Source organism: Heterodontus francisci, chromosome 36 (assembly GCF_036365525.1).
Source record: "Heterodontus francisci isolate sHetFra1 chromosome 36, sHetFra1.hap1, whole genome shotgun sequence".
Classification (NCBI taxonomy): Eukaryota; Metazoa; Chordata; class Chondrichthyes; order Heterodontiformes; family Heterodontidae; genus Heterodontus; species Heterodontus francisci.
In genome coordinates, this window is record NC_090406.1 from 24,342,183 (window position 1) to 24,918,898 (window position 576,716).

Below are 576,716 nucleotides of genomic sequence, written 5' to 3' on the forward strand. Positions count from 1 at the left end.
AACGCAATTCGCCCCAGAAGTGTGTGTGTTTGCTTCAGATGCACATTTGGAGCTGTATGGGCACTCAGAGCACCCAAAATATAAATGTAAAAGATCACAATTTCTCACCCACTGAGGATTAGGAATTTCTAAATTACTGAACCAACCTAAACATTGCTTATTTTTGCAGTCTGTGGAGAAAATAATTACCATTAACATCTTAACCATCTTTCATTCAGCTATCATTTTCCTCCCCAAACGTGTAAATACATTTTCTTTTAAACCCCCAAATTTTAAAGCAATTATTTTTCCAAATCTTTTCTTGGGAAAAACGGTCAGAATAATCCAGACACGTGACTCGGCCCTGGGTATTTTTGGTCCTATTCATTATAAAATAATAGTGATTTTTATGGGGTTTCTAGTTACCATGAAATGCATTTTATGGTAATAAGGGAGTTACTTTCCTGAATTGTGATTTCATACAGATTATAGGGGCTGAATTTTAACAGTCCCTCAATGCGTGGGTCATGGCGCGAAGGCCTGTAAAATACTTGTGGGAGAGGCCCGCCATGACCCACGGTGATGAGAAGGCCCTGCTGCATATTACCGGCGGCGGCGAGGCCTTCATTTAAATATTAAAATGCATTAAAATAAATGGTAATGGACTTACCTGGACCAGGCAGCCGTCCCACAGCCTTCGGAACTCTGTATGGAGTTCTGACGTGAGACTCTGGTGGGGAGGGGGTAAGAATAAAATTATCAGGGCGGGGATGGGGGGGGATGCGGGGAAAACTATTCCTATTGGTTGTGGGGATGGTGGTAAGGGGGTTGAGGGTCAAAGATGCTGAAGTCCGGGGGGTGGGATGTTCAAAATTTCAAAAAGTGTTTTTTTGGGGGCAAGGTCAATTTATGTATTGAGTACTAGTGGTGGGGGCGGGGGGGTGGTGTGGGAGAGGGGATTCAAAGTTAACTTAAACTTCTATTGAAATTTTTATCAAAGTGGGTCCTTTAAAGATGTGAATTTAACTGAAGGGCTTGAAGCCCTTTAAAAATGGTGCGGTGCCTGTGTGGTGGTGGCAGACGCTGTTGCCGGGGATGCAGCGGCCACCCCCTCTATGTCATTGAGGGCGGCTTCTCCACCATCTCCATTTAAATGAGCCCCTGTGTGAAATATCGCAGGGGCTCAGCAGCGGCGTTTCCATGTCGGAAGGCCGTCGACTTCAAAGTGGCCGCTGCGAACTGCGGTGCATTTATAAAATTCAGCCCTAGGTTTTGAGAAATGTATCTTCAGAACTCCAGAATACAATTCAAAAACAATAAATTGTGGAATCTTCTCTAGAAAGAGGTAGTAAGAGTATGAAAGTTTAGTAGATAGAGAGGAAAATCAGTTACATGCGATATATATGTGACATGTGTCCTACTCCCAATCTTCTTCAGCTGCTTCATTGATGACCTTCCTTCAATCATAAGGTCAGAAGTGGGAATGTTTGCTGATGATTACACGATGTTCAGCACCATTCACGACTCCTCAGATACTGAAGCAGTCCGTGTAGAAATGCAGCAAGACCTGGACAATATCCAAGCTTGGGCTAATAAGTGGCAAGTAACATTCGCGCCACACAAGTGTCAGGCAATGACCATCTGCAACAAATGGTCATTGAACAAGAATCTAACCATCTCCTCTTAATGTTCAATGGCATTACGATCACTGAATCTCCCACTATCAACATCCTGGGGTTACCATTGACCAGAAACTAAACTGGAGTAGCCATATAAATACTGTGGCTACAAGAGCACGTCAGAGGCTAGGAATCCTGTGGTGAGTAACTCACCTCCTGACTCCCCAAAGTCGGTCCACCATCTACAAGGCACAAGTCAGGAGTGTAATGGAATACTCTCCACTTGCTTGGATGGGTGCAGCTGCAACAACACTCAAGACGCTCGACACCATCCAGGACAAAGCAGCCCGCTTGATTGGCACGCCATCCACAAACATTCACCACTGACACAGAGTGACAGCAGTGTGTACCATCTACAAGATGCACTGCAGCAACGCACCAAGGCTCCTTCGACAGCACCTTCCAAACCCGCGACCTCTTCCACCTAGAAGGACAAGGGCAGCAGATGCATGGGAACATCACCACCTGCAAGTTCCCCTCCAAGCCACACACCATTCTGACTTGGAACTATATCACCGTTCCTTCACTGTCGCACCTAAGAGCACTATGGGTGTGCCTACCCCACATAGACTACAGCGGTTCAAGAAGGCAGCTCACCACCACCTTCTCAAGTGCAATTAGGGATGAGCAATAAATGCTGGCCTAGCCAGCGACACTCACATCCCATGAATTAATAAAAAAAAGTGATGGTGAGGCTGTAATGCATGATTCCATGAGGCGTGCCAGTAATTTAGGCGATTTGGCAGGGAGGGGTTGGGGTGGTGGGGGGGGAGGGGTGGCGCGGTGGTGCACGTCATTTTCTTTACTTCATCTTTTTTTGTCTGGAAAGTTGGAGGCATTACTTTTTTTTAGCCAAATAGTCATTTGGTTGTACAGAACTCGAGTATTGCTGAAAATAGAGACATTTTGTCAAAGCTTTTCGTCTTGCACTCATCAGGACAATTCGCAAGAATAACCAACGTAAGGGAAAGCAACAAATTTATACTGTAAGTGAATAGAGTGCTGACTGGTTGGCAAGGAGACTCTGATTGGTAGAGGCGTTGCCATGGAGAATGCACCAGTTTATGGAGACTGACAGTCGACTGACAAGTTTTGTTTGAAATTTAAACCAGACAGCATGACTCTGATTGGTCAAGGCATTGCCCTAAGGAATGAACCAGCAAATGGCTGTCACTTATTTTATACAGCTGAAACAGAGTCAATCTGCCTGGTTATTTTGCGAATTTTCCTGATGAGTGCAAGATGAAAAGCTTCGACAAAATGTCTCTATTTTCAGCAATTTTCTTAGTCAATTTATATCTCTGTTCTCTGAATATATTTGTAGTGGTGGATGATCTATACATATAGAGAGAATTTCTGTAAGTGCTTTTCTGTTTAAGGTCGGGAACTGTTTTGCTGCTTTCAGCTAGTCAACATATAGAAGAGAAACATGATTTAAAATAAGAGCCATTAAAGCTTGTTCAGTCCACTTCAGCTTACCAGGAGAGGATTTTTTTTTATAATGATTTGTTTATACCTTGATTCTGGATGATTTGATCTCTTCAGGGTCATTACAATGGAACCTTCAACTTTTGAAGTATTTGTCCAGGAACGTAAAACTGACGATTTCTCCAATGTATCTGTGAGCCAAACTGGTTTGTTGCATCTGTAATCTGGTTTAGCAAATATGCTATAGAGACAATCACTAAGAAATATTACTCAAGTACAGACTGAGGTCTTGAGACTGTAATTTAATCTTGGTGTTCTGTGTATTTTTATATCTTTAACATCATTCTTAGCCATTATATGACAGGACCCACAATAATGCAAATAGGAACATGTACTGCTTTATTCACTCTCCCAATTTGAGGGATGCCAAGCATATTCTGTTTGGAACAAGCTATGCCAGACGGGAAAACAATAACATCTTAATTGGTCCCAGGTTCATCTAGTAAAGATTTGTTACTGACCAGAGATATCATAGCAGTGGAAACTTGAAAGCTGTTGGGAGCACAATCTTGGACAACTGTTGGAAGACACACCATGGAGTATCAGTGGAAATAATGTATTAATTCATATTTCAATTATTTTTTTACTGCTGTAATTGTATTTTTAATAAAATTGCTATTCCCTGTTATTGACACACATGCACATATTTTATCATTCAAATGAATGCTTACAGAATCCCTTACTGGCTCTTAGTTGGCATTCCCCTACTGCTTAGCTGCAGGGTACTTACCATTAAATATTCTCTATGAAATGGAAATTTGAAATTCTTCTAGTGTGATATTTTTAGCTTAAAGTAAAATGTAAATAAGCCTATCAGATGAACTTGCATGCACCATAAAGGAAAAATTGGGCCTTTGTCGAAAATTTGATCTCTATTATTAATTTTTCTTCAGGCTGCCAACCTGTTGTTTTTCACACCATTGTTTCAATGATCACTGCTCGACCTTGCTTTCCCACAATATTTACCTTTTCAAAGGATGATTGTAAGAATAAAGATGTGATCTAAATACAATATCACCTCTATTAAACTGCACACAACAGCTTATATGCATGATCCGTTTTATTACAGACCATCAATCTCAGACCAGTACTCATAGTGCCATGAGTGGTACAATACAGAGCAATGAGATCATGCCAGCCTCTGTGATGCTATCATCCAGAAACAAGTGGGTATGTACAGAGGCCAGGTTAGCAGCTTTTGCATTTCAATGTTTGGAGTGATCCTATGAGAATTTCCCTTCTTTGCTGACATCCTAAACCTTGAAAATGAAGCTTGAAACAATCTAATGTAATCTAACGGTGACACAATTTACATTGATACTTCTTCTTCTTCTTAGGCAGTCCCTCAGGAACGAGGATGACTTTCTTCCACTCCAGGGTTGTGGGTCCTTAGGTGACTGAATAGTCCAATTCTGGATCCGCTGTGCCACAGGTGGGGCAGGTGGTATTTGATGAGGCGAGTGGATGGGATGCTCGAATTTCCAAACGCTCGTTTCGCTGTTTGCACTTGGTCGCTGCCTGGCCATGTCGATGTTGTTTGAACTGGCTGTCACCTTCGCAGATGCTTCTTCGTTTTGGGCGGTCTCAGACAAGAGATTCCCACAAATCAATGGAGATGTCACATTTTTTCAGGGAGGCTTTAAAGACATCCTTGTAGCATTTCCTCTGCCCTCCTGGTAGCCTCTTGCCGAGACGGAGCTCGGAGTAGAAAGCTTATTTTGGGAGTCTTGTCTCAGGCATGCGGACGATGTGGCCTGCCCAACGTAACTCACTAGCTATGACCAGTGTCTCGATACTGGGGATGTTGGCCTGAGAGAGGACACTGATATTGGAGAGCCTGTCCTGCCACCGAATTTGCAGGATCTTGCGGAGGCACCGCTGGTGATATCTATCTGGGGCTTTGAGATGTCTGCTGTACAGTGTCCATGTTTCCGACATATACAAGAGGGCAGATAACACGACGGCCCTGTAGACCATGAACTTGGTGCCATGTTTGAGGTCTTTCTCGTTGACATTCATAAGGCTCTCTGTGAGCACCTGTGGACAAGGGTTGCCATTCAAATCCCTGTGAAATTTTAAACAATGTTAAAGAGAAGTTGGAGTGCAAAACACAACCCAACCTTGTTTTTATTCAGGATTTTTTATGATCAATTCATAAAAATAATTTTTTTATTCATTCACAGGATGTGGGCATCACTGTAAGGCCAACATTTATTGCCCTTAGCTAATTACCCTTGGGAAGATGGTGGTGAGCCACCTCCTTGAATACAACTCAATGACTCGCTAGGTCATTTCAGAGGGCAGTTAAGAGTCAACCGCTTTGCTGTCGGTCTAGAGTCACATGTAGGCTAGACCAGGTAAGCACGGCAGATTTCCTTCCTGAAAGGACATTAGTGAAGCAAATGGGTTTTTGCAACAATCTGGTACTTCATGGGCACCATTACTGAAACTAGCTTTTTATTCCAGATTTTTAAAAATTCATTGAATTTAATTTCCCTCGCTGCCCTGGTGGAATTTGAATTCGCATCTCCAGGTCATTCGAGCAGACCTCTACATTGCTCGTCCAATAAACTAATCATTATGCTACTGTACTCATAACAATATCAAAAACAAATTTATAGTAGGCCCTTAAGTGATTGTCCTCAGCCTAAGAAATCATCTTCTTAGAAAGACAGGTATCGTATTAAGAAAACAAATTAAAATTTTAAAATGCCTATACTGTGGTCATAATTAATTAACTGCTCATATTAATATAACATTGAAACAGCACATTCTTTCTACTGATTCTAGAATCAAATGACAACATAAATTTGATTATTAATGTAAAATATTATGCTTCATTTACCCAGTAATATTAATTTTATTTTAATCTATGAAATTGTTAAATCTAATTAGTAAATAAACTTCTCAGGATGTAAATATACAAAATGAAGTTGTGTCAAAACATTTGCCTCAGAATTGTGGTAACCCAGCTGTCCAAGGTTCTTCATGGACATGAATTTTCTTTTTCTTTTTAGCTTATCTGTCTGGTCCAATATCATGAACTTGCCTGTTTGCGGCAAACTTGATTTTCATCAAACAAGTGAATTTTCCTCTCATTGGTTTTAATTATTTAGTTGAAAATGGATATGATGGGAGTAAATGATATCACCGACCTTGAATCTATCTTTTAGTTAAGCCCCAGTTGAGATGTCAACCCACATAAGAGACTGTTAACTGAAATTAAAGCTCATGGAATTGAAGGCAAATTATTGATCTGGTTAGATGCTTGAAGGCAAAGAGTAGGGATAGTGGGTATATACTCGAATTGGAAAGACGAGTGGTGTCCCACAAGAATCTGTGCTGGGGCCTCAACTATTCACTATATTTATTGAAAATACAATAGAGAGCCGTATATCCAAGTTTCCCGCTGGCACAGAGATTGGTGGTACAGTAAATAGTGTCGGTGGGAGCATAAAGTTACGAGGGGACATTGATAGATTAAGTGAGTGGGCGAAACTGTGGCAGATAGATTTCAATGCAGGTATGTGTGAGGTCATCTGTTTTGAACAAAAGAAGGATAGGTCAGAGTATTATTTAAATGGTGAAGAGCTAGGAACATTGGAGGGCCAGTGGACAAATGCAAAAATAATTAAAAAGGCTAATAGGATGTTAGCTTTTATAACTAGAGGACTAGAATATAAAGGGGAGGAAGTTGTGCTACAGTAATACAAACGTGCTGGTTAGAGCAGATCTAAGCACCGCACCTTAGAAAGGATATAAAAGCAAAGTGCAGCAGATGCTGGAAATCTGAAATAAAAACAGAAATTGCTGGAAGTACTCAGCAGGTCAGGCAGCATCAGTGGAAAGAAAAACAGAGTTAACAGGCTGAATTTTTCCACAGAGGTGGTGGTAGGTTCGGAGGCTGGTGGGGGGGAGGGGAAAATTCAGATAGTTGTGTGCTGGAATGGCTCGCAGAGCTACCCCACCTCCGGGCGAGTTTCCCAGGCACAAGCTGCCATGGAATCGGCATTCCGCCTCACAGAGGGGGGCAGACAATTACGTCAATTAAGGCCCCACTTAAGGGCCATTTTCCAAACCTGCTACCATTTTCCCCCCACTGAGTCTGGAGCCCAGCAGCGACTTGGAGGTGACCTCCCGGCAGCAGGATGGAGGGCCAAAGGTGCCTCCTCTCACTGGTCCAAATAATGAGTCACAGGTATGAACAGAAAGAAAATTCCCTAATTTGTAAATAGCAACAATGGATCTTTAACATCCACTTGAACCACTGTAAAACAGACAACTCATCTGAAGAACAGCATCTCTAACTGTGTAACAGTATAAGCCTAGAAGGAATTTGAAGGCGTATTGTTTTCAGGGTCACTTATGTGCATACCATGCAGCTTTAGAGGCCACCTATGCAATTCAAATCCACAGTCCTATTAATTCACATATATATCAGGCTGCTGGTATCATTAGAGCTTGGTGTTCTGATTTAGGATTTATCCACAAAAGAGGCAACAACGCGAAAAACAGCCGAGTCCAAATTTCCTGGACCACAAAACTGACAAAGGACAAACCAGTAAATAAGAAATATTATGGGGAAAAATTGGATATGGTTGCTTGGGTTCTGAGGACTATAAATGGTTGCAATTTGGACATGCCTGGCATAGATTGGCAAAGAATATGATTGCATTACAATGTATATATATGGGGCTGAATTTTATCGATCCCTCAACGCCGCGGTCGTAGTGCAGGGGGGAGAGGCCCACCACGGCCTGTGACGTTGAGAAGGGCCCGCCGCATATTACCAGCGGTGGGCGGACCTCGGTGCGGCCTCCCCGCCACCCGGCGGCGGACCCGTCATCTTAATATTCAAATTGACAATAAAGAGATGTAAATGAACTTATCTGCAGGTGGTGGCCGTCCCATACCGATTTTACGGCCGCCGTTCGTACTCCGCGCGCCCTCGGAACTCCGAGGCAAAAACCTGGTGGGGAGGGGGGGAGGAATAGAATTTTCAGGGCGGGAGGGGTGGAGGAGTGGGGTAAACAATCTTTACTGGCTAATGGGATGGTGGGAAGGAGTTGAGGTCAAAGGGAACAAATTTTGAGGGGAAAGTTCAGAATACTATTAAAGGTTTATTATGGGGGAAGAGTGCGATTAATTTATAATCTACCCACTGGCGGGGGTGGGAGAATTGATTTATGTTTGAAATGACATTTTATTGTTACTTCCCAGAGATCAGGACCTTTAAATTTTAAAATGCTACTGAAGGGCTTAAAGCCCTTTAAAAATGGCGCCGGCACCTGCGCGGTGGTGCCAGATGCTGTTGCCGGGGACGTGGCGGCGGCCGCCTTACGTCACTGGGGGCAGCCACTCCGCCCCCTCTATTTAAATGAGACCCCGCGTGTAATATCCCAGGGGCTCAGGGATGGTGCATCCGCAGAGGATGCTCGCCGCTTTTAGAGTGCACTGCGGTGAACTACGGCACACTCCTAAAATTCAGCTCTTAGTTATCATTGATGTTTGATCATTAATCACTCTCATTATACAGCTTGCAAAGTAAATTATCTATTCAGCATTAGATTTATTTTTTAATGGATTTCCATCTCTAAATGTTAGAATTTGAAAGTATTAATTCTGTACGATTTGAGTGCACCATGTTTCTGTCATCCAGAGCTAAACATATGCAGAAAATGTAATTAATCTTTCTAAAGTTGCTGCTTTATTAAAAAGGAAATTATATTAGTGTTTTTTGCTGAATTGAGTTCAGCTAGCTTAGTACAGACCGGCATTCAGAACTGAAACCATAGTCTGCTACTTAATACCAGATCATGCTGTGCACCTGCCCAATGAGCTCATCGAACCAATGCTGGAGTTGGATTTGTCAGTTAGGTTTTAAGAATTTGACTTCATCTAAGACATCAACATATTCTAAATGTTCATACTGGTAAAATAGAAAGATTAATCATGTACAGTTGCCAATATTAATTAATTAGGACCATAGGAACAGGAGTAGGCCATTCAGCCCCTCAAGACTGTTCCACCATTCAGTGAGATCATGTCTGATCTATATCTTAACTCTATCTTGGTTCCATATTTTTTTATACCCTTGGCTAGCAAAAATCTAGCAATTTCCGATTTAAAATTATTAATTGGTATAGCAGCTGCTGCTTTTTGTGGGAGAGTTCCACGCTTCAACTACCTTTTTGAGTGAAGAAGTGTTTCTCAACTTCTCTGTGGAATGGGTGTTTCTGATTTTAAGGTCTTGTCCCCATGTCCTAGACCTCCCCACCAGCAGAAACAAATTCTCTCTATCTACCCTATCAATTCCTTTCAAAATCCAAAAAGCCTCAATCAAATCAGCCCTTAACCTTCTATAGTCCAGGGAATACAAGCCTAGTCTATGTAATCTCACCTCATAACCTAACCTTGGTGCCCTGGTAACATTCTGGTGAATCTGTGCTGCACTCCTTCCAAGGCCAATATATCCTTTCTAAGATAACATTTCAGGTCGATGACCTTTCTGATAATAGGTCATCAACCTTGAAGCATTGGGCCTAACTTTCACGTGAGTGTTGGGAACCCGATGTCAGGACTGCTTGTTGTCAAGGCCTGCGCAACTATACATGAGGTGGGCTCCTAATTGGCAATCTCCATGCTCTCCGTCCAATTAAGTACAGTGGATAGGTTCCCGAGACAGGAGGCCTAACGAGAGGGCCAGCAGCACTGGCCAGCCAGCAACCCCACCTGGAGAGGTGGGTGCTGCTAAGACAGAAAGCTGAGCGGGAGGGCTCTTGCAAGCCTGCTGAAAATGTGCGACTAAAGAAGGCCCACAGTTGCTAGGGCCATCAGTGTGTAGGGGAAACCCCTGCACAGGAATGTTTTTGGCCACGGTCCTCACTCCTCTCTCAACCACAAACGTGTTAACTCGTCATTCATCTCATTGCTGTTGTATATGATGTTACTGTGTAAAAGGACTGCAATGATAGCATTTATAACAACAGCTACTGTACTTCCCAACAACTCACTGTATGTTAAGTGCTTTGGAATGTTTCTGTGTGATGTGATTAGGTGCTAAATAAATGCAAGTTCTTTTTTCTTTCTTTTGTTTAAAACAAGTTAATGCTCAAATAGGAATGAATTGACAGTTCTATCATGCCTTAAAAAATACCTGAGCAATTCTGTTTATTATTTTCATTTACGGGAACAACATAACATGCATCATTCAGGATGCAAAGTATATTGCTTCTTCTTATTCCATTTGTTTACCTCAGTGCATATTAAGTGGAGTTCACAAAATGTAGAACAAAACAATAGCTGTGGGTGCAAGGTGATGTTGAAAAGGTTGACGCCATTCATTTCTGCATAAACGTTATACCATTTCACTGGGGTTTCCATGGACTAACCGAACAACGACACTAGTACTGTTCATTTTATCGACTGTGGTGAACTGTCCACTTAGCCGCCTGCTTTCTAGACTGCTTTTCTTCTTAGCTTATCCGTTTTAAAATTATATCAGTGTGACAGGTACTCCACGATCTGGAAATTGATGAAACAGAGACCTATTGCCAAAGGTAATGGTAGGACCATAGTAGTGGTGAAAAGTTCTATGGTGGGAGGGGAAGAAGGAACCATACATTCAGGAACACATTTTCCCTATGTTTAAATAAAGACATTCCATAATGATGATCTCCCACAGGAAATGGAACCAGGCAAGGACTCCTTAGCTCTCCATAGGGCAAGATTTTCTGCATGTTGTGTGCAAGAGAATTGAAAATATGTTCTTTATAAACAGGTTTTCAAGTTATAAATGAGTTTATGATATTGCAAGACCTAACACACAGAGGAAATCTCTTCCCCCCCCCCATCTCCACACCACCCCCCCCAGTGAAAGTGAGATATTGAGCTGGATTTTATAAGCTCACCACTTACCTCGGCAACGAGCCTCAAAAATGGGAGCACGCCAGTGTGGGCCGCACGCCATAAAGCCGCCGCGGTCTCAAGCGCAGCAGCTCATTTAACTAGCCGGGGCGGGCCACACCCCCGATCATGTGGAGGGGGTGAGCTGTCTGTCCCCAGCAATGGCGTCAGCTGCTTGTGCGCAGGCACTGACACCAATTTTAAAGGGCTGTCAGCCCTACCGGGACATTCAAATATTTAAAGATCAATTGAATTAAATTAAATATATACATTTCTTTCATCCCTGTCCCATCCACCCCCATAACAATAAAAATAATTATATGCCCTTTCCCCCCACAAAACACTTACCTTTACCATCTGACCTCCCCGCTCCTCCCCACAAACTGCACAAACTTTAAACTACAACTATTCCCACCATCCCCTATGCCCATGATGTTAATTTGACCCCATTCCCCCCCCCCCCCCTCCTCCCCTCTCCCCACCGGTGAGCCTCGTTTCCCCAGACAGGGATCCGAAGGTTCAGGAGTGCCAGCTGCCGGGTCGAAGATGGATTAATTATATTTAAATTAATTAATTTAAATATTCAAATTGTGGTCCCGTCAGCCAGTGGCAGGGAGGCTGGGGCCATCCTCAGGCTTTCCCCACCCCCCACCCCTCCCCTCCCGCCAAGGACCCTGACATCGAGGGCTCCTTAGAGTCCAGCTCATTACTTCAGAGAAGCAAAAGATGTTGGTTTGGATTTTTCAGTGGTAATTACAGCAAAACTGTCACCAGTCAATGGTCTGCACATAACATCCTCAAGGCCCTGGGGAAAAAGATAGTGGATCCTGTTTGATGGTTTCCCCAAGCAGACAGTCAAAGTCATTAAGCAGAGTGCCTCATTGCCAGAACTTGCAAAAAAGCACTAAGACATAGCTTGGCTGGTGGTGAGAAGGGCCCTTCCCATCAGATCCTTCATGCATGCCAGCATTTCAACACCACCACACCCTGTCGGTGAGGCAGCTGCAGTGGGGAAGAGACCATTACCCATCTCCTTCTGGAATGTACATTTGCAAAGAACATCTGGAAAGAGATGCAGTGGTTTATATCGAGGTTAATCCTGAGCAGTTCCACAATACAGAACTCTGTGCTCAGTGGACTGTTCCCAGGGATGCACACCGAGAAAAATATCAACTGCTGTTTGAAGGCCATTAACTTGGTGAAAGAACATTATTTGATCTGCTTGAAACTTGCTGGTCCTCCAGTGCATGGAGCTGCCCACGAGTGTTGCAGACAGGCACATTTTCAAGTTCAACATTGGCACGATAGAAGCCATTCTATTTGGCTCCCACCAATAACTTTCCAGGGTGTGTGCTGATGCTCAACTTGATGGTGAATGACTACGGTGTTCTGTTCAACCTTGAGTTGAACTTCAAAACAGCACTCTAGAACTTCCTTCCTGAACCCATTTGCCTTGCTACTTGTTTACCGAAGTACAAAAGTCTCCTCAAAACCATGACCACATTTTTGGTTGGCTCCTATCTCACTTCCTTCTCAGTATTTTCCAAATTCCTGTAAAGCACCTGGGGATGTTTGTCACAGGACTTGTGCTTCATCAGCACAATCTTTATTTTCTGCTGTATTTTTTTGGTTGCAAGAGAAATCCATTTTGTATTTAAAAAAACAAACACACCAAGATCAATTAAGAACTCTACTCTATAAAGGTCAATTTCACCAGGCAAGACTGTTCAGCTTTTTAATAATGAACATTTTCAAATACAATACAAAAGGTTACCGTTATATTCAAGACGGTTAATTTTCGCAAAATATTTTTGAAAGATTTCCAAAATTTGTGCTGTGAATTGAACTTAAAAATGTTGCTCAGCATTTAATAAACTGGTTTATTTTTAGTGGGTGCGTATGATAGTAAAATGCAGAAAATGAAAATGTATCAAACTGCTTATCTGTTGTGCAAGCAATGTTTTGAATTTCAAATAAGTTTTTTAGGCTTAGTCTTCAAACATCAAATATTTCTCTTATTCTTTGCTGTGTTACTTTTGTAAAGACAAACTACTTTCAGCAAACGTTTTTTCAGCTGTTTCGTGTTTGCTACCAGGAAATCAGCTCTCTTTCACCCTGAGAATAATTTATTTATGATATTGATTTTGCTCAAAGCGTCAGAGATTAATTATATCTACCAGCCAAAGAACCCGTGGAGGATCATTGATTAAATTCTACCTATTCTGCATTTGATTCTCTCTGGATTTCTGGACAGATTTAGAGCAAAATAATTCAAGAAAGCCTTGTACAGAGTTCTTTATATTGGATTTGAATGCATATTATTTTTGCAGCAATGAATGTAACCAAATATCTAATGTACTTGTTATTTATCATGTATTTCACCTTCTCAGTTGGGAATCAAGTATTTCACAAACAAGTCCTGTAAACATGTTAAAAAAGATTGTATGAACTGAATAATATATGAATGATGTAATTTCCAGACTCACTATAATAAATCTCCCTTCTTCATTAACAATGTACAGTTGAATCCTGATAAATGTATTAGTAATTCCCTTTTACATTTTATGTTCAATTTAAAAATCCAGTTGGCTAGAGATAAAACAATAAAATATCAATTTGTGCTTTAACTTATTTGGTTATTCAACTTCAACTAAATTTAAATTAAAAGACTACAAAACACTTAAATGCAACATGGAGTATGCAATTTATCAAGTGCCATCTATCTTGAATTTAGAAGTCAAATATTTTATTCCTGTGAGCAAATCTGGATGAGGAAATAAGCACTCTGCCTCCCCATCCCGGTAAAATGTAGTCTTAGCCCTTGGTAACTTAACCCTTCAACATCTACAAAAGACATTTTGCATCAAAACTTAGGCTTGAAGACCAATGGCTGATATTCTGTTGATTTCTTTTTGAGAAATTAAGTGTATACAACAGTGGAATAGCAAATTTATTCTGCAGATTAGGGCATGCTGTCCTTTATGAATGAGTTATGAAAACCATTTCACTTCTCGTTGTGCATTTAGTTTATAAACAGGTGTGGTGCTAATATAGCTTGAACATAGTAAAACAATATTTTTTACTGGTTTTAACAGTGATCATTACAAGTACGGTGATGGCTTTGATGATTCTTGTTTTATGAGAACTGCATTTTATCCCAATTAGGATGCAATTGTCCTCCACTTGTCCTCAATAAAGGTAGGAATTTTAAATCAACATGGTAATTTAAGTTCTCAATACTAATACTTACATGATGAGTCATTAGCTCCATTATTTCATATGCATTGATGCTGTTATATTCTTGTAAGAGCTCGAAAGCATCCAAATTTGACAGAGTTGTGGCATTAATAGATTTAGTTTTGTCTGTAGTATGATTTCACTGCGTAATAAATTTCTTATTGCACTGGATATGGGATATCATTTGTTAGAACAAATTTTCTAAATCAACAGTAAGCACACAACAAACTATAAAATATATTGCTGGACATAAATAGAGGTTTTGATAGAAAGTGGAACAAAACTCAACTTGGCAGGTCGGGTCTGTGATAGAGTAATTACAAAAACAAAGGTAAGATTGAAGTGACCTTGTGGAGTTGCTGAAGAGGCTCTTCTGAATACAATGCATTTTTATCAACAAAGGTATAAAAATATCTATACTGTGAGCAGAACTGCCCAATGACATTCAAAAAGTTACCTTGTCATCCCTAATAAGCATGCAACATAGAATGAATAGAAAATGGATGCATCAATTTATATCTAACAAATATTCCCTTTAAACATACTCATAATTAATAATGTGTTTATTATGTGGTGTGTACTTACACTGTCTAGCCAGTCTGTATGTTTTTACTTTTGTCACCCTTGTTTGCGACTTTTATGGAATCACAGATATTTCAGTACAAAGGAAGGCCAATTGGCTCATTGTACCTTGTACCCATGGGATTGTACTAACGAAGAGAGCCACATCAAAAGCTCCACCTGCATCTTGTCCTTTATGACTCTCCTTAAAACTTTTGGACCAAGCTTTTTGTCACCACTCCGAAATATCATCTTTTTTGGCAGGCTGTCAATTTATGTCTGATTAATCTTCTGTGCAGTGTCATGGGATGTTTTTCTATGTAAAAGGCACTATATAATTTTGTTTTTGTTAGAGAAGATAAGCTGTTTCTGTGCTGCATCTCCTCCTTCCCTAGCCCAGTCCATCCTGTGGATGCACATACTGGTGAGTCTCCATACGTTAGATGGATTACAATCATTTTTTTATCAAAGACAATTGGGCTGAATTTTACTGGCCTCTTGTGCCATGAGTTGTGGCGCGGGGGCCGGTAAAATTCTGCAGGGAGAGGCCCGCCTCGGCCCCTGTCGTCGAGAAGGGCACACCGCATTTTACTGGTGGTGGGAGAACCTTGGTGCCCACCCCCCCTCACCCCCGCCACTTGGCAGTGGCACACCAATTACCATATTCAAAATGGTACTTACCTCTGCAGATTATGCAGCCTGCCACCTCTCGATGCACACTTCCGTATTTTACGTTGAAAGGGAGGCCATCACGTGCTGTCCCGTTCCTGAACAGAAAAGCTGGTGGGTCATCAGAAGCCTCTACCGAAGGTAAGTTCAGATATTCAGGGGTCTCACTCTACATACTGGAAGGGAGGAGGGAGGGGGGCAGTACAGGGATTACAGGGGTCTCACTCTGCATACTGGAGGGGAGGGGGGCATCACAGGGGTCTCAGCTCTGCATTCTTAAAGGGAGATGGAGGGGGTCTTGGATTACTGGAGGGAAAACTCTGCAGGCATGAAGGGAGGTACTGTGTACCCTCCCTCCATAAACAGTGTACTCTCTGCATTTGTTTGTGTTTGTGAAGGAGCAATGGCACCCTAGTCACCCTGTGTGTGGCGAGGGTGTCAGAAAGGATAGGAGCGTTAAGGTTATATGGATGGTGGGGGCAATCGGTGCAGCTGGTAGGATCTTGATGTGGCCATGCTGTGCCACTCTGAGTGTTAGCCAAGATGGGCAATACCATGTCATGCCACAGAGTTGATCCATGAAAGCACCTGATGTACCCGTCAACACCAATCCCTGCCCAGTTAGGAATCTTTGAATAAATGTTGGATTCAACTTTATTTATCACGTGGAAATGGGTATAGCTTATCATACATTGCGTGATCCTCTGCTCCTGAGGATCCGTATACGCCAGAGCCAAAATCAACAGGCAGGTGCAATCCACGTAGAGGCCCCCGGTCGTGAGCAGCAGCCCCCAAGGGGAGCTCGCCATTACGGTCACCATGCATCTACAGGCCTCATATGACATGCCATCAAAGATGACCTGCAGCCCATGGGCTTCGGTGAACATCCTATGCCAGCTGTCCACATAGTGGCAGCAGCTCTTAAGCTTGATGCCTATGCAGCTTTTCAGGGGCCCACCAGAGACCTTTGTGGGGTCACACAGTCAGCAGTGCACCGCTGCATCAGGGAGGTCACCGATGCCCTGCACCGAAGTGCTAGTGAGTATGTCCGCTTCAGGACAGACTCTCACAGCCAGGTCCAGACAGCCATCGGTTTCAGCACCATTGCCAGAGAACCATAGGTTTTTGGGTTCATAGACTGCACCCATGTGGCCATCAGGCCTCACACCAGGCTGCCACCTGCAGACGTCACCATTAAAGGAATCCTCTCAATCTAGATGTAGCTCGTATGTGATCATCGGAGATGCTTCATGCTAATCTGTGGCTGCTTCACAGGCAGCTGCCATGACACCTGGGCCCTGCGCCAGTCCCAGCTGCCACCGCTGTTCACTGAACTGGCTCAGATGAAGGGGCAGCTTCTTGGAGACAAGGGCTATCCCTTGCAGACATGGCTCCTGACACCAGTGAGAGACCCCACCACTGCTACAGAAGAGAGATACAATGCCAGTCACTGAGCTACAAGAGTCACCATTGAGCAGGGGATCGGCATGCTGAAAGAGCGCTTCCAATGCCTGGATGGATAGGGTGATGCTCTGTACTACGGGCCGAAAAAGACAGCTCTTTTCTAAGTTGCTCACTGTGCTCTGCACAACTACGCACCGGGCCAGGCCTGGCATGATGAGGAGAGACGTCAACAGGATTCCTCCTTGGACTATGAGGAAGCTGAGGACCTACAACAGGAAAGGCGCATGGGAGGGCAGATGGCACCCAGGCTCTGCACGCAGGGCTAACAGTGAGGTAGGGATGTACGGCAGTGGCTTATCAGACAAAAGCTCTCTGCTCCATAGAAACCGACATGAGTTCTGCAAGCCACACATCACACTCGCTCACCTGTTGTGCAACAGCCCACATCTACAGCATCCCTGTGTAAACCACTAGAGGCAGCAGCTGACTGGGCCAATGTCCACGTCACTGCATCCGTGGAGGCGCTCATGAGTAATGGTGGCATGGCAATGATATTGCATACGTTGGCTCTCCTGAAGGGTCAGTGGTGCAAAGGGATGTTACATTGGCACTACATGCTGGCACACATCATTTGCACAGAGAAAAGGACACACATGTTGGTGAGGAACATCCAGCGAAAGACGTATTTACATTGCTGTGACACCCTTGCATTCCCATTTGTGGCAGTGTGTTCTCTGTAAATGCTTGCGGGTGCCCCTTCTTGGTGCAACCTCTGTGTTAGCAGCCTGACTGGAAGAAGGCTGCTGATCTGATTACCCTTTGGCTGTGGATGACTTTGGCACTCGTACCCTGTGCGCACGAGGCGTAGAGGGCCCCGGCTGGCTGGGGGAGTGATTGTTCATCCTCTTCCAGCATTGGACCCTTTGACACTGGATGGCCCCACGACTACTCACCTCCTCTGCCATCTCCAGCCAGACTGCCTTGTTCAGGCGGGAGGGCCTCTTCTTACTGTCTCTGGTGAAAAGGACCTCCCGCCTTGCCCACAGAGCCTGGAGGAGAGTGAGCAGGGAGGCTTCGCTAAACTGTGGGGCCGCCCTAGAGCACCCCTCTGCCATCGTTAGCTTTTGGTGTGGTCCTTTAAATGTAAAGGTGACTCCGTGAAACTGCTGTAACTTCTGGCTGCAAGGTTTGTCTTGCACATGTTTGAAAACCAATGCAGGACTCGTGAGGAAATTTGTGCTGTTGTCATGGTTTTTCAACTATTACACATCGATGCATGTTCACGAACACTTTGCTTCTGCAGCAGCTGATGATAGTTATTGGTGTAATATTTCTAATTGGTAATTGAGCTAGAATATGCACATATTTTCCTGTTTTTAACAAAGATTGTTTAATTGCAGTTATCTGTATTTTCACATAACAGTTAGCAGAGAAATGAATACAGATTCCAAATGCATATTAGTCTGCAGCTTTTCACAGTCATACGATTAGAAGCCCACAGTATGTAAATATTCTTCAATTATGGTTTTATTTCTGTTGTGTATTTGCCTTTTATGGTACATTTAAGTCTTATGTCCTGGAATGTGCAAAATTAAAATTATTCACCCAGGTGTGGCACGCCTACAAGAAGGAATGTTACATTTGAGTGGAAGAAGAGGATTGCAACTTCACAGGACACTGGGACACAGCAGGGTAAGTATGTGGTAGCAAAGCAGAAAGTGCTGGGGAAACTCAGCAGGTCAGGCAGCATCTGTGGAGAGAGAAACGGGATTAACTTTCAGATCTGTGAACTTGGTCACAATCACACTCCAGGACTTAAAAATAAATGGTGAGGTTAACACTCCATGGCAGTACTGAAGGAATGCAGTACTGTTGGAGGTGTAGTCTTTCAGATGAGATGTTAAACTGAGTCCCTATCTGCCCTCTCAGATAGATGTAAAAGATCCTGTGACACTATTTCAATGATGAGCAGGTGAGATATCCCTGGTGTGCTTGCCAATATTTATATCTCACTCAATATCACAAAAAACAGATTATCTGGTCATTATCACATTGCTGTTTGTGGGAGCTTGCTGTGCACAAGTTGGCTGCTGTGTTTCCTACATTACAACAGTGACTACACTTCAAAAGTACTTCATTGGCTGTAAAGTGCTATGAGATATCTGGTAGTCATGAAAGGTGCTAGATAAATGCAAGTCCTTCTTTTTCATATCTTGAACTGGGAGATGTTCCAAGAAAATGCAAGATCCTGCATTCACTCAAAATTCAGAGATTTTGTAGCAATTGCTAACATTTCAACATTAGCAGACGACAGGAAATATATTCAAGGATATAAATCCTGATTTTGTGATCTGGGCAAAATTGGGGCTGTACACACTTCTGGTGTGGCTGTACCTGTGCCGCTTTTCCCTACAACAATGACTGTATTTCAAAACTCATTTATTGGAGTAAAGCACTTTAAGATATCCTTAGGTCATGAAAGGTGCAAGTTCTTACTTTCTTTTACCTGCACCGAGAGCACGGCACACATTTCTTAAAGGTGTAGATGACAGATGAGGAATGGCAAACAAACGCTCAGGTTTCCAGGATGAGATGCCCTTCTGCTGTTCAGGGGTTTCTCGATGGGATCAGCATGCAACATGTCCGTGCCTATCCCTGATCGGCAGTCATGGATGCACAAGATTACCCTGTTCTTAAGAGCCATCCACCCAGTGTTTCTTCTCTTTCAAATAATAGGGGCACCATAGAAATTGCTGCTTGCTGGATAATAGCCTCAGATTATGTAGGATGATGTTTCTATGGTCATTGATTAAATGAAAATGCTTTCTCTTCACTGAAGCCATTGGGTTAATATGAAAAGCTCTGATGCCCAAATGGGTATCATTTACAACATTTGCAACCAAGGGAACCTCTGAAAGTTTTGTCAGCTGTTACATGTTTTTCATTTGATAACTGATGAAGGTGTTGCCCTTTGCAAGCAAAGCAATTGTCACTTCCCTGATATGTATGTGCAGTGCAGACTGTCTGACATAGCAGATACGACAACATCAAAGTTTCATTTGCAGTAACCATCACTTCTCTGGGAAAAGCATCAAGATGTGTGCCGATTATCCAGCAGCAGATTTCACAACTCTATAGCAGACTTGAAAAGTAGAGGAGGTGAAGACAGAATTCCTCTAACATGTTCAAGTGCAAAAGACCTAGGGTGGTTGGATTTAGAAGATACGGGATATAATCCTGCACACCTTAACAGAATCTAGAATATTCTCACTTCTAAAGATTTGAAGGTTTCATCATCATTGAGTCAAAATCTTGGAATTCCCTACCTAAAACCATCATGGGAACACCATCAATGAATGAACTACAGTAGTTCATGGAGAAGGCTTACCACCAATTTCTGAATATCAAACCAAGTTTCTACAAGAGAATAAATGTGAATTTCAATGGTGAGGAGGTTAGAGAGGTTGTGGTCAGTTTGTTGACCCCTCACAAATTCCTCTTCTTCATCTTAACTTTGCAGTGTGTTCAGAATCCCCAGAGGAGCACCCATCAACAACTCTTTGTAAGGTGCAATGTCAAAACCAGCAATATATAAAAATAATAAAGGAAGGTATTGGTGGAGAAAAAAACCCAAAAATTCAAAAACATAAAACACAATAAAATGAGCCAAATTCTATTAGCTCACTTGCATGAGGTATTTTGTTTTGTTGTTCTCAGGACGTAGGATCTTAGCAGGTCCACATATATTGCCCATCCCCAGTTTCCCTGAGAAGTTGGTCATAGACCTTCTCCATGATCTGCTGCAGTGCATTCATTGATGATGTTCCCATGATGGTGTTAGGTACGGAATTAAGAGTTTGACCGAGTGGTCATGATGCAACAGTGGTATTATGTCCGAATCAGGATGATTTGTGACTTGAAGGGAAAATTGGAGATGGTGTTCCTATAATCTTGTTGCTTCTTGGTAGTGGTTGCAGGGTGAATTGCTGTAGACAGTTCATACTGTAACTACAGTGTATTCGTGGTGGAAGGAGTGAGTAGGAAGTTTGTTTTGGGGTGCTGCTCAAATGGATGCTTTGTCCAGGATGATGGGGAGCATTTGAGTGTTGATATATCTGCACCCGTGTAAGTGAGTGGCAAGTATTCCTTCACACACCTGATTTTAGCCTTTTGGATGCTTTGAAGAGTTTGGAGGTGAGCTACTTGTCAGGGAGTACCCAGCTTCTGCCGTTCCCTTGTAGCCACAGAGCTGATATGACTGGTCCAGTAAAACCTCTAATTAAGGTGACCTCCCTCCAGGACATTGGTGAGGGACTCAGTGATGGTTTTGCTGTTGCAGTTCAGGGACTGGTGGTTAGCCCTTTTGTTGGTGATGATTATCGCCTGGCACTTATGTGTCAGAAATGGTATATGCCATTAATCAGCCCAAGCCTGTTACGGTCCTGCAGTAGGCTGGCAGGTGCTGCTTCATTATTGGAGGTGTTGTGAATGCAGCTGCACATTATAGAATCAAAAGCAGAATATCCCACTCTCGACCTTATGGCAGAGGGAAGGCTGACAAAGCAACTAAAGATGATTGAGTGGAGGACCCTATCCTGAGGAACACTGGCTGCCATAACCGACTTCCCACAACCATCTTGTGGATCTTTTGACACCCATTGACCTCAGTTTTCTTAGGGCTCCTTGGTGTCAATACACTCTTCTTGCGTTTAGCTCTGTTGGTGAAAGTAACCTAAATTACTCTGGCTCTTCCTCGACCCCTCCAAAACATTTTTTTTGGTGAAGGCTGTCCTTCTTTAACTTTAATTGTAAGAGCATTTTAAAGGTGTAAAGTCAATGTGTATAAAATTTGTTTATCATCCCTTTTTCCGTTTTATTATTGAACTGATGAGAGTTAAGGTTGTGCTTTATGATTAAATGCATTCTTTATTGAGATGGCTGGAGTGTATGTAATGTAATGCTACTTGCTCTGGCCCTTGTCAACTTATTGTGATCTGATTGAGGTTCCTCCCTGAGACTGAGTTCAGGTGTTTGTGTTGCTTGCGGTCACGTGTAGAGAGTTAGCATTGGCCACGCGAAGGTTAATGTGGACCTGCCTGAGGCAGGCGTGCAAAATTCTTGCACTTTAATAACTAAAAGTTTTTTTTCTAAACCCACCCGTCCTATAAGTGTGCGCATCAGAAGGAACGGATTTTTTCTACAGGAACAAAATGTCTGTGGCTGAGCTTTACACCGAGGTATGTCCAGCCAAGAGGTTTTACTTAACAATTTAAAAGTGATTAATTTAGTTATAATATCAACATAGTTGATGCTTTCTAACTGTGGAACGTTTGAGATTTGTATCCCTGTTTTGGGGGGGAGTTTTTCTTTTTAAAGGAGGAAGAAATGTTTTGTTATTTTAGCTAGAATAATGCTACATTAATCGGTTTTAATTTTTCATAATGTATAATAAGAACTAAGTAGTTTAAAATGTTTGGATTTGCTTATTATCCCAGAAGTCGATTTTTCACGTCACATGTTAAAAACCATTGATTCATGCAATAAATTCAAAATATTGAAGTTTAGGAAAGGGAATGAAAGTTGTATTGAAGTAAAAGCTGAGGGGAGCATCTTCCAAGTTAAATCGTAGGGATGCAATCTTTGGAGTTAATCAGATCCCATCAGTGTCTAATATTTACAACAACTTACATTAAAAGCAGTTTAAATGCAACTTTTGGACTAATCCCATTTTAGACCAATTGATGTGAAATCTAATAGCCATTTAGAGTGTTAATTGGAGAAGAATGAATGGAGGTGATTGTAAGTGCTTTTACTGGAAGAGAAATGAGTTTTGTGTTACTATAGCTTATACACTATGTAGGTGTCAATTAACTAAAATGGTATTTTACTGAAGAAAATGTCTGCCCATCAATAATATCTCCTTTTGTCAGTCATTGGCAGATTCACTGTAGGTTAATTAAGTCAAGGTTTTTAATGTTTTAAAAAAAAAATTGGGTTCTCAAAGTACATTTATTTTATGAGGATTTATGAACACTCAACATAGATATTATGAAGCTATTATGCTTAAAATGTGTGCATTGGAGCATGTAGATACTTTCAGAAGTCATTGTATATTTAAGAGGAATGTATTGGGAATATTGCAGGTCAGTGGTTGAGGCAGTTTGGTTCTGGGCTTTGTAGGGAGGGACCCTACTTGGTGGTCATGTTCGTTAGGTTGATGCTTCTCGTGGCAATGGATGGGTTGCTGTGCTGAGCAGCCAATGAGAATGGGCTCCATCTAGAATATTTTTGAGTTGGCTTTCATGCAGTTTGCAGTAAGTGATGTTCGGGGTCAGACTCCATATAGTTTGCATTCCTCCTTGCTAATGATCAATCTATGTAATGTTCCTAGGCACCCTTCTGGCTGCTTGTACTAGCTTTGGTCATGTACGCAGTGTGGAAATGCATCTGCGACTGCTTGTAGGTGAAAAGTTTCAAGTGGCTTGAAAGCATGTTTGTGGACTTTTTGCCTGCTTAAAGGAACTTGGATATGCAACTATCCAGATCAGAGTAGTCATGCAATTGTGGAACAATACAGCACAGAAGGAGGCCATTCTGCCTGTCATGCCTGTGTTGGGTCTTTGAAAGAGTTGTCCGATTAAGTTCCACTCCCTGTAACCTTGCAAAGATTTCCTTTTTACGTATATATCAAATTTACTATTGAATCTGCTTTCAGACAGTGCATTCAAGATCAGTATTTCTGCATGACATTTATTATGTATTTGGGCAGTTTATTTTTTATTCTGGGTCTGAATAACAACTGTGGATTAGTCAGGTTACATTATTGTGTTTGTGCTGTTAGTTTCAGGCAATATCAAAAATACCAGTTAGAAGTGCTAAAACTTGCTTTTACCAAAAGTGGTGATGGTACCTTGATGGGCAGCATCTGAAGTAGGGTAGAAAATACATGGGAGAATGTACTGTGATGGGAGTCCAGCTATGCAGACTGTTATCTGAACAGTTGACTTACTGAATGTACTATTTGGTGCACTGACACTGGTTTCTAAGCTTTTTTTTTTGAGACAGTCCTTCACTGGAAAATGAAAGTAAAAGCTTCAGAGTTCTGGGAAAATGGAACCGTTTAGGACCAATTAAAAACACAGGGCACAGAGTTGTGTGACCAGAGCTATTCAAGCTCAGTTTACAAGACTGCAGAATTGAAATAGGCTGCAAGCTCTTGGTTTTAAAACCAAGACTGGCTGCAAAGAGAAAAGACTTGATTCTATGAGCTGGCCATTGGCAAATACAACTTGCTGCAGCTGCTTTCAGTAACCTAAAGAGCTACAGGTAAACCTCTCCAAAGCTGTCAGGAGCAGGACTGGGGTTATTTGAGAGGTGACGAGACTGAACCGTTTAAGGGAAGACTGCAATGCTCACAATCGATGAGAAGACTTTACTTCTGCATTGGCATCTTGGAGGATAGGAGTTGGACATCTACCTGAAGAAGTTCATGCATTTGAGGAACTTTGCGACTGTTCTGTGCTATCTTTGCTGAGAGGACTGCCCAGTAATCTGTCTTTATTTTTTTCTAAATTGGGGCTGGTTGGTGGATTTGATTCTTTTGGTTTGTTGATCTCCATGGGGTTCATAGCAGTCCATCTTTATTATTCCTACCCAAGAGTAATGGGCAGGTTATTCCATCTAGTTAGGTCAGCGAAGAAAAAGACTTGCATTTATATAGCACCTTTAATGACCACCAGATGTCTGTGCTTTACAATGAAGTACATTTTGAAGTGTAGTCACTGTTGTAATGCAGGAAACACAGCATCCAGTATACCCACCTCAAACTCTCTCAAACAGCAACATGATAATGACCAGATAATCTGTTTTTCAGCCATGTTGCTTGAGGGATAAATATTGGTCAGGACACAAAGGATAACTCCCTGCTCTTCGAAATAGTGCCACAGGATCTTTTTATATCCACCTATCCACGTGAGCAAGCAGATGGGGCCTTGGTTTAACATCTCAATTAAAAGACAGCATCCCTGACAGTGCAGTGCTCCTTCAGTACTGCACTGGAGTGTTAGCCTTGATATTTGTGCTCAAGCCCTGGAGCGGGACTTGAACCCGGAACCTTGTGACATAGAGGCAAAAGTGCTGCAACTGAGCTACAGCTGACTGTGTTGTGTAAGATGGATGGACATTCACTGTTGCACAGTGGAAACAGTTTGTACCATCTACAAGATGCACTGCAGCAACTTGCCAAGGCTCCTTCCTCTACCACCTAGAAGAACAAGGGCAGCAGATGCATGGGAACATCACCACCTGCAAGTTCCCCTCCAAGTCACTCACCATCCTGACTTGGAACTAATATTGTCATTCTTCACTGTTGCTGAGTCAAAATCCTGGAGCTCCCTCTCTAACAGCACTGTGGGTGTACCTACACAGCATGGACTGCAGCGAATCAAGGTGACTCACCACCACCTGCTCAAGAACAATTGGGGACTGGCAATAAATGCTAGTTTAGCCATCAATGCTCATTTCCCAAGAATGAAAGAATACCCTATTGAAAAACATTTTTTAGACAGTTGATGTGATATAAAGGGATAGAATTCCTGTATGAGTGGAAACGTCCTGAGGGTCATGCCTTCTGTTCTTGTGCAGTTGAGTTTGTAATTGATCCATCCAAATTCTTTGTTTTGGAAATGAGGTGGGTGGGTTGGTTACATAGATCTGTATCTCAAAAGCATAAAGGAATATTTCATGCTCATTACCTCCAGTCTGTACTGTATATGAAAGCTCAGATTCACTGATTTATGTGGCCAAGTTAAATGGGAGAGGATAGGAAAGGAAGCATTCTTGTCAGATCCTGTAATGTAGGAGAGCTGAGGCCATTGGTGTACATTGTGGTGAAAGCATGGGATTGCAATCCACCGCCTGAATGTTTCACCAAAGGTTGTTCTTGAATGTCACCCAGGAATTTTCACTTGACTCAGTTGAATGCATTTCTCGTCTTCATGGGTAGGTGTGTTGGTGCAATTGAAATGATGCACCACATTAGTCACCTGGAGTCCCTCGACAGGTGGCTCTGTATAAAGACTGAACCAGCTCCTACATAGCTAAGATCTTAACCAGTGTTTTATAGTCGGTATTGGATTCCTGGACTAATTTATACACTTAACCAACCCAAACTTTGGTCCTGCTAAAACCATTCTAGCTGGATTTCAGCAGTAGGTTGCCCTTCTGGAGAAAAGGGATAGGTAGACATTGGCCCAAACTTTGCAGTAAGAATAAAGGTTAGGCTATTGGTGCTCAAATGTTATTAAGGAGTGAATCAGACAGCAACTTCTGTCATATGCAATTAAACATGAAAATCAGGAAGGTGCTGTTAGAGTTGAGCTGCTCCTGTAGCAGCTTTGCTGGTATCTTGCCAAGAGACTTGCCCTTCATGTATTTGAAAGCCATGAAGTTGTGGTTCTTATGCATTCCATAAACACTAAACGTTTACTTTTACAAGTATGGAGTCTCACTGCTTCAGATTTTAATTATTAGAGATTTTTTTAAAAACTTCTTTGTCTCTTATCTCAGTCCCATCTTTCACTTTCTGTACCTGACTTGGCATTGAATTAAATATTCTAACTTTGCTATTCCTGGTTTTGGCTGTGTGTCTCAGTAAGGATTCTTCAATCTGTAGTTGAGGTGACACTTTTGCCCTGTTAACACAGGTTCCAGATCCTCTGTAGTGGGCACTGCTCTATTTTGGATTTCGATTTATCACAGGTCCCAGTGCAAAAGCCCATAGAAAGTTTTGGGCAAGTGTAAGGAACGGCAAGCATTTTTCATTTGCTGTGAACTGCAAAATCTGTGCTGATTCTATTTCAAAACGGAAGTCCAGTTCAGATTAAATTTTTAAAGTTGATTTTTAGGTGAAATGTTTTTCTGTTTCCAAATACTTGGATTGTGTCCCAAGTAAATGTCCCATCAGTGTAGAATAGCACAAGATGTTTTAACTGTGGAGTGCCAATGGAAAGATCACAATCTGTGTGTCTTTCTGGCAAATAAAATTGGTCTGCATTATATTAAACATTAATTGAGATTGCAACACCAGATCTAATAGTGCATGCTGTTAGTCTTAATGAGTAATCTCATGTCTTTCCCATGACTCAGTTTGTACCAGAAATAATTATTACAATTTGAATACTCATTTTCTTGGGAGTCAGTTTTGGAGTCAATTAAGTTTATGCAAGATGTCAATAATTATTTTTAAACATAATGAGCAAGTAGCCTAATTGAATAACTTTGGGTGATGCTGTCAGGTTGTGATGGTTGGCAAAATGGCACTTAATATGAGGCAGGCAAAGCAATCATTCCAAGCAGTTAAACCTGGCACCCTTTATTTTCAAATTGCATCAATTAATGTTGGGGAAAACTTGAGTCACTGGTCTATGCTCTTCAAGAAGATAGCAATTGGTTATGTTGGACAGGGTGCTGGCACTGAAGAATGCCATGTCTAAATGGCTGACTGCTTCTATGCTGATTGGGCCAAGTTGCTCAGCCATGAGGAATATTGGTAGCCACAAAGCCCGAGATCTGGTCTGGGTGATTCAAGTAGAGGATATGACCAAATATTTCCCTGTTTTATTCCACACTACAGTGAATGTACTGCTCATGATATTCACATGGTTCAATTAGTATTATTTGAGAGAGAACTTGCATTTGCATAGTGTCTTTCACAATCATAGGGCATCCAAAGTTCTTCACAGCTAACTAATTTAAATTTTGTCAAGGTAGGAAACATTTGTGCACAACTGGGATCTGTAAATAAATGAGAGAAATTGCCAGATAACCTGTTTTGGGAGCTTCTTGAGGGATAAATGTTGCCCAGAACACACGCACCCCTCTTACTCTTCTCTGGTTCCATGGGTCTTTTACAACTACCTGAGAGAGTAGGCTGAGCCTCTGTTTAAAATCTCACATGAAGACAACACCTCTGACAGTGTTGCACTCCTTCAGTACTGCACTATAAAAGCTACAATTACATGCTCAAGGCTCTGGATTGGGGCTTGAACTCAAACCTTTTGATTTGGCCAAGGGTGCCATTCTTGACAAATACTTGAATAGGATGGGAATAGAGGGATATGGACCCCGGAAGTGCAGAGATTTTAGTTTAGGCAGGCATCAACATCGGCGCAGTCTTGGAGGGCTGAATGGCCTGTTCCTGTGCTGTACTGTTCTTTGTTCTTTGTACTGAACCAAGGCTAACGCCTAACTTATTTCTACATCATACAAAATTCTTGTCACTTTGCCCCAGTGAACCCGAAAGCTGTAGATGTACAAGGCCAAACCTTCAACTTTATCTGGGAAATGTGCTTCAATTCTGAAATCCACATTAGATTGGAGACTTTCCTATCTCATTTTAAAATAGTGAGGCAAAGTTGTCCATATTGCCCATTCCTTTCAGTTCCTGATGTAAGACTACTACTGCTAAGTTAAATTGACTCGCAGGCATTCTTGTCTCTCACCGTCTTATCCATTTGTCACCCATGACAATGTAAAAACAAATACAAGGCATTTTCTGGGTGAATACCAAGTGAGTTTAATATGCATGCTGTTATTAGTTTGAGAAAGTGACATTCCACGAGTTGAGAATTACCAGATAATTTTCACCGCTTTATTGTTAGCCTCACAAAAATGGGAGCTTGTTATTGAAACTCACAGGGAGGCAAGAAATTGCTGCATTTGCATAGTAAATACAAATCAAATTTTGCTGCAGTAAGTTGGGGCTGGTATGTAACAGCTTAAGGACCCAATGATATTTATGTTTCTGCAATGACTATCAACATTTCTAGTCTAGAAAGAGAACAGTGGCGTCTCATTCCTACAAGTAGTAAATTGTTTTTGGAAAGATTTTTAAAAAAAAAAAATTAAACGTCTAATTTCTTCCTGTCTCTTCTTATTCTGTCCAATCTTTCTTTCCCTCCCTCCTTTCTCTGTACCTGATGACTTAAATTCGCCCTATTTCATATCTGCCGCTCCTCTATTTCTTTCCCTATTCTTAAATCTTAGTGGTTAAGGAACTAAATTGTTAGGCCCCATCATTCACCAAGGTCGAGATGCCCTGTCGCCTGACCGACATTAACTCATACTTCCAATAGTTTGTGGCGCAAATATCTGAGCTTAAGGGTGAGGAGGAAATGCCTAATGATGTATGCTGCAAGATGCCCCGGTGCAGAAAATTGACCAATGTGTTTGTTTTATATACTTGAGATTTGTTGTAAGAACTCCTCATTCAAAATGGGCAGTAAAGGTAATGATTTGCTACCCTCAACTGCATGTCGAGTTTAATTTTGTATTTGTCTTGCACTATTCTTGGGTGCATTTGTCACCCTAATTGTTTCAATGGTTACTCAGATGCTGGTGGAGATTTGATGTTTATAATATTGCCATGTTTGTTAACTTTTTTTTTATATACTGAGCTTGCAGGAAATGGAAGTTTGACCTCATGGTTCACTAAAATCACATTTTACTGTCCTGATCTTAAGATGTAGAAATATACCTCACTTTTGCTTTTAAGTTCAAGTTTTAAGGTGTAATTTTAATGGACTGTAAACACAATAGCTTGATTTACCTGGTTACTGGTTCCATTGAAGTAGTAATTATGATCATTTGTATAACTGCTGTTCCTGCATCAAATCTAGACAAACTAACATCTGCACTTCCACCCATTTTAGTGCAAAATGACGTAATTTAAAGCAGACTAGTGCTATTGTACAGACAAAGAAAATGACACTAGGGGCTGGATTTTCAGAGCCTGCCGTCGATCTTGGGGGGGAGAAGGCGGCTAGCACGCCAAAGAGCCGCTGCGCTCTCCTGCACAGCAGCTCATTTAAATAGCCAGGCAGCCCACCCTCCTCTCCTGGAGGGGGCGGGCTGCCTGTATGCAGGCACTGGCACCAGTTTAAAGGGCAACCAGCCCTGCGATCAATTTGAATTTTTAAAGCAGTATTCCTCCAAAACTTATACAATAAATTTCTAACTCCCCTTTCCTGCCCCCAATAACAATAACATTAGCTCTTTGCCCTTTCTCCACCCCTCCTCCCAAAACACTTCACTTTTAAATCTGACCTTCCCCACCCACCCCCACCGACTGCACAAAGTTTAAAGTTCACCCCTTTCCACCATCCCCTACATCATTGTTTATTTGACCTTGTTTTGCCACCCCCTCCCTGCCCCCCGGCACTGAAAGCCTAACTCCTCACCCCTCCCCACCAATGTCACAATGGCTTTCCCTGGGCAGGGAACTGAAGGCGCGGGAGTGCTAGACAGGGTGCCGAAGATTGAAGCGGGCCCTGGAAGAGCTGAGGTAATTTGATTTAAATTTATGCATGTCTAAATTTAAATATCTAAATCCATGTCCCATCGCCCAATGGTGGAGGGGTTACTCCATGGAACATGACTGCTGCCAGGAGGATGGGGCCAGGCCTTCCTGGTGTTGGACTGCGTGGCGGGCCTCTCCCAGAACAATGTTCCTTTTTCCGCCCCGCCCACACAATGCTATGAAGCCTGTCCTTGTGAGCTTGGTGAAATCCAGCCCTATCTGTATGTAAATAATCAACTATCACTAACATAAGCAATGAGAATTAACAATAGCCATTCGGTACCCCTCCTGAAATTGTCCATTTAATGTCCTGTCACTTGCAGAATTTTTTTTGTTGCAGTCCACTAATTTACTGCTTTGTGTTGTCGAACCTTTACGCTGTACCAAAATTTCCTCTTTTAAAATGAATTCACAAGCTAAATGACTTTCCTGCAAGAAAGTTTTAAATTTGAGGTTCACATCTAAGAGTAAAGTTTGTACTCGTTTGATTAGTGCCATCCGGGTGCAATGGCTGAACCAGTGCAAAAGATCGGAATTTTAAACGTCAGTTCCATAAAGTGTAAATTGAATTTCCACAGTCTTGGATGCTAGTTTAAAAATAATTTCACCTGAAACTGGTTGCACCTCCAGATCAAACTAATGTGCATGACTAGTTTCTCCTGATGGCAGCTGTTCAGAAAAGGTCTTCAAATTCTGAGCTGCACAGGCGCCTTTCGAAAAGTTTTTACATATTAAATGCTTTTTATTAAATTGACAAATGTACACCAGTGAAACTAGTAAATGGTTCTGTATAGTTTTAAAGTCTTTTCAGGTGGTGGACTAGATACTCTTAATCCAGCTGAAAATGGGTTTATTAATAAAACTGCACTAGGTTACCACTCTTAAATATGTCATTTGGGGGGCGGGGGGGGGGAAACTAGTTTTCTATTACGCTGACCAATTATGCTAATTCACAGAGCATTTTATGTGTGTGCTTACAGGAATGAATTTTAGTAGAAACTTGAACTGTAACATAACCAGTGCAATTTGCCCCTGTTTTTTTTTCCCAATTGGGGCCCAGAGCAGGCACTTACCCCCTGAATCTTTAAACAAAGGGGAGGTCAGTTCCATTTTTCACTGGTTTTCATAACATTGTACATGAGCAACTTTTTAAAAAAAAAAAAATAGTGGTGTGCTATTTCATGCTTTGCTTTATTCAATCAAAAGGATCTGCTGGAAGCTGCACTTGGCTCCGATTTGAGTTTTACAAGCCTCAATCCTGAACAATGCTTTATTTTTCCCCAAAGAAAGTAACCTAGCCCTCCCCTTGGGTATTTTCTTTCTACTCCCTTCTCATCACAGCAGCATCTGAGGACAGTAACTTTAGTGCAGCATAGATCTTGCAGTGATGTACCACCCTTGCCATCCTACTATGTATAAATGTCTGTTGACCTGAAGTTTTTCAGTTGAGTTTGGAAAAAATCTCTAGTAGGAAAGGAGAGCTCACAATACTTGGCATGGTTTATGAAGAAATTGTAAGCAGGTGGTAAAGTTGTTAATCCTAAATAAATCTGATTGGGATTCTGCTGTCATGGTAACAGCTTGGTTTTTTGTGGCAGTTGCCAAAATTGCACTATACTCCCACACACAACTTCAAGGTATTGAATGTTTAAAAATATGATGCTCAGTATTGTGGTCAAGTCTCAAGGTTGTAAAACCAAACTCCATTCCAGGTCTGGAGTACATTGTCTAGACAGACAGACAGGCCAGTGCTACATTGCTGGGAGGTGCCATCATTTAGATGAGACAGGCCTGTCATCTGTTGACCTGGACATTAAAGATCCTGTAGCATTATTCAAAGAACAGGGAGTTCTGATGCATGGACCGATATTCTTAATTAATTAACCAATGCCATAAAAAAAAAATTATTTTATTCTTGTGTGAGCAAATGACTGCTGTAATCATTGCCCCTGAACAAAATTTGTCTGCCTGATAACTTTGAGAGAAGCAGTACATAAATGCAAATATTTTCATTCATGCAGCAGCAGCATCTTTAACTAAATCCAGGCATCAATTTTTTTGCTTTTCACAGAACTCCTGACACGCCCACTTCCTTTTTCAGACTTTTTGCTTTGGGGGCTCCCTGTAGATATTAGCATCCTCTTGGGAACTGCCAAATGTAGCTTTTGAAAGAATGGCATCTGTCCAATGGAAGCAATGCTATGATTTTGGAAAACGTTTATTAGTATTGGGTATAGAAAGCTTAGGCTAGTGTCAGAAAACACACTCAATGTTCAGCTCAATTGGACATAATTCTGATAGCTGTGCAATCCTCTGGGTCAACTTTTGGAGCCTAGTTTGAAAACAGTAGATTTGTGACCAGTAAATGCTGCAAGTGTCTTTCTGTTTACATTACATAAGTAGTTAATGATGATCGTGTCAAACTGAGTCTCTCGTGCCAAGTTGCTGAGTTTTGACTATTCAGATTTATAAAAAAAAAAAAATCTGAATAATTGTGTAAATGTTAACCCTCTAGTATGCAAAAAATGGGTAACTGATTCCATGGAGCAAAATGAAACTAAAGAAACCATTGCTTTTTTTTTAAAAAAAAAGGCGCCTTTGGGAATATTGAAGTATGAGGCATGGTTGGGGGTGGGGGGGAAAGAGAAGAGTTAGAGGGGATAAGTAAAAGTTTAGCTGGAATTTGCAAAGATCTAGAGACTAAAATTGACATGAATGGGAAGGCCAACATGGTTACATAATTACATTCTACTGAGCTCCATTAGGCCAAGTAAGTTTGCTAATTTGTTATACCACTGTGTTAATCAGCTCTTTCCCTTTTTAAAAGAGAATTTGTGAAATTAGTATTGAATGTGTTACAACCAGGTGAGAAAGGTGCCTAGGCGTCCCCCTCAACCTTCACCTGGTCTTACTGTAACTGCGTTCAATTTTAAATGCACCATGTTTTTAGTTCCCCCTTGGTGAACCCTTGTTCACCGCTTTCCAATTATAAGGCAAAGAAACCAGCACAAACGGGTTTTCTTAGGTTTAAAGAAAAGTTGAAATTTATTAAACTTGAACTTAAACTCTAATTCCGTTGACACCTACGGATACACGACACACCCATGTGAGCATGCATACGCAATACACACATGCAAATAGAGACAGAAAAGAGCAGAAGAAAAATAAAGTGGAAAAGTTTGAGGCAATATTTGAAGAGCTTTTGTTACTGTTCTTTGAGCTCACTGTGGAGTCCTTGATTGTAGGCAGATCTTGCTTTTCGTTGGGGCCCGGTATTCTTTTTAAACCTTGTTTGCTGCAGGAGACTTTTCTCTCTTGGGGGTTCATGTCTCTTCAGTGGATTCGGAGGCTTGAGAGAAAAAGATGGGAGCAGACAAGGAGAGATCTTCAGTCCAGGAGCAAACAGTCTTTGTTCAAACTCTTTGGCTAGCTCAAAAGTCCCTGGAACAGCCAGTTAATCATGTGACCAGCTGATCTAACCAGTCCTGGCCCTTTTGGATTGTATCCTCCTTAGGCCCTGGAATGGACGTTGATCACCGGACAGCTTCCCCACCCCCTCACAGTCCGGTGATCAACATCCATTGTGGGTTGAATGTATCAGGGAATAGTCCTTTGTCTACACAAGCACTGTCTGTTAGCATGCAAATATTTTTTTCCAGCCACGGCTGATCTGTTCAAGTCATTTCCTCGCTCCAGCAACAGTTAAGAATCAATGTTCGTATGACAAAACCAATTTGCCGCATTCTTGGCAGGTGGGGGCCTGCATGACAGATGGTATCTTGGGAATAACTTATCCTGGGCATATGTAAATTATGTAATTTCAACTAGGAAAGGCTAGTGTGTATGTTATGTTATGTATGTATATGCAACACTTCTCCATGACTGCACTGATCACCTAGATTGTGTTCCTTTTAATTTTTGGTTCTTAAATCAACAACTTTCTGACTGAGTGGAGTGTGCTACCATTGAGTCAAGATAGCTGATAAGTTCAGCATTTAGGGATGTCAGATTTTTGAGGCAGTTGCTGAGCTTTTACATTTCATGGGTTGGCATCTGTAGCGAAAGTAGTAGTACTGTTTGTGGTGTCAGGTTACGGAGAAAGTGTAATTGAAGTAGTGTTAATCAGGTTGTTCACTGTTAATTTAGCTTCAAAGTAGTATGTATTTAAATTGCATTGATCTTGCTGATCAAACTTTTCTTTTCCAAAAGTGTACTCCTGACATTGTCTACTTTTGTTTTAGTCAACTAAAGTATGGATTCCTGACCCCGAGGAGGTGTGGAAGTCAGCTGAACTAACAAAGGATTGGAAGGAAGAGGACCACGTTCTTTACCTCAAACTGGAAGATGGAACTGTAAGTTTTAATTGGTGCATAATATCCCTAAACTCCTTCAGGTTTTGAGAAAGTTGCTGACATCAGATGTTGCAGATTTGTGTTGAGTTTCTGTATTCTGAATGTCATGTTTTTTATCAATGGTGTTTGTTATATTGAATATGTGGAAAAGAAATTGTGTAGCACAGAATCTCAATTACAGCACAGGAGGCCATTCGGCCCATCGTGTTCACATTGGCTCTCTGAAAGAGCAACTCCCTCAGTACCATTCCCCTACCTTCTCCCCATAACCCTGCACATTCTTCCTTTTCATATAACTCTCTCATTCCTTTTTTGAATGCTTCAATTGAACCTGCCTCCACCACATTCTCAGGCAGCGCATTCCAGACCTTAACCACTCGCTGCATGAAAAGTTTTTCCTCATGTCACTTTTGCTTCTCTTACCAAATACTTTAAATCTGTGCCCTCTTGTTCTCGATCCTTTCAGGAGTAGGAACAGTTTCTCCTTATCTAATCTGTCCAGACCCCTCATGATTTTGAATACCTTGATCAAATCACCGCTCGGCCTTTTCCAAGGAAAACAGTCCTAACTTCACCAATCTATCTTCAGAACTGAAATTTCTCATCCCTGGAACCATTCTCATAAATCTTTTTTGTGTTCCAATGCCCTCACATCTTTCCTCAAGTGCGGCGCCCAGAATTGGACGCAATGCTCCCAGCTGAGGCCAAGCTAGTGACTGTAGCAAAGGATTATTGTCTGATTACTATTTTTGAATGGCTTGCTCAAAAATCTTTTCATGAATTTGTTAAAATCTCGTCCTTTAACACCAAAGCATAACTTCTCAGGTGTGCATTTTTATAATGGAATGTCTTTTAGCTACAATGGTTAAAAGTTGAATAAATAGGTTTACATTTGTACACTGTAAGTCTTTTATAAAAAAAATAAAAATAAATCACTTACAAATCTGGATGAGTGCACTGCGCAGTATGATATTGAAAGGTCTTTCACCAAAAACTATGTTTGGTCATGATCTTATTGCTGTTGCTGTATGACATTGGCTGCGTTTCCCTACATTGCAATAGTGGCAATACTTCAAGTACTTGATTGATTATGGAGGCCTGTGGGTTGTCCTGAGGTTGGGAAAGGTGCTAGAGAAGTGCAAGATTTTTTTAAATTTCTTTGATCCAGTGAAGATTATTTTCATTACAACTTCCTCAGCTGTTTTGCAAAGTCTGTCTTTTAGCCTCCTTGGCATGAAATTCCTTCTGATATTTGATCTTCCTTACTTTTTGCTTAGGGTTGGTCCTTTTATCCTGACTTAGTTGAAAGCCAATTAGTTCCTTCTATACTTTAATTCTCATGGTTTTTTTTCCTCTATCCTATTCCTATCAAGAAATCCAGTTAAAGGCAATGTTAACACACATTATAATACAAGATACTAGCTGTTCTCTAGTGGCATTGCTCATGATGTGTTGGAGGCTTTTGAGGAGAAGGGGAAAGAGCAGGCCCAGCAGCCTTGTGGAGGTGTGGGGAGCAGGAAAATTCTTCTTTACACCTTTTGAACTGTCAGGCTCCAACTCTTACTATGTTATCACTGTTCAATATCCTCCTAACGCAGATCCTGGTTGGGATGGACATGCTATGTACAAGTCAGAAGCACAGGAATGGAATATGCTTCTATTCGAGCACATCATTGTCAAGTTTGACTTATTGAATACTTTGCAGCAATTTGATAATTTTAAAGTTTTATTTTTGATTTAGAACATTTCCATGCTCAATGGTTCAGAAGAGTCGATAGCACTGTTCTCAGCAATAAGAGGCAAGGTCTAAAAGAATCCATTCTTGAAAAACAAAGAACCCACAATCTCAATGCTGCTAATCACAGTTGTTTGAGAGTAGGTAACAACAGAAAATGGCATTTTAAAAAGCCATCATTTGCATGATAGGCTTACAAAATTCAGTTTGTCGAGTTTTTTTTTTTTGCAGGAAAATATTTAATTTTCAATAGGATTGGACCCTTCTACCTTTCAGCACTTGCACTGATTACATACTGGAAAATTCTTTAATCTTCACATGCTTAATGCAAAGATGTGATTATAAGTTGTAAGTTGAGGTTTTAAAAAAAAAAGTCAAAACCTACACTTTTGAGGCAAGCTGAGACTTTGATGGAAAAACATAAGGTATTAAAGTACAAAAGACTGTGTAATTAGTACATCTAATGTCAAATACATTTCATTTTTTAATACCTTATTTTGGAGTTATCCCTCCCTAAACCCCTCTGTCCCTCTTTCCTCCATTTTAAGACACTCCTTTAAAATCTACTTTGCCCAAGCTTTTGGTCATGTGCCCTAATATCGCCTTATGTGGCTGTCAAATTTTTATTTGATAACACTCCCGTAAAGCACCTTGGAATGTTTTACTACATTAAGGGCGCGATATAAATACTTGTTCCGTCTGCACCCACATCTTATTACTAAGGTACTCAAATTTTTTTTTATAGTTTGGTTCGTTCAGCATTGTGTGACAGCCAAATGTTACAACCAAATGTTGGCCTGTTTTAGGGTTGTGCCACTATGTAAACATTGAGTTTCCATTATAACATGAGTTTTGCATTATAAAAGCTTGACAGATGAAGTAAGATTTATTGACAGGAAATGCATCCCATATGCAAAGTTTTTAATATATAGATATTGCTACGATCCGTCTTTTACTGTCTTCACGTGGTCTTATTGTAACAGGGTTTATGTTTTTAAACAGTGTTTTGAGCTCCCCCTTGGTGAATCCTTGTTCACTGCTTTCCAATTATAAGGCAAAAAAATGAGCACAAACAGGTCACCTTAGGTTTAAAGAAGAAAAGTGGAATTTATTTAAACTTAAGCTCTAGGACGCAAATAACATACCAGAAATGTTGGGGAACACAGGGTTTAGTGAGAGGGAGGAACTGAAGGAAATCAGTATTAGTAGAAAAATGGTATTGGGGAAATTGATGGGATTGAAGGCCGATAAATCCCCAGGGCCTGATGGTATGTATCCCAGAGTACTTAAGAAAGTGGCCCTAGAAATAGAGGATGCATTGGTGGTCATCTTCCAAGATTCTGTAGAATCTTGGAAGAGTTCCTAGAGATTGGAGGGTAGCTAATGTAAACCCACTATTTAAAAAGGGAGGTAGAGAGAAAACTGGGAATTATAGACCAGTCAGCCTGATGTCGGTAGTGGGGAAAATTCTAGAGTCCATGATCAAAGATTTTATAGCAGAGCACTTAGAGAACAGTGGTAGAATCGGACAGAGTCAGCATGGATTTATGAAAGGGAAATCATGCTTGACAAATCTACTAGAATTATACGAGGCTGTAACTAGTAGAGTTGATGAGGGGGAGCCAGTGGATGTGGTTTATTTGGACTTTCAGAAGGCTTTTGACAAAGTCCCACATAAGAGATTTAGCGTGTAAAATTAAAGCGCATGGGATTGGGGGTAGTGTATTGCGATGGATAGAAAATTGGTTGGTAGACAGGAAACAGAGTAGGGATAAACGGGTCTTTTTCCGAATGGCAGGCAGTGACTAGTGGGGTACTGCAGGGATTGATGCTAGGACTCCAGCTATTGACCATATATATCAATGATTTAAATGAGGAAACTAAATGTGATATCTCCAAATTTGCAGATGAGACAAAACTGGGTGGGGTGGTTAGTTGTGAGGAGGATGCAGAGAGGCTTCAGGGTGATTTGGACAAGTTGAGTGAGTGGGCTAATGCATGGCAGATGCAGTATAATGTGGGTAAATGTGAGGCTATCCACTTTGGTAGCAAAAACAGGAAGGCAGATTATTATCTGAATGGCTATAAACTGAGAGAGGGGAATATGCAGCGAGACCTGGGTGTTCTTGTACACCAGTCGTTGAAGGTAAGCATGCAGGTGCAACAGGCGGTAAGAAAGGCAAATGGTATGTTGGCCTTCATAGTGAGAGGATTCGAGTACAGGAGCAGAGATGTCTTGCTGCAATTATGCAGGGTCTTGGTGAGGCCACACCTGGAATATTGTGTGCAGCTTTGGTCTCCTTATCTGAGGAAGGATGTTCTTACTATAGAGGGAGTGCAGCGAAGGTTTACCAGACTGATTCCTCGGATGGCGGGACTGACGTATGAGGAGAGGTTAAGTCGGTTAGGATTATATTCGCTGGAGTTCAGAAGAGTGAGGAGGGATCTCATAGAAACCTATAAAATTCTAACAGGACTTGACAGGGTAGATGTCGGAGGGATGTTCCCGATGGTGGGGGAGTCCAGAACCAGGGGTCATAGTCTAAGGATATAGGGTAAACCTTTCAGGAATGCGATAAGGAGAAATTTCTTCACCCAGAGAGTGGTGAGCCTGTGGAATTCGCCACCACAGAAAGCAGTTGAGGCCAAAACATTGTATGTTTTCAAGAGGAGTTCGATATAGCTCTTGGGGCACAAGGGTTCAAAGGATATGGGGAGAAAGCGGGAACAGGTTACTGAGTTGGATGATCAGCCATGATCATAATGAATGGCGGAGCAGGCTCAAAGGGCTGAATGGCCTACTCATGCTCCTATTTTCTGTTTCTATGTAATTTGGTTAATGCCCACGGGTACACACTGTGCCCAACACTAGCATGCATACGTGATACGCACATGCAAATAGAGACCGAAAAGAGCAGAAGAAAAAATGAGCTTGGAAGCTATATCAGGAGAGTTTCTTGTGACTGTGCTTCGAGCTCGCTGTAGTCATTTTGTAAGTAGTCCTGCTTTTCGTTGGGCCCAGTATTCTTTAACCTTGTTCACTGTAGGAGACTTTTCTCTCTTGGAGTTCCTGTGTCTTCAGTGGGTTCTCAGTTCCGTGAGAAAGAGATGAGAGCAGACAGGAGAGGTCTTTTCAGTCCAGGAGCAAACAGCTCACTGAGTTTTAAAACTCTGTGGCAAGTTCAAATTTAAAGAAAACTCCAACCTCCAGTTAGACATCTGACTAAACTGGTCTGACCAGGTCTTCTGTGTATTGGAGAAGCAGGGACTGGGTCCTTTGTTCCAACACTGTCTGCTAGTGTGCAAAAAAGACCTTTCCAGTGAGGGGCCTGGCAGTTCCTTGTGATAGACCCTCTTTTCTTCCCAGCAACAATTTTTTAAGCTTTAATGTTCATGTGGCGAAATAATGTGTGCCTCAGTCTTGGCAGGTGGGAGCCTACATGACAGTATTTACCTGTAGCTATATACTGTAGTGATATATTTTTAGATAAGGGTCGAGAACAAGTTCATGCTCTAACTTTTTTTTTGTATTTCAGCTAAAGTCAATGATTTCTGAATGTTTGATCCATAAATACAAGAACACAAGAAATAGGAGCAGGAGTGGACCATCGAGCCAACCCCACCATTAAAAACGATCATGGCTGACCTTAGGCTTCAACTTCACTTTCTCTCCTGCTCGCCATATCCCTTTATTTCCCCGAGACCAAAAATCTGTCTCTCCCAGCCTTAAATACATTCAACGATGGAGCATCCGCAACCCTCTGGGGTAGAGAATTCCAAAGATTCACAACCCTTTCAGTGAAGTAATTTTTCCTCATCCCAGTCCTAAAAGCCCCTTATCCTGAGACTCTGCTCCCATGTTTTAGATTCCCTGACCAGTGGAAACAATGTGTCTAACCTATCTAGCCCTTCAGAATCTAGTATGTTTCAATGAGATCACCTCTCATTGTTAACTTCAGAGAGAATGGGCCCAATTTACTCAGCGCCTCATTATAGGACAAGCCCCTCATCCCAGGGTCTAATGCCAATTACATCCTTCCTTAAATGTGGAGACCAAAACTGTACACAGTATTCCAGATGTGGTCTCCCCAAAACCCTGTATAATTGTAGCAAAGCTTCTTTATTCCTGTATTCCGATCCTCTTGCAATGAAGGCTAACATGTTATTTGCCTTCCTTATTGCTTGCTGCACCTGCATGCTAATTTTGTGTTCCTTGTACAAGCACACCCAAGTCTCTGAACATCAACACTTACAAGTTTCACATCTTAAAAAAAAAAAAAAATCTGCTTTGCTATTCTTATGACTTATGGAGGTTAGATTGTGACCTTTCTATGCTAAACTTTTAATGTGTGTGGCATTGCTCAAAAGGCAATGGTGACTTTTTAGGTTAAAAGATATATTCTGTGGAATCGTTACCATGCTTTCAATGATGGCATCATTGAAAAATACTTAGCACTAAACACTGCCCTCTAATGGGGAGTTTAGATTTGTTGCTGTGCATGTTCAAGGAACAGTCGAGATGTTCAATGCAAACTTTGTTCCAAAAGTTTGCATATATGGATATTTATATTTCAAGTAACTCCTGGGGAAAATTTTTCATAATTCTAAACAATAAAATCATTTCAACTGGATACTGACTTAATTCATTGGTAAAAGCTAGATTGAGATAAAAATATGTTTGGTGTCTCGTATTTCATTTGCAAGATAATTTCCTTGTTATGATTTGAAAGTTGCCAATCAAATTGCTAGGTAGCATTCAAAACTTTATTTGGCTATCTTGAACAAACTTTTTTCCAATGCGCCCTTTTTATATGAAGGAATTGGTAATTGTTCACGATACAAATGCAAACATTTCTAGAAATGAAATTTGTGGTTTCTGTAGCACTAAAACGCTGTTATAAAGGTACAATAGCCACTACAGTTATAATACAAACTTAACCTTGATGGTCGGGATCAGCTGGGGTATTAACTGTGGAACACTGGCAGTACTGGACTTAGTGGCATGCAGCCATGCAACAGCTGATATATGTTCTACTCTCCTAGTATAAAATTTATCGGGAAACCTAGTTTATGGCAGGAAGATTTTTAATTTAATTTTAAAAATGCAGTCCACTGCTAAAACCTAGACTCTGGGGTAAAAATCCCACTGTTGTAGCACATTGCAACAATCACTAGATTTGTTCTGCTTCTGACAGTTCACTTCCCTTTGTATGACCTCTTTCAGTACTGGCCAGGATGGATCGATCAGAAGTCAACATCCAGTGACGAGAAAATAGATGTTGTATCTCTTTTGTATCACCCAATCTTTAATTGTTTCATATTTGAAGAAATGGATTTTAAAAGAATTATTTAAAGTTGATGACCTGATGGTGCAGTGTGTTTATGTGCATTTGCCACAGGGTGGCAGGATGTGGGCTCATAATTGTGAATAGCCTCCTAGCTAGAAAAGTAATAGTTGACCATTGACCTAAAAAACTAACAACTTGTACCTTAGGGTTAGGCAGGCACATTTTCTTCACCTGTTTCTCCTTCGCCAAACACACAGAAGGCTGGATGGGCATTCCAAATGGTGAAAATTGGTTTATTTCATGAGGGTTGTATATTGCTCCCTGGAAAATTGAGTTTTTGATATTTAAATTCTTTTCCAATTGAGCACTTTCATATTTCACTTTTAAAAAGGGGCATTCAGATTTTCAAAAGTTAATGTAATTACTCCCCTCTCACCTAAATCCCACTGCCCAGTTCTCCAAGGCACTCTAACCCAATTCCTGACCCAGTTCAGATTACCAGCGATCTCCCTATCCTGCTCTGTAAGCACTCCTTCCCTGCTCCCTTCCTCAACTGTTCAGGATGGAATTTATTTTTCCAACTGAGAGTTTGTGCTGACACTACATTTCCACTCCTGGGGTACTCCTTCCTCCTTAGGGTGCTGCTCCCACCTTCTCTTCTCCCTCACCCTCCACCCTCTCCCAACTGCTGCCCCTTTTGGCTATTGCCACAAATTTAACTTCCTTTTGTTATATATCTTCTACCTTTTCTCTATATTGTGATCTATTTATCTTGCCTTGTATTCCTAGCCATTTTCCCTCCCCCTTGCTAGCCATCCTCTTTACTCTTCCTTTTCCTGTCGTCCATTCTGCCCCTCTTTCCAATTAATTTGTTCCCCCATTCCTTTGTATCTAATGACTTGCACAATGGGCAGGTCAGCTTCTCCTATCAACATGTTCCTTGTGTTACTAGCCGAGATTGCTGCCTGTCCATCCTATACTAAGGAATTACTGTTCCAACAAGAATTCCCACATAGCATACGCTGGCTATTGATATTGGAAATGTGCTGACAGAAGCAGAGCTGCCTGGCGCTTAAGACCGCTTGGAAATGAGTGGATTAGAAAGGCACCTGGTTGTGTTGGCTTGGAAAACTCTGTTTTGGTGTGGCTGCTCAAAATGCTGAGAGTTAGTATGTAAGGTATTGTCTGATTTGTTCATTGTTCACCAGCGTCCCTCAAATCACCTCAAATATAGATCAAGTTTTAAAAAAACTTTTTCTGAGATGCAGGTCAGCTTCTTTTATCTCTGTTAGGGAAAGTTTCCTTTATAAATTCATGTTATGTAATTCTTTATTTTGTTGTTGCTATAGAATATCGAGTATCGCATTAGCCAAAAAACTCAGCAATTACCATATCTGCGGAACCCTGACATTTTAATGGGTGAAAATGACTTGACTGCACTGAGTTACCTGCATGAGCCTGCAGTGCTTCACAACTTGAAAGTGAGGTTTTTAGAGTCCAACAGTATCTATACATATTGTGGTAAGTTTAATTTAGCAGCATCTATTATAACTTTTTAAAATTTATACTTATTTGTATAGAAAGCAAATTCTCCATCTATTTCATTGCATTGATATTCAAGACCTGTGCTGTTTGTTACTTTCCGCATTTAGACAGTTTTCTGCCTCCTGTTCAATCTGGAACTTGTCAATTTCTCTTGATGCTTTAGCTGAGTTCATATTTACTGTTGATATTCTACGCCATAAGGTCATTCATAGCACACAATAGTTACTTGTTTTTCCCCGTTTATTTTTGGGTTTCCTTTATGCTTAAACACTTAATCTTAATTGACTTTTTTTTTTTCCTCCCTTCCTAAGGGTGTAGTGACTTAAGTTGGATACTGTTTCATGGCTGTGAAACTTTCCTGTTTTTTAATTTAGGTTTAGTGTACTTCTGTTCTTTTTCATCCTGCTACCTTGGAGACAGCCAGTTAAATTTGATAATTAACAAAAGTCTATAGAAATGGCAGAACTAGCTGAAGGATGTTTGTACGTTTGCTCATTTGTTTTGGGAGTTTTTTTAATGTTGGAAAACTGATCAAACATACTATGTTCTCGAGGCATTTCCATATCAAAAATCGTCTAAACCTTTTATCAAGTTGACTGCTAAACATTACCACTTTGTAGCATTTGTAGGAGCAATTTATATAGAGTTGTAATCAAGTGGATCATTAGAACTATTTGTTTCAGCAGCTTGCATCATGGCTGTACAATGGTTAATTCTCTATATTTCTTGGAAGAGAAACCATATATAAATGCTTGGCCCAATGGTAGCTCCTCCAATTCAAGATATGCAAGTCCCACTCCAAGACCTGGCATGTAAGCTGGGCTGGCACATCAGTTGTATGTCTTATCCAAAATACAGTACCTCCAGAAAGGCTCTGAAGACTGGCCACCCTCTGCGATCGCACACGCCAATCCCTTGGCAGAATTGTTGAACATTGGCCTTAGTTGGCCCTTGTGGTTCGCCAGGTGAATGACTATCATTTCAAAATAAATTATTGACCTTGAAGTGCTTTGGGATGTAAGTCACTATGTAAATAGAATTATGTAATTTCATCTGAGCCATAAAGCCCCACTCTTCCTTGCCCCTCAATAATTTTGGATCCTCAAAAAAAAACTAGGTAATGGAAACAATAACAACTTGCATTTATATAGTGCTTTTTAAGGTAGAAAACCTCAAGGTCCTTTTGTAGAAGGAGGGCAGAAAAATACATGGGAGTAAAGAACATTTGCAAAAGCTTGGCTTTGAGAAGGATTTTAAAAGATGGAACCAAGAGAACATTTGGTCAAAGTAGTTGTAGGTTTTATCACTAATTTCGAAGAGAGGGTGGTGGCACAAAGCCGGTGCAGCACATTACGCCAGAATTCGATGACTGCAGGACTTTGGATGGGATAGAGGTCTTGAGGTGGGCAAAACTGTGGAGGGATTTGAAGGTGGGAATTTTAATGCATTGGGGAACAGGGTGATAGATGAATGGGACTTAATGTGGTACAGAATAGACATGCAGTTAAGTGTTGTGGAATTTATTTGCAAAATGTATTTGGCACAAACCTTTGACTGAAAGTTGCACTCAGAAGTAGAGATTGTTATTTTAAGATCAGATAAGGTTAAGCGGAGAATTATGAGGGGTTTTGTTGGGGTAAACGAGGAGAAACTGCTTCCTCTGGTAGTAGGGCTGAAAGTCAGGAGATGGATTTAAAGTAATTGACAAAAAAAAAAAGGTAGATGAGAATTTTTTACGCAGTGAATTATGACCTGGAATACACTGCCTGAAAGAGTGATGGAAGCTGATTCAGTAGTACTGTTAAAAATTGAATACATATTTGAAAATGAAAAACTTGCAGTGCAATGGGGAAAGAGCAGGGAAGCAGGAGTAATTGGTAAGCTCTTTCAGAAGAGCCGGCAAGGACGTGATGGGCTGAACAGCCTCCTTCTATGCTGTAAAATTCTATGTTAAAACCAGTCAGCCTTTTAGTGTACTGATATGTTCACACCTGGGGCTGTAAGGTCATGTTTGAGATGTATTTTGTTTCCCCTTCTGACAGTGCATTAATATGTCAATGGAAGTTTGATTTTATAAAAAAAATTTGCACGGTAGTGCTGCCTTCTCAGCTGGAGGATCTTTGAGATATGCAAATTAAGCTGCCAATCAGACGTTGACATCTTTGAACTTCAAATTAGGCTGATTTAAATATAAGGGAATGGCTTTTTCTGTAGATAGATCTGTTCTAAACCTTTTGATCCACCTTTTGTGAGACATTATCAGCTCTCAAATTGTTCATGCTGTTGGACAGTGACATTGGCATATCAAACTACTTTGTTCCACAAGGAAGCTATAAATTCATTTTAATGCCATCGACATTAAAAAACCCATAAATCTATAACTTCTGCAGTTTGTAGAAACAATTGGAATAATCAGTACTCTTGCTTTGCCAAGAAAAAATCCTATAAGTACTCATTGAATGCATTTTTTTTTGTATTATGTGTAATATAAACACTTGTTTACAAGTGGAAGGGAAACAGAGACCTGGGCTGAATTTTACCAGCCCCTTGACGCCATGGGTCGCAGCCTGGGGGGGGTGGAATTCATAAAATTCTGCAGGGAAAGGCCTACCTCAACCCCTGAACGTCAAGAAGGGCCTGCCTCTCATTACTAGCTGCCGGGGGACCTCGGTGTGGCCCCCCCCCCCCATGCTGCCAAGAGGTAGGGCCTTCATCTGAATATTTAAATTAACAAAAATTAGATGTAAATGAACTTGCCTGCTGGCTGAGTTCTGAGGAGAGAACCTGGTGGTGGGGGTGGGTGGGGAGGAATATAACTTTCAGGGCAGCAGAGGTGGGGGAGCAGGGTAAGCAATTTTTATTGGCTGTGGGGATGGTGGGAAGGGGTTGAGGGTCAAAGGGAACAAATTTCGGAGGAAAGTTCAGGATATCAATAACAGTTTATTATGGGGGGAGAGGGCAATTTATATATAAACTACCCATTGGGGGGTGGGACACGGGATTTAGAGTTGAGATAAACTTTTTATTTCCTGGACGCCGGGACCTTTTAAATATTAAAATGTAACTGAACGGCTTGAAGCTCTTTAAAAATGGTGCTTCGGCTGTGGCGCCGGTCGCCGTTGTCAGGGATGTGGTGGCTGCCCCTCTACAGCATTGGGGGCGGCCGCTCTGCCCCTCTATTTAAATGAGCCCCCACTTGTAATATCGCGGTGACTCGTCGGTGGCACTTCCGTGTTGGAAGGCTGCTGAGTTCAAAGCGTGCCGCCATGGAGTGCAGCACGCTAATCCAGCCACTGAAATTTGAACGAAAAGCGTTAATTCAGACATGCAGCATCAATATTGTATTCACCAGTAATTTGTAAAACAATAGCGAACAATATGGAGCATTGTCCGACTGTGGGTACATTACATGCACAGATCAAAGCACTTGGGAGAGGATAGCATTAAAGATGTTTCAAAGTTCCAAGCCTTTATTTTCAGTGGAAAAGTTGAGGTTCAGTATGAGTTAAAATTTTAAAAAGAGGTGACTTCAGAAATGCATTTGCAAAATCACTTGAAAATGGAATTTCCATTCGAACCAGAGGACATTAAATTAAATTTTGAGAAACTAATACGTTTAGCCATTGACAAGCAGAATGGGCATTTGCAGAGTTATTGATTTACTTCCAACATACAAAAGAATTGGATCAAGACTCAATTCAATAAAGATAAAAGGATCGAATTGGGTAGTAATGATATTTGTATTACAAATCAAGCTGGCCTTTGGAATGGGGGCAAGAAATTACTCTGCTTTCTAAATAAATTGATTGTCTGAGTTAATGGGGTTATTGTAATGATCGTTTCCTATGTTACAACACTGACTGCATTTTATAAAGTACTTAATTGACTGTAAGGCACTTTGGGATGTCCTGAGGTTGTGAAAGGCGCTATATAACTGCAAGCTCTTTCTACAACTCCAATGCCTCTCCATCAAAATGCATAAAGTGCCGCTGTTTTATTTGCCTGGCAGATAGGAACTAAACTCTGCACAGTCAAGTTGTCATTGTACTCTTAATGATGCGATAAGAGCTAAACTTAATTACTGCTGATAAACTTCTCTGGCATTGAAGTTTTAATTGTTGGAGATTTAAAAATTAACTATTTTGCTCTTCCTTTCTGTTTCTTTCCTCAATCCAATTCTTCTTTCCCTGTCTATCCTTCTCTATCTCATTTGACATTGAATTCACGCACTCTAATTGATACTTTATTTTCAATCCTTGTGCTGTTTATTTTACAATCATTCAATCTGGTTAAGGAGTTACACAACTGTTCCCATTCATTCAGGTCCCAGATGCTCAGTTTCCTTCTCCGCAATGTTATCATCTCAAACTTTCAGCAACTTGCAAAGCATGTAAAAACCTAAATGTGCAAGGGCAAGTTAAACTAATGGCAGACACCATTAGATTGGCAATAATTACTTTGCCATCGGTCTGTTCAAATTTCTGAAACTTCTGGCCAGGTAAAAGAGGAGAATCCTGGTTTGAATTTAGCACTTGTGTATTGGATGTGGGATCTCTCTCAAATAGTTGGTTCAGATTTATGTACTGGTTTTTCCTTCAATTCTGTTGGTTCTTCAGTGAAGTTCTTTGCCTTGCTACAGCAATATGGGATGTATAAAGTCAATCGACTTGGGAATAGGGATTCCTGCTTTGAAATGTTATGCAGGGATATTGAATTCTTCCTTCTTTTTACCCTGGGACAGAAGGAAGGTTATGTTTATGGATTCTAAGCAAGGGGAGGGCTTAAATAGCTTGTAGATATTTAAATGTTTAAGCTGTGACAGCGTGCTTGCTTGGGACACCACATATGCTCCTGTCAATCTTGTAAACTGGTACTAGTGTGGGGATAGACACTACCCTACAATTACTTTTATAATTTTAAATAACCTCTTGAATTTTTAAATTGCTTAACATTCTTTAAATGTTCCTTGTAGGTATTGTTCTAGTAGCCATCAATCCATATGAACAGCTCCCTCTTTATGGAGATGATGTAATTTATGCTTACAGTGGACAGAATATGGGCGACATGGATCCCCATATCTTTGCCGTTGCTGAGGAAGCATACAAGCAGATGGCTAGGTAAGTATATTAGATTCTAATATGCTGACTTGAAAGGTAGCCAAATATAGTTCTCGTATCAAAATGAAGATGTCCAATTAAATAGTGTAAAGCAATAGTTTTAGATGTAGACTTTTCATCTGAACTGGAAGACCAGCAATTTCTAAAGCTGAACAAAACAAAAGGCAGGAAGGGGGAACAAGTAGAAATGAAGAATTAGGTTTGCTGGCTGCTGTAATTAACTGGTTGAATGGCCAACAGCCAGATTACTTGCAAAGATACAAAGAGATGTAAACTTGTATGCAAAGACCATCACTGAAACAATGAACTATCACTCAGACTTGCATTTATGCTGCACCTTTCTAAACATAGAAACGCACCCCAGATGCCTCAGGTGTAAGACTGCTGAGGCTAGCTAGAGGTAACCAAAATCTTGATTTGAGGTTTGTCTTAATGAGAGTCTGAAAGAAACAGAAGTTGAGTTTATGGAGGGAATGCAAGTCAGAGCTAGACAGCTGAAGGTACAGCTACCAAAGGTGGGACGAAGGGGAGAGAGGATGCAGAATAAATCTGATCTAGGGGAATGGAAAATTCTGCGAGGAAGGCTTAGGGTGGGGAGGGGGAAGAATCTCGGTTGGAGGGTTCTGACCAAGCAACTTATTAATTCGTGATTGGAGTTGTTGTCCTAATTTATCCTTTCTCTTCACACCCCTGCCACTTCCCCAGATGCTTGGTTCTGTCCTACATCTGTACTTAACGCTATTAACATAGAAAACATATTGAGGTGTTTGATAGATGGATTTTGTGAATGAACATTGATCCAGAAAGAGAGTATAAATGAGTTGGAAACTTGGAAGATTTTTTTTTTTGAGTGGAGAGTTAGAGGGAGTTCTGGAAAGTAGGATGGTGATTGGAAGGCTTTACTGTCAATAAGGGGAGGTAGCTGGAGTGGGGAAGGCATGAAAAGATGGCCAGAGTTGGAGGAATTGAACTTTTGTGAGTGGTTCAAAGTGATGAGCTTGCAGAAGTCTTGGGTCAGGGAGGGATAAATAGGCAAAGATTAATTTAAAATTAGGAGGGTTTTGTGGGGTGGGTGGTGATGAGCAACTATAATCTGATTTTGTTAACTAGACAGATGGATTCCACTGTATTTGGAATTGGTGACCTTCGACCATGTGTCAATTTGTGTTGCAGTTAATAATCTGCAATCTCCTTCCCTGCAATAAGGACTTTTACAAGAAACATTAGCTGCTTTTCATATTTGGTTTAGTGACAGCTACAGTTGCCAGCTCCTGACATTGATCTTGTACAGCTGGCAGTTACCTCAAAGTTGCTGGATTTGCTGAAGTTATCCACTGGAGTTTTTCTTTTCTTTTTGCATTTTGCTCAAAATGCAGTAAATTGGTTTATAAACAAGAATTCTTTTGCTGCACTTAATGTTATAAGTTCATATCATTTTCTTGCCTTACAAGTAATATTCTTTAAAATTGTTTTACTGTGAATAGTAACATAATTTGTCAACATTCTTGATGGAAGACAAATTTGTTTGAAGACATGTATCCCATATTTTCCTAGTTATCTTCAAGTTTTTAAGTGTTTTGTAATAAATGGACAAGTAACTTTTCCTTAATTGACTGCAGGATAAAAGTTTCATTTTGTTGCATGCTATAGTGCTCAAGATAAAGGCTAATGTTGGACTCCATACAAGCCTAACTCGTGCTTAGCCAAGCTTATACTGCCTTGTTTGATGTCATGAGATGAAAAGAAGTGTTGTGTCCTCTGGCAGCAATATAATTTTCTGGTTATGTTGTTCAATATCACTATGGCACTGAGCATTGGTTTTGGAATTAATGCTATGAAAATGAGTATGGGCATTTTTGTGATATATCATTAGTCTTACTATATGGATGGCATTGGAAAATATAGATTAAAATATGAAGGTTAATTTGTATAATCCTTCAGCTAGCAAAGAAAATTATTCAATTTTATTGTAGTTCTAATGGATTCTTGTTACTTTTAAAATAAATCTTGCAGCTAGAATTCTAGCTGTATGGTACCTTTTTTTTTGTTTTATGGATACAAGATTTCAGGATTCTAGATCACTCACCAGGGCACATCATCTTCCACAGGAGGCCAAGAATATCCAAGTTGTGTATCTTGTACTAATAAACTTGAAAAGCTACTGTCAAGACCACTTTTTCTGTTTTTTGTACTGGATACATGTAAGACCGATGCATACAAGTAATTTGTGTTAAGTATTTCTGCTAATCATGCACAACAAAAAGCTGTACTAATCTAATTGCTGATGAGAAATGTCTGCTTTTAACTTTGCAACTAATTACATTTTTCATCTTGGTGATGAATTACCTTCATTGCCTGTATATAAAGGCCTGCTCAGGTCATGAAAAAAAACCCGACCCAGCCCGAGTCCCTCCATTTTTTCCCGAGCCCGACCCAACCACCGGAATATTCCCTATACCTACCTTACGATTCCCAATCTGCAGGAAGTTGCAGCATGAGCGTGATGTCATAGATGTGCTCACTCATTCACTGTGCAGACTGAGTTTCCTTCTTTGACGTTCTGGACTCCCTGCTCAGGTAGGTTTTTTACTTCATCGCTTCTTGTTGTGTGTGCCCGACCCGAGCCCAAAAGCCGAACCTGGAAGAGTGATCTGACCCGAACCCGGCACATGTGGTCGGGTTCGGGTCAGGTAGCAGGCCTTTACCTGTGCAAATGCTGCTCAACTAAATTTTATTTGCCTGGATGACACCCATCTGATCAGTTTGGTCTAATTTGCTTCATTGTATATTTTTCATGTTCAGTTCAATACTGCTTGATATTGGTCAACTTCAAAAGATTAATTAAGTGCTGTACCTATGGTGTGAGAAGTTGGACTCAAATGTTTTTATTTTTCTACATAAAATGTGCCTTTTTTTATATAACTGTACTGCATAGATCTGAAATAAATGACCTTAAACCAATGTAATGTGTTTGACTTGTATCCATGCTTTTGAATCTGTTATCCCACAGTATCAACAATGTTTGATTCGTGGTGCTTAATTAGCAGCAAAGCAAATGGAAAACTAACCTTTGACCCCATCTGTCTGAATTGAAGTGTTTCTTGTTGCCTCTCCATTGAGAGTTTTGCAAAACTCGCCATCCAGGATTCTTATCGTGAAGTTATCAGATTCATTCTGAAAGTAGTTGGAGTTGGTCATCAAGAAGCCTACAGAGGGTAGGGAGGATATGGAAAAAGGTGTTCAGTCAGTTATAATCTACTAAATGAGATGGGAAGGAGGCTAGCCTCTAAGAAGACAGTCTGTTTAAGTTAGACAGATGGTCTGATTTGAAAGGGGAAAAAAAAGACCGTTCAAGGAAGTGACGTTTTCTTGTCTAAGAGTAAGTGTGGCATAAAACTTTGAGAAGGAATACAAGGTCAAGTTAAATTTTGTGGGAATTGCTTCCTAATTTCTCAATAATGAATTCTTGTTGCACAACTCTTTGTCTCTGCAATCCAATTATCCTCCTGGCTATTAAGTAACTTTTTCCCTTTGCTGGAGAATATCATGCAACATGGTCATATGGAGATTAAATTTTCTCTTCCTAGTTGGACAGTTCTTTGGGGCATACTGTGTTGGCATCTTGATATCAAAGGGACTGTTATTAATTGCAGTGATAATGGGATGATTTCTATTTTAAAAGTATTATGTAAATACAAATCATTGGCAAACCAAGAACTTCTACATTTCATAAGCTGGGCTACCTTGAATGCCTTTTTGTTGCCATGTGGTGGGGTTGCTAACTAGTATGTTGTTCAAATAATATATCTGCACTGCCATCAGACTTATTTGAATGCTTAATCATTGAGGCTAGTGTTTGATCTTCCTGGTCATTCAACTAATGCTATTCACTGTTATGTGGTTTTACCCTGTGTATGTATAGCCCTGTCTGTTGGATTGAGCCAGTGGTCTTAGTTCTAATGTTTAGTTAACAGATTCTAGGGTGGTACTATAAATGAATTATCTCATTTGTTTAACAGGGATGAAAAGAACCAATCCATTATTATAAGTGGAGAATCTGGGGCCGGGAAGACTCTGTCTGCTAAGTACATGATGCGCTATTTTGCAACTGTTGGAGGATCGGCCAGCGAAACCAATGTGGAAGAAAAGGTTCTGGCATCCAACCCTATCATGGAGGTATGTATTGTATATTGCCATATGTGGACCTGATAACGTCTTGTGTTTTTTTAATGCTTCCAATATAAATTGCTTCAAATTTAATTTCAGTATTTTCATAAGCTTTTTGGAGGCGAGGTAAATTGAGTATTTCATTAAAACAATGTTAGGCCAAGATAAGTGCATATGTTTCTTGTAGGGTAAATAAGCCTACATCTGTTTCTCTTTTTTTTGCCCTAGAGATGGGATACTCTATGCTCTACAAGCACATTCTATAATTGAAGAAATTACAGCTTTTTGGTAAAATCTATTTGCTTGTATAATGCTTTAACATGAGGATGGAATAATAGGTTTTGTCACGGCACAGAGTTGTCCAATCGGAGTTAAAATCATTTAATTGCTCCATAGCTAGTGGCCTTCAAGGATTTTGTTGGGTGAAATATTAATTAATTTGAATTCTGGTGCATGATGCACAGTGTCATGTCCTACTTTAGTTTATGAAATTTGTTTTCAATCTTGCTGTGCAACTGCAATAATTGTTTATGTATTAACTTGAGAAAATGAGTTTCTTTGATTAAAAGCTAGCATACCAGCATCTAATTTAGTTCTGATGCAAGGTCGTTGACCTGAAATGTTAACTCTCTCTCTCCACAGAGGCTGTCTGACCTGAGTATATCCAGTATTTTCTGTTTTTATTTCTTTTAATTTTAGTGTTTTAGGTAAAATCTGATAAATTAGGCTGCAGTTGCAATCTCCTTATTGGTGGGAAAGAGAATGAAATTAAATTACAATTATTGAAGACTTCATTCTTTTGCCAGGAAAGTTTTTCAGTGCACTCTTGGATTCCGACTGTTACAGAATTGCTTAATGAGCCTATTGTGTTGACTGATTTAGTTTATGTAGAGAGCAAAGAATATAACTAGTTAGAGTAACATTTTGTTCAATCTAAATCTGATGGCTCCCAACTATAGCATCAACATTGTAATGAATAGTTGGTGAGCCCGAGTCCTCTGGAAGCACCATCAGCAACAAGCACGCACTCTCTGCCAGCAGCAGCACAAGCCATTGTTTTTGTTCATTGACAGGGGAAACCTCCTGAAGAAACCAGCCATTGGGAACGGGCTTCAGCTACAGTTACGGTTTTTGACTCAACTATGCATGCTTAGTTTTTCTTATGCTGTGGAATCTACCCCACAATGTAGGAGTTGCATTTCATATTAACTGGCTAGAACTTCATTAGCAGAAAGGTCTGAAACGTGTGTTCTTGATGGCTATGAAGGACTGAGCAGGATGAAAATATATATATATGAAAGTTTATAGATGCACTTATGAAAGGACTTTGTAGCCTTTCCATATTTTTTGGCAAGGCGCAGGAGTGTTTTGTTCTTGTGTATTTTAAAATCTAAATAAACTTGCATCATCTTGTCATTGACCATGCCATTTTGTACTAGTTTTGACATTTTAATTAACAGTTGTTTAACTTTTTACTACTGCAATGCTAGTGCAGGTGTGGCAGTGTTTTTGAGGCTGAATTAAATTTTTATTCATTCATGGGATTTAGGCATCGCTGGCTAAGCCAGCATTTATTACCCATCCCTAATTGCCCTTGAGAAGGTGGTGGTGAGCTGCCTTCTTGAACCGCTGCAGTCGGCATACATTTTACAAATGTTCCTTGGAACCTTGGATAACGAGAGATATTGTGAGCCTAGTCAAAAAGAAAAAGGAAGCATTCGTAAGGGCCACAAGACTGGGAACAGACAAAGCCCTTGAATATAAAGAAAGTAGGAAGGAACTTAAGCAAGGAGTCAGGAGGGCTAAAAGGAGTCATGAACAGTCATTGGCAAACAGGATTAAGGAGAATCCCAAGGCTTTTTATACGTATATAAAGAGCAAGAGGGTAACCAGGGAAAGGGTCGGCCCACTCAAGGAGGGAATCTGTGTGGAGCCAGAGGAAATGGGCGAGGTACTAAATGAGTACTTTGCATCAGTATTCACCAAAGAGTAGAACTTGGTGGATGATGAGTCTAGGGAAGGGAGTGTAGATAGTCTGGGTGATGTCATTATCAAAAAGGAGAAGGTGTTGGGCCTCTTGCAAAGCATTAAGGTAGATAAGTCCCCAGGGCCTGATGGGATCTACCCCAGAATACTCAGTGAGGCAAGGGAAGAAATTGCTGGAGCCTTGACAGAAATCTTTGTATCCTCATTGGCTACAGGTGCGGTCCCAGAGGACTGGAGAATAGCCAATGTTGTTCCTTTTTGTTTAAGAAGGATAGCAAGGATAATCCAGGAAATTATAGGCCAGTGAGCCTTACGTCAGTGGTAGGGAAATTATTAGAGAGGATTCTTCGGGGCAGGATTTACTCCCATTTGGAAACAAAGGAACTTATTAACGAGAGTCAGCATGGTTTTGTGAAGGGGAGGTCGTGTCTCACTAACTTGATCGAGTTTTTTGAGGAAGTAACGAAGATGTTTAATGAAGGAAGGGCAGTGGATGTTGTCTATATGGGCTTCAGTAAAGGCTTTGACAAGGTCCCTCATGGCAGACTGGTACAAAAGGCAAAGTCACACGGGATCAGAGGTGAGCTGGCAAGATGGATACAGAACTGGCTCCGTCATAGAAGACAGAGGGTATCAGTGGATGGGTGCTTTTCTGAATGGAGGGATGTTACCAGTGGTGTTCCGTAAGGATCAGTGCTGGGACCTTTTGCTGTTTGTAGTATATATAAATGATTTGGAGGAAAATGTAGCTGGTCTGATTAGTAAGTTTGCGGACGACACAAAGGTTGGTGGAGTTGCGGATAGTGATGAGGATTGTCAGGATACAGCAGGATATAGATCGGTTGGAGACTTGGGCAGAGAAATGGCAGATGGAGTTTAATCCGGACAAATGTGAGGTAATGCATTTTGGAAGATCTAATACAGGTGGGAAGTATACAGTAAATGGCAGAACCCTTGGGTGTATTGCCAGGCAGAGAGATCTGGGCGTACAGGTCCACAGGTCACAAAGTGGCAACACGTGGATAATGTAGTCAAAAAGGCATACGGCATGCTTGCCTTCATCGGTCGGGACATAGAGTATAAAAATTGGCAAGTCATGCTGTAGCTGTACAGAACTTTAGTTAGGCCACACTTAGGGTATTGTGTGCAATTCTGGTGGCCACACTACCAGAAGGACATGGAGGCTTTGGAGAGGGTACAGAAGAGGTTTACCAGGATGTTGCCTGGTCTGGAGGGCATTAGCTATGAGGAGAGGTTGGAAAAACTCGGATTGTTTTCAGTGGAACGACGGAGGTGGAGGGGCAACGTGATAGAGGTTTACAAAGTTGAGTGGCATGGACAGAGTGGATAGTCAGAAGCTTGTTCCCAGGGTGGAAGAGTCAGTTACTCGGGGACATAGATTTAAGGTGCAAGGGGCAAAGTTGAGAGGGGATGTGCGAGGCAAGTTCTTTACACACAGTGGTGAGTGCCTGGAACTTGCTGCCGGAGGAGGTGGTGGAAGCAGGTACCATAGCGACGTTTAAGAGGCATCTTGGCAAATACATGAATAGGATGGGAATAGAGGGATACGGTCCCCGGAAGTGCAGAAGGTTTTAGTTTAGACAGGCATCATGATCGGCGCAGGCTTGGAGGGCCGAATGGCCTGTTCCTGTGCTGTACTGTTCTTCTTTAATGGTTTAATTAGTAGATTAGCTAAAATCTAACGTAACCACCTAAACTTTGCTGGTTCTGATGAAAGCTCATCGACCTGAAAAGTTAACTCTGCCTCGCCCTTGCCCTCGCTGCAGTCTGCCTTGCTGAGTATTTTGTTTTTGTAATAGTTTGAGATTCTTTGTACAATGGATGGAAAATGGTTGTGCTTTAGCACCTGTTACTGACAGCAGCATCACTGGCAATGTAAGGAATGTTCTTTTGAGGGTATGAAGAATTCCGAGGGGGTTAAGTATGTGAAGCAATATTAATTGTGCTGCTCTTGTTCTGACTGTCATTAAATGATGCAATGTATTGATTGGTCAATTTTTAATGGTGGCACTACAATGTTTAATTTTCCAAACAGGCAATTGGAAATGCAAAAACTACAAGAAATGACAACAGCAGTCGATTTGGAAAATACATAGAGATTAGTTTCAATCGCGGGTATCACATAATGGGAGCCAATATGAGAACGTACCTTATGGAGAAATCGAGAGTTGTGTTCCAGGCAAGGAATGCTTTCTGCCACCCATCTTGTTTGAGAAGTCTGTAAATTGCCTACTGGCTTTGTCCAGGTTTAAAAAAAAACACTCCATGTACAAACTGTTTTTTGTATAATCCATCAGAATTATGCTTTATTTATACCATTCTGGATAACTGAGCACATTTGATTCTTACAAATGGCAAAATAGAGATTTAGTTCGTGTAACTTTTTAAATGCAGTTGGTAGTATGCTAGTTGCAGTCAATAAATGCATATTTTATAGGGCTTGATTTGATAAAATTATAACATGATGTAGATACTTTCAGTGTATCTTTGACTCTCCTGGACAGCCCTCTGCATAGCCTAAATCATCTTTGTATGCCTCTTGCTGTGAGTCTCCCATTAAATAACTTTATTAATATGGACACCAAGCCTGTTTCATCATAAAACTGTTTACTTTATTGTGATTATGGAATAAAACTTTAGGAAGTGATTCATTTATAATGAGTAATGACAGGGAAAACATTGGTCACAATACCTCCCTTTCCTATTCCTTTTTTCCACTTGGGGTACAGAACACTATTTGTGACTTCTCAGGTACTGAAGCAGTCAGTGTCCACATGCAACAAGACCTGGCCAACATTCAGGCTTGGGCAGAAATGTTACTTGCCATTTAAGTGCCAGGCAATGACCATCTCCAATGAGAGAGAATCTAACCATTTCCCCTTTGACGTTCGATGGCATTACTATTGCTGAATTCCCCCAGCATCAACATCCTGGGGGGCGGGGGTCACCATTGATCGAAAACTGAATTGGATCACCTATATAAATACTGTGGCTACAAAAGCAGGTCAGAGGCTACGAATTCTGTGGCGAGTAGTTCACCTCCTGACTCCTTAAAGTCTTTTAGTTTTTAGTGTTAGAGATACAGCACTGAAACAGGCCCTTCGGCCCACCGAATCTGTGCCGACCATCAACCACCCATTTATACTAATCCTACACTAATTCCATATTCCTACCACATCCCCACCTGTCCCTATATTTACCTACCACCTACCTATACTTAGGGGCAATTTACAATGGCCAATTAACCTATCAACCTGCAAGTCTTTGGCATGTGGGAGGAAACCGGAGCACCCGGAGGAAACCCACACAGACACGGAGAACTTGCAAACTCCACACAGGCAGTACCCAGAATTGAACCCGGGTTGCTGGAGCTGTGAGGCTGCGGTGCTAACCACTGTGCCGCCCCAATGAGGTGGTGTACACCATCTACAAGGCACGAGTCAGCGGTGTGATAGAATACTCTCCAATTGTCTGGATGAGTACAGTTCCAATAGCACTCAAGCTTTACACTATCCAAGATCAAGCAGCCTGCTTTCTTGATACCCCAATCAGCACCTTAAACGTTTGCTCCCCCCACTGCCTGTGCAGAGTGGCAGCAGTGGGTACCATCTGCAAGATGCACTGCAGCTACTTGCCAAGCTTCCTTCGACAGCACCTTCCAAACCCGCAATCTCTACCACCTAGAAGGACAAGGGCAGCAGACTCATGGTAACACCACTTGCATGTTCCCCTCCAAGTCGCACACTTTCCTGACTTGGAACTATAATCACTGTTCCTTCACTGTCGCTGGGTCAAAAACTTGGAACTCCCTCCCTCACAGCACTGTGGATGTACCTACACCAGATGGACTGCAGCGGTTCAAGAAGGCGACTCCCCACCGCCACCTCAAGGGCAATTAGGAATGGGCAATAAATCCCACGTCCTATGAAAGAATTTTTAAAAATATATATTTTTTCTGATAGACATTACCTGGAAACTGCATCCTTCTTTGAAACATCTAACACGTATATTGATCAGTTTATGCCGGAACTTCATGTGTTACCTCCCAATAGCAGCCCAAGCCCCTTATTTTGTTACTCCACATGCTTGCCCCTGCCATGCTGCTCACTGTAGCCTGGGCACTTGTGTCCTTCTGCAAATTTCTGTTGTTGAGTCTAATTGAGTCATTGTTTTCCTGAGTTCCCAATAGTTCAGAACTTCCTCCTTTAGTCCCATATTTTGTCTCCTCATGCCATCCCACATGGCCATGCGGTCTGTTTTGGGCTCACCCTTGCATGCTCTTTTGATCCCATGTGTCACGTCTTTTGAGTGTTTGTTTTGCCGAAGAATTGACTTGCATCTATGATTAAATTGCAATGTTGCTTCATTTCTCAGGCTGATGAGGAGAGGAATTATCATATATTCTATCAACTCTGTGCCTCAGCTAATTTGGCTGAATTTTCTGAATTGGATCTTGGTAAGTTTTGGCAATGAGGCACATGAAACTTTAATGTACCAATTTACATACTAAGTGGTTATAGAGTACGCTGGATTGTAGGCCTGCAGTTTAACTATTCTCCTTTTGAGTTCAATATATGCAATGTCTATATATAACATTACTACAAGAAGTGAGAACTGTTCTGATATTAGATTATTAAGGAATTGCTGTTTTGTCGACTGCTGTTATACAGCTTCACTACAGAGTCAATAGAAGCAGTGTTTCTGTGAGTTGCAGGTAGGTCTGCTCCGCACCAACAGATGAATATTTATTGTTGGCATTTGTCTGGACAGCCCGCTAAAGATTAGCGATTGATATTACCTTGCCACAACTGATTTTCAGTTTTTCCTGAATTATTTCAGACCATTTGCTGTAATTTCTTCCCCCTTTTTCAAGTCCTTTCAACCAATACTTAGACAATTTGTCACTTCTATCCTAATTTCTTCCATACATTTAGTGCTTACGCAATGCAGTTTGGAGCACAGGGTTGTGATTGAAGTGACTTGTTGCTATCAAGTTGTCAGTATTTTCCTCAATGAATTATCAAGTTCAATCTCGTGCTTGATTCCCATACCTTTTGAATACCCTCTTCCAAATTGTCTCATGTACAAGAAGTGCGATGGAAAAAAAAAAAGACTCTACCTGAACAGTTATAAAAACTGATCTTACCATTTTAAGAAAATGGTCAATGTGGCTGCTTGTGTATTCAAATATTGCCGCACTGTTTGCTGGTACGAACAGTGAATACCTTCAAAGCTAAGAAGTGTCAGTTGCACCCATCCTGAAACTTTCCTTAATTGAATGCGGTCTTCTGAAACGAGGTGTGAAGTGAAAACATCATAAGTTATTCCTATCCTGAACCCATCGAGACACTTTTTTGAATTGAATGGGTTCTTCTGAAACAAAGTAGTAGTGTGAAGTAGCCACATCCTGGGCCATTGTTGGTCACTACAGGGAAGTAAATACCTGACTCCCAGCAGAGGTGAGATGTAACAAATTTTTACCTTAAGGCAACCCTAAAGAGAGTGAGACCTCCAGAAAGAAGCAACACCAAACAGCTTTTCCAGCTAAGGGGCTGGGAGAAATCCAGCAAGCAGAAGGGAGGTGCCCTGCTGTAGAATTCTAGATCTATACTTATACAGCAGTGAATTAGAAGTGATCCACTGTCTTCAACTGAACCTTCAACCAAGAGAGCAATCTACAAACACCTCGGGCCTGCAACCAACAAGAACTTGACTTCTGATAGAATTCAACAGGTTTACTGTGACTCCCAAAACCTTACCCCAACCCCCACCCCCACCCGCACAACTTGCAACCATTTACCACTTTGTGCGTGTGCATGCCAAGTTCAGATTAAGGTGTGTTGATCAATAATTGATTTTCTGTTTTAAACCTACGAGAAAATCTGTCACTGTCTATTTGACGCGCACAAACACAAAAAAGCTAAACCCCAAGAACAAAAAAAAAACTTGCGGTCACGTGGGAGTTAACAGTGGGAATTGCCCAAAACCCTCACCACGTGGCCATAACAAAATAGCTAGTATCGACTTCAGAAACCATGGTGTTAGGATGTTCTCCCCTATAGAGCAAGAATAAGAGATGCCCTTTGACATGTAGTTTGTATCCTTAATGCGGTGTCGTTTTATGTAATTGTATTTATGCTTGAGTGCTTCACAAGTAACTGTGACCAATTAAGTTTTGCCACCGCAAAGCCAAAGAGATAATACATGTACAGGATACAGCACAATTGCCACTAGGAGATGACATCTGACCATGAAGGAATTTTTATGCCTGCAGTTGCCCAAATTTCACACCCTGCTATGATTTTTTTTTTTCTGCTTGAACTAAAGGCATTGGTCAGAATTTTACGCCACCCCAGCAGGTTGGATGGTGGCGTGGAGGAGGTGTAAAATTGAGCGGCAGGCTCCGGGAGGCCTAACCGCCCCAATTCCGCCTCCAACCATGTTTACGGAGGTCCGGGGGGGTGGGGGGTTGCGTGGTGGTGAGAAGCGGCCCACCCGAGGCCAATCAAGACCTTTAAGTGGCCACTTAACAGCCACTTAAGGGCCCTCTCCTGCCTCCACGGGTATTTTACCCGTGGCAAGTGGGTGTGCCAGGGACGTGAAAGGCCACCCAGCTATAGCTGTCGGCCTTTCTGCACACCGGGGGGGGGGTGGCCCTGGCAATCGGGCACAGGGTGACCGATTTTGAGGGCCACCCTGCCTCCCAACCCAACTCTGGGATCCAAGACTTCCCCCTCTTTTTTTTTTTTTTTTCCCCCCCCCCACCCCCTGCCAAAACAACCACCCTAACCTCACCAGGGCATGACTGATTTCCCCTGGTGAGGCTGCCCAAACTTACCTTCTGTCCCGGTTCCATTGCTTCCTCCTTGGTCGGCTGGGCTGCCGTCTCAGCAGTGGTCACTGCACCTGGTGGTGCTGCTGAGACTAAGTGGGTGGAAGTCCCGCCTCAGGCCAATTAAAGCCTGGGGATCCGTAAAATACGGGAAGGATCCCCGGGCTGGACGGGAGCGGGATCGGCACCGACATTTACATCTGAGTCTGGCTCCCGTCCGCCCAACGTAAAATTCTGGCCATTGGGTGAGAAAGAGGAAAGGTTACAAGTGGCAATTTGTCTAAAGCACTACTGTTAACATGAGTTATACTGCTGAAATGGGAGAGAAGGTAGTGTTTAATTCTCACAGAATGTAGTCCAGTTACTTTGTCTATAAATTTGAATTATTCATTGTCTTCCAGGTAGTGCCGAGAATTACTTCTATGTTAATCAAGGAGGAGATATTTATATTGATGAAAGAGATGATGTTGCAGATCTTGAAAGAACTCGGAATGCCTTCTCTATGTTGGGTATGTATAGCTTGATATCAAATGCAGCAAAATTGTGCATCCAGATTTCCTATGAGCTAATTTTGAGATTTTTGATTCTCATTTTATTCCTAAGAGCATTGATTTTGATTGCTATTTTATATGGAAGTCTATGTGCATATTCATTGTATATATTCATCTTCGGTTACAAAGTTTCAATAAGATAATTGAAAAACATTTCTGCTTTTGCAATATTTTAAAATACATTGAGTTTCTCCAAGTTTTTTAATTACAATTGGTAATGAAATAATTGCCAGAAGTCAGAGGCTCCTTGTAACAGGGTTGCTGCAGAGAAAAGATGCTGCCCAATAGTAAAGGTATATTTTTCTAATTGTAATGTAACCTTGGGAAGGGAATCTAAGGTGTACGCTTACTTGACCCAGCTTCTCCAGTAACACTCATGATGTGGGACAGAACCACTTCAGAGTTGAGTGAGCTGAACTCAAAATCTTTATTACAAGCATGCCACAGTGTATAAAAAAAATTATCAGTTACAGCAGAGATATTTATACATTTATGCAGCAATAATGCAACTGGTTACTCATGCCCATATCTGGTTATCTTACTATTGCTTATACACTTTAACACCTTACAATACCACTTCTTTGAAATTTCACCCTCCCCAATGCTTCATTGTACAAGCATGTTTTATCTCTTACAACAGATCAGTCGATCAAGGCCACATGATGGAAAGGTTCAGCAAGAGAAAGACAACTTCATCTCTGTGAACCTTTAGTAACTCTATTAACCCTTCATTTTCCACATCAACCAATAAGGAGAGTTCATGCTTTCTCTTTTAAACCTTGTACAAATTCACTGCCAGTATCAGTCTCAAGTTTTACCATTATTGCATAACTATTTACAAATGTGTAATATCTAGTGTATGCACAGGAATCAGTTATATGCACAAGTGAAATAAATGTTGTAGTTGTGGCCTGTAACATGTTTTCCCACTGCCAGTAATTGTGTTCATCTCTGCTCCCTAATTTTCATTTGGGTGTGGGGACCGAGGATGAGAAGAAAATTCATAAGACTTCCTATCTTTTTGTTTTCTGTCATGCTGGGTGATTGGAGTATATCAAGGCTTCTCCAAATGATTATGGGACTTGGAATTAATTAGGGTGAAGAACTTTTTCATAAAGGGAGGGGGAGAAAGAGATCATATGTTTGAGCTCTTCAGCACAAAGAGCTGCAGAACATTAAGGTAAAAGTACAAAAATTTGAAACCCTCATGCAATGGAGTCTTCCTTTTCTTTCTATTTTCTTTGCTCTGATCTTCCCATTCTCCTAACAATGGACCGAGTAATAATGGGAAAGACTTTAATGAAGAGTTGTCAGTGCTATCAACTAGGCATTCGTATGACAGATTATTTAAAGATGCTGATGAGTCATTGAAAAATTGTGGTTTAAAGTTCTGTTGTGACTTGAGCTGTGGAAAGTAACTGGTCTGGGTTGAATAGTGTTAGTTTTTGACTCAAAGGTATCTTGCTTATTTTTGGATGTTTGTTGGTTACACCGTAGATCATGGCTTTTAAGTCAACTGTTGAAGCCTTCAAATATTCCAAAACTGAGGGTTGACTTATACGTTGAGTGTAAAATGTGATCCGCCCATTTTGAAATGTGAAAAGAATGGCAATTCACATTAAATTAATGTGAATTGAATAAATTACTGCGACAAAGATACCTTTAACCCAAATCAAAGCGTTTTCAAACCTATCAAATTCATTGTCTTTGGCATCCGATGCAAGGAGTTAATCAAATTTATTGAGTCATTTTGGCTGTGGCAACATTTTAAGGATACCATTCTGGATCAGATATGGCACTTTTAGGTTCACAACCATCCCTCTGCGACAAATCGTCATCCTGTCCATCCATTGAATTGGATAGTCTGCATTTTTTTGCACAATCTGTTGACAATTTATGCATTAATAGCATCTCTCGATTTTATGACAAAACTACACTATCAAACAGGGCAGCATGTGTATTTCCACTTTCTCTTTGTGAAGATTTTTTCTCTGTCAACCATCCACCTATTCCACTCGTGTGAATATTATCCTTGAATGGTTTGTTAAGGCACACGTTCAAAGGTTGAGCTATGGATGTTAGACCCCCTGGTATAACTGCAATGTGGGTGTTATTTTTTCACAGGCGCCACTTGATCTAATCAGTTATATGGAATCTGAACAGGTCCCATCCTAATGAGCTGCATTCTTTACATGGGCCACTGGGACACCTATTCCACATGTTATCGATCTATAACTTTACTCCGTCCTCAGCCATTCAACAGTTGTCATGGACATGTACAAAACTGCTGCAAGGAACTTGATGTTTGGCATGTTTTTAATGTTTGAAAGTTGCTGTAGGCTTTAATTTCGTTCCATTGGCCATGCAGGCTAGTACCACCGTGAATCTTGTCTTCTCATGTCCTGTAGTTTTCACTAGAATTGTTTGCGAACCTTTCCACTCCACAGTTTGGTTGCTGTGTGTAGTATAAGGGTCTGAAAGGTTAATAGAAACATAGAAAGCAGGAGTAGGCCATTCGGCCCTTCGAGCCTGCTCTGCCATTCATTACGATCATGGCTGATCATCCAACTCTGCCTGTTCCCACCTTCGCCCCACACCCTTTGATCCCTTCATACTCACTCAAGAGCTATATCTAACTCCTTCTTGAAAACATACAATGTTTTGGCCTCAACTGCTTTCTGTGGTAGTGAATTCCACAGGCTCACCACTCTCTGGGTGAAGAAATTTCTCCTCATCACAGTCCTGAAAGGTTTACCCCGTATCCTTAGACTATGACCCCTGGTTCTGGACTCTCCCACCACTGGGAACATCCTTCCTGCATCTACCCTGTCAAGTCCTGTTGGAATTTTATAGGTTTCTGAGATCCCTCCTCACTCTTCTGAACTCCAGCGAATATAATCCTAACCAACTTAATCTCTCCTCATACGTCAGTCCCGCCATCCGAGGAATCAGTCTGGTAAACCTTCGCTGCACTGCCTCTATAGTAAGAACATCCTTCCTCAGATAAGGAGACCAAAACTGCACACAATATTCCAGGTGTGGCCTCACCAAGGCCCTGTATAATTGCAGCAAGACATCCCTGCTCCTGTACTCAAATCCTCTCACTGAGGGCCAACATACCATTTGCCTTTTATACTGCCTGTTGCACCGGCATGCTTACCTTCAGCGACTGGTGTATGAGAACAGCTAGGTCTTGCTGCATATTCCCCTCTCTCTATTCCCCTCTAATATTTGAGACAGATTAACCCCTCGCACTGTAGTGATGGTCACATGGGTGTTAGGCTTGGAAGAAGCAAAGCATCATGAGGTGCTTACTGAACATGCTTAATGAGAGACATCTGTGAACTATGCTAACAATAGGCAATATTGTACAGTAGCACAAAGAAGATGGCAGATCTCTAGGGGAGACTGTGACAAGTTCCAGAGCTGCTCCTTAGCCAAAGGAAAACATGGATAGTCAATGAGTCAGCCGTGTGGGCATTCAGGCTGAACCACCGAAGCGTGGTGGCCTGTGAGCAGAATCCAGGTCCAGTGATTTGGGCTGAGAGTCACAATACCGAGTGACAGTTGGGGATCGGGTGAGAAACCTTTTGGAAAGGGTGCATTTGTTTAATGACCCACTAGGCAGGCAAGATGAAGAAAAGTCGATCCCTTTTGAGGGCGAGACTGGAGTCTGTGGCCATTACTTGAGCAGACTGCAGAGAAAAAGCACAGGAAGCCTCAAAAGTGCGGGATATTTCCATTAAAGCAAAGCAAAATTTCTGAGAAATCCTAAAGATTTAGGGAAAAATGGATTTGAAATGCACTGTCGGAAACCTTCCAGAATACAGAAGGACCCAATCAGATACAGAATTGGTTGATGTGGGGGGAGAAAAGATTTCTAAGATTTTAGAATAGTTTCTCAGCTACACACCAAATCTGAGGCTGAGCAAGTTAATACTCTGTTATACTCCATGGGTGCAATTGCGGATGACATACTCATAAGGCAAGGTTTAAATGAAGCTTTGGATAATGATGTGTTACAAGCCTTCGACAATAGTTTAATTTAACAAGTCATGAGATCCCGGAAAGAGCTAAGTTTGAGAACAGAAGTTGGGCGAATCGGTGGACGCTTTCATTAACTATTTGTACAGATTGGATGAGGCATGTGACTATGGAAAACTGAAGTCTGAGTTGATCAGAGACGAAATAGTAGGAATAGCTGAGGGGTCTTTATCAAATCTCTTAGTCAAAAGATGACCTCTGGAGAAAGTGCTTCAGATGGTGCGATAGGCAGAGATCAGAAAACAAAATAGTCAACCTGTGGTCTGAAGAGAAGCCTCAGATCATAAAGAATCTTAACACTAGAGTTCCTGAAGCCCAGGCTGGAAAAGCACTACAGATAAGGTACACTCGAGAGAAGGTGCAAGACGCTGTGAAACCCTGCCAGTGCTGCGGAGCCAGAAAGACCCACAGCCAGGAACCATATCCTGCTAATAAAGCTGGATGCTTTAACTGCAAGAAGACAGGCCATTTCGGAAAGATGTGCCAGAGTAAGACCTCTTATAAAAACACCAAGCAAAACACCTTCACACATTGAGCTGTGAATGAAGCGGAACAACTTCCATTGGAAGACAAACTAGGAGACTTCCTAGGGGAAATTAATGACCCCAAATTGGTTTTGTGGACGGCAGATATTAGGCTGCATTTTGTACTCCACAGCCTTCGGGGTCTGAAGATGCCGCTAGGCACCCCGACATGGAGGGCCCCGCTGATATTGCTGGCAGTGCCCGAGACCTCATGGCTGCCCACCCACCCCCCCTCAGCGACGGGACCGCCATTTAAATATTTAAAATTAACGAATTAATACTTGCCGCCTAATCTCTGGCTGCAATCTTCAGCCCGATGGCTGGCACTCCCCGTCCAGGGAAACTAAGTGCCACGCTGGTGGGGAGAGAGGAGGGGAAAGGGGTCAAAGTAAACACATGGGCATAGGGAATGGTGGGAAATGTTGGAGGTTAAACTTTGTACAGTTTGGTGGTGGTGGGGGGCGAAGGTCAGATCGACCAGGTAAGTATTTTGAGGGGAGGAAAGGGTAAATACTTAAATTGCTATTGTGGGGGGCGGGGGGGGGGATGGGTGGGAAGAGAAGGGCAGAAGATTTTTTTAATTTACTGTACTTTTTAAATATTCAAACTTCCCAGTAGGGTTGACAGCCCTTTAAAAATGGCATCAGTGCCTGCACACAGGCAGCTGACACCATTGCTGGGGATGGGAAGCCAGCCCTCTGTGATTGGGGAGGGGCGGCCCCCCTGGCTATTTAAATGAGCCACTGCAGGGAAAACTGCAGCGGCTCTGACGTGGGCTGCCGTTTATTTTCGCCCACTGCTGAATTCGGTGGCGAGCACAGAATATTCAGCCCATTATGTCAGTGGACATATTACTAATTTCAAATTGGACAGTGGTGCAAGTGTCATAATTCTCAGACTAAGCCGTGGTTGTTGTCACATTGCTTACAACCCACTGACGCTCCGTTATGCTGTCGGGAGGGATTGAACTGCAAGTCAAGAGAAAGCTGCAAGCTACACTTCAATGTAGGGGAAGAATGATGATGAGAATTCTATATGTTCTTAAAAAAAAAAAAAGGACAAGAATTTTCTCTGTTAAGCAGAAAAGTGAGCTTAGACCTACATTTAATCAAAAGGTGGATGTAATCAAACCGAGGCCAACGGTTGCTTTCAGGCAGACTTTCCAAAGCGCTTTTTGGGTCTAGGAAGACTGAGTATAGTGAAACATTAAGAGAAGATGCCAGACCGGTATGTATCTTTTTAAACCAAGAAAGCAGCCACACCTGTTGATGAACCAAATACAAAATCAGCTGGAAGAGATGACCAAGATGGAAGTGGTGTTCGCCTCTGCTTCCAGTTCTGAAGCCAAATGGTACTTGTATCTGTGCGGCCTTAATGCAGCTTAACAAAGCCATGGCTAGGGAATCCATCCTTCGTCTTCAGTGGACAAAAGCTTGCAAAGCTCTCCAAAAGCATCATGGTCACGAAACTTAACGTGAATAGTGGCTTTTGGCAGGTTCCATTTGACAAAATGTCAAGATTACTCAACATTTATCACCCCATTTGGAAGCTTTTGCTTCAATTGTTTACCATTTGGTATAAAATCTGCACCTGAAATCTTCCAAAGGACTATGTCCAACATTCTGCAAGGCCTCAAAGGGGTGTTAAATTACATGACGACATCCTGGTCCATGGGGAATCCATCAAAGAACATGGCCAGAGAGTAAAAGTGATTTTAAGTCGTCCTCCAGAAGAAGGGCTGACACTTAAGTGTGAATTCTCAAACATCTAGTCATTTCTTGGGACATATTACAGGTAAAAAGGGCAAAAGGCAGACCTGCAAAAATGGGAGTCAGAAGTGAATTCCCAATCCCAACTTCAGTCCAACATCTCCAAAGATTCCTTGGAATTGCTGAATCAGTTGGCAAAATTTTTAACCAATTTGATGCACATAACAGAACCATTAAGACAACTTTTGAAAAAAGATCAAGCAAGGTTTTGGAACACTTCAAGACAAGCATTTTGAAGAATTAGAGATGAGAGTCTCACCAGAGATATTAACACATTACAACCCTTGATAACCAACTATAATTGCAGCAGACATCTCATCTACATCTGCTCTCAGACATCTCTTTCAAGAACAGCCAAATGGATGTTCTTTGTTGAAGACAGCAAGTGGTTTTCACAGTCTACAACTTCGCAATGGCCGGCATGCTCAAAAGTGGAATGAGGAATGCATTCGGATACGCCACTATTGTACACCAGGTTGGCCACAGGGATTTCCTAGTGGGAAGGGTAATGAAAGTTTTCTTCGAATTCAGGAAACACTTCGCAATCGTAGACTATTTTCTGGTGTATAACGACAGACTAGTCATTCAGATTTCTTTTTGATCAGATATCTTGGCAAGAATCCATCAAGGGCATATGGAAATCACAATGCAGAGCAAGAGGTTAATCATCTGTTTGGTGGCCAGAAATATCTAAAGACATAAAACATGATCTGGAATTGTCAGGTATGCACAGTACACTGACCAGAGGAAATTTCTGATAACTACACAATTTCCATCCAGAGCATAGGAATGTCGAGGAATGGATTTATTTATGTACTATGGAAAATCTTGCATCGTCGTGATTGGAAAAATAATCAGTGGGTTTAAGTGAAAAGATAGTACTCCATAACAACCCCATTTGTTACAGCTTCACAGGAGATCTTTGCAATGCATGGTATTCCTGACAAGGTTGTGTCAGACAATGGACCACAGTTTGAAAATGAAAACTTCACACAATTTGCGAGGAAGAGGGGATTTGAACATCTCCAGTTCCCATCATTACCCTCAATCGAATGGTGGAGAGGACTACTAGCTAGTAAATCATTGGTGCAGAACGGAGATCTTCCAAATGCACTATTGAATTATCGATCTAGCCATTGTTATGTGGTCTTTCACCTCCAGAGCTGTGGATAGGAACAAGCTTAAAAACTCAACTTCCTATTCTACCCAGAAAATGACTTCTGGGGCTAGATGTACAAGACTATTTATATAAAAAAAAAAATTCAAGACAAGTCGTCTTGCAACTGCGAGCTTATTGGTTCCTGTAAGAGATTTTGTACCAGAAATCTACCAATTTTAAAGGATGGAGAGAGGGTATGGATGTGAAATCTAGGATGTGAAGGTAGTCATCCAGAGAGATGAAGCTTATTTGAGATCTTATTTAGCGCACACTCCTGAGCATACCATACACAAACAGGAGAAACCTTATCCTTATTCCTGAAATACAAGAACCAGATGATCAAGAAACTCAGACGGCAGGATACTATGAACATTGGTCAAGGCCATCCAAGTCATTGAGCAAGACTTTCAAGAAGGACCACTGATAGAACGTAGAACAGCACAGTACAGGCCCTTCGGCCCACGATGTTGTGCCGAACCTTTAACCTACTCTTAGATCAAACTAACTACCTACCCTTCATTCTACTATCATCCATGTACCGATCCAAGAGACGCTTAAATGTCCCTAATGTATCTGCTTCTACTACTACCACTGGCAGCGCATTCCACGCACCCACCACTCTCTCTGTGTAAAGAACCTACCTCTGACATCTCCCCGAAACCTTCCTCCAATCACCTTTAAAAAAAAAAAATTATGCCCCCTGGTGATAGCCCTTTCCACCCTGGGGAAAAAGTCTCTGGCTATCCACCCTATCTATGCCTCTCATCATCTTGTACCCCTCTATCAAGTCACCTCTCATCCTTCTTCGCTCCAATAAGAAAAGCCCCAGCTCCCTCAATCTATCTTCATAAGACATGCCCTCCAGTCCAGGCAGCATCCTGGTAAATCTCCTCTGCACCCTCTCAAGCTTCCACATCCTTCCTATAATGAGGCGACCAGAACTGAACACAATATTCCAAGTGTGGTCGAACCAGGGCTTTATAGAGCTGCAGCATAACCTCGCGGCTCTTAAACTCAATCCCCCTGTTAATGAAAGCCAACACACCATACGCCTTCTTAACAACCCTATCAACTTGGGTGGCAACTTTGAGCGATCTATGGACATGGACCCCAAGATCCCTCTGTTCCTCCACACGACCAAGAATCCTGTCTTTAAGCCTGTATTCTGCATTTAAATTCGACCTTCCAAAATGAATCACTTCACACTTTTCCAGGTTGAACTCCATCTGCCACTTCTCAGCCCAGCTCTGCATCCTGTCAATGTCCCGTTGCAACCTACAACAGCCTTCCACACTACCCACAACTCCAGCAACCTTCGTGTCATCGGCAAACTTGCTAACCCAGCCTTGCACTTCATCCAAGTCATTTATAAAAATCACAAAGAGCGGAACACCACTGGTCACCGAGCTCCATGCTGAATACTTTCCATCTACTACCACCCTTTGTCTTCTATGGGCTAGCCAATTTTGTATCCAGACAGCCAACTTCCCCTGTATCCCATGCCTCCTCACTTTCTGAATAAGCCTACCAGGGGGAACCTTATCAAACGCCTTGCTAAAATCCATATACACCACATCCATTCCTCTTCCTTCATCAATGTATTTTGTCACATCTTCAAAGAATTCAATAAGGCTTGTGAGGCATGACCTGCCCCCCTCAAAGCCATGCTGACTGTCTCTAATCAAACCATGCTTTTCCAATTAATCATAAATCCTGTCTCTCAGAATCCTCTCCAATAATTTGCCCACTACCGACGTAAGACTGACTGGTCTATGATCTTCTGAGTCCGAAAAGAACGTGATCGGGGAGAGTTGTGAAGCTCCCGACAGACTGAATCTGTGATGTCGGAGACTTAGGGGAGATGGGGTGATATGCAAAATCGAAATGAATGAACGTGTACAAATATATATGGACAAAGACTTAGACGTATAAGGGTTTGAAAGGGTTAACGTTTGAGACAGCGAGTAACTCCTCCCACTGTAGTAGTTATATGATGGTCAAATGAGTGTAAGGATTGGAGGAAACCAGCATCATGAGAGGTGTTTACTGGAAATGCTTAATGAGTGTAAATAGTTATAAATGAGTTACATCTGTAAATGCTCGAACTACACTAACAACAATATACAATACTGGGCATATCGAAATTCATGGGTGTTTTATCCATGTTGCCATTGTGGTATAATGGGCACTTGTCTTCTTACTGTTGTCTGTCTGATGAAGAATTGCTGGGAATTGGTAATTTTGGCATTGAGGTCTTTTGGTATTGTCTGAGCAATCTTGGTGTTCTGCCACAACACTAGACATTTTTGTTCTATAAAGTTCCTACATCTGCTCTGAAATCTTTGGTCTCAGGGTTTGATTTGGCCCACTTAAGTGTGTATATACTCCTTGCATTTCTGGTGATGTAACCATTCTGATGATTTTTGAGTATCTATTCCGATACATGCTTCTCAAGATCAGGCCAGTGACTGGTCCCTGTTCTCATGGCACATTTGGTCTTGGGCATCTTCAGGGAGGATTCTTCATTCTCATAACAGTTTATCACTAAACCAAATTCCCTCGCTGCAGCACAGTTATTTGAGTTGGCAAATGTTACAACTTTTAGCTTGAAACCAGCTTCGTACTGCTTTCCTTTTGCTGGAGGACCCATTTCTCTTCGTTCACCATGCGGGGTCTGCTCTGTCTTAAACTCCTGCACATCTTTGTGACACTGCCTGTATTGCCTGCTTGATCCCTTGCACCCAGTTATAAGGTAATTTAAAATGTGGATTTGTGGGGTGAAAAATTTGAGGTTGACTGCTAATGCAAGTATACTATGAGGCTGAAAAGTGGAGGTTGACTTATACACTGAGTATATGCAAAAACATTATTTTTGGGCCTGGAAAAATTGGGTTGGCTTATATGTCATGATCTATGTTACATTTCCCTTAGCAAATTAAGTTGCGGGGAATCTGAACTCAGTTTATATGTTTGAAGGTAAAGAAAGGCTTTGGGTTGAAAAGCTTAAATTGTTTTCTTTTATATTGCATGGACTAATGTCTTTTGTAAGTAAATAAAAACTACCCTAAAAATGACAGGACCCACATATGCATCTTTTTAAAAGTTTGGGCTTGTTTTGGGTGGGGGGAGAGCGACAGTGAACAGTAAGACTTCCTGTGTGCTATGTGTAATTCTAGATGAATTCTGTAAGCAGGTTTGTAAGCGTTAGGCAGGGTGCACAGTGAATCCTCTCTGTCTCTCCCTTACACCCCACCCGTTAGTCCCCTTTCTCTCTACTAGCACTGATTTTTGGAGAAGAGGGAAAATCTAAAAGTCTGGTGGTAATTGCTCTTGTGCCGTTTCCAGGCCCAAAAATAATGTTTTTCTGTATACTCCGTGTATAAGTCCACCTTTTCAGCCTCAACATAATATACTTTCATGAGTAGTCAACCAGGTTCAAGTTCCTGGTTACGATGGGCTTTTCCTTTTGAGTATGTAAACTGTCATGACTACTGTGGGGATGATTTGTATTTATTGGATGTTTATTAAATAGCTATTTTATGATTGCCATGAGTGAAGTAAAAAAATTAATCTTCCACTTTATCCAAGCTTTTATGGTAGCAGTTTTATTTTGGACTTGGTAATGAATAAATTATTGGTTTGAATGTGGTGTGGTTTGAATTTAAAACATTTTAACCAGTGATTGTAGGTTTTAAGGAGGAATCCAATCCTATTTCAGAATTGCATTTTAATTTTCTTCATTCTTTGATAATTATCTAAACTCTCTTTCACCAGTTTTTGACTAGTGTGAGATATTTTTTCTTGTGTGCTAGTAGTGCATTAACTTAATCGTGGGCTGTTTGCCTGGTTCAAAATACTGCTTCAAATCTAAGAATCCAGTTTGAACTGTTGCTTCTAACTGTTTCCCAGAAGCCAAATATTACAGCATATGTTGCAGTTGATTTTTTTTTTTCTTTTGGCCCACAAGAGCAGTTGCAGAGTGTAGTTGTTTTAAGGAAACAACCTATTGAAATGCATTTTATTAAACAAAGGTTTGATATTCCTTTCAGTAAGTCCAGATGTAACAATATTTGTATTGGACATCCCCTTGGAAAATACAAGACTCGAGATTTATGGAATACAGGAAATAATTTGCGACAAATTTGAAAGATATGTCTAAGATAGTGGGTTCCTTATCTTCTCTTACTGAATCTCTCTCCATTTGGAGGTTTTCATTACTGCTCTATTACCAAATCTGGTAAATTTGATTTATTTAGTTATCAGCAATCTGGAGGCACTCTACTCTCCAATTATCCCTAGTTCATAGAATCTAACCATCTCCCCATGACATTCAATGACATTACAATCGTTGAATCCCCCACTAGCGACATCCTAGGGGCTACCATTGACCAGAAACTGAACTGGAGTAGCCATATAAATATCATGGCTACAAGAGCAGGTCAGAGGCTAGGAATCCTGTGGCGAGTAACTCACCTCCTGACTCCCCAAACCTGTCCATCTACAAAACACAAGTCAGGAGTATGATTGAATACTCTCCACTTGCCTGGATGGGTGCAGCTCCAACAACACTCAAGAAGCTCGACACCATCCAGGACAAAGCAGCCGCTTGATTGGCAAACCATCCACCACCGACGCACAGTGGCAGCAGTGTGTACCATCTACAAGATACACTGCAGCAACACACCAAGGCTCCTTAGACAGCATCTTCCAAACCCGCGACCTCTACCACCTCAGGACGAGCAGCAGATGCATGGGAACATCACCACCTGCAAGTTCCCATCCAAGTCACACACCATCCTGACTTGGAACTATATTGCCGTTCCTTCACTGTTGCTGGGTCAAAATCCTGGAACTTCCTTACTAACAGCACTGTGGGTGTACCTACCACACACGGATTGCAGCGGTTCAAGAAGGCAGCTCACCACCACCTTCTCGAGGGCAATTTGGGATGGGCAATAAATGCTGGTGTAGCCAGTGATGCCCACTTCCCATGAATGAATTAAAAAAAAAAAACACTTTCTTTTCCTCCTCCTTTCTCCTCCCCACCCCAACCCTCCTGGTTTACAGTAACACCTTTCTTGGTTAAAATAAGCATGCAAACTGTACTGAAATACTCAAACACGTTTCTATGTAAAACAGTTCTTTGTCGCAATGCTGAACAGCATATGTTAGAAAAGGGGTTCTTTTCTTTGCCTCTTTGCATACTGAATCTGGCCCCTTCTTCCATGAGATTGTAATTCTAAGCATGAGAGTTCTGCCAAATGCTCACAGCAAGTTGAAGTTGGGAGTGATTTTTTTTTTTGGCCTCAGAGTCCACAATTGTATCTGTACATCCATGCATAGTATAGTCACAGTTTTAGAATTAAACATGCCATTTAATTTGTGCAGCCGTAGGCTTTCTTATCTCATTTCCAGGAAATTGAAAGTTCAGCTACCAAAAATGTTTGCACTTATTTCATTGGATGTTTATTAAATGGCTAAATTAGGATTGCATAATAATATCTAACTCAAAACTTAGGAATTTGAATTCTTAATTTCATGCTCGGTAATTTAACAGGAATCTTGCCCATGTGTTTCAAAATGTAATTAAATTTTGAATTTGAATATTGATAATTCATGACTGAGGCAATATGCTTTTTGAAAATGACTGGCTATCCCAGATAAGCTAGCTAACTTTGCAGCTGCTGTATCTGTTTTTCTATTGTACATTGCAGGTGTATTAAAACTGTGTGGGGGAAGCTACTTGAGTGACTTTTTATCCATCTTTTCCAGGTATTTATGAATCATATCAAATGGAAATTTTTCAAATTCTAGCTTCTGTTCTTCACCTGGGAAATATAACCTTTCCATCAAATGACCGTGATGGTGAAAATAGTTTTGTTAATGTGAGTTCAATTTGCAATCTGTTTCCTGAACGGCAAATGATTTAACATTCATCTTTAAACTTATTTTTTGCAAAATGTTTGAACACACTTGGCCTTTGTAAAAGGCTTTATCTTGATATTGTCAATGAACATCAAAAGCAGATTAACTGGTCATTTGTGAGGCTTTGCTCTATGCGCATTGCCTACTGTATTTGCCGACATGCCAAAGAAGTATATTTCAAAAGGTAATTGGATATGGTGATTTGGAATGACATGAAATATGCTAAGGCACCTTTACAAATGCAGATTATTTTATTTGAAACTCTGTGTAACAACTGCATTCCAAAAATAGAATGAATCTGAGCAACAGCTTATAAATTTTAATTATTTGAAATGGGTGGGGTGGGGAGGAGAGCAAGTGAAACTTCTGTGTCCTGTATTTAATGTGTACAGTGCTCACTTTTCAAACAGAAATCTAAGGAAGTCTTAATTTTTATTCTGGTGAGAAACACTTCTGCTTTCTGAGTCTAACCAAACTTTTCAAGTCAATTTGTGGCTGGGGTACTCAGCAGTTTTCTATTGCTGTACTGACTACTGGATACTTTGTACCATTGCCAAATATGAAGAGCTGTAGCTAGCATTGGATAATGGAGTCTTCAACATGTTGCACTGACATCTGAAGTTTTGTTATATGTGGAATAAATTATATTATTGAGCAGCACCTCTGGTACAAGTTAGGAACATACAAACAGGAGTAAACCCTAGAGCCTGTTCTGCCATTCAATGAGATCACTCCTGAATGGCCTAGCTCTAATTTTGAGGTTATGCCCCTTTGTTCTGGACTCTCCCACTAGAGGAAATAGTTTTTCTCTATCTACCCTGCCAAATTCTTTAATCACTTTCGACACCTCAGTTCGATCACCCCTTAATCTTCCATATTTAAGGGAGTCAATGCAACCTATCCTCATCATTTAACCCTTTTAGACTCTATCATTCTGGTGAACCTCCACTGTATCCATTCCAAGGCCAATATATCTGTCCTGAAGTGCGGTGCCTAGAACAACAGAATGTAGTACTCCTGATGGAGTCTAACAAGAACACTTTCTATAGCTGTAACATAACTTCCATCCCTTTTGTGTTCTAGCCTTTTTGTGGTAAAGGCAAACATTCCATTAGCCTTTAAAATTTTTTTTTTGTACCTGTCCACTAAATTTTAGTGATTTTCTGTAGTTGGAACGCTAAATCTCTCTGTTCCTAGCTTGCCATTTAGAAATCTCTTCCTTTTGGTCCAAAGTGGATGACCTCAATTTGCCCCACATTGAACTCTATCAATGACCCTTTGCAACCTTCTGCTCCCATCTACACTGTTTACTGTGCCACCTAGCCCGCAATTTTGAATATACGGTGCTCTTTCTTTATCCAAGCCCTTTCTAAATACAGTGAAAAGCAGAGGTCCCAGCACAGATTCTGGGGAGGCGACACAAGTCCTATCTTGCCAATTTGTGTGCATATCCATTTTCCCTACTTACTATTTTCTACCTGCTAACCTGTTGACTTGGATAGGGAATTGGTTACCTTCAAAGCCATTTGTTCCCATTTTTGTTAACTGTCTCTCATGTGGAACCTTGTCAAATGCTTTCTGGAAGTCCATATAAATAACGTCCATAGACATACCCTTATCTACCATGTTAGTTACTATCTCTGCAAAATTCTAGGCTTGTTAGTCATGACTGGCTGTCGCATCGGCTCATATTTGTCCACCTGCTCAGTCACTCTCTCTCATACCAGATTCTAGTAACTTCCGCACAACTGATATTCGACTGATTGGAGAGAAATTAGGAAATGTATAAACCTATGCTTAAATAATGGCGTGACATTGGCAGTTGCCCAATCCAAGGAAATAATTCTGGAATCGAGGAATGTTGGAGGATCATGCCAAACACATCAACATTTCCTCACCTACGTTTAATTTCCAGGGGTGTAAACCATCAGGTTCTAGAGATAAAAACAAGAAATGCTGGAATCACTCAGCAGGTCTGGCAGCATCTGTGGAAAGAGAAGCAGAGTTAACGTTTCGGGTCAGTGGACTGGAGTTCCGAAGAAGGGTCACTGACCCGAAACGTTAACTCTGCTTCTCTTTCCACAGATGCTGCCAGACCTGCTGAGTGATTCCAGCATTTCTTGTTTTTGTTTCAGATTTCCAGCATCCGCAGTATTTTGCTTTTATTTTAGGTTCTAGAGATGTCTGTCTTTAATCTAATTAGTTTCTCCATTTTTTTAAAACTATAACTCTAGTTAGTTCCTTCCTTTTGATTTTAATTTTAGGTTTCCTTGTATCTAATTGTCTCTGGAGTATAATGTGAGAAAATGTGAAGTTCTTCACTTTGACAGGAAGAATGAAAAAGAGTATTACTTAAACTGAGAACAACTGCAGAATTCCGAGGTGCAGAGGGATCTAGGTGTTCTAGTGCGTGAATCACAAAGTTAGTATGCAGGTACAGCAAGTCAAAAAAGGCTAATGGAATGCTATCCTTTATTACAAGAGGAATTGAAAATAAAAGTAAGAATCTTGTGCTTCAGTTATACAGGGTGAGACCACATCTCAAATACTGTGTGCAGTTTTGGTCTCATTTTAAGGAAGGATGCAAATGTGTTGGAGGCGATTCAGAGGAGGTTTACTAAATTGATACCTGGAATGATCGGGTTGTGTTATGAGGCAGGGTTGGATAGACTGGGCTTATTTTCACTGGAGTTTAGAAGAGTGAGGGGAGACTTGATTGAATTATGTAAGGTCCTGAATGGCCTTAAGGTGGATGTGGAAAGGATGTTTCCTCTTGTGGGCACGTCTAGAACTAGGGGGCACTGTTTTAAAATTAGGGGTTGCTCTAATGAGATGAGGAGAAATGTTTTGAGTGTTGAGACTTTGGAGCACTCTGCCTCAGAAGGTGGTGGAGGTGGGGTCACTGAATATTTTTAAGGCAGAGATAGATTCTTGTTGGGCAAGGGAATCGAAGGTTATTGGGGCAAATGCAAGTGTGGAATTCGAGAGAAACAGATCAGCCATGATCTTATTGAATGGTGGAGCAGGCTCAAGGGGCTGAATGGCCTACTTCTGCTCCTAATTCGTATGTTCGTACGTTGGTATAAGTTCTTTAGTAAGTCTGCCATTTCCTGATTTCCAAGTTGGAACATGAGCAGCGACTCTTTCAAAGAAAAGGAACAACTCCATCTTCTAGCTTAGGCCTAAGGGCCATTACGTATATATGCTACGTTGAGAAGTTTTCCCATTTATAAAAATATAATAACCATTATCCTAGATTACACAGTATCTGGCCTTAAGTACTCATATATCACGGAGGCCTGACAGGAATTGTTGGAAATATGATTTTAATAGTTCATGCCTTAGATTTCAAAATGAATGTTGCAGCTAAACTTGATTTTAGTGATTACTCAATCTAGCTGTATTGAAACCAGACGACAAAGAAACATTGGACCATTAATCCTATTTTGCTGCTATAACTTTTTTTTAAAATTTGGTCGCATATGGAATAAACCTAAAACCCACAGGATATGCAAAGTTATCCAATATTTGCAATCTACTGTTTGCTTTAAAAGCTGACCAGAATTAGGCCATTGGGCAGGCAAAATAGTCTGAGTTGCAAAAAGGCAATGTTATGCACTGTTCGGAGCAGTGAAGAGATTCTGTTTTATCAAACTTTGCATTTTTAAATGTTTTGACAGCAGACCTTAAGGGATTGAGGGCTTCTTTATCCAAGTCTTTAATGGAATGCGTGGAAATTACAAAGTTAGAAAAAGGAAAACCAAATTGGGTTCGGAGTATGTTCCAACTATGGGATTTCTCACACTTGACTAACTGAAATGAATTTAGACTTGCTAATATTTTTGTTGCTTACAAAAGAACTGTGACCTGAAATTTGTTTTTTTGTTTTGGAATGGTCTTCAGACAAATGATAAACATCTTGATCTATTCTGCAAGTTACTGGGACTGGAGAAAAAGCAGTTGGCGCATTGGCTTTGTCACCGCAAGCTTGTTACATTGAATGAAACCTACATCAAAACAATGACAATAAAGGAGGCTATCCGTTCCAGGGATGCTCTTGCAAAATATATTTATGGACAGCTGTTCAACTGGATTGTGAATCAAATCAATAAAGCCCTAAGATCCTCTTCAAAGCAGCATGCCTTCATTGGTGTGTTGGATATTTATGGGTAAGAATAACTAGCTTTATACTTATCAAGTATTTTCTAAAAGTGGATCATAGTTGTAACTTAAACTTTTTAAATTATCTTTAGGTTTGAAACTTTTGAAAATAACAGTTTTGAACAGTTTTGCATTAATTATGCAAATGAAAAGCTGCAGCAACAATTTAACTTGGTAAGATTTCTACAAGAAGAGCATTTTAAAATGCTTTGCTGACATCCTCGTAACATTACCTGAATAAAAAACAAACACTTTTTTAAAAAAAAAAAATGTGCACTTAACTACCAGAGGAAAAGATGATCTTTGATCACAGGTGCTGCTTTGATATTTCTGGCATCCAAGGTTATTCCTGAGATGAAGTGGAGTTTTGCTTAAATAAGTTTGCATTTAGAGCTGATGGATTTGAGTAAGTGTTTATCATTGGTGCTTAATGAGGGCATTGGAGTATAATGGGTGAGTTGTGATGCATGGTGTTCCTTACCACTTAACTAAATTAGTTCTGTAAGATTATTAAACATTTAGTCCCTACATAAAAGCCTTTTGGTAGTGTAGTATAGTAGAAGTACAAGGAAGAATATAAAAGATAACCAGGTAGTATGATTGTGGGAAATAGTGTCAAGCTGCAACAAGCTCACTGCAACTGAAGCTAAAGGTCCTTGAAAAGTGTCTGAAACTGTGTACTGCCTAGCAGGAATGCAACGGTGCCTCTCGAGTAAATAAGAAACCACAGGATGTAGAACCTTGAGATAAAGAAAAAATAAGACAGTGGTGCATATGAAGGGCATTAGGTAATTATGTAAGGTTGGTAGCAGCCGCATGAACAAATGCCTGATAGCTATGAGGATGGACATGATTGGGAATGAGGATGGGTTAATTGGGTACAATCCAGGATAAAAGAGACCCTCCCGGTTGGGTCTGTATAGTGGGGAGCACCAGAAACAAGAAAACAAAGTGAAAAGAGAAGTTCGAAGAACAAAAGCTGCAAGAGAAGATGTGCATGCCCTGTCCAGGACTAATCCGGGAAGGATATAGCCCACATTAAACTGTAAATCACTACCTGAGTTTATTGTTGTAGTTTGTATGAAACTTAATAAATTTGTTCTGACTTCCTTAAGTGGCTTCACAACTGAACTGTTGTCACTTCTGATCCCATTGTGAGTAAGGGGTTAAATCCTCACAGATTGAGTCCTGACTACAGTTGAAATTGTTGGAATCAAAGGTCTCTTTATGCTTTTAAGGTTTTATGTAAAATAAGTTTGAACTATTTCAAGGAAGCAACCAGAGTTTGTGGGAACCCTGCACAAAGTTGGCAGTGTCCTTTTTGAAGGCCACAAGGTCGCGATCATGAAATGTATAAAGAAGCTCTTGCAGTATAAAAACCTAAAAATTTCAACACAGGAGGGACCTTTAGCCCACCGTACATGCACCACTAGATCTATTTACTATCTAAACTAATTTTCCTGCTTTTTAAAAAGTTCTTTTCAAATGATTATATACCTTTTTTTAAATGTGATGGTCATTACCTCATTAACCACTTCACAGTTCTAATCATCCTGAGTCTATACCTCCTTGTTACCTATTCACCGACCAGTGGAGCACAATTTGGGTTGCACACTATTTGAACCTTTCTTGGATTTCCTTACCATCCTCTCTTGTGAAGAGACTAAGTTTTTAAACTTTTTTCCATAATTATAACATCTCATTCCTGCTGGTGGTTTAGGGTATTTTTACTGTACCTCTTCTATGGATATGATAGCTTTACAACATAGGGGCCCAGAGCTGCATCCAATACTCCAACTGTGGTCTGATTAATTACATAGAATAAAAATATATAGCACAGAAACAGGCCATTTGGTCCAACTAGTATAAACTCCATGTGAGTCAATCTCATACATATTTAACCTTCCTTCACAGCTTTTCTTTTAGAGATCTATGTCTCTGAAACTGGATCATTGCCCTTTTCTGGTTTCTTTTTCTTGTCCTTGTGCTCTCCATCTATGGAGCGAGATGTAACAGTTCCCTTCACTTATCTGCATCTACTTGCCTTTCTGTCCTGATACACTCTTCCTCTGTCTGCCATGCCCCCAGTCTTGTCATTAACAAACTTTATTTTTCATGCTTGTGCCCACATTTTTTTTTATGTAAGAGAGTACGTGGTATTTTGGAAACTGGGATTAAATTAGACTGGATTAGAAGGAGCTGCTTGAACACCTCTGCTTTCCAACTCCCTCCCCTCAAAACACACCTCATTGACCAAGCTGCTGATTAGCTCTCCTCTTAGCCCCCATTGCACATCAGAAGGAATGGTTTTCCCATGTTAAAGATATTATTACCATCCTGTTAGAGACCAGTAACTTTTTAAGAAGGAATTTGAACTCCCAGTTATTCTGGCAAATACGCTGCAAGATTTCCTGTTTTAAACAAAACTTTACTGTACAAGAGTTAAACGAAGTAAACACTACTAACTTAACACTACAATTTGAAATCACTTCTTAAAATCTTAACAGACATCTGCTTTAAATTCTGAATTTTAATAGAACACTCCCATTTGACTTTTACTTCCACTTCGAGTTCCCCTATACTTTACGGGATCTTGGATTTATTTCTCCTGGGCCCAATACAAAGTGTACCACCGCTCTTAGGAATTCAGTTCTTCAATTTTCCTTCGTTTCCCATCTATCTCCCGAAGTATGAGATTTCCTGGAGATTCTCCCACCAGCTTTCAGCTAGGCAACGCTCCAGCTCTCCAACACCTCTCATCTGGATTTCCCCAGCCTGTGCATGGGCCCCACTCAAATCAGAATCACCCCTAGTTCCTGGTGGCTTCCCTGCTCCTGAATGTAAGAGAGTTCAAAGCCAACTGACTTTTTTTTTTGTCAGCAAAACAGAGATAAAATACGTGACCAACAAGCATCTCCCTGCATCATCTATTTTCAAAACAAATGCAGTATATCTGGGATGGCTCAGATAGCAATTTAAGCTCATCTCCAACTCCAAAACATCTCTGATTTCGGATACCCACATGAATAACTCATACTGCGATAAATGACTGGGCAATCCTCTCCAGATGTACTGGCTTCAGTTCCTCAACTAAAGGAGTCAACCTACTGTTTTACGGCTCATGTGGATCATCCTGAGAGGACCACCTTGGGTTGTAAGTGAAGGTCATTAGAGGAAGGGATGTCACATCACATGACCAGGGAGTTGTAGGTCTAGCCCGACAATATGATTTGTGTTGTACTTGTGCAGTAGCTGTGTGTGAGATAGAGTCAGAGTTATACAGCACAGAAACTGGGTGCCGGCCATCAAGCACCTATCTGTTCTAATCCCATTTTCCAGCTCTTGGCCCATAGCTTTGTATGCTATGGCGTTTCAAGTGCTCATCTAAATACTACTAAAATGTTGAGGGTTCCCGCCTCTACCGCCCCATTAGGTAGGTGTTCCAGATTCCAACCACCCTCTGGGTGAAAACGTTTTCCTCAAATGCCCTCTAAACATCCTGCCCTTACCTTAAATCTATGCCCCCTGGTTATTGACACCAGAGGATAAAGTTTCTTCCTATCTATCCTACCAATGCCCCTCATAATTTTGTATACCTCAATCAGGTCCCCTCAGCCTTCTCTGCGCTAAGGAAAACAACCCTAGCCCATCCAGTCTCTTTTCATAGCTGAAATGATCCAGCCCAGGCAACATATATCCTTTTATATAACATATATTTTACATATTCCAGTTAAGTTATAATAACCCACATTTTCTTTGGATATTACTTGTAGTCCTGTAAATTTTACAGTAGGCCACATACCAAAGGAACAAGTAATATTACATGGCAACATTTGATTTTTCTTTCTGAAGGACACCAAGAGCAAACAAAGAACCGACAATTGCTTATCTAGAGTGGCTGAAGATTCATGTGGAGAGCATTGACAGGAGCAGTGCAGGCAGGATCCCAGGAGATGGTGAAACTGAGTAAAGCAGGCAATTTGCTAGGAAATCAGATCTTTCAACTAATCTGGCAGTGGGTTGAAAAAATTGAAAAATAATAGTACAGCCATAACTGCTTTAGTTTTCCCAGTTTTCTCGGTGGGACCTAAGCCGAAAAGTGGGAAGAGCTCAACAGCACCACTGAAGGTCCAGCACAAAGTAAAAGGCTGGTTGTGGTAGCTGCTGGTACTGCAAGTGCTGCACTCTGCAGAAAAAATCTTCCCTCAGTTTACAAAAACATGAACAAGCTGTTTAAACAAAGAAAACAGTTGCTGTCCTCTCACACTCCAGAGGCAAGCCTGCAAAAATGAACCTGTCTTAAAAAAGAAAACAGCTGTACCTGTAAAACAGAAAACCTATAAAGCAGAGAGCCAGTAAGAGAGACATAACCTGTGAAAAAGAAAGCCTGTTTGTTTTTTTTAAACCCTACATTTAAAGAAAAAAAGCAGGATAATCCAAAAATGGCTATCGGTATCCGATTGGAAGGTGTCAGCCATAGCTTCTGAATTTAAACAGTTTGGACAGTTGTATGGAACTGGATCAAGAGTGAACTGTAAAAATTGTTTGTACTGGGCAATGAGGGCCTGCAATGGAGCAACACATCAGGATTGTAAGCTGAGGATCAGAAGGACCTAAGCAAGCTATGGAAAATCAACTCATGGTAAAGGTCAATTTTCAAGTACATAGGCTTGAAATGGCCTACCGGCAAAGGCAAGCCGAGTCCATTGACTTGACTAGTTTGCTGCAAGCTGCCGAGACAAAGCTCAAGAATGTGACTTCACAGGTATTGAATTGTCAGAATGGGTTGTAGAGCTAATAATCACGTTGACCCCACTAGAGGCCTTTCAAAAAAAACCTTTACAGAAAAGAGAGGGCACACCGTAAATACACTACATCAATGATGGAAGGAAAGTTAAAGCCATCATAGCTGGGCACCAACAGTTACAAGCATTGGGGGCAGCTGCAGCAATTGGTATGATAACCAAGGCTTAGAATTCTGCCACGCCTTGTGGTAAATGTGGCCTTACTCACTCTCCCAATTTGCAGTTGTCTGGCGTACCAGGACCAGTGCAAAGCTTGTGGCATAGAGGGCATTGGGCAATGCAGTGCAGAAGGCTGAGCTCAGATACTGCACATAGGAATGGTGGCAGATCACATGTAGAGAGAACGTCTGCAAGAAAGGATGGCAAATGCAGCAAAAGGTATGCCTGCACACAACAAAAGCCCAAACAGGCACATTAGGTCAGCAGAGAGAAAGATTGTCAGGAGGGCATGGGTGAAGAATGCACTCATGCGAACAGCGAGCAAGCATTTCACATAGTTAATTTCGATTAACATGTCAATGCTAGCCCACAATCTGAGGCACTTGCCATGATCGGAATTATATGTACGCAGAAGAGTGGCAAGAATAAGTGCAAATATTCTTCCCATCTGTATACCGAAGGACATCTACTTAAAGAAATAGGAATCTAGGACGACCCATCATGGCTGACTACATACAATTGGCTTTCCAATCAAGCGCATTGGAACGATAATCTTGTGGTGTAGCTTCAGTCTGCTGAGGTTTACAAATTGTCAGTACATGAAGTCAGTAATGCACTGAAGATGGTAGAAAATATCCAGGTCAAGTATATTGGGTTGGTCCTTGTAAAGGGGAACACAAAGACTGGGAATCTTGACACAGAGGCGATATGACCGGGAGTTTCTTCTCTGGCTTCAGTCCATTTCAGCAAGTACCCGGAGGCCAGAGGGATTGTCGGTGATTGGTGTTACCAGTCGTCATTTTTCTAAGCTTTCCAAACCAGGGAAGATGAAGGCATCACATGACCGGCAAGCAGGACCAGAATTGGCTCGATTTGCAAGTAGAACAGAAGGTCAGCATCCCCAGTTGCGTCAGGTACTTGGTATCCTGCAGAGGTTGCTAGGAAATGTGACAAGCCCCGATTGTACGAGGTCCAGATAACCAATGGTGCGATTCTCGCAGAATTGAAGTCAACTCTGAGCTGTATGACACCACTAGGTCTGACAACCCTGTGACAATGCAGACCCGTTCAAAGGCAAAGTCTGAAGATAAGTGAACAGAGGCTATGAGCACAGAGGAAGAACATGCTAACCAGAGTTCTGAGTCACCAGAGTCTGAGCAGTCAAGATGAGCTCAGCTCTGGGAAGAGGTTTACAATAAGATTGGGATGAAAAAGCAAACCACCTCAATGTTTTCAGTGCGTTAAACTTGCTTACTTGTAAATGTTTTTGTTTTAATCATGCATAGTTAGTCTGAACCACGACATCATTGTACATGTTTTTATCTTTGGGGTGAAAAAGGGGAATGTTGTGGGATGTGGGACCACTTTAAGAGGCTGTAAGTGAAGGTCACCAGAGGAAGTGGTCATGTCACATGACCAGGGAGTTGTGGGTGTAGCCCAACAGTGAGTTGGTGTTGGTGTACTCGTGCAGTAGCTATGTGTATATATATATATATATATATATATATATATATATATATATATATATATATATATATATATATATATATATATATATATATATATATATATATATATATATATATATATATATATATATATATATATATATAAATAAAAAAAGTGTTCTGGCTAAGTTATAATTAAAAACCCATGTTTTCTTTGGATATTACTTAGTCCTGTGAATCTTACAATAGTTCACATACCAAAGGAACAAGTAATATTACAGCTCTCACCTCGAACTCTGTCTTTAAGTACGCATGGAAAGATCTTTGAAATAATATCTCTTGGGAGGCCCTGCAACCTTTTGAAATCAAAATTTCAATTATCTTACACATTTAATTTCTTCAAAATTAAAAGTGACCTCTTAAAATATTGATACAAACCATGAGCTAGATGATTGTGACTATATTGTATAATGTTTTTAATATATGCTACACTTCCAAAAGTACTCTATATATTTAAAAAAAAAATGATTAAGGCCACTGAACATTATTTTTTCAACCAGGTACCGTAGATCTTATTTAGCTGCAGATATGCCCACAATAATTTTTCCAAGTGTCAATCCATATTTAGTCAACTGGATCTTTCTGCTTGAGTTGATGAAACTGCAGTGCTATTGATGCATTATCTTGCAACATGATGAAAACTGACAGCTTGCATGTTGCCAATAGAAAAAGTGCCAGTAATCTTACATTATACAGGAAGAACCTCAATACACTAGGGGCAATTTATAATGGCCAATTTACCTATCAACCTGCAAGTCTTTGGCATGTGGGAGGAAACCAGAGCACCCGGCGAAACCCCACGCGGTCACGGAGAACTTGCTAACTCCACACAGGCAGTATCCAGAACTGAACCCGGGTCTCTGGAGCTGTGAGGCTGCAGTGCTAACCACTGCGCCACTGTACCGCCCTTTCTGAAGACAGTTGAAGATTAACCTGCCAAGGACTAAACCCCCAGCTCATCTTCCTTGTACCTCTGAGACCCTGAGAAGTCCAGTATGTCAGCTCCTCTTTCCTCCTGTCTTTGGAAAAACCCTGCGATTCAAGTGTGTGCTGGCTAAAACCCCGGATGCTACATTTCTCCTGGAAAACCTACCAGATGATTTCTCGACATCCGGCACAAACTACTTCTGAAAAGATCCCAGTGACCCATCTTCGAATACCCGGATGCCAGACCAAAAGGGACAACTGACTTCCTTCCATAACTTTTCTTCAAGAATTAGAAAGTATTTGGCCAAAGTGTTTATTTGTCTTGTAACAGACCTCTACAGAGAGGATGTTTGTTTTTTTTCAGTGTGTTAGAGTTTGTGTGTGTGTGGGGGGTTTTAAAAGGGAACTTTCATATTTCAATCTGTGTTAATGCTTAGCTTCATTACTGGGTAAGTTTTGTCTTATAATCTGATAATTTTGTTTAAGAAACCTGGTTGGCTAGTTTATTCTGGCATAAAGAGAAGAGCATATGATTGATCACATCAGTAGCTGGGAAAACATTTTGAATATCTGTTGTGACCTGTGGAGAAGTGGAGCTAGAAAAGACAGTGCATTCCTCCTGCCTCAGTCCTAACAATCCGTATAGCTTTTTGAGGTTCTTCCTGTATAATGTAAGGTTTTGTTTTCCTTCAATAGCTTGTATTGAAGGGTTGTTGTGGAGCATTACTGTGAAAGGTCTTTGATAAATGGCTCTGGTATTTCTTTACAGATTTTGTTGGGGGGTGCCAAATAGCTTTTCTCATCAATGTCTGTTAAATTGTATGGTCTAATCTTTGTGCTTGTTTGTGGAAACTTGTGTGCATATTTTCTTTCTAGCATGTGTTCAAGCTAGAGCAGGAAGAGTACTTGATTGAAGGGTTGCCATGGACACTTATTGATTACTATGACAATCAACCTTGTATTGATGTAATTGAAGCAAAGCTTGGAATTTTGGATCTTCTGGATGAAGAATGTAGGGTAAGAATTAATCTACATCTGTTCAATAGATGAAGAATGTACAATTTAGTGTTGATTGAACATAACCATATGAGCAAATATACTTGACTAATTGTTTCAACTTATCCTGGAGTGGGGGTAGTGGGTAGGGGTGGGGGGGGGGGGGGGTGGGAAGAGAGCAATACTACAGATGCAAAACAGTAACAAATAAGGGCAATCAGAAGACGTGAGGGCCATAAAAGATGAACGGGAGTTTGAAACAATAAGCACCAAATACTGAAAATGAATGGAAGAAATAAATCTGGTATTCAGAAAGAGGAATGTGCCCTCCCTCTGCAAGCAGCATTCTGGTCTTGGTGACCTTCAAGTCTGATCTCCTTCCCTGCTGGTGATATTGACCACAAGACACATCTCTGGGCAACTCCATTGCAACCGAGGGTGAATTGCCATGTGGGAAATTGGGGGATGAAACAATTGTCCCAGTTTCATTAGTATTTTTGGAATTCCTTCACTTTTTGTGAAGATTCCCCAAAAACTTTAGGCTAACCAGACTGTCCTCACTTGTAAATTGATTGAGAGTTATGCTGGAAGTGTTTGATCCCAGGAAACTGCACTACCTAAAGGGTTAAATGTATTTATAATATTGCCAACCTGAACCTATGACTCAACTGATTACATGGATGGTGCAAAAAAAAATCTGCGACTGATGAAAGCTATTTATGGTTTACTTTTGAAGAATCTCATTTTTTTTAAAGCGTTTTGAATCAGGTTGAAGAAGATGATGAAAATGGTAATTGTGCATGCTGCTACACTATGAGCATGGTCCAGGAATCTGAAATAAAACTGCTTTATTTAAACAGAAAATGTTGGAAATGCTCAGTGGGTCTGGCAGTGTCTGTGGATACTGCCAGACTAGCTGAGTATTTCCAGCATTTTCTGTTTGTATTTCAGATTTCCAGCATCCACAGTATTTTGCTTTTGCATTACTGCTTTATTTAAAGGAATGATTTCAAGGTAGAGGAAACTAGTTCATTATTTAGTATTGATTATGAACATGATATAGATGTTAGGATCTAATATCAAAACTGCATGGAAAACCTCCCCAATAATACTGCTGAAGTTATGACCCTGGTTGTCCCACTCAACGAGCAAACCAATATGATGCAAAATTATAATCCTTTTATGTATTGCCGTCTTAGTAACACATTTTGATCCCTCTAGTTGCCGATACTTGTCCAGTATATATTAATTGTATTGGTCTAAATAGGCCTAAATTTTTGCATTTTTAGATACTCAATGGAACCGATGAGAAATGGGCTCAAAAGCTGTATGACCGACACCAGCATACAAGTCACCACTTTCGGAAACCCAGGATGTCAAATTCTGCTTTCATTATTCTTCATTTTTCAGCTGATGTAGGTGGTGCTCTTAGTTTTAGCTTCTATACCAAGCATAATTATTGCATGCTATTAGTTTCTTGTTGCAATCAATTGTATTAAAAACACAGAAAATTATGTTTTTGAAGGATTAGGGGATGAAAGAGACTGAAATAGTAAATTCTGTGAAGTTCCAGAGACTGAACTAAAGGAGAAAACATTTCAAATTTAGTCTGTGGCTATTTAACACTTACATTTTAGATGGTGCCAAGTTTCTTTTTGTTGAATGAGAGTTTACATAAAACTGATCTTTTTGACATGAAATTCCATTTTGAGAGAGTTAACACCCTTTCAGTAGGAGTGCCGTGCTGATGTTTCCTGCATCTAGTGTTTTTATCTTGTTTTAGGAATGCTCAAGTTGACACTAGATTTTGAAGGTCGAAAACTCTTCCATTTGCTTGGTTTGACATCCTTCACCTTGATTTGTTTCTTGGTATCTAGGAGCAAAATAAGTTCCCCAGACTTAATTTTTCATCAGTGAAAATGTGATGTAGGTTATAAATCAAGAACCATAAAATTCAGAAAGTGACTGGCTCAGAAGATTTATTCAATGCCATATCTATAAAGGAGTTTATGTATTGCTTCAGGTGCTGTATCAGTGTGAAGGATTTTTAGAGAAAAATAGAGACACAGTTTATGAAGAACCAATTAACATTCTGAAGGCAAGCAAGGTAAGTTCTCTTAACCTGGTTTAGTGAAGCATGCATTGTCTTGTACCAGTTCTACTGGGTCTATAAGGCAGAATTCATCAATGGGATAGGGTGGGATAAATATGTAATTATACTAACTTTTGAAAATTTCAAGGATTGTCTATCATTTGAAGCTTTAAAATTCTTACAATTACAAAAAACAAAAGTAGTTGCTGCTTACCATTTTGGATGCTATCAAATATGTTCTAGAATATTTAACAGCTTATGTAGTTTTTTTTAATATAGTTTAGTGTCTGACTTTCTCTACTAGCTTCCACAATGTAAAGTAAATCTTTTATAATTCACGTTGGAAACCCTTAGCAATTTGAGCATTTTCATACTACTAAATTGCGGTTCCCTGATGAACTTCACTCTTCCATTTGACTAACCTTATGTGAACACGTGATGTGTTTGTAATGAAGTTACATTTGAAATGCTTTTCCTGAGATTTTTGTTTCTAATTGACTTGATGAAATATAGCAAGTGGATTAAGTGGTGAGTCTCTGCTTTCTGTTTAAGAAGCATAAAATCATACAAGTTACACCCCAAAGGATGTCAATTGGTCCATCATACATGTGCTATCCCTTCAACTAAGGATATTTAATTTAATCCTATTTCTTGGCCCTTTTCTCATCCTTTTCTCCACCCTTTCAAATGCTTACCCAACTTTTCACTTCAAATGTTAACGTTCCTCAATAGTCACTTGTGGTAAAGAAATCCAGGGATGCATTGCTACTCATATCCTGCCAATCTGAACAAGGTTCAGTTCAATTAATGAAATATGACCTGTTCTTTCCAAATCCATGTTGACTGTTCCTATCATCATGTGCTTAGAGTTGTACACAATACCATAAAGTATTGTACAAATTCCACATTGCTTCCTTGTATTTAATCAGTTGTAAAAACCCATAATCCCGTTCATAGTTAGCCCAGTTCCATGGATTCCATATGCTGCTCTATAATGTACTCCCCTATTTCTTACCCTGACCCAGACAGAGTACGTCTGTGCTCTGTAGTGTTTTTAATAATGCTGCTACTCCTCTGCCCACCTCTTCCACCGGGGTAACATATTTTCCTTCCTTATCCACACTTTTCCTTTGCTCTCCTATGGGGGTAACCACCTCCTTGCATTCCAGAAATCCTTCCTTTTTATGGTGTGAATGTCTCCAATTCTTAAGCTTGGGTAAGTCTATTTGTAGACGCTTCCTGCAGCTGTGGTTTTACTGGGCACTCTCTCAGCTTCCAGAAACTCCCATATAATGCAAATTTAGGTTACTGTTGGCTTTGCCTCTGCCTTATGTACTGGCTTGCTCCTAATCTTGACCTTTTGAGTGAGAGATCAACTGATCCATCAAACTCTAGTACAAAACCCAACTCTGGCTTAAGCTCTGTTCCCAAGGCTTGTACAATACTTACAGCAATTGTTACCTTGGTTGCTATGTATGTTAAATGGGACTGAATTCTACATCCCAGAGTGTTGAAAGAGGTAGCTATGGAGATAGTGGATGGATTGGTGATTATCTTCCAAAATTCTGTAGATTCTGGAATGGTTCCTGCAGATTGGAAGGTAGCAAATGTCACACCACTATTTAAGAAGGGAGGGAGAGAGAAAACCGGGAACTACAAACCTGTTAGCTTTGTATCAGTAGTAGGGAAAATGCTAGAATCTATTCTGAAGGATGTGATAAATGGACATAGTCTGATTGGTCATAGTCAACATGGATTTATGAATGGAAGATCATGCTTGACGAACCTGTTAGTTTTCTTGGTATCAACAGAATTGATAAAGGGGAGTGGGTGGACATAGTATACTTGGATTTACTGAAGTTTTTTTGATTAAAATCTCCCACAGGAAGTTGGTTAGCAAAATTAAAGCACATGGGGTAGGGGGTAATATTCTGGCATGGATTAAGGATTGGTTAACGGGCAGAAAACAGAGTAGGAATAAACAGGTCATTCTTGCGTTGGCAGGCTGTGACTAGTGGGGTACTGCAAGGATCAGTGCTTGGACCCCAGCTGTTTGCAACATATATCAATGATTTGGATGTGGGGACCAAATGTAATATTTCCAAGTTCGCAGATGACGCAAAGCTAGATGGGAATGTGTGTTGTGAGGAAGATGCAAAACAGCTTCAAGGGGATTTGGACAGATTTGGTGAGTGGGAAAGAACATGGCAGATGGAATATCATGTGGAAAAATGTGAGGTTATCCATTTTGGTAGGAATAGAAGTGCAGAGTATTTCATAAATGGTAAGAGATTAGTAAGTGTAGATATACAAAGGGACCTGGGTGTCCTTGTCAATAAGTCACTGAAAGCTAGCATGCTGGTGCAGCAAGCAATTAGGAAGGCTAATGATATGTTGGCCTTTATCACAAGAGGATTTGAGTACAGGAGTAGTGAAGTCTTGCTTCAATTGGATAGAACCTTGGTTAGACTGCATGTGGAGTACTGTGCAGTTTTGGTCCCCTTACCTTAGGAAGGATATTATGATAGAGGGAGTGCAATGAAGATTCATCAGACTTGTTCCCAAGATGGTGAGACTATCTTATGAAGAGAGATTGGGGAAACTGGGCCTGTATTCTCTAGAGTCTCAAAGAATGAGAGATGATCTAATTGAAACTTGCTAAATATTTGAAGGGGTAGACAAGGTAGATGCAGGTAAGATAATTCCCCTGGTTGGGGGAGTCTAGAACCAGGGGACACGATTTTCAAGATATGAGGGAAAGCCACTTAGGACCTAGATGAGGAGAAATTTCTTCACTCACAGGGTAGTGAATCTTTGGAATTCTCTACCCCAGAGGGCTGTGGAAGCTCAGTCGTTGAGTATGTTTAAAGCAGAGATTGATGGATTTCTAAATACCAATGAGACAAAGGGATATGGGGATTGTGTGGGGGAAAAGGTATTGAAGTGGATGATCAGCCATGATTGAATTAAATGGTGGAGCAGGCTCGAAGGGCTGAATGGCCTACTCTAATCCTATGTTCCTAAATATGTATATATGTGTTTAAGACTTTAAATGCACATTTGATAACTGGCTACATCCATTAATCTAGACACAAATGATTTAAAGACTTTGTTCTCTTGCAAATCCTGATAAAATTACTGTATGAATAATTTAAACATTTTTGCTTGCTCTTTGCATGAACACTGTTTTTTATTTAACTTTTTTTCCCTTGCTAACTGGATATATTTAGATAGTTGAGTTTAAGATCAGACCAATTCACTTGCTCTTTTGTTTCCAGGCCATTTAAACTAAACTAGATGTGGTTCATTCCTAATTTAATGAAGCCCTTCCCAATTACAAGACTCTACAGATTGTGAAAGCTAACCAATTTATTTTACCATCTGCAGATTGGATTTCTCTCATCCTTTCAACTTTCATTACTAAAGGAGTTTAAATTCAAACTGATGTGACCGTAGACCTGCTTATCATAACATGGAAAACCTAGTCCAATTCTGTGTCTCCACAGCTCTAAGATGTGATGTGGAGAACATTCTATGTTGCAATCACTCTCACATGGCTCAGCAGTAGTGCTGCTCAGTCCAGTGGGAACTTAGCCATTTATGAATGGCAACATAAAATTTTGGATTGCTTTATTCCTAATTAGCACTGAGATCCAGGCAAGTTTCAACTTTTGACTTGATAACCATACAGTAACACAAGGTGTTAAATTATGTAATTGGAGTCTTGAGTTGACTTGGACTTGCTTTTAACTGCATGTTTTGGGATTTTGTTCTTTCACAACAAGTAACCTGTTTCATGATCATGATTTTCAGTATAGATAGATTTTAATTAAGGAATTAATTCTATTAGATATAGTTATTGTAAAGGAACCTGCCACCTCGAAATGAACTCCAGTCCTACCATGTGGTTGACTGTTGATGCCTTTGAGGTGTAAATGGGATAAGAAATAAATACCGGTTTGCCAACATCTCTCATCCTAAAAACAGCTCTTCAAAAGATGACCGCGTTACAAAAATATGACCATTCATTAGAGCTATCTTCTCATCAAGTACCTCATTAGGTTTTTTGCTTTTTTTATACTCATTTTTTTGTTTTGCTATGCTTTGTGCCTCTTGGTTGTGAGTCAACTTGGCTCAGACTGTGCGGCTGCAAGCCAACTACAAGGATGTAAAACAGCAACAATAGATTACTTAATGCAGTAGACATTCCCTTGGTTTACAAGGTGGGGGCTGGGGGTGTACTGGTTGTTGTGGATGTGGGACATAGAGTGGTGACCAAAATTCCAGTGCAAGGTTTTTAGACTTTTGAGAATGGTGGTAAAGCAGAGGGTTGAAAGAGAATTTGAGCACAAGGGCATAGTGGCTGAAATTTATGTTAATACTGGAAGATGGGAGGATGTAGGCTGGGACATGGGGCTTGGAGAGGTTTGCAGAAATGATGTGGAGCAAAGCCATTGCATTTGTGGATGAGATTTTTAAAAAAAAATTCATGCCTCAGCATGGGAAGATGTGGAGCTTATCCAGGTAATGGGCAACGGGTAAGCTGGGATTCATATGGATAGGATGGTTTTAGGAAGTTTTGGATGAGGTGGAGCATGTGAGACTGGCAAGGAAAATGTTGGAGAAATCTGAAGATGATTTAAAGCAGCTGAGAGTTTGCACAGGTGGAGTCTGACAATATTATGGAGGTAGATAAAGGCAGTCTTGCTGATCAGGTTTGAAGCTTGACCTTAGGACAGATAGGACAAAGTTTTTTTGCATCATTCAGTTCTGCTTGAACCATCACCTGTGAAGGGAAATGGAATCCAACTGAGGTGAAAATTAATGGGAGCTGAATGCTATGATATTGCCAATGTAGAGCTCAAGAATGTTCCAGCTTATCCATAATTTGGAGCTGCAGAAAAGGTAAAGACAAATGGCTAATGGGTAGCAATTTCTTTGCTGGACTGATTTAGCATAATGTTGCAGAATGTAAATGTTTAGGAGAAAGCCTAGGAAAAGTCACTGAAGAAAATAGGTTTGGGATATTGAAATGACCCTTGATAGTGTGCTGATATGAAGAGGTGAAGAATGGGTGTTGTTGACGATACTGAAGTTTGAGGAGGAACACCGTTGCAGGAACATTGGATGCCATTGGTAATTTCACCAGAATGACCTGATTACTGAAAGTGAGCAGGAAATAAGAGATTGAGTGGCTGTTGGGTTTCTCACTCCACAGCTGTGCGGTTAAGATTTGAGAATTCAGTGTGGGGATCAAACTAACTGCTTTAATGCTGGTGTACAAATGGGGTTGGCTATAGTTATCCAAGATGTAGTCTGTGTTGCCATGAAATAATTAGAAATCAGCCCAAAAAGTCTGAGTTGGGGTCTCTTCATCTTGTTACTTGTGTTTTTAAAGTCTGAGTTGATTACTGAGCTTTTCCGCGATGAGGAAGCTGTTTCTGCAGGAAGAGGTCAGATCGCCAATGTAATGTTAAAATCTTTAAGAAGACCTTTACCGGCGACAAGTGAGCACAAGAAAACTGTGGGATATCAGGTAACTTCAAGCATTATTTTCCAAACCACTATATGCTTGGATTTAAAAAGTTGTCTCTACAACTGAATAGTTATGAAGTATAGTTTAATAAACATTTGCATTTTTCAAGAGCATAAGAGATGACCCTAAAATTTCTCCTTTCAATGGGGATTGTTTGACCTTATTTGCTTTTCAAATAGGATAAATTTAAACACCGTTAATGGTGCCTTCTGCCAGTGGGATAAACTCAAAACTATGCAAAGTATTACTTTGCCAATCTGGCTACATAAGATCTAACGTTTTAAAATTGAGCATCACGCAGTATAACGATAGATGTGGACCTAAAAATTGTAATGCCCTGGTAATGAAGTTCTTATTGCTGAAATCTTTCTCCAAACCTTATTGCAAAAAAATGAAAACATTGGGCACTGCAGGCTGTGTAGAATTGGTGGCGTAGAAAGTACATCAAAGGGGCTAATGCAGCCAAAGTGAGCAGCACAGAGCTGATCTTGCAAGGAAATCTAATTTATGGCATTGACTGGCACTCTAAGATTGTGTGTCTCATGACCTGTCTGCAACGACAGAGTTGGATTTTTGGGTGCCAGTAGCCAGTGAAGAGATGCTGGCTGCCCATTGTGTGCATGATCGTTTCCTGGCATGGAGTAGGGAGGTGAGGGTGGGTTGGTGGAGCAGCCCATTGGGGTCACTGTCCAATTTAAAAAAAAAAATCTACACCAACATAGCAATGCTTTCTATCTTCCGTGCTCCAGCAGAACAGAAGAGGCCAAAAGGAGATTTGAATTTTTAAAAAAAATATGTAGGGCTTTGCTGTGGTGAATAGAGAAATATTATTTCCAAAGTAGAGGGGCAAAAATTCACCTCGGGTGGTGTCGCAATTGACTGCAATGGAACTGAATATCTAAACGTGTGGCCGATCCTATACTGCCAGTTTTGTGTCACCGTCGGGAGACTAATTTCTATCCCTTGCTCTTTTGCCACAGGGATTACTTAACAGAGAAACCATACCTGTTTTAAGGGAAAAGCGGATAACTATTTGTAGATGTAGGACTGTGGGTGTTTAGTTTTGGATTCCTCTAGCAAAGTGCTGATAGGCTGAATGGTCCCTTTCTATGCTGGAAACATCTGTGGTCATTTGGATCTCTTGCTTCCCCCACCCCACACGCCTCTCCAGCTCTCCTCTTGGAGAGCTGTCACACTGGTGCTTGATGTTGCAAAGCTGAAATTGGAACTTCTGGGGTGGGGTAGTTGAACAATAGTGCTTGTGCACACTGTTGCATGTTGATCTAGCACACAGCATCACTCTTATCTATTGAATACTGATCAATTTAAAAATGTATATTTTAAGAACCCGCTGTTTGTATTTAGGTTTGTAGTCGACTACGTCAGTGTAATCTCTAACATTTCAATGTTTTTCAAGTTACTAATATACAAATGATAACATTGTTTTCTGTAGTTTAGAGCTTCACTTCATCTATTAATGGAGGCTTTGAATTCAACAACCCCTCACTATGTCCGCTGCCTAAAGCCAAATGATACGAAGCAACCGTTCTCGTGAGTGAATCTGGTCCTGTTGCTCTTAGTTGTGCATCAGTGTAGATGCATTTTTGTGTCTCCTAAAGTAGTGGTATGTAAAAGTAACCATTGCAGATGGATAAAGTGGGAAAAATATGCAATAACATTTAATTTTGCCTTTAGAAAAATTGGAAAATAGCAAATTAATACTATCTAAAATGCTTGCCACTGCACAAAGATGTTCAAGGGAAAATATGTAGAAATCCATTTTAGTCCCAATCTCCTGTCCTTTCCTCAGAGTATCTCAAATGTTCCCCTTTCAGTTATTTATCCACTTTATTTTAAAAGAAAGTACATTGGATTCTGCTTGTGTCGCAATTTCTGGTAGAACATTCCATAGCCTGACAATCTCTGCATTTTAAACACAACTTTTTTTCCTGACCCTTTTGTTGTTTTAATCATAAAGTTATGGGGCCTAAATTTAACTCTGTGCAAGTGGATAGGTTTGAGTGTGTTAAAATCTCACCTATGCTCTTTTGATCAGTGGAAATACTTTACCTCTATTTACTAAAACTTCTCAACATCGAACGCTTCCATCAGATCTCATTCATAAATCCTTTCACCTCTCGACTTCACTCCATTTAACTCTTCCTCAACACCCATCTGTTTTCATCCAGTCTTTTGTTCATTATTAATCTCTGCCTTTATGGCTTGGCAAACATTTCCTTGTCTCTTTCCATTTGAAATGCCTTGAGGTGGTATTGAAATGTAAAATGGTGTTGATTGAAGCAATATTGGGAAACTGTTTCACTGTTGCTCATATTTTGTACTCTTTAGGGGACCTTTTGATAAAGGGGAGGTTACTACATCTACGTTGTAGTCTCGTCATTATTGTACATGTACCTAATAATCCTTTTTTGAAGGGAAGAAGTCCCTTTTGAAGTGTGAACATTTCAGTTTAAGGGCAACAATGATGCTGTGATTAGTATATATTTACAATTATAATTGAGCATTGACTTTACAAATTGCAATTATTCAGTTTAGTGGGGTGGGATTGGTGATCATGTGAAGATATATGGGAATTAGAGATCAATTTTATTAGCGGGAAAGCATTTATAATCTGTTGAGGAAGGTAACTGTAAGGCTGCACGTCTGTCCCACTTTCCAGCTATACCCTCATTGATTTTAGCTTCCTGTGTTTTTTTTTAACCCTAATCCTGAAGAGAAACTGTTTCCAGTGACAAAAGGGTTGGTGACCAGAGGACACAGTTTTAAGGTGATTGGCAAAGGAACCAGGGGTGACATGAGGGAACAACTTTTTACAGAGTTGTGGTCTGGAATACACTGCCTGAAAGGGTGATGGAAATATTCAGTCGTAACGTTCAGAAGTGAATTGGATAAATACTTGAAGGAAGAAACTTTACAGGGCTATGGGGAAAGAGCAGGGGAGTGGGAATAATTTGATGGCTCTACCAAAGAGCTGGCACAGACATGATGAGCTGAAGGGCCTCCTTCTGTCCTGTAGGTTTCAATGATTCTAATGTGATTGGGCAATTGACTGTGCTACTCAGCTGCAATGTTGAATAGTGGAAGACAAATCCGCAGGCAATGTTCTAAGCTGACGGATGAGAAGCTCTAAAATGCTGGAAATGGAAAAGCAGTGCAGTCGACGTCATCAAGTTTAGTTGTTGAATTCTTCTCTCGTCCATTTGTAACTAATGGCTACTGACTCGAGGCTTTGAAATTTCTGCTACAGGTTTAATCCAAACAGAATGGTACAACAATTAAGAGCCTGCGGTATTATTGAAACAATTCGTCTCAGTGCTGCTGGATATCCATCTAGGTCTGTATGCATTGAAAGTAGTCCAAAAGTAGGAGAAATCAGTATTGGGTTTCTTTATTTTTGCACGTGAGGCCGAGCTCTTTGTGCCCCCGACAGTGCTTCCACTTGCCTAGATATCTGGCCAAATTCATAGTGTGCCGAAGGATTGAGCCCTCTTCAGTGTTTCAGCTTCTGCTTTTATCATGTACCATAAGTGTTCATTCTCATTTTTGGAGATCACTACTACACGTGCATGAACTTTGTTTAATAATTGTGTTTGACAGTTAAAACCAAACGCATAGTAGCAGTAACACTACATGCGTTTTATAGTGGTTAAGCCTGGTTGTTGCTCATCTAGAGGGCCATAATTTGCAGTCAAAATAATAGCGGCTAATGGCACCTGCTGTTAATTATGCACAAATGTTAAGGCAACTTCAGGTGAGGGCAGGTGTGTGGTTAAACATGGAAATCTAAAAGTTAACGTCTGAAATGTGCTGCTCTACCATTATAGAAACAACATTGTGCTGTCTGGCTCACCATTGAAGTATATTCAATGCTGTGAAGTTGCTGTATTTGTGCAGTGGATATGAACTAAACTTGACACAGGTTAAGTCTTGACAATTTTAGTCTAAGTACACTTTTCAGGAAGTGATTAGTATTAACAGTGATTCATGACAACGCAGCTGGCTGGTAACGTCATCAGACTGTCAAGTTGCGTACATGCACAAACGGGCTCCTGCTCTCTGCGTGTGCGTTGCATTCCGCATTGCCAGGACTGGTTGGCGCATGCGCAGATGACATCATCGCATAACGTGGAAAAGCAGGGAAGAGAGTGGCCCAAGACTTTTGGCGGCAGGTGTGCTCTCCTCCTGCCTGGTGTCTCCGGCTGCTCGCTCCCTCCCTCCCGCCCGCTCTTTTTTTTTCCCCCCCCCGGCCCATGCTTTCCAGCCATTGTGTGCTGCCATGGGCTTAAGTTGCCTTTGTGTGATTATTTGAGCAGTGCCATCTTTAGTCCTGGCAGCTGCCTGAACGTCGCAGACTGACATTTTAGTGGAACAGGCTGCATTTGCTTATGTGCCGGCGCAGCGCCACCTAGTGGTTGCATTGTCAGCAAACGCAGCCTAGCATTAATTACTACCAGTAAACTCCTCTAGCACTGAATTATAACAAGTGTGGACTCTCATTCCTTCAGGATTTAATTGTTTTAAAAATCCTTTTTCTTCCTCCTTCCAACCTCTATTTTACATCTCTACCTGATTTGGGACAGGGACACATCAAAGCTGCAGTACTGGATACTTCCAATGAGGTCAGTGGACCCACTAACAAGAAAAATAAGGACTGGTTTGATGACAAGGAAATTAAAGATCTGCTAAAAAATAAAGTGGTCGGCTCATCAGACTCACCTGGCTCAGCCAGCCAAGAGAAAAAGGCAGCCTACAGTCAAGCATGCAGCACCTTTTCAATGTAAACTGAGGAACATCCAAAATGACTGGTGGATTGCACTTGCAGGAAAAACTCAACTATATGCTGATACTGGCGACATAAGTTTCTATGAAGCACTAAAATCTGTCAATGGACCAGCACATCAAACCCAGAATTCCTTGAGAAGAACCGATGGCTAGACCGCGCACACTGACCAGGAATCCGTCCTGGATTGCTGCTCAGAGCACTTTGAAACTCTCTTCAGTGCCAAGTACACCGTGCATGATACTGCCTTCAATTGCATCAAACAGCCTGTCAAAGAACTGGATGAGAGCCCAACTCTGGAGGAAACTGTGAGCACCATCAACCAGATGAAGAACAACAAAGCCCCCGGAGCCAATGGAATTCTACCCAAAGCCTTGAAGCATGGTGGCCCTGCCCTATACACCAAGCTCCGAGTTTTTCACGTCCTGCTGGGAACAGGGCAGGATTCCATGGGATCTTTGTGATGCTGTTATGATCACCTTGTACAAAAACAAAGGAGAAAAATCAGACTGCTCCAACTAGCTTGGGATCACCCTCCTTTCTATAGCTGGGAAAATCCTGGCTAGAATACTTCTAAACAGGCTTGTGCCTACCATTGCAGACGAAAACCTCCCAGAGAGACAGTGTGGTTTCGGAGCAAACAGGCACCACAGACATGGTATTTGCACTCAGACAGTTACAAGACAAGGATTGTGAGCAATACAAAGGCCTATACGTCACTTTCGGAGACCTCACCAAGGCATTTGACACTGTGAGCAGAGATGGACTTTGGCAAATCCGTGAAAAACTTGGATGCCCACCCAGGTTCCTGACCATGGTGAAGCAGTTTCATGAAAATCCATATGGACAAGTCAATCAAAACAGCGACCTCTCGAGTCACTTCCGAATCTTCAATGGCATGAAGCAGGGATGTGTGCTGGCCCCAACCCTATTCACCATCTTTCTCAGCATGATGCTGCAGCAAGCAACAGAAGACCTCGAGGGAGTTTATGTACGCTTCCGGACTGAGGGAGGCATCTTTAGGCTCACACAAAGACACAAGAAAAATTCATCTGTGAACTTCTTTCCACCGATGCCTGTGCTCTCCTGGCCCACAGACAGTCAGACCTGCAACGTATAACACATTTTTCCGAGGCACCACAACTCTTCAGACTGAATATCAGTTTAAAGAAAACTGAAGTCCTGCATCAGCCTGCAGTCCAAGAAGGATATAGACCACCAAGCATTGTCATCGAGGGAACGGAGCTGAATGCCGTCAAGCAATTTACTTATTTGGGGAGTGTATCTCGTTTTGATGCCACCACAGATAAGGACGTGGACAATAGGCTCTCAAAAGCAAACCGTACATTCAGCAGACTCTACAAGTAAGTGTAGAGCAACCACAGCCTCAGAGCACAGACCAAGCTAAAAGTGTGCAAAGCCATAGTCTTCACCACCCTTCTGTTTGGTGCCAAGTCATGGGTCCTATACTGCCATCATGTACGCCTTCTAGAGCATTTCCATCAGCGCTGTCTCCGCAGCATCAAGATCTGCTGGCAGGACTGCATCACAAACATTGAAGTCCTGGAAACAGCCAACATCGCCAGCATCAAGGCCATCCTCCTGCAAAGCCAACTGCGTTGGGCGGATCATGTTGCCCAGGTTGACGATAGCCGCCTGCCCAAGATCGTGTTGTATGGAGAGCTGACCCCTAATAAAAGGGAATAGAGGGGCTCCATGCAAACATTTTAAGGACTCCCTGAAGTTCCTCTGTGTGCTACATCGACCATAGCCAGTGGGAACCGTAGGCCATAGATCGTGATGCCTGGAGATGCTACAGACACCTTTGAGACTAAACAAAGAAAAAAGGATAGATCCATTTTCCCCCAGCAGTGACCACACCTTCATTTGCACCCACTGAGAATCTGCCAGTCACTGATGGACCTGACTAGCCACCAGCAGGCCTCCAACCGATGTGTAAAGCCTTCCCAAAATCTTTGTACGTGAAGAAATGCCAAGAGGTCTGATTTGACGTTGAATTCACCCACACTAATCTACACTTCAGTCCTTGTGCTGTTAACTTCATAATACTTCAGTCCGTTGGTTAAGGATATGCACAGTTGCTTGCCTTGTTTATTCCGATCCCAGATTCCCTGTTTCCCTCACTCTCTGAAATTAACAGCTTGCACTTTCAGCAGCTTGTCTTGCAAAAAAAAAATTTTAAATCCTAAATGTGCAAGTCTAATTAATGGCAGATGCTGTTAGATTTGCTCCTACAGTAAATTATGGCCCAATAATCAGATGCTGTGCTAAATTATGTAAGTAATATCCTTAGTTTCTTTTCTTCAGTGGTTTACACATGCTAATTGGTATGATCATTCTGAAGGTTCCAAACAAACTGACTTGATAACGTCAAAAACATGAGTGAAACGGAGAGCTGAGTTCAAAAACAGAACTTCATTCAAACATGCATTTGAGCAAACCCCATAAGAGATTTGTATATGAATGGCTTGGCCCCTTTTATCAAAATCTGTAACAAATATGTAAATTAAAGTGGGATATAATTTGAGTGCAGTTGGATTTTAATCCCATATGTACAGTGACAGAAGCTAGTACAAGTTAAACTAAAATACTTCACTTTTGATGACCTGAGCCCTGGCATTGTTGGTGGACGTTAATTTTAAAGTCAGCAAAAATCCCTTTATACTTTGCAAATTATCACAGTTGAAACCCAACAAGTCACTGTCTTTTTATAGCAATTTTGGGAGAATAGATCCTTCAGTGCAGATTTGCTACCACTTTCCCTAAAGTTTAACTTTTTAAAAGTTAATTTTTTCATAACTTTCCGTGTTTAAAGTTTGGAGTGATTTGCCTGATTTTCATTTGTCATTTTGCAAGTAACTGGCAGCAGTCATTTTTGACCATTTTATAAGTTTTATGAAACTTTCTTGTAGCTATGTTACAAATGCTAGTATGGGTAGTGCTGAGAGCTATTTGAGTTTGACAGGTGTTTCCTTTTATTAAGTAACATACATGGATATTGATAGGGTAAGCCCAAGTGTCTTGATTTTTCTTTGACCAGAGGAAATGCACAATTGCAAATATATTTAAACTAGCTATAGTGCTTGAGATGGAGGGAAAATTGGCAATGTTCCTAAACTATCACTTCCACAGAACAAGGTGGGCAGGTAGCCTCCCACTAGTAACTGGTGTATGATATAGAGGATGCAAAAGGTAATTGGATTAGTTTCTTAAAAATGTTGAAATGCTCACATCAAAGCCAAACCCCCTGTGATCGGAAGAATCCACATTTTTAATTCTATCTGCAACACTGACCAATGTTTAGTTACAGTGCATCTTTTTGGAAGTGCACACGGATTTTTATTGGACTAGAGGAAAGAGATGTCAATATAACCATGGATCTAGCAAAAGGCTGAACAGAATATAATTACTATATAATGAAGTGGATTGTACCTATTTCCTTCTAACATTAGGAAGCCTGTGCACAATCACCAAGGAGTTCCAGCAGACATTTTAGTTACTGAAGAAAGGTTCTGATCGCAGTGGCAACATCAAGTAGTGTGATTATGTTCGGATGTAAGAACACCATTCTATAAAATTCATTTGATGGGCTGAATGAGCTGTTTCTGTTATGACCGACCGCTCAAATCAAAGCCCTGATCAAAATATGATTCTGATTGTGGTGGGAGGATTGTACTGTTGATTCAGTCCCATCCCTCCACAGGTTGACTAGCATATCATTTTAAACTGTCCAAATTAATTAAAGACCCAGCCAAATTGTACCATCTATCAATCACCTCCCAAATGAGGCTAACCAAACCAGGTGGCTTTAGATCAATAAATTAACTGTTTAATTAGAAAAACAAAATTCTTAAACAGTAAGATATAAACAACATTTAAAACAGCAAAAATAGAGTCCTTGCATATTTGCGCTCCAGCTGAAGTGAAATCTTCCAATGTGGAACAGTCCAAGGTGGCTTGAAGTTCTCACAACTATCCATTGTGAGGGGGGAAGGTTCAACTGTAGAACAGTCTGTAGTCTAATTCAGCAGTTAAGTTGTTGCTCTTTTCCAGCGATGAATTTCAGCAATTATAGTTCAGTAGTTAAAGGAATTTGGTTATTTTCCGTTAAGAAATTGATCTGGCTTGACATCAGAATTCTGAGAGTATAATAAATAGGGTTTCAATAAACTGAGAGCTCTCTTTTTCTTCAGTATATGCTGGCAGACAGTATGTCTGTCAAAAGCCAGTTTTTCAGCTAGTTTCAAATGTCTGTCAGCAACAATGTATCTTGTGTCCTTGGTCCTGAGTGGCTGTATCCTACAGCAACGCGATTGCATATTTGAACCTGGCTGTATCCTATGGCAATGAGAATGCATCCTTTGACTCAGTCTCTGGAGCTTGTTGCCTTAAAGCAGTACTGATCCCGTTACTGCCTTAAAGGCACACTGCATACTTCCTGGAAAAAAACTACACTGTGCTATAACATTCTATAATTCTATAATTGACTTTTGTGTTGAAGTTTACTCATGGTTAATTTTTTTTTGTATTTTAGGTGGACCTATGTAGATTTTTTTAACCGCTACAGAGTTTTGATGAGAAAAAATGATGTTCATGCAAACAAGAAACAGACATGTAAAAACGTGTTGGAAAATCTAATCAAGGTTTAAAAAATTATACAATACTGTGGCATATTTTTGACGTGCTTGAAAGAGCAGAGGGGAGAGTGCCCTTTATATTGAAAAAACTCTTCTGGGTCTTGATCAGAACATTTATTTGAAAATGTTTTTTGTTTTTTTTTGAAACCAAAGAATTAAGATAGATTTCTCTGGCAAATGAGCAAAACTCATATCTAACTTTACTATTTACATTATCCAGCTTTTGTTAGTTGCTTTTCTTGATACCCCTTAGCATAGGAACAATTATACTTGGAGAATTCAATCTGTTTATCATTGTATGTATCATTTGATCCATCGATTTAACCAAATGTTATGACCAAGGTGGGAGGAGTGCACTGTCCATTCAGTCCCACCTCTCCACGGGTCACGACATCAATAAATTTTTCTGCTTACTGAAACAGCCAATTAGATACTCTAATATAAAAGCAAAATACTGCAGATGCTGGAAATACTCAGCAGGTTTGACAGCATCTGTGGAGAGAGAAGCAGAGTTAACATTTCAGGTCAGCGATCCTTCATCAGAACTCTGAAGGGCCACTGACCTGAGACGTTAACTCTGCTTCTCTCTCCACAGATGCTGTCAAACCTGCTGAGTATTTCCAGCATTTCTTGTTTTTAAATTAGATGCTCTATTTGTCCCCAGAATAAAGTGCACCAACCAGGTTTCTTTAATCAACAAAATTATCAGTTTATTATAAATCCAAGTCTTGACCAATAAAGCAGTAATTATATTCATGAATTGAAATATTAAAGCCCTGTATTACTTCTATCCTAACCCCCTCACACACATTTGTGCATCCAAAAACTGGTTAACTGGGGAAAAAAAGGGATTTTTGTTTATAGCTGTTTGAAAGGAATAAAAAGAATAATAAAAAGCCTACTGAAGCGAAGAGATGGAAGTCCTTTGGTTTGGCGAGGTGTCCCAAAGTCAAATAGTTGGATGCCACTCAATCTTTCCAGGCGAGGTTGATGAACAATCTGTTTTGGATAGGCGTTCAAAAAAGTTCAACTGCAGAAGTTTCACATAGGTCTTCCAACAAGTATCAGCAACAAGGATCTTGGGTCTTGCAGCAGCAGTATAGCAGTAAAAGGTTTCTTCAAATACAGGAGGAAATGGGAACCCACTTGACACAGGATTTGCTTTTCAAGAGAAAGACGGGCTGGCTGAATCTCCTGAAACCTGGCAGATCAATAAGCAAACTTCTGTCTTTAGCCAAAACAACTGGCCTTTTTTAACAGTCCAAAATGAAACTATCCTGTGACTGTCATAAATTCTCTCGTCACAACAAAGAACAGCTCTCAAGTTTCCCCCTATGGTGTTTGTTTGAAATCACCTGGTTTCCAGTACTTGTTTACTGGTCAAAACCAGGAATCTCTTGACTTTTTAAAAAAAAAAAGCATTCATAAAGTTTGGTTATGTCCAGATGTTTCAACGTCCATGAAATCCTTTTTTAGTTTTTAAGAATATAGATGCTCAAGTTTTAACAAAAAAAATGGAACTCTCGTAACAATGTAAAGAAATATTCAGGAAGGCAACATAATCTCAAAGACCACTTACAGGTAGGAGTGAATTCTAAAAGGTTTTTTTTTAAATGCCAGAAACCCCAAGGATGAGTTTTGATCGCTTACTTGTCAGAGAAATCATTCCTAGGTTTCCACATCAGTAGCAGAATAGTTAATATGAATTAAAGCTGAAGACTCTCAAAAAAATACTACACACCCACAAGTGCAATGTACATTTCATGTCAGCTGTGGCTACGTGATCTTCAGGCACAGATGCGAGAGTGTTGTGGGTTCAAGTCCCACTCCAGGATTTGAGCACGGAAATTAAGGCCAACACTCTAGTGCAGTACTGAGGGAGTGCTGCACTGTCTGAGGTGCCATCTTTTGGATGAGACGTTAAACCCAGGCCCCATCTGCTTCCCATGGCAGTATTTTGAAACGGTCAGGGGAGCTGTCCGTAGTGTCCTGGGCAATATTTATCCCTCAATAACATCCCAAAAACAGGTTATCTGGACATTGCTGATTGTGAGAGCTTGCTGTGTGCAAATTGGCTGCTGTTTCCTTCATTACAACAGTAACTACATTTCCAAAGATACTTCATTGGCTATAAAGTGCTTTGGGATGTCCTGTGGTTGTGAAAGGTGTGATAGAAATGCAAGCTGAAAAGGCATGCAGTCCATTCCAAAAGTGGACAATTGCCATCTATGACATTTATTCTAAGTTTGCATGTTGTGGTATTGATTTCATTTGAATCTGTTCAGCTTGTGCTGGTGTTTAAAGCTGACCTAATGTGCTTAAAGATCCCCTGACCAAACTTACATAAAAGCAAAATATTGCAGATGCTGGAAATCTGAATTAGAAATGGAAAATGCTGGAAATACTCAGCAGGTCAGGCAGCATCTGTGAAGAAAGAAAAAGTTAACAATTCAGAAAAGTAATTGAGCTGAATTGTTAACTCTGTTTCTCTCTTCACAGATGCTGCCAGACCAGCTGAGCATTTCCAGCATTTTCTGTTTTTATTTACCCCAAACAAACTTGCCCGTTTTCCTTGGGCTGAGGTTCCTGATCATATTATATTCATAGCACCTGTGAAATTGCAAGAGGGAAATCTTACACTGTACTGACCCTATTAATGTAAGGATCTACATGTAAGGTTTAGATTTCAGTTACTGATACTGGCATCTGGATTTATGATGGTTCTTGATTTTGGAATTTTTTTGTAGCAGTAACAGCTTTTTACTTAATTCTTTGTTATCCACAGGATGAAAGCAAATATCAATTTGGAAGGACCAAGATCTTCTTTTGTGCCGGGCAAGTAGCCTATCTGGAAAAGCTCCGTGCCAACCAACTCCGAACTGCCTGCATAATGGTACAGAAGGTGATGAGAGGTTGGCTTCAAAGAAAAAAATATCGGCAGATATGCAAAGCTGTTGTTGTCATCCAGAAATATACACGAAGATTTCTAGCAAAACAGTAAGTATGATCATATGTCAGAACACCATGAGCTCAGATTAATCGTATTGTGCAGTCAGGGATCTTATATTTGCTGTTGCTGACTCAAAATTAACCAGCTTTACAGGAAAGATGTGACTCAAATGTTTGTGCCAATAACCTATCCTGCAAGGAGCCCTCATTTGTGCACTTTATCTTCAAAGTTATACTAAGTGCATATATATAACTCAGTAATGCAAGATTTAGAAATAATTCTCTACTTGTGTCACTTGAATGCCATACATCCTCCTTCAACTGACAGAATGAGCTGGGTTGTGCCAGGTATTTATTTTACAGATTGAAAGTTTCATTATTGTGGCATTTTAAAAATAAACACTATTACAATTTGAGCCACTCCTCTTGTGAATATATCAAGTTGCTATAAGTCATTCACGTTGCTACGCTGTGTATGTCGACTTGGAGCTTGCATGTGAAGAACACACCAATATACATTTATTTCTGTTTTAGACTAATGGAGCATTTAAGACTGAAGAAGGCTGCCATAATTATGCAGAAACAATACAGAATGTTGGTTGTGAGGAGGCTGTATGTACTCATCCGTAAAGCAGCAATTACTATTCAAGCTTGTGCAAAAGGCATGATTACACGACGAATGTATCATAAGGCAAGTCTTGATGGAATTTTTTTTATTGTCTGAACAATATTAGCAATGGTTTAAATGGTTTTCAAAATTAAAGAATCTATTCTGATAGGTTCTGAACAAATTATACTGATGTAGAGCAGTTGATCAATTCTTATCTGGGTCAGAAGATTGAGTCAAGTCCCAGTCTATAACCTTGAGCACAAAATCCAGACTGATGCTGTCTTTCAGATGAGCTGTTAAACTGAGGCCCTGGCTGGCCCACATCTGGATGTAAAAGGTTTCATGCCACTACTTTTAACAGTAGCAGGAGAGCTCTCCCTAGTGACCTGGCCAATATTTATCCTTCAATCAACATCAGTAAAATACGGTTATCTGGTCATTATTGCATTTGCTGTGAGCAGATTGACTGCTCAGTTTCCTACATTACTGCAGTGACTACACTTGCAAAGTACCTCATTGGCTGTAAAGCACTTTTGGACACCCTGAGATGAAAGGTGCTATATAAATGCAAATCTTTATTTGTCTTTCAATATCCTCAGACTCCTGTTTTGAGGCACAAAAAGACTTTCAACAGTATTGTCTAACTTTTTTTTAAAAAAGTCCTTATTTTCAAAGTTGTATGTTTGAGGAATATTATACCAAATGTAGGCTTTCTGTGGATGAGGGGTGGAAAAGTTGGGGCATTTGAAAGGGAGTTTAGATCGGACTACTGAAGTAGATAATTTAATAACAAAGTGCTGGAAATACTCAACACATCTGGCAGCATTTGTGGAGAGGAAAGCAGAGATAGTGGCCAGGATTTAACAGAGTTCCCGATGGTGGGGAGGGACAGAAGATTGTTCTGGCAGTGGCATGCCGCTGAGCCCGATGACTGGCCCAATCTTCCTGGCAGCAGCGAGGCTCTGTGGCAGCCCCTCAGCCCCCCTCCCCACCCTCTCACCTCTGCTGGGTGACGGGACTGGGATTAATTTATTTAAATTAAAATGAATATATTTAAATAAATCAACAGTGATCATACATTCAGGCCACGAAAGCAGACGCTACCGTGGTGGGGAAGGGGGGATCTTATGGTTTTTAGTGCAGTTAGTTGGGGGTGGGGGAGGAAGTGGGCTCTAATACAAATTAATAATGTAGGGGAGGGTGGGACGGGGTGACCTGTGCACTTTGATCGGTTTGGTTGGGGGAGGGCCAAGTGTTAAAGGGAAGTGTTTTGTGGGGGAGGGAGGGAAGAAGGCAAATGTTGAATTTAATTGTTGTGGGGGGGTGGAAGGGGCGATAGATTTATCGGTGGTACATTGAGGTGGGGGGGCGGTAGCCCTTTTAAAAAGTTAAATGACCCGGCAGGGCTGGCTGCCCTTTAACAAGGGCGCCAGCGCCTGTGCTTCGATAGCTGACACCATTGCTGGTGTCGGAGAGCCCACCCCCTCCACGTGAGTTTTGGGGGTGGGGTGGCCCGACCAGCTCCTGGACTGCTGCGAGGAAGATCATGGCAGCATGGTCTTGCAGGCCGCCATTTTCTTCGCCCGTTGCCGCTTCCGGCGGCAGAAGAAAATCCAGGCGGCACAATGGCGCAGTAGTTAGCACTGCAGCCTTTCAGCTCCAGCGACCCGGGTTCGATTCTGGGTACTGCCTGTTCGGAGTTTGCAAGTTCTCCCTGTGACCACATGGGTTTTCGCCGGGTGCTCCGGTTTCCTCCCACCGCCAAAGACTTGCAGGTTGATGGGTAAATTGGCCATTATAAATTGCCCCTAGTGTAGGTAGGTGGTAGGAGAATTGAGGGAAAGTGGGGATATGGTAGGAATATGGGATTAGTATAAATTGGTGGTTGATGGTCGGCACAGACTCGGTGGGCCGAAGGGCCTGTTTCAGTGCTGTATCTCTAAATAAATAAAATAAATGTTTTAGAACTGGCAAAGGTTAGAAATGTAATCGGCTTTGAGCAGGAGAAGAGGGGAAGGGGAGAAGAACTAAAAGGAAGGTGTGATAGGGCAGAGGATAGAGATTAAATGTCAAAGATGTCATGGAACAAAGGCAAAGGGAGTGCTGATAGTTGTAGTAAAAGGCAACGCATCAGTCCAGAGAGTGTTAATGGCAGAATAATGAACATCGCTGTTTAAAAGCACAAACATGAAAAACCAGTTTAAGACGGGCACATGGTTTAAAAAAGAAGACAGTCATGCTCTGAAATTGTTGAACTCAATGTTGAGTCCAGAAGGCTGTAGAGTGCCTAATCGGAAGATGAGGTGCTATTCTTCAAGCTTGTGTTGAGCTTCACTGGAATACTGCAGCAGACTAAGGACAGAAATGTGGACATGAGAGCACAGTGATGAATTAAAATAGCAAGGAACCAGAAGCTCGGGGTCATGCTTGTGTTTGGTCTCCCCAGTATAGAGGTGACTGCATTGAGCCGTGAATACTGTATACTAAATTGAAAGAAGTACATGTAAATCGCTGCTTTACCTGGAAGTGTTTGGGGCCTTGGATGGTGAGGAGAGAGGAGGTAAAAGGGCAGGTATTACGCCACCTGCAATTGCATGGGAAGGGGACGAGGTGATGGAGTGGACCAGGGTGTCGTGGAGGGAACAATCCCTTCGGGAAGCTGACAGGAGAGGGGAGGATGTATTTGGTGGTGGCATCATGTTGGAGATGGTGGAGGATGATCCTTTGGTTGTGGAGGCTGGTGGGTTGGAAATTGAGGACAAGGGGAACCCTGCCGCTGTTGTGGGAGGGAGGGGAAGGGTTGAGAGCAGGAAATAGGTTGGACATGGTCGAGAGCCCTATCAACCACTGGGTGAAATCCTGGGTTGAGGCAAAAGACATATCAGAAGCACTTTTGTAGAAGGTTGCATCATTGGAACAGATGTGCAGAGAAGGAGAAACTGGGAGAATGGAATGGAGTCCTTCCAGGAGGCAGGGTGTGTGGAAGTGTAGTTGAGGTTTTTTGAAATGGATAATTGTTTAGCATTACTAAAGATGCATACTTATTTTTAATTAGATGATTCAGGAGCAAAAGGCTACTGTCCTACAGAAATACGTACGAGGATGGCTGACCTTTTTGAGATATCAAAGAATTCGGCATGCAGTTATCCACTTGCAGTGTTGTTACCGGAGAATGATGGCGTATCGCCAACTTAAGCGGCTGAAGGTTGAAGCTCGTTCGGTTGAGCACTACAAAAAACTGAACAAGGGAATGGAAAACAAGATCTTGCAGCTGCAGTGCAAAGTGAATGATCAGGTAAAATGAAAAACTTTAAAGTTGGGTTATCCACGTGTACGAGTCAATCCAATCTCAGTGCTTTACTGCTGCATATCTACGCAGCTGAGGACACAAGTGATAGTCAGATGCAAGATAGGATATGCACAACTGCATTTTGAGACAGTCGGATAATGAAACATGGTCAAACTCCAACAAATGGAGCATTGCAGTAATCAAGTTCATCGATGACAAAAGCATGGATAAGATTTTGTTAGGGTGAATGCCAGAGACTGGCGATGTTCAGATGGAAGTCAGTAGTCTTGCTGATGGGAGAGGATGTGATGTTGGCAACTCGTCTCAGAATTAAAGAGAATGCCAAGCTTTTCCATGCTCTTGTTCAGCTGAGATGAAAGCTAGGAGGGTGATTGAGTTACTCTAAGAGACATTGGTGGACACCAAGAATAATAGTTTCTGTCTTCCAGATGTTCCATTGAAAAGTTGTGACTCATGTAATTTGAATCCAGACAGGAAAGGTAGAGTTGCTTCGCAGAAGAGCCAATAGAGGAGGATAGCGTAAACAACTCTCTCAAATGTTACAGATAGATTAGGGTTGCTCACCACAGTCCAATGTAATATCACACTTTGACCAAGCGAGTCTGGCGCTGTGACACAGGTAGAAACCAAGTAGAAAGATGTGAATTGAGAATTTCAAAGAGTTGGGCATAGAACTGAGAGGTCGTGACATGTGTGAACCTTGGCAAGGAGGAGGTCTAGCACAGATGGGGTGATGCTTTATAAAGGGAGTGGGCTAATGCAGTGTGTTGGCTAGCATGGGTAGGGAAGGGGATAGTGAGTTGGCAATAGATCTCCTGAAAGATGAATTTGGAGAAGGGGTATGGGAAGGTGAGATGAAGAAACTAAAATTGTGTGGAATTGGTGCTGGAGTGGTTGGGAGACCAGCAAAAGGTCTGGATCAGAGGAAGCAGTTGTGATTGCTGCATGGATATTATAGTCTAAGAAATCCATATCTCTGATTTAATATTAGAAAGGAAGGTAGTTAAGTACATTGGGTATCCAAAAAGACTTGGGAGTTCAGGTGCATAGATCTTTAAAATGCCATAAGCAAGTGCAGGAAATAATCAAAAAGGCTAATAGTATGCTAGCCTTTCAATCTAGAGGATTGGAGTATAAAATCACCTGGGGTTATTCTTCAGCTGTACAAAACCCTGGTTAGACCCCGCTTGGAGTACTGTGGGCAGTTCTGGGCACCACACCTTAGGAAAGATATATTGACCTTGGAGGGAGTGCAACATAGGTTTACAAGAATGATACCTGGATTACAGGGGTTAAGTTACGAGGAGAGATTACACAATTAGGCCTGTTTTCGCTAGAATTTAGAAGGTTAAGGGGTGATCTGATCGAAGTCTTCAAGATATTAGCAGGAAAAGGCAGGCTATATAAAGATAAACTATTTCCACTGGTTGGAGATTCTAAAACTAGGGGGCATAGTCTAAAAAAAATTAGGGCCAGACCGTTCAGGAGAGATGTTAGGAAGCACTTCACGCAAAGGGTGGTAGAGGTTTGGAATTCTCTCCCACAAACTGCTGTTGAAGCTAGAATAGTTGTTAATTTTAAATCTGAGAGAGAGAAATTTTTATTAAGCAAAGATATTAACGGATATGGGCCAAAGGCAGGTATATGGAGTTAGGCCGTGGATCAGCCGTGATCTCATTGAATGGCGGGACAGGCTCGAGGGGCTGAATGGCCTACTCCTGTTCCTATGTAAGTGGAGGAGGTAGCTGGTTGTAAATCGAGGGGTTCGAATTGATCTAGCCCACCAGGATGGTTTTGAATAATTGACTTTTGTTGAATATATTGAAGCATGTAGCAGGTTGATAGGCTAGTTATGTGCCAGATCGGTTCAGGTTTGTGCACCTCTGAAGGGGGAGTAATGAGTCGAAGACTGATTTGTTGGGAATAGTGTGGAAATGATTTTAGCAACCCAAGGCTGCTGCAGTCAGTTGGAAGCCTAATTTTAAATCCCAAATTCCTGGCCAGATGACTTCAGCACCACATTGGTATTTAACTTTGGCATTCGGGAAGCCTGCACGGGGCAAACTTTGACAGCTGAACTGTGGGAGGAATTGCAGAGTGGCCAGAAGAGACCATGTTAAGTCGAATTTTTTTTTTTTTTAAATTAAATTTTTTTCTCTTGCTTTTTGTGGAATCCTTGTGGGCCATGAGGAGCGAGTGTACTTCCCCAGGCCCCATAGGGAATCCTTCGGCCTCTCTAGCTCTGGCCTTGTCTAGCCAGCTTGCATCAGCTTGGCAACAAACCCCAAGCACTGACCTCTTGTCAGGGACTGTTCCCTTTGTCCTTAGTGGAGACCAGCTCCTGGCCCAATTCCCACTCTTTGGGGATTTATCCACTGTACACTTTTAAATATTTCTATATAATCGGATTCTAAAATGTTTGGTGTTTTAAAAAAAAAAATTTCAAATTTCTCCTTCCAAAAAATGATTTAATCCTGAGTCCATGTCCCTTTTTTATTATTGAGTTGTCAGTAATACACTAGAAGCATTCTTTCACTGCTTACATTCTCTAAGCAATGCATAATTCTGGCTACCACCTGACTTCACGCCCCCGCCCGCCCAATTCCATCCTGTGCTTCTCTACATACTTTTTTTCTGCTTCGCTGGAAAGAAATGTAAATTTTACCAGACTCCCTTGATTACCTGCTTCTCATTTCTTGTTTCATGACAGTGAACATAAAATTATTCATTGTTGTAAAGGGAATAAGAGCAAATAAATTACTCAAACTGAGCTAAAATTTATATTGAGTGCAAAAATCTGCTATATTTTGGATTACAAATATTTTGTTGCTGATCTCTAGAAAGGGCTGCAGAAGAAGATCTTCTGATCAAAGTTGGTTCATATGAAGCAGACAGAAGGTGCAAAAATTCCTTAATATAAGGGTCCTAATCAGGTTTGATACCCAGTCAGTTCTTTATTTTAACCAGCTCAGCCTGGTTATGAAGGTTATGGCTAATTGATGCTCTTGACCTGCTCAAAATGTTAAAAACTGTTACTGTTAGTCAGTTAAAACTCTTAATGGTGACCATTTTAAACAAGGCTTTGGAATCTAATTTAAAGTGCCACTTGTTGGGCATTTCCAAATTCCAGCTAAAATAATGAATAAACAGATTTCTGGCAATCATAGCTGTAACTGAAATTTGTCTGGGCTGTCTTGATTCAGTTTCTAGTGGCTGAGTCCAGAACACATACAAATTGCTCTAAATTGCTCTTGTAAGGTAAGGAAGCCAAAGATTGTTGATTGGGGCAAGTTTAAAATAATTGAGACAAAGGGACCACTTTATCCCTCTTTATTGTACTGTACTCAACATGAATGTTTAGCAAAAAATTTTATTTATTCTGAAGCACTGAAGTTCTTGACCTTGAACATGAGATTTATCAAAAATTGCCTGTAGTCCTTGGATTTTAGTGACTACTAGATGGTCTCGACGTTAATTCTCATTCTGTGTTGAGTTAGCTGATCTTTGCTAAAGTTGGGATTAGATTTCTACAATTGGCCTTGGCATAGCTGGGTTATGCAGGGGTGGGGTGGAAATTGTTCCGGTTTCCCACGATTGATGTTACCTGTTGGATGTGTGGGGAATTTGGGTGAGAAGAGTATGATGTGATGCCCTTAACATTTGAATAGGCTGATGCTTGATGTTGAGACTGGATCATGAATAATAGCCATTTTGATGAGCAACTGGAACTATGTACACAAGGTGCTAAAAAGCCTTTGAGGGAAGAGAAAATTGGCCAAGGATGGTTGAAGGAAGGGGAAAGGGAGAAATAGTGCTCAAAGCAACAAACTCAATCTAAACTCTTGCTGTAAACTAGCAGGTTATTTATTGTTATATATAGAGTTCCGAAGAAGGGTCACTGACCCGAAACGTTAACTCTGCTTCTCTTTCCACAGATGCTGCCAGACCTGCTGAGTATTTCCAGCATTTCTTGTTTTTAATTTCAGATTTCCAGCATCCGCAGTATTTTGCTTTTATATTAGGTTATTTATTGAAATCTATTGGATAGACAAGGTATTAATTGAATTGCACTTAATGCAGGCAATGGAATGAGTATGTATATAATGGAACTTGATACTGAATTCAGTCAATTCGAATTTGTTAGTCATGTGTTGATGGACATTTCCTCAATGTGTAGTCGAAGTTTTTTATTCTGGTTGGTGACCAGTGTTACGACCAGGTGAGAAAGGTGTCTAGGGATCTTTTGCTGTCTTCACTTGGTCTTATTGTAACAGGGTTTAATTTTAAACACACTGTTTTGAGCTCTCCCTTTGTGAATCCTTTTCTCAGCTTTCCAATTATAAGGTGAAGAAATGAGCATAAACAGGCTTTCTTCAGTTTAAAGAAGGAAAGTGAAATTTATTAACCGTATTGGAGTTTGTTTAAGGTTTAACGCCTGCGGATATACGACGCACCACGCTAGCGTGCATATGCGATACACATGCAAGTAGGGACAGAAAAGAGCAGAAGAAAAAACTGGAGAGGTTTGAGGCAGTCTCTAAAGGGGCTTTCTTGCTGTTAGTGTTTCCAGCTCACCGTAGAGTCCTTTATAGTAGACAGCTCTTACTTTTCGTTGGGGTGCAGTATTATTCTTAAACCTTGTTCACTGTAGGAGACTTTTCTCTCTTGGGGTTCATATGTTTTCAATGGTTTCTGAAGCTGTTGAGAGTGAGATGAGAGCTGGCAGAGAGGTCTTCAGTCCAGGAGACAAATACTTTTTGATTTCTTTCCCTGTTGGAGTTTTTTGAATTTGAACTTCTAAAAGTCAGTCAGTCATGTCTGACCACTTCTTCTGTGTGTTGGGGAAGCAACGACTGGGTCGCCTTATTCCAACACTGTCTGTTACTATGCAAATATCTTTCCAGTCAGCGGCTTGCAATTTTAAGTTTTTATCTTCATGTGGCGAAATAATGTGTGCCTCAGTCTTGGCAGGTGGGGGGTTTGCCTGACACCAGTTTGTATTGAACATCTGTGTTGTATAGAGCAGAACTAGTTTGTTAAAAGCAGACAATGATGCAGTTTCCTTCCTGTCTGAAGTAAAACTAATTCAGATAACTGAACTAGAAACATGTTCAAAAGATTTCTGTATGCTGACTAAAAATCTAATGTGAGAGAGAATTTATCATTGCGGTGAATGAGGGAAGCTGGGTCTAAAATGTATACCAAGGACCCAGATTTTTGTTTCAGAGACTATTCATTAACAAAATTGCAAATTGCAACAATTTGACTGCTTGAAGTTCACAAATTGATGACCTTTTGAGTTGAGCTTTTAAAATTTGAATAGAAAATTTAAACGAGTAGTATATGAATAACTTTTACATTCGAATTGTGTTCAAGGGGTAAATTTTTTAAATTCATCACCGATTCGAAATGTCCATTAATGTAGGGCCCTCTTGATCAAAGGGGAAATGGCAGACTGAGTTGATGAAAATATAAGAACATAACATAAGGAATAGGAGCTGGAGTAGGCCATTTGGCCCCCTTGAGCCTGCTCCACCATTCAACAAGATCATAGCTGATCTACCTTAACTCCCCCTTCCTGCTCTATCCTCATATCCCTTAATTCCTTAGTACCCAAAAATCTATTGACTTCTGTTTTGAATCTACTCAACTTCTGAGCATCCACAGCTCACTGGGGTAGAGAATTCCAAAGATTCTCAGCCCTTGAGTGGAGAAATCTCTCCTCATCTCAGTCCTAAGTGGCCTACCCCATAATTCTGAGACTGTGACCCTGTATTCTAGATTCCCACTGGGGCAACATTTTCTCAGCATCTACCCTGCCAATCCCCTTTAAGAATGTTATATGTTTTAATTAGATTAACTCTAATTTTTCTAAACTGCAGGGAATATAGGCCTAGTCTACTCCATCTTTCCTCATAGAACAATCGCCTCATTCCAGGAGCCAGTTGCACACTCTAGGGAAAGTATGTTCTTCCTTGGGTAAGGAGACCAAAATTGCGCACAACACTCCAGGTGTGGTCTCACCAATGCCTTTTATAATTGCAGTAAGGCTTCTTTACTCTTTTTTTTTTATACTGCAATCTCTATGTAACAAAAGTTAATGTACAGTTGCCTTCCTAACTGCTTTGTGTATCTGCATGTTAACTGTGATTCATGTACAAGGATGCCCAGGTCCCTCTGCAAACATTTCCCAGTCTCCCCATTCAAAAAATATTCTGTTTTTATTTTTCCAAACAAGTGGATAACTTCACACTTTGCCATATTGAATTCCGTCTGCCATGTTTTTACCCACTCACCCAACCTGTCTAAATTCCTCTGCAGCCTCATTGCATCCTTCTCGCTGCTTACTTTCCCCCTAACTTAGTATTGCCAGCAAACTTGGATGCGTTACACTCTGTCCCCTCATCAAAGTCATTAATATAAATTGTAAATAGCTGAGGCCCAAGTACTGATCCTTGCACCACCCTGCTAGTTACAGCCTGCCAACCCAAAAATCTCATTTATTTCTTTGAGGATTGGGTAATGGACCAAAAAGACTCCATGCTAATATATTACCTGTAATTCCATGAGTCCTAATTTTGTGTAATAAGCTACCGCACGAGATTATTGAATGTTTTTTGAAAATCCAAATACACTATATCCACTGGTTTTCCCCCTTATAGAATCACAAAGTTTAAGGCACAGAAAGAGGCCACTTGGCCCATTGTGACTCTGCCGGCCAAAAAACGATCCACCTTTCTAATCCCACCTTCCAGCATTTGGTCTGTAGCCCTGTGGATTATTGCTCTTGAGGTGCATATCCAGACTCCGTTTGAATGAGTTGAGGGTTTCTGCCTCAACCACCCTTTCAGGCAGTGAGTTCCAGACCCCCACCACCCTCTGGGTGAAAAAACATTTCCTCAACTCCTTTCTCATTTTTCTACCAATCAGTTTAAATGTATGTCCTCTCATCACTGACCTCTCTGCTAAGGTAAATAGACCCCTCACCTCCATTCTATCCAGTCCCCTCAAAATTCTGTACATTTCACTCAGATCTCCCCTCAGCCTTCTCTGTTCCAAGGAGAACAACCCCAGCCCATCCAATCTTCCCTCTTAGCTGCATGTTTCCAATCTTGGCAATATCTTCATAAATCTCCTCTGTACCTTCCCTAGTGCAATTACACCCTTTCTGTAATGGGGTGACCAGAACTGCACACAGTACTCAAGTTGTGGCCTAACCAATGAGTTATACAGTTCCAGCCTAACCTCCCTGCTCTTATATTCTATACCTTGGCTAATAAAGGAAAGGATTCCATATGCCTTCTTAACCACCCTATCGACCTGTCCTGCTACCTTCAGGGATCTGTGGACATTCACTCCAAGGTCCCTCACTTCCTCCACAGTTCTCAGTATTTTCACATTAATCGTGTATTCCTTTCCCTTGTTTAAACTCCCCAAATGCATCACCTCAAACTTCTCCGGGTTGAATTCCATTTGCCACTTTCCTGTCCATCTGACCAGACCAGCTGTTGAACGAATTTTTTGACCTCGCTCCGGACTCTGGTAGCATCGAGATTGAGCCACATGGGGTGTTGAGGGATGGAGTTGAGGACATTCAGTTGAAGACAGGGTTTTGCTTGAGTTATTCAAAATGTTCTCTCCAGTGAGCACTGACCACCTCCATGTCCTTGATGAGTTCTCCTCCATACTTGGCTGTCAGCAGGGTGGGCCCTTGTGTGCTTGGCCTATAGATCACCTTGGTCATGTTGGTGTCCCTAAGTTGCTGGATCTCTTTGGATCTTTCTACCCACCGTTTACTTTGTATGTACCAAGTTTTATGCTGCACTGCTACCTTCGGGAGCCTGTAGGATTGCTGCTCTACCTTGGATGTGTGGTGACATTTTCAGTCTGAAGGTTTTGCGCTCCAGTTCGGTTAGGTCCTGTATTTATTGGACGTTCTTGTCAAACCAGTCAGTGTTTTCTTCTGCTGCTTGGGGGCGAGGCTGATGGAGATGGTGGATCAGATGAGGCGTTGGTCGGTCCAGCAGTGGTCGCTACCTGTCACAGCGCAGGTGATGCGGACATCTCTGCGGTCCCTCACTTGAATGATGACGCAGTCAAGTAGATGCCAGTGTTTGGACCACCAGTGTTGACATCAGGTCTTGTGTTCATCTCGCTGGTGGAACAGGGTGTTAGTTATGACTAGGTCATGCTCAAGACATTTCTTCTGGAGGAGGACTCCATTGGAGTTTGCTTTCCTTACTCCTTCCTTGGCAATCACCCCCTTCCAGAGATTCGCATCCTTCCTGGCTCTGGCATTGAAGCCTCCGAGGAGGATCAGTCCATTGTCTGTTGGGACTCGGGCTAGTGATTGCTCAAGGTCTGTGTAGAATCCCTCCTTGACCTTGTCTGTTGCCTCGAGTAAGAGCGTATGCACTGATGACAGTGACATGCTGGTTTCTTGTTGGGGTGAACTGGGCAGTCATGAGGCACTCGCTTATCCCACGGGGAGTCACTGAGGCACCAGACAAGCTGATTTTTGATGGTGAAGCCCACCCCATGGAGGTGACATTCCTCTTCTGGGCGACCCTTCCAGAAAAAGGTGAATCCTCTACCTTGCTCCTTCAGTTGACCCTCTCCTGCACGTCATGTCTCACTAAGAACGGCAATGTCGATGTTGAGGTGCCCGAGTTCCCAAGCTTTAATGGCAGTGCGGCGATCAGACCTGTCACTGCTGGGATTGTCTGAGTCCTGTCGCACCAGGTCGCAAACTTGATTTTGGAGAGTGGCAGGTGTCTGTGTGGATTTATTTAACGTGGGATGGTCGTTGCATGCTGGCCACCACATGGTCTTAGCAGAGTGGGACCTTGGTCCAATGGCAAGGGGATTCCATGGTGATTTGGAGGCCAGGCTCTGCTGTGAGACATTAGCACAGTCTGTGTATGGTCATCGTAGGCACGTATGCAGTTGTGGTGATGGAGGTTATTTTTGCCCCCCGCTCTGCGTTTCCCTCCCCCATGCAGTAACCTCCCTTCGCACACCCAGCTGAACCCTTCCCGTGACAGCCTTCACTCCTTTCTCCTGTCACCCCACCCTAGGCCAGGCATTAAGGTTTTGAACAGAGGTTTAATGGAGACTTGATGTTGCTTCAGTTTACACGTGCTAACTGTGCAAGAGAACTGAATCGTGATATTGCATCACTTCCTGTGATGACATAGATATCATAAACCTATAGTTAAATGATTGTATTTAACATGCTAACAAACTAAATTTACCACAACACCCCCTTCCCTAAATGACAACCCCATATAGTATGAGATTAATATGTATATGAACAAACAATCCTTATGAGATGAGAAATTTGACAATGCTATCACTAGTTACATTGTTACGAACAGGTAATTAATCTTTTCCGACCACCTGTCCATAAATAGATTAATGAATTGAATTTCTTTCCCTCCCTTAAACCCTAATAAATGACCATATCAACAACATGGTTTTTAAAGTTAAAACAGAGGTCGGGTTTATTAACATGCTCTTAAACTCCAGAAAGGGTTTAACTTTGCAACACACGTTTGCAAACATTCAGGGAAAGGTTAAAGGCAGAAAAAGACAAGGATATTTACTAAATAGAAAGTTATCGTAAGTAGTAGTTAACATGGATTTCAGTTTTTTTTTAAAAAGCCCTTTTTAAAGTAACAAAAAAAAAAGTCCAAAATGGAGATCACCGACTGGAAATACTAAGTAGGGGAAGTAGTTGCTGAGAAAACTCTTCTGACATTTTTTTTTTTTTCTGTGTCTGGCACTGTCTAATATAAAAGGAGGCAGCTAAATTGCTGAAGTCACCTTTTGGATGGAGAGGAAACTGGTAGAAATCAGACTTTATTGCTATTTTTGCAGCTTGTCTTGTTGCTGATTTTGCTTGCTGGAGTTTTCAAAGTGTGGCTGCTTTGTAACTTGTTAAAAAGGCCTTGGAGAGAGAGCTGTGCATTGTCAGGAAGGCTGTGGCTTCTGCAAGGCAGGTGTGTCTTCCAAACTCTGTTCCCTCAACTGCTACAGTTTCAAATTCAGGCTGAGAAAGGTGGTCTCCTGGACAAGCTGTACCACATGATCTTCCCTCCTCCATTTTAACAAGTGGAATGTTAAAGTAAGACAAAAAACATGCTGTATAAAATGCCAGTTGACATTCCTCCTCAAATGCACAAAACACAATTTACAGGGGGTTCGCATCAATTCATGACATCTTTACCCCTTTGGGGGGGGGGGGGGGGGAAGGGAAATTAATTACTTCCTCAAAAAAACTCCAAATTAGTTAAACATGATTTTCCCATAAGAAATCCATGCTGGCGTTCCTTAATTAACTCTCATTTGTCTATCCATTCTACTAGTTACATCTGCAAACTCAACAGGTTTTTCAAACATCTGCCCTTTTATAAATCTGTGTTGGACTCTATTTAATAATTTTTTTTTTTATTCGTTCAGGGGATGTGGGCATCGCTGGCTAGGCCAGCATTTATTGCCCATCCCTAATTGCCCTTGGTGAGCTGCCTTCTTGAACTGCTGCAGTCCTTGGGGGTGTAGGTACACCCACAGTACTGTTAGGGAGGGAGGTCCAGGATTTTGACCCAAAATTGATCAAACAAAGTGCCCTGTTAGTATGTTCCTAATAATAGATTCTAGCATTTTGCCAACTACTGATAAGCTAACTGGCCTATAGTTCCTTGTTTTCTCATTTCTTCCTTCCTTAAATAGCGGGGTTATGTTTGCTACCTTCCAATCCTTGGGGTCTGTTTTAGAATTTTTGGAATTCTGGAAGATCAAAACCAATGTATCCACTATCTGCTTAGCTACCTCTTTTAAAGTCCTGGGAAGCAGGTTGTCCGGTCCAAGGGACTTGTCTCCACTTAATCCCATTAGTTTCTCCAGTACTATTTCTTTAAGTTCCTCATTCTTTCTAGACCCTTAGCTCCCCATTATTTCCAGAATGTTTTTGTGTTTTCTACTGTGAAGACAGATACAAAGTATTTCTTTAATGTCTGTCATATCTTTATTCCCCGTTATAATTTCACCTGCCTTATCTTCAATGGGCCCATCTTTATTTTCACTAGTCTGTCCCTATTTACAGACCTGTAGAAACACAATCTGTTTTTTTATGTCTCTTGCTAGTCTATTTTTGTATTTTTTTTTTTTCTCTCCCTATCAATTTCCTAGTCCACCTTTTGCTGAATTCTAAAATCCTCCCAATTCTCAGGCTTTCTACTCTTTTTGGGAACATTGTACATCTTTTCCTTTCATCTAATATTATCTTTAACTCCTCTTGTTAGCCATGGTTAGACCATTTATTCTGTGGGCTTTTTGTGCCTTAAAGGAATGTATATTTGTCACAAAGTATGAATGTTAAATGCTATCCATTGCTCGTCTACCATCATATTTTTTAATGTAGCTTCCCAGTTTACTTTAGCCAACCCTCCCTCATACCTACATAGTTTGCTTTTAGATTAAAGGCCCTAGTATTGGACTTAACTACAGCACTTTCAAACTCAATATAAAATTCAATCATGCTATGGTCACAATTCCCTAGTGGCCTATTTACTGCAAGGTTATTAGTTAAGGCTAGGTGGTGCAGTACTGGCCCCTGCACAAATGCAGCCTCGTCCACTGAAACATTACTGCAACGTCTCGGGCAGCAGCCTGTAATAAAGGTGGCACCGCTCAATTTGTCGCAAAAAAGCAAATTAAACGTAAACCCCCTCAATGGCTGCAATCAGTGCTTCCAACCCACCCCCAACAGTACCCTGCTCCCTCCTGCCAACATGCTTCTCTTTGGCACTCCCTCCCATGCCCGTCTGCTCGCCACTTGCTCCCCACCTCACTGCCTACCCCTTGGCCACTTGCTCTTGACCTCACTTCTTTTCCCCCCCCCCCCCCCCCCCCACCCTTAGCTGATCGCTCCCTGCCTTGCCGCTGCCTTTCCTCAGCCACTCGCTCCTGCCCTCGCCTTCTCTTTTCCCCTCCCACCACCCCCCCCTCCCCCTCAGCTGCTCACTCCCCGCCTTATTGCTTTGGCCGCTTGCTCCGCGCTTTTGCACCCCCTCCTCCAACCCGCTCCCCGGCTGCGCTCTCCCATGTTACCCCATTGCTGCTCGGCCGCTCGCTCCCCGCCTTGCTGCTTTGGAGGCTTGTTCCCCACCAACCCCCACTCCCCTCCCCTCGTCACCCGCAGAAACTGGGTGAAGTGGCAAGTAGTTGGGAGTGGGAATTTGAAAGCAGCGGAGGGAGCAGAGTACTGTTAGGGGGAACGGAGGTGGTGATCGCGGCTGTTGAAGGCTGAGGACATCATTGTCTGGTGGTCAGTGCGTGCATGTGTGCATTCATACTGGCAAGCTGACAAATGCTCGCATGCACTGATAATGTCTACGATCACTCTGTGCATGTTCTACGTTGTTAGGAGTCTCTCCGATTAGTTAATCTTTACTCATTGTACAATACTAGATGTAAAATAGCCTGTTCCCTTGTTTCCTCTACCTATTGATCAAGAAAACTATCTTGTATACATCCCATGGACTTGTCCTCGCACTATTACTGCAAATTTGGTTTGCTCAGTCTATATAAAGATTCAAGTCCCCCATGATTACTGTATTATCCTTCTTGCATGTGCCTCTAATTTCCTGATTTATACTCTCCCCAATACTACAACTACTGTTAAGGGATCTATAAAGAACTCCCAGCAATGTTTTCTGCCCCTGTGTATGTAGTGTGTCTCTACTCGCTAATCCACTTCTTTTACTCTAGTAATCCGCTGTTGTGACACTGACCGCTGGTGATCAATGTTATACCAGTTAGTATTTGTGGTTCACCAAACTGCTGAATTAGTCTTGTTTCTCTCTGTACATGATCACTATTTAAAAGTTTACTGATTGAGCTCATTCTACTTCTAGTTCATAATCCAGTTATGTTTAATTGAAGTTCCACCTATGTCTTAATTGTCTGAAATTAACAAGTGTGACTATATTTGTGCCCTTGATGTCCATTGTCAAACCAGAGCTTAAATACAAACACAAAATCCATTGCATAAATTGGTGGTGGTCTATGTGTACAGTGTATATAACAATCCTGATGTCAAGGATAGATGTCATCCTAGCGTAGAAAATCTACAGGACATCAATCTCAAACAAGTGACTCTATAATTCCATAGCTAGTCCCAGCCTTGTTGTGTTTGGGCTCAGGAGGCTTCAATCACTAATTAACAAATACAAACTAGAAATGCGCAACAGGTCAGTCAATATCAGTGAAGAGCAGGTAGCTTATGATATTTTGGTATGTACCCTTGATCAGACTTAGATGTTGACTGGCCTGTGTATTTCAGATTTGTAGTTATTCCTTTTTATTGTAATTCAATCTCCATGGTGGAATCAAGTGATAAATTGATCTTTTGATTTAAAGACCACAAATAACTGATCAGTGTTTCAAATCTGTATATTAATCTTTCCCTCCATTACAACTTGGCATCTTATCCTAACTTCCTTTATCCAACAAGGAACAGTTAATGTTCCCAGATATGAAGTCATCAGACAACTGATGTGAGCTGGCAAGCTAACGTCATTTTGTTGGTAAATTTATTTTCAGAGTAGGAACAAGAAGATGCTGGTCGAGCAAGTGACAGCACTTACCACTTCTCACAGGAATGAGGTGGAGAAACTTAAGACTGAAATAAAGCATCTCCGATGTAGAGCGGAAGAAACTAAAACCTTGAGTCTGCAGCAGCAAATAGCAAAACTCAAAGAGGAACTGGAGAGAGCACGCAAAGACAGAAGCGATGCAGAACTTCGAGCTTCTCGAGAGTTAACTCAATTGAAACAAGTAGGCTTCTATATAGTTTTTTTTTCTCTACAATTTTTCCCTATGGTAATTCTTGTACATCCCAGAAAATCAACAGATAACGATGTGCACTTAGTTTAGCCCGTGTTTTGGTTTTGGTAAGTTGATTGATAAAGGCAATTTGATTTCTGTTCTGGTATCCAAGAACTCTGAAAAGCACTTTTTTTTAAATACTGGTCTGTTTAAGAGATTAGTATCAATTGGAACAAGATGCAATCAGTCTTTCTGTCTATCATTCTTTCCTATCCCTGACTTTTCCTAGTGGATTGTGGTGAAGGAAATATTGATCAGAAATGGTTCATCTAATCAAAAGCCAATGGTGCTTATGTATGCACACTCAGGTGGAAGCAAGATGGGCTAAAATTAATAGTTGTTTAATCAAAAACAGCTTATTTCATTTATTCATGACTTGCAAGATAAAATTTATTGCCCAGCCCTAGTTGCCCCAGTTGGTGATGGGCCTTTTATATGCCTGATAAAAATTGTTTGACAACTGAGTTTCTAGACTACTTCAAAGGTTAACCACATAGTGTGAGACCGTAGTCATGAGTAGGACAGATTAGGTAAGACATTAATGATCCATTTGGTATTTTGCAAGAATTTGAGAGCTTTTATGCATTTTCCTGATGTCGGCCCACAAACTCTGGTTTGTTGAATTTAGATTCACAGCTTTCCATTGACTTCAGGACCTCCCTGGGTTTCTAGTCCAGCACCACAGCTACAATGCTATTGTGACCCACTCTAGTGCATCAAATTTTTTTTTTTTAAACCCCGTGTTGCCATTTTAAGATTTTGATAATTGATCCTTATTCTCAAAAATAATTGTAGTTGGTGTGACGATGTGACAATTGTTATTGAAATATTGAAAACTACTATTCAAAACCTTGAAGCTGACAGGTGATTTAATGTTGGCTATATAAAATCAATGTTTTCTTTTCAGCTTTCCAGTCATGTTTTGCAGTAAGATAATTTTTGTATCAAGTGATGGCGTCTGTCTGCAACAGCAGATTGGTCTCCAAACTTGTTGACCAAATTGCATATTCTAGCCTATTCAGTCTATAGAAGAAACTTTCAAAGTCTAAAGGTAAATGGCCCAAGTAGCTAAGTAAAACTATTAAATGTAATGCTTTCAGGTGAGCTGTCATTTTGCTGCAGCTTTATTTTAAATATTAGAATCTTTAAAATTTTATGCATTTTTGTACTGTACAATGTTAGTATGGTTGTGCAAAGCTTTGACAAAATTGCCACTTGATCAATATTAGAAATAATGCAATGTAAATTCTGATCAAAAACTCCAGCCTAAAGAGGAACGATAACTTGTTTGTTTCTCGGGCAGCTTTGGGTACAGTAGTTTATTAGTTATGTTACTGGACTCATCCAGAGAGTGAGTCTCCAAATGCCACCATGACAGTTTACGAACTTCAATTCAGCTTTTTCAATAACAACTGGCGTCTGTAGTAATTTTAATCTTTCCAGTTATTTTGATCAGCATCAACTGTAACTAATGTTGAGTTTAATCCGTCTAAGATGGGATATAACATGTTGGTTCTACAGCAAAAGCATACGACTGTGACAAGTAGCGAGTACGGATCCAGGTTGGGCAGGACAGCTGGCATGCACGAACAGTGCTCTCGCTCCCCTGCCCCTGAATTATTTCAAAATACCCAGTAAAATGTAGAGTCCTTTGGTCTAAATTATGGGGTGAAAACCCACCTTTAATGTTGTCCACCTGCCATTAACTTGAGCCTTCATATGTATTTTGTCCTGGATTAATCAGGCCTTACGTCTTCCGTTCCTTATCTCATCTTATGAGATTCCCATTACTTGGTTTTGCAACTCTCTTCCATCTCATCCTTGGATTAACTTCAGGGCCTCCACTCTTTGTGTTGGCCTATTGATGAGCTGTTGATAATGGCTATCCAGTCAAAGTGTCTAATTCCTTATCAGACTATTAAACCATAACGTTGTTCACCGAAAGTAACTTCTATTCTACTTCCACGCACTAACTTGCATATTTCAGCAAATCCAACACAGTTTTCAGTTCAGTTCAGAGATACAGCACTGAAACAGGCCCTTCGGCCCACCGAGCCTGTGTCGACCATCAACCACCCATTTATACTAATCCTACACTAATCCCATATTCCTACCACATCCCCATCTGTCCCTATATTTCCCTACCACCTACCTATACTAGGGGCAATTTATAATGGCCAATTTACCTACCAACCTGCAAGCCTTTTGGCTGTGGGAGGAAACCGGAGCACCCGGAGGAAACCCATGCAGACACAGGGTGAACTTGCAAACTCCACACAGGCAGTACCCAGAATTGAACCCGGGTCACTGGAGCTGTGAGGCTGCAGTGCTAACCACTGCACCACTGTGCTTAGTTATTTGTTTTAAGTATCTATCTGGTTTCTCGCCTCATCTGACCATGGGCCTCTTTTGGGGCTCGCTACAGCTGTCACCCACTTAAGAATCATTCCACTAACTTTGTTTCTAGAGAAATGAAACCTTAAGCGGTTTCTAGTAAAATACACTTGTAGCACTAACCTATTCCTTTACCTATTTCAGGCTGAATACTAAATATATATTCATAACATATTTCTAACATATCTGTGAACATAATATTAAAGTGCCATTGTCATAAAAACCTAACTGGTTCACTAATGTCCTTTTAGAGAAGGAAACCTGCTGTCCTTGCCTGGTGTGGCCTATATATTACTCCAATCACACACCAACACTTTTCTCTTCACTCTGGAGTGGCCTAAAACAAGCCATTCAGTATCAAACCCTAGGACAAGCAGGAATGGGCAATAAGTGCAGGTCTTGCCAGGGGTGCCCACAATCCCAAGGATAAATATTCTTCTTTAAAAGGCAAGGCCAAATTCATTGAAAACAAAGTAATCCTCAAAGGAGGATGAACCAGCCTCATTTCAAATTGAGCAATTGTTAAGAGCAGTAGTTTGGTTGTTGCAGTGCTCCACACTTGTAGCAATTACTTTGTTTCCCTTATGTTATTGGAAATGAGGAAGATAGTCTTTCTTTTGTTAGTTCCATCAGCAATGGATGTAATTTCCAATGATGAGATGTAGTTGTGCAATTGAAATCTACTTTTTGCCCAGGGTCTGAATAATCACTTTCAGAAACACCTTGGTTGCTGTTGGCCTTTCTGCTCCTTGGTTGATTCTTGCTGGTTCAAGCTGCTTCCAAACACCAACTGAACTCTCTGAGCAATCAGAGATTTAAAAAACCAAGACCAAAAGGCATCTCCCAGCATAATCTCCATAGCAATGTGGTATATCTGGGATGTTCCAGATAAAATTTTAAACCAATTTAAATTCTAGCAAAGCCTTTGGTCCTGAACCTACATGAACAATTCACACTGCTAACAAAGACAGGGCAATTCTCCTCAGACTTGCTGTCCTCAGTTCCCCAAGTAAACTGGTCCACCTGCTGGTTTATGGCTCTCACCCCTCTGAACATTGACCTTGTATGTACACATTTGGAAAGAGCTTTGAAGTGGGTGGTCTAGCAATCTCTAAATTTCAGTTTCAATTACCTTGCATCTACAAACTTAATTCCCCAAAACTAAAAGTGACCTTTAAAAATATTAATATAAACCATGAATGAGATGAAAGTAACACTGCCAAAATCAGAATCCCTTCATAAGGATGGAGAAGGTTTATTGATCCTGGCCTCAAACTTGTTGCTGCAGTGCAAATGTGCCCTAAAGTGTGTTCCTGTACCTTGGCAACTCTACAGTGAAATGCATGCTTTGTGCTGCTCAAACTCAAGATTGACCTATTTTTATCAAATTCCTGGGTGACCATACATTTTCAATTGTGCATGTATAGTCCATAGATTTGAGCAAGCATAATGCTTAAATTATTTTGGGGTTTTTTCACTTGCAAGTGTGCATTCATACTGAGATGTATGTAACTCTAATTTGTTCTTATGAAATTATCATTCCTGTATCAAATTTAGAAATTGCTGCCATTATTTTGCGTTGCAGTGTTTCAATGTTTCAGATGGTATAAAAGCTTTTAATTCTTTTTTCAGTGTCTTGCTGTTCTTGAAAAGGAGAAAATTGAGTTAAGTGATGAAAAAGAAGCTTTTGACAAATATGTTGAGGAGCAACCAAAGATTATTGAAGGTTTTTTCAAGTTCTTTTAAGAAAGTTATTGATATTCCTTTTTGATGTCACAGAGCTGAAACGTTAACTCTGCTTCTCTCTCCACAGATGCTGCCAGACCTGCTGAGTATTTCCAGCACTTGGTTTTATTTCAGATTTCCAGCATCTGCAATACTTTGCTTTTATTTAAGTATCAGAGCTATTGGCCCCCATAAAGCAATATCTCAGTATTAGTTAACTTTGAAGGGAAGGTTAATAAAAGGAATTTAACTTTTCTTTGATTTCTTTTATAAAAAAAAAACAACAATATTCAACACGACGAGTATGCAAACTTTTGTTTAAAGATGCATCATCAAACAACTTACTTTAATAGTGATACAAAATTGAAGGGTTGTATTTTATCTTAATATTTTATAGAAGTTTTGAACATTGCTATTTTAAGACCTTCCCTTCTCCTGCACCTTCTCTCCACCCCCACCCATACTTATAATGGAGTGAGCATGTAAGCAAAATAAGGTTTTATCTGATTTTTATTTTTGTGTTTTTAAGATCAAATTGCCCTGAAGGTGGCATTAAAGAGTCATCAGTTACAGGCTGAATTTGAGGAAGAGCGATTCCATTACCAGAACCTTGTGAAAGAATTCTCCTGCTTAGAACACAGATATGAAAATCTGAAAGATGAAATGACCTTCATTAAGGTAAATGTAGCTTCATTTTGTCAATATTGTAAATATTTGGAGCAAATTCATGTGCCGTAACATTTTTTTAACTAAACACACCAAACACTTTAGATATCTAGACAGATGTACTCCAAGTCTATTTAAGAATGAGATTTTCTATAATCTGGTAAATGGGAATGTTAATTTAACTTGATCCATAAAATTCAAATTCTATGTTGTGTGAATGATTTTATATACCCCACAGGGCTGTTAGGAGTTGGAGGCTGGAGTTAAGGAAACTCATTCCAAAGCAATTTTGCCTGTGTATATGTTAATATATCCAATATCAACTCAAACATTTGGCACTCATCAGTAATGGGCAAAAAAAGAGCAGATTCTATAATGGGGCACCGCCATACACTAATGCTACAGTTCTTACTTTGCTGAAATTAGTTTTTCACCCTGAAACAATGAAAAATAAGCAGCATAACTCTTTTTTTTTGTTGGGTGTGAGTCCACCAGGAGGCAGTAGTTTGCCCTCCTTTGGCTTTACACTGGTAGAAAATCAACCCTAAACTTACAGGCTTGAAAGAGTCTGTTGGACTGTCTATGCTTCTAGAATAGATAATCTCATCTTTTCTCCTACCCACAAACATAGTGGTTGATATTTTCTTCCTTTATTCCTTACTTTCTGAAACAATGACTTGTAATGGAGTTTGTGTCTTAGCATTTTGTTACCTGAGGACAGAGTTTTAACAGGCTAATTGAGGAGCATTCAGCACAGCCTCCTCATGTTCCTTAACATTTACCTTCTGTTTGGCAGAGTCACTTGGAGACCAAGAACAGAAATTTAGGCCAACTTTTCAGGCTCTCCCAGCTTGGGACTAGGTTTCTCTCTCGTTCGCTATGTGATATGAATAAACCAATTCAAAGAAAAAAAAAGTTTATATCCTGCATTCTCAAAATATATTTAATCCTTGAATTTGACAAGAACGAATTATTTTAATGAAAGGGTTTAATTATTACAAAGCACTTACTATGTATTTGCTATCTGTTTTACAATGCATTTCCTACAACAGGTGACTATACTTCAAAAGTGCTACATAGGCTGTAAAGTGCTTTGAGTGCATTCGGTGGTCATGAAAAGTGCTATATAAATGCAAGCCTTTCTGTATGTTGAAAATGACCTTTTTAAGAAAACTTGTTTCAGAATTTAATGCAATCAACTTTTTTAATGTTGGCCAACTCCTAGGTCATACAAGAAATCTGTTCAGTTGGAGCAACCCCATCTGAGATCAGTTGCAGTTTCTTTGCAAGGTGCAGAAGATATTGTGTAGGAACTGGACATAAGAAAATGCCCCTTTCTTTTGTAGTCTCTGCTAATTTCCCCTCTGGAAATGTAACTGTTACTATATGTGAGGTCGCATTGACCTAACCCGCCAGGTAGGATCAGATTGGCCACCCATTTTTCTACTCCGCCCAATTTCAAATTAAGATAAGAACTTCTTTCAACTCAACATCAAGACCAAGGCCGTTGTATTTGGCTGCCACCAAAAATACTACTATCTGCCTTCCTAGGTGACCACTTGGGTTGGACATGACGATGCACAACTTCAGTGATCTGTTTAAACTGAACCTGAGACTCAAACCCCATATTTAACTATTTCCACTTCTGCGTTGTTACCTACCTTACCGCATTTCACTCTTGCTTGAAACCCTTTCCCACATCTTTTTCAACAGTTCTTATCATTTGTATACAGAAAGCAGTACATTTTGTTTTCTTTTTTCCAAATTTTCCTTTTACATCAAATTTCAGCAACTGTATTTACTACCTGCTTCAATATCCATCATTCCTCCATTGCATTGCTATTTCATTGTTTGCTGTCAATATATTGTTTTCAGAAAACTAGTTGACATTTTGCTACCAAATTTTTGAAGCATCTTTGCGTATAATTTAAAATGTGAATATTCTTGGTTTGACTCCTCAATATATTGTCATCCTGCTGTCTTCTCTGGGTGTACGTGTCTGTCTTCATACAACGTCCTACATAACTGTAAAATAGATAAACTACCTCCCTCCTCGACTTTCTTGACCTGTCTTCAGCCTTTGACATGGTTGACGGCACCATCCACCTCCAACGCCTCGCCACTGTCATCCAGCTGGGTGGGCCTGCACACTCTTAACTATCTAATCATAGATAGGGAATCACCTTCAATTTCATCCCGCTCCTCTACTTTTATCCTCGGTGTCACCCAAAGATCTATCCTTGGCCCCCTCCTATTTCTCATCTGCATTTTGCCCCTCGGTGATGTCATCCAAAAACAAAGCATCAACTTCCACATGTACACTGACACCAGCTCGACCTGACACTACTTGTCTGAACCCCACTAAATAGCCATCCAATGCTGGATGAACTGAAATTTCCTCCAATTTAAATATTGGGATGACCAAAGCCACTGTCTTTGGTCCCCAACCATGACTCCATCCTTGTCAACTGTCTGAGGTTGAACCAAACTGTTGAAATATGGCACCAATGTTGTGATGGTGAGATGAGCTTCTGACCATCACTAAGACGACTTATCACCTCTGTGACATTGTCTGATTCTGCCCTTGCCTCAGCTCATCTGCTGCAACTAATATCTGTGCCTTTGTTACCTCCTAGACTTGACTATTCCAGTGCACTGCTGGCCAGCCTCCCACATTCTGCTCTCTGTAAACTTGGTCATACAAAACTCTGCTGTCTGTATCTTCGTTCACGCCACGTCCCATTTATCCATCACCCCTGTGCTTACTGGCCTACGTTGGCTCCTGATTGAACAATGCCTTGCTTTTTAAAAAAAATTCTCATCCTTGTTTTCAAATCCCTTCAAGGCTTGCTTCTCCCTATCTCTGTAATCTCCTCCAGCCCCACAATCCTTCGATATTTGTGCTCTTCTAATTCTGACCTCTTGAGCATCCCTTTTTTTAGTTAATTACTTTCCCCTGTTAGCCAAACCTTCAGCTGCCTGCTCTGGAATTCTCTCCCTAAATCTTTCTGCCCCTCTACCTTGCTCTCCTTTTAAGATGCTATGTTAAACCTACCTCTTTGACTAAGAGTTTGGTCATCTGTCCCAACATCTCTGCGGTTGTTTCAAAATTTGTTTTATAACGCTACTGTGAAGTGTTTTGGGACATTTTCAGGGGGGTTTAAACTAATTCAGCAGGGGAATGGGAACCTAAATTGTAGTTCCAGTGTACAGGATGTTGAGAGTAGTGAAGTCAGGGATAAGGTTACAAGGACGCAAGAGGGCACTGGCAAGCAAGAACCTGGTTTAAAGTGTGTCTACTTCAACGCCAGGAGCATCCGGAATAAAGTGGGTGAGCTTGCAGCATAGGTTAGTACCTGGGATATCGATGTGGTGGCCATTTCGGAGACATGGGTAGAGCAGGGGCAGGAATGGATGTTGCAGGTTCTGGGATTTAGCTGTTTCAGTAAGAACAGAGAAAATGGTAAAAGAGGAGGGGGTGTGGCATTGTTAATCAAGGAGAGTATTACAGCGGCAGAAAGGACGTTTGAGGACTCATCTACTGAGGTAGTATGGGCCGAGGTTAGAAACAGGAGAGGAGAGGTCACCCTGTTGGGAGTCTTCTATAGACCTCCGAATAGTTCCAGAGATGTAGAGGAAAGGATAGCGAAGATGATTCTCGACAGGGGCGAGAGTAACGGGGTAGTTGTTCTGGGGGACTTTAACTTTCCAAATATTGACTGGAAATACTATAGTTCGAGTACTTTAGATGGGTCAGTTTTTGTCCAGTGTGTGCAGGAGGGTTTTCTGACACAGTATGTAGACAGGCCAACCAGGGGCGATGCCACATTGGATTTGGTACTGGGTAATGAACCCGGCCAGGTGTAAGATTTAGATGTAGGTGAGCACTTTGGTGATAGTGATCACAATTCGGTTAGGTTTACCTTAGCGATGGGCAGGGACAGGTATATACCGCAGGGCAAGAATTATAGCTGGGGCAAAGGAAATTATGATGCGATTAGGCAAGATTTAGGATGCGTAGGATGAGGAAGGAAACTGCAGAGGATGGGCACAATCGAAATGTGGAGCTTGTTCAAGGAGCAGCTACTGCGTGTCCTTGATAAGTATGTACCTGTCAGGCAGGGAGGAAGTTGTTGAGCGAGGGAGCCGTGGTTTACTAAAGAAGTTGAAGCGCTTGTCAAAAGGAAGAAGAAGGCTTATGTTAGGATGAGACGTGAAGGCTCAGTTAGGGCGCTTGAGAGTTACAAGCTAGCCAGGAAGGATCTAAAGGGAGAGCTAAGAAGAGCGAGGAGAGGACACGAGAAGTCATTGGCGGATAGGATCAAGGAAAACCCTAAGGCTTTCTATAGGTATATCAGGAATAAAAGAATGACTAGAGTTAGATTAGGGCCAATCAAGGATAGTAGTGGGAAGTTGTGTGTGGAATCAGAGGAGATAGGGGAAGTGTTAAATGAATATTTTGCGTCAGTATTTACAGTAGAGAAAGAAAATGTTGTCGAGGAGAATACTGAGATTCAGACTACTCGGCTAGATGGGATTGAGGTTCACAAGGAGGAGGTGTTAGCAATTTTGGAAAGTGTGAAAATAGATAAGTCCCCTGGGCCAGATGGGATTTATCCTAGGATTCTCTGGGAAGCCAGGGAGGAGATTGCAGAGCCTTTGTCCTTGATCTTTATGTCGTCATTGTCGACAGGAATAGTGCCGGAAGACTGGAGGATAGCAAATGTTGTCCCCTTGTTCAAGAAGGGGAGTAGAGACAGCCCTGGTAATTATAGACCTGTGAGCCTTACTTCGGTTGTGGGTAAAATGTTGGAAAAGGTTATAAGAGACAGGATTTATAATCATCTTGAAAAGAATAAGTTCATTAGCGATAGTCAGCACGGTTTTGTGAAGGGTAGGTCGTGCCTCACAAACCTTATTGAGTTTTTCGAGAAGGTGACCAAACAGGTGGATGAGGGTAAAGCAGTGGATGGTGGTGTATATGGATTTCAGTAAGGCGTTTGATAAGGTTCCCCACGGCAGGCTATTGCAGAAAATACGGAAGTATGGGGTTGAAGGTGATTTAGAGCTTTGGATCAGAAATTGGCTAGCTGAAAGAAGACAGAGGGTGGTGGTTGATGGCAAATGTTCATCCTGGAGTTTAGTTACTAGTGGTGTACCGCAAGGATCTGTTTTGGGGCCACTGCTGTTTGTCATTTTTATAAATGACCTGGAAGAGGGTGTAGAAGGGTGGGTTAGTAAATTTGCGGATGACACTAAGGTCGGTGGAGTTGTGGATAGTGCCGAAGGATGTTGTAGGGTACAGAGGGACATAGATGGGCTGCAGAGCTGGGCTGAGAGATGGCAAATGGAGTTTAATGCGGAAAAGTGTGAGGTGATTCACTTTGGAAGGAGTAACAGGAATGCAGAGTACTGGGCTAATGGGAAGATTCTTGGTAGTGTAGATGAACAGAGAGATCTTGGTGTCCAGGTACATAAATCCCTGAAAGTTGCCACCCAGGTTAATAGAGCTGTTAAGAAGGCATATGGTGTGTTAGCTTTTATTAGTAGGGGGATCGAGTTTAGGAGCCACGAGGTCATGCTGCAGCTGTACAAAACTCTGGTGAGACCGCACCTGGAGTATTGCGTGCAGTTCTGGTCACCACATTATAGGAAGGATGTGGAAGTTTTGGAAAGGGTGCAGAGGAGATTTACTAGGATGTTGCCTGGTATGGAGGGAAGGTCTTGCGAGGAAAGGCTGAGGGATTTGAGGTTGTTTTCGTTGGAGAGAAGGAGGAGGAGAGGTGACTTAATAGAGACATATAAGATAATCAGAGGGTTAGATAGGGTGGATAGTGAGAGTCTTTTTCCTCCGGATGGTGATGGCAAACACGAGGGGACATAGCTTTAAGCTGAGGGGTGATAGATATAGGACAGATGTTAGAGGTAGTTTCTTTACTCAGAGTAGTAGGGGCGTGGAACGCCCTACCTGCAACAGTAGTAGACTCGCCAACTTTAAGGGCATTTAAATGGTCATTGGATAGACATATGGGTGAAAATGGAATAGTGTCGGTCAGATGGTTTCACAGGTCGGCGCAACATCGAGGGCCGAAGGGCCTGCGCTGCGCTGTAATGTTCTAATTCTAATTCTTATTTTATTACATTAAAGGTGCTATGTAGCTACAAGTTATTGGTTTAACTATGCCTTTCTTTTTAGTTCATTTTTGATTTTTAACTCTTCCAAATAAATTACTTTTTATTAAATTGATTTTTTCCCCCCCTCGATTCACTGTTTTCTTTGGAGTTCAGTCTTTCTCTCTTGGGTTTTTAAGTTAACAAATGCTGCCTTTAACCTTTGCAGATAAATTTAACAAGCTATTTTCATGTACCTGATTGCTTATCTCTGGCCTGAATCAAATTGATTCACTATGTTAAACTATTATGTTGTCATGTGCTGTCATCATTTGTCGCTTAGCGTGCTTAATTTATTTTAATAGGAAAATGAAATGAGAGGTGCAGAGACATGTAGCATTATTAAGGTATTGTACAAATTTTTACAGTTTTTCTGTAATGTCCAGATGTAAAAGTGACTAGACTTGAATTCTAAATAAGCTGTTTGATATAAGAGTTGAGCTGTCGCCATAATTTCATCCACTACTTAGAAGTGATTCGCTATGGGTTTGTCAAGATTTGCACAGTAACTTGAGTTTGATTATGGCACTTTATTGCTACCCTTCACTGTATTAGATGAGGATAAGTGGTGGTAATGAACCACTAAATCTATTATGTATTTTAAGTCACTGATTTCTTTCTAGCTTGTTTTTTGCTTGTGAACAATGGAAACCTATGTAAAGAACATCCTTGAGATACTTGGCATTTTGTTACATTAAAATTTATTAATAAATTGTGAATTTTTTTTAAATGTTTGCTGTGGTGCAGAGTACAAACTAAATAAATGAGCCAACAATAATATTTCAATATGTTTGCTAGCATCAAGAGCTTGAACGTGAGAACCAGAAACTAAAGAATGAGTTTGATCAGCTAAGGACAGAAGTTGCTGGTCATGCTGCTGCAAATGATACCAGAGAACAAAAAGATGTTGGTTACAATCTGCTGAATCAGCTCAAAGCAGCCACTGAAGAGATTGAAATATTTCAAGAACAACAGATTTGGCTAAAATCTCAGCTCCTTATGGCAGAAAAGGAGATTGATGCTATGAAAGACAAGGTACGTGGTGTATAAAAGAAATACTATTACGAGGCTCCAAATCAAATGCTTTTAGGGGTCTTTTGGGCTCCTTCAGCTCTGCCCCAAAATAATTCTCTGAATATTCAGGGATTCCTATTGGTTTGCTTTTGACTTATCCACAATTGCTTTTACATATTATAGAAAAAGTTGCTGGTGTCAAGCACATCATTCACTTCCTTCCTCTTGTGAGCAAACATTTCATGCGTTTGGCTATTTCTTCTGAAATTATTCCATATTTCTATTCAGAAAGCCTAGTTTCATCAGTTCCTTTTGGGCATTGCTCCCTTGTATCCACTTTCAGATATTTAATCTGAACTTTGAGAGAGGAAAATGTATATGACTCAGATTTAAATTGAGTGCTCCAACTCCGTGCATGCATAAGTTATCCATTAAACTATTGCATTTCGCTCATACTGTGTAGGTCTCCCATACTGTGACACATTAACAATTTTCAAACACTGAATCCGTGTCATTTTGCAGCATATAAATGCCATTGAGGAACAAGGCAAAATGTTGTACCAACATGTCGTAGTTGCAGTATGTAGATTTGCATCTCTAACTATCCACATAGTTCCAAATTGAACTTGTGCTATTTGGTAGAAATGATTTTATTCCCCTATTTTTAGAGAGAATTTGAGAGTTCAACTTCCTTTTGTTTTTATTTCTCTGAGGATGTGGCTTTTGTTTGGCAGCTACGCGGCATGCAAAGATGTACAACTTTTGGAATTGGGCTTTGAAGCTGATGTGTTTTCATGCTACCTTGGGCATAACTTTGATTATCAATGCATTTATTTTGTGATATTAAATCTTGCAAAGACTTTTGTTGGAGTCTTAATATTGATGGTTGTGTTTGGGTCTTGGGTCTTCACTTGTGGTATGGACTGGTTAGCAACAGTTGTAGTCTGAAAATATTTATAGGAACATAGAATTGATATTATAGATGAATAAACCTTGACATATTTGGCATGCAGTTAAGTTTATCTTTGAAATCAAACTGTTCAACCATCCTTTAGATAACTCAAGCATTTATGCAAATTTTTAATTTATTGTCCTAAAGTAAGATTGCAGTATACAGAAGCATGGAATAATATCTATTCTATTATAATTATATCAATTTTTCACTGAGGGCAAAAACTTTTAAATACACTGGAGACTTCTGGATTTTAATTAACTTTACAGCATCTCACAAAGGATGAACTCCAATTTTCAGACTGCTATTTTCATTGGAATTTTTAAATTTTAATTGGTCAACCTCAAACACCCACAAAAAAATTCAGGACTTGAGTATTTACAATCTTTTTGTTAATTAAGGTATTATGGATTTAGGATTGTTGTGTTTTGCAAATGGCAAATTCATAAATTAAAACAAAAAATAAAGTCTTAATATTTGTCAGTTTAAAAACCAGTTTTTTTTGCATGATCCTATGTAAACTATGGAATTGGTCTAATGGAAAGATCTGACTTCCCAGTTTGCTTGGAGTTGCTTTTTTAAAAAAAAAATTCTTTTTGCATTTCTACATTGTCGTATACTACTATCACTCATTTTATATAATCTAATGAACAAGAAACTCTATGTAAAAAGGTAACTGACAGTGTAACCACTTTTTTTGGGAATTATTTATTTTTTGATTGAGATACAGCACTGAAACAGGCCCTTCGGCCCACCGAGTCTGTGCCGACCATTAACCACCCATTTATACTAATCCTACACTAATCCCATATTCCTACCACATCCTCACCTGTTCCTATATTCCCCTACCGCCTACCTATACTAGGGGCAATTTATAATGGCCAATTTACCTATCAACCTGCAAGTCTTTTGGCTGTGGGAGGAAACCAGAGCACCCAGAGGAAACCCACACAGACACAGGGAGAACTTGCAAACTCCACACAGGCAGTACCCAGAATTGAACTCTGGTCGCTGGAGCTGTGAGGCTGCGGTGCTAACCACTGTGCCGCCTGTCAATTTATTTCAGAAAATAATTTTATTTTTTCATCAGTGTTAGGACTTCCACAGTATTTTGCTATATGTTGTCAGTTGTTATGACTCAATTGGGTGTGAATTTTTATATTCAAAATGAAAGATGTCTATTCTCGAAATTTAGGGCACCCATTGTTGACATGGAGCAAATCCAGGTTAGGTATAGCAAATTATAAACAGAAAATGCTGAAAACCCTCCACGTTGGGCAGCATCTGTGGAGAGAGAATGAGTTAATGTTTTAGGTTGATGACCTTTTGTCAGACCTGGAAGATGAACAGTGTTGAAATGCAAAAGTGGAGGTGTGGGGTATGAACAGAGAAAGGACAAAAGGGAGAGATTCATGCTCGGGTGAAGGGCAGGAATGCCAAAAGTGATGTTGGAAGAGAAAATGAGGTGACCATGAGACGAGGCTAGGAACAAACAGTGGATCCAGACAGGTGAAATAGTCGCTGCAAGGAAGCTGCCACTTGATGGTGGAAGGAGTGAATGTTCAAGATGGTGTATGGGGTGCCGATCAGGCGGGCTGCTTTGTTCTGGATGATGTCGAGCTTCCTGAGGGTTGTTGGAGCCGCACTTGTTCAGGTATTCCCTCCCACCCCCAACTTGTGCCATGTAGACGGTGGACAAGGTTTGGGGAGTCAGGAGGTGAGTTACTCACCACAGAATTCCCAGCCTCTGACCTGTGCTTGTAGCCACAGTATTTATATGGCTGCGGCAGTTCAGTTTCTGGTCAATGGTAACCCCAGGATGTTGGTGGGGGAATTTAGCGATGGTAATGCCATTGAACGTCAAGCGGAGATGGTCATTGCCTGTCACTTGTGTGGCGTGAATGTTAGTTACCTATCAGCCCAAGCCTGAATGTTGTCCAGGTCTTGCTGCATATGGACATGGAATGCTTCAGTATCTGAGGAATTGTGAATGGTACTGAACATCATACAATAATCTACAAGCATCCCCATTTTTGACCTTTTATGGTATAGGGAAGGTCATTGATGAAACAACTGAAGATGGTTCGACCTAGGACAGTACTCTATACATCCCACAAAAAAAAAACAAATACAAAAATGTTCTGGGGCTGAGATGATTGGCTTCCAACAACCAGAACCATTTTCCTTTTGTGCTATGTTCCAACCAGTGAAAAGTTTCCGCCCCCCCCGATTCCCATTGACTTCAGTATACCATTGTAGTTTAAAAAAAAAATGCTGCCTTTTTTGCAGTCCTTTTTCTATTGCCTATATCGCTTGTATGTTCTGTGGTTAATTGAGTATTCTCTGTTTATAGGCTACTATGGCAGACCTATTTGGATTACCTAAAGATGGAAATAAAATGTCTGAGGAGGATCTCCGATGTGCTTATGATGCAGTTCGTGTGGCCAACAAGTAAGTGAATGGAAACTTGCTTGGAACAGAAGCCGATTCATAATTGTAATGGAGGCCAACAGTTTCATATGCATCAGACTTTTTTTTTTCCTACCAATTTCTGTACTTTCAGGTAGGAACAGCCAAACTGACCCATTGGGCATGTATGAAATCGGCCATTTGAAACCCAGGCAACTCAACTTATTTGTATTTATTAATTACTTGATGGCTTGTTCTAGAACCATGCAGCACAGGATGCCATTAAATCCAATTAATCCCATTCTGTGCCCTTTCTCCCCCTGCAGACTTTTCCTTTTTAATATATAAAAATTCCCTTTTGAAAGTTTGCTATTGAATCTGCTTCCATTACCCTTTACAAACAAGCTGAAACTATGGGAAAGTTGAAAGGCTGGGAAAGGAGCAGCTAGAGAGGAGGTCAGGTTGAGCAGTCAGGTGAAATTGGTGGAGCAATTGGAAGGAAGACTGGGCATGTGGTAAAGAGAAGGCAGTGGAGGGAGGGAAAGGAAACAAACTGGAAAAAACCAGCAAGGTGTCAATATTGATGGAAAGAACTTTTTGTTAAAGGAGGTCTTGCATTGATTTGAATTCACCCAGACCTGTAAAGACAGTATTAGAACCAAGGGAAAACATTTACTAGCCACAGGTATGGCTACAGTGACACAATTTTAGACACATACACTAATTTTAATAGGACACACCTTGCATGCGTGTACACAACACAATGAAATATACTTCGTATATATATTTACCTAACAAACATCTACCTCTGTTCAGTAATCCAGGAAGTAAAGCACTCATGATCGAAAAACAGTTAGACAGTCTACTTTTTAGTCTTACCATTCACCAACAAATGCACAAAAAGACTAAAGTACGCATGCATTTGCTATGTGAATAAATATCGAGATCACATACCTAATGACTGTCTTACACTTGTATTTACTAAATAAAACATTTTATTGTATCTGAATTCCCAATTAACCATATGTGGCTAGTGGCTACTGTATTGTTGGCAACTAACTTGAGCAGATTCCAAGAATGGCCTGTGAAAATTAAACCGAAAGAGGTCAACATTTAATGGAAGGGAAAATAGTTTTTCATTTGGCCCTGGGTTAGAGCTCACTGCAGTCCCCACTCCTGCAAAAGGGGTTTGCAGCACTTGTTGACTTAGTGAGATGGTCCAAAAGGACCAATCTTGGCCGGAGGGAGAAAGTTGAGAAGTCCTGGAGTTGGTCTTGGAAGAAGCATGTCTGTGAAGTTGGGCTGGGTGAGGCACAGAAACTCCATTCATGGTGGGGCCTGAAGGGCTGAGAGGCATGAGATGAGAAATGCTGAGCAGCGGACTTGTGAATGCATCATAGCACCAGTGGTGGGAGGCCTACAGCTACTTTGAATGACTTGTCCGCTGTGTAAGATAAAAATTACAAAACGGGAGGGGTGAGGCAGTGGTCGCACTTGGAGCCCTGAAAAATACAAACACAAAATAGAGGGGAGATGGTCAGCAAAATAAAATTGGGCCATAATTGGTGGGACTAATGCCACCCGCTGTAATTTATGTACAACTTCAGGCTAGGGGTAAATGTGAGGTTAAACTCCAATATCTGAAAGGTTGAATGGCATGAAGTTGCTGTATTTGCATGGTAGATTGAAACTAAATGTGCCACAAAGTTAAGTCTTGTCCATTTCAGTAAGTACCTGTTTGGCAGTAATAAAAACTTATTACACTGTTAATCAACCTCTCTGACACTAAAAACTATTACAGGTGTGGAGTCTCATATCTTCAGGTTTTAATTGTTGGAGATTTTTAAAAATGTAAAGTTTTTAAATTATTTTCTCCGATCCTTATTTTAATTTCTAATCATTTTCTCCCTCCCTTTCTGTACTTGATTTGACTAGTTACACCCACTCTAATTTAGACTTCCTTCTCTATCCTTGTGTTGCTTATTTCTCAATCCTTGAATCTGATTGGTTAAGGAGATATCCAATTGCTTATCCTGTTTTCCTCATTGCGACATCAACTCCCACATTGAGCAATGTGCCACACGCAATTTTAAAAACTTGCTCTTCTACCTTTAACGGCAGATGCCATTGGATGTTTTACTATTGCAAGCTATGTCCCATTATTTCTGAATAAATTTCCTTGAATGGACTATTCACACAGGAAGACTAAGGCAGTGTGCCTTCTGACTTTTAAGACTCTGAATCTGTTTGATAAATGGTATATTAGGTAGGTAACTGGATCTTTTGAAGCTGTTGTATTCCAATAAGGCATCTGAAATGCATCCATAAAAATCAGCTGGATGTGGTATCTGGGAGTAATCTTTTGGACCTGGGTGCCTTGGCTATATCTTCTATTGAGTTAGCGATTTAAATATACATTATGTGCACTGTGTGGATTAAGTCTGTTTATGGGTCACCCAGGAAACTGTATACTGTAGGCTGTTTTCTTTATTCCCTGTTAATTTGCAATTGTAGGAGGTGGGTGTGAATATGTTGCCTCATCACACTCTGGTTTCCAGGGAGTCAAATAGTCAAACTGAGAAATGAAGTACCAAGAAATCAGTAATTGAAAAATAAGACTTTGGGCAATTGCAATTGTTATATTTGGATTCATTTGAAAGCACATTTACATGATGCAAGATTTTGAGGGTGTGTGACAAAAATGGCTGTCAGAGAATGACCTGAAGGAATGAATACAGGGAGTGATTTTGTAAAAAGAAAAAACATAATAGTGGAAATATACAACTAGTCCATCAGCATTTTTGAGTAAGCACAGGTTAACACTTTAGGCGAAGACCCTTAAAATTGGATGATGAGGATGCACCTTAGTAGGAGGAAAGAGCAAAATCTGGAGAAGGAATAAAAGAACAGCTAGAAGTCAAGGATCAGAAATATAGACTTGCCAGAAAATATGCTCCTATATCTTGCTGGTAGGCAGGGCCTGAGCTGCATCAACTGCTAAACCAAGATCTTCCCTCAATTAAAGGAAAATAAACTATGCTCATCATATTAAGTGGTGGAAATATGCAAACTGTTGGTTAGCTTGGATGCTTCGCCCTGTCACTTGCAGGATGCATTTATATACTGGAATGCAGCGTTCAATCTGAGTATTAATGCTTATGTTACTGCTGTCTCATTCTTTTCATGAGCCATTAGTTTTGGGGTCGATTTGTTCTCCTTTATTTGTATTATGTGAGCTAAATGGAAGTTGTGCCCTTTCTAGTTACTAACTTAATGTAATCCTACATTTTGAGATGCGTCAGCTATCAGCTGTGGCTCAGTTGTAGTCCTCTTGTCTCAGAATCAGAAGGCTGAGTGTTCAAATTCCACTTCAGGGATGTGAGTATAAAATCCAGGCTGATAACGCAGTGCAGTACTGAAGGGGTGTTGTGTTAATTGGGTGACTAGTTGTATTCAGGTGGTGAGCATTAACTGAGGATTCACTTGTGCTCCTCTATCAGTGCAGACTGAAACTGTTTGGGTTTCTGGAGGTGAATGTTTGTAATGTGTCTCTATAAATAAAAAGTTTATAAGTGTATAAAGACTAGGCTCCAGTTTTATCCTTCACTGCCTGTCTGTCTAGAGTGTGCATGCTGCACTGTTGCACATGCTTGCTTTTGGATGAGATATTTAAACTAAGTCACCCCCTGCCCCCTCGGTTTTTAAAAAAAACAAGAAAAGACTTGTGTTTTTATGGCACTTTTCGGGACCACAGGATGTCTGAAAGCACTTTTACAGCCAATGAAGTATTTTTGAAGTGTAGTCACTGTTGTAATTTAGGAAACGGGGCAGCCAATTTGCACACAGCAAGTTCCCACGAACAGCAATGTGTTTGTGATGGAGGGATAAATATTGGCCAGGACACTGGATAACTCCCCTGCTCTTCTACGAAATAGTGCCATGGGATTTTTTTGGGTTGACAGTAAAAAAAATCTCCATGACACTCTTTGAAGAAGGGCAGGGATGCTCTTGTGTTCTGGCCAATATCTATCCCTCAACCAACACCTAAAAACACATGACCTGGTCATTTTCTCAATGTTTGTGGCAGCTTACTGAGTGCAAATTGTCTGCTGTATTTCCTATATTACAATAATGACTGCACTTCAAAAGTGCTTCATTGGCTATAGAGCACCAAGGGATGTTCTGAGATCATGAAGGGTACTATATAAATGCAAGTTGTTTTTTTTTTTAAATTTGAGTTGCTTTGAAGGTGAGATTCCAAGTTTGTTACTTGGAAGACAGGATTATAAGTAAGGTTAGTGAGCTTCAGCTTTTCGTTTGTCTTATTGGATTTCAATCTTCTATACTTGAGGGAATGCAAGTCTAGTCTACGAAACCTGTCATAATTCAATCCTTTTGGCCCTGGTATCATTTCTGGTGCATCTATGACGCATCCCCCTCCAAGGCAAAGATATCCTTCCTGAGGTCTGGTGCCCAGAATGGAACACGGTCTTCAAGATATATTTCCTTTTATCTTGGCGATCCAATGGTGACCTTCAATATCCTTGTGTAGATGCTTGGGGCAGATATTTTTATATTCTCTCCTTAGGCCATAGTATATTGTTTGATTCTTTTCAACAAAGTTATCTTCCGCAATCATCCTGTTCTTCCATCTTCTTAATCCTTTGGTTTGGACATTTATAGGCACGTAGATTTGCTAGGCATGTGGATCCTAACTATTGCGAGAGCAGGAGGTAGTATGGGTATGGTTCTAATGGCATGGCTTCAGCAAGTGACTGATTTCAGGGAACTCAATATGGGTAAGGCTTTTACAGTGTGTGAAGGACCAAAGCTTTACTAGATGGGTAATCTTCCTGTGAGCCGTTATGGAATTTCATGAGGAACGTCACAGCTAGATCTGATCGTGATTTGATTTAATATCTGCACTCGCTCCTAGCAGAGACCACTGGTTAATAATTGGATGTGGGATTGTTTTTTCCTCCTCCACTCCCTAATTGGGCACCATGTCTAACTGGGGAGCACCCCTTATAATTTCTGGAGCCCAGACTGGGGATTGTGTTAAGGATCATCCTGATCTATGTGATCAGCGGCAAACTGCCAGAACAAAAGCTACTGAGAAACCTTGACGTATGACAGTTTTACTAGTTCGACATACAGTACTTCAATATTACAGAAGTACAATTAGTTTAGAAATGTAAATTAATTTTCTAGTTGAGGATGACATTCCTTAAAATGTGCAGCTCCCAAGCTGCTCTTGTACTTTTAAGCAGTGCCTTTGTTTCTGTGGTGCCATGAATGTAATTCTAGGAACAATCCCAGAAACTTCAAGAATATCTTGTTTGATTTTTCAGGCTACTATGTGCCAGTCAGCAGGATAGTTGTCCCTTGCTATCACTGTTACAGCTTAATTTCTAAAATCAGCCACATGATTAGAAATGCTGAGTATAAAAAGTTATATAATCATTGAATTCAGAAAATATTCCAGTGATGGACAGCAGTGTATGTCCTATGCAATACTTGCATGCGATTTATAAAGTTGACCGATCTTAAGTACATTTGATTTATTTCAAATGTAAGTTGCTTTGAATTACTTTGGCATTTGAATGCAGTATATGACGAGAGCAGTTTAATTAAACTTGCAAATATGCAGTAACATAACAGCAATCACTATGTTGCAAGTAATTTTTGCATTTTTGGTGTGGCTTGTACATCAAATTTCCATATTTTAACTGCTGCCTCTGCAGTTTGGTAATCGGCAGTGCTATTTTCATTACCAGGTGTCTCGTAGATGTTTTGTGGTGTAAGATCCACTACTGCTAACACCATCTGTTCCTCATAGCACAGTTCTTGTCCCCATTGTGATTTAACAATTCTATTTGTTACTCGACATTTTATTTTAAGAGCTCAGCAGTTTTTTTTTCAGGAATTTTATTTCCTCATTTTAGCATTTTTAAAAAAAAACCCTGCTGTTGCCAATGACTTTCTCCATCTGTCATTGTGCTACTTAGTGTGGCTCCTACTTTTCACCCATTCCATTTCAGTTGGAACACAATGTGCTAGGCATGTCAGGCAGGACTGGAGATGCATTCAAGTCACATCTTTACACCAGACCAGGTCGAGGCCCTTCTAACTGTCCTTTTACTTTTTTTGGAACCTGGGTTTCAATTTAGCCCAGATTGAAGAAATGGAAGTTTCCTTTCTCTTCACTGCAAACATTTCAAGTGTAAAAATATAGCCTCAACCAATTTCTGTCATTGTCAATTCAATGCTTTTGGACTTGGAAATCATTCCACACTGTTTGCCATGGAATTAGCAGTCCTGCTTAAGTCAAAGATGTCTAAATAGCTTAAGAAAAAGTCAGACTTGTATTTTGGATGATCGTTTTAAGGTTGCGCTCAGAACATCTAATTGGTGGAAATCCGGTTTTCACATGTATCCAAGGCTTCTGCTAAAGTTAATCTGCTAATCTGAGGAGCTCCCATACAAATTTCCAGTGTGATGTGTTTAAAAAGTTAGAATGATCAATTCCTCACGTGGTGCTGGTCTAACTTTTATCTTCTACCTTCTCCCCAAAAAAAACTAATTCAAAGCCGGTATGATATCCAAGTGGTTAACATGTCAGCACATCTGATTCGGGGGTAGGTGGAAATGTGGAGTAATCAGTTCAGCCATGAACTTATTGAATAGCAGAGCAGGCTCGAAGGGCGGAGTGGCCTACTCCTGTTAATTCGATTTTGTACCTGTACTGTTCAATAAAAGTGGGCAAGTACTGCCTATAAATTAAAGTTTTCTAATTTCAAAGATTGATAACTTGCTAATGTCGGAGTGGGAAAAATGAGTGAATGTCTAAAAGGAGCTGATCACTTATCAACACAGTAAGTATATAAATATGTTAAGTGAATTGTATTAAATGCCACAGGTATTTGCAGGTTATAAGTAAAATTTAAGGTTGTGATACTCTATTGAAGAGCTGCATGAGAGGTTGGTATTGCATAAGTGGCTTTCAAATTGTATAGTTTTTTTTGCATTCATAATTTGGCATTGGCCTCGTGATGATTTGTGACTGAATACAACCAATAATCTCCGCTTTTGAAGGTGCATGGAGTCTTTTAACAATACAAGTAAATGCTGTTCTCTTTTTAGTTGAACTGTCGTGGACACTAGCTTTTCATCTTTCCGGAGCACCAGGTTGAATAACAATTCTAAGATCGCTTTTTCTTTTGAAGATGACCAAATATCCAGCATCTAGATCCTGACCTCATGTTATTGGGTCCATTTTTATTCACAGCCTAAATAAATCCATCCAATAACTGATGTTGGCCAGGCACAGGTGCTCATGAAGGTAGAGAATTGAGGATCGAGTGATTACCAAGTGTTCGATGTCAGGAGTGTGGACCTAAAGCTTGTCTGTTCCAAGGATCTGTATTCGAACCTCTGGCATTCTCTTTAGACATGAATGATTTGGACATGTTTGTAGAAAGACAAATCAAATTTATTGGTAACCTCAAATTATAAGATGTTGCACATTTAAGGAACAGAGTTTTAAAAATTGACCTGAATTATTACTTCAAATTGAACTGCAGAAGTACAATTAGGGACAGCTTCAAACAAGTAAAAGGTAACTTTAGTACTGATAAAGAGATTCTTGATGTAGTGTGATCAAGCTATTGAGTAAACTGCTAGATCGGGTGGAGGCAAAAACCTTGGAATGAATAAATTCTTTTCACTACAATAGTCGTGGGGCAGGGGGATGCAGGGAAAAGCCATTAAGATCTTTCTGGATGAGTGAACTTAAGTGTGTCAAAGCCTTCCTCGTCCATACCTACTGGGAAATAAGTAGGTTATGGAACAGGGTAGATGTGTGGAAAATGCAGTTCGATATGAGTTGGTTGGTTTTAGAGGTAAATGACTAATAGAAGTTTACACTAACAGTAAAATTCTTAACGAAGTGAAGGAACGGAGATCTATGGCTTCAGATATACAGATCTTTTTAAAAGCAGGATGCAGGTGGAACAAAGCATAGAACCAGAAAATACAATTCTGGGATCCTGATCAATCATAGTGTGAATAGTGTTTTGAAGCTTTTGCCACCTTGTTATAGAAAGGATATTGAAACCAATAAAATGGCATTTTTATTTATACTGTTATCACTAGTTAAAGTAATTGAGTAATCTCATTTTATGAATTTGTAGTGGTTTAAAGGATGGTTTGTGTCAGGTACACCAGTATCCCTGTGCTGTAGTAAATTTTGAGGAAGTGTCAAACACTTGAACTGGAAAGTATTCAAGCTGAACTCTCATTTGAGATTTGAATTTTTGCCTGGATTTGGGAGTCATTTTTATTCTGCTTGCTGTGCTCTGGTATTTTCGTCAAACATTTACCTTTACCTGGTTCTTCAGCAACTCTTGGTTCTTGGACTACTGCATTGCGTTTTTTTCTTGTTATGCCTGTCACCACCTTTCCTTTTCCTTCCCCCACCCTGAGAATTAAGGTTGAATTGATCAATTGGTTACTTTTTTACCATCTTAGATACTTTTTTTCTCTCTCTGTACAGACTTCTCATGGACCAGTTGCATGAACAGAAGGCGCGGCATGTGAAAGAAATAGAAACTTTTCAAATTGAAGCCCAAGACTTTAAAGATAAATTGAATAAACAGCAGCAATACTTTGCTCAGGCACTACAGCTGCCATCAGAGAGGCAAATGGAAGTTGGTTTACAGCAGGAAATGGAACGACTTATCAATGAAAACCTGGTAATACCATTGCAGAGGCATTTTGATCGAGCTATTTCTGGATGTCTATTTACAGTTAGCCAATATCAAAGCTTAGAGTCTATGGATTTTCTCCCCTTTATGTACTTTATGAAATGAATGTGAAATTGAAGGATGTTACCAGGGATGAGTTATGACGAAAGACTTGGGAATTCCGACTTTTTCTGAAGTTAAGCAGTGAACCTGAAGAGGTATTCAAGATTATCATTTTTTAAAAATTCATTCATGGGATGTGGGCATCACTGGTAAGGCCAGCATTTATTGCCCATCCCTAATTACCCTTGAAAAGGTGGTATTGAGCCACCTTCTTGAACCACTGCAGTCTATGTGGTGCAGGTACACCCGCAGTGCTGTTCGGGAGGGAGTTCCAGGATTTTGATCCAACTGCAGTGAAGAAATGGTGATATTGTTTTAAGTCAGGATGGTGTGAGACTTGGAGGGGAACTTGAAGGTGGTGGTGTCCAATGTGCCTGCTGTCCTTGTGCTTGGTCGAGGTCATACGTTTAGAAGGTGCTGTCGAAGGAGGCTTGGCAAGTTGCTACAGTTCATCTTGTAGATAGGACACACTACTGTCACTGTGTGCTGGTGGTGGTGGAGGTGAATGTTTAAGGTGGTGGATGGCGTGTCAATCAGGTGGGTTGCTTTGCCCTGGATTGTGTCAAGCTTCTTGTGTGTTGGAGCTATGCTTACCCAGGAAAGTGGAACATATTCCATCACACTCTTGTACCTTGTAGATGGTGGATAGGTTTTAGGAAGTCAAGAGGCAAGTTACTTGTTGCAAAATACCGAGCCTCTGACCTGCTCTTGTAGCCACAGTATTTGTGCTTGATCCAGTTAAGTTTCTGGTCAATAGTAACACCCCCCAGGATTTTGATGGTTGGGGATTCAGCCATATAAATGGCATTGAATGCCAAGAGGAGATGGTTAGATTCTCCCTTGTTGAATTTGGTCATTGCCTGGCACTTGGGTAGTGCGAATGTTACTTGCCCCTTATCAACATAAGCCTGAATGTTGGTCCAGGTTTTGCTACCTGTGGGCACAAACCGCTTAATTATTTGAGTTACGAAATGGACTGAACGTTGTGCAATCATTAGTGAACATCCCCACTTTTGAGCTTCTGAAGCAGCTGAAGATGGTTGGGCCGAGGGCACTGCCTTGACAAACTCTTGCAGTAATGTCCTGGGGCTGAGATGATTGGCCTCCAACAACCACAACCATCTTCCTTTGTGCTAGGTATGTTCTAGCTAATGTGAGGTAAATGGTGATATTGTTTGAACAAAGGGCACAAATGTAAGAGAATTAATTAAAGTGGAATTCAGGATTTTTTTTAAACATCTGTTTTAAAATGTGCAATTCAACACTTACAAGTTATTGTCACAAAGTCCATAAATACTTCTGGAAAAACAGGAAGATTAAAGGGAGTGAATAGGAGTGATGTTCTAAACACACAGGCACAAACTTATTGGGCCAAATGGCGTGTTTTTGCACTGTGCATAATTTCATAAAATTAGAGTGCTAATGAAAATAAAGCTTAGAATGTGCATTATGCTGTCAATGTTCTGTATTTAAAATTGTATTTATTTTCTGCCAAATTTCCCCTCTTATCTTCGAAAGTTTTTTTTTCCAGGATTTTGAAAGGTGTCTCCTGGTAGCTCATCCTAATAGATATTCTTTGTGAGCTTAGGCTAAATGGCCTTGATATTAAGCCCACAATGAGTGGAAGGAGAGGAGTGCAAGTGTCTATTTGCCTAAAAATGTTAAAATGGGGAACGCCTCCCCAAGCCACTGCTGCTTTGATGGTGGTGGATAGTATGCCATGCAAGTGCCCTGCCCACGAGTGGTGACACATCATTTAATATCTTTAAGTCAGGCTCACTATGGGGAAATTTTGGAACCTGATTTTTAAATGTAAAAGTGTTTCGCCAGGTTTCTTGGAGCTTGGAAAGCTGCAGTGAAATGCAGGCTGGAGCGCTCAGCTCTCGAAAGTAACTCATCGTGCGCCAGACGGAGCAGGAATGAGGAATGTTCCCTTTGCTTCCTCACCACCCTCCCCCCCCCCCCCCCCCCACCCACCCACGCACAAGATTTCTTTCTGCATCTCCTTCGTGCATCCCTCCCACACTCCCCACCTCCAGCAACCTCCCTCCTCTTTCCCCACTCTCCCACAAGCCCCATTTGATCTCTTCCCTCCTCCCTCTCTGTTTGTTGTTCTCTTCCTTGCAGTATAGATGGTACCTGGACTCCAAAGGTGAAATTACAAGGAGACATTACACAAGCTAGGGTTGTATTCCCTGGAATTTAGAAGGTTAATGGGTGATTGGATCAAAGTTTTCAAGATATTAAGGGGGACTGATTAGTTTCTCTCTATCCAGATTATCCCTGCTGGTTGGGAGTCGACAACTAGGGGGCATAGTCTAAATATTAGAGCCAGACCTTTTTAGGAGTGAAATTAGGAAGCACTTCTACAAACAGGGTGGTAAAAGTTTGGTACTCTTTTGCAAATGGTAATTGATACTAGATCAAATTGTTAATTTTAGAATTGGAGATTGATGGGCTTTAGTTTAAGCAAAGGTATTCAGGGATATGGGGCAAAGGTGGGTATGTGGAGTTAGCTCATAGATCAGCCATGATCTCATTGACTAGCAGAACAGATTCTGAGCTAAATGGCCTCCCTTCCTCCCTGTTAGGGACCATCCCCTAGGGATCTTGGCTGCAGCTTACCGCCACTGGTTTTCCCCCATGGCAGTCAGCAGATCTGGTAAATTGGCTTGTGCATTAATACTACCACACGCCCCCACGCTATCCCTGCCTTCCTTTAAATATTGAGTCCAATGTTATTCATCTATTCTAGACAGGAAGGAGGCTGCAGTCCTGTCCTTACCTGACATCTACAAATATGCACTTCCAGCAAGGGTAACTCGATCATTTTTCCCCTCCATAACCTAAGGGTAATTATTCTACTCTTGCTGCTTTCTTGGCGCAGTGCACAACTGGAATTGAACCTGCAATCTACATGCTATGCAGAAGCTTAGCTCCTTTATCCAGTGTATGTCATGGGGAGTTGTATTAACTTTAAATACAGAAATTAATATGTAATGCCAAAATGTTGCATGTGATGTTGGAGGCTGGATTAATTTAAATTTGCCATTTTAATTTATGTGGGCTTTTTTTCTAGAAACCTAACAAGATGTATTGTCAAAGTTTGATTATAGTGGAGGTATTTTAGTGCATCTTCAACACTTTGAACAGAAATATTGCCATTCAGATAAAACTAATACAAAGATTAGTTACCAGGGGAGAACTTGTGCATTTTTATATTAACCTGGACAGTAATATGTAGCTATTGACATTCTCTGAAATTTTAATGCTCCCTTGATGTCTCACTTCAAGGAAGCCATAGTTTGAACGCAATTCTGACGATGCTGCAAAAATCCAACATACCATTTCTGCTTAAGTGCATTAAATAGAAGCTCTGATGCAGGCATAAAATGGGTTGACAAGTTTGCTTTTCACAGGATTTAGCTCCGCCAGTGACGCACTCAGTGACTCATGCAATTAGGACAATGCATTCATTTTGGATGTTATTAACTGTCAGCATGTGGTTTAGCCTTGGTTTCTTAGTTACCATAGTCCATCTTCCGTTGAACCTAAATTACCTTTAGCAGGAATTGTAAAGCTCAACTAATATCTGCACTGGAGTGCTGACTTGGGTTGCATTCGAGTGTTAAAGTGGAAGTTTGGTGACTGAGGAAATTCAGTGAGGAGGGAGTGAGGAGCTCCTTTCATTTCCTACCTGTCCTCCGAGTGAGGGGAGCCGAGAGTTTCCAAAGAGCACAGCTGCATGGTGAGTAGGTCCTGGTGGGTATTTTTCAAAGTGGATTGAATTTAGTCATTGTTTTAGCAAGACTTAGTTGTTTTTTTTTAAAATTATAATCTTCTAAAGTTTTAAGTTTAAAGGGTTTAGTCATGGCAGGAGAGCTTGAAGCCATGGTTTGCTCCTCTTGCTGCATGTGGGAATCCGGGAACATTTCCAGTCCCCGGGACCAGCATGTGTACAGGAAGTGTGTCCAGCTGCAGCTCCTGGAAGCTTGGGTTTCAGAGCTGAAATGACGGCTGGAAACACTGTGGAGCATCCGCGAGTCTGAGAGCATTGTGGATAGCATGTATAGAGAGGTGGTCACACCGTAGCTGAAGGGACTTGAAGGAAGGGAATGGGTGACCGCCAGGCAGTCCAAGAGAATCAGGCAGATAGTTCAGGAGTCCCCTGGGGTCCCATTTGCAAATCGGTATTCCATTTTGGAGGCTGATGAGGCTGGTTCCTCCAGGGAGTGTGGACAGAGCTAAGCCTCTGGCACCGCAAGCAGTCTGTCTGCACAGGTAGGGGGAAAAATGGGAAGAGTAATAGGGGATTCTATAGTCTGGAACAGATAGGCGCTACTGTGGCCGTCAGCGTGACTCCAGGATGGTGTGTTGCCTCCCTGGTGCTAGGGTCCGGGATGTCACTGAACGGCTGCAAGGCATCCTGAAGGGGAAGGGTCATAAGGCAGAGGTCATGGTACATGTTGGTATCAATGACATAGGTAGAAAGAGGGATAAGGTCTTGCATCAAGAATTCGGGGTGTTAGGCAGTAGACTAAAAAGCAGGACCTCTCTGGTTGTAATCTCTGGATTACTCCCAGTGCCACGTGCTAGCAAGTATAGAAATAGGAGAATAGCACAGATGAATGCGTGGCTTAAGAGTTGGTGCAGGAGGGAGGGTTTTAGATTCCTGGACCACTGGGACCATCTCTGGGGAAGTTGGGACCTGTACAAGCGGGACGGTCTACATCTGAACCAGAGAGGGACTAACATCCTTGCTGGCAGGTTTGCTAGTGCTGTTCAGAGGAGTTTAAACTAATTTGGCAGGGGGAGGGGATGCAGACTCCTAGCAAAATAGGGACACAGCTAAACACAGGAAAGTGAACAAGTAAGAGGGAATACAGTAAGTTTCAAGGGAGTAAGACCAGGATGGAAGGCCTCTACTTTAATGCCAGGAGTATTGCAGGTAAAACGGATGAGTTAAGGGCAATGATTGACACATTGGATTTTTGCAGTATGGTCAGAATTATGTTCAAACTATGGTTTCCTTGAATGAGACGTCAAGGGGGCATAATCACTTGTGATGTGTTCCTTTACATCGTAGTGAGCTTCCATTGGTAGCTTAAGTCCTGTTGTCCTGCAGTAATGTTATAACTTGGAACTCATGCTCAAGAATACACTTTTTTAATCTACTGAGTATTGTTATGGATGCTTGCATTTTTTTGTTAAATTTTTTTGCGGGACTTGGGTTTTAAAACTGAAAAGGATTCCATAGATGCTGAAACTTGTTTTTTTTAGATCATCAGAAGGCTTTTTAGAATGAGCTTGGTTTGAAAACAAGTAATTACTGGAAGAATCTAGGAGTGCTAAAAACAGCCCTTACTGGAAGGCAACCATCTTCAGATAATTATCCAGCAGGGGTTTTTGGACTTGTGGAAAGATGTTTACGAAGAAGTGAAAGGTCACGATTTATAGGGATCAGGAGGCTTGACTGTGGTGACATTTTTTTTGGTATTGCTTTGGACAGTGAGTTGGGATGACAGTGTTTATCAAAAAAAAAAAACAGTTGGAGAAAATTTGCCAAGGGAGAAAACCCCAACTCGGCTTGTTCCATCTTTTTTTAAAAAGCCTGCCAACATTTCCATCTCAAGCGAGCGCTGAGAAGCGAGCGCTACATTTTTCCTGGAAAGCCTGCCCAAACTAATCAATGTTCCTTGACTAGAACTGTTCTAGGAAGATCCCAGTGACAGCCATCTTCATGTATTTGGGACGCCAAGCCAAACGACATCTGACATCTTTCCATATTTTTTTTTCTTCAAGAATTAGCAAGTATTTGGCCAAAGTATTCTTTTCTGTTTTTTTTTACAATAGAGCTCTAAAGAGTAATTTTTTTTTTTTGGTTAATCTGTGTGTGTCTAAGGTTAAAAGGGAACTTTTATAATTTCAGTCTGTGTGTTAATGCTTTGCATCGTTACTGGTTAAGACTTATTTTATAATCTGATAATTTTGGTGTTAGTCATTGAGTGATACAGCACCAAAACAGGACCTTCAGCCCAACGAGTCCACACTGACCATCAACCACCCATTTATACTAATCCTACATTAATCCCTTTTACCTCACATCCCCACCTTCACTCCATTCTCCTACCACCTACCTACACTAGTGTCAATTTACAATGGCCAATTTACCTATCAATCCGCAAATCTCTGGCATGTGGGAGGAAACCGGAGCACCCAGAGGAAACCCACGCGGTCACAGGGAGAACTTGCAAACTCCGCACAGGCAGTACCCGGAACCGAACTCCGGTCACTGGAGATGTGAGTCTGCGGTACTAACCACTGCGCCACTGTGCTGCCCTTGCTAAAGAAACCTGGTTGGTGTATTTTATTCTGGGATAAAAATAGCATCTAGGAATGACTGTATGGGTAACTGGTAAAAAGTTTAAATGTATGTTGTGACTGGAGAAGTGGAACTAGAAAAACAGTGCACTGCTCCCACCTCGGTTGTAACAATATGTAGCTTTTATCTATAAAGGCCCCGTCTGCCTCTTTTGAAAGCTGGCGAACTTTTCCAACCCTTTTTTGTTTTATTGAATCCAGTTCACTTGTGTAGATCAGAAACAATTTCAGCCACAGTACAGATTCCTGAGACACTCCACTACATATGTGTCCTCAGTCTGACATTAATCAACTATCTAATTCCAACTAATTTTAGCCAATATCTTGTCCACCTCCCAATCACCCAGAGGAAATCCTTCACATGTGATTTTCATATGGTTACTCATTTTGTCCCTACTCCATTCCACTGTTTGGCATTTGCTCATGTTAGACAAACTGGGCTGTTACATGGATTTCACCTTGCTGAAAGTATGCTATTGATTTTCTTTCAGTCAGATGAGACCTCTACTTATTGCCCTCTTGTCAGAATATAATTTTCTGTAATATGCTACCCTTCTTTGAATACTTAATTTAGTGTGTATGTTAATTACCTTTAGTTCATAAGTATTTAACATTTTAAAGGGATCTTAATTTTTCTTTCCCACATTGCAGTTAGTTAGAATTGCTTGATCAGTTAATGCAACAAATAATTTGTGGGCGAACATTTTCCTATATACAGTTGTTTCCACCTCACTAATTTAAACAATTTTGTTCCCTAGGATCTCATGGAGCAGATTGAGAAGCAGGATAAGACTATAAACAAACTGGAAAGACAGTTAAAATCCATGAAGGAATCAAGTAAGTTTCACTGTGGTTCAAAATTTTGAATGAAGATGTACTTCTTGGGTAGTTTTTGTCCTTATCTTAGATACTTTTGGCTTCTGTATTTTAGATTATTCTACTTTGAGCTGTATTTTACCAAGCCCATGACATTGGGCTCTGTGGTGGTGGCAGAAGAATGTTCTGGCAGAGGCCTGCCATGGAGGCGGACGCCAAGAGAGCTCAGCCTGCTCTTCCAGGTGGTGGCAGCGAGGCTGCATGCCCGCTCCCCCGCCACTGAGTGACGGGGACTGAATTACAATATTTAAATGATCGGGATGAATATATTTAAATAAACTTACTTACTTAATCTTTTGGGCCCACCACATTCCTCAGTGTGGCGGCCGGCACTTTCAATTCCCCGTCTGGGGAAAGTGGGCATGACACCTGGCGGGGTTGGGGGAGGAGTTAAGATTTTCAGTGTGGGGGTGGGGGGGGGGGGGGTGGTGGAACATGGGGTCAAATAATTGTAATGAGTGTAGGGCTTGGTGGGAAGGGCTGAACTTTAAGCTTTGTGCAGTCTGGGGTGTGGGGGTGGTTGTGGAGAAGGTAGTGTTTAAAACGCAAGTGTTTTGGGGGGGGGTGTATGCAAATTATTAAATTTTGGGGGTGGGGGGGTGTATCTTTGTAAACATGCTGGCAGAGCTGGCTGCCCTTTAAAAATGGCGCCACGCCTGCGAACAGGCAGCTGGCGACGAACAGCCCGCCTCCTCCGCGTGTTTGGGGACGCGGGCCATCCTGGCTATTTAAATGAGCCGCCGTGAGGGAGATTGCAGTGACTGTTCGGCGACATGCGGCCTGCCATTTTTTGAGCTCCTCTTAAAATGCAGCCCGATAAGTGAGTTTATTTACTCCAGCTAAGTATCTTCACTCACCCTGGTTTATAGGTAATTTCTGATGTTAAGCCCACAATAATGAACAGAACGCTTTTCTCTAAATTGCTTTAGCTACTGAATTTATTCTTTCTAAAAAGTGTGAGCTTTATCGCAGCAGAATAAGTTTACTATTCAAGTTTTTGAATGAGAAATCAGTAAATATATAATGTACTTATAGTGGATATATTAACCTGCACCCCAGCTGAAAAATAAATGGTTGCCATCTATATGCTAAGCTGCTATTTTGTCATTGACTTTTATAAACTGTATTCTTGTAGCCTTCCTAATTGCAGGAGCTAAATCAGTTAATTTGAAATCTGAAGTTTCCAACCAACTTGACTCCGCTTGCCGAACAGCATCCATTTAATACCCCTCCCCCGTCGCTCAAAGTAGTTGCCAGGGTTTGTTGGATTTAAATAACATTTATCAGCCAGATTCAAAAGTAAAGCTACAGATGCTGCCTGACCTGTTGTGTGTTTCCAGTATTTTCTGCTTTTCTTTCAAAGTAACTGCCAGTTTTGCACATAATTGAGAAAACATACACATTATATACAAAATTTAGCACTAAAGTGCAATTAAATGTGCTCAGGAAACCATTTGCCATGGTTCTATCAAAACCCTTCATTGTTTAGTTGCAGTACTTGAACTCAGGATATAATATCTAAAATGTTTTAAAACTAGAAGATTATAATTGACCAGAACAAGTATTGGCGTTTGTCCTAAATGTCTCTGTTCACTGCAGGTAGCGTTAGAATTGTCGTCCGAGATTTGTTTTGTTATCTTTTTTGCTCACCAGGAATACTGAAGTACGTAGCTGAGTCCAAGGTATGTGAACTACCTAATATACCAGCAATCCCATGGAAACCTAAGGATTTCCAAGGAATGTTGGAATGCAGAAAAGAAGATGAAGCGCACTTAATTAGGAACCTTATTACTGGTAAGAGTGCATGTAATAGCTGACTGGATTGCAATTTTAGCCTTAAGGAATGCTGATGAGTTTTCTATATTTGCAGATCTTTCTAACTAGATGTAGTTGCCTTTTTAACCATTAAGAGGTTGTCATTTTTCAGAATTATTTTTAAAATCTTGGGGCTCGATTTATTACTTCTGAGCAGGGATGGCCTAATGAGTATTTGGCCTATTTGCGACCAGCACAAAAGATTTTAAGGGTTGGGCCTCATTAGCATGCCGCTTTCTGACTTACTATTTAAAACAATTGATAAGTGCGTGGGAAGCTGCTGTCTGGCTGTTGAAATCAGGCAGCAGGAAGACCCAGAGAAATGGCCCACGGAACAAGCTAAGTGCTTTGGGAAGGGAATCCTGGTGCAGGAAAGGGGTGGAGAAGGGTAGCCAAGGTTCCTTGTGGGACCCAGAGGAGTAGTCCCCTCCTGCCCATGAGGAAACTGGGATTGTAGAGTGAAATGCTGTTTTGGAGTTCCCCCCCCCCCCCCCCCCCCCCACCTTTTGGGGATTTGGAGAGTTTTAATGCAGAACCTTATCCCATCATGAATTCTAGGCTTGCATTCATTTGGTGAACATAAATCTGATGGATTAAGGTGGCCATTCGTCCCGTGCTATTTTTGTGTGTCTTGTATTTGGGTTTATCTTGTCATCCTTTTTGATCCTTGATATTTTTCAACAGCCTGAAACAAGTAGTTTCAACCTTTTATTAGAAAATGTTGGTTGATCTTTCATTCAGCTTAACTGTCTGGTGTAGGACTCTGGTGATCTGTCACCTGTTTATCTGTAGGTGGCTCATAGTATCTGGTGTGCATGATTGTCTTTTTATTTAAAAAATGGACATTTCCTATGTTAAATTACTGTGACAAGCAATTAGTGCCAATAAATGGTTACATTTCTGCTTGAATAACATCCCTGGGAGATTCAATTCCTGGTAGCAAGGCAGGGTGGGGAATTCTGTCAGTCAATTATTTGGGGCTATATCAAATGACATGGAGGGGTATGTTTACAAAGCTGATACACTGTCCTTTCAGCTCCCCAGACTGGGTGTAAAGAGAGCCCAGAAGAATTTTCTCTGTGGGATTTTCTATGCAATGTGTGGAAATTGCTGAGTTTCAACATTAAGCTAAATCTGTTATACCTGTTCAAGGAATGAAAATTGTTCATGATGGGGATTGTTACCTGGACATGAAAGGGCCTGTGTGGTTAGAGGAGTGTGATCTTGATTGTGGGGGCTTCGTGTTCTGTTATTCGAGACTGCAGAACTGAACTTTCCCTCATTTTCCTGCCATACTGTCAACCTGGCCTCACATGAAAATTTATAGGACATGATCTAGATCTTTAAAAAAAAAACTGAAGAGAAAGGAAAAAGGAAGTGTATTTTAACCGCATCTGAGACAAGTTTCAAGTAATGTCTAAGTGCAGAAGAAATTCCTGTCCTTTAGCAATGGGGCATTGATCCACCTGGATTGAGGGCAGTCACTGTAGCACCACGTATGCTAAATGAAATGCATGATAAAGGAAATAAGTATCTGAACTGCTAACTATTGAGCAGATATGTAATTTAATATTTTTAATCTTGCGTGTACATTTTTCTATTCCTAAAGTATGGTTTTCCAATACTGAGAAATGGTGAGAGATCTCCAGTGTTTGGTGTATCAAGTGGATTTGTTTCAAACATGAGCATCTATACCATACCTGATAATTACGAAATAGTAATCGGGAGCCAGGGCCGGTTCATTTTTCCCCCTCCCTATTTAAGGGTGCTGAAGACCATTTCCATGCTCTTACTACTGTCCACATCAATTCAGCACAGACCAGGTGGCAAGTCTGGAATCTGGATATATATCTTTGAGTATCATAGTCTTTTTTTTTCAATGAAACAATCTTCATTTAACTTGACTGGGCCAAGTTTTAGCCACTTGCTCTTTACAAGTTCATGTTAATTGAGATTGAGTGTGTGTGTCTGGACTTTTTGTATTTTTTTTAGTTTTGTGATTTTTATTCATTATTTTAAAATTGGAATGTGCAATGATTTTGGATCATTGGTCTGATGCTGCAAATGTCCTATCATTCATGAAAGGGCCTTAAATGTTTTCTGAAGGAACTTTACTCAACGCATTGGGTCTGGCCCTAGCTGGACTCAATAAAAGTCATTTACCAAGGCTTTAGATGCAGCCATATGAATCAGACTTCATTTTCTTCCTTGGATATATATGTATGTTAGTATTGATTAGTACAGATATTGAAATACAATTAGATATGGAAACAAGACTTGAATGTGCATTTGCCTCATATCAGCAGATCTGTTACCTCCACCAAAAACGCTAAGACAAGGTCATGTATGTACACCTGCTGAGGGATATTGCATTGCCAGGATGTAATATTCTGATTCTTTTATTTAGGTGTTGGCATTTATGTTTGTGAAAGAATTGTATTTGAAGAATGAGCAAGCATTAAAACAATTGTCATGCAGGCCCCCACCTGCCAAGCATGAGGCATATTAATTTTGCCACATGGACATTAAATTTCAAACTGTTCTTGAAGTGAGGAAAGGACTTGCTTTAAAAAAAAAAATTGCGAGATCTTGGCTGGAAAGACATTTGCATATAAACAGTGTTTGGAAAGGACAAAGGACCATTCCTGAAGCATTCAACCCACGATGGACTTTTGATCACCAGACATTGAAGGTGGGGGAGCTCACCTTCCAGATTGACTGCTAAGATTACCGAATACACAAATGGACATGGTAAAACCAGCTAGTCACATGACAAACCTGCTGGGCAACTTGAGTTTTTTGAATTTGTACAAACAGTTTGGGCAGAAAGCAGAATGTTCCTGGACTGAGAAGATCTCTCCTGGCTGGCTCACCACAGCCTCTCCTGTTTGCCTGCTCCCATCTCTTTCTCACAAGCCTCTGAATCCACTGAAGACACATGAATCCCAAGAGAAAAGTTTGCTACAGCAAATAAGGTTTAAGAGGAATACTGGGCCCCAATGAAAAGCAAGATCTACCTACAATCAAAAACTCTACAGTGAGCTCGAAGACCCATAACAAAAACTCTTCAGATATTGCCTCAAACATTTCCACTTTATTTCTTCTCTTTTCTGCCTCTATTGTGTGTGTGTGTGTATCACCATGCGCATGTTAGCGTGGGCGCATCGTGTATCTGTAGGCGGCAACCGAACTAGAGTTTTAAGTTTTAATAAATTTCAACTTTTCTTTAAACCTAAGAGCCTGTTTGTGCTGGCTTCTTTGCCTTATAATTAGAAAGCGGTGAACAAGGATTCATCAACGGGGAAGCTAAAAACAGTGTTTAAAATTTAAAATTACGGTAAGACCAGGTGAAGGCTCAGAGGGACCCCTAGACACCTTTCTCACCTGGTCGTAACATTGTTACTTATGTAAAAGCTGTGTTTATGAACTGGTTCAAAGACTCTGAGATAAATTATAAAAAGCCCAGAATTGGTTACAACTGGACAATGAGCCATGTCTGCAGTTTAATTGCCATGGCATTTTGTGCTGGAAGTGAGATGGAAATGGCATGGTACCCGCTACAGGGCATTTGGAAAATGAATGAATATGGCAAGCAACTGTATCTTCTTAACCAATCAGTTTGAAGGATTGTGAAATTAACAGTGCCAGGACTGCGAAGGATGTATGAGTTAGACTTGGTGAATTCAATGGCAGATCAGATACAGAAGGAGAGAGCGGGGAAAGGAGAGATTTTACTGAACGAGAAAAAGACACCGCTTAAAAACAATTTGATTTTAAATTTTTTTTAAAACTCCAACAAAACCTGAAGGAATGAGACTCCACACTTCCAATAGTTAATTTTCAGTGTCGGAGAGGTTTCGTGGCTGTAATTAACACTCATCGCAATAAGAGTACTTAGACTTGAAATGATTTGACTTAACTTTCTGTGGCAAGTTTAGTTCATGTCTACTGCACAAATTAAACACATTCAAGCTGTTCGATGCATTTCAATGGCGAGGCAAACTGTGAAATGTTGTTTTCATGAATCTAATAGTGGCGTGACTGTGCACCTTTTGATTTCTGCATCTTAAACATACACCTGCCCATGCCTGAAGTTGCTGTGACATTTATGTATAAATAACGATGAGTACTGTTGGCTTTGCCATTACTTTGACAGCAAATTTTTGACCAATATTTGTTTAATTATGATTCCATAGGAAATTATGCAGTGACCAATATAATTTTTTTTTTTTTTTGTTTTTAGATCTCAAACCACAATCTGATGCATTAAGTGCATTACCAACACTTCCAGCTTTCATTTTTTTCATGTGTATCAGACATGCAGATTACATAAATGATGAACAGAGAGCCCACTCCCTATTTACAGCTGTGCTTAATGGTATCAAGAAAGTCCTAAAGGTAGGAATAGGAGTTGAACTATTCCAGATTTAAAACGTGATTTTAAGTTTACAAACTTCACTTTCTTAATATGGATATTTAATGTGGGCTTAAGATGTCTCTCCCGTGTCTGGGAACAGCTAAATGTTTTTTCCTTTCTTCTCTCTTCCTCCACTATTCCATGACTGGTAGTTCACCAAGCCTCAAGAGAAGGTTAATGGCTACTTGATCTGTCTTTGTATTGGTGATGGTTGAGGGCAGAATGTTAGCCATGAATCTGGGAGAACTTCTGCCTTTCCAAAGAGATGTTAAACTGAGGCTTCGTCTGCTCTTCGGGCGGATGTAAAGGATATGACAGCACAATTCAAAGAGTTGGGGGAGGGGTTCTCCTGATGTCCTAGCCAACATTAATCCCTCGTACAATGCCTGAAACAGATTATCTGGTATCTGGTCATTTATTTCATTGCTGTTTTTGGGAGCTTGCATGCAAATTGACTGCTGTATATCCTACATAACTAACTACACTTAAGGTGCTTAATTGGCTGTAAAAAGCTATGAAATATCGAGATTCTGAAAGGTGCTAGACAAAGTTTGGTACAACGGAGCCACTGCTGACAATTTGGCAACATTTTCACCAAACCCTCGTGGCTAGCTTTCTGCACCTCTTGTGTATTATATGTAGCATTGACAAAGCAGGAAATTGAGTGAATTTAACTTGTTATGGAACATACACTCTAATGGTGATTTTGTTGCTTTAACACTGGCCTAAAAGATCCTAACTGAATGTTCCCAATTAGTTATTGGCATCCCACATTAGAGAAGCTTCAATAAATGCCAAAGACTAAAGGTTTATCCATTTTAATAGGGAGAAAATATGACCCAGGGTTGCAGTATATGTAGTTCAGTTTTTGTAAGATATCACTTAACTGATGCAACACTATATGGGCCTGCGTTTGAAATTTAAAGGATACTTGGGTTTACAAAAAAAAATCAGTGTTTTATACTTCTGTTTCGCCATCTATTTCTTGATTTATATTTTCTCATTGCGTACCATTCCCCCAAATAGTGACGCATCCCAGACTCCTGCGAATGCCAGCTGGTGCTTTTATAATATCTACCAACTTTGCCATTTTCACAGTCCTCCTTTTCTGTAGCTGAGGTCTGATCTGTAATATGGCAAATTGCAAATGACTCTATTCTGAAAACGTGTAATTATCACAAAATAATCTTCGTCTGCACTGAGTGTGAATAAGGGAGTTTGGTAAGTGAGTGAATTTTAAGGGTTAATCTCTCTAGACTAGTTTTTGTTTTGCTCACATCTAGCAATTAATTGAAATTCTTATTTCAGATAAGAGGTAAGTTGGGTTTCTTGTTTTAAACCGTATACTAACACAGTAGCTGAAGCTGGTTAATTAGTTAGCTAGCTTAAACTGGTTTCTGAGCTTTAGCAGAGCTGACACAGCATTGTTTTCAGAGTATAAATTGAAAGGACTCCGTGCTCCTTGTCTGCATTGAGTGCTGCTGGAGGGCACAGAGTGCAAAGTGGGAGTTTGGTGCGTGAGGGGCTCATTTCTTCCTCTCCACCCTCCCTCCGTGCCTCAGCCTCCAGTAGCTGCCTACCTTTTCCACCCACCCCCCGCCCTCAGTACAGGGTAACAAGTTAATTGGTTGGTAATTGGTAAGTTATTTTACTTCTCATTGTAGTAAGTTTTTAAAGTAACTTTATGGCAGGTCAGCTCGGTCAAGTGGAATGTACATCCTGCGGTATGTGGGAAGTCATGGACGCACCATGTGTCCTAGACAAACACATCTGCAGGAAGTGTAACCAGCTGCAGAAGCTTGAGCTCCGGGTTTTGGAACTTGAGCGGCGGCTGGAGTCACTGTTATGAATCCATGAGGCAGAGGACTACGTGGGTAGGATGTTTAGGGAGGTGGTCACACCGCAGGTTAGGAGCATGCAGACAGAGGGAATGGGTGACCGCCAGGTAGTCTGAGAACCAAGCAGGCAGTGCAGGAATCCCCTAAGTCTATCTTGCTTGCTAATCCATTTTCCATTTTGGATACTGGTGAGGGTGATGGTTCCTCGGGGGAGTGCAGCCATAGCAAAGTCTGTGGCACCATGAGTGGCTCAGCTGCACAGGAGAGGAGGAAGAGGAGTGGAAAAGCAATAGTGATGGGGGATTTGATAGGAGATCAGATGGGCATTTCTGTAGCATTAAATGTGACTCCAGGATGGGCTTCCCTGATGCCAGGGTCAAGAACGTCACGGAGCGGCTGCAGGACATCCTTCTGGGGAGGATGAACAGCCAGAGTTCGTGGTCCACATCAGTACCAATGACTTGGGTAGGAAGAGGAATGAAGTCCTGAAAGCAGATTTTGGGGAGTTAGGATGGAAATTAAAGAGCAGGATCTCCAAAGCAATAATCTCAGGATTACTCCCAGTGCCATGTGCTAGTGAGCATAGGAATAGGAGGATTGATCGATTGAACACACGACTGGAGAACTGGTATAGGAGGGAGGGCATCAGATTTCTGAGGCATTGGGAACATTTCTGGGGCAGGACTGGAACTAACATCCTCGCAGGGAGGTTTGCTAGTGCTGTTGGGGAGGGTTTAAACTAGCTTGTCAGGGGGATGGGAACCTGAGGGATAGCTCAAATTGGAAGTAAGTAAAGCTGGTAACAGGAGGTAGAAAAGTCGCAAGTGACATTAGAAGGCAGGCGAACCTAAGGCAAGCATCAACTTGGCTCAGAATGCCAAGAAGGCAAGATTAAGGGCACTCTACCTGAATGTATGCAGCATTCGCAACAAGGTAGATGACGTTATGGCCCAAATAGAGGTAAATGGGTATGATCAGATTGCCATAACGGAAACGTGGCTACAGGGTGACCAAGACTGGGAACTGAATGTTCAAGAATATTTGACAGGAAGGACAGGCAAAAAGGAAAAGGAGGTGGTGGTGCACTGATGAGGGATGGGATCAATACATTAGTAAGGGAGGATCTCCGATTGGAAGAACAAAATGTGGAATCTGTTTGGGTGGAGCTAAGAAACAGCAAGGGGAAGCAAACATTGGTTAAAGTTGTTTATAGGCCAACAAACAGTTAGTGGTAGTGTGGGGCATGGCATTAATCAGGAGATTCGAGAAGCATGTAGAATGGGTAATACAGTAATCATGGGTGACTTCAGTCTGCATATAGACTGGGTAAACCTAACAAGTTTGAGGAACCGACTAGAGAACAGGCTATTTTAGATCTAGTATTATGTAATGAGAAGGTGCTAATTAATAACATTGTTGTAAAAGAATCTTTAGGGGATGAGTGACTATAATATGATGGAATGTTACATTGTGTTTAAAAGTGAGGTAGTTCAATCTGAAGCCAGGGTGTTAAATTTGAGCAAAGGAGATTAGAAGGTATGAGGGGCAAATTGGCTGAGGTGGATTGGAAAATATATTAAAAGGTATGACAGTACATAGGTAATGGATAGTCTTTAAAGAAGTGTTACATAGTTTACAGTAACTATACATTCCTTCAAGGCACAAAAAACCCAAAAGTAAAGGCCGCCAACTGTGGGTAACAAAGGAAATAGTAGTAAGCCTGAGGATTGGGAGGATTTTAGAATGCAGCAAAGGAGGATGAAGAAACTGATAAAGGGAGAATAGAAAATGAATGTAAGCTAGCCAAAATTATAAAAACGGACTAACAGCTTCAGGTACGGAAAAAGGAAATGTTTGGCTAAGACAAATTTGGGTCCATTACAGGCAGATTCAGGAGAATTTATAATGGGGAATAGAGAAATGGCAGAGAAGCTAAATGATTACTTTGTGTCTGTCTTCACTGAGGAAGATGCAACAAATCTCTCAGAATTAGAGATCCAAGGGATTAGGGAGACTGAGGAATTGAAGGAAATTAATATTTAGTAAGAGGTTGTATTGGAGAAATTAACGGTGCTGAAGGTTGATAAGTCTCCAGGAACTGATATTCTACATCCCTGAGTGTTGAAAGAGGTAACTATGGAGATAGTTGGATGCATTGGTGATTATCTTCCAAAATTCTTTAGATTCTGGAGTGGTTCCTGCAGATTGGAAGGTCGCAAATGTCACCCCACTATTTAAGAAGGGAGGTAGAGAGAAAACAGGGAATTACAGATCTGTTAGCCTTCCATCAGTTGTTGGGAAAATGCTAGAATCTATTCTAAAGGATGTGATAAATGGATACGTGGATAATCTGGGCGTAATCAACATGGATTTATGAATGGAAAATCATGTTTGACGAACCTGTTGGTGTTTTTTGAGAATGTTATGAACAGAATTGATAATGGGGAATCGGTGGGCGTGGTATACTTGGATTTTCAAAAGGCGTTTGATTAAAGCCCCCCCACAGGAGGTTGGATAACAAAATTAAAGCACATGGGATAGGAGGTAATATACTGGCATGGATTAAGGATTGGTTAATAGGCAGAAAAGAGAGTAGGAATAAACAGGTCATTCTCACGTTGGCAGGCTATGATTAGAGGGGTACCGCAGGGATCAGTGCTTGGGCCCCAGCTATTCACAATATACATCAATGTTTTGGATGTGGGGACCAAATGTAGTATTTCCAAGTTCACGGATGACACAAAACTAGGTGGGAATGTGCGTTGTGAAGAAGATGCAAAGCAGCCTCAAGGGCCTTTGAACAGACTTAGTGAGTGGGCAAGAATGTGGCAGATGGAATATAATGTGGAAAAATGTGAGGTTATCCACTTTGGTAACAGGAATAGATGTGCAGTGTATTTCTTAAATGGTAAGAGATTAGAAAGTGTAGATGTACGAAGGCACCTGGGTGTCCTTGTTAAGAAGTCACTGAAAGCTAACATGTAGGTGCAGCAAGCAATTAGGAAGGCTAATGGTACATTAGCCTTTATTGCAAGAAGATTTGAGTACAGGAGTAGTGAAGTCTTGCTTTAATTGTATAGAACCTTGGTTAGACGCCACCTGGAGTACTGTGTGCAGTTTTGGTCCCCTTGCCTTAGGAAGGATATTATTGCCATAAGTGGAGTGCAACAAATGTTCACCAGGCTTGTTCCCGGGATGGCGGAACTGTCCTATGAAGAGAGATTGGGAAACTGGGTCTGTGTTCTCTAGAGTTTCAAAGAATGAGATGTGATTTTGTTGAAACCTACAAAATGCTTAAAGGGGTACTGGGTAGATGCAACTAAGATGCTCCCCTGGATGGGGAGTCTCGAACCAGGAGAGACAATTTCAAAATAAGGGGTGGGAGAAGCCACTTGGGACAGATATGAGGAGAAATTTCTTTACTCGGAGGGTTGTGAATCTTTGGAATTCTCTGTCCCAGAGGGCTTTGGAAGCTGTCATTGAGTATGTTTAAAGCAGAGATTAACAGATTTCTAAATACAAATGACATAAGGGGATATGAGGATAGTGTGGGGAAAAGGCATTGAAGTGGATGATCAGCTGTGATCGTACTGAATTTAGGAGCAGGCTCGATGGGCTGAATGGCCTACACCTGCTCCTGTGTCCCTATGAATAAAATGGCCATGTTGAATTTCTTTGCTCACCTGTAGAAAATATTTTAATTGTTAAGCTGAGGCAGGCAAAAATTATTAAAATTATTGATTAAGTCTCAACTTATGCATCATTTGTATGTCTAGGAGTACTGTTAATGGTGCATTTTCTGTAGTTGTCGGCCATGTTTCTAAATTTATTTATGAAGCAAAGTTTATAATTCACAAAGTAAAACAGTAGCAAGAAGTTATGTTAATCTAGTTGAAGATGTCACAAATTGAGGAACAGTTGGAAAACTGAACACGTGCCATATCAGTGACCTATCTGTCTTAGTTTTATTTAACTCTTTTTCAGAGAAACTCTGATTTTGAGATGGTGGCATTCTGGTTATCCAACACTTATCGTCTGCTGGTCTGCTTAAGGCAGTATAGTGGAGATGAGGTGAGTATTTTAATTTTATATTGAGAAGCCAATATGAAGGTCATAGTGCAGGATGCCACCAAGGTTCAACAAAGGATGAATTAAATTGGGAAATGGTTAAATATCAATCATAGGCTTTGAGAGGCTGCTAATCACATCTTTCTAATGAACACCGATGTCACTTTAAATTAGGTTTATCACCAATTTGCATTCTCTGTATCTCTGAACATAAATGTGTGCACTTCTTAAATTCGAGTACATGTAGAAATTTTCAGTGCCACTGTGCATGGTGACATGATCAGTCTTCACTGGTTTGATCTCATCAGTGGGTGGATTACTGTACAAGACACTTTGCTGAGTGAACCTTCAAGAATTAACCCCTCATCCTTAAATATCCTGTATACTATATACACATGCACATCTGCCTCACCCACCCATCTCAGCTGAAGACTTCAGATTTTAGCAGAATGCACGCTTTGGGCTGAATTTTATAAGCTCGCTGTTGAGAACAGGCGCTCATTTACATGTCCGGGCAGAACAGCCGACCCTGATGAGGTAGAGGGGGCGGCCCCTCCATCCCCAGCAACAGCGTCTGGCGCTACCATGCAGGGGTTATCATCGTTTTTAAAGGGTTTCTAGCCCTAAAAAATAAAAAAAAAAATTGCATTTTTAAAGTTATAATGTGCATTTTCTTTTTTAAAAAAAAAATTAAAAGCTCGCAAAATTAACTTTATTCCCAACCCGAACTTCTCTGCCCCTGGCCCAACCTAGTCACATTTGCCCTCAATCCCTTCTCGCCATCCCCACAGCCAATACAACGTGTTTTTCCACACTTTCACCCACCCACCCACCAGTTTCTCGCCTCAGCACTTTGAACGGAGTTCCAAGTTCCAGCTGGTAGCTTGGGGTGGCCGCTAGGCCAAGGCTAGTTCATTTGCGTTCATTAATCCTAACTGACATATTGAAATGAAGGCTCCACTGCTGGGGAGGGCCATGCTGAGGCCTCACCGCCGCCAATAAAATATAAAATGCAGCCGGGCCTTCTCTGCATTGGGGTGCCTCTCCTGGAAGAAATTTCCGCCTCCCCACCTCTCCGATGCTGGACGGCTAGTAAAATTCAGCCCTTTGACTCAGTAGTAATAACACACGTATGTGAAGATGTTGAACCCGACCATAACCTCCAGTAGTAAGTATGAAGTCCAATAACTTTTTTTTCTACTTAACAGAACTCTGTAGAAATGAACACACCTGAACAAAGAAAACATGCCTTGAGGAATTTTGATCTTTCTCAACATTGTTTGATTTTGTCTGACCTTGCCATTCAACTTTATCACCAATTAATCAAAGTTGCAGAAGGAAAACTTCAGGAAATGATTGGCAAGTGATTTAGTGCTACGTGCAGTACACTCTGGGTATCGCCAGTTAGAGAAAAACTTTTCAGAAAAAAAAATCTGCAGAACTTGACATTTCTTTATTTAAAATTATTATTAATCAGTGTATGTAAGCACTGTTGGATGTGGGATTAAAAGATTTTTCAAAAATTCAATCACTTGCTTTTTTTTAACACTAAAATGTCACTAAATGTTAAGGAGAGGATGACAGTGGAAATAGACTTTCTGTCTTGAACAAATCAGAAGTCCTGGCTTGTCCTGAAGACCTATGAAGCATTAAAAGAGCTCATCTCCCATTTGGGGGGAAATAATGAAATTTAATTTCTTCACATGCACTTAGAAATATAAAAGATCCATGGAAATAATTTTTATTGCACTGGGTGGTGAGTAACTTTTCCTCTGTCACTGACTTGTAAATTTGGATATTATTTCAAAATTAAAATAATATTCTTGGACTTGGATTACATTATCAGGTGTGAACTGAGGAAAGAGGCATTTAACATTTGGAAGTTTAAAATTTGATTTTAAAAACTCAATGTTCATTGTCAACCATCAATAAAGTTCTGTAGAGTGACTTTTCTATAATACACTGTGCCCCTAAAATGGTTAAGTAGTGCACAGTGATTTTAAACGTCAAGATAATTGTTGCACTAAAGTCTGTTTTTTAATCTCTGCTTGCAGTGTCTGGAGTGCTGGAAAATGATACCATTCAGACTATTTCAAGTATGACTGCAAGACCAGCAGGTTATAGAAAGAAATCAGGAAATCTTCCTGGAGATGGCACTGCATACACAATGAATTCCATCCTTCACCAATTAAACTTGTTCCACAACATCGTCTCCAAACATGGTTTGCATCCCGAAATTATTAAACAAGCTTACCGGCAGATTTACTACATAATTGCAGCAGTCACACTGAACAACTTGCTTCTAAGGAGGGACGTGTGCTCTTTTACTAATGGAGTCCAAATCAGGTAAAAGCCTCTCTGCTGTTGGAATTTTGTAAAATCTTTTATTGGCAGCAAATAGAAAAATAAATATTGAACTTTGCAGAAGAACAGTGATGGCTCAGTTAAAGTGCTGTTTGTGTTGCAAGCCACAAATGGTTGATGTCTGAGAGGCAATTGACTTAATTTGGCATAGAGGAGGAGTTCAATTCAGATCGTTTCTTTTACCTAAAATTGCATCTGATATTACTACTTTTTGCCCATGTAATAGCATAATTGGCAGTAGTATACCATGAGGTTGATGTGCAACTAGAGCTGCATTTCTTCAATGTTCCAAGCCTTCAGAGAGTGAGTCAGCTATGCTACTTTCCTGTGTTTCCGTTTGTAGTGTAAATCAGCTGTACGGCACATGTATAGACTTGATATTTTGTCCAATGTGTGGAATAGTGCAATCCTGATGCTGCCTCACAAGATCGAGAGAGGGAAAATAGTGGTGTGGATGTGTGATGTCATGACATCACCACCAAAGTGCAGGCTGCCAGCAGAGAAATGTGTTTATTGGTCCCTGGGAAAAGCAGTTGGGGAAAATGGTTATTTCTGGCTGGTCTTAAAACAAGCAAACTCTTTAAATATAATTATCTACAGCAAGTTTATTTGGATGTGCCTGCAAGCTGCACAGAACCCATTCTGCAGGTGGCAGTAGCCGGAGACCAATATAAAAGCAGTAATGGGTTGCTTGAACTGTGTGCTAAAATAATGAAAGGTGGACCTTTATCTAAAAAAAAAATCCAGTCATTTCCCCATGCTTTTGAACTAAGCATGAGCTTGGTTGAAACAGTTTGTGTTGAACTGCTCTACTTGAATTATAAAGACTTGCTATTAATGTGAATAACTTAAATTGCATACTTTTAAATCAGAAGCCTGGGCATCTTGATTCCTTTTCTGAGAAAAAATTAGTTGCTTAACAATAATGCAACCTTTCATTTTAACTAAATGTGTAAGTAATTTGATCTCTTTCACTAGAGTTAACTCCTCATCAATGCGGAGAAAATAAACTGCATTTAACTTGCCAAAATTGGAACTACTTTTTGGAGGTCTCCTCATTTGGTGCTGTTGTGCAGTCAGTCTTAAAATGGCAATCTAGCAATTATTTCTGGCCCTTTCTGTTGGTTACTGACACCACGATTCAATAGCCAGTCTTGTGGTCATCCTGTTGTATTTGGTGGCAAATTACACACAATACCCACTACAGTTCGCAAAATGGTGCAGATTAGCCCCTCAGAGCCTTGCCAGGAGTTGTTTCGAAGGTGAATAAAAAGACTTTTTTGGAACACTTGCTAGTGCGTTATGGATTTTTGTTCTGATAGTTTGGGTTTTGTTGTTGAGCAAACTCGTTTAGTTGTGGAAAAGGTGGTTAAATGAAATCTTTGCAGGATTGAACAATTTCAGCTGAAAATTGAATTTAATATTTGAACTAAAGATGGATATTAAGACTTAAGTTCAGTGCAATCTCCAGAAAAGTAATTTCTAGAAATTGTAGCTATCAAATGTTAAAAGCTATTAACTTTTAGCCACGTGCTGGCCGGCAATTAGTGTACTAATTGACTAAGATTGACTATGAAATGTAAGAGTACTATAGATTCCTGCCAAAGGCTGACCTCGGATGTTTGAATCAACCTTGTATTTATATATGCTCATTCTTTATAACTGTGCTATCCAAGTTAAAGGTGTGTAAATGAAACCTGACCCCAGTCCGAATGCCGGACCCGGAAGTCCGACATGACCCAGCCCGAACCCGACACATGTTGTCGGATCCCTTTGGGGTCGGGTCGGGTAGCAGGTCTTTACATCAGTACGTGGGTAAAGGCCTGCTATCTGATCCGACGGGTCCTGACGACATGTGTCGGGTTCGGGCCGGGTCATGTCGGGCTTCTGGGTCCGGTATTCGGACTGGGGTCGGGTTTCCTCTGCACACCTTTTAATCCAAGTTTTAAACTTGAAACTGGAGCCTTGGTGTTGGTTTGTTTTATAAATAGCTATTTGGCATGTTAAATATTCCTGGGAAACTGAATCTGTAGAGCTGTATAATTCTGAAGCCATATTTATGATTGTGACAATGTGTTGACTATTACGTACATAGAATAGTACATTTAAACTGTGTTGATTCCTTTATCTGAATTGAGTGGAAAATTAAATATTATCAGTTCTGCATTCTAGTTTGTGATCGAGTCTTTACTAAGTTAAGCAAGGATGCAACTAGGGCCTCTTCAGATATCACAATACACCCATAGGCATAAATCTAAATGCTGAGCATTGCTCTTAAATGGGGTTTGTGAAATTAAAACCAAGTTATTTAAAATAAACGTAATACATGATTTCACAGGACTGCCAATTTTGCCATTGCACTGTAGACTAAGACGAGCAGGTCTGGCTTCAGTGGAATACCATATGTGCAATATTTCCAGCATTTCACATTTGACTTATATGCCTGTCTTGTCTTAAAATTTGTCTGACTGTTGAGAAGTTCTTAGTCTTTGCCATGTGAGTCTCATTGTTCAGATTGCTGAAATCTTTGTTGTTGTTTCACCCTCCTTCTCTTGCAGAAACAATGTCAGCCAGCTAAGTGAATGGCTAAGAGGCAAAAACCTGCACCAGAGTGGTGCACTTGAGACATTGGAGCCACTGATACAAGCTACACAGCTCTTGCAATTGAATAAGACGACTGATACAGATGCTGAGGCAATCTGCTCGATGTGCACAGCACTCTCAAAGACACAGGTACGTTTCAATTTACCACCATATTTTGAGGGTACAAAATCACAGCTGTCTAAAATGTTGCTTGTTATATTGTTTTTAAAACACTAGCATGATGGAAGAAAAGGTTTAACAGTAATGTCTTTAAAGTGAGAGACAATATGTTGCTGGAATGATGGGTACTGAGCGCGTACAGTTAGGAAACATGAACATGTTCACAGCCCTGGTCTCAAGTACAAAAAGGATACTGCAGCAATTGAAATGATACAGAAGAGGGCAACCAGAATGGTTGAGGGAATGAGCGGGTTGGATTATGAGGAGCAATTGCGTAAATGAGCAGGTTCTCACTGGAATAAGAGAATGTTAGGATTCTGAAGGGGCTAGATAATCTAGATCTTGAAGAGCTGTTACCTTGTCCAGAACAGTAGAATCAGAGGGGACAACCTGCACCTGAAGAGGTGTAATATTCAAAGTAATCTGCACAAACATTTGTGAATGAGTAGTAAAACTGTAAAACAGCCTCCCTAGAGACTATGGAAGCAGATAATCTTTCAAATGCAAATTAGATTTCTTTCGGAAATGTTTTTGGGATACAATAATTTGAAACATGACCTGTACCTGTAATGTGGGGAACAGATGACTTTGGACCTATGGTTCCAAAGCTTTCCACTATGGGTTTTCCTGACCTCATGTCTGGGTCTGTTGTCGACAAATTGATAATTGCCATGATTAATGGGCAACTCCATTATTGTGCATCATGAGACTGTGACTACAAGGATAGTAGGTGAACTAGATGGTCTGTTTTATTATCTTTTTATTCATTCATAGGATGTGGGCGTCGCTGGCCAGGCCAGCATTTATTGCCCATCCCTAATTGCCTTTGAGAAGGTGGTGGTGAGCTGCCTTCTTGAACTGCTGCAGTTCATGTGGGGTAGGTACACCCACAGTGCTGTTGGGAAAGGAGCTCCAGGATTTTGACCCAGCAACAGTGAAGGAACGACTATATAGTTCCAAGTCAGGATGGTGTGTGACTTGGAGGGGAACTTGCAGGTGGTGGTGTTCCCATGCATTTGCTGCCCTTGTCCTTATAGTTGGTAGAGGTCGCGGGTTTGGAAGGTGCTGTCTAAGGAGCTTTGGTGCATTGCTGCGGTGCATCTTGTAGATGGTACACACTGCTGCCACTGTGCGTCGCTGGTGGAGGGAGTGAATGTTTGTGGATGAGGTGCCAATCAAGTGGGCTGCTTTGTCCTGGATGGTGTCTAGCTTCTTGAGTGTTGGAGCTGCACCCATCCAGGCAAGTGGAGAGTATTCCATCACACTGCTGACTTGTGTCTTGTAGATGGTGGACAGGCTTTGGGGAGTCAGGAGGTGAGTTACTCGCCACAGGATTCCTAGCCTCTGACCTGCTCTTGTAGCCACGGTATTTATATGGCTACTCCAGTTCAGTTTCTGGTCAATGGTAGCCCCTAGGATGTTGATAGTGGGGGATTCAGTGATGGTAATTCCGTTGAATGTCAAGGGGAGATGGTTAGATTCTCTCTTGTTGGAGGTGGTCATTGCCTGGCACTTTTGTGGGACGAATGTTACTTGCCACTTATCAGCCCAAGCCTGGATATTGTCCAGGTCTTGCTGCATTTCTACATGGACTGCTTCAGTATCTGAGGAGTCACGAAGGGTGCTGAACATTGTGCAATCATCAGCGAACATCCCCACTTCTGACCTTATGATTGAAAGAAGGTCATTGATGAAGCAGCTGAAGATGGTTGGGCCCAGGATACTACCCTGAAGAACTCCTGCAGTGATGTTCTGGAGCTCAGATGATTGACCTCCAACAACCACAGCCATCTTCCTTTGCGCTTAGGTATGACTCCAGCCAGGGGAGGGGTTTTCCCCTTGGTTCCCATTGACCTTAGTTTTGCTAGGGCTCCTTGATGCCATACTCGGTCAAATGCTGCCTTGATGTCAAGGGCAGTCATTCTCACCTCACCTCTGGAGTTCAGCTCTTTTGTCCATGTTTGAACCAAGGCTGTAATGAGGTCAGGAGCTGAGTGGCCCTGGCAGAACCCAAACTGAGCGTCACTGAGCAGGTTATTGCTAAGCAAGTGCTGCTCGACAGCACTGTTGATGACACCTTCCATCACTTTACTGATTGAGAGTAGGCTGATGGGGTGGTAATTGGCTGGGTTGGACTTGTCCTGCTTTTTGTGTACAGGACATACCTGGGCAATTTTCCACATCGATGGGTAGATGCCAGTGTTGTAGCTGTACTGGAACAGCTTGGCTAGGTGTGCAGCAGGTTCTGGAGCACAGGTCTTTCAGTACTATTGTCGGAATATTGTCAGGGCCCATAGCCTTTGCAGTATCCAGTGCCTTCAGTCGTTTCTTGATATCACCCGGAGTGAATCGCATTGGCTGAAGTCTGGCATCTGTGATGCTGCTGATTCAAGAGGAGGCCGAGATGGATCATCAACTCGACACTTCTGGCTGAAGATTGTTGCAAATGCTTCAGCCATATCTTTCGCACTGATGTGCTGGGCTCCCCCATCATTTTATCTAGCGATTTCTATGTTCTGCATGAGAATCTATCAATTGCTTATGGTTAGAAGGAGGACAATTGCATGTTTGAGGGACAAAAGAAAAAGTTGGAGTGATCCATGCCCAGGAGGGATATGAGTAGAAGAGTTCTATCCCTTTGCCTGAATTAAATAGGCTTTCAATTTTATGGTGTAAGTGACTTCCAAAATTTCAGCACTTTGCAGAAAATAACTTTTTGTCCCCTTCTCTCCTGCATATATGCTGACTTGAACAGGTGGAATAGTCTGTACAAATGAGGCCATATGGGTAGAACTTAAAAACAAAAAGGGAGCAATCACTTGGCTGGGAGTGTACTACAGGCCTCCAAACAGTCAGGGAGAGATACAGGAGCTGATATGTAGGCAAATCTGAGGTGTAAAAATAATTGGGTAATAGGGGATTTCAACTTCCCTAATATCAACTGGGATAGTCTTCGGCTTAAAGGGGGCAGAATTCTTAAAATGCATACAGGAGAGCTTTTTGAGCCAGTACGTAGAAAGTCCTACAAGAGAAGGGGCAGTACTGGACCTAATCAGAGGAAATGAAGATGGACAGAGTGGATAGTCAGAAGCTTTTTCCCAGGGTGGAAGAGTCAGTTACTAGGTGACATAGGTTTAAGGTGAGAGGGGCAAAGTTTAGAGGGGATGTGCGAGGCAAGTTCTTCACACAGAAGGTGGTGAGTGCCTGGAACTTGCTGCCGGGGGAGGTGGTAGAAGCAGGTACGATAGCGACGTTTAAGAGGCATCTTGACAAATACATGAATAGGATGGGAATAGAGGGATACGGTCCCCGGAAGTGCAGAAGGTTTTAGTTCAGGCAGGCATCATGATCGGCGCAGGCTTGGAGGGCCGAATGGCCTGTTCCTGTGCTGTACTGTTCTTTGTTCTTTGACAAGTCATAGAAGTGTCAGTGGGGGAGCATTTTGGGTATAGTGACCATAACTCTAAGATATAAGGTAGTTGTGGAAAAGGACAAAGATGGATCAGAAATAAAGATACTGAACTGGGGGAAGGCTGATTTCAGTTTGATGAAACAGGATCTGGCCAAAGTGGACTGGGAGCAGCTAATTGTAGGAAAGTCTAATCAGGCCAGTGGGAGTCATTCAAAGAGGAAATAGTCAGAATTCAGAGCCAACATGTATCCGTTAAGGTGAAGGGTAGGACCAACAAGTCCAGGGAACCTTGGATGTCAAGGGTTATAGAGAATTGGATCAGGGAAAAAAAGGAGGCTTATGGCAGATTTAGAGCACTGAAAACAGTGGCGGCCCGAGAGGAGTATAGAAAGTGTAGGGCGGTACTTAAAGTAATTAGGAGAGCGAAGAGGGGACATGAAAAAATACTGGTGGCAAGATAAAGGAAAATCCTAAGGCATTTTATAAGTATATTAAGGGAAAGAGTAGGACCCATTAAGGACCAAAGTGGCAATCTGTGTGGAGCCGGAGGATATAGGCGAGGTTTTAAATGATTACTTTTCATCTGTGTTCATTATGGAGAAGGACAATGTAGGTGTAAAGATTAGGGAGGGGGATTGTGATATACTTGAACATATTAGTATTGAAAGGGTGGCAATATCAGCTGTTTTAGCGGGCTTAAAGGTGGATAAATCCCCAGGCCCCAGATGAGATGTATCCCAGGCTGTTATGTGAGGCAAGGGAGGAGATAGCAGGGGCTCTGACACAAATTTTCAACTCCTCTTTGGCCACAGGTGAGGTACCAGAGGATTGGAGAACAGAGAATGTGGTACCATTATTCAAGAAGGATAGCAAGGATAAACCAGATAATTACAGGCTGGTAAGTCTAACGTCAGTAGTTGGGAAACTATTGGAAAAAATTGAGGGACAGGATTAATCTCCACTTGGAGAGGCAGAGATTAATCGGGGATAGTCAGCATGGCTTTGTCAGGGGCATCTTGACAAATACATGAATAGGATGGGAATAGAGGGATACGGTCCCCGGAAGTGCAGAAGGTTTTAGTTTAGGCAGGCATCAAGATCGGCGCAGGCTTGGAGGGCCGAATGGCGTGTTCCTGTGCTGTACTGTTCTTTGTTCTTTGACAAGTCATAGAAGTGTCAATGGGGGTGCATTTTGATTGAATTTTTCGAGGCGGTGACTAGATGTGTGGATGAGGGTAAAGCAGTTGATGCAGTATACATGGACCTCAGTAAGACTGTTGATAAGTCCCGCATGGGAGATTGGTTAAGAAGGTAAGAGCCCATGGGATCCAGGGCAATTTGGCAAATTGGATCCAAAATTGGCTTAGTGGCAGGAGGCAGAGGGTGATGGTCAAGGGTTGTTTCTTTGAGTGGAAGCCTGTGACCAGTGGTGTTCCGCAGGGATCAGTGCTGGACCCTTGCTGTTTGTAGTGTACATTAATGATTTAGACATGAATATAGGAGGTAGAATCAGTAAATTCGCAGATGACATGAAAATTGGTGTCGTAAATAATGGGGAGGAAAGCGTTGGATTACAGGACCATATAGATGGGTGGAGCTGTGGCAAATGGAATTTAATCCTGAAGTGAGGTGATGCATTTTGGGAGGACTAACATGGCAAAAGAATATACAATGGATGGTAGGACCCTAGGAAGTACAGAAGGTCAGAGGGACCTAGATGTACTAGTCAATAGATCACTGAAGGCAGCAGCACAGGTAGATAAGATGGTTAAGAAGGTATATGGGATACCTGCCTTTATTAGCTGAGGCATAGAATATAAGAGCAGGGAGGTTATAATGGAGCTGTATAAAATGCTAGTTAGGCCACAGCTGGAGTACTGTGTACAGTTCTGGGCACCACACTATAGGAAGGATGTGATTGCACTGGAGAGGGTGCAGAGGAGATTGACCAGGATGTTGCCTGGGCTGGAGCTTTTTAGCTCTGAAGAGAGACTGAAAAGGCTAGTGTTGTTTTCCTTAGAGCAGAGAAGGCTGAGGGGGGACGTGATTGAGGTATACAAAATTATGACTGGCATTAATAGATTAGATAGGAAGAAACCTTTTCCCTTAGGGGAGGTGTCAATAACCAGGGGGCATAGATTTAAGTTAAGGGGCAGGAGGTTTAGAGGGGATTTGAGGAAAAACTTTTTCACCCAGAGGGTGGTTGGAATCTGGAAAACATTATCTGAAGAGGTAGTAGAGGCAGGAACCGTCACAACATTTAAGAAGTATTTAGATGAGCACTTGAAATGCCATTGCATACAAGGCTACGGGCCAAGTGCTGGAAATGGGATTAGAATAGTTAGGTGCTTGATGGCTGGCACAGACATGATGGGCTGAAGGGCCTGTTTCTGTGCTGTATGACTCTCTCTTGGTGCTGGGAAGAATGAGCACCACCGTTTTCACATTCCAAATATTGCGCATTGCTATCTAGGTTCAGTTCTGGAACCTCAACAAGTACATTTCCAGGTTCTGTTGGCCATGACGATGGTTAAGAATATTCCTGACGTGGCAGACTGAATCTATTAAATTTCAAGCACTAGCATTACTATTTTGGTAGTCCGCTGAAAGCAGTGCCTGTCCTCCACATGCTTCCAGAAAAGCTCAGCAGGAACATGAGAACCCAACTGTATACCTATAATCCTGGAAAGCTTGTGAGAAACTTGCATTTCATGGTGGTTGGCAGTCATCCTGTTTACCTACCCATTGGAAGGCTGCCACTACCCCATAGTGGGATCCCTGTTGATGGTGAGGTACAGTTTTAATATCTAAAAAGCTGGATAGACGTCTGACCATGCACTTTGTCATGCAGGCCCCCACCTGCCAAGAATGAGGCACATTAATTTCACCATATGGACATTAAATTTCAAATTGTTGCTGGGAAGAGAAGGCCTGTGACAAGGGGTTGCCAGGCTCCTGGCTAGAAAGACATTTTTGCATATTAACAGACCAGTGCTTGTAGACAAAGGAGCTATTCCCTGCTCCAATTCAATCCACAAACAGATGTGGTCAGACCATTTAGTCAGATGACTAACTGGCTGATATAGAGTTTTGAACTGAGTGCCTGGAGAAAGCTGTTTGCTCCTGGATTGAAAAGACCTCTCGCTGGCTCGCCACAGCCTCTCCTGTCTGCTTCCATCTCTCTTTCTCATGGAACTCCAAAACCCACTGAAGACACATGAATCCCAAGAGAAAAGTCTCCTACAGTGAACCAGGTTTAAGAACGCTGGGCCCCAACGGAAAGCAAGATCTACCTACAATCAAGGACTCTACAGTGAGCTTGAAGACCCGTAACAACAACTCTTCAGATATTGCCTCAGACCTTTCCACTTTATTTCTTTTCTTTTCTGTCTCTATTTGCATGTGTGTATCATGTATGCATGCTAGCGTGGGCACGTTATGTATATGTAGGCATCAACCGAATTAGTTTAATAAATTTCACTTTTTTCTTTAAACCTTAAAAAACCTGTTGTGTTGGTTTCTTTGCCCTATAATTGGAAAGTGGTGAACAAAGATTCCACAAGGGGGAGCTAAAAACAGTGTATTTAAAAATAAAACCCTGTTACTGTAAGACCAGGTGAAGGCTGAAAGGGACCCCTCGACCTCTTTCTCACCTGGTCATAACTCCAAAAAAAAACTTCTCGAGGTATGCTGTTTAATGGAATTCAGACCATTGGCTTTTAGCTTACAGTATCTATTCATTCTCTAATTGTTACTTGGAAATTAGAATTTCATCCTGATTTTTTTTTTCACGTGTGCTTTTTATCCTTTGCTTTGTAACAGATAGTGAAAATACTGACCCTGTATACTCCTATTAATGAATTTGAAGAACGTGTGACTGTAGCTTTTATAAAGAATATTCAGGTAGGTATATATTTTTAATAAACTCTAATCTCTCATAGCTGAAACCAGGTATGTTCAGTAATTATGCCTAATTTTAGATTAGTCATGTGGTTAGACATCTAAACATTTCAGTCAGTGCATGGTCCAATTCACTTAATCATCACATTCTTTTTGAACAAAGTAGTCAAATACTGGTGTCGGGATGCAAGAAAGAAGTTTTTGGGGTAAAGCTTTGCAAACTTTCTAGTGCGTGATTGTTTTCCTCTTCGCTGTTCTATAAAGCAAGGACATGTACTACAAACTGGGAAGAGAATCTAACCTTTTGTAGTTTAACAATTACCAACCTACCTATTCCCTTGGGCTTCTGCACATCCAAATGACAAATGCTTTTTGATTTTTCTACTTGGAACCATTTTAAGCAAATATTTTATGGAGCAATAATACTGTAATCTGCATACTTTTATCTGTTGTGAATATCATCTTTAAAACATAGGAGCAGGCCATTCAGCCTATCGAGCTTGCTCCGCTATTCAAGATGATCAGCCATGATCATACACTTCAATGCTTTTTTCCCACGCTATTCCTCATTATTCCCTTATGTCAATTTGTATTTCGAAATCTGTCAATCTCTGCTTTAAACATACTCAATGACTGAGCTTCCACAGCCCTCTGGGGCAGAGAATTCTAAAGATTCACAACCCTGAGTAAAGAAATTTCTCACCTCTGTCCTAAGTGGCTTCCCCCTTATTTTGAAATCTTAGCTGCATCTACCCTGTCTATCCCTTTAAGTATTTTGTAGCTTTCAGTGAGATCACCTCTCATTATTCACAACTCTAGAGAATACAGACCCAATTTCCCAATCTCTTCGTAGTACAGTTCCGCCATCCCGGGAACACGTCCGGTGAACCTTTGTTGCATTATATGGCAATAATATCCTCCCTAAAGGGGACCAAAACTGCACACGTAGCAGTACCTAACTCTTCTGTGGGAAAGGGTAGATTTACCCTTTTATCATACCGTGAGAGTTTATGAATAATGGGGTTATGTCCATGATGTGTGAGATTTAGTGAATGGAAAAGAACTGTGATTACTCACCCTTGACTGTAGTGGCCTTTTAAGTGAAGGCACACTTCATATCACATTTTAAATCTTACCATGGCAGTACTGTATGTAAATTTATTTTTCTTTTGTTAACTTGACGACCAAGTCCTCTTCTGTTCCCTCAAAAAAAAAAATCCAGTCAGTTGGAGACCTTTTTTTCTCCAACAGAACATAATGTTTCTCAGCACTGAATGTTGTGCTGAGCTGACTCCCAGATTGAAATACTGAAGACGGCTGATATTAACTTGCTGTTATTGAACAAATGTTTGGTCTTCTGAACAATTTGATAGTGTATTCCCATGATTTCTCCAGTTGGAATACCTTACCCATGGAATGCAGTTTAGATCTGAACCTCATTACATTTAAGAGTAATTTAATATTTTAAAATATTAAATAATCCTTCACTGTAACTAATCTATTATTACAGCTAAGGACATAAATAGTTTTACTGAATGAATGTTTTGTCTTCTACAGAATCGATTGGCAGATAGGAGTCCAAGTCGTCAACTGCTAATGGAGTTAAAGCATGTGTTTGCTGTAAACTTTCCCATCATTCCTTCTCCAGTGAACCTGGACAAGATTAAAATCCCTGAAATCTTGGAGCTGGACTTTCTAAATAGATTCTGAATATGTATTTAGATCATGGTTTGAGTCAAATGGAGTGGATTTACAACTTGCAAGGTTTTGATGAATAACTGATCAGTTTTGCAGAAGTAGTACCTTGTTGCAAATCACTATATATAACACTTATACAATTCAACGTAGAGCGTAGCTCTTATTGCTAAACATATTAAGTAAATTTGATTGAAAAGACCATTTTTATTGCAAGTACTTTATTACGGTTCCTTTTGAAGTTTGCCGTGTAAGTCTGAAATGGTGACATTTTTGAGAAATGTAAAATATAAATACAGCCATAGTGGATTCCAAGCTCAAAATCCAGGGGGGAGAAGTTAATTTGTGAAGGTGCAAAGACATAAATGGGAATTTAGCTTAGGGTTATTGATTCAGCCTCGCTGAAATTGTTTGAAACATAGATTCAGCACTTTGATTAGTACACTTGCACTAAATTAACCTTTGCTCAGATGTTCAGTTTAGTTGCAATTCAAAACTAGTTATTGGATGATTAACTTAATCACAACGTAATTTATATTTATATACTTTTTCATTACTGCACATTCTTTATCCATCTGAGGGGTTGGGTATTCTATACTTAGTCATGGTGTTTGTCACTGATTAATGAGAAAATTTGAAACGTCTGAATCATTTAACTGATTTTAATGCACCCCCTGCCCCACCACCGATGCTCGACATCTTGCTGCTTCCATTCAGTGGTCTATCTTCTGAGAGAAACCACAACTAAATAAAGCAATCGTGAGATTGACATGTTTGTACTTAAAATATTTGTTTTTGCATTATCCATTACAATTTTTAAATTGGTAAGAGGACATATTTTGTTTGAAATGTTGACTAGCAGGTTATTGCAGAGGAACATCAAATGTGAAATGTGTATTTACCGTGTAAATAGACTAATGCACACATTCAAGATGAGAAAGTGACAATGTCACATCTCTGTATTAGGCTCCAATGCAACATTACAGTTTTTCATAACCAATGCAGAAAAATGTCATTCAAGAATTCAAACTGAGGAAGAAATTATTTCTTTGATTTTTAGAGAAGATAGAATTATTTCTAAATATACTACCTGTACCTATGCTGTAATATATTCATGTGCATTATTATATTTGATTTGTCAGATTGGATGTTGGTCTCCTTTTGTGGATGCTCTTTATTGTCAGTAGCAGATTATTCTTCCACAAAATATTAGTAAATAATGAGCAGGGGAGAAAATTGCAGATGCGCCCTTGCTCTGGCACAGGAAGGCCACTTTGTTATTGATTTTTAAGACCTAATGTGAACAATATTTCTCATAACATTGAACTGTGTGCACTGTTCATGTTCAAACACTAATTTTCCTTTGTAACCTGATAGATATATGATGTGTAATCTGCTATATAATCTTTTTGAATGTATATTGAGGAAGTTGAGTAATTCAGCACAAAGTTATTGGTTGGGTTATTTTGGACTTTTGATTATTTGATGCAGCTACCATAAGTTTTACCATCACAATGTTGCAGTATTTGGTCCTGTAGTCTTCTGGTATTGACCTGGAGTGATAGGTTTGCATTTTTGACATCAGGAGAAGTTGCATGTGGGTGCTAATGTCACTCTGTTAGGAAATGTAATTTTAAATGCCATTGAGTCATGTAGGTCTAAATTAATGTTTTCTAGAGACGATTGCTCTAATCTGGATTTAGTATTTTGTACTTGAACAGGTGGGTTGAGTATGTTCTATATTGCTACCTCTTGAGAGTTCCACACAAGTTATTTTTTGCATTTGCAAGTGTTTTTCTTGTCAGCAGAACAGACAACTATAAATCTTTCATGATACGTTATAGCTAAATAAGTGTGTTTGAAGATGGAACTGTTGAGATTGGAGGTCAAACTAGTCATTTGGCGGTCAGATTTTGCACTAATACATTCTCCAATTGTTATAAATGAAAATAACTTTGTAATTGGTTCTAATCCAGACTATAGGATAATGAAAAGGATTTGGAGAAACTCTTCATATTGGGTGAAGAGGGAAAGTAACCATCTCTAGCACTTTTGTTTCTACCTTTCAAAAGTGAGAGAACTGAGCCATAAAGGAAGTATTTTGGCTCCTCTACCTTGCACTCAGGTCATCTATGTGGAATATAATACTTGGACACAAACTTTTTCCCCTGATTGGAAACCAAGGCTTTAAAGTTGTAATTCATTGGATCACTTGGGCCTATTTGTGAAAAAAAAAGGTGGTTCAATAATGGTATGAACAAGGATCTCTGCCTACAATTGGATTTTTTTGTGCTGTTATTCATTCTAGAAATTGGTTTAAATCTGTGTTTTATAGTAAATATTTAAAGTTTCTTTTAGTTAAAAAAAATTGAAGCTTCCATTAACTCCTTTTCATACTGATTTGATGACTGATGTAAGAAAATTTGCCAGCAGTTTGCCGAAAGCACCAAAGTAGATGTTTGTAAATTTAGTTTAGCATTAGCATTAACGGACATCAAACAATACACTGTATGGTGTTTCTATAAACACATGACCTTCAGTAAACCTGACTGCTTATCTGCTATTCATGAATAAGTTATCTTGTCTGTTGTCAAGTATTCTGTTTTTAAAAAAATATGTCTACTGGTATATTCAGTCTTTTAAATGTGATCTTTTATATTTAGTGTTTCATGCTAATCATTTGCTCAAGAAACATGTTTGCAATAGTACAAGAGATACCTAGGTCACATTGTTTAATACTCTGGTCTTGCTTGCATTGCTATTATGTGCATACTTTGAACTTTGACCCCCCCCCCCCAATTAACTTTTAGTTCACTATTACCAGTTACATTTTTTTCCCCTACAGCTTTAACTTCTGAGCAGCTAAGCAAAATACAGACCTTGTGCTGCTTCCCATTTCTAGTGACTTTTAATAAGCATACTAAGAAAGTATATTTCTTCAGTGTCACATGACTCGGAGTAATTGTTACTAATTTTAATAGCAATACTTAATAGTTTGCACTTATACTGTGCTTTTAACTTGGTAAAACAACCTTGGGTGCTCAGTCATGCTTTGTCTAAGTATCAATGAACTGTCATACATGCCCCCACCTGCCAAGAATGAGGCACATTTTCACCACATGGACATTAAATTTCAAATTGTTGCTGGGAAGAAGAGAAGGCCTGTGACGAGGGTTTGCCAGGTCCCTGCCTGTAAAGACATTTTTGCTTATTAACAGACAGTGGTCGGAACAAAGAATACAATTCACAAACAGACTTGGTCAAACCAGTTAGTCACATGACTAACCTGCTTGGCAGTTTTTTTTTTTCTGAATTGTACAGTTTGATCTGAGAGCCTGGAGAAAGCAGAATTCCCCTGGATTGAAAAGACCTCTCCAGGCTGGCTTGTCACAGCCTCTGCTGTCTGCTCTCGTCTCTTTCTCATAGAAATCCAAAACCCACATGAACCTGAAGAGAGGTCTCCTACAGCGAACAAGGTTTAAGAGGAGTACTGGGCTCCAACGAAAAGCAAGCTCTATCTACAATCAAGGACTCTACAGTGAGCTTGAAGAACCATAACAAAAAATCTTCGGATATTGCCTCAAAACTTTCCACTTTTTTTCTTCTCTTTTGCTGTCTCTATTTGCATGTATGTATCACGTTTACATGGGCGCGTCGTGTATCCGTGGGCGTCAACCGAATTGGAGTTTAATAACATTTCACTTTTCTTTAAACCTGAGAAAATGTGCTGATTTAATTGCCTTCTAATTGGAAAGCAGTGAACAAGGATTCACCAAGACGGAGCTAAAAACACGGGGTTTAAAATTAAACCCTGTTATGGCAAGACCAGGTGAAGGCTGAAAGGGAATACTAGACCCCTTTCTCACCTGGTCGTAACAGAGCAAATTGATTTTTCATTGCCATTGACTAAACGATCCTAATTTTGTGAATCATGCATCATAACCTGAAATTTGGAAGGCTTCTGCATGATATTTTCATATTTGTAAATCTTAATATGCAGCAGAATTAAAGTTCAGGTTTCCATTTAACTTGGAATCTCTGCTCTTTAAATTTTATTTACGATATAATGAATACAGTAAATTGCTGTAGAGCTACCCTTCTCATCTCCAAGTGTACCATGTATGAAGTTTGTTACTCGCAGCCTAAATAAAGTTTTTGCTAGGTTACACTAGTTAAAGCACTCCATTCACAGTAAGTAGTTAAAAATGATAAAATGGCACTGTTAGAGGTGGAAGACCAGTTCATTAGTCTTTCATTTTAGTCCTCCAGCTAACTGGCTGCCAACAATTTAACTTGGAGCTGTAACCTTTCTTGGTTTCAACCCTGGTGCTTCATTTATGACCTTTGGTGCTTTTTCCTCCCAGATCACCCTGAAGTATAGACCTACATCCCTCCTTTCTTGTCTCGTCCTGAACACTATCTCCTTCATGCTATGTGCATTACCCAACTGAGGTAAGCTATGCTTCAGCTATTTTTGCAATGTGTGCCTTACTGCTTTCTAGACTATAGTTCAGGCATTTTACATATAGTTTAATAAAGATTTACCTCCCTTTTGCTTTTGTCAAAATCCAATCCAATCCCAAAATGTGTTTGTATACATTTGTTATCTTAATATTCATGCTTTTAACTTGTTCCCCTTCACCCATTTAGTTTAAATTTTCAATAGTTGCTTCAATGATTGCTAATTTTGTAGATCCTACATCTTTTCTAAACAAATTGCCAATTACTGGGGTTGCCAGCCATTTGTTGAACAATTTTCTTGGTAAAGTCATCCCTTTTACCAAATAATGCTGACCTTTAACATGGGCAATATTCTGGAAAACATTTTGTCCCTACTAAGCTAGAGATAATCATCATTTGTGTCTGATTTGGCCATGGAGATTAACATAACCATTTCGGTATATTAGTAATCCTAACTTTTTTCCTCAATGTTAAATTCCATCTTAGAGAGATGGTTATCCACTTAGCAATGAATCTCCTAGACCTGAAACGTCAACACTTTCGCCCCAGATGCTGCCAGAACTACTGAGTATTTTCAGCATTTTGTTTTACAATTATATGGTGCTTTTCATGACTTAAAGATGTTTCAAACAGCTTCACGGCCAACAAGGTAGTAAGTTTAAAAAAAAAAAGAACTAGGCCATTCAGCCTCATGAGCCTGTTCCACTATTCGATTACAGCATAGCTAATCTATACCTCAATTCCACTAAACCATCTTTGCTCCATACCCCTTGAAACCTTTATCCATCTGTTGATCCTGAGTAGGAGGCCCCTTTAACTGAGTGGGCTGATTTTTGCACCTCTCTTTTTCACCCCCACCCCAAAAAGATACTGAACAAAATTGTATGATCTCATTTCTACTCTAGTGAGAAGTCTAAGCTGGGATCAAACTTCATCCCTTCCACATTGATTATGGTGCAGTTGGCTATTGCTGTTGAGGAAGCTCAGCTGTTACATTTCTAATACTGAGTGTTAAATATTAAGAATCTCGCCAATTTTAGCAATTCTGCTGTAACATTGTTGGAAATCGAAACCAATCAAATTATTAAAAAATAAAGTTGCGTTAAGTTTATTCTAGAAGGGAATCTCAACTTTCCTTGGGTATGTGCTAACCAAGAAACAAGTTTTGTAAAGTATATTCGAAATAAAAATATATAAAACAAAACAGAAACCCCCAGCAACGTACCATAAATGAGCAACAGCAAAAGGTTTCCTTTCAAGAGCTGTATGGAAGCAGATTCTAAAGGTGAAGGCAATAATAGTGCAAATTATTTCACACCATTCATGCCTGATGAACATTTTGCATTTAGAATTAGAATTAGAACATTACAGCGCAGTACAGGCCCTTCGGCCCTCAATGTTGCGCCGACCTGTGAAACCATCTGACCTACACTCTTCCATTTTCATCCATATGTCTATCCAATGACCACTTAAATGCCCTTAAAGTTGGCGAGTCTACTACTGCTGCAGGCAGGGCGTTCCACGCCCCTACTACTCTCTGAGTAAAGAAACTACCTCTGACATCTGTCCTATATCCATCACCCCTCAACTTAAAGCTATGTCCCCTCGTGTTTGCCATCACCATCCGAGGAAAAAGACTCTCACTATCCACCCTATCTAACCCTCTGATTATCTTATATGTCTCTATTAAGTCATTGTTGTAATGAAATGTGCTGCTTTGTACAAGATGTACTATAGTATTCTGAAATTTTGTTTTCAGCATGCTGGCTGCTGAAAACCTAAAACAAACAAAGCTCATTTTAAATTACGTTTAAAAATTGAGCTTTATGCTATTTTTCCAACCAGTCTTCAAACAAAATGAATATTCAGCCATATAAAGTGCCACACCCTTCATTTGGAACTATTTTACTGTCATGCATTCCCTCACTTACAAAAAAAAAAATCAGTTCTTACATTAAACTTAACATGTAAGGCAGCAAAACAAGTGTCACCCACAGTGAACATGAAAGAATACCACTGTTGGTACAGCAATGTGATTTCCAAACCAAAAGCAAAGGTTACCTTAAGGTCGTCATCTAGGATTAGACAGAAGTTTTTTTTGGTTTGTAAAATATGTAATGAACTGGGAAAATAGTGATGAATGCTGTTCTTTTCCTTCCCCCACCCAGATATATATATTGAATTAATTTCTTTAAAGGGTCAGTTATGTAGCTGTAAAATGGTAATTTTACATATGTTTGGACTGTTCCAACTTTTAACCCTAGTCCATTCTTAGTCAGGCAAAAGATTTTTTTTTTGTCTTGACGCTAATTGGGGTCCATCCAGTCATCCTGAGTATGCCACTGCGATGCTAAGGGTAGCAAGACATCTAATATAACTGAAAGTCATTGTTCCTAATTTAATAGAAAGCTAAGAATGAATATTTAGTCATGTGAAAAGGTTGTGTTTTTGAAATTAGTTGTAGCATGGTCATATACTGCCAGGTGAGTTTTTTTAAAAGTTAGAATTATTTTCTGTATAGAGAGCAATCTTTCACAACACTCAAATTGGGTAATTGTGGAGCTTTATTCTGGAGGATGCATGTAAGTAATCACATTGTCTTGTCCCATTTACATTGCTTAAAACTAATACTTTATGCTAACCAGGTTTAGTACTTGCAACCAATTATTGGCTGAAAAATTTATATTTTTTACTCCTAAAATTTAATGGCTATATAAATAAGCAAATAAGAATGATTAAAATTACAGATATTTAATATGTTCTGACTTGTCTGATAGTTTACTGCTGACAGGCTTTCAATGTTGACTGACCATTTGATACCTCAAGATATTTTTTTTAAAAACCCATTTTATTAGAATCCACTAAGACAAAATGGTAAGTTATTTTCATGTCAGGTGAGATCATATTGTGAGCTTTGTTGAAGCTTGTTTGAATCTCTATTTTGTCATCAGGAAAAATATTAAACTATTGAAGAATGAAAGCTTAAAATTTCAAAAACAAATATAGAAAGATCCCTAGGTGTTGCAAGGATGTAAGACCCATTTGGGCTTTGGCTAATGCTGGCAGTCTCCTAAGGTACAATCCATCACTGGAAAAACAAATCATAAACTATGAACTGTTTGAGCACCAAGCTTTGCTTGATATTGGAGGGAATCAGAGTATATATGTTTGTTTTGTTTTCATACTGAACTGTGGCGAGTGTAAATGGAGTTCTTGCAATACTAGGATCACTATATTTAATAACCTGTAAAGACATGGAGGACTTTGCTTTTATGGGTTATGAGCCTTACAAATTTGCTGATGATCCTTTATCAGTATTTAGGTTCTTGATTTAAAAAACACAATTTTTGTAAAATTGTCTCCAAATTATCAAAAGGGACAGTGGGAAAAGAAAAATTGGTTCTTCAAAAATGATTAGAATAGTTGGATGGTAGTGGGAATAGTAGCATAGTTATGTTACTGGACTAACCATCCAGAAGCCTGCACCATTGGTTCAAATCCTGCAGTTGCTGGGGAATTTAAATTCAGTCAATTAAATAAATCTAGACTCAATAATGGTGAACATGTAACTACTGGATTGTCATTTAAAAACCCACCTGGTTCACCAACTTCCTTTAGTGCAGGAACTATGCTGTTCTTACCTGGTCTGGCCTATATGTGACTCCAAACCCACAATGTTTTTTTTTTAAGCTGTCCTCTGACATGACCTAACAAGCCAGTCAGTTGTCAAAGGGGCAATTGGGGATAGGTAATAATTGCAGGCCTTGCCAGTGATGCCCACATCCTGTGAATGAATAAAAAAGTTGGAGTAAAATTAAATCCGAGGTAGAATGCAGAGAAAAAATGGTGAAAAGGAAAAATTAGGTACAGGGGTTCACATTATTATGTAAAAGTTTCTTTCAGTTGTGGCTAATACTACAATAATAAGGCTACTCATGCTTAATACTGTAATATTTTTTCAATCACAGCACATAAGCTGAAACAAAATTGATTAGTGGATGGAAGTTCTCTGGACTGACCTAAGGGTCCTTTTGAACAGCTATTGGATATTCTTTCCCATTCTCCTATTACACCAGAATTTTAAATGCCTATGAAGTAATTAACCCATTATTTTATGGCAGTCACTTTTTGTAATGCAATAAATTAAATACAAAAACTTGGGTCTAATCCTATCGTTTGTAAAATACCAAGCCTATTTCTAAATACAGCTCAGTAACAATCAGTTCCGGAAATACTGTGGAATGTGTAAGAAAATTGGCTACACCAGTGAGTATAAAGACACTTTGGCAGTTTGGTGTTGAAGAGGAAGGTTAACTGAGACTTTTCACAAGAGGTATATAAGTTCTCTCAGCTGTAGGTCTCTCCGCCAGGACCGGATCACAGTGCTCATTGTACACCGGCTCAGTAGAGTCATGCGGGATTTATTTACACAAGTGACATTAGCCTTAAGGTAAAACTCAATCCAATTGTTACTTCATGTGCATATTCAGATTTCTAAGGGGCTGGGTGCTGCCTCTCGAACAAAAAATAAAATTAATTGTCCACGCTGGCAAAAAAGAACTACAGAGACATGCATTTACCAAAAATTGAATCAGGCCTCTGGCTGAATTTTTTTTGCTTATTTCATAAGTGGCTTCATCAGATGAGAAAACTGAAGCTCCAAAGAACTAAAGAAATTAGTTTTAAACTCCAATCTACTTTGATTTTGGCCACCTTTTTCAACTGCCCTCTTCAGCAGAACGGATGTCGGACTTCAATTTTACAAATTCCTTTGCCACCTCATCATTGTTTCTTTGTGAAAGTATCCTGAGGACAGTTAGTCCTGTCTCATCCATGTGAATTCTGCGGCCAAGCGGTAACCAGCAGGCACAACTTCCCTTCTGAATGATATCACGCAGCTGCATCAGAGCAATACCAACACTTCGATCTTCTCGGGCAAAGCAGTAATCCTTCACGCAGATCTGGAGTTCATAACATTCTGGGCCATCCTCAGCGCTCAAGGTGCTGCAGCAAATTAATTGGATAAATGATTCGTTATAGGCATGCTTTACTCCTAATCTAACCCCAGCTCTTATGTAGTATCAAAAAAAATCACTATTTGCCCTAATAATGTTAGTTGCAATAACTCACTAGTAAGGAAGAAATTAGTTGACAAGTTGAAATAAATTAAATTGAGGCTAAGGCTACATTTTGGAGAACATACAAGTTAAAACAGCTGAAGTATACATGCCTGCTGAGGGTAATGTAGTTAAGCTGATGGACTTCCAAAAGGCATTTGATAAACTCATATGCTTTGTCAGGAAAGTTGAAGCCCATGGAATGAAAGGGACAGTGGCAGCATGGATATGAATTTGCCTGAGTGACAGGAATCAGGAGTAGTGGCGAATGGTTGTTTTTTGGACTGGAGGAATATATAACAGTGGAGTTTCCCCATGGCCTGATACTGCTTTTCTTGATCTGTATTAATGACCTAGACTTGGGTGTGTAAGGCACAGTTTCAACATTTGCAGATGACACAGAACTTGGAAATTCTGTGAAGTGAAAAGTGATATATTTTGTTCAGAAGAACACAAAGACAGGGTGCAGGAACAGAGACAGCTGTGGATATTTGTGCACAAATCTAAGGTGGCACGGCAAGTTGAGAAAGGCATATGGGATCCTAGGCTTTATAAACAGAATACAAAAGTGAGAAAGTTATAATGAACCTTTATAAAACACTCCTTCGGCTGCAATTGGAGTATTGTGTCCAATTCTGGGCACCAACACTTTAGGCAGATTATGAAGGCATTAGAGAGGATGCAGAAAAGCTTTACTAGATTGGTTCCAGGGATGAGAGACTTCAGTTATATGGATAAATTGGAGACACTGGGGTTGTTCTGTTTCGAGAAGAGAAATTTGATAGGTGTTCAAACTCATGAGGGGTCTAGACAGAGAAGATGGGGAGAAACTGTTCCTGGTGGGGGAAGGGTCAAGATCCAGAGAACGTGGACTTAAGGTGATTGGCAAAAGAAGCAACGGCAACATGAATGGTTTTTTTTACGCAGGCAGTGGTTAGGATCTGGAATGCACTGCCTGAGTGTGGTGGAGGCAGATTAAATTGTAGCGTTCAAAAGGCAATTGGATAAGCACTTGGAGAGATAAAATTGCTGGGGCTACGGGGGAAGGGCAGGGGAGTGGGTCTAACAGAATTGCTCGTGCAGAAAGCTGGCATAGCCACAATGGGCTGAATGACCTTTTTCTGTGCTGAAACCATTCTGATTCTATGCCCTAGATCAGCAGCTGTAATAAATTTTGAGAGCTAAAGGTGATTCCTATTAATTAGCAGCTCTGCAGTCTCCCATGTTGGAAAGGTGCAGGAGGTTGCAGCATTCAACTACACTGCTGTTAATTCTTTAATATGCACACAATTTGATAAAATATTTACTCTAACTAAAATATTGATGTAGAGATATAACAATTATTAAATGTTTAGTTCATAAACTAAAAAAGATCAGGAGACCTATTCTTTGCACCATTACAAGCATAATTTTCCCATATTTATAATCACAATCATAACGCATTTATATACAATTACAATGCTTGAATAATTAAAGATAAATGTGTCAGTTTGTGGAATATTTAGCTCACGTTCTACTTCAAACTGAAACAGAGGTTCACTTGTCTAGTTTCCAAGCCTAATAAACTAGGATGGTTTCTGTCGAACACAAAATTAGAGCTCATGGAATTGGGGGTAATATATTAGCATGGGTTGAGGATTTCAGGTTAGCAGGCTGTCACTAGTGGGGATTGCAATGATCAGTGCTTGGGACGCAGCTATTTAAATCTATGTCAATGATTTAGAGGAGGGAACCAAGTGTGATGTATCTAAATTTGCAGATGATACAAAGTTAGGTGGGAAAGTAAGCTGTGAAGAGAATGCAGAGAGACTGCAAAAGGATTTAGACAGGTTAAGTGAGTGGGCAAGAACATGACTGATGAAATATGGTGTGGAGAAATGTGAAGTCATCCACTTCGGTAGGAAAATGTCTTTTTTTTTTTTTAATTCTGCTTTTCTATTGTGATACTATTGGTTTTTAGAAGGATCTGGGTGTCTTGGAAATGAATCACAAAGTTTACATGCTGATACAGCAAAAAAAAAAGGGAAGTAAATGGTATTTTAGCCATAAGTATTGCTGCAATTTAATAGGGCCTTGGTGAGAGCACATCTGGGAGTACAGAATACAGTTTTCTTCTCCTTACCTAAGGAAGGATCTACTTGCCTTTGGAGGGAGTGCAACAAAGGTTCACCAGATTGATTCCTGGGATGAAGAGATTGCTCTATGAGGAGAGATTGAGTTGACTTGGCCTATATTCCTTAGAATTTAGTAGAGTGAGAAGTGATGTAACTGAAACATACAAAATTCTTAATAGGTCTGGCAGAGTAAATGCTGGGAGGATGTTTCCCCTGATTGGGAAGTCCAGAACTAGGGGTCACAGTCTTAGAATGAGTTGCTCATTTAGGACAGAGATGCCTTCACTGAAAGTGTTGTGAATCTTTGGGATTTTATACCCCCAAAGAGCTATGGTTGCTCATTGAGTATATTCAAGTTAGAGATAGATAGACAGTTTCTTGGATACTAAGGGGACACTGGAGATAGTGAGAGAAAGCGTAGCTGAGGTAGATTATGAGCCATGATCTTACTGAATGGCACAGCAGGCTCAAGGAGCCAAAAGGCCTATTCCTGCTCCTATTGCTTATGTAAGTTGAATCAAAATGAGATTTGCTTTCATTTGTTGCTCAGCAATGCAAAATCATAACTTGCACTAAAGTGTTTAAGTCCACTCTCTCAGAAAATTGGAGAAATGTACATAAAGGGCACATGTGAAAGAAACAATATTCAGTTCAGATCACAAGATGGTACTATGGTAACATCTCTTGCTTACACTATTGTACAATTTGTTATTAGTTGGTAGAATTCTGAACTCTAGGCACTTGGACCACTTTATAGAAGTGACTATCCAGTAACCAAGAGAATACCTAAAATACCAAAACTTGTAACAGGAGCTGTTTGAGAAGGAAGTTCTAGAAACCATGCTGTAGGCGACAGAAATAGACAATGATTCCGTGAGAGTGGAAGCCAGTGCGGCTGTTGGCCTTGCACTCTAAGAGGGATCCTATTATCGACAGGAAGTAGAGGGGAGTGAAAGTAGAAGTGCAGACATTTCAAGGGTTTTGTTGATGGTGGAAGAGAAATGGTAGCTAAGTAAAAATGAAGACATTTCAGAAGCTCTGGTGTGCAAAATTGAGACACTGAATGTGAGAGACGGGTACCTGGGAAAATAGGGATGGAGTCTTTACAGAAAGCAAAATGGGAAAACCACAATCCCAGTTAGTTGCAAGAAGCAGTGGGCTTGTATTTGATCTGTGAAGTTCAGGATGGAGAGAGAGTTAGAGAGATGGGTAACATAAAGGAGGGTGATGAGTGCAAATTGAAATTGAGGTTACTAATCTTCCCCCAGTCAGAACGAGAGCAGGAAATAGCATCAACAGTTGTCAATTTAATGGAGGAAGAGGTGGTGGCAGGTGTGGGTAGTCTGAGCAGACTGGAACAAAGTTTTCCACATATCATGCAAAAGGAGATCCATAGGTGAGACCCTTTATCTGCAGTAAGTGGAGGTAAATGAGAAGCTTTTCCCAAGGTAAGTTCAGTAATGCACAAGGGAATGGGAAGAAGCATTATGAATAGAGAAATATCCTGTATGATAGGAATCCAGAAGTAGTCAATGCTGAACTGTTTTGACCACTGTTCAAGGAAGATGCAGAGGGCATGGAGAGGCACTATGTGCTTATGGTGAAAATGAGATAATGGGGGCTGCAGAATGTGAAATCATCAAAGTGGTAGAGGGCATCAGAGGAGGATGTGGGGAAAGGATAGAGTCTAAATAATTTAAAATAAATTCAGAGGGACAGGATCAGGCTGAAATAATAAACAGATTTAAGGCAGTGGTGGGGGAGGGAGATCATCTCCAGAAGAGATGAAATTGTTAACAGTCTGGGAAATTGATTCTTTATTCAGTACTAGGGTCATGATTTGAAGGGAAATCAGAACCATCAGATAGCTGTTCAGACTCAGCCAGAGGTTCTTCTGCCATATGACATGAGCAGCTCTGTTGTCAGCAGTTTTGATGATCTCTTGCTAGGGCATGAGAGAACAGACAGTTGTAAGTTCAGATTGGAGTGACTAAGAGGTTGGTGGGGGTGGGAGAGGTGGAGAAACTGAGAACTGATGTAATGGCAGCAGTTCTTGATAGATGAAAGAAGGCCAGGAGCAGGGATGCAGGAAGATTAGGAAGGATAAGTGATGGAGGACCAAAGGAAAATGATATTATAAAGTGGGCAAAATAGTGGAAAATAGAATTAAATGTCAGTAAATGTGAGGTGATACTTTTATTTTTCAATACCAAAATGTAATTAATCTAATGTGGTGAAGAACAGAGGGATTTGTGGTTTGGGTTTGCAAGACATTAAAAGCAGCACTTCAACATATAAGGCCATAAAGCATTAATGGAATACTAGCTTTTATGGCGAGAGATGTAGAATTTAAAAGCTGCAATGCAATGATGAATCTATATAAAGCCTCATTAAGACCACAGTTGACGATGTATATGCAGTTTTAGGCTCCATACTATAGGGAGGAAATTGAAACAATAGGGTGAGTGCAAATTCATTAGGAAGATTGCCAGGTATGAAGAAATACAAATATGGAAACTTGAAAAATTGGAGCTGTTTTTGTTAGAGGAGATTATGGGGTGATTTTTACAAAGGTGTTTAAAATTATGTAGAGATGGGACAGTGTACATAGAAACAAACTTTTCAGTGATTGAGGGGTGTAGAATGAAGAGACAGAGAGCAGGAGAAAGCTGAGGGTTGAGGCTGTGGAATAATGTAGTGTTTGAAGCAAACACCATGTCAACTTTGAAGAATAGGTTAGATATTTGATTGAAGGAAAGAGGAATAAAAGGGACATAGGAACCAAGTAGGCATATGGAATTAGGACTACTGCTCACATGGAGGATAAACACCAACATGAACCTGTTGGCCCAAATGCTTGTTTCCGCATTGTGATTTCTAAATTTTATATACACAGCCCTTTTATATTTCACCATTGGGCAATTTTCTGCTCCCATGACTATTGAGTTCCCTGCATCAGTTCAAAATGTGCACCTGAAAGTTGTAAATGATTGTACAAGTGAAATAATCCCAGAGAACTGAGTAATATTAGAACATTACCACTGGGCTCATTCTCAACAATTTAGAACTGATATACAGCAGTGCACAAAAATTGGTCCCCACTGACTTTCTGCCTCAGATGGCTAGCTTTCATAATAATTTAGAAAAAAAAAATCAAACTCCAGCATCTGGAACAATTTGTATGAAGCAAACATTTTACTAAACAGAGATTGAAAAGATACATACAATTGAAAGGTTTCGTTGAATTTTGGAGCCCAGCTATTGTTTTTGGATTTAGTGGCAAACCTCCTCCTCTTGTCACTAAGATGAGGCCCAATCATATTAACTTCAACAAATGGACGGAAGATACCAGTTGTTTGCCACTTTAGATCATTGGCAGCCACAACTGTAAAGAAAGGGAAGGAAAGAAAACCAAACCATAAGAGACTAACTTGTAGATTTAAATATAGTTTCTTTGTGCTCGAATTTCAGAGGAATAATGTGCAATTTATATCCAGAAATCATAGTTCTGCCATAATGCAACATAGGATTCTATCACTATTAGTCGATGGTGTAGCTACATCAAGACTGCTGCATCAATAAGCATACTTGCAGGCTATTTAATCCATTCCTTATAACACAGTACTTTGGAACTATGGAAGTGCACTTTCTGTACTATAAATACCTCTAAAATTAGTAAAACATCAACTGTACAAAAATGTGCTGTTTTCTGATTTTTTTTATTCCCAATGAGCATGAACAGTGCTTGTGGCTCCCTTGGACATTAATTAGATATTCATTAATAGCTGTTTAAAATTTCACCAACTGTATACTTGTATACTACTCATTTTCTACAGCAACCTAAGTTAGTTTGGTGTTCAGGCCATTATTCCCATGGCCAAAATATGAATTTAATCCATTTAAGAACCTAAGAAATGTCAAGAATGGGGAGTCCATTTGGCCCATGAAGTGTTATCCTATGACTACATCAACTTTCTCATCACAGTATCTTCTCTATTTTGAATAACTCACTGCTTTGCCGATATTACGTAGGCCGTTGGTCTTACTAATCACCTTTCTACATTGTAAATGTTAAACTTCACCAGTCTTCCTCAGCTCATTCCTTTTTAAGTCTTAACAATCCGACCTTTTGCTGTTTTCTGTGCAAGTATACATATTTGTTTTGTTGTGATCAGAATTAGAAAAATTCTTAATCGTGATTGGTGCCCGAAATGAATTTTCTGTTCTAATATGATGGAAACCACTTGGTCCACTGTATCTATGCTAGCTCTCTAAAAGCAAAACAGTCTACATTAATTATTCAGTGGCTTTCTGCTTTTGGTTGAAGGACCTTTTTCAAACTGAGTGTCTCCTGACAACACAGCCAACGTCATCACTGTGGTCTGAACTGCGCACATGCGCGAACCGCATTCATCCTTGTGCACATGAAAAATGCACCTGAGATTTGCCAGTACTAATGCACGCGCATGTCATTTCGCAAAGGGACATCAGCCTCCAGCATGAGTTTTGGAATGTGTTCCCTCAATTGCTGCATCTCTTCCCTGCACCCTCCCTCCATTCCTCCTGTGCCTGCCTGCTCGCTGCTCTATATCACCGCTTACGACTGCTCGCCACTTGCTTCCTCCCCACCGGGCATCGAAGCGGGGAGTGAGTGGTGAGAAGCATAGCGAGAAGGCAGGCGTGAGAAACTGAATGCGGTAATTGAGACAGCGATCGCAGGAGAGAATGGGAAACAGAAGCGGCGATCGTGAGAGGTTACTGTTTTGGGGGGGGGGGGGGGTGGGTGGTGGTGTGGTGGAGGCAGCAATAGTGGCCATTGAGGGGGTTTGGGTTCAATTTTTTTTTTGTTAAATTGAGCAGCGCCATCTTTATTACTGGCAGCTACCTGAGACGTCAGTGATGTTTCAGTTGATGCAGCTGCATTTGCGCTTGTGCCAGAACTGTACAACCTAGTGGTTGCGTTATCAGCAAACAGAGCCCATTTTTCATATGGATTATTAATTACGGATCCCTCCGCTACATTATAAACTCTATAATGCTCTTAATATGTAAGTGTAGTAGGTAAAGAATGTTTGAATAATGCCTTAAGAAAACAGGTATTCACCTACCGCTATCAGTTAGATTCTGGGGAGAGCATGAGTAATGGGGAAGCAAATCACTGAGAGCAGAAGTGTGCAGAGAACTGACCAGAGTGGGGAAGAGAAGGATCACTGGGGAGAGCAGAACACGCCTCTGGCTGGCGCTCGGATCATGGTGCACTGGGAGATCACCCATATCACCCATTCATGAGCCAGCCCCACGTCGCAAAATCTGCAGACCCCCAGGGGGTCAATGGACCTCAGTTTGCGGCCCACTGTTCTCTATTGCTACTTCCACCCTCTAGTGGCTAATTATTTCCAGCATTCTGCCTTTTAGTGACCTGGAGTGGAGTGGGGTTGGATGGGAGGGGTGATGGACATCTGCAAGGGCAGGTCAAGTTAACTAATGTAGGCATAAAAATTGGGAACTCAAAGGTTAAACTGCAGCAGGAGCTCAAGCAATCCAAAGGCCAAACATCACTCACCGATTTTAGTGTTCTGGATCTCCAAAATATTTTAGCAGTCTACCAATTATGCATTTGGAATTTCACATGAATTTGCAACCTTTTGTCTCACCTTCCTTTCACCCCACCCCCACCCCCCATCTGATTAACAAGTGAAACCTCCCACTGGCTGCCTGCTGATGAATCCTGGTTTCATAATAGCCTTTTGCGTTCACGTCTGGAGTGCAAGTGAGTCAGGTAGAGAGAGAAAGAAAAACGATTCTATACTGCTGGGCATTTACCAGAATTCAGTGCCAGTGACAGGACCCCATAAAAATTATTGGGCTCTGTAAATCTTATAGCTGCATTTTGCTGGCACTGCTGGTTCCCTTTATGATCAGTGTGATCGATGCAGCTCATCACTTTTAATCATATTTATCGTTTAGGCCTGAAGTGACATTTCAGGAATGTGGTTGACTTGTGCTGGTGCAAATTGTAGGCGAGAGATTTTCAATATTGACAGCTCCGGCTTCATCTTTTGAATCCCCAGTGCATATGAACCTTGCCAAAGCTTTGAAAGATGCCCTTGTGCAGCAAATCACTGCTCGGGATTATGGTTGCTCATTAAGATTTGGTTTAACACATGAAACCTGTGTATTTTAAAAGTGAGGCAAATCACCTGTCATGACTTCATTGACTTTTGTCTCTTTACAATGATTTCCTTAATATTTGTTGGTCAGCTGCTCAACAAACTTTGATCTAGGCCATGTTAAATATTTTTCCTGCATAAAGTTATGATAACTAAGACATCTTAGATCTTCTGCAAACCCAATGACATTGGCCTTATTCTCATTTCATGAATAAATAGCCCATCCATCCACCCCAGTTAATGTAAGTTTTTTCAGAAGCAATTTTGCCAAAAGATATTTTTTATACCTAAACAGAAAAACAAACCTCTGTTCATAATGTGAATCTCCAAAAATAACAGAAAAGTTTCAGCAATTTAGCTGCTTTTTAGAGTACAAATGATGGCAAGTATTGTTGAACATGTTAAGTGTCCAACACGATTAACATTTAGTATATAGCATTTGCACATTTGATTAGTTCAGAAGACTTTTCATTCTAAAAGGCTACTCCACAATATTTGGAATTTGCCAGAAGTCAAGCTAATACAAGTTGGTTATCTTATTAAATGCTTTTTGAAAAGAACATTCTGTGACCTTAGGATTATGGAATTGATATTTAAATCAGAAATTTACATATAAATTTCATCAAATGCTGCTAAATATTTCACAATTGGGTTGTTACACATATTACATTATCTATAAGGTATTTGGAGGACACCTCTTTTAATTTTATTGTATTTATATAATTCCATGAATGCTGAAAAGGTTAGGGTGTGGGTGATTCATTCTAACTAACCTTTAACCGTGATTTTGTGCTCTCCAGTTCCTGGATGTGTGAAAAGTTCTACATGGATGGACACTTCTCCTACTGGATCATCCACACCAGATCCTGTGGAATAGCAGATTTACAATTTTAAAGACCACTTTGTGATAAGTAACCGTATGTACAGCATTCAGTGCAAGACTCACTGTGTGCGAAGTGAGCCCCGGTGAAGGGCTTAATTTAGTAACTGGGACAGTCCAATGAGTCACATGCTTAAACTCATTCAGTTGAAATATATTTCCTCCCCCATTGTCCCAGTGCAAGCAACATTTCAGCCATCAAAAATGTCACTGGTTCTGGTGAGTTTGATGCAATTAAAAATAACAAACACCAGCCTACATTCGAATCTGCATGACAAATGCATTAATTCAGTTTGCTGGGAGTCAAATAGCAATTAAAATTTTAAAATTAGACAATATAGCCAAGTTGTGCTTCATGGTTGAAACCAGTAGATTTTGTAGAGTGTGCAAGAGTTTCTGCTCCTCAACAGATATTCAAACCTTGATTTTTTTTTTTTTCCTCTCTCCTTACAAACTGAATATATTTCAGAGGCAATTCCATTTCAGGGTCTTGCAAAAACCTTTCCTTTGACCCAAATGAAAAAGTCCTTCATAATTACAATTTTAAGAAGCAACCCACCACATTGTTGATTTTCTGTAGGAAGCTGCTCACTACAAAAACATGCACAAGGACTGCTCAATTTGGGTTGTTTTAGTACTAGATTCTTGAAAGTCCCACTTTGACATCAACTGAACAGTTGTTTCAAGGCCAGGCATTCTAATGCTGCCATTAACGGCAACATTATGCTCAAACGTACCCTTTTCAGGACAAACTTCCTCGCTATGGGTAAACCTAATACCCTTCCCACCATGCACTGAGTTGTGAAATCAAAGCCAGACAGCAGGCGAAAATGAAAGGAAGAAGAAATTGAAGTGAGAATATGCACAGTAGACAGACACAGCAGTTGTCCAAACAAACATCTTTACACAAATGAAGATTATCAGAGAAAACAGTTCTAGCCACTCATAGGATACTACCAATTTGAGCCTGTAAAGATCAAATGACAACATTGAGAACCTGAATAAAGAGGCCATTTCACATTTTTGTTACATTGTTTTATGTCGTTATTATTGATTGGTTTATGTGGTGTTGATGTATTATTAATAGGATATTGCAACCAAGCATGCCTGATGTATTGTTATGGATAGTTATAGGACTCAACAAATTAACAGATCACATGTTTTCCAATTTTATTCAATTAAATACATATTTTATACATAATTACGCCATAATCCCTCAAAAGGTGGCGACTGGTACCTAGTCCTTACTATCATACTTTATACTTCAAAAATATTTGAGTAGTTTGGGAGCAAACATAACATAAATAGGAGCAGGAGTAGGCCATTCGGCCCCTCGCACCTGCTCTGACATTCAATAAGCTCATGGCTGAGCTGAACTCCACTTTGCCTTAACTCCACTTTCCTGCATGCCCCCAATAACCCTGGATTCCCTTGTTGATCAAAAATCTGTCTAATTCAGACTTGCATATATTCAATGACTCAGCCTCCACTGGTCTCTGGGGAATAGAATTGCAAAGATTAACAGCCCTTAGAAGAAATTCCTCCTTAAAAGGAAGACCCCTTCATGAGGGGAAACATGTTCTCAGCTTCTACCTTGTCAAGCCTCCTCAGAATCTTATGTTTCAATAAGATTGTCGCTCGTTCTTCTAAACTCCAATGAGCATAGGCCCAACTTGCTCAACCTTTCCTCATAAGGCAACCCCTTCAACCCAGGAATCAGCCCAGTGAACCTTCTCTGAACTTCTTCCAATGCAAATATATCCCTCCTTGAGACCAAAACAGTACACAGTACTCTAGGTGCAACCTCACCAATGCCCTGTACAGTTGTAGCAAACTTCTCTACTTTTATACTCCAGCCCCCTGCAAAAAATGACAACATTCCATTGCCTTCCTAATCTAATTACTTGCTGCACTTGCATACTAACTGTTTGTGATTCATGTACAAGGACACCCAGATCCTTCTGTACTGCAGCATTCTGCAATCTCTCGCCATGTAAATACTTTTCTGCTTTTCTATTATTCCTGCCAAAGTGGGAAATCTCACATCTTCCCACATTATACTCTGTCACATTTTTGCCCACTCACTTAACTTATCTCTATCTCCTTGCAGACACTGTCCTCCTCACAACTTACCTATCCTTGTATCATCTGCAAATTTGGCTACAATAGGCTTGGTCCTTGCATTCAAGTCATTAATATAGATTGTAAACAGTTGAGGGCCCAGCATTGATCCCCATGGCACTCCACTAGTTAGTTTGCCTACCTGAAAAATGCCTCATTTATCCTGACTGTTTCCTGTTAATTGGCCAATCATCTGCCCATGCTAATTAATTACCCTCAACACCGTGTGCTCATATCTTGTGTAGTGACCTTTTTATATGGTACCTTATTGAATGCATTTTGGAAATCTAAATACAAGTCATTTTCTGGTTTCCCTTTATCCACCCTGCTTGTTACATCCTCAAAGGTGAACTCTAATTAAATTTGCCTTTCCTAGATGTCAAATATAAATAATATTTGATTATGGGGAAATTCAGTAAATATTTTCCAATGTATCTTACAACTATGATTTCAGGTAAATTAATAAAACCATACATAATTTGTTAACCGTTTATTACACATGCATATTATAACAAAAAACCTCAATTTAATTACCATTTGCAATCCTTATTTCGTTTACTAAATCTGGGGTGATCGCAGCATTTAGCTGGGTCCAACAATATTTTCTTACTATAATTTATTCAGATTTTAATCTGAAAATTAATTGGGAACTATGGAATTATTGCAAAACTGTGAATTTTTCAGTTTTTACACATGGAATAAATATTGTTTTCCATATTTCCCCCTAACCCGATATCTGCAAAAAACAAATTCTAAAGTCATACTAAAAAAAAAGGCTAAAGATGAACTTTTATTGTGTTATGAAAGTGCTTCTACTTTAATTTTTTTTTGAGGATTTGTGCCTTAGAATTATGGACATTGGTTTATTTGGGCAAACTGAAATGACTCCATGGATTTTTTTTTTTACAAGGGTCAGAGAGGTCTGGTTTGAAAACAAACCTTTACTGGATATCACAGGCCTTAAGCTCAATAAACAACAGAAACCTTGGTGACTTGGAGAGGATGTTTACAAAACAGTGACATGTCAAGATTTATGAGAGGCAGGAGGTTCTGACTTGCTGTTTGGGGTTTCGCTGCTGAGATGTTGTTTTGGTTCAGCTGGGGTGTGGACTGTGGTTTAAAGCAGTTGGACAAGCAACCTGCCAAGACAGAAGCACCCAGCTTGCCTGCTTCCTCCTGTCTCTCTGAAATGCTGCATATCGAATGTGTGGGAGTTAAAACAGATGATGCTGTGTTTCTCCTGAGGAGCTCCTGGAATGCCTGCCAGATTAATGCTTGACTCCACCTGAAAAGAACCGCTCCAGAAAAAATCCCAATACTCAGATGCCAGGCTGTATGCCATTTTGGGACACAACATATCTCATTTCGTATTCTTTTTTGTCGTTTTTTTTTGTAAAAGACCTCTGCAGAGAGAATTTCTTTATTTTTTTTTTCCCACCAGTGTGTGTGTGTGTGTGTGTTTGTGTTGGGTATTTAAAAAAAAGTAACTTTTGTATTTTAATCTCTGCGTTAAGGCTGTGTTTTGTTACTGGCTAAGTCTTGTTTAATAAACAACAAAACTAGCAGTTTATTAGAAAAGAAACCTGGTTGATGTATTTTATTCTGGGATAAAGAGTAGAGTATATGATTGACCGTATCGGTAACTGGGTAAACATTTAAATACATGTTGTGACCTGCGGAGAAGTGGAAAAGACATGACCGAGGATGGAGGAGTGCACTAACAGTTGGGAAACTGTAAAACCTTGTCATCTGACCTTTTAAACAAGATTACAGTTTAGGACAAAGGATTATACATGGTGCACTAAGACATTACCATTATGTTTTTGTCACAGTAATGACATAAACAAATGACATACTAAGCATGATTATTTCCAGTACGATTTTGCTTTACTTTTGTTATGTCCCAAAATATTAATTTGATTATTTAATTCTTAAGAAGAATGACCATTTAAAATCCATGTTCAATATTGCTGTTTTCCCCCTGAATCCCAATGACTTCAATTTTGCTCAGGCTCCTTGATGCCACACTCGGTCAAATGCTGTCTTGATGTCAAGGGCCGTCACCCTCACCTCATGTCTGGAATTTGGTTCTTTTGTCCATGTTTGAACCAAGGCTGTAATGAGGTCTGCAGTCAAGTGGCCTTGGCAGAACCCAAACTGAGCATTGGTGAGCAGGTTATTGCTGAGTAAGGGCCGCTTGATAGCACTGTCGAAGACACCTTCCATCACTTTGCTAATGATTGAGATTAGATTGATGGGCAGTAACTGGCAGGATTGGATTTGTCCTGCTTTTTGTGGACAGGAGATACCTGGCAAATTTTCCACATTGGTCGGTAGATACCAGTGTTGTAGCTGTACTGGAACAGCAAGGCTAGGGGCTTGGTTAGTTCTGGAACACAAGTCTGCAGAACTACAGCTGGGATGTTGTCAAGGCTCATAGCCTTTGCTGTATCTAGTGTCAGCTGTTTCTTGATATCACATGAGTGAATCAAATTGGTTGAAGACTGGCATCTGTGATCCTGCGGACCTCAGGAGGAGGCTGAGATAGATCACCCACTCAGCACTTCTGGCTGAAAGTGGTTGAAAATGCACCAACATGCTGGGCTCTGCCATCACTGAAGATGGGGATGTTAGTTGCTTAATTGTCCACCACCATTCACGACTGGATGTGGCAGGACTGCAGATTTGATGTTGGTTGTAGGATCACTTAGCATGCTTGTGGTACTGTGTTGTAGCTTCAACAGGTTGGGCATCTTATTTTTAGGTATACCTGATTCTTCTCCTGGCATGCTCTCCTACACTCCTCATTGAACCAGGTTTGATGATAATGGTAGAATTAGGGATATGTCAGGGCATGCAGCTACAGTTTGTAATAGAATACAATTCTGCTGCTGCTGCTGATGGCTCACATGGATGCCCAGGTTTGAGCTGTTAGATCTGTTCTAAATCTATCCCTTTTAGCATAGTGGTAGTGTCACACAACATGAGGATGTCCTGACTGTGAAGATGGGACTTCATCTCCACAACGACTGTGGTCTCTCCTACCAATACTGCCATGGGCAGATGCATCTGCAACAGGTACACAGGTGAGGGTAAGCATTAGCTCAGGCAGGTTTTTCTTTCTTGGCTTTCTCATCACCTGGTGTAGGCCCAGTCTGGCAGTCATGTCCTTCAGGACTCGACCAACTCAGGCACTAGTGATGCTACCAAACCATTCGGTGATGGACATTGAAGCCCCCCACTCAGAGTACAGCCCTTGCTACCCTTAGTTCATCTTCCAAGTAGTGTTCAACATGGAGGAGTACTGATTCATCAGCTGAGGGAGGGCATTGGGTGGTTATCAGCAGGAGATTTCTTGACCTAGGTTTGACCTGATGCCATGATACTTCATGGGGTCTGGAATCAATATTGAGGACTCCCAGGGCCACTCCATCCTAACTGTATACCTGTGCCACCACCTCTTGTGGGTCGGTCCTGCCAGAATGATTGGACAGACCCAGGGTTAATGATGAAGGATGATGAGAGATCTAGCAGTGTGTCAGTTTTGCCAACATCTACTTTGCATTTCTAATCCTTCAGTTTCTCAACCAATTACAGGCCCTAGCATTAAAAGATTAATGGTAATTTCAGCAGCATGCATTGTATTTACAAATAAAAATGGTCAAGACTTAGAAATTATATTTCTGTGCCAAAACAGCTTCAATAGCTGCTGGGACACATAGGTAAGCTGAGCTGTAGATCTGAAGTTTGATCCTGAATGAAATGAACCAGCTGCTGTGCTTATCCTGTGGCACAGCTGGTCCCATCTGTTCATCACTGATGATCCATTTGTTCAAATAAAATTTTTAAGTTATTGGGAAGAGTGTTGTGGAACTGGCCCATATTTGGATCTGAACATTTATACAACATCTGTTCACTGCACCTACTGGAACAGTCCTGCGGTCTAATATATATGACTACTTAGATAAAGTTTAGTCACTCGATGGCTGTGAAATCAGCACTTAAACTGGGAAAATTATAGCGTTAATCATGCCCAGCAAAGATGATACAAACTCTACATGTAATTTAATTTCAATTAGTTATGACATGGTACAATACTGACAATGGTTAAACAATGGCAGTTACAAACAAACATACAAATTAGGAGCAGGAGTAGGCCCCTTGAGCTTGCTCCGCCATTCAACAAGATCATGGCTGATCTGATTGTAACCTTGACTCCACATTCCTGCCTTCCTCCGATAACCTTTCACCTCCTTGCTGATCAAGAATCTATCTACTTCTGCCTTAAAAATATTCAAAGACTCGGTCTCCACTGCCTTTTGAGGAAGGGAGTTCCAAAAACTCTCAACCTTCAGAGAAAAAAAATTCTCCTCATCTCTGTCTTAAACGGGCCACCCCGAATTCCAGATTCTCCCACAAGGAGAAACATCCTTTCCACATCCACCCTGTCAAGATTCCTCAGGATCTTATATGTTTCAATCAAGTTGCCTCTTACTCTGCTAAACTCCAGTGGATACAAGCCTGGCCTGTCCAACCTTTCCTCCTAAGACAACCCACTCTTTCCAGGTATTAGTCCAGTAAACCTACTCTGAACTGCTTCCAATGCATTTACAGCTTTCCTTAAATAAGGAGACCAATACTGTACACAGCACTCCAGATGTGGTATCACCAATGCTCTGTATAACTGAAACATAACCTCCCTACTTTTGTATTCAATTTCCCTCGCAATAAATGACAACATTCTATTAGCTTTCCTAATTACTTGCTGAAACTGCACACTAACCTTTTGCGATTCATGCACTAGGACACCCAGATCCCTCTGCATCTCAGAGCTCTGCAATCTTTCATCTTTCATTTAGATAATATGCTTCTTTTTTATTCCTCCTGCCAAAATGGACAATTTCACATTTTCCCACATTTTCTTCATTTGCCAAATCTTTGCCCACTCACTTAACCTAACTATATCTTTTTGTAGCCTCCTTTTGTCCTCTTCACAACTTATTTTCCTACTTATCTTTGTGTCATAAACAAATTTAGCAACCATACCTTCGGTCCCTTCATCCAAGTCATTTATATAAATTGTAAAAAGTTGAGACCCCAACACTGATCTCTGCGGCACACTACTCCTTAAATCTTTAGAACCAAAAATGGACTCATTTATGCCTACACTCTCCTGTTAGCTGGCCAATCTTCTATCCATGCCAATATGTTACCCCCTACACCATGAGCTTTTATTTTCCACAATAATCTTTGATGTGGCACCTTATCAAATGCCTTCTGAAAATCCAAGTACAGAACATCCACCGGTTCCCCTTTATCTACAGCACGTTACTTCAAAGAACTCCAATAAATTGGTTTTACATGATTTCCCTTTCATAAAACTATGTTAACTCTGCCTGATTACCTTGAATTTTTCCAAATACCCTGTTATAACATCTTTAATAATAGCTTCTAACATTTCCCCTAAGACAGATGTTGAGCTAACTGGCCTGTAGTTTCCAGGTATCTGTCTCCCTCCCTTTTTGAATAAAGGAGTTACATTTGCTATTTTCCAATCTAATGGAACCTTCCCCGAATCTAGGGAATTTTGTAAAATTAAAACCAACGCATCAAATATCTCACTAGTCACTTCTTTTAGGACCCTAGGATGAAATCCATCAGGACCCAGGTCAGCTCGCAACTCCAACAATTTGCTCAGTACCACTTCCCTTGTGATTGTGATTTTCTTGAGTTCCTCCCTCCCTTCTGTTTCCTGATTTGCAGCTATTTTTGGGATGTTACTTGTATCCTCTCGTGAAGACTGATGCAAAATACCTTTACAATTCATCTGCCAACAGTTCTAAAGCCTGTGACCTGAGTGCTTAATGATTTAATTTAGAGTTAATTTAGCTAAGTACAAATATCAAACAAATTTGGCTGTGAATAACAAATTTTTTTTTTTGAAAAAATATATTTTTGTATATAAACAAGGTGAACAGAACAGATCAGATATACAGGCAATTAAACATGTTTAAGAGCAGTAACGTCCTTTCTGACTTTTTTCTAAACTGATTAATCCTAGACAAATTTTCACATAACTGTGTGACTTGGTCTCGTCTCAACATGCAGCATATTTCCATGGAGTGAGCCTGTTTGGATCAAACCTTAAGACTCAAAGAAAAGAACAGGAGCAAACACTTGAAAAACCTTCACAATACAAGCTATGATTACTCATTCACAAAAAAACTCTTTCAAATGAGAAATAGGATTGGACAGTCCCACAAGTTATTACTGGTAGATATTTGTACAAGTTGACACTTTTCACTCCTGGCATCTCTAATATTTACTGGTTGCACATTCTCTAACATAAGTAATGTTATGTGAGAACATTCATAATGCTTCACTTGTACGTCAATTATTTATCATAGATTTCAGTCACAATAAATTTTTCATTTCACTTATAAACTCTTTGTGTAGCTTATACATTGTTTCAGTTCACTATGAATTAAAACAATTTTTTTCCATGCTGTATTTTGTATGATAAAAGCCACCCTATTATTGTAAATCTTAGCATTGTATTGCAGATTATTACATTCAGATGAGGAAAGCTATTTGGACCACTATAGTTCAGGTACTGAGAAAGATCCTACCACTCCCCTACAATAACATGTAACTGTTTCCCAAATGTTTCCAGGATTTTTGCCTCCGCTGTCTACCCGGAAGCCCATTTCATGCGTTGACCACTAATTTTTTTTTATTCATTCATGGGATGTGGGCATCACTGGCCAGGCCAGCATTTATTGCCCATCTCTAATTGCCCTTGTGAAGAACATCCTGTCATCAGTCCTAAAATAGTCCTTTATTCATTTGAATCTGTGTCCCAATGGCCCAATTTAAAGTAGTATTCCAGACCAAATTTTGCTATATTGTTTACTATTATACACCTCTACAAGATCATCTTTCAGTTACCTCCATTCAAGACTGTAAATTTCAAATTTCACCTGTCTTTCCTAACAATTTAATTCTATGACACTAGTGGTTTTCATGTGCCATTTTTGTCCTGGACTTGAATAATTACCTTGTGTTGGTGATTATAATTGGAAACAGTAAACAATATTTGGTGTCCCTTGGTAATTGCGAATAAACACTACCTATCACTGGGATTTGTTTTGAGCCCTTTCAGCCTGGCTTGAATAATAGAATCATAAAATAGTTACAGAACAGAAGGCGGCCATTTGGCCTGTCATGTTCATGCCAGCTCTCTGCAGGAGCAACTCAGCTAGTCCCAGTCTACCACTCTTTCTCTGCAAATGTTTTCTCTTCAGATAATTAGCCAGTTCTCTTTTGAAAGCCACGATTGAATCTGCCTCCACCATACTCTCAGGCAGTGCATTCCAGATCCTAACCACTCACTGTGTAAAAAATGTTTTTCCTCATATTGTCCCTAGTTCTTTTGCCATTCACTTTAAATCGGTGTACTCTGGTTCTCTACCCTTCTGCAAAAGGGAACAGTTTCTCCCTATTTACTCTGTCCAGACCCCTCATGATTTTCAACATCTCTATCAATTCTCCTCTCAACTTCTCTAAGGAGAACAGCCACAGCTTCTCCAATCCATCCCTGGAACCATTCTTGTAAATCTTTTCTGCACTCTCTCTAATGCCTTCACATTCTTACCTATGTTCGAATTGTCAATTGTACTTGGATTATTGCTATTTAGGGAAGGCTTGTTGCCTCCTTATGGAATACTTGGAGGAAGTAGTCATATAGTCATAGAGAGATACAGCACTGAAACAGGCCCTTGGGCCCACCGAGTCTGTGCCGACCAACAACCACCCATTTATACTAATCCTACATTAATCCCATATCCCCTACCACATCCCCACCATTCTCCTACCACCCACCTACATTAGGGAGAATTTACAATGGCTAATTTACTATCAACCTGCAAGTCTTTGGCTGTGGGAGGAAACTAGAGCACCCGGCGGAAACCCACGCGGTCACAGGGAGAACTTGCAAACTCCACACAGGCAGTACCCAGAACCGAACCTGGGTCGCTGGAGCTGTGAGGCTGCGGTGCTAACCTTTTAGTCATTTAATATATTATCTTCAAGTTTGACTGGCAAGTTTCATGGGCACCACAGATGTTGCAGTTTCTCAATGCTTTCATGGTGAAACTACCACATTCATTCAGGGATGAGCTAGTACAATATTTTCACACTTAGGTGCCTAATAGATCCATTGATGTCACAAAATAAAATCTTTACACTGGTGCTTATCCTCCATTGTTCACAGATTAAGCAAAACTATGCTATCAATGTTAACGATGTAAGGTTGCACTGAAGATGAGTTGTACCAGGCCCAGTCAACTTAATAAAATACTCAGTTGCTTCATCTACTTACTAATGAATTTCTGCAGGTCACTTCCGAGAGGTGTGGATTGGTTAATATACAGTGAATGACCACCGATGCCTAGTGCAATGTAAGATTTCCCTCATGCTCTGTATACCGGCCTGCATCTATTATCAAAGCAACATTTCTGGCTCTGTCAATAACATGTATTTTATCCGAATTCCGGTTTCATCATCCAGTATCTGCTGTTCAAACCATTGGACTTTGAAATTATGCTGAAAGAATCATACTGCATGAACACTTAACAGGTTCATAAGTAATTCTTCTGTCTTCTATTATAAATGACAATACCCCAATTAAATAAATGGGCTAGTACCTCTGTTAAACAGCAAAGAAATTTCACATGAACATGCTGAGCATAATTTTGAGGCCTTGGAGTGCTGAAGTAATAAATTGGTATTAACACTGAGAACAGGGTAATTCTAAGGGTAGGTTTTATCAAAATTTCCTTCAGCAGGATCTGGTAATAACCGTAGGAGGAGACAGAGAGTTTAACAGTAGCGCATCAGTGAATTAGGTCCATGCAAAGAATGGTGCTAAAAAAATAAAATTAAAGGCACTTTATCTGAATGCGCAAAGCATTTGCAATAAGATAGATGAACTAGTGGTTCAAATAGAAATAAGTAGTTTGATCTAATCGTCATTACAGAGACAAGGTTACAAGGTGACCAAAGTTGGGACAGATATTCCAGTGTACACAACATTTCAAAAAGGCAGGAGGAGCAGTAGCCCTGATAGTAAAAGATGACATAAGGACAGTAGTGAGAAAGATCAGGAAGTAGAATCAGTATGGGTGGATATTAGGAATAACAAGAGTCAAAAGTACTGGTGGGAATAGTTTATAAGTCCCCTAACAGAAGTTATACCGTTGAACAGAGCATTAAGCAAGAAATAATTACAGGTTGTAAAAAGGCAATGTAATAATTGTGGGGGACTTTAATTTTCATATAAACTGGACAAATCAAATTGGCAAAGGTAGTCTTAAGATGGATTTGTAGTATGCTGTCCAAACAATTTCCTGGAACAATACATGTGGAACCAATTAGGGATAAAGTTATTTTAGAACTAGTGTTTTGCAATGAGGCAGGGTTAATTGGTAATCTCATAGTAAAAGATCCGTTGGAAAAAGTGATCACAATACAACTGAATTCCATGTTAAGTTTGAAAGTGACATACTCCAGTTCCAAACAAGAATCTTAAACTTAAACAAAGCCAATTACATAGGTCTGAGGGGAGAGCTGGCTGAAGTTAATTGGATAAATAATCTAAAAGGTATGGCAGTAAATCAACAGCGGGAAACATTTAAAGAAACAATTCAAAATGTGCAACAAAAATACATTCCATTAAAAACAAATACTCAGCAAGAAAGATCTATCCGTGGCTTACTAGGGAAGTTAAGGATAGTACTAAATTAAAAGAAAAGGCTGATAATGTTGCAAAGAATAGTAGTAAACCTGAGGATTGAAAGCATTTTAGAAACTAGCAAAGGCAACCAAATAGTTGATAAAAAGGGAAAAAAATAGAATAGAATAGGATAGTAAACTAGCCAGGGATATACAAACAGATGGTAGGAGCTTTTATAAGTATATAAAAAGGTGGAGAGTAGCTAAATTAAACATTGGTCCATTAGAGGCAAAGGCAGGAGAAATTATCATGGGGAATGAGGAAATGGCAGAGACATTAAACAAATATTTTGTGTCTGTCTTCACAGTAGAAGGCACAAATTACATACCAGAAATAGAGGGTAACTAAAGAACTAATAAGAGTGAGGGTAAGGTAATTTATATTAGCAGAGAAAAAATATTGGAGAAACTTAAGGAAATAAAGGTCAACAAATCCTCAGGACCTGATGGCCTACAGCCTACAGTTCAAAAAGAGGTAGCTGCAGAGATAGTGGATGCACTGGTTATGATTTTCCAAAATTCCCTAGATTCTAGAATGGTCCCAGCAAACAGGAAGTTAGCAAACGTAACACCACTATTTAAGAAAGAAGGGAAAGAGAAAACAGGGAACTATAGGCCAGTTAGCCTGACAGCAGTCATCAGGAAAATGCTGGAATCTATTTTTAAGGAAGTCTTAACAATCCACTTAGAAAATCATAGCATGATCAGATGCAGTCAGCATGATTTTTTTAAAGGGAAATTGTGTATGACAAATTTCTTAAAGTTTTTTGAGGATGTAACTAGTAGGCTAGATAAAGGGGAATCGGTAGATGTAATATAATTGGATTTCCAAAAGGCATTCGAAAAGGTGACACACACAAGGTTGTTATGAAAGCTCATGGAGTTGGGGGTAATATATTAGAACGGATAGAGGATTGGTTAATGGACAAGCAAAGAATAGGGATAAATGGGGCATTTTAAAGTTGGCAGGCTGTAACTAGTGGAGTGCTGCAAGGATCTGTGCTGGGGCCTCAGCCTTTTACAATCTATATAAATGACTTAGATGAAGAGATCGAGTAATGTATTTAAGTTTGCTGATCATACACAGCAAGGTGGTAATGTAAGCTGTGAGGAGGACAGAAAGAAGCTGCAAATAGATACAGACAGGTTAAGTTAGTAGGCAACAAGGTGGTAGATGGAGTATAAAGAGGGGAAGTGTGAGGTTGTTCACTTTGGTAGTAAGAATAGAAAAGCAGAATATTTTTTAAAAGGCATGAAACTTGTAAATGTTGATGTTCAGAGAGACTTGGGTGTACTTGTACAAGGAACACAGCAAGTTAGCATGCAGGTACAACAAGCAATTAGGAAGGCAAATGGCACGTTGAGCTTTATTGCAAGGGGATTGGAGTACAAGAATAAGGAAGTCTTGCTATAATTGTACAGGGCTTTGGTGAGACTACACCTGGAGTATTGTGCGCAATTTTGGTATCTATATCTAGGGAAGGATACACTTTCCTTGGAGGCGGTACAGCCAAGATTCACTAGATTAGGTCCTGGGATGAGAGGGTTGTTCTATGATGACAGACTGAGTGAATTGGGCTGATACTTTCTGGAGTTTAGAAGAATGAGAGGTTAATCTCATTGAAACATACATGCGTCCAAAGGGGCCTGAAAGGGTAGACACTGAGAGGTTGTTTCCCCTGTCTGGGGAGTCTAGAACACAGGGGCACAGTCTTAGAATAAGGGGCCAATCATTTAGGACTGAGATGAGGAGAAACTTCTTCAATCAAAGGGTTGTGAATCTTTGGAATTCTCTACCCAGAGGGTTTTGGATGCTCCATCGTTGAATAGATTTAAGGCTGAGATAGACAGAATTTTGGTCTCTCAGGGAATCAAGGATATGGGGAGCGGCAGGAAAGTGGAGTTGAGGCAGATCACATTGAATGGTGGAGCAGGCTTGAGGGGCCACATAGTTTACTCCTGCTCCTATTTCTTGTATTACGTTCTTGAGTTTCTGCTAATTATGCTCATTTGCAGACCTTTGAGGAGGCTCCAAAGATCAAGCTGGATCTTTTGGCTGCAAGGACTAATAGGTACATTTTGAAAGGATTTGAATGTTTTTTTAAAAATCACTAATGGAATTGATTATTGTACCCCAATCTCAGAAGAAAACAGTTAAAGATTTTACTGCTTGCATCTACTCTAATCCAACCTCTATTAGGGCTTCTGCTCTCATGTTTTACAAATAAATACGAGGTAAAAGGTATAAAAAGAGTGTATAATCTAATGAATTTAAATAATTGAAGTCTGTAAATTAGACTGTCATCAAGAGCAGACTGACAACATATTCAAGGAAAAGTTTGCCTTGATGAATAAATATTATTTATAAGCATCTGACTTGCTTAGTAAAATAAATTAATCCCAACTCTACAGATCTGGTGGCATTTGACAGCAACTCGTGTCTTCAATAAAGCACAAGAGTTACAGGTTTTTCTGTGGTACAACGCTTAAAATATAATGGGTTCCTTGATGATCCATCATGCTGGCACTTATGGAAATCTAGTTGTTTCCTAATGAAGTTTAGCATTGTAGTCTACTAATTAGTAGTATATTAGATAGGTAAATACATATATACCTGGACTCCTTTATTGTTTTAGATGGCAAACACTTCACTCATAAAATACTGATATAAATGCCACTCTTATGGTGATAATAAATATTTCAGTGCAATTGTGTTGGAGTAAGGGACAGAGATAATTAAATAAGGGGCACAACAGCAGAAACAAAGACAAATCAACAATGGCAGTTCAAGTGTTTCTTGTGCTCATTTTGCCCCAACGCATTTGTTCCAGGAATGCAGGTTTTTAATGTTCAATAATGCGGTCAGTTATAGTGATCCTTCATAGTAATTAGTCTATAATATCAGTTAAAATTATCTAAATCTTACAGAATATACAATAAAAACAAACTGAAATGACAAGGTTGCATGGCAGCCATCATGCATCTGATGAACAAAACAGATTGACTGAAGCAGTACTTACCCTGAGATGACTGAGACTGGATAAATGTTTTAATAAGGGTGTCAGTAGCCTGCGTGTAGAGTGACAGAGCATACCGTAGAGATTGCAGATCTGGACTCTTTTCTAAGAAGGTCTTCTTCAGGCCAACTCCACCCGCATGGAAATATTGCTAAATCATTAAAGACCTTAAGTCAACTGCATGAATCACATTTGAAGATCACAAAACTAAAACTTCATATGAGATACCAACCCAACTATGGACAATTATTCTTTTCGGTCAACATGTGCAATTACCTGCATTACAAGGGTTGTCTGACATTCTGATATTAAATCCTAGTCAATCGTAACATTTCAGAATGAATTAAACACTTGTAGAAAAAATGTTAATAATGCAAAAAAGGAAGGAAATGGGATTACAGTAAATAGCTGCAAAGTGGAGGTAGCACCTGAACAGGGCAAATGGGTTCCTTCTTAGGTTCTCCCTAGATGGCCTGTACTAAAATAATTAGTTCTTATATAAAACATAAAAACGTGAGTTTTATAATTTTGATGCGTCTTTTTTAGTCCTCCATCTCAACTCATTATGCTTCTCTCTGCCCAGAGTCCACTGGCCTTCTAACCTAATCTCTCCCTCCATATAAACCCCCCTACTTATATTCAGTTACCCAACCCCCTCCACAATGACCATGCCATCTCATGTAGCCAAGCTACTTCTATCGTGTCAACCACAGATAAAGCCATCTCTTATTATTTCCTTATATCACTCACCACCACATTCCCCCTCCACCTCCCACGCTACTTCCTTCTGTGTCTGCCCTGGAAAAAACTTTCCCAATTCACTTACATCTGCACTTTCAAACTCCCAATTGTCTAGCCTTTGGCCCTCCGTTCACCACAACCTTTCTGCAGTGACTGATCAGCTCAACCACATCCCCACCTCCACCTCTGATGCCCTAGTCCCCATTAAAACTCTTACTCAGTCTCAGCTTTGTACGGACTTCATCTCCGCACCCTTAAGTCCAGGAGACGTAGACTTGAACGTATTTGGCGGACAACTAGTTTAGCCAATCATCACCAGATCTGGCTGGACCACATAAAACATTATCGAGTCCTGCTCTCCTCTGGCAAAACTGCTCACTATTCCAGGATCACCATGGAATGCAAAGATAACTCCCGGCTTCTCTTTTTCACTACAAACTGTCTTCTTAAACCATTCTCGCCTGCCCTCACCTCTAATAAGAAGGTGCTTGTGGATTTCTTTGTCACAAAGACTGGTACCATGGGCATGGAATTCTCTCCCTAAACCTCTCCAACTCTCTTACCTCTTTAACTAAATCTACCTTAAGGTCTGTTTATATGGCTTGGTGTAAAATTTTGTTCCATAGTGCTTCTGTGAAGTTCCTTGGGATGTTTTACTAGGTTAAATGAAAGTTGTTGTAGTTTTACAGCAACCAAATGCCATGCATTTAATCTCAGCATGGGAGGAACTAAAACCTATTCTAGCCTTACAAAGATCATACTTTAGTTCAGTATTTAAAATGTTTTAATAGGTTGAACATCAGGCTCAATGTTGTGCAAGAGTGAAGGGATTTAGGGGATCCCAGGCTTTGATTGATAAGACTGCAAAAATTGGGCTATAGCATTAGAACATAGATTATGGGGGTGATATGGAATAAATGTTTAAAAATATGAGAGGGTAGTTAGAAACAGACTGTTTTCAGTAGCTGACAGGTCAAGCACAAAGGGCCATAGACACAAAACTAAAGGTAAGAAATTTAGAACAGTCAGGAGTAACTTCTTTACAGAGTTGAGACATGGAATTCACTTCCAGGGTTAGTGTATTAGCACAGGAAACACAAAAAGTTAGCATGCAGGTACAGCGAGTGATTAAGAAGTCAAATGCAATGTTGTCGTTTATTGAAAGTGGAATGGAATATAAAAGTAGAGATGTTTTGCTACAGTTGTACAGGACATCGGTGAGACCCCATCTACAGTATTGTGTACAGTTTTGGTCTCCTTACTTAAGGAAGGATATAATTGAATTGGAAGCAGTTCAAAGAATGTTCACTTGACTGATTCCTGGGAACAGAAGGTTATCTTATGAGGAAAGGTTGGACAGCTTGGGTCTGTATTCATTGGAGTTTAGAATGACGAGCGGTGATCTGATTGAAACATACAAGATCCTGAGGGGACTTCACAGGGTGCATGTGGAAAGAATTTTTCCCTTGTTCGAGAGACTTAAACTAGGGGACATAGTTTAAAAATAAGGGTCTCCCATTTAGGAGAGAATTAGGAGAATTTTTTCTCTGAGGGTTGAGAGTCTGTGGAACTCTCTTCCCCTGAGAGCAGTGGAAGCAGGGTCATTGAATGTTTTTAAGGCAGAGATTCTTGACAAACAAGGGAGTCAAAGGGTATTGGGGATAGGCAGGAAAATGGAATTGAGTCCACAAACAGATCAGCTATGATCTTATGGGATGGCGGAGCAGGCTCGAGGGGCTGAATGTCCTACTTCTGCTCCTAGTTCGTATGTTCGTATAACAGTTTGGCAGCTGGGCGCCCTCTTTTTCTCTTACCTACATTGACAGCACCCACGTGTGACGGTGGGGCTGCCAAACTTTCAGTGCTGGAAGGCCGCCTATTGACCCTCCAGCCTGGGGAGCCCACCCGCCGTCCTTAATTGGGATGGTGAACGCACAATCTGGCCACTAATTGGCCATCTTCTTGAAAATTGCGTTGGGCATTAAGCGCCAACATGGTGCAGCATCAGGACCTGGAAATGCTCCCGACATTGCGGTCCCGACTTAAAAACGAAAATTCAGCCCCAAATGTTTACTAAATTGAAACCAGTTGTTACCTTAATAGTATCCAGTGCAAGCTCCACTACAGCACACTGCTTGGGGGAAAGACTTTTGGCTTCTTCTCTGACCATATGATCCTTAAAGTACAATAGACCTTATAAATCAGTATCAAGACAAATAAGGATACATATCTTCAGTAGTTAAATAGTCATGTTGCTAATGCTAAATTTCTCATCCTAATTTCAACCTTTTCCTTCTTTCACAAAAATGACCTACATTCTCGAGCAAGTATTGGGTCTTTGTTTTCTACATACCAAAAGATATTCTTGAGTTTCAAATGTATTTTTTTGGTGGACTTTTACCGTTATCAACTATTACCACCATAAGAGGTCCAAGAAGGAAAGTTGGGTGGTCAACAGTTTACTGGGATTAGGGTCAAGAGAGCAGGAGGTTGCTATAATTTACCAATTACCTATTACAAATAGAACAAGCAAGCAGAATATACATTTTAATATATGGATAAGATGAGCTCAGAGAGGACATGAGGGGAGATGGAGAGCAACTAGAGAGAGACATGGTACTCCCTCACTTCAATACTTAGTTTTAGACCAGAAAGCATTTGTACTCTTCGTAAATTTAGACACACAGCAAAATTGGTGGTATTAATTGTCCTTATGCTAAATGTTATTTTGTACAATGGGTTGGAATTATAATGTTCACTGAACAACAGAAATACTAGAAGCCACTTCACTAGATAAATGATTGCATGTCACAGGGGTAATGATGTGGATTAAGATTCATAACACTCATACCTTTAGCTTTGAAAGCTGCCCCAGTTCTTTTGCAGCATTGAAAATAAGCTGTGTGCCCTTTTGAACAGAAGAGACAAAAAAAAAATGAATGCCAAAACTCAACTAGTATAACAGTTTTTAAAAAACTGTTACAATCTTGCACTTCACAAAACATTTTCAAGATACATCCACAGACACATTCAACACTGAATTATTTTCTTACATCGCTGTGACAGACAAGCTTCACCCTTCCCTGAAAAGAGAATATTTATTACTTTTCACATATTGCTTTTTAATTGAAGGCAGAAGATATCAACAAAAATTCACAGTGTTGACCACTTATATTTAGGGAATTTTTCAATGAGAAATGATAAAATCAGGGAAATCTACTTTAAATACCTGATAATTAAAGATATGCAGAGTGATTAAACTGGAGTTCAAGTGGCATGCATATAAATGTACAAAACATAGCAGGCGGTAAGACTGCAGTGCATAAAACTAGGCTGCAAATTCAGGTTTAAGTTACTGTTTAGATTAATTTCAACAAAATCATACAATGCAACACACAGTGTGTACTTAAGTATAGTGAAGCTTTATAGGACTGTATTTTGCGGTTGTAATGACGGTGCAACTGCCAGCATTCGCATTTATTACAACTGTGACACTGACAGCAACATCTGTTGTCTGAACATGCTCAGTTAAACGCAGAAATCCAGACGTTGCTGTCAGTGATTATCTGTTCCTCCACAGGGTACACTGTTGACGTCTCCACAGATGAAATCTTTTGACGTGAACTTCCACTCCTCCTATTAGTCTCACTGTAAAAGCCCTTGAAAAAGTTCCACCATGTTGAATGAGGTGCAACTGGGTTTTTAATGGCGTACTAAGTTCATAATCACTATTGAACAACCTCTCTGGCCCTGAAAAAACAATTTTATAATTGTGAAATGTCAAATTTCTGCTTAATAATAACAATTCCACAGGATTTATATAATACAATTTTTTTTTAAGTTTCTTTGATATTTCAGCTTTTACCATAATCTCAAGAGAATTATAATCAATGTATTTTACTTCCTGGCTTACTGTCTGTGAAAATTCTTCATTGAGATTAGCTGCTTAGCCTGCTTGATGACATTACTGTTACTGGGTGCCAAAAACAAATTAACATGGGAAAAGTCAAAATCCATGCCACAGAGATGGCTAGATCTTTATGGGCAACTTTCTTCAAGGTCAAAGCTGAGTGCTGTCACTTCATCACTGACTGCAAATTCTGGGCCACAGTGTTTACAGTGGAAAACTCTAAATAAGAATTTTGTTATGAATATTACTGCCACATGCAATTGGAAAAAGTGTTTAGCCCACAACAGCAATAAAATGCTTTTCTGCTTGCCCACTGGCAAGAATCTACTAATGATACTGTTTATAAAAAATATTTCTCCCTTCCAATCTACGTCACTTTATCCTCTGTCCTGATGTGGTTAATCTTCACACGTGTCACATGTGTTTTAGAACATAGAACAGTACAGCACAGTACAGGCCCTTCGGCCCACAATGTTGTGCCGAACCTTTAACCTACCCACCTATCAATTTAAATAGATTTTAAACAAAGATCAGGATTTTAAATTGCTAATCAGCACATAATTGTAGTTGCAAAATTTACTGTGATCAGACCAGTCAAATTTGTTTCTCATTGAAAACTAGTAATTTGTGTGAAACTATGGAGACAAAATAAATGTTCCCTAGGAGATGTTTAAATTTGTCTGTAGGCACCCACTTGCATACATACATATATTTTTTTCCCTACATTGTTGCATGAAGTATTTGTATTTTTGGAATAAATCCCTGTTAAATGTTCCTTGTGTTCAGGATAGTTGTAGGTATCTTCTATGTTTGTCATTCAGTATGCATCATTATTTGTTTGGTTTGGACAGAGTTCTATTGAAAAGTCACCGACCTGAAACATTGGGCTAGATTTTAAGGAGTCCTTGACGTTGGGATTGTGATGGGGGTTGGGGGGTGGGCCTGAAGTTGGCCCTGGATGAGGTCCGTCACGAACCATGATGCCGGCAGAGCCCAGCCCAATCCTCCCGGTGGTGGCGAGGCACTGTGGCAGCCTCCCCGCTGCTGGGTGACGGGACCACAATTTTTAGATTCAAATCAATTAAATTAATTAATTTAAATATATTTACGTCACCTCTTGATGGCCTGCCATGATCTACGGCCCGGCGACCGGCACTCCCATGTCTTTGGATCCCCGTCCGGGGAAATGAGGCGCAACACTGGTGGGAAGGGGGGAGGAGGTAAGTTTATCAGTATGGGGTGGGGGGTGGGGTAGATGGGGTTAATTAACGTCATGGGTGTAGGGGTTGGTGGAAAGGGTTGAAGTTTAAACATTGTGCAGTTTGGGGGTGGGGGTAAGGTCAGATGGTAAAGGTAAATGTTTTGGGAGTGGGGGGGGGCGAGGAGTGCAAATAATTAATTTAATCGCTATTGGGGGGGGGGTGGGAGAGAGGCAAAATAAATGGTTTCATTTAATTTTATTCCATCTATTTTAAAATATTTAAATAAGCTGGTAGGTATGATAGCCCTTTAAAAACGGTGTCAGCATCTGCGCACAGGCAGCTGACGCCATTGCCGGGGATGGACAGCCCGCCCCGCCATGTGATCGGGGTGGGGGGGGGCAGCCTGCCCCAGCTATTTAAATGAGCTGCCACACTTGAGATCGTGGTGTATTTCTGGCGTGCAGCCCACACGGGTGGGCCGCCATTTTTGAAGCTCGCCGCGACTTATAAAATCCAGCCCATTAACTCTGTTTCTCTCTGCACAGATGCTGCCAGACATGCTGAGTATATCCGGCACCTTCTGTTCTCATTTCAGAGTTCCAGCATCTGCAGTACTTTGCTCTTACATCTATTGTATTGTCTTTTCCATAAGTCTCAAACAAGACCCCTGAGGAGTACTGAAAACTGCCTGTGCGACAACTACTTCCTACATTTTATTCAAGTAGGAAAGTTTTGACTTGTCAGAAATTTGAGACCTAGTTTAGAACTGTATAGGCATACTACACATCAAACTATCCAGCCATTTGTATCTGTGTCCGCTGTAGAAACATAGAAAATAGGAGCAGGAGTAGGCCATTTGGTCCTTCGAGCCTGCTCCGCCATTCATTATGATCATGGCTGATCATCCAACTCAGTAACCTGTTCCCGCTTTCGCCCCATACCCTTTGACCCCTTCAGACCCAAGAGCTATATCTAACTCCTTCATGAAAACATACAATGTTTTGGCCTCAACTGCTTTCTGTGGTAGAAAATTCCACAGGCTCACCACTCTCTGGGTGAAGAAATTTCTCCTCTTCTCAGTCCTGAAAGGTTTACCCCGTATCCTTAGACTATGACCCCTGGTTCTGGACTCCCCCACCATCGGGAACATCCTTCCTGCATCTACCCCATCAAGTCCTGTTAGAATTTTATAGGTTTCTATGAGATCCCCCCTCACTCTTCTGAACTCCCTATTTTCTAAGGGTCTGTATCGCTTTACTTCCTGCTCATTCATGTATCTGTCTAGATACATCTTAAAAGACGCTATCGTGCCCGCGTCTACCACCTCCGCTGGCAATGCGTTCCAGGCACCCACCACCCTCTGCGTAAAGAACTTTCCACGCATATCCCCCCTAAACTTTTCCCCTTTCACTTTGAACTCGTGTCCCCTTGTAATTGAATCCCCCACTCTGGGAAAAAGCTTCTTGCTATCCACCCTGTCTATACCTCTCATGATTTTGTACACCTCAATCAGGTCCCCCCTCAACCTCCGTCTTTCTAATGAAAATAACCCTAATCTACTCAACCTCTCTTCATAGCTAGCGCCCTCCATACCAGGCAACATTCTGGTGAACCTCCTCTGCACCCTCTCCAAAGCATCCACATCCTTTTGGTAATGTGGCGACCAGAACTGCACGCAGTATTCCAAATGTGGCCGTACCAAAGTCCTATACAACTGTAACATGACCTGCCAACTCTTGTATTCAATACCCCGTCCGATGAAGGAAAGCATGCCATATGCCTTCTTGACCACTCTATTGACCTGCGTTGCCACCTTCAGGGAACAATGGACCTGAACACCCAAATCTCTCTGTACATCAATTTTCCCCAGGACTTTTCCATTTACTGTATAGTTCACTCTTGAATTGGATCTTCCAAAATGCATCACCTCGCATTTGCGGATCTTCCAAAATGCATCACCGGGCATAAGGGAGGGTAGGACAGGCAATTGAGAGGGAGGGAAAGATTGCAGGGCATAAGGCTTGGGATCACAGGTTTGGAGGGGTTGGCTATTTGCGACAGGAGGTTAGGTTGAAAGATTGGGAGGGGGCAGGGGGAGAACTCTTGCTCCATCCAGTTCAAGAAATGTTGTAAAATGTACTTAGCTTCCTGAATCGGCTGTTCCCATCTCCATTTAGCTGTAAGGTTTCCCGAGTTCTGGAAAACCTAACCAGCCAGCATTAAATTTAAATCAGGTTCCCAACCACACTGCGGGAGCTTGATTTAATGAACTGTGCACCCTCTGGAGAGTAGATCATAGCCAACAGGCACGTATACGGCAGGTTGGATGCATGTTCTGCGATTTAAATTTTTTAACCCACTCGCCCTCTCCCGCCATCGTGGGGGTGGGAGGTTTAAATATTCCCTATGACCCCAAGAGCTTGCCAACAAAAGACATTAAACTAACTAATCTTTACTAACCTGGTTGACCCCACCATCCTTGTAAACTACTGTCCCATCTCCAACTTCCCTTTATTCTCCAAAGTCCTTGAGCATGTTGCCGCCTCCCAAATCCGTTCCTATCTTTCTTGGAACACCATGTTTGAATCTCTCCAATCAGGATTCTGCCTCTGCCACAGTACTGAAACAGCTCTTACGAAAGTCACAATGACATCCTACGTGACTGTGGCAAAGGTAAACTTTACCCCCTCGTCCTCCTCGACCTCTCTGCAGCCTTTGACACGGTAGACTACACCATCCTCCTCCAATGCCTCTCTATCATTGTTCAGCTGGGTGGGACTCCTCTAACCTGGTTCCATTCTTATCTATCTAATCGTAGCGAGAGTATCACTTGTAATGGTTTCTCTTCCTGCTCCTGCATCCTTACCTCTGGTGTTCCCTAACGACCTATCCTTGCCTTCCTCCTCTTTCTCACCTACATGCTGTCCCTTGGTGACATCATCCGAAAGCACAGCATTAATTTTCACATATACACTGATGACACCCAGATCTACCTCATCACCACTTTTTTGACTCCTCCACTGTTGCTAAATTCTCAGACTGCTTATCTGACATCCAGTACTGGATATGCAGAAATTTCCTCCAATTAAGACTGAAGCCATTGCTTTTGGTCCTTGCTCCAAGTTTCATTCCCTTGCTTCAATACCATCCCTTTCCATAGCAACAGTCTGAAATTAAACCAGCCTGTTTGCAACCTTGCTGTCACATTTGACCCTGAGATGAGCTTCTGACCTCATATTCACAGCATCACTAAGATTGCCTATTTCCACCTCCATAACATCGCCTGACTTCACCTCTGTCTCAGTTCATCTGTTACAGAAACCCTCACTCATGCCTTTGTTACCTTTAGACCTGACTACTCCTTGCTTGTCTCCCACATTCTACCCTCCATGAACTTGAGGTCATCCAAAACATTGCTGCCCGTGTCTTAGCTTGCACCAAATCCTATCACCCCTGTTTTCACTGATCTACATTGGTGATCTACACCGGGGTCAAGCAGCGTCTTGATTTTAAAATTCGCATCCTTGTTTTCAAATCCCTCCATGGCCTCACCTCACCCTATGTCTGTAATTTCCTCCAGCCCCAATACCCTCCAAGATATCTGCACTCCTCTAATTCTGGCCTTTTGAGTATCCCTGATTTTATGAGCTATGCCTTCAGTTGCCTAAGCCCTAAACTTTGGAATACTCTCCCTACACCGCTTTGCCTATTTATTCATTTTCCTCCCTTACGACACTCCTTAAAACCTTCCTCTTTGACTAAGCTTTTGGTCATCTGACCTAATATCTCCTATCTGGCTCGGTGTCATATTTTGTTTTATAATGCTCCTGTGAAGTGCCTTGGGAAGTTTTATCACACCATATAAATATAAGTTGTTGTTTATCCTTATCCAATAATTGCCACTCTCAAGTACCACAGCACAAAAGATGGAAACATTGGAGGCAGAGCCTTTGCTAACTTATGAGTGGCTTCTAACAGCAGCCTAGGATGTATTCCATCAATGCCCAGTGACATATCTTCAGTTCCGTTAATTTTTTCAGAACCAATTCCTTTCTAAAGTTATCTGTGACAATTGGTCCATATGCTTCTCTAGTACTCAAATTCTTTATTCCAACCATTTCAAGAAGGCAGCTCACCACCATCTTTTTTTTCTTCTGAAGGGCTTTAAATTCTGGCTTGCTAGCGATGCCCACATCCCATAAATGAATCTAAAAAAGTGAAGATCAGTGTAAAATATTTATTTTCTAATTCCATCATATCTTGATCTTCCACAATTACACTCTCTCCACCACCCCATGAGGTCCTCCCCTTTTTAAAATTATTCTTTTGTATGAGTAAAAAAAGCCTAATTTCATTTTAGGTTATATCTGCTAGCCTTTGTTCATATTCCTCCTCAATCTCCCTTTTCACCTCCATACGACACTTTCTATACTCCTCATTATTCTTATAAAGGAAGAATTTGATTTAATACACCTTTCACATGCTTAACATCTCAACCAAAGAAGTACTTTTAAGCGTAGTCACTATTGTCATGTAGGCAAACACTGCTGCCACTTCACATGTGGTAAGGCGTCACAAACAGAATTTAGGCCAATGATCAAAAAGTCTGTTCCAGTGATGTTGATTGAAGAATAAGTGTTGTCTAGCACAGTGGGAGAATTCCCTGCTCTTCTTTAAATATCACCATAGAATCTTTTATGCAGGCAGTTGGGGCCTCGGTTTAATGTCTAAATTTAAAAACGGCACCTCCTACTCCCTCAGTACTGCACTGTAGTGCCAGCCTAGATCACGTGCTCAAGTTGCCAAAGTGGCTTTGAACCCATAATTCTCTACTTGAGACCAACATTCAGCAAGGCTGGCATTTGTTAGTCCCAACTTTATCATGTCATCTTCAATTTAATTTTAATCTCTCCCTTTATCCACTGGAATAATAATAAAGCCTTGTGAAATCATTCCATATATGGTCACTAATCAAGCATCAGATTGCTATTCATTCTGTCTGGACAAAGCTCAATCTCATATCTTATAAGTATTGGTTAAGAGATAATGATCTAATACAATGCAGTTGTTACATCTGAACTAAAGCAAAACAGGTTTTGTAACTTTATGCAGTATGGAAAAGGTACTATTGTCATTATGACAAAGATTTACTGTCCTTTAATTAAGCTTTGTTCTTGAAGGACAAAGATAAACAAAACTGAGCAAGACATCATTGACTCTTAGGCAGAAATTCACTCAAAGCACTCTCATCAAGACTGCTGGCAAGCTTTAGACCTGAAAGCTTCATGGTTTTGTCTGTTTAGCTGGAGTACTTTCATGATTTACTGTGACTTGGGAAAAATGAAATAAACTCAAATTCAAAATGTCTCCTGTAAAAACACTCCGTAACCTATGCAGTAAGACAATAAATCAAAGGTCCTGGGATCTTCCTGCATTTAACTTGCCAACATCTCCAAAACCCTTTGCCACCAAACATCAGAATGAACCAAATACATAGTTCCAGTGCCTGGTTCTGCTTGTGAAATAATGTATAGTATCATCTTTAACCGTCCAGATAATGGCCAATCAAAATCTACACTGCTAAAAAAGCTTCTGAAGCCTGAAACTCCCACAGTTGTCTAACAATTTTGCTTATTAGCCATAGTGAAGATAAATTAATAGTAATTCACAAGGGCAATTTATTGGCCCAGATTTCGCTACAATAACAACACCGAGGCTATTAGCACTCACCTTTATTACAGAGTAAATCTGACAGCAATTCTGGCATCCACACCGGCACAGTCAAGCAGAAATCCAGAAGTTGCTGTCAAGAGTTACCCCGATCTTCCACAGTGTGCGTTGTTACAGTCTTCATTGATAGATTCGGCACTGAAACCAGTGTAATGGCATGAACTCGCAGCACTTACCCACTAGTTCTGCACTTAAGACAACTGAAAAAGTTAAGGCTGGTGCAATTAGGAGCAAGTGAGGTTTTAATGGTACAAAAAGTGGTAATTACTGCTGAACAACCTCTCTGGCCCTGAAAAATAAATTTTACAAGTGCAGGGTCTCATTCCCAAAGAAAATTAATGTTGCAAATATGAATTTAAAAAAATGTTGTATTAATCTCATCTTTAGTCCTTAATTCCATCTGTATTTCCCCCTTTTTTGTTTTCTGTACATCATTTAAATCTCATTTATATTTCATGTTTTATACTTTCTAGTTTGGACTCTGCATTTCTCAGGTGAGGATACTTCAATTTAATTGTTGAAGAGGTTTGATGTTGCTTGCTCTGTTCACAGATGACAGAGATCCCCTGGAAAGGGTGCCATGCTGCAAAAGTTGCTGGATTACTGGAAATCTCCGCTGACTAGCCTGCAAAATGTCTGTGGACAACTGTCATTTTTTTTTTCGTGGGCTGTGAGCGTCGCTAGCAAGGCCAGCATTTGTTATTCATCCCTAGTTGCCCTTGAGAAGGTGCAGATAAGTCGCCTTCTTGAACTACTGCAGTCCATGTAGTGTAGGTACACCACAGTGTTATTAGCAAGGGAATCCTGGTTTTTGACCTAGCGGCAGTGAAGGAACAGTGATATAGTTCCAAGTCAGGATGGTGTGTGGATTGGTGGGGAACTTGCAGGTGGTGGTGTTCCCATGCATCTGCTGCCCTTGTCCTTCTAGGTTGTCAAGATCGCGGGTTTGGAAGGTGCTGTCAAAGGAGGCTTGGCAAGTTGCTGCAGTGCATCTTATATATGGTACACACTGCTGCCACTGTGCACTGATGGAGAAGACAGTGAATGTTTAAAGGTGGTGGAAGGGGTGCCGATCAAGTGGGGTGCTTTGTCCTAGATGGTGTTGAGCTTCTTGTGTGTTATTGGAGCTTTACTCATCCAGGCAAATGGAGACTATTCCATCAGACTCTTGACTTGTGCCTTGCAGATGGTGGACAGACTTTGTGGAGTCAGAGGTGAGTTACTTGCCACAGACCTGCCTCTGTATTTGTGTGGCTGATCCAGTTAAGTTTCTGGTCAATGATGACCCCCAGGATGTTGACAGTAGGGGATTCAGCGATAGTAATGCTGTTGAATGTCAAGGGGAGATAGTTAGATTTTCTTTTGTTGGAGATGGTCATTGCCTGGCACTTGTGTGGCATGAATGTTATTTGCCACTTATCAGCCCAAGCCTTGTTGCATGTGGAAATGGACTGTTTCAGTATCTGAGGAGTCGTGAATGGTACTGAATACAGTGCAAACATCAACATTTCTGACCTTCTGATGGAGAGAAGGTCACAGATGAAGCAGTGGAAGACGGTTGGGCCTGGGACACTACCCTGAGGAACTCCTGCAATGATGTCCTGGGACTTAGATGTTTGGCCTACACCAACCACAACCATCCTTTGTGCTAGGTATGACTCCAACCAGTATGAGTGCTGTTCACTGAGAGCAAAATCCAGACCAATGTTACACCCTTCAACCCAATATATAAATCTTACTAATAAAGGTTATAGACTTTTGTAAAGATACCTGCAAGTTAATTCCTTCCTCTTACAGATAAAATGCTGAGAGAAATGTATAGTCTGAATCTCTAGTTTCTCCCCACCCACAGTCCATAACTTTTAATAATTAGCCATTTTAGGTGTATTTCTGCACTACTGGACTGGAGCTAACACATTTCCTCCTTCTCCAGAATTAAGCATTACACAAAGCTTGCTTTATCTAGCAGTCTAGACAAGAAATGCTGAAATTTTTCCTGATAAGAATAAGTTTACATGAATCTGCATGAATGCTCAGATTCAAGCTCTGGCTGATTGAGTCATACGCAATGTCACTGAAGTGTGCACATACTGATCAGAACTTAACTCTTAATGCACTGTGCTAAATTTATTTTGCATCGTGACAAAATATCAAAACAATTATTTGTAAGAGGGGTGATTTAACTTGCAGGTATCCTCATAAAGGTCTGTAGCCTTTATTAGTAAGATTTATATATTGGGTTAAAGGTTGTAATATTAAATTTATCAAGAATTACTCAATCTATCTTAATTACAGCTAATGAGCTAAATTGAAAGGCAGATGTGGACAATTCAGGCTTTAGAAGTTTTTTGCTGAAGTTAGGTTCATGATTACTTTTAGGGGTACCAGATGAATAACTTAGGTACGTTAATTTGAACACAACATTCAAAAATATGTCGTTTACATTTTTCACTGGAGATGTTTCTCAGAAATTCAAGTTGTTCTACAAGATCCTGTTACAGCCATTATATGAAACAATTACAATTAGTTAATTGCAAGATGCTTTAAAAAAAAATTCCATAGGTTTTGTACAACTGGACAGGCCTACGAAAATTATGCATAAAATTTTTTTTTTAAAATTAGCCAAACGTCACTAAAATCGCCAGCAAAAGGTGCATTTAATTTTACAGTTGCGATGTGTATGCCCAAGTGTGTGCGTACTACATGATATTTGGGTTTCCCATTTGATTTTAAAACCAAATTTGAATTTACTGTTCATGATGTGTGCTTGATGTGACTTTTTACAGATTGAGTTTGTTGTATGTCTGTGGGCATCTGAGAACAGTGTCAAATAGCCTACATAAGCTCACTACCGAGATTTACATAATAAATGACCACTTGGGTGAGGTGTCAGAGAGCTGCTAGGGCCTGTAGAATTGTACTCCACCAAGCAAGGGTAATAAAGGGGAAAAAAATGTGGTGGTGGAAGGGATAGCCTGTGCCTTTCAGCTACATCAGCTCAAGATAACTATTCTTATGGCTGCATCAGATAAGCTATAATTGTATTTATTTCTAATCTGCGATTATATTATTCTAATATTTTAACTATCAAACTTATTATTCACTATCAATAATCAAAGCAACTAAGAGCACAGAATGTCATATTTGTACTGAGTTTAGAAAACAATTTTGGAATAAGATTGCAGCGCTCATTATTAGCAGCTCTTATTATGCATAATGAACAAAATATGACTGCAGATGCATTTCAGCATGGTATCTGAACGGGTATCTCTTACAGAAAAAGAATCAGCCAGCAGGTTCAAAACACATATATTGCAGCTGTTAATTAAACAGTGGTAGCAACTGATACACATAATAACATTTCAACAAAGACAAGCAGTTAGCTTTTACTTAGATGGGCATTTCCTTGATATGCACATCCAGCACTGAGCTGTAAACATACAACACACTTCGAACAGACTTTTTAAATCCAAAAGGAGCAAACATTCAATTGACAAAACAAGGGAAACTTCAGGTACAGGAGCCTAGCAAAGGTAGATATTATTAACCAGAGTCAGCCATGTGCATCAGCTTGTGGCAGCATACACTGACGAGCGCAGCCACACACAACAATACTGGCTGATTCTACTGAACGCACAGCAGACAGACAGACAGACACATAGTGCTGTACTTACAATCATCTGCCATTATCAGAGAGCAGAATAATTAAAGAAAATGATAATCAGACCAGCATATTACTTTTCTAGTTTAATGCAACTTTTCAAATAAGTTGAGTTTACAACCTTGTTAATGAAAGTTGTTCAACATTAAAGCCCTGTGGTTAGATTAAAAAACTTATAGACTGAGATCTGAAGGTTTTAATGATCAAAAAATCAGTAAAAGTGTGTCAATAGAGACCACTGTTAAGCATTAAGATTTCTTAAACTTCTGCCCTTTCAAACAAATCTTGATTACATTGTTTAATGAAAAAAAATAGATTTACACAAAATAAAGACCATATGTTATATCTATACCCATACTATGAACAAAATTCTAATCTCTTGATGCAAAAAATGTCAAAAGTCTTCGTGAACATTAAATTATTGGCAGCTAAGCAATTAATAATTTTTTTTCACTTTTTTCCAAGGCAGAATATATTCAAGGGAGAATTAAAACATACGTGCAAACAAGCTTTTAAAACAATCAAGATATCAACTGGAAATTAATTTAGATTAGCAATGTTTTTCCCCATTTCTTTACCCAAGCCAAACTTGTGAGAACTTGTTGCTTTATTTTGGTCACAATTTTAGTATTGCTAAATAAAAGCAATGCTTACAATGATTGGAACAGAATGCACTCTTCTAGCATTTATATTTAACCAATGTCCCAATTCAGCTCATGCATTAGCAAGTATCAGGGCAACCAGCCCAATCCCTGTGGTGAGTTATTGTTCCTATACGCATTTTATTATGACTATATCTACTGCAGCTTCTTCTTGACTTGTGATAAAGAGTACACTGAACTTTTAGGTACACTTTTACAAGTATGGAGATTATTAACAGTATATGATATTTTAAAATTAACTTGATTGGCCATTTTATTTTTCTACAGACTTGATAGGCTGAATTTTATTAGCCTGCTGCACATTGCAGCGGTGCACTTTGAAGTTGGCAGCCTTCCGACACGGAAGCGCCGCTGCTGAGCCCCTGCGATATTTCGTGCGGGGACTCATTTAAAGGGAGGGGGCAGAGCAGCTGCCCCTGATGACATAGAGAGGGCAGCCACTGTGTCCCCGGCAACGGCGTCCGGCACCACTGCGCAAATGCCGGCACCATTTTTAAAGGGCTGCAAGCCTTTAGGAGAAATTTTTATATTTAAAGATATATTGTGAAGCATTACTGGAGGCCCATTCACCATCCCACCCCACCAATGTTTGTTTACGGCGCATTATCATCAAAAGGAACTTTATTAGCAACCCACACTTTCCCCCCCAACCTCGACATTTGCCCTTCGACCCCTTCTCACCAATCCCACAACCACTAAAAAAGGTTTTCTCTGCTCCCCCGCCCTGATAATTTAGTCCTCTCCCCTCCCTTTAGTCCTCTCTCCTCCCCACCAGTGTCTCGCCTCGGAACTCCGTACAGAGTTCCAAAGGCGCGTGCGTTGCGGCTGGCGGCCATAAAATCTGCGTGGGACGGCCACTGGGACCAGGTAAGGTGATTAGCATCTTATCTTAATTAATTTTGATATTTAAATAAAGGACTAGCCGCTTGGTGGAAGGGGTGGGCCTCGCCACCGCCGGTCAAATGTGGCGAGGCCTTCTTGGCTTTGGGGGCTGTGGCAGGCTGCTCCTGCAAGTATTTTACTGGCCCCCCTCGCCATGAACCCCCAACGTCGAGGGGCTAGTAAAATTCAGCCCGATGAATCAATACAATAATTTTTCGGTTGTGCTACATTAATTTGCTGGGTAGGGTCATTATGCCAGAAATACTGATTTAAATTCAGAAGTTGCTACTCACCGTTTGATCAGTTAAAGGTGGTAAGACAATAGTTTTCTCCATTGTGTTCATTACAATCCTCCATAATTCTTTTAGGACACGCTTCAGCACAGTTTTTTCACAGATCTTTGCAAAGAGTGTCAAACTGGAAGAGGAAGCAAACACGCACCAATATTTCATCTGGTAACTGCTACAATTTGCAGTTATATAGCACCTTCAACTTAGAAAAATGTTCTAGGACAGTTCACAGGTGTGTGATCAAACAAAATTTGATGCTGACCCACATGAAGAGATATCAGGATAAACGACTATAAACTTAGTCACAGAGGTAGGTTCTAAGGAGCGTCTTAAGGTTGGAGAGGGTGGTAGAGAGGTTTATGGAGGGAATTACAGCATTTATGACCTCGGCAGCTGAAGACATGACCGCCAAAGGTACAGCAATGGAAATCTATGTTGCGCAGGAGGCCAGAATAGAAGGAGCGCAGGGAGGGTATAAGGGATGGAGGAAGTCAGAGAGGTAAAGAGGGACGAGGATATGAAGGGATTTAAACACAAGAATGAGAACTTTAAATCTAAGGCATTGCTAGACCGGGAGCCAATAAAGGTCAGTGAACACAGGGGTGATGTATGAACAAGGCTTGGTGTGTGTTAGGATACGGGCAGAAGAATTTTGGATGAGTTGAAGTTTACGGAGGATTGAAGGTAGGAAACCAGTCTAGAGAGCTTTGGGATAGTTGAGTCCGGAGGTAACAAAGGCATGGAAGAGGGTTTCAGCAGCTGATGGGCGGAGGCAGGTGCAGAGATGTGCAATATTAGGGAGGGGGAAGTAGGCAATGTTGTTGATAGAGAGGATATGGGGTTGGATTGGCTTTGCAACTAGAGAACAGTAGTTTCCTTGAAGAAACATAACTTATGCTGTTTTATCCTCCTATTGATATAAAGAAACAAAGAATTTGCATTTATATAGCATCTTTCACAATCTCATGACATCCCAAAGCACCTTACAGCTGAAGAATTTTTTTTTTGAAATGTAGTCACTCTTGTAATATAGAAAACATGACAGCCAATTTGCACACACCAAGGCCCATAAACAGCAATATAATAATGATAAGAAAATCTGTTTTTAAGTGATATTGGCTGAGGAATAAATATTGGCTAGGAGACTGTGCTGCTTTTTGAAATAGTGCCAGGGAGTCTTTTATATTCACCTGAGAGGGCAGATGGGTCCTTGGTTTAATATCTTACTCAAAAGACAGTACTTCCAACAGTGCAGCATTCCTTCAGTACTGTAATGGAGTGTCAACCTAGATTTTGTGCTCAAATCTTTTGAGTGGGATTTGAACCCACAACCTTCTGACTCAGAGGCTACATGCTACCACTGAGCCACAGCCAAAACTCATTAGAATATGCTCCTGGTGTATTTATAATCAGGTACATAAGATGCCTTTAAATATAATTTAAAAGTTTTCCTTTTTCAGAGACACCACATCAAGCATTATTCTGGCTAGGTGGGTAAATGCAATGGAACTGAAATCTTCCTTTGTAATGTTATAAAATTTTAAATAGTCAAAATTGATCCTTTTCATTCTTCTCATTTTATAACGGTAGAGGAACACCAAGATTTCCTTCAATCTTAAATTTAGGTACTATACTGTGTTGCTCATGGAAGTAGCTAAGCATCATGACTACATAACAACGTGGTGTGACGTCTTCCTCCCACTACACCTGATTAGGGGTTAATTTTGACCTTTGGCCCTCTCCTGATTTTTGTTTCCATTGACTTTCTGAAAACAAAAATCAGGCATTTTGTATATTTGGTCATTTTGAATGCAGATGAGTAGAGTTCAAGTCTATCTCTCTCAGAGCCAATGATATGCTCAATAAACATTTTAAATTAAAAATGTAGAAAATCTTGACTAACTTGCTATCCAGCAGGTCCATGAGTGGTTGGAGAACATTGTCAGCATCCTGAGCCACACTGTTACAAGTGCTGGCAGGGACATTTCCTGTTCCTTTCACCTGGCTGAGAATATCGCCCATCTGCTTCACACATTCCTCAATGTGAGGCTGAAAGCTGAAAGTACCAAAGAGCATGACATTATAAATAAATCATATTTTAAAACAAGCCAAGCTAAACATGTAAAATTCTGTACATTAGTCTCTGGTGTCTTTTGTGTTAGGTCATTAATTTTCTTTGTAAGGGTTAAAGTGCAAGAAAAACATTAAAAAACATGTTTATAGTCATTTTAATTAAAATAAATGACAATTTCTTATCCCAATGGAATTGTCATTAAGTCACTGGACATATTACCTATGAGATAACATGAAAACATTCTGCTGGTTATCAAAACAATTTGTCAAAGTGATAGATATCAAAACCACCTGCATATTGTCTAGCCCTAGTATAGCCTTTTATGGTAGGACTTTTAACAATCGCTAGAACACCAGACTATCAAACTACCAAATGTACATTAGGAGGTTTGGTATGAAACTTCTGGTTTTGAAACTAACCATTTAAAATAATCTTCATCCGATAAAAAGTGGGCAGTGTCTGACTATATTTAATTGGAGACGTCTCTTAAATATTATAAGCTTGTTGAAATTCTTACCTTAGTGCAAACACCCTGCTGAGATCATCCAGCACATTATTGAGTTTTATCTGTAGCTCTTTTAAAATGTCACTGGCTTCAGCATTCAACTGAAAATACAAACAGGTATTCATTGTATGCATTGTATGCAAGCCAAAGACTTGCAGATTGATAGGTAAATTGGCCATTGTAAATTGCCCCTAGTGTAGGTAGGGGGTAGGAGAATGGTGGGGATGTGGTAGGGAATATGGGATTAATGTAGGATTAGTATAAATGGGTGGTTGTTGGTCGGCACAGACCCGGTGGGCCGAAGGGCCTGTTTCAGTGCTGTATCTCTCTATGACTACGACTGCTGTCATTCAGAAAACTACTAGCCAAGCTGACCTTGGTGGGTAGGAAAGGAAATGAGAATTAAAAAAAAGACTAGATACAGAAGGAAAAAGCAAAATGGGCCAAATGGTATTTTTAACTTCTATCCTTTCTTATATTTTAATGTTTCTTTCTTAACCACACAAGTGAACCACAGACCAATATATCAATGAAAAATCCTGAAGCTGAAGTACTGTACCTGAGTGCTTCTAAGCTCAGAGTGTACAATTTATCTCCATGAACAGTAAGACAGCCACTAAACAACACACATCAATGCTCCTTTTGAATGACAGACTAATACTGGACTACAGAATTTTAAAAAAAGATACCAAGCTCATCATTAATAGTTAGAGCTCGCGACAGATGTGAGCACTCCAACTCAAAAGCAAATGACTGTGTGCAGTCATGAAGAGTGATACTTTCTCAGTACAAGTTAACCATGAAGAATAACCAGTTTAGAAGGAGATAGTATTTATATTTTATGTAATGAAATAGCACCTAAACTCTAAAGCTTCCACGCAGTTTTCTTTCTACTTCTATTCTGATTTTGACAATATACAGGGAAAAGTATGCAAGAAGTTGTTTAAAGTTTCACAACAACATTTTTGGTTAAAACAATAATGGCTTAGAAGCTGGGATCCATACATCTATTTTGAACTAAAAAAATAACACATGAAAATAAATTTGATTAAGTAAAGCAATGGGGGTGAAATTCCTCACAATCTTTGGCAGTAACACTGCAGTTATGCCATTATAGCAATTAAGAGATTGACGAAATTTGCTTTTTAGTGCATTATGCCACATATGCACTGTTATTGCACTAAACACAAATTGTCTCGAGCATAACGTCTGTCAAAGCTCCTCAGGGTATGTTCCCATAGCTTAATTATTCAATCTCGTACAAATTTCCTGGGTAATGCCAGTCCTGCAATCGTGTTAATTTATATGTCAAACAAGTGTAAGTGAGGAGTTGGTGAGCTGCAGAAGGCACCTAACTTTACTTTTTGATTACAGGCTTTCGAGAAATGGTTTTAAAATTCTTCCTTCACATTTTGTAATCAAGGACACCTGCACGTCATTTTACTGTAGTGCTTTCTACTTTCCCCAGAAAAGATATTTGAAAACCGATTTCCCTCACCAACAAACCCGCACTCAGATTGCCTTCGAACAAGGGATATTTTCCCCATGGGCCTGACATCATAAGAGGAGTTGCAGTAGCAGCTTGTCTTGGCCAGGAAAATCAGGCAGCATGGTCGAGGACAGATGTCCATCAAGTGTTATCTGTATCATGTGTACAGGCCGCACTGGTCCCACGAGGATCTCTCTGAGGAGTTATGCATGCGACAGCTGCGCCTCTCCAAGGGTGTCATTGAGCATTACTACCCCCCTCCCCTCAACTAGTGAAATGCGTTATTTTCTGGCACAATCATGGTGCTAGACATCAAGGAAATTTAGGGCCAAAAGGAACATAATTCCATAAATGATTAACTTCAAAATATTTAAAAGTAAAAGAAAATTTAGAATTTCAGGATCTTACATCTTTTCCTCCCATCGCTTCAAACATCTTCTCCAGTTGCACTCGAAGCTGCTGGATGTTGTTCATTAGAATACATGGCTACAAAAGGTTTAACATGATATCAGTAAATTTTATTTATAGTTACAGCCTTTTATTTTCAAGTGAAAAGGGATGTTAGAAAATTGACAACATTCTTATAAATTACAGTCACCCACAAGTAACTCCTGCACAACCATTAAGCAGGTAGTTTTCAAAATAGAGGAGCCTGGATTCCTTAGCCATATTTCTCATCTACATATTTGTCTTACAAGGAGTAACACAGTGGGATCTGTATCTAGTCAAGTGCTAAATTTTGATCCATAAAATGAGATGATAGAACACTGGCCTGCTGCTGGAGACAAACAGATTAATAGGGCATGCATTCCTAGATTCTCTTTAATCATTCCTAGGCGCATAAAAACATTTACTGAAATTGTAATTGTGATTGAGCCATAGATTTCCTGTAGCCTTTTGCATTTTCAATTCCTGAAACAATATTTGATAGTTAAACCTTTCCGCAACTTTTAATATATTTGGTACCCTTGCATAGTGGTTCCCAAGAAAACTTTCAGCAAGTTGAATTTTCAGCAGTTGAATTTGTGAACTAGCAAGCAAAGAACACAGAGGAGATTCCTTATTTTTCTTTTATATTCTTGTGAATAAAGTGAAACTCTACCATTTTGTTGCACAGTAGAACCTTTTATTGCCACAACATGTTTTTTTTTAAACTGAGTGGAGAAAATTAAGCTGACATAAAAAATGAAGAAAGGTAGAAACGGATAAGAAAATAGCAAAGAATAAAAAGCGAAGAGAAGGCAAACTTAAGAAGTATAAAAGATCCAGTAAGACACGGAGGAAAGAATGTTGCAAGAGCCTGCAAATGACAGAAGATTTAGACAAGTAGCAGTGCTGGATTTATTTATGCATGCAGATCAAAAAAAAAATGAGATCGAGACTTGTAAAAGGAGTCAAATTGTTCCTTATGGAATAGTAACAGACGACATCTGTACCTATGTAAAAGAGATTGGCAAGAGATGAAAGAAAAAACTGCTAATAGTGAACATCTGAAGTACAAACAGAAATGATAGGAAGAAAATACTTGTATTTATATCGAGCCATTCACAGCCTCAGGACATCCCAAAGGGCTTTATAGCCAGTTAAATACTTTTGAAATATAATCACTGTTGTAATGTAGGAAATGCAGCAGCCAGGTTGCACACAGCAAGGTCTTACAAACAGAAATGTGATAATGGCCAAGTAATCTGTGTTTAATGTTTTGGTTGAGGAATAAATATTAACCAGGCCTGTAAACAGAAAACACAAGTTGACATTTTGGGTGAAAAATCCTCTCAGTTCTAACAAATGTTCTGCATCCAAAACATATACCACCTTTTCTCTTTACAGATGCTAACAGATCTGCTGTGTTTTACCAAAATTACTTGAATCTAATATTATAAGGTACTTGTATGCTACAAAAAAATATATATTTACCACTTTTTCCTTTGAACAGTATGATGCATAATCCTTAGCTATTATCTCGGCATACTGCAGTAGCACATTACTAATAGTCTGGAAAAGAAAATAATTTTGTGAGGAACACAAGAACTTGTCTTTCTTTAAAAAAAAACAAAGGATGACAAAAGAAATGGCAGATATTGCAATGCTGAGCCAGTGTGCAATTTATTTAAAGTTTATCATTTTCCTGCCTAAATATCATGTCTGTCTCATATTTTTGCTGTAAGGATGTTTAAAAAGCATCAATTACATTAACATATATCATGTGCTCAGTCCAGCAAGCATCAATGAGAGTTTTAGCCTGCTCTTTACATTAATTAAGTAGGGCAATACTAGATCTCAGACATAGCACACTGCTCTGTTAAGAATGATCATTTTTATGGGTCCCACATTAATGAAGGAAATCATATATCATGGCTTTTATTAGGTTTCCAGCCATAACGTCCCAGGTTTTCCTGTTTTTTTCCACCTGTTTTGTGGCAGCTTCCTAGCACTTGTTGCCATTTCAACTGGAAGTGACAGAGAATGTTGAATATGCCTGTTCACAACTGACACATTTAAATGATAAATAATTTATTCTAGCTATTATCCTGACACACTTCCCATCATTAAAGGCCTTAACAAGGCTGGGTGTCAGGCATCCAGCACTTCTAAGAGGCAGTACATGGTAGGGCAGGTGGGCCGCGGGAAGGTGGGCTGGGGGAGAAAACTAGCTATAAAATTTAATTGGCTGCAAAGCCAAATCCAATTAATTTCAGGGCAATCAATAGCATTAAGCAAGTCCCAGGAATCACTGACTAAAGGTGTCCTGCAGTAGGAGCCACAATGATTTCCCTCTCCATCACCTCCCTCCACCTCACTAACAACCTGAAGCAGGTGACTCAGTGGCACTAGAAGAATTGCCAGGAGCCCACTATGAACAAGAAAGTGAGCCTGATTATAGAAGATCACAGCGGGTCTCTGGGCGGCAGACAGATGCTAAGCCTATGCTGCCACACATTGGGCAGGAATCCTGGGGCTACAATAACAAAATCTACACTAATACCTATCAAAGTTTAAACACAAGAACAATTTCCGTCTTTGAATTTTCTATATGAACACATTTTAATTGATAATAAAACTGAATTTTGACTGTAAAACAATATTTTGTTAATTGGCAAGATGTCCTTGCACCCATTTTCCTTGCAAATGGTCATTCCTTACCTTGGCAAATCTTCTCATATAATGTCCCACTATCTGAGGATCAGGACATTCCAGCTTCTTAATGATTTCAAAACTCTGGTTCAATTGTGAGAACACATCCACCACAGAGCAGGAGAAGAGGGCATGTTCTGATGTTTGTTGGAACTGTGATTGAAAACAAAGAAAATTAACTTTGATTTTCATCTTCCTGCTCCCAAACAAAACAAGTGCAAACATAAGTAGATGACAGGTAGCAGATTTAAATAGAAGTTTTAAGTCTCACATAAATGGAAGTCATTTTTTTTTGTTGTTTTTCATGGTCTTTGAGCACAAAATAAAACTCACTGACGTTGTGACTTTTTGAAAACGGACACTACAGATTTTAAAGTTTACCTAAATCCAGTGCAAGAATATCGTTTTCACAATGTATTGTCAAATGCAAGAATATTATTTGCACAATACATTATCAAAAGTAAATCTGGTCTGTATCCATAGTACTAAAGTGTTTGGAGAGCATGGGAAGTATTTGCTCATAGGGTATAAAGCTTACCAACTGGTGCAAATGTTCCATCGACTAAACATTCAAAAAACGGGGAAGATTTTCTTGAATAGGTGCGAGCAGACTGTTAAGTAGGGACAAGGCTCCACCCATGTCCAAATAAGGTAGTAATGTAAGTGCGATATCACACTTACTGCAAGTCCGCGAAAGAAATGCAATTAGGCTGATCCCAATAAATTTGCTGGGATCTGTAGTGCATTTGAAGAGGTAGAAGTCCCATCTCACCGTATGAGGCGCCAAATAGGAGGATCTTGGTTAATATCTCAATGAAAAGTTACAATCTCTTCATACAAAATTTTTCATGCACTGGAAAGTCACCAATTAACTGCCATCATCCACCACAAACGTTTTGAGCTACTATTTTCACTCCCTATCCACTATATAGTACTAAAAATAAAACTGGTCAGAACAAACACCAAAATTAAACAATACTGATCAGAAAAATCATATTGCTACCTATCAATTTATGAATTCCATTTTCTAAACATGCCAATAACTTCCCCATGCAATTCACTGGGGCTTGGGTCCTGAATCTGTCTGAACAGAGGTGTGCCACACTGCATATACAGGGCTGAATTTTACGAATTCGTGGTGGCGCACTCTGAGGGCGGTATGCATCCCGCGCAGATGCGCCGTCCCTGAGCCCCAGTGATATTACACGCGGGGAATGATTTAAATAGGGGGGCGGAGCAGCTGCCCCCGATACGTAGAGGGGGTGGGTGCTGCATTTCAATGCCCGATTATGACAAACACTTGCCTTTTTCCCTACCCGCACTTCCCCCCCCCCCCCCAACCTTCTAACTTTTGCCCTTCAACCCCCTTACCACCATCCCCACATCTAATAAAATGCGATTTCCCCTTTCCCCCATCCTTCCCACCCTGAAAATGTTATTCCTCCCTCCTCCCACCAGGTTCTCGCCTCGGAACTCATATGGAGTTCCGAAGGCGCGCGAAGGATGAATGGCAGTCGTAGAATCTGCGTGGGACGGCCATTGCCTGCAGGTAAGTTAATTTAAATATCAAGGTTGATTTTAATATGCAGTTGTAGGGCCTGCTGCCAGGCAGCGGGGAGGCCGCACTGAGGTCCCCCCGCCGCCGGTAATATGCAGCGGGCCCTTCTCGACGTCGCGAGTCAAGGCGAGCCTCTCCCCACAGAATTTTACCGGCCCCCCGCCGCAACCAGCAGCATTGAGGGGCTGGTAAAATTCATCCCACATTATGTGAAGAAAAGCCTACAACTGGATTATAATTCCTAAGAGCCATTTTGTAGCTACCCTCCCCAGTACATAGACAGGTCTGTACCAGAACACACGCATCATCCTCTCCCTGTTCATTTGACAGAGAGCTGAGTTTTACCGAACCCCCCGACGTCAGGGGTTGTGGTGGGGGGGCCCGGAAAATGGTTCTGGGAGTTGCCGGGTAGGCCCCGTACCATACAGCTGGCGATGGCGAGGCCTCATGGCAGCACCACCACCCCCCCCGCCACTGCTCGGCGATGGGAGCAGGATTTAAACATGGTAAGGAAGGTATATTGGTACTTTTGTGTACAAGCAATACCACAGGAGATCAAATAGTATTTAAAAATATATTTAACCAATGTCAGGAATTGAGGGTATGGGCTGCAAACGCTTCTAATCTATACAATGCATGGAATGATTGCACTGCATTTGCACTGAGGGAATCGTGGATTTCTCGTCACATTATCACATAAAAATGACAGATATTTGAATTTACTAAGTAAGTAATAGAAATTCTAATAAACTGCCTAAACAATATTGACATTCTCATTCAAGTGAAAAATATTCATTTATTATAAGGCTACAGCACTCACTTGCCAATTTCAGAATACATTAAAAATAAAACAGGAAAAAAAATCAATTTAAAAAAAGGACAAAAAAACTTCTACATACCTATAATAAAAGGAAGACATAGTGTAAGTGAATGTCTAACCTTTATCTAATATGAATTATATGCTTCCTATTCATTCCAAGAAGCTGTGATCCCATTTTGGCAACAAATCACCCTTTATTATTTTATTGATGCTGAGTTTGTCTTTCCTTTTAGGCCAATAAAACATATATATAGTAATGCTACAACCAGGTGAGAAAGAGGTCTAGGATTCCCTTTCAGCCTTCACCTGGTCTTGCTGTAACAGGGTTTAATTTTAAACACATCATGTTTTAGCTCCCCCTTGGTGAATCCTTGTTCACTGCTTTCCAATTATAAGGCAAAGAAACCAGCACTAACAGGTTTCTTAGGTTTATAGAACAAAGGTTGAAATTTATTAAACTTAAACTCTAATTCGGTTAACGCCTAGATACATGCTGCGTCCCACGCTAGCATGCAAACGCAATACACACATGCAACTAGAGACAGAAAAGAGAAGAAAAAATAAAGTGGAAAGAATTGAGGCAATATCTGAAGAGTTGTTGTTATGGTTCTTTGTGCTCAATGAAGAGTCCTTGATTATAGATAGATTTTGCTTTTCATTGGGGCCCAGTATACTTCTTAAACCTTGTTCTCTGTAGGAGACTTTTCTCTCTTGGGGTTCATGTGTCTTCAGTGGATTCAGAGGCTTGTGAGAAAGAGATGGGAACAAACAGGAGAGGCTGTGGTGAGTCAGCCAGGAGAGGTCTTTTCAATCCAGGAGCAAACAGCTTTCTGCGGGCTCTCAGTTCAAACTGTACAATTCAGAAAAAAACCCAGAATACCAAGCAGGTTAGTCATATGACTAAGTGGTTTGACTACGTCTGTTTGTGGATTGTATTGAAGCAGGGGATAGCTCCTTTGTTCCAAGCACTGTCTGTTAATATGCAAAAATGTCTTTCCAGCCAGGGGCCTGGCAACCCCTTGTCATAGGCCTTCTCTTCTTCCAGTAACAATTTGAAATTTAATGTCCATGTGGCAAAATTAACATGCCTCATTCTTGGCAGATGGGGGCCTACATAACAGTAATCCAAAATTCCTTTGAATCCATCTGTGCGTGTATTTGACTGTGGCTCCTGACAAAAGCCCATTACTTCTTTCTTCTATTTTACCTTTAGGTCCTACTTTACTTTCTGTTGCCTGAGCATGCCACTAACACCACCTCTCCTTCTTAAGACTCTTCTTAAAACTCATCTCTTTGACCAAGATTTTAGTCATCATTTCAGATGTTTCTTTTAGGCTCATTGCCCATTTTTTCCAACATCATTCTGCAAAATGCTTTAGGTCATTTTTCTATGTGAAATGTTACATAAATGGGAGCTGCTGCTAACAATCATAAGCTTCTGTCCGCCACACTTTTGGGTTTAATTTCCTGAAAGGATAACAAATAGTGCACTAATAATTGCTTCTCCCTGTTTTTCCCCTCTCTTTTTCTCTCCCCAAAGCCGATGGCCTTTATGGACTTTCCTGTACCACATCAAAATGACTATTCTTCATGTGTTCATCTAGATATTTTGTCAGCAGATAATTCAGCCATTATTGTTGATCTTGATCTCATTTTCTCTTGACATTCACAGTTTCCAGCAGGATAGCAATCAATAAGGGATGTCCTGGTGGATTTCCCTCTGTACACTGAGCCCAAATGCAGCAGTTATCCGATAACTCAGAACTGCACTGATAATTGTGTTTTTATTGCAGCTGTTCACTATGTCTATATCTGGTAGTGTGCAATCTCATGTGGATGATGCAAAGATATATGCAGGTGCAAGAACCTCAAATGGAAAAAAAATAGATTGCAGGGAGATCGAGCTCATGCCTGACTGTTTTTTTTTAAATTTTGATAAGGACAATGTGGCGCACTTGAATAGGGACAATTCTAAGCTTGCATAAATCATAGAGGGTTGTGTACTCCACAAGAAAGGGTTGCTAGGCACAAGAAAGAGCTGGGGGTTATAATGCATAATTCATTAAATTTTCATAATCAGTATCTAAAGGCTATTGTGAAAGTGAATAGGGTAACTCAGTGTATTGCAAAAACAAAATAAGTGGTGTAGTATCCTTTCTTGTCCAGTTTGGACCCCTTATGTGATGGATCTCAAGGTGTTGCAAAAGGTTCAAGGAAAGGCCACTCAATTGATACCTAGGCTTGGAGTTTGGTACCTCGAAGTAAGCCTCGCTGAGGGGTCTAGCAATCTCTCTGGTGAGAATTTCACCTATATCACTGATTGTAGTGTTCTTTACAGGGCAAGGAACTGGAATGAGGTCATCAAGTTGTCCAAGCAGCCAATCACATTATAGGGTTTTCAAGGATACCCAACCAGGAAACAAAAAGCAGCAAAATAAAATCACTCTTAAAAATTTTGTTTTTACATAGAGCAAATTCAAGATTGGGACATACATATGGGGTGAAGGTAGAAGCTAAAATATTCCAAAAATAACTTAAATTAAAAAAAATTGTTTAAAATCTACTAATTAATTGTTTAACAGTACTCCACAAATATAAAATAATTTTTTCAGGGATTTTTTTTGTGAATCAAGTTTTATTAATCACATTGCCATTAAAAACCCAGTTACACCTCATTGAACAAGGTATAACTTTTTATGAGATTTCCAACTGTGATGTGGGACCAGCAAAGTTGAAGTTCTCGCTGATTTCAATTATAGTTGCCTCTGGGGTTGGGATGGGGGGATTGGGGGGTGTGGCCCAGAGCACAGCCTGTGGCGGAGCACTGAGTGACAGACTGCAAGGGGACATGACAGGGTGGCTGCTGAGAGGATGTTTTCCCCTTATGAAAGAGACTATAAACCAAGGCATAGTTTAAAAATAAGGGGTCTCCCATTTAAGATAGAGATGGGGAGAAATTTTTTCTCTGAGGTCATTAGTCTCTTCCCCAGAGAGCAGTGGCGGCAGGGACATTGAATATTTTTAAGGCCGAGTTAGATAGTTTCTTGATTGACAAGGGAGTCAAAGGGTATGGGCAGTAGACAGGAAAGTAGACTTGAGGCCACAATCAGATCGGCCATGATCTTATCAAATGGTGGAGCAGGCTTGAGGGGCTGAATGGCCTACTCCTGCTCCTAATTTGTATGTATGCAACTTAAGGATTTCTGCACTAATCTGCGCACATGCTACATCCGGACACTGTAGTCAGTTAATGATCCCGAACACTGACAGTTCACTGTCAACCAAGCACCCCTGCAAAATCCAAGCCCTAGTTTAAGAGCCTTTAGTTAGTGGTACAAGCTTAGAGAGCTGAGGGTTTTCACTTTGGAAAAGGAGATATGACTGAGTTCTTTAAAATAATAAAGGGATTAGATTTTACCCACATTGGCAAACTATTTAAGCATAACAGGTGAAAGAGGACGAGGAGAAATAAGCATAAATTACAAAAACATAATTAGGTGAGATGCGAGGAAGTACTTTTTACAGATGTTTGTCGACCTATGGAATTAAATGTTGACACATGCAGTGAATGTTGATTCACTGCAAGCATTCAAAAGGGAGTTGGATGAATTCCTGCAAGTGGTGAACATCTTTACAATAGAAGGCAGGTGGGTCAGTAGGAGCTAGTATCATTATTCATTGTGATCTGCTGTAGCAAGCTTAATCACTTTTGTGGGTTGGGTAGGAAAGTCCCAGAGTCTTTCTTAAACTGGCCTAAAGCTTCTCTCCTCTGGCTTTTTGCCTTTTCCAGCAGATTATATGATTGCTGGGGGGTTGAGTGGGGAAGGGGAGGCAGGGCAGTGAAGAGGGGTGTGATTTATTTAATAATGGTAGGAGCACCCAGCAGGTGTTAACAACAACTCAATGCACATGGCATAAAAGATCCAAATAGACTAATTGTTTTTTAAAAGGAAATTTTTACATTTGAGAAATGTATTTGACCTCAACATTATTAACATATGGTATATAAAACATTAACTTAGAGAATATTTTTCCCCACTAACAAGCAAGACAAGGAGCCCTAGAATTCCTGGGCCCCGATGATACAGATCCACCACTATCTGGGTAAGCAGAGGAAGAATTTGGAGAAAGACCCAGTTATCCTGGGTCTTCCATCCTTTTTCTGGACCAAGTAAAATTCCACTGAAAGTAATTTGGGTTCTTCCTTTATCTGCCTATTTCTGTGGAACAGCACAAAATTCCTGCCAGCTTTGCCTCCCTTGTCCCCAGCACTAAGTAAACATGCATGAAGCAGCTGCATGGAACCTGATTAAATTGGGATTCCTTTTCTTTTCTACCACTGATTTGCCTATGGTGACCAACTGCCATTGGGCAAGATTTCTGCTGGAGGATTTCAATTTTTTTTTTTAGGAATCTTGGATGGCACAGCAGCAAGGTGTCGTAGTGCTATTCCTTAGTGGTGGGGGAGGAGGAAAATATGTTAATGCCCCTGATCCCAGGATTTGGGATAGTATGAAGGGCACATTTGTCTGGTAAGTGGATGCTCTGCCTCTCCTCAGATTACACATTACGAAGCTACCACAGCAATATTTAGGCCAAGAAGGGGACAAACTACTGCTTGTGGGTATTTGATCACAGCCATGCAGTTATGATGTGGAATGCACTGCCTGAATGGGTAGTCAAAGCAGATTCAATAGTAACATTCAAAAGGGAATTGGATAAATATTTGAAGTGGAAGAAATTGTAGGCTTATGGGGAAAGACCAGGGGGAGTGAGACTGCTTGGACAACTCTTTCAAAGAGTCAGTACAGGCAGGATGGACAAAATGGCCTCCTTCTGGGCTGTGAGATTCTACACGTACTGCCAAGTCAGTATCTCCCCAAGTAAAATAAATAAAAACAACTTTGCTGTACATTCAAATGTAGCAGTCAGTTCATAGAGTAGTCGGTACAAATTCTCTTACACCATCCTTCTTGTCTCGTTCCAGTGCTCCATGCAGGAAGTCTCTGGATACCTCTTCATTCTCATCCAACCACTGTATAACAAAGGGTTCAAACCAGCTGCGGAAAAATGGTTTCAAATTTTAATACCGTTTATATTTTAGAAATGCCATGAACGTCATTCAGAATTAATATAGTTCATAAGCAGCTATGCATTGATGAGGAAAGAAGAGGCAAACAATCAAAGAAAAAGACAGATTAACAGTATTTCATGAGACACACTGTCTGGAATTTTAAGGTGGGTGGATGGGAGCCGGCCTCCGACGTAAAAGTCGGTGGCAAACCCGCCTCGCCTGGGGATCCGTTCCGTATTTTATGGGTTCCTAGGCTTTGATTGTTCCGAGGCGGGACGTCCACCTGCTTGAGGGAGGACGTCCCGCCTCATTGAGCTGCCGGAGTGGTGGCCACTGCTGGGACTGCAGCCCAGCATGCAGAGAAGATGCCTGGGAGCCGGGAAGTTTTGGTTGCCTCCCTGGGGGTAATTGGTCGGGCCCCGGCGAGGCAAGGGTGGTTGGTTGGGGGGGGGGGGGGGAAGGGGAGGCGTGTTTGGTGCTGGGGGTAGTTGGGGTAGCGGGGGTGGCCCTCCATCGGGCACACTGTGCTCGATGAGCAGGGCCCACCGCCCCCCCACCCCCAAACCCCGGGACGATCATCAGCCGTCTGGTTTTCCCAGGTGGCTTTTCCCAGCTCCAGGATGCCCGCTTGCCACGTATAAAATCCGCATGGAGGCGGGAGAAGGCCCTTAAGTGGCCACTTAAGGGTCCTTATTGGCCTGGGATGGGCGGGCCATTTTCGACCCCCCTCTCTACATAAAGGATGGCGGAGACGGAAGCAGGTTGGGAAAGCCTCCCAGAGCCTCCCGCTCCATTTTACGCCACCCCCCACCACCATCCCGCTTGTTGGAGTGGAGTAAAATTCTGGCCACTGTCTCAGTAGAGGACAGTTTAAACGATAATGTCTATAACCTAATATAGAAGAAAGGAGAGATAAAGAGAACATCTGGCCTGGATTTTCACTTGCAATATTACCCGCTGATTTCACAAGTTTTTCAGTTTATTTCCATTTGTTAAAGCTAACATGAATACAAAGACAAACTGGCTGTTTGTCTGGCCTTCCAATGGGTAGGACATAGGATCTCCTATAATTTATGACTAGTAGTATATTCTGCTGTTGTGGTAGCAAGTTGTAGAACCCACTGGTACAGCATGGGTTGACATGCTCCTGAAGCCAGTCCAGCCAGACAGAATTATATAAAATTTACAGCACAGAAACAGGCCATTTAGCCAAACAGGTGTCCGTGTTTATACTGAACACAAGCCTCCTCCCTGTCTAATTACCTCTTCCCACCTTGTCTCCGCTATCCCTCAATTCCCTTCTCCCTCATGTATGCATCAAGCATCCTCTTAAATGTATCAATACTTCCTGCTTCAACCATTCCATATGGCAGGGAATTACACATTTTCACCACACTCTGTACCCACCTCAGAGTCAGAAGGTGTAGGCTTGAACTTTGCTGCAGATAATCTCTGAGTGGAGATTGGAGCTCAGGCTCTGAATTTTAAGTTGACATCTGGTGGGTGTGGGTACCCATACAATTCCCACCATATAGGACTAACCACCCATCAGCTGGTATATAGATGGTTATGCTCATGGAAGGAGCGTTCACATTGTGACCTGTCAAACTGTTAAGCATCCGATGAATCCTCACACTATTCTCCAAGGAAAAAGTATGAAGGTATGAAAACACCACAAAGTAATTCATCCTAAATTTGACCAGTTAGTAGCTATCTCATAATTATACTCCCGTTTTTGGACTGATCAACAAGTAGAAACAGCTTCTCCACATTTACCCTATTGAATCCCTTGATAATTTTAATGTTAAAGATCTCTATCAGGCTTTTTAGTCTTCTCTTGCAGAGAAAAGAACCCCAGTTTCCTCAATCCTTCCTGTTAGTTGCATCCTCTCAATTCCATCCTTGTAACTTCCTTGTAAATCTTTTCTGGACTTTCTTCAGTGTTTCAAAATCCTTTTTGTACCATGCAGACAGCACACCAATTCTACACCAATTGTGGTCTAACCAAGGTTCAGCATAAATTTAACATTACCCCATCCTGCTTTTGCATTCTAGAAATTAATCCCGTTCCTTTGTTTTCACTCTTTATGGCCTTATCAACTTGTGTTGCTACTTTTAGTGATTTATCTATCTATATTCCTAAATGTCTTTACTCCTCTACTCCATTTAGTTTCTTAAATTCCAAGGAATAAGTGGCTTTGTTATTCCTCCAACAAAATGAACCAATTCACTATATTGAATTTAATTTGTTGTCATTTATCCACCTATTCTGCAGGTCTGTCTATCTTCCTGTATCTTGGCACAGTCCTCCACATTGTGTCTTCTACTCTGTCATAAGCAACAAATGTTTCATGTTTCGAAGGGTCACTGACCCGAAACGTTAACTCTACTTCTCTTTCCACAGATGCTGCCAGACCTGCTGAGTGATTCCAGCATTTCTTGTTTTTGTTTCAGATTTCCAGCATCCGCAGTATTTTGCTTTTATTTTAATGTTTCATGGCTGTCTGCTCCTCATTTCTATTAGCTCATGAGCAGCAGACAGTGACCAAAGAACTGTTGAAAGATGCATAACAATATGTTTGATGTTAATGACCTAACTGGTGCATGGAGTATATTCTAAAATCTGCTGATGGCTGCATAGTGTGTGGTTTTGTTTCGTGATTGCTCCAGCTCTATTCTCTCATTCATGGTAGTAACGACAGCTGTCATTTCTTTGGTCAGTTTCTATGATTGCTGATTATCTGCACATCAAATGATAAAAAGTTAGTCTTAAAAATGACATGCTGAATATAAAAGTAGAATTATAGAACTATATTAACATAGAGTAATTATTAATTCAGTTACTTATGTTTTTTTAAAAAAATAAAGATTCCTCAATGTGTTTTCGTTCTGATGAAGAATTAAAGGGTACCTTTTCCTATGCGCAAAATTAAAGAAACATTATTTTACCAGACTGGTATTGGTTTATACTGGCAGTTTAGTAAAATAATTTTATATAACTACAAAAAGAACAATATACCCCGAAAGGTAAGAGATTTTTTCTTAAAAAGTATTATTTTTGTACAAGTATTATTTGTTGATTTACAATTTTTCATCATAGGATTTTGATGGTACTATTTAATTCTGGACTAGTTCAATTTTATTAGCAATTTCTAAGTAGCACTGGGAATTTCTTGCTGGCAACCGGTTGTGAACTTGTCAAACATTGGCAAATAGAAGTTAATTAAATCAGCTTGGCAGGGCACCTTTAGCCAATCTGGAGGTGTTTTTTCCCCCCAGTCTGATAGATTTGCTTGCATCATACATTTATAATGAAGTGTTATGCTTGCCCACACAATGATTTTAGTTAAAACCTGAGTCCAAATAGTTGTGCTGCTGTAAGGCACTAAGTTTTCAAATAAAAGAGGATCTGTGGCTTTCATTACATTAGCGTTTAGAAGGAGGGTCCTACTTAAAATGTTGTGATAATCTATCTCTTTCTTTCAGATACTGACGACTGCTTTTAGTTTAGCAATTTTTATTTTTATTCAGATTTCCCACTTTCAGTTTTCCTTTACATCTATACTTACATGCCAATATTTCACAGCTGTTTCTTGCTCCCGATGGCAGGGGTTACTCAATTATTTAAGCTATGTCCGTTTTCCTGCAATTAACTATGAGTAAATGAAGCCACTTTAGGCCTGAAATCCACATGTAAAACCTGTGCCACTTAGTTACTCATGAAAAGACACTTTTGTAGTGTACCATCAGTGGCAGAATTGCAGCATCTTTGCACCCACCCACTATAACATTAACATAGAAACTTTGCAGTTTCAACAATGCCAAGAACATTTTTATATGTAGATCTTGAGAATGGAGGTTGAAGTAAGGATTGGAGGCACACAGGTGAAGTAACAAAGGAAGAAGTTGTTGCAAGTTTCCACGTGACCACTGCTCTCCTGGAGCCCAACAGCCAATGTAGGAGTGTTTTAATTAATGAAACTTTAATGACATCTAAGTAAGGGTATGATTTCTGTGAAAAAACCTAACACACTAGGAGTTACATTTCTGAATTGGTTAGAGAAGTACTTACGCTGGGTACTCTGGGACTGAATTCTTGAAAGCTGGCAGGTCTTTGACATACTCATTATACAACCACTTCACTTTGAAGTGTAAATTCATGTAATCTGCACTTTTGCAGAGTCTGTGCTTTTCATGTTCTGGAAGACAAAAAAAAGATAAGTTTGCAATGGAATTGCAAAGTTTTTCTATGGAGTCAAATGGCTCAATTGTGTTTTAATGAATGCTTATTACCTAATTTGTCTGTAAACGAAATGGGGGGAAAAAACAATTTTGCTGCATCATTTGTATTTGTTTTGCTACAATACTTGCAATTATACACCTCCTTTCACAGGCAAATGCCTCCAAGTGTTTTTATGTAATTAATTATTTTTTGAAGTGAAATAACTTATGTGGGCAACAGTCACTTCTCGTTAACTATATACATTTAGATGTAATTGTTAGTATGTGAATGCTTCTGCCCCTGGTAAATTATATTCAATTTATTACCAGAACAGCACTCTTGCTTTGTGTCATATCCTTTATGACCTGCTGCATTGTTTTTGGCTTTCATTCAAAATCCAATTCGAATATGAACAGTCTAAAAGTAGTTCCTTAACACTGAAAATCTGCTTGGCATTGAAAATAACTAGCACAAGAACACAGCAAAAACCTGCCCTGGGCTCAACAGCTTTATTACAGTGGAAGAAAACATTCATTTGTGCCCAATTGTCTCCAAATAAACAAAGCAGAGTTGAGAAAAATAATGAACAAAAATGCAGATAAAGGGCTAAATTTTATGGGGCCTGCAAGAGTGGGACAGGAGGCTGTGAGGGTGCGGGGTGGGAGGGGGAACAGAAATGGCGAAGGGAGGGAGGGGGGTGGACTGCCTGTTGCCTTCCCACCTCCATGTGACGTCCCTCCTGCCCAGAGGCCAACTGTGCCATTTAAGTGGCCAAAAAAGGGCCTTTTCCCATGTCACTGGCATTTTAGTAGCGCCGGGTCGGCCTCCACTACGTGGGGAGACCACTGGTAAACCCTGGCAGCCTCCCTGCGAACTTGGGTGGGAGGTGGGGGCATCTCCTAATTGGGCACTCTGTGACCCACGGAGGGCCCTCCAGTGACAATGGCCAGGCCCTGAGAACTCTGATACGCTTTTATTAATTAATGATAACACTCTCTGCCTCAATTGCACTACAACCATAATGGAGTGGTTAAATGATTAAAAAATAGTCAAGAAACAGATGGTGGCTCAGGATGTGCAAAAATCTAAATGGAGGACAGATGTCAACACTGTTATGACCGAAGCGGGAGTAATGCACTGTCAATTCAGTCCCATTACTCCACAGGTCACAGCGTATTATTTAAGTTTCCCGACTACTGGAAATTAGCCAAATTAAACATTTTATTAACACCCAGAAAAAACACACCAAACCAGGTATCTTTAAACAACAACAAATTAACTATTTATTACTAAACTAAATCTTAAACAATACTGAGATATATCTATGTCTGAAAAGACTTTATAGCTTCTTCTTCCTCCTAACCCTCATGCACACACGCATACATTCAAAAACCAATGATTAACCGATTCTAAGATGATGTTTTAAATTCGAGCTGTTTCTTAATAAAACAAGAATAATAAAACAACTGGGTTACAAGTCTTGGTGGGTTATGTTCCTGATTCGGTGAAGTGTCCCAGAGTCGAATAGTCAAATGCCACTCTAAGTCTCCAGACGAATTGATGAACAGTCTGTAATGGATAGGCGTTCACGGTACTTCGGCTGCAGTAGGTGTCACACAGATCTTTCAATGAGTATAATAACAGGTCTATTGAGATTTTGAATTAGCAGTCCATCAGTAGAAACTTTACTGAGTTTCCAGAACTCCCAGAAATATGAAAGGCAACAGGAAGTCATTCCTGAAGTAGAGACTGGAGTAAAAAGGAATTTGCTACCTTCAATAATGCAAATATTCCTTTCCAGGGGTCTTTTCCTCTTTAGGCAAAATACAGCCTATAGGCCAATATAGATTTTCTGCTGAGAGACACAAATTCTTCCGTCCTTCAAAGAAAGCATGCTTCACCGGTCTACCAGTTCAAACCGGTTCTAGCCTGTCTTTACACACAGTCAAACTGATACAATGTGGCATGTTACCTCTCTCTCTTGCTGTTGTTTAGAAAACAGGCTTGCAGCTCACACACTTTTCCCAGAAAATATAAAAATTGCTCTCAGTCTTAAAGGCACACAGACCCCCTTTAGTTTTTAAACAGAGAAAAAAAACCACTTCCATAACAACACGCTGATGCAAGAAGTTACAGATGTCATTGTAGTGCTATCTCAATAGCCCAGAACAGTGAGGGCTGCTAAGTGTTCGTACTGATACTGTATTTGTACACTGCATTGCTTTTATATTGATTCACTTAATCCATCGTTTCTCTAGATTGAGGGGGGTAGTTTACATAGATTATTATTTTTGGAAATGTTTGGCTCAGTTGATCCCAAAGCTTTCCCTCACACAATCTGCGATTTTTCTGACAAATTAATGACTGATATGACAATCTTCACTTGAACTGATATCAGTGCTTTAATTACATCACCAAAAAATAAACCCTTCTGAACACCCCATCCAAAAAAACCCTTTTTGATTTATTTTGATTAGTTGATTTTATTTACATTACAGGCTAATCTTAAGGTTCCGAACAATTTAAATGACTAATGCATTTTTACAGGGTATTTAATTTTGCAATCACAGATTGGACGGCTTGGACATAAAAATAACAAACTTAAAGCAAAACTAGAAATTAGAAGAATTTTTCTTCCCTGGAACTCGCCAACTGCAAGGGTGGTGGAAGCAGAGATGATATATGATTTGAAAAGGAAATTGGATGGGCACTTGAGAAAAATCAACTTACAGGGCTACAAGGATAGCACAGGGGAATGGAACTGATTGGATTTCTCTACAGAGAGCCGGCATGGAGCTGATGGACAGAATGGCCTCCTTCTGTGCCGTAATGGCTTTACAACTATAACTAAAAAATGAAGCAGATGAGAAAGCAGTTTACTGCTATGTTAATGCTTTAAGAAAAAAGCTGCATAAATGTCTGGGTATGGATGGTATTGACGGTTAGAAGTACAGATACAGCTGATCAAATACGCTAACAAAACAGTCCCAGGGCTGCTGCAGCCATAACTGAGTCAGCTGGGCACTGCTGCCTGCCGATAGTCTTATTTCTGTCATTGGTGTGTCTTGGGATTGTCCCCACAGGCTGCTAGTTGAAGTCAATGGCTATTTTCAGGCTTATGTAGATGACACCTCAAGTATCTATTCCCCTTCACAGCCACTTAAATTACAGGTTATGCCCCACAAGATGAATGCGGACCATCCTTGAATCTATGGCTCAGGAAGAAAGCAGAAATCCAAACTGCCAGTCCGAAAACTACCTGATAAATTGATTAAATGTATTCCAAAAGATAGTAAATAGCATGAGATTCATTTTTAAGAGCCAAGGGAAACCACTTTAAACAGAAAGTAGATGCCCTATCTTTCTTTTCCTCTTAAACCATATCACGATAGCATTGCAGTTTCAGGCTGAGGAGTGCTTCAAAATATCTTTTCCCTACTGAGCAATCTTTCATCATCACTAGGTTGCAAGCAATTTTACATTACAATTACATACATGATTCTGAAATGCACTTTATTTATACTGAGACAATTTTCACCTGTTCTTTGGGTAGGGAAAATTCATCGTGTTGAGAGGTTCTGAACATTTTTAAGTTGCTGATCTCATTAATCCGTTCACAGCATAAATTTAAAATAAATACGAATTATGCTATTATTTTTGACAGCTTCATTTCTTTGAAGCATGATCATTCTCACTACTTGCTAGCCATACCTAATCAGAAAAGTGCTAGACCAGATCATTTTTCACTATAACTCAAATATTTAAAATGCAATTCTCTCTTAAAATGCTTAAATAGAGGATTAAATTTTCTGAAAAAAGGATAAAATTGGTAAAATTGTAAACTGTTAATTGGAAGCTTGATTTTTTTCCCTCAAGATTCATATAATTAACACTCATCATGAACATTTATTTTGAGATTTCAGATCTGTAACCAGATGGTCAACTCCCAAAGGTCCACAAATTAATTACTCCTCAGAAACTACTGAAGAGATAAAATGCTTCACATCCTTAGCCAATGGCAACGAAGAGACAATGAAAGGGTATAATTTTTCTTCCATGCACTTTAACCCTTTAATATTTATTGTAAGTTTGCATTTCAGTGTCCAATTGACAATTCATATTCAATTGCTACTGCAGAGAATATGCTACATTGAGCATATTATAAACTTGAAATGTGTTTTACGCCAAAAGAAGTCTCTCCTCAACTCAATAGTAAACAGTGCTCAAAATATTCTCAATCGCAATAAATGCACACTGCTACTTCTGCACTGATGCAAATGAGTTTCAGGTACCCGAATAGCAGTATAACTCTGAAGTCAGAGTCTAATCACGCATTTGAGTGCACTTTAGTTGCTTTTATGTTGTTCTATTTTTAGTTCAGATTTTGGGATTCCTTTATCTGTGAGCCAGTTCTCGGTGTTTATGCTGTTAAATCCATTTTCCATAGCTTGTCTGCAGGCTTGTCAATCCAGTTAATGGATTTGTAACAGTATTAATGCTGGCTGCTGGCTCTCAGATTCCAAGTTAAAAGACCAACATAAAAGCGGCTTTAATCAAATGGTGTGAAAGTGCTGCCAGTTGGCATTCTCACACCATTTTAAATTTGCACCAGGTACATTTTAAACAACACTTGCTCAAAGACACATTTTGACAATGCCCAGCCTGTCTATCGTTCTTTTTGGAATAGTTGACAATCTGACAATATCAATGTCTCGTAACTTTTAAAGCTTTGTATAGAATGTTTTTAATTTAATAAAAAAGCAGACACTCCAATTTACTTCGGTCACATAAAAAAATTAACCACCTTATGTTTGAGTGTCAAGCTGTTTAGTCACTAACCTTACTGGAGGGATGAGTACTGAACTGTAAAACTTTAGTCTCCCAAATGCCCATTTATGAGACCAATGACTGCAGGATAATTATAGCCTTAATTGACATATTAAACTTAAAGGTGCTTGGACTGGGCAGGGTGAAAATGGATCAGATCTGCAACAATGCAAGTTGGCCAGATACTACATAACATTTTCAAAATGTCATGATCATGCAATACAAACTTATGAACTATCATGATGAACCTATGAAGAAAACCGGAAATGGACACCTTCCTGTAAAACAAAATGGAGTTGTGAGGTCAGGTGACCTTTTCTTTTCTGCCAATACACATAGAACCGCAAGAACCCCCGAGTTACTTGCCATGTCTGGACATGTCTTTGCGAGCCACTAAAATGCAACTGCCTTTCTGGACATATCTTTCAGAAGTCACTAAAATGCAAATGACCCTTCTTGTGGTAATGGCTGCATTTCTCCAAAATTAAAAAAACAACTAAGTTCAAAATACTCTTGTAGACTCTTCGACTCTAAACTTGAAATCCAGAAAATGGGTGAGAAAAGTTCTATTTTATCAAGATGGTATATGGATGACTGTCTGACCATGGCCTAACCATCAGAAACTATTTATGACAATGGAAAGAGATGTTTTGGTCACATGACAGAAATTGTTTTGGGGGGGGGGGGGGGGGAAATTTTATGCTCTTCCTCGCAGCAGGTTTGGAGGCAGGAAGGGCATAAAATTGGGTGGGAAGGCGGCGGGGGGTTCCCACCTCAATCAAAATTAAGTCTGGGGAAGGAAGGCCTGTGAACGGCCTTCCCCCCACCAATTGAAGCCCCCTAACTGGGCAATTAATGCCCAATTAGGAGCCTCATCCTGCCACTGCAGTTAGCCATGCGGCCCTGTTGCCGCATGGGAAGCATGGCATGAGAAACTGTGCGGGCTGCTTTCCAGCTTGGTGGAGGGTGGGGGGTGGGGGGGTTCCGTTTTAAAAGCCGCTTCGTGCCTGAATGAGGGACCTGGCATTGGGTAGGGGGGCAGCTTGCTGATTGCTACCAGCTTACACTCCCCTCCCCAACGACCCCTCCCACCCTGACCTACCTGTGGCCTGGTTGCAGCGCCACTCCTGGGCCTTGGGTAGGTGTTCCACTGACAGCAGCCACTGTCTCTGCGGTGGTGCTGCTCAGTGAAAGAACTGCCAGCCTCTGATTGGCCAGCTCTCAAAGGGCAGGACTTCCATCACCAGGGTCCTTGATCCCGTGGAAGGCCCGTCACTGTCCACTTAAGTGCCTAATTGGCACTGAATTTGATCGGCCTCCCACAAAAGAGGCAACGTGGGGTTCTCGGCGTCACTTTTTCCAGATGTTGAGACCCCTGTTTCCAGGATAAAATCCCGGCCCAGGTTTCTGATAAAGGGTTTTAATAAGGCACATTCTGGGCAGGCAGAAACAGGAGAAACATCTATGCCAACAAAGGGAAAGAACCCTGCCTAAGACCACCAGTTTTAAGCTACATATAGGCAGAGACTCAGGTTGGCCTTGAACTCTCCACCTCAGGAACCATACCTGGGCTTCACCATTGAAACTTGACTGGAGTATAACAAAAGAAATCTGCTACTGTGAACATAAAACAACAGTGAATCCATCCTCCTAAACCTCCAGAGCTTTTCTTCAGTGACAAAAAAAGATTACAGACCTACATTATTTCAAGTTTTCACCTTGGGGAAAAGCAAGTGTAACAGAGAACTCTTGAAATCATAAGACACAAATACATGCTACTTTTACAATCGTAATCTTTTCTTGTGTATCTATATGAGTGTGAGGTGAGTGTAGTTGTGTATATTTGGGCGTTGAAATATAAACATTTATCTTTCTTTTAAAAATTACAAGAAGACCTGTCATTTGTCTGTTCCTGATAATTAAAGCACTCGGGAGCTAAAATTAAAAAAAAAACACACTGGGCTGAATTTTACTTTTCTGCCGCCGGGAGCAGTGGCATGCAAAGAAAATGGTGGCTCGCATGCACAGACTGCCTGCCGCCATGTTGCCATAATCTAGTGCGCGGTGGCTCATTTCCATACCCAGGGCAGTACCCCCCCCCCCCCCCACTACACTGTACATATATGTGTGACCCATTCCCCTCCCATCCCAATACACAGAAAATACAGGGTAATCCCTGGACGGGAAAGCGAAGGCACGCGTGTGCCAGCCGTCACAAAGAAGGACGCGGACAGAGGGGTAAGATCGTGGGGAACGGTATGTTAATTTATTCATGTCCTTTATTTCAATAATTAAAGTTGGGTCCCGTCACCGAGCGGCGGTGGGGCTGCCATGGAGCCTTGCCGCCGCCAGTAAGATTGGCCCGGCAATCCCAGCATTGGGCTCTGTGGGGGGCTGCTGCCGCTGCGATCATCCAGCCCAAACCTGCCATAGAGCCCGATGTCAGGAGCTCAACAAAATTCACAGTCTTTGGTCAATCGAGAGGTGAAAAGGGGGAGCTATCCCTAACATCTCTCCCCTGTCCGTAACACATAGCCAAATACAAGTAGCCTGGGGTAGGAATTTTCTGCTTATCCCAATGGCCTGCCTTGACCCAGCTCGTTTTCCAGAGTATGGATGATAACCTAGCTGGGCTTCCAGAAGGCTGCCTGCTGAAGTTACACCGTGGAACTGGCAAAACTTAGGTCAGTATGCAATTCTTTATCACCAGTAAGAGGTAATTATTCTTTTAGAAAACTTCTTTTTCTTTGTTTTGAATTTTTTTTTTTTACATTTTTGAGAGTTTACTCACGGGTGAGGTATTTCTGCGCTGGGGAATAGAACATGTTTCCATTTCTGACTCTGACTGCTACTCGCCAATTCAGGATGAGTAACTTTTAAAGAAAGCAAACTGAAACATTTGAATGGTAATATCCTGCTGCATTTCTGTTGTCTTTGGACTTACCAACTGAATCAAACAACTTTTGATTTGCCTATGGTCTAAAACTATTTCCTTAACACTGAGATTTGATTGATTAGTTAACTGATGAATTTTCATTTTAGCCAATCGCTAATTTCTGCCTAATATGTAATGCCCCAAGGTGTGACAACTTTGTAAAGGCATGATGAATGCATGCTAAATGCAAGACTTTTGAGTTTCTTTCTGGTATTGCTTTTGACTCTCCCATTTCAGAAACTCGCAGATATGTGTAGCAAGTTGATCACATCAATATACATTAGTAAAATTCAGGATACTGTGATAATGGTTCTAGGAATACTAGAACACAGCTAAAATTTAGAACTGAATGGAACTTTGCCTCATTAACTGACTATTATTTCATTAGCAATAGCTTTCACAGTTTGGAAGCTGACAATGAGTTGACTGCCAGTGATAACCAGGTAATAGATTTGCATTGCAGGAGGCTCTGAAATAATCATTACAGTAGGGATGAAGGGCATTTCAGATAGAAATATTAATAGAACTGTTGGGGATTAGTCCAGGAGGTATTTAGAGTAACATTTTACGATTGAATGTGCTTAACTAGGGAATTTTATAATTTTCTGCAAAAAGATCTAATATCAGCTACCTTATTGTATCACCATGATGCTGGATGCAAGACTAAAATTTCAAATAAAATGATTTTAATCAGGTTATGTAATATTATGTGGTTTTCCCTTTCCCGGGAATCCAGCTACATATTCACTTTCATTCTCTGGGACTGCATAAATAGTTTTATTCTGTGGGTGCACATGATAACATCACCATCAAAATTAAGGTGCCTTTTGTACTCTTACTTTTTAAGCAAATGATTTTTGTAGAATATACTCTATATTTTGTATTGTTAATATGTAATACTCCCATACTATTTTATGCCTAGGTAGAAGACTGCTGTAAAATCAACTGATTAAGCTGCTTTTCTAAAGAACTGCAAACCAATGAATATAAATTTTCATCATCGTCACCTCAAGACAGTGCACATCTGGTACAACATATTTGTTGCATCAAGGTGACGAAGGAGAGAATTTTCCACCATCATTTAATGCAAATTGAAGTCCACACCTTCTACACTATTTCTTAGTTATAGTGGTAATGGGAGGGAGAAAGGTCGATTAATCCCTTTGGTAATTCTGTGCTACAAAGAATTTTAGATGCAAATTTCCCTGTTAATGGCTTGGTTTTCTGGGGTCCAACAGCTTCTGTTTTTTTTTACTGGGACTGAAGTTACTGTCTACATGCTTTCCAATGAAACCCGACCAGCATACTCCTAAAACTCTAAGTAGAGTTACTCAACTTGAAGTTTTCCATGTTGGTAATAAATTAGTTTTTTTAACATCCAAGTACATTCTTGTAAGTATATTATTTTCCGCTACAAAATGGGAGAATATCTGGAGAACAAAGTACACCCTCTCGGCTTTACTTCTCTTTTACGTAAATGTTATTAGCTATTGTGAAATGTTTGCACTATACATTAATGGATTGCAAAAGGATGATAGTTACCTAAATTTAAACACAAGTACAATTATATTACACAAGTAGGGTAGATCAAGTGCAACCACAAACTGCTAATGTAGACAATGATATTCAGATATTTAAAAAAATCTTTAAAATTTTTTAAGCCAAAGGCTCTGCATTGCAACATCTATACTGCATCTGGCACTGGAATAAAATGAAAATGGCCAGCACCATTTGTGTCATTATAACTTTATTGAAGATTTAGCCGAGCATCTATCTGCAATTGTTTCCAATTAGACTGGTAGCAAAGAAAAATATATTTTTTCATAGCTATAGTGTTTGAAATATCTGAATTGGGGAGAGATTAAAAAGCAGGACCTCAAACGTTGCAATCTCTGGACTACTCCCAGTGCCATGTGCTAGTGAGTATAGGAATAGGAGGATAGAGCAGATGAATGCACGGCTGAGGTGGTGCAGGAAGGAAAGCTTTAGTTCCCTGGATCACTGGGTCTGTTTCTGGCAAAGGTGGGACCTGTACAAGTTGGATGGGTTGCACCTGAACCAGAACGGGACCAACATCCTTGCTGGGAGGTTTGCTAGTGCTGTTGGGGGGGGGGGGGGTGGGTTTAAACTAATTTGGCAGGGAGATGGGATACAGAGTGGAGTTACAGTAGGGTGTGATGCACAGTCAAATATAGAAGAGAAACTGAGTCAGTCTGGAAGGCAGAGCAAATATAGACCTGTTAAGGCACAAGTGAAAAATGCAAGGCTAGATTGCATCTATTTTAATGCAAGGAGTCTTACTAGTAAGGCAGATGAATTGAGGGCATTGATTAGCACATGGCATTATGATATTATTACTATCAAAGAGACATGGGTGAGGGAGGAGTAGGACTGGCAGCTCAATATTCCAGGGTATAGAATCTTCAGGCATGACACGGGAGGGGGTAAAAGAGGAGGTGGCATTGCACTGTTGATCAAGGAGTCAATTACTGCAGTAAGGAGGGGTGATATCTTAGAAGGTTCCTCAAATGAGGCCATAGGGTAGAACTTAAAAACAAAAAGGGGGCAATCACTTGTCTGGGAGTGTACTACAGGCCCCCAAACAGTCAGGGAGAGATAGAGGAGCAGATATGTAGGCAAATCTCAGAGAAGTGTAAAAATATTAGAGTAACAATAGTAGGGGATTTCAACTTCCCCAATATCAACTGGGATAGTCTTAGTGTAAAAGGCTTAAAGGGGGCTGAATTCTTAAAATGCATACAGGAGAGCTTATTGAGCCAGTACGTAGATAGTCCTACAAGAGAAGGGGCAGTACTGGACCTAATCTTAGGGAATGAAGCCGGACAAGTGGTAGAAGTGTCAGTGGGGGAACATTTCGGGGATAGTGGCCATAACATAAGATTTAAGCTAGTCATGGAAAAGGACAAAGATGGACCGAAAATAAAGGTACTGAATTGGGGGAAGGCCGATTTTAAGATGATAAAACAGGATCTGGCCAAAGTGGACTGGGAGCAGCTACCTGTAGGAAAGTCGACATCAGATCAGTGGGAGTCATTCAAAGAGGAAATAGTGAGAGTTCAGAGCCAACATGTACCCATTAAGGTGAAGGGTAGGACCAACAAGTCCAGGGAACCCTGGATGTCAAGGGATATAGAGGATTGGATCAGTAAAAAAAAGAGGCTTATGGCAGATTCAGAATGCTGAAAACAGTGGAGGCACTAGAGGAGTATAGAAAATGTTGGGGGGTATTTAAAAAAGTAATTAGGAGAGCGAAGAGGAGACATGAAAAAACACTGGCGAGCAAGATAAAGGAAAATCCCAAGGCGTTTTATAAGTATATTAAGGGCAAGAGGATAACCAGGGAAAGAGTAGGGCCCATTAGGGACCAAAGTGGTAATGTGTGTGTGGAGCCGGAGGACATAGGTGAGGTTTTAAATGATTACTTTTCATCTGTGTTCACCATGGAGAAGGACGATGTAGGTGTAGAGATCAGGGAGGGGGATTGTGATAGACTTGAACATATTAGCATTGAAAGGGAGGAAGTATTAGCTGTTTTAGTGGGCTTAAAAAATCCTCAGGCCCAGATGAGATGTATCCCAGGCTGTTACGTGAGGCAAGGGAGGAGATTGCAAGGGCTCTGACATAAATTTTCAAATCCTCTCTGGCCACAGGTGAGGTACTCGAGGATTGGAGGATAGCAAATGTGGTAGCAATATTTAAGAAGGGTAGTAGGGATCAACCCGGTAATTACAGGCCACTGTCTCAAAAAATTCAATCAAGTTAGTCAGACATGATCTCCCCCTGACAAAGCCATGCTGACTATCCCTGATTAATCCCTGCCTCTTCAAGTGGAGATTAATACTGTCCCTCAGTGGTTGGGAAACTATTGGAAAAAATTCTGAGGGACAGTATTAATCTCCACTTGAAGAGGCAGGGATTAATCAGGGATAGTCAGCATGGCTTTGTCAGGGGGAGATCATGTCTGACTAACTTGATTGAATTTTTTGAGACAGTGACGAAATTGTAGATGAGGGTAAAGCAGTTGATGTAGTCTATATGGACTTCAGTAAGGCTTTTAATAAGGTCGCTCATGGGAGATTGATTAAGAAAGTAAGAGCCCATGGGATCCAAGGCAATATGGCAAATTGGATCCAAAATTGGCTTAGTGGCAGGAGGCTGAGAGTGATGGTCGAGGGTTGTTTTTGCGAGTGGAAGCCCATGACCAGTGGTGTACTGCAAAGATCGGTGCTGGGACCCTTGCTGTTTGTAGTGTACATTAATGATTTAGACGTGAATATAGGAGGTGTGATCAGTAAGTTCGCAGACGACACGAAAATTGGTGGTGTCATAAATAGTGAGGAGGAAAGCCTTAGATTACAGGACGATATAGATGGGCTGGTAAGATGGGTGGAGCTGTGGCAAATGGAATTTAATCCTGAGAAGTGTGAGGTGATGCATTTTGGGAGGACCAATAAGGCAAGGGAATATACAAAGGATGGTAGGACCCTACGAAGGACAGAGGGTCAGAGGGGCCTTGGTGTACTTGTCCATAGATCACTGAAGGCAGCAGCACAGGTAGATAAGGTGGTTAGGAAAGCATATGGGATACTTGCCTTTATTAGCCGATGCATAGCATATAAGAGCAGGGAGGTTATGATGGAGCTCTATAAAATGCTAGTCAGGCTACAGCTGGAGGACTGTGCACAGTTCTGGGCACCACACTATAGCAAGGATGTGATTGCAATGGAGAGGGTGCAGAGGAGATTCACCAAGATGTTGCCTGGATTGGAGCATTTCAGCTATTGAGAGAGACTGAAAAGGCTTGGGTTGTTTTACTTGGAGCAGAGAAGGCTGAGGGGAGATATGATTGAGGTTACGAGAATCTGTTATTAAGGACAGAATGACTGAGCATTTGTACAAATATAAGCTGTTGAGAGAGATCCTGTACGGATTTATAAAGGGTAAAAAAGTCATATCTAACAAACAGAGTTGAATTTTTTGAGGAGGTGTGGAAGTTATGTTATGTTATAGCTGTAGAGTTCTGGTTAGACCCCATCTAGAGCACTACATTCAGTACTGGGCACCGCATCTTAGGGAGGCTATATTGGCCTTGGAGTGTATGCAGCGCAGATTCACCAGAATGATACTGGAGCTAAAAGGGTTAAATTATGAGGACAACAGCAGACGGTGGCATAATGGTAGTCACTAGACTATTAATCCAGAGGCCCAAGCTAATGTCCCAGGGACACGGGTTCAAATCCCACCATGGCAGCTGGTGGAATTTAAATTCAATTAATTAATAAAAATCTGCAATTGAATGCTAGTCACAGTAATAATGCCATGAAACTATCACTGATTGTTGTAAAACCCATCTGGTTCACTAATGACCTTTAGGGAAGGACATCTGGCACCCTTACCTGGTCTGGCCTCCATGCGACTCCAAATGCACAGAAATGTGGTTAACTCTTAACTGCCCTCTGAAATGGCCTAGCAAGCCACTCAGTTCAAGGGCAATCAACATGCCAACGATGCCCATATCCCATGGAAGAATTTTTTAAAAAGTTGCATAAACTAGGCATGAATAGTCCATGACTATAGAAGATTAAGGGGTGCTCTAATTGGAGCTAAGACAGTGGAAAGGCAGTGGAGGAAGAAATATGTAAGCAATTATGTTAAATGAGCAAGAGGTATCGAATTATAATCATGGGAGATGTTAACTACCCCCCAAATAAACTGGCAAGAGGTAGCGAAAGGGTTACAGGAAATAGAGTTTTTTTAAAAATAATGTGTGCAGGACTCCTTTTTACCCAATATATAAAAAAGCCCAACAGGAGAGGGAGAACTTCTGGATCTAGTACTGGGAACATCCAGGCAATAGCAATAAGAAGATAAGGTTTAAGATAAAGATCAAGAAGGACATAAGACAAAGACTATTTGGAAATTGGTAATAAGTTGGAAAAAAAATTGGTTTTAAGAGCGAGAATAGAACTAAGGAAAATAAACTGGAAAAACTTATTGACAAAGAAATTGAACAGCAGTGGGAAATGTTTAAAACAATGACTAGTAGAGTCCAGAAGAAATATATGTCACTTAAAAGCAAAAACAGGCTAGCTAGCAATGATAAACCATGGATGAATAAAAAAGGGCAAAATTGAAACTAAAGAAAAAAGCATACACTAAGTCCATATACAACAAAGGAGAAAATGACACAATGGAATACAAAAAGGTGAGGAAAGCAGTTGAAAAAAATTATGAAAGCAAACAGAAACTAGGACATTTGATTCTCAAAGAATATAAGAAATAGTATAGTATTCAAAAGGCACACAAATAACAGAAGAAAAATCATGATTGGGATAGAGCCACTAAGAGACACATGATAAACTCACAGGTAATGACTGTGAAATAGTAGAAATATTAAGTAATTACCTTGCTTCAGTATTTACTACAGAGACAAACATGGTGGACATGATATTAGAAGAGATCAAAAAGACATAAAGACATTTAAAATAGAAAGGGGGGGGGGAATAATTGATACATTAATTAAACTTAAAAAGGATAAAGGACCTGGTCTAGATGGATTGCAATCGTGCATACTAAAAGACATTAGGGAAGAGATAGCAGAGGCACTAACACACACATATATATTTATATATTAATCAGAAAAGGGAATAGTGCCTGAGGACTGGTGGACAGCTAGTGTGATGCCTGCATTTAAACAGGGAGATAAAACAAATCCCTGGAACAATAGGCTAATTAGATCATTGGATCCTTACTCAAAAGCTATAATGGAAAAACATTTTAAAAATGAAAATATGATAAAGAATAGTCAGCAGGGATTTCAAACAGGAATGTCATGCTTGACCAACCTTATTGAATTATTTGTATAAGTAACAGAATGGGTAGACAGCTGTAATACAGTTGACAATATATTTGGATTGTCAAAAGGCCTTTGATAAGGTACTGCATTGTAGACTCATGATTAAGATCAGAATATGTGGCGTCAGAGAACAATTAGCAGAATGGATAGCAAGCTGGCTACAAAACACAAACCAAAGTATCGGGGTTAAAGGTAATTATTCAGACTGGCAAATAGTGGGAAGTGGTGTTCCACAAGGATCGGTGCTGGAACCACTGTTGCTCACCATTTATGTAAACAATTTGGACTTGGGAATCAGAAGTACAATTTCAAAACTTGTGGGTGACACCGAATTAGGGGTTATAGTTAATACAGAGGAGGATGACAGCAAAATACAAGAAGATATTAATAAACTTGCAGAATAGCTGTGTAATTAGCAAATGAACGTCAATATATACAAGTGTGCGGTGGTACATTTTTCCCGGAAGAATAAGGAGGCCACATATTCCTTGGAAAATAATTGTCTGAATGAGGTAGACGAGCGGAGGGATCTGAGGATAGATACCAAATCACTAAAAGTAGTGCCACAGGTTACTAAGGCCATAAAAAAGCAAACAAAACACTAGAGTTCATTTCTAGAGGAATAGAATTGAAAAGCAGAGAGGTTATGCTAAACATGTATAGAACCTTGTTTGGACCACACTTAGATTACTGTGAACAGTTCTGGTCTCCATATTATAAAAAGGATACAAGAGGCATTGGAGATGGTGCAAAAAAGAGTTACTAGAATGATGCCAGAAATGAAAGATTACACCCATCGGGAAAGATTGAACTGGCTAGGACTGTTTTCTAAAGAGAAAACTAAAAGGGTGACCTGATAGAGGTCTTTATGTCTACCCTGTCAAACCCTTTAATAATCTTCGAGAAGGTGTTTCCACTTGCGAGAGACACCAGAACTAGGGCAATAAATTCAGAAGAAACATCTTATCTAGACAGTGGTTAAGATGTGGAATTCCCTACCACAAGGCAACTAGCATAGATGCATTTAATGGAAAGCAAATGATGGAGAAAGAAATAGAAGGATATGTTGATGTAAGTTAGATAAAAAGGTTGTGAGGAAGCACATGTGGATCATAAATACCAGCATAGACCAGTTGGGCCAAATGACCTGTTTTTGTGCTGTAAATGTTATGTAATGCCATGCAAGATGATTAAAGGTTCCTCTAGCAGAGCAGGTTCGACGGGCTGAATGGCCTACTCCTGTCCCTAAGGCAGGTAGATGAAGTCAAGATGCAGATCAGCCATGATCTAATGTAGCGGCGGGACAGGTTCAAAGGGCTGAATGGCTTACTCCTGTTCCTACAGGAGTTTTTCTGCAGGACAGATGGAGGCACGGATACATGCACTAAAGTATCAGTGGTAGGAAGGCGTAATTACATTATGCCAAGTTTATATAGGCAGCTTTGATTATAAATGTGATAACAGGAGTATAGTTTTGGACAGGCGTAGTAAAAAAAAAATTAATAAAATTTTGTAAATAAAAAAAGGAAAAATAATTTGTCTCAGGAATGGCTAAAGTCATAACTGCTGAGTTGTACCTTGTGGTTGATGCAATAGGAGGACTGATCACCGTAGAACCCCACATAGCTGAGCCACAAAGAAGGAGGATAAATGGAGTGTCAATCAATTCCTGAACGGCATTCAAAGAAGCCTATTGATGGCAAACAACTGCACAAAAGTGTGGTCTCAATCAAGTTCTCCCGCTCCACATGCTGCTTCTTCTAGCCCACCTCCTCCATCACTGTCCTGATCCAGAAAAGGGGAACGTGTGCTACTCCACTGTCCTTAGGCATCAACAAGGTCTCATCAGTCAGCAAAGCCTGAGCCAACCCCAAGTATACTTAAATTTATTTGTGCAGTTTCCAATGATAGAGGCTGTTTCTCAACATCTGGAAAAGCTTGGTGTCCCTAAAGAAAGCATCATACTAGGCTTTTATCTCTAGTATTTTAGGATTTAGAATTGGGATGTTTCCTTTTACATTAAAGCAAAATATCCTGAATCTCCTTAACTTCTAATTGAGTATGAATTGGAGATATTTTTCGATCCTAGATTTGTGCTTTCTTGATATATTTCGATAAAGCCATGGTTAATGCCTAGAGCTTCTAATTAGGACAAAGAGCCCACTAAATTAAATATAACATTTTGATCATGCGGGGATTAAAAGCTATTTCCCCAAACCCAGTGAAGAATAAAATTACCCTACAAGGGAAGTTTTTTAATATTATAAATAGGATAAATTTAAATGAGTTTTCTAATAAAATAGATGAGCAATTGACACACAGTCCCATCATGCCAAGAAATAAAAATAAAAAGATAAACTTCATAATTTGTAAGCCAAAAATACAATAGAAATATTAGAACCTTCCATTGCATATTTCATGTCCTGGGCAAAAAGGTTCCACATCACTTCTGCGCTTATCTTCCCTACATTCAGCTCCTGTGGAAACCTAAAAGAAAAAGAATGTATGATTGAATGAAATAATAAAAGGACAATGTTCTTGATAATATATTGCGCTTTTGTGTTTGCCTATTTAAGGTGAACTTCACAATTAAAAATGGAAATGTATGTATCCTCACTTTTAGCATCACCTACTTCTGTAGGAATTTAACACAACAAAAGTCATCACTTTTACTTAATTGATGGGGCCAGCATATATGAACACAAGTGCATATGAAAGAAAGGAATAGCACAATTTTTCATTTCATTACTCTTCAATTTTCTTCTTTCCTTTGTAGCAGGCACTAGTTTCAGCTGGGATACAGCTCAAGTACTGACCACCTACTGGTGCCTCAGCCAACTGGCAAAACTTCAAGAGCATAAGGAAAGTCACTCTATGGATTATTCCAAACATGGACTAGATGTTCCTGCATGACATGTTCATCGATGGATCTTCTGCCCACCTAATGAGTTTAGTGAATTTATTGGGGTATTACTGTTGCTCCCTGTGATTGCTCACTTAAAACATGGAGGGAGGAATGGCAAGAGCTGCATTATTTAAATGTTTGCCACTGCTTGAAAAGCCTAGCTAATTTAGGACCAGCTTTGTTTGCAAGAAGGGGAAACCGTCTGAAAGTCAGAGATCAGTTTCAGGGTACAAAGCCCTCATTTGCAAGAGCATGAAATAGAGATTATGCTGGCCCAAATCAGGATGGAAAAGGATTAGGATTGCCAATTCTGGTTGGAGGTATTCCTGCAGATTTGAGGATGTGATTTTCTGACCACATGGCATTTGATCATGTGATTCCTGATCATGTGACAATCACATGAACAAATATCTATCCCATTCCCTTTGAAATGCAGGTTTAGTCTCTAGCTCAATAGCCACATATGTGAAGAATCTCACAGTCTACTATCATCAGGTCAAGAACCTTCCTCCTCCCTTCCCCCTTGTTTTGTCCAGTGAGAATCCTTGGTTTCCATTACCTCTTTTACCATTCACCCACTAGTGGAAACAATCTTTCGCTGTTTACCCACAGTAAGGTCCCCAAGGTTTCACACCCTTTTAATTGGCTGCTCCTCTCTCAGTGCCACTTCCACTCACCACCTTGCTGCTACTGCTCCGGGCTCTGTGCGAAATGCTGAGCCCCACACTCATGCTATTCCCCAGTATCCCTCATGGCCATAGTCCTTATTCCGCATCTCCCCCACCCTCCCCATTCATCAGTCTCCCTCTCTTCTCTGGCCACACTCAGAGTCAACCCCACCCTGCCCCCAAGCACCTGATTTCAGAGACCTCCCGCAACCCCCCCTCTCCCCTACCGACCACTGGGGATTCTCTGCAGGTGCCAGCCCTGAGCAGTAGCCAGTGACAAGCCCGTGGAAAAAGCTTGGTAATGATTCTATTTAAAATGAATGCCATTTAATCACCTTCTGACTCCCGATGCCATGCTACCAGTAATTAGTTACTGTACCTCATATAAGTGTTCATGTGGGTGTACTGCGACAGGCAATTTAAATTGTGATCTCCCAGGTTGCTGAAGGCAGCGTTTGAGATAGAAAGCCCCGATTCTGCAAAAGTCCCAGGAGGGTTCGGTACAATTTGAGATGGGGTGGCGGGGAAGGAGACTAGTCATAGGAATTTCCCAAGCACAGTAGGTAACTTTGTCAATTAGCAGCACCTGTTAGGTAGCTGGCAGAAGTTTAATGATCTGACCAATTTAGGGAAATTAAGAAGTTAGCTACATCATCCCAGAATACACAGGACTAAGCATGCTCATCAGTTACAACCGTCTTCTCTTCACTGTGCTGCAACGATTCAAGAGCTTACAATTAGTTTCCAAAAGGTTCCATGGTGCCTTCAAAACTGCCAACCTTCATCTGTAAATGTTTCTTTCTCACAAAGTAACTTCATGGACCCAACAGAAAGCCTCACATGATATGCAACTTTTTCATGCAGCTGTTATCAACCCGTTATGTTCTGTCTGCTGACACCTCAGTTGATCATCATCTCATGGCGTGTAGAGGGTATTAACACTATCTACATTCTGCTCAAAAGGGAAGCAGCTCATAACACAGAAGTTGAGAGAAAGACATTCCTGACCTTTTAAAATAAAGATGCTTTCAGAGTATCACGTACATGTAGACATTGGGAATAATATTCCCAAAATGGATGGAAAATAATAGGTCACACACCCATGACATCCTGATATGTAGTTGGAGGGGGGGGGCGGGGGAAGGTGGGGGGACAGGCCTCAGCATTCAAAAATTGATCTCTGTAACGTTAAGTTTCAGGGATCAGACTAACCATGCAACAAGACACTAAATTTAAAAAATAACTTCATTTAATGACCTCAGTGAAACATACTATTTTGGTCTGATTGCACTCTGTGAAGCACCTTGTGACAATTATTTGCATTAATGTATGTTGTTGTTGTCAATCAACAAATTAAGAGATCGGATATTCTGTCAGTTACTTTGAAAGTTAAATATTGCTCCAGCTGAAGAAGCCTGAAGACACTGGCCTAAAAACATATGACCTTTGTTAACACATCACATAAGTCTCGCTCTTTTCCCTTTCCCTGACAAATGGCAAATGATTGATTAGAAAAAGCTACAATCTTAGGTCAACAAGCAATCAAACACATATTTGAAGGTGCAACATGTGTACTGAATGTTATAACATGTATAGCATAGTACTTCAGTGATCTGAAAACTAAAAATGACAAATACATAGCTACTTACTGGTTGAGGCAATGTGTATATGAATTCTTGTCCTCTTCTATGATTGAAACAATGAGTGTGATAAGTTTGGACCAAAAGTCCAAATTTCTGATGCTAGGCCCTTGCTCCTCTGGAGGAACCTCAGCTTTTTTATTCTGTAGGATTAAAAAAGAAAGTTTTTCGTTGGGCACAAATATTGCCTCATTTTTAGCAGCTAACTGATCACTAACCTAAAAATACCCACCGACTAAAAGAATTATTGTGATGAGTGTTACATTGAAGTGCTAATCTTGCCTACGTCTATCCCTTCAATAATGGATAGTTTTAATTTTAAAATCACCACAGTCTCCCCAGGTATTAGATTTCTTTCCCCATTCTATATATTGAAATATGTTGCATTAGAACATGAATAACATTGACAGAATTTAATTGTCCCTTGCATTGCAACCCTTACAAGATTATTTTCATAAATCAAATGTCATGTTGTTGAATGCAGTACTGATTATTCACTAATATAACTGCAACTTTTGTTAAACTGTTGTGTCAATCAAATAATCTTTTCTCAGTTTCTCATACTGCATCAGAAAAGTATAAAACTTATACGCTGCTAAAATGCTCTGCATAAATTGTTTGTATGTGTAAGTTAAATGATTGGTACATGCAAGAAAATTGATAAAGACTGTAGCTTTGTTACATGACATAAGGATCCTGATACCAAAGCTCACTGTTTGGAAAAACTGAATACTGTTTAGAGATGTGACAGGTTAACATTATGAGACTACAGCAGGTAGCATATCAAGCAAGTTGTACAGTAAATCAATGATATTTTGTTAACCACAGAAATGGTCATTTTAATTTATACAAAGATATTAGCGAAAATGTTTCTTGAAGGCTTTTCAGTTGATATACTTATCATTCACTGGTTTTAAGACATTAACACTTTTGGGAAGATGTTTAATTAAATATATGAGTCAGGTGCAGAGTTCTTAAGTATGGATGTGAATAAGTGTAGTCTTGTACAGATCATATGTTCTCTGTACAAATATGAAACTAATGCAGGCTTTATTGTATGTTTGTCTCTAAGATGGTCAACAGGTGCCAGTATGTCTGTACACTTGTAGATGATGTACGTTCTTGACGGGTTTAATATATCAAGCCAGGAAGAAGATTTTCAAAAGGTGTGAATGACACTCATTTTGTACTTAATTCATTTTGGAACAGACATTATCAAAGAGACAGATGAACAAGCAAGGCATTGTAAGACATTCACATTTCTATATTTATATAAATTATATATTGTGTAGATTTTCCGTTACTTCTAGGCAAATTGAAGAGATAGTACAATATATAAACCCCAGGTTTGAAGACTGCTGAGCAGTGAGAAATTAAGGGAGACTAGATACAAAACATTTCCAGGAACTGTACTGAAGTTTGCACTGTAATGGAGTTAGACTTGTGGACAACAATATTTACCATTTAGTGCTAAGGAACTAGAGGGCATCATCACAGCTCTGGGATTTTAGCAGCTAGTCATTGTGTAAAATAGTACTGTTCGATGTTTTTACTTGTAAAGGCTCCAGTCAAGAAATCAAGTAATTCAATATGGAGCCTGAACCAAACGTGAGCATGTTGTACAGGTATTTCATCTCCCAGAACAACTAGGAGAAACAAGATTGCATAATGTGCTGGTTAGCAAGGACTTGTGAGTCATAACGGTATGAGACCCCTTTCTGGGCAGAAATCCAAGTGCTGTAGATTCTGGGGCATGAGGTTCACTTACAGGGAGCAACACCATTGAAAAGAAGGATTTTCCATTAAAGTAGCTTAATCATTTGTTACAAAGAACAATATTATAAGATACAGTGAAATAAAATAAATGTTACATCAATCAAATGCTAATGTATTCTCATCTGAATGGTATAGATGACTTTTATTTTGAGGGGGGCACTGGAAGATTGCATGAAATATTAAAATATGGAGAAATCTACTGTACTTGCTTTAATTTCTGCAATTACTAACAAATGTGATTTGTCGGTTATAGCTTGAGATACACAATCTGTTACAGTATTATTTATCAGTGAACTGAAGAAACTAGGAGACTAGAAGGTTTATGATACCGTTTAATGAGTCTATCAGCAGTATGGGGATTTATTATTCACCCCAGGTATAGTACCTCGCAAATTACATTGCAAATAAGGTCACATATTGGTTCAGAAGGAGCGTGAGCTTCCCTGTGGAAATGGAAATTTGTGTTTGGCATAAGAGAAAGTATTGGGACATCAACTGAATCATTTATTTATTTATTTAGGATTTTTAATGTAGAAAAATATCCCAAAGCATTCTACAGAGGAGAAATGTATGCTGTCCTTAGTGGTCAAATTAGGAGAGATGATCAAAAGCATGATTGAAAACAAAGGTTTTGAAGACGCTTTAAAGGATGGCAGACAAATAGCAAGAGCAAAGGGGAGAGAGAGGAGTTCCAAACAGTAGAGCCAAGACAGCTAAAGGCTCTCCCACAGCAATAAGCAGAGGGACGGAAAATGTGTAGCAGCTGAGAGAGGACTGAAGGATTTGGTCTGCAGAGTAAAGTGAGAAGAAGTTGCAAAACTGGGGTTGTGAAAAGTTATAGATGGGCTTATAGATAAGGATGAGGAGGTGGCAGCAGGTGCATGTACATGGATAGTCCTGATCTTTGAGACAAAAAGGTCCATCAGCTGCTTGCACTTAGCTTTGGAGATGAAGATGAAAGGAAAGTGTGGTTTGTTGTTGAGTTTGGGATTATCTCTTTACTGCAGGGTGATGCTAGAGTAGGAGCAGGATTTGGCTGTACAGAGCAAGGTTCAATATTGCCGAAGATAGAATACTGTCGTTTCTGAAAACAAAATAACATGCCAGCAGACTAAAGCGTATAAAATTTTATCTATTTCAACAAGCATACTGCAACAAATTAGAGAATAGTATACAGAGACAAAAAAAGCAAGACATTATTAATATACAACAGCCAAACTTACACACTGTATGAACTGATCCGTCTTCCTTAAAAAAAACAAAATCCTTGCAGATTTCTTTCATAAATTCTTGAAAACTTACAATATGGTGGTAAGTTACAGGGAAATGATTCCTTACCGAGCTCCTACTGGCACATATTAATGGCAAGGAATGCAAGACCCCAAAAGAGTGTCTAGCTTATAAGGTGTCTTTTCCTTTGAGAAAAAATTGTTTGATCTTCAATTGTCAAAACAATCAAAATGGTAAGTATTTTTAACACTGAAGTGCTCAAGGTGTAGCATGAACTAAGATTTTGCGCAGCTTAATAGTCTAAGTTTAACACCTAACAATAGAATAAATATGAAGTAAGCCTCATTTTATAACTTAATTAAACTGTGACCAAAGGCTTACGGAGAGTCAGATACACAGGCTCAAATATTGACAGGGGCTTTCTGAGTAGGGGGTTGGAGTTTTGGTCGGGAAGCCCAGAAGTTCGGAATTTGATTCTTTGACAAGATTCCCACCCACAAGTTAGCCTGATTGGCAAGCTTGGCTCCTAGTGTGGCAGGGATTGCTCTGTAGCAGGCCACAGGAGAAGGTAGGGAGCCTGCCTCTGCTCATGGGAGTGGGGAGGGACACACACACCAACCAATCCCTGACCCCGGGTGGGGGGCTGGTGTTCAATGGCAGAGAAGCAGGTAGGTTGGTGGGATGGGAGGAAGCACTCCAGCTCCTCCTGGTATTTTAATAAACATGCTACAGTAAATTAATTTTAATTTTATCTAAGTACAGTTCTGATATGCTATTTCTGTCACAGTGAAAAGTATTAGCAAAGTTGGAAGGATTCTCTTCCCTTCAGACTAATTAAGCCCCATTACATTCTAAACTGTATATGCCAGGAAAAGGGAACAGTTAAATAGCAAAGTAAAAATAAAGGCTGCATATCAAAGAAGAAACTTTATCAACTCCTTGTAGAATTTTCTACTGAGTCATATAATGAAACTTATAAATAGGATATGAACTTACTGGATCTGTCTGATATTCCCGGCTGTACAGTTCATGGCAGTTATTGAAGATATATTCATAAGTGGAATTCAGACAAGCTTTTACACAATCTTTCACTACTTGACTGGCCCGTGGTGGGCTCTGCAGTTCCTGGACCTAAGAAGAGAGACTGAAATAAGTCTAAAAATATTACAAAATTGTAAAACATTTTTCTGTACTTTCTTAATACTTCCAACAGGTAACATCCCTCAATATCACACTAGATTTTACATGAATAAGAAACATTGTGCAAAACTGAAAATTTTACTCCACTGAATTTTACTTCCTTTTAGGAAAATATTTGTCCTACAGTTGAAACACAAATACACCTTCAATTCTCCATGGACTGCTCTGATCTTTTTGATTGTGTAATCAGAAATCATGAGGCACAGTAATACCTGAGGAAATTATGACACGTATGAATCAGAGCCGATTTCAACATCTTTGATTTAGTTTCCTCTCCAACCCAAATTTGCTTAATCTACATCCCGAGTATTATTCAAGGTCAGGAAAGGGGAATATAACTAATCTTCACATCCCTTAGTGCTGGGCCTGATTACCTGCTTTCCTGCTATATACCCAATCCAATTCTGAGCTTGAGACATCCATAGTCTTCTTTCCAGGGTTAGACAGGAGAAAAGTGCAGACGAATGCTGGTAATTCTACCCAACATTACATACGAGCATACAAAAATGACAAGACAATTAAAGACCAACTGGTCCATCACATCTATCCTATGCTTCACAATACAGACACCCTACCCACAGAGAGCCAAGCAATCTCCTGGAGAGGCAAAAAAAAGATAAAAACTGAGGCTGATTAGGGAAAATTCCTCTTCTATTTTTTTAGGAGATCAAAACTAGTCCAGGAGCTCACATTAGGATTCAGGTTGTTTGTTTATGCAATAAGTCACTTAGTAAACAAAACGGCTGATCTTTGGTTAGATCCCAAATAATCCATTGCTCGATTATTTCCCCCTCAACAAGAAACATAGTTTTTTTTGTTTTTTGTAAGAAGCAGAAGTGAGACATTTGAAGGATGTAATTTTGATCACGCCCAGAATTCAGTGGTAAAGGTATACCTAAAGCTACAGGACCATCTGGTAAGTGAGTACACTAAAATTAATTCTGTGTAAATAGTTGGGATGTATAGGAATGACGACAACAGGTGCTCCAGCTGTACAAAGCCTTGGTCAGATCCCATTTGAAGAACTGCACTTAGTTTTGGGCACCACACTTCCAAAAGGATATGTAAAGCCAGTATACCCTTTCCTGAACAGCAAATTCTCTCTCACGTATACAACTGTCCACAGGTGCCCTGTTCAGCCCTCCCCACATATTTGTCATAATACAGTTTACAGTTTGATACCAGTGATGTTACCAACTGACAAGCATCAGGGGTTGAATATTACGCCCTCCCCTGGTGGCGGGTTTGGATGCGGGGAGAGCATAAAATCAGGTGGGACGGTGGTGGGGGTGGGGAACCCCGCCACCATCATGCCTCTGCTGAAATTTAGTCTGGGGTGGGAAGACCTGTGAACTGCCTTCCTGCCCTGCCACCAGCTGAGGTCGTTAACTGGGTAATTAACCCCCAATTAAGGGCCTCTTCCCGCTGCAGCTACTTGTGTGGTGGGCGGCCATGTAGCCACACTGGAAGAACGGCACAAAAAATAGTGCGGGCTGCTTCCGCACTCTGGGTTGGGTGGGGGGGTGCGGGGATCCCTCATCTAAAGGCACTTAGTGCCTGAATGTGGTACCTGGCATCAGGAAAGGGGGGCCTGCTGCCGACCACCCCCTGCCCTTGCTGCCGACCCTCTCTCACCCCACCCCGCGAGACCTCTCCCGCCCTGACCTACCTTAAGCCTGGTTCCAGCTCTGCTCCTCAGTGTCTGGTTGCTGCAGATACAGCAGCAGCCACCGCATCTGTGGTGACGTTGCAGCTGCTGGCCTCTAATTGGCCGGCAGCTCTGCAAGGCCGGGACTTCCGGTGACGGGGTCCTAAATCCTATGGAAGGCCAGCCACTGTCCAGTTAAGTGCCTGATTGCCATATAAAAGGAGACGCGGGGATCTTGGTGTCAGTTTCCCCCGACGTCGAGACCTCCGCCGCTAGCATAAAATTCCCCCTCAGGTCTCTAACAATTGATAGAACTAGTAGATAATATGGTCTCTGATGTATTGTCTGCTGTTTTATGTATTGTGCATGGAATATTTTTTAATGAAATTTTTTAAAAATCACATTCTAAAACACTGCCCGATTCCGCTGGTTCGTGGAAGATTTTACGTTCGGCAATATGTAAATGAGTTTGAGCAGAAACTTGAGCAAAAAATTCTCTTTACGAATCTAGCACAATTTTGAGTATGTTTTTTTCAAATTAGCGCAAAAGATCGTAAAAATCTGACTTACACTGGACGTAATTTGCACTTGATATTCCATGACCTTTTGTGCAAGATTAGCTAATTTAGGGCGAACGGCGCACAACCTAACAGAAACTCCAGGTCGATGTGTTTTAATACTGTTACTGTATTTTGATGCTCAAGCTGTACTTTTTTCTGTTCCAAACCTTGTCACTTGCACAGTAGTAGATTAAATATATATTTATTAACCTACCTTCATTCGAAAGAAGGTTATACTGGTTAAAAGATCAACTGTAGACTTCAAATCTTGTAGCCTTTCAGGACTGCTTGCCGGGAAATTATTCTGTTTGAAAAGAAGTATTTTATCTGTAATTTCAAAACTACAATCTTAAATAAAATAGAACAAATCCATTCAAATTTTAATGGCATTAAAAGGTATAGAGCATATTCTAATTGGGTACAATCCAGGAGTTCAGCATGTCAACTTCATACATCAGCATTCTTGTACCATTGGACAAATTGAACCATAGCAAACATTTTTTGTATTTTCATTTGTTCTACAATTCAGGTAATTTAACTTGCAACAGTATCTATTTTTATGTATTAAACCTAATCATACTTTTATTCCATCTATTCCAATGACACAAGTCTAACTCTCATGCCACAAAAGTAAGTTATGTACAGATGGCATAGTCTACAAATCATTACATAAATCTTCAAGCATTAAACTAGACTTCCCTAGTCTATCAGATTTCACTTTGTGCATTGAGGAGGTGGATTTACAATTTATGCTAACATTAGAACAGTGTGATATGAAGTAAACTTGCTGCAGCACAAGCTATCTGTGCAAGACAATTAACGCATTTTTGATTCATTTACTGCGCTATAGTGGAGTAAATTCAGTCGAAGAGAAGAGTGTACACTGTGCAATAGCTCTCCACTTTATGGCCTAGAAATTGACCCCACTCTGCCTGTTTTTCAGGTGCAAAATCAATTCAAAAAGCACCAATTTCATGATGTTGTGCCCCGTGACCCCAGGGAGTTTGAAATACGTTAAACCCAATATTGTCTAAAATAGGCATTAGTTCCCCTGCAAATACTTATGACCAGCCTAACGCCTGTTTGAGGACTCATTCTTGCAATTGGTTAGCACGAAGAGCAGTGTGTGTTGGGCCGCTTCCACTCAGTTATTCAGGTGCTTCAGCGGCCTAACCAGTGGTTCTTAAAGGCCATCAACCGAAAGATGCATTTTTAAATAAATTACCTTTATGTGCAGCTGAGAGGAGCAGGGGTTCTTCTCCTGGCTCCACAACACTGGCAGGCCACTGCTAGCCTGCATTAGCCTCTCTCCACCTCCCATCACCCCTCCCCCCCCACCCCAGGACATACTGAAGACTGCTGAAGTGAGTGTCCCAAATTGGGGAGTCACAAACTGGCATATAAATATATCTTTTAGGTTGTATAACACAACTGTATACTTTAGACTTATTTTGATAAATATACTCAAAGAGCTACTTAATAGGATCACCTTAGAATAATTAAACAGACAAAAATGTTAATATTTTCTCATCAGTATGACTTTATCTTCAGCTTCAGTACAATTACCTTCATAAAAAAGAAAAATATTGCGGATGCTGGAAATCTGAAATAAAAACAGAAAATATTGGAAACAGTCAGCAGGTCTGGCAAATGCTGCCCCACCTGCTGAGTATTCCCTGCATTTTTTGCTTTAATTTCAATGACCTTAATCCTACACTAAATGGTGTCTCCATTCTGAACATCAGATTCTTGACACAGCTCTTTCAGTTCAAACAGATGTGAGCAATTTCCTGCTGTCAGTTTGAGGCTTCCGAGAAAAAAATAAGACTGCCAATATCCCTTTCCATTAGTGATAATTAGAAACCGGAATGGCTAGCCGGGGGTCTACTTTAGCTTCTTTTTGTATGGCTACTAAACTGCAGTAACTATCTTACACACACATATAGTGCAATTGGCTGGGAACTGTTAGGTGCAAAATATATCCATGACAACATGTTTAACACTTTATATTTCAGTGTCAATTTAGTCAATGCAGTGGGTTAATCATGTAATGAAAAGAAAATTGCATCAACAGAAGCCCAAACAAGCAAATGCGTATCTCACACTGCGAGGCCAACCCGAAAGATGTAAACTAGATGCTTATTTCTCCTTTGCAACTGTATTTTCTTACATTGTAGGCTAGTTGCTAATTGTCTGAAACTAGTAAAATTTAGGTAACCCTCAAAGGTGGCTGATATTAACACAGGCTACTGTATCTTTTGTACATTATTTCTAATTTCTAATCTGGACTTTTATTCATATTTTTAATCATGACATAATTCTGCTTAGATGAAAAGAAACTTAAAAGATGTTACTTTGTGTCAAAACTCACCCTATACATTGATAGATCAATACGAAGAGAATTGTGCAGTTGGTCCAGAAGTTTTACAAACCTCTCTTTCTGCAAGAAATAACAAATATTTTAATAATGATTGAAAACATGAGGGTAGATTTTCAACCTACTGCCTGATCATTAAACTCCTGTCACGGACAAACCATCTCTTTTAGAATCTACCCAATTTTCATTTCCATTGATTCTGATGGAAACAAAATCTGTGCCATCATGTTAAAATAGGCAGTCATCTCTCAATACTGATCTGCATATCTAAATAGTAGTTAGTATACTATCTCAATCAAAAGTAGTCATTTGGAACAGATTATTCTGAACTGACTCAGAAGAATTAAACAGAACCAATACTCTTGTCATTCATTATAACAAAGCAGTTACAGAAGTAGAACCACAACGTATACACATAATTGCTACACCACAATTGTGCAACACTGACTTTTCTTTTTGCAGATTCTCCATGTTTCACATATCCGAGACTCTACTGAGAATCCAGAAACATGAACAAGCATGTTCTGCAGAAAACTGTACAGTATTCTTTTATTGTCAACATAAAACAATTTCTTGTAGAATGTCCATTTCAAATTGAGAATTTTCTATCGTGCACAAATAAAACAAAATTTTTATTCATGCTTTGTCTTAACTAAGGTAAAAACATGAATAAATGGGTAGTTTGTGCATGGAAGTGTTTTAACTCAAGGCGTTGCACTATTATTAGTGCTTGGTCAAATTAATCTGCACTAAGGCTCGTATATATTTGGTTCAAAAAATATTCAGTTTGTTGAAATAATATTTGGTTTATCTCCATCACTCTGCCAGAACTGCTGAGTATTTCCAGCATTTTCTGCTGTAATTTCAATTACTTTAATCCTACACTAAATGGTGAGTCCATTCTGAACATCTGATTCCTGTCACAGGGCTTTCAGTTCAAACAGACATGAGCAATTTGCTGCTGTCAGTTTGAGCCTACCGAGAAAAAAATAAGACTGCCAATATCCCTTTCCATTACTGATAATTAGCAACTGGAAAGGTTAGCTGCAGGTCTACATTAGCTTCTATTTGTACTACAACTAAACTGCAGTAACTCTCTTACACATATTTATATGGGGGGAATTTTATGGAGGTAATGGGGGTCTCAGCCACTGGCTGGAGAGCCGGCGAGAGACCCATGTTGCCTCCTTTGGGGAAGGCCCACTGAATTATGAGCCAATCAGACAATTAACAGCCAACCGGCAGGCCTTCCACAGGTTCAGGATCTCAGGGACAGGAAGCCTTGCTTGCTGAGAACTGCCAGCCAATCAGAGGCCAGCAGCTCTTTTGCTCAGCAACGCCACCGGGATGGTGGTGGCTGCTGCCAGGATGACACCCACAGGAGGCCGAGGATTGCAGAGCAAACCAGGCCATTGGTAAGTGATGGCAGGAGGAGATTTGCGGGATGGGGGTCACGGGGGAGGGAGGTGTAAAGGGGCTGGCAGCAAGGACAGAATGGTTGGCTCACAGCGCCCCCTCCCCCCAACCTTCTCGATGCCAGGTCCCTCGATTGGACATTAAGTGCCTTTGAACGAGGGACCGCTCACCCCGAGAGACCACAAGTAACCCCGCACAGGTTTGCACGTTGTGCTCCCCGTGTGGCGACAGGCCCTCCTGCTCTGGGTTAATACCAGTGGCGGGGGGTAAGAGGCCCTTAATTGGACATCAAGGGCCTCAATTTGCGACAGGGTGGGTAGGTCATCCACAGGCCTTCCCACCACGGACTTAATCGGGCTGGAGGCGGGAAAGTGGCAGGGTCCCCATCTCCACCATCCTGCCCTATTAAATGCCTTCCCTGCCACCAAATATGCCACATGACAGTGTTGCTACTTATCAAGTTGAGTTTTTTTTCAAAAGCTCTGGGGAAAAAAAAACAGGGAATACTGATTTCTCTCCCAGGCTGACCAAGATCAGCGACATTGCAGGAGGCAGTGAAACAAAAAGCACGGGAAATCTCCGATCACTGCAGAGTCTCCATTCATGCAGCCAAAGTTTAAAAAAAATTAAACCACTTGTGCGTGAAGAAGTCTCCATTCACGCAGCCGCAGTAAAACAAAAAATTAAATAATTAGAGCGTGAAGAACAAACGAATTCTGGCCAAAAAGAAGCAACTGAACAGCTGTGTAAACAGACGAGCTGAAGTGCCGCAAGATAAACACAGAACACTGTCAAACACCTGTTACTCTCCATCCAGGCAGCTAGTCTAAATAATAAGGGGAAACAGAGCAGAGTGATGGAACAAAATTAAATATAGAGAGCACAAAGCAAAAGAACAGCAGAAAAATGGATACCAAATTCCCCAGCATGAACTGGAAGGACACTGATATCCTATCTGAGTTCAAACTTTTTAAACAAAGAATGCAGTTATGCTTCACAGACCAAGAGATTGTAGGACCAGAGCAGCAGGCTGTAAAAATACTAATAACAGTTGGATATGAAGGGTTACACAGAATCAACACTTCTGATTTATCTGAAGAGGACCAGAAAGATCCCGCAAAGATATGAAAAGTGCTAGAAGATCATCTCCGATTAAGAGTGAATTTTCAAATTCACCGCCTGGAATTGAGGCCCTACAGGCAACAGCCACAGGAATTAGTAGATCAGTTCATCAGTAGATGTCATAGTAAGGGCAACGAAAGCTATTTCTCAGAAACTGAGCTGTCGGAGAGACTAATGGAGCTGGTGATTGTCTCAACACCCATTGAAGTGTTTCAAAAGAACCTTTTGGTGAAAAGAAAAGTCACAGCACTGACGCGCTGCTAGAAGATGGCAGGAAATATGAAGCTGGAGAACAGCACCTGCCAGCACTAGGTGCAGTTCAATGGTATCGACATAATAACCAGATCGAAAAGAGTGAGCAAGCTGTGTGGTAAGTGTGGTTTTTCCCACTCACCATGAAATTGTCCTGCATTTCAAGACCTGTGCAAGGCATGCAGTGCAAAAGGACACTGGGCCCGCCTATGCAAGAAATCTGGTTCCAAAGACACAGCCATAAGTCACAGTATGACACAAGCAATCAGAAGACAAATACAGCATCAGGGCAACAGGAGAAAGGAGAGCTCCAGAGATCCACGTGAACACAAGCAGATACACGAAGCCCACAGCGAAATAGCCTTGAGACAAGACTCAGAGCGGAACAATCCTCAGAAAGAAGACAAGCAGGCATTTCACATTGTGAACCAGACACATCATGTTGATGAAGTCAAACAACTGGAAGTTTTTGCTACCATTAACATCATGTGCCCAAAGAAAGTTGGCAAACACACACTCAGGATTAAGACTGACACCGGAGCTAGTGCAAATATCCTACCACTCAGAATCCCTAAGGATATGCACCGGAGTTGTTGGAAATCAATGATACAATTGACAACTCCAAAGTTATCTGCATACAACAGGTCACCCATCCTTTGCAGTGGGACACTGACAATGCAATGCAGCAATGGTAGGTCGGCATGGAAACCGTAAATATTTTACCTGGTAGACATGAGCGGACCAGCAGTGGCAGAACTACCAGCGTGTAAGGACCTCAACATCATAACTATTCACAAGGTCACCAAGGTACCAATTACAGCAGAAGAGACCAAGGGTACCTACATTGAATCACAGTTCCACCAGGATCTCAGTGGTTCTGGTTTGGAGAGTATCAGCCCCTTCTCAAGAGAATGAAGATCCAAAATCAGATGGTAAAAGTTCTTGGTCAATGGGCAGTGTCTTTTCGTGCTCCAACTACTGAGAAGCAAAGGCTGGCAGTGGGGAGCATTCGCAAGGAGAAATCTCCAAGGACTGGAACCCGCTCGCAGACTCTGGCCAGCATCAAATGGTGCAGTCTGGAATTCCGTCAACAGCACAACTATGCCATTCCCTCACTTCTGCTCTCTAGAGAACTGCTATCACCACAATGAGCCAGAACGGACAGGTACCTCCATGCGACCAAGTACTCAACCCTGAGCCCCAGGCCTTCAAACGCAGAGCATGAGGAGAGTCAAAGGACACACAATGTCCTGAAGTCGCAGTGGAGGAATGAGTTGAAGCATTATCTGTGGCTCTTTAAGACGAGGTGCCAGAACTTTCCAAGAATGACAAGGCCCAAAAAGTGGTCATCTTGAGAAAAGCAACAGAGTATATTAGCAGGCTGAAGGCAGAGCAACAGAGCAACTTAATGCAGCGAGGGAGAAACTTCAGGAAAAAACAGCAACAGGTGAGACACGGATTCCCCAAGCAAGAGTTGTCAAACCACAGAAACGATCTATGAACTTTTAAACCTTTGCAATTGTAAATTTCATAATCCCTATCCATCAACTTGTAAATTTTAGTCTCTACCAATATAACTAATTTTGATATTATGCTAAAAGTAAAAACACATAAAATTTGATATGAGACTTATCTTTGGAAAGAAAGGGGATGTTGTATGATTGCCTTTAAGAGTGATGTCCCTTTAAGATCACAGTATGCTAATGAGCTAAGTACCAGGATGTAGTCATGTGACTACAAGCCAGAGTTACTCTGCAACACCTCGAGGAAGGTTCTGTAAATAGTTTGCTCTGTACTGTACCTAACAGTTTAGCTGTTAATAAACCTGTTTGAGACCTTCAACGACCTGGACTCCACACATTTCATTTATGCTGCACAAGACAATATAAAGAACTCATTACAAAGAGAGCATAAAATCCTGCCCATATAGTGCAATAAGCTTGGAACTGCTGGGAACTGTCTTAATTAAGGTAAAAGCATGAGTAAATTGATAGTATGGGCATGGGAGTGTTTTAACTCAAGGTATTGCACTATTAATAGTGCTTGGTCCAATGGATCTGCACTAAGGCTCATATATATTTGGTTCAAAAAATATTCTGTTTGTTCAAATAACACTTGGTTCATCTCCATCACTGCCAGAACAATTACCTATCTTTAAAACAGTACATACATTGTCAGCTTGTACAGCTCTGCGTAAGAGGAAGTATGATATTGTCAGCAAACGTCTGAAGGCTAAAAGCAACCTCCCAATGTAATGATGGTTTTCACATACTCAAACTATTGACATCAAAACAATAACTTGTATTTATATAGTGCCTTTAACATAGTAAAATGTCCCAAGGTGCAAGAAGGCTTATTAACAAGTGCTCATTCACAAGTGTTACTCACTGACACACTAAAAAACAATGAACAATTTGTTAAATAAAGATTCATTATCTTCTTCTGAGAAGCATCCTCTGTACAATGTTAGGATGGACCAGCAACAGGCCACAACATACTGGGAAAGTCACATAAAAGGGACAACCACCCTTTTAAGATAAATTGTGATATCAGCAACATGCTCACGTGACTCATGGTGTTCCCACACATTAGGGTGAACCTTGCCTTGGAGCTTCATGTTAATTTGTTCCAAGACATTTGATGAAGATATATTTTACATAGTTGCCATTTCTACAAGACCTGAGGGGACGGCAGAGTAGTTGAGTGCAGGATGCTCACAATTTAACCACTTAGCTGAGGCTATATCTGACACTAACAATTCAAACAGCAACTTTTAACTTAATTAATTTCTGAACAAAGGTGTTCAGACAAGCAATGATAAGTTATCCAGGACAGACATGTCCCATTGTCACAAGGCAGACAGTTACGTACATCATTTGTCAATGAAAAAATAAACTTCACCCAGAGACAGAGTTGACTAAAGCCAATTTTTAAATCACATCTACGCAGCCTTTTCTGAAGTCATAAATAACAACAAAATGCTCTGGACAACAGTTTCAGGAATAATAAAGATGCAGTTATGCAGTGACTTTTCATGTTGTGTTTCCTGCCAGTTACATGGCAAAAAAGTAATATACATGCAAGAAACCATCAGGAAGTCAATTTTCAATGACAGGTTTACATAAAGTGAACAACTTCTGAGATTTTTGGAAAGGTTTGGTGTATTCCAGTTAGAGTGCCACAATCATCCACACAGTGAAGATGTTCTTTTATCTCAAATTCTGAAGCGGAGAATAAAAATCTGAGAACACATGACGCTGTACTGAATGCCCAACAGTTTATCTCATACTACAGAAATTTTCCCCAGTATAAATGAGAAAGATTGGTCACGTGATATCTCAGATGTCACAAAATATCTTAAAAGGCAATTCTTTAAGTAATCTTTTCTAGTGTGCCAGCCGTATATAGATCAGATCTATGGAAGAATGAGAAATACAGAACAGTTGGATATGCAATGCTTGCAAATTTGGCAAGACATATTGGCTGTCTTAAACCATGATAATAGTGGTTTATTTTGCCGTGGATTATTAATCAGAGTTACTGGGGACCTTAGCCTTCAGAGCGTCAAAATAATGCATATTTACATCTGATTTTCTCCCACTGTACGTTTCTTTCATTACCATTTTTGAGACTCAAGCCACAAAGTAAAAAAGAATGTTTAATCTTTTAACTACCAAATTCAATGGCTAAAATAGTTAATTTACATTTATTAAGGTGCTATGCAATTCATAAATGATTCATTTTTACAGGTCATGTCCTAAGAAGTACTGTGTCTTTATAAATTACTGTAATTTACAGAATGATTACAGTGCATTTTCAGTAGCTGTATAAATCCGGATACAACAGATTGCAAATCAGCCATGAAATTTTAATTAACCTTTCCAAACACCTATGTTTTTACAGCATATCAATTTAAATCTTAATGTGTGGGAGGGAGAACCAAGTGTATAAAAACATATCAGCTAACTGGTTATTTTTCCAGGAATTCATTTACAAAGTGACTGTGAGTACAATAACTGAAGTTATAATGTGGGTGGTAGGGTTCTGAAAATGGCTATAAGATTTTATCAACTGAATGGCAATTACAATTACTGGGCTATGGGGAAAGGGCGCTAGAGTGGGACTAGCTGGATTACCCTAGCAGAGAGTCGCTACGGATAAACGGGCTCCTGCTAAGCTGTAACCAATCTATGATTTAATGATATACTAGCAGTTGCTCACTCTAAATCAGAGCTTTTAAGACAGAGATGCTCTGCCAAGTAGTATTCCCTGGGGCACAGGTTTCTCAACATTGGGGATCTGGAGGCACTGGGAGGGGCTCCATTAGCATCCTCTCCCAACCTTCCCATTGGCCACTTTGCATGTAGTACTGTCCGATACGAACATTTAACACTTACGTCTGGAGTTTCCTTCTTGGGCGCAACCCGGATGTTAAACTCAAAAATACACCCAATATCATGTCCACTCTAGGTTAGCCCAAGTATCCTCCCAATCTCATTTGAACATGTCCAAATTTAAAATGGACATAAATCAGTCAGAAAAAAAGGGGTACAAGGAAAGCAGTGAATCCGCAACCATATATTTCTTCTTTAACTATGAAAATAGAAGTTTCTACTCCTTTAACCTTGGGCTGGATTTTAAGAAGCCCTTGATGTCGAGATCCGTGGTGTGGGGGGGGGGGGGGGGGGGAAGCCTGAAGATGGCTCCGGATGAGGCCCACCAAGAAACTCAATGCCAGCAGGGCCTGGCCCGATCCTCCCGGCGGCAGCGGGGCTCCATGCGGCCCCCCCCCTGCCTCTGGGTGATGGTACCACAATTTACATATTCAAATTAACAAAATGAATAAATTAACATGTACTTATCTGAGATCTTGAGAGGCCCGCCATGATCTTTGGCGTGGCAGCCAGCACTCCCGTGCCTTCACATCCCTGTCCGGGGAAACGAAGCACGACACTGGTGGGTAGGGGGGATGGAGATACATTTGTCTGTGCGGGGGGCGGGGATGGGGTCAAATACACGTAATGGGTGTAGGGGATGGTGGGAAGGTTTGAACCTTAAACTTTGTGCAGCTTTGGGGGGGGGGGGGCGGGGGGGTGGAGAAGGTGGTCAGATGTAAAAAGTAAGTGTTTTTTTTGGGGGGGAAGGGGGAGGGGAAGGGCAAATAGTTATCGTATATGTTATTGGGGGGGGTGAAAGGGGCAAAAGAAATATATTTACTTAATTTTGGTGTCTATTTCTTTAAATATTTAAATAAGCCAGCAGGGCTGGCTGCCCTTTAAAAATGGCATCAGCGCCTGCGCACAGGTCGTGGTGGCTCTTTGGCGTGCAACCCATGCGGGTGGGCTGCCATTTTTTGAGCTCGCCATTGAGATTGGCAGCAGGCTCATAGAATCCAGCCCCATCATTCACACCCATGGCACAGCATGTTTAGAAACCTGCAATCTGGAAGCTTTTCCATTTTTAATGTGACTTATGCTATAAAAATGCTTTAAAATAAACTCAAAATGCAGCTCAGGTCTCAGTGAGGATAAATTAAAAACAAAACTAATAAAATTGAAATAAATCATCAGAAGGATGACTTTCATTCCTGCTGCAACTGAATACCTGGTTGCATGGAGACCCTCTGAACATGCACAATAGGAGCATACTCGTACTTTGGGCATGGCCAGATTTATGCGTGAAGATTAACTCGGGCAGAGGGTTCGATGGACAGCCATAAAAGATTGAGGAGAGTTGAGAGGAGACTTGCGTGTTTTGTATTTTCGCACAAAATTTGCTTATGCCCCAAATTCTGTAATCCTTTAAACCACACAACTGGACTGTTCCAAGATTACACGCATGTCTGGGCGAAAACGCAGAAAAAACTCCAGGCTATGGTGTGCAGATAATGAGACCACAATTTGTCAAATAGTATTCCTATTTTGTACATCTTGATCTCATCTCTGATTAGATGATATGAAAACAGTTATTAACACAATACATAGCAAGGAATATTATATTATGCAATACTTCAGATGACTACCATAATTACCAGTGTGAATTACAACAATGTTTTGGAGAAAATTGAGTTATTTTCTATGTACAGTAGATGGCGTGAGATTAGATCAACATTTCTATTCTTAACTTCGCGCCTTTCTATGGATAGATACAAGATAGAGCTTTCCGTTAAAAATAGTTTATAGATGAACACATTTTGACATCTTTTATATTGTTCTAACAATGAAGGTTGTAAATCGTCCATGGAATTTTGGTTCAAATTTCAGTCTTTGCAGTCAGAAAAGAAAAATTGCATATGAGCTCATTTCAATCTTGCATCTCAAAAATCAGGTTTGATCAAATCCATGTCAATGAAATTAGTGGTGAATTTTCACAAACTTCACAGAAATTTTGGGAAGACTTTAAAATTACAGAGAACCAATGTAAAATGTGAAAAATTGACTGCCCTGTTATTAATACATACCCCAAAATTGGAGGCTGAAAAACGATCAGAGGCAGATACATTGGTAGAGGCAGTGGTATGCGCATAGTAAGCATTGATATTTGCCAACAGAGTACTCATTACAGCTGGTACTCCAGGGCACATGTACTTTGAAGACAGGCAGGCAAAATGCCTACAGAAGTATAACAGAAATACAACAGTTAGAGGCATTAGTACAATTTTCTAAATTTTAATTTGTATTTTAAATATACAAAATCTAGTGAAGATAATTGCACTCCCAATAGTAGCTTTAACTGTGAATAGCTGAGCTATATCATTTGAAACTAATCCCAGGTATGTGCTGTTTATGTTAAAATAAACTCAGTTGGGTCTGTGATAAGTGGCACTACAACTGGCCCTCAATGCCTTAGACTACAGGCAGAAACTTAGCTGTCCAGTGGTCACTATTGGAGATGCATGTGTGACGCTGAATAAGAGCAGGATAAGGATCGACTATGTTCCCTCCTCACCACAGGGAAACAGCCTAATAACACTTACTAATAAGATGTACACTTAAATAATAGTCAAGTGATCAAGAAACTGAGGGTGCCTTATTCATGGATTTTACGTCAGGCGGACAGGAGCTGGCCACCAACGTAAAAGTTGGCGGCGAACCCACTTGCACCTAGCCCAGGGATCTATCCCGTATTTTATGAGTCCCCAGGCTTTAATTATTCAGAGGTGGGACTTCCACCCACTTGAGGAAGTCCCGCCTCATTGAGCTGCTACCCATTCATCGGGCCGGCAGCTCTTAGTCCCAGCAGCACCACCTGGAGTGGTGGCCACTGCTGAGACTGCAGCCCAGCCGAGGACATGGAACCAGGGCTGCAGGTAAGTTGGGGTTGCCTCGACAGGGGTAATCGGTCATGCCCCAGTGAGACCAGGGTGGTCATTTGGGGGAAGGGGGGATGACCCGGGTCTTGCATGTGGTTGGGGAAGCGGGGGTGGCCCTCAATCGGGCACTCTGTGCCCAACTATCAGGCCCCCCCTCCCGGGGCACTGAGAGGCCACCAAGTTTCACTGGGCGGCCTTTCACGTCTCCCAGACACCCGCTTGCCACGAAGGCCCTTAAGTGGCCACTTAAGGGCCTTGATTGGCTTGGGGCAGGCGGCCCGTTTTTTGCCTCCTCCCACCCTGCGTAAATAGGCGCGGAGGTGGGAGTGGGTCGGGAAGGCCTTCTGGAGCCTCCTGCTCAATTTTACTCCAACCTCCCGCCACCATCCAGCTCGCTGGGGTGGCGGAAAATTCCGGCCACTGTGTCTGGAGATGTGACCAAGTTCAGAAAGGCTCTTTTTTCACTTTGGACCCTTTAAAAGCCTGTGAATTGGACAAAGAGCAGGCATTTGAAATTTTTGCTTGACCTGCCTGTAGCAAGAGAGAAAAGACCCAGAAAAGTAAAGGAGACTAGCATCTCTTGAAAATGAATCCTACATTTGAAAGTTGGCAGATTCCTGTTGTCTCCTGTCTCTGAAGAATTTCTGCATCCAGTGAGATTCCTGCTGCTTCCTGTGTTCTAAGAAATCCTAAAATCTGAAGAATTCTTCTACTGCTAGCCTGCTGCTTCAAGACCCCAAGCAGACCTGTTGCTACAACACTGATGAAAGACCTATGTGACGCCTGCTGCAGTTAAATTGCCATGAAAACCTACCCATCACAGACTGTTCATCAGCCTCGCCTGGAGAGACTGCGAGTGGCATCCGACTATTCGACTCTGGGACACCTCACTGTACCGGAAACATCCCACCAGAATGTGAACCTCAATTTTTTTATTATTCCTTCTATTCCGAAGAAACAGTTATAATCCAAAACACCCTTTTGAAATTGGTTAACTGTTTCTTTCTGAATGTATATGTGTGTGCCTGAGGGTTAAGGAAATAAAGGTTTTTTTCATGTATAGATTTATGTCGTTAGTAGTTAAGATCTATTATTTCTTTTCCAATAAATAGTTAATGTTGTTGTTGCTTAAAGAAACCTGCTTTGGTGTGCTTTATTATGGGGGGAAAAATACAGTGTTTAATTTGGCTAGTCTTTGGTAGGTGGAAAACATTACTTGATATGCTATGACCTGTTACTAACGGGACTGAATTAACAGTGTATTACTTCTGCTTTGGTCGTAACAATAGCAGAAATTCATATGGCAAACAACAAACATTCCCTTAGCAACCGCACTGGAATGACAGTGACATCTTTGGCAAAGAATGAATTTGTTTTCAGTGGTTTGAAGTGATGTCACAGCTTACACTCTGCATTTTTACCGAGGGACCTACTGGATGCAATATTTATGATACTACTGATGAAGTGTTGTGGTCAAAGAATAGTTCCTGCTAGTTGTGGGAATTAAGTTGAAACAAATATTTGTCAAAATTTTGATGTATTTTACAATTCTCTGACTGGGCCTCACTACAATATTTTTAATCACTGATGTGCTTGATTGAAGGGAGAGACATTAACATTGCATACTAACTGCCAGAATTGAGCAGATCATTTCACTGATAAACAGTTAACAACTCATTCTTTCAAAAAGTACTCATTGAAACAGCTGCATAAACTTACGTCATAGCCTGATAAATGGATTCTATACCAAATCGCATTGCAAACTCATCCACTATTTCTTGGGCAGTTTCATCAAAATAAACTTTCCAGGCATCATCTCCTTTTGCGTCTGGGATTTTCACCACTCCATTATTTTGTATATCCGTCAAGAAATGAAATTGATTCTGTATGTATAAAAATACAAAAATCAAAACACTCTTTTGGCAGTAAATCACAACTAATGCGCTTATACAAAACAAACTTGTTTGAAACTTTTAATTAAGGCATTGTTAATTAAGGACTATTAACTATATTACTAGAATTATTAAATATGCATTCGCTCGCAGGAGAAAATGGATTGCTTTGTTCCTTCCAATTTGAAACTGTCCACAGCATATAAATGGAACAGTTACATTAATCAACCTCAACTAAATCCGGTTCCGAATGTTGGCATAAATGATATCAGCTGTACACTCCAGTGAAAAATCTCAAGATTGCCACTGAAATCAAAAGAAAATTTTAAGCTGAAGGAAATAAAGGATCAAATTCTCCAGGAAAAAAAATCAAGCTTCAACAACACTGAAGTCAGAAAGATCTTGAGAATTACACTCAGCCAAGAGCAATTAGACTGTAACCCAATCAAGAAATTAAGCTGACGCTATAAAGAAAGAACAAACCAAGTGAATTATAAGTTAACTGGATCCAGAGATAAGGTTATTGATTTTGAATCTCTTCGGGTAACAGACTTTTTCTTTCACGACAAACAATGTGGAGTTTATGGCCAGTTCTAAAAGGAAATGTTGCCGGTTGAGGCAGGCATTGACAATCACTATAAATTTAACATGTGACAATTGATAGTTGATTACAAAAAAAAACAAATAAATGTATAAATATATAAAAATAACACTCTTTAGTTTCATTTATACAAATATATAGGTAGAATAACCCTCATCTATTCATTACTGTATTTAAAACTGTCAGAGACTCAATTAGCTGATGGAAAAGCCCCATCTGGGCTGCTGACATCCCAGAAATCTGAAAGCAGAACTTTCCAGTAAAGCAACCTACATCTCTCTGTGGATTTATAAAAAAGGCCCTAATATCAGGCACCAGTGACTGATAGAAAAGATGCTGTTTATGACTTTGCAGTAGGATATATCCAAAGGCAATGGACTACTGGGAGAAACATAGGTCGGAATTTTATGTTGGGTGGGAGTCCAGCCAAAAGGTCAGGGGTGAACCTGCCTCTGCTGGGCCTGGGGAGCCACGCCAGGATTTTATACTCCCCAGGTCCTTAATTGGCCTTGGGCGGGACTTCCATTCCTCTGAGGCAGGAAGTCCCGCCAAATGGAGCTGCCGGCCAATCAGCAGGGCGGCAGCACCAGACTGCACCCAGTCACAGCAGGATCGTGGAGGCCAGCCCAAAAAAGGTAAGTCTCTGGGGATAATCGGCTGGACCACGGCGAGGCAAGGGAGGTCAATTGGGTGAGGGGGAGGTGTTGTGCAGTAAGGGCAGTTGGGCCATGGGGGTGCCCTCCGTGGGGCACAGGATGCCCAATCAAGAGGGCCCACCCACACAAGGCAGCCACCATGTTTTACTTGGTGGCCTCCTGGATGGCCTGAGCCACCCGCCCAACAGCGGGAAGAGGCCATTAAGTGGTAGTTAATTGGCCACTTAAGGGCCTTGATTGGCCTGGGGCAGGCAGGCTGCTGATCTTGCTGCTGACCCTCGTAAAATTGCAGCAGGGGCGGGAAGGTGCCAGGATTGGCCCCCCCACCACCCACTGCCTCCCACTCAATTTGACGACCCCCCCCGACCCATTCGCTCCCGTGGGGTGGGGGGAGGGGGTTGTAAAATTCTGGCCACAGTAGCTGAAGAATTTAAACTTGAAATTTTCTTCCCTTGTGTTCTTGACAAACAATATTTGAATATTTGCAAGTCATCAGTGGACTCCATATGGAGGGAAAAAACAAAGACACCATGTAATAATTCATGGATGATTCATTACCTCATGTAGACACGTATACTGAACATGGTACGGTGCAACTTTCTCTTCTCCTTTTATTTCCACACTAATGTGTAACCGGATGGCACCAGACACTGCAGATTTGTCAGTACGTTTATCTGGATGTGGAAATTATCAATATAAAACAGAAAAAGAAATTAAACTTTGCAAGTAAAAATCTAGCCAAAGTCTGAATCTAATTCGTCAGGCACTTATTTTTTTTTTAGAAAAAACAGAACAGGTTTGCACAATAACAATTAATTTTGAAAGATGCTACTCCCAACTAGACCTCAAGATTTATAAATTTCTTCATGAGATTCACAGCAATATTGGGAAAATGCATCCATCTAGATAGGACATTTATAAATGGTTATATCAACTGTACATGTGAATTTTTCATTTTGTAAAATATTTTTATTATGTCTTTATACTTTGCCACAGCTTTTGCTTCGTGTCCGCACCAATATTTTGAATCAAACTTCTATTATGAGAAATAAAATTAAATCTAAATTATGGAAGAAAAATGCATGTATCCTTCTGGTATTTAAAAAAAAAGTAAAGTCCTTACTGTTTTCATTTTCTTTTTAGCTTAATTTCTGACTGGGAATTCATTACTATCCATGTATATATTTTATAAGCAGTTGAACATTTTGATTAGACAGTTATATTTTAACAGACTCCTACAGAAGGGCTTTTGTGACTTCGTGTATGGAGGTTATTACCATGCACACAATTTGACTAATTAGCACCACTCCTCTAAGCACACCAGCACATTCCTTTTAATATTAAAGAAAATCCTACATCCTTTTGCATAGACGGCAGAAAACTAAAGGTAGCACTGGAGAAAAAAACTATTCTTCAGGTCTTACAGTTTCTATATTAAAACAGAATTATAAGATCTTTAAGCAGGCTATATAAAGCTCATCATATAGTAGCAAACAACTATTTATTGTGAACAAGTTAACTAATCTTTGAACTCAAGCATGAAGAGTTAAATACAATTCTATTCAGCATGATGTCCTTAGCGATTAAACACATGGGATGAAACAAATTTATCATTTTGATAGAGTCAGAGTCATTTACGACACAGAAGGAGGTCATTCAGCCCATCGAGTCCATGATCGTCATTAAAATGATGTGGAAAACGAGGGGCAATTTTAATTTTGTATTTTTAAGATATAAAAGTTATGTCACAGTTCACCACTCATTGTAAAAGACATCAGCCTAATAAAATAACTTAAATGCCTACTTGTTTGATAACTGGAAACAAAAACAGATCAATTAAATTGAAGAACTGATCACAGCACAAATTCAGCACTTTGTAACCCTGATTCTTTGGCCTGTTCTCCTCTGAAGTGCAGCTCCCTACTGGCAGCATGGGAAGTATGGTTTACCGTACAACTTAAGTAGTTTTGATTAAAGATTATTCGTGTGCTGTACTAACTCAAGAACAAGCTCTATGTGTATTTCAGTATACAAATAGCACATTTCCTTCCAGTTTTTTTTAATTCATTTGTGGGATTTGAACGTCACTGACAAGACCAGCATTTATTGCTCAGCCCTAATTGCCTTTGAGAAGGTGGTGGTGAGCTTCGTTCTTGAACCATGTAGTGTAGGTACATCCACAGTGATGTTGGGGAGAGAGAGAGTTTTGATATTAGAACTACATTTAAAAAACAGTTCACAGTTTTCATCAGGGGATTTTATTTTGCAAAAATATCTTAGCATTTGGTCAGAGTATTGCTCCACCAGTTTCTTCTTATTTCAGGACATAAAGAATGTGTTCTCTCAAAAGAAAACAGGAGTAGCAGTGGAGAACAAATGGAAGATCATTAGAGGAAGAGGCAGCTGACTCAACACAAACTGGGTTAATAAATATTTTGCTACTTTCAAACTGGCAAGTCATTTTTGTTTAATAGCTTTTGTAATTTTAAGGAAGCTGACATGGCAGAAACAAACTACTAACATTTTTACCGTGACTTAATAAAGCATTTAATACTCTTAATGACACCAGCTGATATCAGCCTTAATATATGTGTTTGTTCCTTGTTAGCTTCAAAAAGGAGTCTGATGCGACAGTTTAGCACCAAGATTCCTGGTCTAGTTTATTACCAAATCTGAAAGCATTTACTTGAAACTCATATTTTCCTTTCACAATTCGAAGATAAAGAAACTTACCTATATCAAAAGTACAAGTCAGCTACTCCCCAATACATTGAAACAATTTTTAAAAAAAGGAAGATTCTAAGATTTAGAGCTCTGCATTATGGAGAGAGACTTAAATGACTTTAATTTTTTTCCACCAGACAAAAAGAAGTTCGAGGGGAGACATAATCTAGATTTTTAAAATGCTGGAAGAAATGGATTTGTAACTGTGGGTACATTATTTACTTTGGACAGCACTAGAGGCCATGATCATTAAATTAACATGGTTGAGATTAGGAATAATCCCTTCCTTTCCCCCTCCAAAAGAGATGCGGATTAAGCAGTTAATGTCATGTGGATCGATAGCTTTATAACATAGTCAAGATATGTGGTCACGTACAGCTTTCAGAGTTAGTTGAAGCATAAATAAACTCATCTTTTTCTCATGCCCAAATAAACTCACATATTGGTGTGGTAATAACTGGCCTGTTTTTATTTCCAGAACCTCTTGAATGTTCTAGTCAAAGATTAATAAAAACAATACAAGAGACATATTTGGAGTGTAATTGCTATAATGCATTTTTTCATCAGGCCCCAACTAGTCTTCAGTTATTTTTTGTTAAACAATAGTGTCTTTGTGGTATGATGTACTTTACATTTAACCTTATGAATTGTGATAGACAGAAGGTAAAAATGAACTTAAAAAGGAATTCAAAGTTTCTTACCATTTGAATTAATTATTAGTCACAAACTCTTTAAAAAAACAAGTTCTGTTTCAGCATGAACACTAAGCAGCACCGCAACCTAATTAAAGATCATATATGCTGAGAACTTATTAGAAAATATATTTTTTTTACGTTACTTAAAGCATCCGTTTGAGCAAACGGAGTCACAGAAAGGGTGCCATCATTAAGTATTTGGTTAGCTATTATCTTAAACTCTTAATATGTCACATTCTCCAAAACCTGGAGAATGTGGTACATTAACTAAGACAGAGAAACAAACCTGAACTATTTTAGATTCTTTGAATGGTATGTAGAGGAAAACTCTCCCTCTTCCAGAAAATACTTATACATCTGTTGATAATATTATGCCCATTATAAACTAGACATTAAACTGATTTCTATATGGAATTAAAAAAACTATTTTATAACCAGAATTCCTCTCTATCAAGTTGCTGCTAAATAAATAACTTGACAACAAATTTTCACTTACTCATGGAGTTTGTTGTCACTAAGAGCAAAATGCACATCAAATTTGGTTTTATGTCAATAGGCTAATCTTTTACAATGCAGCACTTTTCAGTAGCACATAGTATCATTAATACCGTGAAGACTGTAATGTCATTGAATGTGGCATCACCGAACATCTTATAATGACTGTTGCTACATTAATCTACTAACTGAAAAAACTAGCTCATAGGGATGTTAAATAGTAATATAATAAATATAGTCAAAGGATAATAAAGTTGTTATAATGGAAATATAAAGAGTGAAAGCAAACCAGCTCTTGGTGTTGTCTAATAAAATATAACACATATTTCAAAATATATAAATATATAATACACTGTGCAAAAAAAATAATACTTGCTGCCACACTGTGATACAAGCGCTCAGAATCTAAAAGTTCCATCAATATATTCATATAATCTTTTGTGTGTCTGATATAGTTATAGGATTATTTCCCTAGGTGCTGACATCAACCAATCATTCCGCAAAAAAAAAAATCAAAAAACTGTATTTCACTAAACATACTGTCAACCAATGAGATGAAAAGGAAGCTGTATGGGCATGAGTACTGGCAACAATGTTCAAAGTTCACCATTGATCCTTATTATTAAAACATCGAATACATAATTTCCTATAAAAGTTGATGGGTGAGCTATTACCAGATTATCTACATATTCTCCCTCTCAGTGTTGATAAGTGTTCCTTGGTGGTCAGTGCCTCACTTGAGTGTCCTTTTGCAAATCAGGAACTTAAAAATGGAGAACTTCCATGATACCCTGACACAGCACAATGAGCAAGTACAAAATATAGTAGATCATTATATCCCTATCCCAACCACCTAAATATACTGAATTTCATATGTACTTGCTTTATTTGTATATAAATGGTATTTCAATCATTGAGTTTAAACTAGAATTAATTCTATTAATATTTACCTTTACTGCATTAACTTTCCTGCACTTTGAAGCCTTAAATAGATGGTCAGTAAATAAAAGTGTTTATTAAACAGGGTCCTAAAACAGATGTTGTTTTCTTGACCACTAAAACAGGCAAAATTATTAAAATTTTGCATCAATAAAACTTGATTAAAATGATTTTGATAACTTTATATTAGATATTGTGTTGAACTTTGTAGTTGAAATGCAGACTAGCATATGATCTTTAATTTCTCTTTAAGCTTGTACACTACAGGCACACACTTTAAAAAAAATTAAAAACCTGTATGGTAATGTATCTCAGGTCTTGCTGCATTTTCTTTTGACTGTGTTCACACCAATATTCAGACTTTAAAACAGTAACTGAAAAAGGAAATGAAAACAAATAAAAAGATTCAACATACCTTTAAAGGCATAACTCTGTCTGCAAAATGCATTCTACACCACTTTTTAAAAAATAGTTTCTTTTGAGAATGTGTTGACAATATTTTCACATTTCTCTGTGAAATCCCTATTGTTAGCCATCTCATCATGTCCTAATTCAATGGGAAGGGTGGAGATTGGACTGAGGTGTTCACGTTTGCCTGGCCATCATCACATTGCTCCGCACAACTATGGTATACTTTGAGTGAGTGTGACCAATCTTCTGAGCAACTTTCACTTTTGCATGGCCATCGTCACATTGCAAATTATTATCCATTTAGTTAGGTCTAGAGGCAATACAGAACCAGAACAAATATCCAATGAGGGGAAAGATAAAACATTGGCACTTGCCTAGGTTATACCAGACATCCATCTCTCCACTTAGAGTTCGAACTTCAATGATGGTCTGCCCCAAAAAGTCATCAGATTCTCTCTTAAACCTTTGTTTTACCCGTGATTTGATGTCATCATCTTCATCCCACACTCGTACTTTTATTCGGTCAGATGAATTGTGACATTCACTGAAATGAAACAATTGTTAGTTTTTCAATTAACAATGTTCTGTTTTCAATTTGTTTTGCTTTTTTACATTTTCAAATAGATGAAAGCATATATCTTCAACAAGTTAACTGAGTTTATATGTTACCATGATATGTATAATTTAGAACAGTAAATAAGGTGTTATGCAATCTAGGTGGCCTAAATGAATAGCACAGCAAGCTCTGACTGCAGGAGTATGAAACAGCTGAGAACAGTCATAATTCTTTAAAAATAATACTTCAGTTTCTGGAAATCTGAAATTAAAACAGAAAATGCCAGGAATATTCGGCATGTCTCATAGCATCTGTGGAGAGAGAAACGGTGTTAACATTTCAGGTCAATGACCTTTCATCAGAACTGAAACTTTTTCCAGGAAAGATCTGAAACGTTAACTCTGATTCTCTTTCCACAGATACTGCCAGACCTTTTGAATATTTCTGGCATTTTCTGTTTTTAATTCATAATAATTAAATCTACAGACAATAATGGCAAGGGAAAAAATGAATTTCTTATTGTACTACATTGCTTTCTATTACAGTTCTAGTGTTACTAACTATTGGCTGTAGGGCGCATCATGGAATGCCGCAAAGTAGACTTGAACCTGCAAAGAAAACACAGGGAGCTCCCAATCTCAATAGCCTTGGAAAGTTATTCAGTGTCAGCCAAGCATTTATCCACAGGGAGGAAGGTGGCTAGTCACCTTAGGCCACACGTACACTTATAATGGACTTCTTCATTGGCCTCCTTGTCTCAGGAGACAATGGGTAAGCGCCTGGAGGTGGTCAGTGGTTTGTGGAGCAGCGCCTGGAGTGGCTATAAAGGCCAATACTAGAGTGACAGACTCTTCCACAGGTGCTGCACATAAAATTGGTTGTCGGGGTTGTTACACAGTTGGCTCTCCCCTTGCGCTTCTGACTTTTTTCCTGCCAACTGCTAAGTCTCTTCGACTCGCCACACTTTAGCCCCGCCTTTATGGCTGCCCGCCAGCTCTGGCGATCGCTGGCAACTGACTCCCACGACTTGTGATCAATGTTACAGGACTTCAAGTTGCGTTTGCAGACGTCTTTAAAGCGGAGACATTGACGGCCGGTGGGTCTGATACCAGTGGCGAGCTTGCTGTACAATGTGTCCTTGGGGATCCTGCCATCTTCCATGTGGCTCACATGGCCAAGTCATCTCAAGCGCCGCTGACTCAGTAGTGTGTATAAGCTGGGGATGTTGGCCGCCTCGAGGACCTCTGTGTTGGAGATATGGTCCTGCCACCTGATGCCAAGGATTCTCCGGAGGCAGCGAAGACGGAATGAATTGAGACGACGCTCTTGGCTGACATACATTGTCCAGGCCTCGCTGCCGTAGAGCAAGGTACTGAGGACACAGGCTTGATACACTCGGACTTTTGTGTTCCGTGTCAGTGCGCCATTTTCCCACACTCTCTTGGCCAGTCTGGACATAGCAATGGAAGCCTTTCCCGTGCGCTTGTTGATTTCTGCATCGAGAGACAGGTTACTGGTGATAGTTGAGCCTAGGTAGGTGAACTCTTGAACCACTTCCAGAGCGTGGTCGCCGATATTGATGGATGGAGCATTTCTGACGTCCTGTCCCATGATGTTCGTTTTATTGAGGCTGATGGTTAGGCCAAAATCGTTGCAGGCAGCCGCAAACCTGTCGATGAGACTCTGCAGACACTCTTCAGTATGAGATGTTAATGCAGCATCGGCAGCAAAGAGGAGTTTCCTGATGAGGACTTTCCGTACTTTGGTCTTCGCTCTTAGGCAGGCATTTTCCTCCACACAAGATCAGGTGGCATGTTGTTCAACCTTGCCTGCCTAAGAGCGAAGACCAAAGTACGGATAATGGACTAGTTATAGAGTTATAGCAGAAACCAGCAAGCAAATCTTCATTCCAGTCTCTTGGAAAAGAAAGAATTTGCATAGATATTATCGCACCTTTTATACCCTCAGGCTGTACTAAATTGCTTCAAAGTCAATCAACTAGTTCTGATGTAGTATTACTAATGTTATATAGCAAAATGAGCAACATATTCCCACAAACAGCAAAAAATATAAATGACCAACTAATCTGTTTTGGCGGTATTGGTTGACCAAAGAATGTTGGACAGGATGCTTGGGAGAATTTCCCCACTATTTCTTCACACTGTGTCTTTGGATCTTTTACATCCACCTGAACATGTTGGAGCATCCTCAGTTTAATGTCTCATCTGAAAGAAGGCACCTCAAACAATGCAACACTCCCTTGGTGTTACATTAAAATGAATAGATTATGTACTTAAATTGGGGAGTGGGGCTTGAACTAATGTCCTTCAGATTCCAACACAAAAGAACAACCAACTGAGGCAAATTGACAGCTCTGATGGGAAAAATAAATTATGCAAGTGGTTGCTAGGCATTTGCAACTCTCATAGTTTAGGGCAACCTATTTTTGTTCTTTTACTTTCTCTTATGTTATTGTGGCTGTTAATGAGGTACTGGCATATGACACTGGGATCATAGTAAATCAGATGCCACAATTAGTTAGCTTGACAAAATAATATAAGGTCAGCTCACCTAAAATATTTCAGTGGTGCTCCCAGCATGTAGCACTCGACAGAATCAGGTACCAGCTTAGAAGGGCTGCTGGCTGCTTAACTGTTGCCACCATTTAAACAAAAAAGAATACAGCCATTGGAATCCTAAGTCTCCTTGCTACATTTGGCCATTGAAAGCCAAACAAATGCAGCAAAAAAAAAAAATCCCTTGATAAAGTCTGGGCTTCCCCTGAAGGGCCGGTTCCAAACTGGCAGTTAGTGATTACAATGCTGATCTGCCATCCCAATTTGCATTATGGAGACCGAATGGAAATATGGTAGGACTCAGGCTGTGATAATTTGGGGAGTCAGCACCCATTACACTTTGACACAATAGTTGCCTGCCATTGCATCATCAGCCCATAATCTCAGTTTATAAACTACCCAGCTGTGACGGTTACCCGTAAATGAGTTTAATGCTATACCAACAGTTTCCTTTCTTCTGTTGCAAGAAAAAGCATAAGAGTGTTGTTAGGACATTCTGTTATCTGTAATTTGACTGAAAGGTCTCTATAGTATTGCAGCACTTTCCTTTCCTGTTAGAAACTGAGAGTAAGAATTAGAATGGCACTGAATCTCCGCTCCAACATTTGACTGAGTCAGAGAAACACATGAAGCAAGTCTACCGAGGGTTGCACAGGATTGGAAGGTAGTGGAGTGTACTGCAAGTATAACTATTAAGTATAAAATCAAATACCATACAGAAAGGAAAGGTTATTGTTTCACTTATTCTTCCTTTTAGAATTCACAGAAGCGCGCACTATTGTCTCACTGAGAAAGAGCAGACAGATGATCTGCTGTCAAGCCTCAGTTAGCATTGCTCTGCGACTGAACTCTATAAGCAAGTGGCCTAGTTTGGCTTAATTTCTTATTTTGCCTTCCTTCTTGTGAGAAATGCCTGATAATGACAGATGCAAAACGTTCATTAACAAAAATGAATTTCAAATTAGACATCTAAAAGTTGTAAATGCACTATAAATGAAATTATCTTGTATTACATTTTTAAAATAAATTTCTGTTAGAGCCAAAAGATTTTGTTATAATTAATTCCAATGCCCTCCTGGCCAGCTCCCACCTTACATCCTCAATAAACTTGAGCTCATTCAAAACTCTTCCTATTCAACCATTGCCTGTGCTCACTGACATACATTGGCTCCCCTCAACCAGCGCCTCGATTTTAAAATTCTCATCCTCATGATCAAAACCCCTCCATGGTCTCACCCCTCTCTATCTCTGTAGCCTTCTCCCACCCCACAACTGACTGTGCCTTCAGACAACTCAGCCTGAAGCTCTGAAATTCCCTCCTTGAACATCTCTGCCTCTCTCTACTCCTTTAAGATACTCCTTGGTACCTAGCCCTTTGAGTGAACTTGCCCACCCTAATCTCTCCTTTGGCTTGGTGTAAATTTTTGTCTGTTTACAGTCCAATAAAGCACTTTGGGATGTTTTACCCCACTTTATAAATGTAAGTGGTTGTTGTAATGATTAACAATATACATTTATATAGCACTTTAATGTGGTAAAATAGCACAAGGGGCTTCATAGCTTAGGGTTAGACCAAAGCAGGTGTTGGAAAGAATTAGGTTAGGTAACCAAAAGTAGAATTGAAAGGTAGGCTTTTAGAAGGCTTTTCAAGTGGGAAAGGATGAAGCAAAGCAGGCAATATTTAGAAGAGTGGAGGATGAAAGCTGTGACATAGTGCTGGAGCAGGTTGTAGCTGTAGAGAGAAGAAAGATCATGGAAGGATTAATAGATAAAGATTTAGACACTGATGCATACAGAGGATGCTCAGCCGAGGTGCGTGGGAAATCATGTCTCACAAATTTGATTGAGGTTTTCGAGGAGGTGACCAAGGCGATTGACGAGGGACAAAGGAAAATCTTTAAAGCTAAGAGGTGTCAATTGAACCCATTTTACACCCATCCTAAAACACTCCAGAATCGAATGTCTTCTTTTGAAAAAAAGGTGTGATATAGTCACACCCTGGGCCATTGTGCAGTCACCAAGGGGAAGAGACCAGAGCGTCTCCTACAGGAGGTGACAAGTAACACAGCTTAACCTTACAAAAAGCAGTCTAGTGAGACTCCAGAGAGAGAAGAAAAGCAACATCCAGCAGCTTGCTTTCCAGCAAACCAGAAGGCACGTGCCCTGCTGTAGAATTCTACATCTATGCTAGACAGCAGAGAACTAGAGTGATCTGCCATCTTCAACTGAACTTTCAACCAAGAGAGAAATCTATAATCACCTCAGGCCTGCAACCCATGAGAACTCGACTGCCAAGAGAATTCAACAAGTTTACGTGACTCCCCCAAAACCTACCCCCCACTTATGCTCTCTATCTGTCTCTTCTTTTGTGTGTGTGTGTCATGCGCGAGAATGCGTGAGTGGATGCTGTTGCAACAATAAACAATTGATTTTCTGTTTGTAAACCTACAAGAAAACTTGTCACTGTTCATCTATTTGACAAATAAAACACCAAGGGGTTAAACACTAATAACAAAACACACTAGCTGTGGTCTGGTGGGGAGTTGGACAGTGGGAACCACCCACATCTCACCACTTGGCTGTAACATGAGAAATTCAGGTGATCAAATGGTATGGTCAAATGTGTTGAATACCAGAGAGAGATCAAAAAGGATAATGAATAATGTACTACTGTCACAGTTACACAGAAGGCAGGTGGTAACTTTGACCAGGGCAGCTTAGAAACTAGAATGAAGAAATTTGAACAGAGTGATGGGAGATGTGCTCAATTTAGCTGGCAATGACATAGTGTAAAATCTTGTATCTTCATGTGCCTGTGCCAATTTCTATGACTTCTGCCTCCAGACACTGCTAGCAAACCAATCTGTTTTGGATGGTAAATTTACATATATTGTAACAAAGTAAGTAAGTAAAATGCATATTTGAAATTCAAAGTAACTTACAAGTTGAAGTTCTCCTCCCAGATTGGGTTAAGGTTCCCGTAGATGGTTTTGGTACGTTTTTTAGTCTTCCCAACTTGAACTGTGACGTAAGGATCACTGGAACCCGTTTTATCCTTGGCTTGCAGACCTTGGGCACACACCACTGTAGATATCAAAGATTGGTTCTAATTATCAAATTCAATATTCGAGTGAATGTTCCAAAGTTTCAATATTTATTCTGATAATTTCAGTAATATTTTTGTTGCATCAATACATTCCAAATCAACTCAAAAGATTTTTCAAATGTAACATTGGAAATTGAGATAAAACTACTGGAAAACAAACAAAAACCACAAATTCTGAAAATTCACAAGCGGTTGATCAGCATCTGAAAAGAGAAAGGAAGGTTAATGTTTCTGCAACGATGGCCTTGATTTCAACTCTGTCTAGTGGAAACCAGGCGGGGATCAGTTAAAATTGAGAAGGGGACATATGCACTTTTTCCTGCCCAATCTGAATGACTGCAACTTTAAATTGAAGGCAACAAAGGCACCTACCCCAAGCCGGCAGGATCCTCTTCAAATATGCAGGACATGCTTCAATGGCATCATTGTCAAGTATATATCTCTTTTAAAAATTACTGAATCTGCTTCCACCAGCCTTTCAGGCACTGCATTCCAGATCATAATTTGTTGCGTTAAAAAAAATCTCACCTCCTCTCTAGTGCTTTTGCCTATTATCTTAAATCTGTGTTCTCAGTTTTTTCAACGCACCCACTAGTCATAGAGTCGTACAGCACAGACTCTGGCTATCTACCCTACTATCTATGCTAATCATAATTTTATATACCTCTATCATGTCCCCTGGAAAGTTTCTCTTGTTTACTCTCATGAAACCATGTATAATTTTGAACTCCTCCATTGAATCTCTTGTAAACCTTCTCTGCTCTAAGGAGAACAATCTCAGCTTCTCTAGTCTCTTCACATAACTCAAGTCACTTGTCCCGGGTATCATTCTGGTAAATTTCTTCTGCTTCCTCAATATTACTTCCACAAAAGTAGTCATTAGGTGGGTTGGGAGGACCTACTCCTTCAAAGTCCAGGTCAACTGCTGTTAATTAAGTTATTGGCTGGAATTTTATGACACCCGCCCCCCCCCACCCCCAGCAGGAGCGGACTGCTGGCGAGGGGTTGTAAAATTGAGTGGGAGACGGGGGATGCCATTCCCGACGCCTTCCCGCCCCCACTGAAAATTTACAAGGGATGGTGGCGTCGAAAACGACTCGCCCACCCCAGGCCAATCAAAACCCTTAAGTGGCCTATTAACTGCCACTTAAGGGCCTCCTCCTCCGACTGCTGGTATTTTACCAGCGGCTGGCAGGTGGCTGAGGACCCCCCAGGAGACCAAGTAAAATCTGGCAGCCTCCTTGTTGGCTGGGAAGGGGGGGCCCTCCTGATCAAGCATCCTGTGTCTCACGGAGGCTCCCCTGACCCCCCCTCACTAATGGCCCATCCGCCCCACTACACAACACTCCCCCCGTCCCCAACCTAGCCCCCTTGCCTCACCCGGGGTCAGCCGATTGTCCCCAGCAAGGCCCCACAAACTTACCTTTCTCCTGGGGCCGCTGTCTCTCTTGCTGCTGAAGCTGGGTGCAGTCCCAGTAGTGGCCACCGCTGATTGGCCAGCAGCTCTTGGAGACGGGATGTCCTGCCCGAGGCCAATAAAGGGCCGGGGGTGGCAGGTAAAATCCTGGCGTGGCTCCCAGGTCCAGCAGAGGCAGGCTCACCTCCCGATTTTCTGGCCGGTGGGCAGGGCCTTCCAACCAACGTAAAATTCTGGCCATTACTGTACAAATTTATACCTGATCAATCAATCAATAGGGGTGGCGCAGTGGTTAGCACCGCAGCCTCACAGCTCCAGCGACCCGGGTTCAATTCTGGGTACTGCCTGTGTGGAGTTTGCAAGTTCTCCCTGTGTCTGCGTGGGTTTTCTCCGGGTGCTCCGGTTTCCTCCCACAAGCCAAAAGACTTGCAGGTTGGTAGGTAAATTGGCCATTATAAATTGCCCCTAGTATAGGTAGGTGGTAGGGAAATATAGGGACAGGGGAATGTGGTAGGGAACATGGGATTAGTGTAGGATTAGTATAAATGGGTGGTTGATGGTCGGCACAGACTCGGTGGGCCGAAGGGCCTGTTTCAGTGCTGTATCTCTAAACTAAACTAAACTAATTCCATTATTTTCACAGGACTGAAGACAGGCAATAGGTTTGTAGTTGCCTGAATCTGATATTCTCTCTTTTTGAATATGGATATCATATTAGTCTGTTTGCAATTATATGTACCTCCCCAGTTTCCCTGACACTCAATGAAACATAGAGCCTCTCAAATCTCTCTTCACTTCCCTTCAGAATTCTAGGATAAGTACCATCTATCTCTAGGGATTTTGAATGTAGATTTAGCTCCCTTTGGTCCCTAGTGCCATTCACATCCGATGGGGAAGTAACTGAAGATTGCTTCTAGCTGAGCACAACCTGAAATCAATCAGCAAACAGCATGGATGCCAAGTGCCAGCTTAAATGCTGACACTGATGACTAATATTATCCAAACAATAAGAATGTTAAACCAGCTAAATGGTTGCACAATGCTAACCAGGTTGGAGAAGCTGTTTGCTCTGATTGGAAAAGTAACATGAAGGGAATATAGCTGACTAGATATACTACACTTTGCCGGATACCTTTTGTATTTAGGTTAAATGCTCAATGATGTCTTTGTACACGAGTATTGGTCTGCAGCAAAAAAACCTTCCTGACGGAAATAATCCAACCCCTAGGTGAAAATAACAGTATACTAGCTAATTAATCACACCAAAAGCAATATTAAGTTGTGTATTGCGTTCAATAAATCTCAGAATGCTTTGAATTGTACTGCTCTTGCTATTCCCGTTTTCTATTATTGTGCAGCAATTAGGTCAGTTCAGATTTGTTCATAAATTACATTCCTGTCATCTGCCAACAGAAAGTCAATGAGCAGTTGCATTGGCAATATTACAGCATGGTCTAAATGGGGAACAAGTAGCAATGTTCAGTAAAATCTTAACTTTCTGCATGATCAAATGTGCATGACAAATAAAACTCAATGTCAAGCCAGATTCCCTTTAGTAATATGCCCAGTTCATCTCATCCATGTTGTTACAATTGCAGCATCTCCATTGAAGATCTGAATGACTCTCGGGCCACATTTTGAGTAAACACAATAGCTCCTTTCATGATGTTGAGTATGGACTGCCGACAACAGATTTTCCACACCATTGTGCGAACCTCTAAAGTGCTGCAATATATTTTCCCAAAGAATAGTGTTAAACTCCAGAAAGCTTATTTTGGAAGAATAATCCTGGAGCCTATCTTAACTCAGTTTCACATTTATTGCACAGAATGAAAGGATTACAAACATGTAGCTCCTCACTCAAAACACTCCACCAGTAATTGTCTGCTTACAAGTGCTCAAGAAAGACCCCAATTAACACCCTACACCTGCATATAATCAAACAATTGATACACAATTAACAGATTCCCATCTTTGAGAATACAATGTGGATTAATATGCTCAAAAAACATTTCAAAGTAAATTCCATATTGGGTACCAAGTATTACATTGAGACACGCCCCTCCTCTAGCACCCCTAACAATTTCTTTGTAAGAGCATTTCTTTTTGTGAAACAATTGGACAGCTGACAACTTGCATCTACCCATTTAAGTTTGGAGATTTCCTTTCTCTCCAGGATTTGTTTCAATCCAGCAAGGTCAATATGTAGTCTTTTCTCACTCACACTTTTTGTAGAGTATACACTGTGCCACAAAGAACGATTATCCACATAACATTCAATGGGTATCCTATTTTCAGTATGTCCCTTGTTCAGAATTTCTCCCAAAATATTTGACAATTAGAACCCCATGTCTACTGCCTCCACAACACCTGGTGTTTCCACAGCTAAAGTGCTTTTAATGACCCGTTTTATTTTCTTAGCCTCCCAAGCTAAAGGACACCATTTTCCATATTCAACGATCAGAAATATTATGAAATCAGCTGCACTGGAATACCCATCAGCAAGGTTAGCATGTGAAGCATCACTAAAAATTATTAGCTTCCTGTTCTTTGGGTCACCTAAGGATGGGAATTTCAGTACACATTTCTCCAGATTTAGTTTTTTTAATGTTTTATTTGCCCTTAAAATATTCTCAACTTCCAGCTGTTTCATCATCATGCTTAGCTCAGCACATAAAAGCTAGCAAAAGGCCTAGTTTGAAAGCACAAGCAGTTTAATTGACCAATCAAGCTTCATAATTGCTCAGTCTCTGCTTTAGAGAGATCATCATCTTTCTGTGATGACCTAACACAATTAACTGGGATGGCAGTAACACTCTCTAAAAAGGATTGTTGATTTAAAGTTATTCCAGACTTAGTCTGCTTAATATCTAAACCAATATATTTTAAGGGCCCACAAGTCTGACTCCCAATCTTAAATTCTGCCCTAATTTTATTAACAATTTATTTCTCAAAATCCACAGTACCACCCCATAAGAAATCATCAACGTGCATCATGAAGATGTCTGAAAGTTTTCCTTTATGATCCCAATAAAACATTGCAGGATCTGTTTTTAGTTGAACACAACCAATTTTCAACAAAACAGATCTCACCGAGAAATACAACATCCTGGAAGCAGCATTAAGGTCATAGACGCATTTGTTCAGTTTCCATACTTTTCCTTCTGCATCAGCTGCCTCTTTGGGTGGTTTCAGAAACACTTCTCTCTGAAAAGTATCACGCTGCAGAAATGCAGCTTTTATGTCAATGGATCTATACTCCCATGGATATGCGGCCAAAACAGCTAAAAAGACTTTCAAGAATACTTTTCCAGCTGTGGGAGAGTCCACTCCAACATTGGTATCACCCAGTCGCTCTTCAAAACCCCTTGCAACTAGCCTCGGTTTAGCCTTATAATTCCACAGGGAAGGACTTCTTTTCGTACAAATCCATCTATGTGACAAGGCTGCCTGTCCCCTATCTGGTACCTCAGAATAAACTCCAAACTCTCTCCAACTCTCGAATTCCTTATGTTTTGCTTTTCTTATTAGTTTATCCTCAAGTTTGTTGGCAGCCACTAAACCTTTACAGTCTTCATGCTCTTTTCTTTAATAGTGCAGTGATTATGTTACTGGACTTTTAATCCAGAGATTGAGAGTTCAATTCTCACCTTGACTGTTGAAAATTTAGTGGTAGGTGATTGTCGTATAGTGGTGAGCATAGCTGCCTTCCAAGTAGTTGACCTAGGTTCAATTCCCAGCCATCGCAAATCTGAGTATTTTGGGGGAGGTTGTGGCCAAGTGGTAATGTCACTGGACTAACAATGCAGGAACCCAGGCTAAAGCTCTGGGGGCATGGGTTTGAATCCCATCAGAGCAGATGGTGAAATTTGAATTCAATTAATAATTCTGGAATTTTCCCAATACTACAGAAAGCCGAGAGGAACATAGAAAGTAGAGAGGTGAAATCAAAAAGAAAATTAGGAAAGCTAAGAGGGAACATGAAAGAATATTGATAAGCAAAATCAAGGTGAACCCAAAGATGTTTTTGAAAGCTAACATGCAGATGATGCAAGCAATTAAGAAGGCTAATGGTATGTCAGCCTTTATTGCAAGAGGATTTGAGAACAGTGAAGTCTTGCTTCAATTGTATAGAACCTTGGTGAGACTGCACCTGGTGTACTGTGTGCAGTTTTGGTCCCCTTACCTTAGGAAGGATATTATTGCCATAAAGGGAGTGCAGCAAAGGATCACCAGACTTGTTACCGGGATGGCGGGACTGTCATATGAAGAGAGATTGGGGAAACTGGACCTGTATTCTCTAGAGTTTCGAAGAATGAGAGGTGATCTCATTGAAACCTACAAAATACTTAGAGATAGACAGGGTAGATGCAGATAAGATGTTGGGGAGTCTAGAACCGGGGACACAATTTCAAAATGAGGAAGCCACTTAGGACAGAGATGAGGAGAAATGTCTTTACTCAGAGGGTTGTGAATCTTTGTAATTCTCTACCCCAGAGGACTGTGGAAGCTCAGTCATTGAGTATGTTTCAAGCAGAGATTAACAGATTTCTAAATACCAATGACATAAAGGGATATGGGGATTATGTGGGGAAAAGGCATTGAAGTGGATGATCAGCCATGATCATATTGAACGGCGGGACAGGCTTGATGGGCTGAATGGCCTACTCCTGCTCCGATGAGGACTTCTGCTTCTAGTTCTATTCCGATACTGCTGTCTAGCCTTCATTTCATTGTGGAATCTGCTTAAACTATGCCCTTTATTAGTACTTTGATGTCTTTCGGGACAGCTGCTGGAAGATCTCCCTTGCACATTATCAGAGGCTCTTTCTTCAGTATGTGATCACTTCCTTACGCAAGAGTCACTTCCAGACCTACTACTAGAACTTGCACTGCGTCTTCTTACCCTCCACTTGTTCTCCCCATTCTGTAAGTCTATGGATCTTGCTTCTTGGCCATCATCTTGAACATTTAACCAATATTTTTAAACTTGCCTATAGATTTTCCTACACGCCCCACAATTGTTGCATCCCTCCATCTAGTAGACCCGTCTGGAATATATGTGACCCGAGTACCTACCCGGGACAATTGTCCTTTGGATGCAATAGCTCTTTCTTGAGCGTCATGATCCCTCACATTACTATCCAACCCTTGATCTACCTCATTCTGTTCCTCAGGACCTTCATCACAAATCACATGAATATTTGAGGTGCAAGGTGCATCGTTTCTCCCCCCTATCAACTGTTCAGATTCTGAGATTTTGTAATCAGCCCCGATTAATTGCAAGGAATGAACTTTAACAGTTTGATTTCCATGCGTGATAACCACTGTCTTACCATCACAACTGTTTTACTTTACCAGAGCCCTTCCATTCCCTATGACCCTCCCTTTTATAATACACCAAATCTCCTGAATTAAGTTCCACCTCAGATGGCCTTATATGATGCCTCAGAGCTGTCCGAATTTTCTCAGAGACCTCAGCCTTGATGGATGCCTGTCTCCCTGCATGTAAAACATTCAAATGTGCAGAAAAAAACAGAACTAATTGTAGTACCTTCTAGAGCAGGAGGACTGTCGCACAGTACAGAAGGCAATTTGGATTCCACCCACAAACCAATTGATAGGGACTATATCCTCCAATCATCTGAAGCAAATTCTTCACATGAATTGACCATGTCAAAGTAGTTGGCAACTTGCAGTTTGGCTGGTCAGCTAAGATTTTATGCAGCATTTCATTAACCATTGTGTGATTCCTTTCACAGAGCCCATTGCTGAAAGGCTTTCAGTATTCACAACCGTAATGTTCATGATTTCACACATGTCTCTGAATTCGTCCCCTCCATTAACAGTCAGAAACTTAGCTGGAGCCCCAAGTCCAATCCCTATCCATTTCTCCGTAACTTTGTCTATAATCACCCTCTTGTCATTGCTATTTATTATTTCAGAAAGGCTAAATCTCGTTGCTAGGTTTATAAAATGTATAATTATATTTATAATATTTATATTTAACATAACATTTATATATATAAATTATAAAATAGAATGAAAATATTCTTGTCTTTGTCCCACACCTTTAAACTACCTCGTTAAAGTCACTTAAAGCCAATGGAAGGCTGATAATAGGACATGATGGTGTCCTCTGATCCTTTTTTTTTACAGATTTCACACTTTTCACTAATCTCTTCTGTTATCCTCGTATACTCATCAATCACACCTGCATCCTTTAGCAGGGTTTTTAATCTGACAAGAAGGATTATCAAATTGTCTGTGTAAATTTAAGACAATTTGCTTTTTATCTCTCTGATTCTTAACACTTGATGCCATTAGTACTGTTCTAACACTCTGACCAGAATCAAGTTTTGTTAAGGGTATACTATAATGCCCTGTTACGGCCAGGTGAGAAAGGTGTCTAGGGGTCTTTTACTGTCTTTGCCTGGTCTTATTGTAACAGGGTTTGATTTTAAACACACTGTGTTTTGAACTCTCCCTTTATGAATCCTTGTTCACAGCTTTTCAATTATAAGGCAATGAAATGAGCACACCAGGTTTTCTTTAGGTTTAAAGAAAAGTGAAATTTATTAAACCTTAAACTCTAATACAGTTAATGTCTACGGATATATGACGCGCCCACGCTAGCATACACACGCAATACACACATCCAAATAGGGACAGAAAAGAGAAGAAAAATAAAATGGAGAGGTTTGAGGCAGTCTCTAAAAGGGGGTTTCTTGTTACTGTTCCTGTGTTTCCAGCTCGCTGTGGAGTCCTTGATTGTAGACAGCTCTTACTTTTCGATGGGGCCCAGTATTCCTCTTAAACTTTGTTCACTGTAGGAGACTTATCTCTCTTGGGGTTCATATGTCTTCAATGGTTTCGGAAGCTGGTGAGAAGAGATGAGAGCAGACAGGAGAGAGATGTTCTCAGTCCAGGAGAAAACAGCCTTCTGAATTCAAAATCACTGTTGGAAGTTCAAATTCAAAAAACTCCAACAGTCATGTGGCCAAACTGGCCCGACCACATCGGTTTGTGTATTGGGCCATCTTAGTAATTAACCTGGGCTGTTTCAACGTCTGGTAATCAAAAGTCCATTGTGGATTAAATTGCAGCAGGGAATAGCTCCTTTGTCCTTTGAAGTACTTGTCTGTTGATATGCTAATATCTCTCTCCAGCCAAAATCTCCAATTGTTTTTTAAAGCAAGTTCTTTCTTCGCCATTAGCAGTTTAAAATCAATGTTCATGTTGTGAAATTAATTTTCCTCACTCTTGGCAGGTGGGAGCTTGCCTGATAGTCCTGACTGGGTAAACTGCAAATTCACTGACTTCCCAAAAACAATTGCCTTAACATGCGCCATATCAATTTTCATTTGTGCCTTTGTCATTGAAGGCTTACTCAACAGTAAAGGTATCTCACTAGAAACTACATCAATACTGATAAAGTGGCTTACTCCAACTATTTTACATGGAATTGCTACTCTTTTCAGTGACTTCAATGTGTTGTCATCACCAAACCTAAAGCTGGTAGTACTTTTATACTCCTTAACCTTACGTCGATCCTCACTACTGAGTGAATCCAGGTAGCTTTGTAACCAATCAGTTCTAAATACGGTCAGCGTGCAAGCACTATCCAATACAACACAGTTGAAAGAATTTGTAATTAACACATTCATCACAGGAATAAAACTCCTGTGACTAGTACAATTCATTTAGATTCAACAGTATCTTCCTTTTCTGCTTCAGAATTCTCTGCATTGTGTATTATTTTGAGGACTCTACCCCTCCACTTCAGGCAGTTGATATATAATGATACTTTGAGTCACATCTGAAGCACCTATTAACTGTTCCTTGGGGATTCATGGGAATCATTCACCTATGATTGCTGTTTCAAGTCTGTCTTCCACTATAATAGTGAGACCTGCTAAAGGTGTTTTCATTCTCATTCCTCCTGTCTTTAACTCTTCCATTGTACTTATGCCCGCTTCCAGTATCTGAACCATTTCAAAATCTAGTAAACATCGAGTCCTCCATTCTTTGTGACACCGGAGAATGCCCTGTTTGTTCTACCAGGGCTGTAGGAAATGAGTATTTCCCCAGAAACTTCTTTAAGGCAGCAGATATTTGATCCAACAGGGAGTCGTTGTCCAGGAACTGAACCCCAGTTAGAACGAGAATCCTGTCCATATGTGACACCCTAGCACAATCTAGCAATTTAAATGCTAGCACTGAACCAGGGATCTCTAAATTGAATTTCCTCAATCTTCTATACAGTCTGTTAAAGTCCATGATATATTCCTCCATGAATGTGTTCTGAAATTTATCAAACTCTGACCATGCCTCATACACATTCAATAGGTCATCTTTCTTGTAAATTTCATCCAAGGATTTTCACAGAAGATCCAACCCTTCATCAGTTTCCAACTGACGAGCATCCAGTTCACAAAACACTTTACTTCTGATTTTACTTTTGGTGGGAAGTGACAATGCCAAGACCATGCCTTGTTTCCTCTTTGGTAGAGATGTAACCCATGTCCACATACCCACTTCATTCTTCCACTGGTCATCTGCTTCAGACTCAGAGAACATCGGAGGGTAATCATACCCTGACAATTTACACTTGCTTTCTGCCATATTTTCCACAATAGCCCATGAGATTTTAGTTTTCTATGTAAAAAAAATTTCCTCATTTCCAACCTTCATCTTTAGGCAACCATCATCTGCTACCATATTAAACTCCAGAAAGTTTGTTATGGAAGGATAATGCTGGAGCCTATCTTTACTCAGTTTCATTTTTATTGTACAGAGTAGAAGGATTACAAATATGTAGCTCCTCACTCAAAACCCGCCACCAGTCTCAATAAGTGTCTGCTTATAAGTGCTCAAGACAAACCCCAATTAATACCCTCCACCTACACATAATCAAACAATTGATATGCAATTAACAGATCAACAAATGGAGCTTTCCGGATACTCTGAGAACTTCTACTTTTCATCCTTTTCCTGCAATCAGCTGGCAGGAAATGTAAACTGAATGCAGATTCTCTGAATTAAAGTGGTTGAAAACCTTCAGCCCAATTAGTCACACAGAAACAACTGTACTTCTTGCTCACCAACACAAAGGATTTCTCCAACATGGAGGCATTCTATCTCTTACCACTCAAAGTTTCTGCTGACCGCCATTCCAACGTAGATAATTGGGAATAGAATGCAATGTTGCTATTCTCCATTGGCATTCTTCATGAAAATCTAACTCTGCCGCATTTAGAATCTTCTGTTACACCCTAAGCTCAGATTGGAGGTAAGCAAAACTGGTAACCTGTCTGAGGTGTGAGAACCCAGAACAAGTATTAGAGAGGAATACCAAGATGCACAGAATACTGGGGGAGATAGATAGCACAAGAGTAGGGAATAGTACGTTATTAGGTGGGGTCAGAGTAAGGGAGAAAGTAATAAAGTCTGAAGCAGGGTTAATGTGCATGTATGTGAATGCACGGAGTGTGGTTAATAAGACTGGTGAGGTACAGGTGCAGATTGCCATGTGGAAATATGATGTTGTGGCTATAACAGAGACCTGGCTCAAAGGAGGGCAGGACTGGGTGTTAAATATTTCTGAATACAAGGTGTTCAGGAAAGACAACAAAGGGGGAGGGGTGGCAGTATTGATTAAGGAGAGGATTGCAGTGGTGGAGAAAAAGGATGTCCCAGAAGGGTCAAGGACAGAATCAATTTGGCTGGAGCTAAGGAACAGAAAAGGTGCGGTTACATTGCTCGGTGTTGTCTACGGGCCACCAGCTAGTGGGAAGGACATGGAGGAACAAATTTGTAAGGAAATTACAGAAAGGTGCAAAGATTATAGGGTAGTTATAATGGGGGACTTTAATTATTCAAATATAGACTGAGATAATAGCAGTGTAAAGGGCAGTGAGGGGCAAGAGTTCCTAGAGTGTGTTCAGGAAAATTTTCTCCAACAGTATGTTGCTAGTCCAATGAGAAAGGAGGCACTGTTAGACCTAGTTCTTGGGAATGAGGTGTGCCAAGTGGATCAAGTATCAGTAGGACAGCATTTCAGCGATCATTGTATCATATGGTTTAGGCTGACTATGGAAAAGGACAAAGAGCAATCCAGGGTAAGAATAATTAACTGGGGAAAGGCTAACTTCAATGGGGTAAGAATGGAGCTGGGGCGAATAAATTGGAGTCAAAAACTGGCAGGAAAACTGGTAGATGAACAATGGGCTACCTTCAAAGAGGAGATAGTTCAGGCACAGTCAAGGTATGTTTCCTCGAAGGGGAAAAGTACGGCAAACAAATCCAGAGCTCCCTGGTTGACAAAAGAGATAGAGATTAAGATAAAGAAGAAAAAGTGTTCTTATGACAGATGCCAGGTAGAAAATACTACTGAGAACCAGGCTGAATATAGAATCCAGAGAGGAAGTGAAAAATCAAATAAGAGAAGGAAAGAGAGAGCATGAAAAGAGACTGGCAGCTAGCATTTTAGGAAATCCCAAAGTGTTCTATAGGCATATAACTAGTAAAAGGGTGATAAAAGGAGGAGTGGGGCCGATTGCGGACCAGAAAGGGGATTTACACATGGAGGCAGAGGGCACAAGCTGAGGTATGAAATGAATACTTTATAACTGTCTTTACCAAGGAAGACAATGCAACCCAGGCAATGTTGAAAGAGGAGATAAGGCAGACACTAGAGGGGTTTAAAATTGATAAAGAAGAAGTATTAGAAAGGCTGTCTGTACTTAAAGTGGATGAAGCACCAGGGCTGGATGAGATGTATCCAAGGATACTGAGGGAAATGAGGGTGGAATTCACAGAGGCACTGGCCATAATTTTTCAGTCTTCCTTCGACTCGGGTGTGGTGCTAGAGGACTGGAGAGTTGCAAACTTTACACCCTTGTTCAAATAAGGGTATAAAGATAAGCCCAGCAACTACAGCCAGTCAGTTTAACTTTGGTGGTGATAAAACTTCTAGAAAAAATAATTAGGGACAAAATCAATAGCCACATGGACAAATGTGAGTTAATTAAGGAAAGCCAGCATGGATTTCTAAAGGGAAAATCATGTTTAACTAAATTGCTGGAGTTTTTTTCAGGAGGAACAGAGAGGGTTGATGAGGGCAATGCTGCTGATGTGGTGTACATGGACTTTCAAAAGGCGTTTGATACAGTGCCACACAACAGACTTGTGAGCAAACTTGTAGCTCATGGAATAAAAGGGACGGTAGCAACATAGATACGAAATTGGCTGAGTGGCAGGAAACAAAGAGTAGTGGTTAATGGATGTTTTTCGAGCTGAAGGAAGGTTTGTAGTGGAGTTCCCCAGGGATCAGTGTTGGGACCCTTACTTTTCCTGATATATATTAATGACCTAGACCTTGATGTACAGGAAACAATTTCAAAGTTTGCAGATGATACGAAACTTGGAAGTATTGTGAACTGTGAGGGTAGTGTAGAACTTCAAAAGGACATAGACAAGTTGGTGGAATGGGCAGACAGATGGCAGAAGTAGTTCAATGCAGAGAAATGTGAAGTGATTGATTTTGGTAGGAAAAACATGGAGAGACAATATAAAATAAAGGGAACAATTCTAAAGGGGGTGCAGGAGCAGAGGGGCCTAAGTGTATATGTGCATATGTTATTGAAGGTTGCAGGACAGGTTGAGAGAACAGTTAATAAAGCATACAGTATCCTGGGCATTATTAATAGGGGCATAGAGTACAAGAGCAAGGAAGTTATGTTGAACTTGTATAAGACACTAGTTCGGCCTCAGCTGGAGTATTGTGTCCAATTCTGGGAGCCGCACTTGAGGAAAGATGTGAGGGCATTGTAGAGAGTACAGAAAAGATTCACAAGAATGGTTCCAGGGATGAGGAATTTCAGTTATGAAGATAGATTGGAGAAGTTAGGATTGTTTTCCTTGGAGAAGAGAAGGCTGAGAGGTGATTTGATAGAGGTATTCAAAATCATGAGGGGTCTGGACAGAGTAGATAGAGAGAAACTGTTGCCACTCATGAAAGGATTGAGAACGAGAGGGTACAGATTTAAAGTATTAGGTAAGAGAAGCAAATGTGACATGAGGGAAAACTTTTTCACACAGTGAGTGGCTAAGGTGCACTGCCTGAGTACATGGCTGGTTGAACTGAAGCATTCAAAAGGGAATTAGACAGGGTTATGGGGAGAAGGCAGGGAAATGGAACTAAGGGAGCTGCTCTTTCAGAGAGCTGGTGCAGACATGATCAGCTGATGGTCGCCTTCTGTGCTGTAACGATTCTGTGAAATGGCAAATGCATGATAACATTGCTGAAACATGAATCTAGACAATTATTCATGTTGATAACCTTATTCAGAATGTCGTGCAATCACTCAAACTCTATTAGAAGATCTTTAATGCTGACTGCCAGCAATACCAGAAAGCAATTCCTAGTGAGGAGTGATGAATCTGCGGTGAACTTACTGCTCATAAAAATCTGCCATTGCATTGATTTCCTGCAGTTGCAACTCCATGTGCTACCAATTTAAATAAGAATGCAAAGCAATGATGAAGCACCCGTACTACACTAATTGCTCAATAATACACAACAAAACTGTAATTTTTCACCTTAGCACAGTTCCCAGAGGTTGCAACAATCAGACATAACTCCTATAATGATTGCTCGGATGATACATGACAGAGCATCATTTAACTTTTCACAGCTCTCAGAGCCTCGTATGTGCAATTTTACTTATTTCATCTTACTTATTTTTCTTAAAGTCAGAATGAGTAATGCATTAGTAGAAAAAGAATTACATTCTTTTGTTGATTATCAAGCAAGGACTAGATCAGATGATAGTTGTATGATCATATTGTTGCTATGATGGAATGCAAAATCTCAAATGATTAAGACATTAGCAAATCATGTAATCAGCTTTGTCTCCTACTCCAAGAAACATAGAAAAGAACCTATGCAATGCTCTTACTAATTAGGCATTACTTTCTCAAGAGCCAATGTATCCCCACTAAAGTTAAACAGTCTGGGTTTTTTTTTATTCTTTCATGGGGGCTTCACTGGCAAGGCTAGCATTTGTTGCTCATCCCTAATTACCCTTGACAACTGGGTGGCTTGCTAGGCCATTTCAGAGGGCAGATAACAGTCAACCACATTGCTGTGGGTCGAGAGTCACAGGTAGGCAAGGAGGCAGATTTCCTTCTTTAAAGGAAACCAGATGGGTTTTTAACGACACTCGATGAAAGTTTCATTTTACTGAGACTAGCTTTCAATTCCAAATATCAATTAATTAATTGAATATAAATTCCACCAGCTGTCGTGGTGGTATTTGAACCAGTGTCCCCAGGGCCTCTGGATTACTAGCTCAGTGACATTACCACTACACCACTGTCTCTCCCTGACAAAGTAGAATCATAATGCCAGGTATGATTAATTTATGGTAATATCATCCAAGTATAAGACCAGTAAGTAGACTGAAAACAAGCAGTCTAGCAAGTCATAGTAATCAGTTATGGCAACAGGAAGTCTTTGCGATGGGCAGGATGTGGTGTTGGAAGCTCATTTGGGGTCAAATAGGACATCAAGGTTGTGAACAGTCTGGTCCAGCCTGAGACAGTGGCCGGGGAGGGGGATGAAATTGGATGGTGAAGGGACGAAGATCGGAGGGGCAGGGAAGCCAAAGATAATGGCTTTGGCCTTCCCAATGTTTAACTAGAGGAAATTGTGACTAATCCAGGACTGGATGTTGGACAAGCAGGCTGACAACACAGGGACAATGAATAGATTGAGAGAGAGTGGTGAGGTAGAGCTGGGTGCCATCAACATACCTGTGGAACCTACCATCAAGTCTTTGGAAGATGTTGCCAAGATGCAACATGTAGATCAGGTATAGGAGAGGACTAACGAGAGATCCTTGGGGTAGGGGTGGGGGGAACTCCAGAAGTTATTACAGGAGATTGTCTGGCTACAATTGTATAATTAAGAGTGGAACTACATAAGGTCTGTCCCACTCAAATGGACCAGGGAGAAGAGGCATTGGAGGAAGATAGTATGGTCAACTACATTAAAGGCTGCCAGAGGTTGAGAAGGACAAGGTGATAGTGTGTAAAAAAAAAATGACTTGTTATAATTTTTGGGATGGAAGTAGTTGAGGCCTTTACTGAAATGGTGGACCTCATCCTCTCACATCTATTATACTTCTAATTTCTCTCACAGTGGTGGTGAAGGCCAAACCAAATAGGTGACAGCAATGAATTCCAGAGCTGCAGGAGGGCAGAATCGGTTGGAGGATAAGCCAAGGTAAGGGAGAATGGGAAATTGCCATGGAAGTTGAATCAGAATGTAAAATTTGATTCAAGGTTTCTGTAGGAATCAGAACTCAGAATCAGGCAATCCCTAAAATAAAAGCAAAATACTGCAGATGCTGAAAAACTGAAATAAAAACAAGAAATGCTGGAAATACTCAGCAGTTCTGGCAGCAAGAAGGGTCACTGACCTGAAAAGTTCACTCTGCTTCTCTCTCCACAGACGCTGCCAGACCTGCTGAGTATTTCCAGCATTTCTTGTTTTTATTATAGATTCCCTACCCTTACTTCATTTTCATGTAAATTAGTGCAATCAATTATCTGGAGTAAAACTGAGGATTATCTGTACAAAAATAAATCTAGTAAGGAGCAGGCAATTACAGCTTCAGAAGCAGAAGGTCCAGTCTGACAAAGCACCTAGATTTTGTTGAGGAATTGACAATTTGAGTTGAGTGTAGAAATCCTAAAGATATGATGTCCCTCAATTCCAACATCTGACAAACTTCCATGTGAAAGGCTACTAATTAAATTCAAAGCTGTGGGGATTCATATTAAATCTCAGAAATTGATAAGAAATTGGCTGATGGTTATAAAAGTAAATAAGAGTGCCATGACAATTAAATACAAATAAAAAATATTAATCTGTCTCTGTATAAAGCAGTCAACAGGCTTCTTGTGGTACACTGCATTTTTGGTCATCTCATATATTGGATGACATAAAGGCCCTGGAAAAAGTTCAGAGGAAGACCAGAGATTGATACCCAGTTTCAAATCGCTAAATTAACATAACAGGGTTATAGACCTGGTATATTTAATTCTAGGGGCTGAGTTTTGTTCTCCCACCGCTGGGAGTGGTGGCAGGCGAAGAAAATGGCAGCCCGCATGCACGGGCCGTGCGCAGCAACACCGCTGCAATCTAGCGCACGCTGACTCATTTAAACAACCAGGGTGGGGCCCCCCCTCTCAAATCATGTGGCAGGGGCAGCCTCAGCAACGCCGTGAACTGCGTCGGCTGCCTCTGCGCAGGTGCCATTCTTAAAAGGCTGCCAGACCTGCTACAAAAAGTGCAGAGTTGAACCCCATACCAACCCGCACCACCCCCCCCCTTCACCACTACACAACAAATAAATTGTCACCCCGTTCCCCTCCTCCCAAAACATTTGCATTGTATAGTTGCCCTCTCCCCCCTCAAAACACTAGCTGCTGAGTTGACCTTCACCCCCTTCACCAACTGCACAAGTGCAGAGGTCACCCCTCCCCCCCACATTAGAAATTCAGTGTTGACTGACCCCCAACCCCCCACTACACTAAGAATCCTAAGTTCCCCCCTTTCCCACCTCGGTGGTGCCAGTTTTCCCTGGTCGGGAAAGTGAAGGCGTGAGTGCCGCCCGTCACACGGAAGATCCCGGGCTGCTGGTAAAATCGCGGTTAATTTTATTTAAATTGATTCATTGCCTTTATTAAAATATTTAAAGTTGGGTCCTGCCGCTGAGTGGCGGGGGAACCACCATGGAGCCTCGCTGCCACTGGGAAGATCGAACCCGCCAATCCCAGCATTGGGCTCTGTGGCAGGTCGCAGCCACTGCTATCTTCACGACCCCGCCCCCTGCCACGGAGCCAGACATCGGGAGCTCAACAAAATCCCAGCCTAGAAAACCATAGACTTTGAAGAGATTTTAATGGAGGCTTTTAAAATAGTGAAAAAATTAGCCTTAGTCAATGTGGACAGGATAGCATAGGTTAGGGATGATCAGGAAACGTGTATGTTTTATGAACATAGATCCAGGCTCAATGTTAGGTGACATATCTTTGAAGGCAATTCTTCGAACTTTGGGATTAGTTGCCAGTGGAGTAAGTCCAGACTTACTGCAGTCATTCCAAAGGGAGTTGGCTGGTTCCTGCTGACAAACATAACTGAATGTAAAAGGTAGATGATTATGGAGGGATGTATCTCCCAATCACCTGGGTCTCCTGGGATATATTTTATTGCCTTTTGGGGCAGAGAGGAATTTCCCAAAGTTTTTTTCTGTTTTTTTTGCCTGTCCCATGAGATTACACGGCTGATGGATGGGGTGGATAAAAGAGATGATATGTAGAAGTTATATCATGAGAGCACAGGACAGGCCTGATGGAACAGCTGCTCTTTGTCTTCTGTGTAAAGTATTGCACATAAAAAGGAAACATGGGTGATAAATGTACTCCATGAAGTTTAAGCAAGTGGGGGAGGAAGTCTGAGTGGGATTTGGTTCTGCAACCCTCAATCCTTTTTGCATTTTAAAATTCCATTGAAAGTGCGACACTTGAGCTCATCTCCTTCTGTAGTGACATCACAGATAGAAGCAGGACTCGTGGCATGATGATTTCCATCAGAAATGTTGATAATTCCACCTCACTTGTCCCCCATTTGCAAGAGGCAGGCATACTTGCTTGCCAAGTCCTGCTCCTGGTGAAAGTGGAGCCACAAAAAATAACAGACTGTTTTCCCTAAGGCAAACTCAAATGGCTTCAGGCAGCTTTTTTTTTTTAAGTTCTTCAGCCACTACAGAGGTCCTACTTATGTTCTGAAAAGGTACTGAACCCGTATCTTTTTTTTGACCACTGGCCCAATTCGAATCATAGAACGGTACAGCACAGAAGGCCACTACTCAGTCCATCAAAATCTGCATCAGCTCTTTCAAAGACCAATCCAGTTAGCCCTACTCCCCAGCCTTTTTCCCATATCACTGCAATTTTTTTCTCCAAATATTGTACACAAATTATACAGACAACCACCAAAAATATGCTAATGCTCCTGACAGGATTTGGAATACCTCAGGCATATCCAAGGAGCAAATGGAGGTTTCATTCTATTCCAGATCTGCCCTCAGGAGGTAGCCACGGGAATTTTAAGGCTCAGATTAAAAGTTTCCAATGATCAGTGGATGAGAAGGGGAAACAGGAATAATGTAAGTCACATATTTCACTGAAATACTGTGCATCTGTCCATCACAGGGAGACAACTAGATTATTTACAAATAAAGCATGAAGGAACTTATGTAATAAATAGCATCATTGAGGAATATTCCCTAAAAACTTTAACCATAGCAGACCAAATCACTTGAAACTTTGACTTCCATTTGGATCAAAACTGTAGTTGTAGGACATGCAAACTGTGACTGGAAGCTACCGAATAAATTCCATCTTGGCAGCATACGATTTATGGTGCCTGGCTACTGATCAAATGTTCAAGACCAGAAGAGAGCTTAAAAACTTATACATGCAAAGCTCTGTTCCCAGCCATCAAGCTTTAAATGTATTGAGAGCAAGAACAGGAATGACTGCATTCTCAAGACATTTGAAGCATCTCTCGGTAAGTTTATAAATGCTCAGGAGGTCCAAGGCCTCTCCCCAACTGGGCATTTTTTAAACTATGCTTGACACCGCACTGGAGTTACTTTTCACCATTACAAAGCTGAATTGAAACAAAAGCAACAGTAAACCTGCACTATAAAATCATAATTTGGGTAAGTAAAATTAGTATCAGGAGAAACCAGATTGTTGGTGCTAGAAGTGAAAAACAGCAGTAATGGAAAGTAAGATTTTGGCTGGGACGAAGTATGGCTGAGTCCAGAAATGAGGCCAGGGCTGCAAGATGTGAAAGTGGGCTGTATTACAGCTTCAAAGCCAAGCTTTTAGACAAATGTCCATGGAACAAATGAAGCCTTGAAGCTTTATTACAGTAACATGGTCATATCTCAGCTTTCCATCACTGGAAACTGAGAGATCCCAAAGCACTGAAATGCATTTAAATTCCGCATTTAAGTTTTTTCTTCCAAATGGAAACTAAACAATTTTTCACAAATCATGTTATTGTTTTTAAGCTACAGAGCATTTAACAATACAATTTAGTGCTCTGCAATTAAACTGAAGGCAGCAGTGCCAGGAAAACATGCCCTGATCCTGCTAGGAATGAAACTGGTATATTTGTGATGGTACATTGAGTGCACCAAAAACCTTGCTCAACATTGATGAATATGAAAATAATTTAAGTGATATTAATATTTGAGGAGGTCTCAAATGTTAACTGAAAAACGTCAATAAGGCATAAAATAGTAATTTTCCCCAATTTTCTCTGCTGTAACTGTGGCTTATTACAGATGAATCTAATGTATGACTAATTTTTTTTAAAGTACATATCTTTTAATGTCCTTTTTAATATATAATTACTTCTATTCAAGCTTAAATGTCTAACTTATTATTACTGTATCCTGCTTAATGTATAACTTATTCAAAGTCTATCCTTTTTAATGCATAATGTGTTTCGAATTCATCTTTTAATATACATGTTTATTTGAATTGCTAACAAAAATGTTTCAGCTATGACACCTAGTAGCAAACACCTGTTCATATACCAAGAACTTGTCTTTCATTGATATGGCACAGAAAACTCATCCAGTTATTTTCTTGTGATAGTGTAGGCTAGTATATTCTTCACTCTGTCTGTATTAATAATCTGTATGTCAGTGCTCTAGCAATCCCTGAAGGCACATGTCAATAAAAGTCACAGCAATGTTATTTTGATAAGAATAGAATTCCATCCCTTTTATTAATAGCCACAGTAGCTCAAAGACAGCCTTGCACCGTGCCTCCATAGTTAATGGCTCTGTGCAGAGGCTGAGTAGCTTATGCATAGTGTCATGCAGGCCCCCACCTGCCAAGAATGAGGCATATTAATGTTGCCACATGAACATGATTTTTAAACTGTTACTGGAGTAAAGAAAGAACATGTTTTAAAAAATAAACACCAGACCCTTGACTGGAAAGACATTTGCATATTTACAGACAGTGCTTAAAAGGGACAAAAGACCATGCCCTGACACATTCAATCCACAATGGACTTTTGATTACCTGACGTTGAGGGTGGAGGAGCTTGCATTCCAGGTTGACTGCTAAGATGGCTGAATATACAAACAGACGTGGTCAGACCAGTTTAGTCACATGACTAACTGGCTGTTGGAGGTTTTATTTTGAACTTGCAGCAGAGAATTTGAACTCAGAAAGCTGTTTGCTCCTGAACTGAAAAGACCTCTCATGGCTGGCTTGCCGCAGTCTCTCCTGTCTGCTCTCATCTCTCTCACCAGCTTCAGAATCCATCAAAGACATATGAACCCCAAGAGAGAAAAGTCTCCTACAGTGAATAAAGTTTAAGAAGAATACTGGGCTCCAACAAAAAGCAAGATCTACCTACAAGCAAAGACTACAGCGAGCTTGAAGCACAGTAACAAAAACTCCTCTTCAGAGATTGCCTCTAACCTCTCCACTATTATTCTTCTGCTCTATTCTGTCTCTATTTGCATGTGCTATCACGTATGCATGCTAGCGTGGGGCGCGGCGTGTAGCCGTAAGCATTAACCGAATTTGAGTTTAAGTTTAAATAAATTTCACTTTTCTTCTTTAAACCTAAGAAAGGCTGCTTGTGCTCATTTCTTTGCCTTATAAATGGAAAGCGGTGAACAAGGGTTCACCAAGATGGAGCTCAAAACACAGTGGGCTGGATTTTACGCCGGGCGGACGGGAGCTGGCCACTGACGTAAAAGTTGGTGACGAACCCGCATATGCCCAGCCCAAGGATCTGACCTGCATTTTACGGGTCCCTAGCTTTAACTGTTCAGAGGCAGGACTTCCACCCGTTTGAGGGAGGATGTCCCGCCTCATTGAGCTGCCGGCCAATCATCAGGCCAGCAGCTCTTAGTCCCAGCAGCGCCTCCGGGAGCAGTGGCCACTCCTGGGTCTGCAGCCCAGCTGCGGACATGGAGCCAGGACTGAATGCAAGTTGGGTTTGCCTCGCCAGGGGAATCGGTCATGAACCGGTGGGGCAAGTGTGGTCATCTGGGGGGGGTGGGGGTGCGAAGGGTGGCGTCTCGGGTCCTGGGGATGGTTGGGGAAGCAGGGGTGGCCCTCAACCGGGCACCCTGTGCCCGACTGTCAGGGCCCCCCCGGTGTGCTGAGAGGCCACCGGGTATCACTGGGCGGCCTTTCATGTCTACCAGACACCCGCTTACCACAGGTAAAATATCCGTGGAGGCGGGCGAAGGCCCTAAGTGACCACTTGATTGGCCTGGGGCGGGTGACCTGTTTCTCGCTCCCCACGGGGGCCTACATAAAGTGGAACGGGCCGGGAAGGCCTCCTGGAGCCGCCTGCTCAAGTTTACGCCACCCACGCACCGCCCCCCCCCCCCCCCCCACCATCCGGCTCGCTGGGGTGGCGTAAAATTCCAGTCAGCGTTTTTAAAAACAAACCCCGGTTACAGTAAGACCAGGTGAAAGCTGAAAGGGACCCCTAGACACCTTTCGCCCTGGTCGTAACAATAGGGTAAGGGGATAACCTCTTACAGCTAGTCAGTCCTCACATACTCCTCCAAACAGATATCTATTGGCAATCTGACAATCTTCTTCCAGGAACCATTTAAGTAAGCCCTGGAACTCCCACACATTGGAAACAGCAGTTAGTCAACTGCACATAATTGCATCCCACAGAATGCTAATACCACACTTAGTCAGCTTCTCTTCAGTTCTTTTTCTCCCCAAAAACAATCTCACTAAAATAGAATTTTAAGGTTATTAAGGACATTATTTTTTGGCCAGTGCATCCACAGCACATATTAGAATCCTATTTTCTACCTCATATACTAAACAGCTCTGTTGTCAGGTTCTTCCTTACTCACAATATTTTGTTGTCGTTTCATTTTTATAAAGAAAAAAATGTAATGTCCTTTCCACCAGTTTCAGGTGCAATTTATATCCCAGCAGCTTGATTGAGATCAAAGAGTGCAACAATATGATAACCACAGAACTCACTTCAGCATCGACACTGTCCATTCACAGTTGCTAGAATCTTATTTATACTGCATGGCTGTGAATCAGATGGTTGGATCCAGGACAGAGTACTAGGTAAGCGAGCAGGAGTTTCCACAACCCCAATACACTTAATTAAGCTCTGCATAAATTGATAAATTGTCCGGGAACATATGAATTAGGAGCAGGAGTAGGGCACTCGCCCCCTCGAGACTGCTCCGCCATTCAACAACTTCATTGCCGATCTGATTGTAATCTCAATTTCACATTCCCACCTACGTCCAATAACCTTTCATCCCCTTGCTTATCAAGATCCTACTGATGTCCTGAGCACTTTGCAAAGCAGGTTTCATTCTGCTGTGGAATTACACTCCATATAATGCCAAACCCAAGTAGTGAGATCATATTCACTAGAGGGTTTCTCACATCTGTGAAATGGGAACAGTCTCGTAGCCGACTCTACAAAGGTAGTATTAATGCACCCTTTAAAAAACTAAATCAGTCAGGCATGTCCTGCAAATACAATTTTGATCGAATTTGAAGTCAAAGTTTCAAGTGATTTACTCTGCTATGGTTGATAACTACTGAAGTAGCCATTATACTGCATGAAAATACATTTCTAAAGCTTTAAAAATTGTAGTTATACTGAGTAGAAAGTAACTTTCCCCAGGAATTTAGATTTTAGATTTAGAGATACAGCACTGAAACAGGCCCTTCGGCCCACGAGTCTGTGCTGACCATTAAGCACCCATTTATACTAATCCTACACTAATCCCATATTCCTACCACATCCTCACCTGTTCCTATATTCCCCTACCACCTACCTATACTCAGGGCAATTTATAATGGCCAATTTACCTATCAACCTGCAAGTCTTTTGGCTGTGGGAGGAAACCAGAGCACCCGGAGGAAACCCACGCAGACACAGGGAGAACTCGCAAACTCCACACAGGCAGTACCCAGAATTGAACCCGGGTCGCTGGAGCTGTGAGGCTGCGGTGCTAACCACTGCGCCACTGTGCCGCCCTCATAAACGCTTTCATGTCATTACAGAGAAAATCCATAAAAGGTTAGTAATATTTATTGAAGAGCTCCAAAAAAATCTTGCTGTAGAAAAATAACTGTAAATGGAAGGCTCCAAAATCTGAGCAGAAAGAAATCAAGCACATATGGTAAATTATTCTAAGCTAGGAAAGAAACAAACATGAAACTTTTAGTTAGATTATGTATATACGTCAGATAAAAAGAAAACAAAGGGTGGAAAGTAATTATTGAATACCTCAAATGCCACACAAAAAACTACATTCTTTCAATTTCCAAAATAAATCCATCATTTTAATTCAATGTCTTCATAAATTGGAGAGAAAATCCTTTCATTCTAGACATTCAGGCTAGATATTTTCAGTGTTCTACTTCAAGTTGTTTTCGGCACTTTAAGAATTTGTACCATTTTTACCGTAGTAGATATACTCTATTATATACAGTACACAAACTGCTACTGCAGGACATTACACAATTGTTCTGTAATCAGAACTGCACTGTCTGAATTTAGGATATTATAACTCCAATTGCAACACTGGCCCTTTCTGGCCAAATGCCCAGTTTATGCTCCATTGACTTCAATGGAGCCAAAAATCAGGCAGTATGTAAATTGGGCATCCAACTCATTCTCATCGAGCAAGTTAGATTAAAACTGGACTTCTGACTGCATTTCATACTTGCCTACACAGTGCTGCCAATATAATAGATGAAGTGTGTATGTGTCGAATAGATCAGCTATACAAACAACTGGCTGGAATGAAGTATAGATTACATCAAAATATGTTTCAACTGTGAAGATGATATAAAATGATGAAACTAAATTTCAAAATAGTGTTAGATTGGAGTTATTTTCAGACTTTTATCCTTTACTTTGTTTAGCTCTGTGAATAATATATTACTGATCTCTCTTTGCACTGATACTATATATTGTAACCATTTTAAAATCACAACTTTAACCTTTATTTGACCCATAAGGCAATAGGTGCATGAGACAGTTTAAATGTTATCTACCCTCAGCAGAGATACTAGCTATGAAAAAATTCAGAGTTCAACAGACTCTAAATTATTAAATAAACAGTAATATTCCTTTTATGTTTATAAAATTGCTCTATTGACTTTTATGGTTATGAAATTGGCCAATTAATTGAAGCTGAAATGTCACATTTATTGTAATTACTACAATGGAACTGCTTCAACATAATGTTTGCAGAGATTGCCAGTATTTTTGTAGCAGCTGGCTAAACACATTTATCATTTCTTTATTAATGTATTGAATTGTGGGCCCATTTGTATGGCAGTTAGTGACTCAATCCAACTTTCTTTTCATTTCACACCACTGCAGAATCTGCAGTACAACTTTGCTTTGAAGTCACCAATTTGAATTGGTAGTCTCAACATCACTTGAGCTTGAGACCAGTTTTGTTTTGCTCAAATACAGCAAAATACAGGGTCAGAAGTGTAACTCAGTGTGATCAGCTTTGCGATAATTTTCTGCAGCATAAACTTATTACAATAACAGGTTTCAGTGTACGAGACGTGAAGATTATTGGGGTTACTGAGACTGAAGATTGCAATAGTATCACAGAGTTGGCTTAAAATACTATTTTCAGAAGTGAAATCTTGAATTTGTTGCCTTAAAAGGGCAAGGTAAGCTTGTGGGAAGACCTTTTACAATTCTATTTGTTCAGCAAAAGTATAGCATTTCTAAAATATTTATTCTGACACTCTTAGCAAAGATCATATTGGCAATTTTTGTTTTGACTATGAATATAACTTTTAGAATATCTTAGGAACATCCTCATTTGATCTCTAAAAGCTATCAGGTAGATATACTGCAAGCAATTACTCCTTACAGCCAATTCAAATCCAGATCAAGGAGTTAAAGGAAAAGTTTCTAGCACTAATCTCAGATGAGGTGCTGTGCCACATAAGAAAAATAATGCAAATCTGATTCTACAACATTAACCTTTCTAGATAATTTTGAAACCATAAGGGAAGTTGGTACTTGAATTCAATTTTAACCCTGCATAGAAAAGAATGGCCAAACAATTTGGCCATGCAACGCCTGCTATTCAGATGCTAAACGGCCTCCTAAGCTTCCAATATGGTGGGCATGAAGCACAGTCATTACGAGCTGAAAGTGTGCCGACCGCCACATTGGAATAAGCAACCAGATTGGAGTCAAACGCACATGTCTGGATTATTTAAGGGGCTGAATATGTTACATAAATTCGGGTCCCAAGCTGCTTGCAGGTCCTATTTTCGATTTTGGTATGGCTCAGTGCATGAGTTGCCATCTGCTGAACTCGCTTAGCGCTAATCGCAGGAAGGATCTCTCAGTATTATTTAATGGGATCATGCAATACTTACAGGTATGTTGCTAGTTTTGTGGCATGGTACCACCAGAAACATGATCAAGCAAAGAACTGGTGTGATCAAGCAATGCTTCCACTATGTGTCCATTCCAGAGGAGGCTTGCAGTGTACCCCTGAACTGATATCTAGATTTGTCGCTGTCTGCTGCATGCTCTACAATTTTGCCATCATGAGGGAAAAGCACTTACGACAATCTGAACAGCAGCAAGTATAACAAGAACAGGAATAGGAGAAGGAGCAGGAGAGGTACCACGCACCAGTGTCCCTATCTGCCAGAGCTCTCAGAGGTCAGCTCATTGAGGTGCATTTCACTTAAATCAACCCTCCCACCTCAAATATATTAACAGTCCTACTATCCTTATTATCAACATTTGATTTCGTTCTTCAGTCCAGACTTTTAGGTGTTGCCCTCACTTCACTACAAAAAGATAAACTCCAGCACCAATATCAAGAAGAGGAAATGTTTTTCAAATGAGTATTTACACAGTGTTGGAATCTTCCTAGCCCCTCAGAGGTGGTGATGGGGGAGGGAGTAGGGTGGATGGTGGGAGAGGGGGTTGGAAATTTAGATCATTGGACTTCGTGTCAACTCCCCGACTCATTCCGGCCTCCAAGCCCGGGCTCCCGGGGCAGTGGCTACCTGCACTGCAGTGGCGGGTAGCCAATTAAGGCACTTAAAAGGGGCAGAGTAAAAATTTTGCAAGCAGTGCATAGGCCCCCTGCTGTGTCTGCTCCCCGGCAGGTGAGAGGAAGTGGCTTCACAGTCGAAGCTCGCAGCCTCGTAGCTTCTAAGACTGTTGAAGAGCTCACTGGCAGCAAATGGCAAGGCTGCTTTCTGCTCATATTACAGGCTTGCCATTGAGTTCTGAAATAGTGGAGATAGATGTCTCCAATGGCCACATGCATGTAACCTTTCATCTGCTCCACGGACACTAATGGCAGCTGCAGTGCCTCCCTGCCGCTTCATCAATCTGGCCCACAGCAGTGCTCCCAATGGTCTCACAGTGGGAGCTGCTTCCCTCCACTGGGGTGAGCCATGATGTCCTGCACTCTTGCCTCTGGAATCCGCCCGCCATCCCCAATTTGATGGCGAACGTGGAGGCGGCCTGATAATTGGCTCCTTCCCGGAAGATAGTGCTGGGGTGTGGATGTCAGTCACCAGTTGGGTCGCGACTTGGAAATGGCTCTGATGTCTGAGATTTTTATAAGTCTGAAAGATTCCTCCTATCTAGTGTGCTCATTTTCCTATCCCACTGCTCCTACAAAAAGTGTTTCCCCACTGGTTACAGTTTGGGAGGTGAAAGGCTGCTGAATTTCAATTGAGGACACTTCAAATTGAGGTGGAGGATCAACTCAAGCAGTTTTGAGCATTGAGGGCGCAGCTACAGACTGTGGCATCTCAACATGTACTGGGACAGTCTTGCTCAGCTGGCTGTGTGGCACTAACAAGGGCTTAGGCGGAGGGGGTGGTGGGGGAGCAGGCATAGGCACGCTAAAAGATGACAGCAAGTACCTCTCCCATGGATACAAGACCACAGGACAGAAATAACATGACACCCTTGTTACAGACAGGTGGGAAATGGTGTGGGTGGCTTCCAGTTTTCACCTCTCAACTGACCGCATATAGTGTTTTTAAAATAGTGTTTTAGTCCCAGAGTTTTTAAGGGTTAAATAAACAGAAGAAACAGATTTTCTCATAGGTTTAAAAAGATAACTATTTATTAAAACAATACCCGAAAATGTTTGCAACATCACCCACTCACACATTCACACACATGCACACGGTCATGGTCCTGTAGCTTTTTTCCGGAATATGTGGTTTGCCTTTAAGGCTTGCAAGGGATCAGTATTGCTTTAAGGGCCGGTAAGCCTTAGGACTTATAGGAAGGTGTATTATTGTTGCCTTAGAGACAGCCATTTGGAGACTGCAATTCAAAGGGTGCATTCTCGATACCATGGAAACAGCCACTGGAAGTGAGTCTGATGCGATACATTTGTTACAATTCAGTTTGGAACTAGCAGTTGAAGACAGTTTGTCCTAACAGTACACACAGACACAGACAGCTGTGGTGCCAGCATTGAAAAAGAGCTCTCAACCATTGAAACTGAAGGAAATAGGATTTTAGTCTGTTTTAATTGTTATCTCTCAAAATTCTAAAGCATCAAGCCAAGACAGAGATCTCTGGTAATTTAAATTGAAGAAAGGGAAGTTAGACTGTGTCAATCTTATATCCTTAAAAAACTCTAAAGTCAGATTGTTTCCATTGAAAGTGTTTGCAAGTTGTTAATTGTTGAAATTCGCTGGAGAAGGAAAGCAACATTCTGCAGGGACTTCGAACAACATTCTGTGAGGACTTCAAACAACATTGGACTGTAAATTTGCAAGGACTCTAATTTTTTCTATTTTTAAATGATCATAGTGTTTAAGAATTTATCTCTTCTAATTAAAGAGTTAATTTGTTGATTGAAAGACACCTGGTTTGGTTAGCCTCATTTGGGGGTTAATAGATGGTACAATTTGGTGGGTCTTTCTTTAATTTGGTAAGTTTTTAAAATGATATGTTAGCTGATCTCTGGAGAGACAGGATTGAATTATCAGTGCGTTTCTCCCACCACAATCATTTTGATTGGGGGCTTTGGACAGGAGCGGTCGGTTGTAACAACACGCACAAGAAAAGATAGGGAGTAGAGGGAGGCATGCAATTAGAGTTCAATTGTTGTAAAGAGAGTTCACATTGAAAGCTTCTTGGTTTTCTGGGAGGAATTTTTTTTTTTATACAGATTTACAGACCTGAATGTTCCTTGACTTGGAATTGATGAAGTGTCACAGACGCCTTTGGTTAAAACTCAGTCCGAAGTTGATGGTGGAAATCCTGGTTCAAATTCTCAGATGAGGAGTTTTCAAGGTCACCTTGCAATCTCTCTGCCTCAGTAGTTTAAAGATTGTGCTGGCAGGGGTCGTTGCTTAGCAGGATCGATCTCTCAGTTTCTCCAGCTGGAATGGCTTTCTGTCCCTCTCTCAGAGAAGTTACTTCTTTTAAGGTAAAAAAGAAAATTCAGGTTTTGGTTTCAATCAGGTGACTCAAGACACTGCCCCCTGGGGTGTTCATACAATGTTCCAGGATGTGAGGACTATTGTTGCATAATGGCATCTGAATGTGTTCTATTTTGATAAATAAGTGTTATTTCACACCTATCATCTTGGCCTTGGCTTCGCAGTCAGTCTGTCTGCAAAAGCTTTTGCGAGCTCAATTGTTGATGCTAGGAGTCATTAGCATACTTTATGTGTCAATGCCCCTCCTCAAGGCAAACTCGAGACGTTAATAATGGTCCCATCCTTAACAGACGAACATGTTGATTGGCAGTACAGGAAGTGATCACCTGACCTCTCCTTCCATGTTGCCGGGTAGCAAAGTGTCTATATTCTGGTAGCTTATTTCAACAGTTTACTTTTATTTCATAATTCCTCCATTTCATTTCACATTTCATCACTGTTCTCTCTTTGAGCGTGACACCCTGCAAGTCCCCATCAACAGTGGCCCCCAAAGCCATTATGACAGCATTCTGAGCTTGCATGGCAGCAATGAAAGCTGTCTGGAGATGTTCCATGATAATCGGTGGGAAGGAGGCACTATGCTGTTAATGGAGCTGACAACTTGGTGAATGTTGGACAGAATGGTCTACATGCTCTGCATAAAGCCCCAAGACATATTGGAGCTGGGCTCTTTCATGCTCTGCATCACTGTGCGCAGATTTTCTGGCAGGACACCCAGTGCACCTAATATTTCATGGTATGTCACGCTTTTTCGCTAGCCTAGGCCCTTCAAGTAAGCATTTGAGTCCTCTTCAGCAGTGCTAGTATGCATTCATGTCCTATCCCTGTGTCCTAGCTCCTTCACACCTGTGCTTTGTGATTTACCTCTAAGTTAGCTCCTGAAGTACACGTGGCGCCAATATCTGAGCGATGCAGGGTGAGATTGAGGAATGATGCATTTTCCAGGAGGTTGGCAGACGGCTTCCTCATCTTCAGAGAGGGTCAAGGGTTAGCTTGAGATGTGACGGGAGTGAAGAGAGAGAGAGAGAGAACTGGCTGATAAAAGCATCTTGAGAGTTTAATGCAGAATGTGTAGGGTGAGATAAAAGTCTGAAGGGAAAAATACGTTGAAGTATGAAGAAATCGTGCATCAAACCTCCTCCAGCATCGCCAGTCAATTAAATTAAATTCAGTTCAATTAATTAATAAAAATCTGGAATTGACAGCTAGTCTCAGTAATGGTGCCATGAAACTATTAATTGTTGTTAAAAACCTATCTGGTTCACTAATGCCCTTTAGGGAAGGAAATCTGCCATCCTTACGTGGCCTGCCCTACATGTGACTCCAGACCCATAGCAATGTAGTTGACTCCTAAACTGCCCTCTGAAATGGCCGAGCAAGCCACTCAGTTGTCAAGGGCAATTAGGGATGGGTAACAAATGCTGGGCTTGCCAGCGATGCCCACATCCCATGAAAGAATAATAAAGAAAAAAGTTGCCACAGCCACGATTCTCCCCTGCCCATGATACCCAGAATGTTTTCTTCAAGGGGTGGGGCAAAGTGTACAGGCAGGCTCTTCCTCCTCTAGTGGCAGCTTGCTGTCTGGAGTTGTGTGCAACTTTCTCCTGCAAGAAAGAAAGGAGTATGTTAGAGAATCTAGTGCCTTTTGTTTGAAAGAAAATGGACTAAATGTTCCCATGGGCATCTGAAGCCCAAAGCTGGGACCACTTGCGGGTCACAAGTCTGTGCATCTTGGAAGTGCGCTCATTGGAGCAACTTTACATGAGACAGCCTCCTAATTGGTTGCCTCCACATTCGCCATCCAATTTAGACAGTGGGCGGGAAACAGGCATGGGAGGTCCAAAGAGGGGGCCCGCCGGTCTGTCCAGCCACTAGCCCCACTGGGAGAAGTGGGCACTGCTGAGGCAGAAGGTAAGCGCAAGGGCTCCTCAAAATGGAGGTGCTCTGGAATGGCTGCAGAAGGTTCCATAATGAATGCAGCCCAAAGCTGTTAGGGCCATTAGTGTGGACGGGAACTCTTCCACAAAAATGATTTTGGCCGTTGCTGTGGTGGTTTCAGCCTTGCAGATCCATCATAGGGGTGTGGAGAGCGGCCAACGCCCACCCCCCACCCCACCCCGGGCTCCTGTCGGAGGCCACCTCCAAATAATGCCGGGCTTCAAACACAGTGGGGAGCCCGCACAATGCCAGGAAAGTTCCATCAGTGGGGTAAAATGACCCTCAACTGCCTTGATTGGCTGCCCAGCTCCACTGAGCAGGTTGCCAACTCCCGTGGCAGCTCACCCCTGGGAAACTCACTCAACGGCAGGACAGCATCAGGAAGCTATCCTGGGAGGGATTCCAGTTCGTTCCTGGCCCCCCACCTCCCCAGACTCCATACCCACCTCCGCAGCCCAGGAAAATTTAGCGCAATATGCCTATCATGTTTGAATAGTGTGTCAGATGTGAGGAAGTGAGCGTAGGAATAGTGGCGAGTGTGAGGAGAAGGAGGTGTAGCGAACCATGGTACAGATATTGAATGAGAGTGAACTGAATCAGGGAGGAGAGTGTTGCGAGCATTGTGAGCAGTGAGGCTGGAAGTGGTGGAGGTGTGAACAGAAAGTAAGAGTTCTTACCTTAACAACTCTGGTGAGGTCACTGAAATTTTTTGGGATTTTAAGTGTCAAACTCCTGCATGGACATGCTTGGTAACCTCTGCCCATTATCTCCTGATTCAGTCCAGCCTGGAGGTCTTCTTGCCTGCGCAACACCTCCCCACTGCCCCCAAAGGAAATAAAATCTGCCTCCTCTCCCTCTCCACTGCCTACACTAGGGCCTCCCATGCAGCATTGGAGGAACCTTGATGGCCACTCGGTACTTGATGTAGTGATTTCTATATTGATATGCTTCCCTGTTGCCTTCAGCCAGAGGACACCTCCCCTTTAAGAGATGCTGGCTGCCTTAGTGGCCTCAGACACCAGATATCCAATAGGTGTGTGGCATGGCTCCCACTTTGTGCTCTTTTCTGAGTGTAATCAAATTGCTGGAGCAGTGAGTCAATGAAAATCTGATTTCTTCTTCTTTCAGTCAGTAATGTTGGAACATTCCATCAGCAATATAGCATCTATGTGTTAATTTTAAATTGAGTGCAGATATGAAGCAACTGCAGAAATGTAAAACATCAGATGGTGTGCTGTTTAAATCAGAAGCTTACCAATGCCCTGTTGATCCACAAGATGCACAAAAGCCTATACGGAAAAAGCACAGAGGAAGACTGAACTTTTCTTAACTGTAACCTGACGAAATAGGTAATACATCTTTATACCACCACCCAAATGCTGCCATAAAACTTGAAGCATACCAGTGCTACTTTGCAATATATATCACCCGAGTTAACTTTGATATAATCCCCAAAACTGAATGTTACATACAGTGATACTGTAATGCTGAAAATGAGTGAAGATATGTTCAGTTGAATCCAGCTAATGCTGTGATGTTAGAATTCTGAAAGCAACTTATTGAAATATTAATAATCATGATGTAGGAAATAGTATTTTTTTATCTGCTTAGAAGCAGTGAAATATAATTGTTAAACACATCTCCAAATTATCTCCTGTTCAGTCCTCAATATCCTGGAGATGAATTGAAGTTTAATTGATGTTTCAGCCAATGTTGTACTGCTAAAGGTGACTAGATCTGTTCAATTTGAGTTGGATTATGTAAGGAGGGCTAAAAAGGTAAATTAGATGTCACAATAATGCCACAGACACAAGAGTAATTCCTCATTTATTCTCCTGCATCCATTTAACTGTTGAGTACTGATGTTTTTTTCCCAACACCTCAATAAGAATTACAATTTTGTAATTTATTAGGGAACCATTATGAATCAGAAAGCATTAAGCAGGAAAATTGAAAAATATCAAGAGCAGGAAAGGAAGTGAAAAGGATTCTGAATCTGAACATTCAGGATCTGAATGTTTCTCTCATTGTACTTTGTCACAAATAACCTTCCACATCTGCAACTCATTACAAAAATAGAACTGCAAAGGACATTTAGCACCAAAGCGTTAATAGACAGCAGATGGAAAATCTGAGTAGGAGGTAAAAATGTGATGGTCATTTTGTTTTCCTTAACAAAATTCACAAAGCCTACCAGTGATGTTGATTTTTGCTGACCATTTTGATGTGCCATCCAGTACACTCTGTTTAATTGCCTTCATCTGTTGTGCATGTACTGACTTTGGGAGTCCAAATACCTCCTGGATGAGCTCAAAGATTTCTGGCTTATTTCTTTCTCTGATTTTCATTCGGTCCTTTAGGACCATAATAATATTTTGCGTTCGATCTTCTGCTCCATGTTTTGAACTCTTTTCAGCAGCACCTAAAATTAAATTAGAAGTAGTAACATTAGTAGAAGAAATATAACAATATTCTAAATATAGTGGAATATTAGACCAGTTGTTTAATAAATATACAGTAAGGTTCTGAGTATTGTAAATTGACATGTAAAAATCGCTTATTTAACAAGAATTAGATACTTTTTATTGAATGCTGTTTTTATTTTATGAGGAATTATTGATGAATATATGTGATAAATGGAGAGGAATACCATGCTAAGGGAAAGATATTTTTGCCTGGTAAAATAGCATATTAGTGTACCAAAGCATTGTGTCAGCGTAGGAGGATGCAGGTTTGCATCCCATGATTTTCTATACAGGTGGCTCCCAATGTCAGCAGTTCCATTAGTGGGTAAAATGAGCAGACAGCATGTGCTTCACCACAGGGGATATCAGAATATCACATTATCATGGACTACCTATCAGCCTCACAAGAAATCTTCATATTCTTTGCAGTACATGAGAGATGCTACTATCTATGCATGACAGTGTGCAATGATGTGCAAGAATCACTCCGAGATTGGCACTGACAGAGGCCCAAGGTGTAGGGTAAGATGTATGGCATTGGGAAGACTTAGGAGAGAAAGAAAAAACATGCAGAAAACAATTCTGAAAGTCCAAGAAAATTCAAAAGATTGAGCTTAACGGACATGACCAAACTTTATTATAAAAAAGGACTAAATGTAAAAAGAAATCTTACATTATCTACATACCCCAGTTCATACATGATGTTGTTACCCATTTACATTCTATAACCATGGTACATTTATGAATTCATTAATATGCAAAAGATTTTTTCCCAAATGTGACTTCAATGACTTTTATTTGACCTCATTCATAAATCCATGCCCTTCATCTAGGCTTTTAAATCATGTGTACTTTCTGGTCTTCCAGTTTATGATCTAAAATAAATCCCAGCACCTCCTTTGTGGCACTTTTAGCAGTTTAGAAGATTTGCGAGATGAGATTTGTTTACCTTGAACACCAATTTACCTAAATTGTTCATTCAAATGCCAGTTTTAAACATACAAAAAAAACACCAATTCACATGCATAGGCATTTCTTATTCAGCCTTAAACAAGATGGCTGGAATAGTACAGCAGAGCAACTGATAATGTATTGTTTCTTTTCTTCAGCCAATAACACAGCAGTTTTGAGTCCCATAGTTATCACTTGAATTTAACCATGAAGTATGAACATATACTATATAGTAGGCTGCTCGACAGTGCTGTGTGGAAGCAATGTGCTCCACTTTGAGAGGGGAAACCGATGTCCTTCAAACTAAGACAATGCTATATTCTGCACACCACTGAGTTGCATTTAAGTTGGACTAAAAAATATTCAACTCCAACCATCTGCCTAGGAGGATCTGGGAAACCTTCAAAGAGCTGAAGACTCAATGTATTTGGAGTAAGAATATACTTGTAAAAATGGTACTGTTGATGAAATAGTTCAAATGGTCTAATTGCCTTGAAGACCTATAGTTATATTATGGAATAATAATTTAACATATATAAAAGCTCCAGATAAAAAAAAATCTGTGCAAGTGACTTACGCTGTAAACAATCTGCATTGAGAAGATCTTGGCACTTTTCATGACATTTCACCCCACATTCAGTGCAACGCATTCCCTGGCGAGCAATCCCCCACAACAAGCCTTCGCATTCATAGCAATAGGTGGGAGTGGTTGCTGTCCACACTTCAAAATTGTGTGGTGTAGTGCAAGAAATAGGGTAGATTAAGGCTTGCAAGGTCTTCTTGTAAACATGGTTTTTCTAACAGACAGAAATCTTTCATTAGTCATTTTGTTTCTGTTTGTTCATCAGCGTTTTGCTGTTTGGAGGATAGCAAACATTGTTTCTGTATTATTAATGAAAAATAAGGTAGTTTTCTTTTTTTAAAAACATGTCAAATTCTTCTCCTGACTATATTGTAGATAGTCCCTCATATTAGGTTGACACTGATCTTAAGCTATTGCAACAAGTGATCTGATACCAACTAAGAAACAAACTGCCTAAAAACTTTCAAATGAAGCACAACTTCCAACCCATAACAGCCGGATACTTCTAGTGCAATGACACTAAACTGATACAAGAATGCAAGAATTAGGAGCAGGAGTAGGCCATTCGGCTCCTCCAGCCTGCTCCGCCATTCGATAAGATCATGGTTGATTTTCTTTCTGCACCCCCCCATAACCCTTGACTCCCTTGTCAATTATGTATCACAAGTTGTGGCATATGATATTAGTGCCATTGTATAAAAATACCACATTTCTTGAGGTTGCACACAGGTTTTTAAATTTCACTGACAACCATCACAAGCGGTTCAGTTCAGTGGTACACATATGACCAAAACTTAAATTGATGTAATAAAATAGCCACTACCAAACATCTATTTACTTAAAAGATAAGGAATGGACTCCTTTCTCTGAGGGCTAAAATTGGGGCTAAAGCATCAGTTACAAAAAGCAAAGAGTTCTTCTGATGACTCAGCCGCTTACAGATTCTCTGTCAAAATTCACATGAATAAAGGCAACTTGGGTAAAGTGTGGGAGACTATACTGTCACTGCGGAGTTGTACTCTTGCAAGGAGTTAATGTCTTTAGGACAGAAAGGAAGTGAAAAAATTGGAGAGTTAGAAAAACTGGAGATCTTTAATCAATGTAATGTGGCTGTCAAAATAGCAAGGAGGTGCTGAGCCACAATAGTTTAAATGCTTTTCGACTTTTCCCCCAGGTCCTAGTTTAATAATGACCATTGATGCAATTAGTATCAATCAATGTTTGCACTGCTTCTGATGCCAGAGGACAATCCTCGTCCCAATGGGGCCCAAAGGGTTGATATGTAGTGCAGGGGTATAGGTGGCAGAAAATTAACAGAAGGAGTCTGAGAGATTACATTCTGTGTATATTTCAGAGTGATCTGATTAGTCATATAAATATAGCCAATTAAATTCGCAAGTAACCAATTTGCTCTATGGAAGCAGTAGAACTACAGTACTGACAAAAGAAATATTAGACAAATTACATCACATGGCCCAGATATTCATTATTGTGGGATTTTTGGAGGAGTGGTTGGGGGGGAGGGGGGGAGGAATTATGGTTGGGAAGCCTGAAAGAGCAGATTTCCCTGAAAACCGTCAAGAATCAATGATCGCAGGTCAGTGGAGTGTTTGGGACAGCAGTGGCAGGGAGATTTTGTGGCTGTTGGGGAGTTACAGGGGTTGCTTGCTGGGCCAGAGGGAAACACTCCTGTTCCACCTGGCCCACAAGACGTGCTGTAAAAGCACTAGCATTAGCTTCTTGCCTCCTTTTACCTGCCTGGGAAACCCAAATGGCATGGGCTGAAGAATAGAACCCTTGTAAAAATGGAGGAAGTCACCCTCCTTCAAAGGTTTCAATGACTAACCTGACTGATGAAAGCGGACTGGCTCCCTTCCACCTCCATTAAAACCTGTAATAGGCAGGTTTGAGGCACGTTGGGCTTGTTACAGATTTTCTGCAGGAACAATAACTTACATAGCGCCTTTAATGTAATAAAATGTCCCAAAACATTTCGCAGGAGCATTATCAAACAAAATTTAATGGCGCCACATAAGGAGATATTAGGATAGATGACCAAAAGTCAAGCCTTAGTCAAACAAGTAGGTTTTAAAAAGCACCTTAGAGGAGGAGAAAGGTAGCGAGGCAGAGAGGAAGTTCTAGAGCTTAGGGCCAAGGCAGCTGAAGACACGGCGGCTATTGATACAGTAATCTGGGATACGCAAGAATTGGAGGGCTGCAGAGATCTCAGAGGGTTGTAAGCCTGCAAGAGATTCAGAGATAGGGAGGGGCAAGACCATGGAGGGATTTGAAAACAAAGGAGAATTCTGAAATTGGCAACTTGCTAGACTGGGAGCCAATGTAGGTCAGTGAGCACAGGGGTGATGGGTGAACAGAATTTAGTGTGTTATGGTAAGGGCAGCAGAGTTTTTGAGGCTGGCAGATGGGAGGCCAGCACTGGAATGGTCAAGTCTAGACATAACAAAGGCATGGATGAGCTCATATTTTAACTTCCCACCGAAGCTAAATTGACCTTTTTGAGGGGGGGGGCGGTTGCTGCGGGAGGGTAATACTACTCCCAATATATTCTTGCATTTGATTGTGTTCTTAATCCTTCTTTTCAGAAGTGGATATTTCCTTTCATCAGAAAAATTGAACTATAAATGACCATTTACACTTTGTGGGGCAGATCTATAGATGACTCAAAAATTTAATATTTTAATGGGATTTACATTTGAAACAAAATCAACTCATCTTACCAGTTCTTCATCATTAAGAGTACGGGTTGCTAGTGCAGAAGTGATGCCAGCTTTTCTTGACTGCACCAAAGACTATATAAATGGAGAGAGATAAATTACCGATACATTAGAAGACATAACAAGCATTTTTTTCTGGCAAATTGTGTTTTCTTAATAGCTGACATTTTGCGGTAAACTATTACAGGGAGACCAAAAAGGAAGTAACATTACTTATTCAACAACCAGAGTAGAACCCCATAGCCAGCAAAAGAAACTTTATAAGCTAAAATGCTTAAGCAGTTTAACAATTCTATATTAGAACTGTATTTTCACATTTAATATACAAAAATAAACTTTCAATAGATTTTTAAAAAATATGTTAGACTAAGTATCCTGTTGTGCAATGACTAGTTGAAGATGTAACAGATGAAAGACTAAAGGCAGAAGTTTGATGCTAACAGTACTTCATGGATGCTGTATTTGGCATAAGTGTAAATTTCTATTAACTGATAAAAGTATAAACTATAAGGAAATATGTCAAATGAGGGCACATCTTAAGTAACTAGATTTATATTGAGAATGTTTCATATCAGGACGCCCCTTTCCTTTAGTAACTAGATAGCCACCTGTGCTAGTTTTGCTTGATACATCAATCATAATATTATTCACTCCTTCAGAATCTGTAAAACTTGGTCATTCTGGAGTTTGAAAATGGGAAATAGTTCCATTAGTGTGCCAGTAGCTTCCAGTTTAACAACTTCTAGAAATAACTTCAGTCTCGAAAGATCCATAAAAATAGTATTGTTGGTGAAAAGTTAGATGAAGCGTGGATTGAAAATAGGGAAATCCCAGGAAAATGTGTTAAACATTTGGCACATCAAAAGGAATCTCCACTTTGGGACTACAATTAAGAATGTTAATATTTACTGGTATTTGAATCACATTTAAACACCTTTAAAACTGCTCAGCTGGCAATGGCTTCTAAAAATTGCTTGGTCATTGATGAAGTTATGTTACTGTCCTTATCAAATTTGATCCAAACAATTCTACACAAATAAAAATATGGGGAAAGAAAGATGCAATTTGAAGTAGGAGTGCATGAATCCTGAACCGAAATGACCCAAACTAGGCAGACATATAATGTGGTACAGGTCCTTACAGGCAAGGCCAAAAGCGTCAATTTTTGTAAGCATTGCTGTCAAGCTAGCTGCTCATTAAATCTAACAACTCAATAAAATAAAATTGTATCATAAGTAAAAACAAAATCACAAAAGTCCATTAAATCCTTGACTAAATTTATGACAATTCCTTTCTTGCTCCACTGTAAAACATGACACTTCAAGCATTTTATTACAATAAGATCTGGATAAAAGATTGCTTTCAAAAATTATGCTTCTGAATTGTTATTTTTTCAGCTTGAAGTTACCAGGTAATTGCAAATTTGACTCTCTATGAAAAGTTAAGAAACTGAACAATTAATGTTGCCTGTGGGGATTCATACCACGCTTTACATGACCTAGTTTAGTTCAGTGTTATTTTGTTCATGGTCTATTCATCGCTAATAGATCTTCATCAGATCTAGATTAGACCACATATAAAGCACTTACCATAGCCTGCACAAAGTGAATGCAATGATGAAATAAATTACAAAACATTAATACATGGATTTAAAAAACATCTACAGCTTGACATTGAACACAATCCACAAGGTCAGTTATCATGGACATCATTGGCAAGGTAGAAATAAGTTTGTTATATTCACATAACTACAAATCTGATTTGTGAGCCATTTTCAGCTAATTGTTTTATTTTTATATTTTGCATTCTTTTGTTTTTAATTGGCAATTATTGAACAGGAAAAACAAAAGGAAAGTTCTTTTTAATTAACTCCCTTAAGGGATAAGATTAACATTTCTGCCAGTTATTCAAATTATTTTTTTTACTGACCCATAAGTGTAATTCTTTGCTGGATTATAAATAAATATTCTGTTCAATGCTATCCTGTTGACTGAATTTAAGATGTATTACTTGTTTAGTGGTACCTTCTTTGATGTGCACCTCTGTTTAGAGAAATTCTATTGAAGTCCATAGTCTGTGTTTGTTTCATTGATACCTGAATCAAGATCTATTCGAATAACATGCAAAAGACTTTTCACGGACTTAAAATATGTGGTCAATTATTAATTAATGTCAGGAAGCTTACTCCACTGCTCATAATATGCAAATTTAGGCACTGCAACATCATGACACAATCTTAAAGGTTATCAAAAATGATTTATAAGTATTACTTTGCTTAGCACAAGGTTTAAGTCAACTGTTTTAATATATTAAATGTTCAACTATCAGGATCCTATATGTCTTTTTAAATACTGCCCATAAATGCATAATAATATCAACTAATTATTAATTCATCTAAAATTGAGTTATAAATCACTTCCAAATTATAAGTTTGTAATTATTTTCTCCTTAACTTTTAGATATTCCAATACTATAGAACATTTCCTAGCTGACAGGAACAGCATCTAGCCTATTCATGGCTTTTTAGAACCATTTTGCAGTAGGTTCACGGAAATGGGGCAGAGAGAATTTTCTGCTCATTCTACTACTAAACCACTTGGGAAAACGTCTGATCTTTTTCTACTTCTCCACCACGACTTGGTTGGAAATAAGACATGGTCATGCAAGAACTAAAGCCATGATCCTTTGTTCGATTTCTCAGATACACAGCATCATTTGTTTGCCATCCACCCCACTTGGACATCTTTGAATCATTAAAATTTGAATATCTCAATAGAATCAGCTGAGTCCAACTTTAAGAATCTGACCTACGCACAGAATCTTAGCCCTACTTCTGAAAGAAATTACATAATTTGTGCTATTATGTCTCCCAATTTGGATTGCAATCTAAGAAAACAGATAAATTCGATGCTTAGTGTATTTAATTTTCACCTTTGTAATATTAATTATGTTCTTGACATCAAACAGAAAATAAAATCAAATTGATCAATATTTTTCAAGAAACATTTGCATTTTAACTACTAAGCGTTATCAGTTTATTAAATTGAGGAAGTAAGAATGCCCATGATTCTGACACTTTCACAATTATCACAATTTTATGCACCTACATTAATCAACTCAGTCAGACACTATGCATGAGTGATATAAAGAGAAGCATATGGAAGAAGCTACATTAAGAATTTAATTATTATAGGATGGCTCATGGATTTCGACACAAGGCAGAAGTAGTCCTGAAACAAACTAAAAAACAGGAGCTCGGCATTTAGCATGATTATATGAAACTAGCATGATCATGGTTTACTTGGACATTATAGCTTACTATTTTCAATTTACAGAAAAAGTAAGAAAGAAAATTTCAAATGTTATGCCGTAACAAGCATGCTGCTACTCTTATCTACTATATACTACAAGTGATGGTGTCTTTCCAGACTAGTTACCATACGTTCATTGGAAGTAACTCTTAAATGTCAAAAACAAGCATTGAAGCCAGTTGTGGATCTCAGATATTACTTTCTAAATAGGTATGATAAACTAAAGTGATTTGCGACTACATGCAGTAAAAGTCTACGAATTGTGTTATTAAGGAAAGATATTTGGAGTCATCATAATGACCATTTCACAAATATTACTGATCCATTTGTTAACACACTAATGCGATTACTTCACTGAGCTGATTTGAACAAATGGTTCCAATCACCATCACAGTGCCATTTTATATAATATATGTAAGAATAGGTGAAGTAAAGGCTCTGTAATTAAATCCTTCTTTTTTTTAAAAAGAGATAATTGTCACAAACTGTAAATATCTATCACAATTTGACAGTTTCTGACAACTTACTGGCTTATTTAGTAGCTTTTACACATTTTATTTTATTGTTCAGAATAATTATTGTCAAATCGAGTGTGGTTTCCAGATGCAAATAAATCTCTTATGGTCAACAATTTTAACCACTCTCAGTACAGTCACTGTTGTTTTATTTTGTTAGTCTACAAGCATATCTCTCTCATCAGCATGAGCCAACCTTGTGACTAGTTTTATAGCACTGTACCTTGCAAACCCAATTTTTGTTCAAGATTTCAGTGCAACATGATCACAGCACAAACATTTAATGATATTTTAAAATATTTGTTTCTCTGAAAGGGTAAAACAAATCTGCCAACTGAAATTGCTTTTCACTAGCAATAAAATGCAGCAATTTTTTTGTAGCCAATATTTAACATACTTTGACATATTGTATGTATGAAAGTGCCAGTTAGAAGAGTTGGAAGTTTATCTACATTAATGGTCTCAAAAGTTTACTTTATTATTGATCTTTTTCGCGACCTATTTCATGTTCCTGTCCATGCTACACATCCATCCCTAACCTAAGGTTGAGAAAGAGATCTGATCCTAAACATCTTCCATCTGTATCTGTATATTGGTATCTGTAACTGGTCATTAGGGCTTTTAGAACATTCAAGTGTGCGTAATCCTGTAGTTTCTCTCTTTTTCTATAGAATAGCATAGAAGAATACAAATTAATTCCGATGATATCAGCAGATGGTCACTTAACAATATATCATGACATTCTATTGACTGTCTATTAATAGAGCTATTAGCTCAGTTAATGCCTCAGTTAAAATAATGGACAAAGGAATATAAAAAGCTTTGGTTCAATAATAATCAACAAATCATTTCTAACACCTAATCTTCTCTCTATCTTTCCTAATAGTATATTGCAGTGGGAATTCACCAAGTGATTAGTGTAAGAAAAAACAATGTATTACTTCAGTATAATTATTGTGTTTTCATTAAAAACACATTTAGAAAGAGAAAATTTTAACAAAATATATTTAAAATTTTAATTAATTGATACCATGTTTAAATGCAGTGATGTAGTTTAAATAGATTTACAACTGGAAATCTCTAGAAATGTTAAATCAATTAAATTTTGAATTTAATTTTGAAATTGAAGTAATAATCACTTTTGATTCCCAACTTTACTCACTTGTTCTGCTTGATCAAAGTCCTAACCAAATTTGTAAAAAAAAATCTTTTTAATGTTGCAACTCGACAGTTCTTTGATCAAAGAGCAAAACCATAAATTATCTCTCGCTATGTGACATGGAGCTGTGCAATTGAATAACAAAAAAAAAAGCAATGCTCTAAATAGATCTATTTTGTCCAGCAAATGTAAGTACAGGGTATACTACAATACTCAGTATTAAAAGGAATAGTTTAAATTACCCCCCACACACTTGACATTTATATTTGACACAATCTCACATTGTGGTGAGCACACGTTATGTAACAGGTGATATTTGTAAAGGTTATAGTAATTATTTCAGCATTTAATTATGCTGTATTGTGAAGCTTAGGTATCGCATTTACCCTCTCAAAAATGGGAATATTTGGGGATAGAGAATGTGTCATTTTGATAATCACCACAGAATTTTTTTTATTCATTCTTGGGATATAAGCATCGTTGGCAAGGACAGCATTTATTACCAACCCCTAATTGCCCTCGAGAAGGTGGTGGTGAGCCGCCTTCTTGAACTGCTGCAGTCCATGTGGTGTAGGCACACTCACAGTGCTGTTAAGGAGGGAGTTTCAGGATTTTGACCCAGTGACAGTGAAGGAATGGCAATATAATTCCAAGTCAGGATGGTGTGCAACTTGGAAGGGAACTTGCAGGTGGTGGTGTTCCCATTCATCTGCTGCCCTTGCCCTTCCAGGTGGCAGAGGTTGTTGATTTGGAATGTGGTCAAAGGAGCATTGGTGAGTTACTGCAGTGCATCTTGTACATGGTACACACTGCTGCCACTTGTGCCAGTGGTGGAGGAATGTTTAAGGTGGTGGATGGGGTGTCGATCAAGTGGGCTGCTTTGTCCTGGATGGTGTCAAGCTTCTTGAGTGTTATTGGAGCTGCACTCAACCTGGCAAGAGGGCAGTATTTCAACAGACTCCAGACTTGTGCTTTGATAATGGCTTACAGGCTTTGTGGAGTCAGAAGGTGAGTTACTCGCCACAGTATTCCCAGCCTCCGACCTGCACTCATAGTCACAGTAGCTGGTTCAGTTAATTTCTAATCAATATAACCCCCACCCCCCAGAATGCTGATAGTGGGGGATTCAGTGATGGTAATGCCATTGAATGTCAAGGGGAGATGGTTAGGTTCTCTTTTGTTGGAGATGATCATTGTCTGGCACTTGTGTGGCACAGATGTTACTTGCCATTTATCATCCCAAGCCTGAATGTTATCCAGGTCTTGCTACATGAAGGCTTGGACTGCTTCAGTATCTTGAGGAATTGCAAATAGTACTGAACAATGTACAATCGCCAGCGAATATCCCTACTTCTGACCTTATGTTGAAGGGAAGGTCATTGATGAAACAGCTGAAGATCATTGGGCCAAGAACACTACCCTGAGGAACTCCTGCAGTAATGTTCCAGGGCTGAGATGACTGGCCTCCAACCACAACCAGCTTCCTTCACGCTAGGTATGAATCCAACCAGTGGAGAGTTTTCCCCGATTCCCATTGACTTGAATTTTGCTAGGGCTGCTTGATGCCACATTCGGTCAAATGCTGCCTTGTTATCAAAGGCAGTCACTCTCACCTCACCTCTGGAATTCAGCTCATTTGCCCATGTTTCGAACAAGGCTGTAATGAGGTCTAGAGTTGGAGTGGTCCTGGCGGAACCCAAACTGAGCATCAGTGAGCTGGTTGTTGCTGAGTAAGTGCCGCCTGATAGCACTGTCGATGATGCCTTCCATCACTTTACTGATAGAGTTGTACAGCATAGAAACAGGCCCTCCGGCCCACCGCGTCCATGCCGACCATAATGCGTATCTATACTAATCCCACCTGCCTGCATTAATTCCATATCCCTCTATGCCTTGCTCATTCAAGTACCTGTCCAGATGCCTCTTAAATGTAGCTACTGTTCCTGCCTCCACCACCTCCTCAGGTAGCTCATTCCAGATACCCACTGTACTTTGTGTAAAAAATTTACCCCTTTGATCCCCTTTAAACCTGCTCCCTCTCACCTTAAATCTATGCCCTCTAGTTTTAGTCACCCCTACCATGGGAAATATCCTATCTATGCCTCTCATAATTTTATATACCTCTATCATGTCCACTCTCAGCCTCCTTCACTCCAGGGAAAACAGACCCAGCCTATCCAATCTCTCTTTATAACTCAAGCCCTCCAAACCAGGCAACATCCTTGTGATCCTTTCTGCACCCTCTCTAGCTTAATCACATCTTTCCTGTAGTGCGGTGACCAGAACTGCACACAGTACTCCAAACGCGGCCTGATCAACATTATGTACAACTGTAACATGACGTCCCAACTCTTGTACTCAATGCCTCGGCTGATGAAGGCAAGTATGCCATACACCTTCTTCACCACCCTGTCTATCTGTGTTGCCACTTTCAGGGAACTATGTACTTGCACCCCTAGGTTTCTCTGCTCAACAACACTCCCCAGGGCCCTGCCATTCACTGTATATGTCCTGCCCTGGTTTAACTTCCCTAAATGCATCACTTCACACTTGTCTGCGTTAAATTCCATTTGCCACTCCCTTGCCCACTTTCCCAGTTGATCTATATCCTGTTGTAACCTTAGACAACCTTCTTCACTGTCCACTATTCCACCAATTTTGGTGTCATCTGCAAACTTACTAATCATGCCCCTTACATTCACATCCAAGTCATTAATATATATGACAAACAACAGAGAGACCAGCACCGATCCTTGTGGCACACCACTGGTCACCGGCCTCCGGCCTCCAATCTGAAAAACAATCTGATGATTGAGAGTAGAGTGATGGGGCGGTAATTGGCCGGGTTGGATTTGTCCTGCTTTTCGTGTACAGTACTGGGCAATTTTCCATATTGTCAGATAGATGCCTGTGTCGTAGCTGCACTGGAACAGCTTGCTGAAAGGCACCACTAGTTCTGGAGCACAAGTCTTCAGTACTACAGCCGGATGTTATCTGGGCCCATAGCCTTTGCTGTATCCAGTACTTTCAACCGTTTCTTGATATCTTGTTGAGTGAATTGAATTGGCTAACAACTGGCATTTATGATGGTGAGGATGTCAAGAGGAGGCAGTGTTTCAGCCAACCATGGCTCAGAAAAGCTCTTTAATCTGTAGGCTCGATCCCAGTTTTCTCAGCAGCAAAATAATCATGTTAGTGGCAAAGTTTCTCCAGATTGTGTTTCCTTTTGCTGTGGACTTATGCTCACTGTAGATTGGATTGAAACTGATAAATATTTAACTCGCTTGTTAACAGGAAGGCCTTCGAATGGTAGAAGGAACCTAATTTATTCAGCCCAAGAAGGGCATTAAGAAAACCTTGCAAAAAGTGTCAGCAAAGGGGCCAAGGAAGGAGAGTTACTCCATCTATATCGTGATGAAGCAGGTTCACCCTGACACTGGAATCTCTTCCAAAGCCAGAGCATCATGAGATCATTTGCAAACTATATTTTCAAGCACATCACAGGTGATGCTTCCCACCTGGCCCATTACAAGCACCGCTCCATCAACTCCCAGCAAATCCAGACTGTTGTTGCCCTGGGAGCTGGTCAAGCCTGCCGTGTCAGAAGGGATAAAAAGGTCGTGACTACGGACACTGGGCTCCAAGTAAAACAGCACAATGTATTGAAAAGAACACAAAAGGCTAGATTTTCTGTACATTGATTAAGAATGGGCAAGGAATCTAGCTAACAGGAAGCTCAGAATTCATTCTAACTACTTTAATCATTTCAGCACACTATTTAGTGTACTATCTTTTAGATGTGATGTATTAATATTAATGTAGAACAGAACAGCTAATGTGATTATAATTTGCTATAAAGCTGCTCAAGTCACTTTTAAAGCAGCAATTTGCATGCATGAGTTATAAATAATGCACAATTAGTGAACACAACTATAGCATGAGCTAATTTTAAGTGTAGTGGTTAAAACAAGGCACAGGAAGGCCAGGTTTACTGATGATGCCTCATTAATTATAATTGACTGCTTGAAGAAAAAAAAGGGATTTTTTTTAAAATACAGGTTTGAAGGACATACATCAAATAAGCAGTAAGTCCAACAGGCTTGTGAGCAAATACCTGACAGGGTCAATGCAGTGTCTCATACAAGTCATGTATGGGAAGATACAAGAATGAATGCATATATATGTCATAATCACAATTAGCTTACACAGCAATACATAGGTAGAAAGGACGTTCAACTTATCTTGAAATATATGGGTGTGTCATTTACATTTATCTCACACAGGGGAGCTCAAAACACAGTGTGTTTAAAATTAAATCCTATTACAGTAAGACCAGGTGAAGGCTGAAAGGGGCCCCTAGACACCTTTCTCACCTAGTCATAACAAAGGGGTGAGGGAACAGAGACACCTGGGGTATATATAGTCACAAATCATTGGAGGTGGCAGGGCATGTTGAGAAAGTGGTTAAAAGGAATAGGTGATCCTAAACTTTATAAATAGTGGCCTAGAGTATAAAAAAATCAAGGAGGCTTATGATGAACCTTTATAACATAGTGGCTTGGCCTCAACTGGGGTATTGTGTCCAATTCTGGGCAACACATTTTAGGAAGGATGTGAAGACATTCGAAAGGGTGCAGAAAAGTTTTACAAGAATGCTTGCAGAGATGAGGGACTTCAGTTACGTGGATAGACTGGACAGCTAGTTTGTTCTCCTTAAAAAAGTGAAGGTTGAGAGATTTGATAGAGGTATTCAAAATCATGAGGGGTCTGGACAGAGAGTAAGTAGATAGAGAGAAACAGCAGAAGGGTCGAGAACCAGAGGTTGCAGATTTAAAGTGATTGGCAAAAGAACCAAAGGCGACACGAGGAAAAACTTTTTTTTTTAAACACAGCATGTGGTTACAATCTGGACTGCACTGCCTAAAAGTGTGGTGGATTCAGATTCAATCGTGGCTTTTGAAAAGGAATTGGATAAGCACCTGAAGGGAAAAAAAATTACAGGGCTATGGGAAAAGGGCCAGGGAGTGGGGCCAGCTAGATTGCTCTTGCAGAGAGCTGCCTTTGGCTTGACAGGCTGAATGGCCTCCTTCTGTGATTCTTTTAAGTGCAGTACAAAAAAGGGATAATAAAGATATGGAATCAGAGAAATACAGGCCATTAAAAAAACACACACAAAATTTTATCTGAAGAAGCCAGTTTGATGTCTGGAAGGAATCTACGTGACTCATATCTTCATGTAGGCATTTCAGTTTAATAATATGTGGTGCAGCATTTTGCTTCTCTCAGAGATATCATCGTATGCAATGCACTTTTCTCCTTTTGCAGTAAGAGCTGCATTGAACAAGTGTATAACAAGTGACAGGTCATGAAACATCAACCCCCTTCACTCAAACTATATAGATGGTTATAGTGTGCACCACAATTCATGGCCCAGATGATGCAGAAGATAATGCAGACTTAAACACTCAGGGTGAATACTATGTTAACTGCATACATTCAATGTATCACAAATTTTAATCAATGTGTCCAAGACAGTACACAGGTGATGAGAAGTTTGCACTGTTAATGTAGGTATTTACTGTATCATTTGAATCATGAAAATTATGTTTCTTCCCCTCATGCAAATAGCCACTTGGCTCCTGATCTCACTGCAGTCTTGGTCCAAACACAGACAAAACAGCTGAACTCAAGAGGCGAGGTGAGAGTATTTGCCCTAGATATCATGGCAGCATTTGATGGAGTGTGGCATCAAGGAGTCCTTGTCAAATTGAAGTCAATGAGAATCAGGAGAAAATGTCTCCACTGGTTGGAGTCATACTAAGTACAAAGGAAGATGTTTGTGGTTGTTGGAGGCCAATTATCTCAACCCCAGGCCATTCCTCCATAAATTCCTCAGGGTGGTTTTCTAGGGCCAACCATCTTTAGCTGCTTCATCAATGACCTTCCCGCCATCATAAGGTCAGAAGTGGGGATGTTCCTGATGATTGTACAATGTTCAGTACCATTCGTAACTCGTCAGATACTAAAGCAATCCATGTCCATTGCAACATTCGGGCTTGGGCTGATAAGTGGCAAGTAAAATCCGTGCCATGTAAGTGCCGGGCAATGACTATCTCCAACAAGAGAGAATCTAACTACCTCCCCTTGACATTCAATGGTAGTATCATCGCTGAGTCCCCCAACATCAACATCCTGGGGTTGCCATCAACCAGAAACTGAACTGGAGTAGCCACAAATACTGTAGTTATAAGAGCATGTCAGAGGCTAGGAAGTATGCAGTCAGTAACCCTGACTCCCCAATGCCTGTCCATCATCTACAAGACAGAAGTCAGGTGTGTGATGGAATACTCTCCATTTGCCTGGATGAGTGCAGCTGCAACAACACTCAGGAAGCTCGACACCATCCAGAACAAAGTAGCCCGCTTGATCGCACCCTATCCACCACCTTAAACATTCACTCTCTCCACTGATGCACATGGCAGCAGTGTGTACCATGTGCAAGATGCACTGCAGCAAACTCAACATGCCTCCTTCGACAGCACCTTCCAAACCCACAACCTCTTCCATGTAGAAGGACGAGGGCAGCAGATGTGAGGCAGCACCACAATCTGCAATTTCCCCTCCAAGCCACACACCATCCCGGACTTGGAGATATATTGCCGTTTCTTCACTGTCGCTGGATCAAAATCCTGGGACTCCCTCCCTAACAGCACTGTGGTTGTACCCACACCAGATAAACTGCAGAAGTTCAAGACAGCTCACCACCACCTTCTCGAGGGCAATTAGGAATGGGCAACAAATGCTGGCCTTGCCAGTGACATCCATAACCCATGAAACAAATAAAAAAAAAAGCACATAGGATTACTGCATCAATAAATGCTTTGAAGTGCTAACTGTGTTACTTTTTTTTCCTTACAGAAATGCAAGACAAACCACAAGATTTACCCTTCGTACTACAATACAGCCCCTGTATCATCTAAATCACTCATAGGAGACACCAGCCCCATGTTATATCATGATAATGCCCATTGTGAACAGCTGGAGAGTACACAGGATGGATCACTAATCATGGAAGAAAGGACAGAAGTGCTGGGTACTAAGGGGGAGCCTCTTGCTGCATGGAGTATCATTTTATGATTCTAATTTTACAGGGGCAGATAAGTTACTACCTAAGCAACATTAACTGAAAATTATGGTGGGATGGACAGAATTATAGTTTACCACTTCAATACAATAAGAGATGCCCATTTTTTGTGTTGCATTTAACAACTTGCATCATCAATGGTTTCTCCAAGACAGACATCAAGAATGCAGGTAATGAATACAGTTACAGTATCTCTCAGGAGGGGCAATCTCAGATGACAGTGGCCTTCAGGAGTACTGATATTCCTGCTTCTCGCCCTTGTCCCTCAGCTCCACAAAAAGATTTTTTTTTCAAGCTCACCTTTTGCAGGCGGCTGCTTGTCAGGCTGCATCCATACCAGGAAAACCTAAGCAGAACAGACACGGCTCTTGTTCTATCCAGTTCTGCCCAATTTCAGATAGGGGTCTTAAAACAGGCATTAGGCCATTGGTATGTACTAGAGATCCAACCCATGTTTTAGGTAGCCACCAGGAACGTTTGAAAAATCATTTATTAAGTATGGAGTTGGACCCAGTTCAAGTGTCTTTAGAACACAGGGGATACCCCTCCACCAGGAAAATAGATGCAACAAGGCCCAGTTTAGGAGCATGGGAATTGCTAGGCGAAGAAAAGACCACAGTCCATCTAGTTCACTTTCTACCATCCTGATAGCCATACGACAATGATAATGGAGTTGATGACTAATCACGGCCGCATATTTATTTATAAATTTAAGATTTCTCTGCCTTTGTTTACAGAAAAAACTTGAAAAAAATACGTTATCAGGTTTCACAGGAACATAAGAGTAGGAGTAGGCTATTCAGCCCATTGAGCCTACTCCACCATTCAATTAGATCATGGCTGACCATCTACCTCAACGCCACTTTCCCACATTATCCCCATATCCCTCAATGTCATTACTATCCAGATATCTATCAATTTCTGTCTTGAACATACTCAATTGTGAAGCTACACCCATGTTGCTTAATCGATCCTCTGCAGGAGGGTCAATTTCATCATCATCCTCTTTTAAGGGCTTGTCTTACTACTCCTGCTCATCTTTACCCAGCCTCTTTGCACAACATGCAACACATGACAATGATTCAAACAATTTATTGTGACTCATGCTACCAGGCATCCACATTTGTTCAATACACCAAAGATGCACTTCATTATATTACTTCCTTCAGAATGCACTGCATTACAGTCTTTCATGACAAGTACAGCGGCCCAGCAAAAGTATTCAGCATGTGGTCTATGCCTCCTGGGGCAATCTATTTCATATTTTGAATTATTGTGAACCTTTGATTCCATCAAGATGTGAGCCTGCGCAGAAATAAGCATAGTATTATGTCTGTGATCACATACCATCAGCATGTTAAGTGAACAGTTACATTATCTAATGGCAAAAGGGAAGATGATGTGGTATGCTGCAAAAAAGGCAACAGATGTTGTCTTGCACTCAACAGACTGAATTTAGTGGAGCCAGTGGAGGCCCTGACAATGGGCTGAGAAGGCATGTGGAACCCTGCCTCGGCCCTTCAGAGTTGGTGCAATTCAATGGCACTTGGGCACTTAACTGCCTGGTGCCAGGGTCCCTAACCCTTTAAAGACAGAGATCCGACCTCCGAGAGCTGCCAACCAATCAATCAGAGGGCCGTCAACTCAATGGTATTGACAGCGCCACCAGGAACGGTGGCCACTGCTGGTATTAGATGAGGCCTGGGACCAGGCTCAGCACTGGACCCCCAGTAAGTGTGGCGGGGTCGCCAGGGCCAGTCTGGCAGGCCACACCAAAGGGGGTGGTGAAGGGTGATCTTTGGCAGCAGGTTGGGTTAGTGGAGGGGTGGCTTTTGCCACAGGGGACCCTCCGTGGGGTACGGATTGCCCACAGAGGAGCCCTCCCAACAAAGCCCGCCGGGAGGCTGCCTTGTTTTACTAGATGAACTCCCTGTATGGCAGAGCAGTCCCCCCCACCACGGCTGCTGCAATTCCAGCGTCAGCAGGAAGAGGTCCTTAAGTGGCTAGTGATAGGCCACCTAAGGGTTTCAATTGACCTCTGGGCAGGAAGGCTGTCTTCGTCCTGTCCCCCTTCCCGCCCACGAATTATTTGGAGTAAGTTGGGAAGGCAACGGGCCCTCCGCCCCCGCCTTCCATCGCAATTGTATGGGTCCCCCCATCTCCCAGCCTGTCTCTTGGGGGCCCATTAAATTCCACCCAAGCAATGCCAGACGAGGAAACAATTGGTCGGCTTATCTAACCTTACCTGCAATTATGCTATCAAACAGTATGCATGCAGAAACATAGCACAAGATCCTAGCTGTGTTATAACTGCAGTAGTGAATTGTATAATGGACTGATCCTGGTAATATCTCCAAGTAGTATCCGGAGAGGCCAAGTTTTGCAGGCCTTAATACAATATGCACATTAACTTCCACTGCTAATACTATCTGGATATTACTCCCTGGTAGTGGAAGATGACACAAGTGTGAGATGCTTCTTTATTTAGGTATAGCCTTCTCAAATACTGATAATTTAAATGTCTTGGGTATACAGAGCCCTGATGTTCCACCTCCTGTGTTGGCTCATCCACTTCCATGTTCAGCAGACTTAAAGCTGCACCCATGCTGTTTAACATTCTTGTTGCCAATAACTACAACCTAAATTATGATCGTAAGCATCCTATTTGCTTCTATAAATCTTGATTGCATGCAGTTAGTACAACTTAAAAACAGCAACTTTTGGAAATTTGCACATTTTGTAGAAGTGCTGCTTAACAAACAAACAGTTTTGATGCATGATCACCTACTCTCATCTCCAGTTCCAAGCTATACCCAGGGTTCTTGGATTAATTCCAACAGGTCATATACATTCTTGAAACATTGAATCGACAATTAAGCAATCTTCATCATATTATTTTATGAATTTGTTTGGAATATTAAAACAGGCTTTCTGAATAATAATGTTTTACTTTTTTAGCTGCAAAATCTATTTTAACACTTAGTAGATACGTAAAATAAAATAAAGTTAATTTTCCAATGAATTTTTCAATTTTTGTTTACTAACCCATGTTGGCTGATTCAAACTTAATGCCCTATAAAAACTTCAGTTGGCAGAAGATGTGATGCAACATTTTGTAAATATAAAATAAGATATTTCATTCGGGTGTGAACATCTTTAAAGTCTACTGATGCAAGTTTTTGAACTTGAATAAAGCTTTTACACTAATATCACAAAGAGGAGGCTATTACGGGCTTCAGGGCCAGACTGCAGGACTGAATAAACAAATTAACAAGCAATAAAGAGGTCTGATAGAGGCAGCACAGAACAGAAAAGGCAGCAAAATATCTTTGAAAAAATAAATCAGAAAAAAACAATAGAAAGTGAAGCTAAGCTGCAGCTGCAATATTTAATAACTTTGGTTTCTAATTTGCTGCTTATATTTGTTAAATACTAATGACCTAATATTTTGTACAGAAGCATTTTTTTTTAAACAAAATGAGCAAGCTTCTTAACAGAATCTATATGTTGCATTCAACCATTCAAATGTACAACTCTATGTGTATGTAAATAAACAAAGTGGATTAGAGCAAATTCAGCTTCTTGGTAATTGCAAAGGATCTTTTGGGAGAGCTATTTATTCTTCAATATTTATATCCAATACATTTAGCTAAGTTTTATCAGCTAGAATGGACATTTTATGCACAGGTCCAGATTAAATGATTGTGGAAGTAAAACATTGTTCAGTAATTAAAACTGTGCCAATAAGTTAGAATCCAAAGTCTTTGAGCCTAGTGCTGAACCCAGAGGCCCGTATAATAATGTGAACAAAACTAGCTGCATGTCAATATTGTAATGCCCTCCCTTGAATATAGCAGTCAAGGATTTTCTCACCAGGTCGCTGACCAGTGGGAGGGATTTACGCCGTGGCTTAATGTCAGGCATGCTGTCAATGCTACGCAGAAATTTAACCGCTGCTCCCCTACAGTTATAAGTGAAACAGAAGACAAAAGAAAATAAAAACAAAAGTAAACATACAAAAAAAAAGAAACAGAGAGAATTACTAGCAAGCAAGGCAACAGGCACAATTCCATGACTATCAGATGCCTCAGAGCATAGTGGCAGGTCACTGTGGGAGAAAAGAGATGTCTCACCAAATCACTAACAAGATTTTTGGGTTTTTTCTTTCGAAGATCTGGCATACTGTCAATACTGTAAAGCCCACCGCCAGGCCTAGAAAAGACAGCAATAGTAAAGTGAAGTACCAGTGCACGGTGGGGAAGAACTCATTGAAGGCTGACCAATATGGTCTTAAACAACAGTAATCCTGTACAATATAGATCAAAAAGTAAACAATGTTACCAATGCTGCATATTGCTTTTACTGAGGTAAAGAAATGAAAATACCCTTTTATAGGTATTGAAGGGGCACCTTGTCAATAATTTAAACAGAAAGTGCTGGAAATACTCAGCAGGTCAGGCAGCATCCTTGTCAATAATTGTTTGGCAAATATTTATTTTCATCAAGGAGAGACACCACTTCTGAAATTTTAATTTAAAATTGCATTCAATAGGTAAGTTACATTTTTGATGGCTGTTTTCCAGCCATCTTTCAGGCTCACGAAGTAATATTAAGCAAAAATACAATTAATAGAAACTGGTTAGTTTTGGTTTGAACTCAAAGTTGCCTTCCAAGTTCTGATACATAACCTTCTAAAGTAATTTCCAATGCATGTCTACATCGTAACTCATTTAATGGTTGCTAAAGCATTCTGTATTCAGTACAGAAACTGAAAAAAGTGCTTTCATTACTTCCATAAAAACAGCATACTTGCACACCAAACTCTATCTGTAGGGAAATCAAATTGCTTTAAAATGATCACAGATAATATCACCAATCACCATTCCATTTTATGCTAGTGTTTTAATAATTTCTTCAGTTTCATCTTTTTATGCTACAAAACATGTTCCAGTATTGGCCTTTCTAGACTGGCAATGTTAAGTGCCCATTCTAACTTAGCCATTCCAGCATGAACTGGGAAGATCGATCATGAAAATAATGGTGGAGATCAACGTACCCTCTTTTTTTCGGAAAGCGCGGGTGATTTAAGTGTGTGGGCCCGTTAAAGGTTTTTGCACAGCCACACACACATGGTAACTTAAAGGGGCCGACTTATGCAGGGCCTGAGCAAGGACTTTTGGGCTGCTACGTGGCTGCGCAGTTTAGAGGGAACATTGATGGGGATGTTGCTCTATGTTCCCATCCCTCACTGCTTTAACGAGTCAGGCATGTTAGGGTTGAATTTACCTAATGCCCGTTTAACGGGCAAAAAAATGGTAGGTGGAGGTTGAGTTTTTGCTCCGCTGTTTCCAAATAGAACTACCCTTATACATAAACACTCAATGCACCATTATAATTTTAATTGTATTGCGAGCCAAAAAGTGTTTCTTTAAATAGGAATTAACAGTCCTTTTTGCTGAATATTCAGACCATAAACATTCATCAAGAATGAAAGTATTTTTTTTGAAAACTGTAGAAAAAAAACAAGAAATACCAGAATAGGACATTATTTAATTCATTAGCTCACCAGTATTAAACACAATAGATCAAAGAGAACTAAATGGTGCACAAGAAATGCCAATGAAGGAATATATCTACTAATTATGTACCCATTAATCAACACAAGTTATGTTTTTTCTCTTGGCCTGTATCCCAAGAATTTCCTTTGAAATGTTCCATTATTCCATTGTCATTTTCATTTTACCCCAAGTTCTACCTCACAGCACTAAAGCTGCCTTCTACTATTTGAATCCTTACAGTTTTGCTATTATCCTTATCCAAAAAGCCACATTGCATTTATATGTAACCTCAATTCCAGAAATTGGGGACTGACCTCCTCCTTCAGCATATGGATGTAAAGCACCCAGGGTACAGTATGCAGAGGAAAACTGGGTGGGGAAGATCGCATGCTCATAATTGAGCCTGCATGAATTTCTGTCTATTTAAATTCATGGTTGAAAACTCAACAGGGCCCATTACAGGTGTGCAATCATTTCCACTGATTGTCTGCTATCCATGTGATGCCCAGGCAATGGTTTGTGTCCAAGTGCTAAAGACGGAAACAACAGAATTATATTACTTTTGCCGAAAGGTGAACTCCTTTGTTTATAAAGTACTAATATGTGAAGCAGAAAGGAAACCTCAAGGGCTTATTAATTTTTTTTTTGCATAGAAGCAGTTGACGTTGTCTACAAGTTTGAAAAGGGTGATGTCATCAGCTAGTCAGATCTGACAATTTTCAAATGGGGCGCAGCTATCTGGGGCGGCGCAGTGGTTAACACCGCAGCCTCACAGCTCCAGCGACCCGGGTTCAGTTCTGGGTACTGCCTGTGCGGAGTTTGCAAGTTCTCCCTGTGACCGCATAGGTTTCCGCCAGGTGCTCTGGTTTCCTCCCACAGCCAAAGACTTGCAGGTCGATAGGTAAATTGGTCATTGTAAAATTGCCCCGAGTGTAGGTAGGTGGTGGGGATGTAGTAGGGAATATGGGATTAGTGTAGAATTAGTATAAATGGGTGGTTGTTGGTCAGCACAGACTCGGTAGGCCGAAGGGCCTGTTTCAGTGCTGTATCTCTAAATAAATAAAAAAAAATTTTAATATCCGATGGCCCTCTCTTGACTGTTACAGAACAAACTTATTTCATAAACTTAATTTTAAATTAAATGACAGTGCACCTCAATTGTTTTCCTTTAACTGTAAAAACACAAAATATACCCTAAGTATCAGTGACCACACCATCTAAAAGTAAAAGATTTGCTTTTGCGGGAGATATGGGTGATCATCTTGCTGTCAAATCTCACCTCTCCACCACCGCCCCCACACACCCCCCCACTGCCACACACACCCTGTACCGTCACTCATGGTCTTCATTTACAAAGCTCACTGGTTATATGAAGCTGTAGCTCAACATGAAGTATGATAGATCCTACTGTGGTTTCTTGTTGGGCAAATCTTCACTCTCAGCTTAGTAAGGCACAGTCTTCTACTGAGGGGCCGAATGTATGTGAACCACCTTGCTGGTCACATCAATCATCAATGCCTTCTATAACATTACGAACAGGTACTAACTGACAAGCTTGTGCACTTTGACAATTTATGTCATGCAAAGCAATCATTTATCAAGTGTCCATTGTGCATGAGCAAACATTCACACTGAGCCTTTAACTTGATTGCAGTGGCTCTATGCACCATAAATGGGCATAATGCCCAAATGGAGAAAAGGGCATTAAAGCTAAGAAGGTCAAATTTGTGAACTTCTTAAACATTCAAATGAATGAAACTTAAGTGTTCAAGTGGCTGGTTCACATACTCGACCCTTGAAAGCCTCAAATCACGCTCTCTTCATTTAGGCAGTACAGCTATACCAAACACATTAAGCAGCTTGAGGCACTTGTTTTTATATAAAACTTGTTTAAGGTAGTTCCTGTCTGCAATGTTTATATATCATGGTGTCCATGGATGGCAGCAGGTGCGAAAAATGGCGGCCGTCCCCCATGGGACGGGAAAGTGAAGGAACGCGAGTTGAGATAGTATTTAAATGCACTGGTCGGGAGGATCGGGAACTGAAGATAAGAATGCTGCGGTTTAGATTTTAATTCATGAAAATGTGTTGTTTAAATATGCTAAGTCGGGTCCCATCACAGAGCGGGGGAGGGACCACCACTGAGCTTCCCCACCGCTGGGAAGATCGGGCCAGACAATCCCAGCGTCAGGTTCCGCAGTGGTCGTTGCCGCTCCATTTTTCCGGCCCCCTGCCACGGAATCAGACGTTGGGCTCGGAACAAAATCCAGCCATGTGTGTGTCAGTGTGACGCCCTGAATGAGTCTTTCTTGTGTGCCTCTCAACATCCATTAGTCATCCACTTCTATGCACAGGGTTATGATGGGGCTGGCCCAATGGAACTACTCCCTTACATGAGGGAACAGAAGTTAAAAACTGCTGCGCTTCATAAGACATTGTTCCTTCTGATTTAAGTGGTGACTACCCACCAATGTCCCTTCAGCAGAAGGGTTCTGGGTTTGAGTCCCTTGTGCTCCTGCTTTCAGTGCTTCTCCCTGGCAAGCCTGAAGTTGGTACAATACTCAGTCAGATGTACCTGCACATGTGCTTGCAAACAAATTTGAGAGGATTTCTCCTCAGGAAGCATATTCAAAAGTTTCTGAACCCTTTGCCAAAAGATGCAAGTCAATCTAATGCCACAGACCATTGCAGTTGTCAGTACAGTGGCAAATTGATGTTTATCAAAAGCAAACTTCACATCAGAGAATTATTTATCCATCTTTCCCATTACTTGAAGAATTATGTCAAGACATGTCTTCACACTTTCCATGTATTTAATTAATTTTCTGGGATGTAGGAAGACCAAGCATAAGGGTCCAGAATTTGTAATTGTAAGGATGGTGAAACTGTCGGTGTGTTTGCTGTCATTACTCTTGCAAAATTCACAGCAACTTCTGGCATCCACACATGTACAAATGCAGAAATCCAGGAGCTGCTGTTACTGATTTCTCACCCTTCCACAAACTGCACTGCTAAAGTCTTCACAGATGGAAATCAATTAGAAATCGCTGATTTGATGTGAACTTCCACTTTTTATGCCATTAATCACATTGTAAGAACCCTTGAAAATGTTACACCTTATTGAATGTGGTGTAACTGGGTTTCTAATGACATACTAAGTCATAATTACTGATGAACAACCTCTCTGGCCCTGAAAAACTAATTTTATATTTGTGGAATGTCAAATTTCTCCATTCCATGCTATAGATTTCATAGATTTTTTTTAAAGTTTAGTATATTTCAGCTTCTACCTTAATGCCATGTGTATGTCCTAATCTTTACTTCGCTTTCTGTACAATTATAAAAAAGTGAATGATAAAATCCACTTGTTATTTCCTGGTTTGCTGTCTGTAAGAATTTTCCAATGTTATTGGCTGCTAAGCCTGCCTGATGACATCACTGTTGCTAAATGCTAAAGATACCCCAAAACTAGCACACAATGCAATCAACGTTGGGAAAAGTGAAATGCACACCACAGAGTTCGCTAGATTTTTGTAGGCAGCTTTCTTAAAGTTCAGTGGTGAGCATCATCATTTTGCTGCTGACTGCAAAATTCAGGCCAAGGAAAAGACAATCTGTACAATCCCCCCCCCCACTTTGCACTTGCAGCTTAACAACTTCTACCACTTTCTCATCTTCTCTCCTTTCCTCACCACTGTGCTGTGTAATATCCAGTACTCACTTCTGACCCTTCACAATTCTAAGTCCTGATATGCTTGTACATGGGCTGACGCTCAAGTAAAAGCGGTGACACAGGGGTGTGGTGTACTGTGCTGCTCCAACTCTGGCAGTGGACTACTGCTTCCTGTATTATCACCTATAAAGTACAAAGTACATTAAGGAGAGCATAAGCAAATTTCATCAATTCAGCTGTGCCTATCAAAGTAATGATGTACAGTTTATTCTTTCTCCATGTCAAAGTACAAGCTGTACATTTTAGAGACCCTTCAAATCAGGAGAAGGTAGCATGACTGTAGTCCATGTGCCCCTCTCAACTTCATAATAGGAAGGTGTCAGCATGTCCATTCAGGCCAATATCATTTGTTCAAAAGTTGCCAGGGGATACATTGTGCTGCTGCCCAAACCAGTATCACTGTGCACCCTACTGTGAAAATGATACGAGTTGCTGTCATAGTGAAGTCCTTAAAAAACCCAGCAACTTTACTGTGTAATTTTTGCATAATTATACCTGTGTCAACTAGGGCAAAATACATACCTGTGACAGCATTTGCAAGCCCTTACACCATCAAATCCATTTCCATTTTACTTCAGTGGCCAATCTCACATTCTTCAATGCTTTTTGAGCTTCTGATCCAGTACTACAACTTACATCGAATCACACTAAGAATGCCTTGACCCAATCTTGGTCTTGACAAAAATATTTCTCATCTGCATTCAAGCAGACAGTTATACTTAAATAAGATAACAGGGTCATTTTTTAAATGTTTGAACCAACCATTGCCTGGGCATTCAAGTTCCTTACTGCACAGCTGCATTATGGCCTATGAATAAGCAGCTCATTAACATTTTAAGAAATGGAAAAATGACAATCAATGCTGGTATTCCCTGACTGGTCAGTTTCCATTGAATTATTCACCAAATTGGACCAGCGGAAACCAGAGTGCACCTTTAAGTTTGACTGAAATAAAATTCAGGAAAGAAATGGGTGAATTCTAATAATTATTTCTAAAGGACAAAAATATAGACCAGTGTATTTAAATGCTATCTCAACTCCATATAATTAAGATTTCCTGGTCACTGCAAAATGCTAGAATATAGTTTATTAGATTATATGGTTACAGGCTATAGACTCAATTTAGAAACTGCTCAGCACTCACTTGATGATTCCAACCATGAAGAAAATTAAGTTGTTCTCAAGTTGATAATAATTGAAGTTTTCCACTTCTGTTCAGATTTTCTGCTGCAGTAACATCTACAACAACAAAGTTTTCCATACCAAAAACACACTGGGGTAGATCTTCAACTTGTTGCCCAGATGTAAAACAGTCATTGCAGTTTAACCTCCCAGTATAGAAAGTGCCATATATTCATTCCCACTGAAGTCAATGGAAAAAGAACTCGGGTAGATTTTATTATGGTTGGCTGATCCACAATCACTGTTTTATGTTGGGGCAACAAGTTAAAAACCTACCACAGTCAACACATTTAAATTGCTTCCTAAAAGCATGCAAAATAATCAAGAGAGCTAAAAATTGAACTAACTTGAAGGCAAACACTGGTTATCCATCAAATTGTCAGTTTTCTGATCATCATACGTAGTACCAACATGTAAGTATCTGTAGCACACTCTGAAATGCATTATATTTCAAAGCTGAGACACATTTTAGAGACCTGCACCCCGAGAACAAAATGGGACCACTAAATAATATACTTTCCCCCAGGATTAGGCTTCCAGCACACTACATGGATTATAAAAATGACCACCACCAAAGTACTTTTTAGTATTAAGAAATTAAAATTTATAAAATATTTTAATATTGATGTATTCAATCGATATAAATTGCAGTTTCTGCTACATACTAACTGATGAAATTATACTTACCCTCCTTTAAACCAAAGTGGCTTGGGTAGATCACCAACTCCTTCCCCAAGTTGTGCCTATGAGAAAAAAAAACACATTTATTTGCAAAAGGCAACATATTTGATACTCTTTCAATAATAATTTGTCAAAGCTCAACACTTCACAGCAGAGCTGATTTTAATGCTCTCTGTACCCCTTTATAATTACGCTTTCCAGTGTACTTTGATATAAATGCTGCCTAAAGTAATTCAATGGAGGTTTGCTGCTTGTATGATAAAAGCAAGAAAAATGATCACATTTCAATATGAGAATTAAAATAAGATACTCATTAAAAGGAGCATTAAACAGCAACTGTAAGTAATTTTTATTTCTGATGATACCTAGAAAACACAGCTTAATTTCAGACACAAATGTCCATAGTGAAAAAAGGCCATTAGGTCAATCAAGCCAACTCCATCCAAAATCATGATTGTCTTGGCATATACTTACCCTTCCTCCATACCATGTAGATCCTCTACCTTCTCTGCCAAAAATCTAAGCATGCCCATAAATCTCCCTGTGACCCTCAATTCCAATTTTCAACAGATATTGATCCAGCTTCCTTTTAAGAACATTGATTGACTGCAGATAAATTACTTTCTCTCAGTCAACTCCACTTTTCAACCATTGAGTTTGGGGGGAGGGGGGTGGGAAGGACTTTGTACTCTCTAACTCTGTTAACTTTGTATAGATCATATGACGCAAACTGGCAACCCTGCAAGCTGCATCAACTAGTCTCAATAATTATTTAATAGGAGAACAGAAAGTGCCGGAAATACTAAGCAGGTCTGGCAGCATAGGGGCTAGTAATTCAGAGCCCAGGCTAATGCTCTGGGAACATGGGTTTGAATCCCACCACAGATGATGATGAAATTTGAAGTCAATTCATTAAAAAAAATCTGGAATTAAAAAGCTAGTCTAATGATGGCCATGAAATCATTGTATATTGTCATAAAACCCCATCTGCTTCACTGATATCCTTTAGGGAAGGAAATCTGCATCCTTACCTGGTCTGGCCTCCATGTGACTCCCGACCCACAGCAATGTGGATAACTCAACTGCCCTCTGAAATGGCCTAGCAAGTCACTCAGTTCAAGGGCAATTAGGCATGGGCAATAAATGCTGGCCTAGCCGGCAATGCCCACATCCCACAAACAAATTTTTAAAAAACTGTGGAGAGAGAAACAGAGTTAAAGTTTCAGGTCTCTGACCCTTCATCAGAACATGCGCAGCACATGTACACACTCGACCTCTCTCTCCAGCAGCACTCTATCTCAAAGCTGTCCTGCTCCACAGTTTCATTTCATCCTTCGCCTTATCTATTGCATTAACAAAAAACTTTCTCTTCCTTTCAGGTGTTAAGGAACGCAGTTCTGATGAAGGGTCGCAGACCAGAAACGTTAACTGTTTTTCTCTCCACACATACTGCCAGAGCTGCTGAGTATTTCCGGCACTTTCTGTTCTCATTTTAGAGTTCCAGCATCCGCAGTATTTTACTCAATAATTATTTGTTTGAATGAAAGAAAAACTATCTAGGGTTAGGCAGAAAAATTGAAAGACATACAATAAGAGTGGTTGCTTGCTATTTCCACTCCAACTCCTTAATTTCGAACACAGATATGCCACTAACCAGATGAATGACAAAAACTGTAGCAGTTTGAGAATTAGATAATACAGCTAAATAAAAGTCAAAATAGGACTGGTACAGAACACATCACAAAACAAATACCAATAAAGACGTTTATTTAGCTCCTTGCTCATCTGCGCAGAAAGAAAAACCTAAAGATTCCCATCATAGCATCCAACTGAGTCTTTAACAAAAAGTATATTCCAAGCATTGATTATTCTGAGAGAAACAATTCTCCCGAATAACAATACTCAATTCATCCTTCATCGGTTTGAATCTATGCCTCTTGGTCCTACTGTTGTGGTTTACCTTGAAATAGTGCTACCGATTTATTTCATCAAAGGCTCATTGCAGATAATAATTATTCTACCATTTTTACAACTTGCTCAAATCTGCAAGGTGCCAATCTATGTTGCACACATTCCCCTGCATACATTTACAACTGCCAGATTTGGTATAAATTCCAGTTGGAATGAAATTCTATTTTTCAATTTAATTGGCAGCATTGTTAATTTTAAAAAAAAATTCAATTGTTCAACTTAGGACCAACATCTCTCGAGATAGGATGGATGCTGCATTATTTGTGTACTCCTGAGGTTTAAAGTAAGTAACAATCAAGTTCGGTTTACTTCACAGAACTGTCTAATCAAATTACTGCAGTTAAAGTCACTAAATGTTAATATGCATATACAAACATAAAAAAATTCTCAATCAATTAGATTCTGCATGCATTGCTTTTACCACTTAGCTTCAGATTTTGTGCTGTGGTTTTACTTCAGTGGTGAAATCACTAAATATTGTGACATTTTATGAAAATGCATTTCTCATGTCTATACCAAAAGTGAACCAATTATAGCAAGAAAGGAATTCAGACACAGTCATCAAGCTGAAACAGTGGCACCAGTAAAGACTGATAAAGTGTTCTATTCCAGAAAGCGAGGTGGTGAAGATTAAAACTGAAACCAATCTTTACACGCTTTTATAAGCTTTTAAGGATGAGCAAACTGACCATGGGATCATGGTACAGGAAGCCATTCAAGCGGGGGGAGTAAATAGGAATGCGATGGTAGCAGAGGACAGTATAGTCAGGGGATAGACACTGTTCTTGCAGCCAAGAGCGAGAGTCCAGAAGGCTGTGTTGCCTGCCCGATGCCAGGGTTCGGTAAATCTGCTCTGGGCTGGACAGGAACTTGCAGTGGGAGGGGATGATCCAGTTGTCATGGTCCACCTGGGCACCAACGACATAGATAGGACTAGGAAAGAGATTCTGCATAGGGAGTATGAGCAGCTAGGGGCTGAATTAAAAAACAGAACCTCAAAAGGTAATAATCTCTGGGATACTACCTGAGCCACGAGCAAATTGGTGTAGGATAAATGAGATTGGACAGTTAAATGCGTGGTGCAAAGACTGGTGTGGGAGATTCATTGGTGTGGTTTTGATTTATGGGGCACTGGCACCAGTACTGGGGAAAGTGGGAGCTGTACCGTTGGGATGGTCTACTGGGATCAGTGTTCTGGCAGGTTGTATAACTAGGGCAGTGGAGAAGGATTTAAATTAAATAGTAGGGGTGAGGGATCAAGTGAGGGAAGATGTGATTGTTTAAAGAGAGAGGAGAAGGCAAGAGAGCACAATAGCAATAAGGATAATGATAATCTGGGTGTGATAGGAAGGTACAGTGCACATAAGCTCAAGAGTGAGCCAGCAGATAAGACTAGAGGTTGTGAACTAACCGAGTAGAGGGAGGGTTCGGGAGAGGTGAGATTTAGAAATCCAAAGAGAAAGGCCCAGGCATCGGAACAGTAAAGCATTGTAGGTAAAGGTAAACAGAATAGGACAAGAAGGGGCAGAGAGTTTAACAGAAATTGTACATCAAAAAATGAAGGTCATTGATGGGAATAGAAGCAAAAAAATGAAATGAAAGCTTCGATATCTGAATGCGCGAAGCATCTGCAATAAGATAGATGAACAAGTGGCACAAATAGAGGTAAATGATTTAGCTCTAATCACCATCACAGAGACATTGCTACATGATCGTGATCAAGGTTGGGAAATAAACATTCCAGGGTACACAATAGGAGGAAGGATAGCCCTGATGGTAAAGGATGACATAAGAGCATTAGTGAGAAAGGATCTGGCCTCAGAAGATCATGAAGTAGAATCAGTATGGGTGGAAAGAAGGAATAGCAAGAATCAGAAAACACTGGTGGGAGTAGTTTATAGGCCCCCTACCAGTAGTTGTACCGTTAGACACAGCATTAAACAAGAAATTATTGGAGCTCGTAACAAAGGCAATGTAATAATTATGGGGGACTTTAACCTTCATATAGACTGGGACAATGAAATCGGCAGGCGTGGTCTAGAAGATGAATTGTAGATTGTTTACAGGTCAGTTTCTTGGAGCAATACATTGTGGAGCCAACTAGGGATAAAACTATCCTAGATCTAGTATTGTGTTACGAAACAGGGTTAATAAGCAATATCATAGTAAAAGATCCACTGGGAAACAGTGATCATAATACCATTGAATTCCATGTTAAGTTTGAAAGTAACATGCTTCAATCACAAACAAGAACCTTAAACTTAAACAAATTACATGGGCATGAGGGGAGAAGTGGCTAAGGTAAATTGGGTAAGTAGACTAAAAGGTATGGTAGTTAATGAACAGTGGGAATCCTTTAAAGAAACAATTCAAAATATTCCAACAAAAATACATTCCTTTGAAAAACAAAAATTCAGCCAGAATGACCCATCCGTGGCTCACTCAGGAAGTTAAGGATAGTTTTAGATTAAAAGGCTTACAAAGTTGCAAAAAAGAGTAGCAAGTCTGAGGATTGGGAGTGTTTTAGAAACCAGCAAAGGGTCACCAAAAAGTTGATAAAAACAGAAAAAATAGAATGAGAATAAACTAGCCAGTAATATAAAAACTGATTGTAACAGCTTTTATAGGTATATCAAAAGGAAAAGAGTGTAGCTAAAGTAAACGTTGGTCCCTTGGAAGCAGAGACAGGAGAGATTAGCATGGAAATTGAGGAAATAGCAGAGGCATTTAACAAATATTTTGTTAAATATCTTCACAGTAGAAGACACAAGTTCCATACCAGAAATAGGCAGTAATCTAGGGGCTAAAAAGAGTGATGAAATTCATATCAGCAGAGAAAAAGTATTGGAGAAACTTAAGGGACTAAAATCTGACAAATCTCCAGAACCTGAGGGCCTACATCCTAGGGTTCTAAAAGAGATAGCTGCAGACATAGTGCATGCACTAGCTATGATTTTCCAAAATTCCTTAGATTCAGCAACGGGCCCATCAGATTTGAAATTGGCAAATGTTACACCGCTTTTTAAGAAAGGAGGGAGAGAGAAAACAGGGAACTACAGGCCAGTTAGCCGAACATCAGTCGTTGGGAAAATGCTGGAATCTATTATTGAGGAAGTCTTAACAATGCACTTAGAAAAGCACAGTATGATTAGAAGAAGTCAACATGGTTTTACTAAAGGGAAATCATGTTTGACAAATTCTTGAGTTTTTTTTGAGGATGTAACTAGTAGGGTAGAAAAAAGGGAACTAGTTGATGTGGCATTCCTGGATTTCCAAAAGGCATTCGATAAGGTACCATACAAAACGTTAATTGGCAAGATAAGGGCTCATGGAGTTGGGGGTAATATATTAGCATGGATAGATGATTGGTTAACAGACAGGAAGCAATGAATGGGCATAAGCGGGGCATTTTCAAGTTGGAAGGCAGTAAATAATGGAGTGCTGCAAGGATCAGTGCTGGGGCCTCAGCTATTTACAATCTATATTAATGACAGATGAAGAGAGAGAGAGTAATGTATCTAAGTTTGCTGATGATACAACGCTTGGTGGAAAGGTAAGCTGTAGGGAGGACACAGAGGCTGCAAAGAGACAGATAGGTTAAGTGAGTGGGGAACAAAATGACAGATGGAATATAATGTAGGGAAGTGTGAAGTTATGCAGTTTGGTCATAAGAATAGAAAAGCAGATTTTTTTTTTTTTAAAAGGTGTGAAACTTGTAAATGTTGATGTTCAAAGAGACTTGGGTATGCTTGTACAAGGAACGCAGAAAGTTAACATGCAGGTACAACAAGCAGTTAGGAAGGCAAATGGCATGCTGGCCTTTATTGCAAGAGAATTGGAGTACAGGAATAAAGAAATATTGCTACAATTGTACAGGGTTTTGGTGAGACCACATCTGGAATACTGTGTGCAGTTTTGGTCTCCACATTTAGGAAAGGATATACTTGCATTGAAGGCAGTGCAGCAAAGGTTCACTAGATTGATCCCTGGGATGAGCCAGTTGTCCTATGATGAGAGACTAGGTAAATTGGGCCTGTATTCTCTGGAGTCAAGAAGAATGAGAGGTGATCTCATTGAAATATGCAAGATTCTAAAGGGGCTGGATAGGGTAGACACAGAGATTATTTCCGCTGGTTGGGGAATCTAAAACATGGGGCGCAGTCTCAGGATAAGGGGCCGATCATTTAGGACTGAGATGAGAAATTACTTCACTCAAAGGGTTATGAATCTTTGGAATTCTCTACTCCAGAGGTTTGTGGATGCTCCAACATTGAATACATTTAAGGCTGGGATAGAGAGATTTTTGGCCTCTCAGGGAATCAAGACATATAGCAAGCAAGTGGGAAAGTGGAGTTGAAACCTAAGATCAGCCATGGTCGTTTTGAATGACGGAGCAGGCTCGATGGGCCATATGGTCTACTCCTGCTTCTATTTGTTGTGTTCTTTTATTTACAGAGATACACATTATAAACAAAGTTTCACTCTGTTCCTATCTATATGAGCACAAGTGAATCCCTAATTAATGCCCACCACCTGCATATAATTAAACACAATTAATATGTTTTTACGAAAATGCCTCTGTTTTGTTAAATATATTTTTTGAGGATTAATTTTTGAAAGATTGAAGAAATGTTAAACTTTGGATTTTCAAATGGGGTCATGTAAAGGCCATTTGACTTTGAAAAACAGTCCCTGAAAATGTTTTTTTTTTAAAAAAGGGGCATTGAGAGGTCTTGAGGAAAACAAGCCTTTCCGGGAAACTACCTGACCTCCAGCTCAATAAACAATGAAGAACTTTGGATACCTGGAGAAGTTGTTTACAAAGAAGAAACAGGTCAAGATTGATGGAGGTCAAAAGGTTGACCTCCTGCTGTCAGTTTCACTTTTGAATTGTTTTGAGTTGGGGTTGAACTAAATAAAAAGGAAGAGAACTTCCAATGAGAAGAGAATTTCCAAGGAAGGAGAGAAGACCACAACCCAGCTCAGCTTTCCAGCATCTCTCTAAAAGACCCGGAGAAGTTTACTGTGTCAACTCATCTTGTCTTCTGTGTTTGAAGAAAAGCCTAGTAAATTCATTCTCAACGCCATCTGAATAGAACTGTTCTGAAAGATCCCAGTGATCCGTCTACATGTACTCGGAGGCCAGACTGTATGCCAGTTTTGGAATACAACATATCTCATCTGCTGTTTCTTCAAGAATGAACAAGTATTCAGCCTAAGTGTAATTTTTTTGTCTGCAATAGAGCTCTAAAAAAAGAAATCCCTTTATTTTTCTGGTTAACTGGTGTATGTGTGAGAGAGTGTGAGGGGCTACGGTAAAAGAGGGACTTTAATATTCCAATCTGTGTGTTTATGCTTTACTTCATTACTGGTTAAGACTTGTTTTACAATAAACTGATTTTTTTTTGTTTATTAAAGAAACCTGGTTAGTGTGTTTTATTCTGGGGAAAATAAAGTAAATGATTGACTGTATTGGTAAGTGGGAAAATTTAAATATGTTGTGACCTGTGGAGAAGTGGGACTAGAATGAACAGTGCACTCCTCCCACCTCAGTGTAAATAATATAAAGTGCCTTCCTTTTTATGTTTAGAGATAACAAAATAATGCAATGTATTAGATTATCTTCCTATCTACATCTAGGCCTTGATATTAACCCCTACATGGCAGGCAGGAAAGGGTCACGGCCTGAGTGACACGAAGCTATCAAAAAAAATTCATGTCAGAACAGTTGCGCTCTTCAACTGGTGTAAGTGCCAATAATTATTTACTAGGTTAGGTACTGGATAGACCACTAGCCATAGCGGGGTCCCTCCAAGTGCCTCTGTTGGACCAGTGATACTACAGTTAACAGCTCTCAGATCAGTGACCATAATAGCGTGATGGTGAATCAGCAGATGCAAGTTATGCCCCTTCATTATTACATGTCTCAAGACAGTGAAATTCTGCACACGAATGCTTGCAAATATGCACAGAGCTGCACCTACTGACACCTTAATAATTAAATTGCAAATATTAGAAAGGAGCCATTGATGTGCTCCTAACATTAAAAATCAAGTTTAATAATTGTCCCCATATGGTCAAACGAGTCATCTGGATAATTTTTTTTTTATGTGACTTTGTGCTTAATTGCAGTTAGCATGCAGTTTACGGGAAGCGCAAGTATTAGGAGACTTTCTCCTGAAGATGATCTGAAAGTTTTTGTCTTTCATATGGTCCAAAGTTGGATTGTAAATCTGACTCCATAATTATACCAATGATATATACATCCCAAACCAGCTTTCAATATCTGAATAAGTAACGGAACATGGAGCAAAATGACAAGTGCTCCCTTGCATCTGAAAATATATATAAAATATTTAGTAACTATCAACTACCCAAAAGATCTGTTTTTAACTGTTGTGTGAGATACGCAAATTAGGCAGCATAGCATGCATCAGTGTCTTAATTATTCCCATATTACACCAGCTTTAAGAATTGTGTAACATGCTTTCCTGCACACAGAGCTTATAATGAAAGGTAAGCAAACAGTGGAGACTTTATGGGCAGAATTAAGAAATAAGAAAGGAATTAAGACTGCAGCAGGGGTTGTGTATAGGCCCCCTGGTAGCAGCTGTGAAGTGGTAGAATGTATAAATGCAGAGATTAGACAAGCATGTAGAAAAGGTAGAGTGCTTTTAATGGGGCATTTTAACTTTCACAATGTTTGATTTATGTAAGGCTGACTTCAAAACAATGAGACAAAAACTGTCCACAGTAAACTGGGAAATTCGGTTAATGAGTAAAATCACAGATCAGTGGGAATGGTTAAAAATTAATTTATGATACAGAACCAGTTTATACCCCCAAGGGGCAGGAGCTCAATTTGCCAAAAAAACATAGATAACTGAGGAGGTAAGAGATAACATAAAACTAGAAGAGCAAGAAAATGCAAAATGATCCTCGAGAATGAGAGAAATGCAAAGAACAGAAAAGAGTGGCTAAGCAGATAATAAGAGCTACAAAAAGAGAGTATGAAAAGAAACTTGCAGGACACATCAAAATAAACACAAAAAGAAAAGTTACAATTACATTAGGAAAAAGAGAATGGTCAGGAGCAATGTGGGTGCCTTGAAATGAAATAGTGGTGATATCGTCAATGAAAGTAAAGAAATGGTGGACATGTTGAATAATTGCTTTACTTCAGTATTTATAGTAGAGTAAGAGGTCAGCATGCCAGACATCCCAAGGAAACTAACACTGAATCAGGGACAGGGACTCACCAAAATTATCAGCAACTTAAAAGTAATGAACAAAATAATGGCACTAAAGAGTGACAAATCCTCAGAACCAGATGGCTTCCATCCTAGGGTTGTAAAGGAAGTAGGTGAGAACATTGCAGATGCCCCAACTATAATCTTCCAAAGTTCTCCCAATTCAGGAACTGTTCCTTTAGATTGAAAAATTGCATATATCAGTCCGTTACTTAAGAAAGGTAAGAGGGCAAAACCATGGAATTATAGACCAGTCAGCCCAACATCAGTTGTTGTGAAATTACTCAAGTTTATAGTTAATGATGGCGTACCGAACACCTGAAAATTTCAACTGATGAGAGAGTCAGCATAAATTTGTAAAAGGTAGGTCATGCCTGATGAACCTAACTGAATTTTTTGAAGAGGTGACTGAAGTAGTGGATAGGGGAATGTCAATGGATGTTATTTATTCAGACTTCCAGAAGGCATTTGATAAAGTCCTTCAGAGGAGACTGTTAACTAAAGTTGAATCTCATGAAATTGAAGGCAAATTATTTACCTGCCGAAGAAACTGGTTGAGTGGCAGGAGACAGAGAGTAGGGATAATGGGCAGGTACTCGAATTGCCTGGATGTGACTTAGTGGTGTTCCACAAGGACGTGTTGGGGCCTCAATTATTCACCATATTTATTAATGACTTAGACGATGCGATAGAAAGCCACACATCCAAGTTTGCTGATGACACATGGATAGGCAGCATTGTAATAGTAGATGGAAGCATAAAATTACAAGAAATATTAATAGATTAAGTGAACGGACAAAACTGGAGACAAATGTGAGGTCATTCACTTTGGACCTAAAAAGGATAGAACAGAGTACTTCCTAATTGGTGAAAAGATAGAAACACTGGAGGGCCAAAGAGACTTGGGCGCCTATGTATGTGGATCATTAAAATGTCATGAACAGGTACAGAAAATAGTCAAAAGGACTAGAACAAAAGAGGGTGGAGGTTATGCTACAGCTATACAAAGCCCTTGTTAAACCACACCTGGAGTACTATGAGCAGCTCTGGGCACCACAGCTTAGGAAAGATATATTGGCCTTGGAGGGAATATCGCACCTGTTTACCAGAATGCTAGCTGGACTCCAAGAGTTAACTTACAAAGGAGAGATTGCACAAACTAGCGTAGTATCCCTGGAATTTAGAAAGTTAAGGGGTAATTTGATCAAAGTTTTTAAAAAGATATGAAGTTGAACTGATTGGGTTGATAGAAAGAATCTATTTCCACTGGTTGGGGAGTCTAGGACTAGGGGGCATGATGCAAAAATTAGAGCCTGATCTTTCGGGAGTGAAGAAGTTAAGAAGCACTTCTACATACACAGGGTGGTAGAAATTTGGAACGCTCTTCTGCAAAAGACAGTTGATGCTAGATTAATTATTAATTTAATTATTTAATTTTGGGCGGCACAGTGGCGCAGTGGTTAGCACCGCAGCCTCACAGCTCCAGGGACCCGGGTTCGATTCCGGGTACTGCCTGTGTGGAGTTTGCAAGTTCTCCCTGTGTCTGCGTGGGTTTTCTCCGGGTGCTCCGGTTTCCTCCCACAAGCCAAAAGACTTGCAGGTTGATAGGTAAATTGGCCATTATAAATTGTCACTAGTATAGGTAGGTGGTAGGGAAATATAGGGATAGGTGGGGATGTTTGGTCGGAATATGGGATTAGTGTAGGATTAGTATAAATGGGTGGTTGATGTTCGGCACAGACTCGGTGGGCCGAAGGGCCTGTTTCAGTGCTGTATCTCTAATCTAATCTAATCTTAAAATCTGAGATTGATAGATTGTTGTTACCCAAAGATATTAAGAGATATAGGGCAAAGGCAGGTATATGGAGTTAGGTCACAGATCAATCATGATCTCACTGAATGGTGGAACAGGCTCAGGGGGATAACTTGTCTCCTCCTGTTCCTATGTTCCGATAGCACTTATTGTGGTTTTTGCACAGTATGTCAGTTCCCCTTTAACGAGTTTAATAAACATGAACGTAAATTTCAGGGTAGAAAATAATAGTGTGCCAATTTTAATTGCACCACGATTCAGTGTATATTTCCCCATTATTATTGAGTGGTGTTGTATTGTGTAGAGCAGGGTTGTCCAACCTTTTCAGGCGGAGGGCCGCATTACGATTTTTGCTTGGCCCAGGGGGACGGTGAGCAAATTTCAAAAGATAAAAGGCATTAGAAATTTATCTTACTAATAAAAACAACAAATGTGCATTTTTGTGAAGAAGCTTTAAATGAGAAGACTAATTTATTGACTTACTTTCTCGTCATGATATTGAAAACTGATTTGGGGAAGGTTCAGTTAGCTAGATGGCTAGTGTGAAATGTAGAAAGACACCAACAGTGCGGGTTCAATCCCTGTACCGGCTGTGGTAGTTCATGGAGGCCTGCCTCCCCGCCTTGCCCCATGCTCGAGGAGGGGTAACCCTCAAGCTATACATCACCAACTGTCTCAGTCTAATGGGGAGAGATGCCTATGGTCCTTTGGGACTATGGGTAGCGCAATTAATTGAAAACTGATTTAATGACATATTTGGAACTGTTTTTGCTTGCATAAGTAGGCAATCTCTGCCCGCACAATTGATGTAGCGATGCAGAGTATTCTGTGGATAGATGTCCATCTATCAGAAGCGACTTAGATCACTCCCCACATGTGTGTGTGTGTCTCTCATTCTCTCTTCCCATCCCCTCCCCTCTAGGACTAGGGGACACAGATTGAAAGTTTTGTGCAAAAAATGCAGGGGGAATAGGAGGAAGCACTGTTTTTATGCAGCAGGTGGTAATGACCTGCAACTCGCTGCCCACAAGGGTGCTGAAAGTGGAGACGATCAATGATTTCAAGAGGAAGTTAAATGGCCACCTGTGAGAAATAGACTTGCAGGGCTACGGGTTCAAGTCAGGGAGTGGGACTGACTGCGTAGCTCCATGGAAAACTGGCATGGACTCGATGGTCCGAATGGCCTCCTACTGTGCTGTAAGTAAATGACTCTGACGACTCCCTCTCCTCCCCCATGCCCTTTCTCCCCTCTCTGCCTCTCTCTCACCAACCCCCTGCCCGTGTCTCTCTCTCTCCCTCCCCTTCTCTCTCTCTCCACCCCAACCCCTCCCCCCCCAAAGTCTTCCATGTTCCCTGCTCCATCTTTTCCACTTCCCATTTTGTGTTCCCCACTCAGTTTTCCTGGTTCCCTGCTCTGTGCACCTCGCTCAGTGTTTCCTACAGCAGCCATTCCCACAACTTACCATGCCTGTATTACTTAAGTTGGGGAGAGTGGAGGCAGGAACCTGCCCAGTGTTCAGGATACAAGACATTTACTGAATCACGCGAAAGCAACAGGGATGGCCGATCCTAGAGCGCCTGTGCCACATTCCACCAATCAGCGCTAACACTGCCTGGTCAGCCTGTCAGTCATAGGGAGTGACCAATCACAGGCAGGGGCACTGCCCATCAGACACAGGTCCCGCCTACACCCGCCGCCTGATGTACAGGGGAGTCAACAATCAGAGCTGAGCCACAGGCAGATTGGCAGGCTGGATGGAAACCTTCGGCGGACTGGATTCTGGCCCGCATGTCATATGTTGGACAACTCTGCTGTAGAGTATCCCAACTATTATGTTGGATGCTATGGTCATTGAGAGGTATAATATTTTTGATGGGTCACGTCCTCCCAGTTCAATGCATGCCTACAATGATGTTTTGATAAGTAGTACAGTAATGCTGGCAATACATTACAACCAGAACTTAGAATATTTGCCCATTTAAAATTTTGATTTGAGAATTTCATTGTAAATGCAAGCATAAATAAAACGGGTTCCTAAATGTTTGCATTAAAACTTTTGACAGCTCGTTAAGCAGTAACTGCAACTTTGTTGATCTAAAAATCAACAACAGCAGTTGCTAGCATTATAAAATTGTGACATCTTGCACACGGATATGAAGTTACAAACTGATGAATCATAAACCAAGTGGGTATATTATTAATAATTTAAATACAGCAACAAAAATTTAAAAATATGAAGTTATAAAAAACTCTATCAATTGGTAAATAAAAGGTAATATGAATCAAGAGTTGTAACGGAATCAGCATGTTATAATTAACAATTACTACAATTTCATCAGTGAACTGACATTGCTACTACCATACAGATCATAAGAGAAATAATTAAAAGTGATAGCCAGGTCTGATTAAATATTCTGTGAAATTTGGATACGATTAAGACCAAGGAATTAAGGATATTTATTTCAAAACATAAAACTCAATCCAAAAATTAGCTGACTCTTTGTTTCACCACAGCAATTTATTAAAATTATTCTACTTTCCCACTGCATCATGATATAGCAAGTTGGAGCACCAATGAGCTGTGCCAGAGAAGGGAACAACAGTCTGATTCACCATTTGCTGAGTTTGCAAATCCCAATCACTCTGCTGTGGCAAGGCACATTCTGAAGGCCAGGTGGAAGTGGGGGAGAAAGATATGAAAATTCAGAGTAAGAGTCATCATCCTTCCAGAGGCTGTCCCAAGAGCACAAGGCATGTACATGCAATATTTTCAATCACATATGTTGTTTGTAGGGGTTGCCGACACGATTAGTAGATTGCCAATTCTGAAACTGAGGAAAAATGCTGATTCAAAGAAGTACATGTTGGTGAGCATGACAATGACTATATGGTTGGGGTCAGGCACAACAGGGACCGCTCTGCTTTCTCCCTTTGAAATGTTCTCTCTTTTAGCTTTTCCTCAAGTTCAAGCTGCTTCATCTGCAACTGAATTTTAGCTAATTCAACTGCATTTTAGCTAATTCAACTGCACTACCATCTGGTTTGCCTTCGTCTTCTTCCAACTGCAAATGCTGTGCTATTATTTCAATGATGTCTGCTTTCTTAGCTCCTGGTTTTAACTCTAATGCCAACAGGTGTGCGAAATCCTTCAGTCTAACCTTGGTTATGTTTCTCAAATCACTCAGGATACATCCTCCTTCCCGAAAAAGGTCGTAGCAACTAACGAAGACATTCCGGTAGTATAAACTTTAATCTAATGCACAAGAAACATGGCTTTTCTTTTTCCCTTTCTTCCAATTATTATTACCCCACTTACAATTGCATGTCCTCGGCATGGGTTATCCTGCAGAGTCCCCAATTATATGTTATGACCGAGGTGGGAGGAGTGCACTGTCTTTTCTAGTTCCGCTGCTCCACAGGTCCCGACATACATTTAAATGTTTACCCAGTTACTAATACAGTCAATCATAGACTCTACTCTTTATCCCAGAATAAAATACACCAACCAGGTTTCTTTAACAACACAATTCGCAGTTTGTTATAAAACAAGACATAACCAGTAATGAAGCAAAGCATTAGCACAGAGTGAAATAGTGTAATATGAAAGTTCCCTTTTACCTTAGCCACACACATACACACAGGTTAACCGGAAAAATAGAGATTTTCTCTTTATTGCTCTGTTATAAAAAGAGAAAAAAGAATACTTTGGCCAAATACTTGCTAATTCTTGAAAAAAGACAAGACATGGAAAGATGTCAGTTGTCCCTTTTTGGTTTGGCATCCCAAATACGCATAGATGGCTGTCACTGGGATCTTTCTGGAACATTTCTTTTCAGGCGACGTTGAAGGTCACTTTGGCAAGCTTTCCAAGAGAAATGTGGCAACAGGGGTTTCTGACAGGCTTTTCAGGAGAAATGCAGCATCAGATTCTCTACTTCTTAAGCTTGATTCTCAGGAAGTTCTCAAAGAGATGGAAGAGGGTGCTGAAGGTGACTGTTCTCTTGGCTGGTTTTCTCCAACTGCCTTCAAAACGGTTCATACCCCAACACACTGTCCAAAGGGAAACCAAAACAATATCTCAACAGTCTAACCTCCTGACCTCTATAAATCCTGACCTGTCACTTCTCTGTAAACATCTCCTCAAAGTCAAAAAGTCCCTGTTGGGTATTTATCTGGACAAGTGACTTCCAATAAATGTTGTTTTCAAACAAGACCTCGGTGTCCTTTCAATGACACCAGTGAAAAAAAACCCATGGCATCTTTTTCAGTTTTCCCAACGCAAACAAAGAACAAAGAAATTGGGGCGCCAAATTGGCGCAGTGGTTAGCGCCGCAGCCTCACAGCTCCAGCGACCCGGGTTCGGTTCTGGGTACTGCCTGTGCGGAGTGTGCAAGTTCGCCCTGTGATCGCGTGGGTTTCCACCAGATGCTCCGGTTTTCTCCCACAGCCAAAGACTTGCAGGTTGATAGGTAAATTGGCCATTGTAAATTGCCCCCAGTGTAGGTAGGTGGTAGGAGAATTGAGGGAAGGTGGGGATGTGGTAGGGGACATGGAATTAATGTAGGATTAGTATAAATGGGTGGTTGATGGTCGGCACAGACTCGGTGGGCCGAAGGGCCTGTTTCAGTGCTGTGTGAGTCTATGAGTCTATGACTCTAACAAAGAACAGTACAGCACAGGAACAGGCCATTCAGCCCTCCAAGCCTGCGCCGATCTTGATGCCTGTCTAAACTAAAACCTTCTGCACTTCCGGGGTCAGTTTTCCTTTATTCCCATCCTATTCATGTATTTGTCAAGATGCCTCTTAAACGTCGCTATAGTGCCTGCTTCCACCACCTCCCCCGGCAGCAAGTTCCAGGCACTCACCACCCTCTGTGTAAAAAACCTGCCTCGCACATCCCCTCTAAACTTTGCCCCTCGCACCTTAAACCTATGTCCCCTAGTAACTGACTCCTCCACCCTGGGAAAAAGCTTCTGACTATCCACAGTGTCCATGCCACTCATAACTTTGTAAACCTCTATCATGTCGTCCCTTCACCTCCGTCGTTCCAGTGAAAACAATCAGAGTTTATCCAACCTCTCCTCATAGCTAATACCCTCCAGACCAGGCACCATCCTGGTAAACCTCTTCTGTACCCTCTCCAAAGCCTCCACATCCTTCTGGTAGTGTGGCGACTAAAATTGTAAAAGTGTGATCGAACTAAGGTTCTGTACAGCTGCAGCATGACTTGCCAATTTCTATACTCTATGCCCCAACCGATGAAGGCAAGCATGCCGTATGCCTTCTTGACTACCTTATCCACCTGCGTTGCCACTGTCAGTGATCTGTAGACCTGTACGCCCCGATCTCTCTGCCTGTCAGTACTCCTAAGGGTTCTGCCATTTACTGTATACTTCCCACCTGTATTAGACCTTCCAAAATGCATTACCTCACATTTGTCCGGATTAAACTCCATCTGCCATTTCTCCGCCCAAGTCTCCAACCGATCTATATCCTGCTGTATCCTCATCACAATCCACAACTCCACCAACCTTTGTGTTGTCCGCAAACATACTAATCAGACCAGCTACATTTTCCTCCAAATCATTTATATATACTACAAACAGCAAAAGTCCCAGCAATGATCCCTGCGGAACACCACTAGTCACATCCCTCCATTCAGAAAAGCACCCTTCCACTGCTACCCTCTGTCTTCTATGACCGAGCCAGTTCTGTATCCATCTTGCCAGCTCACCTCTGATCCAGTGTGACTTCGCCTTTTGTACCAGTCTGCCATGAGGGACCTTGTCAAAGGCTTTACTGAAGTCCATGTAGACGATATCCACTGCCCGTCCTTCAACAATCATCTTCGTCACTTCCTCAAAAAACTCGATCAAGTTAGTGAGACACGACCTCCCCTTCACAAAACCATGCTGCCTCTCACGAATAAGTCCATTTGTTTCCAAATGGGAGTAAATCCTGTCCCGAAAAATCCTCTCCAATAATTTCCCTACCACTGACGGAGGACTCACTGGCTTGTTATTTCCTGGATTATCCTTGCTACCCTTCTTAAACAAAGGAACAATATTAGGTATTCTCCAGTCCTCTGGGACCTCACCTGTAGCCAATGAGGATACAAAGATTTCTGTCAAGGCCCCAGCAATTTCCTCCCTTGCCTCCCTCAGTATTCTGGGGTAGATCCCATCAGGCCCTGGGGACTTATCTACCTTAATGTTTTGCAAGACGCCCAACACCTCCTCCTTTTTGATATCGACATGACCCAGACTATCTACACTCCCTTCCCAAGACTAATCATCCACCAAGTCCTTCTCTTGGGTGAATACTGATGCAAAGTACTCATTTAGTACCTCACCCATTTCCTCTGGCTCCACACAGATTCCTTCCTCTGTCCTTGAGTGGGCCAACCCTTTCCCTGGTTACCCTCTTGCTCTTTATATACATATAAAAAGCCTTGGGATTCTCCTTAATCCTGTTTGCCAATGACTTTTCATGACCCCTTTTAGCCCTCCTGACTCCTTGCTCAAGTTCCTTCCTTCTTTCTTTATATTCCTCAAGGGGTTCGTCCGTTCCCAGCCTTCTAGCCCTTACGAATGCTTCCTTATTCTTTTTGACTAGGCTCACATTATCCCTCATTATCCAAGGTTCCCGAAACTTGCCAAACTTATCCTTCATCCTCACAGGAACATGCCGGTCCTGGGTTCTAATCAACTGACGTTTGAAAGACTCCCACAAGTCAGATGTTGATTTACCGTCAAACAGCTGCCCCCAATCTAAATTCTTCAGTTCCTGCCTTCTTCTTTGGCCTCCTTGTCTTGGGAGACAATGGGTAAGCGCCTGGAGGTGGTCAGTGGAGCAGCGCCATGAGTGGCTATAAAGGCCAATACTGGAGTGACAGACTCTTCCACAGGTGCTGCACATAAAATTGGTTGTCGGGGCTGTAACGCAGTTGGCTCTCCCCTTGCGCTTCTGTCTTTTTTCCTGCCAACTGCTAAGTCTCTTCGACTCACCACACTTTAGCCCTGCCTTTATGGCTGCCCGCCAGCTCTGGCGATCGCTAGCAACTGACTCCCACGACTTGTGATCAATGTCACAGGACTTCATGTCGCGTTTGCAGACGTCTTTAAAGCGGAGACATGGACGTCCGGTGGGTCTGATACCAGTGGCGAGCTCGCTGTACAATGTGTCTTTGGGGATCCTGCCATCTTCCATGCAGCTCACATGGCCAAGCCATCTCAAGCGCCGCTGACTCAGTAGGGTGTATATGCTGGGGATGTTGGCCGCCTCGAGGACTTCTGTGTTGGAGATATAGTCCTGCCACCTGATGCCAAGTATTCTCCGAAGGCAGCGAAGATGGAATGAATTGAGACGTCGCTCTTGGCTGACATACGTTGTCCAGGCCTCGCTGCCGTAGAGCAAGGTACTGAGGACACAGGCTTGATACACGCGGACTTTTGTGTTCCGTGTCAGTGCGCCATTTTCCCACACTCCCACGGCCAGTCTGGACATAGCAGTGGAAGCCTTTCCCATGCGCTTGTTGATTTCTGCATCGAGAGACAGGTTACTGGTGATAGTTGAGCCTCGGTAGGTGAACTCTTGAACCACTTCCAGAGCTTGGTCGCCGATATTGATGGATGGAGCATTTCTGATGTCCTGTCCTATGATGTTCGTTTTCTTGAGGCTGATGCTTAGGCCAAATTCGTTGCAGGTAGCCACAAACCTGTCGATGAGTCTCTGCATACACTCTTCAGTGCGAGATGTTAATGCAGCATCGTCAGCAAAGAGAAGTTCCCTGCTGAGGACTTTCCGTACTTTGGTCTTCGCTCTTAGACGGGCAAGGTTGAACAACCTGCCACCTGATCTTGTGTGGAGGAAAATTCCATCTTCTGAAGACTTGAATGCATGTGAGAGCAGCAGGGAGAAGAAGATCCCAAACAGTGTAGGTGCGAGAACACAGCCCTGCTTCACGCCACTCAGGATAGGAAAGGGGTCTGATGAGGCGCCGCTATGCTGAATTGTGCCTTTCATATTGTCATGGAATGAGGTGATGATACTTCGTAGCTTTGGTGGACATCCGATCTTTTCTAGTAGTCTGAAGAGACCATGTCTGCTGATGAGGTCAAAGGCTTTGGTGAGATCAATGAAAACAACGTAAAGGGGCATCTGTTGTTCGCGGCATTTCTCCTGTAGCTGACGAAGGGAGAACAGCATGTCAATGGTGGATCTCTCTGCTTGAAAGCCGCACTGTGCCTCATGGTAGACACACTCAGCCAGCTTCTGGAGTCTGTTTAAAATGACTCGAGCGAAGACTTTCCCCACTATGCTGAGCAGGGAGATTCCACGGTAGTTGTTGCAGTCACTGCGGTCACCTTTGTTTTTATAGAGAGAGATGATATTGGCATCGCGCATGTCCTGTGGTACTGCTCTGTCGTCCCAGCACAGGCAAAGCAGTTCGTAGAGTGCTGAGAGTATAGCAGGCTTAGCACTCTTAATTATTTCAGGGGCTTTTTCGCTGGCTAGAGAATCAATGGCATTACTGAGTTCCGATTTTGTTGGCTGTACGTCCAGCTCATCCATGACTGGCAAAGGCTGGGCTGCATTGAGGGCGGTCTCAATGACAACATTCTCCCTGGAGTACAGTTCTCGGCAGTGCTCAACCCAGCGGTCCATCTGCTTGCGTTGGTCAGTGATTGTGTCCCCTGATTTAGATTTGAGGGGGGCGATCTTCTTGATGGTTGTCGCAAAAGCTCTCTTAATGCCATCATACATTCCTCTGATGTTTCTGGTGTCTGAGGCCAGCTGAATATGACTGCACAGGTGTTGCCGGTAGTCATTTGCGCAGCATCTGGCTGTTCTTTGTGTAGCGCTTCTGGCTGTTTTAAGTGCTACGGATGTTAACTCGCTGGGGGCTTTCTTGTAGTTCAGCAGTGCAATGCGCTTAGCGGCTGTGACAGGTTCCAGCTCTTCAAAGTGATATTGAAACCAGTCTGCATTCCGCTTCACGCGTTTGCCATAGGTGGTCATAGCTAATATTGTTATAATTAGCCTTCCCCCAATTTAGCACCTTCACCCGAGGACTACTCTTATCCTTATCCACAAGTATCTTAAAACTTACAGAATTATGGTCACTGTTCCCGAAATGCTTCCCCTATGAAACTTCGACCACCTGGCCAGGCTCATTCCCCAATACCAGGTCCAATACGGCCCCTTCCTAGTTGGACTATCTACATATTGTTTCAAGAAGCCCTCCTGGATGCTCCTTACAAATTCTGCCCCATCCAAGCCCCTAGCACTAAGTGAGTCCCAATCAATATAGGGGAAGTTAAAACAATGTCCATAATTCTAAAATACAAGTTCTCAAAAAAACCTAACAAAAAATATAGAAGCACTGTCATAACAATGTACAGTCATGCTCCAGCACATCTTGAAGTTGACTTTTCTCCTCAGTTCACAATTAGAAAATACCTTTTAATCACAGAGTGACAAAGAGAAATTATGCAAATTTAACCCAGTGACAGTATTAATTATGCATTGAACCTATCTGGTCCTGTGGCTTCCTCAGCACAACTGGAAGCCAAGCTTGTCAATCAGGCTGACTTCCAGACAGGGATCTGGTTAGGGCCAAGGGTTGCACGATGTGGAACATAGGAGCAGGAGTAGGCCATTAGGCCTGTCGAGCCTTCTCCGCCATTCAATTAGATCATGGATGATCATCTACCTCAATGCCACATTCCCACGCTATCCCTCTATCCCTTGAAGTCATTAGTATCCAGATATCTATCGACTTCTGTCTTGAACATGCTCAATGATTGAGCTTTCACAGCCCTCTGGAGTAGAGAATTCCAAAGATTTACCACTCTCTAAGTGAAGAAATTCTTCCTCATCTCAGTCTTTAATGGCCTGCCCCTTATTCTGAGACTATGTCCCCGGGTTCTAGATTCACCAGCCAGGGGAAACATCCTATCTACATCCACCCTGTCACACCCTGTATGAATTTTGTAAGTTTAAATGAGATCACCTCTCATTCTTCAAAACTCTAGAGAATACAAGCCTAGTTTCTGCAATCTCTCCCAGAAGACAATCCCGCCATCCCAGGGACTAGTTTGGTGAACCTCCTTGGCACTCCCTCTATGGCAAATATATTCTTCCTCACACGAGGCCACCAAAACTGTACACAATACTCCAGGTGCAGTCTCACCAAGGCTCTATACAACTGCAGCAAGGCTTCTTCACTCCTGTACTCAAAACCCCTTGCGATGAAGGCCAACATACAATTTGCCTTCCTAATTGCTTGCTGCATCTGCATACTAGCTTTTAGTGACTCATGAACAAGGACAGCCTTTGGACATCAACACTTCCCAACCTCTCACCATTTAAGAAATACTCTGTCTTTCCTTTTATTCTTCCAAACTGGAATTAAGCATGTGGGGAAATCCAGACTTTTTGCATTTCCTACATGCTACTGGATTCCCCCCTGCACCACCACCCCCCCCCCCCCCCCCCCCCACCCCCTGAGCCCACTTCCAGTGCATCAGCAGGTAAAAATTCCAAAGGCAGTCTGAAACTTTTTTTTGAGTGATTGTCTACCATTGTCTCTGGTCTCCACAGACTATGCATAACCTATTGCTAAAATGATGGAAGAATGGAAACAAATTCCCAGCCTAAGAATGCCTTTCTGAATCTTCTAGCAGTAAGAAGCATTCAAAATAACATCCTAAATATTCCCTCCCCATGAAAAAGTATTTGGGTTCTGCTTAGTTTTCCCCAAAGTGACACAGCTGAGAAAGGAAACTCTATGATATGGATTATCAGTGTTTTGTTGGCGGTGGGGGGGGGGGGGGGGCGGAGGGAGGAACAAACCAATCTCCTACCAGTCCAAAGTGCTGCCTAGCTATTAGTGAATCAGCAAGATTGAAAAGATTTACTGGGCCACTATTCACAAAACACAGTTGTAGAAAAATTCTAAGACTGCCAGCCTGTCAGTGCTCAATTTACTTTTGCTTCAAGTAACCAATTTGTTTTGCCATTTGTTGGTTTGTTATCCATTTTAAGTTAATTTACAGATTTCCTATTGTTCGATGTGTGTTTTTAACACTACATTCTACAATCCCATAATTATCCTATCACCAAGCAAAATATACTTCTGATAGACTGCAATTATTATCCACGGTGAAGTAATTTTTCCAATGTTGACAAAGAAAACTAAGGTTTGTCTCACTTAGTGAAAAGAAAGGCAGACTTACCTCTTGAATCTGCATACGAACTTTGTTAAAAGCTCGAATCCAATTGGCTTTGGCCCTAGATAGATTTGAATGGCCTTCCTCCTCATTTCGGTAACTGAAGAGTTAACAACAGAATGATAAAACAATTAATATAACTCTTCCACATACTGAAATGTCGCAATTAAATTTTCCCTGTAACTTCTACTAAACAATACAAACATGTTGATATAGCTATATTTCCTTTTTGTTAGAGACGTCTCTAGACCTCTTGCTCGGCAATTTGTCTTCAGCCCACTCCAATTTTCTCACTTCAAGGCGTTGACTTTTGCTGGGGCATCATTCAGCAGGCACCAATAAGTGTCTCAGATCTCATTTAAATGGCAATTTGGATCTCATCCTCACCTGATCTTAATACACACATATTCTTTCCAGGAACTTAGTGGAGAGCAGTGGGAACCCTAGTTAATTTTCTGTTCCCTAACTCAGAAGCAACCTATCATTAGCTAAGACTTAGACACCAGACATCAACTCCATGACGTTTGGGTCTGTATTGCTTAGAGCAACACTATAGCCATTGGACCTTTGAAGCATTATAGCAACTTCTGAAATCTGACAAATGTTTTGAGTTTACTGATACAGGTTATTACAAACTTTAAAGCAGTATTTTATTAACATATTGTTCAGTCTTTCTGTTTTCCGTTTCTGATACAATACAAATATTTTTCATGAAAATTTTTTATTTTACCTTCAATGCTTTAATAATTGATATTTGACCAATTTTTGCTTTGTCTGACCCTCTCTGACAATGATCCAACTGCAGTAACAGGTTGCATTTGTGTAGCGCCTTTAACACAATAAAACATCTCGAGGCATAGTAGAGAGACAGAAAAGCGGTTGAGGATTTAAGACAAATTAGCTAAAGACACTCAAAAAGGTTGGTTTTGAGCATGTTTTTATTGTGTATTTGCACTCTAAGTTTAAAGTTTGCTTGTCGTCAAAAATCACACAAACAACAAACTTCAGTGTAAACCAAACTGTCTAAGAAGTGAAGCAAACTTTTACTCTGCTTCAATCCAATGTCATTCAGACTGCATTTACATCATATTGTGAGTGCACCTTTAAAGACAGACAGAGAAAGCAAAAGCAAACTAAAGAAAGTAGAAGTTAAAAAGGATGGGTCAAAGAGGGCTGAAAGCTCTGACCAGGTGAGAAGCACCAAAAGAGACTAAGAGGCTGCACAGGAACTCAAGATTAAAGGATTATACTTAGGGATGCAATGCAAAAATTGAAGTTGCAGAAAAAGGATGGGGCAAGTTTTTCCGCAAATTGATTTGTTTTAAATTAATCCTGTTTAACTGCAAATTTTCTTCCATCCCTACTAGAATGCACTACCTGAATAGATGGTGGAACCATATTCAATAGTAACTTTCAAAAGTGAATCAGATATATAGTGGAAAAGGAAAAAATTGCATGGCTATGGGGAAAGAGCAAAGGACTTGGACTAATTGGCAGGCTCTTTCAAAAAGTCAGCAATGTAAGGGGAATGTATTTTTATGCCATGTCTTTATTCAGATACGTGCTGATAACAGTTTTCGCTGGATTTCTGTTTGTGTTTTAACTGTTGTGTCAAATTGCAAAATGCGTTTGTTAGAGATGTAAACTGGAACTTAGTGATTTTGTGTGCAGAGTTTGACAAAGGGTGGTAAAAACATGGAGTGCGGAGGACATTGGGACGAAGGGAGAAGAACTGTAACCAAAGATATCATCGCAGGGGCTCATATTGGACTTTTTAAAAATAACGACAGTTGAACAGAACAAACACACACCGACACACACACACACAAAAGTCAGGACATGCCACTAAGGTGGCAGCCTCAGACTATTACATCAGACAGTCTGTCTACAACAGCTGTCATACAAAATGGCCTCTCAAAATATGCGTGAATGGTTTCCTCCTGCCTTATCAAGATGCACCTGAACCCCACCCTCCCACCACCCCCCCCCCCACCCCCACCAGAGCAGGATATGACCACATGCAGATGGTCTTGCATAGCCATGATGGGATTGATAAGGCACTGAAACCCAATTGGGGATGACCCGATTCAAGATATTACCTTATATGTCAAGGGACCAGGGGTCAGAAAGGGGTAGACAGCCACAGCCCACAAGGACATTGTTGCTGCAGTCGGGAAGAATGACCTGGTCAGTCACTGAAGATGTGAAGAGAGCTCGTTCAGCAGACTGACCACCCAAGGACGATCTCTTGCACCAGGGGTTACCAACTACCAGTACATTAGAACATTAGAACATTACAGCGCAGTACAGGCCCTTCGGCCCTCGATGTTGCGCCGACCATCTGACCTACACTATTCCATTTTCATCCATATACAGTGAGTATATCTGTATAGTTTGGGTAGAAGGTAAATAATGTACTTTGTGAGACAAATACTTTGTGTCCTTGTGATGTGCCATTGATATCAAGAGTAAGGCAAGATTCCACAATATTTTGGAGAAGCTACCTGGGATAAACAGGCGACCAGCTTACAGCAGACACATGGTTGGTTGAATGGTTTCCATTCATGTTTGATTCTATGATTAGTTTTTGGGACAACTCATTTATTTGATTCAAAACAGGGAAATCTTGCTCCAAATTGCTCTTCTCGCAGTTGTTTCATTAACAAGTTGACTTCACTCTAATTACTGATCCAGTTATTGCTTCTTAATTTATCCAATTTCAGTGCCTATATTTTACTTTCAATATGTAGCTGGCTTAGCTACAGGCTGTAATAATGAGATTTTGTTCAAATACCTCCATGGGCTCACCCCTCCCTATCTCGGTAATCTCCTCTAGCCCTACAATCCTCTGAGATACCAATGCTCCTCCAAATCTGACCTTTTGAGCATTTGATTTTAAATCGCTCCATAATTGGTGACCCTGTCTTCAGCTGTCAAGGCCTTAAACAAGGAATTCCCTTGCTCAACTTCTCCATCTCTCTTTCTTCCTTTAAGACACTCCTTTGACCAAGCTTTTGGGTCATCTGTCTGATCATTTTATGTGGCTCAGTGTCAAATTTTGTTGATAATGGTCCTCTAAGATTTCTTGGTACGTCTTACTATGTTAAATGCACTATATTAACACAAGTTGTTGTTGTACTAAATTATTATTGCAGATATCAACACAGCAAAGTTATACAAGGTTCCATTGTGTTATCACTGAAATACAATTACGGTTAAGAATAGCACGGCAGAATATACTCTACAACCTATATTTTCCAATGTTGCATGACAATTAAACACCTCAAATTATTATAGCACCATTCATGTACTGTCGACTGTAATGCCATTTACCTACATTGTATCATTTCAGAACATCACTCCCAAATAATTGACTATCTTTAAAATGTCTAACAGCTACAACAAACATTTTCAAATTCTTACGTTTCCAGTTGTTTTCCTTCAGCCTGCTCTGGAGGTATCTCCGTTTCAGGTGGAATTTCAACTGGAACAGCACCTTCTTCCTCCTCTTTAGGTTTTTCCTCATAAATTTCCTCCTCCTCCTTCTGGAACTCTTCAGGTTCACTATAAATCTCCAGTGGTTCACCATCTTCTTTGTCCCAGTCCAAGGATTCTTTCTGACAGCTGACTGAGCTGTGACAGGAGTGGTAAGAATCGCCATCACGTTCATCATCTATGTCCGAGCCTTCTAGGCTCTCATTATCTGGATCAAACTCCTCACTGAGCTGGGAGCTGCCTTGGCTCAGTTCTGCAGATGAAGCATACCGGCTGCTACCTGTAGGACTGCAAAACAGTGGCAAATATTTAGATATTTGATGTTAGATTTTTTTAAAGTTGGTACAATACCACTATATGTAATAGTTAAAATACAAATTCTAATTGAGTATTTGCCCTGTACAGATTGAAGTGACAATAATAAAATATATCCAAATATATTGGGGGATATAAAGTATGTTAAAAATATATAACTTCTATTTTTTTTAAAAACTTATTATGTTTTTGGCTGATTATGGTTGCTTGAACAGGAGGGCAGACATGAATGCTTGGACAATCTCTGGATCTAGCGTCAGAAGCACGTCAATGACCAGATTTGGTCTGCCAAGGTGAGTACTCCATACCTCTTTTTCCCCTTTTAATTACTTAGGGAAAAAATTGAACATGTGGAAAAACTCCTGCAATTTTTGAATTACACAGAAAGACTGACACAGAAAGTGTCACCGATGGCGCAGAGGTGCTTAGACTGGTTGCCAGCTGCATCCCAGCTGGTGGCCTCATCCAGCATGCAAGGGCACCATGAAAGGGCTGAGGCAGTTGAAGAAGCTGATGAGGGGGCCACCCATCAGGGGTATGGTCTCATCCCATGCCTCCTCGGTCCCTCCTACTGAGGAACCATCCATGCCGCAAGGCCTTGTGACAAAGGCTGCCCCATGGGCACTTCCACGACAAGGATGGAAGCCACAGGCATCTCAGCCACAAGCAGAGACAAGGGAGCAGGCTGCCTTCACCTCCTCAGCTACAGGGGGAGTACCCCATAGAAGTGGACAAGAATACAAGGAGCCATGCCGTTACATATACCTAATGGGTCACCTGGGTGATGTTTTGTCAGTTTGTATGGTCATCAACTTTTTTTTGAATAATAATTGCTTATGCCTATGAGCAGAATTTGGTGTTATCATTGTTTGATGTAAAAAGGGACATAGGGTTAAGGGGTCAGAGGGGGGGGTGCGGGGTGAGATGCTGCTGCTGGCTGGGTTTGCTGCAGTACCATGGTATGTGTTGTGGGAGACTGTTGATGGTGAAGATCCCATTTACCATCTATTTGGGTGGTAACGGAATTATTCAGATGTGTTTTTTTGCTGGATAATTTCCCCCTCTGATCGAAGGCGAGTGACAGAGTGAACTGTCATAGGGCTGAAAGGCACTCAAGTGAAACATTGTTTACTTAGCATGGCCCTTGCAGCCATAACAGCCTGCCAATCGCTGTGTGGCCTGGAACGGTGGTCTTCCGCCAATGCGTGAGCTCCTCTGGAGCCCCCTTCATTCTCTTCTACTTCCTCCTTCGGGGAAGGGTGATGTTCCAGTTCCTCCTCTTCATCTGGCTCCAGGCATCTTTGTATTGTCATGCTGTGCAGTGCACAGCAGATGATCATAATATGAGAGACTCTGGCTGGCTTGTACTGGAGGGCACCACCCGAGTGGTCATGGCAACGGAAGTGCATATTCAAGGTGCCAATGGTCTGTTCAATGGCTTTGGCTGTAGCGCCTCTTCGTATCTGTGGCTAGGTTCCAGAAAGGCATCAGGAGCCACCCTTTCAGGGGATGACCCTCCCAGACCCTCCATTTTCGCCGTGTCTCCTGGTTGACGATCTAAAACTGCTGCTCAAAAGCCTGTTAATGAGCTCCACAACGAGCTCAACAGCAATCAATTGGAGGTGTACGGGTTTCTGGGTCTCCCCCCTCTCCCCTGAAAATCATGTCACGTTCCAGAGGCGCTGGACTCCAGTGATGCCATCCAAGAGCGCTATTTTCAATGCGCGCCCAGACCCGTACTCACGCTCATAGGTGATTGTAAATCCAGCCCCATAACTGAGGCAGTGCATTGAAGTGTTGTTGAAAGAGGAAAAGTGAGTAAGGCTATACATGACGCAAGACAGAAATGTACAAACCAGAAGATAGATAAATGAATGCAGGAAAGGATCAAGCTAGGAAAGTGAGACCAGCTGAGAAGAAAGTAACGAACAAACACCAACAGGTTCTGTAATGCAGTAAAATATAATGGGTCAGGAGCATCTGAAACCTTTAAGCCACTCTGTGTAAGCTCTACAGTTGTTATAAAGAGGACTTAAAAATAAGTAAAGCAGACATTTAAACTTTTGCTGCATTAACATGTCTTTTATACATTAGGTAAGAATAAATATTTTTTCCAAGGATTATTTGCAAGGTTTCAGATTAATACAAAGACTCCATATGTTCAACATTTGGTCAAGCAGCATGCAAAGCTTATGAATGCCTGAACTACTGCCAAAATAAACTGGAAATCATAAGTCTTTAAAGAATTCTTGAAGAAAGGGACTCAAATGCATACATTTAGTAATCTTCAATTTTAGAGCCACGAAGAGGTTAAAGAAATCCAAGCAATTACAATAAAATGTTTTATACCAATCACAGGCTTCTCCTGTTCCAATGTTCTTCTCTGATTGATTACATGTGTTTGGTGTCAATGTTTTCTATTTTCTAATTAATTATTTTCTCTTTTGACTAATCATATTCTAAAATGACCAATAAATTCACCAGAAATGAATGGAATTCATCCTGTGAGGATGAAACAAAAATCTATATACTACCTCCATCTTGAAAGCTGCACCTACAGGAATCCATAATGACAAAGCCAAGCATTAGATCACAGTCAATCTCACTTCTTGGTGCTTCTACAGCATCGTATCTCAGAAATCTAGGTACTTATCCTGATAAGTTCACTTAAAGTCTTGAAAACTAAGGGGATTTGCAGCAAGAACAGAATGCTAGCTGTCATACAGCATTGCTAAGAATGAGTTAGAACCCAGGCAATGAGCTTGGATGAACCTCCAGAGAGAAAGTGATGTTTGCTGGCTGTGCTCCCAGGATAAATTAATTACTATATTCTGCAAGTAAAGTTGTCTATAATATAATAGCACGTTTTCATACTATTAATGCTGCATGTTTAATAAATATTAAACTGAATTTTTTATATATATATATATATTATATATATATATATTATATATATATATACATACACACACACAAAAACCCGACATGCCAAATGGGAAATATTAATTTGATCAGTTGGGACCTTGCCCAAGACTTTTACTAGAAATTCTTACAAATAACTTTTTAAAAAACTAAACTGGCCACTGCAATTTACATCGGAAACACCAAAAGATTAGACTAGAGACAACATGACTGACTCAACCTGGCCAGAACAATGGGGTGCTCTCTGATTAAGTTATCTGAAATAGCCTTATTGACGTGGTCATCAGGGGCCATCGATACCCATTAACTTTGAAAGAGCCAACCCCCACCAAGTGTGACTGGACAGCTTGAGGGGTAGAGCCCTGAATCGCAGAAAGGATACCAGAAGGACCTCATCAAAACCACAAAGAGGTTTGGTAATGTCATGTGACTGCTTGTGCAGCTCTGGAAAGACTGTAAGCTTTGTCAGACAGAAAGCAGAGAGGAGTAACTGAAAAGCCATCCATGGAGCAGCTCTCTCTCTCCAGTAAAGATCCAGAGAAGACCCGGCTGCAACTGGTAAAGGCTCAAGCCTGCAGACCGCCACAGCCAACAACTAGTGGACAAGAGTCAAATCCCCTCTTCTGCCTTTTGGAGTTCTGAGAAGCAAGCCTGCAACCGTGCACGTGGCCCAGCGAGGACTTCAGGATTACAATTTCAACTGAGGACTCTGGAACTAAAACTGTATTTAACTGCCCTTTGTTCCGGACTGTACCCTAACCACAAAAGCTGTTTTCCCTCTGTAATCTATTTGTGTGTCTGTGATTCTCGTGCGAATGTGTAAGTGAATGCATAGCATATTTTTTAAATTTTAACCGGTTTAAAGTGTTAAGAATAATAAACTTACTTTCTTGTTTAAACTCAAGAAAACCTGTCTGATTGGTTCTTTTGCAATTACATTAGAGGAACAGGTGCAAGCGCTCACTGAGATGGTAAGTTCAATCAGTATGCTAAAACAAAAGGATAAACCCTATTGCGGTCAAATCAGAGAAGAGGCAAAAGGGGGAGCCTGAGACCCCTTCCTCACCTGGTTGCAACAACACACACACACATTATATATCACACTATACCCCTTTCCTATCCTGAGTGGCGTGAAACAGGGCTCTGTTCTCGCACCTACACTGTTTGGGATCTTCTTCTCACTACTGCTCTCACACGCGTTCAAGTCTTCAGAAGAAGGAATTTTCCTCCACACAAGATCAGATGGCAGGTTGTTCAACCTTGCCCATTTTAGAGCGAAGACCAAAGTACAGAAGGTCCTCATCAAGAAACTTCTCTATGCTGACAATGCTGCATTAACATCTCACACAGAATAGTGTCCGCAGAAACTCATTGACAGGATTGTGGCTGCCTGCAACGAATTTGGCCTAACCATCCACCTCAAGAAAACAAACATCATGGGACAGGACGTCAGAAATGCTCCATCCATCAATATCGGCGACCACGCTCTGGAAGTGGTTCAAGGGTTCACCTACCTAGGCTCAACTATCACCAGTAACCTGTCTCTCGATGCAGAAATCAACAAGCGCATGGGAAAGGCATCCGCTGCTATGTCCAGACTGACCAAGAGGTTGAGGGGAAATGGCACACTGACATGGAACACAAAAGTCCGCGTGTTTCAAGCCTGTGTCCTCAGTACCTTGCTCTACGGCAGCGAGGCCTGGACAACGTATGTCAGCCAAGAGCAACGTCTCAATTAATTCCATCTTCGCTGCCTCTGGAGAATCCTTGGCATCAAGTGGCAGTACCATATCTCCAACACAGAAGTCCTCGAGGCGGCCAACATACCCAGCATATACACCCTACTGAGCCAGCGGCGCTCGAGATGGCTTGGCCATGTGAGCCGCATGGAAGATGGCAGGATCCCCAAGGACGCACCGTATAACGAACTTGTCACTGGTATCAGACCCACCGGCCGTCCATGTCTCCGCTTTAAAGACATCTGCAAACACAACATGAAGTCCTGTGACACTGACCACAAGTTGTGGGAGTCAGTTGACAGTGATTGCCAGAGCTGGCGGACAGCCATAAAGGCAGGGCTAAAGAGTGGCAAGTCGAAGAGACTCAGCAGTTGGCAGGAGAAAAGACAGAAGTGCAAGGAGAGAGCCAACTGTGTAACAGCCCCGACAACCAATTTTATCTTCAGCGCCTGTGGAAGAGTCTGTCACTCTGGAATTGGCCTTTATAGCCACTCCAGGCGCTGCTCCACAAACTACTGACCTCCTCTAGGTACTTACCCATTGTCTCTCGAGACAAGGAGGCCAAAGAGGATACCTAATTTATGAAGCCTGAACCCAAATTATATTAAAAGGTGAGATATGATGCCTAAATCATTGTATCATGCTGTGCCTGAAGGAGCACCTTAACATATAACTAAGGCGTTGGCCACAACTCTCAAAAGCTAGCTGATCATCTTTTTTAAAAGCAGAATGAGTCATGCCTTGCACCTGATATTTAATGTATCTATGTACATCTATGTGACATTCTAAACATTAAAAATGGCCTGTATTTACATAAATTGAATCAATTTTATTCATGTGCACAAAGGAATAGGACATGTACTTCATCATGCGTGTAGTCTACAACATCCTAGCTTAAATTTCTGATAAATTGGCAATGTCCCTTTTTCCATATATATCCTTCTTCTGTCATCCTACATCTGTTTGTTTTGTGCGGGTAATTTTTAACCCTATTTGACTGTGCCTTACAGCATACATGCCTGATGATGGCACTTGAGATACTAAATTACTGATTGATTTATTTTACCTTAATATAGTAATTGGTTGAAATGGTGGTTTACTATTGAGCACTAATGCATTTGGCCTGCGATCAAAAATATAAATTGTGCCTTAGTAATAGTCAAAGGGTATGCTTATCAAAGTAACCATTCCATTATGAACAATAAATGGGCACTAATGAGGCTGCAAGCAGGAAATGGCACCCCTGAGTTTTAAAATGGACACTAACTTCAAGAATGAATCTCAGTAAATCACCCTCTGGAACACTGCATCTCTTTCCATGATATTAAAATATATAATTTAGCAAGCACTGTTTTATTTAATAACTGTTATCCATGTCAAATCTAATTTCTCTATCTTTAATTAGAACATTACTAGTACAAACTAAATCAATAAAAAAATTAGGTAAGACTTCTTCCCCAGGGAGGAAATTTGGTGCAAAACATTTCTCACAGGGTCGCTCATGGCACACAATGCAAAGCTGGGCTAGGTTGTTTACTAAATAACTGTGAATGCACCTATGACCCAACCTTTTTAAAGTTTATGTTCAAATGTAAGAAGCTATGGGAGTGTTTCAATGGCACAATATGGGGTCAATGGAGGCAAAGATTTGAGGAAAAGTAAAACATTTGTCAACAGAAAGGGAGAGAGAGAAATTGCAGGAAGGAAAAATTAAAGGGAAAACCATCTCTGCCTGTTCACTCAAAATTAGAGTAACATAATCCTAAAATTAGAGCAAGGCTTTTTAAGGAGTGAAATCAAAATGCACTCTTTCCCACAAAGGATAGTCAAAACCTGAATTCTCTACCCTTCAAGGGACTAAATGTCTTACTCATGTTCCTAAGCTCCTAGAGAATGCTACAACACAGAAAGAGGCCATTCTATCCATTAAGTCTGCACTGTTATTTTCTCCACATGAACCACTTAGTCTAATCCCAAACCCAATAACTTTTTTCAAGCAACTATTAAACTCTATTTTAAAAGAATTACAGACTGATTCAACAGTAGAGAATTGCAAATTCCAACCCCCTCCATGTAAAAAGATTTTTTTCTAATCTTCCTTTAATTCTTTTGTGATTACTTCAGTATACCTTCTTGTTAACTTCCCACTGACCAGTGGAATCAATCTAGCAATATTTAACCCATCATAACGACTCTCAGGTCATCTTTAACTTTCCCAGCTCTTGTGGAAAAGCCCTAACTTCGCGTTCCCCATTCATGGACATAAACACACAACTTTGGTAACGACCTAGTGAATCTACACTGCACCCTTTTTCATCATTTATATAGACTTCCTAAAAGGTATAGACAACACTCCAGCTGCGGTCTAAGGCCTTGTACAAACTCAACATTACTTGCTTTCTTTTATATTCTATAGCCTTACTTACATATAAAACCAAAGATTTCATTTAACTATATGTTCTTATCTATTTCTCCTTTTAGAATCGACAACTTAAGGTGCATTTCTTTCCCTAATCTTGCTTCCAATATGGATTAACTTTGCACTTTTTCTATGCTCACCTGTTTCTACTTTGAACTGTATCCTAACTTGCACCAAGTCCCATTCACCTATCACCCCCGTGCACATTGATCTGCATTGACTCCTGGTTAAGCAATGCTTCAATTTTAAAATTCTCATCCCAGTTTTCAAATTTCTACATGTCCTTGCTCCTCCCCATCGCTGTAACCTGCAACCCTCGGAGATATCTGCGATCCCCCAATTCTGGCCTCTTGACCATCCGTGATTTTAATCGCTCCACCAATGGTAGCTGTGCCTTCAGCTGCCAAAGCTTTAAAGCTCTGGAATTCTCTCCCTAAACCTCTCCTCCTTTCCTTCCACCTTTAAGACACTCCTTAAAACCTACCTCTTTGACCAAGCTTTTGGGCATCGGCCCTAATATCTCCTAATTTTGTTCAATAATGCTCCTGAAGTGCCATGGGATATTTTACTACAATAGAGGGGCTATATAAATACAGTTATAAACAGTTATATACAATATAGTTAAACTCCATCTGCCAAATTTTGGCCCATTCACCTAACCTATCCATATCCATTTGTAAATTTCTTATTTCTTTATTGCAACTTACTATCCCACCTATTTTAGTGTCATCTGCAAATTTAGCTATAGTACCTTCTATCCCTGCATCCAAGTCATTAATATAGATTGTAAATAATTGGGGCCCGAGGACCGAATCCTGTGGCACCCCACTAATTACATCTTGCCAACCAGAAAAAGACCCTTTTATCCCAACTCTCTGTTTTCTGTTAGTTAGCCAATCCTCTATCCAAGCTAATAAATTGCCCCTAACCCCGTGTGATCTTTCCTTGTGTATTAACCTTTTGTGCAGCACCTTATCAAATACCTTCTGGAAGTCCAGATATACTACATCTACAGGATCCCCATTATCCACTTTGCTTGTTACAACTTCGAAGAACTCTAGCAAATTACTCAAACACAATTTACCCTTCATAAAACCATGCTGACTCTGATGGATTGCGTTTTGACTTTCTAAATGTTCTGTTATTACTTCCCTAATAATGGATTCTAACAATTTCCCAATGACCGATGTTAAACTAACTGGTCTATAGTTTCCTACTTTCTGCCTCCCTCCCTTTTTAAATAAGGGCATTATATTAGCTTTTTTCCAATCCACTGGAACCTTTTCCACATCCAGGGAGTTTTGGAATAATATAACCAATGGATCCACTATCTCCGCTGCCACTTCCTATAAGACCCTAGGATGTAGGCCACTTCTTGTACCCCTCTCAATATCCTCCCGTTTATTATGTATTCCCTCACTTTATTTGCCCTGCCCAAATACATTACCTCACACTTTTCTGGGTTGAATTCCATTTGCCATTTTTCTGCCCACTCAACCAAACCATTGATATCTTTCTGGCGTCTACGGCTATCCTCTTTACTATCAACTACACAGCCAATTTTTGTGTCATCAACAAATTTCCCAATCTAGCCAACCACATTTAAGTCCAAATCATTAATATATACCACAAACAGCAAGGGACCCAACACTGAGCCCTGTGGAACACCACTAGAAACAGCTTTCCATTCACAAAAACATCCATTGACTACCCTTTGTTTCCTGGCCCTGAGCCAATTCTGGATCCAACCTGCCACATTCTTCTCTATCCCATGGGTTTTAATTTTACTGACCAGTCTGCCATGTGGGACCTTGTCAAATGCCTTACTAAAATCCATGTAGACCACATCCACTGCACTACCCTCATCAATCCTTCCTCAAAAAACTCAATTAAGTTAGTAAGTCATGACCTTCCCTTAACAAATCCATGCTGACTATCTCTGATTAATCCATGCCTTCTTAAGTGGCAGTTTATCCTGTTCCTCAGAATAGATTCTAACAATTTATGCACCACCAAGGTCAGACTGACTGGCCTATAATTATTTGGCCTATCCCTATCCCTCGTACCTTTTTGAACAATGGTACAATGTTTGCAGACCTCCAATCATCTGGTAACTTGCCTGTATCTAGTGAGGATTTGAAGATGCTCCTCAGCGCATCCACTATTTCCCCACTGGCTTCCTTTAACAACCTGGGAAGCAATCCATCCAGCCCTGGCAATTTGTCCACTTTCAAGGATGTCAGACACTCTAGTACTTCCTCTCTCATTATGCCCATCGTATCTAATATTTCACATTCCTCCTCTTTAACTACAATGTCTACATCAACCCTCTCCTTTGTGAAGACAGAGACAAAAAACTCAGTGAGCCCTGCCCACATCTTCTGCATCCATGCATAAGTTCCCTTGTATATCTCTGATAGGCCCTATCCTTTCCTTCGTTATCCCCTTGCTCTTAATGTACTGATAAAACATCTTTGGGTTTTCCTTGATTTTACCTGCCAATAATTTTTCATGTCCTCTCTTTGCTTTTCTAATTTCCTTCTTTACTTCACCCCTGCACTTTCTATACTCCTCGAGGCTTTCTAAAGTATTAAGATATTTGAGAGCGTCAAAAGCTTTCTTGTTCTACTTTAACTTACCCTATAAGCTTCTAGCTAACCAGGGGGCTCTAGATTTGGCAGTACCACTCTTTATCTTTGTGGGGACATGCCTACACTGTGCCTGTAGTATCTCGCTTTTGAATGCTTCCCACTGGTTGAATGCTTGCCACTGATTTTCCTCCAAGAGGCTGTATTCAGTCCACTTTTGCCAGGTCACCTCTCAGTTTCTTAAAATTTGCCTTCCCCTAATTTAGAACTTTTACTCCTGTTTTATCTTTGGCCTTTTCCATGATTATGCTAAAACTTACTGTATTATGGTCACTATCTCCAAAATGGTCACCTACTGTTACTTCCTCCACTTGTCCAGCTTCATTACTGAAAACTAAATCTAGAATTGTGTCCCCTCTCGTTGGGCTTGTTACGTGTTGGCTAAAAAAGTTCTCTTGAATGTAGTTCAAGAATTTGTCCCCTCTGTGCCCTTCACACTGTTTGTATCCCAGTTGATATTGGGGAAGTTGAAATCCCCAACTATTACTGCCCTATAGTTTTTTCACTCAGAAATTTGCCTACATATTTGTTCTTCTATCTCCCTCATTATTTGGGGGTCTACAGTACACTCCTAGTAGCTACCCTTTTTTTATTTCTGAGTTCCACCCATATGGCCTCATTTGATGATTCATCTAGCATATCATCCCTCCTCAAAGTTGTTATTGATTCCTTCACTAATAATGCTACACCCCCACCTTTTTTATCTCCCTCTCTATCCTGCCTGAAAACTCCATATCTAGGGATGTTGAGTTGCCATTCTTGCCCTTCCTTAAGCCAAGTTTCTGTTATTGCAACGATATCATGTTGCCAAGTATCTATCTGTGCCCTCAGCTCATTGGCTTTATTTACTACACTCCTTGTATTTAAATACATACCCTTTAACACTGCAAAACTCATGTGCTTCACACTTTTTAACCTTTGCTTCTTCTGTCTTTCAGAATCACTCGCTAATTTTCTGCCTCCTGTTCCCTGCCATGAAATTGTTCTTTCTAAGACTGCGCTCAGGTTCCCAACCCCTTGCCAAGCTAGTTTAAACCAGCCCCAACAGCACTAGCAAATCTTCCTGCAAGGATATTTGTCCCAGTCCTGTTCAGGCTTGTACAGGTCTCACCTTCCCCAGAACTGGCCCCAGTGCCCCAGAAATCTTTTTATCTAGCTTTTATTTCTGCCCTCAAGCATTAATTTCATATGCCATTACTTTGCCATAATTCTATGTGGGAGCTTATCATTTTTTTTAATAATTCCTCTTTTACTACTTCAAAGTATTCTATAAGGTCCGTCTAACATTGTGTTTTATAAGTCTGTGCTGACAAACCCTTATTAACTCATGTTTTTTCCAAGTGCCTAGTAATTTAATCTCTTACTATAGACGAATTATTTAGCAACAAATGAAGTACGATTAACTAACTTGCAGTTTCCTGCCTTATCACTACCTCCTTTTGTGAAGGGAGTCAAATTTGATACCCTAAAAACTGAGGCAAAGTACTTATTTATGTGTCATTTTGAACTTCACTACAAGCTTTCTACATTTATCTTTGAGAAGCTCTGCCCCTATTTTGGCTGTCTGTTTACTATTCATGTGCCTACTTTTTGTTGCACTTTATTTTGTTGCTAACTTTTGCTCGTACATCCTTTAATCTCTTCTAATATCCCTGTTTGTAAGCTTCCTATATTTTTATATTATGGCTTAGTCTTCAATTTTAACATCTGGGATAGAAGTCCTAAATTTTTTCTAAATTTCATGCTTGATTTAATCTCTGTTCATCCATGAAACCCAACCTTTATTACACTTTTTTCACCCTTATAGGAATACACTGGATTTGTACCCTTCCTATCCCCTGCTTACATATTTCCCATTGCTGGTCCACAATTCTGTTTGCCTATTTTTCCTTCCAGCTAGTTTGGCTAAGGGGCCTGTTTTTTTCCCAGTCAAGTACCCTTATCCTAGACTTTCTTTTTCTATTCTTATACTGATCAAACTTATTCTGGTTATTGGTTCCCAAATGTCTCCCTACAACAATATCCTCCCTAAGGCCTAGGACCTGCTCTGAAGTCTTAGTTCAGAAGCGCCATCCACCTTACTGAGACTAGCTGTCAATTCCAGATTTTAGTTAATTGAATTTAAATTCCACCAGCTGCTGAGGAGGGATTTGAATCCATGTCACCGGATCATTTTCCCAGGCCTCTGGATTACTAGTCTGGTGACATTACCACTATACCACCATCTCCCCTACGGGCAATGTACTCACAGCTTTCAGAAGTATGCTACACATCAAGTATTTGGTACCATGAAAACATTTAATTTTGCTCAAAAAGTCTCCTGCATTTTGCACATCTTTACTTTTTTTTTTAAATAAAAGCGGTCCTTTCAGAAGTTATCTTAAGAGTCAAACTAATGTCCCTATTCTGGGTTAATTACTGACTTTGTACAAGTCGATCCTGCTTGATAAGACAAGAATTTCTTTTGCAGGCTGTGTTATGAACTGCTGCATCAGGAAAAGACATGTACAGTTCAAAATTTTGATTACAGAAGTGGACTAATCTCATCAATAATGACTGATTTAGAGGCATGCAGCAATGCTATTGTGTATACAATAGGCGGCAAAGGTATTTTACTTCAACAGGACTGAATGGGAATCATATACCCAGAATGCAAGAAAAGGTCCTGTTTGTGGTTGACCTTACTGTGCCAACATAATCCAAAAGTTAACTGTGATTGAACTAGTTAATCCATATATTAGCACTTTCATAGTCATTTATGGCACAGAAGGCGGCCATTAGGCCCATCAAGTCCAAGGAGAATTAGATCATTCCAGAGACATCCCTGAATCATGGAAAAAAAAAAATCAGCATTCCAGAAATTGCAAGCGGTTGTCAACTTAGAATGGTAGACAATGTTAACTACTGCATACATTCTAAATTCTCCTGCAATTTAGTACTTTGATCAACTAATTTTGTTTGCATAGCCTGAGTCAAAAACAGATTGATCTTCGCCAAAAGTGGTGGGGTGGGACAATCTAACAAGGCTGATAAACTCACTGCAGAAGAATATAGTCTCCTCCTCAAATAAAAACAGAGAATGCTGGAAGTACTCAGCAGGGCTGGCAGCATTTGTGGAGCGTGAAACAGAGGTAACGAGCAGGATTTTCCCTGTGGGCTTCAGGACTCCGTCAGGCTGAAATTTGGATCAGAAACCACACTGTGTGGGAAAAGGTTGTGATTTTCCGCAGGGCAGCCAGTTAACGGCCAGAGGGCAGGCTCACCATCCAATTAAGGATGGTGGGCGGGCTCCCAAATTTGAAGGGCCAATCAAAGGCCTTTCAGCTTGAAAGGAGCAACAGGTTGCAATGGAAGGTAAGTAAGGGGAAGGGTGCTTCAGGATGGTGCCCTCTCCAACCTTTAAAAATTAAAATAAGGCTTTTGCAGCCAGGCCACCACTTTGCGGGGGCAGGGCGGGGGGAGGGGGTGTGGGGTGAAGAGTGCTGATCTACAGAGCAGCCTGTGACTGCTGCAGCAGGGTAGGCCTGAAGGCTACCTACAGGCACCTAAACTGGCCCCCACCACCTGCAGGAACCTAGAGACTGATGGGAAAAAATAATCCTTTAATTGGACTTAAGTGCTTATTAATGAGCTGAATTGTCTATCTGCCATATGCAGACAGATAGTCCTGACACCCTCCACATCCCACCTCTGCAAAAATGACCTGGAGGTTGGATGGAGTCGGGGAACCAGCATGCTGGGTTGCGGGGCTATTTCTTTTTTTAGCTCCTGCCCGCCTCTGTTCCTGACCACAGCAGGGACTCAAAATCCTGCCCAACGTTTCAGGCCAATGACCATTCTGATGAAAGTATTTCCAGCATTCTGTTTTTATTTCAGATTTCCAGCATCCACAGTATTTTGCTTTTGTATTAATCTCATCATTTTCCACCCACTTGAGTTAAATCATCATTAAATGAAATAATGAGCAGAATTTTAACTGCCAAGGGGAGGCACCAGGTCAGGAACCTGACATGATCTCACTCACTTCCAGGTTTAACTCAGGTAGGTTTTCAGGTGAGCAGGGAATCCCCGTGGAGCTGTCGGGTTAGTAATTAAAATAGTCAAAGAGGCAATGAACAAGTTTTAACCCAGCATCCTGGCTTTAACAGCCAGAGCAATGTGGAACTTGGCAGGATCAACCAAGCAAAAGCACAGAGGGAAGTGCTTCTTCAGTGAAACTGACAGGCTGGCAAACCTTCAAACAGCAAAACTGAATAGCGACAGCCCTGCTAGGTAAGAGGCTGGTGCTCGCAGCACTTCTGAGAATATGCTCCCACTGCTTGACAGGTGATTTCCAATTTCTTGGAAGTCAGTTCGCCTGTCTTGCACTTCACACACTTTGATCTGCACTTCACTGCAGGCAGTCTTCACCGTGGGATGGGAGCAGCTTACGCAGCTCCACCTTGCACCTCTGGTGAAGAACATGAGGAGCACCAACAGCAGCAGCAGGAGCAATACCAGCAACAGCACCAGCTGCCATCTCCTCAGCCACGTCACTCTATAGAACAGAGGGGTTGGACAGAGATCCATCTCGAAGAATCCCCAACACAGGGTCTACAGGCACAGGATCAGCTCTCTTGACATGTGAATACCAGTGCCTCAGGAGGCGTAGGTGTTCATGGCAAGTCGCTGCTAACATCTGCAGCTTCCTCAAACAAGACCTCCTTCCCAGTGGACCAGATGGGCATGCATTGCCAGTGGCCATCAAGGTGGCTATCACTGAAGAGCAACCACTCCACCTCTCCTTGGAGTTCTGCAAGGAGAGAAAGCAGCGAGTTGTGAGAGAAATGGGTTGTGTGAAGAGGAGGGAAGGACAACATTTGTCGACAGTGACTGTGAGGCATGGGTGTGAGTTAGAACAAAGATGAGGGCAAGTGAGAGTGAGAGTGTTGGCTGTTCAGATGGGGATGTGAGGAGGTGCCTGGAGCGAGGACTGAGTGGAGGTGCAAGGTGTGTTGGTCTGAGGATTGTTGTGCAGGAGAATGCTGGGAATGCCAAAATGTGGGAAAAGGCAGCTGTAAGTGTTATGCCACTCAGCTTTCCTGCCTTGCTGAGGTACTTGAACGTCCTGGGACACTGTATCCAGGTTAGAGGGATCACACACCTGCTACTCACTTCCTCGGCCACTTTCTTCCATGCCTGCTTGGTTTGAGGGGCCGGCATTTTGCTCGTTTTTTTTTATTCATTCATGGGATGTGCTGGCCAGGCCAGCATTTATTGCCCATCCCTAATTGCCCTTGAGAAAGTGGTGGTGAGCTGCCTTCTTGAATCGCTGCAGTCCATTTGGGGTAGGTATACCCACAGTGCTGTTAGGAAGGGAGTTCCAGGATTTTGACCCGGCGACAGTGAAGGGACGGCGATATAGTTCCAAGTCAGGATGGTGTGTGACTTGGAGGGGAACTTGCAGGTGGTGGTGTTCCCATGTATTTGCTGCCCTTGTCCTTCTAGGTGGTAGAGGTCGTGGGTTTGGAAGGTGCTGTCTAAGGAGCCTTGGTGCTTTGCTGCAGTGCATCTTGTAGATAGTACACACTGCTGCCACTATGCGTTGGTGGTGGAGGGAGTGAATGTTTGTAGATGGGGTGCCAATCAAGCGGGCTGCTTTGTCCTGAATGGTGTCGAGCTTCTTGAGTGTTGTTGGAGCTGCACCCATCCAGGCAAGTGGAGAGTATTCCATCACACTCCTGACTTGTGCCTTGTAGATGGTGGACAGGCTTTGTCCTTGAGAAACATCCCCTCAGTTCCCACAGCAGGACCACCAGGTAAGAGTCCAAGACCTGAGGGAGGGGTGGAAGGAGAGTTCTGCCTTCCCAGGTCTCCTTTCCATTTCTGTGATTGATTCCTGTGGCTTCAGCAATCTGCAGTTTCGCCATTCTGACCCCTTTAACTAGAAATCCTTCCTTTGACAGATTCAGCACAACATCCTGCCTGCCCTCTCTGGTCAGGAAACCCCAAAATGGGATGCTAATACCAAGGCTGAGTTAAAGAGCCACAGCAAAACCTGCTGCCAAAACAAAAAGGTTCCCTGAGCAGCTACCGATCTCCACACTGCATGCGGATCTACCAAGATAACATTCCATGCAGTGTTTTTTCTTTGTATATGCAGTTAAAGCATTAACAAGTGAATGTAGTTGTGAATAGTTATGAAAAATACACCTTAAGTACTCAGGGCAACTTGCAACCTAATGAACGTATTTTTAAGTTGAAAATGATGGTAGTCAGCAATGTTTGTTCCTAGTGTAAGAGGAGGCAATAACCTATATTGCAATTTAATTAAAATAGCTATGATTAGGGATTTGACTGTCAGCAAGGAGTTGAAGTTTTCTTTAACTATCTACAGGCAGATTATTCTGAGATACAAAAAAAAGTACTGCTATGAATATATTAACCAATATGCAGAAGATTCATTTTCCTTTGTAATTATTGGTGGTTTTAAAACTCACTGCTACTTTGTTAATTTACAGAGTTATGAGTTAAGTCTGATAAAATGCTTTATGTTGTTGGCATGGTGACCTATCAGGGTGCTACATGAAACTGAAGCAAGATTAAACATCTTAATGTTAATGGGTCTTTTGACTTATAAGTGAACTTTTAGGATGCTGCCAATGGTCATGTTAGAGTCTCTCCAACTTGGTATATGGTGTCATACATCAATTTTAACAGAAGCAGAGTTAACGTTTCGGGTCACTGACCCGAACCGTTAACTCTGCTTCTCTTTCCACAGATGCTGCCAGACTTGCTGAGTGAATCCAGCATTTCTTGTTTTTGTTTCAGATTTCCAGCATCCGCAGTATTTTGCTTTTATATCAATTTTAACAGAATGGAAAGCTGGTGCTGGTAGTACATGGCTATTAATTATTTATAACTATTGATTATGTATCAACTTGTGGTCAAACCTAAAAACTGAAGATACATAATGCACGTCAGGTTTGCAGAATTTTTTATATAATAAATGTTTACCGTCTGCAGGTAACGGACATTCCAACTACCACCTCAAGAAAATAATTCTGCTAGAATTCCAAGTAAAATAAAAACTAAGTAATTTTTTTCTTTTAAAGAAAATATAGAAAATATTTATAGAAAACATAATGCAATTCCATCTTTTAGCTTCGCACAAGTGCTCAATTTCATTCAATTCATAATTTGCACATGTCCCCTATTTTATCCAGTTTTCCAAATTCACCCAAGATTTCTGGTTGGAGACATTTTCCTTTGAAAAATATTTAGTGTGACTGTTCAAATTAAGGCATTAATTCAGAAAGGAACGTAAACTGTGTTTATACATTTTTAAATTTTACAAAATAAACAGGAAGAATGTCAATTTGCCAGATGAAATCATTCTTCCCTATATCTTGGAAATGGTCCACTAATCATGTTTCAGTGCACATGTATATCAACTAGACTAATCAAATATATATTCATTCCCCTGGATTCAAGACCCATTCCAGGGCTTTGAGCACAAAAATCAACATTGACACTCCAGTGAAGTACTGAGGGACTGCAACACTGTTGGACGACCTCCAAAGGCCATCAAGCAAGCTCCAGAAGATTGCAATAACTGATAACACTGGTAGCTGCTGACCTGGCATTGTCCAAACGTTGATAATGATGTTCAATACTTAAACAGTTAGAAGAAAACAGCAAAATATGATGCCACATTGTTATTGAAATAAATCTGTAAACACTTTGTTACAATTTACAGATTAATGGATATGAAAACCTAAAGATATATTTTGAGTAAATAGGTACATAATTAAATAGTCATTACATTTGTATTTTGGTCAACCTACACTGATAAATATTGCACAATTTCATCTTCTGAAATTACTTCATTGAAACCATTGTAAGTCTACAAATACAGAAGAAACACTTAAGCGAGCATGCACACAACTACTAGACAAGAAGCCACAGCACATTATAGACCACAAATGTCTAGTGTACGAACAAGGCAATAGATGCGGTTCAAACCCACCTATCCGACAGATCTAGAGACTGCCTACTTTCAAGGGAATACTGACGACTGGTTAGCCTGCTAGAGTCTGACGCAGTCTCTAGGTCACTACGTCCATTTGTGGCAGAATCTATGCTATCATAGCGTCTACCAGAGAAAGTGGAAAGCACAAAGAGGAAGATAGTGAGGGAAAATTAAATAAACCAAAAAGTTATTCTAAACATTTTTTTTATTGCATACCCTATTGAGACAACTGTGCTTTCTGGATTAGTATATGAATTAAAATTACTTAATATCCAAATTGCATCCAATGGATTGGGCAAAAACACCAATAGGAGGACTTAAATAGTACCCACAATTGTAGATTTGACTTCTCAGCTCTCCTGATGCTTTGCCAAGTGCATTTGGCAAAGTGGGTGATTTTGGCTATAAAGGAAAAATGCCAAAAAAAGTTGCCCAACACCATGACTAAACTTATAGTTTAAACATCACGTTAATGTATCCTTTCTCAGTATATTTAAAAATACAGTAGTCTCAGAATATAGTAAGCAATAGTTCCTTCAGTTGCTAAAGTTCAACCTCATTCTTTAATAATTTTCGATAGAAAATCACATTCACGAATAAAAATATAACAGTCTGCTATCTAAAGACCAGTTGCAATATTTCCAGTTTGAAATTGTAAATACAAAGTCTTATTACAGCACATTCCACTTAATGGGAACAGTTATTTAAAGGATATAATTACTGAGGTACAAATTCAGACTCTCTACGGAGTTTGCTGAAAAGGAATGACCAGCTAAAGAGAATGATTAGGGTGTTCCCATTAAGAGGTTTGGATATGTACATCAAAAGCTTAACAATATACACTGTAGATGCTATTTTCCAGTACAGTACATATATGTGTTATCCTTTATAAAATACATACTACATTTTCATGGTGTCTTATATGCTAATAGGTTATAGACACATTAAACTGTATGCATGTTCCCCAGAAAGCTGTTAAAAAATACAAATGTTTGAAACCAAAATACCAGTTAAGCAATGCTATTCTTTGTTACAAAAATGATCAAAAGGTGTTGTCCTCATTTTCCCGATATTAGCAGAAAAATTCCTGCATATTGATGTCCTACAGAGACAATCAGCAACAACACTGCTCTCCAATACAAATAAAACTATCAAACTGATTAAATTATTTAACACACACATATTATACATCATATCAAACAGAAGGGAGTCACCTAAAGAAAAGATTCCATCTTAAAATTTAAAGTACAACCATAAACCCAGTGTGCATTATAAAAATTAATAATTTGCAGTATATTATACACTGTTTAATGTACAAATATATTTATACTCAATTCATTAATCAAGTTCATATCCCCAGCTACCTGTAAGACTAAAATAATGAAAATGGTAAATTATTAACTGACAAAAATTAAGCATCAAAACTAAGAAACAAGAACTGCTGGTGTTATTTTACTCTGTAAGGACAATATTAAAACTATTTGAAATGTTTTTAATTTACTGTGGTCATGCAGTGCATGAAATAAAATAAAAGAACATAAATAGGAGCAGGAGTAGACATACAGCCGCTTGAAGCTGCTCCACAATTTTATACAATTAGGGCTGATCTTCTGCCTCAACTCCACCTTCCCACCTGCACCCCATGTCCCTTGATTCCCTGAGACACCAAAAATGTATCTATCTATCTCAGCCTTGAATATACACAATGATGGAGCATTCACAACCCTCTAGGGGAGAGAATTCCAAAGATTCACAACCCTCTGAGTGAAGAGATTTCTCATCATCTCAGTCCCAAATGATTGGCCCCTTATCCGGAGACTGTGCCCTGTAAGGGAAACAAGCCCCTTCAGAATCTTGTATGCTTCAATTAGATCACTTCTCGTTCTTCTAAACTGCAGACAGTATAGGCCCATTTTACTCAGTCTCTCATCACAGGACAGCACTCTCATCCGAGCAACCAATCTAGTGAACCTTCACTGTACTGCCACCCAGGAAAATATATCCTTCCTTAGATACAACGACTAAAACTGCGCACAATACTCCAAGTGTGGTCTCACCAAAGCCCTATAAAATTGCAGCAAGACTTCCTTATTCTTGCACTCCAACCCCTTTACAATAAAGGCAACATGCCATTTGCCTTCCTAATTGCTTGTTGTACCTGCAAGCTAACTTCCTGTGTTCCTTGTATGAGTACAGCCAAGTCTCTCTGAACATCAATATTTAAAAGTTTCATACCTTTTAATAAATATTCTGCTTTTCTATTCTTACTACCGAAGTGAATAACCTCACACTTCCCCCACATTACACTCCATCTGCCACCAGTTAACGCTACTTTTTCTCTTTGCAGCCTCTTTGTCTCCTCCTCACATTCACATCGAACTTTGTATTGTCAACAAACTTGGATACATTATTCTCAGGCTCTACCTCTAAGTCTTGAATATAGATTGTAAATGGCTGAGGCCCCAGCACTGATCCTTGTGCCACTCCATTAGTTTGAGCCTGCCAACTTGAAAATGCCCTACTCTTCGCTTCCCATCTATTAACCAATCCTCCATCCAAGCTAATATATTACCCCCAACTCCATGAGCCCTTATCTTTCATATCAACCTTTTGTGTGGCAGCTTATCAAATACCTTTGGGAAATCCAAGTATACTACATTTACTAGTTTCCCTTTATCTACCCTACTAGTTACATCCTCAAAAAACTCTAATAAATTTGTTAAACACAATTTCCCTTTCGAAAAACCATGTTGACTCTGTCTGATCATACTATGATATTCTAAGTGCATTGTTAAGACTCCTTTAATAAGAGATTCCAACATTTTCAGACAACTGATGTCAAGCTAACTGGTCTGTAGTTCCCTGTTTTCACTCTCCCTCCTTTCTTGAACAGCGATGTTGCATTTGCTAACTTCCAATTTGCTGGGACCGTTCTAGAATCGAAGGAATTTTGGAAAATCATCAGTGTATCCACTACCTCTGCAGCTACCTTTTTTAGATTCCTATGCTGTAGATCATCAGGTCCTGGGGAATGTCAGCTTTTAGTATCTTAAGTTTCTCGAATACATTTTCTTTGCTAATATTATTTACTTTAAGTCCCTCACTCTTATTAGCCCCTTGGTTATCTTCTATTTCTGGTATGTAATTTGCGTCTTCTACTGTGAAGACAGATACAAAATTTTTGTTCAACGTCTCTGCCATTTCCTCATTCCCCATGATAATTTCTCCGGTCTCTGCTTCTAAGAGAGCATTGTTTGATTTAGCTACTCTCCTTTTTATATACTTGTAAAAGCTCATAAAATTTGTTTTTATATTCCTGGCTAGTTTACTTTTATATTCTATTTTTCCTTTTATTTAAATTGATTTTTGGTCGCCCTTTTCTTGTTTCTAAAATGTTCCCAATCCTCAGGCTCACTACTATTCTTCAAAACCTCTTCTTTTAATCTGATACTAACCTCAACTTCACCAGCAAGCCACGGATGGATCTTTCTCACTGAGTTTTTGTTGAACATTTTGAATCATTTCTTTAAATGCTTCCCACTGCCTTACCTTTTAGTCTATTTACCCAATCAACCTTAGCCAGCTCTACCCCATACCTATTAAAAGAAAATGAGAGTTCTAGTTCAGTTTGCAGAAGTCCATACAATTGCAGCCAGTTAGGAATGGAGTTTGCTTTGATGAATGCTATGGTTAAAAAAAGCTGACGAGTCCCCTGGACCTGATGGCCTGCATCCTAGGGCCTTAAAAGCGGCTGCAGAGAAAGTGAATGCATTGGCTGTAATCTTCCAAAATGCCCTAGATTCTGGAAAGGTCACTGCGGATTGGAAAATTGAAAATGTAATGCCACTATTCAAGAAAAGAGGGAGACAGAAAGCAGGAAACTATAGTCCAGTTAGCCAAACATCTGTCATTGGGAAAATGCTGGAATCCATAATTAAGGAGGTACTAACATTTAAAAAAGTAACATTTAAAAAAAATCATAATACAACTAAGTAGAGTCAAAATGGTTTTATGAAAGGGAAATCATGTTTGACAAATTTATTAGGGTTCTTTAAGAATGTTAGGAGCAGGGTGGATAAAGGAGAACTAGATGATGTAGTGTATTTGGATTTCCAAAAGACATTTGATAAGGTGCCACATAAAAGATTACTGCACAAGAAAAGAGATATGATATTGGGACTAATATATTAGCATGGCTAACCAACAGGAAACAGAGGGTAAATAGGTCAATCTCAGGTTGGCAAACGGTAACTAGTGAGGTGTGACAGGGATCAATTCTGGGGCCTCAGCTATTTACAATCTATATTAATGACTTGGATGAAGGGACCAAGTGTACTGTAGTCAAATTTGCTGATGATATGAAGGTAAGTGGGAAAGCAAGTTGTGAGAAGGACAGAGTCTGCAAAGGGATATAGATAGGTTAAGTGAGTGGGCAAAAATTTGGCAGGTGGAGTATATAATGTGGGAAAATGTGAGGTTATCCACTTTTGTAGGAAGAATAGAAAAGCAAAATATTACTTAAATGGAGAGACCACAGAATGTTGCGGTATAGAGGGATCTGGGTGGCCCAGTACAGGAATCACAAGAAGTTAGGACATGCAGGTATAGCAAGCAATTCAGAAGGCAAATGGAATGTTGGCCTTTATTGCAAGGGGGATGGAGTATAAAAGTATTGAAGTCACACTCCAACTGTACTGGGCATTGGTGAGATCACACCTAGAGCACTACATACAGTTTTAGTCTTATTTAATGAGGGATATACTTGCATTTGAGGCAGTTCAGGTTCAGTATGTTGATTCCTGGGATCAAGCAATTGTCTTATGAGGAAAGGCTGATCATATACTCATTGGAATTTAGAAGAATCATAGGTAATCATATGAAACACACAAAATTCTGAGGAGGCTTGACAGGGTAGATGTTGAGAGGGGAATCTAGGACGAGGGGGTACAGTTTTAGAATAAGGGGTCTCCCATTTAAGACAGAAATGAGGAGGAATATCTTCTCTTAGAGGGCTGTTTATCTTTGGAATTCTCTACAGAGAGCAGTGGAGGCTTGGTCATTGAACATAATCAAGGCTGAATTAGACAGATTTTTGATCTACTAGGGAGTCGAGGGTTGTGGGGAGCAGGCAGATAGGAGTTGAGGCCATAAGATCAGCCATGATCTTTTGAATAGCCTGCTCCAGCTCCTATTTCTTATGTTCTTATATGTTATTAAAATGTTGCCTTTATGATTTCATACTAATCATGGCTTAAAAGTCCAATCAAACACTACATTAATTTTCAGCTTTCAACTTGTAAAATGATATACATCAATTTGCCATACTATAACTGCACATTTAATTTACAAAACAAAATGATTTCAATTTATGTAATTATAATTTGAAAAAATATACATTTGTATTCTATTACCCCAGATCTGTTTTGATTTATATTTCTCATCTTTCTTTCAACATCCCTATGCCATCACCAAGAAGAAATGCAAGAAAACCATTATCTCACTGGTCTTCATTCACCTTCAGCTTCAAGGTGTGCAAGCTTGGCATAGGTTTACCCATTCTATTTTCTCACTTCACTACTTTGGGTAAGTTTTTAAATTATGTCTGTTTGGCACCTGCTACCATCCAACTGGCTGAGATAAGGAACAACTTGTGCACGAAAATCACAAGAGAAAACCAACATCATATGATAACGTGGTATATAGCTAAGAAGTTTTATCAAAAGGGTATGAAATAATGCATCATTGCTAATAGCAAACTTTGGGAAGTGTTTTTGCTCATATCGAATTACAGTGCAAAACAGACACTTTTAACTAGTTATGAGCACAGTGGGATCATTTTATTAAAGTTCATTAAGCTAAAGGAGAACAAAATGTTATGTTAAGCTTCTGAGGGAAATGGGGAATAAATAGTGGAAGCCCTAGAAATTAGATTTCAGAGTTGTACTGAGAATGGATGTGTGCTGAAGGAGTGAACATTAACCAATGTATGATCAATTTTCAAAAATAGAGGCAGAACTAATCTGACTAAATACAGACCATTTAGTTTAACATCTATAATAGGAAAAATTTTGGAATTTTTAAATAATGGTGAAATTATTCAATCTCGGAATCAAATAAAAGAAAATAATTAGCAGCCAACATTTATCTCAGAAAGGAAGATTATGCTCAACAGACCTAAGAATGCTTTGAAAAGGTGACATATGGTGGGCTCGACTTTGTTCCTAGCCCGGCATCGGCTTCCATGGCTGGGGGAGCCGGAAAATTGGAGCAGGAGCAGCCACCACGGAACCCGCGCCTGGATTATCAGGCCCGATCTTCCCAGTGGTGGGGAAGCTCCATGGCAGCCCTTCCTCCGTTCTGCAATGGGACCCGACTTAGCATATTTAAATAACATATTTGTATGAATTAAAACATAAACCGCAGTGATCTTACCTTCTGTTCCCGATCCTCAGCGCGACAAGCGGCACTCACGCACCTGCACTTTCCCATCCAGGAAAAGCTGGCGCCACCAAGCTGGGGAAGGGGTGAACTCTGCATTCTGATGGGTGGTGGGGGAGGAGGGGGTGAACTCTGCATTCTGATAGGTGGGTGGGGAGGGGTGAACTCTGCACTCAGATGGGGTTGGGGGAGGAGGGGGTGAACTCTGCATTCTGATGGGTGGTGGGGGAGGAGGGGGTGAACTCTGCTCTCTGATGGGGGGGGGTGTGGAGAGGTGAACTCTGTTATGCTGTACTGTTTGCAGGGCTGACAGCCTTTTAAAAATGGCGCCAGCACTTGCGCCTTCAACAGGTGACGCCATCAACAGCATCGCCGAGGCCACCCTGCCATGTGATTGAGGGGAGTGACCGCCATGAATATGTAAAATGGCCACCCGCCACGTAATTGCGTTGGCGCAGGCCCCATGGGGGACGGCCGCGATATTTTGCATGGGGGAAATGTGGCGTACATGGATTTGCAGATACCCTTTGACAAGGCACCACACAGGTGACTAGTGGAAAAGATTAAAGGGCATGTAATTAAGATAGGGTAACTAACTGGGTTAAAAACTAATTAGAAGGGAGGAAACTGCAAGTAATAGTGAAGTACAGTTTCGCAGAGTGGCTATAAGTGTCCCATAGGATTCAGTTCTGATATTATTTCTGTTCACTCACTCTAGTCTAGACGGATGTACACAGTGATGTCCAAATTCGCAGACAGTACTATGAATAAAACTGACTTGAAACTGAAATGCATACTGTTGGAAATCTTGCTCTAGTCACTATTGATACTCAACGTGATGTACAGAATACTTAAACATTATGTATTCTTTGTTCCACCATGAAAAACAGCTGCTACAAGCTATTCTAAAAATGTTGTAAGCTTTATGGATTTTTATGAAAATTAATTGAATTACTAAGTATATATTTATTAATGTTGTCCTAATTACATGCATTTAATGAAAATAATCAATACATTGACACCATACAATGAAATATCATACTAACAAAAATGCTCAAGAATAGTAGAATATGTCCAAAGGGAAAACACATTAAAGTGTTGTACAATGATGTATCTATCGCAAATTTCAAATTAACTTACCTTTGTGATTGTAGTGCAGATTAACTTTATTCAGTCAGTTATATTTAGTTCTATTCCAGTTCATGCTAAAAGCACTCTGGAAATGAGGGATCAATTGCGTGCACCACTTCACAAATCCATTCCCAGTGCTGCTTAGTCGGCTGGCTAGCAGGAGGAACATATCTTCCTAAAGAAGAATTACACTGAACCAGGTTCCTTTCACTTTTTCCTCAGGTTGTTGCTGACCAATAAAGCTCATCAACATAATTATGACATGCAGACTGGACTATTGGTTTACACCAGTATCCAGTCATTCAGCCACTTAAGTATGAGTTCAGTTCGTACCACCACCAAGCTGTTCACCAGGCAAGGGTACAAAATAAGTTAATGAAAATATTTGTTCAGATACTAAAGGCTCTTGTTGCCAGCTGGAAAGAAACAGTGCATCAGGAAATCATAGATATTTTCAGTTATGACAGAAAAATAACAAAAATCACAAATATTATTTTGGCCTTTTTGAATGAAAGAGGCCTAAGTAACAGAACATAGCAAGTAATTCCAAATATTATTAATCACCAACTACATCCTGTAATCTAGGTTCCCTTCCCCACACCGAGTGGGAAGGCAAGCATTTTAAGCCTCTGATCATGTTACGTTATAACCAGCAAACTATACAAGTTATGAAAGTGGTGAGGGTAAGGTCATTAATTTCTCTTTTCTCACAACTGCCTCTTTCCTTTATGGAACATTCCGCAATGAGCCCATTGAGATCACAAACTCACCGTATCAGGAATTAGGCACAATCTGCTGCCAGTCTGATAGTGTGCACTGACACACTGCTCTACCAGGTTGCCTTACATTTTTAGCTGTTAGCAATAGTGCAGTTCTACTGAACAATTATTTATTTTTCAAATCAAAATAAGTCAACATAATAAATTGTACCTTATTGGCCTTTGATGATCTGAATAATCTAGCTCGTAACTGTGAATGGAATCAGTGCAAGAATCCCGCGATCCACTCTGCTGATGACGTGAAGAAATGGAATATTGATGGACTGATGCATTAGGCTGAGATGTTGTATAATATGGAGGTGGAATGCTGTTGCTAGTTTCACTTCGATAGTCGCTGTCTCTGTCATCCACTGCACTGTCAGGATCTTCATTGTCTATAAACAATGAAAATCACATTTCCACAATGTTGAAAATACAGAATTGTAAAATAAATGTAGCTTTAAATATTGCTTTTTCTAAATGCTTTAATATAGTCTTACAATTTTTACAACTTGCACCCTTATTTTGCTGCCCACGTACACCAGAAATGTGCATTTATGGAAAAGTTAAAAATGATGCAAACAGCCACCCGATTACAATATGACTAATTAGCCACATATCTCAAGCCTCATTCGATAGTTGGTCTCAGGTTGAAGGATGTTTCCTGAACACATCTGCAAACTATAAGTTATATTTTCACTTTTTTAAAAAGTCTTTTTACAAGCTCCCTCACTCACTCAGTAGGTTTTGGCACAATTAGCTGAGAAACGGTGCAGGTAAGATCAGGTTAAACCTCTGGTCAGTGCTGAGTTATGCAAACATAACATATTATAATTCTATGTAAAAGGAATATTTTTCTCTCCATCTTTTTTCCTGTCCGTTTCTCTCCTCTCTTCACCCTCCTAAAGACATGGACTGTTTCTTGAGGTGCAACACTGTGGGACTAATCATCCTCTAGTAACTAGCTGACTTTCCTCCCCTAGCCTTCAACTGTGATTAGCTTATTCAGCACATGCCGCAGCTGCAACTAAAACCTTGTCTGTATGGCTCAGTTCCACATTAAGCATTGGCTTTTGAGCATTGCCTTTAGAAACTGAATGATCCTAGTCCCTCTGTAAAATCAAAAAAACTGAATTGATTCTGAAATACATGTCAAGCAAACATAATAAGTTTAATAAAAAAATCCATCTATGTAGTACAAAATATACAGAAATATGTAATAACAATGATATATTTTACTACAAGTTGTAACTTAGATTTTAGTAAACAAAAATTTAAAAAGTTTGAATAATTCAAAAACTAATTATGGATCATTCCTTGGTCTTCAATCTAATACTTACCTAACTTTTCAAATGCATAATTCTGCCCAGAATCATAGGAACAGAGTAAGATATTAAGCTCGTCGAGTCTGTTCTGCCATTCAATGAGATCAAGGCTGATTTGTATCTTAACTGTATCCACCCACCTTGGCTCCATACCTTTTTTAATCCTCTTATCTAGCAAAAAAACTATTTTTCTCAGATTTAAAAATTAACATCTACTGCATTTTGTGGGAGGGTTCAACACTTCTACCACCCTTTGCATGAAAAACTGTTTCCTAACTTCTTGCCTGAATGGCCTGATTCTGTCCCTTTGTCTTAGACTACCCCACTGGCGGAAAAATGTTTTTCTCTATCTACTTTCACCCTACGTAAATAGAAGCTCATACAAAACACTTCTGTGTGTATCCTAACTCGCACCAAGTCCTCTTCACCCATCACCCCACAACCCCAATATTAAGTTGCTCCATCATTGGTGGTTGTGCCTTCAGCTGCTTAGGCCTCAAGCTCTCGAATTCCCTTCCGAAATATCTCCACCACTCTACCTCTCTCTGCTCTTTTAAGACGCTCTTTAAAGCCTCTCTCTTTGGCTATCTGTCCTAATATTATCTTATGTGGCTCGATGTTAAATTTGTTTGATAACGCTCCTATCAAGAGCCTTGAGACGTTTTACTATGCTAAAAATGCAATTATAAATGCAAGTTGGTGGCCATCATTTCCTTGCAGAATTCTAAAAACCGCAAATAAATCACACTTAACTTTTTATATTCCCGGGAATACAAGTCTAATTTATGTAATCACTCCTCATAATCTAACTATTGGAGCCCTAGTCAATAAACATTGCACTCCTTCCAAGGTCGAATCGAATGGGTATGGTAGCATAGCAGTTATGTAACTTGCCTAGTAACCCAGAGGCCAGGACTTACAATCTGGGAGATGTGAGCTCAAATTACCATGGTTGTTGAGGAATTTAAATTCAATTAATTCAATAAATCTGGACTAAAAAGCTAGCATCAGTAACGATGGCCATGAAGCTACCAGATTGTTGGAAAAAAAAAAGCACAACTGGTTCACTAATGTCTTTTAGGGAAGGAAATCTGCTGTCCTTCCCAGTCTGGCCTACATCTGACTCCAGATCCACAACAATGTGGTTAATTCTTAACTGCCCTCTGAAATGGCCTGGCTCATCACCTTCTCAAGGGCAAGTAGGAATGGGCAACAAATATCAGTGACACCCATATCCCACGAATGAATAAAAAGACTGATAAAATGGGCAGACGCACAGCAGATGAAATTTAATGCAGAGAACTGTGAAATGATTTATTTTGATAGGAAGAAAGAGGAGAGGTAATATAAATGAAATGGTATAATTTTGAAGGATGTGCAGGAATAGGGGACCTTAGGTGTACATAGACAAGTCTCTGAAGGTGGCATGACAAGTTCAAGAGGCTATTAAAAAGGCATGTGGGATTCTTGACTTTATAATAAAAAGAGACAATTTAAAAAGCAAGGAAGGTACGCTAAAACCTTTATTAGCACCAACTGGAGAACTGTGGCCAATTCTGAACACCACACTATTGGAAAGATGTCAAGGCCTTAGAGAGGGTGCAGAAAAGATTTACTAGTTAAGAAAGACTTCATGGAGGGACTAGAGAAACTGAGGCTGTTCTCCTTAAAGCAGAGAAATTTAAGAGAACATTTTCAAGGCATTAAAATCACAAAGGCTTTTGATAAATTAAGAAATACTGGTTCCAGTGCCAGGATAGTCAGTGACCAGAGGCGGAATGAATTACACAGCATGTCAAGATTTGGAGTTTACTGCCAGAAAGAGTGGTGGAAGCAGATTCAATAACAACTCTTCAAAAAGGACTGGATAATTACTTGAAGGGAAAAAATTGCAGTTTAATGGGGAAAGAGCATGGGAGTGGTGCTCATTGGATAGCTCTTTCAAAGAGCCAGCACAGGCCCAACGGGCCAGATGGCCTCTTCTATGATGTATCATTCTATAAACCTACTTTAGCTATACCCAGCTCTATAATGGAATTATGGAAAATATTCTTACTAGTTGACTGGACCGTGAAAATTTGTTTGCACAGAAATCAAGGCTCTATTTTATCAGCAAAATAACAATTTAAATTTTAAACAGATAATAGTATGATCTGATGGCTTAAACACGTTGATATTAAAATGCCTGGAAACAAGTGAAACAAACAATTTTAAGCCAAACGGAATGATCTAATAAAATGTTTAATACAACAACCCATGGAAAATTGTTGCTTGCAAGTAGTTTCTATTGTATTTAAAAGTTACTGTAACGTTGGCAAACTTTGAGAAAGTAATTATTACAGGTCATAAGTAGATCATTTGGGTAGTATGAAGTAGTAGGCTGCAGGTAGGTATGATTAATTCCCCACATGGCAAATTACAAATCTTAGTAATGCTATTATGGGGAGGCATTGAGCAGAGCTCATACATATTTCTAAAAGGGAAATAGGAGAAAATTATCATTCCAGGTTGCTTTTGTACACTTTAGAGCAGTGAGTCATAGAAAGGCACAGGCAGAGGCCTGGGAAAGCAAGCGTGAAGGCTGTCTAGAAGCCTATAAGTGAAGGGAAGCAAAATATTTTGCATGTTTGTAACATAAATGTACTACTTCCAAAGAATCTGGAGTTATAGAATCCAATAGGTCACACAGTGTTCCCTTTCCACTGTTCTAGTGATGTAGCTCAACCTCCTGCTGAATCAACATGACGTTTCCACTTTCAATTCTTAAACCTGAGTAGTTCCAAGTACTTCCAAGTTGAGATCACCAAATTGGCAAGCTCAAACTCCCAGAAAACAAATCGCTTGTGACATGATTTAGCAGTGGAAAGTGATCTGCATCCATTTTCTTAGATTAAAAATGAAGATCTTCAAAGGCGAAGGACAATCAACAGATGGTTTAACTATCTGTGCCGTCAATAAAAGTTAATTAAAAAAAAGCTTATATCATGTCAGTAAAGCCTTCCATATTATGTGGGTATTATGCAGTTTCTGCAATAAGAATAAAGTCTAACATCTTAATGTTAAATGATCAGCAATGCAAAAAGAAACCATCTACCAGACCACACACGGAAGATTAAATTTACTTCAAATATGAAGGCACAATGAATTACCTGCCACAGGCCAGTTTGTGAACAACGTTCTATGTCTGCAGTGCCATTACCAAAGTGAGTCAGGTAATGGATGTGATCAAAGTACTGTATTTCAATTAATAGGAAAAGGAAAATGTCAAGCTTGTTAATAACAAGCCAATACAATGGTTATAATGTTTTGGGACATGTCTACTCTTTTGGTTATTTAGTTTCACTGCAATTAAATTCTAATCATTTTAATGTATGTTTGTTGGTTATCCAGAATTAATGGTGCAAATAGTGTTTAAAATAAATAGCTCTTTCCTGGAAATCACAATCTGGTATATTAACTTCATACTGTATTGTAAAATATGTAGGCCTGTTACATAATTGCCATCACTCACCCACTGTATATCATAATCTAAACTACATATTTGACTGAATCTGTAGCCCTAATGGAAGAATAAATCTGGAGTCAGCCAGAAGCAATAAATAATTACATACTTTGTTGGTCTCCCCAGCCGAAATAGCTCCAGTTGCCTGTGGGGTAGCAAAGGATAGCAAAGAATTAAAAGAAACTACATCATAACAATAAAGAACTAAACAATAAAGCAAGCAAACTAGAGATTCTAGTGAACATTCACTCAGCACTCAAATGTAACAAAAACAATGTTTCATCCAGAATACTTTTTATTTAAAACTCTGTAATGAGTCATTTTATATAATGCCCTCAAGATGTTAACTTGCATTGAATGGCTTATTAAAATTGAAATACTGGGAGATTTCCTGTTTGCAGTGTAGTGGATATTTAACTGCAATTGCACCTTGCACCTGGTATGTGGGGAATTCCCTTATCGTAATAATTATGCATTGGAAGCATAGAGAAGGGAGAGAGGATATTGGTGCAAAAGCAGAAATGGACTGCTAAATGCTGAATGTTAAATGGGCACCTGCACCTTCTATGTTTTGCAGGCACAGTGCTTTGAAATTATTTTTGCAGATGTATTAAACATAGCAGAGCACCGTTTTAACAGAAACCACAAAAACATCAAGTATTAGCAAGTAAATTTTATTGGAAGAAATGTGTTGTTGATCAAGGAATTTCCAGGAGATATCACTCCCACCCCTAAATTGAACGACCACTGGGACAGGGGTACGGACAGAAGAGAAGTGGGTGGCAGTGGGTTGACGGCACAAGCAGCTTGCACCGCATTTGCATACCACTGGCCTTTTTCTGTTCTCCTTCTTCATATTGTTATATGTAAATACTTGTTCATTTAGTACTTACAAAGGTATGGCTGATGAATAACAGTTTGCAGGGCCTGAAGATACAGTGCCTTCTACTTCACATTGGCATTCAATTCGCCTGTGGCAAACTACAGGCTAGAATATCCACTCTAGGGTATTCGGAGTTTAAATTAACTAAAGCAATACACAGCAGGTTAAACCCAAAACACAAATGAGAACCAGCAAGTTCAGGTGTCAACAAAGGAATAGGAAGAAATGGCCAGAAGGCCAGCTTCGGGCCATCCTTAATTACTAAATTCCAGGATTGATGCAATTCAGAATGCGCATATAAAAGTATACAGATTTCTGAACAACATCAATTATGTATCCCAGGAGTAGACTGTTGTATGGAATTGCAGTTCACTGTGGAGTGCATGATACCTCCAGCTTTAACTGCAGCTGAACTCCCTTAACAGAGTTGCTAATCACAACGCGAGATCTCAAGGAAAGGCAATAACTGACACTATACAGACTTCAGGCTCCAATATCAGTGCATCTGTTGTGTCTGGATTCATTATGCTGGGGAAGTGCCTGAATGGTACCCCGAACCTCAACAATCTCAATGCAACCCAGTGATCTGCTCCCATAGGGAGAACATGCTGAGTGAATGCCCAGCAGCAGGAGTGTGGCAAGCTAAAAGGGAGCTATATCTCTCAGAGCAACTCTACATAATTTGCATATCAACTAATCCATTCAAATTACCCATGCAGAGCCAGAAAGCAGGCAGGGCCAGGCAGCCACCACAGTAGAAGACATGGAACCAGTAGTTGCAGGACCTTTTTGTGACCCAGAGGATAGAGGCAAACTATCACCCCATTACTTGGCGATATCTACAAGCCAATCAAGCCACTTCCTTCTCTCAAAAGAGGATCACTAGATTAGGCAAAAAGATACCATTTCCACACACAGTCACAAAGTCAAAGCACTGAAGTGTGAATTAGATTTGAACTTTGCGTAGAGAGTTCATTTGTATTGGGCTCATATTTCTGTAGCAGCAGATGCAAGCATGATGGCTAAGGTGAAATACAGAGTTAATGTGTTATTTGGGTTTTAGTACATCAATTCATTGAGAACATGATATGGTAATGCATAGGGGAGATAGTGGCATGTGGTAATGTCACTGAACTAGTAATCCAGCAGCCCGGCCTAATGACCTGGGGACATGGGTTCATATCCCACCACGGCAGCTGGTGAAATTTAAAATTCAATTAATTAATAAAACTCTGGAATTCAACGCTAGTTTTCAGGAATTGTGCCCTAAAAGTATCAATTGTCGTAAAATCCCATCTGGTTCACAAATATCCTTCAGGGAAGGAAATCTGCTGTTCTTGCCTACCTGTGACTCCAGACCCACAGCAATGTGTTAACTCTTAACCTAGCAAGCCATTCAGTTGTCAATTAGGAATGGACAACAAATGCCAGCCTAGCCAGCGAAGCCCACATCCCATGAAAGAATAAAAAAAAACAAAGGGGCAACTTCCAAACTTAAATGAAATGGTGTGCTTCTAAATGTTGTTGAATTTCTCTATCTTACTGCAGCTGACAACTTCTCACGGTCTTTTGCGAGGCCTTCTTGACTTTTGTCTAACTCTTGCTGCATGGTGACTCCTCTTCTGATAGCATAACTGTGTAACATATAACACACTAATATCCCTTTGAACAACTTATTTTGGCTATTCAATAAGACACCTCTAGACCTTTACAGCCAGCAAAGATCAGCTAACAACACAAATTAGAGAATGAATCTGGCATCTTACATGATACTCATGGTTACTTAATTATTCATTGCATTAGCTGCTAAGCTATCAGGGTGCTGTTTTGATTTTTTTTTTAATAGCACAGATCTCTGCAGATGTTCCAAATTGCCATGCTCATACACTTTCACAGATTCATCTATCTGAAGGAGAAAATTAGGAACATCCCTTTGATTTTCAGAGTCATCTTTAGCCATTTCTTCCCAGCCTTCCAGGTGGTTTTTCAATAAAATACCTTTTTAGCGCTGTGATAGTGATAATTTAAACCAGTGTTAGGACCAACAATGATTGTGAAAACATCTCATAATCGACAAAGTAGAAGTAAGAACATTTTTTTAAAAAAGGAATGGTTTTACAGACACCAAACCTATTTCTTCTAAAACCTGGTTTTTTTGTTGCATTTTGGGTTCACATTCATATTCAACAGTATACCAAACTTCTTTTTGGATTAGCAGTTCTAAGCAGAGTACTTTGGGCAGAAGTAAATTAGCACTTTTAACTATGTGTAGTTGGATTAAGTAAGTATTGCAAACAGCGACATTAACCCACTACAGTTTTTTTATATCACTTACAACTAGAATGATTGAGTATATTTTACAAAATGTCCTATAAATACAATTTAGCAGACTCCATGCAAAGGCGATCAATGGATCAGTTTATATTCAGAGGTCAATTTTACACATTATTTGCTGTGTGATGCAAAACTGAATTCTATAATGAGTTACAGGTTAATAACAAAGTCTCCTCATTATTTAAAATGAAGGCCATGGTCCATTGGGACTAATACATGTACATTTACTGGTCTGTGGTTAGTGAAATCAAATGGATAAAAAAAGATTTATCCATTTCACTTAGGGTTAGGTCTGGTCAATGAAAATTAATGTTGCCTTACTGATAATAGAAATTAAAATTTTAAAAATGACCTTTTTACAGGTTTTACTTTTTATAAAGAAGATACTTTTAATATTACTATTAACATGTTTCAGGCAAAATTAGCACTTGAATAGGTGTTTTAAAAAAAGCTCTCAAAAGCTGAATTCTCTGGGGGACTTTTAACCTGAAAGATCACATGTGTTTGGGTGTGCTTGGGAGGCAAAAATACAAGCCAACGCCTGCATTTAACTCAAGCATGTTAGGCTGGTTGCATACAAGCTTCTCAGTTGGCTGCTGATTAAATGTACCAATCGCTCAACTGGAGTGATATCTCAAACTTACTTTTAAATTTAATAGCACATCCATGGGTTTCCTGAAACTCGTCAGTGAGAGTAAGGCGAGAACACAAAGAAATCAAGGGGGCTGAATCAATCTGAAGGAAATAGTGCAATAAATACTCAATACCCACAGCCTCTGACCTGCTCTTGTAGTGACAATATTTATGTGGTTGGTCCACTTAAGTTTCTGGTCAATGATAACCCCCCAGGATGTTGATGGTGGGAGATTTAGCAATGGTAATGCTGTTGAATGTCAGGGAGAATTGGTTAGACTCTCTTTTGTTGGAGATGGCCACACTCTGAAATGCTGCCTTGATGTTAAGGACAGTCACTCTCATCTCACCTCTGGAAATCAGCACATTGTCCATGTTTGGACCAAGGTTGAAATGAGATCTAAAGCTGAGTGTTCCTGGTGGACCCCAAACTGGGCATCAATGAGCAGGTTATTGGTGATGTCACAAAAGGTTTTATTTTTGTACTAAAATCTTGGACTTCTATGTGTTTCAAAAAAACTGAAGAATGGATGTTGCTCAGTGAAAGGCACCTGCAAACATAATTGGAATTCCAGCAACATTTTGAAAGAAAGTTCAGAACAAAAAGTTAAACTTTATGGGTGTTTTGAAAGGAAATTAAACTTGTAAAAGGACAGGAAGGTCAGCAGTTTCAAGGAAATCACAGGAGTTTGACCTTTCTTCAGAGCAGCTTCTGAACCGGAGGAAGATACTGTGTCTGGACATGGACCATGTTCAGGAAGGTTCTTTTTTCACTTTGGACCCTTTAAAAGCCTGTGAATTGGACAAAGAGCAGGCATTTCGAAATCTTTGCTCGACCTGCCTGGAGCTAAAGAAACAAGACCCAGAAAGATGTTACCTCTCTCTGTAAAGGAAACTTGCATCTCTTGAAAAGGAATCCTGTATTTGAAAGGTAGCAGACTCCTGTTGCCTCCTGTCTCTGAAAAATTTCTGCATCCAGTGAGATTCCCGCTCCTGTGTTATACGAAAATCCTGAAACCTGAAGAATTCTTCTGCTGCTAGACTGCTGCTTCAAAACCCAAGCAGACCTGTTGCTATACCCCTGATGGAAGACCTCTGTGTCGTCTGCTGCTGTTAAATTGCCGTGAACACCTACCCATCACAGACTGTTCATCAACACCGCCTGGAGAGACGTCGAGTGGCATCCGACCCTGGGACACCTCACCATACCGAAAACATCCTACCAGAACGTGAACCTCCATTATTTTTATTATTCCTTCTATTCCTAAGCAACAGTTGTAATATAAAACACCCTTTTGAAACCGGTTAACCATTTCTTTTTGAATGTGAGTGTTAAGGGATTAAGGAGTTTTCTCATATATATAGATTTATCTCGTTAGTAGTTAAGAGCTATTATTTATTTTCGAATAAATAGTTAGTGTTATTGTTCGTTAAAGAAACCTGGTTTGGTGTGCTTTATTCTGAGGGAAAAATAGAGTGTTTAATTTGGCTAGTCTTCGGTAGATGGGAAACTTTATTTGATATGCTGTGAGTTGTGGAGTAATGGGACTGAATTAACAGTGCATTACTCCCACTTTGGTCATAACAGTGAGCACTGTTAATGACACCTTCCATTACTTTGCAGATGATTGTGAGTAGACTGATGGGGTGGTAACTGGTGGATTGAACTTGTCTTGCTTTTTGTGGACAGGACATACCTGGGCAATTTTCCATATTGCTGGGTAGATGCCAGTGTTGTAAGTGTACTGGAACAGCTTGGCTAGAGGCATGGCTAGTTCTGGAGCACAAATCTACAGCACTATAACTGGGATGTTGTCAGGGCCCATAGTCTTTGCTGTATCCAATGCACTCAGCAATTTCTTGATATCACATGGAGTGAATCGAGCTGGCTAAAGACTGGCATGTGACGGTGAGGACCTCAGGAGGAGGGCAAGATGGGTCATACACTTGGCACTACTGGCTGAAGATGGTTGTAAATGGTTCAGCCTCATCTTTTGCACTCACATGCTGGGATCTGCCATCATTGAGGATGGGGATGTTCGTGGAGCCAGCTCCTCCTGTTAGTTGCGTAATTCTCCACTACCATTCACAATTGGATGTGGCAGGACTGCAGAGCTTTGATCTGATCCATTGGTTGTGGGATTGCTTAGCTCGGTCTATAGCATGCTGCTTCTGCTGTTTAGCATGCCTGTTGTCCTGTGTTGTAGTTTCACCAAGTTGGTATCTCATTTTTAGGTACACCTGGCGCTGCTCCAGGCATGCTCTTCTACACTCCTCAATGAACCAGAGTTGATCTCCTGACTTGATGGCATGGCAGAGTAAGGGATATGCCGGGCCATGAGGTTACAGATTGTAGTGGAAGACAATTCTAGCAGTTTTGAGCTGCTAGATCTATTCTGAATCTATCCCATTTAGCACACTTGTAGAGCTACACAACATGGAGTGTAAAGATGGGACTTTGTCACTGCAAGAATTGTGCAGTGGTCACTGCTACCAATACGGTCATGGATAGAGGCACCTGCAACAGGTAGGTTGGTGAGAATGAAGTCAAGTAGGTTTTTCTCTTGTGCTGGTTCTCTCACTGCATGTCCAGTCTGGACACAGCCAGTCAGTGGTGCTACTGAGTCTCTCTTGGTGATGGACATTGAAGTCCCCCATCCAGAGTACATTCTGTGCCCTTTCTTCCTTTATTACTTCTTCCAAGTTTAATCAAGTCAGAAGATTCACTAATGTGGCTAGAATGGAACATTTTTTATTTTGTATTATTATATGAAAGTGGGGGGTTAATTAGCTCAGTTGGCTAGACAGCTAGAGTGTGATGCAGAAAGATGTCAACAGCGCAGGTTCAATCCCTGTACCGGCTGTGGTAGTTCATGGAAGCCTGCCTCCTCACCTTGCCCCATGCTTGAGGTGTGATGCCCCTCAGGCTATACATTACCAACTGTCTCACTCTAATGGAGAGAGATGTCTATGGTCCTTTGGAACTATGGCTATAACAATTACATGGAAGTATGTTGTATGGATCGAATTATGAATGTTCAGTCTTGAAAGGCTGGACTGTGTGTTATCTTACTCTGAATTAAAGCAGCTGAATGATTTGCAACTGGCTTTATCTCACCAAGTGTTCACTTGGTTCGATTAAGTGCAAGTACAAAAGCCACAAAATCTGGATCAGGTCACAAGGAGTTAGTATGGTACATCCCCAAGTCACACTATCATACAAGCAAATATAAGACAGTCAACTCCCAGAGAAGTAAGGTGCTCAGCTTGTTTATGTAAGCAACTGGTGCTATTGTATTTGAGAAGGTATCTATGGCAAACCTGGATTTACAAAAGTAAAATAAAATGTTGTAATCTATATTACTTTCATATTTTCATCTGTTGTTTGCTGTTGCTGTAATTTGTCATGTTGTAATATTATCCACCAAAGCCAACGGCGTGGACTGTGATAGTGAGTAACTAAACAACAGGAAAAGATATTTAAAGCCAGGTTAAGTAAAAAGATGTGACCTAAGCATTAGTGAATCCAAGACAGAAATACATAATGCAGCTGTTAAATCAAGTTACCATTACTCTAACATTAGATAACTTCAAATTGTTCTTTATACGGTAACCACACCTCACCCTTCGTGACCAGCTTCATGTGACGGTCCTAGCATGGTTCCATTTCTAACAATCCAAATACAATGAGCACATCTCTACCAATGGTATTTGTTCCTCTCTCACCTGTCATTCTCAGGGTACTTCAAAGATGCAACCTTGGCTCAATTCTCCTCATCTATTTTCTGCTCTTCAGCACCATTATGCACAGGCCTATTTTCGGGAATTCCGTCCTTCCAGTTCTCTGCTTTTCTTTCTCCAGATAAAAAACTTATTTAAACATCATCTCTTCATCCTACCTTTTGGACACCCCTCCTAATTTTTTCCTTCCTGGCTCTACGTTCACTTCCTTATACCAACTTGTGAAGCAGTTCTTTACATTAAAGTTGCTGTATAAATACAAGTTATTGTTCTAGTCAGTGATGTGATATTGCTGATAATCACTTCACTTATCAATTCTCCCCTTCCTCCCCCTCCAAATATCAGATTTGCCATTTAAAATTAATGGTCATTGAGTCATGCTTCTCAAGGTTTCAATTTATCATTGTATTTCATGAAGGAATTTTAAAAATTTACAACTTTAGACCAGAGTTCTAAATGCGGCTCTCCAAAATCTTTTAAGTTCATAGCAAATGCCCTGTGGCAAGGTATCAACTTTTCCCACTTGCATTATAAAATCCTAATTGCTATCATAAAAATAATGAAATGGAGTTTTAGCTAGTTTGCACTGGTTTAATTAGGGCAATCCAGCTGAAATCGGTCAATTCAGCACAAAAGTTACATCAAGCATAAATTGAGTTTCCGCAATCTTTAACAGTGGTTTAAAAACATTGCACTGGAAACTGTACTTGCCCAAACCCCCAGATTGAAATTTTGTTTGCGGCCGTTCAAGGAGGAGCTTTAAACTGAGCTATTTTTGGCGCAATTTTCACATTGTAACAAATATTTAATTACTAAGAATCTCACTGGTATACACTGATGAAACTAGTAAATGGGTCAGTATAGTTTTTTTTTTAGAAGTAATTTTACTGATTTAAAATTGGATTACTCACAGGTAGAGGACTAGACATTCTGACTAAATATGTTTATTTTTGTGCTGAATCCATTTTCAGCTGTATTAATAAAACTGCACCAGGTTACCACTCTTAAATACATCAATATTTTTTTAATACAAAGGGAAATAAACAATTTTGTTCTATATGCTTCCCAATTGTGCTGGTTCATGGAAGATTTTAAATTTGTGATTATGTATATGTATTTGGGCAGAAACTTGAACCAAAACTTCAGTAAAACTGTACAACTTGTGCCTAGTTTCCCAATTGATCCAAAGCAGAAAATCTACACCGACATCTTTTATCCCAGGCTACATCAGTAAGCAGATGCAGCTCTACTAAACTATCAGGTTGATCATACAAATCAGTTATAAGGCAAGCTGTACACCAGGATAGAGCTTTGCAAAAATGTACTTGCAATGCCCAACTCTTTGATAGCTTTACTTATCGTTAGGAGAGCATTATTGGCAGCATCCGCTTTCTCAAACTTAAAAACACTCACTAACATGTTTATAAAGTTTCCAGGAGAACCAATGGACATCTCAAGCATGGGGCAAGGTGAGGAGGCAGGCTTCCATGAACTACCACAGCCGGTACAGGGATTGAACCTGCGCTGTTGACTATTTTAAACAAACTGGAGTTAAACTCCCCCCTAGGGGATTTGGATTCAATCATGAGTTATACTGCCACCTTCATATCAATGTGCACCTAAAACCACTTTGCACTGAGGCAAAACTAATCCCCTTGTAATATGTCATAGATTCTAAGAGGAAGAAGCAAGGTAAGATTGGTTGCAACATATCAACACACAATTGCACAATCTGTTGCACAGAATAATATAAGTATGCTTCTCAATACATATCAGAATGCAGCCATCATACGACTTTCTTTTTATAGCATCCTGACTAGTGTGTGTGTGTGTGTCATCACATTAATTTGAATATCTTTACATCTAAGGTGCAAAAGCTGCTACAAATGAATGTGGGCAAATAGGTCAGAACAGTCGGAACACGAACCGCCATCACTGCATTTTATCCAATCATTCCAGATCATGTTAGTGCTATTCAAGTCTCAATGTTACTTGGCAATTAACATTAAGTAGTGTCTCAATTGAGGTACAAGAAAATAATTATTCAATCAAGTTTTAAGTTCACAAATTGGCATTGCTCACTCACTGTAAAACCAGTGGTCCCGATAGTCAAGTACGGTAGCGTCAATTAGTTCTCAAGTAATTCAATGGCCTTAGAAGTTTCTGAATAATCAATTTAATCATAATGATTTTATTACTGATTAGTACAGGGTAGCTAAAAGTATCTACGTTAATTAGTTATTGGACCTATATACAAACATGTATGCAAACTAAATAATTCCTGTTTTGATTTTCAAAGTAGGATACAGATTTCTCTGTGTTAAGAATTGATGAGTCTTAGACTAGACTTCCAAAACCATTTGCATTAAGTGATACTTACAACATTGTGAACCTGGAATGGCTAAAGGCCTCTCCTCTTCTCGGAAAGTATACTAATTTAAAAAGAAAAGGTACCATCAAATCTTAATATTAAAAGCTACAGACCTTATTAGCATGAATGTATTGAACACTACTTACACAGTGTACTTCAAATGTTCAATCTCTGAAGCATTTCATAATAGATCATTTACTGTGATGACATGGGAAGTGCTGCATAATGGCTCAGGTTTTGAGGTCAGCAGCAAATGGCCAAGATTTTACACTCACCAGTGAAGCACAGCACTCACTATTCACCTCGCCGACAGCTGCCCACAAGGTTTAAAGGCTTTTGAGCGGAAACTTGCTCTAATGCTGCACTTGAATAAGAGTGCTGCCCTCTATGGAGCAAGAAACAGCATGGCTCTTCAACCAGAATTCTCACTGCGATACGCAGAGTTGAAACCAGGAAATGTAAAGCAGGAAATTTAAACTAGATTTAAATCATACACAGAAAGTGAAATAAAGGTTGGGAAATACAAATGTGATTAAGAGAGAGGGATAAATGAGACAGTCAGAAAAAAAGTAAACTCAAATTAATTTTAAAAAAATCTCCACTATAAATAATTTCGAAAGGAATGAGACGCCACACTTGTAAAATCAAATTTTTACAGCCAGAGAGGTTGATTTTCAGTAATGATCACACTGTTAAAAGTTCACTTACTCTTGAATGCACCAGCCCTAATTTTCTGGCATGTTTTGTGGGGGGATCAGTGGACAATTACTTCACCTTCACACCATTGCATTGATTTCTATGCCAAGTCTATCAGCGAGGATCTGTCAAAGCACACCCTGTGGAGGAATATGCTATCTCTGAAAGCAACCTACGGATTTCTGTGTTTAACTGCGCATGTGCAGACACTGTCTGACTGTATGTTATGACAGCGAGCACAGACAGCCGCACCCTTATTCCTATTGCAAAATTCGGCCAATGTCTTGTAACAAAATGATGTAACAGTTCAATCCAAAATAGGGATATATACCTTTGGCCCTCAAAGTCTTGCCAAGAGAGCAACTTTAAGTACTTGGCTTGCCAAAATGATGAGATGTTATTTGTGCTTGAATTTATAGTTGATAATTAAATGTTTGGCCTTATAGTTTTCAAAGTCCAAAACTGGGGATACTATGAAATCCAAAGATTTAATCCTCATTATACTGTCCGGCAATACGAGTTTATCTAGAGTGTTAGAGTTAATTTTTAAAAGTAAGACATCCAAAATTTATGATCCAAATTTTGCCAATTTATTTCAGAAGTACATGATTTCCATAGTACATGAATTTCCAGTGAATTACTAAACATATAGTGATTATGTTTGTAAGTTCAGTTGCACTGTATTTAACACTTACATCATCGTGATCTCTCATTGCATTCAGTTGCTCCAATTTTTTGGCCCAGTAACGTGCCTCTTCTTCTGGGATATCTGCCATAGAAAGTATAAATTTTCATGTATATTTGAAGAAATGCTTAAACTTTAAAATGTATAGTATATTTTTATAAATCAGTATGATTATTCAAACTAATTAGCAGCATTAACAGAGATAGTGTTATTAGCTATTAAAATATGACATCCAAATGTAGCAGAAAATTCAACTTTCATTAAATCCAACAATGAAACTAGATATAGTCAAATCTCATTACAACAAACTCAGTACTCGAAGTTTCCTTATAACAATCTTTGTGCACCACATAGTAATTTCATTGCAGTCAGTACCGGGTATTAAACCCCAATAAGCTGGACACTGGCCATGAAAAACTATCTTACTTTTTCCCATGAATTTATGGTAACAGGGTTCAAATATTCATTCAACCACATTGAATTATTTTATCCATCAATATTTCTAAAGTGCTGGTGGTTTCTCAATAGAGTTTTGATGAGACAATGTAAAGTTCAGTTCGCGGAGGTGCATTTCATTTCGTTCTGTTTGTCACATTTTGTACACAATTCCAGGTGCTTTGTGTAGATTTCATTTTTTAATTACACAAATACTGTTTATATTAATCATAAATGTGAAGAAAAGAAAATATTGGAAATTTGTCAGTAGCCAATAAACCCAGTTCAAGCTTGACCTTCAAGCTTTGCTCATTTAGGCTACCAATCTTTTCAGAGACAATGTAGCAAGATGGCAGCCAGTTAGGAGCTGGTGCTGGAATTTGGTGGGGGCAGACTAAGAGTTGGTGCAAATGGCACAGATGAAGGACTGCAGTGCTGCGGCTGGGGGGCTGAGGTTCGGAGTGATTGTGAAGGTTATGCCTTGAAAATGTCACATAGGACGGAATGAGCAGAAATAGTGGAAATGTGGGAGGGTGTGAGCAACATTTGACTGAGGCCAGGGTTTCGGAGTGATCTGACACCACTCAAGGTAGAGGGCATTGACACTTGGAAACATGGAATGGTAGGAAGGAAGGTCAGTAGCGTTGGGTTTCACTGCTAGTAAGAGAGAGGTAGGGATGGAGATGAACAATATTTTAGGAGATGTAGGCAGTGATCTTGAAAACTGACTAAATATGAGGTTTGAAGACCAACTCAAAAAGGTCACAAATATGCCAACTGGCACCAAGAGGTTATGCATGTGCAGAAGTCCCAAAACAGTAATTAAGGGGCATTAACACAATCTAGAGAGTCGCACAAGGTATTGGCACTGCAAGTTCAAGTAAAGAAGGCAAGCTCTAAATTAGAGTATAAAGCCAGCCTCGGGGCAGGGGAAAATTGTTGAAGTTATTTATAATATGGCACTTGCAAGTTTTTGAATATGTTTGGCAAATTGTTTCAGAATTGTTCACTTTTTGTGCAATTATCATGCTTTAAATTTTAATTAGGGGCCAACATGCTTAGATTTTTGTCAGTGGAACATTCACTTCCCATGGCTCACTTCACAGACAGCAGTTTGACATTTTTTCGGTAAAGAGATATTTCAGCCAATCAGAACTTTTTGCCCTACAAACATTTCCCAAAGCATACTGATGTATTTTGCCCTATGGATGCATGACAGACCCAAACATTTCAGTTATATACATCTTAGATCAATAAATTGACTAGCCATTATTTTCCCAGGAAAATACAATACTGCAATTTGAAAAATTTGGCAAACTATACTAATGTGTAGTCACAGTAGCTTGTTTGTATAATTCAATTACTATTTTATTTCCCATTTAAAGTAAAGGTAAAATAGGAAAGACATGAATAGAGTACCTTAGTTTTCTTTACACCATGAAAAAACTTCATTCAACAAGGTTACACCTCAACTTTTTCAATGGTTTTTACAGTGAGACTAAGTGCAACAGTGGAAGTTTTTGTCAATTCACTGATTACTTAGGGACTGCACTTTCGGGGGATCTTGGCAGTGCGCACTCTGCAGCCGTGTGGAATCACTGTTAGACAGCTTCTGGATTTCCACATTATTTTGTGCATTACAGATGCTTGAAGTTGGTGTCAATTTCAGTGGAGTAATGACGGGCAACGTTGATAGTTCTGCCCGCCATTACCACTGCAAAGTTCAGACTATAATCTTTTACTGAGCACTTTTGGATAACACACAATTATCACTTCCCTTCCCATGCACACCACCCCACCTCCCACAAGATTGAATGGACTTCCCACTGGCTTTCAGATTTAAAATGGTCACAAATTTACAGTGTGTATTTTACTGTGTTCCATCGTCAAGTTGGTCTCCAAAAGTTCTTTTTTCAGTTGAGCAGTTGAAGAAATTAAGGAGCAATTCACTCCTCCTTAAATTTGCTACTGATTAATCAGTGTTAATGAATTAATAACCATTGCAAATGATGCAAAATCAACTGCACTAAATTGAATAGATCATTCGACACCTTGCTGTATGCTATTCTGTGGAGCATCTGACTGCTTCCAAACCACACAGCTGATTATGTTGTATAGTTGTAGTGCTAATACATAGATCAGAGTCAAATTTTTGAAAACTCGGCTCCACATAAAACATTTATCTTGACTACTGAGAATAACATTATGTTGAGAGCATTGGTGTTTCAGTTTGAACACTGATGGAGTGATCATTTCCCTCCCCCCAGCCCCACACATTTTTTTCCTTTTTAATATTATGCAATTCCAAGTTGCATTATTGACCAGATATGATGGATTGCTCTCAAACAAATACACTCTGCAATGACAATAAATTATTGCTTTTTTCTCAATGAACTAAAAAGATTTAACTATGGCAAATAACAGAAAATTTAGCACTATATAAAAAAAAATTTCTGTCCATAATAATCAGTGCACATACTAGTACATTCTTCACTAAGCTCTAACTATGATTCTGTAGTGTGTATGCACTGTGCACATCAGCAGCTCTGCTTACTGCGGTGGGACTTAACATGGTGAAAGTGACATTGTTGAGCAGTAGCAATTGCTCTCGTTCATTTTTCTTCTGAAAAATTGATTCTGATTTGTGCAGTTATTAGTAGCTGTCAAAAGTCCCCTGTACAGTATTTCAATTGTACTCTGACATTAAGTGAAATCTTTAAGGAAATTAACTTTACAAGATTAGGATCAAGTGTGGTAATACATTAGGCAACAGCAGCCAAACAATGGGTATAGTATTAATCTCTCAGACCACTGGTAAAGCAGTACCAAATCGCTAAGTTGCAATAGGTCTCTCTCTTACTTCACAAATGTAAACACAAGCGCTAAGCTTCAACTTGAAAAATACCACTGATAACGTCTGTTCAAGATAATGGAAATACTGACATTTCTCAACACATCAATAAAAATCATTAAATCTTATCCAAATGGGCAGAAATACACAAAAACTATGACTTTTCTCACAATTCTTTTATTAGCCATTTCTCCTCCCTCCCATGTAGTCAGCCTTCTTCCAGAGCATCAGAACTCGGATGTTTTGCCAGTTCTGATGAAAGGTCATCGACCTGCAACATTAACTCTGTTTCTCTCTCCACAGATGCTGTCTGGCCTGTTGTGTATTTCCAGCATTTTCAGTTTTTCTTTCAGAGTTCTGACATCCACAGCATTTTGCTTTTGTATGATCATTCTTTAACTACTGGCAAAGCACAACCCTTCCCATAGTATACATGCTTACTAAAACACACACATAATTAATGTCAACCTGAATATCTAAAGTCTGGCTTCAACTTTGAGTGAGGAAATTACCAGCCAATCTGGACTCCTTTCTTAGAGACATGCATGACCATATCTCCCTAAAAACAAAAGCGTAATGAGGAATGGGGCGGGGGGGGGGGGGGGGGGGGGGCGCGGGAGGGAAGTCTTTAAGTCTATACAAACACTACTGTCCAATGGCCCTCAACCTGCAATGCTGTCCAAGGATGCATACCTCTATGAATGTATATAAATCAGTGTATGATATGCAAGCATGAGGACAAAGTTGGAGAAAGAAAATGTCACTTAGTCCATCAAACTCCTCTTTCCACAGATAATGTACAATCAATAATTTGTACATTTTTAATCTTCCAAGTGAAAGTATTGTATCGCACTCTCTGATCTGCAAAGGTTACCAGCAAACACAAGGTACAATAACTTAATGTGGTATGCGGATCTATGTTACTTCCTGCTTTGTTTAAAATCATTTTTAAAAACAACTTTTTAAAAATTATTTTAATGGGATGCCCTAATTGCCCTTGACACCTGAGTGGCTTGCCAGGCCATTTTCAGAGGGCAGTTAAGAGTCAACCAAATTGCTGTGGGTCTGGAATCACATGTAGGCCAGACCAGATAAGGACAGCAAATTTCCTTCCCTAAAAAGGACATTAGTGAACGAGATGAGTTTTTACAACAATTAATGATAGTTTCATGGCACCATGACTGAGACTAGCTTTCAATTCCAGATTTATTAATTACATTTATTAATTCACTGAATTTAAATTCCACCAGCTGCCATGGTGGGATTTGAATCCATGTCCCCATGGCATTAGCCTGTGCATCTGGATTACTAGCTCAGTGACATTACCACTGCGCTACCATCTCCCCCTAGGGCAGAATAACTACTGTCATTGTTTCACAGCTGCGGATTCTAATTTTGGTGCTTATGTTATTTATTCATTCAGGTATCAAAGCAGTAACCATCAATAGCCCTGCATTTCAAAAATTGCAAAATACAGTGGATTTACTGTATTCCTGAATTTCTACTTGCATAATAAAACATTTCATAACCTAGAATTGTACACAAGGGCAAATACAGCGTGACATACAGGTTGGCAAGTATTATACCCAACAGGATAACATGCAAAATTTCAAGGACCGTGTATGGAGGTGCACCATGAGGAAAACTCCAAGGCTTAAACTCAATCTAGGCTGATAATCCAGTGCAATTTTGAAAGGCTGCTGATTGTGAGAGATGCTATCCTGTGGTTGAGATATTAAATCAAGCTCAAATTTACCTATTCAGGTGGCATCATAAATCCGTGATACTACTAGATGTCCTAGAGAACATTTTTACCTTTAAATCACAACCAAAAATATTTTTAAAAGATGCAATAGACCGACAGTTGGCACCAGTGTAGAGCAATTTGGCCATGGAAATGTTTTTCCAATGAAGGAAGTTAGATGGAACAAAAAGTTGTAAAAGAAGCAAATAAATGCAAAATGGCACTGAAATAAAGGACTTGATTCATTCAGTAAAGTTATCAAATGCTTTAAATAGACAGTAGAAGTAAGAACCATTAATAGTTATCATTTTGAACAGTACAAAAGCCCTCTGGATAACAAAGGATATGTTTACAGAATTTTTTGCAGTATAGTTTTAATAAGAAAACACCACTCTTTGTAGTCATGTGAACATTGATAATTATAAATGGACCCTAATGAAATTGGGGAAAAAAAGAACCTAAAGCTCGGCCAAAACCTACCAAGTGGTAACTCAAATCGAGTGTCCAACAAAATCCTGTGAAATGTTGGGTCTTTTGTTCCACAGATTTCATTATCTGTCATTATAACCTCTGAGTCAAGAGTCAGCCATTCACCAGGTCCCTCCTTCAAACAGAAACAGGAAAGAAAGTGATTGATATAGAGGAAGATGAACAAGCACAGAAAAGGAAGATATAGTTTAGTTTTGAATGAATGCAATATACAGAATTGAAGGTACAGAGCACATTGAAAAAGGAAGGATGTGCCTTTTTATTGACTATAGATGGTTAGGTCAGTAGCAACCATCTATATTTTTCATAAACAAGAACAGTGGTACAATAATATATAAAATACAGGCAGCTGAGGCTGCATTCCACCTTCAAAAAAAAGCAAATCAGGATGAAAGAATATTTCAAACTCAATCATCAATACCATAAGTACTTAAACAATCTTCCCTCTATGTAAACCATTTACCATGTAACTGAAAATACCTAATGCAAATATCAGAAATCTTATGAAAAGTTACATTCAACTTCTAAACCTGGCTAATTCATTCTTGCTTTAATGAATAAAGAAGCACAGCAATGTTTACACCATCATCACAAGTACACTAAATGTTTTAATGGTTAACAAATAATCATTTCCTTAAAAATATAGTTGCTGTTCAAATCTAGACTTTTGCTACAATCTTAAATCTTAAGATCAATAATGATATAACTGTATTGGACAAATTGCACAAAGTAATTGTGATTCAAAGGAGAAAAAAAAGGTCTTGACACCAAAATACAAGGGAGATGGCCAGTCCTGGAAGCAACACAAAAAGAATGATTCTTAGTAACAGAGACTGAGCAATGAGGAAAGATAGGAGTAACTTGAGTTTTCCATCCATCAGAAGGAGGTGACTGACGGGACACAATCGCAGAATCGTTAGAGCAGAAGGAGGCCATTCGGCCCATCATACCCACACCGGCTAAATTTAAGCTAGCAAAAGGTAAATTTGGCTAATTTCAAAGGGTTCGTCACACAAGCAGTGATTGATAAATGAAATGGACATACAGGTATTAAGAGAAAGAATATAAAATCATCTGAAAAAAAAACTGGATATAGAGATGGGGAAGATGTTATTTTCTGAATAGATGAACACGGTAGGGTCAAATGCCCTTCCTCCTTACCATAAACTGAAAAAATATTATCGACTACATACTTAAAAAAAAAAATGCAATTGAAACTTGACTGATGACACACTAAAGCCTATACATTCAGCTGTGCAGCCCCCATTTTTCAGTGTAACTGGCCTAATAAGTTCTCAATATGCCAGGCAGAAATTGTGCGCACATTTCCATCTGAAAGTGTGCTGCCGCCATATTGGCAAAGGAAAATAGGTATCCTTTACTGACACCTGAAGCAAGAATTCTTTGCATGTGCAAATAAGGGAAGTAAAGTCTGTCTGAGGCCCCCTCTGCTAAACCGGTTTGCCCTGAGGCAGTCACATCAATGTCAACTGCACTCAGTAAAACCAGAACCTGGGATTCCCTGCGACCTAAAAGGCAGGTTTTGACATTTATTTACCTGAACATGGAGCCAGGAGGAGCAGGAGTGCTCCTCCCAATCCTATACTTAACACCCACTCCCAAACCCTGATCCTCCGCACCGGCCCCCTCTCCAGACGCTGATCGGTCACCGTCCCAGCCTCTGCTCCTTTCTCTCCTGATCCACCAGTCACCCTTCCCCTCACTGGTCTCCTCTTTTCACTCTCAGACCCTTCAATGATCCCTGGCCCCACTTACCCAAGGGCAGCTGTGGTGCTAGCAGCGGCCTAATATTGCAATCTCTTCATTCGCACACTCTGCTGCCGCATCAACTTCATTCTATTGAGGCAGGAGGTCCAATATCCGGGGAGCCTCAGGGCTCCATTCGGGCGCATGGAATTTATGGGTCTAAGCATTTGAACAACTACAAAATGGTTGAAACTAAAGGAATTTGTAGGAACTGCTCTTTACTACTAACTTATTGCACTGGCTTGGAATCACAATAATCAATAATGCTAAATTCCAACAGTAGTAAACTACCGCATCGATTACAAAAATATTCAAATTTTTGATATATTCTTGAAGAAGTCTTAGAAAATTTATTTTATTGAGTAAGCTGGTTTCAGGATTTTATTACATAGAATATACAGATTAGAAACAGGCCTTTCAGCCCAACTAGCCTATGCTCGTGTTGATAGGCCATACAAGTATCCCTGTGTCTGCGTGGGTTTTCGCCGGGTACTCCGGTTTCCTCCCACCACCAAAAGACTTGCAGGTTGATAGGTAAATTGGCCATTATAAATTGCCCCTAGTATAGGTAGGTGGTAGGGGAATATAGGAACAGGTGGGGATGTGGTAGGAATATGGGATTAGTGTAGGATAGTATAAATGGGTGGTTGATGGTCGGCACAGACTCGGTGGGCCAAAGGGCCTGTTTCAGTGCTGTATCTCTAAATAAATAAATAAGTATCTTGTCATTCAATTTACCTCATTTCTTGGCCAAACATTAAATAGCTTCTCCAAAACAAAAGATAACTTTTAGAATAACATCTATCAGCTATTTGTTGCATGGGGGAAAATGTAATTTAATGCATATAGTCATTAAAAGTATTTTTAAAAATTAGACAAAATTTAATGTAATCTGTATGTATATCCTCAACTACTTATGAATTTAACTTTACCAAGATCAACAGATTTCAATGTTTCCATTCAGTAGATCCTTTCAAATCTTTTCTTGCTTATTTAAAGGAACACTATCTGATTCAGTCCATGAAAGAAACAGCTGAAGGTGCTGCATACAGCAAAGGCCACGGGCAGTGACATCATCTCAACTGACAACTTGTGGTCCAGAGCGAGCCATTCGCCCAGCCAAGGTGTTCCAGTACAGCTACAACACTACCATCTACTCAACACCGTGGAAAACTGCCAAATATGTCCTGTCCACAAAACATAGGACAAAGCCAAAGCGACCAAATACCGCCCCATCAGTTTACTTTCAACCATCAGTAAAGTAATGGGATGTAGCATTCACTCACCAATAATCTGCTCACCGATGCTCCAGACCTCATTACAGCTTTGGTCCAAACATGGACAAATATGCTGATTTCCAGAGGTGAGGTGACATCAAGGCAGCATTTGATCAAGTGTAGCATCAAGAAGCCCTAGAAAAATTGAAGTCATCGGGAATCAGGGAGAAACCTCTCCATTGGCTGAAGTCATACCTAGCACAAAGGAAGATTGCTGCGGCTGATGGCTATCCCAGGACATTGCTGCAGGAATTCTTCAAGGCAGTATCCTAGGCCCAACTATCTTCAGCTGCTCCAACAATGACCTTCTCTCCATCATACGGTCAGAAGTGGGGATGTTCGCTGATGATTTCAGTGTTCAGTATCACTTGCAATTCCTCAGATAATGAAGCAGTCCATGCCCACATGCAGCAAGATCTGGACATTATTCTGGCTTGGGCTGATATGTGACAAGTAACCAGGCAATGACCATCACCAACAAAGAGAATCTAACCATCTCCCTTTGATATTCAACAGCATTACCATCACTGAATCCCCCATCAAACATCCTGAGAGTCACCACTAACCAAAAATCTAACTGGACCAGCCATAAAAATTCAAGGTCAGCAAGCACATGGGGAAACCACAACCTCAAACTCTACATAACAGTAGTACCTTCACCACAGAGATATCAGCCGTTTAAGAAGGTGGCTCACCACGACCTTTTCAAGGGCAATTAAGGATGGGCAATTAATGCCATCCTTGCTAATTGCTCCCACATCCCACAAATGAATTTAAAAAAATAGAAAGTGTTTGGCATACTTCAATTATGTACCATGATGAATTTGTATTTAACACGGTTTATATCATTGCTTCCTGTGGGAAAGATTGCACACTACCTGCATACCTCATTAGTGGGCTGTTAGTGGGATCAACAGACGATGAGCCAGAACAGTTTTCGGCTGAACATGGGATACATTGTGTAATCGTGCCTAAGGCAAGGATATCTTAAGCTTAAGGAGATGATGGAATGTCTTGATGATTCTGAAGAATTTGTGAAGGCAGTATAATTAAGGTAACAAAATGATTAGAGGTGATTGAAAAGAGCTAAGTGCATTTTACTGCCTCCATATGTTATTCTGATGTCTCTTTTATGTACGATGATTTCTCCAGAGGATGCATGAAATGTAGGGATCAAAGAATTAGTGTAAGAACTGTGAGTGAACTGCACTCATACTAGATTGTGGAGTGTGGTGTATCTGAGTACTCCTATTGGATAGTGGAATTTCAGCTCAGTAAATATCCACTCACTCATACTGGAATTGTGAAGTGTGATGTTTCAATGAAGTCCTGATTCTGCACTATTACAATTGATGTGTGCATACTCCAACATTCTAAGTAGCAAAATGAATTTGAAGAAAGCAGTCACAACATTACCCTGTTTGTATAGAATTTGAAAGTTTGTCAAATGCATGATCCTTTAAGACTATACTCCTGTAAACCAACACTTCTCTCAGTACTTTAAAAATTCCAGTAGATATCTGCTGCAGATCGGGACAGGCCCAAGCTTAGATGGCTGTTCTCAGCAGGGAGTGGGGGTTGGTGGTAAACCTTTAGGGGCATTACAACTTGCAAATGGCCTCAGCTTCTCCAGAACAAATATGGCGGAAAAAATCAGCAAAGGTTCCTGCCTCTGAAAAGTCCATGTCTGAACAGAAGCAGTCTCAGTGGAGGAAAAGCCCACTGATAATCACTGTCCAAGTCTAAATATTACAAAAGGGCCTGAAGGAGTATCATTGCTTGAGAAGCAGTTCCAGATTTTAGGAAGCTAATTTTAAAAACACTGTAAAAAGTAATTTTGTTTCGCCTGCTATTAGAAATTTAAATACACGAAAAACAAAGTATTAAATGGAGCAACTATTCAATGATATCACTTCTGCAGTGAATAAATTGCAGTGGGATATTTGTGTACCATAAGCATACTGTACATTTTAATAATTGTACTGTTGTATCTCAATTACATCTTTTAAAACTAAATGTTTGGAAACTGGATTGAATTATGGCCCAGATTTTGCATTCAGTGGCGAAGGAATGGTATTCGCCATTCATTATGCTGACCACTGCCCACAAGGTTGTGTGCTTTTGAGCATAGACTAGTTCTGATCCGGCATCTCTGAGCAGGTCAAGAAACAGCGAGGTTCTTCAACCAGATTGTGGAATTCTCACTGAGATATGCAGGGCCTAAACCAGGAAGCATAAATTAGATTTTGTCACAAAAGTATGCTATGATTTTTTTAATCCACTGGCTGGAAACCTGACAAATTTTAAAAATGAAAGAAGGAATAGGTAAAAGGGACTGCTAGCAGCTAAAATGGCCACTGCAATTTGCATCACTAAATGTTACATGCCAATGCATCAAGGTGGAGGCATACTGTCTGCTCAGTCCCCAGCAAGAACAATGACCTAGGAATTTTGAGTGAACTACCTGTCCTTTCCCCATTAAAAAGACATAAGGCAATCACTTGGGACATGAAATTGGTGCAGATGAACCACTCCAACCTAATCACGAACAATGGGACACTAGTTGAGAGAAGGGAATTCTTAGACATGAACTGATTAAATTGTAAGAGGAAATATACACTGGGTGATGGTCATTTGACAGGCCCACCCATCTGTGTGTTTAAACTTTTTTTCTCTCTCTCTGCAGACCAGACGAGCAACTAGATACTGAGCAGAGAAGACCCAAGTGGGGTCTCTGTCTCTCCAGTCCACCTGGCAAGTTTTGAACCCTACCTGCTGGCCATAACCACCTAGGCCCATCACTGCTGCAGACAGAGACCCCATGAAGGAAATCATCTACATCGCTGTTTCAAGGAGAACCATCGAATTTGCTGTCCACATCTGCAAACCGGAAGCCCGAGGAGCACTGAGCTCAGCCGAGTTACCAACCTCCACAGACTGTATACCCCCTTTTTATTGCTCCGGATTCTAATCTGACCAAGCTATCCTTCCCCACTCTGTAACCTATTTGTGTGCGTGTGAAGCTCAAATGTGTGTGTGTGTGTATGTGAAGCTGAAATGCGTGTGCGTGTGTGAAAGTTGGAGCGTGGTTTAATTTTACTTAGATCGGTTTAAGTACAATAAAGCTAAACTCTTTCTTTGTTAAACTCAAGAAAACCTGTCCGATTGGTTCTTTTTATGATTGTAGTACGTAAATAGTTAAACACTAACTGAATTGGCAAGCATATCCACTTTAAAAAAGAAATAAACCCTGTTGCAGAGAGGGACAAGAGGGGAGCCCTTCGACCCCTCCTCACCTGATCGTAACAATTTAAATCATGCACAGAGAGCAAAAGAGAGATTGGGAAAGAAAGATGGGAATGAGAGAGAGAAAAAGAGAAAAAAAAAATCAGACATAAAATTTTTTGAAAAAATTAATTTTTAAACCTCCAACATTACTTTCTGAAGAAATGAAACTCTGTAAATTAAGTTTTCAGGACGAGAGAGGTTGTTTGGCAGTAATTAACACTTACCACACCTTATAAAATTCACTTACTTCTAAATGCATCGGTCCTAATGTTTTCTGGAGAGTTTAGTGGGTAACAAGAATCACAGAATCGTTACAGCGCAGGAGGCCATTCGGCCCATCGTGTCCACACCAACTCTCAGAGAGAAACTCCCTCAGTTCCATTCCCCTGCATTCTCCCCATAACCCTACACATTCTTCCTTTTCATATAGCTCTCTAATTCCCTTTTGAATGCTTCAATTGAACCTGCCTCCAGGCAGCGCATTCGAGACCTTAACTCCTGGCTGCGTGAAAAAGTTTTTCCTCATGTCACTTTTGCTTCTCTTACCAAATACTTTAAACCTGTGCCCTCGCGTTCTCGATCCTTTCATGAGTGGGAACAGTTTTTCTCCATCTACTCTGTCCAGACCACTCATGATTTTGAATACCTCTATCAAATCACCTCTCAGCCTTCTCTTCTCCAAGGAAAACAGCCCTAACTTCTCCAATCTATCTTCTTAACTGAAATTCCTCATTCCTGGAACCATTCTTGTGAATCTTTTCTGTACTCTCTACAATGTCCTCACATCTTTCCTCAAGTGCGGCGCCCAGAATTGGACACAATACTCCAGCTGAGGCCGAACTAGTGTCTTATACAAGTTCAACATAACTTTCTTGCTCTTGTACTCTATGCCCCCATTAATAAAGCCCAAGATACTGTATGCTTTATTAACCGCGCTCTCAACCTGTCCTGCTACCTTCAGTGTCTTGTGCATATATACACCTAGGCCCCACTGCTCCTGCACCCACTTCAGAATTGTACCCTTTATTTTATATTGTCTCTCCATGTTTTTCCTACCAAAATCAATCACCTCACATTTCTCTGCATTGAACTTCATCTGCCACTTGTCTGCCCATTCCACCAACTTGTCTATGTCCTTTTGAAGTTCTATACTATCCTCCTCACAGTTCACAATGCTTCTAAGTTTCATATCACCTGCAAACTTTGAAATTGTGCCCTATACACCAAGGTCTAGGTCATAGGTCATTAATATATATCAGGAAAAGCAAGCGTCCCAACACTGATCCCTGGGGAACTCCGCTACAAACCTTCCTCCAGCTCGAAAAACATCCATTAACCACTACTCTTTGTTTCCTGTCACTCAGCCAATTTCGTATTCATGTTGCTACTGTCCCTTTTATTCCATGAGCTACAAGTTTGCTCACAAGTCTGTTGTGTGACACTTTATCAAACGCCTTTTGAAAGTCCATGTACACCACATCAACAGCATTGCCCTCATCAACCCTCTCTGTTACCTCCTCTAAAAAAAACTCCAGCAAATTAGTTAAACATGATTTTCCCTTAAGAAATCCATGCTGGCTTTCCTTAATTAATTCGCATTTGTCCATGTGACTACTGATTTTGTCCCGAAGGAGGTAAGGGACCTTTCACTTAGCTACTGGATCTTTACCAACCCCCTGACCCAAACCTTCTAATCTCACTTGCTGCCACACCCATATATTGTTTATACATTACTGGTATTATGTTTATACTCTTATCGCTCATGTTTTTCCTGAAAATTAAATAATAAAATGAACATATTTGTGCCTGTATGAATTTGTTTCTGTCAGCTTCCTAAAATGTGAGCATTTAATGGAATACTTGCAAATTTAGTAAAACTAGGCACTGACACTGAGACAAGACTCCAGCCCCTATGTCATGCATATTTTCTAAGAATTAACCAATAAACTTTAATGACGTAACTTTCAGTGACAATAGTGAAATTCAACACAACCATTTTCAAATTTCAATGTCGTTAGGCACAACAGAAGCTAACTTTGCTTTTTCAGTACTCTCCCAGTATATAATATACCAAATTAATGTTAAAAGAAGATATATTCTACACACAGACCCACATCTATACCATATGTATCAAGCATAAGATTATGCTAAATTCCTAGAAAAGACACAACATTTTTTTTTCCTTTTAACAAATTGTAAACTGATGAATGAGTCTTACAAAGTGAATTTTCTCAAATAATGTATGCACATTTTCAGATTCTGATAACGCAAGTTCCAATCTATCAACCAATGCAGTAGTAACCGGTGTTTCCATCACTAAAGTCCTTTCATTCAATGATTAAAATTGCTAAGAGTAGATTTTTCAATTGATAGAATTGTACTTTGGCTAATGGCACTGTTTTAGAAGTCAATAAGCCTGCATTTACACTACATTAGTCCAAAGTAATTTCACTTTGCTACATGCTAAGAAATTGCAGTGTTAATCTAGAGTCTAGACCCACCCGAGTCAGAAACAAAAGTACAAAGTGAGTTAGGCTACCTCCTTCATGAAGTCTTCCTCCACTCCATTCTAGAGTCAAGTCATGACCTAAGTCGGCTTTCCAATAAAACTTTAGCATCAGTGTGAAGCAAAATTGCTTTTGGTGATCTTATTATCTCAACTAGGCAAATCAGCCAAGGTCACTAGACAACAATTAAACATTAATTACAAACTCACCTCATTTGATTGTCGTATGCTTCTTAAAGGGATCCACACTGTACCAACCATAGTGTCCCAGATCAATCCTTTGTTCCACACTTCCACAGTTAAGCCAAGGTCTAAACGGTTGATTTCACTGAGGAATAACACAAATAAGCTGGTCACTTACAACCACTGGAAAGCTTATATATACATTATTGTGAAAATAAAGTCTGTGAGGAATATCCCATGAGTGAGTGGACCTGATAAATGACAGTACCAAAGCTCACTGAATGGTGGTCAGTGCTACTACAGAGATATGTAACATATTTTGTTTTGTTACTATACATGATAAACTATTTGCCTAATTATTTTTTAATATTGTTATGATCCTGTAGTTTTTTTTCAGGAAGAATGCAGTGTGTCTTTAAGGCTGGAAAAAGAGCCTTACTGCTTTAAGGCAGCAATCTCTAACGACTGAGTCAAAGAAGCATACTCGTTACCTTGGATACAGCCACTTGGACTGAGCATCGAGAGATACATTTGTTACAATTTAATTTAAAATTGGCTTATAGTGCAAACAGTCTGTTCTAGCAGAGGACACAGACAGACAGCTGTGTGTCAGCACCTGCAAGAAGTGCTCTCAGCCAATTTAAACTGAAGGAAGAGAATTTAGTCTGTTTATTTATTATTTTCTTTCAAAATTCTAAAAAGTCAAGCCAAAACAGAGATCTCTGTTAATTTCAACTGAAGGAAGGGAAGTTAGACTGTGACAATCTTTTATCCCTCAAAAATTCTAAAGCCAGAATGATTCTATTGAAGGTGGTTGATCTACTGTGGTCATCGCTGGAAGATAGAGGAGTTTGAAACTTTGGGTGTTGACTGTTTTCCTTTCCTCATCGGACCCTGGAAGATTGCACATGGACTTTAATCAGAGGATTGTTCATTGGGAAGAATAAATTTGCAAGGACTCTAATTTTCTCCATTTTAAAAGTTGTTTAAATCTTCATAGTGTTTAAGAATTTAGTTCTTCTAATTAAAGAGTTAATTTGTTGATTTAAAGACAGCTGGTTTGGTTAGCCTCATTTGGGGTTAATAGAGGGTACAATTTGACTAGGTCTTTCTTTAATTTGTAAAGTTTAAAAATGATATGTTAGGCGATCTGTGGAGGGACGGGATTGAATTAACAGTGCCTTTCTCCCACCACACAATCAGAATCGTATATTTTGATTGAGGGCTTTGACTGGAGTGATCAGTCGTAACTACACATTTATCAAACAAAGAAATATGGTAGAACCCTAGGACTACAGAAGTGTACAACACAGAAGCAGATCATTCAGCTAATTGCATCTGTGCTGGTGTTTTGCTGCAGCAATCCAAAAATAACCCAACTGCTCTTCTTTTACTGCATGGTCCTGTATCATCTGCTACTTCAAACATACATCCATTTATCAGAGATGTAACCATCTCCCCCTTAAGTAACCCCAACGTCCATGATAATGTAATCCAAGAATCAAACAACTTTCTAATTTCTTCTGATATCTCTCTGTCACATCACTGTTCCCCAAACTATTCACCTAATTAAAATCCTTAATAACTTCATTAACCTCGATCAAATCTTTTCTTTGCCTTATTTGCCCCAATAGAAACAGTGCCAGTATCTAAAAGCTCTCCTTATAAGTATAAGTTCTTGATAAGCAAGGGGGTGGAAGGTTATCGGGGGTAGGTGGAAATGTGGAGGAATCAGTTCAGCCGTGAACTTATTGAATGGCAGAGTAGCCTCGTAGGGCCGAGTGGCCTACTCCTGCTCCTAACTCGTATGTTCATATTACATCCCTGGTGTCAAATTGATGAATTCGCACTGTATGTTGTCTATGGCTTTAATGTTCTTTCTGCGATGGGACACCCAGAACTGCACACAGAACTGTTGCCTAAATATTGCCTTGAACAAATCTACCATAACCTTTTTGCTTTCATACTGTATGCCTTTAAAAACTCAAAATACTATTGCTTTTGTATATGATTTCATCCACTAGCACTCGCACGTTCAAGGAATTATGTATTTGGACCCAAAGATCGTGTTTGTCCATAGCCTTCAGCATCTTTCAATTCAGTGAATATTCCCATCATTTACTTAGCTTCACAAACTGCATTCTCTCACACTTATCAGCATTAAATTACATCTGCCACCATGATGGTAGTAGTGAATTTGCTCTTGTATTCCTTTGTAGTTTGGTTCCACTGGAGCTGGAAGCAGTGTAAGTAAAAACTGAAACACTTACACTCAAGTAATTTGAGAATTATGCAGTCTACGTAATTAGACATTTGGAAATGTCAGCAGTGTATGAGAATGATCCAAAAGGGTAATTTTTGAAATTTAAAAGGGACACAACAACTTAAATTTATGTAATGCCTTTAATGTAATAAAACGTCCCAAGATGCTTCACAGATGCCGTATAAAACAAAATTTGACACAAATCCACATACGGCAATATTAGGGCAGACGGTCAAAAATTGATCAAAGAGGTAGGTTTTAAAGCGCGTCCTAATAGAGGAAAGAGCGACAGAGAGGTTTAGGGAGGGAATTCCAGAGTTTAAGGCCTATGCAGCGTAAGGAACGGCCACCCATGGTGCAGCAATTAAAAATCATGACAAATAGCTTAGGTTATGGATAAGGATAAAGAGTAGATTTGTTGAGCTAAAGGTACTTTGAAATGTAATCACTGTTATACTAAATGTGGCAGTCAATTTGTGCATGGCAAGTGCTCGCAAACAGCAATGTGATAATGACCAGATAATCTGCTTTTGTACTGTTGTTTGAGGGATAAATATTGGCTAGGACAAAGACAATTGACTGTATATTGCAACATTGATGAGAACAGAGAATATAGAGCCAGTGTTTATTTAGTAACCTGTATAATATACTTTTTCCAGGGAACATATTATAGTATTTGAAAAGTAAAACAATGTAATTATTCAGTGCACTTCAGAAGCTGATGAGTCTACAGCACACAGGAGCAAAACCTCATTCTTAAAATTGAACATGACAGATTGTTTCATATATTATTTCAAACTATGTATAACCTTAATATTCATAGAAATAGTCAGTTGGTACGTAACAGTATTTTTTTGGTTGCGGATTTTGCATAGGAACATAGGAGCAGGAGTAGGCCATTCAGCCCATCGTGCCTGCCCGCCATTCAATATGATCATGGATGATCATCCACTTCAATGCCTTTTTTAGTTATTTAATTAAGCGTTCTAAGAAAACATACAAATAATAGTGTTCTATAGCCAACTGCTTAAATTCAATGTAACAGAAAGCATGTCGTGGCATAGGAGCAGGAGTAGGCTATTCAGCCCATCAAGCCCGCTCTGCCATTCAATATGATCATGGCTGATCATATATCACTTCAATGCCTTTTTCCCACACTATCCCCATATTCCCTTATGTCATTGGTATTTAGAAATCTGTCAATCTGTGCTTTAAAGTACTCAGTGACTGAGCTTCCACAGCCCTTGGGGTAGAGATTTCCAAAGATTCACAAATCTCTGAGAAAAGAAATTTCTCCTCATCTCTGTCCTAAGTGGCTTCCCCCTTATGTTGAAATTATGTCCCCTGGTTCTAGACTCCCCAACCAGGGGAAACACCTTACCTGCATCTACCCTGTCTATCCCTTTAAGTGTTTTGTAGGTTTCAATGAAATCACCTCTCATTCTTTGCAACTCTAGAGAATACAGGCCCAGCTTCCCCAATCTCTCTTCATAGGACAGTCACGCCATCCCGGGAACAAGTCTGTTGAACCTTCATACATAAGTTCTGAAATTCCCTCCTTATATGACCACCTCTCCAACTCTCTCTTCAAGACCTTCCTTAAATTCCATTTCTTCAAACATGCTTTTAGTCATTTTTTTATTTACTTCTTGACTCTGTCAATTTTTGTCTGACTACATTTCTGTGAAGTGCTTTGGGATGTTTTTCTGCACTACAGGTGCTATATAAACACAAGTTGCTGTTTTACTGGGGACAAGCCATTTCCACTAAAAGGGATGGGGAATAAATGGACAAGACACCCAAAAATTACAGTGGCTGTACATTTGTTCAAGTTCTTGTATATTTTTTAAATTTTAGAAATTAAGTTAAAAATACTGAAGTCAAAGCTTATATGTGCACAAATATCAAGGTGAACATAGTGTATAATTTATGATAATAGACAAATGTTAAGTGTTATTCTGCAAATATTGGTGCACAAGGTACAAAGACTAAATAAAGTTTTAATAATTTAAAAAAGTGATTTCTCATTGGAAAGCCAACACATATACAAGACTGAAACAATTAATGTTTCCAAGCTCCAGTGTTCCCACTCAGAATCTACCAAACACACATTTCACCAATATAAAGTCAGTTTTTCAGGACCAGCAAGGCAGTAATTATAGAATCATAGAATGTTTAAAGCTCAGAAGGAGCCCTTTCAGCCCTTTGTGTCCATGCCACCTCTGCAACAGCAACTGAGCTAGTCCCACTCCCCTGCCCTTTCCCCGTACCCCTGCAAATTCTCTCTTCAGGTGCTTATCCAATTCCCTTTTGAAGACCACATTTGAAACTGCCTTCACCAAACTCTCTGGCAGTGCATTCCAGATTCTAACCACTCTCAGCATGAAAAAGCTTTTCCTCATATTGTCGCTGGTTCTTTTGCCATTCACCTTAAATCAGTGTCCTCTGGTTCTCTCAAACCCTCTACCAATGAGGAAAGTTTCTCTGTGTCTGGACCTCCCATGATTTTCAACACCACTACCAAATCTCCTCTCGACCTTCTCTTCTCTAAGGGGAACAGCCCCAGCTTCTCCAATCTACCTACATAACTGAAGTCCCTCATCCCTGGACCAGCCGCATACATCGTTTAGGAAATGGTACAGGAGGTGTGGTGCCCAGAACTGGATAAAATACTCGTGTTGAGGCCGAACCAATGTTTAGCAAAGGTTTATCATAACGTCCTTGCTTTTGTACTCTATGCCTTTATTTATTAAGCCCAGGATCCCATATGCCTTTTTAAACACTTTTTCAACCTGCTCTGCCACCTTCAATGATTTCTGCACAGGTTTCTCTGTTCCTCCTGCCCCTTTAGAATTGTGCCATTTATTTTAGAGTGCCTCTCCCCGCCCTTCTGACTAAAATGCATCATTTCACACTTCTCTGCATTAAATTTCATTTGCTAAGCATCCACAGGTTCCACCAGTCTGCCTAAGTCTTTGAAGTCTATCAGTATCCTCCCCTCAGTTTCAGGTTTTGTGTTATCTAAAAATTTTGAAATTGTGCTTTACACACCCAAGTCTAGGACATTAATATATATCAAGAAAAGCACTGGTACTAGTACTGACCCTGGGGAACCCCACTGTATATCTTCCTCCAGTCCAAAAGACACATGTTCGCCACTACGAAGATACGAATTAGGAGCAGCAGTAGGCCATTCGGCCCCTTGAACCTGCTCCGCCATTCAATAAGATCATGGCTGAACTGATTTCTCCACATTACCACCTACTCCCGATAACCTTTCAGCTCCTTGCTCATCAAGAATCTATCTACCTCTGCCTTAAACATATTCAAAGACTCTGCTTCCACCACTTTTTGAGGAAGAGAGTTCCAAAGACTCAAGATCCTCAGAGAAAACATTTCTCCTCATCTCTGTCTTAAATGGGGCAATCCTTTATTTTTAAACAGTGACCCCTGGTTCTAGATTCTCCCACAAGGGGAAACATCCTTTCCACATGCACCCTGTCAAGACCCCTCTGAATCTTATATGTTTCAATCAAGTCGCCTCTCTCACTACTCACCGTTTCTTCTAAATCAGAAAACTTCATATCCATGGTGTTACTATTCCTTTTTAAAAATGTGTTTCATCGGTTGTGGGTGTCACTGGCAAGGCCAGCATTTGTTGCCCATCCCCAATTTCCCTTGAGAAGGTGGTGGTAAGCTGCCTTCTTCAACCGCTGCCATCCGTCTGGATTGGGTACACCAACAGTGCTGTTCAGGAGTGAGTTCCTGGATCTTGACCAAGCGACAGTGAAGGAATGGAGATATATTTCAAAATCAGGATGATGCATGGCTTGGATGGGAACTTGCGGATGGTGGTGTTCCCACATATCTGCTGCCCTTGTCCTTCTAGGCGGAAGAGGTCGCGGGTCTAGAAGGTGCTGCCGAAGGAGCCTTGGTGTGTTGCTGCAGTGTATCTTGTGGATGGTACACACTTGCTGTACCTTGTAGATGGACAGGCTTTGGGGAGTCAGGAGGTGGGTTACTCACCACATATTTGCCAGTCTCTGACCTGCTCTTGTAGCCTCTGTATTTATGTGCCTGCTCCATGTCAGTTTCTGGTCAATAGTAACCCCCAGGATGTTGATGGTGGGGGAATTCAGCAATGGTAAAATCGTTGAATGTCATGGGGAGATGGTTAGAGCCTCTCTTGTTGGAGATCCTCATTGCCTGGCACTTAAATGACAAGTAACATTCGCGCCACACATCAGCCCAAGCCTGAATGTTGTCCAGGACACGGACTGCTTCAGTATCTGAGGAGTTGCGAATGGTACTGAATATCGTACAATCATCAGTGAATATCACCACTTCGGACATGATGGAGGGATGATCATTGGTGAAGCAGTTGAAGATGGTTGGGCCCAGCACACTATCCTGAGGAACTCCTGCAGAAATGTCCTGGGGCTAAGATGATTGGCTTCCAACAACCACAACCATCTTCCTTTGTGCCAGTTATGACTCCAACCAGTGGAGGGTTTCCCCCCATGATTCCCATCGACTTCAATTTGGCTAGGGCTCCTTGATGCCACACTCAGTCAAATACTGCCTTAATATCAAGGACAGTCATGCTCACCTCACCTCTTGTGTTCAGCTCTTTTGTCTATGTTTGGACAAAGGCTGTAATGGGGTCAGGAGCCTTGTGGCCCTGGTGGAACCCAAACTGAGCATCAGTGCACAGGTTATTGCTGTTTAAGTAGTGCTTGATAGCACTGTCGACGACACCTTCCATCACACTACTGATGATCGAGAGTAGACCGATGGCGCGGTCATTGGTCGGATTGGATTTGTCCTGATTTTTGGGGATAGGACATACCTGGGCAATTTTCCACATTGTCGGGTAGATGCCAGTGCTGTAGCTATACTGGAACAGGTTGGCTGAGAGGACAGCTAGTTCTGGAGCACAGGTCTTCAGTACTACAGCCAGGATGTTTGTCAGGACCCATCATTTTTGCAGTATCCAGTGCCTTTAGCTATTTCTTGACAGCACATGGAGGGAATCAAATTGGCTGAAGACTGCCATCAAGTGATGCTGGGGACCTCAGGAGGAGGCCAAGATGGATCATCCATTTGGCGCTTCTGGCTGAAGCAAATGCATCAGCCTCGTCTTTTGCACTGATGTGCTGGGCTTCCCCATCATTGAGGATGGGGATATTTATGGAGCCTCATCCTCTTCCAGTTAGTTGTTTAGTTGTCCACTACCATTCACGACTGAATGTGGCAGAACTGCAGAGCTTTGATCTGATCCATTAGTGGAGAGGTCGCTTAGCCCTGTCTATTGGATGCTGCTTTCACTGTTTGCATGCAAGTAGTCCTGTGTTGTAGCTTCACCAGATTGACACCTCAGTTTTAGGTATGCCTGGTGCTACTCCTGGTATGCTCTCCTGCTCTCCTCAATCAACCAGGGTTGATCCCCTGGCTTAATGGTAATTGTAGAGTGAGCGATATGCCAGGTCATGAGGTTACAGATTGTGTTCGAATACAATTCTGCTGCTACTGATGGTCCACAGCGACTAATGGATGCCCAGCTTTGAGCTGCCAGATCTGTTCTGACTCTATCCCATTTAGCACGGTGGTAGTGCCACACAACACAATGAAGGGTATCCTCAGTGTGAAGACGGGACTTCGTTTTCATAAGGATTATGCGGTGGCCACTCCTACCTTTATGTCATGGGCTTCAACATTTTCTGGCAAGCCTATTATGTTGTACTTTGGCAACTCCTTTTCAAAGTCCATGTACACCATATCAACCATCTCTTACTTTATCAAAAACACTCAACCACATTAGCTAAACACGATTTTCCCTCAACATATCCATCCTGGCTTTCCTAATTAATCCATACTTGTGCATGCGACTGTTAATTTTATCCCAGGTTATCATTTCCCACCACCGAGGATAAACTGACTGGCCTGTTGTTGCTGGGTTTATCCTTACGCCCTTTTTGAACAAGGGTGTAACATTTGCAATTCTCCAGTCCTCTAGCACCACCCCTGTATCCAAGGATGATTGGAAGATCATGGCCAGGGTCTTCGCAATTTCCAACGTTACTTCCCTCAGTATCCTTGGATGCTTCTGATCCAGTCCTGGTGACTTAGCAACTTTAAATACAGCTAGCCTTTCTAATACCTCCTCTATCAATTTTTAGCCCATCAAATGTCTCAACTACCTCCTCTTTCACTCTAACTTCTGCATCATCTTCCTCCATAGTAAAGACAGATTCAAAGTACTCATTTAATACTTCAGCTATGCCCTCTGTTCCCATGCATAGATCCCCTTTTTGGTCCCCAATCGGCCCCACCACTCCTCTTACTACTCTTTTACTATTTATATGCCAATAGAAGACTTCTGGATTCCCTTTTATGCTAGCTACCAGTCTCTTCTCATACTCTCTCTTTGCTTCTCTTATTTCCTCTTTCACTTCCTTTCTGAACTTTCTAGATTTATCCTGGTTCTTTCTTGTATTATCTGCCTGACATCTGTCATTTGCACCCTTTCTCTGCTTCATCTTACTCTCTATCTCTTTCGTCATCCAGGGAGCTCCAGTTTTGGTTGTCCTATCTTGCCCTTTCATGGGAATGTACTTCGACTGCATCAGAACTATCTCCACTTTAAAGACAATCTGTTGGTCTGTAATGGTTTTGCCTCCCAATCTTTGATTCCAATTTACCTTGGCCAGATCCATTCTCACCCAACAATTGGCCCTCCTCTAATTATGTATTCCACTCTAGACTGTGCCTTGTCCTTTTCCATAGCTAAGCTAAATTTTATACGATGATGACTGTCTCCTAAATGCTCCTCTTCTGACTCTTGATCCACTTGACCCACCTCATTCCCCAGAACCAGATCCAGTAATGTCTCTGACTCAAGTCAGAGATTGATAGATTTCTAGATATTAAAGATATCAAGGGATATGGGGACAGTATAGGAAAATGGCACTGAGGTAGAAGATGAGTCATTATCTAGTTGAATGGGGGGGGGACTGAATGGCCTACTCCTGTTCCTATTTCCTATGTTCCAAAGTTCCTTCTTCGTTGAGCTAGAAACATAATAATCAAGGAAAGTCTCCTGAATGCACTTCAGAAACTCTTTACACACTTACCATCCCAGTCTATCTTAGGATAATTCAAGTCCCCCATTATAACCACACAGTTTTTGCACCTCTCTGTAATTTCCTTGCAAATTTTCTCCTCTATATCTTTCCCACTGGTTGGTGGTCAAAGAATACACCCAGTAGTGTAATGGTACCTCAATTGTTTCTTAACTTTAACCAAGTAGATTCTGTCCTTGACTCCTCTAGGACATGCTCTCTCTCCAGCACTAATATTCTCCTTAATCAATATGGTCACCCCTCCTCCTTTCTTTCCTTCCCTATCTTTCCTGAACACCTTGTATCCAGGAATAATTAGTACCCAGTCTTGCCCTTTATTTGAGCCAGGTTTCCATTTTCACAACATCATATTCCCATGTGGCTATCTGCACCTGCAGTTCACCAACCTTATTTACCACGCTTCATGCACTTACATACATGCACCGTAAACCTAATTTAGACCTTACTGCATTCCCTCTTACCTTGGTTCACCTCATTCTTTACTATTTCTTACTCCACTGCTATCTGTCTCTCCTGATCCTTTGTGCACCTTGTTTCTCCTTTTTATTGCTACATTCCTGGGTTCCCATCCCACTGCAAAGTTAGTTTAAACCCTCCCCAACAGCACCAGCAAAGTGCACTGCCAGGACATTGGTCCCAGTTATGCTGAGGTGAAACCCGTCCGGTCTGTACAGGTCCCACCTCCCCCAGAACCAGTCCCAATGTCCCAAGAATCTAACGTCCTCCCTCCTGCACCATCACCCCAGCCACACATTCATCTGTTCTATCCTCCTATTGCTATACTCACTAGTACCTGGCCCCAGGAGTAATCCAGAGATTACTAACTTTTACATCCTGCTCGCTAGTCTCCTTCCTAGCTCCCTAAAATCTGCCGAAGGACCTCATCCCTTTTTTCTATCTATGTCCTTCATACCAATATGGACTACAAGCGCTGGATACCCACCCTCCCCCTCAGAATGCTCTGCAGCTGACCTGGCATCAGGGAGGCAATGTACCTCAACACATGAAATCACACCTGCAGCTGCAGAAATGTCTGTCTGTTCCCCTAACTATAGAATCCTCGATCACTATTGCTTTGCCAATTCTCCTCTTGCCCTCCTGCACAGCTGAGCCTCCTGTGGTGCTCTAGACTTTGCTCTGCTACACTCCCCAGAGGAACCATCATTCTCACTAGTATTCAGAATTGAATACCAGGGACTCCTGCACTGCCTGCCTGGACACTGGTCCAAGTTATGCTGAGGTGAAACCCATCCAGTCTGTACAAGTCCCACCTCCCCCAGAACCAGTCTCAATGTCCCAAGAATCTAAAGTCCGATCACCCATTCCCACTCTTCCTGCGCACTCTTAAGCTGCAGGGTGATAACTTCTAGAAATGTGCTATCCACATAGTTCTCAGTCTCGCCGATGAACTGCACTGATGCCAGCTGATGCTTAAGCTCCAAAACCCGAAGCTCAAGCTCCACCACCTGACGACATTTCTTGCACATGACTGTCCAGGACACGAGATGCATCCTAGATCTCCCACATGGAATAGGATGCACATTCCACGGGACTGAGGTGCCCTGCCATGCCTCTTTTTGTTAAACTATTAACTCCATTAAGAGAGATAAATTTAAGACCTAAAGATTCAGCAGCTACTCACCAATCAGCTCTTTCCCTGGTGCTGACATCAATTTATTTTATAGCAAGGTCAGCTTAAAAAAAAAACAAATTTATTTGTTCTTGGGATGTGGGCTTCACTGGCTCGGACAGCATTTATTGCCCACCCCTAATTGCCCTCGAGAAGATGGTGGTCAGCCGCCTTCTTGAACCACTGCAGTCCATGTGGAGTAGGTACACCCACAGTGCTGTTAGGAAGGGAGTATAGTTTGCTAATGATTATTTATACACCTCAGATTTTAATTAACTGAAAAATTATTAACTTAGTACACCATTACAATCCAGTTATACCTCATTCAACAAGGTGCAACTTTTTCAATTTTTTTTTAGTAGCAACACTAAGATCATAAAAGAGCAATTTCACATCTGTTCAGTGATTTCTGATTGATTGTACAGTAAGCTGACTTCAACAGCGCACCCTATAGAGAAGCACAGATTCACTGACAGCAACTTCTGGATTTATGCATTTAACTGCACATGCGCATACTCAGTAGCTGCCAGTTTCAGCGGAGCAACGATGGCACATGCTGACTGTTTCACCGTCATTACTACCGCAAAATCCAAGCTTATGTATTCCAACAATTACCAAGGTAACCAACTTACATTTTCCATGGAAAAATGGACATTTGCAGAATTCAATCACAAAAACACCAAAAAAAAAAGCATTTAATGAAATTAACAATTTGTTTACTTATTCGATTACCGTAACTCAATCATCTTCAGAATAATACAATTATTAGGGTCACATAACAGCTGCCATTATAAAACAGTACATCCTCCAACCTAACATAATGCCATGAGATCCAAGCATCTTTTATTTATAACAATGTTGAACTTAAGGTACATTGTTAGTCTCATCACACTTCAGATCTACACTTGTCAAATGTAAATTTCTTGCAGCTAAATTACTCAAATTTTGCATTCATAAAATAACAAGGAATTCCTGAAGAGATAAGGAATATAAAAATCAAAAACAAGGAAAATGGAAAGAAAACAATGAGAAACCAATAAGGATATATGAAACAATGGAGAGTAGGCACCGATGGCGCCATCAGACCTGGTATGATATTTTAACCCAAGGCCTGGGTGAGTGTGGTAGTTTACCTGCCTGGGCCAAACTTGCCAGGAGGGTGAAATCAAGGGTCAGAAAGCCAAGTTGAAAAAATGATCCCTTGTGGCCTGGAGGAGTAGGAAAGTCCCTGTATACCCCGGTGGTGGCCTCCTGCAGCCCGAATTCCCACTCCCACCCACCTACCTGTCAGGAGGCAATTCCTGACTGGTTCAGGCAAGAGTTGGAGCCTGAATACAGAAATGAGGCTAGGAAGTTAAAATCTCTCTAGGTCTTGGCATGTAGCTTTGTTACTTATCCTGGCCCCTCACACACCACATCAAGAAGGAAAGAGCTTGCATTTAGAAAGGGCTTTTCACGTCAGGAAGTCCCAAAGCACTTGAAACACTTCAAGTTCTTAACTGGTTAATCACTATTGTAATGTAGGAAAGACGACAGCCAATTTGCACACAGGAAGGTCCCAGAAACAGCAATGTGATAATTAACAGATAATCTCTTTTAGTGATGTTGGTTGAGGGATAAATATTGGCCAGGACAGTGAAGGAGGAGAACTCCCCTGCTTTTCTTCTGGGATGTACTAAGTCATCTGAATGTTGGCACCTTATACTGCACTGGCCAGGTACTTCCAAAATTTGACTGGGACAAAGGAAATTTAAATATGTTTCTCTTAAATTCAATTAGAGATGCCAAACATATTCAGACAAAACCTACAGAATGCTTCAAATTTAAAATTCACTCAATAATCTTACCCTTTCCCATCTGTCTCTAACCTTTTCCAGTCCTTATTGAGCTCTCTGTTCCACTGATACCAAGCTGCAGTCAACTCTCCCTTTGCCCCACTGTTGGCTGCTGTACCTTCAGCAATATAAGCCCCAAGCTTTGGAAGAATTTCCCTGAGTGCCTCTGCCTCTCCATCACCCTATTCTCCTTAAAAGCCAACAATTTGACAATGTTTTTGGACAACTCTCCTAATCCTCTTTCAACTCAGTATGCATATTTTCTTTACACCCCTATGAAGTGCTTTAGGATATCTTTCCATTTTAAGAGGTGCAATAAACCCAAGTTGTTCTTGTCTCAAGCATTAAAAATGTAATGACCACTCACTTGCATAAGAAAACAAAATCATATAAAATTTTGGGTAAAAGATTAATCTTTTAAACATTCTTTCAAACCTCAATTGCCAGGGGCGCTAGCATATGGATTTTCCATCTCACATAAATAGAAAACTTAGGTATGTAACAAGTTTGGTTCCTGAGACCAGATTATGGTTTGCATTATCTCTTGTTTGAGACCAAGTCCAGATACACACAATGGGCTGAATTTTTCCAGCTCGCCGCCGATCTCGGCAGCTTCAAAAATGATGCGGTGCACGCACAAGATGTTTGCCGCAGAGCTGCCCCGATATTTAGCACGGCGGCTCATTTACATGGAGGGGGCGGACCCGCTGCCCCCAGTGATGTAGAGGGAGCAGGCGCTCCGTCTCCAGCAACTGCATCCGACGCCACCGCACAAAGGCCAGTGCCATTTTTAAAGGTCCTTCTGTATCATTTAAATTTTTAAAGTCAGTTTTAAAAACAAAAATTAAATATTTATTCACAGTGCCAATCCCCTCTCCCACCCCCACAATGACTAATCAGTTTATTTTTTGCCCTCTCCCCCCCAAATATAGTAAACTCTCGATCCTGATCTTTCCGCCCTGAACTTTCTTTACTTTAACCTTCAACCTCTTCCCACCATCCCCTCCACCAATCGTGTTAGTTTTTGCCATTCCACTCCCCCCGCCCCACACCACCCAACCTTGAAAACTTCACTCCTCCCCCCTCCCCACCAGTGTTACACCTTGGATCTCCAAATGGAGATCCGAAGGTGCAGGAGTTCCAGCAGCGGGCCGGAATATCGGAGCAGGACGGCCATTGCTACAATGCAAGTCTTTATTCATGTAATTTAAATTAACTGACATATTTTAATTAGGTACCCGTCGCCGAGCGGCCTGGGGTGGGGTGGGGGGCTGCCATGAGGCCTCGCCGCCACTGGTAATATGGGGTGTCGAGACCCATGGCGGGCCTCTCCCAGAGATACTTTCCAGGCCCCCCCCGCCATGACCCCTGATATCGGGGGGCTGGTAAAATCCAACCCAATATCTTTAAGTAGTAGACATACAGAGAAATAAACTACATAACTGCTTTCTTTCCCCAGGTAGATATGTAACCTTGCTGTTGTTTCTTTCCAATTCTGAATCTCTCTACGACTTAAGAAAAGGGTGTGATCTTATAATCTGTTTCTCACAAAACCTTGTCACTGAAAATTGATTATGGCATGACAAGTGTTATTCTGAACGAGACCCTCGAAAGAATACATTTCCTGCAAAACGAGAAGTGCCAACTTGTTTTCATCCTGTTCTTCCATTGTTCCATTCCTTAACTCAAGACTGCCTCATCTAACTGTTCCCCAATGTGGCCATGAAAACAAGTCACGAGACAAAATGGTAGGACCCTAGGGAGTACAGAGGATCAGAGGGACCTTGGAGTGCTTGTCCATAGATCACTGAAGGCAGCAGCACAGGTAGATAAGGTGGTTAGGAAGGCATACGGGATACTTCATTTATTAACCGAGGCATAGAATATAAGAGCAGGGAGGTTATGACGGAGCTGTATAAAACGCTGGTTAGGCCACAGTTGGAGTACTGTGTACAGTTCTGGTCACCACACTATAGGAAGGATGTGATTGCAATGGAGAGGGTGCAGAGGAGATTCACCAGCATGTTGCCTGGGCTGGAGCATTTCAGTTATGAAGACAGACTAGATAGGCTAGGGTTGTTTTTCTTGGAGCAGAGAAGGCTGAACGGGGACCTGATTGAGGTGTACAAAATTATGAGGGGCATTGATAGGATAGATAGGAAGAAACTTTTTCCCTTAGCGGAGAGGTCAATAACTAGGGAGCATAGATTTTAAGGTAAAGGGCAGGAGGTTTAGAGGGGAGTTGAGGAGGAATTTTTTCACCCAGAGGGTGGTTGGAATCTGGAACACACTGCCTGAAGGGGTGGTAGAGGTAGGAACACTCATGACATTCAAGAAATATTTATGAGCACTTGAAACGCCATAACATATAAGGCTACGGGCCAAGTGCGGGGAAATGGGGTTAGATAGGACAGGTGCTTGATAGTCGGCGCAAGCGCGTCGGGCCGAAGGGCCTATTTCTGTGCTATAAAACTCTATGACTCTAAAATATATAAGATTTGTGTCATTTCAGCACACAATTAAATTGTGCCTTGGCAAATAATAATGAGAATGAAAAACTTTTAACCATTTCATTAAGTACAAAGAAACCAAAAACCATAATCAGGATTAGGATTTAGTTTAATCTCATAAATACACATGGATACACAACTAGTGTATCTTAAAGGCGGGGGAAATTTTAAAGATCCAATTGAGCAAATATTGTAAGCAAAGCATGACTGACAAAATGTTACAATGTGTAGTTATAAAGTGCCTTGGCACCATGACACAAATCTTTTCCACTTGGCATTGCAACAAGAGCACAAAATAAATATAGATGAAGGTGGTAATTTGGCCCACTTCAGCTTCAGAAAGCCCCTTCAAGCTTCCACACAACAGCCAATTGTTTAAGCATTTCAGGGTTTTCATTTCTATACTCTATTTGCAATTATTTTCATTTCTACTCTACTCAAATCCATTTTCTCAATCAATCAGTCTGTGTTGGTGGAGGGGGGAGGGGAGGAAACTTTCAGACATCAATTTTAAAGCTCCATTTTTACAAATTTGATCCCATGTCCTCGTCTGTTTAGTTCGATGAAAATTTCTGAATCTGCTTTTTCTACAACTTTTACTGTCTCTGTCATATACCTCGACAAAGTCACATCTCAGTTCCCTTCTTTCTAGGTTGAAAAACCCACGTTTTTCCAGCCTACATTTCTTAATTAAGTCCTCCAATATTTCTAATTTGGCTATCATAATTTGGGAAGGACATGTTGCTAATGCCATTCCTAATTTATACTTGCAAGAAATAATCATTTAGTGTATCAACTATCGTGTGCTCATCCTCATTTGCATTTGTCTATTACCAAGCAAACAAGCAGATACAGGGTCAAAAACGCTAATGGTCCATAAAAACAGAAACAATTGGTTTCAGTGGTCTACTCAAAACTAGGTGACTGTTCCAAATTGAACCCTATGCTTAACTCTATCCTCCCAACAGTACAGCATCAATTACCTAAACATATTACTCAGTAATGCATAGGGTTTACTGCACAGAAACAGGCCATTCGGCCCAACAGTTTCTACATCAATATTTATGTTCAACATAAACCTCCCCCCCACCCTTCTTCCTTATCAACGTATCCTACTTTTTTTTATTCATTCATGGGATGTGGGCATCACTGGCTATGCCAGCATTTATTGCCCATCCCTAATTTCCCTTGAGAAGGTGGTGGTGAGCTGCCTTCTTGAACCGCTGCAGTCCATGTGAGGTAGGTACACCCACAGTGCTGTTAGGAAGGGAGTTCCAGGATTTTGACCCAGCGACAATGAAGGAATGGCGATATAGTTCCAAGTCAGGATGGTGTGTGACTTGGACGGAAACTTGCAGGTCGTGATGTTCCCATGTTTCTGCTGCCTTTGTTCTTGTAGTTGGTAGAGGTCGCAGGTTTGGAAGATGCTGTCTAAGGAGCCTTGGTGTGTTGCTGCAGTGCATCTTGTAGATGGTACACACTGCTTCCACTGTGCCACTATTCCCTCTCCCTCTTGTGTTTATCTAGCTTCCCTTAAATGCATCTACGCTAATCCCCGCAACTACTCCATGTGATAGTGAGTTTCAAATTCTAACCACTCTCTGCATAAAGAAATTCCATTTAATTTCTTTATAAATATTTATAAATACAAATAATTTATAAATACAAGATCATCACTAATAAATCCAATAAAGAAATTAAATGGAATTTATGGCCCCTAGTTCTAATCTCCCTGCAAGTAGAGACATCTTCAATATGTCTACCCTATCATAATCTTGAAGGCCTCAAGTCACTTCTCAGTCTTCTCTTTTCTAGAGAAAATAGCTCCAGCCTCCTCAAATCTTTCTGAATGAGTACAACTTCTTAGTTCAGGAATCATTTTAGTAAATCTTTTTTCCCCCATCTTCTCCAGTGCCTCTATATCTTTTTTTATAACATGGATATCAGAACAGTTGAGTCAAGATTCCATCCTAATTTAAAATAATTTCCCTGCTTTTCAAGTTTAATCAATCCAGAAATGAGCTTTGCTCTTTTTCACAATTTTTTAAGAAAAGCTTGTGATCATTATAGGCTGTTTCTCATGAATATTAACATTGAGAATTAATTATGGCAAGACAAGTGTTGTGAGCAAGCCATCTAGAAAAGATGGCCTAATTAATCTGTGTTGTGACTTTTAGTGATTTGTGTATCGGTACCCCCAGATCCCTCTGCTCCTCTACTGCTCATTTAGACACTTATTTTCCAAGGATTATGTGACTTCCTTATCCTCCCTACCAAATGTGCCACCTCACACTTAGCTCAACTGAAGATCATTTACTAATTACATGCTCATTCTGAAAGTTTATTAATGTCTTGCTGTATTTTGCCACAGTCCTCCTCTGTACCAACTACATCCCCAGTTTTACGTCTCTGCAAATTTTGAAATTCTACTTCTGATTCCAGAGTCCAAATCATCTATATAAATGGTGAACAACAGTGGTCCAAGGAACAACCTTTGTGGAACATCACTTTCATTTTTTGCCTGTCCGAGTAACTACCTTTAACCCCTGCTCTCTGTTTTGTAGCCAGTTTGCTGTCCATTCTGCTACTTGGTCTTAGTTTGTTCTGGCCTTAATCAGGAGTTTACTATGCAGTACCTTATTGAAGGCTTATTGAAAATCAAAGTACATGCAGTTCATGACAGGATGGATAAATGTGAGCTGACAATTAACCTAGTATAAACTAAATAGGTAAAGCATGCTACACAGTAGGGAAAATGGTGAGTCAGGACCTTATATGAGATAAGATTCACAAAAAAGAATACTTTTTTTTTCACAATCAGAGGAGAATCTTTTTGCACAAGAGCCATTTAATTTTCATCAATCATGTACGAATCATTCAGCAACTGAAGTTCAATGTTTTTATTGCCCTTAGCGATATTCTTTTTCTAAATGGTTTCCTCCATAAACCAAAACTTTGCTCTATCCCTTTTGACATTGTGGTTCAAAAGATTGGAATAAAAGTATGATGGTGAACATCTGAGTGGATTAACACTTGAGAACTGGAGGAGAAGTCGCATATGGGTTCTGATCCATACTAGGGAGGATAAAGTGAAGGTGATCCTTCCTTCTGTGATTGACTCCATGCTGGCACACATTTTAAGCTGCTATCTTCTTCTGATTATTTAGCCTTGGGTTTTATCCAGGTTTGAGTCTATCCTTTGCCAGACATTCTTGTTGAGATTTGTATTATAACCTTCATTACTCTGTGGGGTAGTTGCTCCTATATTTCTTTTGGAGCCTTTTGCTTAAGTATCAGTTTAAGATATGAACATAATTCTTTATTGATCGGTTTAAAATTATTATACAATTTAGTAATTAATAATTCATATGTTCAAAATATTTTGAACCCAATTCATTTTCTTTCACTCCACAAGGACAGATTATCTCTACTCTGTGTAACACTTTATCAATGACTTTCAAACTGTGACTCAGACTCCTAATCAATAATTGGAAGGATTTTATCATTAAGTACAACTAGCCATGCTTATTGCTGCAGTAATTTACCTGTACAAGAGCCCTTAAATATTGGCTTTGGTTAATAATGTCGTCCATCATGTATTCTCAGCACCCCAGCAAAATAAAACACACATGAACCATTCCTAATGCAAGCATCCATCACCAATACATAAAATAAGCAGCAATCATGAACGATAAGCTTTCAACAGGAATCTAAAGGCCAGATTGCTTTAGCTTTATCTGCCATGCAGAATGCAAACATTTACATCAGTATGAATGTACAATGGATTATTTCAGAGAGGTAAATCCATGATCAACTCAACTAATTTGCAAACAACATTAGCTATGTAAATTATAGAGCACATTCCCTCCAGACGGAGTGATATGACAATCCAACATATGAACAGATGCTTCCCCATCTGAAAATAACAAGTACACTTTATCCTCATTGCAGCAGTGTGTACCATCCACAAGATGCACTGCAGCAACGCACCAAGGCTCCTTAGACAGCACCTTCCAAACCCGCGACCTCTACCAACTAGAAGGACAAGGACAGCAGATGCATAGGACCACCACCACCTGCAAGTTCCCCTCCAAGTCACACACCATCCTGACTTGGAACTATATCTCCATTCCTTCACTGTCGCTGGGCCAAAATCCTGGAACTCCCTTCCTAACAACACTGTGGGTGTACCTACCCCACATGGACTGCAGCGGTTCAAGAAGGCAGCTCACCACCACCTTCTCAAGGACAATTAGGGATGGGCAATAAATGCTAGCCTGGCCAGCAACATCCACACCCCATGCATGAATAAAACAGTTATTGGGAAACAAATATTGTGCATGTGCATTACAATGAAGTGCAGTGAATGTCATATACATAACATAATAGCCTTGTAACTTCTCAAAAAGATGCAACAAACAATAGTGGAACTGAAAATGTAGAATGTGGAACAACTTTTAGGTAGAACTGTACAAAATGAATTGTTTCTTTAAGAAAGTTAGCAGAACTCAAAATGGATACCCAGCCATGATTGCATGACTCTAAATCAGGGGTCGCCAACACATCGATCACAAGTTACTAGTAGCTCGCCGACGGTCTCTGAGTAGCTCACCAGCAGTGACTGAAGCATGCGCAGTGCGGGAGGTGACTGGAGCTTGACGGAGGCGATCGTGTTGGATCCGCAGTGGGTGAGAAACCGCCAAGTGCCAGGGAGGAATGGAGTCAGCGGGTGGGCGGGAAGTCTTTATAAAGCACCCAGTGTAGACCTCAAACACCCCCAATAAGAATAAAAGCAAAATACTGCAGATGCTGGAAATACTCAGCAGGTCAGGCAGCATGTGTGGAGAGAGAAGCAGAGTTAACGTTTCAGGTCTGTGAGATCACAGATCTGAAAAGTTAACTCCGTTTCTCTCTCCACAGATGCCGCCTGACCTGCTGAGTATTTCCCACATTTTCTCCTTTTATTTCAGATTTCCAGCGTCCACAGTATTTTGCTTTTGTTTTATTGTAGGCGTTGTTCACAGAACTGAGTCGAGAAACACAGCCAGTTTCTATCGGGGTGGGTGTTGGATGCAGATTTCGGTCCCTGGCCTCCTGTGTATGTCTTTTTTGTTGCATCAGTTTGATCTGTAGTGCAGATGGAGGAATATTGGCTGGGTTTCACCCCAAGTATTTGAGCTCAGTTGAGCCCAACAATTTCCAAGGGAGTTAGCTTTCAGGAAGATGATGTTGCTAAACAGACGCCAACCACTCAATGAAGCCACTGCTAGGCTTCTGGACACCGGCAAATATAGTGATCTCTTGACCAGACTTGCATACAGTGTCAAGTATCATATTGAAATAAAGTTATCAGTTTTCCTTCATATTAAATTCTTTTTTGGGCCTCCTTATCTCGAGACAATGGATACGCGCCTGGAGGTGGTCAGTGGTTTGTGAAGCAGCGCCTGGAGTGGCTATAAAGGCCAATTCTGGAGTGACAGGCTCTTCCACAGGTGCTGCAGAGAAATTTGTTTGTCGGGGCTGTTGCACAGTTGGCTCTCCCCTTGCGCCTCTGTCTTTTTTCCTGCCAACTACTAAGTCTCTTCGACTCGCCACAATTTAGTCCTGTCTTTATGGCTGCCCGCCAGCTCTGGCGAATGCTGGCAACTGACTCCCACGACTTGTGATCAATGTCACACGATTTCATGTCGCGTCTGCAGACGTCTTTATAGCGGAGACATGGACGGCCAGTGGGTCTGATACCAGTGGCGAGCTCGCTGTACAATGTGTCTTTGGGGATCCTGCCATCTTCCATGCGGCTCACATGGCCAAGCCATCTCAAGCGCCGCTGACTCAGTAGTGTGTATAAGCTGGGGGTGTTGGCCGCTTCAAGGACTTCTGTGTTGGAGATATAGTCCTGCCACCTGATGCCAAGTATTCTCCGAAGGCAGCGAAGATGGAATGAATTGAGACGTCGCTCTTGGCTGACATACGTTGTCCAGGCCTCGCTGCCGTAGAGCAAGGTACTGAGGACACAGGCCTGATACACTCGGACTTTTGTGTTCCGTGTCAGTGCGCCATTTTCCCACACTCTCTTGGCCAGTCTGGACATAGCAGTGGAAGCCTTACCCATGCGCTTGTTGATTTCTGCATCTAGAGACAGGTTACTGGTGATAGTTGAGCCTAGGTAGGTGAACTCTTGAACCACTTCCAGAGTGTGGTCGCCAATATTGATGGATGGAGCATTTCTGACGTCCTGCCCCATGATGTTCGTTTTCTTGAGGCTGATGGTTAGGCCAAATTCATTGCAGGCAGCCGCAAACCTGTCGATGAGACTCTGCAGGCACTCTTCAGTGTGAGATGTTAAAGCAGCATCGTCAGCAAAGAGGAGTTCTCTGATGAGGACTTTCCGTACTTTGGACTTCGCTCATATTAAATATAACACTATAATGTAATTATAATAGCTACACATTTAGTTTGCATTTATCTATCCATATTTTTCAATATATGTTTAAATGGCTCATGATATCTTTCTTTTATCAGAAGTAGCTCTCACTAAAAAAGAGGTTGGAGCGCCTGCCCTAGATAGTTGAAATAAGTCAGAAAGATACTAGCAGAGATTCTAGTCACTGCTTCTCATCCTCCTTAGATACCTTAATATGACTGGAGCATAGCCAATATAGCACCTTTGTTTGAGGAGAGGGAAAGGTATTGGATAACTGTAGACATGTCGGTCTAATGTCAATTGGAGACAAGAAGTCTCACATAAGCCTAGTTCGGAAAATTCAGACATATGGTACAAGAGGAAATGTAGCAATTATTTAATGAAGGGGAAACAAATGGAAATGTTGCTTGGATTGGAAAAGGGTTGGGAGTTATGTACCCCAAGAATCAATGCTAGGTCCACTTTTGTACCCTGTATATAGAGATTATTTGAATTTGGGCATAGGGACCACAAATTCAAAATTTGCTGATGACGCACAAGTAGTGAGGTTGACAAACAATGAGGATTACAAAAGACTTCAGGAAGATGGAATTATGTAAGCTGTAACTTAATATGGATAAGTGTGAAGTAATATATTTTGGGAGGCAAAACAAGCAACGGGAGTGCACACTCAAATGGTAAATTACTGAAGCGCATGGTTACACAAAGAAATCTACGGAAGCAAATACATAATTCCCTGAAAATGTAAGTGCAGACAGATCAAGTCATTAAAAAATAAACACATCATTTTGGGTTTTATAAATAGGGGCATAGCATATGAGGGACCCAGTCAATTTAAAATAATCTCTAAGCCAGCCAAAGAAAATAGGTTAGGAGAAATTTCTCACCACAGCGGATTGTTGGAGCATGGAATGTCTTGGTACAGAGGTGATTAAGGCAGAGACCATTACACCTTTAAAGGGAAAACTGGATAAATATCTGAAACTAACAAGGATACATGGCAATGTGGAGAACATGAATTAGTGAGATTAGTTTTGGAGAACTCTAGCAAAGCACTATTACATACACGATGCACCGAATAACCTTCTTTCAAGCTGCAAACCTCTGTTGTTCAGTGAATTGAGATGACTGCCAATATTAGCGGACAAATGCTTGAAGTGTTTATATGGTTTTCCTCTGCCCGCTATTTTAATGGAACCATTAACCTGTGTTTTAGTCTAATAATCATAATGGAATGTATACAAGCAAGCTCGGAAGGGAAGTTAAATTATAGAGATTGTGTACACCTCAATTAGTTATTTTTTAAATCAGTAAATGCAACAAGATTCTAATAGAAGCAGGAGATGGAGAGAATATGTAAAGGAAATAACAACGACTCAACACCTTACCATCCAAAACGGCAGCACAGATAAAACAACAGATTAAAACATCCCGTTAAGAAAAAGCAGAGCTTCTTATACTATTCAGATTAGTGATATATTAATTTTGGTCAAATAATTTGAATATGCAGACTATACTCTGCTAGTATGGGATTTATCTTCATCAATAAACAAACTATCATATACTCTTGCATTTCAAGCACAACACTGAATAATTAACCCTCCTAGTATTGTTCAGCTACAAAAGGTGTCAATAAGGGTACTCATCAGGAGTGGCTCATGAGCTTTGATGCATAAAATATCATCTAAGATTTTTGTAACTGCAGAAGTAGGCTTTAAAATTACTTTTAATTTCAATTTCACTGTGTAGGAACTGAAAACTTGCAAAACCAGTCATGCCAGGCAAATGGTAATTTTCTTGAATCTGTCAACTGTGTCAAGGCCTATAGAATAGCTTTAATCACAAGATCAACTTGCTTTGATAAAAATTCAATTGACAGTATTACTTAGCAAATAGTTATCCACAAATAATTCATTTGGAATATAGATTATCTGGCTTAATTACTTTGAAATGCATTTACCATTTCACTTGAAATTGCAAAGAGGAGTCACCACATTACCTTTACAATAACACTGCACATAACTAACAAAAGAAATCTTCCCTGTATCTCCAATCAATAATGACAGTTATTTTTAATCACAGGGCTCAAAGAGTTATATTACATTCTTGCTTTAACAAGACTGTCTCTTGTATTCTCATTACAATTTATGTGGTAATGTACACTGGAGCTCATACATCATTGCCACGTTTATGAGGATAAGCATCATCTTCTATTATTCCATTTTTATACTTCAAACTTACAACATGAAATCCTGCTCCCAGCACGGTTGGCTCCCCCGCACTGCAATGGTGGTGCTCTTCACATTCTGAACCTTCAAGGTCACATAGGTATTGTATTTTTCTGTAAAAGATAAATCAACAACTTTTCTCAATAAATATGACTATGTTAAACAGTACTGAAAGAGGTTACAGAGGTTAGTCGTTCGCAGGACAGAAGTGACATGATGTGGAGGAAAGTAGCATTCCAAAGATACAAAAAGGACAAGAAATAAGGGAAACAACAATAGTTGTAACAAAGACAATTATATTTCAATAGTATTAAGAGCAAAACAGCTTTTTTTTCTAAAAAAAAAGATACTTTTGCATTAATTAACTGAATCTGATCAAAATATGATCTACGACAAATACCAGTTTAAATAGAGTTACTTTGTTTTCAAACACATTTATCATTTTGGGGTCCATAAGAGCTTTTTAATATTCAGCGTGCTTTCTTCTCTGCCATGGTCACCCATTAAGATACTATTGTCACTTAATCGTGTGAATTAGAATAGGAACTCTCTCACAGAATAGGGCTCATGATTAATGTGTAAAGGTCAAAGCACTCAATCAATACATATCAATATGACAAACTCATCTCTAGGACTTGGCCCTCTAAATAAAATGGGCAACTTATTTACCCATTTGAAATTATAGCTAGAAATTGAATCTGAATTATTTGTAGGCTTCACTGGGCAGTAAATGGATGCACTTCAACAAGCTGATAGAAAAAAGTACCACAGTCCAGAATGTCAGTTTCTGCTTCTTTCAGTTCAAGAGCTCAGTCACACAAGTTTCAAGTACTAAAGGCAACTTCCATAAATGTCAGACTATTCTACAAACTTGTACCGTGATTTGTGAAGAGAGAAGTGCTTTATTTTTAAGATCAGAAAATATTTTATGAATAGGAACCAATTAAGCTGTCCATAAAATGAGACAAAAACTTTCATAAAATTTGAATTCATTTAATTTAACGTAAGTAAACCTTATTTGCTTCCTAAGCCGTATCTCCATTAACTGAAATCGCAACTGCTATAATCACAACATATCAAATTATCTAGTAATAGAAACAGAAATATCAGAAACAGGCAGTAACCAAAAAGGAATAACTGACACTTAAAACTGAACGATTCACAATGCCAATTTAAGATATTGCACAGTATTACTGCCCACAGATTAAGAAATCTCAATATTATCTGAAGTGGGTTGTGAATACTTAGCCTTTGTATAAAATTCATAAATAAAATGAGGGTGTTTTCTCCCTTTTACATTCCTTTTCTCATCCATAGCCCATTGTGGTATTAAGAGACTTATATTCAGCAATCTGAGCATGGTAACTAAGGTTGGTGAGCTGCAGGCGCAAATAACCATATAATATGATGTGGCGATAAAGGATCGGACTGGGTACTAAATGTTCTTGGATACAAGGTGTTCAAGAAAAATACTGATTAAGGAGATTAATGTTAGAGAGAGAGGGATTTCCTGGAGGGTCAAGGACTAAATGTATTTGATTAGAGTTGGGAAACTTCAGGAGGTACCATTATGCTACTGGGTGTATTCCATAGGCCACAGACTAATGGGACAGATACTGAGGAGCAAATTTTCAGGGAAATAACACAGAGGTACAAAACTATAGAACAGCAATAATGGAGGACTTCCAGTCTATGTTCGGATAATTAGATAGCAATAGGGTTAAGGGCAGAGAAGAGAAAGAGTTTCTGAAGTGAATTCAGGAGAATTTGCTTGATCAGTATGTTTCCAGCACAATGAGGAAGGAGGCATTTCTGGATCTAGTTCTGGAGAATTAAGTGCGTTGAGTGGATCAGGTGTCAGTCAAGTAATTTTTAGGGAACTTTGATTGTGGTATCATAAGATTTAGGCTAGCAATGGAAAAGGACAAGGAGCAATCTAAAGTAAAATAATTAACTGGAGGAGGGCCAAATTCAGTGGGGTGAGAACTGATTGCCCCAGGTAAAATGGAATCAAAGATTGAGAGGCAAAACTGTAAAGAACAATGGGCTGCCTTTAAAGAAATGATGATTTGGATGCAGTCAAGGTGCATTTCCATGAAGAGGGGAAAAGAGGAGGAAAGTTAGAACAACCAAAGCTAGAGCCCCCTGGATGACAAGGGGGTAAGACGAGCAGAAAAGGATACATATGCTAGATGTCAGGCTGATAATATAAGGCTAAAGATAGAAAGTTCAGATGGGAAGTGAAAAAAAGAGGTCAAAGAGGGAGTATGAGAAAAGACTGACAGCTAATATAAAAAGGGAATCCAAAAATCTTCTTATAAGCACATAAATAGTAAAAAGGTAGCAAGGGTAGGAATGGAGGCAATTAGGGACCAACAAGGGGATCTACGCATAAAGGCAGAGGGCATAGCTGACATACTAAATGCATATACTTTGTATCCGTCTTTACCATGGAAGATGCTGCTGCCAAAATTATAATGAAATAGGAAGTAGTTGAGATACTGGATGGGCTAAAAATTGGTGGAGGAGGTAGTAGCAAGGTTGGCTGTACTTCAAGTTAATAAGTCACCAGGATCGGATCAGATACATTCGAGGATGCTAAGGGAAGGGCAGAAATTGCAGCGGTATTGGCCATAATCTTCCAATCCTCCTTAGATATGGGGATGGTGCCAAAAGACTGAAGAATTGCAAATGTTACACCCTTGTTCAAAAAAAGGATGCAAGGATAAATCAGCAACTATAGGGCAGTCAGTTTAGCATCGATAGTGGGAAAGCTTTTAGAAACAATAATTTGAGAAAAATTAAGTCATTTGGATAAGTGCTGAAAAATCAGGGAAAGTCAACATCGATTTATTAAAGGCAAATTGTGTTCCACTAACATGACTGAATTTTTTGATGAGGTAACAGAGATGACTGATGAGGTGTACATGGACCTCCAAAAGGCACTCGATAAAGTGCCAAATAATAGACTTGCCAGCCAAGTTGAAGCCCATGCGATAAAAGGAAAAGCATTCGGATGGATACGAAGATGGCTGAGTGATAGGAAACAAAGTAACGGTAAATAGTTGTTTTTCGGACTGCAGGACGGTATAAAGTGGGGTTCCCCAGGGTCGGTACTAAGACCACTGCTCTTCTTGATATATATTAACAATTAAACATGTGTGCAGGGCATAATTTCAAAATATGCAGATGACACAAAACATGGAAGCATTGTGAACTATGAGGAGGATAGTGATAGACTTCAGGAGGACATAGGCAGGCTGGTGCAATGGGCAGACATGTTGCAGATGAAACTGAATGCAGAGAAGTATGAGGTGGTACATCTTGGTAGGAAGAACGAGGAGAGGCAATATAAAATAAATGGCACAATTCTAAAGGGGGTGCAGGAACAGAGGGATCTAGGGGAATATGTGCACAAATCATTGAAGGTAGCAGGACAGGTTGAGAACGAGGTTAAAAAGGCATATGGGACCCTAAGCTTTATGAATACTGGCATTGAGTATAAAAGCAAGGAAGTAATGATGAAACTTTATAAAACTGGTTCAGCCTCAACTGGAGTAGTGTGTCCAATTCTGGGCAATACACTTTAGGAAGGTTTTAGAGAAGGTGCAGATAAGAATTATGAGAGTAGTTTTAGTGATAAGGGACTTCAGTTATGTGGATAGATTGGAGAAGCTGGGTTGTTCTCCTTAAAGAAGAGAAGGTTGATTTGATAGAAGTGTTCAAAATGATAAGAATCTATACAGAGTAGATAGAGAGAAACTGTTGCATTGGCGGAAGGGTCACGACCCAGAGGACACTGATTTAAGGTGATTGGCAAAAGAACCAGCACGAGGAAAACATTTTTTTAAAAACGCGTGAGTAGTTAGGATCTGAAATGCACTTCCCAAGTGTGGTTGGCACAGGTAGAAGAATCAGGACTTTCATAAGTGAATTGGATAACCACTGAAAAGAAAAAAATTGCAGGGCCACACGGAAAGGGCAGAGGAGTGGGACTAGCTGAATTTCTCTTGCAGAGAGCCGGCATGGACACGATGGGCTGAGTGACCTCCTTCCATGTTGTAACCATGCTATGGGTCTATGAAAATAATGATGCAAGCAAAATGTGGTGCAATTATTCACAATTTGTGAAAATTAATGCAGACAGGAATTTGAGTATGAACCCACACATCTTTTTATGCTGCTCTAAAAGCTATGTATGAGCAGCTCAGAAATAACGCTCGCGTATTTTCCTTTCCCTACTTCTGTGGCGAAATGCCCAGTTTCTCCTCTGCACTTCCCCATATTGACTTAGCTCAGGATGGAAAACCATTTTTGAAAATCAAAGCCTCAAATTCTTGCCCCAAACTATGGCACAACATCCCGGTACATCGACGAGCTGTCCAACGTTGATTGAGCGGGTGTATGCAAAGATGTTATTGCATCATGTCTGCAAACATAATGGGGAAAAAAACAGACCAAGACTGTCGGAAAATTCCAAATTGAGATGCCATTTCCCTTTTAGGAACTGCCAGAAATTGAGTGAGACAGTATTTCAGTAATGCTGTGCAGAAATTCAAACAATGAAATAGATCAAAAATTAATCTCTGAAGTTTGAAAATATTACAGAACCTCCATACAATGAAATACCTACTTAATTAAAAAGTGATGAAGAGATCAGAGTAAACTTCAGCTATGCTTAGCAATAATCCTTTGGAAGGCATCAATGGTTTGACATCAACTCTTCTTCTTAATAACAATGTTTTAATGTAGAGAAGCAGAGCACATTAGTATTCAAAAATACTGTACTTTAGCTGGGATGTTTTCTCATACTCCTGATCCTCCAACACAGCATGCTCACGACCTCAGCTGAACCATCACAGGAGGCACCAAATAGCAACTAGGCCATTATCCTTAGGTACAGTTGGAAGAGGGGGAATTAAATCACAAGAAAAAAAGTCACAAAAAATGGGAGAACAAGACTTTGGGCTAGACTTTGCGGTCAATGGCGAAGCAACGGCATTTGCCAACTTCGAAGAAGGCTGTCCACAAAGATCTAGCAATCTCTGTGACACGGACTTCCCCTTTCCCTATGGCAGTTTAAATATGACACAAAATCAAGGGGATATCCAGGTGTCCAGCAGCAGTAATTTAGATTTAGATTTAGAGATACAGCACTGAAACAGGCCCTTCGGCCCACGAGTCTGTGCCGACCATCAACCACCCATTTTATACTAATCCTACACTAATCCCATATTCCTACCACATCCTCACCTGTCCCTAGGGCGGCACAGTGGCGCAGTGGTTAGCACTGCAGCCTCACAGCTCCAGGGACCCGGGTTCGATTCTGGGTACTGCCTGTGCGGAGTTTGCAAGTTCTCCCTGTGTCTGCGTGGGTTTCCTCCGGGTGCTCCGGTTTCCTCCCACATGCCAAAGACTTGCAGGTTGATAGGTTAATTGGCCATCATAAATTGCCCCTAGTATAGGTAGGTGGTAGGGAAATATATAGGGACAGGTGGGGATGTGATAGGAATACGGGATTAGTGTAGGATTAGTATAAATGGGTGGTTGATGGTCGGCACAGACTCGGTGGGCCGAAGGGCCTGTTAAAGTGCTGTATCTCTAAACTAAACTAAACTATATTCCCCTACCACCTACCTATACTAGGGGCAATTTATAATGGCCAATTTACCTATCAACCTGCAAGTCTTTTGGCTGTGGGAGGAAACCGGAGCACCCGGAGAAAACCCACACAGACACAGGGAGAACTTGCAAACTCCACACAGGCAGTACCCAGGATGTCAGTAATGTAATGTAATTAATTAATGTAATGTCAGCAGACAGCCCATCACATTGACGTATTCTCACAGACAGCAAGGTAAGTAGTTAAAAGCACTTTATCCTTCACTGTAAAATTGTTCAGATAGTGAAATAAATGATTATGCTTCGATTTAGATAAAAGCTAAAATATCAATAAACTAATATTAAAAAAAATTTTAAATGTGGAATTATAATGGAGAAATTTGACATTCCACAATTATAAAAATAGTTTTCCAGGGCCAGTCAGGGTGTTTGGCAATAATTATGAACATAGTATGCTGTTGAAAATGCTATTACACCTCATTCAATAAAGTGTATTTTTTTCCAAGGGGTTTTACAGCAAGACTAACAACAGAAAAGAGGAAGTTTTCAGGAATTCACTGATTGCTTCAGGATTGCATTCTGGGTGTCCTCAACAACACACCATCTGGAGGAGCGTAGAATCACTGACAGCAAATTCTGGATTTCTGCATTATTCTGCGCCTGTGCAGACTCCCAAGTTTCTGTTGGTTTCAGTGGAGAAATGACAGTGAGCACTGACAGTTTCACGGTCATTACCACCACAAAATCCAGGCCATTTTTGGTCATTCTAACACTGTTCAGTCAACTGTTCAAAAGCAGCACTGGCATTGACCTTGGAGCTTAATAATTCACTTATCTGGGTAATATTATTTAAGCCTAATAGATGTAATAACATTTTATGCCCCTTGTATTTCTCATATTGAAAGATTGCCCACTGCTGATCAATTGCCATTCACGCTTTTCTGCCCACTAACTTGGACCAGATCTCCTCTTATTTCACTAAGCTTTGCTAAATCCAGACCAGCACCCTTATTATCTTTGACTCTTTAACCATTTCCATTTTCTTATTGTATCAAACTCCATTGGGAGTCACTGATTTCCAATTGTGCTCCTACTTTCACATCAGTTATTTGTCCAATTTCAATTTCCAGAACCAAACCAAATAATGCTACTTTGCTTTAATAAAATCAGGAAATATCGGAAACACGCGACAAGTCAGACAGCATTCGTGGAGAAAGAAACAGTTAACATTTCAGGTTGATGACATTTTATCATCAATGCTTCTTTGCTTGTTGGAGTAGAAGCATACCAATATAGGAAGCAGTCTTGGATGTTTTTTCAAATTCTTTCATGGGATGTGGGCATCACTGGCAAGGCCCTTCATTTTCTTGCCTTTGCTCCATATCCCTTGATACCCTTTCCTAACAAACATCTACCTACCTCAGTCTACACAAGATATAGAACAGATTCAAAGTTCTCAGATCAAAATTGCTAGCATAAAATAAATAAGCCTATCAGGAACTGTTGCAGTGGAATGCAAAATCATAAATCATGTAGTTGACAGCTGTAACTCATGACTAGGAGGCATATAGCAACAGGAGAGACTTGGCAATGTGAGTGGGAGAAGGAGGCAGTTGGCAGCAGCAAGAGGCACTCTGCTATGGGGGTGAGAGGTAGTCAACAACAAGAGTGGGCTCGAGAAGGTGGTGGTGATCTGCTTTCTTGAATCGCTGCAGTCCATCTGGTGCGGGCACACCCACAGTGCTGTTAGGGAGGGAATTCCAGGATTTTGAAGGAACGGCAATATATTTCCAAATCAGGATGTTGTGTGACTTGGAGGGGAACTTGCAGGTGGTGGTGTTCCCATGAATCTGCTGTCCTTGTCCTTTTAGGTGGAAGAGGTTTGGAAGATGCTGTCAAAGGAGGTGTGGTGAGTTGCTGCAGTGCATCTTGTAGATGGTACACACGGTTTCCACTGTGCATTGGTGGTGGAAGGAGTGAATGTTGAAGGTGGTGGATCAGGTGCTGATCAAGCAGGCTGCTTTGTCTTGGATGGTGTCAAATTTCCTGAGTGTTGTTGGAACCACACTCACCCAGGCAAGTGGAGAGTATTCCATCATATTCCTGACTTGTGCCTTGCAGATAGAGGACAGGCTTTGGGAAGTCAGGGGGTGGGTTACTCGTCACAGAATTCCCAGTCTCTGACCTACTCTTGTAGCTTCAGTAATTATGTGCTTGCTCCAGTTAGTTTCTGGTCAATGGTAACCCCTAGGATGTTGATAGTGGGGGTTTCAGCGATGGTAATGCCGTTAAATGTCAAGGGGAGATGGTTAGATTCTCTCTTATTGGATAATGTCATTGCCTGGCACGTATATGGTGTGAATGTTACTTGTTCACTTATCAGCTCAAGCTTGAATGTTGTCCAGATCTTGTTGCATATGGACATGGATTGCTTCAGTATCCGAGGAGTTGCAAATGAACATCATACAATCATCAGTGAACAAACCCACTTCTGACCTTATATTCAACATTAACCACCCACAGCTTTTTAATCTCCATTTCCATTAAATTTGGAAAGAAGCTTTAAATCTCACATCAGAGGCTGTTCCACATCAAGGGCTCGATTTTAATGTGCTCAAAATCCATTCATTTAGAGTTAAAAATCGGGCCCAAATGTATGTTCCTAAACTGCTACTGACCAAGCATCTTTAAAATATAAAGCAAAGCAGTAACAGAGTAACAAGTGGTTAATGTGAGTCAGAACAGCTACATATGCTGTTCTGGTTCTTACCTCATTTGCTACTTTATAATATAGCTTTTTGTTCTTACTGAAATATTTACAGCCCACTCTTGTTGCTGACTACCTCTCACCCCCATAGCAGAATGCTTCCTGTTGCTGCTACCAACTGCCTCCTTCTCCCACTCAAATTGCCAAGTCTCTCCTGTTGCCATATACCTCCTAGTCATGAGTTACAGCTGTCAACTATATGATTTATGATTTTGCATTCCACTGCAACAGTTCCTGATAGGCTTATTTATTATATGCTAGCAATTTTGATCTGAGAACTTTGAATCTGTTCTGTATCTGGTGTAGACTGAGATAGGTAGATGTTTGTTAGGAAAGGGTATCAAGGGATACAGAGCAAAGGCAAGAAAATGAAGTTGAACTGCCAATCAGCCACAATGTAACTGTGAAGTGCAGCAGGCCTGAGGGGCTGAATGGCCTACTCCTGTTTCAATTTGCCAGGATATTGTGGTCAGTGGCAAAGCAATGTCATTTGCCACTGACCTTGAAGAAAACGGCCCATAAAAAATCTAACAATCCCTGTGGCATGGATTTCACCTTTCCTGACATTAATTTGAATCTGGCACCAAGTAAAGGGGATCTCCAGGTGTCCAGTAACAGTGATGTTATCAAGTAGGGTAAGCAGCCAATCACATTGAAGAATTCTCAGACAGCAAACCAAGAAATAAAATGCACTGATTATCCTCACTTTTTTATAAATTTCTACAGACAGCAAACAAAATCAGGACATACACATTTAGAAGCTGCAATATCAAAAAAACTTTAAAAAAAATTTAACTATGGAATCAATGGAAAAAATTGACATTATGCAAATATAAAATTAGTTTTCCTAGGCCAGAAGGTTATTCAGCAATAATTATGCCTTGGTAAGATGTTGAAAATCCAGTTTTTATTGATTCAACACGATATAACCCCTGGGGCGGCACAATGGCGCAGTGGTTAGCACCGCAGCCTCACAGCTCCAGCGACCCGGGTTCAGTTCTGGGTACTGCCTGTGTGGAGTTTGCAAGTTCTCCCTGTGTCTGCATGGGTTTCTGCTGGGTGCTCCGGTTTCCTCCCACCTCCAAAGACTTGCAGGTTGATAGGTAAATTGGCCATTAAAAATTGCCCCTAGTGTAGGTAGGTAGGTGGTAGGAGAATGGTGGGGATGTGGTAGAGAATATGGGATTAATGTAGGATTAGTATAAATGGGTGGTTGTTGGTTGGCACAGACGCAGTGGGCCGAAGGGCCTGTTTCAGTGCTGTATCTCTAAATAAAGAAATAAACATTTTTGTGGGTTTTTAAACAGTGATATGACAACATAAAAGGGGAAGTTCACATCAGTTCAGTGATTTCTGAAGACTGCTGTCTGCCGGGACTTTAGCAGCACACCATCTGGAGCAGCAGGGAATCACCGACAGCAATTTCCGATTTCCGTGCCTAACTGCGCATGTGTGGATGCCAGAAGTTGTTGTCAGTTTCACAGGCGAATGACAGCTTTGCTGTCATTAGAAGCACAAAATCTGGGCCATTAAGACTAATGTAGCTTTAGACAGAGGCCAGCTTTGAAGAAGTTTATAGCATATATTTGCAAATGCATGAATTGAATGAAGCGTTAATCTGTTAGCTGTAATTAACACAACACTGTAATGTGCTAAGCATTCTGCAGAACAATGAAAATGACTGAGTTAGACACATGCTCTATAGCTCCTGCAAATTAAGACTATACCCATGACACCTGCCTGTGTCATGAATGTTAACACACCATTAGCAGCCAAATGTCTGCAGACAGTAGAGGAGGGAAACAAAGGAACAATTTTTCCAAGAGTCAATTTGCATCCAAAAATATAATATAAATATTAAATTTTTAAACTTCGAGAGTTGTGGCCATCTCTGGCAAAGCCAGCATTTACTGTCCATCCCTAGATCCTTGAGAAGGTGATGGTAAGCTTTCTTCTTGAACTGCTGCAGTCCATATGTTGAAGGTACTGTCATATTCTTCTGGAGTTTAGAAGAATGAGAGGTGATCTCATTGAAAAATAGAAGATTCTGAAGGGGCTTTACATGGTAGACATTGAGAAGTTGTTTCCTCTGGGGTGTCAAGAACATGGCGGCACAGTCTCGGGATAAGAGATCAATCATTCAGGAGAGGTGGAGAAATTTTTTTCACTCAGAGGGTTGTGAATCTTTGGAATACACCAGCTACCCAATAAGGCTGTGAATGCTCCATCACGAGTATATTCAAGGCTGAGATGGATAGATTTTTGGTTTCTCAGGGAATCAAGAGATATGGGGAGCGGGAAGGAAGTTGAGGCAGATCAGCCATGATCATACTGAATGACAGAGCAGGCTCGATGGGCTATATGGTCTACTACTGCTCCTTTTTTTTTTAATGTTCATATGTTTAGAGTGCTACTGATTGTCAAAAACTGCACAGTGCAAATGAAGGAATGTCTATATATTCAAGTCAGGATGCTGTGCGTCTTGGAGGAGAATTTGGAGGTGATAGCGTTCCCAAGCACTTTTTGCTTTTACTATTCTAGGTGGTAGAGGTCATGGGATTGGGAGCACTGGCAAAAAGAAGAACCAAATAAAGCTAATATCAACTGAGGACAAAGGTTACACTTGTGGAAGTTGGCAGTATAAAAGTTACAGCGTGGAGTCAAAGGATACATGGGTAAATAACATTATGCAAGGTGAAGGAACTGAATAGCCCTTCCTATCAAATAACACTTCAAATTACTAAGAACGCTGAAGACACACCATTAAGAATGTACATATTTCACTAGCATTTTGGTGTGACAATCTAGTGCAATAAACAACCATTTTAAATAAATTTAATTTTTATGCTAGGCCCCCACCTGCCAAGAATGAGGCACATTTTAATTTTGTCATGAACATTGATTTTAAACTGTTACTGCAGTGAAGAAAGGACTTGTTAAACAGATCAGCCATGGCTGGAAATAATATTTGCATATTAATAGACAGTGTTTGGAAGGTCAAAGCAGCCATTCCCTAACACATTCAACCCACAATGGACTTTTGATTACCAGACGTTGAAGATGGGGGAGCTCGCATTTCAGGCTGACTGCTAAGATGGCTGAATACACAAACGAACATGGTGAAACCAGTTAGTCACATGACTAACCTGCTGGGCAACCTGAGTTTTTTGAATTTGTACAAGCAGTTTGGGCAGAAAGTCTGTTAGCACCTGGACTGAGAAGATCTCTCTCCTGTCTGCTTCCATCTCTTTCTCACAAGCCTCTGATTTCACTGAAGACACATGAATTTCAAGAGAGAAAAGTCTCCTACAGTGAACAAGGTTTAAGAAGAATACTGGGCCCCAACGAAAAGTAAGATCTACCAACAATCAAGGACTCTACAGTGAGCTCAAAGAACCGTAACAACTCCTCTTCAGATATTGCCTCAAACCTTTCCACTTTATTTTTCTTCAGTTCTTTTTGTCTCTATTTGCATGTGTATATCGCGTATGCATGCTAGCGTGGGGTGCATCATGTATCCATAGGCGTTAACCAAATTAGAGTTTAGTTTAAGTTTAATAAGTTTCAACTTTTCTTCTTTAAACCTAAGAAAGCCTGTTTCTGCTGGTTGCTATGCCTTATAATTGGAAAGCAGTGAAAAAGGATTCACCAAGGCGGAGCTAAAAACAGTGTGTTCAAAATTAAACCCTGTTACAGTAAGACTAGGTGAAGGTTGAAAGGGAACCCTAGACCTTTTCTCACCTGATCCTAACAGTAATAATACACTACTGTAACAGTCTATATTTGCTCCATGAGTGAATGGCAATTTAATTGCCATCAGTTAGCTGCTGAATTTGAAAGGCAGAATGTATAGCATTCTATCATATTGTGAAACATGGTCTATTCTGTCATTGTTCACAATACCTACAAATCTCAACTATGGTAAAACAACTTGGATGTATTTCAAGAATTGAAGTTTGCAAGGCACATGGAATAAAGAGCAATGACAACGTTGATTAAATATTGGGAAGGCCGAAGTCATTTACTTCAGTCCCTGCTCCAAACTTTGTTCCCTAGCTACCAACTCCATTCATCTTCCTAGCAATTGTCTGAGACTAAACCAGATTGTTCACAATCTTGGTATTATATTTGACCCCAAGATGAGCTTCCGACCATATACTGGCGCCATCACTAAAACCGCCTATTTTCACCTCCGCCTTTGGCCCTGCCTTAGCTCATTTGCTGCTGAAACATTCATTCATGCCTTTGTTACCTTCATATTTGACTATTCCAATGCACTCCTGGCTAGTACCCCACATTCCACCCTCCAAAAATTGAGGTCATCCAAAACTCTGCTGCCCATGTTCTTACTCACACCAATCCCATTCACCTATCACCCCGTACTCGCTGACTTGTATTGGCTCCCAGTGAAGCAAAGTCTTCAGTTTAAAATTGTCATCCTTGTTTTCAAATCACTCTATGGCCAGGCCTCTCGCTATCTCTATAACTGCCTCCATAAAGTTATAGAGTTATACAGCACAAAAACAGGCCCTTCGGCCCATCGTGTCCATGCCAGCCATCAAGCACCTAACTATTCTAATCCCATTTTCCAGCACTTGGCCCATAGCCTTGTATGCTATGGCGTTTCAAGTGCTCATCTAAATACTTCTTTTAAATGTTGTGACGGTTCCTGCCCCAACCACCTCTTCAGGCAGTGTGTTCCAGATTCCAACCACCCTCTGGGTGAAAATCTTTTTCCTCAAATCCCCTCTAAATCTCCTGCCCCTTACCTTAAATCTATGCCCCCTGGTTATTGACCCCTCCGCTAAGGGAAAATTTTTCTTCCTATCTCACCTATCAATGCCCCTCATAATTTTGTATACCTCAAATCATGTCCCCCCTCAGCCTTCTCTGCTCTTAGGAAAACAACACTAGCCTTTTCAGTCTCTCTTCATAGCTGAAATGCTCCAGCCCAGGCAACATCCTGGTGAATCTCCTCTGCACCATCTCCAGTGCAATCACATCCTTCCTATAGTGTGGTGCCCAGGACTGTACACAGTCCTCCAGCTGTAGCCTAACTAGCATTTTATGCAGTTCCATCATAACCTCCCTGCTCTTATATTCTATGCTTCGGCTGATAAAGGCAAGTATCCCATATGCCTTCCTAACCACCTTGTCTACCTCTGCTGCTGCCTTCAGTGATCTATGGACTAGCACACCAAGGTCTCTCTGACCTTCTGTACTTCCTAGGGTCCTACCATCCATTGTATATTCCCTTGCCTTGTTAGTCCTCCCAAAATGCATCATCTCACACTTCTCAGGATTAAATTCCATTTGCCACTGCTCCACCCATCTCACCAGCCCATCTATATCGCCCTGTAATCTAAGGCTTTCCTCCTCACTATTTATGACACCCCCAATTTTCATGTGATCTGTGAACTTACTTATCATGCCTCCTATATTCACGTCTAAAATCATTAATGTACACAACAAACAGCAAGGGTCCCAGCACCGATCCCTGTGGTACACCACTGGTCACAGGCTTCCACTCGCAAAAACAACCCTCGAACATCACCCTCTGCCTCCTGCCACGAAGCCAATTTTGGATCCACTTTGTCAAATTGCCCTGGATCCCATGGGCTCTTACCTTTTTAACCAATCTCCCATGCTGCACCTTATCATAAGCCTTACTGATGTCCATGTAGACTACATCAACTGCTTTACCCTCATCTACACATCTAGTCACCGCCTCAAAAAATTCAATCACCAGCCCCACAAGCTTTCAAGACATCTGCACTTCTCTAATTCTAGCCTCTTGAGCATCCCTGATTTTAAAATCACTCCACAGCCATGCCTTCAGATGCCTAGGCCCTAAGCTCTGGAATTACCTCCCTGCACCTCTCTGGCACTCTACCTCACTTTCCTCCTTTAAGACACTCCTTAAAACCTAATTCTTTGAGCAAACTTTTGGTTATCTGACCTAATATCTCCTTATGTCATAGTTTGGTTTTATAATGCTCTTTTGAAGTGCCTTGGGAAGTTATATTACGTGAAAGGCACTATGTAAATGGAAATTGTTGTAATTTCATATTCAGCATTATCAATTTTTGGTCTGTTGGTATGTGCCCAACTTTTGAATGAAATGGCTTATTACTTGAACCTTTAGTTTTTCTAAAAAGGTTCTAACCTCAAGGCAATGGGAAACAAGCATGACAGAAAGCAGTAAATTGATAGTTGTAATGGTGCTGATGGAAAAGTTTACCACTGAAATCATATAATATCACTACTAGGTCGCAACAAAAGACTTTGGTCCACCCATCGCCCTTTGCTGTTCAATGGAATTACCATTACTGAATCCCCCACGATCAACATCCTGGGAGTTACCATTGACCAGAAACTGAACTGGACCAGCCACACAAATACTGTAGCTACAAGAGCGGGCCAGAGACTGGGAATTCTGCAGCAAATGACTCATCTCCTGACTCCCCAGTGCCTGTCCACCATCTGCAAGGCACAAGTCAGGAGTGTGATGCAATACTCTCCACTTGCCTGCCGGGGTGCAGCTCCAACAACACTCAAGAAGCTCGACACCATCCAGGACAAAAGCAGCCTGCTTGGTTGGTACCCCTTCCTCCACCTTAAACAATGACGCACAGTGGCAGCAGTGTGTACCATCTACAAGATGCACTGCAGCAACTCACCACGCCTCCTTTGACAGCACCTTCCAAACCCACAACCTCTAATACTTAGAAGGACAAGGGCAGCAGATGCATGGGAATACCACCACCTGCAAGTTCCCCTCCAAGCCACACACCATCCTGACTTGGAACTATATCGCTATTCCTTCACTGTCACTGGGTCAAAATCCTGGAACTCCCTTCCTAACAGCACTGTTGATGTACCTTTATCCAAAGGACTGCAGCAGTTCAAGAAGGCAGCGCACCATCACCTTTTCAAGGGCAATGAATGCTGGCTTAGCCAGCGATGTCCACATCCCATGAAGGAATTTTTTAAAAATTATCATATAAATGCAAAACTGACATGGGGTAGTCACATGAAGTTTCGTTCAACCATCACCCCTGTGCTTGCTGATCTACACTGGCTCCAATCCACCAATGCCTCGATTTTAAAACATTGTGTTTGAATCCCTCCATGGCCTCATCCTTCCCCGTCTCTGTAACCTCCTCCAGCTCGACAGGCTTCCGAGCACTCAGTTCCTCCAACATTGGCCCCTTGTGCATTTCCTACTAACTTCATCCACCATTGCTGGCTTTGCCTTCAGCCCTCTAGGCCCCAAGTGTTCTAATCCAGAAAGCCAGCCGGTGAAGGATAGAACCGGAGCCTATTCTATACACACTTTATTTGCTTTTATTTACAGAAGTATACATTATAAACATGCACCTCTTAACCCAACAATCACAGTTTCAGTCTGCAGGGGAGTTATGCCCAGTGTCCTGGCCTCATATTTAGCCCTCAATCACCACCACAAAAACAGATTATTTGCTCATTATCACATTGCTGTTTGTAGGAGGTTGGTATGCGGAAGTTGGCTGCCGCATTTCCTACATTACAACAGTGACTACACTTCAAAAGTACTCATTGGCTGTGAAGCGCTTTAAGAAGTCCGCAGTCATGAAAAGCATTGGATAAAAGTGAGAGGTTTTTTCCCTTTTTCCTGTATATAAAGAGCACAAGTGAATTCCCAGTTATTACCACCACCTGAACACAATTAAATACTCAATTACTATATAATTAACACCAAGCTCTGGAGGATGTAACTAGTCAAGTCGAGAAAGGGGAACCAGTAGATGTAGCATACTTGGATTTCCAAAAGGCATTTGATAAGGTGCCACAAAAAAGATTAATACACAAGATAAGGGCTCATGGAGTTGGGGGTGATATATTAGCATGGATAGAGAATTGGTTAATGGACGGGAAGCAGAGAATAGGGATAAATGGGGAATTTTCAAATTGGCAGGCTATCACTAGTGGAGTGTCACAGGGATCAGTGCTGGGGCCTCAGCTATTTACAATCATATTAATGACTTAGACGAAGAGACAGAGTAACGTATCCAAGTTTGCTGACGATACAACGTTAGGTGGAAATGCAAGCTGTGAGGAGGACATAGGCAGGCTGCAAAGTGATATGGACAGGTTAAGTGAGTGGGCAACAAGGTGCCAGACAGAGTATAACGTGGGAAGGTGTGAGGTTATTAATTTTGATTGTAAGAATTGAAAAGCAGAATATTTTTTAAAAGACATGAAACTTGTAAATGTTGATATTCAGAAAGATTTGGGTGTAGTCGTACAAGGAACACAAAAAGTTAATATGCAGGTACAAACAATTCGGAAAGCAAATGGGAATCTAGAAGGGGGCACAGTTTCACAATAAGCGGCCGAGCATTTAGGCCTGAGATGGGGAGAAATTTCTTCAATCAAAGGGTTGTGAATCTTTAGAATTCTCAACCTGAATACATTTAAGGCTGAGATGGACAGATTTTTGGTCTCTCAGGGAATCAAAGGATATGGGGAGCAAGCTGGAAAGTGGAGCTGAAGCCCAAGATCAGCCATGGTCATAATAAATGGCGGAGCAGGCTCAACAGGCCGTATTGTCTACTCCTGCTCCGATTTCTTATGTTCTTAAATGAACTCCCTCCTATAAAACCTACCTCCTTAACCAGGCTTTTGGTCACCTGTTCTAATGTCTCCTCCTTTGGCTTGGGTGTCAATTTTTGCCCAATTATGCTCCTGTAAAGCACCTTAGGATTCTATACTATGTTAAAAGGTGCCATATAAATTTAAGTTGTTATGGCACATTTATTTTAGTTTTAAATGTAAGATTTTTTGTTGCATTATTTTCCTTAAACAAAATGTTGAGATTAAAATTTCATGCACCATAACTACTAATTAACTGCTAAGAATTTGCTTAAATGTGGACTCAAATGCCTACTTAAAATCAGATTTAACTGGTTAAATCAGACCAGGTCAAAGGTTCATTAGATATAAAGCTTAGATTTGGTTTGTAAAATGGCATAATTGCCCATTTAATAAAATTAGTACCTGAAATAAAGCTAGCAAAGTAATATGCAAACCAAGCCATATTCGCATTCCTACAGCACTCTCAGTTCAGATTAGCTTCATACTAAGTGAGTCTCTGCCAGTGCAGGAAAAGCATCCAAATCAAGTCAGTTGTACACGTACACACACACACACGTACACAATCTAGTTGTAGCCTTTATTTTCTTTCTGGCTTATATTTGTAGAAAGATACAAAAAGGTAAGTTGCTGCCAGCGATGCCCACATCCCATGAAGGAATAAAAAAGTTATACAAGTGTTCATGACAACATTACAACTGAAACTACACTAGCAAATACAAATCCCAACAGATGCTCTTGAGAATTCTTTCCACGCTCCTAAATTAATGGTCAGGTTCATCAGCATTACACCCACATATTCTAGGTAACTAGGAATAACTAAAAGAAGTATTAGAAAACATGAGAAATAGTCACAAATTGAAGAGGGCTGCATGAAGAACCCAAAATGTTGATAGTTGAAGGAAATTCAGAGAACATTAAAGGAGGAACAAGTAAAATTATTACAGATGATCAGGCTATACGAATAGAGAAACAGGTGTAGATCATTCAACCTCTTGAGCATGTTCTGTTATTCTGTTGTATCATGGCTGATCTGTACCTCAACTCCATTTACCTTTGTTCCATTTCCCTTGATGCCCCTATCTAGCTAGATCAGTTTCAATCCCAATCACTTTGTGTAACCGTTTCATCAAAGCACAAGTGGTATACCTCTAGAACTTGTCTTTTTCCTCTATGAATGGCATTGAACCTGATTAAGTATTTCTGGTATTAGCTGTTTTCATTTCAGATTTACATTATTCACAGTTCTTTTTTTTAAATTTGTACTGAGTAAGAGTGCTCATTAAATAGATCCTACCCTACCCCTCGCTCAATATCTTGCTTTCCAAACCCTCTACTCTACTAAAGGACAATATCTTTGTCCCAGCCTCCAGAATTCTCTTTGTAAATCTACTTGTTATTCCACCTCTCTATGGCTTCTAAAAATCTACTTTAAGTTGTGTCTCGAGTTTCCCACTGTACATTCTTATCTTTGATTGGTGTCCATCTGCTCCTCCATCTAATTTTTTTTTCAAATGCAAGTAGTATAAATTAAATTTTTAATGTTGTAGTAATAACTATATGTCCACAAGACAAAATTGGAGAATTGGAGCTCCCCAGTAGATAAAGGTATAGTATTGATAATGGTATAGTATTGAGTGACACAGGGCAGGTATATTCCAAATTCAAACAAATGTCTACAGAATGTTAGCTAATCTCCAGAGCAGTAGTAGGGCACAACATTTGAATTCAAATGCTCCTTGAAGGGTGAAGGGGTGGGGGGGGGCGGTGGGGGAGGAAACGTGGAGAAATAATTACTGTGATCTGAATTTTGAAAAATAAAAAAAACAGGTAGAGCGAGAAGGCAGGGGAATAGGAAAAAAGTGAATGGCTTTTTTTTTAAAGAGCCAGTGTAGGGATAAATAGTCAAATGAACTTCTGTGCTGAACAATTTTATGGTTCTTATGATCACTGATTCTCTGATGGAAAGCACATCATGGATATCGGATTAAGCATGGCTGTAATGACATGCATAGTTGCATGTCCTGCTGTTAACTCTGTTTAAGATTATATAATAATCATCACTTAGATAATGGTAGCAAAGGATTTTCAACATGCTTCAAACCATATCTTCATGTGTCATCACCTACAGAAGAGCGGAAAAACTGCATTTTTTTAGAAAAGAAAAAATGCAGTGTCATATATGTTTTGTGTCAGTCATGTGAATTTTATGCAAAATGGTAGCAGTAGTTTTTGTCATTAATCTCAAGGCATAATACATATTTGGTATGTACAATAACCAATTTCTCCATTCCAACTGTTTCAGCATAACAGTACCTGTAAATGTACAGAGATCCCAGTGATTCCATTTGTTGGCAATGAACTGGAAAATTATAGAGATGAGAGAATCTACTACTAGTATCATTGTCATCTCCACACCTGTCCATGTATCTTGTTAACTTGTGGTCACAATTACCAAGAAAACATATGTTCTATGGTTGAAATATTTACTTCTAAATCTTGAGATCTGAAATATGGTAAAAATGACTTTTACTAACAATTCCTCAGAAGAATTAGAAAAAACCTTACCTTGAGGTCCATCAAGTTTTGCTTTCTTAACTGAAAAAAAAGAAAAAAATTTATTTTAATTAAAGTTTCACTTCATTCACTGCAGTAAACATTCAGAATAATTGGGATAGTAACTTTCTTTAGGTGCTCATAGAATTGCATCAAAATAACCAACCACACATGTACATGTAGTCTGTGATAGGAGCATTCCATTATACTTTTGTACTCTGGAATACCCTTTCTAAACTAGACTGTCTTTCTACATCTCTGCTCAGCTTCAAAAGCTTCCTCAAAATCTACCCCTTTAGCCTTTAGTCATCTCCTTAACTCCTGTGTCAATATCTGCTGTGTCCAATTCCCTTTGTGAAACGTTTTAGGATGCTTTAAACAGGTTATGCCAGGACACATTATAATTGCAATAAATACCTCTGAAATTGTTGATAGATCAAATGCAGATGATCGTGCAGAAGGAAGGTAACTACTGTAATACTGCAGACCAATTCACAGGTCTGAAGTTTTGAATTTTGTGTTTGTTCTGATAATGCAACAACCATCCATATTATCAGTAATGAAGTACACCACATCATTTAGCAGAAAAGGATTTTAATGACTATACTCAAAAAATATACAGTATAAGCTAGAATGCACACATATTTCCAGTATAATTCAGGTTCCTGATCACTATCTCAGTATGCTAGTAAGGAATTGCCAAAAAGCAGTGATGGTAGTTATGGGCCAATTATTTCTGGACTGCAAAAAAATTACAGGTATCTTTAAAATGCCACAAGAGCCACTGAGGTATGTTTTCACTGGGAACAAAAACATTTTTATTTTTGTATCTTCATTATACCACATATTTTGTGATCTCATAGCAGCCCAAGTTTACAAAAGCCAATGCATGCTGTGTGACATTAAGGATGATCAAAAACACCCTTTTGTTGCAATCAACAACAAAAAAAAACATAATTTGGGGTGCCACAACTGGAAAAGGATTCTGCCTTTATGCTTAACTCTTCAGTACTTGCATGATATTAAAATAAAAGGCTCAAGAAACAAATATTCAGCATTGCCCACATTGAGATGTATCCTGTTAGTTAGTTAGTTCGAGATACAGCACTGAAACAGGCCCTTCGGCCCCCCCCCCCCCGAGTCTGTGCCGACCATCAACCACCCATTTATACTAATCCTACACTAATTCCATATTCCTACCACATCCCCACCTGTCCCTATATTTCCCTACGACCTACCTATACTAGGGGCAATTTACAATGGCCAATTTACCCATCAACCTGCAAGTCTTTTGGCATGTGGGAGGAAACCAGAGCACCCGGAGGAAACCCACGCAGACACGGAGAACTTGCAAACTCCACACAGGCAGTACCCAGAATTGAACCCGGGTCGCTGGAGCTGTGAGGCTGCGGTGCTAACCACTGCACCACTGTGCCACCTGTTGTTTCCCAGTTTTTTTGCACTCAGTAGTTTCAGAGCGATACATGTTTTCATTTATAGAATGCAATGGTGATATGCAGTTAAAAACAATTGAGAACTGTCAACATTGGAATCACAACAAAATGAAAATTTTAAATAGAAATTCAAAATGCCCAGAGCACTGATGTGCTATTCATTTTAAATAAAATGTTGGAATTATGTTAAATATTAAGGAAACACAGAAGAGATTTTTAAAATAGAAGCAATCATTTAAGAATAATGCAGCATCTCAATTATCTAAACAGTGCTTATCCAGAAACTAAGCATCATTACTTTCTTCAAAAAAATGCAAGCATAGTACATTTACTTTGATGCATAAAAATGTCTCCCCTGTATGACTGCACAGTACATCTAAATGTCTCTGTCAAATTCACTAGACAGCTGTCAGCCCTAAGGGTTATAATTCAAAAATAACACGAGCCATAGTGGCAGTAAAACAGGAAATCTCACTACCTTAAGACCCTTTTCTGTAAAAGCCTTCATAATCTTTGCAGTTATAATTGTAGACCCAGTAAAAACACATATAGCAAAAACACATAAGGACTTAGTCGAAACAAAGGGGACAGTCACACAACAATGAACAGTGTGTTAAAGCATAGGGAGGATGGGTAAAAGATGCCACAGCACACAGATGGCCGAGGAATTGTAGATAGTAAAGATGTTGAGGAGGATCCCAGACACAGTCCTTGCACATAGTAGACATAGGGAGTCGTCATGGACACCAGATATGATTAAACTCATAATAGACAATGGGAAACTGTGAAGTTTTGAACAGGTGCTCACTGAGCCAAATAAGGAATCATCATTATGTCATTATATCAGACCCCTATGAGTAAGAGGGGCGGGTCTTAGAAACAAGATTTAACCCCTGACTGAAACTGAGGAAGATACGAGAACCCCGGGGAAGAACTCGAGAAGATACCCTGAGCCATGGGGCTCAGAGAACAGAAAAGCAGCCGCAAGTCCGAGACTGATCACCTCGTGTCTTGACGGGTAGTATACTGTGCAAGTAGTGAGAGCTTGTACTTGATGATTTAGTGTGTGAATAAAATATTGATATACCTTTCACCAATCGGATTCTGAGGATTCTTTAAGAGTAAGTGCATGTTAGACACAACATAATTTTCAACAACTAATTTCTAAAATATTTACAATAACTTGAATGCTTTGAATAAAAGGTTAAAAATAACTGATCAAATTACATTGATTCAGAACTTGTCATATTTAAACAGCTTACACAATAGGGGCACAGCAAAAAAGTGTAGTGTTAGCATTTAGAGTCAGCAACAAGGTTTGTTTCACAATAAAGATCGTATGTTGCTGGGTCAAAGCTTTACTGCAGGAACTAGGTTTCTTCCCCCAATTTTCTCTCATCGATGATACAATTTCACGGTTTTATAGAAGTGACTTGCTTTTTTCAAGTTTTACAGCAGCTTCAATTTTTGATATTTTGACTTTGCAGAGTTGCATGACTCCTTGGATTAACAATAATCCTATTTGCAATAACCAGTGTACTGGAATTTTTATAGTTATGCACAACAATATTCACTTGGGAAATAGCAGAATATTAAGCATGAACTCAAATTTCTTTCAGGCTAAATTAATTTCAAATTCTTATTGAACAGAGGCGTAAAATAATTCAGCAAATAACATTGATACAATGCATGAAAATAGGTAATTAGTCTATTTCTACTGAGGTATTTCTGAAGTGTTTTCTGATTTGAATAAAGTCCTTGATAATCCATTGCAATAGTTCACTCCATTCTCAACAACAGCATGCACTAGTGAGAACTTTCCTCAACTGAACACCAGTTTTCAAAAGTACTTAAGTAAATCAACCTGTTTGAAATTGGGTATTCAGCTAAAAATCAATTACCTAGAAACACAATTAATACTTATTTCAACCTTGATTGATTTGAAGCTGAAATAAAATTTGATAACATTGACAAATACAATTAATAACTTTCTGACAATATCTGAATAAATAACATGTAGGTTAAGCTCAATAGGAGTTCCAATCAAAATAGTTTACAAATTGATCTGCAGAGATGACAAACAGCTAATTTCCCATTAATAATAACCTCAGATCTCTTCATTGAATGCTAGCATAGAAACCTCCAATTGAAAATCACATAGGAAAATCTACCAATTGTCACACCATTTACCAAATCTCCAAAAGACACTGGAGTATGGTGAAAACAGGTACCAGTGGCTCTCTGGTGCTTTGCTCATTTTTCAGATGCAAGTCCAGCCAGTAAAGGCAACCCACACATCCAGAATGATATCAGCCAATGTCCACAATAATGCACTTCCCCTCTGTCACTTGATAGTGATCAGCAATAGGAACCTGAGCCAATATTCCCACCTCCCAGCTGAGAACAGGCAGCCCAGTGGTAGCACCCCTACCATCATCCTGGAAAGAACAGTATATTTTAGCTCCCAGCAGGATTTGTGCTGACGGGGATGGAACACTTTCAGCCCCAAGTTTGAGGAGAGACTCGGGAAAACTATTCAACTTCCTAGAGTGGTGAAACTGACCACTTTTCCACCCCTCAGTACAGCTCTTGCTGCAAACCCATGATGCTTAAGGGATATAAATCTTTTGTGGGAATTTTCACAAAAGCAGGGAGTAAGATTTTAGGTAGGATGTTAAGGCCTTGGAGAGGGAGGAGTGAAGAATTACCAGAAGGGCAACAGGGATGATGGAATTTAGTTATGTGGACAGGCTAGAGACGCTGGATTGTTCTCCTTAGAAAGAAGGTTAAGGGGGTGAATTCAATAGGGGTGTTCAAAATTATGAGCATTATGATAGAATAGATAGGGAGAAACTGGACTGAAATTTATATGGTCACCACCAATTTGGGCAAAAACAATGGCAGCCTGCCCATCGTACAGCCACCACAATATTCAGTGCGGCAGCTCATTTATATAGCCGGGGAAAACCACTCCTCCTCCCCGCCACCCCACAGATGACGTGGAGGGGGTGGGCTGTCCATCCCCAGCAATGGCGTCAGCTGCCTGTGCGCAGGTGCTGATGCCATTTTTAAATGGCTTTGAGCCTTACCATTCCAATTTAAATATTTAAAGGAACATTTATAAAAAAATATATATTTATTCTGTCCCTCTCCCACTCCACCAATAACCCCGCCCCCGCCTCCCCCACTCCGCCCTGTAAAATTCAGTAAAATTCAGCCCACTAATTCCACTGGCAGGACGGTTGGTAACCAGAGAGAACTAATTTTAGATAATTGACAAAAGAGACATGGAGATCTGTAGGGGTGATAAGGAGAATTTTTTTAAAATTCAGCAAGTTATGATCTGGAATACACTTGGTGAAAAAAGTGGCAGAAGCGGATTCAATAGTAACTTTCACAAGGGAAGTGGATATATACTTAATATACACATGCAGCAAGACCTGGACAACATTCAGGCTGATGGGCTGATAAGTGGCAAGTAACATTGGCGCCACACAATTGCTGGGCAATGACCATCTCCAATAAGAGAGAATCTAACCATCTCCTGTTGACATTAAATGGCATTACCATCACTGAATCCCCCACCATCAACATCCCAGGGATTACTATTGACCAGAAACTTAACTGGACCAGCCATATAAATACTGTGGCTATAAGAGCGGGTCTGAGGGTGGGAATTCTGCAGCAAGTAACTCACCTTCTGACTTCCCATTGTCTAGCCACCATCTACAAGGCACCTGTCAGGAATTAGATTAGATTAGATTAGAGATACAGCACTGAAACAGGCCCTTCGGCCCACCGAGTCTGTGCCGACCATCAACCACCCATTTATACTAATTCTACACTAATCCCATATTCCTACCAAACATCCCCACCTGTCCCTATATTTCCCTACCACCTACCTATACTAGTGACAATTTATAATGGCCAATTTACCTATCAACCTGCAAGTCTTTTGGCTTGTGGGAGGAAACCGGAGCACCCGGAGAAAACCCACGCAGACACAGGGAGAACTTGCAAACTCCACACAGGCAGTACCCAGAATCGAACCCAGGTCGCTGGAGCTGTGAGGCTGCGGTGCTAACCACTGCGCCACTGTGCCACCCCTCTACCACCTCGGAGGACAACAGCAGTAGACATATGGAAAACCTCCACCCTCAAGTTCCCTTCCAAATCACACACCATCCTGACTTGGAATTATATTACCGTTCCTTTACATCACTGGGTCAAAATTGTAGAACTCCCTCCTTAACAGCACTGCAGGCATACCTATACCACATGCACTGCAGCAGTTCAAGGCAGCGGCTCACCACCACCTTCTCAAGGGCAATCAGGGATGGACAATAAATGCTGGCCTTGCCAGCAATGTTCACATCCCATGAACGAATAATAAAAACAAATTGCAGGGCAGCGGGACTAATTGGATAGTTCTTTCAAACGGCAGGCACAGACACAATGGGCCAAATGGCTGCCTTCTGTGCTATATGATTCTATGATTTTTAGAAGGTGTTAGCACAAACTGAGTTGGAATGAGAAACAGCAAACCTTCGTATGATCTTGGGGAACAGGAGCAAGGAAGTGGTTATAGAGAGGGGACTGCTTTTAGTTTAGAGATACAGCACTGAAACAGGCCCTTCGGCCCACCGAGTCTGTGCCAAGCATCAACCACCCATTTATACTAATCCTACACTAATCCCATATTCCTACCACATCCCCACCTGTCCCTATATTTCCCTACCACCTACCTATACTAGGGGCAATTTATAATGGCCAATTTACCTACCAACCTGCAAGTCTTTTGGCTTGTGGGAGGAAACCGGAGCACCCGGAGGAAACCCACGCAGACACAGGGAGAACTTGCAAACTCCACACAGGCTTTTGTGTGGGAAAGTGGTGTGGGAAGCATCACTGTTGAGGTAGCCTTTGGGGAATTGATAGTGTAGTTAAATACGGGTAAACCCAAATTACAATTAGTTAAAAAAATGAAAAATCTATTATGAAGTTTAAAACAAGTTTTAAATAAATTATAATTTACCATTCCAATATAAAAATTCTCCAGAGAAGCATGCCCCCATCCCCAACTTTCCAGATATGTGTGCACCAGTGGGTGAAGTGTGAGTCAGCATTTGGAATTGTGTTTAATGTTAATACCTATATATGCTTGCCAATGAATTAAAGGATAATGCACAATGACATTTTAAAATGTAACAAGGTGCACAAAACCAAAAGAAATCCATTCCAACCAGTGGGTCTGCTAAAAAGCAAGGAAGGTAGGAGGCACATGTTGAACAGGGCTTCCTTTATACCAGTCCCCAGTATACTAGAATTCTGCTTAGTAACATCATGTGTGGAGGCAGAGTGTAAAGATTATGTACTAGAATTGACTGTTTAGTAGCACTATGTGGAGGTGGAGTGTAAATGTTAATCTGTAAAATATATAATTTTAGGTACACTGAAAAGGACAATATCTACAATATATAGGACGTGAATCAGAAATGTGTCCTTTTTACAGAATAAAAACACATGATTCTTTACCATGAAGGACAAATAATCAGTTAAATTACTTTTAAGAATATTGAAAAGAACTAAACCAGATCAGGTTGTAATACTTTCATTGCTTCATTCTGCTGTCAACTGTTAGTTAGAATGTTGTCTTTCTTTTATTCATTCATGGGATGTGGGCATCACTGGCTAGACCAGCATTTATTGCCCATCCCTAATTGCCCTTGAGAAGGTGGTGGTTAGCTGCCTTCTTTAACCACTGCAGTCCTTAGGGTGTAGGTACAAAACAGTGCTGTTAGGAAGGGAGTTCCAGGATTTTGGCCCAGCGACAGTCAAGGAACGGCGATATAATTCCATATCAGGATGGAGTGTGGATTGGAGAAGAACTTGCAGGTGGTAGTGTTCCCATGCATCTGCTGCCCTTGTCCTTCTAGGTGGAAGAGGTCACGGGTTTGGAAGGTACTGCTGAACGAGCCTTGATGAGTTGCTGCAGTGCATCTTGTAGATGATGCATACTGCTGCCACTGTGCGCGGTGGTGAAGGGAGCGAATGCTGAAGGTGATGGATGGAGTGCCAAACTAGCTGCTTTGTCCTGGATGGTGTCGAGCTTCTTGAGCGTTGTTGGAGCTGCATCCATCCAGGTAAATGGAGAGTATTCCATCACACTCCTGACTTGTGCTATGTAGATGCTGGACAGGCATTGGGGAGATAAAAGGTAGTGGCGTAGTGGTTATGTCACTAGACTAGTAATCCAGATGCATAGGCTAATGCTCTGGGGACATGGGTTCGAATCCCACCACGGCAGATGGTAAAATTTGAATTCAATTATTAAAAATCTGGAATTAAAAGCTAGGCTAATGGCGACCATGAAACCATTGTTGACTGTTATAAAAACCATCTGGTTCACTAATGCCCTTTGGGAAGGAAATCTGCCATCCTTACCTGGTCTGGCCGACATGTGATTCCAGACCCACAGGATATGTGGTTGATTCTTAACTGCCCTCTGAAATGGCCTAGTAAGCAACTCAGTTCAAGGGAAATTAGGAATGGGCAACAAATGCTGGCCTTGCCAGCGACACCCGCATCCCATGAAAGAATAACAAAAAATGGTGAGTTACTCGCCGTAGAATTCCCAGCCTCTGACCTGCTCTGAATGCCTACAGCATTTATCCAGTTCAGTTTCTGGTCAATGGTAACCCCCAGGATGTTGATAGTTCGGGATTCAGCGATGGTAATACCACTGAACAGCAAGGGGAGATGGTTAGCTTCTCTCTTGTTTCAGATGGTCATTGCCCAACACTTGTGTGGTGCGAATGTTACTTGCCACTTAGCAGCCCAAGACTGGATATTGTCCAGGTCTTGCTGCTTCAGTATCTGAGGAGTCACAAATTGTGCTGAACATCGCACAATCAGCGAACAGCCCCTCTTCTGACCTTATGATGGAAGGAAGGTCATTGATGAAGCAGCTGAAGATGGTTGGGCCTAGGACACTACCCTAAGGAACTCCTTCAGTAATGTCTGGAGACCGAGATGATTGACCTCCAACAATCACAACCATCTTCCTTTGTGCGAGGTATAACTCCAACCAGCGGAGAGTTTTCCCCGACTTCCACTGACTCCAGTTTTGCTAGGGCTCCTTGATGCCATACTCGGTCAAATGCTGCCTTGATGTCAAGGGCAGTCACTCTCACCTCACCTGTATTGTGGGATATGGCATGAGCTAACATTTCAAACCCCATCTTGTGCTTCCAATCTCCTTCACTCCCCCACATGTCTGAGTGACTAATGTTGATGATGTAACAATTTTGATACCTATACATGACATAACATAGGAACAGGGAGCCAACCAGCTCCTCAAGCCTGTTCTGCCATTCAATTAGATCATAGGAACAGGGGTAGGCCAATCAGCCCATCGAGCCTGCTCCACCATTCAATTAAATCATGGCTGATATAACTCAACACCACTTTCCCGCACTATCCCCATATCCCTTGATGTCCTTTAAACATAGAACATAGAACAGTACAGCACAGTACAGGCCCTTCGGCCCACGATGTTGTGCCGAACCTTTAACCTACTCTAAGATCAAACTAACTACCTACCCTTCATTCTACTATCATCCATGTACCTATCCAAGAGTCGCTTAAATGTCCCTAATGTATCTGCTTCTACTACCACCGCTGGCAGTGCATTCCACGCACCCACCACTGTCTGTGTAAAGAACCTACCTCTGACATCTCCCCTAAACCTTCCTCCAATCACCCTAAAATTATGCCCCCTGGTGATAGCTGTTTCCGCCCTGGAAAAAAGTCTCTAGCTATCCACTCTATCTATGCCTCTCATCATCTTGTACACCTCTATCAAGTCACCTCTCATCCTTCTTCGCTCCAATGAGAAAAGCCCTAGCTCCCTCAACCTTTCTTCATAAGACATGCCCTCCAGTCCAGGCAGATTCCTGGTAAATCTCCTCTGCACCCTCTCTAAAGCTTCCACATCCTTCCTATAAGGAGGCGACCAGAACTGAACACAATATTGCAAGTGTGGTCTAACCAGGGCTTTATAGAGCTGCAGCATAACCTCGCGGCTCTTAAACTCAATCCCCCTGTTAATGAAAGCCAACACACCATACGCCTTCTTAACAACCCTATCAACTTGGGTGGCAACTTTGAGGGATCTATGGACGTGGACCCCAAGATCCCTCTGTTCCTCCACACTGCCAAGAATCCTGTCTTTAAGCCAGTCTCCAGAAATCTATCAATTTCAGTCTTGAACATGCTCAGTGATCGAGCTTCCACAGCCCTCCGGGGTAGAGAATTTCAAAGATTCACTACCCTCTGAGTGAAGAAATACCTCCTCAGCTCAGTCTACCACTTATTCTGAGATTATGTCCCCTGGTTCTATACTCATCAGCCACAGGAAGCATCCTATCTACATCCACCCTGTCATGCTATGTACGAATTTTGTAAGTTGTAATGAAATCACCTCTCATTCTTTGAAACTCTAGAGAATACAGGCCCAATCTTCTCAATCTCTCCTCATAACACAACCCCGCCATCCCAGGGATTAGTCTGGTGAATGTCCGTTGCACTCCTTTTATGGCTCATCTGTACCACAATTTTATCAAGATTATGCCACCTTGCTGTGGATTCCCCCACCAGAGAAAATAGTTTCTCTGTACCTAGCCTGTCAAATTCCATCACTTTTTAATAGTTGAGGAAATGCATGTCACATTTATACAATCAGTCCTCATAACTTCACCTTTTGAGGCCTGGTACCCTACTGGAGACTCGGCACCGTACACATTCCAAAGCCAATATATCAGTCCTGAGGTGTGGGGCCCAAAACTGAATGCAGATGGGCTCGGTACAACTGAAGGATCACATTCCATCTCACTCCAGTGGCAATATTTGACACAAGAGCCAATGTTTTGGAAGTCAGAGTACTTGTAACAACCTTTTATTGGCTTCCCAAGCTAAAAGGATAACATTTCTGATTCTCATTCATAACAAATACCATGAAATCAGCTGCACTGAAGCATCGCTAAAATTGACTAGCTTCATGTTCTTTGGGTCATCTAAGGAACAGAGCATACCACACTGAAAATAGGGATGTACAATTTACTACCCAATTCCTGCTGATGTCCAGGATGTTACATCTATGGACAGCCAGGCGGTAAGGAATAGAACCGGAACCTAAACTTTCCGCATATACAAGCTTTTATTTACAGTGACACATTATAAACATGCACCTCCAAACCCAACAACAATTTCAGTCTGCCCCTATTTATACCTCTTTTGAAGCTGCCCCTATTTATAGGACCACAAGCAAATCCCCAGTTAATGCCCACCACCTGAACACAGTTAAACACTTAATTAATATACAGTTAATAGATTCCCTTCTCTCTTTAAATAAAAATTAGACTTTATAAGTACAAGCAAAATGTCAAAACAAATTAAATCAAAGATTTCCATATTCTGGTCAAAGCATTATATTACAACATACCCCTCCTCTAGGATACCTTTCAATTTCTTTGTACATGCATTTCTTTTTGTAGAACAATTTGATAGTTGGTGGCTTGAATCCACTCAATTTCTCTCCAGCATTTGTTTCAAGTCAGTAAAGTCAACCCATAACCTTTTCTCATTCACACCTTTTTTAGAGAGTTGTACATTATCTACATAACATTCAATGCATATACTATCAGTACCCCCATTGTACAGAATCTCACTTAAAATATTTGATACAAGAGCCAGTGCTTTGAAAGCCAGAGTACATTTAACAACCCTTACTTTCTTAGCTTCCCAAGCTAAAAGGATAACATTCTCACCCATAATAAATAGCATAAAATCAGCTGCACTAGAATACCCATCAGGAAGATTAGCATGCAAAGCATTGCTAAAATTGACAAGCTTCATGTTCTTTGGGTCATCTAAGGATGGGAACTTAAGTATGCATTTCTCCAGATTTAAATTTTATTAATGTTTTATTTGCCCTTAAAACATTCTCTACTTTAGGGTATTTCATTATAGTACTCAACTCCAACACATCAAAACTAGCATCTGGTCTACTCGGAGTGCACTACCAGTCCAACTGATCAATCAAGCTGCACAATTGTTCTGTCTCTACTTTAGATATGAGATCATATTTCTGTGATGACCTAGTGCAATTAATCAATATGGGAGTAATACTCTCTAAATCGGATTGTCGACTTAAAGCTATACCAGACCTACTATGTTTAATATCTAAGCCAACATATTTAAAAATCCCCATAAGTTTGAATCCAAATTTAAAACTCTAATCTTATTAATACATTTCTCAAATTCCACTGTGCCATCCCATAAGAAATCATCAACATGCATCATGAAGATGCTTGGAAGTTTTTCTTTATGGTACCAATAAAACATTGTGGGATCTGCTTTTAGTTGAACACAACCTATTTTCAGCAAAACAGATCTCACTGAAAAATACCACACCCTGGAGGCATCATTCAGGCTATCGACACATTTGTTTAGTTTCCATAGTTTTCCTTCTGCATCTGCCGTCTCTTTAGGCGGTTTCAGAAACACTTCTCTCTGAAAAGCATCACCCTGCAGAAATGCGGCTTTTATGTCAATTGAGTTACACTCCCATGAATATGTGGCAAAAAGAGCTAAAAAGATTCTTAAAACTACTTTTCCAGCTATGGGAGAGGCAACTCTATCACCCAGTTGCTCTTCAAAATCCCTAGCTACTAGCCTTATAAATTCCACTTGCAAGGACTTTTTCCAGTAAAAATCCACCTATGTGACAAAGCTGGTTGACCCTCATCTGGTATCTCAGAATAAACTGCAAACACTCTCCAATTACCTAACTCCCTTTGTTTTGCCCCTCTTATTAATTTATCCCCAAATTTAATGGCATCCACCAAAACTTGAGTCATGACAACTTCTGCTTCTAGTTCTGTTGGGAGACTGTTCTGTAGCCTTTATTTCATAGTCTACTCTATTCAAGCTATGACCTCTAATTCCACTTTTGTGTCTTTCAGGAAAACTACTGCGAGATCTCCCTCGTGCACTATTGGAGGTTCTCTCTCCAGTTTGTTAGTTTTCTGATGCAAGAGTCACTTGTGGACTCAGTATCACTACTTGCACTGTGCTTTCATACTTTCCATTCTTTCACTCCATTTTGCCAGTCCATGGACTTCACTTTTTGGCCATCATCTTGAACATTCAACCAATATTTAAAACTTAGGAGTAGCTTTTCCTGCACATCACACAATTGTCACATCACTCCATTCATTACACCCCTCTAAAACATTTGTCACCCAAGTACCCACTCTGTGCAACTGGCCTGTGGATGTGATAGCTCTGTTACATGCGTCATGATCACTCACATTACCTCTATCCAGCCCTTGATCTACCACATTTTGTTCTTCAGGACCCCATCACAAAACACTTGAGCATTTGAGATACAAGATAACTCATTTACTTCCATCAGCTGCTCAGAGTCTGAGATTTTGTAATTAATTTTGATTAATTATGAGGAATGAACCTGAACAGTTTGATTGCCACGTTTCATGTACTGTCTTACTATTACGACCTATTACCTTACCAGCATCTTTCCATTCCTTACGACTCTCTCTTGATACCAAATATCCTGAATTGAACAACGTCTCAGATGGTCTAATACAATGCCTCAATGCTCTATGAATTTCCTCTGAGGCCTCAGCTTGATAAAAGCCTGCCTCCCTGCTTGCCAATAAATGAACTAATTGCAGTACCTTCTCGAGCAGGAGGACTATCACAAAGAACAGAAGGTAATTTGAGATTTCGCCTGGACAATAATTGGCAAGGACTATATCTTCCAACTATCTGAAGAGAGTTCTTTGCAGAACCTCTCCTGCCAAGGCAGTTGTCAATTTACAGTCTGGCTGATCAATTAAAGTTTTATGCACCATTTCAGCAATCACAGCACGATTCCTTTCACAAAGGCCCTTGCTAAAAGGACTCAGTTGCTATATTCATGTTTTCACATATATCTCTGCATTAGCAAATTACTCTCAATTATCAGAAACTTTGCTGGTGTCCCAAGTCCAGTCCCCATCCGCTCGTCCATAATTTTGTCGATAATGACCCTCGTGTCCTTACTAGTGTAGAAATACTAATTCTGGTAGCGAGGTCAATAAAGTGTAGGATGAAAATATTTCTGTCTTTATCACATACCTTTAGATACATGGCAACTACCTCATTAAAGTCCCATTCCAACAGAAAGCTTACAATAGGATATGGCGCCATCCTTCGATAGTTTTTACAGATTTCACAATTCATATACTCATCAACACCACTATATCTTTTAGCAGAAATTTTAACCATTGACAAGTAGGGTGAGCAAATTGCCTCTGTAACTTTAAGACAATTTGTCTTTTTTCCTTCCATGACTATCACCTGATGCCATTAAATTCTTCTCTAACACTCTGGTGAGAAACATCAAGTTTTGTTAAGGGGATGCAATAATGTCCTGACTGGGTAAACTGCAGATCCACTGACTTTCCAAAAAGAATTGCTTTATCATGCTCCATGTTAAGTTTCATGTGTGTTTTTTTCATAGGTTTACTCAACAGCACAGGTATCTTACTAGAGACCATATCAATACTTATGAAATGGTTTACTCTAGCTATTTTACATGGAATTACAACTCTCTAAGTGACTTCAAGATATTGTCATTGCCAAACTTAAAGCAAGTAGTACTTTTATATTCCTTAATGTTGATCCTCACTACTTAGTAAGTAAGGTAACATTTTAACCAAAGCAAAATACTGCGGATGCTGGAAATCTGAAACAAAAACAAGAAATGCTGGATTCACTCAGCAGGTCTGGCAGCATCTGTGGAAAGAGAAGTAGAGTTAACGTTTCGGGTCAGTGACCCTTCTTCGGAACTGACAAATATTAGAAAAGTCACAGATTATAAACAAGTGAGGTGGGGGTTGGGCAAGAGATAACAAAGGAGAAGGTGCAGATTGGACCAGGCCACATAGCTGACCAAAAGGTCACGGAGCAAAGGCAAACAATATGTTAATGGTGTGTTGAAAGACAAAGCATTAGTACAGATTAGGTGTGAATATACTGAATATTGAACATCAGCAAGTGCAAACCTGAAGAAAAACAACCTGAAAAAAACAGTGGGTAAGCAAACTGAACAAACTAAGATGAAATGAAATAAATGCAAAAAAAGATTGTAAAAAATGTAAAAAGGGTTTGCACTTGCTGATGTTCAATATTCAGTATATTCACACCTAATCTGTACTAATGCTTTGTCTTTCAACACACCATTAACATATTGTTTGCCTTTGCTCCGTGACCTTTTGGTCAGCTATGTGGCCTGGTCCAATCTGCACCTTCTCCTTTGTTATCTCTTGCCCAACCCCCACCTCACTTGTTTATAATCTGTGACTTTTCTAATATTTGTCAGTTCCGAAGAAGGGTCACTGACCCGAAACGTTAACTCTACTTCTCTTTCCACAGATGCTGCCAGACCTGCTGAGTGAATCCAGCATTTCTTGTTTTTGTTCAACATTTTAACCAATCTGTCCCACGTACTGTTGAAGTACAAGCACCATCTAAAACTGCATAATTAAAAGGAATCCACAACTAACACATGCATCACAGGACTAAAATTCCTTGTGACTAGTAAGATTTGTTCAAATCCACCATTATCTTCAGCCTCTTCCTCAGAATTCTCTTCATCATGCATCAAGGTGATTATCCTGCTGCTTTGCTTTAGGCAGTTCACCGCATAGTGATACTTCAAGTCACACTTGATGCACCTATTAACTGTTTCTTGGGCAATATTGGGATTCATTCGACCATTATTGCTGTTCCAACTTGGTGTTCTGTTGTAATAGCCAGTGTGCTAAAGGTCTTTGCATCCTTATTCTGCCTGTCTTTAATCCTTTGTGAAAGGAATCGTGTTGTATTGATGCCTGCATCCAGTATCTAGACTATTTTGAAATCTGTCAATCAATGAACCTTCTATTCTTCGTGTCGCAGCGAAATGTCTCATTTGTTCCATGAAGGCTGATGGAAGCAGCTGCTTCCCCAGGAATTTTCTTCAAGACAACAGACATGTGATCCAATAGAGTTTTCTTCTTAGAGAACCTGAAAACCACTTAGAACCAATCACCAGACACCTTAGCACAATCTACAATCCTGTACCAAACTCTAGTACTGACCCACAGATTCTCAAACTGAACTTAGTCAACCTTCTATACAATATATTAAAATCCAGATTATATTCTTCCATGGAATGACCACTTGTTTTCTGAAATCTATCAAATTCTGACCATGCCTCATATGCATTTAGCATCTTTCTTGCAGATTTCATCCAGGAACTCTATTAGAAGGTCCAAACCTTCATCCCTATCCAATTGCCTGCCATCCACCTCACAAAGTACTTTCTATTTTACTTCTTGTAGGAAGCGACAACACCAAGCCTATCCTTGTTTTCTCTTTGGTAGAGTAGTAACTCATGTCCATATATCCACTTCATTCTTCCACTGGTTCTATGGTTCATACTCTGATAACATCGGAGAGTAATCATACCCTGACAATTTAAAGTTGTTTTCTCCCATTTTCCACAATCGCCACTAGGATTTTAGTTTTATATCTGTTTCCAAGCTTCACCTTATAGATAACCATCCTCTGCTACCATGTCACATCTATGACAGCCAGGCAGTGAAGGATAGAACTGGAGCCTAATCTTTACATTGTTATGCGAGGCCCTAACCTGCCAAGCATGAGGCACATCAATTTTGTCATGAACATTGATTTTTAACTGTTGTTGGAGCGAGGAAATAACTTGTTAAACAGATCAGCTGGAAAAAAAAAATTATATACCAACAGACATCGTAGGTGAGAAAGTGCATTCCAGGGCCTGCGAATGACAGTACAATCCACAAGGGCCAGGACTGGTTAGACCAGCTGGTCACATGACTACCTGGCTGTTCCAGGGTTTTCTTTTGAACTGGCCACAGAGAGTTTGAACTTGGTGTCTGTTTACTCCTGGACTGAGAAGATCTCTCTCCTGTCTGCTTCCATCTCTTTCTCACAAGCCTCTGAATCCACTGAGGACACATGAACCCCAAGAGAGAAAAGCCTCCTACAGCGAACAAGATTTTAGAAGAATACTGGGCCCCAACGAAAAGCAAGATCTACCTACAATCAAGGATCTACAGTGAGCTCGAAGAACCGTAACAACAACTCTTCAGATATTGCCTCAAACTTTCTATTTTTTTTCTGGTCTTTTCTGTCTCTGTTTGCACATGTATCACGTATGCATGCTAGCATGGGGCGCTTGTATCCGTAGGCATTAACTGAATTAGAGTTTAAGTTCAAGTTTAAATTTAATAAGTTTCATCTGTTCTTCTTTAAACCCAAGAATGCTTGTTTGTGCTGGTTCCTTTGCCTTATAATTGGAAAGCAGTGAACAAGGATTCACCAAGAGGGAGCTAAAAACACGATATGTGTAAAATTAAGCCCTGTTACAGTAAAACCAGGTGAAGGCTGAGAGGGACCCCTAGACACCTTTCTCACCTGGTTGTAACAACATGTATAATTACATTTTTAATTACAGGAGACACACATTACAAGCGTGCACCTCCAAACCCAACAAATTTTGAGTCTACTCCTATTTATAGGAACACAAGTGAATCCCCAGTTAATGCCCACCAGCAGAATATAATTTTAAAAATCACTCAATTAATACACAATTAACAGAGGATGCCTTAAAATAGACAGTCCAGGCCCTCACCAGAAACAGGCAGAAGCATCATTATCCGATGCAAACTGGGGCCCTGTGAACATTGCCTGTATAAATTCCTATATAGTCCCTCATTCATTAGCCTATACCAAGAAATTCTGATCTAAGTTTGAACCTCATGCCCACTGGATTTTTTTCAACTATATATGTATGGCCAGATAACAGCAAGTTATCTCTCATTCAAGCTTTCATCTAAGCTCGATTTCTCCCACACACTCATCAGCACTGCAACTTCCTTCTATGGTTCCAGGGATGACGGATTTTAGCTACAAGGTTAGGCTGGAGAAGCTGGGGTTGTTCTCCTTGGAGCAAAGGATATCGACGGGAGATTTGATAGAGGTGTACAAGATTATGGCAGGTTTCGACAGGGTAGACAGATAAAAGCTGTTCCCATTAGCTGATGGTACAAGGACTAGAGGACACTGATTTAAGGTTTTGGCCAAGAGATGCAGTAAGAACTTTCTTACGCAGCAGTGATAATGACATGGAACACGCTGTCTTCAAGGGTGGTGGAAGCGGAGACGATGAATGATTTCAAAAGGAAATTGGATAGGCACTGAGGGAAATAAACTGCAAGTCTACGGGGATTGAACGGGGGAATGGGACTGATTGGATTGCCTTGTAGAGAGCTGGACTCAATAGGCCAAATGGCCTCCTTCTGTGCTGTTATGACTCTATGATGAACTGCAACAGATCTGGAAATTTATGCCCTTTAACCTATCCTACATGAAGTTTCACCATTTTTGTTGACCTCCACTGGCTCCCAATTCCTCAGCCTATTGATTTCAAAATATTTGATTTCAAATCCCCTCCTTGGCCTTCACCCAACATTGGTTTAGTATGCACATCTCCCACCCTGACCTACCCTATCATTAGTGTCAGGGATTTTAGCCAACAAGTTACTACTGCTCTCTGAACTATCTCCTTAAAATTCCTTTTTAAACTATTGGCTCCTCAAAATGTATCTCTTTGAGCATACCTTTTGTCATCTCCCCTAATTTCCTGCTCAGTGTTCTTTGCTCCTCCTGTGTGTTACAAAGTATTTACAGCTCAGAAACAGGCCATTTGGCCCAATAGGTCCATGCCAGTTTTCATGCTCCGCACGAGCCTCCTCTTCATCTAACCCCATCAACATATTCTTCTATTCCCTTCTCTCTACTGCTTATCTAGCTTCCCCTTGAATCTATGCTATTCACCAAAACTAAGCCCTGTGGTAGCGAGTTCCACAGTCTAATCATGCTCAGGGTAAAGAAGTTTCACTTGAATTCACTATTGGATTTATTAATGAATATCTTCTATTTGTGGGCCCTAGTTCTGGTCTCACCCACAAGTGGAAACATCTTCTCTATGTCTACCCTATAAAACTCTTTCATGATCTTGAAGGCCTATATCAGGTCACCCCTCAGTGTGCTCTTTTCTAGAGAAAATAGCCCCAGCCTGTTCAATCTGTATAACCTTTGGACATATTGTTGCATGAAGAAAAAAGTGAAAACTCTTACTCTTGCTTGGTTCTAGTCACACCAGTGAACACTCATGTAATTAGATCATTTAAAAAATCTCAAATCTGTTCACATTGATCCAAGAGGTACTGTTATGGACAGTAGAGATAGTTTCTTCAATATATTAAAAGTCCACGTCACATGCCTGGTTTATGGATCAAAGACAGTACATTAAATTCACAGAAACCTGTGTACACACAAATGTTGATAAAGATCACATTAAATAGTTTCTAAACTTTTTTTTAATGCAACACTACTAAACAATGCCTTAGAATTGCTCACAAGATAACCTTTTTTTAAATTTAACTTTCTTGGTGCAACATTCACTTAGAATGCTGCTGTTTAAAAATGAATGTTATATTCATACACGCCATCCTGTCCCAAGTAACTTATGTTGTTCGACATTTTTTCCTTTATGATATCAAATGACATCTTTTCAGAATCAAAATGGCACTATGATTTAGATAATGTCACAGGCTGATGAGTGCTTGGTACATATTCTTGCCTCCAAGATAGAAAGCTGTGGGTCCATGCCTCACTCTAGGACTTGAGTGGATAATAGAGGCTAATACTCCACTGCAATATTGAGGGAGTGTTGTTATTCAGATGGAATGATAAATTTAGGCCCCAGCCATCTATTCAGGTGATCGTAAAGAATCCATGACACTAATCAAAACACAGAGTTCTAAAAGTGTCCCAGCCGACATTCTTCTCTCAATCAAAAGAACAACTGACCACTTATCTCTTTTTTTGTTTCAGCACCCTCGCTATGCACAAATTGGATGCCATGTTTGCCTACATAGCAATAATGACTGCACTTTGCAAGTAATTGATTACCCCAAATGCTTCATAGCCACTATGTGGATGCAATAAAGTGTTACATAAATGCAGACTGTGTTTTAGCTAATTATATTGCTTTACGAAAAAGCAAAATGATTTACAACTTATAGATTATTTTAAACAATATTTATGGGAACAGTCTGATCATGGTTATGGGAGCTTTCTGACAACTGCACTAACAATAACTGCAATACTATTGTTTGTGTTGTCTTGAAATGCATGAGGTCTGTTACTTTGCATTATTCTGCAGGCAATAAAATTCAGTACTTTAAAGATACTGCACGTTAATATTATGCAACCCAGTTGTACGTCACATTCCTCTTCAATTAATTATCACTCAGGAAAAGCATGCTAGCATAACTGCTATATTTAGAAAATTGATCATGATTTTCATTTTCTATATCCAACCAGATGTTTAAAAGATGCGATAATTTCTTAGCTGTGTTAATTTATGCTACAGTGTAATGTGGCTCAGAACTGTCACAGTCCTCATTTAAATTTCAGAGATATAATACAGAAGTGTTTGGAAAAAAATTTGAATTAAGCGTTCTGTATCTGTACAAGAAAACAGTTTTTTGATCATTGATATCATGCAATAGCAGTAATGAAACTGTATTTTGTGTGCCACCAGTATATTACTGTGAATATTTTAAATACTATTTTATGAAATATGTACTTTCAATGGACAGAATGTTTCAAATATTAAAAATCGGATTGTATTCAACAGCATTAAGTCATTATCATTTTGAAATTTCTTCAAAATCAGGAGCCATAAACCTAATTGTCTTTATACTTTAATTGCCTTTTATAAAACACCATTAATCAAATATCCCAATAAACTTATAGAAGTATGAGGTAACATCTTTAAGACTGCAAGATCCTTTATATCAACAGTATAAAAATAATGGATAAATTAAGGTAACCAGATAAACAATTAAATTCTCAGTTTTGATGATGTTGGAAATTATTTTCTATCTTTACTCACAGGGTCTATGAGCAAGGCAGTTCATGGAATGGCGTCAACAAAAAGTAAATCTCTTGTGATGATGTTTACTTTCAGCTGCTATGTCACTATCACCTACATTACCCTTGCACCACTATTACAATGGATAATGCAACTGCTAGGTTACTGTAAAACAGTTGAACAAGTAGACCCAGACTTTGTTGCAGCAAGGTATCTCATGGCATGCCCTGTTAGACTTGTTCCTGCACCATTCAGCTCAAAAACTTGTGCAAAAAGTTGCTGGAAGTGCCAGCTGATAACAGCACAGTGAGGGCAACAGAGCATCTGGAACCTTAGTGAATAATGGGGGAAAACAGTGTATTTCCTTAACCAATGAGAAATAAAGAGAGGAATAACTGAGAAGGAAGGTGTACCAAATGTCAAATCAGGCACAAAGAGAGAAATAAAAAAAAGGGAAAGATTGGATTGAGAGAGAGAGAAAAAAAAGAGGGAAAAAGAAAAAAAAATTAACATTGAAAAATTTGACATCATCATCTCCAAGACAATTTGCTACCTGAAGGTCGTCCCACTTTTTGGGCAAGAGACGTTGATAGCAGTCATTTACAATTAAATTAAAAGGGTACTTATGCTATTAACTACTAGATTTGACTTTATGGCAAGTTCAATGGACAATTAAAGTGCAAAGGCAGCAACTTCATGAAACTCACAGGAAGATTAAGGGCAAGATGGCATTTGCGCAAAGCCAATGACAAAGCGGCGCAAATTGGCCAGCAACCTGTGGGGATTCGCAATTCTAGCTACAAATTGCTAGCTGATTTGCACAGGACATGCGTCATTCAAAGAACAAAGAACAGTACAGCCCAGGAACAGGCCATTCGGCTCTCCAAGCCTGCGCCGATCTTGATGCCTGCCGAAACTAACACCTTCTGCACTTCCGGGGCCCATATCCCTCTATTCCCTTCCTATTCATGTATTTGTCAAGATGTCTCTTAAACGTCGCTATCGTATCTGCTTCCACCACCTCCCCTGGCAGCAGGTTCCAGGCACTCACCACCCTCTGTGTCAAGAACTTGCCTCGCACATCCCCTCTAAACTTTGCCCCTCGCACCTTAAACCTATGTCCCCTAGTAACTGACTCTTCCACCCTGGGAAAAAGCTTCTGACTATCCACTCTGTCCATGCTGCTCATAACTTTGTAAACCTCTATCATGTCGCCCCTCCACCTCCGTCGTTCCAGTGAAAACAATCCGAGTTTTTCCAACCTCTCCTCATAGCTAATGCCCTCCAGACCAGGCAACATCCTGGTAAACCTCTTCTGTACCCTCTCCAAAGCCTCCACGTCCTTCTGGTAGTGTGGCGACCAGAATTGCACGCAATATTCTAAGTGTGGCCTAACTAAGGTTCTGTACAGCTGCAACATGACTTGCCAATTTTTATACTCTATGCCCCGACCGATGAAGGCAAGCATGCCGTATGCCTTCTTGACTACCTTATCCACCTGCGTTGCCACTTTCAGTTACCTGTGGACCTGTACGCCCAGATCTCTCTGCCTGTCAATACTCCTAAGGGTTCTGCCATTTACTGTATACTTCCCACCTGCATTAGACCTTCCAAAATGCATTACCTCACATTTGTCCGGATTAAACTCCATCTGCCATTTCTCCGCCCAAGTCTCCAACCGATCTATATCCTGCTGTATCCTCTGACAATCCTCATCATTATCCGCAACTCCACCAACCTTTGTGTCGTCCGCAAACTTACTAATCAGACCAGCTACATTTTCCTCCAAATTATTTATATATACTACAAACAGCAAAGGTCCCAGCACTGATCCCTGCGGAACACCACAAGTCATATCCCTCCATTCAGAAAAACACCCATCCACTGATACCCTCTGTCTTCTATGACAGAGCCAGTTCTGTATCCATCTTGCCAGCTCATCTCTGATCCCATGTGACTTCACCTTTTGTACCAGTCTGCCATGCGGGACCTTGTCAAAGGCTTTACTGAAGTCCATATAGATAACATCCACTGCCCTTCCTTCATCAATCATCTTTGTCACTTCCTCAAAAAACTCAATCAAATTAGTAAGACACGACCTCCCCTTCACAAAACCATGCTGTCTCTCGCTAATAAGTTCGTTTGTTTCCAAATGGGAGTAAATCCTGTCCCGAATAATCCTCTCTAATAATTTCCCTACCACTGACGTAAGGCTCACCGGCCTATAATTTCCTGGATTATCCTTGCCACCCTTCTTAAACAAAGGAACAACATTGGCTATTCTCCAGTCCTCTGGGACCTCACATGTAGCCAATGAGGATGCAAAGATTTCTGTCAAGGCCCCAGCAATTTCTTCCCTTGCCTCCCTCAGTATTCTAGGGTAGATCCCATCAGGCCCTGGGGACTTATCTACCTTAATGCTTTGCAAAACACCCAACACCTCCTCCTTTTTGATAATGAGATGACTGAGACTATCGGCACTCCCTTCCCTAGGCTCATCATCCACCAAGTCCTTCTCTTTGGTGAATACTGTTGCAAAGTACTCATTTAGCACCTCGCCCATTTCCTCTGGCTCCACACATAGATTCCCATCTCTGTCCTTGAGTGGGCCAACCCTTTCCCTGGTTACTCTCTTGCTCTTTATATATGTATAAAAAGCCTTGGGATTTTCCTTAATCCTGTTTGCCAATGACTTTTCATGACCCCTTTTAGCCCTCCTAACTCCTTGCTTAAGTTCCTTCCTACTGTCTTTTTTTCCCTCAAGGGATTCGTCTGTTCCTAGCCTTCCAGTCCTTACAAATGCTTCCTTTTTCTTTTTACCAGGCTCACAATATCCAGTGTTATCCAAGCTTCCCGAAACTTGCCAAACTTGTCTTTCTTCCTCACAGGAACATGCTGGTCCTGGATTCTAATCAGCTGACGTTTGAAAGACTCCCATATGTCAGATGTTGATTTACCCTCAAACAGCCGCCCCCAATCTAAATTCTTCAGTTCCTGCCTAATATTGTTATAATTATCCTTTCCCCAATTTAGCACCTTCACCCGAGGACTACTCTTATCCTTATCCACAAGTACCTTAAAACTTATGGAATTATGGTCACTGCTCCCGAAATGCTCCCCCACTGAAACTTCGACCACCTGGCCGGGCTCATTCCCCAATACCAGGTCCATAATGGCCCCATCCCTAGTTCGACTATCTACATACTGTTTCAAGAAGCCCCCCTGGATGCTCCTCACAAATTCTGCCCCATCCAAGCCCCTAGCACTAAGTGAGTCCCAGTCAATATAGGGGAAGTTAAAATCACCCACCACCACAACCCTGTTAACTTTACATCTTTCCAAAATCTGTCTACATATCTGCTCCTCTACCTCCCGCTGGCTGTTGGGAGGCCTGTAGTAAACCCCCAACATCGTGACTGCAACCTTCCTATTCCTGAGCTCCACCCATATTGCCTCGCTGCATGACCCCTCTGAGGTGTCCTCCCGCAGCACAGCTGTGATATTCTCCTTAACCAGTAATGCAACTCCCCCACCCCTTTTACATCCCCCTCTCTCCCGCCTGAAGCTTCTAAATCCTGGAACATTTATCTGCCAATCCTGCCCTTCCCTCAACCAACTCTCTGTAATAGCAACAACATCATATTTCCAAGTACTAATCCAAGCTCTAAGTTCATCTGCCTTACCTGTTATACTTCTCGCATTGAAACAAATGCACTTCAGACCACCAGTCCCGCTGTGCTCAGCAACATCTCCCTACCTGCTCTTCCTCTTAGTCCTACTGGCCTTATTTACTATGTCCTCATTTATTTCACTAGCTGTCCTACTGCTCTGGTTCCCACCCCCCTGCCACACTAGTTTAAACCCTCCCGAGTGACGCTAGCAAACCTTGCAGCCAGGATATTAGTGCCCCTCCAGTTTAGATGCAACCCGTCCTTCTTGAACAGGTCCCATCTGTCCCTGAAGAGAGCCCAATGGTCCAGATATCTGAAACCCTCCCTTCTACACCAGCTGCTCAGCCACGTGTTTAGCTGCACTATCTTCCTATTTCTAGCCTCACTGACACGTGGCACAGGGAGTAATCCAGAGATTACACCAAAGAGGTCCTGTTTCGCAAGACTTTTTTGGGGCAAATTCTGGGCCAAACTGGTTTTCCTGTAATGCTGCACCTCCAACATAATATATTTTTTAATCTCATACCAATTGTTCTACATTGCCAATAGCTTCTTCATCTTTGTATTAAACTCAATCCAACATGATGGAGCTCTTTTACACCAGCAGACTCAATCAAGGGTTCGGGGCTCATTTGTACAGGAGCTTGAGGCATTCACATTTTGTAAGCCATTTTTAAATTATATCACATGGATATGGGTCAATTTTTCACTGGATATTGGAAAGACTGAAAGTCTTTGAAGCATTTATATTTTTCTGGAAATAAACCAATTCACTTTTATCTTGTTTTTTGTTTATGCCTCTGTGAACCTTGCTATATTCTCTACATTAAAAGGTTCTTTATAAATGATAGTTGTTTTCTGAAACCCTGCCAAAATCCTTAAAAAGCTTGGGGGAAAATCCCAATGAAAACCTTCAAATCTAATCAGGTATGATGGTAGTGAGATGGAAGTAATTTTCACACATTCAGGCACAAATCATTTAAGATTGCTCATTATTACTGTAGTACAAATTAGAAGAGGTTAGCTTGCCTTTTACAATTACACAAAATGGAATCTTAAATACAAAAATGAATTAAACACTTGGTGCACAGTAGTATACGCTACAATACTGCAACAAAACCAGGAACAGACATATCAATACTGGACAAGTCTGTATTTTTAAATCTCATTCCGAGCATATTTTCTTTTTTTTTTTTAAATGCACATCTTTCATGTATTTGCTAAAAATTATTTTGTACATTTCAAATAATTCATTGTGAGGTAGAAAGTTGCAAAAAACTGTGCAAGTCAGATCATTTGGAATTAGTTGGAAAAAAATATAGTTTTTTTCACCATTAGGTAATCCTGCAAGTTGCCAAACTTGGCCAGATTAGACCTTTTAAAGATGGTTCCTGTTACATAGCTGGTCACTGAATTCGTAATGTTGACCTTTGTTCTCAATAGCTAAGTGAAAAGTAGAAGTCCAGGTCCATGTCCACATCCACTGTCAGTAGTGCTGACCTGCAGCTTTCAAATCACAGCCAGTTCAACTACAGACTTTAATGGTATTCAGAGCAGCGAGTTCAAAATACACAAGTACTAAGTCAGACTAGATCAGTATGTTTTGGTACTTGGATAATTGCTACATCCATTTCAATCTTTTATGCATTTAACATTATTGTCTGGTTAAATAGCATGATCTCCACAATATGTGGCATTATAAAAATGCAAGAAACGTACAAAACAAAATTTTCAACATTCTTCCTCATTAGTAGCAGTCAACAAATGTTTGTGCTCTGGTGTTAGAGGGAAGATAAGAACAAGAAATCCTCATTCATTTTGCCTGTACAATATGCAAGTTGTCAATCGATCTCCATCTGTTCAGTCTCTTACAAGATAGGATCATTTTGATAGTGGTATCAGAAAAGGCTCTTGAAACACTGCAGGAAATACTTTTGAAAGATGTGCAACTTGAAATGAGTTTTATTTGCAAATTGAGCTCAGGGAATGCTAGGAAGTAGGATGTTAAATACTGTCTTTTGTGTTGCAGTCAACTCAGTCAGGGGTTGACGTGCAGACAATTTAAAGCCGCTTTACTCCTCAGCTTCTCGCTTCACTAACATGATAGAAGACTTTTGGAAAAATAACTGTGGAGGAGGAAACCATCTTTAAAAGGGCTTATCTGGCAGAATTTTGACAACTTGTGAGACAGCCTGACAAGTGTAATTAGACTGGAATTTGCAAAGCTCTCTTTTTCTCTCTTTTCCTTCAAGCCCAACATCTGTTCACTCTCTCTGGTTCTCAAACTACTACCAGGCGTGAAAGATTGTGATTGAAGCCTGAAGTACAGTTTTAGAACAGAAGATGTGCAGTGAAGCAAGCTTCAATGGCATGCCCCTTCCATGACAAGCATTGTGCTTTAAGACTTTACTGTGCAGAAAACAAAAGAATTTATTTGGTTTAATTTTTTGATTAGCTGTAGGCAGAGGCCTGTTTAAAACAAGCCTTCAAGTGGATGTACTGGTCAATTCAGAAAGTGTTTGATTACTTACTTGCTATGATCATAAGAACAACTAATCGGACAGGTTTTCGAGTTAACAAAGAAAGAGGTTAACTTTATTGTACCTAAACCAAACTAATAAAACAATAAACAACATGCCAACTTTCACTCTCACAGACATACACACACACAAACAGGTTACAGAGTGGGGAAAGGTAGATGGGTTGAGTTAGAGTCCATAAAAAGGTATACCGTCTGTGAAGTTTGGTGATTTGGCTGGCTTCTAGAAGAATTTGGTGGTGCTGAGGCTTTTAGTTTGAAGTAGATGACTGATTCAGTGGGTCTCTTGGAGATAGCAATCTTGATGATTTCCTCCAACGGGGTTTCTGATTGTAGCCAGAGTATGCAAAGGTGGTGTCAACAGGAAGGATTTCAAAGCTTTCAAGCTGGAATGGGGAAAGTGAGAGATACACACACTGAGAGAGACCCCCACTTAGGGTCTGCTCATGTCAGAGTCCAGTTGCTTCTTCTCTGCTGCAGAGAAAACACCAGCTTAAAACCACAGATGGGGAGGGGCTCATCACATGACAGTCACTCAGTGATTCAAACATAGCAGTTAGCAGTATTTCTCTGCTTGCTGAAAGAACAAATAGTTCCTTTAAACTTCCTGGGAAATGCAGCCATTTCGTCTCCCTCCTCACAGAGCTTTGCAACGTAGAATATAGTGTTGTAAACTAGGTGATCATCTTAAGCTGCCAGCAGTCAGATCTCCGATCAGTGTAGAGTCGTAGAGTTATACAGCACAGAATCAGGCCACTCGGCCCATCTTGTCTGTGCCGGCCATCCAAAGAAAATCATCATTCAACAAAACACATTGGCGTAACAACCCACTGTTTCTAAAACTTCAAAGGTCTCATAACTAAAACAATGGAAGAAAGCTAAGATTTTTTTTTTTTAAAGTGTTTTTACACAGTTTTCAGCCCCTTTTGTGCACATTTCCCTCCATGTGCACCTATTAACTCTGGCGAGTAACTGTAATCCATTAAAAAATCCAAAACTAGACATGGCATGGGTTATTTACAATGGAAGCTACCCTCTACATTACCATGACAATTTATGAACTATAATATTAGTCCTCTCACTGTACTTGTACACTATCTTCCATACTATTCATCTGACAGTTGTCCTGATAAACTAGTGCCAATTATAGTGGGCAAAGACATTTGAACCCAAGTGGAGAAGACTCTTGTATCAAATTAACTAAACTCCTTAAGCAGAAATAAAATTCAACATTCAAATACTAAGCAAAACCATCTTGTGAAAGGCCACCCGGGGGAAAACAAGGTAGCGATTTTTATTTCATTAATTGAGATGATGTCAAATTATGAGTGCTATGTGAGCTGGTTAGGTGACCTGAATGCACAAGGTTAGAATATTGCCTCATAATCATGCTAAAATATGTGGAATGGTGTAAATCGTGTATCATAAGTATAACATTCAAGATGAATAGTTCAAAGGTCTAAAGTTTCCTTTAAATATAAATGGTTCCTGAGTTTTCAGAAGTCAGTACAATGTCAAACTATTTTTGACAATCTCCAAATGGTGCAATATATATTTCTTGTGTGTTATATAGAACACCCAATAGCTATGATTATCAATATCTTTTAAAAATGCCTAGCTTTCTTAGCAGTAAGTGCCAAATTTTGGGATCATTTTGTGCTGTGCAATCATTGGACTTGTATTTAAAATACTAAAAAAGTGATTTGACTTTAGACTTTTGCATGGACCTGTTGGGCCGAACGGCCTGTATCTGTGCTGTAAATTTATAGCAAATGGACATACTTTGGTTGCAAAATTATTATTTCTTTGATCATGCATTTTGAAAAGAAGTTGCTTCAGGGTTCAAAGATCATTGTGCCTCTGCCATGCAGTAAACCCACTTTAAAAATAAATTGTTCATATTTTATATTTTAGATGACCATATTTTCTCAAAACTGCATAACCTTTGGTCGAAATAACTTAGCTACACTTTTTGAACAAGTTAGAGTGGTTTTATATTCATCTGAAGGAAACACTATAAACCTATTCATTTTCTAGAATTTTCCAACTGAGTCAATGTGACTTCATATTTTGGGTTTTACACCAGATATTTGCAGCATCCCCAAGCATTCCCTCACCTCCACCATGATGTAGAGTGCACCTTCTTCAACCCAATATTTACGTTAAAGACAATGAGACTCAGGATCAAAACAAAGAACCCTTATTCTGTACATCAGTTATTGGAATGCATTAATTTTTTTTCATTCATTCATGGGATGTGGGCATCGCTGGCTATGCCAGCATTTATTGCCCATCCCTAATTGGGCTTGAGAAGGCGGTGGTGAGCTGCCTTCTTAAACTGCTGCAGTCCATGTGGGTAGGTACACCCACAGTGCTGTTAGGAAGGGAGTTCCAGGATTTTGACCCAGCAACAGTGAAGGAACGGTGATATAGTTCCAAGTCAGGATTGTGTGTGACTTGAAGGGGAATTTGCAGGTGGTGGTGTTCCCATGTATTTGCTGCCCTTGTCTTTCTAGTTGGTAGAGGTCACGGGTTTGGAGGGGGTGTCGAAGGAGCCTTGGTGCATTGCTGCAGTGCATCTTGTAGGTGGTACACACTGCTGCCACTGTGCATCGGCGGTGGAGGGAATGAATGTTTGTACATGGGGTGCCAATCAAGCGGGCTGCTTTGTCCTGGATGGTGTAGAGCTTCTTGAGTGTTGTTGGAGCTGCACCCATCCAGGCAAGTGGAGAGTATTCCATCACATTCCTGCCTTATGCCTTGTAGTTGGTGGACAGGCTTTGGGGAGTCAGGAGGTGAATTACTCGCCGCAGGATTCCTAGCCTCTGACCTTCTCTTGTAGCCACGGTATTTATATGGCTACTCCAGTTCAGTTTCTGGTCAACGGTAGCCCCTAGGATATTGATAGTGGGGGATTCAGCGATGGTAATGCCATTGAATGTCAAGGGGAGATGGTTAGATTCTCTTTTGTCGGAGATGGTCATTGCCTGGCACTTGTGTGGCACGAATGTTACTTGCCACTTATCAGCCCAAGCCTGGATATTGTCCAAGTCTTGCTGCATTTCTACACGGACGGCTTCAGTATCTGAGGAGTCACAATTGGTGCTGAACATTGTGCAATCATCAGCCAACATCCCCACTTCTGACCTTATGATGGAAGGAAGTTCATTGATGAAGCAGCTGAAGATGGTTGGACCTAGGACACTACCCCGAGGAACTCCTGCAGTGATGTCCTGGAGCTCAGATGATTGACCTCCAACAGCCACAACCATCTTCCTTTGCGCTAGGTATGACTCCAACCAGCGGAGGATTTTCCCCGATTCCCATTGACCTCAGTTTTGCTAGGGCTCCTTGATGCCATACTCGGTCAAATGCTGCCTTGATGTCGAGGGCAGTCACTCTCACCTCACCTCTGGAGTTCAGCTCTTTTATCCATGTTTGAACAAAGGCTGTAATGAGGTCAGGAGCTGAGTGGCCCTGGCGGAACCCAAACTGAGCGTCACTCAGCAGGTTATTGCTAAGCAAGTGCCGCTTCATAGCACTGTTGATGACACCTTCCATCACTTTACTGATGATTGAGAGTAGCTGATGGGGAGGTAATTGGCTGGGTTGGACTTGTCCTGCTTTTTGTGTACAGGACATACCTGGGCAATTTTCCACATTGCCAGGTAGATGCCAGTGTTGTTGCTGTACTGGAACAGCTTGGCTAGGGGCACGGCAAGTTCTGGAGCACGGGTCTTCAGTACTATTGCCGGAATATTGTCAGGGTCCATAGCTTTTGCAGTATCCAGTGCCTTCAGTAGTTTCTTGATATCACGCGGAGTGAATCAAATTGGCTGAATTCTAGCATCTGTGATGCTGGGGACTTGAGGAGGAGGCCGAGATGGATCAACTCGGCACTTCTGGCTGAAGATTGTTGCAAATGCTTGAGCCTTATCTTTCACACTGATGTGCTGGGCTCCCCTATCATTGAGGATGGAGATATATTTGTGGAGCCATCTCCTCCAGTAAATTGTTTAGTTGTCCACCACCATTCCCGGCTGGATGTGGCAGGACTGCAGAGCTTAGATCTGATCGATTGGTTATGGGATCGCTTAACTCTATCGCATGCTGCTTACGCAGTTTGGCACGCAGATAGTTCTGTGTTGTAGCTTCACCAGGTTGACACCTCATTTTGAGGTATGCCTGGTACTGCTCCTGGCATGCCCTCCTGCACTCTTCATTGAACCAGGGTTGGTCTCCTGGCTTGATGGTAATGGTAGAGCTGGGGTTATGCCAAGCCATGAGGTTACAGATTGTGGTCGAGTACAATTCTGCTGCTGCTGATGACCCACAGCGCCTCATGGATGCCCAGTTTTGCATTGCTAGATCTGTTCGAAATCTATCTGATTTAGCACGGTGGTAGTGCCACACAACACGAAGGAGGGTATCCTCAATGTGAAGGTGGGACTTCGTCTCCACAACGACTGTGAGGTGGTCACTCCTACCAATACTGTCATGGACAGATGCATCTGCGGCAGGCAGATTGGTGAGGACAAGGTCAAGTATGTTTTCCCCTCTTGTTGGTTCCCTCACCACCTACCGCATACCCAGTCTAGCAGCTAAGTCCTTTAGGGCATGGCCAGCTCGGTCAGTAGTGATGCTGCCGAGCCACTCTTGGTGATGGACATTGAAGCCCCACCCATAGTACATTCTGTGCCCTTGCCACCCTCAGTGCTTCCTCCAAGTGCTGTTCAACATGGAGGAGTACTGACTGAAGGAGGGCGGTAGGTGGTAATCAGCAGGAGGTTTCCTTGTCCATGTTTGACCTGATGCCATGAGACTTCATTGGGTCCAGAGTCGATGTTGAGGACTCCCAGGGCAACTCCTTCCCTACTGTATACCACTGTGCCGCCACCTCTGCTGGGTCTGTCCTGCCAGTGGGAGAGGACATACCCGGGGATGGTGATGGCAGTGTCATGACCTGTCTGTAAGGTATGATTCCGTGAGTATGACTATGTCAGGCTGTTGCTTGACTAGTCTGTGGGACAGCTCTCCCAACTTTGGCACAAGTCCCCAGATGTTAGTAAGGAGAACTTTGCAGGGTCGACAGGGCTGGGTTTGCTGTTGTCATTTCCGGTGCCTAGGTTAATGCCGGGTGGTCCGTCCGGTTTCATTCCTTTTTATTGACTTTGTAGCAGTTAGATACAACTGAGTGGCTTGCTAGGCCATTTCAGAGGGCATGTAAGAGTCAGCCACATTGCTGTGGGTCTGGAGTCACTTGTAGGCCAGACCAGGTAAGGACAGCAGATTTCCTTCCCTAAAGGACATTAGTGAACCAGATGAGTTTTTACAACAATCGACAATGGTTTCGTGGCCATCAGACACAGCAAACAATTAAACTCAATTGCCTTTTATCTGTGCCGAGGTGGCATGGGGCTACTTTGACTATATGGAGGAAACAGCAGCCAACAATTACATCTTTCAACTGCACTTGATCAACTGGCCATTCATCAATATGGAATGGATAATCAACTATTAACAATTGCAGATACTGTGTGATGATTGCTATGGTCCTGGGTCAATTTTGGAAAACTGGGCAACGTATACAATAAAGACCAATCAAGTCCCACACGTTTTGCACCCCACCGAAGTTGAATTTTACTCCCTGGAAATCTGCGGTAACATATAGTGCTACACAATTTGAAACAAAAAGTATTAACAGCAGAAGTTAAGAATTGAGTCAGTGAACAACAACTGACAAAGGGACAAGAATGGTTATATTATTAATGTGCTACATGCAAAAACCATCAACTAAACTCCTAGAATTGGGGCCTGTTGGGGTCATCTTTATTTTGAAATTATTTATTTCAGTGCAATGGAAAAAAAGGAATAACTATAAGTATTGTTTTCATCAACAGAATAAAACTTATTTCAAGCAATTACACTGACTAAATTTATTTGAAGAAGTGACTAACAACAATTCTGCAGCAAATAACTCGTTTTAAAAATTACTTCATGCAAACATAAAAATAAGAATCGTTAAGAGATTTTATCCCACACCAGTCTGTTGCAACCAATTAACACATTTGCTGTTTGTCCAGCATTGACATAGAGTGGTGTCAGGACTCCGACCAGCTGACACTACAAATGAAATGCATTTCTGGAGCAATTGCCCTGCAGCTAATCCTGAAATATACACTTGGCCAATCGATTAAAGAACGCTAGCCCGAGCAGGCAAACAATTCGAGATTTATTTTCAGAACATAACTGATAAATATCCTCCCTCATGAAAATGCATTAAAGAATTTTAAGTTTCACTTTAGATAGAACATTCAAGTCCTTAATGAATACAGTTTAAAGGGAAAAAAACAAAATTCCAGAGGGGGAAAAAAAAACCTCCATTCTAAAACTCCCCAAAGATAGCAAATTGCTTTTGCCACCTCACAGCGTATAGCCCCTTCAGCAGATTTCGCAGATGGCAATCTAAGAAATCATTTTCCTACATTATTCAGCTATTCACCCAACCAACTCAACCAAGAAACAGTATTGATAAAAGAGAGGTTTCTAGTCTGCATGCTCCCATTTTCCCAACTAAAATGCATAACCTGGCTTCAGGTGAGGGTGGATCAACAGGGAAAAAAATGCATACAGAATGGCTCCTTCAAATGATAATCCTAAATTTCCTATTGCATGCATTTTTTTGTTGTGGTAGAAATATGCCACTACAGCTAGCAAACAGAAGCTATTCAAGTCAGTAAACCAAGAAAAACCTCTAACACTATCAAATGAGGAACATAGGAACAAGAGTAGACCATTCAGCTCCTTTAGTCTATTCCATCAGTTATGGCTGATCTGCCACCCTATAGATCTGTACCTCCGATATCACTGCTGCATTGAAAACAGAGGTAAATTTATAACAAGTGAATAAATCTGGTCCGACCACTATTAGACTTAGTAAAATGTTACGACCAAGGGCCTAGAGGGTTCCCTCTCAGCCTTTGCCAGATTTAACCGTAACAGGTTTAATTTTTTGAAACACCATGTTTTAGCTCCCCCTTAGTGAATCCTTGTTCAACACTTACCAATTGTAAGGCAAAGAAATCAATTCAGACAGGTTTTCTTAGATTTAAACAAAAAAGGTGGAAGTTTATTAATCTTAAACTCTAATCCGGTTAATGACTATGAATATACGACGCAACCACACTAGCATGCATATGCGATAAACACTCATGCAGATAGAGACAGAAAAAGTAGAAAAGGGGAAAAGTTTGAGGCAATGTTGGGATTATAATTACAATCCTTTGAGTTCAATGTGGCGTCTTTGATTGCCAGTAAATCCAACAATTTTTTGGGGCCCAGTGCATGCTTCAACCTGTTTCGATTTTGGAGTCTTTACTCTCTTGAGGCTTACGTGTCTTCCGTGGGTCTGGTGGCTTGGGAGAAAGCGAGAGAGAGACAGCCAGGAGAGAAGCTTCCTTGTTCCAGCTTCAGTTGCAAACTGCCATCTGAATTCAAAAATTATCCTGTGGCTAGTTCAAAAAACCTGGATCAGCCAGTTAGTCATGTGACTAGCTGGCTTAACCACTCCCGTGTTTATGGATTTCAAAGCTGTCGGCGGGGGGGGGAATGTAGTGCTGTCTCTTACCCCCGACAAGATATGGATCACCATTGCCCACCCCAATCTCTGTTAATTGAATCAGTGAGCAATTCTTTTGTCTCTCCAAGCACTGTCTCTTACATGCAAATATTCTTCCAGACAAATGTCAGGTATTCTCTTTTTAACAAGTCATTTCTTCACTCCAGCAACAGTTTAAAAATTAATGTTTGTATGACAAAATTAATATGCCTCATTCTTGGCAGGTGCAGGTCTATAGCATACTATAACATACAACTATTGATCGTGAGTATTGATCATGCAGACTAAAGATGTCACAGAAATAAGGGGGTTTTTTTCAAAATAAAAAAGTTACTGTATGTGGCAGACATGCTTTCAAAATATGCACACATTTAATAAGTACACTGTTATGAACCAAACATAACCTTATTCCCACTGACTGAACCCTCTTTATACTTTTCCACAATTCAGTAACCTTAAGCAGTCAGCACAAACATTTCAAATGATTTTCACTTTGTAACAGGAATCTTTGCATCCTGTTCCTGGTAATAGGGGGGAAACTTGTAACTGGGTTTGTAGCTCAGAGAGCACTGAACTAATAATCAATAGATCTCTGATTCAATTCAAATGAACACTAGGTGAATTGTATGTCATTATTGAAAATGTTCATCACCTGCTTCCTACACATTTGATTTGTGCTTCAGGAGTGCTCAGAGATCATCAGGCCGGATAGCTAAGCTGAACAGACTGGAAATGCAAAATTCTTTTCTCTGTATCAAGCTATAAAAAACATGTAGCGTCCATCAAACTGACATCCAATCCAAACAGACAGAATTGCAGCAAATAAAACAAGAGGTACTTTCTCAAGAAAAGCTACAAAATCATTCTGGAAAAAAAAGGACTAGGATTCCCACTAAGCAACCCAGTAACAGAACTGCTCATTAGCAAACTCAAGCAATCGGGTTCCCCACCAGCAGAATAGTCCTAAAGTCCAGGACAAATATCGAGCACAGTGTCAGTCACGGTAACAGTCTTAAGACATTACGCTGCAAAGTTTAAAGACAGACTACAGAAGCCATTTATAGTACTGCTAAACCACTTCAAAAGCTCCATTATATGTTAAACATGCTAACACAGGCCCATTAAATTCTAAGTAATTTCCCACATGGAGGGAAAATCTTCCCAGAGATCTTAATCCAAGGAATAAGCTGAGCTGGTGACCCACTGTATGGGAGGCTAAATGGTCTTAACTGCAATAATTCTGGGGAGACTTTTTTTTTTCAAAATCGCCAGAATAATTATGAATTGGACATCAATAGGAAGAAACCATTAAGGGTGCCAGGGGAAATGAGACCATAGGACAATCACAACACTAACAAATTACAACTCCTCCGTCCAGATCTGTGATTTTTCTATCATTTTGACTGCAGCTTAATGCTAATTGCATATAAGGTTTAAACAAAATAAAAATTGCAAGTTCTAAATCTAAAATGATCTAAATCTAATCTGAATCTAAAAAATTAAAACCGCAGGCAAAGTTATAATTGAGTGACTGATTATTAAAGTCTGTCAGTTATGTAAGAAATCTCTGATGTGTTCAAAGATTCCAGTACAAACATTTGAAAGGGTTAGAAATGGTTAGGAGACAGGGTATTCAAATCCAGCTGCTACAATGTTTCTCATTCATAAATTAAGTGACAGTAAGATGTACAGCTGCTACTAATAAAATGGTATTTACAATAATAAAGAGAGAAAATGCTGGAAATACTAAGCAGGTTAGACGGCATCTGTGGGGAGAAAGGAGATGACGACACCTTGTATTTATATCACCTTTAACGTAAGAAAACATCCCAAGGCACTTCACAGGAGCATTCTAAAGCAAAATTTGGCACTGAACCACAGAAGGCATTTCAGGGGAGATGGCCAAAAGCTTAGTCAAAGAGCTACATTTTAAGGAGAGTTTTAAAGAAAGAAAGGTAGACAGGCAGAGAGGTTTAGGGAAGGAATTCCAAAGTTGAGGGCCTAGGCAGCTGAAGGCATAGCCACCAATGGTGGAGCGATTAAAATCAGGGATGTTCAAGAGGCTAGAATTAGAGAAACACAAATATCTCAGTGGATTGTGGTGCTGGAGGAGCCTTCAGCAACAGGAAGGGGTGGGGCCATGGAGGGGTTTGTAAACAAGGACGAGAATTTTAAAATTGAAATGTTCCTTGACCAGCAGCCAATGCGAGTCAGCAAGCACAGGGGTGATGTGTGAATGGGACTTGGCACAAGTAAGGGCATGGGCAGCAGAATTTTAGACAGCTTCATGTTTATGAAGGATAGAATATGGGAGGCTGGCCAGGTGTGTGTCAGCGAAGTCAAGCTTAGACATAATAAAGGTATGGAATAGGGTTTTAGCAGCAGATGTGCTGAGGTGGAGCGGAGTTAGGTAATGTAACAGGGATGGATTTAGGCAGTCTTAGTGGTAGCGCTGATATGTGGTTAGAAGCTTATCTCAGAATCAAATTTGGCACAAGGTTGCGAACAGTCTGGATCAGCCTCAAACTGTTGCCAAGGACAGGGATGGAGTCAATAGCTAGGGAATGGAGCTTGTAGTGGGGACTGAAGACAAAGGCTTCGATTTTTCTAGTGTTTAGTTGGAGGAAATTTCTGCTCATCCAGTATAGGCTATTGGACAAGTAGTCTGATAATTTAGCAACAGCGAAGGAGTCGAGGGAGGTAATGATGAGGTAGAGCTGGGTGCCGTCAGCATATGTGTGAAAACTAATGCTGTGTTTTTGGATAATGTGACTGAGGGGTAGCTGGGGGTTGGGGCAGGGGGGCAGGGGCCAAGGATTGATTCTTGGGAGACAGAGAGTTAACGTTTCAGGTGGATGCCTTTTGTCTGAACCTTTTTTATTTCTGGCTTCCACCATCCAGTATTTTGCTTTTGATGAAACATTCAGGGAATCTTTGCACGTGATAAGTGTCAATTTCGATTTACAAATTAAAATCTAGTGCACAGGGTACTGTGACAAAAATTGAAATTTTTGTCCATGAATTCTCTGGTTTTTGCCTAATTTCAAGCTCACAGCTTTAGTTCATTCAGAGAGCGGGTGGAATGGCTGGCCTCCTTTCATGCTAAAAAAAAATCCATGATTCTGCATTAATGTAACACAACAATGCACTTCAGTTAACTGATCATCTTTCATCAACTGAATTTTCTAGAATGTACCATGTTATCTTGTTAAATTGTTTTGGAAATTGTGTATCAACTCTGTAATATCAGGATTGTGCTGACAATTGTCCCCCCCAAAAAACTGCTTTTTAGATCAAAATGGAATCATGAACATAAATGTTACAAAGCTGCCAGTAAGTCATTTCAGTTTATCTTGCCATAGTACAAGAATGAGAAGAATTGGGCTCTATTAATTTTGTATTTGCATAATTCATGCAAAGTCTGCATTCTGTTGAGAGGAACAAGATTTCATCTCAAGATCTAAAAGAATTAAAAGAGCCTCATTTTACTGGTTAAATCCTTGTAAAACATTTTCAGACTTCTGGTGCTGCAATGTGTTTCACAAACTGCTTGGGCTGGATTTTAATTTGGAGATGTGCCAAAAGCTGGGGAGGGGCGGGGGATGGTGGGTGACAGCACGCCAGAAACTCAGAAGTGCAACACATCTATCAGTGCCTTTTTAATTCATCCATCTCATTATCGTTTTATTTCTGGGTTTCCTGTCCAACTAGCGTCAGCAGGCATGATGATAGCTTTCATGACACACGATCTGAAGTGCAATACTTAAAAGGGACACTCTAAATATGCAAGTTGAAAGCGTTCGAGTTGCCATGGAGCGACAAAGTACTATTGCATGGGAATGGAGATGGGCAAGGGCTATGTTCTGCTTCAGCGATGCCTCACTGGATGTGCTGTTGGGGGTAGTAAGGACCCGAAGAGAGACGTTCCCTAATGATTTTAGATTTAGAGATACAGCACTGAAACGGGCCCTTCGGCCCACCGAGTCTGTGCTGACCATTAACCACCCATTTATACTAATCCTACACTAATCCCATATTCCTACTGCATCCTCACCTGTCCCTATATTCCCCTACCACCTACCTATACTAGGGGCAATTTATAATGGCCAATTTACCTATCAACCTGCAAGTCTTTTTGGCTGTGGGAGGAAACCGGAGGAAACCCACACATACACAGGGAGAGCTTGCAAACTCCACACAGGCAGTACCCAGAATTGAACCCAGGTCGCTGGAGCTGTGAGGCTGCGGTGCTAACCACTGCGCCGCCCAGGATGACAAAGCCTGATGCTAACACAAAGCAGGTATAGTTGGAGTTTTCCCCAGGAGGTCAGCAGAGCTATGCTCCTGAATTCAAAGCAGGAAGCAAATCAATGACCTAAGCAGGAATGGAAAAGGTGAAAGTAATGGAACATTGCCCTACATCTTGCTAGGCATATCACTCTAAATCCTTCACTCTGCCTCCTCAAGCCTAATCCAGCACATCAGTCCTCATGCCAACTTACCTTGCCGACGCACCCATCCCTCTGTCTATGCACTTAATCATATCCCCATCTATTCATCCATCTGTCACCCTCAACAAATGCTCTCCATCTTATTAAGTGAACACATGCCATTACTCTCACTCACTGATGTCTTCCAACCCTCATTACAGGAGCGGAAAGTACAGAATACCAAGGAGAGGCAGAGAACCGGAGATGACCCTCCAGTCATCTCACAACTAACACCTGCAGGGGAAGTGGCGCTGAAGATCACCAGAGTTTCAGCATGCCTGGCCATCAGAGATGGGGTCCTACCAGCTACCTGGAACAGAAACAAAAAAATTTATGGCACAGAAGGAGGCCATTCGGCCCATCATGTCCATGACGGCTAAAAAAGTTATCCAGCCTAATCCAACCTTCCAAAGCCCTGTAGGTTATGGTAATTCAAGTGCATATCGAATTATTTTTTTTAAATGCCATGAGGGTTTCTGCCTCGACTACACTTTCAGGCCCCCGCTATACTCTGGGTGAAATAATTACTCTTCAACTCGACTCTAACTCTACCAATTACTTCAAATCTAGTTACTGGCTGCTCTGCTAATATAAACGCATCCTATTAACTCTACCTAGGCTCCTCTTAATTTTATACACCTCAATTAAAACTCTCCTCAGCATTCTTTGCTCCAAAGAAAACAACTCCAGCCTATACAATCTTTCATTGCAGCTAAAATTCTCCACTCCTAGAAACATCCTCGTAAATCTCCTCTGCAGCCTCACATCCTTCCTGTAATGTAATGACCAGAACTGTATACAGTACTTAAGCTGAGGTCTAACTAGCGTTTTGAATAGTTCTAGTATAACCTCCCTGCTCGTATACCCTATATCTCTGACAATAAGAAGAAAAGTATCCCTTCTTAATCACCTTATCTACTTATCCTGCTACCTTCAGGGATAGGTGGATATGCACTCTAAGGGCCCTCTGTTTGTCTACACTTCTCAGTATCCTACCATTTATTGTGTATTCCCTTGCCATTTTTGCCCTCCCCAAATGCATTACCTCATATTTCTTCAAATTAAATTCCATATCGTGAGGTGAGAGTGACTGCCCTTGACATCAAGGCAGCATTTGACAGAGCGTGGCCTTGAAGTGCCCTAGTAGAATTGAAATCAATGGGAATAAAGGGAGAAACTCTCCATTGGTTGGAGACATACCCTGCACAAAAGGAAGACGGTTGCGAATGTTGGAGGTCAATCATTTCAGCCCAAGACTTCGATGCAGGGTATTGCCCTAGGCCCGTGACCTCTAATCACCCAGAAGAACAAGGGCAGCAAATACATGGGAACACCACTACCTGCAAACTCTCCTCCACAAACCATCCTGACTTGGAAATATATCACCATTCCTTCATGTCGCTGGATCAAAATCCTGGAACTCCCTTTCTAATAGCACTGTGGGTGTACCCACACCAGATGGACTGCAGCGATTCAAAAAGATGGCTCTTCACCACCTTCTCAAGGGCAATTAGGAATAGGCACACCGAGATCCCACGAATAAACTAAAAAAAAAATGTTCTCTGCCTACTTGACCAGCCCATTGATATCTTCCTGCAGTCTATAGCTTTCTTCCTCGCTATCAACCACAAGGCCAATTTTCATATCATCCGCAAACTGCTTAATCATGCCCACTACATTTAAGTCTAAAGCATTGATATATATACCACGAACAGCAAAGGACCCAGTACTGAGCTCTGTGCAACCCCACTGGAAGAGGAAAACAACGCTAGCCTTTTCAGTCTCTCTTCATAGCTGAAATGCTCCAGCCCAGGCAACATCCTGGTGAATCTCCTCTGCACCCTCTCCAGTGCAATCACATCCTTCCTATAGTGTGGTGCCCAGAACTGTGCACAGTACTCCAGTTGTGGCCTAACTAGCGTTTTATATAGCTCCATCATAACCTCCCTGCTCTTATATTCTATGCCTCGACTAATAAAGGCAAGTATCCCATATGCCTTCCCAACCACCTTATCTACCTGTGCTGCTGCCTTCAGTGATCTATGGACAAGTACACTAAGGTCCTTCTGACCTTCTGTACTTCCTAGTGTCCTATCATCCATTGTATATTCCCTTGCCTTGTTAGTCCTCCCAAAATGCATCACCTCACACTTCTCTGGATTAAATTCCATTTGCCACTGCTCCACCCATCTTACCAGCCCATCTATTATCGCCCTGTAATCGAAGGCTTTCCTCCTCACTATTTACAACACCACCAATTTTCATGTCAACTGCAAACTTACTTACCATACCTCCTATATTCACGTCTAAATCATTAATGTACACTACAAACAGCAAGGGTCCCAGCACCGATCCCTGTGGTACACCACTGGTCACAGGCTTCCAATCGCAAAAACAGCCCCTGACCATTACCCTCTGCCTCCTGCCACTAAGCCAATTTTGGATCCAATTTGCCAAATTGTCCTGGATTCCATGGGCTCTTATCTTCTTAACCAATCTCCCATGCAGGACCTTATCAAAAACCTTACTGAAGTCCATGTATACTACATCTACTGCTATACCCTCATCGACACATCAGGTCACCTCCTTGAAAAATTCAATCAAATTAATGAGACACGATCTCCCCTTGAAAAAGCCATGCTGACTATCCCTGATTAATCCCTGCCACTCCAAGTGGAGATTAATCCTGTCCCTCAGAACTTTTTCCAATATTTTCCCAACCACTGATGTTAGACTCACCGGCCTGTAATTACCGGGTTGATCCCTACTACCCTTTTTGAATAATGGTACAACATTCACTGTCCTCCAGTACCTCTCCTGTGACCAGAGAAGATTTGAAAATTTGTGTCAAAGTCCCTGCTATCTCCTCCCATGCCTCACATAACAGCCTGGGATACATCTCATCTGGGCCTGAGGTTTTATCCACTTTTAAGCCCACTAAAACAGCCAATACTTCCTCCTTTTCAATGCTAATATGTTCAAGTATATCACAATCCCCCTCCCTGATCTCTACACCTACATCGTCCTTCTCCATAGTGAACAGAAATGAAAAGTAATCATTTAAAACCTCACCTATGTCCTCCGGCTCCACACTAAGATTGCCACGTTGGTCCTAATGGGCCCTACTCTTTCCCTGGTTATCCTCTTACCCTTAATGTACTTATAAAACGCCTTGGGATTTTCCTTTATCTTGCCCGCCAGTATTTTTCATGTCCCCTCTTTGATCTCCTTTTTTAAGTGCCACCCTACACTTTCTTACTCCTCTAGTGCCTCCGCTGTTTTCAGCGTTTGGGGTCTGCCAAAGGCTTCCTTTTTTTTCCCTGATCCAATCCTCTATATCCCTTGACATCCAGGGTTCCCTGGGCCTGTTAGTCCTACCCTTCACCTTAATGGGTACATGTTGGCTCTGAACTCTCACTATTTCCTCTTTGAATGACTCCCACTGATCTGATGTCGACTTTCCTACAAGTAGCTGCTCCCAGTCCACTTTGGCCAGATTCTGTTTTATCATATTGAAATCGGCCTTCCCCCAATTCAGTACCTTTATTTCTGGTCCATCTTTGTCCTTTTCCAAAACTACCTTAAATCTTACGGAGTTATGGTCACTATCCCCGAAATGCTCCCCCACTGACACTTCTACCACTTGTCCAGCTTCATTCCCTAGGATTAGGTCCAGTACTGCCCTTTCTCTTGTAGGACTTTCTACATACTGGCTCAATAAGCTCTCCTGTATGCATTTTAAGAATTCCGCCCCTTTTAAGCTTTTTGCACTAAGACTATCCCAGTTAATATTGGGGAAGTTGAAATCCCCGACTATTATTACCCTATTATTTTTACACCTGTCAGAGATTTGCCTACATATCTGCTCCTCTATCTCTCCCTGACTGTTTGGAGGCCTGTAGTACACACCCAGCCAAGTGATTGCCCCCTTTTTGTTTTTAAGTTCTACCCAAATGGCCTCATTTGAGGAACCTTCTAAGATGTAATCCCTCCTTACTACAGTAACTGACTCCTTGATCAACAGTGCAATGCCACCTCCTCTTTTATCCCCTCCCCTGTCATGCCTGAAGATTCTATACCCTGGAATATTGAGCTGCCAGTCCTGTCCCTCCCTCAACCATGCCTCTGTGATAGCAATAATATCATAATCCCATGTGCTAATCAACGCCCTCAATTCATCTGCCTTACTAGTAAGACTCCTTGCACTGAAATAGATGCAATCCAACCTTGCAATTTTCCCTTGTGCCTTACTAGGTCTATATGTGCTCTGCCTTCCAGGCAGACTCACTTTCTGTTCTATATTACCCCCTACTGTACCTCCACTCTGTATCCCATCCCCCTGCCAAATTAGTTTAACCCCCCACCCCCACCCCACCACCAGCACTAGCAATTCTCCCAACAAGGATGCTTGTCCCATTCCGGTTCAGGTGCAACCCGTCCAACTTGTACAGGTCCCACCTTTGCCAGAAACAGACCCAGTGATCCAGGAAACTAAAGCCCTCCCTCCTGCACCATCTCCTCAGATTTCTAAACTCACTAGCACGTGTCACCAGGAATAATCCAGAGATTGCAACCTTTGATGTCCTGCTTTTTAATCTGCTACCTAGCTCCCTAAATTCTTGTTGCAGGACCTCATCCCTTTTTCTACCTATGTCGTTGGTGCCAATGTGTACCACAACCTCTGGCTGCTCACCCTCCCCCTTTAGAATGTCCTGCAGCCACTCCGTGACTGAAATCCTTGACCCTAGCACCAGGAAGGCAACATACCATCCTGGAGTCACATTTGCGGCCACAGAAACACCTCTCTGTACCCCTTACGATAGAATCCCCTATCACTTTAGCTCTTCCACTCCTTTATCCTCCCTGCTGTGCAGCAGAGCCATCCTTGGTGCCACGGACCTGGCTGTTGCTGCTTTCCACTGGGAGGCCATCCAGCCCAACATTATCCAAAGCGGTATATCTGTTTGAGAGGGGGATGGCCACAGGGGACTCCTGTACTACCTGCCTGCGCCTACTACTCCGCCTGGTGGTCACCCATCCCTTTTCTGCCTGTGCTGCCATTACCTGAGGTGTGGCCACCTCTCTAAACGTGCTATCCACGACGTCTTCAGCATCGCGGATGCTCCACAGTGAATCCACCCGCAGCTCTAGCTCCGTAATGTGGGTAGTCAGTAGCTGCAGATGGATACACTTCCTGCACACATGGTTGTCAGGAACACTGGAAGCATCCCCAATTTCCCACATAGCGCAGGAGGAGCATACCACGGGTGCGAGCTCTCCTGCCATGACTTACCTTTAAATTAATTTAGTTACTCCTTATAAAAAATACTAATTACACTAGGGGTCTTGTTCTACTCCAAACACTACCCAATACAATCTAAAGTCCTTAATAAATTATACTAATTTAAGTAGTACTACTCACCTTATCACTTGAGGTGTTTTCAAAAAAAAACTTTCCCCTTTTTTAAGCAACTTAAATGCACTAACATTGTATTCTGTTCTCTAAAAATATCATTTATCCACTACTCCTTGCTGGATTGCAGGTATACTTCAGCAAGGACCAATGCAAAGTGATCGGGAATCCTATCTGGCTGCTCATTTTCCTAAACCAGGAGCATTCAAACCAATTGTAGCACTCCAGTAACCACCCTGGTTGAGATCAACTCAACACCGGATTAGGGTTACCACATTTTGCAAAGACCAAAGCTAGAAGGGACAGAATAGATGCATTGCAGACAGTGGGATTGTGCACTGAGTTGTAACATTTTTGTTCTGATTTTTAAAGAACTACTGAAAATTTTTACTAACTTTAATAACTAAAGTCTTAATAGCATAGATGTAGTTAAGGGGAAGCTAGATAAGCACATGAGGGGAAAAAAAGGATATGCTGATAGGGGTGGAAGCTCATGTGAATCATAAACAGCAGCAGAAACCAGTAGGCCTTCTGTGCTGCAAATTCTACGTAACACAGAAACCAGGAATCTATGTATAAAGTGTTACAGTCAAGTGAGGAGAGGTTGAAGGGCTTCCCTCATTTCCCTCTTAGATCACAACAGATTTAATTATTTCTTAAAGTGGATGTACCGGCTTATTCAGTAGGTGTTTGATTACTTACTTCCTACGATCATAACAAGAACCAAATCGGACAGGTTTTCTTGAGTTTAACAAAGAAAGAGGTTAATTTTATTGTACCTAAACCAAACTAATAAAACAATAAACAACATGCCAGCCTTCACTCTCACAGACATACACACACACACACAAACAAAAAGGTTAGAGTGGAGAAAGGTAGATTGGTTGAGTTAGAGTCCATAAAAAAAGGTATACAGTCTGTGGAGTTTGTTGATTCGGCAGACTTCAAACTGAATTCAGTAGTCCTGATGCTTTTAGTTTGAAGAGATAGATGATTGGTTGGGTGAGTCTCTTGGAGATAGCAATGCAGATGATCTAGTCCAATGGAATTTCTGATTGACCACCTTCACGTACTTTGGCTACAGTCAACAAGCAGGATTTGAAAGCTTTCAAGCTGGAATAGAAAGAGCGAGAGAGCACGAGAGAGAGCGAGCGAGCAAGAGAGAGAGCGAGAGAGAGGGGGGACAGAGAGATAGAGAGGGAGGCAGAGAGGGGGTAAACAGACAGAAAGAGCAAGAATGGCAGAGTCCAGTTGCTTCTCCTCTGCTGCAGAGAGAAAACACCAGCTTAAAACTGCAGATGGGGAGGGTCCTGTCACATGACAGTCACTCATTCAAAACATAGCAGTTAGCAGTATTTCTCTCTTGCAAAAAGAACAAGCAGTTCCTTTAAAATGCTGGGTCTTGGTTCTTGCTGTAGAATTAGCAGATAATTCGTCTCCCCCACCCCCACCCCAAACCCCTCACAAGCATTGTAGTGTAGGATACTGTGTTGCAAATTAGGTAGCCAACTTAAGTTGTCAGCAAAATCATCCTTTTAGCTGGTTTTTTAAAAATGTCTTTTTAAAAAAATATAAATTCAGATCTCCAGTCAGTGGATTAAAAAATATTTTCAATAAAGCACACTGATGTAACACCTCCCCACCACATGAAATGAAATGTGACAACAGGAACATTTCATATGAGGCCACAAATTAAACAAACTGCGCACACACACTCATCAGTCTCCCTGTCATGGCCATATTCTAGTTTAATTAATTTTTTAATCCGGGATTGTGCACGAGCACAACTGGGGAACTCCAACCGCTTTGACTGGGCTCAATCAGCTTGTGCTCCAGCATACACTGAATTTCCTCACATATTTCTACAATATCTTCCTTTTCTAGTTTCTCTAGATCAGTGAACTCAATCCTGAATTCAAAGTTGTTCGTAATTTTGTGAAAATCATCCAGTGCTCTTTGCACATGTTTTTTCTGTGCTCATCTAGCCTGGCCCACAATTCCTCCTCAGTTAGGATACTTGACTTGCAGTCACCACCACCTCCAAATCAACCACAAAAATCTTTTTGGGCATAGGGTTTTCCTTTGGCTTATGAGCTTTTCTGTGTCCCCCTTCAGAATTTAAATCTTTAATTTCTAGGTCTTCAGTCTGAATTTCCTCCCAAACCTGGGTGAGTTTCCTGGGACATAGGGATTTTGTTTTATGGGCGGGGTCTCTCCTACATCCACATCATGTAGGGTTAGGGTTGTGCACCCTGGTTTGTCCCTGCATATCCCTTTAAACGCTGTGAGTAGCCTTGGTTGGTCTCCTCTCTGTTCTGCATTTAGGGCGGCGCAGTGGTTAGCACTGCAGCCTCACAGAACCCAGGAACCCGGGTTCGATTCTGGGTACTGCCTGTGCGGAGTTTGCAAGTTCTCCCTGTGACCGCGTAGGTTTTTGCCGGGTGCTCCAGTTTCCTCCCACAGCCAAAGACTTGCAGGTGATAGGTAAATTGGCCTTTGTAAATTGCCCCTAGTGTACGTAGGTGGTAGGGAATATGGGATTACTGTAGGGTTAGTATAAATGGATGGTTGTTGGTCAGCACAGACTCGGTGGGCCGAAGGGCCTGTTTCAGTGCTGTATCTCTAAATAAAATAAATAAATAGGAGTACGGTGTCTAATTCCTCTAACATTTCCGTTTTAGCTAAACAGACGGTAGGGGACAGTTTTGGAAATCTTCCAGGCCTTCCTCTAACTCGTCCTCACTGTCCCTTTGGCCCTCCCCTTTCCTGACTGCCTTATAGACTGTCCCCTTTCCAGCTGTGATACCGTTTTAACATATTGACGCGGCACAGCCTTTGCTTCTTCCTACAATCTGGGATGTCAATTATATAATTCACCTGGCTAATTCCATTTATTACTCTGTACGGACCACTGAACCAGGCTTTCAATGGTTCTCCTTGCATTGCTAATAGCACTAGCAAATCATCTTTGGGTTGAGATATTCTGGCCTGGGCATGATTATCCACCTGCCTTTTCGTAGCTGTCTGGGAGTCTTGTTTTTAAAAAGTGTTCCTGAGCCACTGCACAGGCTCTCGTGAGCAGTCTCGGAACATGGAGATGTAGTCTCACAGGGAAAATTCGTCCCTGGGTCCTAAAAGTCTCTCCTTGATTAGTTTTAGAGGACCTCTCACCTCGTGTCCATAAACTAATACAAAGAGACTAAAGCCAGTGGACTCACTGGGTGAGTCTCTGGTGGCAAACAGAAGAAATCCCCATCCTTTGTCCCAGTCATAAGGGTATTCATAGCTGTTTGCCCTGATCATTGTCTTTAGGGTCTGGTGGTACCGCTCCAAAGCCCCTTGTGACCGTGGGTGGTAGGCTGAGGACGTTAGCTGGGTTATGCCCAGATTATCCATGACCTTTTGAAAAATACTGGACATAAAATTTGTGCCCTGATTCAACTGGATCTCAGCAGGCAGCCCATATCGAGTGAAGAATTGGGTTAGCCCCTACACCACTACCTTGGTAGAGATAGTACTTAGAGGGATAGCCTATGGAAATCGGTTAACCACATCCATAAGATACAGGTAGCCCTCTTTTGTTTCCCGCAGGGATCCAACACAATCTACCAGCATTCTGCTGAATGGTTCCCCAAAAGCGAGTATAGGAATCAGAGCTGCAGGTTGAGGTTTCCCCCACAACCTGACATATGGCAAGTCTTACAGAACTCCACCACATCTCAGTGGAGTTGTAGCCGGTGAAAATGCTGTCTGATGCGGGTTTGAGTTTTCCTTATACCGACATGCCCAGCCATTGGAATCTTGTGGGCTATTCTCAATACTTCCCCTGGTACCTCGACGGCACCACTACCTGGTGAACCACTATCCACCCTACGTCTGCAGGTCTGTGAGGAGGTCTCCACTTCCTCATCAGCACCTCATCCTTTAAATCGTAGCACTCTGGAACTCCCTCTGCTTTAGTTTGGGTGGTCTGTGCTAACTTTTTTAACCCTGAGTTGGCTTGCTGAGCCTCGACCAAGGGAGAACTGTTTAACCCATCCTTTGGGTCATCGAGTCATAGTCATAGAGAGATACAGCACTAAAACAGGCCCTTCAGCCCACCGAGTCTGTGCCGACCAACAACCACCCATTTATACTAATCCTACATTACTCCCATATTCCCTACCACATCCCAACCTTTCTCCTGGCACCTACCTACACTAGGGGCTATTTATAATGGCCAATTTACCTATTAACCTGCAAGTCTTTGACTGTGGGAGGAAACTGGAGCACCCGGCAGAAACCCACGCGGTCACAGGGAGAACTTGCAAACTACGCACAGGCAGTACCCAGAACTGAACCCAGGCCGCTGGAGCTGTGAGGCTGCGGTGAACATAGAACATAGAACATTACAGCGCAGTACAGGCCCTTCAGCCCTCGATGTTGCGCCGACCTGTGAAACCATCTGACCTACACTATTCCATTTTCATCCATATGTCTATCCAATGACCACTTAAATGCCCTTAAAGTTGGCGAGACTACTACTGTTGCAGGCAGGGCATTCCACGCCCCTACTACTCTCTGAGTAAAGAAACTACCTCTGACATCTGTCCTATATCTATCACCCCTCAACTTAAAGCTATGTCCCCTCGTGTTTGCCATCACCATCCGAGGAAAAAGGCTCTCACTATCCACCCTGTCCAACCCTCTGATTATCTTATATGCCTCTATTAAGTCACCTCTTCTCCTCCTTCTCTCTAACGAAAACAACCTCAAGTCCCTCAGCCTTTCCTCGTAAGACCTTCCCTCCATACCAGGCAACATCCTAGTAAATCTCCTCTGCACCTTTTCCAAAGCTTCCACATCCTTCCTATAATGCGGTGACCAGAACTGCACGCAATACTCCAGGTGCGGCCGCACCAGAGTTCTGTACAGCTGCAGCATGACCTCGTGGCTCCTAAACTCGATCCCCCTACTAATAAAAGCTAACACACCATATGCCTTCTTAACAGCTCTATTAACCTGGGTGGCAACTTTCAGGAATTTATGTACCTGGACACCAAGATCTCTCTGCTCATCTACACTACCAAGAATCTTCCCATTAGCCCAGTATTCTGCAATCCTGTTACTCCTTCCAAAGTGAATCACCTCACACTTTTCCGCATTAAACTCCATTTGCCATCTCTCAGCCCAGCTCTGCAGCCTATCTATGTCCCTCTGTACCCTACAACATCCTTCGGCACTATCCACAACTCCACCGACCTTCGTGTCATCCGCAAATTTACTAACCCACCCTTCTACACCCTCTTCCAGGTCATTTATAAAAATGACAAACAGCAGTGGCCCCAAAACAGATCCTTGCGGTACACCACTAGAAACTATACTCCAGGATGAACATTTACCATCAACCACCACCCTCTGTCTTCTTTCAGCTAGCCAATTTCTGATCCAAAGCACTAATTCACCTTCAATCCCATACTTCTGTATTTTCTGCAATAGCCTACCGTGGGGAACTTTATCAAACGCCTTACTGAAATCCATATAGACCACATCCACGGCTTTACCCTCATCCACCTGTTTGGTCACCTTGTCAAAAAACTCAATAAGGTTTGTGAGGCACGACCTACCCTTCACAAAACCGTGCTGACTATCGCTAATGAACTTATTCTTTTCAAGATGATTATAAATCCTATCTCTTATAACCTTTTCCAACATTTTACCCACAACCGAAGTAAGGCTCACAGGTCTATAATTACCAGGGCTGTCTCTACTCCCCTTCTTGAACAAGGGGACAACATTTGCTATCCTCCAGTCTTCCGGCACTATTCCTGTCGACAATGACGACATAAAAATCAAGGACAAAGGCTCTGCAATCTCCTCCCTGGCTTCCCAGAGAATCCTAGGATAAATCCCATCTGGCCCAGGGGACTTATCTATTTTTACACTTTCCAAAATTGCTAACACCTCCTCCTTGTGAACCTCAATCCCATCTAGCCTAGTAGTCTGTATCTCAGTATTCTCCTCGACAACATTTTCTTTCTCCACTGTAAATACTGACGAAAAATATTCATTTAACACTTCCCCTATCTCCTCCGATTCCACACACAACTTCCCACTACTATCCTTGATTGGCCCTAACCTATCTCTGGTCATTCTTTTATTCCTGATATACCTATAGAAAGCCTTAGGGTTTTCTTTGATCCTATCCGCCAATGACTTCTCGTGTCCTCTCCTTGCTCTCCTTATCTCTCCCTTTAGATCCTTCCTGGCTAGCTTGTAACTCTCAAGCGCCTCTGCTAACCACTGCGCCACTGTGCCGCCCCTAACTCTAACTTCCCAAAGAAGGTTTCAGTTAACCAGACACTAGGGTCATCTGTCTGTCGTGCCAGTTCAGCCTCCTCTGATGGAGCTTGTGTGGCCATGGACCAGGTCACCACATAGTCAGGAAAAATGCCAGGGACCTTTTCCTGTAACTGCTGTCTCCCTGGCGTCTTTCGGTCTCTCTAAAACCACTGGGGAAGCTACCACTTTTGCCCCCATCAGATCATTACTCAGGAACAGGTCGACACCTTCCACAGGTAAACTAGGGACAATCCCCACGGTTACCGGTCCTGAAACAAGGTCGCACTCCAGGTGCACCCAGTATAAAGGTATGGGCATATACTTTCCTCCGATATAGTAAACTAGCACTCTAGCATTCAATTCACTCTCTGGGGGAAAGTCATGCCTTTTCCCAGCAGAAGAGATTGGGTGGCCCCTGTATGCCCAAGAAAAACTATGGGCTTACCCGCCTCACTCGAGGGGAATGGAGTCACTTTTCCTCTGGACGCAAAATCCTGGTAACTCTCAGGGATATTGTTAAGTTCTCCCGCACTCTCAGCGGTAGGGTTACTGCGTTTTACTGCCACGGTTAAAGCCACAACCTGGTCTGCTGTGCTTTCCATCAAGACCCTGTTTTCTGCACTAGTCTGGTGTACCCTGACTAAACCTATAGGTTTTCCCTGTAACTTCCAGCAGTCAGCTCAAAGGTGACCCGCCTTGTTACAGTGGAAACCGTACAGGCTTCCGGGTATCATTCCTGTTCTCAGCACTGTCCTTTTTGGCCTGATGAGAGCCCCATGTTTCCAGCTCTCCCTTCTCGCTCATCGCTGTTCATCCTCCTATCACTCTCCCACCTTCTATCCTTTTCAGGTTTTTGAAGGCAATTGGGGAAGGGTTTCCCTTGGAGCAAGGGTTGTGAATAAGTGTACAATCAGCCCAGACTGCTGCCTCGCTGACTCTTAGTTGTTTCTCCACGTGGTTTCTTACAGAAAGGGGAAGCAAGTTTTTGAACTCCTCAAGGAGGATCACCACTAAGGTTTTCATAAGGTGACTCGATCTTAAGTGCCCGTAACCATTAGTCAAAAGCGTGTTGCTTAACCCTTTTTTCCTGTTAGTTTGCAATAACAGTGTCCAGCTGTCTACTGGGCACTTCAACTGTATTGCAAGCTATTCAAAAGAGACGAAAAATGCTTCCACATCCTCTCATTGAACTTTGGTATCAACTGGGAGAACTTTTAAGAGCTCAGCACCCAGTCCTGAGCTAGGGGTAACTCCCTCATTAGCAATGCCTTCACAGGATATATTGGGTCTTCCCCTATTTCATTTGAGCTGCCTTAACTCCCTTTGGAAAGCTCTTTCTTTTTCTCTTTCCTGGAATTCTATCTTCTCTCTCTGGAAAGCTCTTCTTTCTCCCTTTCCTGAAACACTCTCTGCTCTTTCTCTTTTTGGAATTCTAATTCTGGTCTCCTCTGTTCTAGCTTTACCTTAGCTAATCTTACTTTGTCTGTTTCAGATTCTATGCCTGTCTCCGTTTCTTCAGTGCAATTTTAAAATGGTTGGCCACAAGTTTTAGGATTTCGGGCTTCCTAACGTTTGGATGGATAGTAATCTCTAACTGCCCGGCTACATTCCTCAACTCTTCAACAGATAGGGCTTCTAAACTGGTGCAAGTTATTTCACTCTGTTCCAGGAAGGTACTGGCCTCGAATGTGGACAGTTTAGTACTGAAGCACTGAAAAGGCAAGGAAACCTGTATTGAAATTTGTTAATTATTACTAGGGATCAATTTGGTTTCTAGCTTCCAATTTTCCATTTGTCTTTGGATTTGATCCCAGACGTGAGCCCCCAAATTTCTGTTCGGTCAAGTGAGGAGGGGTTGACCACAACAGGTTTAATTCTTTCTTAAAAAGTTAACGTACTGGCCCATTCAGTAGGTGTTTGATTACTTACTTGCTTGCTGTGATCATAAGAACCAATTGGAAAGGGTTTCTTGAGTTAAGAAAAAGAGGTTAAGTTTATTGTATCTAAACTGAACTAATAAACTACATGCCAACTTGCACATAGGTTACAGAGTGGGGAAAGGTAGATTGGTTGAGTTAGAGACCATAATAAAAGGTATACAGTCTGTGGAGTTGTGATTCGGCTGGTTTTTAGCTGAATTCAGTGGGCTTGGGGCTTTTCGTTTGAAGAGGTAGATGACTGGTTTGGTTAGTCTCTTGGAGATAGCAATGCAGATGATTTCCTCCAATGGGGTTTCTGATTGACAGAGAGAGACCCCCACTTAGGCCCTGCTCATGTCAGAGTCCAGTTGCTTCTCCTCTGCTGCAGAGAAAACACCATCTTAAAACTACAGATGGGGAAGGGCTTGTCATATGACAGTCACTCTGACTCAAAACATAGCAGTTAGCAGTATTTCTCTCTTGCAAAAAAGAATAAACAGTTCCTTTAAACTGCCTGGGTCTTGGTTCTTGCTGGGGAATTGGACAATTCGTCTCCCCCCTCTGCCCTCACAAGCATTGCAGTGTAGGATACAGTTTTGGAAATTAGGTAGCCAATTTAAGCTGCCAGCAAAATTATCCTTTTAGCTGGTCTTTTAAAAATATCTTTTTTTTAAATATAAATTCAGATCTCCAGTCAGTGGATTAAAGAAAGTTTCCCGCCTCCCGCCACGGACTGGCAGTTTAATTTACAGAAAAATTGAAAGACAAATCACAATTCTATTTTAAAATTGCTAACCCCAAAGTCACTGCACAATACAAGACATCTTACCAATTGTTTGTACATAATTCAGTATGCACAAAAAAAGAGAGATTTGCTGGAGTGCAAACACTGAGAGACAGCAGCCATTCGCTATACATCTACTAGAGATATATTAAACCATAGATTTTTTTTCCCTAGTTGCTTACTATATTTTATTTAGCTATTTATTAATGAACATGAAAGCTCACATAACTTTGTTTATTTTTGTAATCCGAGCCTGTCTGGTAATCATAGATCTGTGGACAAGGTTATTCTGAGGTTGTTGGAAGACAATTTGGAAGTACAAGCACAGGTGAAACTACAGAATGTTTAAAATAGACAATTAACGCTTTCTAATGCAGACACTCCAAAAACGGAATGTGCCCTACTGTGACATGATAATATTGAAATAATTCATCTCCACTTTTGTTGACTCTATCCTTTCTCCCAGGATGCTTGCTACCACTTTTATAATTTCCAGTTTTCTAAACTGTATGGTTTCTTCTTCACCATGTACATCTAATCTCTACAAGTCTCCATCGCTCACAAAGATTGCCCAGAAGTACCCCACTTCTTTCTTGTTCAGTGTCCCAATTAGCCTTAATTTATTACCACACAACTAAACTGGTTCTCATCCTCAATTGTCTAGATCAAAAAGGTGTTGCCTCTCCTTTAACTAGCCAACAGAAAATTGCCATGCAGCTATGAATTTATCACTTGATTATATTTGGCTCTTGTTAGCATTCATCTCGTTATATAACTAGATTATAATCACATTTTCAAGGCAATCAAAATAGACATCACCAGTATAAAATCCTTGATACTGCAAAATAATTTTCAGGAGAGTATTTGTTGCATTCTGTTACAGACAGGTGGGACATGTTAGGGATGGTTTCCCCTTTTTCACCTCTCAACTGACCGAATACAGCATTTTTTTTTAAATGTGCTTTATCCACTGAGCGTTTTAATGGTCAACAATCAGACACACACACACACTAAAGGCCTGCTCAGGTCAGGAAAAAGAAAACCGACCTGGACCCGACAAAACCACATCAGACCTGAGCCCAACCCAGTCCAAGTCCTTCCATTTATCCCGCGCCGAACCGACCAGAGTCCAACCCGACCCGAGCCCAACCCAACCACCGGAATGTTCACTTTACCTACCTTCTGATTCCAAATCCGTTTTTCACTTTTTCAGTTTGTGCAGATAAGCAACAAAAACTATAATTGGACTTGAAAGTTTGTTTAAAAAGATGAAGATTGGAGCCATGAAGTCAGTGATTGTTTGGTCACGAGTTAAACAGAAACCCATGGAGTTGTGCCCAGACAGGTTGTGCCACACTGTACCAGTATCTGTATTGTTTAAAGTAAACACAGCAATTGCCCGAAGGCTCACAAAATATTATACATTATCTAGATTCCTGCTTTACAGGTTGAAATACTTTCTGTTTCTGTTTAACTCGTGATCAAACAATCACTGACTTTGCGGCTCCAACCTTCATCTTTTTAAGCAACCTTTCAAGTCCAATTAATACTGTGTGTGTCCGACCCGGACCCAGCCCAACCCAACCCTAGAAGAGCAACCCAACCCGAACCCGACACATCATCAGGTCCAGTCGGGTTCGGGTCAGGTAGCAGGCCTTTAGCGCACGCACAACACAACGCGTGCGCACACAATGGTTCCATTTGTAGTGTGGGTTAGTTAATTGTGATGTGGATTAAATTATAGGAGGATGCCAGTGATTGCCCAATTTTTTAATTTCTTTCTCTTTGCAGAAATGCCATCATACCAAATCTTGGTATTTTGTTACACTCAAGTTGTAGCATTGTCATTTTCTGGACCTATATTTACATCGGATTACATAGGATTTATGGTACAGAAACAGGCCATTCAGCTGCCTGTCGAGCCACTTCCCCTTCATTCCTCATCTAAATCTAACAGCATAATCCTCTATTCCCTTCTCCCTCATATGCTTGTCTAGCCTTCCCTTAAATGTATCCCTTTGGCAGCGAGTTCCACATTCTCACCACTCAGGGTAAAGAAATTTCTTTTGAATTCCATATTGGATTTCTTGATGACTATTTTATATTGATGGCCTCTAGTTATGCTCTTCTCCACGAGTGGAAACATTCTCTGTGTAAACAGCAAAAGGAATTGCTGCAAGTCTCACTAGAATGGGAGGTGGGGGGGGAAAAAAATCAATGAAACAAGGAAAAAAAACAGGGAAAAACAAGTGGGATGGAGGTGATTTCACGAATGTGACTCTGCAACTGATTTCTATCTAAATTTACAGAAAAGCATGTCTTTTCCACCGCCCCCCCCCCCCCCACCTACCACCTGCCTCTCACACTTTATAATTACTTTATTCATATAATTTTATTTTAGTAAAGATGATGGAATAAATTGCAGGATATCACTGAAAGTTCCAATGATCTATAGTCATTTACAAAAACAAAGCCAAAATTATTTTTGTTCTAGCTCTGTAGGTCAGTCAGAACAAGTCACAGAAGTCATAACCAAACCATATAGTATTCTAATCAGACTGCACTTTGAATATACACCTAGTTCTGGTCACAAAGACACAAGGGCAACATTCAACTGCTAGAGACAGTGAAAAGAACAGCTACGAGGTTTATCATAGGATGCAGCCATGAAGGACTGGAGAGATGAGCTCTGCAGCCTGGAAAGGAGGTATCCAAGAAATGATCATACACAGGGATAAAGATAGCTAATGGGGATGGAAAAGAGAAATCCAAGATTATTGTTATTTTGAATTAAATTGTGACAACATGGGTACACAGGTTCAAGTTAGGGAAAAGGTAATTTAGGAATGGTCAAGAAATTATCACAAAGTGATAATATATGTGATAGACTTCCAGATAGCACAGTGGAGATAAAAACCCTGGACTCTTTTATGAAACAATTGCAGACTGAAGTATATATGATGAAGACTTTAGGATCTGGATAGATGAATTAAGATGAGCCGAATGGTCTGGATAATCTGGTTTCCTTTGAGCAGGGAAAACTAGCTGTGTATTCCCAAAATATTTGCAAAAGTACTTGTATGTCATAGAATCTTACAGCATAGAAGAGGCCATTCAGTCCATTCTGCCTGTGCCAGCTCTTTGAAAGAGCTGCCCAACTGAGTCTCACACTCCAGCTTGTTCCCATAACCTTACAAATTAGTTCTGTTCACATCATGTCCAATCGCCTTTTGAAAATTCCGATGGAATCTGATCCCAACAATCTTTTAGGTAGCGTGTTCCAGATCTTAACAACCCTCTGTGAAATAATTTCTCATTTCCCTTCTAGTTCTTCTGTCAACTGTTTTACATCTATGACCTCCAGTTGTTGACCCACTTGCCAGAGGAAATCATTTCTCCCTACTTGCTCTATCAAAACCCCTCAAAATGTTGAATACCTCTATTAGGTCCACCCTTAACCATCTCTGCTCCCCAGTGAGAACAATCCCAGCTTCTCCAACTCTCCACGTAACGAATGTCTCTCATCCCTGGCATCATCCTGATAAACCTCCTCTATATCTTCTCCAAGGCATTGACATCCTCCTAAAGTATGGTACCCAGAATTATACAGGCACAGTGGCGCAGTGGTTAGCAATGCAGCCTCACAGCTCCAGGGACCCAGGTTCGATTCTGGGTACTGCCTGTGTGGAGTTTGCAAGTTCTCCCTGTGACCGTGTGGGTTTCCGCCAGGTGCTCCGGTTTCCTCCCACAGCCAAAGACTTACAGGTTGATAGGTAAATTGGCCATTGTAAGTTGCCCATTGTAAATTGCCCCTAGTGTAGGTAGGTGGTAGGAGAATTGTGGGGATGTGGTAGGGAATATGGGATTAATGTAGGATTAGTATAAAATGGGTGGTTGATGGTTGGCACACTCGGTGGGCCGAAGGGACTGTTTCAGTGCTATATCTCTAAATAAATAAATAAATACTCCAGCTGAGACATTGCCAGAGATTTTTAAAGGTTAACTATGATTTCCTCATTTTTGCATTCAATACCACTTGTGGGAATGTGGGTTCACACTACCCAGGTACCACAATGTCTTGGGCTTTGTGGGATCAACACATAATGCATTAAAATGACTTTCAGCTTTCTTGAACAAGGATGAGGAACTGAAGGAACATGTGAAGGTCATTCATCAATGTCTTGAGGGTCTCGGGATATGTTGCTATGGTCCCTGTGTGAAGACCATAAGTGGACCATATAACCATGGTAACAAGATAATTGGGAGCAGTTGTGATGGAGCCAGGATGATTCACTTAGTCTGTGTTGATATATTCGATGTCACTTTATGTGTCTTTTGATGTATTGCAGTTTAGTGGTAGTATGCATGAAATGTAGAGATCAGAGGTAGAATTGGTATAAATTTAGAGTGAATCACTGTATGTTCTAGTTACATTGGATTGTAGAGTATGATGCATCTGCATTCTTATAGTGAATCGTGAACTCAATAATGAATCATATAATCATACTGGAATCATGTGGTATTATTTGCCTCAGTACTCATGTTGGATCATGTAACATGAGGTTGTTAAAGACCTGATTCTATGCTTGTTACAACAGATGACAGTGTACTCTGGTGTTTAAAGTAACGAAATTAATTAGAACAAGAAAACAGTCCAACACCGCTATTTACAAAGCCAGATATTCCATAGGCTTTCTTAACCGCCTTATCAACTTGCCCTGTCACCTTCAAGGATTTGTGAATGTGCACCCCCAAATTCCTCTGCTCTTACATAATCCTCAAAATAGCACCATTTATATTATATTGTCTTTCCATATTATTTCTCCCAAAGTGCATCACTTCATTACCTGCATGAAATGGCATCTGCCACGTCTGCCTATTTCACCAGGTTGTCTATGTCCACCTGAAGTCTGCAACTATCCTCCTCACTATTCAACTTTTACCTATCCAATACCTCTACTTCCCATTTTCTACTACATTAACTTCACCATCCTTTGTGAAGCCAGCTTGATGCAAAGTACTCATTCAGTACTTCAGTCATGCCCTTTGCCTCCACAAGATTTCCTTTTTTTTTTGTCCCTAATCGACCTCACTATTCCTTTAGTTGATGGATCATAGCTGATCCATCAGCAATGCCTCCGCCGCATCCTCCAGAATCAATGGGAGGACTGTCGAACGTTGTCAAGTTTTGAATCATCCGCAAGTTTCTATTTTCCAAATAAGTCTGTCATGTGGTACTTTATCAAATCCTTTTTGAAAGTCCATATATTCATCTACTGCACTACCTTCAAAAGAACTCAACCAGGTAAGTCAGGCACGATTTACCTTTTACAAATCCATGTTGGTCGTCCCTTATTAACCCATGGTTCTCTGAAAGAATTTATTTTGTCCCTCCAAGTTTTCCTGCTACTGATGTTAGACTGATTGGCCTGTAGTTACCAGGTTTCTCTCTCTCCCCCATTATTTGAACAGGGGTGTAACATTTGCAGTCCTCCAGTCCTCTGGCACAACTCCCATATCCAATGAGGATTGAAAGATTGTGATCAGAGATTCTATTGTTTCCACATTAGCTTTACTCAACATCCTATCTGGACCATGTGACTTGTTAACTTTTGAGTGATGCCAACCTATTTAGCACCCCCTTTCTATCTATTTTTACCTATCCAATATCTCTGCTTCCCACTTTCTACTACAACATGAACTTCACCTTCCTTTGTGAAGCCAGATAGATGCAAAGTACTCATTCAGTACTTCAGTCATGCCCTCTACCTCCACAAGATTTTCTTTTTTTTTGTCCCTAATCGACCTCACTATTCCTTTAGTTGATGGATCATAGCTGATCCATCAGCAATGCGTCCGCTGCATCTTCCAGAATCAATGGGAGGACTGTCGAACAAACACTAGTGTCCTTCTATAAGCCAGCTCCACAAACATTCAGGCAAAACTCCTGCAAAACCAATTTCGATGGACTGGACACTGTGTCCGGATGGCTGAAAACCATCACCCCCACCAGGTCCTGTTTTCTCAACTCTCAAATGGCCAGCATTCCAGAAGAGGACAAAGAAAACACTTCAAAGACACTCTGCAGCATTGACATTGATGACTGGGAGGAGATTGCTACCAATCCTACAAAATAGCGACAACTTGTCCATCGAGCTGCATCATGCTTCGAGTCCAAACACCTCAATGATGAGGCAGACCTGCGGCACAGAAGGAAAGAAAAGGAAGCAAATCCTGCACTTCGGATCCCACTACCTCATGGGACATTCTGCCCCATGTGCCCAAAGATCTGCGGGTCGAGAATCAGCCTGTTCAGTCACCTGAAGACCCATGGCAGAAACTAGTGACCTCGAGTAGACATCATCCTCGAATCGAGGGACAGCCGATGATGACAATCTTTTAGCTACCCTTTTACTTTTCGTACATTTAAAATGTTTTTGTGTTCCCTTTTATGTTACCATTTGATCTTCTCATATTGTCTCCTTACCCTTCTTACATCAGTTTTCAATTCCCATCTGCACTCCCTATATACTGTTTGATTTTCTACTATATTCTGTACTTCACATGTCATAAACCTCCTTTTCTGTTTTATTTTTAACCCATTGACATCCAAAGAGTTCTAACTTAGGATGTCCCATCTTTCCTCCCTATTGGACTATGTTTGGTTTGTACCCAAAGTAGTTTCACCCTGCAGCCAAATTTGCTGACGATACAAAGATAGGTAGGAGAACAATAAAATAAAAGCAAAATACTGTAGATGCTGGAAATCTGAAATAAAAACAAGAAATGCTGGAAATACTCAGCAGGTCTGGCAGCATCTGTGGAGAGAGAAGTAGAGTTAACGTTTCAGGTCAGTGACCCTTCATCAGAACTGGCAAGTGTTAGAAATGTAACAGGTTTTAAGCAAATAAAGCAGGGGTAGGGCAAGAGGTAACAAATGGCAAGGTGTTGATAGAACAGAGGGTCACAGAGAATAACTGACCAGAAGGTTATGAAGCAAAGGCAAACGGTATGTTAATGGTGTGCTGAAAGACAAAGCGTTAGTGCAGAGAGGGTGTTAATTGACAGAAAAATGAACAGCCCTGGCCCAAAGCACAAACGTGAAAAAAAGTGGGTAGGCACATGGTAAAAAAAATTAATGATAAAACAAATAAAAGTAAAAAACTAAAAATAAATAGGGGGCCCGTCATGCTCTGAAATTAATCGATCTCAATGATCAGTCCGGCAGACTGTAGTGTGCCTAATCGGTAAATGGGATGCTGTTCCTCGAGTTTGCGTTGATGTTCACTGGAACATTGCAGCAAACCCTGGACAGATATGTGGGCATAACAGCAGGGAGTATTGAAATGGCAAGCAGCTGGAAGCTCGGAGTCATGCTTTCGGACTGAGCAGAGGTGTTCAGCAAAGCAGTCACCCAATCTGCGTTTGGTCCCCCCAGTGTAGAGGAGAACACATTGCGAGCAGCGAATACAGTACACTAAACTGAAAGAAGTACAAGTAAATCACTGCTTCACCTGAAAGGAGTGTTTGGGGCCTTGGATAGTGAGGAGAGAAGAGGTAAAAGGGCAGGTGTTACACCACCTGCAATTGCATGGGAAGGTGCAGTGGGAAGGGGATGAGGTGTTGGGGGTAATGGAGGGGTGGACCAGGGGGTCGCGGAGGGAACAATCCCTTTGGAATGCTGACAGGGGAGGGGAGAAGATGATGCGTTTGGCAGTGGCATCACGCTGGATGTGGCGGAAATGGCGCAGGATAATCCTTTGGATGTGGAGGCTGTTGGGGTGGAAAGTGAGGACAAGGGGATCCCCATCGTGGTTCTGGGAGGGAGGGGAAGGGGTGAGGATAGAGGTGCGGGAAATGGGTCAGACATGGTCGAGGGCCCTGTCAGCCACAGCGGGGGAGAATCCTCAGTTGAGGAAAAAGGAAGACAGATCAGAAGCGCTGTCGTGGAAGGTTGCATCAGAGCAGATGCATCAGAGATGTAGAAACTGGCAGAATGGAATGGAGTCCTTACAGGAGGCAAATGTGAAGAAGTATAGTCGAGGTAGCTGTGGGAGTCGGGCTTATACATAAATATTAGTCGACAGCCGATCCCCAGAGATGGAGACAGAGAAGTCGAGGAAGGCAAGGGAAGTATCAGAGAAGGACCATGTAAAAGTGAAAGAGTGGAAATTGGAAGCAAAGTAGATAAAGTTTTCCAGTTTGGAGCAGGAAACGGCACCGATACAGTCATCAATGTACCTGAAAAAGAGTTGGGGAAGGGGACCGGAGTAGAACTGGAACAAGGAATATTCAACATATCCCACAAAAAAACAGGCACAACTAGGAGCCATGTGGGTACCCATAGCAACACCTTTTACTTGAAAGAAGTGAGTGGAGTTGAAGGAGAAGTTGTTCAATGTGAGAACAAGTTCAGGCAGGCGAGGAGAGTGGTGGTGGATGGGGACTGGTTGGGCCTCTGTTCAAGGAAGAAGCAGAGAGCCCTCAAACCGTCCAGGTGGGGGATGGATGTATAGAGAGAATGGACGTACATAGTGAAGAGGAGGAGGTTGGGGGCAGGAAACTGGAAATAGTCAAAATGACATAGGGCGCCAGAAGAGTCATGGATGTAAGTGGGAAGAGACTGGACCAGGGGAGAAAAGAGAGTCAAGATAGGAAGAAATAAGTTCAGTGGGGCAGGAACAGGCTCAAACAATGGGTCTACCAGGACAGTTCCGTTTGTGGATTTTAGGAAGGAGGTAGATGCAGGTAGGGGAACAAGTTGTGAGGAGGACACAAAAAGTCTGCAAAGTGATATAGATAGGTTAAGTGAGTGGGCAAAAATGTGGGAGATGGAGTATCGTGTGGGAAAATGTGAGGTTGTCCACTTTTTCTGGGAGAATAGAAAGCAGATTATTTTAAATGGAGAGAGACTGCAGAATGCTGCAGTACAGAGGGATCTGGGTGCCCTTGTACACGAAGGCACAACGTAATTAGGAAGGCAAAAGGAATGTTGGTATTTATTGCATGAGGGCTGGACTTACAAAGTGGGAGGTCTTGCTACAATTATACAAGGCATTGGTGAGACCGCACCTAGAGTGCTGCATACAGTATTGGTCTCCTCAATTAAGGAGGGATATACTTACATTGGAAGCAGTGCAGAGAAGGTTCACTAGGCCAATTCCTGGGATGAAGGGGTTGTCTCATGAACAGATGAGCATACGAACATATGAAGTAGGAACAGGAGTAGGCTACTCGGCCCTTTGAGTTTGCTCCACCATTCAATAAGTTCATGACTGAATTGATTACTCCACATTTCTACCTACCCCGGATAACCTTCCACCCCCTTGCTTATCAAGAATCTATCTACCTCTGCCTTAAAAATATTCAAAGACTCTGCTTCCACTGCCTTTTGAGGAAGAGAATTCCAAAGACTCACGACCTTCTGAGAGAAACAATTTCTCCTCATCTCGGTCTTAGATGTTTCAATCAAGTCGCCTCTTATTCTTCTAAATTCCAGCGGATACAAGCCTAGCCTGTCCAATCTTTCCTCATAAGACAGCCCACCCATTCCAGGTATTAGTTTAGTAAACCTTCTCTGTACTGCCTCCAACGCATTTACATCCTTCCTTAAATAAGGAGACCAGTACTGTACACAGTACTCCAAATGTGGTCTCACCAATGCCTTGTATAGCTGAAGCATAACCTCCCTACTTTTGTATTCAACTCCCCTTGCGACAAACAATAACATTCCGAATTACATGAACATTTCCAAATTACATGCTGTACCTGCATACTAACCTTTTGCGATTCACGCACTAGGACACCCAGATCCCTCTGCATCTCAGAGCTCTGCAATCTCTCACCATTTAGATGATATGCTTCTTTTTTATTCTTCCTGCCAAAGTGGACAACTTCACACTTTCTCACATTATACTCCATTTGCCAGGTCTTTGCCCACTCACTTAACCTATCTATATCCTGTTGTAGCCCCTTATGTCCTCTTCGCAAGTTACTTTCCTACCTATCTTTGTGTTATCAGCAAATTTAGCAACCATATTTCCAGTCCCTTCATCTAAGTCATTTATATAAATTGTAAAAGGTTGAGGCCCCAGCACAGATCCCTGTGGCACACCACTCATTACATCTTGCCAACCAGAAAATGATCCATTTATGCCTACTCTCTGTTTCCTGTTAGCTAGCCAATCTATCCATGGCAATATGTTACCCCCTACACCATGAGCTTCTATTTTCTGCATTAACCTTTGATGTGGCACCTTATCAAATGCCTTCTGGAAATCTAAGTACAATAATCCACCGGTTCCCCTTTATCCACAGCACATGTAACTCCCTCAAAGAACTCCAATAAATTGGTTAAACATGATTTCCCTTTCACTAAACCATGTTGACTCTGCTTGATTACCTTGAATTTTTCTAAGTGCCCTGCTATAACGTCTTTAATAATAGCTTCTAACATTTTCCCCAAGACAGATGTTAAGCTAACTGGCCTGTAGTTTCCTGCTTTCTGTCTCCCTCCGTTTTTAAATAAAGGAATTACATTCACTATTTTCCAATCTAACGGAACCTTCCCCAAATCTAGGGAATTTTGGGAAATTAAAACTAACACACCAACTATCTCACTAGCCACTTCTTTTAACACCCTAGGATGAAGTCCGCAGACCGCAGCTCCAACAATTTGTTCAGTACCACTTCCCTGGTGATTGTAATTTTCTTGAGTTCCTCCCTCCCTTCCATTTCCTGACTTACAGCTAGTACTGGGATGTTACTTGTATCCTCAATAGTGAAGACTGATGCAAAATATCTGCTCAATTCATCTGCCATCTCCTTATTATCCATTATTAATCCCCCAGACTCACTTTCTATAGGACCAGCGCTCAATTTGTTAACTCTTTTCCTTTTTACATATCTATAGAAACTCTTACTATCTGTCTTTATACTTCTAGCTAGCTTTTTCTCATACTCTAATTTTACCTTCCTTATCAACCTTTTAATCATTCTTTGTTTTTTTTTATATTCTGTCCAATCTTCTGACCTGCCTCCCTTCTTTGCGCAATTATAGGCTTTTTCTTTAAGTTTGATACTATCTTTACCTGTTTTAGTTAACCACAGATGGTGGGTCCCACCCTTGGAATTTTTCTTTCTCATTGAAATGTATCTATTCTGCGTATTCTGAAATATCTCCCTAGATGTCTGCCACTGCATCTCTATTGACCTATCCCTTAACCTGATTTGCCAGTTCACTTTCGCTAGCTCTGCTTTCATGCCCTCATAATTGCCCTTACTTAAGTTTAAAATACTAGTCTTGGACCCACTCTTCTCTCCCTCAAGCTGAAAGCAAAATTCAATCATATTATGATCGCTGCTACCTAGGGGCACCTTAACTATGAGGTCATTGATTAATCCTGTGTCATTGCACAAAACCAGGTCTAGTATAGCCTGCTCTCTGGTTGGCTCCAGAACGTATTGTTCCAAGAAATTATCCCAGAAACATTCTCTGTACTCCTCAACTAGGCAACCTCTGTCCATCTGATTTTTCCAGTTCTATACGTAGGTTAAAATCCCCCGTAGTTATCGCTGTACCTTTCTGACAAGCTGCCTTTATTTCTTCCTTTATACCCCATCTTATAGTGTGGTTAACGTTCGGTGGCCTGTACACCACTCCTACAAATGACTTTTTGCCTTTATGATTTCTCATCTCTACCCAAACTGCTTCTACATCCTGGTCTCCTGAAGTCATCCCTCTCTATTGCTCTAATACCATCATTAATTAGCTGTTACCCCTCCCTCCAGCTTTTCCTAGCTTCCTGTCTTTCCTAAATACCATGTACACTTCAATATTCAGGTCCCAATCCATGTCTCTGTAATGACTATCAGATCAGACTTATTTATTTCTATTTGCACTCAGTTCATCTGTTTTATTTCAAATGCAACGTGCATTCAGATACAGAGCCTTTAGTTTTGTCCTTTTATTATTTTTGTAACCTCTAGCCTTATCTGTTGATTTACTCTTCGATTTGTACGCTTTGTCCTTCCTGTCACAGTCTGTTTATCATTTCCCATATTAATACCTTTCTCTCTTGCCTTGTCTCTACTCGATTTACCATATCTTCCCAAATTTGATCCCGTGCCCCCAGTCAGTTTAAAACCCTCTCTACTTCCCTAGTTATGCAGCTCGGTAGAACACCAGCCCCAGCACGGTTCAGGTGTAGACCGTCCCAACGGTACAGCCGTCACTTTCCCACAAACTGGAACCCATTTCTACAACACTAGTCTTTCAGCCACACATTAATTTCTCTAATCTTATTTGCCCTATGCCAATTTGCACATGGCTCAGGTAATAATCCAGAGATTATCACCTTTGAGGTTCTGCTTCTTAATTTGGCCCCTAGTTCCGCATACTGACTATGCAGAACCTCTTTCCTTGTCCTGCCTATGTCATTGGTACCTACATGGACCACGATGGCTAGATCCTCCCTCTCCCACTGTAAGGAAAGGTTGAGCAGCTTGGGCCTATACTCATTGGAGTTTAGAAGAATGAGAGGTGATCTTTGTAAAACATAAAAGAATCGGAGAGGATGTTTCCCCTCACAATCTAGAACTAGGGGGCACAGTTTCAAAATAACAGGTCTCCCCAAGAGAAATTTCTTCCCTGAGGGTTGTTAATCTTTGGAATTCTGTACCCCAGAGAGCAGTGGAGGCTGGATCATTGAATATATTCACGGCTGAGTTAGACATTTTTTTGATCTACAAGGGAGTTAATGGTTATGGGGGGTCAGCAGGAAAGTGGAGTTAAGGCCACAATCAGATCAGCCATGATCTTGCTGAATGGAAGAGCAGGCTTGAGGGGCTGAAAGGCCTACTCCTGCTCCTGTTTCTTATGATCTTAAAACCTGCCATTTCTCATTTACCATTTTACCTGGCCAATCTTTGTTTCCAGTCTACCTGTGCAAGATCCCTCCTTAAATCACTGAAATTGTCTCTTCCACTTGGGTATTTACATCTTTGATTTTTCTTTGCCCCTTTCCACAGTAAAATGACATTAAATGAATCTGTTGGAGCAGTCAAACAAATGTTTCAAGTGATTATTTTAAAAATATCTATTCAAATTTTCACATGAAAAACATTAAAAATTGGTACTACATTAAAATTTGTTTTAACACAGTAAAGTTCTCATTTTACATCACACAAGTATAGGCTCCTTTACATTACATTTTAATATACGTAATATGGCAGCTCTACAGCTCGGAACTCAGTGATGCCATTGATTCCCTAGCCAGCGGAAAAGCCCCTGGGAAGGACAGCATTACCCCTGAAATAATCAAGAGTGCCAAGCCTGCTATACTCTCAGCACTACATGAACTGCTATGCCTGTGCTGGGACGAGGGAGCAGTACCCCAGGACATGCGCGATGCCAACATCATCACCCTCTATAAAAACAAAGGTGACCGCGGTGACTGCAACAACTACCGTGGAATCTCCCTGCTCAGCATAGTGGGGAAAGTCTTTGCTCGAGTCGCTCTGAACAGGCTCCAGAAGCTGGCCGAGCGCGTCTACCCTGAGGCACAGTGTGGCTTTCGTGCAGAGAGATCGACTATTGACATGCTGTTCTCCCTTCGTCAGATACAGGAGAAATGCCGTGAACAACAGATGCCCCTCTACATTGCTTTCATTGATCTCACCAAAGCCTTTGACCTCGTCAGCAGACGTGGTCTCTTCAGACTACTAGAAAAGATCGGATGTCCACCAAAGCTACTAAGTATCATCACCTCATTCCATGACAATATGAAAGGCACAATTCAACATGGTGGCTCCTCATCAGAGCCCTTTCCTATCCTGAGTGGTGTGAAACAGGGCTGTGTTCTCGCACCCACACTTTTTGGGATTTTCTTCTCCCTGCTGCTTTCACATGCGTTCAAATCCTCTGAAGAAGGAATTTTCCTCCACACAAGATCAGGGGGCAGGTTGTTCAACCTTGCCCGTCTAAGAGCGAAGTCCAAAGTACGGAAAGTCCTCATCAGAGAACTCCTCTTTGCTGACGATGCTGCTTTAACATCTCACACTGAAGAATGCCTGCAGAGTCTCATCGACAGGTTTGCGTCTGCCTGCAATGAATTTGGCCTAACCATCAGCCTCAAGAAAACGAACATCATGGGGCAGGATGTCAGAAATGCTCCATCCATCAATATTGGCGACCACGCTCTGGAAGTGGTTCAAGAGTTCACCTACCTAGGCTCAACTATCACCAGTAACCTGTCTCTAGATGCAGAAATCAACAAGCGCATGGGTAAGGCTTCCACTGCTATGTCCAGACTGGCCAAGAGAGTGTGGGAAAATGGCGCACTGACACGGAACACAAAAGTCCGAGTGTATCAGGCCTGTGTCCTCAGTATCTTGCTCTACGGCAGCGAGGCCTGGACAACGTATGCCAGCCAAGAGCGACGTCTCAATTCATTCCATCTTCGCTGCCTTCGGAGAATACTTGGCATCAGGTGGCAGGACTATATCTCCAACACAGAAGTCCTTGAAGCGGCCAACACCCCCAGCTTATACACACTACTGAGTCAGCGGCGCTTGAGATGGCTTGGCCATGTGAGCCGCATGGAAGATGGCAGGATCCCCAAAGACACATTGTACAGCGAGCTCGCCACTGGTATCAGACCCACCGGCCGTCCATGTCTCCGTTATAAAGACGTCTGCAAACGCGACATGAAATCGTGTGACATTGATCACAAGTCGTGGGAGTCAGTTGCCAGCATTCGCCAGAGCTGGCGGGCAGCCATAAAGACAGGGCTAAATTGTGGCGAATCGAAGAGACTTAGTAGTTGGCAGGAAAAAAGACAGAGGCGCAAGGGGAGAGCCAACTGTGCAACAGCCCCAACAAACAAATTTCTCTGCAGCACCTGTGGAAGAGCCCGTCACTCCAGAATTGGCCTTTATAGCCACTCCAGGCGCTGCTTCACAAACCACTGACCACCTCCAGGCGCGTATCCATTGTCTCTCGAGATAAGGAGGCCCAAAAGAAAAAAGAAGAAAGAACAGCTCAATCATTTCTTCTGTTTGTTTTGGTATTAAACCAGTCAGCAGTCTTGGTTAAAACAGTACCTCAATGATATAATGTACTGTGCCAATACTAGCTGGAATGATCACAAAGCAGTTATTTAACTTTGTCAACTCTATTGTTGAAATTGATAGATTAACTGACAAATCTATAATAAATCAAATATGTTTTTATTAAAAAAGGATGTTACATTAAGTCACATGAAGTTCTGTATTCTTAAAACAGAAAGTTCCACACCATCATTTAAGTATTAAGATTCTTATCTCCTTCACTGTTTAGAAGGACAGACTGTATTCCCTATTTAACATTATTAATTGTACAGTGCGCATTCGCAATTGGGACTGTACTGCTTCTGGAGTTGCCCTCACGTCACAGACGGAAACAATGGGCAATGGGGAAAAAAATGACAGATAATGGTCCCAGATTTGGGGATAAGCTAAAACTGTCATCTCCACCAAACAGAACAAAAACAGACAACACTTAGTCCTTCCCCTTACCAGAGTGCTCAAAGTCATAGAGGAACACTAATAATATTTGGTTTGGGCCAAATGATAGTTACAGCTACTTCTGACATAAAACCTAGAACCACAATTATGATTTCTCGCTTGTTTTTTCCCCCTCAAATAACTCTTGCAATTTGCTTCAATACACGGCTCTAATGTGTGTTGAACACAACACATGTCATTCTGTTCAAGCACAGATTAGCACCATCACAAGAAATGAAAGGTGGGCCCAACTATTTCCAATACCATGAGGCTATTCTGCATGTCTTTTTTGAAGTCTAATTCCCATTGGATACAGTTTAATTAAATTCATAGTGCTAACCTGTACATTAGTTTAAAATTACAAATGTAGGCTTCTCATGCCAAATACAAGATTTTTAAAAAGTTTTTGAATAGTTACATCAAGATTGCTAATATGTACTAAGGGCTGAATTAATTCCTGCTACTGGATGCAAAACATTAACAGTACATATGCATTTTAAATATCAAAAACATGTCACCGAACAAGATGACTTTCCTTAACTATTCTGCTAATCAATGTGTCATTCTACTTTGTGCTTTATGCTGCGGATCAAATATTACTTCTAAGCTGCACGAATGCACAGCAATCCCAAATGTACCACACAGGGAACAAACAGCAAGCAATGCTTCCTTTAAGATGCGCACATGTGCGGTCGTGCAGCAAGCTTGAAGGAACCACAAAGTGCTACAAGCAGGCTGTACACAGCAAATAGAAATTAGAGGAAACGTTGCTACAGACCCTAGACTGGTTCACGCCAACTCCACCGAGTTGATTGATCCATTGTTGTCGAGCTTTATTTTTCTTTAAGACATTAGATTGTCTATTCATATTATTCCAAAAAGGTGATCACAGAGTCATGGTCTTGTCTGACTTAAATTGTAACAATGACTAACTTGCTTTCCCCACTAAATAGCATTTATGCCTTCTGGTTAGACTCAAGTAATTGCTAAACTAATGGCACTATAGCAACTATCAGTTATTAAACAATATATTAAAGCAGTGGTGATTCCAGGAAGGCAAGTTGTTTTTTGAGCAGTGCATCACGTAGGCAAGAGTAGCAAGCAATCAACAGAAATAAAGAGAGAAAGTTAAAGATGACAACTTGCTACAGGAAGATCTAAAATAAACCAGGCTGGAAATGGCAATTATAGACTGTGTATGCTTGTATGCTGTGACGTTCATGCATCTTGGTTACCATACTGAAACATAAAAATGTGATCTAATAGCCTGATATAGATTTGCAAAAATGAAAACTGCTAATAACAGTTTTGATTGATTTATATTTATGGCACTGAACATGTTACAAAGTTAAAACACAAGATTGAGTTGTAATGTACAAAAATATTATGACCGAATCACTTGTAGTCTTTTTGAAAAGTAATGTTAGGGCAGCTTTATAATGTAGCAGTCCTGATGCACATAGCACAACTATGCACTGTTATTTTAAGAAAAAGATTTGCTTTAATTTGACATAATACTATACTCTTAATCACTTAGTTCCTTACAATTAAAACTTGCATGAGCAGCCAATACCTATGAGCTAATTGTACAGAGTAACAAATTATATTGTATCAAGCAATATAGTTGCTATACTCTGAATAGAATGGGACTTGATTCTTTAATAGGGCAGCTAAACGTCTTTTCTGGTATGTGTTTGCACTGTCGTGAAAGTTGATTAAAGTTACCCTTGCAGTAGGATTACCTCAGAAAATCAGATGATTGCTTGCTTTCCCCATTTGCACTGGATGTTTTCAGTTGGCTGCCATTTATCTTTGTCCATCTCTCTGCTTTCTACAAGCATGAGCTTTTAGTATCAGCTAAACATACAGTAATAACTAATATCCTTCTTTCTACACACATGAAAGTGGCATATAGAGAAATTACCAATGTTACGACTGAGGCGGGAGGAGTGCGTTGTATTTTTTAGTTTCACTTCTTCACAGGTCACAACAGATTTTTTTTTTAATGTTTACCCAGTCAATGTTATGCAGTCAATCATATACTCCACCCTTTATCCCAGAATAAAACACACCAACCAGGTTTCTTTAATAAACAACAAAATTATCAGATTATAAAACAAGACTTATCCAGTAATGAAGCAAAGCATTTAACACACAGATTGAAATATGAAAGTTCCCTTTTTAAATTACCCACACACAAACTCTCACACACAGGAAAAAAATACAGAAATTCTCTCTGCAGAGGTCTGTTTCAAAAAAAAAAATACTTTGGCCAAATACTTGCTAATTCTTAAAGAAAAAAAAAAGTTATGGAAAGATGTCAGTTGTCCCTTTTTGACCTGATGTTCCAAATACGCATAGACGGCGGTCACTGAGATCTTTTGAGAGCAGTTTTTTTCAGGTTATGTTGAGGATCAGTTTGGTAGGCTTTCCAGGAGAAATGAGACATCAGGAGTTTCTGGCAGGCTTTTCAGGAGAAATGCAGCAACAGTTTCTCTATTTCTTACACTTGATTCTCATGAAGTTCTCAAAGAGATGGAAGAGGGTGAGCTGATGGTGGCTGCTCTTCTCCAACAGTCTTCAAAATAGTTCACACCCCAACACAGTGTCCAAAGCAAAACCAAAAATAATATCTCAAGAGTCAAGCCTCCTGACCCTTATAAATCTTGACTTGTCTCTTCTCTGTAAACATCTTCCCCAGGTAACCAAGGTTTCTGTTGTTTATTGCTTAAAGCACATGACTTCCAGCAAGGCTATTTTTAAACATCTCCGTGCCCTTTCAATAAACTGTCAACAACAAAGCAAAGTCCAGCTTCTATGAAATCTTCAGCCTTCCAATGAATCCACCTTCACAATTTAGATACAAGTCCTCAAGAACATATACTTAAAAAATATGGAAGCACCTTCGTAACACCAACCAAGAGAAAATTTAGGAATAAAAGTAGAAACACACAAAAATGTAATAGCACACTGATAAACCACATACTGGTCAGAGTTGTAGGACATGTACTTGTACTCATGGCTCCCCACAAACAAAGCTGCTAAACTGATGTTTCAATTATTATAATCCGGTTTGTTCACGATTACACAAAAGCAAAGCCTCATGCTGAGGAAAGGATGGCAAGTTGAAAGCATGTCAGCCCAACAACAATTTGCATTTGTATAGCGACTTTAAAAATGGCCCAAAACGCATGATAAGGAGTGTTAGAAATTTTTTTTAAATCATGCCACAGGAGGAGAATTCAGGACAGATGACCAAAAGTTTGGTCAAAAGAGGTAGATTTTAAGAAGCATCTTAAGATGAAAGAGAGGTGGAGAGGTTTAGGGAGGAAAATTCCAGTGCTTAGGGCCAAGGCTGCTGAAAGTACAGCTGTCAATGGTTAAGCGGTTAAAATCCAGGATGCACAGTATGCCAGAATTGGAGGAGTGCAGAGATCTCGAAGGGTTGTAGGGGTGGAGGAAGTTACAAAGATAGGAGTGGCAAGGCCATGGAGGGATTTGAAAACTAGGATAAGGATTTTAAAATTGAGGTATCATGGGACCAGGCGCCAGGGTAGGTCAGCAAGCACAGAGGTGATGAACGACCAGGTCTTGGTGAAAATTAAGATTATAGGCAGCAGAGCATTGGAACAGTCAAGTCTAGAGGTAACAAAGGCTTGGACAAGGGTTTCAGCAGCAGATAAACTGAGGCAAGGTCAGAGTCTGGCAATGTTACAGAGGTGGACGTAGACAGTCTTGGTAACGAGCAGATAGGTGGTCAGAAGCTCATGTCAGGTTCAAACATAATACCAAGGTTGTGAACAGTTGACACGGAGAGGGATGGAAACAGTGGGCAGCCAACGGAGTTTGTGGTAGAAACACACAATACTGGTGTACTTGCAAATAACCAGTGCAGAGTGACAGTGACAGAATCATTGGAGCAATTTCCAGACCAGTTTGTTTCAGTTTTTCTCCCACCCCCATCCCCCACTAACATTTTGCAAAGCTTCAACAAGTCAGGGAATATTTCCTAATTATGCCATTCAGGACCCCCAAGGAACCAGAAGAAAATACAAGAACAAAAAAAGGAATAGGCAATTGATGAAAATCAATAACAAACAAGAGCGAGAAAGAACAGGAGCACACAGACAGAAACCATCCCTAGGAGGATAAATCAATAGTAAAAAAATAAGTTGAAGCTACAGTCTATTAAAACCCTGTCAACCATAGCTCTAGATTTTAAACAATTTACAGCTGTTTGATTTCACAACACACTGTTCAAATGAAGTACTCAACCTGCATTGTTTCCACACTTGCAATCAAGAAATGTAGACAGGGAGCATGAGCATCAAATGTGTGATGACACACTTATGATGGATGTAGTGAAGCAAATAAATCTGATTCAATTCAGATTTTTTTTTTTTAATTCATTCATTGGATATGGGCATCACTAGCACATCCCAATTGCCCTCAAGAAGGTGATGGTGAGCTGCTTTCTAGAACCACTGCAGTCTGTGTGGAGAAGGTACTTGCACACTACGGTTCGGGAGTTCCAGGATTTTGATACAGTGACCATGAAGGACTGCGATATAATTCCAAGTCAGAATGGTGCATGGGGATGGGGGGGGGGGGGGGGGGGAAAGAGTGGGATAATAGCGTTCCTATGTACCGCCTGCCCTTCTCCTTCTAGGTAGTAGAGATCATGGGTTTGGGAGGTGGTGTCAAAGAAGGCGAGTTGCTGCAGTGCATCTTATAGACGGTACACACTGCTGCTACTATGCCGGTGGCGGAAGGAGTGAATGTTTTAAGATGGTGGATGGGTTGCCTGTCAAGCAGATTGCTTTGTCCTGAATTATGTCAAGCTTCTCAAAGTACTGTTGGAGGCTGCAATCATCCAAACAAATGGTGAGTATTCCATCACATTCCTCACTTGTGTCTTATTAGATGGTAGAAATGCTTCAGGGAGTCAGGACATAAAAGTCACTTGCCACAGAATACCCAGCTACTGAGCTGCTCCTTTAGCCACAGTACTTATATGGCTGGTCCAGTTAAGTTTCTAGTCAATGGTGACCCCCTCCCCCCAAGATAGAATCATAGAATGGTTACATCACGAAAGGAAGCCATTCAGCCCTTCAGTTCTAATGAATGTTCATTGACCTGAAGCATTAACAGTATTTCTTTCTCTCCACAGATGCTGCCTGACCTGCTGAGTATTCCCAGCATTTTCTGTTCTTATTTCAGATTTCCAGCATCCGCAGTATTTTGATTTTGCATTCTGTCCTTCGCATCTGTGCCAGCTCTCTGCAAGAGCAACTCAGCTAGTTCCACACTGCCACCCTTTCCCGTAGCCCTAAAAATGTTTCTCTTCAGATCATTATCCAATTCCCTTTTGGAATTCACAATGGAATCTGCCTCCACCACATCCTAACCACTCGTTGCACAATTTCCTCATGTCGCCTTTGGTTCTTTTGCCATTGACCTTAAATTGGTGTCCTTTGGTTCTCAATCACTCTTCCAAAGGGAACAGTTTCTCCATATCTACTCTGTCCAGATCCCACATGATTTTGAACAACTTTATCAAATCTTCTCTCAACCTTCTCTTGTCTAAGGAGAACAGCCACAGTTTTGTGAATCTATCCACATCCCTGAAACTATTCCCAAAATGTTTTTCGGCACTCTCTAAAGCCTTCACATCCTATCTAAAGTGTAATGCCCAAAATTGGAACAACTCCAGTTGAGGCCAAACCAGTACTTTATGAAAGTTTCATCATAACTTCCTTGCTTTTGTACTCCATGCCTCTATTTATAAAGCCTAAGATCTCATATGCCTTATTACGTGCTTTCTCAACCTGCCCTGCAGCCTCCGATTTGTGCACTTACACCATCCATGTCCCTCTGCTCCTGCACCTCTTTTAGAACTGTACCATTTATTTTATATTGCCTCTCCTCATTCTTCCTAACAAAATGTATCACTTTACACTTCTCTGCATTAAATTTCATCAACGTACGCCGATTCCACCAGCCATCTATGTCCTCTTGAAGTCATTCGTTATCCTCCTCACAGTTCACGATACTTCCAAGTTTTGTGTCATCTGCAAATTTTGAAATTGTGCCTTGCACACCCAAATCAAGGTCATGAATATAGATCAAGAAAAGCAGTGGTCCTAGTACTGATCCCTGGGGAACCCCACTGTATAACTTAGAGTCAGAAAAGCAACTGTTCACCTCTACTCTGTTTTCGGTCACTCAGCCAACTTCGCCTTCATGCTGCCACTGTCCCTTTTATTCCATAGGCATTAATTTTGCGTGTCAAGCCTCTTATATGAAACTATCACCTTTTGGATGTCCATGTACACTACATCAACCACATTACCCTCATCAACCCTGTTACCTCACCAAAAATCTCAATCGAATTAGTTAAACACAATTTAACAAATCCATGCTGGCTTTCCTTAATTAATCCACATTTGTCCAAGTGACTGTTAATTTTGTCCTGGATCATCATTTCTAAAAGCTTTCCAACCAACGAGGTTAAACTGATAGGCGTGTAGTTGATGGGCTGATCCTTACATCCTTGTTCAAAAAAAGGTGCAACTTTTGCAAGTCTCCAGTCCACTGGCACATAGGAAATAGGAGTAGGGCATCCGGCCCCTTGAGCTTGCTCCAACATTCAACCAGATCATGGCTGATATTCTACCTCAACGCCATTTTCCCACACTATCCATATATCCCTTGATATACCCAATATCTAGAAATCTATCAATCTGTCTCTTGACTGAGCCTCCACAGCCCTCTGGCATAGAGAATTCCAAAGATTCACCACCCTCTGAAGTGAAGAAATTCCTCCTCGCCTCAGTCCCAAACAGCCTACCTCTTACTCTGAGACTGTGTCCTCTGGCTCTCGAACCACCCCTCCCCATAACCCAAGCTAGGGGAAACATCTTTCCTGCATCAACCCTGTCAAGCCCTGTAAGAATTTTGTATGCTTCAAAGAGACCATCTCTCATTTTTCTAAACTCCAGAGAATACAGACCCAGTCTCTTCAATGTCTCCTCATAGGATAATCCCGCCATGCCAGGAATCAGTCTGGGAACCTTAGTTGCACGTCTTCTATAGCAAGTATATCCTTCCTTAGGTAAGGAGACCAAAACTGTACACAATACTCCAGGTGTGGTTTAACCAATTGCAGCAAGACTTCTTTACTCCTGTACTCAAATCTTCTTACATTAAAGGCCAAATAATTTGCCTTCCTAATTGCTTGCTGCACCTGCAATGTTAGCTTTCAGTCACTTATGAACAAGGATGCCAAAGGTCCCTTTGGACATCAACACTTCCCAATCTCTCACCATTTAAGAAATACTCTGCATTTCTGTTTTTCCTACCAAAATGGATAACTTCACATTTTTCCACGTTATATTCCATCTGCCACGTTCTTGCCCACTCACTCAGCCTGTCCAAATCCCCTTTGCATCCTCCTCAAAACTCACATTCCCATCTAGTTTTGTGGCATCAGCAAATTTGGAAGTATTACATTTGCTCACCACATCCAAATCATTGATATAGATTGTGAATAGCTGGGGCCCAAGCACTGATCCCTGCAGCAATCCACTAATCACAGGCTGCCAACCTGATAATGACCCATTTATTCCTACTTTCTGTTTTCTGTCCATTAAACAAATCTCAATCCATGCCAATATATTACCCCCAATTCCACGTGCTCTAATTTTGCTTTACTAACCTCTTGTGTGGGACCTCATCGAAAACCTTCTGAAAATTCAAATATACCACATCCACTGGTTCCTTTTTATTCTGCTAGTTACATCCTCAAAAAACTCCAACAGGTTTGTCAAACATGATTTCCCTTTCATTGACTCTGCCAATCCTACCAATTTGCACCACTCCTGAATCTGAGGATGGGAAGCTTATGGCCAATGCCTTTGCAATTTCCACTTTTACTTCCATGGATGCATCTGATCTGGTCCTGGTGACTTATCAACTTTAAGAACTTCCAGCCTTTTTAATGCCAAATCTTTATCATTTTTAGCCCATCTAGTGTCTCAACTACCTCCACTTTCACAATGACTTGAGCAGCATATTCTTCCTTGGTAAAGACAGATGCAAAGTAGTCATTTAGTACCTCAGCCATGCCCTCTGCCTCCATGCATAAATCCCCTTTCTGGCCCCAATTTGCCCCACTTCTACTTTTACTATTTATATGCTGAAAGATGAGTTTTGAATAGTTGCCAGTTTCTTCTCATACCCTCTCTTTGCTTCTCTTATTTCTTCTTTCACTTCTCCTTTGAACTTTCTGTATTCATCCTGATTCTTACTTGTGTTATCAACCTGACATCCATCATACACACTTCCAGCATTTCTTGCTTTTATTTAATCCATCATACACAGCCTTTTTTTGCTTCATCTTACTCACTCTATCATCCAGGAAGCTCTAGGTTTGTTTGTCTAACCTTTCCCGTCGTGGGAATGTACCTCAGGATATTGATGGTAATGTCTTTGAATGTCATGGGGAGGTGGTTAAACGCTCTCTGCCTTGTTCTTGATCGTTATTGCCTGGCACTGTGTATGGCACAAATTTCACTTGCCACTTAATCATCTCAAGCCTGAAAGTTGTCCAGGTCTTGCTGCACGCGGGCATGGACTGCTTCAGTATCGGAGTTGCAAATGCACCTGAACACCGTGCAATCACCTGAAAACATCCCACTTCTGATGAGGAGGGAAGAACATTGATGAAACAGTTGAACATGATTGAAGACACTGAGGAACCCCTGCAGCAATGACCTGAGGCTAAGATGATTGGCATCCAACAACTATAACCATCTTCCTTTGTGATAGGTGTGACTCCAGCCAGTGGAGTATGTACAACGTCATCACACCCCCCCCCCCCCCCCCACCCCCAATTCCACGTCAAATTTCACTAGGGGTCCTTCATGTTACACACAATTAAATGCTAGCTTGATGTCAAGGGCAATCACTCTGACCTCACATCTGGACTTCAGCTCTTTTGCCCATTTATGGGCCAAGGCTGTAATGAAGTCAGGAGCAGAGTAATCCTGGTAGAACCCAACCTAGCATTGGCGAGTATGATAGCACTGTCAACAATCCTTTCCATTACTTTCCTGATTCTTCAGAGTAGACTGATGGAGCGGTAATTAGCCAGATTGAATTGAGCGGCAGGACAAATCCAATGTAAAGGTATGTTGATTCCCAAGAGATGACAAGGGTCTCATATAATTCAAAAGAATAACCAGACCTTAATTATTGGCTGTTGATAAAGACAAATTTTTGTTCCAATCTGACTACTTTGGAAAATGAAATGCACAGTTCATGTCTTAGAGGTTATGCAATACCAGTTTGACTTTATGATTTTAAGTACAAATGCAGGGAACTCTTTTCCATTACATCCTGAGCTAGAAGTAGTTAAACAAAAAAACTGTACATTCTAACTTTTTGATAACATGGAGAATTTTCTTTTATTCAGTACAAGATAGCTGATGTCCTAACAAAAAAATCTACAGACTCATGCAAGTCAACCTCACACATCTCAGGGTTTGCGCTTTAACTTAAAGTGCTTTTGATTTGCCTGTTCAGTTGCCAACCCTAGTGCTTCCTGGCCCAAATAACTGCTGGTTCTTCCACTTCCTGATGTATCCGGTGTTTCCCATTCTACCAGGAGGGAGGTGAAGCAAAATAAGTACAGCGAAAAAGGGAGAGTTAGGAGAAAAAGAGTAACCTTACCATTAGAGCAGCACAAGAGGATTAAAAATATCGCTTGAGACAGCCACAAGCAAAGGTGGGCTTAAAAATATAGAAACAAAATATTTTGTTCCACATTAACAGAACTTTGTTGCATCTATCCTCCATTCCCTCCAATTCTCATCTTCCCTCTTTAGTGCTCCAATAACCCATTCTTCCAGAAATGTGCCTACTTCCAGTACTTCTACATCTCACCCTACTTCATTCCTCCCACTCAGCAGCATCCCACTTCTTATTCTTGGAACTCTGAGTTTAAATACAAGGGGGCAGTTATATTTCACCTACCTTGTTTATACCACGTCACTACAATAGGACTCAGATTCAGGAGAAATCACTATGTTTTTATGCAGGTGCAGAGTTTTGCGCCGAGCCATTAAAAATGCAATTGTGTTGAGAGTACAGGTGGAACAGTCTTGATACCTTCAAAAAGACTCTGGCCACCTTTAAAAGAAAATACTCAGGAGGGACTTCTTGAGCACTTTGTAAATCACTTTTATCCTCTGAGGTCTCACAACAAAACATTCCAAACTTAAACCAGAAACCAACTCGAAAAAAAAATGCAGTAATGTAAAAGTTTCAGTGTAAAATCTCCACTTAGACTTCCCCTAAAGGAAAGGACAATATTGATCAGAGGCCAGGTGGGTATAATACTACTCACAGCTCTGGTGATATGGCCAAAAAATAGTGGCAGTCGGATTCATAGAGATATTTGAGGACTAAACTATTCACTCTTCCCAATCAAGGACAATAATGCCTGGATGCTATGCAGCAATGGCATGAAGTAGTATAGCTCTAGTTATTTAGATCAGATTGTGAAAGGTAATGTGTAAATCTAAAAAGGTCTGTGAAGCACAATAAGTACTAAGGAAGAGTTGAAGTTCTTCTTAAATGGACACGGACAGACCAGATCAGTCTCATCAAACCAAAATATTACGGCCACCTTCATAGGATGCACAATGAGCAGCAACTGGAATTGCACAAGCTCTCTGATGGCAAAACAAAATGGGGAGCTAAGTGTTAGACAATCCAGGGCTCATCCTTAGTACTACTGATGAACTTGGAATAGCAAGTGATCCTTAGGAAAATGAAAAGTGAAATGGATTTCATAGCAAATTGTTGAAACTAAGTCTATCAATGTCATTAAAATTGTAGCTTCAAAGAATGTGAAAAAACTCAATCATAAATCTATAGGTTCAAAGAAAATACATCTGGAACAGCATCCAACTGTACTGCATGTGTTTTTATTGTGGCATCTTAACATAAAATGCAGAATTTGAGAAACAGTAATCCCAACATGATTTCTACATTGAAGTTTTATAAAGAATGCAGTGCTTTCTGCCTCAGTTCAACATAACAGTTCAGATGCGGCTCTTACCCAGTGAAAATCAAAGTTATTAGCAATTAATTGAAATGCTGTTGAAAATTTAAAAAAGTTTAACATATTTCTAGAAGAAGAAAATGAAGGAACATATGAAGTCACAGGCCAAGAAAAAAAAGCCATCACAAACCATGTGGCAAATTACAAGTTTTTTTTCATAAACAAAACTTACTATTAAACCCTCATTTCCCTCAATTGCTTCTTTTGCCAGCTCCCTCTTCAATTTGCTGACAACATCCATTTCCAAAATATTTTTGGACAGTCTCCACTGTGTATAGCAGTGCTTTTGTTTCCTCTTCGGAACTAGAGTCTTTGCACCCCTCCCCCACCACCCCCACCGTGCCATTATGCCAATCAATTTATCGGGGTGCAGTTTATCTATTTTTTTTCTCCCCCTCCAAACTTGCATGGTTTCCGGATATAAATTTTTAAAAACCCTTATAAGTTGTATTTTAGTGTATGTTTTAGAATTGATATTGTAGAAAAATATTATTGTTACTAGTGTCAGGGTAAGCAAGCAAAACAGAATCAGCTCAAAGGCAGGAATTCTCCAAGACATTACATTAATGCATGTCTCACTTTAAACCATCATTTTGCTGCAAGCACAGCTAAGCAACACTCATTAAACAAAAGAACAAATAGGTCAACGGCCACTAAGACAATGAACTTTCCATCGGATAGTTTAATGTAACATTGCTTGCTAATAGTTACTATGCAAGAATCCAGAAAATAGCATTCTTACTGCTCAGAGTAACTATGCGCGAGAAGCACATTATGGAAATCAACCCTGGATTGTGTACAGTATGTTTTTTAAATCAGTGCCATTGGGCAACAAAATCGGAGCGCACAAAAATTGTAACATTAGCCTAGATATTGTAGCGGTGTTTGCCATCATTACTGTTCTGACGTTGACAGCAATTTCTGGAGCCTGCACATGCACAGTTATACGTGGAAGTCCAGAAGCTGCTGCCAGCTGATTTCATGCCTCCCCATAGAGTGCACTGTTGAAGTAACTCACCAAACTGCAATCAAGTAGAAATGACTAAATGAGAACTCGCCTTTTTACACCTTTAATCTTGCTGTTAAAAACCCTTGATAAAGTTACACCTTGTTCAAAAGGGATTTTTAAAAGAGTGCACTTAGTTCATAATTACTGTTGAATAGCCTCACTGACCAGGAAAAACTAGTTTTATATTTGTGGAGTATCAAATTTCACCATTTGAAATTTTCAAAATTCATATTTTTAAAGTTTATGATATTTCAGATTCTACCTTAATCCCGTGGTATGGCCCAATCATTTATTTCACTGCAAAATTTTAATTTAAAAGTGAAGGATAATCAGAGCATTTTACTTCCTGGTTTGTTGTCTATGAGAATACTGGCTGCTTACCCTGCTTGATGACATGACAGCTGCTGGACACCTGGAAATCCCCTTGCTGTGACACCAGATTCAAACAGATGTCAGGAAAGGGGAAATCCCTAACACTGATCACTAAAACTTTAATGAGCAGCTTTCTTCAAAGTCAGCAGCAAACACTGTTGCTTTCCCACCAAATATGACATCTAGCCATTGTGCACTTAAAATCCTCTAGCTAAATTGTATGGCATTGCTTCACTCTCTCCTCCCCACACCCCACCAAGGCAGTGTAAAGGCAAATCGGCATGATGGAACAGGGAAATTAGGGAAATAAGACAAGGACAGTGTGAAAAATCCTCAGATGTGCGCCAAATATCTAAAAGTACTGAATTTTAATTTGCATCATCATCACAGGGTTAACAGTCACCATAGAAGGAAGATGTTCCTGCTACCTGGTGTTACGACTAAGGTGGGAGGAGTGCACGGTCTTTCTCTAGTTCGACTTCTCCACAAGTCACAACATATATTTAACTGTTTACCCAGTTACCGATACGGCCAATTATATACTCTTTTTATTTCCGAATAAAATCCACCAACTAGGTTTCTTTAATAAACAATAAAATTATCAATGTTATGAAACAAGACGTATTCAGTAAAGATACAAAGCATTAAGACACAGATTGAAATATGAAAATTCCCTTCTAAAATCACACACACACCCCCCTATTGTTTCAACATGGTGAAGCCACAACCCAGGACGACTTGCATGCCAAACAGCGTAAGCAGCATGCAATAAACAGAGCTAAGCAATCCCATTCTTTTTTCCAGCGATCCGGGTTGTCAATCAAATAATTTACTTTACCAATCCTTTTGACTACTCTATATGGTCCATTGAACTGTGCTTTCAGCGGTTCACCCTGTAAAGGCAGTAATATTAACAACACATCCCCCGATTGAAATGTTTGTGTCTTGGCATGCTTGTCTGCCCATTTCTTCGTGGTTGTTTGGGAAGCTTTCAAGTGTTCACGAGCCACTTTGCAGGCTCTCGTAAGCCACTCCCGGAACACAGATACATAATCTAACATGGAAGATTCGTCCCTCTGTTCTAAAAACATTTCTTTGATTAGTTTTAGAGGAGCTCATAGCTCATATCCATAAACTAACTCAAAAGGACTAAAACTGGCACACTCATTAGGTGACTCCCAATCATTGTCCCAATCGTGGGGATATTCATGACAGTATGCCCTGATCATCGTTTTGAGGCTCTGATGGTACCATTCGAAAGCCCCTTGTGTCTGTGTGTGGCATGCTGAGGACTTTAACTGTTTTATACTCAGATTACTTATAACTTGCTGGACATTTTAAGACATAAAATTGGATCCTTGATCCAACTGGATCTCAAATCGGTAATCCATATTGAGTGAAGAACTGGGTTAACTTTTCCACCACTACCTTAGCAGAAATTGTTCAAGGGAATGGTCTTTGGGAACCGAGTAGC

At 40.7% G+C, this 576,716-nt stretch overlaps 2 protein-coding genes across 2 annotated transcripts; one reads left to right on the forward strand and one right to left on the reverse strand.

The window, feature by feature from the left end:
- The first annotated feature begins 26,268 nt into the window (after positions 1 to 26,268).
- On the forward strand, positions 26,269 to 184,566 carry LOC137351441 (unconventional myosin-Vb-like). Its single transcript, XM_068015887.1, has 37 exons — positions 26,269 to 26,361; positions 34,521 to 34,631; positions 43,004 to 43,175; positions 48,172 to 48,316; positions 52,336 to 52,492; positions 56,526 to 56,669; positions 58,865 to 58,946; positions 61,724 to 61,831; positions 75,142 to 75,254; positions 79,198 to 79,463; positions 79,548 to 79,629; positions 87,731 to 87,871; positions 89,140 to 89,265; positions 89,874 to 89,957; positions 95,341 to 95,478; positions 96,932 to 97,029; positions 98,747 to 98,833; positions 104,835 to 104,943; positions 107,723 to 107,934; positions 108,421 to 108,577; positions 111,552 to 111,791; positions 125,412 to 125,645; positions 129,723 to 129,816; positions 130,345 to 130,493; positions 136,958 to 136,999; positions 137,451 to 137,687; positions 140,972 to 141,069; positions 149,582 to 149,780; positions 157,034 to 157,112; positions 158,805 to 158,945; positions 163,210 to 163,364; positions 169,206 to 169,292; positions 170,498 to 170,648; positions 171,344 to 171,635; positions 174,212 to 174,386; positions 181,651 to 181,731; positions 183,286 to 184,566. Exons 1-37 carry the CDS (start codon positions 26,269 to 26,271, stop codon positions 183,436 to 183,438), a joined length of 5,232 nt encoding a protein of 1,743 aa, XP_067871988.1. The 3' UTR covers positions 183,439 to 184,566.
- An 8,036-nt stretch (positions 184,567 to 192,602) lies between these two features.
- On the reverse strand, positions 192,603 to 474,401 carry LOC137351442 (protein unc-13 homolog A-like). Its single transcript, XM_068015888.1, is given in 46 exon segments — positions 192,603 to 192,888; positions 198,341 to 198,500; positions 202,059 to 202,151; positions 217,099 to 217,246; positions 219,932 to 220,012; positions 220,688 to 220,744; positions 234,177 to 234,300; positions 236,077 to 236,229; positions 236,765 to 236,853; positions 238,650 to 238,727; positions 240,159 to 240,236; positions 241,386 to 241,529; positions 248,718 to 248,814; positions 252,901 to 253,027; positions 270,091 to 270,176; positions 272,912 to 273,045; positions 276,905 to 277,039; positions 279,531 to 279,620; positions 281,688 to 281,756; positions 290,944 to 291,094; positions 293,515 to 293,678; positions 295,503 to 295,618; positions 300,583 to 300,752; positions 306,283 to 306,424; positions 339,596 to 339,823; positions 341,395 to 341,614; positions 344,139 to 344,210; positions 360,398 to 360,476; positions 372,614 to 372,635; positions 381,488 to 381,508; positions 389,691 to 389,788; positions 393,112 to 393,471; positions 399,226 to 399,282; positions 407,621 to 407,763; positions 410,702 to 410,880; positions 410,963 to 410,982; positions 411,235 to 411,360; positions 411,503 to 411,639; positions 414,328 to 414,476; positions 414,787 to 414,833; positions 419,737 to 419,959; positions 434,363 to 434,414; positions 435,745 to 435,818; positions 441,245 to 441,368; positions 450,302 to 450,419; positions 474,320 to 474,401. Coding segments are annotated over 46 exon segments (5,526 nt in total). The 5' UTR covers positions 474,325 to 474,401.
- Between the last annotated feature and the right edge of the window lie 102,315 nt (positions 474,402 to 576,716).

Bases quoted from the DNA above. Each gene is read 5' to 3' on its own strand.
- LOC137351441 (XM_068015887.1), top strand. From the start codon at position 26,269: ATGAAAATCAGGAAGGTGCTGTTAGAGTTGAGCTGCTCCTGTAGCAGC. The intron at 87,872-89,139 runs GTAAGAATTAAT...TTGCATTTTTAG, and splicing joins TTCTGGATGAAGAATGTAGG to ATACTCAATGGAACCGATGA. The intron at 104,944-107,722 runs GTTTAAAAAATT...TGTTATCCACAG, and splicing joins TGTTGGAAAATCTAATCAAG to GATGAAAGCAAATATCAATT.